Consider the following 576,716-nt stretch of genomic DNA (forward strand, 5'->3'; position numbering starts at 1 on the left):
CCCTCTGAGCAACACCCCTCTCCTGCCCACCAACCATCTGACCCAGCCACATTCCCTCCTGGTACACCTTTCAATATCCCAGTGGCCTCCATCCCAGTGCACAACACCCCTCTCCTGCCCACCAACCATCTGACCCTGCCACATTCCCTCCTGCTATACCTTTCAATATGGTCAGGAGAGAGGGACGGCACTGAACCGTCCCTCTCTCCCGACCCACTAGTCATCTGGCCTGGCTGGCCCCCGACCTCCCGCCCACACCATGCACATGCACTGCACTACTGCAGTGCAGTGCAGTACAATATGCTCGGGACGGGAGAGAGGGACAGCATTGAACCGTCCTTCTCTCCCGACCCAGCACTTGGCCTGGCCCTGTTCTAACACAGATTCATCTAACGGGGAACCAATGAGCGGTTCTCCAGTGGCATTCTTTAGACTTCTCTGTCTCGGGAGGATAGTCTCAGGGGCAACGTGCTCGCCGTGGAAGCAAGACGTCATGGAGCACCACAGGTTTGATCCCCGGGTTCGCGCTTAGAAACCTCTGGGTATTAAGCGCGTTATAAATAACCTATCATATCAAATTAGCCTTACCTTTTTTATTTTTCCTCAGTTTAATTAGATTACTATACATGAACGCATAATTAGATTTAGGCTTACAAGGTGCGGCATTTGTTCGGTTTTTTTTGGTCTCAGCATTTTCTTTATGGTGTACCATTTTCAATCCAGATGTGCTGGTGCTGCGTTCACATCCTACTTTCCGCCCAATGTTCATACTTTTGTGTATTAGCAGTGCCTGTATATCAATTTTTTATTCTAACCGTGCACATTTTGCCAAGAGATCTGTCAGCAGGTTCTCAAAGGCATTCAACATCATACTAGATGTCATAGTGCTATCGCCAATACTTTCATTCTTACATATACTCGGGTCAGGCAAAGCCTTTGACAGTGGAAGCGCATTAGGTGCAGAATTGTGCATGCCTGCACCCCATGACAGACCACCAGAAATAAACCCATCTTTCAAGCCACTGAGAACGCTAGGAGCGTTCATTGACCTTTGTGGGAACATCACATCCACTGCTAATGGGGACTTTTTTTATATCAACTAGAGGAGTGGAGGACTCACAAAAGGATTGGGACATGTTCTGCCCAGGAAACTGTACTCCGTCGTCCTCCAACTCACATATGGGAAGATCTAATTTTAAGTTTACACACTGACTATTTATAATAGTCCTATGTACTTGGGATATAGCGCTTAGGCTATTCCCTTCCAACTTACATGGTGGATACACTGTGATCACCTCAGTTATGCAATTACTATTGCTGGATCTCTCATAAATAACGGAAGGTGCAAGGCCAGTAGACCCCACAGAAACAACTGACCTCGTAATTCAAGGAAGTGTTAGTTATCAGGGCATTTGTTACCTTTTGACTACACAACATTTGGTGCCCCTCGCCACAAATGACATCATCTAACAATTTTGAACTTACACAACCAAGATCAGAAGTGAGTTTGCCTTGATTTCCACATATTATACTGCACTGCACTGCAGTAGTGCAGTGCAGTCAGGGCTCAAGTCGAGGGTACACGCGGGGGGACGGAGTCCACCCACTTTTTTCAGTGGGTGGACTCAGTCCCCCCAGTTAAAATGAGAAACATTGAATGTGCTCTTTTAGTTTATGAATTAAAGCCAACCTCACGGATCGAGCCACAGTCGTCAGGTTTGCAGGCCTGACACTTGCCCACTGCACTATATAACCTGATGAAAAATAACAAACAACTAAAGGTGAAAATGCCCATTTTCGGTACTGCAATTTTCAGGGAAAACATTTGTTTTGGTTCTCGGAGTTTAAAACATGCACACCTTTTAATGTTTTTAAAAACACTATTCGAAGAAAATATCCTCTCTTGGTTTTGTGTGGGTGTTGATTTTATGAAGGGCAAATGCCATTTGTCTTGTGCAATTTGGGTGGTGGTTATGCAAAGGCAGTTTAATGAAATGTGCATATTTCACCTTGATATGCTCATTTCTGGCAACGTCACATCCCATTGCGTTTCTTGATGAGTCCCCCCACTTATATTTTTAGGACTTGACCCCTGACTGCAGTGCATGTGCATGGTGCGGGCGGGAGGTCGGGGGCCAGCCAGGCAGATGACTAGTGGGTCGGGAGAGACGGTTCAGTGCCGTCCCTCTCTCCCGACCTGAGCATTTTTTTTTTTGTTTTGGTGCGGGCTGCACCAAAACAAAATAAAAAATGCTCAGGTCGGAAGAGAGGGACGGCACTGAACCGTCCCTCCGAGTCCCGACCCACTAGTCATCTGTCTAGCTGGCCCCCGACCTCCCGCGACCCGCCCGCACCATGCACATGCACTGCACTGCAGTGCAGTGCATGCAGTAATATGCTCGGGTCGGGAGAGAGGGACAGCACTGAACCGTCCTTATCTCCCGACCCAGCACCTGGCCTGGCCCTGCTGTGACCTCCCGCCCACACCGAAATAAAATATGCTCAGGTCGGAGAGAGGGGCGGTTGGCACAGAACCAACCGTCCCTCTCTCCCGACCCACTATACACTCGCCTCCATCTGCCCCCCCCCTTTACCTACCTGGCAGCGCAGTCTGCAGGAGGTAATGAAATTCTAGGCCTGCTGCCTGGCGAAGTCCATCTCCGACAGAGGCTGCTGGTCACTGGCCCACGCCTGCGCATAGTGAGGGGCACGTGCAGAAATGAAAGGCACTGCATCTCAATGCGCAGGCGTGGGCCAAGGCTCTGCCATCAGCCTACTGTTTGCAGCCTGCATCAGACAGTGCAGTGCTGCCACCGTTCCTATACTTTTACTTTAAAAAGGAACGCTCCGGAGCGGTTTCTTTTTAAAATAAAAGTATAGGAATGGTAATGAAGAAAAAAAAAAAGTAGAGGAGCACCGCTCCCATCCGCTCCCGCTCACTTCGATCACTGGTTAGGAAAGATTTCATATTTGTGTGTAATTTTCCCTCCATGTGTCAACCCCCAAACTTTTTGCTACTGTTTTAACCCCATTGACTGACTTTGTCAGAGCAGCACTGCCCTCAGTTGCACTCCTCTAGGCTTTCGCTCACTTTTTATGGGGAAACTGACATGCCCTTAAGACAGTCTGTACTGGGAGACTTGGTTTCCCTTAGTCCTTTCCTCATGTTGCAGCTTTTTGTGCAACATGTAACAAGTGTGCAATGTATCTTACCATACAGCACACCTGGGTCTCTAGTCATTTCCAAAGGCCCTAGAAACTCTCGCTGGACTTTTTATGAACTGTGTAGATCATGGACAGGACTGGTGTCAGCTATCGTTTTCTTATATTTTTTACCCTTTCATGCCATGTTAAGCGTGTTAACTGCGTTTTGCACGAATAGGTGGCCTAGCTCCAAAATGGCCATGCCACGAGCTTCTTTGTCCTGTCATTTGGCCATCTTGCCCCTTCACCTTCCCCAGGTCGAGTCGTCCCGGGTCAGTCCTTATTTGATCATGCACTTTCTCGCGAAACCCAATGCTTTCGCAGGCTTCTGCATGCCTTGTGTGTGTGCCTCCAGGATGTGGTCTGGGATGTCTGTTCCCAATACACGTCCTGGGTGCCAGAGAGTCTGGAGAGTCCTGAATGCCTGGGACCACTGTGGTCCATGATTGGTCCACGTATGGAGTGAGTGTTTGTGAGCAGATCTCCCATTGGTTCCTCTCCGTTTTGGCACATAGGGAACTTTGGATAAGAGGAGGCTGGAAACACTGCTCCCATGTCGATCTCCTGAGTTCACACCGAACAAAGGATAGGAGCCAAGTATCCTGCAACAAGAAGCCGAGTCAAGGAACTGCTGGTGACCCGCTGGAAGGTTTGGCACCCTGAGCCCGCTGTCGTCCCCTGGGACCCCTCTGCATCTAATCGTCCTAGAAGGTCTGCAAAGATGCTTCGACCCATTGGAATAGTGGGATCAACTATTCTCAGCAACTTCACCAAACCCTGCAAGTAAGCCTCTTCGGAAGTGTCCCTGGGCCAACCAGTGGGCTGACCATCTTACGCGGGACCTTTGCTCTGTCACCGCCGCAGTTTCGAGGAGGCCCTCAAAACCTGGTATACTGCTAGCTCTGTGTCCACGGCACCCTCATGCCGAATTTCGTACACTTGGCGTTCCCAGGTATGATGTGAGACGAGTGCCCCCGGACCGGAGTAAACGCGGTTACTGTGTTGCCCTGCTGTGGCAACGACCTGTGCAAGTTCACTGCATTTGTGACCCTCTTGCCCCTGAAGCCTGCTGCAGTGGAATTGGGCTGATTCCTCCACCCAGAGTGGAGAAATCGCCACTGTCCCGTTTGGGAATCCTCGCTGCATCTCGGGAACTACACAGTGTCGAGACGTCCTGATTGTCGCATTCGAACCTGCCAGCGAAGTGAACTGTACTGGCGAAGTTTGGGTCTGCCTGCGTCGGGGACCGGTGAGTAGTCCTTACCCCAACCTGCCCCTAGTGCAAGAGCCCATTTTTACGCACAAGTGGCCCTTGAGGGCCCCTGTCCTTTCCACAGCTATTGCGAAATAGCGACTCCATCCCGCACTCGGAAACTGCCTCTGCCCTCAAGTGGAGGTCCTGCTTGAATAGTGGGAACTTGTTCTTCATCGCTTTATCCACCTTCCGGAGCTACTAGAGACTCTTGAAGAGACCCTATTTTGTCCATTGGCACCAGCGCGTGTAGGTACTATAGAGCATAAGGCTCCTCTCTTCGTAGGGCTTGGACTGCCTCTTAATTAGTTGTATTCTGATGTGGAATTGGGTCTAAAGATTATCTGCACTGCCATCTAGGTGGTCTACATATTTCGTGCTTTTAACCCCTTAGACCCCATTTGTCTTGTACATATATTGTAGTGATTGTGATGTATTGGTTTAATCTAGTGTTACTGTGATTCTTTGCTATGGTCCATGTTACAAAGGCCTTGTAATAAATGTGTCTATATTTTTAATATAACACATGTCTGGAGTAATTTGTAAGTGTCCTTGCTTTGTGTGATCATTTAGGTCTTTCAGTCACCCTCACCCCTCTTGAGACTTAGGGCCTCATTACACGGACGGCGGTAAGGGTTAATGGTCACCGTTAATGGTACCGGTGACCGTTAACCCTTACCGCCTTACTACGTGGTCCCTTTGCGGGTTGGAGACTTTAACACCTGCTTTTTGCAGGCATTAAAAACCAACCCGCAAAGGGACCAGGGAGCTAATTACGGTACCGCAATTTGCGGTGCCGTAATTAACACCTTCCCCATTCCCATTATGCCCTATGGGGCAAAAATGGGAATGGGGAAGGGCAATGGGGGAAGGGGGAATTACCGCCCCACCAACCTTGGAATAGGGCAGTAATTCCCCTTTCCTCCAAGGCGGTGCTGGTATTTTACCGGCATTGACCAAGATGCTAATAGCACCTTTGTCCACTGCCGTCCGTGTAATGAGGCCCTTAGTCTTGACTGCCTGCCATAGCTACCCTGATTGGTCTGGCTTGTCCAGAGGTAACCCTGTTCCAAGAAACTAGGTTGACCTTCTGAACCTCTGCCCCTCCAGGTCAGAGTTCAGAAATCCTTCTTAACACATGTTTTGCTTTATATTATTTTTGTATTTATATGTTGGCGTGTTACTTTTCACAGCAGTATAAAATACATAACATATCAATAGAAATTACAGTTTTGCAACACATCTCATCAACATGTTAGCACAATTTCGATAGGCAACTTATTCTTACATTCAAATACTTAAAATAGCCAATTTCAATTATGTCATTAAAAAGTTCAAATAACAGTAATTTTGCCCTACAACTCCTTTCATTATTCCTACATGAAGTCTTACAAATATGTATTTAACACTCAGAGGGAAGCTATGAACAATGAATTACCTACCATCCATAGATTGATGATAGCACTTATCAAGGTTATAGTGGTCCCAAGCATGCATCTTCCCCAAAAAGAAGAAAAATCCATTGTTTGACTACTATGAAAAAAGGACCAATTCATTCTATACATTTTGTTTCAAGCCTTGGACATTGAATGAGAATATGTCCAAGTGTTTCAGCTTTGTTAACGTCTAAGAATAAACTACGTTCTCTCTTCTCTTTGGGTATATTCAGACGGGCGCCCACTACCATCAAGCAGGGGAGCTGGTTAAACCTAGCCAACATGAAGAACCTTCTCACTCCTGGACCTGGACAGTTGAGTAGATAAAGTGAGGTTTGCCAGGTATATACGTTTGTTCAACATTTTCCTGAGTCAAGGAGTATCCTTTCAATAAGTCCCAACCAAATGGCCTCTTGTGTATTGTATAATCGGCCTAGATAAATCCATATCCCAATCAATGGTCCACTGTATTGTTTCCACAAAATGGAAGCAGGGCTTTTTGAACCCTTCCAATTTACGGGCCGATTCATGGAATAAATGTGCGCCGAAAAGGGGAGCACAAGTGTGAAAATCACAGCGCAAGCGTGAAAATTGCAGCGCACGCGTGCCAAAGCTGCGCACATCGATTCATGGAATTCAGTGCGCGTGTAAATCCTGGGATGTGCGCTAAATTCGTGGGTGGCACATGCCGGCGCACATGTCATTAAACGGCATGTGCTACGCGCACAGGGAAAGCGCACATAGCGCAGCGCACACAACAAAAGTGGGCGGAAAACGGGGCGTAACACGCGGAATGGGGAACATCGCGTGAAAATGTGGGTGTTCGGGTAGTAGAGGAGGTAAATGCTTGCAACGCCCACACGCGCGCCAACAACAGGTATTCATGGAATCGAGCGTGTGCCAAAAAAGACGCGCTAATCCGGAAACACGTACGCCAGCAGGAAGCAGGCGTAAGTGGCCCACGCAGCGTGCGTGCGAACAACAAACAAGCTCAGACGCTACGATGAAGATACCGTTCCTCGCAGCAGTGGTCGTTGGACACCGCAGGAGAAGGAGGATAGACAGGCCCCGCATTTTTTTACCCAGGACCAGCCTTTTTGGGATGCCTGATGACCAGGTGTATGGGAGGTACAGGTTTCCACCACACATAATCCTAGACCTGGTGAGGGAGTGGGAGGATGACCTCACATCACCCACCCTGTGCTCGCAAGCACTGAGTCCCTTGGAAAAGGTGCTCAATGTACTGCACTTCTTGGCTACTGGTTCATTTCAGTGGACAAGTGCCATAGAGGGGGATTCTCACAGGCCACGCAGTCACGCTGCTTACACCAGGTGTTGGCAATCCTCACTGCACGCCACTCAGTCCGTAGGCACATATACATGCCCAGAACACCTGCAGAAAGGCAGGCTGTTGTCCAGCAATTTTACGGGGTGGCACACTTCCCCAAAGTCCTAGGTGCCATTGATTGCACCCATGTTGCTCCACGTCCACCCAGGGCCACTGAGCACATCTATCGGAACCGGAAGCACTGGCATTCCATCAACCTGCAGGTTGTATGTGATGCCAAGGGAATCATCACCTCAGTATATGCCAACTATCCAGGATCCAGCCATGATAGTTTCATATTCAGAATGACACCCCTAAACCGGGACCTGGAAGCTGGCCGGCATGGCGACACATGGCTAATTGGTGAGTATAAATGCCTCTGCACATGCATGCATGTCAGAAACTGAGAAATGGGAAAACCCCACTAATGACAAACATTATCACCTCCCCAGGGCACAGTGCCTACCCTCTGAGCACCTACATGATGACGCCAATTCGGAACCCCACCACACCACCCAAGGTAAGATACAACACAGCCCATATTGCAACCCGGGGCATAGTGGAGCGCACATTCGGAGTGCTCAAGTCATGTTTTCGCTCCCTTGACCGCTCTGGTGGGCAGCTGCTATATGTGCCACCAGTAGTGTGCAGGATCATAGTGGCAGCATGTGTCCTGCACAACATTGCAACCCGCCGGGACGAGCCAGTGGACATGGTTGTGCCCCCACATCCCCAACCACATGCACGGCCGCTGCGCATGGGAGGTGAAAGGGCACGTGGTGAGGCAGCCCGTACCCAGCTTGTGGCAAATTACTTCACCTAAAATCCCACCCCTGCGGAGTGCACACAGCCTGGCACATACCAGCTGACAATCAATGATGATGACAAAAGGGACAGTCAACTGTCACAACCATACCAGCCTGAGATTGTTCACCTGGAAGTGTTACATTGTGTGCATCCCTACCTACTTAAAAACACCTAATGCTGTGTCACAAAAAGACACACATTCATGCAGCAGGAATGACTACCCCCTTGCAAAATACCACATCAAAATAGTACTATGTCACCCAACCCCTCCCCATCTCAGCGACCCAACACACCATGCCATGGCATGCAGTCTGAAAGCAACCAAATGAATGCACAACACATGACACAAGTGTCACAAAGTGCACTGTCCATAATGTAAACAGGCCACAGACAATATGCGCTCATCAATCAATAAGAAACAGCACACATGAACAAATACTTACCAGCAACACAAAACATCAGTTCAGGATGAAACTGTGTCAATATATGACAGTAGTGCAAGTCTCACAACCTGACCAAGTCAACACATCGACCCCTTACAACTGCAAAGTGTCCGGCAAATGTCTCAGTGTACTGCATACAACATGAACTGCATCTGCAAAGGAGACGGCCTTGTGAAGACATGAAGAACCTACATGTAAATAAGGAGAAAGACATGGATGCACAAGCACATATCAATACACCATGCAGTGTAGAATCCAACAACAATCCCCACTAGGGATGTACACACAGTTTTGACTACAGATTGCCCACACAACTCATGGGAGCCCAATGTCACTGTGTAAGTTACTGTCACTTGGTCACACCCTTTGCAAGCCCATGGAAAGGGGAAGCAGCCTTTGCAAGCCCATGGAAAGGGAAAGCAGGAGGGGTGGGTGTGTCAGGAAACCACGCATCTAACCCACAGAAAGGACAAGCCTGCATGTGCCCTGCTGGAATACACAGTGGATGCCCACGGGAGCCACACAAAGCAACACACTGTAAAAAAAATATATAAAAAATAAATAAATAAAAAATGGCCATGTGTGGACTAAGGGGGGAGGCCACCCAGGAGGTTCGAGGTACAGGGTGCACCCCAACACCCACATGCGTGGATGTTGAGAAAAATAAATACCTCCATGGGCTCATGGCCTGCACGGCTACACTGCAGTGGGAGAACTGCCGTCGCTTTCTTCACCCTCTGCTGCTACATCAGGAGGTGGCCATGATATGGGAGGCAGCCCACGCAAAGCCCTGGTATGGTCCTCCATGGCAGCAAGCATGCGGGTCTGGAAAGTTTGGTTCTGCAGGATGATGGTACAGAGATCCCCATGCAGCATCTCACGGGTTGCCCGCATTTCTGCCTGCATGGCCTTGCGTGATGCCCGGATCTCCACACGGGTTGCCTGGAGCTCAGCTGAGAGTGAACGTGTGAGCTGCTCCATCTGCTGTTCTGACCTAAAATTCCGGGAAGCCTCAAGTTCACCCAGAGTATCTCTGAGGAACCTGTGTTCTAACCTCAGGGCTTCCCTGTGGGCCTGTGACTCTACAGATATGGCTTCACGCAGAGCCTCCAGTCCAGCCCGTCTGTCCCTGTTGGACGCCAACATGTCCTCCCTGTGTGAGTGGCAAATGGAGTCTGTTGCCTGCTGCTGGAGCTCCATCTGCCTTTCAGGGGGGAGAATGGAAGTGGCCACCCTATCCATTGCCTGAGCCATCATTTCACACGATGCTCCCTATTGTGCTGCAATGCTGTACATGGAGTTTTCCCACACTGTATTGCCTGGTGGCACATGGCCACCGCATTGACGGGCACCACACCTGTTTGGGGCAAGGCGATCTGCAGCTTGCTGTGCTGGCACTGCCTGAGGCTGCAGAACTGCATTCCTCCTTTGATCTGCTGGCCCAGGAACAGGAGCAAATATTGTGGAGTGTTACCCTGCATCCGTAACCGCCAAAGGCGGACTTACCAACACTGAAATCCCCATAGAGGGGTCTACCCCCGGTGCAGGTGGGTTGGACAGAACAGCATCCATGGCAGAAACACTCACCTGCGACGGCACATATGTCTCACAGTCCGATTCAGCACCTGATTCATAGAGGTCTGCGGAGGTGTACCCGGAGACACCCCTGGACAGCATAGTTTGTAGGACAAATGGGTTTTCACCCACCACCACCCCACGTCCTCCAGTGGTGCCCGGTTGTGGCTGTGATTACTCCTGGGTCTGCACCATCTCCTCCTCCTCAACAGCATCAAGTGCCCCATCACCTGCAAAAACATGAAAGATAACAAGTGGAAACAGGCATGAGTACCATAGCACACACATATGCCTGACGAGGCAGAGATCCAGTACATAAATTACACATATCCCACATGACTATAACCATGGCATGCATGCACTGTCAATGAGTGGAAGGGGAGGCAAGAAGCAGACACTGAGGACTCCAAGATGTAAAAGCAACACATGTGCTGCATGCTGGATAGCACTGGCATCACACATTAGCCTGTGAGTGGCATGTCCAATACACATACATGACACATGCCAGCACACAGATGGCACGTAGCATAGCCATGGTACATTTGACAAGTACAGCCATATAGTAGGAAATAAGTACTGTCATCCATCCATGTGAGATGGACATCATGTGATACAACATGCAAAATAGTGTGACAAAACACGCATGTGCCACATGCTGCTACAGATTCAGGGTTCAATTATACAGTGATGGCAAGCATATGGATACATCAATGGTTGGTCACTTCAACATGACAGAAGACAACAGTCATGTTCAACATTCAAACAGGGCCCAAAAATGATTTTCTGCAGGCCATTACTCAATCAGCCTGAATGGTTAAATCATTCCCATAACAAGGTAATAAATGTGGGCCATTGTGGGGTGTAATCTATGACAGAAGCATGTCACATTTGTGGCAGTAGGGCAGAAAATGCGTCGTAAAAATGGCAAGGACTGAAACAATCAGGCTGAATGAACAGGAAAACATTTTGAACAATGTTGTTGTAAGATGACAGTTGAAGGGCAACTGCAGTAATCTGGTGCAAATTGGCTACTGTGGTCAGAAGGGATACTGTCATACCCAAACCCAAGGCTGGGGAATGGTTCGGAGGAACCACATGGGTGACCCATACCAGGCATGACTACACACCCTCACCTGGCACTCAATCAGAACACATCACCCAAGCAACATACACATGGATTACACACACATGCATGGGCACTCACCGGACAATGCTTCAAGATATGGTAAGTCTCCCACACCTCGGATCTGTTCCTCTGTGACGAAGGTTCTAGCGACAGACTCATGTTCAGTGAGTTGGTCGTCCTCTGGTGGAGACCCACCGCCAGTCACCAGAGTAGAGGCATGATTGGAAGCCAGCTTGTTCTTTGCTCTGCTTTTCAGGTCATTCCACCGCTTGTAGCAATCATCAGCTGTGCGCCTCACAAATCCAAGGGCACTAATGTGGTCCGCGATGGTCTGCCAGTGGGCCCTACGTTGAGCAGGTATAGTCTTGCACCCGGCAGTCACCATATTTTACGGCTATGTGCCAACACATAGGCCACAAGTGCATCTAGTTCAGCGTCATTGAAGCTAGGCTTCCTTGATGTGCCGGAGTGTGTAGCCGGGTCTGGGATCCCAGCCTGTAGTGCAAGAGCACCCTTCTTCTTCTTGGAAGGTGGTGTGGATCCTGAGTGGCTTATGTCGCTCTGGTTGGTAGGGGCAGAAGCGCAGGTGGACTGGGTACTGTAAGTTTGCGAAGGCACAATGACCAAAGGTCTTGGTGCAGGCATTGGCTGCAGGGTGATGTTGGCAGGACCAATGTCGGTGTGATGGACTTGGACCGACACTGTCCCGGCTGGAAGACTCGGAGCAGGGGTGGATTGAGCTGCAGCTGCCCCTGCAGCCTCCTCACCCTGGCTACTTGCGGCAGCAGATGACATTGCTGCCCCAGATCCACGTGGCCTGGTGACAGCAACTTTCACCGCCACACATGGCTTAGACTTGGTGACCTAGAAATCAGCCTGGGAGTCATCCTGTGCCTGTTCAGTTGACAATATGGGCCGGTTTAACAAGGGCTGAGCTGGGATGGTGTCAGCTACATTTCCCACAACCATTTGGGGGGGGACAGCGAGGGGCATAGGTGGCCCTGATTGGTCCTACACACACTGCCCGCTTGAGCCACCCTGCAGTCACCACCATTTTGCGGCTATGTGCCAACACATAGGCCACAAGTGCATCTAGTTCAGCGTCATTGAAGCTAGGCTTCCTTGACGTGCCGGAGTGTGTAGCCGTGTCTGGGGTCCCAGCCTGTAGTGCAAGAGCACCCTTCTTCTTCTTGGAAGGTGGTGCGGATCCTGAGTGGCTTACGTCGCTCTGGTTGGTAGGGGCAGAAGCGCAGGTGGACTGGGTACTGTAAGTTTGCAAAGGCACAATGACCAAAGGTCTCGGTGCAGGCATTGGCTGCAGGGTGATGTTGGCAGGACCAATGTCGGTGTGATGGACTTGGACCGACACTGTCCCGGCTGGGAGACTGGGAGCTGGGGTGGATTGAGCTGCAGCTGCCCCTGCAGCCTCCTCACCCTGGCTACTTGGGGCAGCAGATGACATTGCTGCCCCAGATCCACGTGGCCTGGTGACAGCAACTTTCACCGCCACACGTGGCTTAGACTTGGGGACCTGGAAGTCAGCCTGGGAGTCATCCTGTGCCGGTTCAGTTGACAATATGGGCCGGTTTAACAAGGGCTGAGCTGGGATGGTGTCAGCTACATTTCCCACAACCATTTGGGGGGGGCATAGGTGGCCCCGATTGGTCCTCCACACACTGCCCGCTTGGGCCACCCTGCACATCCTGGCCACGTCCCCTACCGCGCCCACCTTTTGGAGGTCGCCCACCTTTGCCTCCCTTTCTGCTTGGTCACCTCCCAACCATGGCACTGATGTTGTTGTGCGTATGGGAGTTGCAGTTAACAATTGTCCTGGGCAATTGGGGTGAAAGGGGTAGGGTACTAGATGGTATTCGTACCCTAGTGCTCTAGCAAGGCTGTCTGTGACCCCTGGGGGAAGATGACGGGTCACGCAATGTACAGGCACCCGGAAAACAATATAAAACGTGCATGCAACCCCTGGTAGACCACATGCGTGGAAAAAGGAACCCGCACTACGCTGTGGCACCCAGAAACAGAAAAATAAGCGTACGCATGATACACGCAGCCTACAATGACCTCTGAAGGGGTACGCGACACACGGGGGCAACCACAGTTGGAAAATATGTGGCGACTCACCGTCTGCCCGGAAGCAGAACGTGAAAAAGTCACACGTGTGTGCGTTGGCAACACCCCCGCCAAAAGAAGAAATGAACGCAGTCTGAGGAAACAGGGAGTACGAACTGGAACCGTTGTGAAGTAATCGCGTGTGAACCGACAAGAAGTACAAGAATCACCCGCTCGCTCGCCACAAATTAGCATGTACGAGCAAATGGTGTCATACGCGTGCCTTTTGAGCCAGCCCACACGTGCAATGTCACTTACGCGCATACGCGCTAAGGCCCTTCCTCCAATAGCACGCTGATGTGCAGTTTTCTCACATGCTGATTCAGTATGCACCCGTGTTGTGTGAAACGCTCGTGCGTGTAATGTCACAGATGCGCTTATGCGCTAAGGGCCTTTCCTCGAATTACACGCTAACGTGCAGTTTTTTCACGTGCCAAATCACTCCGTATCAAGCTGGCCACGCAACAACGCACGGAAGACCATGCTCCTGCCCAGAAGGCCAAATTACTGCCCCCAGAGCCCCGAGCACACTCCCACCTGCCATCTGCTGCTGCCTGCTGGCCACATGCCCTGCTATTTGGTGCCTGCACATCAGCCATCTGCAGGGGTCCAGTTGCTGCGACCACCCATGCTGGAACAGAAGACTCCCGACTGGAGTACCATCTTGCTCCACAGCCCAGCCCCAGGACCCAGTTGCCCACCCACACCTGCCTCGGGGGTTGCCATGTCGGACACAACACCATCTGGCACCACTGGCAACCCCCAGCCAGAGAAGCAGAGGTTGGAATCCTGGAGGAGCAAGTCCTGGGGCATTATGATGCCCTCTTTGGAAGTTCACGTGCCGACAATGAAGGACGGAAGAGGATCTGGACGGACATTGTGGCTGCCATCAGCGTGGAGGAGGTGGCAGCCCGCGACTTGCAACACGTCTGGAAGCGCTGGGAGGACTTCAGGTCCAAGACCCTCAGCAAGGCCCGGCGTCTCCTGAAGGCAAAGCATGCAAAGGGGCGCCGGGTCCGCCTTACCAACATGCAGATGAGGGTCCTGGAACGCATACACCCAGCGCTCCACCTCCAGGTCCTTGGGAGGCAGACCCGTCCGGAGTCGAGCGGTAAGTGTGCATGCGTACTGATTGGATGCTGTGCATGTTGAGGTGTGGCAGGTGTGTGCAGGTTGCACATATGTCATGGAAGGCCCATGTAAGGATGTGTATGTACAGGGACATGAGCCTGCCGCATGAGAGTCCAGTCATGTGTGAGGCACATCAACGGTGTATGAGTACAAAAGCATTATGGGCAAATGCATGTTGGGGTGCACGCATGTTTACATATCTTTGTATGTACCATGGCATGGTTAGGGTGTGACACATGGATGCGGGTTCCACCTTCATGTACGTGCATGGTGTACATGTGTGTGTTTGGGTATTTGACATGTGTGCCACTGTGATACACCATGGATGCATGTGACACTGACATGTAGGAGGCTGATTGGCAGATGTGACATGGATGCCGAGGATTTGACTGCAACAGGTGGTGTAGATGTACAGATGCATGTATGTCTGGTGGCATGTGTGCATGTGTTTGCCAATCCCCATGTTGCATGTGACGTCAGGCTAACCTTCGGATGGTCATGGTATTGTATGTGTATGGATGGTGCTGGCTGCTGCAACATTCCTGTTCATTTGCGTGTGTGTGTCGCTTGAAATGATATGTGTGTTGGGGAGTGTGATGCCATGTGTGAAGTTTGAGACTGCCACTCATCTGCAACTGTCATGTGTGTATCAGACCATTGTACAGTGCCCTGATGCCTGTGTTCTGTCTCTCCCTGTCTGCAGCGTCTGAAGAGGGCGGAGACGGTGCTGTGGAGCACACAGGCAGGGATACCACCGCCAGCCCCTCCCAGGTTGCCATCTCGTCGGGGAGTGAGGAGTCTGGTGCCGCCTCCGCAGCTGCCGGGGGTAGGTCCAAGAGGCGGAGGTCAGAGTTGGACTCCTCGGCAGCAGAAGGGGCAGCTGAGACCCCACAGGGGCCTACGGAGGAAGATGGCACGGAGTCATCCAGGTTGGTGAGGGGTTTGGTTGAGGAGGAGGCCGTGGAAGTCACACACACGGAGCCTGGAGTGGGGATTCCACTGGTGCCAGTGGTGCAGTCCATAGGCAGGGGCAGGAGGCAGCACAGGCCACCGCGGAGGTGCCTGTGTGTAAACCTGTTCCCGATCCTGTGACTGCATCATCCGGCACCAGCAGGGATGCCTTCGTCCAGACCCGTTTTCAGGGAGGGGATAGCCGCACAACAACTGGCCTTCCTCTCACTGCGGACGTGGCAATCCGGGACCGGCTTGAGCCTGTCCTGGGTGGGGTGGCATTGCGTGTTCGTGACATTCGGGATGACGTGCAGGGTTCTTGCGAGGACAGCGCATGTCATTTCGAATGTCTCGAAGACCGCGTCAACCTACTGGGCGGGGTCACCAGTGCTGGAGCTTCTGCCGACCCCCTCCTCAATTGAACACCCTATGCGCCGGTCATCCTCCGTGCCATCTTCCTGCCCAAGTGTCACCCGGGCACCCTGTGGAGCTGTCCCTGACCCAGCGGCCAGGCTGGTGGAGGACACATCCCTGCCACAGTCGGGAGTCGGAGGTCCAGCAGGGGTGGCCACCCCAACAACTGGACCCCAGCAGGAGGATGACATGCAGGCAACAACGGGCAGGGCACATGCACGGCAGCAGCAGGCTGAAGGTGGGAGTGATGATGTCTCGGGGCCAACAACATCAGAGGGGCAGGCATCGGCCGGAGGGCAGGAGGACCCTGGATTGGGAGTGTCTTCCGTGTGGCATCGTTTGGGCCAGCAAATAGATGCAGAGCAGCGTCGGGCGGAAGAGGCACGGCTCACAATGGTCAGGGCAGAGAACTCCATGCGGAGGGCGCTGAAGCGGGCCGAGTGCCTCGAGGCAATTCGCAGGGAGTTGGAGTTGAACATGGCATCGTCCCTGTGAAACCTTGGGGCCATGGAAGAGACCCGCCTCCAGAACATAGACGAGGAGTTTGATGATGCCCTGGCCCGGGAAATCGAAAAGTGAGCCGTCGGACTAGCCCGCAGCCATTGTATATAGTTTGTAGTGTTAGGTTTCTTTTTCGTTTTGCTTTATTTTGGGGTGATTGGACTATGCCCCACACTTTTGTATATAGTTATTTCCTAGGTAGTTTTTTTGATAGGTTTAATTTCTTTCGTTGGGCTCATGGACCCTGGATGAAATCGTTGTACATAGTTGAACAGTGGATTTATGAGTTTCCTTTGGATTTGCTTTGTTGGACCGAGAGTTTGGACAAATTTTCTTTTGGATTACTTTGGATTGATTCTTCATATTTTTTTAATTCTGTTTTGGACATGCATTTCATTTCATGTTTGAAATATTTTTCATGCTTTCATTTCATTTCATTCATTTTGTTCATAATACATTTTGATTTATTACTTACATGTGTGGTATTCGCTCATTGGGTTACTGCATGTGAAAATGTCACTGGCACCCAGTGTGTGTGTGTGAGGGACATGTATTGATGTACATAGTTGACTTTTGGTTTGTGTCATGAAATAGGCATTTCAGTGTGGGGTGGATTGAGGACTTGATTGCCTCTCAAGGCTGGGGTGGCGTGCTGTGGGATTTTGGTGGACATGAGGCCCATGATTGTGCATTTTATGAGGTGTTGGGGGGGACATGAGTCGGGGCCTGCTGGCAGGTGCCCGTCAATGCTGGGTGGGTGCGGGGGCAGGTTGACATGAGCCGGGCCTTCTGGCAGGTGCCCGTCAATGCTGGGTGGGTGGGGATGCAGGGGGACATGAGTCGGGGCCTGCTGGCAGGTGCCCGTCAATGCTGGGTGGGTGGGGATGCAGGGGGACATGAGTCAGGGCCTGCTGGCAGGTGCCCATCAATGCTGGGTTGGTGGGGGTTCAGGGGGACATGAGACGGGGCCTGCTGGCAGGTGCCCGTCAATGCTGGGTGGGTGGGGGTGCATGGGGACATGAGTCGGGGCCTGCTGGCAGGTGCCTGTCAATGCTGGGTGGGTGGGAGTGCAGGGGGACATGAGTCGGGGCCTGGTGGCAGGGGCCCGTCAATGCTGGGTGGGTGGGGGTACAGGGGGACATGCGTTGGTGATCACTAGTGCAAGGTGACATGTGGGCTGGCTGGGGGGCATGCCCATGGTGGATGGGCTTCCTGCGGGACATGACCAGGGATGCAGGGTAGTCCCCTGTGGTGTGGGCTGCCTGCAGGGGCTGGGGAGGGGGTAGAGGGCACACATGGCAGGAACCACACTGCCAATTCATGTGTGAAACTCCCCACGCACCCCACTGAATTCACATACCCCGCTCAGACAGCGAAATCGCATGTGAATCTCCCCGCGCACCCCAGAAATACACGTACCGCGCTCACCCACGGCCTATCGCGTGTGAAACTCCCCGCGCACCCCACTGGATACACGTACCCCACTCTGCAAGCGAAATCGTGTGTGAAACTCCCCGCGCACCCCAGAAATACACGTACCCCGCTTGCCCAAGGCCTATCGCGTGTGAAACTCCCCGCGCACCCCACTGGATACACGTATCCCGCTCTGCAAGCAAAATCACATGTGAAAGTACCCGCACAGCCCAGAAATACACGTACCCCGCTCGCCCAAGGCCTATCGCATGTGAAACTCCCTGTGCACCCCACTGGATACACGTACCCCGCTCTGCAAGCGAAATCGCGTGTGAAACTCCCTGCGCACCCCAGAAATACACGTACCCCGCTCACCCAAGGTCTATCACGTGTGAAACTCCCCGCGCTCCCCACTGGATACACGTACCACGCTCTGCAAGCGGAATTGCGTATGAAACTCCCTACGCACCCCAGAAATACACGTACCCCGCTCGCCTATGGCCTATCGCATGTGAGACTCCCCGCACACCCCACTGGATACACGTACCCCGCTCTGCAAGTGAAATTGCTTGTGAAAGTACCCGCGCACCCCTCAGAATACACGTACCCCACTCTGCAAGCGGAATCGCAGGTGAAAGTACCCGCGCACCCCTCAGAATACACGTACCCCGCTCAGACAGCGAAATCGCGTATGAAAGTACCCACGCACCCCTCAGAATACAAATACCCCGCTCTGCAAGCAAAATTGCATGTGAAATGTCCTGCGCACCCCAGAAATACACGTACCCCGCTCGCCCAAGGCCTATCGCGTGTGAAACTTCCCTTGCCCCCCAGAAATACTCGTTCCCCGCTCGCGCGATTGCAGTGTAGCGGCCCTGTTAGCTGGTCCAGGGTTAGCGCTGCCCTTTGCGCTGCATTGGGGATTTCAATGGTTTTTCCTTGCGCAAGGGGCGATCTTGGGGACGTAACTGGCGCTGCGAGATGTTCTCTGCACCAGCGCTCAAAATGGCCTGGCAATTCGAATACGCAGTGCGCCAGAATGCTGTTTAGCGCACATGGCTGGCGCACGCTGGCGCACGCTCCCTCTCTGCGCTGCTCACATGCGCTGCCTCTGCGCTGAAATCTATGATTTACCCTGTTATTGTTTCCCCCATCATATAGTTATTTTCCCAGTAAGGCGTAAATGGGGGTAGTGGGATGTGGGATGAATACTATGAGTCCTCGCAGTATCCCAGCCTAAAGTCTCCTCCCACGTGGCTAAGGGGAAGGCAGCAGCTACCTAACCCTAACCCTGGAGGTGGTATTAGCCTGGTGGATCACCTGGGAGTAGACGGCCACAAAGGGAATAGGGTGACTCTGTTAGGAGAGACACAGTATCCATCTTCTTTGGAAGATGAGACCCACATAATACCGGAATACCTAATGGCTTGTTGTCAGAGCAAGGCTTCCCTTCCAAATATTGCACAAATTATCAGTGGTGAAAACCCTTATGTCCAAGAGGGGAATGACATATGTAAGGAACAAGGGATCAACATTACTACTTCCAGTGGTTATGATTCCCCTTTGGGGTTGAACTATAAAAACAAGAACCAACCATTAATTACCTTAAACCCCCCCCTAAATATATATATTCTATAAATCTTTAAACAGTGTGAACTAGTGTTTTGCTTTCACAAATTGCATGGATATGTTACACAGAACTCCTAGCTGCTTTCTCCCCCAGTGCACTGAATGAAAACCTTGGACGCTGGAGGGCAATTATTCGCACACACACCCAATTGCATTGCTAAATGATTCTTTACAGCGTCTTTATTCATACCATCGACAAAAACAATACATTTATGGATAAATGCAGCCAAAAGTACTAAACGGGTAAATGAAGATGATACATGCAAACAATAAAAGAAGTCTAAATAAAATACATCACCATTGACACAGCGGCAGAAAACATCCTCATCTCACCAGGAGTCAATGAAAAGACCAAAAACAGTCAAGGAGAGAGATCTCTGCAGCAACGGGCCTGGAGCGATACGTCCATCCTCCAAGTGAAGCTTTCTACTTGAATGCCCCGGCGCCTCTCGTTTTAAGCCATTTGCAATTGCAGGGTGGCACCTTCTATATCCTTCTGGCTCTCGAAGTTTCTACCCGTTGGCAGCTCTCATGGGCCTCCGCCGGAGTGACCCATGGTAACCTCCAAAGAGCAGAACTTTTCCCTTTCTCAAGAATGTATGAAAACAACTCCATAACTTCCACACATTTTTGACAATGTCCATGGTAACGTTGTCAGGGACCAGTCGGCACCTGCTCTTACTAGCCTCGACGTGCACCGTGTCCTTGGATGAGTAGTGCAAACTAATAAAAGCAATGAATAACATTGAAAACATGTTTACCGGAGGAATAGTATGAGCAATGCTGAAAATATGTTTATCCACTGAATAGTTCACATCAAGTGCAGAATCCACTGAGGCCTGGATCAAATGTCCACTATGGCTTTGAGTGCACCATAATGCACTGCGCACCGGCGCCATGTTTTACCCAATTCAAAAGCATTATAACTGAATAAGGTTAAAATAACTCAGAACATTATGGACTTCAAGTCCCATAATGCTCTAGGTACTGGCACAAGGAAGAGGGGCTGAGAGTTGCAGAACTGTATTAAGCAGCCTAGTGTTTCTAATGACCCACACCTGGGCGGGCCTTTTATATATTTAAAGCCACTTCAGGTGCAGGCCATTAGAAGCAGACAGCAGCAGCTATGGAAGCAGCAGAAGCAGAAAGAAGGAGCCACCGCTATCTTTCCAGCAGGAAGGAGTGCCGTAGAAGTTGGGACTTTGAAATTCAGAGATTGTTCAGCAGGAAGCAGTGCTGAAACTAGAACCGCCGAAGAGACGCGCAGGGAAAGACCAGTGAGTTGGCCTTTGTTAGGAGGCCCTGGGATGCGCCGTAATGGACCGCTGACTGAAAATAATTCTTTTGAATATCGAACCAATAAATTAAAGCAATTTAGACATAACGCTTATATTGAGAGAGACAGAGTGGAGAATTATTGTGACCACGATTACCAAAGTAAAGAGGGGGCAGTATTTGAACCAGCTAAGGGTAATCTACAAAAAGGGAGATTAACAAAAAGGGAGAATAACAACCAGCATTGCCTAAGCCAAAGGAAAAGAGCAATTATAAACAAACAGGGATAGAGCTTCCATAACGAAAGAAATGTGAACAAGAGTCATTACCAACAGGTGGTGTAGAAGAAATACAAAGGTGGCAGGAAAGAATCTATCAAGGAGGAGAGGAATATAACCTGCATTCCCTGTGGCAAACAAATCAGTGGAACAAACAATGTCGATGTGTAAAATACTCTTAAGGAAGAAGTTGTGAACCACAATGTTGTTGTTGAAAGTCAAAGGGCCTCATTATAAGCTTGCCGGTCCAGAATCAAGTGAACCGGAAAGCTCACTGGCACCCTTGTTTCCGGATCGGCAAACTATGAGTCTGCCTGCTGGAGACGCTGTGACCGACAGCTCTGATCCTGCTAGGTGCAGCGGCCATAGTAGGCAGACCGGTCACAGATGCACATTCACTGTTAGCAACGGTGCCTGTGCTTCTGTGTCCCCACTCCCATAGAGTCCTACTGGACTCTATGGGAATGGGGAATTACATTTTAACAGTGCCCAACTTCCCGAGCTGCCGGACTTGGAATCTCCCGGTGGCACTGGGAAGTCAGGCACCGGTAAAACATTACGGGTCTAGCGGCAACCATCCAGTAGCAATGGCAGGGTTACTGCCAGACTTGTAATGAGGCCCAAAGAACTTTTTCGAAAGTTTGAAGCAAGCCTCACCACAGAGTGGTAGGAGTTTTATCCTGGCAGGCAAGTATACCAGGAAATTGACTGTTAGTGGTTAGTCCTGACAGGTTAGTTGTCTAGGAAGAAGAACATTAGAGTAGTGCAGTCTGGTACAAGTTTGTGGTGAAAGGAAAGTGGCAAATCCACTAAGAGAAGTTATTTTGAACACTGACTGGAAGTGTGAAGACAGAGGCCCTCATTACAGGTCCGGCGGTAACCGTGCCGGTAAAACCGGCAGGTAGCCGCCAGACCTATAATGAATTACCACTGCCTGACTTGCCAGAAACACCAGGGCATTACAGCCCCAGCAGTCCGGTAAGTCAGGCAGCAGTAATTGTTAGTCCCATTTCCATCTGAGCCCCATAGGACTCAATGGGAATGGAGACCACTGAAACACCGGCACCGTGTAAAAACGGTGCTTGTGTTTCAATGAAAGTCTGCGGCTGGGTGCCGTTCCGCCCGCCAGGTCAGACCTGGCGGGTGGGGCACACACGGCCACTGACTTGTACTTTGCCCGTCCGGAAACAACGGAAGGCCAAAATCTTTTGGTTTATCAAACAAAAGCTTGTGGAAGCTTTGACAATCATTTTGAAGATTGATAAATCTTGTTCTGCAAAAAGACAATATAAGTGTCAAGTTAAGGACTTTTGGAATGAAAAGAACTTTGTGTTATATTTGATCAGAATTTGTCTATTGAAAAGAACGTTCTTGATTTGAACTTTGGTTTAGAAAATCCTGAACTAATCTTGGGGAAGGGGATGCGACCCTAGTTACCCTGGATACAGGGATACGCGGTTTATGTTTGAATATGTTTGTAACTGTTATTTTAAAGAGTTTGAATGGCCATGTCATACCTGTACAATTAATGTTATGGTATTTACAAGTGTGAGGGAGAGATACCCTTTGATATTAGAGTGTTTTCCTTTAGTCTTAGTTTGATAGGCAGGGAAACCTCGTTAGTTTAGGGAAAGCAGGTGTTTTTCTCACCCTTAGTAGTTAATAAAATGGGTACTTGTGATAAAACTTTGTTTTACTTGTCCGTCTACCATTTCCAACCCCTCACAGTTGCTTGACAATTTTGAGCCACATAATCAGCTTGGTGATATCAAGCATAGTGGCCAACAAAATGAGTCCTAATTCAAGACTTATTGTATTTACAGGGACACAGTTGGAAAGACCCAATATTCGTCTCAATATTTTGCCCTCAATTTGATTGATGCACTTGCGATCAGGATTATCTCAAGACTCCAGGCCATATAAAATAGTTACCAGGCTTTGTTTGAAGGTGGTTAACAGCCCACTAATACCAAACCCATGGTGTGTATAAGGAACTCATTGTGGCAACAGTAAAGACAGACACAAGTGATCACAGTTATAGGGTGTTTATTAAACTGTATGTGTTGGAAAAATGCCTAATCTAAACCTAAATCTAGGATGGGAGCAAGCTACAACCATCAAATAATAATAAGGCAATACTAGTGGTGTCTTGTCAAAATAAAAGGGTCTATACTAAGAAAAACCTATTGCCAATCCATACTCTAAATACAAACAAACAGTGTGGGATAAGGCTCACAAGAAAGAGAGAAGTCAGGATGTGGTAGTCAGGGCCTTCCATCCCCACGCTTTGAGCATGGGATGAGGCAGGAGTCTGGAGCACAGCACACACTCAAGCTTTCCCAACACAAGCCAACAGTTCCGTTCTCAGCTATCAGAGTCTTCGGTGGTTAAGTTTCTTTTTCTACAAAAAGTCTCTTACCTCCGATGGGTGATGCCTTTTCAACCTTGGATCCTCTTCTTCAAGGCTCAGATCCTTCTTGTATATTAGCTTATCTCCGTCGGATTCGCTATGGCTTTCAATACAATCTCATCTGTGATATATACACATCTTAATGTCTTTTTAAACAGTTCACTGTGGACATCCCTGTGCCGGGTTCACTCTTGTCAATACACTATTCATAGGGACTTTTGACTTTGCCCCCTCTTTATCGGCATCCTTTCATCGGGTTCACTCTTGCCAACTTTGTCAATCACACATTTTCTTGAACAGTTCTTACGATGTGGGATTCACCGCCCCTTAGCTTCACAAACATCTGTCGGTCAAAGTCTTTTGACTGTACAGAGGATTTTACTAAACCCCTGTATGACCACTTTGAACCCTTTCTCGCCTTTTCCTAAGACATTCTGGTAACGGCAGTTTCAACAATAGGGTAATCGCCTAGAGTTTCCCAAGTGAGAACCCACATGGTGCCTGACTCCTCTCTAGCTGGTTTTGCTCTCTCGTATTAACAGTTCTTTGTACTTTCTTCAATTAGCCATTTGTTACTTTTTGTTCAACACAGTTCGGTTTCTTATCGGCTCTCCCCTCGACCGGCTGTGATGAACCATGTGGCTTTGCTTGTATCTGGAGTGAAGGTTGATACCACGGTGGCAAGCATCCCTCCCCATCTTGGTTATCAGCGTAGCAGGGCCCGTGTACCATTGACATCTGCTGCAACACATGCTGGCTATTGTTAGCGGTCTTACTTTTCCTTCCGTGGAGGTTTCACGGACCTGGGCCGGAAAGGGCTTCTCTACTGGTCACCCTCTCAATTTGTGCCGTCTTTCTCCTCCTCTTGGACTGCCATGCTGAGTTAGCGCTCTCGTCATGCGGTCTGCCTTGCTCGTATTGTGCTCTCGTGGTACACCTTTTATCCCTGTGGAGATGGGAAAGGGCCGTCAGGTGTGTGTGATTCTGGTCAATTGACTGACTTTGCCTGACCTTTGTGGTGGGACATGTCAGGTTAACAGCTCTGGTGTTTGTCCTTCGTCTATTTAATGGTGTGTGAAAATGTTTGTGTCGGAAAAGGGGGTGGGGGAGTAGAGTGTTTGAGTATCCTATGGGGTAGGATGGGGAAAAGTTGTTATAAGAATGGGATACTGCGTCTCACCCGTCGGTGTCCCTCTTCCACTCCCCGAGGACGCTCCATCCAGGTGATCCCTCCGCACTAGTCCAAACCCAGGAACTGGATCCAATAGTGATGGGTGTGTCCTGGCCATCTGGATCACAGATCCTCTGGGACTAGTCAGAGAGACAACTTCAGGTTTCTCACATACCCTTCCTCCATTCGATGTAGCCACATTTGTTTCACAGGGAACCGGGAAAGAAAATCTACCTTTCCCTGGTCTTTTCCTATTCGATATTCCACAGTGAAACAATATGTTGTAGGTCTTGAATCAATCGCATGACCCAAGGGTTGGAATCTTTGCATTGGCTAATCCAAACTAGGGGTGAGTGATCTGTGACGAGTGTGAACTTTCGTCCTAAGAGGTAGTATCTAAAATGGATTATGGCCCACTTGAAGGCCAGGGCCACTAGTTTTAACACAGAGTATATTTTTCCTGTGGCAATAGTTTGCGGCTGGTGGATAATATGGGGTGGTCCAATCCATCGCAAACCTGGGACAGGACTGCTCCTAACCCTGTAAGGGAGGCATCCGTTTGTAAGATGAACTCTTTAGAAAAGTCGACTACCTTTAGGATCGGGTTCTGGCACAGAGTCTGCTTCAAGGTGTTGTAACATATCTCATCCTCATCATTCCAGTGAAGTTTCGGGGGTTCGGCATTCTTAGGTTTCTCTGTTAGTCAGGCTGTTTTATCTGAAAAGATGGGGAAAAACCTACAGTAATAGCCTATTAATGCAAGAAAAGCTCTCAGATCTCTTTTGGTCTTTGGGGTTGGTGTATCTAAGACAGCTTTTACCTTCTCATGTTGGGGCTGTACATTCCCATTCCCTACGAAAAAGCCTAGGTATTTTACGGCTGACTGGGCCAGTCTGTATTTAGATGGATCTGCAGTTTGGCTAGCGTTTCTGAAGACTTTCATGATCATATAAAGATGGAACAGATAGTCCTCCAGGTTTTACTATAAATGACAATATTGTCAATGTAAGCTCTGCAGAAATCAGAGTAGAGTTGTAAAATTTGATCCATGAGGCACAGTTTTCTCCTTAGCTAGCCCATATACAGGGACTTGCCAGTACCCTTTGGTTAAATCTAGTGTAGATAGAAAAGTGGTGGCTCCTAGTTTATCAATTAGGTCATCGATACAGGGCATGGGATATGCATCGAAGTCCAAGATGGCATTAACTTAATGGAAGTCTATGCAGAACCTCCAGGAATGGTCAGGTTTAGTAACTAACACGATAGAAGAGGATCATGGACTTGAAGATGGTTCAATGATGTTGGCTTTCAACATTTTAGTGACTTCCTCAATCACTATCTGTTTACTGGCTTCTGGGAGTCAATACGGTTTTAAATGAACCGCTTTACATTTAAGTGTTCTAATATAGTGGTATGTGCCATTTGACTCTCGCTGGCTTTTCTGAAAATACATCGGGAAATGAGACTACTACGTCTTTTAAATCTTGTTGTTGGATAGATAGCTCGGAGTGGATTAATTCAAAGTTATCTATCTCTTCGGGTACCAGACAAGCCAGTACTTTGGCATTGGTGGCTGATGGGTTCTCTTTCCACTCTTTCAAGAGATTTACGTGATACAAACACATTTTATGTTTTCTGTCCAGTTAGGATACTTTATAAGTACAGGTTCCTGTTCGCTCTACGATGTCATAAGGTCTGGGCCACTTGGAGTCAACTTTATTTTCTGAGGTGGGTAAGAGGACCAGTACTTTTTGTCCTATGGAGAATGATCTTAAATTCAAGTTTTTTCTCATAAGTGGATTTTTTGTTGGCTCTGGGCCTTTTCCATATGTGTACAAACCAAGTCTCGAACCAATTTCATATGTTCTCGGATTCTGGTTCTCATGGCGGTTTGCGAGATAGGAATGGGGGCCTCCTCTCATTCTTCCCAGGTTTCCCAGAGCTTGTCCAGGACGTCGCTGGGCTCTCTACCATAGTGCAGTTCGAAGGGAGAGAAACCTGTGGAAGCTTGGTCTTTTTTTCTCACTGCAAATAGTGCCCACAGGATGATTCTATCCTAGTCTTTCCCGTCCTGGTCTACCAATTTTTGTAAAATCAGTTTCAGGATTTTATTGAATCTTTCTACCAAACCATCGGTTTGGGGATGGTACACAGAGGTTTGTAGGGTGGTAATGTGGAGTAGCTCTTTGACTTCGGCCATGAGCTTACCGCTGAGCCCTGGTCTGTTAGTATTTTCTTTGGGAAAACCAACCATGGAGAAAAATGGTACAAGATGTTTGAGGATCGCCTTTGTGGTATTATTTTGCATTCAGAAGGCATGGGGATATCTGGTTGCATAATCCACAATCACAAGGACGAAATTTATTGCCTAATCGGGATGTCTCTAGAAGACCAATTATGTCCATACCGATTCTTGAAAAGGGGATTTCTATGATTGGTAATGTGTTCCAAGGGGCAGGAAATGGTATGTGTGTGCTGGTGTTTTGAAAGATCTGGCTTGTCTGGAGGCAGGTTTTGATACCAACGTGGATACCTGGCCAGTATACCTTCCCACAAATATGCGCCTGGGTTTTAGATGTCCCAAATACCCCCTGGTAAGGTGGGAATGCACAATCTCCAATACAACCTTTCAGTGGCTCTTGGGTATTACCAATTGTGATTTTGCAAGACCTTCCGGCAATGTCTCTCCTTGTCTTAAGAAGAAAAAGGGACTTTGTTTCTCAAAGCTTTCTCCATCTGGGATTGCTTGTAGAAAAGCTTCAGCAAGAGCTGGATAACTTTTCTGGGCGAAGACTAGGTTGGGATAGATGGTGGGCTCTTCTCTCTTCCTTTCTTCGATGCTAAGAGATTTATCAGCTTGCACAAAGCCTAAGTTGCCTCTGTCTGTTTTATCTGGTTCACTTTCTTTAAACTGAGGAAATCATGCTCTTTCTAGAATTCCCTGGGCAATGTGATCTCCCTGATGTACCTCAAAGAGGATCTCACCACGATTCTGTAAGAAAACGTTCCCATCTCCTCGGAAGTCGGGATCACTAACGCCTGCTAAGACGTCTATCCCAAACATCCACGCTAAGCCAGATTTGGGGGCTAATTGTATGTAACACCCTGGAGGAGTTATCAGGACCAAGTCCGTAGGAATCATTCCTCTTTTCCCAGTAGGGATAAAAGCTTCCCTACTACTGCAGATATCAAACTCTATTGATTCCTTGGTGGCAATGGAAGGGTGAGAGCCTCTTTGACCAGTTTTTGTTTTTAATTGTAAGGTTCCCCAATTAGTTTCAATTCAGTCACATCCACTGCTGACACCATGTATGAGGAACTCATGGTGGCAACAGTAAAGACAGACACAAGTGGTCACAGTTCAAGGGTGTTTATTAAACGGTATATGCAGGTTGGAAAAACGCCTAATCTAAACCTAAATCTAAGATGGGAGCAAGCTACAATCACCAACTAATAATAAGGCAGTCCTAGTGGTGTCTTGTCAAAATTAAAGGGCCTATACTAAGAAAAACCTATTGCCAATCCTTACGCTAAATACAAACAAAGAGTGTGGGATAAGGCTCACAAGAAATAAAGAAGTGTTCACAATAGTTCAGGATGCAGTAGTCGGGGTCTCCCATCCCCACGTTTTGAGCAAGGGACAAGGCGGGACTCCGGAGAACAGTATAAGCTCGAGCTTTCCCAGCACGAGCCAACAATTCCGATCTCAGCTATCAGAGTCTTCAGTGGTTAAGTGTCTTTTCTACAAAAAGCCTCTTGCCTCCAAGGATCTGATGCATTGCAGAATTAATAAAAAAAAGTTCCTTTCTGGTTGCACATTGGGTGAAGCCTTTTTACCCTTGGATCCCCATCTTCCGGGCTCAGATCCTTCTCGGATATTAGCTTCCCTCCATCGGGTTCACTACAGATTTCGATACAATCTCATCTTTGACATTCACGAATCTTAATGTCTTTTTAAACAGTTCACTGTGGACATCCCTCTGCCGGGTTCTCTCTTGTCAACACACTATTCATAGTGAATTTTGGCTTTGTCCCCTCTTTAGGGGCATCCCTGCGCCAGGTTCACTCTTACCAACTTTGTCAATCACACATTTTCTTGAACGATGCAGGATTCACTTCCCTTAGCTTCACAACCATCTGTCGGTCAAAGACTTTCGACTGTACACAGGATTTTACTAGACCCCTGCATGACCACTTTGACACCTTTTTCACTTTTTCCTAAGGCCTTCTGGTAATGGCAGTTTCAACAGTAGGGTAATCACCCAGAGTTTCCCGAGTGAGCACCCACATGGTGCCTGACTCCCCTCTAGCTGGTTTTCCCCTCTCGTATTAACAGTTGTTTGTACTTTCTTCTATTAGCCGTTCGTTACTTTTGTTCAACACTGTTCGATTTTTTATCGGCTCTCCCCTCGACTCACTGGTTGTGATGAACTACTTGGCTTTGCTTGTCTGTGGAGTCAAGGTCGATACCACGATGGCAAGCATTTCTCCCCGGCTTGGTTATCAGCGGGTGAGGGCCCTGTGTACCGTTGACATCTGCTGCAAAACACACAAGCTATTGTTCCGAGTCTTACGATGCCTTCTGTGGAGGCTTCACAGCCCTGAGTCGGAAAGGGCAAGCTTTCGATTTGCTCTCGATTCGAGCCGTCTTTCTCCTCCTCTTGAACTGCCATGCTGAGTTAGCTCACTCGTCGTGCGGTCTGCCTTGCTCATATTGTGCTCTCATGCTCCACCTTCTATCCCTGGGAAAGGGCCGTCAGGTGTGTGTGATTTTGGTCAATTCCCGGGCTTTGCCTGACCCTTGTGGTGGGTAAATGGTTCTGGTTTTTGTCTGTCATCTTTTGTGGTGTGCAAAAGTGTTTGTGTCGGAAAAGGGGGGCGGGGGGTGTTTGTGTATCATATGGGGTAGGATGGGAAAAGGTGTTATAAGAAGGGTGATACCTCATCTCCCCCTTCAGTGTCCCACTTCCACTCCCTGTGGACCCCCCATTCAGGTGATCCTCCCACACTGGTCCACCCCCAGGAACTGGATCCAATAGCGATGGCCATGTCATGGCCACCTGGAGAAAAGATCCCCAGGAACTAGTTAGGGAGACACCTTCAGGTTTCTCACATGTGTCTGTATACATCACATAACGGATCCTAATTCTTTATGGGCCTTCAATTAGATGGAAACAATGAGCTCCCCCTCAAACTTTTTATAGGAATTAAAAGAGCCCAGATATGTAGAAGATGAACACACCTCAATTACAGTATGTTCTACATGGAGACCTGTTTTCAGTGGGCACCTTTTAGTAGAAAAGTGCAACACACAGTTTTTTTTGGGATTCAGCGTCAGGTAATTCTGCTTAGAGTACCTCATTAGGGCTATTCTGGGCGGTTTTTCCCTTTCAGCGTGTGATGCAAGATGATTATATCAACAGCGTAAGATATCATGAAAAGATGTTCAGTGCCCCACTTAGGAGGGAAATTGCTCCACCTGTTTAAGGCGCCTGGAAAATCAGCTATGTAGAGGTTAAAAGGTAGAGGGTCCGAAAGACATCACTGTTTTAATGCCCTATTTGTTTGTTTAAGACTAGTAAATTGACCCGTATACTCCAGGCGCACACAAACAACCGTATCTGAGCAGAACTGGCAGAGCATGTTCAGTAGACCTTAATCAATGCCCCAATTTTGTAATATTGACCATAATTCTGATCTATTCACGCTGTCAAAAGCTTAGCTGTAATTAACTGTAACGCTCACATGGTATCCACGGGGATGTCACTGAGCCGGTCCTGGCCTCTTACGACCTCGAACCCTTCCCTGGAGGCTGTTCGACTGGCGACTGGGCCTGAAACACCGGATTGGTAGAGTTTAACTCCCTATTGTTTCTGCGTGCTTGAACCCCTTCCTCCCCGGGGTCCAACCCTTCCCTTTGATTCACAGCTCACCTTGTTTTCTTGGATGGTGTGCTCTCCGTCCTGCTTTCAGCGCAGGGGCGTGTTGATTGATGCCGGCTCGTTGGTGCCTAGTTACTTCACTGGCGAGAGTCCGACTGATAAGTATAATAAGTCTTTGAACAGTTTTCTAACTTCGTTCCTTTCCTTCTTAGATGATGGCCAGCGTCCGGGGATGGCGGCGTGCCGCTCAGATGAGTGGCGCTGAAGGTGATTGAGAGCGCGATGCGCGATGCACCCTTTTCGTATTTGTATTGAACTGAGTTCTTTTTCTGTGTCTTTTAGGTGCCGCGACGTTGTCAGCGTGGATGCCGGTTATGAAGAACAAATGCCGTGAGTAAGCGCGGTATGCGGCACCTCTAGATGTTTCCACGCTAACCTGGAATGTCTCTTCCCCCTCGCAGATGGATGAGAAGTTCCAGAGACACAGTTCCCCCAGAGCGGCTGGGATTCAGGTAAGCATTTGAAGCTGGTACTGTATTTGAAAAAAAATAAGCGAAGAGCTGTAAAATGCTTACTAATGCCTTTTCTCTGTTTTTTTCCTCTTCATTAGGAAGCGGCGTGCCGGGATGGGAATGACACCGCTGAAGATGCCCGTAGAACAGAAGGAGCGTTGAATGATGGGCATCCGACCTCCCCATCTCCATTCAGCCCTATGGGGCAGAATTGGGATCGGGAGGCCCTTGATTCTGGCACCCGAAAATGGGCAAGAACCGGTTCCGCCAAGCTCGCCATGACCCGGTTCTTGCCCATTCGCGGGTGCTGGAAAAAATCAACTCTGGCGGCAGCCGTGCCCTTTACAAGAGCACAGCTACCGCCAGAGTTGTAATGAGGCCCAATATTTCTCTCTATATTACTTTTGTTCTGGGGTTTGCCTTACAAGCTGCATTTTCGGGAACCCTTGTGGCCGTCACTTCCCTTGAGGTATACCGAAGTGTTATCACACTGGTTCCTTCATAGCAGGCACTTGCTAACATAGAAGGATTTATAGCTTTTCAGTGGCTATTTCTTGTTTCAGCTCCCTGCTGGCTGCCCGTCTCATGATGATCCGCAGCTATTAACTTCAAGCTCTATTTCTTTGTCTCCCTTGTAATGTATGCATCTCACAGATGCCTCTGACTGTTTTCCACTCTATGCAAGTGCAGTACACAACCATTATGTTGAACTTTCCTGTGATCTCTTCAAGGCCATATGCAATTTGAGGTCAGTTCCTATGACATCATAAGGTCAAAGTACACATTACATAATTTCCTGTGATGTCATGCCCTGTCATTTTTTCATTGGGTCCAATTGATGTGACATCATTTCCTGTGATATCATCATTATGCCAATTACTATTTTTGAAACTTTAATATTCCTTCAGATTTTGGTTCATAGAATGTTGGCATGTATACAAGCAATAACATCCAAATGAGAGTGAGTTTACAGATTTGCAAACAAGTTTGTAATGACAAAACCGTGCTACAATCGCTGTAACGTTCAGCTACAGGGGTTACACAAGACTGCAGCCTCCCTGCACACTGTGGCGGGAAGGCGGAGACAATGACAGACACACCCACTGTACAGACAGCAACCGAGAGAAACGAAACTTAAAGTCCAACTTCCTCTATTTCGGACATCATGGCGGCCCGTGGTGAGTTCCAGGACCTAAAGGAGGAAGCCACTTGTTCTATCTGTTTGGAATTTTTCAAGGATCCGGTGACTATAGACTGTGGTCATAATTTCTGCCGTTCCTGCATCACTCAGTGCTGGGAGGGGTCGGAAGTGAAATGCCTCTGCCCCCAGTGCAGAGAGAACTCTCCTGGGAGATCCCTGCGACCAAACAGGCAACTGGGAAACATTGTGGAAATGGTAAAACGTATTAATCTGCCCACCGCGGTGAAATCACCGGCGAAGGCTCTGTGTGTGAAACACGAGGAAAAACTCAAGCTGTTCTGCGAAGAGGACCAGGAAATTATATGTCTGGTGTGTAGAGAGTCTACGCTTCATAAAACCCACTGCGTGAGCCCCATTGAGGAAGCTGCCCAAGGGTGCAAGGTATGTCTCTGCTGGGGGAGTGAGGTCTTTGTAGTGCACAGTGCGGGACGATTCGCTTCTAAGCGCTTGTGCGAAGTGAATGTTTTTATTTCCAGTGACAGTGGCGGCTGGCGAATTTGTAAAGCGGTGATGCATTTCCCCATGCAAGTCGGGAGTTAAGCAGCATCCTTCCCCTGAGAATTTCATTTTTTACACACACACATGCAGCTATAAACAATATAATAATTCATTTTATTTATTGTGTTTTAGTATAAAATGTTACACACATTTTCAACAGTAAATTAAAAACAAACAAATCAGAAATACATTTATATAGCAAGAAAGGTAAAATATCAAATACTAACTTTAGAATTTGAATTCATTTGCAGTTACATTTCCCTAGAATTAAGAGATACAAACAAACAAACAAACACTTAACCCCCTCGCCCCCCCCACACACACAATTTGCCTTCTGACTGCAAAGCCCAACCTCGGCTAAACCCATCATGCCCGAATCCTTTGGACCAAGGATCCTGGGTCCCCACCATAAAAAGGATAGAGGGAAAGTGTGATATTTCATGATACTCCACTCTGATTCGCTTGGGTAAAATTAGTTTACCAGGAGCATAACCTGTTCTCTAGTTAGCAAAGAAAGTACAACATCTATACTTCTGTTTGAAAGTTTTCTGTGCTAGCTACCAAAGGCTTCTCAGCAATCAGCCATACTCGGTATAGATTCAGGTGCAGTGATCTACTATCTGTATTAAGACCTCTCAGACAAAATTGCTTAGTCGGGATGTCTTCCAAATGGTGCACGTATTCACTGAGAAACCCTGTATAGGTTGCACCCAGTTTGGGGCAATTAGTTAGATCATCCAACACCCAGCGATTACAGCACATGCCACAGAATCTTTCTGTTCTACTTCCCACAACCGAGAGCACCGGCAGACTATTGATCCAAAGTAACAAGATGAAACGAAATACGTTTTTAGAAGGGCATATAGTTAGATATGGCCGCGGCTTTAGGAACCGATATGAAATTTCAGTGACAAAATTATAACTCTTCAGTGAGGATAAGTGTGACTAGTTCTTTCCCCGATACCATAGGACGATTTTGCTACCTATATCCCTCTAGAATTTGATCTTCTAGATAATAGTCCCAGTTAGGGTACCAGCCAAGTTCATCGAAGTATCTAAGTATTTTTAATTCAAACTTGGTCTTCCCTTCTTTTCGACTAGCATCTGAACAGGTAAGGTGCAACAAATGCGAATCGTAAACCCAGTTTACTCTGTAGGTAGAGATGTAGATGTTTTTTTCAGAACAGTCGCAGGTAGAGAAAGCAATCTCAGCTCTAGGCGAATTATCGCCATCTGAATACAGCTGGGTAGCCCCAGTATCTTGCACCAGAACTTTCCTTCAATCTGAAGAAGCCAATCTGTGGCCTAGGAACCATACTCTCCAGCCCATATAGTACAGCAGGATATAGACACTGTTTAAAGAGAATTCTCACCTCCTCAAGTGTGTATCCCCCTGTCTTTTTGATAAAACTACAAATTGCAGTTGACAATTGGGAGGCCTTCCTAATACGGCCGTCCTTACAAGAAATTTAGCCAGGCTTTATATTCATTTTTTTTGTATTATTCTTTGTATATGGTTTACAAAGAAACCTCTACAAACATCAATCACTATTTCAACACAGAAAAACAGAAAGTAAAAAAGAAAAACAGATATTCTTAAAATACATATGCACATAGCAGCAATAAACATGTACCTAGAAACATGATGAAACACACACAAAAGGAAACATTATACATTGAAAGATTCCTATATATGAATAAAAACATAAGCCAATTCACTACAGAGAATTGGCATATCAAAGCATGGCATCATTGATTCCAGGCCATCAGCATACTCTTCATCTTACGTGAAAACATACCTCAACTACGGGCATTTGTTGTGCAGTTGTACATTTCTAATAGAACCACATTTGTTAAGCAAAAGTTCACATCGTAGAAGCTATTTTAAAACTGCAGCTTACATTTTAAGATTAAATCACTCATTTGGACACATAGACACCTTTATGTTCAGCTGAAAAGCTACTCAAAACCTCAACCTCTCACTTATTTCCAAACAAGTTACACCACAGAAGGGCCAGCTAAGTATAATATACCCTGGCATGTGTGTATTAAACAGACTTTTATCCAGAAAACACATTGAAAAAGCCATCATTCACATAGAATCTGGTTCACTTTCATCAACAATTCTTCAATTTTAAAAGAAAATCTACTTAATGCCAATAACAACCGTGTGTTTTCCCCTCTTCTACGTCTTTTTCAGAATGAGGGTTGGGCTATAAGAGTTAACTCTGGATAATAGCAACCCAGCAACTCATAAGAACAGTTTTAGGGGGTCATTACGACCCTGGTGTTAAGGGTTTAACAGCGCCGTAAAAGATGTCAGCGCCGTTAAACCCTTAACGCCTGATTACGAGGTCCCTTTGCGGCTCCCGACCTTAACGACTGGTCTGGACCAACCGTTAAAGTAGGGACCCGCAAAGGGACTTCCGAGGTAATTACGGTACCGCAATTTGCAGTACCGTAATTACCGCCTTCCCCAGTCCCATTGAGCCCTATGGGGCAAAAATGGGAATGGGGAAGGGCCAATGGTAAATGGGGAATTACCACCCCGCCAACCTTGAAATGGGGCGGTATTTCCCCATTTACCATTGGCGGACTCGTTACAATACCGGCAGCAACCATGGTGCTAATAGCGCCATTGGTTACCGCCGGTGTTGTAATGAGGGCCTTAGTGTTTCTAGTTGGGTAGTTGAGAGACAAAATCGACATGATAGGTTATTATTACATATCATAGAAGAGAATCTAAGGTGAGCCCGCTCTAAGGTTGTAAATTGGTTTAATTTAAACCACTTATAAATTTGCCTTGCTTTTGCACATGGAAACTTCAGTATATAAATAGAGCGATCAAACCTATTTCTTTCGAATGAAGCATATTCAATGTAAGTCTTATATGTATATGTATGATTGGCGTTGATGGTCCTCATACAATGTAAATTTTACATTTGGAAGACCTAACGCTAGGTCTTCAACTGTGGTGTTTATTTGCGCAAGAATAGTCTTCATTTGAGCATTAAATGTGGCCATTCAGGAGACATTGTCATCCGACAGAAGCTCTTTGAGGTCCTGATACAATGAGTTCCGAGGTGGCACTAGCATTTTGGCATAGGATGATAGCTTACGCCATACATGTCTTACTGAAAGAGATAAAAGCCCCAATTCATACCGAATTATGGAGTTGGGTATTGCAAGCGCCAACCCTAATGTGAGTTTCCATAGCTGACCTTGTATCCTGTTCAAGGGCCTCATTACACGGATGGCGGTGGACCAAGGTGCTATTAGCACCTTGGTCCATGCCGGTAAAATACTGGCACCGCCTTGGTGGAAAGGGGAATTACCGCCCTATTCCAAGGTTGGCGGGGCGGTAATTCCCCTTTCCTCCATTGCCCTTCCCCATTCCCATTTTTGCCCCATAGGGCTCTATGGGAATGGGGAAGGCGCTAATTACGGTACCGCAAATTGCGGTACTGTAATTAGCTCCCTGGTCCCTTTGCGGGTTGGTTTTTAACGCCTGCAAAAAGCAGGTGTTAAATTCACCAACCCGCAAAGGGACCTCGTAGTAAGGCGGTAAGGGTTTACCGGTACCGGTAAAATACCGGTACCGGTAAACCCTTACCGCCTACCATGTAATGAGGCCCTTCATCTAAGTTCACTAAACATATATCCAGTCCAAACAATAAGGTCGGCTCCACCTTCAATAAATAAAAATCAATTACAGTTAACAAAGAAAATGTACTTTTTTTTTTTTTTTTAATTAAAATGTTTTGTTTGATTTTTACAAACTTTTCATTTAAAAATCCCTTACATTTACTCATATTTATTTCACAGTTTTTAGTTCATTAAGTCTCTTTCATAATTTCCATCCAAAATTTTATTATTGTGATAATAAGCCACTGGTCGTTTCCTTGTAACAAGGTAGCCCATCTTTCCTCAGTTGTCATTGCTTTTTTCGATATCTTGAAAGCGTCTTTGAATAGATCTCTTTTTTCTTTTAGCAGAGGACACACCATGATCAAGTGAAATAATGTTTCTATTGTTTGATCTCCTTTACAAAATCTACAGATTGGGGATGTATTATCTGTTTTGTTTATCATCGCTAAATAGTCTCTGGTTGGGAGTATATTCAATCTGAATCGTCGAAACAAATCACGGATCATTCTGTCTGGAAAGTGCATTAAATAACGCGGTAATTCGTTAAGAGCTCTTTTCTCGATGTCACATTTGAGATAACGTTTGTAGGTTGTTTGAATCTCTACAGTTTTTATCCAGTCGTTATTTTTTCATTTTCGTTTTGCCTGCTGTGGTCTCTTAATCAGCATGTCATCCGATATTTCTTCCATTTGCATGTTTATTTTTATATTCGTAGACCATGTAGAAAGAGCTGAAGTATGCATATCCAGATCCTTTCTTTTTAGAATTTCCAGTGATGGGATATTGTCATCTGAGATTATTTTCCTATAGAGATCCATCTGCTTCCATGTAACTATTGATTGGATCGACTGTAGTCCTAGTTCAAAACGTATCCTTGCAATAGGGAATGATTTTGGAAGAGCTAATGTTTTCCGCCAGTATAGCCCTTCAAGATAAGGCCAATTAACAACTTTCTGGTTTATTAAGGTTTCGCAAGCATACGTTATTATTGGGACTACCTTTTGTTTGTATAACAAAGTAGTTGCCTTTGCTGAGTAGGTTCCGTATTTCAAGTGAAAAAATCTGTCTTGTCTTGCCAATGATCTTATCTTGCTCTCTATATGATCACACCATTCTTTTTAATTTTTTGAAGCGTTTATCAAAACACCCAGGTATTTTATTGTTTTTATACAAGTGATTTCTTGACTTTCTAGCAAGATTTTTATAGGATGTTGAGTTTTCTTATTCTGCGTCAAGAGTTTCAATACCTTTGTTTTAGAAGTGTTGATTTGTAGATCATTTTCACACATATACATTTGTGTTTTGTCCAGGGTTTTTTGTAAGCCTTTTATGGTTTTGTCAAGTACGATGATATAATCAGCATAGATTAATGTTTGGATTGGCTCACTGTTAATCTTTGGTGGATTTACTGATGGATTTTGTATTTTATCTTCAAAGTCGTTCGTATAAAGATTGTATAAGCAGGCGGCCAGAGGACATCCTTGTTTCAACCCATTCTGGGTTGGAATGGATTCTGTCACTCTACCATCCTTTGTTAGACGAACTCTAACTGTTGTATTTGAATATAGTTGTATTATTGGATTCAAGATACAAGAAGGGCAACCCCATGATGTTAATTTCGTCCAAAGTTTACCCCTATTTACGGAGTCAAACGCCATTTTAAGATCTATGAAAATGGCATAGACTTGTTGTTTTTTTGCAATGGCTTCTGCTTTTACCATGTTCAGGAGCAATAGATTGACGTTGGTTCCAATCTTGGTCACAAAACCTGTTTGTCTTTTCGCTTGTCTTTTTTTAATTGCTGCCCAGTTGTTGAGTTGTTTTTGCAGATAGTTTGCGAAAAGTTTGCCCAGCGGATCAAGCAAGGCTATAGGTCTGTAATTACCAGGATTCTTTCGATCCCCTGTTTTGTATATTGGTACCAAAATTGCAACTGTCCAGGTTGTTGGAATTTCCCTTCTTTTTTCTATAAGAAGTAACAGATGGAAAAAGAATTTTGCCCATTCCTCTGGTCTTTCTTTGAGGGTTGCATTTGACAGGCCATCCGGGCCTGGTGCTCTAGATGAATTGAGGGCCTTGATTTGGTTGGTTATGTCATCAACGTCCCACTCAAAGTTCCAGATGCATTTGTCATTTCCTCTGTTGTTTGAATAATTTGATATTTTATTATTGTACACTTCTGCGAAGTGTGCGACCCATTTATGAGATTCCACTTCCTGTATAAGTGTTTGTTGTTTTGAACTTGCATTCATCATTGACCATAGATTTCTCGTATTTGTCTTTTGTAGGGCCTTCAAAATTGCTTCAGCATCACATTGTTTTATCATCGCCTTGTTTGCTTTTAGGAAATTCGAATATTTTTGTTTTTCTTTTTTCATTTGTATTTCAAAATCGGGTTGTTTGTTTTTTTTCAATTGCCGTAACCTCTTCTGGTGATCTTGTTTCATTTTCTTAATTTCAGGGTTATATTGATGATCATGGATGGTCTTTACATTAGACATGTATCTCGTTTGTTTCAGTTTATATTTTTCAAGTATCCATCCATAATTCAGTTTTACATGATCATTCAATGGGGCTTCTTGGAATGATGCAAGCAATTCTGGTACTTGATGGTTTCGAATTCTTAGTTTGTTTAGCCCATTAGATACTTCCAAGTCTGGTAAAATTATTTGTTCCACAATAGACTTTTCAGCTGCCCATGAGATTGAAACTTGATGGTGATCACTTGCACTATGTTGAATGTTTTTAGTTGCAATTATTGAATTTTGTAAGATTTCCGAGGCAAAGATGTAATCAATAATTGAGCTGGAGGTTTCACTAGTCCAAGTTGAGTATGGTAGTGCTGCCTCATTTGTAGGTTGCTCTGTTAAGGTAATGTTGCGAATTCTCATTTTGTTCATCCATTTGCATGCACGTGGCGACATTTGTTGTTCTGTGAGTTTCTGGCCTTTTTTGAAGAGATGGATATTGAGATCCCCTACTATGATGAATTCATTGTCGCTATTCAAAAGTGCGATGGCATCAATTTCGTCACAAATAGCATCTATTAATGCATTATCGCTGATTGCCATAGGGTTCCAGTATATGTTGAAGATTGAAATACAACAATTTTCCAAATGCTTGGTCACCTTGTTTTCGTTTGGTACAGAATTAAAGGCTGGCATACAGATGGTAATATATTGTGCCCACGGGTTGATGTTCTTTCTTGCCGTTATTGTCCAGGTAGCATGGATTTTTATTAGGGTTAGTAGTCCTGATGCTGGTCTGCCTAAAATCGAGGGTATTGCGGGGTTCAACCAAGTTATATATCCCTCACAAATTATCTCTTCAGTCAACCAAGTCTCTTGTAGACAAATTATTTCTGATTCCACAAGAGTGGTAGATGGATTTTCTAAAAGATGTTTATGGCCCCTTGTATTCCATGATGTAAGGGATATTTTGTTTATAGCAACTTCTTTAACCTTTGATTGTTATAGGTATGTTTTTTTGGTCATTTTAGATCGAGTGTCTCTTTCTCGTTCATATCTTTGTTTTGGAGAATGTGTGGTATTTCTCCATATTGGATTTCTAGTTGTTTCAATCATTGTATGTTTTTTTTTATTTTGGTCAAACAGAGCAATGTTCTTTGATTTTCTTTCGGCCATCATTCTCGTTACCATTATTTCTTCAGTTTTAAATCCAAGTTTTCCAAGCTGGTAATTTGCCTCTAGAACGCGTTGCATAATGTCTTCTGTGTAGAAGTCTATGTGTGCTTCTTCCATATGGTTTTTGTTCGGGAAGATTATGACTTCAATATCAGACGATCCAATTGTTTTAAGTTCAGGTATGACTTTGAATAAGCGTAAGATGTTAGCTCTGTTCACCATCACTGGCACTTCTTCGGATTGCATCGATGGAAATAATGCTACTCTATATGCATACGTAGTACTCAATGGGTTTTGAAATTTGGGTCTCGTGATTAGAGGACTCCCAGATGGAATTGGTTTGACAATGTGGTTTTTTGCACTTTTCTGCCTTTCAACAGATAACCAAGTTTCATCATCTGATATCATTGAGTAGGTGATGCTGAGGTTGTGGTCTTGTTCATCCGACCTTTGTGTTAGTGTTGAGGAGGATAGGGTTGTTTCATCACATTCATCAATCACTATCAAATCCTCATCTTGTTGATTCATGTAAATTGAATTATCCATCGACGATTCCTCACTAATCAGAGTCCCTGGCAGTAAATTCCTGCCTGAGGTCAAATTTGGTACATCAAGATTAATTTCTGCTAATAGGTCATCCAATGGTTCAGGTAGTGGTTGTTTGGCAATTTGTGGTATTATTTGCAGTGTACTTGACGTTGCCGGTTTGTTAGTAGAATCTTTGTGCACTAAGGTCTTAGATAGTTTTTGTTGATCAGTAGACTTTGTTTTTTCACCTAAGGATTTTTGAATCGTTTGTATTTTCCTCAAGAACGCACGTGATCCTGTTTGCGATTTCTTAATCGCTTTTCTATGTAAAGGCTTATTTGGAACATCGTGTGCTACCGTTCCTCGTTTAGATAGATCAAATATGTCAAAAGGTGGACACATCGATGGTTCATTAGTGGCTGTAACTATCGACTGTACGGTATTGTTTGTTTCAGCCGCATATGTTTGCATTTCATATTGTGTTGACTTGTTAATGTTTGCGCTGGTGATGATATTTTCTTCATCAGTTTGTGTTTCTTTTGTTATTGCTTGCGTTTGTGGTGTCATATAGAGCTGTTTCTTCCCTTTTTCATCTATTAGTTTTTTAGTTATAGTTGACACAGTTTCCATTAGGTTCTGTTTATCAATGCGGTCTACTCTTGCCATGTCGGCTAGGCGTGCTTGCCAAGTTCTGGATGTTTCAGCTTCATATTTTATTCGCTCTTGTATAGCGTTAGTGAAAGATTCGAACTGAGTTTGTTTCGTCATAATCATTGCTAGAAGTGTCACTTGATCTTTTGTTGCATCAACCATGGATTCCTGTATTTTCAAGAATGGAATCATTGCATTAGATAATACTGCGACCAGGGTGTTTTGTAAATCTAGCATTGTGGTGGGCAGTCTTTGTGGAGATTTAAATGAATCTCTCGTTGGCTCAGAGTATTCTAGGGTCCCTGTTCTTTGTCTATTTGCAAGATCAGCCGATTTTTCCATGGATGAATTAGATTTCTTCTGTCTTTCTCTGTGTAGTATTGGTGTTGATGTATTTATTTGATTCGTTTGTACTGGTGGACAAATTCCCTTGGGTACTTCATTTCTCTTTACTTGTGAATCCATTATTGCTTCTATTTCAGTGATATCAAGCGACAGCCGTGCAATCCTAATTGGTAGGATCTGCATATTGTTATCACAGATAGAGTTGGTAGGACAATAAGTTGATTGCCACTGTTGTTTTGCTAACCTTGCTCGCTCTTTGAGAGATGGTGTAAAGCAGGAATCTTGAAATCTGTTTTTTTGCGTTTTATTGTTTTCTGATTTCTTTTGGATTGGAGACAAAGTACGCGTTGTAAAATCTACTTCTAAGGTCTTCTCTTTGGATGTGATTTCGATAGGATGAATAGATATAATTTCCGCAGGATTTCCAGTTATAGAATGAATCTGTTCATCGATGTTATTGGTCAGAGGGTTCTGTGTCTTCAGAGCTTGATCAATCGTTGTATGTTTTATATCTCGTTTCTGGACAAGATTTACTTTGCTTTTAGCTGATCTAGACTTCTCCTCTATGGATAAAATGGCAGTAGGAGATTTGATACTGGCATGAGCTAAGGCTATAGATTCTTCAATTTTCTCTTGGAGTCTCGTACGAGGTTTAGTAGACTCCATCTTTAACTGTTATTGAAGACAACTAGTAAGTCAAATAACACCTCTATCAATTTTAGGGTACAAATGATGAACGCTTACCGGTTGATAACGCCGTCTCCAGCCACAGCAGCAGTTAACAGCGCGCCCTTTCCTCCACGCGGGCTTCACGCCGCAAGGGTCGCGCTGTTATGCTGAAATAGGATAGTCCAGGGGGCGTGTCTTCAAGATGTCACGTGACACGGGTCACGTGAGAGCAAAGTTCAACCTGCTTTGCGGGCCGCTCTCTTCAACTGCTGCCAGCTGATGGATGCAGGCAGACTCACGCGATGCGGAACGGCAACAATTTCAAAATAGACAAAGGTAAGAAGGGGGACTCCAAGGGGACTCCAGCCACAACAGCAGTTAACAGCGCGCCCTTTCCTCCACGCGGGCTTCACCTGCAAGAAAATGTACTACGTTTCTTAAATATGATTCTCATTTGTGAGAGGAAAGGACGAGCCTTTGCCTTTAGTCCCACTTTCCAAGATTTCACAGAGTTCGAGTCAGAGATATAGTAACCCAGATAACATAAAGAGTTAACTTGTTGAATGTTTAAGCCAGCTATGTTCCAATGGTATGATTTAATATGCTTTCTATTAGTAAATATGATGATGTTAGACTTCAAAGAATTTGCTTGAAGGTTGTGAATGTTAGCAAAATTATTAAATGCATTAAGCTTTAACTGAAGACCGAATGGGGTCCTATCAAGTAAGATAATATCATAGGCAAAGCACAACCAGTGCAGATGTAATTTTCCTAATCTCGCCGGATACATTGCAGAATCCATCCATAGTGTATACATATCACATATGTAAAGGTTAAACAATGTCGCAGCGAGATTACAGCCTTGCTTTACCCCTGTTGCAGTTGGAATAAGAGAAGTAAGCGCACCCTCTTGATTTACCCGCACTTGAAATTATGTATTCGTATGAAGGAGTGCCACTAACTGCTCTAGTCTACAAGGAAAGCTCAACTTCAACATCTTGGTCCACAGTAATTCTCTAATCACTGAGTCAAACTCAGATGACAGATCTAACGCGGCCAGATTTAATGGACCTGAGTTAGTCGATTTAGAGATTGAGAACAAGTGTGCTACAACCGTAGCATTAAGAGAAGTGCTCATATGTTTTCGAAAGCCAACTTGGAATTTTGAGTAGACATCATGTTCGACAATAAAGCTCTCAAGGTGTCTAAGAAGAAGAATGGCAAAAACCTTTGCAGCCGAGTCCATAAGGGCGATTAGTCTGAAATTGCCCGGATTGTGTGGGTCTCCCTTCTTATGGATTGGAATGATAATACCATTCTGCCAAGAAGATGGAATATTACTCGAACAAAGAATATAATCAAATTTGCTAAAAAGGATGGCTGCCCAAAATTGTGGGTCAGATTTTATAATACAGGGAGGAATTCCATCCGGTCCCACCTTGGACGTTTTCAATCGCCCAAAGGATATCTTCGATTGAAAATGAAAAGTGGTCTGTATACATAGAATGTAATATCCCAGAATCACAATCTTTAAATAACGAAGGTAAATAACATTTAGCTTCAATGTATGAGTGCCATCCATTGGCAGAAATGGAAGAAGATAAGTTGAAACTATCAGTTTGTGCAGTGTCTCTTAAAATGGACCATATGTTGCGGACAACTCTCTTACATTTTAAAGTCAACATTCTTGATTTTCAGCCAATGAATCTGATGTTTAAAAATGTTCAAATGTTTGCTATAGGTCTGAGCAATACAGTGTTTCATCAGCATATATTTTGAATATGTCAGGTTCAACTTGAGTAAGGCTTTGAGAGCATAGTTCCTAGTATGTTTATAATGAGCAATTGTAGCATTATAAGGATGGTTATGAGTCATATAAGAGTTCTAAGCTACACGGCTCAGCTCATATAAGTGAGTTTTAATTATATATGTATTACAGCTCTCTTTCTTCCGGATTTAAGCATAACTAATGGTGTTCATGGTCCCGGCAAACATCTCTGTTGACTAAGTAGGTAAACTCTCTGCATAGCCTAGGATGTTACTGCACAGAGAGCAACCTTCGCTCAGTCTGGATGAGCGCCAAGTTTGCATCACAAGAAAGAAGTTCAATTTCCAAATTAATTCGTAACGTAATAGGGCAATGGTCGCTGATCGTGGTTGCACAGATAAGCGCGGGCTCGACCATCCCAAGCAAATTAGCAGAGACAAAAAACACGTCTGACTAGGGGAACCACACTAGAAGTCCAGTGGTCCAATTATTGGACCCATAGTTCACCTCTACACCGGGGGTTAGAGCATGGACTCACCACAGTGTAAGTCTGGGCTATGGAGGTTGACTTATTACATACAGAATTAAAGTCCCCACCAAGAATAATGTAGTAATCAGGGTTGTTGAGGACAGCAGCTTCCAGTACTGTGTCAAGTTTATCAAAGAAATCATCAAGAGTACATTTTAAGGGATTTAAATAAATGCACATGATTAAAAATGTCAATGCAGGTGCATTATACTGAAAGTACTCAATTGCCAAGATTTCGTTCGCACAAGATATCAACAAGGATTGCGCGTGCACTTTGTTATTCACTAAAACAGCCAGTCCACCAGAGGGCCTCCCGAACGCTCCTACCGTGGCAGGGGGGCAACAAGTGGTAAAACCATCTACACCAAAGGACTTGGTGCACATGGTTTCTTGAATGACAAGTATTAAAGGTAACTCATCATTAGAAAGAGAGCCAAGCCAAAATGTGAGATTAACACAACCACAGCAGTTCCATGAAGGGATTTTTAGTGGACAGCTACGCGTGCTTGGAGGTTTTCGCAATTTCAGATATCATGGTTAGCAAAGGAGCAAGCCAATATAAACTAGCGGTATTTGCCACCAATGCGGTCAGTTGAGGTATAACATCACTGTTTGGTTGAGACACCTCAGATTATTATTAATAATTTCAGGGATTGGGGCCAAAATGGGGAGCTCTGCATCTAAGAAATCATTGGCTTCTTCCACCGAATGAAACAGTCAAAGAGATAGGGCCTCATCACGAGTTTGGCGGTAACCCTTAAAATCGGCAGTAACGCTATCAGCGCCAAATTTAAGGGTCCGTCTGATCACGAGTACAAATACTGCCGGCGCCATTACAGCCGGCGCAAGTACACCGGCTGTAAAAGCGCCAGCTGTAAAAGCGCCAGTATCTATTCGCGCTAAAACATAGCAATCACGAGTCCGGCGTAGGCGCTATTAGCGCCAATAAAAGCGGCAGAAAATACCCCCAGCAAAATGCTGGAGGTAAAAGAACACAGGGCACAGCAATAAGGGCCCAGGTGAAACCAATGCAAATCAGAGGCCTACAAAGGACCCACCCATGCACAACACACCCTCCCCAACACCATTACACCAGCAGGAGCAAGGAGGAGACAGCAATAAGGGCCCAGGTGAAACCAATGCAAATCTGAGGCCTACAAAGGACCCACCCATGCACAACACACCCTCCCCAACACCATTACACCAGCTGGAGCAGGGAGGAGACAGCAATAAGGGCCCAGGTGAAACCAATGCAAATCAGAGGCCTACAAAGGACCCACCCATGCACAACACACCCTCCCCAACACCATTACACCAGCAGGAGCAGGGAGGAGACAGCAGGTGAAACCAATGCAAATCAGAGGCCTACAAAGGACCCACCCATGCACAACACACCCTCCCCAACACCATTACACTAGCAGGAGCAGGGAGGAGACAGCAATAAGGGCCCAGGTAAAACCAATGCAAATCAGAGGCCTACAAAGGACCCACCCATGCACAACACACCCTCCCCAACACCATTACACCAGCTGGAGCAGGGAGGAGACAGCAATAAGGGCCCAGGTGAAACCAATGCAAATCAGAGGCCTACAAAGGACCCACCCATGCACAACACACCCTCCCCAACACCATTACACCAGCAGGAGCAGGGAGGAGACAGCAGGTGAAACCAATGCAAATCAGAGGCCTACAAAGGACCCACCCATGCGCAACACACCCTCCCCAACACCATTACACTAGCAGGAGCAGGGAGGAGACAGCAATAAGGGCCCAGGTAAAACCAATGCAAATCAGAGGCCTAGAAAAGACCCACAAATGCACAACACACACTTCCAAACACCATGCTGCCTTTTGGAGCCGGGAGCCTTGATGTGGACATTTACCTGCTGCGCCTGGAGCTACAGAGGCCAGCCAACCAGGCCAGAGCCCTGGGAGCGCAGGGGGTGGTGGGGATGAGGAGAAGGAGGAGGGGATCAGCACCAGCAAGGCAGCCATCCATCCCCAGGCACAGGCCAACATCCTGGGCCCTGACTGATGGCCAGTTGGTGACCGAATATAGGCTGGACAGGGCAACCATCACCCAGTTGCTGGACACAATCCAGGCTGACATCGGCAGCCGTATAGCCATCAGCACAGCAGTACCCCCGCTTGTGAAGCTTTTGTCCGTGCTACAATTCCTCGGGACTGGCAGCTACCAACACACCGTTGCCATGATGCACGGCATGGCCCAGTCCACCTTCAGTGCCATGCTGGGACAGGTGCTTGATGCACTGTTGATCCATGTGAATGAGCACATTGCATTGCCAGCCACACAGGCACAGGTGAACCAGCAGAAGGGTCAATTCCATGCCATTGCCCAAGTTCTGAATGTAATAGCAGCCCTGGACTGCACACATGTAGCACTCGTACCACCCCAGGCACATGAGGCAGCCTGCAGAAACCGGAAAAATTACCATTCCCTGAATGTGCAGATGACATGTAGCCCTGACCTCACCTTCAGCCACTGCTGTGCTCGCTACCCAGGATCCACCCACGACTCCATGCTCCTCCGCAACAGTACCCTGCCAGCGTACATGGAAAGGCACCGAGGCCAAAACACATGGATGCTGGGTGAGTACAAATGTAGTCCGTAATGCATGTTGAATTACATCTGATGGGGCTGGTCATACACAGTGAAATCCCTGCATGGCAATAGGCAGCACCATCACTGCAGCATTTCCATGCATGTACCTTGCACGAGAACCCTTGGACATGTCCAACACAGCAGAACACACCCAGTCAGGATGTCAAAGGCATGTGGCAGCACAGTCACATATGGAAGGCCTACTACCACAAAGCCTCCTGTGTGTGTTGCAGTATAGCTTCCCACCCTGACACAGTACAGACATCCCACCCTGGCCACCCGACAGTCATGTCAATGTTACTCAAAGGTCGGCACATCCACAAAAGCACTACACAAAAGTAGTCTGATTAACGACAATGTACATCCCTGAAACACTGACCCCTGATTGGCCAATCACATGCCTGGAGAACAGTACATAATAGTGGCAACCAGCAAATGCAACAGCAGCCAAAGGGAATGCCAATGACACATGGGCTAACCACATGTCGCATGCACAAGCAGATGGAAGGTTCCCCTCCTCCAGTGACAAGGGACAGAGTACTGTTACATTTAGAAAAAGAGGCATAGCAAGTTGTGAGTACTCCATTGATTCAATGCTGCTCCTAGCACAGCACACTCCACAATGTAAGTGATCAAATGATAAGTAGGCCACATGTAATACATGAGTGTGATGCACATAACAAATACATAGATACACATTTGTATGGCAACCTCACACCATGCATGTCCTGGTAGTCAAAGGTTGGATGCCAACATAGCGATGAGATGGCATGACCTTCTCGACACAAACTTGATCCTGCTGACAATGTCACTGATGACTGAGCCTTGTGCACCCACTGAACCTACCTTGTCCCCATACCTGCTTTCTCTCCCCTGCAGGTGATTCTGGATATCCCCAGTACACATGGCTCATGACCCCTGTGCGTCACCCACACACTGCAGCTGAGCGGGCATACAACATTGCCCATGGACGTACACGCATCTGCGTGGAGAGGGCATTTGGACTGTTGAAGGCACGCTTCCGGTGCCTAGACCATACGGGAGGGGCATTGATGTATGCACCTGAAAAAGTTGGAAAAATTGTACTTACAAGTGCCATGCTTCACATTTGCTGTCGCAGGAATGTGCCACTGCCCCCGATGTTCAAGTGCAGCCACCTGAGGATGGGAGTGAAGATGATGATGTGCCAGAAGGTGTTGCACGTGCACACAGGAATGGGCTGAGGGAGGGGAGGTTGGCCAGACAGGGCTTGATAGAGAATTTCTTTTGATACGGGTGATGGCTACATTTTGCACATGTCACTTGAACATTAAAGAGCACTTAATCACAATGACAACTGTCCATGCTTTGTATGAATTTTAAACGTGATTTATTCAAAAATTGTCTCTCCCTCTCCCCCCAGTGAATACCCAGCACACAATCCCCCCTCCCCCCAGTAAACACCCAGCACACAATCCCCCCCGTGAACACCCAGCACACAATCCCCCCTCCCCCCAGTGAACACCCAGTACACAATCACCCCTGCCCCCAGTGAACACCCAGCACACAATCCCCCCTCCCCCAGTGAACTCCCAGCACACAATCCCCCCTTCCCCGGTCAACTCCCCACAACAGTGCTGGTAGCTGCATGTTCTCAGGGCACCCACAACAATGCCATGTCCAACTATGATGGTAGCGGGCGCTTTCCATGTCCTGGAACCTCGTCTGTTTTTTTTCCTCCCCACACCCCCTCGAGCACTATCTGAAATGTCGTCAGGCCTAGTATGATAGTAGCTTGTTTTGTTCCCCCCCTCCCTTCCTGCACCCCTCTGTCTCACCTTTTGTTTTCTGCGGCTCTACGAGAAATGTCGTCAGGCCTAGCATGGTAGTCGCATGTCTATTTCCATTTCCTTCCCACTCTCCCCCTCCCTCCTTATCTATGTCTTAGCTCTTGTACTATCTGAAATGTTGTCAGGCCGAGTACGATAGTTAATTTCACATCCTTACTGTTCATGGCCTGTAAGAATGTCATTGTATTTTCCCTTGTTCCCTCCCTTGCCTTGAAGCGCTTTGAAACACATTGTGTATAGGCGCTATATAAATAAACTATCATATCATATCAGATCATATCTGGCCACTCTGGTGTGCGGGATCTCAAGTGGCGCAATGAACGGCGCCTAGGTGAAGGCTCAATGGATCCTTCTGTGGGTGTAGTGGAGGTTGTTGGGACTGACCCGGTTGCCTGCAGATGCTGATGGAGAAGGTTGTTCGCTTCCCTTGTCTGCTCAGCGAGTGCAGATACTGCCTCGCACAACTCCCGTACCCTTTGGCCAAAACCTGTCTGGGCTGAGGTGCATTGCTCCACCACTCTCCGTGTGCGCGCGTTGTCTCGGGCAATGTGCTTGCAGCCATGCCGTATGGACGCGCTGATGGCCTTGATGTGCCGGCTGTGCACTTTGGCCATGGATTCCACTTTTGCCTGTTTGGCCTCAATTATGTCCAGACGTCCCAACACAGCTGCTCCCGTGACGAAAGGTACCCCTGGTGTGGCAGGTACCGGCCTGCCACTTGTGCGCTGTTGGGGGGGGCTGCATGGGGACATGTTAGCGGGTTGGATGGGGCTGCCGGGCTCTGAGTGGCGGTCTTCAGGGCTGCCATATCATGGTGTGTCTGCATCTGGCTCTGGTGTGCTGACACGACGCACATGCACACGTGGGGTTTGTGCTCCCTGTGTGACTGGCCCTGGGGTCCCCTGTGGTGTGCCCATCCCTTCGGTGTCGCTGCGTCCGGGGGAATGCAAATGTCCTGCCTGATGAGCAGCTGGAGATGTCAGTCCCACATCGGGCTCTGACCCACAGGTGACTCCCTCTGCATCGGAAGTCTGCATGGTGGCTTGGGGTGAGCTAGGCACTGACAACCTGCGGCCATGTGGGTGCTGCAGCGGTCTGGTTGGGCTGCGGTGTGGTGATGTGGGATGGGTCCGGCGTCGGTTCCCTTCCGCGCGGCCCCTTTGCGGGGTGGTGGTGCTGGTCGAGGTACGCTGACTCGGGCGCTGTGATGGAGTGGCCTCCTCACCGTCATCCCGTGAAGTTCGCTGTGTGCCTGTGGGGTACATAGGATGTGGATTGAGTTCAAGGCAACCTACATAAGTATCAAGCAGTTCATGCCATCAAGTGGGATTGTAGGCAGTAGCAATTATGCATGGCACTTGCATTTTGTTCAATCCCCATGTAGTGATTGGTGGAATGTGTGAGTGTGGAGGAACACTCCATGGAAATGTTTGTGTGCCATCATCACATGCGAGATTGGGATGCACCATGCTCAAGGTCCTGGGGGTGTATTCATGCACTCTACGTAGCTGTCCCATGGCTATGGATGTCTGTCCCCTGCCCCTTGTATTGATGCACTGCACGTGCATGGGAGTCTAGGCGGCACTACGGTTCAGTGGTTCAAGGGCTCAGTTATGGGTGTCTGCAGTGCCTCACACACATTTCATCACATTCATTCACTCAGGGTCTGCATGTGTGGTCCTTTCAGATGCATGTGTTTGGGGTGGGACTCACCTGCAGTCGGCTCGATACCAGTGCCTGCCTCCGCTCCACCTATTCCCTCTATGGTGCCCATGACGATTAGGGCAGTCATCTTCTCCTCCCAGGGTGTGAGTTTGGGTGGTCGTGGTGGTGGCCCTCCTCCAGTGCCCCTGCTTGCACTCCTGTGCTGTGAGAGTATGCCGCGGACTCTCACACGCAAGTCATTGAGGCACTTACGATAGTCCTCGCCATCCCGGGGCACGCGTCCCACTGCAGACACCCTTTGGCTGATGTTCCGCCAGATCTGTGCACGACGCTGCCCACTTGTCTTGCGCTGCTGCAGTTCATCATGGTGGATCTCTGCCTCCTCCACCAGTACAGTCCTGGTCACTAAATTTTGGTTTTCTGACCCTGTCCAGGGCTGACTTGCCCCTAGTGCGCGCCTGTGACATAATTCAATCTTCCCAGGGGTGGATGGCTTGCAGGGACTGTGATATCCGATGGATTGTGATTTCCAAGATGGCCGCCGATTTATTTCCTGTTCCGGCGGTGACGTGTTTCCAGCGCGCTATTAGCGCAGTATGGCGGTAGCGCACGGTGCGCTGGTTTTATGGGTTTTTGGGCCTTTTTCCCGTCGAGTGCTATTTGCGCTACTGCCATGTCCCTGTGCGCGTGCACGCAAACTCGTGATCTGGCAGACTATCCGCCGGGGGGCTTGGCGTTATCGCTAATAACGCTCGACGGGAAAACCGCTGCATTACTATCCAACTTGTGATGAGGCCCATAGTCCTCTCAGTACAATGTCTGCTCTGTGGTTCCACAGTAATTTCATAATAATATTATCCGGTAATTGTTATGATTAGATAGACAAATCCACTCTATATCATCTGAATGCAAGGTCTGCAATTGCAGACTATGTTTGAATGTATTAAATATAAAAGATTGATTAATTCTTTGTTGACCATTTTTACCAGGGTCACTTGTTCATCCCAATATGTTAGGAGTGTCCATAGAGACCTCAGTTAAGAGCACTATTTTCCATTATAGGATCGGGCAAGAGGTCACCAATCTGCATGGCATTATTAGTGGAAACTTCCTGCGATGTTTGAATGGCTTGATGGGGGCCACTATTAGAGCTAACTTGGTGGACCTGTTGCTCTAAAGATTGATGCAGAGTCGTATTGATCACTGCAGCTAGATTCAAGGCTCCTTTATTTGTGGCCCAATTTTTTTAGTGCATATTATCGGATAATATTGTGACAATTGGCTTTGATTGGTGTTTGCACTGGGCAATGATTTAAGTATCGGAGGTAAAGATACCGCAGGCACCAAGGCTGAATCAGCACTGCAATTATCACCAATTCTAGATGGTAAAGAGAGATCAATCGCTACATTATTACTTGGAGCGTCAATTTTATTGTTATTTTCTTATATATTTTTTTTCCGTATTTTTTTTACATATTTTCTCCTGTTTTATCCATGTTCAATAATATTTTGGATTCTTTATTTAATTGTTCCAGGTCCATAATTTCGTCAACCTTAGAGGTGTAACATAAGTGGTTAGTATTCAAATTATTTCCATGGATTTTAATATCAGGTTATATTTGTTTCGACTCCTAGGTACTTATATTCATTCACGTAGCCAATAACTTCCTCATTTATTATCAAACATGGCCGAAGGTGGGCTTTTAGCTGAGAATTGCATCTATTTCGTTTTGGCCATGTTTTTATTTCCAAAGAGTTAAGCTCTGCGTATTTCCAACGAGCTTTATGATATGGCTCAGGCCAAAAATGTATGGTCTAACAAGACCAGGACATCAGCGTAAGTAATAACCTGACAATGCTCACTGCAGAGCTTAGGCAGACAACTTGCTATCCCAGCCAAAGTCCATGCTAAATAAGCCAGGTAAAGATTAAAGAGTAGCAGAGCTAAGGAGCAACCCTGTTTGACCCCTTTAACTTGTGGAATAGGTGCAGTCATTTGGGCTCATTTGGGACTGGGTTCCGGAAACGGTAACAGCCTTTGCCGGTATCCTGGAGGCTCTACCGCCAGGATACCGGCAAGGTTGTAATGAGGCCCATAGTGCCTTTTCCATCCAACCTTACCCTTACTGTGTTGTTAGTGTGGAGCAGTTTTACAAAATACAATAGGTATTTACAATAGATCTCTTGGACAACCCATTTGCTTCAGTTTAGTCCAGAGTCTCCCCCTGTCGACTGAGTCGAACGCGGAACTAAAGTCCACAAACAATTGATAAAGGCTTGGGGCTCCTTTTGGCCAGGTTCTTTCAGTCAAATGATCCATTAACTTGAGGCAATGGGATGTTGAGTACCCGGGCCTGAAGCCACATTGAAACCTGTCCAGAATTTCCGCCCTATCAACCCAAGTCTGCAAGCCCTTCAATAGGAAAGTTGAGAAAATGTTCCCTGTACTATCTAACATGGATAGCATACGTTAGTTGCACAGGGTTAGGGGGAGCCCCTCTTCAGCACCTGTATCAGAAAAGCCTCACACCAGGATGAAGGAATGTAACCCTCCAATAAGATTTTATCAAATAGAATTTTTAACAGGGATGCCCAGAAAGCGATGTCTTGTTTTAAAACTGTTTGCGAGGACATCCGGGCCAGGCTCCAGAGATGGTTTCAATCTGGAGATCCTGGTTTTCAATAGCTCCACCTCTACAATGAGTGGGGAGCCTTCTGCTAAAATTAGCGAGATGTCCTCCCGCCTGGATAGATCTTAGGCTGTCCATGAGGTGTGCTCTCCATGTTTCTTCGTTAATGGGGTTCAAGATCCTTCTTTTTTTTCCATTTGGCCTTCCACAGTAGGGACCATAGATCTCTGGTATTGCCAGGTTTTAGGGCATTCATAAACAAAAATATATACATGTGTTCAGTGAATCAACATTAATTGAAGTGGCATTAAGTTGATCATTTAACACATAACAATTAGCAAGTGTCGGAAGAGCTATTCACCTTATTTTATCTTATTTCTTATATTGTGCATTTGTTAGGCGCTTTATATAGCAGAATTGTGTTTTAAAGTGCCAGTGGGGGCTGATGTTGACTGGGAAGAAGGGCCTGGAATCCTGTGAGATTCATGAGGCAATGGGGTGATGGAAAGGGAAGGGAACGAGCTAGAGCTCAGCAGAGTTTTGAGCAATTTAAGTAACTTAAGGAGTTCCGGCTCAAGTCTGAGAGGGGCAAGGATGCAGTTCCAGAGGGTGGCGCCACCTGAGGAGAGAGACCTGCCCCACTCTCTGCTTGGAAAAGCATTTGACAGTCAAGGAGTTGGAGGAGCATAGGGCTCCATCAGGGGAGTATTTGGGATGGGAAAGTTAGAGATAGCTTGGTCCCAGGCATCAGAATGCCTTGTGGATGATGCAGAGGGTCTTGAATTTGATCCTTGCAGCCACCGGGAGCCAGTGAAGAGATTTTAGGGCTAGAGCAGGGGTCTGCAACCTGTGGCTCTCCAGATGTTTCGGACTACAACTCCCATGATCTCCTGACATTGACTATGCTGTACAGGCCGGATGGGAATGGTAGTCCAAACACATCTGGGAGCCAAAGGTTGCAGACCCCTGGGCTAGAGAGATACGGTCCCAGGGCTTGAGGCCAAGGATAAATCTTGCAGCACTGTTCTGGATTAGCTGGAGAGGGCATAGGGCGGAAAGAGAGAGATTGAGAAAGGGACTGTTGCAGTAGTCCAGCCTGGAGAGGACCAAAGCTCTGGAGACATTGAGCTTCTCGGGGAAGGTGAGGAAAGGAAGGATGCCTCTGATGAGGTGGAACTGGAAGTTGGACTTCTTAGTAAGATCCATGATGTGAGGGGTGAAGTAGAGAGCATAATAGAAGAAGACCCCAAGGTTTTTGGCCTCACAGGATGGTTGGGGTAGAGGACCCAAATAGGGTGTCTAAAGGGTAGGGGGAAAAGAGGGTGCAGGTGTCCCAGTGAGAATGATCTCTGTCTTACTGGCATTGAGACAGAGATCGTTAGCTGGACAGCAATCCTGAATGGTGGACAGACAGTCAGGGATCAGAGAGGATGGAGAGGCGGTAGTAGAGGGAAGTTTGAAGGAAAGCTCTGTGTCATCGGCATAACACTGGAAATGAGGAGAGAAGGAGGAAATCAAGTGAGCAAAAGAGGATAGATAGATATTGAAGAGCCATGGCGATAGGATAGAGCGCAGGGGGATGTCACCGGTAGAAGGTTAGGTGGTGGAGAAGAATGGACTCAGTTGCAGCTGGGTTGGATGGTTAGTGAGGAAAGAGGTCCGCCAATCCAGTCCCTGGTTAGTGATGCATAGGATGTCACAGAGTCATTTTATGAGGAATAATGGTTGACAGTGTCACAGGCAGATGAGAGATCAAGGTGAATGAGAACAGAGGGAGAGTTGGAGGCGAGATTTGCGAGCATGGTTTAACGGGTGTTAAGTTTCCATGTCTCTGGATGCATAGAATCCAGATTGATGGTCATGAAGGCAACCAACAAGATCAGTGTGGAGGGTCATTTGTGGGAGGACCAGTTTCTTCCAGAGTTTATCCAGGAAGGGGGTAGTGGAACTAGAGCGATACTTAGCCGGGCAGGAAGGGTTAGCAGGCATCTTTTTAAAGAGAGCATGCACAAAGGAGTGCTTGAGGGATAGAGTGAAAGAGCCAGTCGTAAAGGAGTGGTTACAGAAGTCAGAAAGACCAGGGGTGAGAGAGGAGATGTTGTCCTAATGGTTCTGGAAGAGCTCGGGAGCACCTGGAGGAGACCTCCATAGAGCGGACCACTGTAGCAACCTCAGCCAGTTATATGGGCAGGGGGGAGGTAAGGGAGGGAGGTGAAGTGAGGGGGGCCAAGGGAGGCAGGGGAGCAGGCGCAGGAGTGAAGACAGGGGTGGAGGAGAGGGAGGACACAATGTCCTGGGTTTTAGATGTGAAGTCAGAGGCAAACACGATGCAGAGGTCCTGGGAGGGAAGGAGAGGGTTGGAGACTGCAGCTGGATTGGCGAGTTTCTTGCAGATTTTGAAATGTTTGACTGTGTTGTTAGTGGCTCCAGAGATGCAGGTTTGGATGTGGGCCTGGTTCTGGGAGTGGATAGAGAAGCGATATTGCCTTTGGAGAAGGTGGCAGGCTAGTTTGTCAGAGGGTAAACTCAAGGTCTGCCACTTCCATTCTGCAACTCTGCACGTGTTTCAGAAATGCTAGATCAGAATCGTACCAACTGCTGTTCTTGGAGGCAGGTTTTAGGTGGATCCTCATGACAGCGGCAAGGATGTCACAGGTGTTAGAGATGGAAATGTGCAGGTTAGCCAGGACAAAGTCAGAGGAAGAGTCAGTAGTGGGGTGGGGTGGATGAAGGTAGAGGCGAAAGCAGTGGCTGACATTCTCTTCATATGTCGGATGACAGCGTAGGAGGCTGGCAGTGCTGGTGGTGGCTCAGATAGGGGGCCAAGGGTCCCAAGGCAGGAGGAAAGGAGAGAGTGGTCAGACCAGGAGAGGGGGTGGGAACCGGATTAGAGATAGGGATGTCTCCAGAAAAGAGGGCATCAAGGGTGTGAAAAGCAGAGTGGGTCGGTAGGAAGGTAGAATGGAGAGAGAGAGGGAGTCACAGAGGACACCAAACTGAGAGGTGGATGCTTCAAGGTAGTCGAGGTGGATGTTGAAGTCACCATGGAGGAGGAAATTAGAAGAAGAGGTTGAGCGGGAGGAGGTGAGGTCGGCCTATTCAGAAAGGAGGAGGGAGATGGCGTCAGGGGGTATATAGATAGTGGCTAAGTGAAAGAGAGAGTAGGCGAGGTCCCAAGCCTACAGACGAGCCATTCAAAAGCGGAGTAGGATTGAGTAGGAATGATGGAGGCAGGGACCCACTCAGGGAAGATCAGAGCCACTCCACCTCCAGGTCTGTTTGCTCTTGGTTTGGAGAGGATCTTGTTTCCCTCAGGAAGGAGAGTGTCAACATCAGTGACAGAGCTGGACCACATCTCGGTAAGAGCGAGGACTTCTTGGTCAAAGTCTTCGAGGAGACAGATGTCAGAGGAGTGTTTGAATGCAGAACAAGATTTCAGAGTAGCTAAGTGAAGCTGGTTGCCACCTTTTGAAGTTTCTTCGAGGGGTGGGTACAACGGTGTGGTACTCCCACTGGATGTGGTGGAGAAGTGAAAGGAGAGGGAGAAGGAGTGACAGAAGAAGGCAAGGGCAGCCTCATAGACCCTTATATCTAGCCCATGAGCACACTAATGACCTCCCAGATGATATCTCTGGGAACTAAAGCAGACAGATATTTCCTGTTGCCACATTGCTTGGGGTATGGCCTTTGGCAGCCTGAGTGCCGGCCAATTCACCCAAAGTAGCCACTGACCTAGCCTGAAGTCAGACCATTGACTACTCTGCCCCCAAAGCGAGTCCATGACCACTGGCCATGTCCTGTAGCCACGGCCACACTGCTTGGGCATGACCAAATCCAAAGTAGTCACTTTGTCCTGGTGTTGCCAGGCCCAGTGGCCTCTTTACCATTATTACAGGTTCACAGGTATATTACATATGTTACTATGCACCACAACTACGTCTATACAATATGTTTATCATATGTCCTGAAGCAGACCACAAATGTGTTTAACTTGAAAGTTAGTTTCCCATGATGTAGGCAGTGGTGCCATCTGTGATGTCATTGGTAGGCTCTTCTTTGCAGTGATGTCATCAGTGGTGTAATATGTGATGTCATAAGTTATACCATCAATGATGTAATCTGCAATGTCATCAATGTGCTCATGAGCTGTGCAACGGGGGGCATGGAGTGAAGGTGGCATAGCTTCCACAATTCAAAGGTTTTGTTGCATTAGGCCATCAACTTCACTTTACATCAACTAAAGTTGTTTTCATTGATTTTCAAAAATGTAATTAATTTGTATCTCACACCACCTGTATCACTAAAGTGTTTTCTTTTCATCTCATCACAGATGTCATATTCAATATTATCGTATGTTTCTAAGTATCAAACTGGGTGGGCTGTTATCATATCGAGCGACCTCCCACGATCTTGTAGGTGAACCAATTAATCCACTTGTAATACATACATAACTAGGAGGGTGCTAGCATGGTTGAAACCAATGGCCTATGCCCTAGGTCATACATATACAATACACAGGTAAGGCTCTAATCCATGCACAACTTAACTCCCAAGTAAATTGAAAGTCAAAATTCAAATTGTTTATTGTAAGTTCCAAGAATAGTCCAACTCCCCACATATAAATAAGAACAAACAAATGTAGCTCAATCAACATAAAAAGATTTTTTTTATATAATCATTAAACAATGCCTTCACATGTTTTGACCTTCACAAGGTTTTCATCAGGGCTTAATATTTGATCTATAGTTTATGAATTGCAATGCCCCATTATTATTTCAACATAATGGGCATTCCCCACAACACAGAACAAACACTGAAATTACATATCCATTGTTTATCAAACCAAAATGTAAAGTACGCAAACCCATAAATGAATATCAATGTAATTTCACAATGGGCCTCATTACAACCCTGGCGTTGGACCATGGTGCTATTAGCACCATGGTCCATGCCGGATTCCGCCATGGTGGATGGCGGATTTACCGCCCCATTCCAAGGTTGGCGGGGCGGTAAATCCCCATTCACCATGGCCCCTTCCCCATTCCCATTTTTGGCCCATAGGGCTCAATGGAAATGGGGAAGGCGCTAATTATGGCACCGTAAATTACGGTGCCGTAATTAGCACCAAGGTCCCTTAGCGGGATGGACTTTAACGCCTGCAAAAAGCAGGCGTTAAAGTGTGAATCTGGCGTTAAGGTTTTAACGGCGCCGCAGCCTTTTACGGCGCCGTTAACCCCTTAACGCCAGGGTTGAAATGAGGCCCAATATGTTATAACACTGGAGAGGGAAAAGAACAAACGTGGTGAAGGGGAACAGTGGGAAGGGAGAAAACAGAAAACAATACATATAAAGATTTCATTAGTCTACTGTGAGCAATGAATTGTCATGGATAAATGGTCGGATTAATGGTCGTATTAAGACAAATTGGCTCAGACCAGGCGAATTTAAGCAAAAGACTATAAATGTTTGGAGAGTAGTAAACGCACGTTAACTTCTAATACAGGAGCTGTTTTCAAAGAACACGCATCAACACATGCTCTACAGAGCAGAAGCTCCATTGAACCCAAACTGAAGTGTAGTCAGCAAAGTGCAAGGGCATAATCTGTCTCTTGGCTCTATACACAGTTTGCTCATTTCTTCTTTCTAACCACAGGATAGCAGCTTCTTGTCTTCAACAGCTAAGTTTCGCACCTGGCAGATCAGATCGGAGGCCAAAGGCAGGGAACACCATACCAAAATAGAAGTAAACGGTTGCCTATAAGCCAACCACAAGTGACAGCTTCCTGTTGTAGATGAGCTTGTAGCAGAGTCAAGAGATGATTCTGCGCTGATAAGCAGCCATGGACAGGAAGCATGATGTGTGGTTAAAGTGTCCAAAGCTATTGTCGCGCTTAAACCCCTTCAGAAAATGTATTTGATATAATGGCAGTTGAAGTAGGCCAGGAAAAAACACTGCGCCTTGCCTGTTCGTCAAGCGGAAGCCCATGCATTAGAATGGAAATAATCAAGGGTAAATAGCAGCACATGTCACTTGAATTTTTACATAGATGCCACATATTAACAATGCGAACCAAAGAACAAAAGCAGGTTCAGACTCTAGACGTTTTTTCCAGGCCAAGGAAATGTCGCACATAGTATATGTAGACTAAGTCACGCGTGTTAATATAAAAAGCACAACAGACTAAGGCAAAAACACCCGGCAGGCTGCAGAGAGCAGACCACGAGATCGAGGGGGGTTGGGGAGAGCATTCCACAGCAGGTCCAGAGCAGCAGGCCCCTTCGACAGACAGTCGTGGTAACTTTGCATGCCGCCCGGCAATGCATAACAGATGTGAGTTTAAGTGTGCTGGTTGAACTGTTTTGTATATATGAGACTGAAGGCGTTTTTTATTATGTCACTCCACTCCTGATCGTACCATAGCATAGTTTAGACAAACATAACATGAACTCCATGGTTGCTCAAGCTGGTATTTTAAAATGATGAATTGTACTTGATCTGCTTTAAACGGGAATCATGCTTTTAGGTTATGCAATAATGCGCTTTATATATATATAACAGTATGTTACATTTTTGTTGCAGTTATTATAGCAGGTTTAATGATGATCAAAGTTAGTAAAGAACAGAAGTGACATTAAATATATTGGGCCTCATTACGACCCAGGCCGTAAGTTACCGCCTGGGCCGTGACTTTACCACCATGGCGTAAACTACGTTTACGCCATGGTGGTTGGCGGACTTACCGCCCCATTCCGACCTTGGTGGGGCGGTAAGTCCCCAATCCACATTTACCCTTCCCCATTCCCATTTTTGCCCCATAGGGTATAATGGGAGTGGGGAAGGCGTTAATTACGCCACCGTAAATTACGGTGGCGTAATTAACTCCATGGTCCCTTAGCGCCATGGATTTTAACACCTGCTAAAAGCAGGTGTTAAAAGCTCCATGGCGCTAAGGGACCTCGTACTCAGGCGGTAAGGGTCGGCGCTGTTAACGCTGCCGTTAACCCCTTACCGCCTGGGCCGTAATGAGGCCCATTGACTTGCTACCTTCAAGTGTCAGCTTCATATTTCTGACTAATGCTTCATAATAAGGTCTCTTTGAGTCAAAACGAACTACACAATATTTTCTGGCTGTATTTTTGTCAATTATGACAAGTGGTGCAAACACTCAGGGAATTGTCAAAGCGCTAGGCCGAACCCCTGAGGCGACTCTCGTCATAACTTAAGACTTTTGATTCTATGCCCATTCCACACAGCCCTACCTCGGGTCGAGGGGGGCGGGCAGGGAATCACACCCTAAGGGGCTGTAAGAGGATTCAATTCAACACTATAGCTAAGTCAACGCCTAGTCTATAATACTGAATGAAAACCCTTATTGATATAACTTTATGTCCAGTTCATGCGTTCTGGATGACTACCCCTATATAACACCCCTCTCTTGGAATCCTCCTGACCCCACTGAGCCAAGAAGTAGTTCTGTTTTGCAAGTTTAAAGGTTTATTTGATAACTTAAACAATATATATTATATCACGCTTTATAATAAATTAATAATTGGATATCACACTTAATCTGGTATGATAAAGATTAACAACGGAGAATCTGGCACTAGCACACTTCTTTATAATCAATGATGAGTGGTTATAGGATGGATAAGATAGCAACAATACTTTTATGGTTTCAATGGATGCAATGTGGAATGAAAATGCAATACAGAAAATACCTTGATAGGATTTCAGCAAAAGACAATGTAATCACTTTCTTGGACAATTCACCCCCCCCCCCCCTTTTATGCAATGCAAGGAAATGGAGGGAAGGCACACAATTCTCAGAAATGCAATTCAAATGTAATTCAGTTCACCCAGCAACTTAGACTACAGAAGTTGAAAACACAGGCAAAATGCTTTGATATGTGCTGGCAATGGAGTGAAAATATGTTAAAATGCTTTTAATTCCCTCCAGAGGTTCAGGGTGAGTGGTATCTAGTTAATATTAGCCCAGGCTCACTCTAGCAGTGCTGCAGGGATAGTTTTTATGAGGCGAACGATTTTTTTTCAGAGGAAAGCAAAAGCAGCTATCTTTTTGCAAGTGGAGAAATTTTCAAATCGCGGCAAAATTCGCAAATGCGCCGGGCGCTATTACAGAAGAACTACAAGGACTATCACTATCGTTTCGGGGTCCTAGGAAAGCCTAGGATCTCAGCTTCCAGATGAAAGTTACTGCAAGTCTCTAGCACAAACGGTCACGGAGATATGAGCGATTAAATAAAGGTTGTTTTTCAGATTTGAAATTTTAAAGTTCAAAAAGACAAGTGCAGCTTGCAACTAGAAAATGACAAGTGACAGCTTTACAAATGACAGGTGACAGTTAGGAGGCAGTTCTACTTAGATTAAGCTAGATTGAATTATATTATTTTAACTAGGAGATTGGTTCTGCACAGTTTTCTAGGTACTCACACTATATTCTTGAGTGAAATGGGCCTCGCCATGGATCTGGTCAGGTTTTAGACGGGACTCTGGTCTCTGCACTTCACAGTGATCTGGGTCTGCTCTCTCTCTGGATTCTGAAGATTGAGGGATTTAAAGTCTGGATCTTTCTGCACAGCTTTCTCTGGAGATTGATGGAGGTAAAGTATGGATTTTCCCGGCAGAGCTTCCAGCTGCAAATGGATTTGAAGGTCCCTATCTGTCCTGTCTGTCTGCTTTTATGTGTTTAGAATGTGGGTGTGTTCTAGCATCACTGACCCTACCTCTCTCTCAGCTTCTAATTGGTCAAACTTCCATTTCTCACTTGATTGGGGGAGCTAAGTTGTGTCAGAGTGATGTCATTTTACAGCCTGCAGAAAGTCCACTCCTCCTGTCAACTTGCACACATTCTATATTTGATAACAAAAGACATATTTGCACAGGTAAACATTGGTTTAAAATTACATGCACACATCTCATATCACAGGAGATATACCCTGTCCAAACTTTGCTCTTCCTGGGGGCTTGCATTCAGAAATGGCACATATTTCACTTTTTAACTGATTTTGCAATTCCGGACATTACCCCAAATTTACACACATGTGCGCAAGGAGTATGGACATTAATTGATGAAGTGTCAGATTTTTCACATGCACACATTTTGAGTAATATCCTCTTTTCCGCTAAAACTCCCCTGAACATGCCACCGGTTCTAAAAACCTCTTAAAATGTGGGCAGAAAAATCACAAGAATTATGGTGTCATTTAAATAATTTTCACAAGTCCGCTCTATGAGTTATTCATCTTTTTCTAAAACCATATTCTGGCTATAGAGGTGTGTCTTTTCATGTCACATGGTACAGAAACCAGTCTTTCCAGTTTCTGGCAAGCTCAGAGACCCTGCCCCTCCCAGCTTCTGCCAAGAGGAAGCTCCATTTACGACTCCCGCCAATAAAACATTTGCCTGAGTCAGGACAGGGCTTTGTTCAATTTCCTGCAGAGCCCAGGTAATTCAATCAGGGAAGTGTCATATCCCTTTTGGTGTGAGCAGCAAAAGGGCAGCTAGGCCTGGGAACACAGCTGTGACTCAAGTTTCACTCCTGATGGGGGTAGTTGCCAGGCAGAATTCAGTTCCTTAATCCAGGTTTCAGATAAAATGTCACTTTTTGTTTCCCAGTTTAAGTCAAGACAATTTTTTTACATATGCAGCTAGGATGCTGATTCTAAGTTTAAAACTATGACATTTAAACAATTGCAACCTATGTGACACTCAAAGTAGGTCACTCATTTCTTTTAAACATTTAGATTTTTTAGTGTCTTTCAGTCCAAATTTACTTAAACTGCTGAAATCCACATCTCAGCCAGTCTTGTTATAAACCTTCAAGTCACTTCAGAATATAACTTTACATTGGATCCACTTCTCAGTAAGTCTTTCTTTGGCTTGCTTTGGGTTCATTTATTCAGTTTTCTACAAAAAGTAAAATCTGGTGGTTTTAAAACGCCGGCTTTCTGATAGTGGTGAGTACTGGTACTGCACCCCTTTTTGGGATTTAAGAAAATGAATTCCCAACAGTTATGGGTTTGCTTTTGGCAATCAGCATTGCCACTCCCAATGGTTTCAGACTACTGTGCGGATAGTCCAATGGTGGTTTTAGGCAGTGTCCTTCTGTGCCCATAACATCGGCAAAAATGAGTGGCAGCCTATTCTTCATGCATTTCCCTGTGCATTTTCTGGGAAGCTCTGGCCATCATGATGTTTTCCATGTCAGTACTGCACAGTTTTGAGGTATGGCTCGGATGCATGGGTAAATACATCCCACAAGCCCCCCTCTTGCGATGGCCATTCTATTTCACGAATGGGACTCGCAAGACCTGGGATGTTTCCTCATCTTCTTCCAATAGATGGCACAGTTCAGCATCTTTTCCTCCATCCGGTACTGATCGATCGGTTCTCCTCGCCGGTCCTGGTGGGAAGATTGGGCGGTACCCCGGGCCCGTTGCGTCTCTGCTCGCGGTCTCCGGATCGTCCTCCTTGGTCATTCTCCATGGTTTCATCTCTCCTAGGATGATAAAGCAAAAGCGGCAATACCTACTCATAGACGTTTTTCCACCACTGTTGAGATAGTGGGGCAGCATATGCATTTCATCATAACAAAACATTACATTCTTATTTTGAAAAAAAAAACAGTATAACTAAGAGACAGTTTCATGCAAATCACAATATTTTAGAGACTAGATGTGGTATGTTTTATGGTTGGAACTGAATTAGTCTGAGACAGTGCCCGCTAGGATTCCAGAGGATTCCTCCAGTTGTTGCAGAGTGTGCCTGGGATGGCAACATTTCAACTGGTTTATGTGGACCCACTTGTCTTCCCCCGCTGCCAAAGGACCTTTGGGGATGTGGATTTTGTAGGCCACAGGAGAGATCTTGTCGATGATCTCAAAGGGTCCCTTCCATGTAGGCAAAAATTTGCGCTGCTTGGCCTGGTTCCTTTGGAAGTTGTATAGATAGACCCGGTCTCCCACCTGATATTCCTTCCTGGAAGTTTTCAGGTCATAATGGGTCTTCATGCTATCAGCCGATCTTTCTAGATTCCGCTGAGCGTAAGCAATAGCATGTTGGATGTGTTTCCTTAAATTCTCCACATACTCATGAGTAGTGGAGGCATTTATTAGTGTCTGCTCTTGGGTCCTATAGAGCAAATGCTGCGGAAGCACCATCTTGCGTCCAGTCATCAACTCAAATGGTGACATTTTGGTCGCAGATGAAGGGGTAGATTTGATGGCCATTAGGACCAGAGGTAATCGGATATCCCAACTTGGCCCAGAATCTGCCACAAACTTCTTTAATATGCTCACAATTGTCCGGTTATATCTCTCTACTGCCCCAGAAGAAGCTGGTCTATAAGCAATATGCAACTTCCTTTTGACCCCCAGTATCTCCCACATCTTTGTCATTACTTCACTGGTGAAGTGGCTACCCCTGTCTGACTCAATCCTTTGAGGTAGACCAAAACGGGAAAAGACGTGGTTAATCATCAAGGCAGCTGCGGTTTCTGCCTTGCAATTTGGGGCTGGGAGACATTCCACCCACTTGGTAAACAAGCATGTCACAGTCAACATGTACTTATTCCCCTTAGCAGAGCGAATCACAGGGCCTACAAAGTCGATTTGTAAATCTGACCATGGCAGTGTCATCCCCCGCTTTTGGAGAGGCGCGCGGTGCGTGAGGGATGATGGCTGAAATTGTGCACACACAAGACACCCCTTCAAATATTGGTCGAGGTCCTGCCCCATGTGTGGCCAGTATGCAACCTCTCTTAAGATTTCCAGTGTTGTGTGAAACCCCCTATGACCGGCGGTGGCCGCATCATGGGCGTGACTTAACATCAGGCTTCGGAACGAGGTAGGAACCACCCACTGATCGTGGCCAGCTTTGGATTTCCTTACCAGCAAACCGTCTTGGATCCGGAACATTTTTGGACATTTCATCAACACTCTTAGGTCCTCTTTCCCAATGTAATCGGTATCCGTCAGGGGAAAGTTCTCAGGGTCCTCAAGGTGCTGGTAAAATTTACCAATGATTGGATCCCCCTTCTGAGCGGTAATCAAATCAGCATCAGGGGTCTCCTTGCTCCATTGTGCAATTGAAAGGTCGTTGTGAGCATTTGTCTCGGACCTAGTGATAGCAGTGACCTGGATTTCCCCCAACAGGGACTCAATCTCAATTAGATCCCCTTGGATGGCCCCGGTTTTGGCCAGCTGATCAGCTAAGTCGTTTCCAGTTTTGTCTGGTCCCTCTACTTTGGAATGACCCTTGATCTTTTTCCAATAGATGGTCATCTCATTCGAGGTGACCAGATCATCAATGTTTTGGATCAACTTCCCATGTTTCAAGGGTTTGTTGTTAGCACATAACATGCCTCTGGTTTTCCAATTAACGAGGTGCTCCACGAACCCGTTCCGTACATAATCCGAATCTGTGATTATGACCAGTTCGTGGAGTTGATGCTGGACAGCAGTGAGGATGGCCTGATGCACAGCCATCAATTCTGCCACCTGACTACTTCGGGGACCAATTTTGTATCCAGCGGAGGGTTCTGGGGACTCATTCACCCATGCATTCCCTACGCCGGCCACCAGTTCTTTCTCCCCGTTGTTGTCAACATGGTAAGAGCATCCATCCACATAGACAGTGGGCATTCCCTCACACTTGTCTTCTTCAAAGACTTTGTGTGGGGAATTAAGGTATGCCTCCATGTTGTCCTTGATTTTTAGACTTTCGTCCTCGAGACAGTTTTCTCTGGCACAATCATGCAAGTCAGCCAGACCTTGCGCGAGGGGACTCTTCTTGTTTTGGCCATATCTGACCTCCACAGGAAAGCCTTGCATTGACAGAATCCAGGAAGTAATTCGGGAATTACTCACATTTCCGGCCCGGATTCTGTCACTTTGGAGATATTGCAGAGGCTGGTGTGGAGTCTCCACTATGATGTGTTCCCCCTGGATAAACGGGCGGTAATTCTTCAATGCCCACACCATTGCCAGGAGTGCCTTCTCACAATCGTTGAATTTTTCCTCCACAGAGGATAAAGTTTTGCTCGCATAGGAGATTACTTTATTGACCTTGTCATGCTTTTGGTATAATACTGCCGTCAAGCACGTATTAGAGAACCCCGTCTCCAGGAAGAACTCCTTGTTTCTGACAGGGTAAGCTAGGCAAGGCGCTTGTGAGAGGCTTCTTTTGAGTTGTTTTACTGCCTCGGCTTGTTCTGGACCCCATTCCCACTTGACACCCCCCTTCAGGAGATGAATCAGGGGTCTGGTGATCTCTGCGTAGCCCTCAATGAACTTTCTGCTGTAATTAGTCAGTCCAAGGAGGCTCCTTAGTTCCCGCAGAGTTGTGGGGTCTTTCAGTTTCTGAAGTGCTTCCACTTTCTTTTCCTGGGGACAGAGACCCTGAGGAGTAATCTCATGCCCCAAGAAATTAACACGGGTTCTACACCACTGTGCTTTCTGAAAGGAAAGTTTTGCTCCGGCGGCCCTCAACTGGGTCAGAACATAACGGATCTCCGCTATGTGTTCCTCCACAGATGAACTTTTGATGAGGACATCATCTACATAAGCCAGGTTACCCCTCGCACCCAGGTCGGGCATGGCCTTATGTAGGAAAATGTTGAACTCATTACCGGAGTTAAGGTATCCGAAAGGAGTCCGGGTCCATGTATACTGCTGGCCCCCAAAGGTAAAAGCCAGCTTGTATTAGTCCTCCCTACTGACAGGCACGGTCCAGTATCCATTGGTCAGGTCTATTGCAGTGAATACCTGTGACCCCTGGATCTGGGCCAGCCCTTGGTCAATGTAGGGCAGAGGCCATCGGGAAGTATGGACCCGTTTGTTGAGCTCCCTGAAGTCGGCGCAGAGTCTCCACTGGCCGTTTGGCTTCAATATTCCCAGCACCGGATTATTGAAGGTGCTGTGGACTGGACGAATTATTCCCCGGGACTCAAGGTTCTTAATTATTTCAGTAAGGGACTCCATTGATGCGAGAGGCAAGCGATATTGCTTCACAAACACAGGAGTCATGCCAGGGTCTGTGGGGATTGTTGTTGTGTGGATGTCAGTGCGACCACAGTCATATGAGTCTACCGCAAAGAGATCTTGGAAATCCAAGAAAACTTGTTTCAACTTTTGCTTTTGTTCCAGAGTCACACAGGCATCAGCTAGGTTGACTCTCTCTTCCACCATCTGCCTGAAGCCTGGAAAGACTTCTGGTTTGGCTATCTCAGCGGCCTCCTCCAGCTGGGTGGAGAAGTCCCTGGTCAGAGTGCTGATTTGGACTAGAGGCTTCAGGTGGGAAAGGCAGCCCTCATGGACCTGGAAAATCACCTCATCCCTCCTGAAGTCACAAGTCACATCTTCCTTACCATAGGGGCAGGAAGTGTACACCAGGAAGTTCCCCCCATGCCGGGTAAAAATCCTGTCTGGTGTTGTGTTGTCATCACTGTCACTGTCAAAGCAGTCCTTGGGGATTGGCCCTAAGAGTTCATTTCCAAGATCAATGGAGAAATGTCAGTCATCAACCGCCATTCCAATAATGGTGCCTGCGGCTAGAGTAATACTCTTTAAGTCGCTGTTATCCACCTCTATTGGAATGGTGTCATGTTCTATGTTGACTAATGGTGTTGGGTTTACCCCTAACCCTTGCTGTTGGAGAGAAGCATTTAGATGTATGTAAGCATCGGGGTTTTGCAAATATTGTCCTCTTTTAACTTTCACTTCCAGGGAGAATTGTTGAGTCCTTTCTGGGATGGTGACTTCCTCTTTGATCTGAATTTCAACTGCATAAGGTAGCAATTGAGCTGACCTAAATGCTTTTTCTGGATCATCAAAGCCCATGGGATTATCCGCTAATCGGGACCAAGCTTTGAAGTTTATTAGGTCCAAACTAATGGCAAAGCGATTGAGAATGTCACTGCCTAAGTAAAAGGCGGCAGTAACGTCTCGCACAACCCAACAATTATGGACTATGCTCTTGTTGCCAATGGAGATTTTGAGCATACACCTGCTTGACAGGAGATGTTTGGAATTAGGTGCTTCCAGGTCCATTTCCCATTTGTCTATCAGTTTGAATGTGGGAATGGCTGGATCTTTTGGGAGTTGGCGGAACATGGCTTCGCTGATGAAGCTCTTACCGTTGTTCACACACACTCGAGCGAGAACAGAGTCCTTCCCATCATTTAATTGGACAGGGATGAACAACTGCTCTCCAATTTGCTGAATATCAGCCAGGCTCTGAGCTGATTTCACATCTTTCTGGACTATAGGAGTGGGAGTTTCTGATTGTGGATTAGTATAGAATCTCAGAGTGTTTCCTTCCAGCGTGGAGTACCACTTTAGACTGGAAGGAAGGTTGATTTTCAGAAATAGAGAGGACCCCCCATCACCAGTCTGTTGTCCTACTGCTATTACTGTCACGTCTGGAATTTGGTTATTCTGGAAGTGAAATTCTACTTGGTCAGACTTTTGTTCAACCATGTGGCAGGTGCCGTTTAAACTAACATGGTTGACACTCTGTTTTAATTTTATGGGTCGGCTAGTCTGGGTCCAGAGGACCTTGTTTACGCAATCTATTAAGGGTGACAACCTCCTCAGGAGGTCATTCCCCAGTAAACAAGGGGTGCCCTCTGGAGTCACTACTATGACCGGGTGTTTCACCTTGTGTCGCCCGATCTTAATGTCCAAGTCTGCAGTCCCCTCAACGGGAATTTCCTTCCCGTCAAAGTTCTGCAGTTGTCCAGGAAGAGAGGTGAGAGGAATTTGGTAATTCTCTCCCCTTCCTGCATTCAGTTCATCAAAGGCCCTTCTGGACAGAAGGGTGGCTTGAGATCCAGTGTCCACCAGTGCCAAAATTGTACCCTGCCCCTGTACTTGTACCGGGGCATAGTATCTTCCCTCCTTCTCCTCAAGGGGGCACAGATAATGCACATTTTTGGACAACTGGTGGGCTAACTTTCTGGTTTTGGACATCGCTAGCGAAGAGATTTGGGCAGAATTCTGTGGAGAGCCTTGGGAATCTGAAAGAAAAAGTTGGCAACTGGAGATCAGAGCCATTGTGGGTTCCCCTGGCTCCGGTTCCGGGCCGCCCCCCCCCCTTTTTGGAGGCAGTCACCAGGATGGGTTTGAACCAGGGGATCTTCTTGCTGTTGGTTCTGGGATGAGATGGTGGGCGGCGGTAGCTCAGTCTCCACATCTCCCCAGTCTGGATTTGCATCCCTAGGGACCCATTTTTCTTTGGGAGGAGTTCCCCCCTCTCTGAAGGAGAAGATCCTTTTCCCAGGATCCTCTGAGGATCCCTCTCCCTCAAATTGGAAGATCTGTACCTCCTCCTCAAACTGTGTCTGTTTGGGTCTTTTGTTTCTCCTACCCCCCCTCTGCTCCTTAGGAGGCAGACTTTCAGGGGCAAGAGATTTTGTTTCCGGTTCCTGGGTTTCCAGGGGCTGTTTACAAGTGAGGAAGGAAGCTTCCTCCAAGGCTTTACACCCCCCTTCCCCTTGTGCCTCCTCCCTGGGAACCGGTGTGTTATCGGGGTGCTGCCCCCGTCATTGTTCTGGGGCACCAGGTCCAGAGTTGGGTGCGTTCTGCGCCGGCATGCCGATCTGAGGGTTCTGCTGAGCCCTCAGTATGTGACCCAGATCCCGCGCCATGTTTTGAACCTGGCGCTCTAACTGGGAAACCCGCTCAGGCTGATACGGGGCCCTGTTTTCTCCCCTGGGCTGATCCCGGGAAGGGTAGCTGTCCCTCCTCTGGTAATACCCCGGGTTGGGAAGATTTGGATACCCCTCCGCCCTTGGCCTCCCCTCTCCTGGATTTGGTTGTCTGGGCTCAGGGAATTGGGGAAAGAAGGGTGGAGGATTTTGGGGCTGGAAATTGGGTGGATACCTGGGGAAGAAGTTCTGCCCAGGGTTTGGTGAGTTTCTGCCCTCCGGTGGGAAGTTAGGAGGGAAGTTCCCTGGGTTAGGTGCTTGGCTGGATCCCCCCCCTTGGGCTGGAGGAGTCCACACATAACCCAGGATGGGCTGTTTCCCTTGTAACGGGGACTTACATAGTCAGGAGAGCGAGGGACCCCATTTGTGGGGCTGCCTCCCTGGCTCCCTGCCTGTGATTGGCCCGAGGACCTTCTGGGCCTAGCATTATTAGGTGCAAGTAGGTTTTTAGGCCCCCCCATCTCCAACTCTAAAACGGGGGTGACCTTTACCTCTGCCACCTTGGCAGCAGCAGGGGTGTTGTTGGCTTTGGGGTTTTTGGGCGCATTATTTTTATTTTCTATTGGCTTCTGCACCTCATAGATCCGGGTCGCCTGTTCGATGACCCAGTCTAAAGATCTTTTCTCGTGAAAATCCCTCACGAGCTGGGTCATTATGTATTTGGGCAAGGCATGAAAAAATGTATTAATGAATTCTCTACTGTCTGTGCGCACCCTTCTGGTGGTCTGCGCAAAAGCACTTTTCAGTTCTTGCACAAATTCTTGTGGGGCCTGATCCTCCCCACATTGCAAATTGTAGGCTGCCTTGCGAGCCTCTTGAGGATTTCTGTGAACAGAAAAATGTTTCAAGATGGCCGCCTTATAGGTGGACCATCTTAAATGATTTTGGTCCTCCAGCCCCGCAAAGAAACTGGAGTATTCCGGGGAGAAGGTCCACTTTACATATTGAATACAGCTTTGGCTGTCCTTCAAATGGAAAGTCTCCATCATTTGCTCAAACAGCTCTAAGTGCTCCCAAACAGAATACTTAGCGTTCTTATGGTAAGGCGTGATGACGCTCCTGATCGCCTTAATCTGCTTTAAGGGGTCCTTAAGCAAGGCCCTTTTTGCCTTATTGGCCTTTTTGGTTCGGGTAACCCTTGTCCATTCATCCTCTGACTCAGAGGCACTGCTCCCAGTGGTTCCTGTCTGCTCTTCCAGGTTTTCCCGGATTCTGCGAGCCTGGGAATGGCTGGCAGAATGTGGGGACCTGGTCTCCTGTGTCCTGCGCAGTTCAGAGGAGTCTTCAGATTCCTCCTTGCTGCCAGGATTTGATGGGTACCCCCCCCCACTGACCTAACTGGGCAGAGGTTTTCAGGATGCCCTTAATGGGCCTACTCTCCTGGGGTTCCCCATTAAATTGCACTGTGCTGGGGTGCCCATACCCGGATGCCCGCCCCTCCATTCCTGGGTGGTACTGGCCTATGAGCCCCATGCTTCTGGCTGGATAGTAATCTGCCATCCCTGTGGCCCTGTGCTCATGTGCGCCAGGGGACATGGGGGTGGCAGAGTCCAGGGACTGAGAGGTATGAGGGCCTCTAGTACTAGGGCTCCTGAGGTTATGCTCCGGAGTTTCCATTTCCCAGCGAACCTCATCTCTATCCGCCCCTGCTCCCTGTTGCAATGCAAGAGCCTGCATTTGTGCCTTCAGTTCCTCAGTTAAGGCCTTACTAGACTCTATCAGTCTCTCCTGCATCGCTACCTGTTGCTGGAGCCTATCATTGTGCTGGCAGAGAGCCTCATTCTCTCTCTGTGTTTCCTGATTGGTCCTGGAGCACTGGGCCAGTCTTTGCTGCAGGAGGGTTACCTCCTGAGCTGTGTCCCTATTGGCCTGCTCCTTTCTTGCCAGAGCATCCTCCACCCTCCTGGTGTGTTCTAACAAGTTCTGGCGTTCTTTTTGGAGGTCACCCAGCCCCTGGAGGGCCAAGTGATTTTCTTCTGTTTTTCTTTTTAAATGGCAGACTTCCTGGCCTAAGGAGTCTCTTTCCTGACTAGGAGCCTGCATTTGTGCCGCCAGGTCGTCCCTCTGCCTTTGAAAGGCACCAGCTTTCTGGCGTTCTTCATCAAACTCTGCCTGGGTATCCAGGTCTTTCAAAATCAGTTTGTTGCTCTCTACCTTCACTCTATCTAGATGACTTTGCAGGGTGGCTACCTGCTCCGTGCATGCCCTGTTAAAGTCTAATTGTTGCTCCAGCTTTTTCTGGCTCTGCAGTAAGGAGTCCAAACTGTCTTGGTGCTCCTTCTGCAGGGCCAGAAATCTAGTATCCTGGTCAGCCTTTTCCTGTTGCAGTATATCCATGTCCTCTTTTATTTTAATGATATACTGCCTACTGTCATTTTCTGACTCCTGGCTCCTGAGCAGCCTCTGCTCAGAAGAGTCCAGCTCAGATTGGGCCTTCTGTAATGCCAGCAGTTGCCTACTCGCCAGATCTTGGCCTTCAGCACATTTGTCCTGCATGGCTCCCATATGTAAATATAAATATGCCGCTACCCTGGCAATCTTGTTGTGCTCATCCTTGGCCTTAGAGGACATATATAGTTCACTCAGGGCCACATGTAAGGGACCCTGGTCTCTCCATATATCTGACCCTGTTTCCGTGATTTGGGGTGTGATGGCCTGCAACCAGACTGTTTGGTCCTGGTGAGTCCACTCACCTCTCACAAATACCTTATGTAAGAAGTGCTCTCTGGCTATTTTCATGTCTACTAAGGTCGTCATTCTAGAGATTGGTCTCTGTCCTGACTTACAGACGTTTGTATTTTATTTTTGCAGAACAGAACTTTTCTTGGAGTGTCCCTTTTGAGGAATGCTTTACAGCGTAACACAGCGTGGTGATCCGACCGGATATGTGTATCTGGTCAGCTGGCACGCTGTATTAATCTGCACAAATGGTAGATCTAACCCAAACGTCCGGCACGAGCCCCCAATTTGTAAGAGGATTCAATTCAACACTATAGCTAAGTCAACGCCTAGTCTATAATACTGAATGAAAACCCTTATTGATATAACTTTATGTCCAGTTCATGCGTTCTGGATGACTACCCCTATATAACACCCCTCTCTTGGAATCCTCCTGACCCCACTGAGCCAAGAAGTAGTTCTGTTTTGCAAGTTTAAAGGTTTATTTGATAACTTAAACAATATATATTATATCACGCTTTATAATAAATTAATAATTGGATATCACACTTAATCTGGTATGATAAAGATTAACAACGGAGAATCTGGCACTAGCACACTTCTTTATAATCAATGATGAGTGGTTATAGGATGGATAAGATAGCAACAATACTTTTATGGTTTCAATGGATGCAATGTGGAATGAAAATGCAATACAGAAAATACCTTGATAGGATTTCAGCAAAAGACAATGTAATCACTTTCTTGGACAATTCACCCCCCCCCCTTTTATGCAATGTAAGGAAATGGAGGGAAGGCACACAATTCTCAGAAATGCAATTCAAATGTAATTCAGTTCACCCAGCAACTTAGACTACAGAAGTTGAAAACACAGGCAAAATGCTTTGATATGTGCTGGCAATGGAGTGAAAATATGTTAAAATGCTTTTAATTCCCTCCAGAGGTTCAGGGTGAGTGGTATCTAGTTAATATTAGCTCAGGCTCACTCTAGCAGTGCTGCAGGGATAGTTTTTATGAGGCAAACGATTTTTTTTCAGAGGAAAGCAAAAGCAGCTATCTTTTTGCAAGTGGAGAAATTTTCAAATTGCGGCAAAATTCGCAAATGCGCCGGGCGCTATTACAGAAGAACTACAAGGACTATCACTATCGTTTTGGGGTCGTAGGAAAGCCTAGGATCTCAGCTTCCAGATGAAAGTTACTGCAAGTCTCTAGCACAAACGGTCACGGAGATATGAGCGATTAAATAAAGGTCATTTTCAGATTTGAAATTTTAAAGTTCAAAAAGACAAGTGCAGCTTGCAACTAGAAAATGACAAGTGACAGCTTTACAAATGACAGGTGACAGTTAGGAGGCAGTTCTACTTAGATTAAGCTAGATTGAATTATATTATTTTAACTAGGAGATTGGTTCTGCACAGTTTTCTAGGTACTCACACTATATTCTTGAGTGAAATGGGCCTCGCCATGGATCTGGTCAGGTTTTAGACGGGACTCTGGTCTCTGCACTTCACAGTGATCTGGGTCTGCTCTCTCTCTGGATTCTGAAGATTGAGGGATTTAAAGTCTGGATCTTTCTGCACAGCTTTCTCTGGAGATTGATGGAGGTAAAGTATGGATTTTCCCGGCAGAGCTTCCAGCTGCAAATGGATTTGAAGGTCCCTATCTGTCCTGTCTGTCTGCTTTTATGTGTTTAGAATGTGGGTGTGTTCTAGCATCACTGACCCTACCTCTCTCTCAGCTTCTAATTGGTCAAACTTCCATTTCTCACTTGATTGGGGGAGCTAAGTTGTGTCAGAGTGATGTCATTTTACAGCCTGCAGAAAGTCCACTCCTCCTGTCAACTTGCACACATTCTATATTTGATAACAAAAGACATATTTGCACAGGTAAACATTGGTTTAAAATTACATGCACACATCACATATCACAGGAGATATACCCTGTCCAAACTTTGCTCTTCCTGGGGGCTTGCATTCAGAAATGGCACATATTTCACTTTTTAACTGATTTTGCAATTCCGGACATTACCCCAAATTTACACACATGTGCGCAAGGAGTATGGACATTAATTGATGAAGTGTCAGATTTTTCACATGCACACATTTTGAGTAATATCCTCTTTTCCGCTAAAACTCCCCTGAACATGCCACCGGTTCTAAAAACCTCTTAAAATGTGGGCAGAAAAATCACAAGAATTATGGTGTCATTTAAATAATTTTCACAAGTCCGCTCTATGAGTTATTCATCTTTTTCTAAAACCATATTCTGGCTATAGAGGTGTGTCTTTTCATGTCACATGGTACAGAAACCAGTCTTTCCAGTTTCTGGCAAGCTCAGAGACCCTGCCCCTCCCAGCTTCTGCCAAGAGGAAGCTCCATTTACGACTCCCGCCAATAAAACATTTGCCTGAGTCAGGACAGGGCTTTGTTCAATTTCCTGCAGAGCCCAGGTAATTCAATCAGGGAAGTGTCATATCCCTTTTGGTGTGAGCAGCAAAAGGGCAGCTAGGCCTGGGAACACAGCTGTGACTCAAGTTTCACTCCTGATGGGGGTAGTTGCCAGGCAGAATTCAGTTCCTTAATCCAGGTTTCAGATAAAATGTCACTTTTTGTTTCCCAGTTTAAGTCAAGACAATTTCTTTACATATGCAGATAGGATGCTGATTCTAAGTTTAAAACTATGACATTTAAACAATTGCAACCTATGTGACACTCAAAGTAGGTCACTCATTTCTTTTAAACATTTAGATTTTTTAGTGTCTTTCAGTCCAAATTTACTTAAACTGCTGAAATCCACAGCTCAGCCAGTCTTGCTATAAACCTTCAAGTCACTTCAGAATATAACTTTACATTGGATCCACTTCTCAGTAAGTCTTTCTTTGGCTTGCTTTGGGTTCATTTATTCAGTTTTCGACAAAAAGTAAAATCTGGTGGTTTTAAAACGCCGGCTTTCTGATAGTGGTGAGTACTGGTACTGCACCCCTTTTTGGGATTTAAGAAAATGAATTCCCAACAGTTATGGGTTTGCTTTTGGCAATCAGCATTGCCACTCCCAATGGTTTCAGACTACTGTGCGGATAGTCCAATGGTGGTTTTAGGCAGTGTCCTACTGTGCCCATAACATCGGCAAAAATGAGTGGCAGCCTATTCTTCATGCATTTCCCTGTGCATTTTCTGGGAAGCTCTGGCCATCATGATGTTTTCCATGTCAGTACTGCACAGTTTTGAGGTATGGCTCGGATGCATGGGTAAATACATCCCACAGGGCAATTAAGTCAGAATCTGAAGTTGCAAATGATAGTCAGACTCTTAGTACATGCTTAGTAATTTGTGCCAGCTGTGATCAACACCTTCCAACCACCAATGCTATAATTAATTACAGAGGTGCTAAGCACTGATCAAACCAATGTGTCATTGTGCATAAACTGATAGTTGAATATTTTAGGAAATCCTTTCATAATCACCCAAAGATGGCAATTCATTTAAGCATTCATCGATCCAAATAGCTTGTGTTAAATGAATTGGTCTGGAAGAGCCTGTTACTCTCTCAAAGCATAATAAAATGTATGTGAATATATACACCGTGTGTAGGTGTTAATGACCCTGATATCTGTATTGGTACAGACATACCTGATGGTGTCTGGTTGTGTCCCCAATAATACCAATTTCAAAAAGGGTGTGGGATGGTTTTCAAGAAAAGAAAGAAGTGTTCACAAATAATATGTCACAATGCGGTAGCTTGGGTCTCCCTTCCCTAAGTTTTGAGCACAGGGTAAGGTGGTAGCTTGGAGCACAGCACACACTGAAGCTCACACTCAAGCTCTCCCACACTCAAGCTCTCACACTCAAGCTCTCTGAGTCGACAGTTTCACTTGCAGCTATCAGGACCGTCGATGGCCAAGTCTCGTTTCTCTTGAAGGTCTCTTGCCTTCGAGGGCCTGACATATTCAATAACAAAACAAAAGTTCCTTCAACAAAATGGTTTTACTTAGGGTGAGGATTTTCCACCCCTGGGTCCTCCTCTTCTGGGTGCTGACCCTTATTCTTGGTGTCTTGGGTGATCGGTTTTCACCCGTCAGATCTCCCTCTTCCGGGCTTGGATTCTAAAACAGTTCCTATCGATATCAAAACCTTTGGGGTTGTTTCCTGGTCCCAACGACCCGATAGTATCATCAAGAAAAACAACAAACAACCACAAAGTTGTGGTCTATGTATTTCTCGGGTGATGAATTCACCCCTGGGTCCACCTCTTCCGGACGCTGACCCTTCAGAATTTGTATTCCACAAATCAAATAATAGTTCCTTCTCTTAATGGACTTTGGGTGATGGCTTCACCCCTGGATCTCCCTCGTTCCGGCTTGGACACCTCTTGACTACTAGCCTCCCTCCACCGGGTTCACTATGGCTCTTCGAGCATTCGCTTGTCCTAATGTCTTTTTTTAAACAGTTCCAGTGGACATCCCGCAGCCGGCTTCACCTTTGTCAACACACTGTTTCTTGGGACTTTAGACTTTGCCCCCTTCTCGTCAGCATCCCTCTTCAGAGTTCACACTTGCCAACTTCACCTTCACATTCACTTATGCTTTAGAGGTTTAAAGGATTCACTTCACTTGCTTTCTAAGGTTGCGGGATTCACTTCCCTTGCTTTCTTTGAAGTTCGTAGGTTAAAGGCTTTCGACTGTACAGGAATTTTGCTTGACCTCCTGTATGACCACTTTGACCTATCTTGGCGGCTCTCCTATGGTCTTCTGGTTTCTGTAGTTTTTCGCAGATGACGATCAACCAGAGGTTCTCGGAGCAGCACCCACATGGTGCCGGTCCCCTTCTGCAGCTGCTCTCCCTTTTACAATTTTACAGCTCTTTGAACTTTCTCACTTTGCCACTTTGAGACTTTAATTTACCACAGCCTGGTTATTATCGGCTCTAATCTCGACTCACTGGCTGTGATGAACCGCTTGGCTTTCCTCTTTACTGGAGTCATGGCCGGTACCAAGGAAGCAGGGGTGTCCCTCGCTTCGGCTTATCGGCGTAGATATGCTCCGTGTACTGTTGACATCTGCTGCAGCACACTTGGGATGTTGTCCTCGGTCTAACATTTCTTTCAGCTGAGGGTTCACATGGTTTTGTCGAAAAGTGCAAGGTCATGTCTCTCTTTGTCAGTCTTTTGATATTTGCCGCCTTTCTCCTCCTCTTGAACTGCTGGGTCTGGATAGCTGTCTCCTTGTGTGGTCTGCCTTGCTTGTACGGTGCTCTCTTGCTCCACCTTTTATCCCTGTGGGGAAGGGAAAGGGATATTATGTGTGTGTGTGATTCTGATCAGTTAGTGACTTTGCCTGACCCTTGTATTGGGACTTGTCAGGTAAACGGCTCTGGTCTTAGTCCATTCTCTGGTGTGTCATGCGAAAGTGTTCGTGTCGGAAAGGGGAGTATTAGAGTGTTTCGAAAATCTTGCGGGACAGACAGGGGAAGATGTGTTATATGAAATTATAGTGTTTTGTACCAGGGGGTTTGATAAACTACAAAGGGTGAAACTGATAGGATTTGTGAGACAAACGGGAGTGACCCGGTTTTCTATCTTGAAATAAACAAGGGGGATTGTGGGAATGGTAGTGTTTTGTCAATGCTGTATACTGGGTATTCCAGACAGAATAACCAGAGGGACGTGAAGAAAAATGATTGGGAGTAGTTGGATAGGGAACTGGAAAGTAGGGATTCTGAGAGAGAGAGTTTCGGAATGCAACGGGGTGTGGGATCCTAGGGGATTTTTTACATGCGGAGGGGATGGTAATTTTGGGTAAACTACATTCCATGGGAGGAAGGTGGCTAAATGTATTATAGCCTACAAAGGCCTTAGGTATATTGTACTCCTCTCCTTCTTCCCGGGTACAATACTGCATTTCACCTGGGGCAATTCCCTGAGCATAACCCCGGGTTCCCCTACCCAGGTGATCCTCCCTCGCTCGTCCACCCCCAGGGTTGGGATCTGAGAGCGTCAGCCCTTCCCTGGCCACCTGAATAAGGGATTGTCGAGGTCTACTCAGGAGAAACTCCTTAGGTTTCTCACATCAGCTGTGCAAGGAGGAGTGAAGGAAAGGTAAGTGCAAGGGGCAAGTGGGCGGCAAAACAAGTACAAAACCTACACGAGAACATTGTCAGGGCATCAAGGCAAGGAGGGAGTGTTCAACCAAGGTAGGGGTTCTGACGCTGCTGAAAATATTCACCACTGTCCACGAAGACTGGTGGATTCCCACTCAGCAAAGGCTTTGCAGAGGAGGAGAGATGTTAAGCCTTTCCTGAGGAGTGAAGGAAAGGTAAGTGCAAGGGGCAAGTGTGCGGCAAAACAAAACAAGTACAAAACCTACACGAGAACATTGTCAGGGCATCAAGGCAAGGAGGGAGTGTTCAACCAAGGTAGGGGTTCTGACGCTGCTGAAAATATTCACCACTGTCCACGAAGACTGGTGGATTCCCACTCAGCTAAGGCTTTGCAGAGGAGGAGAGATGTTAAGCCTTTCCTGAAATGAGCAACCCTAAGAGAAGGCGGGAGCTAATTCCAAAGCTTGGCCCCATCAAATTCCAAGATTCTTCCCCCAAGATTCTTAGAACCGTTGACAGTGTCGCAGCACACGTGCAGGGTAGTCTCTGGTCATGGAGACTGGAGGACGAGGACCAAGGGCCCTAAGGCTCCAAACAGCCCAATGGGCCTTGAAGGAGAGCAGGCATCATATACAAGGCAAACCAAAATTCTGAGCAGCATGGAGTAATGCATACATTATGCAAAACAAGGAAATTAATTCTGGACCAGTTCCCACTTTTGCTGCCGTGCATTTTAAGTGAGCCACATCAGCCAGAGCAGCTTCTGCGTTACATGCAAGGCAGGCCAATTAACTGCCTGCAAAGGATTCACGTGTTCGCATATGAACAGCTAGAAGGGGCTGGCAGAGCACTGGCAGAGCACTGAAGCAGCGCTCTCTCCCTCCTCCTCTCTCCACCACCAGCAGTGCCCATAATGTCTCCTTCAGGGCCCACCCTGCAGAACAAAAGGAGAGACAAAAATGCAAGGAGAGACAAAAATGCATCTACTGTGCTTTCAGCAAACTAGGCACAGAACACTATTTCGTTAAGTGGGATTGATTTAGAAAGCCTGGGAAATTACTTTATTAAGTTGTTTCTTCGTCTATTCTAATATGCAAATATTTAAGTAATTGGAGTTGTGATGGAACCTTTTTGAATAAAAACTCCCACAAAGCCCCAGTTCCCTACTGAATTTCTTATTATGCCACGAAAGGAAGCAATAATAAAACTCCCCTTCTAAAGCTTAGTTAGAGCTATGATCTATTCATAAGCATGTCCTTGACTGAAGTCCTGTTAAAGCAAGCATTGGCAAAGTCAACAGTGTTGGCTTGTTATGCATATCTTTACACATTTCCAGGAGTAATCTACTATACTTAGGTCAACTATTCGGTATTCGGCCGAATAGTAAATGTGCTATTCAGTACACCCCTAGTCAAGGAAAATGGGATGAATGTCTTTAAGCAGATTAGATCTTGATGTTGCAGAACAGGATAATAGTCATAGAAGTTGGGGTATAATAATGTCGGACGAAGAAAGGGAAGAAAATGATTGAGCGCAAAGGTAAGGCGCAGACGGATTTTCAAAAGAATTGATTGTAAAATGATCAGATCTAGAGGACTCCAAAGAGAGAACACCAGAATCGACACCATACACTGATCGACCACAAGCACGATCACACAGTGCTGGGGATGTATCCCCACCCTATGTAAGCAGATTAAGGGCACTACGGAGACATATGGGCAAGACTAGCCCCACCTGGAAGACAAAGAGTGTAGGCAGGTATGTATTATTGACCAGGATTTTCACAATTCCCATTATTATAGAAACAGGGAGGACGACCACAGTATATTCCATCGCAGCAAATGGATAAAGACAATTTGAGGTATAAATTACAGAGTTTAAATTCCAGTAGAGGAAAATGGATTTACGAATTAGAAGAATGACAAATGAAGAAGCAGGTGGCAATGGAAACGAAGCCATGGCCAGAAATACAATTGACGAGCATGCATTAATGCCAGTTGGTGCAGGAAAAGAATAAGAATAAAGCAGAGAGCAGAAAGCAGGAAGAGGCAAAGTTAGTTCAGAAAATGTTACCAAAACTCGCCATAGAGGGAGCAGTATTGATGAGTAGTAAAAGTGTAGCGACACAAGAGATGCGACCAGCGCAGAAAAGCAACGCAGTGTATCCTGTGAATCAGAGTGGGTAACATTTTTTCCCAAGAGGAAGAGGGAATGGGCTGAGAGGAGGAGGACGAGGTGGATTTCAGAACCCTCCGAGAAGAGGAGGATTTCATGGCGGACAGCCGTAAAAATATTGGAATTGCAGAAGAATGGGACGCATGGCTAGAACATGTAAAAGCAGAGGAGGCATGCACCAGAATTGGCAGACTACAAGAGGGGGGATGGGCTATGTTCCACAATATAATACAGAACAAATGGAGTATTATGCTCAAGATCACACAGAGTCTCAGACATATGTGCCACAAACTCAGCAGACACAGCAAGCGCCAGTTCAAATGCAAGCGCTGCAAGGGCAACCGCAGCAAACTCCCATGCAAACACATCAGGTACAAACTCAGCAAGCGTAGACACAACAAGCTATGGTACCACAATGGAATATGACTACAGTATCCCAGCAAGCACCCGCACCCAAATTGGGGAGTGTGACTGTGATAGGAGGAAATCCTTTCACAGGTACAGGGATTAATTTATATCCACAATAGGACAACCCACAGAGCGACCCGATGTGTTCAGTGACACCAGATGCCCAAGAGGAACCAAAGTCAAGGTGACGATACGAGGCAAGACATTTTCATTTCTTGTAGACACTGGGGCGTCTCGTTCCTGTGTTCATGAGGGGAAATACCTGATGTCAGGTATTGCCATGAATGCACAGGCATTTTCTGGGGAGATGGGTTTAGTTCCTTTTACAGACGAATTGCCAATTTCTATTAGAGAACATCATATGTCAATGCCATTATTGTTTTCTAGGCAGACCACAGTAAATATATTGGGGCGTGACTTGATGACGAAACTTAATATGACAATATCTTTTACTGACAACGGGATAGTGTGTTCTACTCCATGGATACATTATATGAATGGAAGAGAGTTTATATTGGCTTTCACAGGTCATATGGCATTAAGAGGAGTTCCTTTAGATCCAGAAGTATTTGTGTATGGAGTGTTTATTCTATTATGGCTACCCAGATTGGTAGGTAAATCATTGAGAATACCTGATGAATTTTTGTTTAGACCAGAGATCCCAATGGATGATGAAGAAGGGCAGATTATTCCCTTACAGCTAGAAGCAGCAGTGGTTAGAGAGGAAACAGTGATGCTTCACGGGACATTGAAGGGTACATTCTGACGGATTTGACAGATAAAGAGCTGTTTAGGGATGATTGCTAAGACGATAAATTTGTGTTTTTTATATGTCTCACTTATTGAAATAAAGTAGAGAATGTAGAAATACCACAGAGAATGGTGCTGGTAAAAAAGAAACCGTCATTCTTTCAGGAAGACTTAGAAAAAGTGGCAAATATTTTATCGACCAAAAGTCCATATGATGTTGGTCTATTAAAAGGAAAAGGAGCAGTTATAATCAAACTTAAACCAGCAGCACTTGATCCACGAGTAAAGCAATACCCCATGTCCAGAAAAGCAGATGAGGGCATATTGGAGACTATTTCCGCTTTAATGAAGCAACGTATATTGGTGCCATCTGACTCTCCATGTAACACGGCTATTTATCCTGTGAAGAAATCAAAGGGGGGGTTGTGGAGATTTATACAGGAACTTTGCCTCCTAAACAATATAGTCGAAGCTGAGTTTCATTTAGTTCAAAAATCAGCAACAATATTATGTAACATCACTAGAGGTGTCACGGTATTAGTTTTATGACGGTACGATAAACTTCTTGCCAAATGACGGTATATCATGGTTATCGCAGTATAGCAGGTGGAGTTAACCAATCTTAACAAATATTTTCTAAAAGGTCATAAATTGACAGATTTATCATCACAAACAAAACCAGGCACCCAGGGCCAGAATTGGGCTTTTCAACTGGAATGCCTTGCTTCCACCAAACACAAACACACGTGTGGAGGGGAGGAGGGGGGGAGCCCTGCTGCAACTGGCAAAGCAAACTGAATAGCTTTTCTTAAGTGGTCATTTAGGCTTTATGCTCCCCCACTGGCTACTGGTGAAGATGAACATGTTGCCATCTTGATAACCTGCATGCCACTGATCAATGGAGGCTGATGGTAGTATACGCTTGTGCGCATATACACACACAGACACACACACACACACGCACCCTCTTTACGTTACAGCCTTTAGTTTACTTGCGGGCCAAAAGGTGTTCAGTAATCACGGACATGTTACCCTTTGGTATGGCAGCAGGGAATACCCACAGAGTGAATTTCGCAGTGTGACATATTATATGTAAATTCAATGATAGAACCAGGGAAATCCCCCATTGCCATATGTTTAGAGAACATTATCCATTATAAATATATAAACCCCATAGCCGCCAACCCAAAGTAAACCCTTTTCCTTCTTGGCACTGTATCTATTCTTCCTATTGCTAACATATTGATTTTGTGTCAGGCACGTGTGGTTTATGGAATGGCATTAAAAACTGCTCCAACTGAAACTACTTGGTAGACGGCACATCCAACAGTGCAAGACCAAGACTGCGCAGCACTTGCTTACTGCAGCCTTTCCAAATCAGATTGAAAAGCACACTTTACGGTATGAACGGTATAACGGTATAAACAATGTGACGGTTATTATTATTCAATTAAGTGGTTCACGGTATCTTTAACGGTATACCGTTATGCCGTTACATCCCTAAACATCACATCCAAATATTTTACAGTCATAGATTTAAAGAATGTGTTCTTTTCAATTCCCCTTCACGAAGACTCACAAGATTTGACTTCCTTCTCATATAGAAATACTTTCCTGAAACACACTTGTTTGCCCCAGGGCTACTGTGAGTCCCCTTCAATCTTTAACAGGGTCCTCCAGATGGATGTCGGACATGTCCAACTCGAAAGTGTGATACTCCAGTACGTGGATGACATTCTGGTGTGCAGTGAGACAGAAGACAGATGCAGAGAAGACTCTGTTAAGCTTATGATGATACTCTCAGAAAAAGGGTCTAAAGTAGACAAAGAGAAGCTACAATACTGTCAAGAAGAGGTCTTGTATGTAGGACAGTTGATCTCCCATAAAGGGAGAAAAGTGACACCTAAGAGAGCAGAAGCGATTATGAGAACTCCAGAACCTACAACATTGAGGGAAATGCAACAATTTCTAGGTTTATGTAATTATTATAGTGCCTGGGTGTTCGATTACAGTACATATATTTGACCACTTTTAAAAAGACTTAAAAAGCACAGTTGGACAAGAGTAAAATAACTTGGACAGATTAGATGACTGAAGGATTTGAAGAATTAAAAAAGGCAATCAGTACAGCCCCTATGTCAGGAATTCCAGAGTATCATGAAGAATTGTATCTATTCTCCCATTCAAATGAAGAATTTATGACAGAAGTCCTCACACAGAAATCAACATTTGGACAGGACGCAAACCATTAGCTTATAATGGGATTCTAAATCCAGTTATGAAAGGACATTATCCCTGTGAGCAATCTTTAGCTGCTGCTGCATTCGCGATTGAAAAAGCTTCAAGTATAACAATGGGGTGCCCAGTAACATTGTTTGTGAATAATGCATTATTTTCAATTTTAGATTAACCCAAAATTGTCAGATGTATGACAGTAAACCCAGCAATGCTCATGTCTGAACCAGTAGCAGTGGCTGATTTTGTACATGATTTCTCAACGTATACTGAATGTTATGCTATTCCCCAAGCCCAAGAAAATGCTCCTGGGAGGGGGTAATTTCTCTTTATTTGTAGTTAATCCAGAATTGATAAAAAAATGGCGAAAGGCATACTGGATCACCGATATTGAAGTTGAACCGAGAGGGTGAATTTGAGGGTTGACAAACACAATATTTCCTTGAATTACTCAGCACATGCTGCAGAATTAATGCCGCTTATCGCCGCACTTCAAAGATTTGAAGATGAGGAAGTGACAGTGCACTCTGACTCCGGCTATGTGACGTCAACAGCACACGCAGGTTTGTCACATTGGAAAAGGAGGGTCTTCCTCCATGCAGACAGCACTCCGGTGCAACATGCAGCCTTATTGGATAGGCTTGTTGAAGCATTGTCTACCATTGACCAAAGGAGTTGTAAAATGTGCAGCACAGTCAAAAATGGACAGATTTTCTGGCAGAAACAAAACCGCAGATTTAGAAGCCAAAAAGGCAGCCTATTTGCCAGCCATTTCTAATTTCGAAATATAAGGTGTTAAACAAATGACAGGACAATGCATGTTGGTAAAGGAGGGTTTTAACATGTTGGGCCTCATTACGAGTCAGGCGTTAAGGGGTTAACGGCGCCGTAAACGGCGCCGACCCTTAACGCCTGATTCCGAGGTCCCTTAGCGCCATGGTGATTTTAACGCCTGCTTTTTGCAGGCGTTAAAATCCATGGCGCTAAGGGACCTTGGAGATAATTACGGCACCGTAATTTACGGTGGCGTAATTATCTCCTTCCCCACTCCCATTATGCCCTATGGGGCAAAAATGGGAATGGGGAAGGGTAAATGGTGATTGGGGATTTACCGCCCCACTCACCTTGGAATGGGGCGGTAAATCCGCCAACCACCATGGCGTAAACATAGTTTACGCCATGGCGGTAAAGGTACGACCCAGGCGGTAACTTACCGCCTGGGTCGTAATGAGGCACGTTGTCTATTGTCCAGTTAATTGAGATACAGTGGCGAGCACCACAAGAAGAGAAGGATTTATGGAAGAAACCCTGGTGTTCTTTATCCCCCACTGAGTATATATGGAGACAGGATAGTAGTGGAAAGCCAGTTATGCCTCTAGCATTATTATGGGTAGTGCTGGAGAAACTACTCTACTCCGCGCATACAACTCGAGAGAATCTTGCTTCTACAATTTCAGGAGAAGGGTTTTAACCAAATTTGTTGCAACCTATGGCACAGTTAATTGTAAATTGCATTGTGTGCCAGAAATGTATTGCAGGGCCCACTTCAAGGCATAATATAAGCAGTGACGCATAGCAGATTGCTATGCAATTCTGTAGGTTTGCTAATTAAAGTGACACTTGTGTAGCAAGGCTAGCTATTTAAGTTACCCTGTTCAATTAAAGCAAAGCTCACCCTGCATTCCTCTCTTGCCCTCGGTGTCTCTGAAACCTCTTTTCTTTGGGCACTGCAAATTCAAAGGGGCTACTGGAGAGGAGTGCAGCTGTAATCATCTCCTCAACTTTTAAGTGCCAAAGGCCTGTATGGGAGTACTAGAAGTAAATCGGGATGATCATTTTATCAGGCCAACTATATCCTGTCCGGCATAAACACAGTATGTGCTAACTTTGTATTTTTAAACAGTCATGCAAATGCCTAAAATTCGAATTTACATAATGCATAATTACAGTATTGCTGCTTTAAAACAGTGCATTATCTCGTACGCTTTACAGTAAAGTTTAGGTTAGTCTGTCTAAATCTCATAGTGTCAAACCAGATTTCATTTTGTTGGGGAAGATGCATCATATTGACAAGTGAACAGTTTTGAAAACCTACATGATCACATTACAACATGCTTTTGCTGGCAACCCTAGTTCTATAACCTGCTGGTTGCATTCATCTATGCAACTGGTGCTCAACCCATGAGCTGATCCTATTCTCCCTGACATTCTATTTTCTCACCCTGCTGCTTTATACCAGCTATCCTGAAAGTGATATGGCTGATCACTACAATAGTTGCCTACTGTGCCCAGTTCTCTGCCTGCATTCTTTCTCTTATATAATGAATACTCACAGCTAACTAGATGTTTAGCAAACTAGGGATCAATAGTTCCATACACTCTCTACATATACTGCAATACCATATGCTGAAGTTGGAGCGATGTAGGCTCTGTAGGGTATGTTTCCAGAGCAGTTTTATCATATCTATTTGTGTCCATTCATGCATGTGTCCTTTTACATTTTCCAGACTCTCATCCAGCGCTTGCAAAGTCTACTCACCCACTCGCATATTCTTGTAGATTTTATGCAGGGTGAGTACCATTTACAGCAGATGTTTGAAACGTTTATCTAACATTTACTTTGTTTTCAGTAAATGTTAAATAAAGGTTTCACTGTGCATGGCTGGCCTCGGGGTGGCAGCAGTGTGCCAAACATAAAGTGGGTTTGTGATGACATGCACTATTTTACAGAAACCACATTTACATTTTGTTTCATCCGTTGCCATGGGTTGAGTGCATTTCTCTGAGGTAGAGTAGGTAAACAGAGTTACTCCAGTTGCCAGGTATAGCAGAATTGTGAAGGATTTGCAAGGCCTGACTCATCTCACAAATGTCTTACTTCAATGGTAGCCAATAATGCTGTACTGTTGCTCATTTTATGGATTGGGTACAAATGACTTCTGGTGATATTAGAAATATTAGTACTGTTCTTTGCTAATCAAATGGGTTTGTTTGCTAATCAAGATCATTTTAATTAGCAAACTCTGCTAATCAATTTTCTTAAACTAATTTATGCCTAGCACTTTGCGAACAGTGAGAGGAGCAATTCCTAGACCCAATGGCCCCTTTCAGCATCTAAATATAGATAATGTGGATATGCTGCAGGCAAGCAACGGCTACAGATATATGCTGGTCGTGGTGTGTCCATGTGGGTGTGTACGAGGTCTTCCTTTCTGATAATAGACCGCATTTTATAAATGAGTTTGTATAAATACGTTTTCTTCTGCTTATCACCGACAAGCGAATAGAGTCTGTCAAAGATTATACGGATTACTGAAGGAAAGGATTGCAAAATTAAAGATGACCTTAAAGAAGGGATAGCTACATTGACTACCCCTTGCCCTATCTGATTTGAGAAATCAGCCTGGCTCAGATCAGCATCTAACTCCTCATGAGTTGGTGACTAGACACTGTATGAGAACCCCCCTTGTTCCTCCAACTAGAGTAAGAACTGATGGCCATAGCGTAGTGGAGGCATTAGGTGACGAGATGCATGATTGCCTAACAACAATGAATGCAAGCATTTCTTTCTTGTCTCAAAAGGTCCAAATCAAAGGGAGTGGTCAAAAAGAAGCGATAAAGACAATCCATTGAAGCAGAAGATTTGTTAAAACCACCCAGTCTGTATCTAGGGGAATGGGTGCCGGTGTGCAAATTCGTACGCACTTGGAGTACACCCCGCTTTGAAGGTCTGTATGAAGTGGAGAAAGTTAGTCCCACTGCAGTGAAATTAAAAGGTAGAAGAGCCTGGTTGCACATGTACGACATCAAACCGTATAAAGGCGAAGCACCAACCCCTCCTGCAGCTGCCCACATTGAAGCAAAAGAAGAAGTTCTGCGCATGCTGACTCGTTTGATCGCCTAAAGCAAGGATAAAGAAAATGAAGAGCACGCAAGCACTTTAGACTAAGGATCAATATTTTCCAAATTTGATAAGGAATACATAGATTTGCAGTCATCCTGGAACTTTATTAGATAGGTTAAAGGTACAATGAGAAGAAAATCCAGAGCTTGAAAAAAAGAAACATCTTTATTCTTGTATGCTGTTTTTTCCTACATATTATCCAGCTCTAATAAGAAGATATGTTAATACTGTCACGTTTTCCAGAACTCCAAAGAACAATTACATTATTTTTAGAGTCATAATAGCAATAATCTTGCAGTTTCTGATATAAAAGTGTAATCTTTAAAGAATAACAGATTTACATATTAAAGTGAAAAAAAATGGGGAGGTTTCAGAATATAAAATATGCTTTGCCATCAAGAAAGCCAATACGTTTTCATGGAATATTAATTATGATGTCATTCTGTGTTATGATTTGTATTTTTATCATTATTATGACAATTAGACATGTTACAAAGGATAATACAGACGTAGAGGGTGTCAATGAGACATGTACTATCGTCCCCGCTAGAACTGCACACAGCCTGTTCTATAATATTACTAAATACCTGTGGGTGGGGTTGGGGTAAAAGGGATGTTGAAGAAAACCATGAAAATATAACTACATATCTCGATAATTCGGCTCATTTAAAGAATAACCTATGGGATCAGCACATGAAAAACGTGGGGAGAAGATTGCCAGATAAAAGCTGCTATGTATGTTCCCTCATACCTTATGCTTTACGAACCTCTAAAATATTCATAGCAACAGAGGTATCAGTGAATAAGACACACTGCCTGACACACTATGCACTTTGCCTAACCAGCGGACAATTCCAAGGGAGAACATCATCCATAGTGTGAATGATAAAAGAAAATCCCAAAGGGAAGACAATTATGTGCAAGATACAAAATCAAGAGAAAAGCAAGAAACCATGCATTGAATAATAAGCTACGAATAGCCTGGAAAAAAATGGAGCAGGAAACAAGATCGAAGAAAATAAGATATTACAATGCGAAGGCAAAAAGAGGAGGAAATACGAGAATGCTGGAAAAGAGGGCAACTCCAAATTAAAGGAACTGTGCTCGCGCCTGAAGGATGGGTGAATGGTTTGGTTGTTTGCAAAGCAATGGCATTAACAGGACAATGGGAAGTAGTTGTGGCAAATGCAGAAATAGAATGCAAAGAACAGTGGCCCAAAATGATAAGATTATTGACATGACTTGACATGCGTCAGAAACAATGGCACAATCAAGTTGGAGAAAACCCCAAGTGTGACAGAGGTTTTGATGTACCAGGTATGAAGGAAGGAATAGCAGTCCAGATGGACCACTGCTGGGCCTGTGGATCGAGAGCATGATATGATTGTTGTAGTTCGACTGAATATCCAGATGTTGTCTGCAGTGTGGCCACTTTTATTCAGAGAGCCTGGATAAAAACAAAGTAAGGTTTGAATAGCGTTTCTATTTTATAGTCATTTTAATTGATGTGTTAATAAATGGATGATCAAAAGCTAACTAAAATAATGATTGAGAAACAAAAGGAAATTGATCTGATTTCCTGGACCAAGAAGCAGGGAATATGTCCAGTCCATGAAGTTCTGAACTCTTGTTAACACAACATAAACCCTGTCACCTAAGCTGGGGAAGTTAGGGCAATAATGGATGTCAGAGACTTGGAAGTACTCTGCACTTTCATGCTTTATTGCACTTTCAGCTGAGGACATTACATAATAGCATGTTTGCGATGTCGAATTTTCATCATGGTTTTAGCAAGACTAAAATGGGATCAATATTGCATTTTATTAATATAATTATATCCACTGTTTTTATATTATTCATGTAAATATATATTTTGGTGAAGGTTTTTAAGGGTTCTATCCAAAATTAAGTTATTTTCTATTAACTTGATAACCGTTGTATTGCAAAATAGTTCATCCATTCTTACCTTTGCTCCTTAAAGAACTCTGTGACACAGCTTACAAGCTATGCCAGACTTCTGAATCTACAATAATCTCAGAGTCTTCTCGCCACTTTTCTAATATCTCATACTAGCGGTACCACCCGGCGTTGCTTGGGTCTGTAGCTGACATGCCCATGGGGGTCTGCTATATCCTTGTGAATGTTGTATTGTGTCATAACATCCTGTTTTCGAAAATTCGCAAAATCAGCAATTTCACTAACTCGCCTATACTGATAACAAAGGCCCAGACCCCGCTCCGCACCTGTGCAGGGCGAATGGCTGGGGTTGGGCAAATTTCACTCTTGCAGGTACCTTGTGGCCTAACTTCCTATTTTTGGAAAAGTCACAAAATCGTCGAACTCCTGAAATCGCCTTTACTGATAGCACTGGGCCGGACCCCGCCCTGTGCAGGGCAAATGGGTGGTTTTGGTCAGATTTCACTATCGCCAGTATACCCCAGACTGGTATGCCGACCTCTGGCCAACATTGCAGCCCACCAACTGTTATGGGGATGGAGCCAACCCCGAACATACAAACACACTTTCACAAATATATATATATATAGATTTCTCTTTGATAGGCTTTCAAAATAAATGTGTCGGTTATTTGCCTTTAAGGTACAATTACTAACATCACTTCTTACCCTCTTTTTGAATTATTTTGTCTGTGTATGTGTGTCTGTGTGTGCATTCGCATATACCTTCAAGATGTGTGTGTTTTTCTGAAGAGGAGGGTCCCTTTCAAGTATTACACCCCACAACTTTACCCTGCCATCATCTTACTGGAGGAGGGTCCTTCTGCCCAGATCGGAGGAAGCTGTGAGGATCATATTTTGGGGTGCAGATTCCCCGATTATGTTTATCCATGCACTCTCATTTTTTGTGAATAAGCAAACACAATGTTGGAGGATGGAAGTGATTCCATAACATGATTTCTTCTTCCTTTAAGAGACACTTCCAGCTCTGTCTTAAAAAGCTGAGGAAAGAGCTGGAGGACCTACAGGAGTGGAAAACTGAACAGGAGAAACTTGCAGCAGAACTGGAGGTGAGAGAAACTCTCTTTTAAAATGTGTTAGGCAGAATCATATGCAGTACCCTTTGGGAACACCACACACAATTAAGACTACAAGTGCAAATACAAATTCACCTTTGGTACAAGCCTGTACTCCACAGAATTTGGTAGCGGTGGCTGAGCAGCCAGACTTATCTCAAGAGTAAAGTGAGCAGTACAAGAGATTACACAAAGGACAGCAATCACTATGGTTCAAGCAAACACTGATTCAAGATTTCTGAGTAAAAGAATATACATTTATTTACACCATCAGTTATAAAACAATTCACTATTATAAAGCAGCAGAAAATCCCAATCTTAATATACTACTAAAAACACCCAATCAATTCTGGACAAGTTAAGCGCAAATATGCAGTGTGAGCAAAATGACACTCCAGTAATTTAAAAGGGAGAAAAGACAAGGTTATCAACAATCAAGCAGCACCAATAAGTTTTTAGGCAGGGCAATCTAGTAAAGGCTAATACAATGAGGATTCAAGTCAATAGGCCTGGGCCAATGTTAGTGGTTCAGAGTCTTTACAGAGGATCACACAGTTCAGAGTAGTTCGCGGTTAAGTCTTTGCCAAGAGTACAAAACGAAGTTGGTCGGAAGAAAAGTTACTTAAAGGAGAAGAGGACAAGCCCTCAGATAGGCAAAAGACTTTAAACACTTTCACTGCCGTCGGACTGAGAGAACGACCGGATTTGCACAGTACCTTTAAATGAAGAAGAATGCTGTAGCTGAGGCAGTCGTTCCTGGCAGTTCCAGCAGGCTCACGGTTCCTGAAGCTTCAGTCGTGGTGACAAGGAATACGTCTGAAGGGTCCTGCACTGCCCAGGGATTAAGCCAGCAGCAGAGCAAAGCGTCGAATAAAAGGTGATCTCCTTAAAACCCAAATAGGCTTCGTTCCTCCTGGCTATCCGAACCACTGCAGAGATGAGCAGCAATTTCGACCAGGAGAGGGAGGCCGGCGTTTGATGTTTGGCGAGCTGGTTGGTCCCACCAAGCTCAAGGGAAGAAGATTCCTTCCAGATCTTCTCTGTCGTCGAAGTTCGGGCAATTTGGACCTGCAGCAGGGCTTCATCGTGGTGTCCAGTAGTTGCAGCAGTCGTCCTCCTTCAGCTTCTCTTTGGTCCTCTTGTTCCAGTGGCGACTCTGCCTTCCAGTCCCAGAGAAAGGCTTTTTATGCACTGAATCCCCCATTCACACAGCCTTGCTGTCAATCACACAGCAGGATGGCTGTTGTGGAGGGACAGCCACCTGGCCAATCAACTAAGAGTGCGACTTGGGTCTCCAAGGAGACCCTGTGCAGGGGGCCTCAAACCCCTCCCTCACATCGTGTCCACCCCAGACACTCAGGCGCCTAAGGAGGGCTTCTGTACAGGAGCCTGCCAAAGGACGGCGAACATAGGAACCAAACCTGGTTTTGCGCGCAGAGTAAAACACAAGAAGGACCTTTCTACTAAGAAATGGCGAATAACCACGACCGGAACCAAAATAAAATAAAAGGGGTCCAGCGGGTTAGAGTTCGAGGCTACCACCATAGCCTCTAATGGTACTGAGGCTATTTTCATAGTCCGCAGTAAAATAAAAAAATGGTAGATACCACTGCCACCAGCCAAATCGTAGAGAAAGTGGAACAAAATAATGTTCCATGAGAATCAGACAAAAAGGGATAACTATTAACCCTTCCAGTACTCTATGGGAAGATAGGGTGTACTGGGTCTGTAGATTTAAAAAGACCAGTAAAGTCAATGGCAACTTTACATGTTCTGGGAGACAGTGGTCAGTCCCAGAAAATGGAGTTTAAAGTGGGAAGTCTAAAAAGACAACCCTGTGTCACTGCACTAGGTGCTGTGTGACACACAGTAAAAAGATGATGCCTATGGAGTGGGTGAGACTCCATAGTCAATGAGCACAAAAATGTATCACAAAGAAAACACATGTAAGAGTGGGAAAAAAGGCTCACACTCTTACCAGGTAAAAAAAAACTGAACCCCAGAAATCCAGCAAAGCTGCTGAGGGACTCAAAAGGTAAAGGAAATTATCCATTCTGGAGGATTCTCCCTGACAAAATGTGTCAACAGTATCAGCACTGGAAGGTAAGGGCACCAATGGGGGCACTAGCATTCATATAAGAGAATCCCCAGGGGTATGTTGGGGTCACTCCAAGTAGACTATGCAGTCGATCACTAGTTCCTGGAAATCTGCACCAAGCAGACCATGCCATTCAACATAGCACCACCCCTAATGATTCTCATGAAATAGAGGTAGGAACAAACTAAGGGGGGGGGGGGGTTTCCCACAGAGTACCGTGCTACCAGCAGGGAGTGCTCCCCATAGTCGTGCGAAGCAGAGCTAGTAATGACACACAGAGTCACCAGGAGCCTAAGCCGAGCTACTAGAAACGACACGGAGATGACCAAGAGGCACATGAAGTAGAGCTACAAATCAAACATGGGAGTCCCTTAGAGACACATGAAGGAGAGATGGGGTTACAAGTTTCATGTTCAATACTGGCCAATATTCCCAGAGTATTATTCTCATTTCATGCTCCATACACATTCTTCTCCTTTCATGTTTATTATCCACTCCTATTTCTATGAATGTTAGCATCATTTCATGTGCAGTACCCACTCAGAAGCCCCAGAGTCCCAGCATCATTTAAGCTCTGCGCCATCTCAAATGCCCTGTGTTTTATCATTGTTTCTTATCTCGCTCACATGCCACAGAGTGCTAGCATTCTTTTATATCCTGTATCCACTCATATGCCCCCGGTGTCATGAGTTTTTCCCAGAACCGTAGGTTAGGGCCCAAGTGGGCATCTATTCTAGACAGAACAGTCCTTCATATTAGGTGATGAGGGCTCCTGTCCTGTGTCATGGATACTGCAGAGAAAACACAGCACTGTATGGAGTCCAGCTACAGCAAAGCCAGTGCATGCTGCACTGAAAACAGTAGAGGGTTTTAAATGGGTGTGTGTAGCACCTCAAAGAGATGAGAGGTTGTCATGGGTGTGAGTGGGATCAAATCACATATTCTTTGTAGCTGTTTTACATAGCCCATTGTCCTGCAGCAAAAGTGTATGAAAGGCACATATGACCAAAACATGTTGATGACATCCAGCATGTTTTCCTTCATCATTGGCTTGGGAATGCACTCCAAATAATCCTTGACCTGTGCCAGGTCATTTGAATCTTATTTAAGTCAGGTGACTCAGGTGTAGTACTTACCCAACAAATGACCTGTCTACCCGTGAATGCCCCACTGAGGATTGTTTGTAATCATTGCACATAATTATGCATAGTTTCGGGAGTCCTGGGTATAACTTAATCGTGATGTTTTGCAGACATAGGTGGGTAAGGGGATAAAAGGGGTAGGGAGTGAGTTGGTGTAGGGATATTTATATAGGGAAGGGCCGGGGTTGGGGAGAACCCCCTCAAATAATAAAAAATGTATTCAATTAGTTTTTTCGATGTTATTTTCTCATAATGACATTGCATTGAAACAACTGTCGGCAGCGGGACATGGAACCGGGCATAACATATTTACACATGAAAGACCAGTGCATCACAATGGTCTCCTTGAATGAGGCTTCATCCACTTCCCCTTCAGAGATTTCTATCAGTCCTTGGCGATGCTTGGAGATGCCGCCCAGACATGCACGTTCCCCAGATGTTTCAGTTGCAGGTTGATAGACACTCGACCTCTCTTCCAAAAGACTATCCTGTTGAAGGTGAAGAAAATCCTCACCAGTCTTGATTCAGTCTTTTGTGTGCATCACCCACTTCGCCTTGTTCATGACATAGACCATCATTAAAAGCCCACAGCATCCCAAAAGCAAACCCTTACTGTACTGTACATAGACACTGCACATAAACACTGCTCAGAAACTTAAGTTTCCCCCTCAGGTTAAAGTCCCCCTTCAGTCAACCTGGACATTTATAATCCCAGGAGACTCGAGATCGGTGTTGTAGGACATTGCAGGCCATGTGAAGGACTTTCCAAGAGGTAACCGTATAATTGCCCATAGACCACACATCCTAAATGCAGTACCATGAACTTTGTGGGAGGTACATGCTGGCCACTCCAGACTTCAGTCAGCATTATAAAAGCATGCAAGAAAGACATCACTGTAAATTAACATATCATGCCAACATACCTGTTTTCCCACACGCAATCCAGTACCACCACCTCCTCTGCTATCGCTGTCTGTCATATTCTTCCTATCTTATCCTGAAAACATTTTGTAACTTCTGTTTCACCCCTACCTCTTGAACCTTTGAACTTTTAAGGCATTTAGAGGCCCTCTGGGTAGTGCCAGCGCTGCACAAGTATTAAAATGAATAAATAACACACCACGAAAGACATGGAATCTGCAGTGTTGGAAAAAACGCGTGGAGAGGTTTGAAATCAACTCCCATGGCTACTCCCCTGTCTCACTAATTACCCTATGTTATACCTTTTGTTTTACTTGTAATTGTAGGCAATTTTAGCTCAATCCAAGATGTTTTTGTGCTAGAGGACTCCGTCTACATCCTCCAGAGATCTGTGGTCCTTCCGTGCAATTTATTTACTTTTTTCTTATGCGCCGTAGCCCGTAAACATCAGGGCGCGGAGGAGACAGATTAATTAAGAGATGAGAGAAAGTGACCGAGCATGCATCAGATATGTCCCACTACCACCATTTTCTGTCCCAATATTTCCTCCCATTCAATTACATTAACCGCCCTCATAATGTTGTCACAGGTGTTCTAGCCCACTTTTAAAACTTGTTTGGCCCTGGTGTATTATTTTAGTTAGAACCATCATCAGGCGGGTGGCCAGTATTTTGGCATAAATCTTGGAACCCCCCTTAAGGAGGGATATAGGATGATAACTCCAACAGTAAGTTGGGTCTTTACCCAGTGTGAGCACTAGGTAGTCATTAAATGGCTGGTGGCCGTGCACCTTTTTACAAAATCGGCGCACCTTTACCGCAGGCTGTTTTCATAGCTGCGGTAAAGGCACCCATGGGTGCCCCTTTTACCAAAATGGTCCCCGTCTTCTTTTGTTTGCCATTTCTGCACTTCTTGTCCCTTCTTGATCTTTCCCCTGCCTTCCAGGGTTGGAAAATCATTTGTGTGATTTTTATTTTCGGCGGGTGACCTAGTTCAGGCCCGCCCAGGCTCCATAGTGTCTGTGAAGGCAGGAAGCGAGAGTGGAGTCCAAAGCTCTGCAGCCCTTTGTCTTCCAAACCTGCCTGTAAGAACCCAGTTCAAACTGGGAGGCCGGCTGACCTTGCTGCTTCGGCTTTCTGTTGAGATTCTACAAGGGTGCACTGTGGTGTCAGAGGAAGAAGAATGAGGATGTCTGGCAGTGGTTTGAACCTGCCATCCAACTATAGTTTATGCAGAGTGAATCCAGTAGGACATTTGAACCAAATATGTGGTGGGTTGTATGAGGGAATGCAAAGAAGATAGAAGATCATAACACAGAACATGAGTCCTACACATAGGGATTTGCGGTGCACAGGATACATACAATTGGGAGTTAACACAGAGGGAGCTATAAAGCAAAGACTGATTCGAGAGGTGGTTAGTTGCGTGGTGAGGGTGATGGGCTGTAAATGGTGGTCGTCTGATGCATTGTTGCAATTGACTGAGATATTCTTCAAATTACTGTACATTCAGCTGTGCGATGTCATCTTAGATCAGATTTGTAATTTTAGTGAGACATTAAGTAGTTAAGGTGGCAAAAGCTTAAGTCATTAGGTAGGGGGTGTTGTGATAGTAATGATAGTACTCATAATACTATTAATAGCATTGATTATGAATAAGAAGTACAACATAAACAAAGCCGTTTTAATTATTCTATTTCAAGGTGAAATTCCATGGCCAGAGGGAGAACATCATTTGTGTATTTGAGGACCTGAAACAGTTTCTGGAAAAGGAGTTGCAAAGTCTCCTCAGCAACCTGGAGAAGGAACAAGAGGAGAACATGAAGAAGATCCGGGGGAAGGTGACCGAGTTGGACAAGCAGCAGCAGTCCCACAGAAACCTGATCGTGCTGATAGAGGGGAAGTTCCAGCAGCAAGATGTGGACTTACTGAAGGTGAGAGGGCTTTAGCAATCTAGAACATATGAACAGTATTCTTTCCCCCCAGCAACCTAAACATAAAATAGCAAGCTACTGTACCATCGCACAGGTTTTGAACCCTGGACCGGAATTGAACCTTGGCCTCCTAAGTCTGAAATGGGACACTTAAGTGCAAGACCAAAGCAATCATTGCTTGTAGAACTGCGAAATAACTCCTATTGACATGTTTCTATACGGACATGTTTGGGTACTGGTTTTCAAATCTGTTCCCTTGGCAAATGCTTTTTGTTGTGTCTGTTTTTTTTTTTAAATCTTGGAAGACAAGCATGAATGAAATTTGCCTAGTTCACATTAACGTCCTGTGACATCACTTGCCAATGCTCAACAGAGTTCCCTCCCCCCACTTTTCTTTCAGGACATGCGCCCTTGAAAGGTAATGGTTTACGAAACAATACAAATCTCTGAAGTATGTTGGTCTTGACATGCAAATTCCAGATGGAAGAAATGTGTCTTGCCATACTTTCATTACTGAAAGGAACGCAAGAATAACCTGATTCTTGTCGGTACTGCGTTTCATACTTGCTAGGCCACTTGCTAGGCCACTTACTAGGCCACTTTGCTAGGTCCAGATATGTCAACCTGCCTGATTTTTCAGGATGTTGATGCGAATTGGTCTGACTCCCTAAGGGATGGTATGGCCTGAGCAGCCAGAGCAATTCTTCAGAAGGGGGAAGTTGTTTTATAGGTGCTGTAAACACTTTTGATAAATGCACTATACGGGAATGTCTGCAAAAATATATTCTTTGTATGGTAAAGTTGTGCAAAGTAATATCTTCAAATAATTGCAGGCAATCATATTTTCAGAATAGTAATGAAAACAAAAGTGGTGATCTCACAGGATCATAAATTGTGAAGGCAGAACACAAAGTCCAACTGGACCTCTGGTGATGCTTACAGACTCCTTAGAAAGCATACACCTCCAACCACTTAACATATAAACCTAGCAGTTTACTAACAGTCCCGAAAATCAAAAAGTAGTGGCTGCTCTTTTCTCCATCTTACAGCCAAAAAGTGCAGTGCTTCATTTTAGAAGGCATCTAAACAAAAATCATCTATTTTGGAAATGCATTTAACAATGACATGCCATAAACCAGTCTGTTCGTCTTATGGGCTGTTAATTCGCCCTGCTGAACAACCCCCGATTATGTGTTTCTATGGCGCTATGATGCCTTATTTTGTCATATGCTGTTCTCTATAAAAAGCAAAAGCATAAACTTCTGGAATAGGGAGATACAAAACCAGGAAATCAGCATTTCATCTTTCCAAGGTCATTATATGAATGTCTGTGGTTGGGTAATAATAATTGTATATAGAAATGTAGTGTGTTTGGTGAACTCTCTATATAAGTAACATTTCCTCTGGTCGAGAAGAAGCAGGAGGATCAGGAGTCAAAGCTCTGAGCTTCTGGCAAGAATCCTCTGTGCTGGCTTATTCTTCAAAGTACATAGACGCAGTTATAAGCAGTCGAATGTTGTGCGCATCTGGACAGTATCACGTACATATTTTTTTTTTAGTTTATTTATTTGTAATGCGCACGAGACCTGGGGGTATCAGTGCGCGGCAGATACAAGAAGGCTTTCAGTTTAGGTTACATGGTTACATAGCAGGCAAGAGATGTACGGGAGAAGTTACATAATTACATACAGATTCAGAGAGAGGAGCAGATTGCAGAGTTTGCATATAATATGCTAGGGGGGTGTATGTGTCAAATAAATACAGGTATGGGAATAGACAACACATTGATAAATAAGTTGCGCGTTAAGGTACATCATAAAAGTAAACTTGCTTTCCTTTCTGCATTTCAGGCCTCTGGGTCTTGTCCTAGATGTTGGCCATGGCCCTTTGACACCTGGCTCTCTTCAAAACCATTTTGATGTAACCTTATCTGTACAGTCATAACAGCGACTATATAACATATATATATTGTGATGAATCGAGGGAATTTGTCCCTTTTCCCCAGGCGGAGCCTCTTACTGTTAGACTGGGGAGGGGAGCCTTCTTTGCAAAACCCTCCTTAGGAGTAGCGGCAAGTGGGACCTCACTGGCTGGGAGAACCTCCCCTTTTGGGGACAAAGACTCCCGTTCCCGTGAGGAACTCCCTCAAGCGGCACAGACTGTTGCATACATGCAATGTGTTAATGTACTAAATCCTGTAAATTATCAAGACTGGGACGAAGAAATAGCAATAACAGAGTATCAAGACTCAGACAGAGAAACCCATAATAGATATGGTAATCTTATGTCTCTTTGAATCAGAATGTTCCATCCACTGAGAAGCGTGGATAAAATGATACTCAAAGAGAGACACAGGAGAACGAGACGGAGAGGAGAGATGGAGAATCATGTATGCAAACTGGGCGAGGCCCCAAGCTACGTTAGTCCAGACGCAGAAGGAAGTCCGGAAACCTGCAAGTTTCGAGCTGGCCTGGGATCACAGAAAGCTACACTAGAGCTGTGGTGGAACTAAAGCGCAAGAGAGCGGAGGGGCAAGAGGACAATCAAAGGTGGTGACAAGGTTCCAATAGGGAGTCCGTGCTCGACCCCGGCTCCAAAGAACCTTGCTGATACCATCAGCCAGGGTAGGTGGCTGGCTGTCCAATCATGAAACTAAAGAACATAACCACGTAAAGAACAGAGAAAGTACAAGGGCAGGAGCCCAATAAGAGGTGGTGGCGAGACCACAGGAAGGTGTCCGTGGTGGACTGAGAGGCGAACCAACTTCACTGATGGCACCTGTGTGAGAAACCTACAAGATGTGCGGATACACTACAGTGAACCGGGACACCGAAATGAAGGCACGAGAAACTATAATGAGAGACACAAGGAAAGCGAGTGCGTCATCGGTCCAAGAGACAGAAGAGGACCTCTGAGGAAGAAGACTCTCAAAAGATTTCCCCTGTCAAAATAAAGGTAACAGGGGAACCCTGGGAAGAACCCAGGGAATCATATGACACAGTTAACTCATCCAAGTAGAAAATATGAAACAAAATCTAACGTGAAAAAAAGGAGATATAAGTGTTGTCACTCTAGATAGAGAACTGTTGAACAAATAAAGAATGAGAGAAGAGTAAAATGTATAGGGAGAAGTAATTCAACACATTGTCCAAAGCCTAGCGTTGAAGAGACATCCAGAGATGGCAGAGAGCCTAGAGAAAGTACAAGTGAAGAACAACAAAGTTCGGAAACCTACAACCAAGAAGGGAAAACTAATAAGATATCCCAAAGAAGGATACCACAAGAAGAGAGGAAGCCCAATAACCTAATTAAGGAACAAAAGAGCTTGATCCAAGAAGTCCTGAGAGACTATTTGCTAATTATGTACTAAAGAAAGCCCAATAACCTCAACTAAGGAATTGAGGAGTTTTAGCCCAAGATGTCTCCATTATTACCAAAAGGACTGCTACCAGCATTACCCTCAGGAGAAGAGAGTCCTTCTCCTGATCTAAGTTAGTTTTTCATAGTGGTAGGGTCAGTAAAGATAGCTTTGGACAATGGACATATTCATTTGGACATTCACAACTGACTGACAAGCACCTTAGTTAATAATATAGACAGGGAACACCTTAAAATACTCAACATCATGTTCTCAGTGAGTATGTGTCCTCCTAATGACTCGCCACACTACATATATTCTATTGCACAGTACTTAGATATTTTAATTGAACTGTTTACATGCATATTTGCACAGTGTTGCATTTAAAATCTTTGCTTAGTAGCCCACAAACTAAGCTGTGCATTTAGCATTTGTATGGTCTAGCTACGTGCAAATTGTTATCTATGAGGAATGGACATGACTGCATATATGCAGCACTAGACACTTCAAAAATTGTTAACATACAATATACATATATTGGAAGCATGTTATTGAAATTGTTGACATGCATTCTTTGCATACTGAGACACTTTATTTGATCTGTTTACACACATAGTTGCACTGAGTTGTATTTAAAATCTTTGTTTGGAAGTATTAACTAACACACTAATGGGGTAATTCATAGAATTTAGCGCAGAAGTGGCGCACACGGCTGGCGCACAGAAGGAACGTGCGCCAGCGTGTGCCAGCCACGTGCGCTAAAACCCAAACCAGCCGCGGCGCAGCGACCCAGCGGCAGCACCAGTTACGCCCACAACCCCGCCCCTTGCGCAAAAAACAGCAGCACAAAACCCCTACATGGCACAAAGGCCAGTGGACCAGCATACAGCCCCCCAACAAAGAAATTGTGCTAAAAACGCCACTCACTCCTCATGCGACAGCACAATCGCGTGAAAACTCCTTGCGCACCCCTCGGAATACGCGTACCCCGCTCACACCAGCCAAATCGCGTGGAAAACTTCCCGCGCACCCCTCGGAATACGCGTACCCTGCTCGTGCCAGCACAATAGAGTGTAAAACGCCTTGTGCACCCCTCGGAATACGCGTACCCCGCTCACACCAGCCAAATCACGTGGAAAACTTCCCGCGCACCCCTCGGAATATGCGTACCCCGCTCGCGCCAGCACAATTGCGTGTAAAACTCCTTGCGCACCCCTCGGAATATGTGTATCGCGCTCGCGCCAGCCGAATCGCGTGTAAAACTCCTCACGCACCCCTCAGAATATGCATACCCCACTCGCGCCAGCCCAATCGCGTGTAAAACAACCCGCGCACCCTTCGGAATACACGTAGCCCACTTATGCCAGCACAATCATGTGTAAAACTCCTCGCGCACCCCTCTGAATACACGTAACGCGCTCGCGCCAGCCCTATCGCGTGTAAAACCTCCTGCGCACCCCTCGGAATATGCGTACCCTGCTCGCGCCAGCACAATCGCGTGTACAACTCCTCACGCACCCCTCAGAATACGTGTACTCCGCGCATGTTCGGAACATCCGCGAAGGCATCTCGCAAGCAGCCCACACAACAACGGAGCCCCCCATCACCGATGAGTATGCCAGCAGGCAGCCCACACAACAACGGAGGCCCCCATCACCTGTGAGCATGCCAGCAGGCAGCCAACACAACAACGGAGCCCCCTATGAGTATGCCAGCAGGCAGCCCACACAACAAGGGAGCCACCTATCACCCGTGAGCATGCCAGCAGGCAGCCCACACCACAACGGAGCCCCCCATCATCCGTGAGCATGCCAGCAGGCAGCCGACACCACAACAGAGACCCCCATAACCTGTGAGCCTGCCAGCAGGCAGCCCATACCACAACGGAGTCTCCCATCACCCGTGAGCATGCCAGCAGGCAGCCCACACCACAACGACCCCCATCACCCGTGAGCATGCCAGCAGGCAGCCCACACCACAACGGAGCCCCCCCAACACCCGTGAGCATGCCAGCAGGCAGCCCACACCACAACGGAGCCCCCCATCACCTGTGAGCATGCCAGCAGGCAGCCCACTCCACAACGGAGCCCCCCATCACCTGTGAGCATGCCAGCAGGCAGCCCACACCACAACGGAGCCCCCATCACCCGTGAGCATGCCAGCAGGCAGCCCACACCACAACCAAACCCCCATCACCCGTGAGCATGCCAGCATGCAGCCCACAACACAACGGAGCCCCCATCACCTGTGAGCATGCCAGCCGGCAGCCCACACCACTACGTAGCCCCCCATCACCCGTGAGCATGCCAGCAGGCAGCCCACACCACAACCAAACCACCCATCACCCGTGAGCATGCCAGCATGCAGCCCACAACACAACGGAGCCCCCCATCACCTGTGAGCATGCCAGCCGGCAGCCCACACCACTACGGAGCCTCCCCATCACCTGTGAGCATGCCAGCAGGCATGCCCCGACTCGTGTCCCCCCACCCCACCCCCAATGACAGCAACCTGCCAGCAGGCCCTGCCTCATGTCCCCCCCACCCCACCGCCAGTGACGGCAACCTGCCAGCATGCCCCGACTCATGTCACCCCAACCCCACCCCCAGTGACGCCAAACTGCCAGCTGGTCCCGACTCATGCCCCCCACCCCACCCCCAGTGACAGCAACCTGCCAGCAAGCCCCGACTCATGTCCCCCCCAACCCCACCCCTAGTGACGGCAACTTGCAAGCAGGCCCCGACTCATGTTCCCCCCCCGCCCAACCCCCAGTGACGGCAACCTGCCAGCAGACCCCGACACATGTCCCCCCACACCCCACCCCCAGTGACGGCAACCTGCCAGCAGATCCCGACTCATGCACCCCCACCCCACCCCAGTGACGGCAACGTGTCTCTGCAGCTTCTAACAACTCGGTTGAACTATTTAAAATCTGCAAGGAGCTTGCCAACCCAGCGGCAGTCTCCTCCCCTCCTCTTGCCGCCCAGGCTCTTTGTAATGCCCTTGCCTCGCACTTTATCTCAAAGACCCAGGACATCCTGTCCACCCTCTCCTCCCCTGCCCCTCCTATTCCCTCTCAGTCTGTGCTTGCAGACCCCCATTTAACCCCCCTCCACCGTCCTTCTCTTCCTTTCCTTTTTTTTCCCCGGACGAGGTCGCTAGACAAGTCCGATCTCTGAAAGCCTTGTCAAAACAGGTTCATCCCTGTTCCTCTAAAACCATCAAGGACTACATTAACACCCTCGTTCCAGCCCTTGCCGATTTCTGCAACCACTCCTTTACCTCAGGATCAGTTCCCTCCCCTCTGAAGCACTCCCTTGTGCATCCTCTTCTCAAGAAACCCACAGCTGATCCTTCCAGTCCGGCTAACTATCGCCCAATTTCCATTACCCTCTTTCTGGGCAAACTCCTTGAAAAGCTGGCCATCTCTCAGCTTAACCTTCATTTAGATTCTGTTGGCTGTCTCCATGATCACCAGTCTGGCTTCAGAGTGGCCAGAAGCATGGAAACTGCTCTCCTGAACATCCGTGAAGATCTGCTCTCCAACCTGGACTCTAACATTCCCTCTAGTCTCATCCTTCTGGATCTCTCTTCTGCCTTCGACACGGTCAACCACACCATCTTGCTCAACCGTCTCCATGATAACCTGGGTATCACTAATCAGGCTCTGGCCTGGCTGACCTCCTTCCTCTCTGATCGACCCTCCCAGGTCCAACTGCCGTCCTTCCTCTCTACCTGTGGGATCCCCCAGGGGTCTAAACTTTCATTTTGGCTTTTTAACCAATACCTGGCAACTCTTGCCCACTGCATTGCCATTTTCTGCTCAAATTTCCAGTGCTATGCTGATGACACTCAACTCATTTTCCGGCTGCCCTCGGCCACCTCCTCTCCCTCTCTCATCTCTGACTGCCTAACTGCCATTCAAGATTGGTGTGCCGCCATTGATCTTTGTCTGAATGCCAGCAAGACTGAGATCCTACTCATCGGCACACCATCTCCATCCTTTTCCCTCACTATCTGGCCAGCCTCCCTGGTCCCCCTCCTACCACTACCTGCGTGTCTAAGAACCTCGGGGTCATCTTTGACTCCACACTTTCCTTCTCCGCCCATATCTAGAAGTCTCTAAAAAGTCAAACTTCCTACTGCATCTCCTCAATGGTACTCTGCCTTTCCTCTCCTTCCCTCAGAAGCTCACTGTCTCCCAAGCTCTGGTTCTCTCTAGGTTGGACTATTGTAACAGCCTCTTTCTAAATCTACCTGCCTCTACTCTCTGCCCTCTGCAACTTATCCAGAACAGGAATGCGAGACTTGTCCTTGGCCTCAAGCCCTGGGATTGTATTTCTCCAGTCCTGAAATCTCTCCATTGGCTCCCAGTGGATGCAAGGATTAAATTCAAAACCCTCTGCATCGTCCACAAGGCTTTCTGGGGCCTGGGTCCTACATACCTACAGCTATCCCTCTGCAAATACCTCCCCTCTCGAGCTCTTCGCTCCTCTACCTCTAACTCCCTACGGGTCAATCGTTTTTCAAAGAAACAAGCTGGGGGTAGATCGCTATCTTCAGCTGGGGCCTCCCTCTGGAACAGCCTCCCTGTCACTCTAAAACTTGAGGAGAACCATCTCCGGTTCCGGAAGCACCTCAAGACCTTCCTCTTTGCTTCTGCCTTCTCTCCCCCTCTCCCCTGCTGACCGGCTCTCTCTTGTCACTGTGCACCTGGCCACCCTCTTTCCCCTGGGCCCAGGTACCTGCTCACCCTGCCGCCCTCCTGCATTGCCTCCTGGCCGACCCTTGCACTGGTGGACTGTATCTGTACCCATACAGCCCCCCGTTTTCTCTTTTTCTGCACTTGTCAGACTCACCCAGTCTGCTGCCATAAACACAGCACTTGCCACTTGCTGCTGCACTATCACTGTTTATTGCCTTTCTATTTATTTTTATTTATTATTTATCTACTCTGCACTTCCACTCTCCCCCTTCCACGCACTTTTCCCTTCTTTCCTTTCCCATGCACTTGCACGTTCTCAATGTCACAGGGCCTAGTAAGATCGTTGTTGTTTTTGTGTTCGCCCCTGTTCCCCTCCCTTGCCTAGTCACGCTCTGAAACACTTGTGTACGAACGCGATACAAATAAAATATCATATCATATCATATGATATGATATGATAACGTGCCAGCAGCCCCCGACTCTTGTCCCCCCCACCCCACCACCAGTGACGGCAACCTGCCAGCAGGCCCAAACCCATGCCCCCCCCCCCACCACACCCCCAGTGACGGCAACCTGCCAGCAGGCCCGACTCATGTCCCCCCAACAAACACGTCGTCACAATACAGGCCCATGTTACAAATGCCAACCCAAATCCCACCCCACGCCGCACCACCCCAGTCCAAACACACAACCATCCATTGTACCCACTCCCCAGTAAATGCCCCATGCCATGACATTCACAAAAGCACACAAATGCACCCAAAGACATGTCCAACAGAGCCACAAAGCAGTGACACATGACTGAGCCAATGCTGACTGACACATGCACAAAACTAATGAGAGTAGACCACACCAATAATGAACAGTAGTGAAATGTATTAAAAGAAATAAGAAATGACAACATGAAAACAAAACATGAAACTGAAAAAGTCATGAAAGTACCAATAAAAAATGATGCAAATTCCTTTAAAAATGTAAATCCAAAAAGATGCAAACTGCAAAGTGGTCCATCTCCAAAGTTCAATAAACGAAATCCAAAATGAAAAGCATAAAAAACCATTCCTTCATGGGATAAAAAAAAAGTATGGTCAGGTCCTGAACTATTTACACTGAAAGTCTGAAGGGTCCATGATCTCAAACCAAAATGAAACCTACAGAAAACCCTATAAAAAACACAACTATATCCAAAAAGTGGAGCAAAGTACGTGGACTCCAAATCATAAAAAAAACTAAATGAAACCTAACCCTAAATAACTATATACAAAGGTGGCAGGCTAGTCCGACGGCTCACTTCTTGATGTTCCGGGCCAGGGCATCATCGAACTCCATGTCGATGCCCCGGAGGCGGGCCTGTTCCCTTGCCTGGTGGGCTCGCAGGGATGCTGCCATGGACTCCTCCAACTCCCTGCGAGTTACCACGAGGCACTCAGCCCGCCTCAATGCCCGGTGCATGGAGTTCTCCGCCCTGACCATCGTGATCCGCGCCCTCTCCGTCCACCGCCGCTCTGCATCAATGCGCAGGCCCAACCGCTGCCACATGGAAGACACTCCCAGTCTTGGGTCCACCTGCCCGTCGGCCGATGCCTGCCCCCGGGATGTCGTTGGCCCCGAGTGATGACGCCTCCCAGTGAGTATCCCCCGGCGCCGTCGTGCACGTGCCCTGCTCGATGATGCCTACACATCCTCCATTGGCTGGGATCCAGTTGGTGGTGTGACCACCCCTGCTGGACCTCCGACTCCCGACTGTGGCAGGGAGGGTATCTCCACCAGCCTTGCCGTGGGCTGAGTGGCAGGTCCACAGGGTGCCCAGGTGATACATGGGCCGGAAGACAGCAAGGAGGACGACTGGCACATAGGTTGTGCAGTTGAGGAGGGGGTCGCAAGAGCGTCCAGCACACGGAGGAACCCTGTGCCGACGACCTGTGCTAGTAAATCGACGCGGGCACACAGGTATTCGAAATGACGTGCATTGTCGTGCCTAGAACCCTGCACCTCATCCCGAATACCACGTGTGCGCAACGCGACACTGGCTAGGACAGTCTCAATATGGTCACGGATTGCCACCTCCACAGGGAGAGGAAGGCCAGTTGTTGAAGGCGCATCCCCTCCCTGCGAACGGATCTGGACGATGGCATCCCTGCTGGTGCAGGATGATGCAGTCACAGGATCAGGGACAGGATTACACACAGGCACCTTCACTGTGGCCTTTGCTGCCTCCCTGCCCCTGGACTGCACCACTTGCACCAGTGGAACCACCCCCTCCAGGCCCTGTGCATGGGGATGATATGGCCTCCTCCTCAACCACCCCACCCACCAACCTGGATGACTCTGTGCCGTCTTCCTTAGAACGCCCCTCTGGGGGCTCACCTGCCCCTTTCTTCCCCCTCCAACCTTGGCCTCTTGGACCTTCCCTCGGCAGCTGCGACCATGGATGCCGCACCAGACTCCTCACTCCTAGAAGTTATTATTACCTGGGGTGGGAGCTGGGCCTTGCGTCTCCGGCTGGCGGTGTCATCCCTGCCGCTGGGCTCCACAGCACCGTCTCCGCCCTCTTCATCAGTCGACGCTGCAGACAGGGAGAGACAGAACACAGGCATCAGGGCACCGTGCAATGGTCTGCTACACACATAACAGTTGCACATGAGTGGCATTGTCAGACATCACAGAAGGCATCACACTCCCCAACACTGCGGTCAAATGAACCCACACACATGTACAAATAAACTGGGATCGTGCAACAGGCATCTGCATCCATTCACATGAACGTGCATTTACATCCTAAGGGTGGCAGGACGTTGCAAGCATCATGGAGTATGCCAAACACATGCACACATGCCACCAGACGGACATGCCTCTGGCCATCTCTGCCTCCTGTCACAGTGCATTCATCACCAACTGTGTCACATCTGCCAATCGGGCACTCTGATGTCCGTGTCACATGCATCCATGGTGTCTCACAGTCACACACATACCAAACAGACACACGCACATGCACACCATGCACGTGGCTGAAGGTGGGAAGGGCATCCATGTGTCACACCACAAACATGGCATAGTACATACACAGACATGCAAACATGTGTGCATCTACACATGCAGTTCAGCATCATCCATCAGAACACATACACCACTGATGTGCACCACACATGACTGTGCACACATGCAGCACATCCATGCCCTTGCACACACACATCAATGAATGGGCCATATCACACACATGTCCAAACTGCACACCTCTGCCACACCGCAACATGCACTGCGTGGAATGAGAACACACGGATACTTACCGCTCGACTCCAGATGGGTCTGCACCATGAGGACCTGGTGGTGAAGCATTGGGCAAATGCGTTCCAGGACCCTCATCTGGTCGATGGTGAGTTGGACCCGGCACCCTTCCTGCATCCACTTCACTCAGGAAGCGTTGGGCCTTCTTGAGGGTCCTGGACTTGAAGTCCTCCCATCGCTTCTGGATGTGTCTCAAGTCGCGGGTTGCCACCCCTCCATGTTGATGGCAACCACGATGTCCGACCAGATCCTCTTCCGTCGTTCATTGTTGGCACGCGGTCGTCTGAAGAAGGCATCATAATGCCCCAGGACTTGCTCCACCAGGATGCCAACTTCTCTGGCTGAGAAGCTGTCAGCCCTCTGCCTCTCTGGCTGGGGGTTGCCAGTGGTCTCAGATGGTGTTTGCCCCGAGGCAAGTGTGGGTGGGCAACTGGGTCCTGGGGCTGGGCTGTGGAGCAATGGAACACCAGTCGGGAGTCTTCTGTTCCAGCAGGGGTGGTCACAGCAACTGGACCCCTGCAAATGGCTGATGTGCAGGCACCAAATAGCAGGGAACGTGGGCAGCAGGAAGGCAGAAGCAGATGGCTCGTCGGAGGCTGCTCAGGGCTCTGGGAGGCAGGAAAATGGCCTTCTGGGGAGGAGTGTGATCTTCCGTGTACTGTCGCGTGGCCAGCTTGATGCAGAGTGAATCGGCACGTGAAAAACAGCACGTTTGCATGAAATCCGCGGAAAGGCCCTTAGCGCGTAAGCGTGTAAATGATGTAACACACACCAGCGTTTCCCTCGGCACGGGGACAATCACCATGGTAAAGGCGCATCTGCTAATACGTTTTCAATCTTATTACTGATAGGAACCTACCAGGCAAGCAAAATAAATATGCATGCATGTTTCTCTCCACAATCATCTAGACACAAAACACAGCAGAACCTGAACAAAAAGCTTGTTGCACACAGTTAAGAGAGCAAATGTCTTGTTTTCACACTGCTTCACTACAGGCCTGCAATTTCATCCAAGCAAATAACATTCAAGATTTTCTGGTTTCTATTAAGTCACCTTCCCTCTGCTTCTCTCCAATAGTGCCTAAATAAATACGCACAGAAAGATAAAAGCAGACATATTTGGAAGATTTTAATGTGTAAAAAGGCCTGGTACGATGCTTAACTGGAGGCCTGCTCATAAGCACTTTAACTTTATTGTTTTATTTTGATACTGTATTTTCATCATCAGTTTGTCTACTAATAACTACTTTTACACACACAGTTATTGAAAGTACTGCTTATGATTATGCTTACAATTGCTTAACTATCTTCAAAGTAAAGTATAGAGACTCTATTTAGAAGCCCCTATTGTGACAATGTATATGTATTTGATAGTAGTTGTGTGGTAATACCTGTAGGCTTAATTGCTTAGTATGTATATTAAAGGACCAATAAATCATATATATTTTTGAACGTATCTACCTAACTGGGATTATTGGTTGTCCTCTCTGTGTGTCTCATTGTAGTCTTAGACCAGTCTTACACCCCTCCTGAGTATCACCCACTGTGAGGAGTCAGGAATTAAACTCTGGCACAAGTTAGACATGGTTATGTCTAAAGACTTTTATGTATTATTAAAAAGGGGTTGGGAAAATGCCTCCATGTCCCTGCACTAGAGGTTTCCCTACCTGAACGTAAACCTGTCCAAAGTACTATTCTGACCCTCACATTCTAAAGAAATGAATTTTAAAGTGAAAAGGATGTCTTTGGCCTTCAGTGTTCTAGAAATGTTCAAATGGGCAAAGAAATTGTTAACTCCAACAAAAAGTCCCTCAAGGATATTACTCCTTACTCCAGAGGGTGTCTCTCTTCCACTGGATTCTTCTTCACGTTTTCTTACAATAATAGTTCTTATCATTCTTCTTGATCAATACCAAAATCATACACAAATGTGTTTTCTCTTTGTATTGTCAGGATGCCTGTTCTACTCTCCTACCAGGGGTGTTCTGCTCTCTTGTATTCACAGTTTTCATGGCCTGGTATACTCTCTTGCCAGGGCTTCTTGTATTCACACATTTTTAATTGCCTGGTATACTACGCTACTGCTCGGCCTTCTTGTATTCACACAGTTGTAATTGCCTAGTATACTTTCCTGCCAGGGCTTCTTTTTTTCACTCACTTGTAATTGCCTGGTACACGTTCCTGCATGGCTTCTTGCAAACATACACTTGTGATTGTCTGGTATACTCTCCTGCCAGCGCTTTCCATTTGTTTTCTTTTATCCACACCTCCCCTCATGAGAATTCTTGACATTAGCCTTATTGGTTGATTCATTCTGTCCATTATGTACTGCCTTGTGAGGATTACTTATATGAATATGGGGCACATACTTGCAAACTTCAAAGACTCCCTTCTTTAGGAGATGCACTTTCATTTTCTTGAGCTTTGAAAATGGTTCTCTTTCTCAATCCGTTTTGTAATATTCAACATTGGATTTAGTGGGTTTGGGGTGCTCGCCAATACACCCTGGTGTTCCCTTCATCCGAACGTGTACTTACCGGCTCTTTAAGGCGTTCTTTTTTCTTTCGCAGCTTGCTGGTAACCATCTTTGGGTGCTTTCTTTCTCGCAACCACCGGCTTTCCCTGTCCCTGCTTCCCGTGGCTCCAGCTGGGCTTCGCTGCTTTTCACAGGTCCCCGGTAGGTGTAATGCTGCTTTCTGACACCGGCGAACGTGTGCAGTCTTCTTCGCAGAGCCTTCTGTTTCTCATCACCTAAGCTGGTTGGCTCCACCAGCCTTCTTCCAGCCTGTCGGTTGCACAGAGAGGAGCAGCCCGCTCCCACTAGCAGTCTCTCAGTTTCTGGTGGTCCTGATTTAAATGTCCTGGGCACAGGTGCATGCTCCCAGCCACTAGAGCACTGCCTGTGCTTGGGACTTCTATTGCCCTGCATTCCTCCACGCCTCTTTTTCGTCGCAGTGTTAAGGTGTTTCTGGGAAAAGTAGTCCCTTTGTTGTAACTTGCAGGAAAAAGTTTTATGAATGTTTCTAAAAGGTTTTGATGAGAAGGCAGTCATAGAGGATTGATATGGGGAGTTATAGCACAGGACTTTATTAGATTTACAAGACGAGTCTGTGTTTGAGTTGGTTCCCAGGTTGGAACAAGAGGGATTCAACACTCTCCATAGAGGGAGCAGGGGAGGAACTACAGTAGGCCATTAGAGTGTTACAAATGGGAGGTTCATAATGCAAGGGTAAAGGCAGATACCATGTCTCACCCGCTGATGCCATCATTCCCCCCATATGATCCTCCCTCATATAGCTGCCTCCCAGGGTCAGGATCCGGTAGCAGCTGCCCTTCCCTGGCCACATGGGCGGAGGTCACTGCCCGAAAGGGAGTGATGATAACCTTGGAATCGTCACACCACCTTGATTCGGTTTGTCTACTCTTCAGTGTCTTTCCTGTCCACCATAATAGGTTGGCCTCCCTGAATCCACCCGAGGGTTGATTTTTGAAATCCATCTTAACAGCTTTCATTCCAAGGATTGAAATGGGTATCCTATTTTCAGATAGGGAAGTAGAGGAGTCTTAGCCTCTCCCTGGTCTGTTCCAAAGTAGCCCTTCAGATGGTTCCATTGAGGTAATCAAATTGTCCCCTCAGTTGACCCTGCAGGAACATGTAGAGGTTAAGACTTTGCTTAGTTAGTTTACCTCCCTCTTTTCACTAACTCCAGGTATAGAGGTTTACCTTGATACAGGAGCTAAGCAATGATTGATTGATTGTTTATTTATTATGCGCTTATACACAAGTGTTTCATTGGGCATTGGTACCAACCAGCTCTTGCACAAAAAATTAAGGCGGTTAATACCTTGTGTAAAAGTGCCTTCAAGGTGCCCACTGAAAATATGGGCCATGTAGGCCCATTGGGCTCTGTGGAAATAATGGATATGAACCGCAAAATCAAAGGGGTGATGGCCAGAAGGTTTATAATGAATCTTAACCACTGGCATTGCTCATGGCAACACCTCAGACCATTATTCTTCGCCTGCCAAGCCATTACAGAAGGGGAAAGACCATATGCAAATCAGGCTTGGTCCCACCCCAAAAGGGACAGCCTATCCCGAATTGCTAGGTCACATCCCTTCTGCACGAGACCACAAGCGTCCCCAAACATGTTTTGGCCTTGTTGGGCCTCATCGTTGAGGAGTAGCTTGGGTCTCTAGGCCCAGCAGGCATGGGACCCACGTCTGGGCATACCCGTCCCACTCAGGGTGACAAAGCAAAAACTAAGAGGTGATGGCTGGAAGGTTTAGAATGAATCACTTGGCCATGGAAAGGGTCCAGAGTGGCTCAGGTGAGATTTGAATTATCTGAGCAAAGCAAGGGATCCGGTCTATAAAAATGAAATGCAAACAGCTCCACCCAACAGAGGCGGGGTGGGGGCGTATTATTACTGGCTATACCCTCACCATGGTGCTTAATAATAGTCTCCTGGAATATAGCTGGCCTCGAAATCATGCTTGGGGATCCTGAGTTCATTGCATTTTATATACCTTTTCGACATACTATTATTTTAGAGGACCTGGGAATTAATACAACTTTCATGGGTTTCATATTCCTGCTACAAAGAGTAACAGAGGGAGGGATAAAGGTGCCCTTGCAACTTACGTTAATGCTAATGTGGGCATTAATTGCAATTCAGAAACTATCTGCAATACAGTGTTTAGGGTTCACGTTAGCAATGGCATAGGAAAATCGCTGGCAATTATACATTTTTACATTGCATCGCAAAGAACAACCCTTAGTCCTGACACGGGCCATACTGAAGTCCCTCGATGGGCCTGACATCAATCACCCATGGAATTGCAGTGGGACTTCATTGTTAATAATTTAGGGTGATTTTAATATAAGGCTTTGTGACTGTTCCCTGGGGGCAGGTGTCACTTAGTAAGTAGACCCTACCCTTAATATACCATTGTCAAGTATGAGTGACGGGCCAACATCTAGGGCGGGTGAACGGTTTTTAATGACATTACTGGAAAGGGGTCTCTGTACAGTTAATGAGAGGTTACCCTCGGACATTTCAGGTCAATACACATTCCGAAACACCAGGTTTCGGTCGACAATAGATTTGTTTATAGTGCATGCGTATTATTGGAACTTTTTACATCACTTAAAGATTGTGCAGTGTCCTGAGAGTGAACCCATAACTATTACCATAAAATCGAATTGTAGCCCAAACTGTGAATCCTCAGCCCCACATCCCAGCCCGAGTTTACCCTGGAAATACTATTATGACATAGGCAGTGCTTACGAAGTTTGGACACCATGGACAAAGAAGGGTTTAATGGAAACTGACCTCAAGGCAGAGCTGCCCCCACCAACAGCTGTGTTTACCTCATGCCTTCAAATACTGCCATTAATGATAGAGGTTGCAATGTGTCTACTATATTTGTGTCTACAAACCATCCAAGCAATTTAGCTGTTCTCGCTGTCCATTTTTCCTCCACCCAACAGACAATTTGGTAGGGAGATACCATCGTCAAATTCCACTATGGTTCATGGCCTCGTTATAAGTTTGGCGGTCCGGAATGTTGCTAGTAATGTGCCGGCACCCTTTCCAGAACGACAAAGTACAACAATGCCGGTAGGGGTCACAGATCTCCCAGCAGGCCTAACCTGCCGAGTTTTCAAGCCCCTACCAGCATGGTTGTCACTGAAGCACCGGAACTGTTAACAACAGTGCCGGTTCTACAGTGTCCCCATTCCTGTGGAGTCCTATTGGACTCCACAGGAATGGTGATTTACCGTTCTGCCGCCACTGATGATATCCTAGTAGCACCAGGATATCAGGCGGTGGGAACAGTGTTATAGGGTCAGCGGTAGCCTGCTGCCTACCGGCGTGTTTTACCGCCAATCTCATAATGAGGGCCACAGCCTGGTAAACAAAACCCTCCCAATAGTTGAAGGAAAAGAAAAGAAGAGGTGAACTGAAAGAAGAAAATGCTTCCCTTCAGAAGTCTAGGTAACAGAACGGACTGCTCAAAAATGTGGGAGGAGCTGTTAACTGTGGAAACAAGGGAGATGGCGTCCTGCCACATACATTTTACTACTTTACATACACATTTTCTGTAAAGATTTAACCATTTAACATGCTTAGTATATGAAGAACTGTATATTTAGCGTACTTTCAGTTAAGATAGGGGAGCGAAAACACGTGTTGAGTACACTAAGCTTTTTATTGTTTTTTTAGCCAGTGTTTAAAGATGCAGACTCAGTTCCACATTTTGTTTATATTCCCCTGAATAAGGGGTTCTTTTACAGGGAATCCACAAGTTCTATATTTCACTTGTATTCAAATTGTATACAAAAGAGCACAAATATAATCAAAAACACAAACAAGTGAGCAGTGACATATAAATATATATACACACGTGCAGATCAATTACAGGGCAGTAAAAGCAATTGTGGTTAGCCTCAACATACAGAACATTTCTTTACGTTAGATATATCAGAAGGCAACCAACAAACAGTACAGTATCAATCAGGATCAAGCTCTAATGATCAAGTTCAAGAATAATCACTAGTGCGTCCTTCTTAATATTTTTGAGGCGCACTGTGTGTACAAGGTTGGCAGATAGGGGAGTGACCTAGTCGTTGGTCAGAAGTGTCTCTAAACAAGAAGAGAGCCAGTGTAGTCCATATGTCCAGCTGATGGTAAAGCACAAGGAAGAGTCTGGGCAACTCCCCAGAGAAGAGAATAAATGCAAAAAGTTCCTAACATACACCACGATTACAGAACGGCATCTATCCTGTGAACCCGGCCAACATTATCCAGATGATTGAAAAGGATATGAAAATATCTTTGCACTTGGATGAACAAGCACAAAAATTCGATTTTCTAGAGCAGATTAAACGTATTACGAACGATAAGGAACAAGAACCATCTAACCCAGGAAACATCAGACCACCAGCACAAGAGAACTCACCTAGCAGTGATGCTGGACAAAATGCTGCCCGAAGGTGTTGGACAGAGAACAGCAATTTATGACATTAATCACTTACCCAAAGGTTTTCTTGTTCTGATGATTCAGACTAGACAGGGTTCTAAAGAACATGCAGAGATGTGGTCTACCAATGCGGAAAGTGATTACGAGTATGAAAGGTATCCAAACCCAGAAGACCTGATGGAAATCCTTGAACAAGCAGTGGAGTTTGCTCCATATCACCTTCTAGATATCCTATTTTTTATTTGTTTGTTTAAATGTATTTTTTATTTCTTTTATAACAACAATGCATAGGTGTGTACATTTGACCGTGGGATAAAGGACCTCATTTTATTGTCACTGTCCATTCCATGTACCACCTATCGCTAAACATGAACTTCCCCATTCCCCCACCCACACCTAACTAGCCAGATTGTGGTATCTCATCTTCATTTACCTCTCTTGTCTTGTACACCTCATATTATCATCTAATTCTCTCCGTGCAATTCTTCATCGTCTGTTCCAGTACCTGCCTTGACTAGGATTAGTGTGAATTCTGTCCAACGTAGCATATCTTCCTCCAAGTCCTGATTTTGCTCACTGCACGCCTGTTTCCACACCCCCAACTCTGCCGTTGTCCATTTTTGCAAGTCCCTCCACCACCTGTCTGCAAGCGGGCCCTTCTCTGACTTCCATTCCATTGCTATTCAGCGATTAGCCAGTACATATGTTAGGTCTTTTAGTTTCCCCAGCGCGTTTCACTTTCTTGCTCCTCGGGAATAGCCCAAGTACACATGCTTCCAGTGATTGGACATCTAGTTCTATTTCCCCTTTGGACAGTTTTTGTGCAACCACCATCCAACACTTTCCTATGGCAACACATCCCCAAAACATATGTAGGATTCCAGCATTCTCTTCCTTACATTTCAGGCAGACTTGCCTTCCCGCCCCCTTGAATCCAGCTATTGTTCTCTGTGTTAGGTACGCTCTCTGTGTTACGTACATTTGTAGTAGCTGCAGTATAGCATTTCTGGAGACCCTCTTGTGATAATTAGACACCTTCTGACACTCTTTATACGCGAAGGTCTTATCTAGTTCTGTTTCCCATTTCATTCTGATTTGCAGTTCTCCTCTGGAGTGGTTTTCTAAACACTTCGTACACTCTAGAAATGGCATGCCCGCCTTCTGTGATATTTATTATTGTTTCCACTTCCTTACATTCTATCGTGGCTCCCCCTATTTCTGGCCATCTCCCCTTAACCGTATTCAAAATACATTGTTGTAGAAGGTATTGTGCTCTGAATATTCCTGTTATTTCCTGCAATTCTTGAAAACTTAATAGGGAATCCGGGAAGTGCACAGAAGTGCCGTGCTGTTGTGCTGGAGACACTGTGCTGGAGACACTTTCTTGCTTCTCTGACCATTGTGTTTGGACTGCGTTAGAAGCTTCTAAACCCTTGCATGCCTGTATGCTGAAGAGGAAGCACAGGCGTTTGAAGTCACGGCGAAACGCAACTTCTGGAACAAAAATACACTAACAACAACGCTTTGCAACAATAGCCACGCCCCCTACCCACAAGCACGCTACATCACCCATGTGTACGCGCATCAGCGCGCTCATCCGGGAAGTGCACGGAAGTGCCGTGCTGTTGTGCTGGAGACACTGTGCCGGAGACACTTTCTTGCTTCTCTGCCCATTGTGTTTGGACTGCGTTAGAAGCTTTTAAACCCTTGCATGCCTGTATGCTGAAGAGGAAGCACAGGCGTTTGAAGTCGCGGCGAAACGCAACTTCTGGAACGGAAGCATAAGCAATACAACAAATTGGATAATCTGTTTTATGTATCTAGCAATGTCATCAGAAATCTTAGAAAGTCTAAAAACGCTGAGATTAGGCACTTAAAACGGCTGTCTCACAATGATACGGAATTTCTAATTCTAAAAAAAGGATTCTTAATAAATGTCATAATAGAATTAGGAATTACAGAACCTATCTTCATCACACTATTAATCAGGCAATGATCACTAGTCTATGTCGTAACGACAGACAAACAACTTGGGCTTTACTAAGGGGGGATGACGCTACAGCAAAGTGTGAACAATCCTGTAACATTTCCGAAGAAGTCTGGACTACGTACTTTAAGACTAAATTTGCGCTTCCTGTGATCATCTAAATTTGTGTCTGGAAGGCTTCAAGGGTTGGTCGTTGGAGAATATACTATGGGGAATTGGAAAATTAAACAACTCAAAAGCTCTGGGACATTATTGTATTCCGCCATGTGCCCTAAAACACAACACAGAACTGTGGTGGACTCTGTTAAAAATCCAATTCAACGAGATCTGTGAGTCTGCGAAAATGCCTTCCTCATGGTTGAAATCAATCATTGTACCCATTTACAAAAAGGGGGCTAAGAATGATCCTGATAGTTTCTGTCCTATTGCACTCATTGATGCTGGGGCTAAGTATTATGTCTGGTGGATATTGATTCCATACTTGACCAGATTCTGGGTTACTTATGGAAAACCACTCTTAGAATGCCTAATTCACTTCCGAATTGTGTACTGAGACAAGAGCTTGGTTTAACTGCTTTATCAGCCAGATATCATTGGAGACAATTATCTAATCTGGCAAAAATGTTGTTCCCACTAGCAAATTCACTTTATGAAGAATTTTGTATCATGCTTCAAACGGGAATTCCGTTATCTGTGGGAACCTTTTTTAAACATATGACTAGTTTACTTGATCAAATTGCACTAAAACCTACTGATCTTGAATTTCGTTATGCACATGTAAAAAAATGACTCTTTGAGCTTGATTGGGCAAAAACTTTGAATGAAATGCATACTAAAAAACTGTACTCAGAAGCAGCAACCTTTGTGGCGGCAAGGACTCCGCGAAGAGCACATTTGCTCAAATTCCAGTCTACCTAATTACGAGACCTATATTTGAGATTTAAGCTCAACCAATACTTTAGAGAAAACAGTTGCATGGAACAGGGGCAGTTGCTTAAATAGCACTACGCTATGTCGCTTCTGTGGTGATGGTACACAGAACGAAACTCCGAAGCACTTAACATTGGAGTGTAATCACTTTGAAGCATGGCGCTCCTTAATAATTGGAACTGAACTCCTTGGGTGATCACAGAATTCTAGTGAATGGTGTTGGAAGATGGTCATGTGGTGTTATTCACTTAAATCGAATCTGGCACTTACTAAATTCCTTACTAAACTCTAAGCATGCAACTATTGAGAAATAAGTCAGATTCAATTTGGTGAGCTACTATCTTATCTATGCATGTTGTTAATTAATGTGAAACCTAATACTGTTTCGATAAGACCGTTTCATCAACTTTGCATAAAGACATTGGATTTTCTTTACCTAAGTACAAGAAATGTATGAAAACAGTATATTGTTGGTTACGTTGTGGGAAATTTTGGATCAATTGAAGATGCTGAGTAAAATATCCTTTTGTGAAATTATTGTGATACTAAATGAAATTTTATATGATTTGAAGTGTTTTTTAGATTTTGTAACAATGATGATGTATACGTTGTAACAGTTTGTTTATCAAACTAATAAACAACTTTTAATAAAAAAAATAAAAAAACTTAATAGGGAACACTCACTCTGCATATCACCTATTGTTATGATCGCACATGTCTCCCAATGAAGCCTCACATTAGCCTTCAGACCTCTGTTGTCTGTCATCTCCGCAGCCAAGGGTATATGTGGCGATATCGGGGCTCCGATCTTAAGATTTTTACAGGTTCTACGCCATATCTGTAGGCACAATTTCACCAAATGTGAGTATTCTTGTGGTACTGTTGGGTGCACCCATAATATCTCTTTTAAGTGTAGGTGTGTTAGGTAAGATTTTCATAGTAATGTTTAATCTTCCTGACCTATGTCAACCCCAGAACCTTTTGCTTTACTGGTGGATTATTTATTTTTCCTTATACCTCTGTGAGTGAAAAGCGGGAACCTTTTTCATCACTCACAGAATCTTTTACTCTTTTTTATGGGTGTCATTTTTTAGCCTCTCCATAGTGTCTTTTTAAATTTATCCGCTTTTACATCTTTATGGCAATAAGTGCCTGTTGTTGCTGGGTTGACCTAGGGGCTCCCCTTTTAACTTTCTCTGGCTAACCTTGAGAGAACTACAGTTCCCAAGGGTAGAAAGGATCCATGGATCCCTTTTACATGTTATTTGGTGAATCAGGAACACCCACCTTATGTGGAGTGCTGGGGAGATACAATGTATCCCCTTTCACACTAAATCTTACCTTTAATGGCTGGTGGCAGTGATACCTTTTACTAAATCAGTGCACCTTTACCACGGGCTGTGTTCACAGCTGCAGTAAAGGCACCCAAGGGTGCTCATTTTACCAAAATGGTGCCTGTCTTGTTTTTTCCCCCATTTTAGTGTTTCCTGTCTTTCCTTCTTCCTTCCCCTGATATCCAGGGCGGGAAATTCCTTTGTGTGATTTATCTTTGGTGGGAGTCCCCTGGACTCCGTGCCCAGGCTCCAGTCTGTCTGTGAAGGTGGGAAGCGAGGGAGGAGTCCAAAACCCCACAGCCCTTTGTCTTCCTCCTTGCCAGAATGGGACAAATCCCAGTGGGGGGCTGGCTGTCCTGATTGATATATGATATGATATGATATGGCATTTATAACGCGCCTATTCACAAGTGTAAACAACCAGACCACCCTTGTTGTAAAATGCAGGGAGAGAATGCAGAAGTTGTGCTGCAGTTCCTATTAAATACTTCGAACCTGGAAGCTGAGGAAAAGTCGACCACTGGAATCAAAACCGAAGAGGATGATGAAGGAAAAGTGGCTGAGACGATTTCCAGCGACCAGAGAGCCTGCTATGTAACCTGAGCCTGCGGTAGCCCTTCCTTCCAATTGACCTGAGGACTCTGAAAACATCGACCCCGAACCAGACCCTGGTGAGACACACTAGACTCAAGAAGATCTGCATTTTCAGCCATCCCACGCCATGCTGCGACCTTGCTGGGCTGCAATACCCCAATACACTGGACCCTTGAGCCATTGTGCGGTGCACGATCTTCCGAATCTCGCTGAAACTTCGTGGGCATCCTGCTGGATCTCCAGAGACATGAATCAAGTCCGAAAAGTCCCCTCACCAGAGTGCTGAACCTTTGTAATGACGAGAATCCGACAAGCGAAATTCTGTCTTCTTCTGTGCTCCTGTAAAATGCATCATATGATATGATATGAGATGGAATTTATAACGCGCCTATACACAAGTGTTTCAAGGCGCTACAGAGCCATCTCCAGTCAGAGCCATATCCACTCATGAGGAAAACCTTGCCTAGAGCATTCCCCGTTGATCCCTGCTGTAAAGTGCCTTCCAAGTTCCTGTCTCCACTCACCACGACAAGGAATCCACTGACTGGATCACTACAGATCCTGAAGTTCTCCTGCTGCAAAATCTTCTTCTATGCTGAGGTATTGTGCTGACTTGGATATGTACTTACCTTAAGTCTCTTGTGGTTCCTGTGTAGTTGTGGGGTGTTTTCTGTGATTGGGAGGCCTCTCGTCCAGTTCACCCAGTCCCACTTCTGGAATCCTCCTAGTGTGTCTTCTGTGATCCCTGGACCCTCAACTAACTCTAAAGTAAAATACTCACCTGTTTGAACCGTCTTCCTGAGGAACTCTGACTTTTGCTACTTAAGAACCTATCTTGACAATGCCTGTTGGACACTAGACCCTAGTGACTCCCCTTCTGCCACTGAGAACACTCAAACTCCAAGAATAAGGGATATACTTTTAAGGGATTGGGCCTTTTGCCTAGAAAAGAGAATAAGTGTTTAAACGTTACTTAGTTGTAAAGAGTTGGTCGGTAACTGTAACTCTGAGAGTGAACAGTTACAAAAGTTCTTATAGGTAACATCTTTCTTTCCTTAGAAACTGTTTTGCCATTCTAATAGAAAGTAGATGTAAGGGTATATTACTCACCTGTGATTTGGTTGTGCCTCTTCCCAAAAGTAATGCTGTTGGTTTCACTTTATTATTCCTGTTAGGATAATTGTAATAGTGTCCCAAAACTGGGTCTTTCTTCCCCTGACTTGCTGTTAGCCTGTCCAGAATAAGTCTGCATTAGGTTTTACCTACCTAGAATAGCTGAGTCATTCATAAAGTGTAACATTCGGTTTTGCTTTCCCTGGTCTGTTTTAGACAGACACAAAAACAGTCTTAGGTTTATACCTGCCCCAAGTTGCTGATAGCTCCTTAAAAAAAGTATATGGGTTTTCCTTACCTTGAGTTAGCTGTGTGCCATCCTAAAATAAGTTACAAGAGTTACTGCTTATCTCAATCTGTGTTTCACTGATCTCAAAAGCACCTGTAATTGAATATTACATCCTTAGGTCTTACTTACCTAGTATAACTGTGTGTTATCACAAAAGTAGTTATAGCTTTTTACTGTACCTAGGATAAGTGTTCCACTATTCACAAAATGTATATTGTCCAGTTAACTGATTGTGTGATTTGTTACTGAGCATCACGGTACAACTGGTAGGGTCTACTACCCTTGAATTACTAAATGTAATCTGAATGTAACCATTGGTTTTTACTCCCCAAGAACAGTTGTGACCTATACTGAATGTGTATGACAAGATTTGACTTCCCTAGAAATACTGTTAGGTGTTTCAAATAAGGTTTATGCTTTGGTCTGTGTACCTTCAAGCATAGCGTTGTGTTTTTATAATTGTGATTACATATAATGTGATAGTTCTTATTTCCCCCAAGATTTATCTGCGTCTACTTGTATTTAAATAAACCATTTATTTTTACAATACATAGTGTTTCAGGGTTTCTTTGGACCATTTGTATTACAATTTAATTTGTACTGATTCTACAGCCCTCTCTCCCTCCTAAGATAAGCCTGGCTGCTCTGTTTACACTACCAACAAACTCAGGTGGCACAGCCTTATAGTAAGAGTGGAGTCTTGTAGGGGCTCAGTTGAATGGTTTTACTAAACCCTTAGTTGGACTTTAGAAAAACTGTCATAGCAAGGTGTTGTATTGCCGGTTGTAAGAGAGCTGTGTCCATTGTGGGATCGTCTGTGTAAGGGAGAATTCTCAGAAATGTGCTTATTCCGATCTACCTTAGAGACCCCCAGCTGTTTTTCTGGACTTTAGGACTTTTTCCCACTCTCTCAAGCATCATTATTTGATTTGAACTCGTGTTTCTTTTGGTTTTGGAGTCTGACAAACTCTATAGACATCATCGTTTTACATTGTGACAGACAGAACCCTCAGTGCAGTGTCGAGAAATCCTTTGGATTTCTGCTAAGGTTTAAATACCTTCTCTTGGATAACTACTGTTTTCAAGAGTAGTAAAGTGAAATTGACTTTACTTATATTTTCCTCTTTATAGACCCAGCACACACTATCTAACAATAGGTGCTGGAGAGGTTACTTAGTATTCCCTTTGTCTAACTTCTGGTGTAACATTTTTATGTTACCCTTTCTACAATTAATGACTGGTGGCAGTGGTCTACTTTTTCCTACCATTGTGTGTTTTTACCGCGGGATGCGTTTGTAGCTGCAGTACAGCATCCATGGGTGACCATTTTGTCAAAATGGCTCCGGTCTTCTTTTTTCAAAATTTCGTTTTGGAAAGGACCTTTTGGAGATTTACTCTGCGTGCCAAACCAGGTTTGGTGCCTTTGTTCATTTTGTCTTTGGCAGGGTTCACTGGTGAAGCTTGCCTCTGACTCCAGCGTGTCTAGCAGGGCAGGAAACAAGGGAGGTTCCTGAAACTCCCTGTGCTTAGTCTTCTTGGTGACAGGAATGCACCCAAAGGTGATTGGCCAGCTGGCTGACCTTGAGGACAGCCGCCCTGTTGTGTGAGTGACAGCTAGGCTGCAAACGAATGGGCACGACTTGCATAAAAGACGAGGTCTTTTGCAAGGAAGCCAGAGTCGACCACTGGACAAAGGAACCGAAGAAAGAAACTGGAAGAGAAGCTTGCTGCACCTCCTGGACCGTTGGTTTGCCCGGTGAAGCCATGCTGCAGTGCTGAAGCTCCTATTTCGACATGAACTAGAGAAGCCCAGAAAGGATGACTTCTCCCCCTGGGTTGGTGGGACCAATTGACCCCCAAGACGAACTCGACTGAAACCCCTCTCTCTGCTGGCTGTACTTCCATTGCTGCTGCAGGAACCAAGTGCCAGGGGACAGGAACACCAGAATCGACGGCATTGTTTTTAAGCCAGACCCAAGCTCCAGGAAGATCCTACAGACTCCCTCGCAGCAGGGCTGACCAAGCCTGAGCCACCTCAACAGAGTGCTGGACCCCAGAAGCAAGGAAAGTCCACAAGGTGTCCAAGAACCGCGGTGGTGCTATTTGCGAGTAGCTGAAACAGCGAAGTGCCGCTGATCTGAACTGCCCATTGCTGCTGCCGACCTTCGAATCGTAGTGCGGGGTTCCCCAGACGGCCCCTGTCTTGTCCCCACGACTGAGGCCCAGGAACAACAGGATCCGCAGGAACTACAACAGAAACAGAAGCCAGCTGGAACCATTTCTTCACACCTAAGGTACTGTGAACTAAGGCGTACTTACCTCTTGTTTGTGTAGCTTGCTTGCTCCCAGTGGAGACTTGCATTTGCTGCCTTTTGCAGAGTTGCTTCAAGCTTTGCCCTTGACAAGCCTCCCAGTTTGTGGCCCAACAGTGATTTCAACTCCCTTTAACATTGTGCAAGACTTTTTACCTACCTTCAAGAACTGCCTCAGCTTCCCTAGACTTTGCTTAATTGACATTGGTTGTCCTGGCTCCCTGAAGACTCTCCTAACCTCTGACTTTGTGTTTAACTATCCCTCCAAAAAGGCATACATACTTTACTTGCATAGCTGGGAAAGGGGTAATCTACATTGCATTGGGGGGTTTAAAAGTGCTTACCTGTTTGAGAAACCTGTTAACCATTATTTCCTTTCCTAACCTTTTCCTTTTTCCCCACAACTTCAGTATTACCATTTGCGTGTGAAAAGTGATATATTCATGTCCATAGTGTCCTAGCTATTGAAGTCACCTTTGGGTGTAGGAATTCTGTGTGCAATCTCAAAAGGGTATCTACTTACTTTATTGAACTGATGGAGTGTATTTTTATTGTTGCCAATTGCTCCTTTCTAAAGAAGGCTTATTTTAAAACTGACTGATGAATTAATAAATAATTTTTGAATCAAGAAACCTTGAGTATAAGTGTTATTTGAATACTTGGCACTGTGAAACTCTATGTTGCAACCCTACGGCTCACATTGAGCCCTCTTGAGATGAGCCTGGCTGCTCAGTCACACTACCAACTTGTTTAGTACAGGCCTATACCAAAGGTTGGGTTACCTATTGCCAAGAGAACAAGGCTGGTGTAGTCTCACACAGGGTTACTACATACAATCCTGCCTAACAGCCTGCAAGCCAACCAAACACATACTGCATATGGCCTGCTTGGTTATATAGTTCAAAATTCAGAATTCTCAGCCCCCCTTTATCATAGGGTCTCTGTAGAGTTATGTCTACCTCTTTGCCATAGGAACCTTTTGCACTCTTTTTCTAGTCTGGCAAAGAATGTTTTGGGTATATTGTAGGGGATATTCCCAAATCAATTTAGGATTCTGGATAGTGCCACCATCTTCAATAACGCTGCTCTTCCCATTACCGACAATGGCAACTTCCCCCAAAATGTCATTGAATTCACTAGTCCCTCTAGCGCTTTTACCATGTTGTGTGCATGCTCCTGTTCGGGGGGATGGTATAGATCCAGCACAAGATATCCAAAGGTATCTTATTCCCACCGTTGTGATAGTACTGGAATCTCCGCCTTGTTTCCCGAAGCAAACTTGGCTAGCGGGAATAGACAGAATTTGCTCTTATTAATCGTAATTCCAGACAACGCACTAAAGTTGTCCATTACATCTAATATGTGTTGCAGATTCTCCTTAGGGTCTTGTGTATATATAGTAAGTAGCGCGTTGTCTGCATATATAGATACTACGTGCCTCACGCCATCTATCCTGATTCCCTCATCCTGGTATTCTTGCCACAGGAATGCTGCTGTTGGTTGCTATGATATAGAGCATCAGGGATAATGGGCAGCCTTGTCTGATTCCTATCCTCAACTCCCATCTCTCAGAGAAAATGCCCGCCCTTTTGACCCTAGCCATGGGTTCAGTATAAATCCATTGTATCCACTGCATATACATCCGCCCGAAGCCTAATTTCCTCATAGTCACATAGAGCCAATCCCACTGGACTTAGTCAAACGCTTTCATTGCGTCTAGGGAAGCCACCGCACAGCACTCGTCGGTATCATTTGTACTGCTAATAACATGATGTAATCTACGTAAATTCCAGGAAATATTCCTTCCTGGCACATATCCCGTTTGGTCGGGGTGTATTAATTCTGTTATTACTCTCTTGAGCCTATTCGATAATAGTGCTGTTAGAATCTTGTTATCCTGATTCAATAAGGATAAGTGCCTGTAAGGAGCTACAATGTATTGTTTTTTTATTAGGCTTGGGATGTGGAATTATCACAGCTTCTCTCATGCTTCCTGGGAGCGTTCCTACTTCGAACACTTCCATGTATACAGGCTGCCTGTGTATTCTTTATAGAATTCCCCCGGTATCCCATCCATACCCGGTGTTTACCTGAGGGCAATTTTCTAATTATGGACAGGATCTCCTCTGACGATATATTTTCTTCTAACATCTGTACTTTCTCTATTTCTAATTGCGGCAAGACTATGAGGTCTAATGCTTCCTGTAGTTCCTCTTAATGCTCCTCACTGGCAACTTCTTACAGCTCGCTGTAATATTCTTAAAATGTGTCGTTTACTCCCACCTGTGTGTTGTACACAGTAGCCTCTTTATTCTGGACAGAGTGTATACGTGCTTCCTTACTATCTTTCTTGTATAGCCACGCAAGTAGTCTGTCTGGTTTATCCCCTTCCGTATGTGTTTTTTCTAAATGTTTCTCATAGCTGAATTTGCCCAATTTATTCCATTATGTTAGGCACTCTTACTTCATCCAAATTCTCCTCTCCTGCGCTATTCCTTCTCTCTAACATGGCTAATTCTAGTTCTATTCTGTTTAGTTCTGTAGTGATGGCTTTGCGTGCCCCACCCACCTGAGCTTGAGCTGTCATCTCCCCCCTACTCACTACTTTAAATTCCTCCCATTCTGTTCCCATTGATTCAATGCTGCCTTTGTTAATCTTAAAGAATTCCTCTGTATGTTTCCAGACATGCTCTTTGAATGCTGTGTCCAATAGGGTTTCACTTCGAAGCCTCCAGGTTGGTATAACCGGCCTGGGTGCCATTATTACCCACTTAAGTTCTAATGGAGCATGACCTGACAATACTCTGGCTCCTCAAATTCCCTCATTTGTTCCTCACCTGTGAATAGATAATCTAATCTTGTGTAAACTTTGTGTGAGGCAGAGTGGTGTAAGTAATCTCTCAGTGATGGGTGGAGTGTCCCCCAAATGTCTAACAGGCTAAATGACCGCAGTAGGGTATTTAAAATGTTTGCTGGAGATGCGGGCCTTCTGAACTTGTCATCGAACCAGTCCATTTTAGGGTTTAGTGTGCAATTAAAGTCTCCTCCCCAAAGCAGTACTCTGTTTCTGTACAGACTTAATCTTGCATATAGGGAACGGAAAAATGTCATAGCGTCGTGGTTTGGTGCATTGGTATTCACAATCTCTCTCATCTCTGACTGCCTGTCCGCCATCCAGGAGTGGTGTGCCGCCAATGATCCCTGCCTAAATGCCAGCAAGACTGAGATTCTCCTCATCGGCACACCCACACCCTCCTTTCCTGACACTCTCTGGCTGGCCTCTCTTGGCCCTCTCCCTGTTCCCACCTGTGAGGCTAAAAACCTCAGGGTCATCTTCGACTCCACACTCTCCTTCTCTCCTCACATCTCTGATATCTCTAAGAAGTCGCACTACAAGCTACACCTCCTCAGAGGTATTCTACCTTTCCTATCCTTCCCCCAGAAGCTCACTGTCTCCAGAGCCCTGGTTCTCTCTAAGCTGGACTATAGCAACAGCCTCTTTCTAGATCTGTCTGCTTCTACCCTCCGCCCCCTGCATCTCATCCAGAACCGGACTGCAAGACTTGTCCTTGGCCTCAAGCACAGGGATCGTATCACTTGACAGACTGAAATCTCTGCACTGGCTCCCAGTGGCTGCAAGGAATAAGTTCAAAACCCTCTGCAGCATCCACAAGGCCTTCTGGGTCCATGGGTCAGTCGCTTCTCTAAGCAACAAGTTGGTGGTAGATCACTTTCATCGGCTGGGTCCTCCCTCTGGAACAGCCTCCCTGCCCCCCTGAAACTTGAGGAGAACCATCTCCGGTTCTGGAGGCACTTCAAAACCTTTCTCTTTGCTTCTGCTTTTTCTCCTCCTCTCCCCTGATGATTTCCTGGCTTATACTGAAACTGCACTGGTTTACCTGGCCACCCTCTGATCTCGGGCCAAGGCCCCCACACTCCGCCAGTCGCACACCTGCACTGCCCTCCTGGAAACCCCCGCACTTGGGGACTGTTCTCTGTATCCCTACAGTCCTACCACTAGCACTTGACACCTAATGCCTGCACTTACCCTTCTCCCTTGCACTTGCCACCTGCTGGCCATAGTTTACTTTGTTATTTATTCTATTATCCGATGTATTGTTGTCTCATTATTAATGCTTTGTTCCTAGAGGTTATGCCTCCATACGTGACCATGAATAGAGATACATTGTCTGGCTTCCTCTTTGTTTCCATTAGCAACTTCTCCCACCCCCCGGCTTAACTGTTCCATCCCAAACTTAAATCGCCCAGCTATGCAGCACATGCTCTGACAAACCCGCTTCCGCTCCCTCCCTCCTGGTCGTCCAACCAGGTGCTTGGAGCCCAACGGGTGGGTACTTATAGCATACCCTAACAGAAATGTATGGGGACGTTGGGGTGTTTCACCGTCCTGTGACACCCTTCCCTTGAAGACTGTGCCCTCGCTTCGTACTCTCCTGCTCTGTAGACATTATTGAGATACAGCAGCTACCACCAAGTGTCACCCTATGGTCGGGCCCTTGAGGCCTTCGCTTGTGTTTTCCAGGGCTCCCAATTTCTTCAAATGGTCTTATGCTATGGCTTTTTATATCCAAAATTGTTTTGTCAGTCTCTACATGATGCTGGCATTTTCACGCTGTCCAACCAGTCCTGTGCTTCTTTAGGAGTGTCGAAGAACAATGCGCATCCATTGAGTATTATCTTCAGCATGGCCGGGTAGATTAACATATATTTTAGCTCTGCCTTCCTCAGTCTTTCATTTATTGCTATAAATTGGGCTCAACGTTTCTGCACTTGGAAGGTATAGTCCGAGTATATTGCCAATTTAGCCGAGGCTCTTTGTATTGTTCCTCCCGTCCTCGTGAATGCCAAGATCTTCTCCTGTCCTTATAGTTTAGTATTTTGGCAGTTATAGGCCTGGGAGGTGCCCCCCAGTGGTGCTTTCCTAATTAAGGAATGGTGTGCGCGTTCCACCGTGAATCCTTGGATGAGATTCCCTGGTCCCAGTTCTTGTAATAGCACATATTTGACATAATTGGTGGGGTTGGTACCTTCCATTCCTTCAGGCAGTCCTAGGATTCTAATGTTACTCCTTCTAGTACACCCTTCTGCGTCCTCAGCGCTGTCTTTGAGCAATTTTACTTTTTGCTTCAACATATCAACTTCCGCTGTTGCTTGATGCACTTCCATGGTGTTGTCTTCCACCTGTATTTCTCTACTTGCTTCGCCCGTCTCACATGTCACCTTCGCACCTTCCTATTAACTTATTGTGTTATCTACCAGGATGTTGTGTGCGAAGGTTGGGCTGATTCTGGGGGTTCCTTTTTTAAATCTGCGCTGTGTTAAATGTAATGCGGTCACCCGCTCGCCCTCTTTAGTACGCTCCCCCCTGCGCACATTACAGCTTGTCTCTGCTGTGTTCTGCAGGCCTACGCTCCCAATCAAAGCCTCAAGGGGGATCCCTGCTGCTGTCGATCACTTCTCTGCTCCGGTCTCTTGGGTACGCGAGGCCGTATGAATCCGCCCATGACCGCAAACGTCTGTGGTCCTCTTGTTGTTCTTGTCGAGCAGACTGCTCTGTACTGCTCCGCTCCTTCGCTTTCTACGCCAGTCCCCAACATCTCACTTTCTATTCTCGGGAGCTTGTCAGCGCTGTTATGCTCTTCCGATCGCCATCTTGGCTGCCACAGCGGTCCTACACAGTTAGAGCAACACGTTCTTCTGCAGATGCAGGGCGTCCAGTGCACAGCTTTTCCACTCTGGTGCAGTTTCTTATTGTTGTACATGTTTTTAGTATAAATTGTCCCTCATTTCTTGCCATTTAACCGGATCAATGTAGGATCTAGCAGGAGCTTCTGTGAGGCACGTCTTCTCTGCATGCCAGTTAGCCATGCCCCCCTAGATATCCTTTTCCATTCTCTACTATCCTTTATGTCAGAAGGAGATAACTCTCAGATGAGGGTGAAAGGTTATGAAGGCATACCACCCGTAGAACAGTAGGGAATCTTTCAAGACCATCAGAGATGCCAGGAAGGTGGAAGCCGTAACCCTGACTAAATGATATGAGACCCAAGTAAAATCCACAAGAAAAAGAAGTCTCATAAGAAAAGCCATCCAGGTATTTATACGGGCTCTCTGAAAAGTCTTGAAGAAGATTTCAGGTACCATTGAACGTAATTGGATGGGACATAATCTCCAAGCTAAACTCGGAAGAAAAGAGAATGCTGTGCACCCAAAAATCCTGAATCTGGAAACCAGCTGGGAAAACCAAAGTACTGACTGTCTGCATTAATGGTTGTAGGGAATATTATTCCACAGCTAAGGTGTTAGAGGGGAAGGGAAAAAGATCATGGGAGGTAGAAACTAGAGGAATCCCGGGTTACCAGGAATCTCCTTCTGTTTATCCTTGTGTTCTACCTTAGTCTTTTTGTAGTGCAACGTGTGTGATTTAAAGCAGAGCTTAATTGAGAATGTGCACGCACTGGCAATAAGGAACTGCAGTTCCCTACTTACCCTGTAGTTCATTCCTGTTCTTATTTAGTTCTCAGGCATGACCACGCCTGACGTGAACGGGCCGGTATGTGACGGTTCGTGCAAGGTGAGAGCAGTGCGTAGAGTTCGTAGCTGAAAGCCCCTGGGGACGCACCTTAGCTCTCTGTAAGCTTTGAGGGTAACTTTGTAATAGTTTTATCTTGTTTGAATTTCTAGAATATGGTTGTTAAGCCCAGAACGTGCGTGCAAATGAAGAATATCACTGCTCAGGATAACATTGCTGTGGTATCTCCCCAAAAATCTCCATTAATGCCCACCAATGCATGTCAGGTTACTAACTCCCCCCCTCAGTCAAGGGGCTGCTCTATTTGGACCTTGGTTGTGCCCCTCTGTCAACAAACCATCCCTTTACCACAGAACCGCTGGTAACTAGTCAGATGGAATACAGTTCTGATGAGGATAGTATCACACGCTGTAAGCTGCAAGAACATACAAAAAATCAACTACCTATCTTTTTTTTTATTTAAAAAGAATATCATTTTATATTAAGTTTTACAAAAGAAAACTTTTACAAAACATGATTTTTAGAACATACTTTCAAGGTTTCAGACATAGTCATTAAAATTACAATTGACAAGGGGATAGTTATAAAATTAAATTCATCAACCATTCCTTTGTAGAGATTAAAATTTAACATTGCTAATGAAGAAAATGTACATAGTTATCTTTATAATTTGTTTCTTTGGACATGCTTTTCATAACCAACAACATGTTTAGTCTACCCCAAACATACCAAAAAATTCAATAGACATCACTTTGAAAGCCATACGTTTAGCTAGGAGTGGTTGAGTTAACATTTACACTTTCCAGAGCAGTTTCGATCTTACCCAGCAGACGTATTAACGAGATGACAGGTACCATGCTCCCCCCATACATACAACTGTCCCATAGAGAAGATTACAAGATATCCGTGTCTTTTGGAGCAAATTTCCCCAAAGAGTTTTTTCTGTCTTGTTCAAAAAAGATACAGTCAACTACATATCTCGTTTCTCAATACCCGGTCCTTGGTAAAGCACACTTTTGAGATTGAAAACTATATTTTTACTCACCATCTTGACATCCTTGCATTATCGGAAACGTGGATACATAAACCAGCTCAGACTGCCATCGAGAATTCCCTGACAGTAGAATATAAAATCTATTGTGCTGATCGTAATGATCAACGGGATGGTGGTGTTGCACTTATTGTGAAAAGATCATTTTGATTGCTATTCATCCAATAACCTGCTCTTGGAGGGTTGTGAACTTCTTGTTATTAAAATGAAAATGAACCCCAACAAATCTCTTACTATTTTCACTATCTCTAAACCTCCTCAAGCCCTAATGCTCTTCAAAGTACAATTACTGGAGCTATTAAACAGTAATATTAAAGCTAAATCCCCAGTACTCCTGATGGGTGATTTTAACTTATGGGCTGATGATCCAGCAGATTCTGCTGCTGCATCTCTGCTCTCCTCCCTGGAAGTAGCAGGTTTTGTACAGTTGGCAAAGGCTCCAGCTCATTAGGCAGGCCACGCATTGGATTGGATTCTGTCACATAATGTTCAGAATACTCCTATTATTATTTCACCATGTCCTTGGTCAGATCATTTTTTTGTTAATACTTCCATTATTCTCCCTACCTCCCCTCCTAGACTGGATGCTAATCCAAGAGTTAAAATAACATTGTGTGATACCAAGAACATTTCTGCTCTTGTTACATCGAAGCTCGGGCATATTGATGCTAGTACTAACCCTTCTGACCTGGTCTCTCATTTATCCTCTGCTATTAGGGAGACTATTGACATTTGTGCTCCTGAAAAAGTAAAAATATTTAAAACAGAAACTACAAAGAAAACATGGTTTAAAGATGAGATTGTGGAAGCAAGAAGGACAAAAAGATTGGTAGAACGTAAATGGAGAAAGAATCCTTGCTCTGCTACTCTTGAGAGTTATAAGAGAAGTGTTAAACTATACAAAAATATCATTATTGAAGCAAAAAAGTCAACCTACAATTTACGCATCAATAATGCACACTTGAACTCCAAAGAACCCTTTAAAATCTTGAAGAAATTTGAAAGTCATTTATCAACTTTTCCACCTACCACTAAAGATTCCTTATGGTGTGAATCCATTCAGGATGAGTTTGCCAATAAAATTGCAGGTCACCATCTGTCTATCTCTGACCAGACTTGTTTCTAAAAATTAGCCTACTATAACAAATTATGCACACTTAAATCTACATAGAACGACCCCCAAGTTTACATTTCATAGCTGTACTGAAGATGAAGTTATGCAAATTGTTAAGAACATGAAGTCTACCTCATGTCTGGGAGACTCTTGCCCGGCTGGCATCCTGAAATACTCTCTAGTTGCATTGATACCATGGATCACAAAAATGATTAACCTATCCTTTGAAAATGGCACTGTACCCGACATCCTTAAGGATGTCTGGGTCACTCCTCTTTTAATAAAGGCCACCCATTGATCCTGCAGCTCCAAAGAACTACAGACCTATCACCAATGTTCCCTATCTGCTGAAGATTTTGGATAGAGTTGCATACTTACATCTCCAGAACTTCATAGCGCAAAATAATCCATTAAACAGCCACCAGTCAGGTTTCAGAGCCTAACATGGCACGGAGACCGCTCTTTAAGATCTCAAATCATATATTACCAAAATCATTGAAAAAAGTCACCCAGCGCTTATCTTATTGTTAGATCTTTCGTCAGCTTTTGACATTATTCACCACAAACTCATACATAGCAGATTGTTAACTGTGGCAAACTGCTCGGATACTGCTGCCAATTGGTTGGCCTCCTTTCTTGGTCCTAGGATTTCAAGAGTGGCTGTGCCTGGAGCCCAAGCTAATCCCATAGTTTTGTCCTGTGGTGTTCCGCAGGGATCATGTCTCTCACCCCTGCCATTCAATATTTACATAAGACCCTTCATTGATCTTCTGGACAATCTGGGGGTCCAATTTGCAAATTATGCTGATGACAGATCCCAGATCCTCTTTGAACTCTCTGGAGAGTACTCCAAGGATTCGGATAAAATAAATCTAGTCTACAATAAAATACAGATCTGGATGGCAGAAAATTATCTCCCCCTTAACGATTCTAAGACTGAGCTTCTTATTCTGGCATTTGGTCCTCGTCTGAAGAAACTTCATTCTCAATATTCACACTTCGAAATTGCGGGCACCAGTAGTACTGTCTGTAATTCAGTAAAAACTCTTGGGGTGTGTCTTGACGCAGAATTATCTATGAAGAAACGGTATTACACAAATTGTTCGTTTACAATTGTTCGAATGAACAATTGACCGAATTTAAAGGGTCACAATAGACCTTTTCACAATTGACCGTATATATATATATATATATATATGGGTTTTGGGGGGTTTGGCGTTGGGTGCGGGGTTGTGGGGAGTTTCCCTCCACATATATGTTACAATTGACCTTCACAATTCGGTCAATTGTGAAAAGGTCAATTGTAATTCGAACAGTTGTAAAACGAACAATTCGTATACAACCGAAGAAACAGGTATCACAACGACGATCATCCTGCGGTCACGTAATTAAGTTGCTTCATCGGATTAGGCCCTATTTATCTATTGCCAATAGAGCGCTCCTGCGATCATCTCTTTTGAACTCAAGGTTAGACAATCATAACAGTCTACTATTTAGCACTTCACAAGGCAATCTTCTGGCCTCCATACCACTCAAAATGGGTGTTGTGAAACAGTTTTTGGGCTCTCCAGGCGTGACCATGTAACTGCCTTCAGGAGGAAACTGCACTGGCTTCCGGTCAGACAGAGAATAAGGCATAAGGTATTGTCTCTTGCCGTTAAATGCCAGAATAAGTGTGCACCTGCCTTTCTAGGAGACTATCATCGAAAATCTACCCGTCAAGAACTGCATTCCTCTGATGTCCCTCAACTAACTCAACCGCACTTTCGCCTGAAAAATGTGGAGAAACTAATTTTGACTTTCATGCCCCGCGGGAAGGGAACGCTTTCCCACCCACCATTAAAATAGGTCACTCTTTAACCATTTTTAAGAAGAGTCTTAAAACTCGTCTTTTTAATGTGGCTGACTAATTTCTTCTGCTGTTTGATCTCTCGTTCTAGTTGCTTTACTCTCCTCTGCCTTGCTGCGCTCTGAGGCCTTCGGGCATGTAGCGCACTACTCAAAAATTTAAATAAATAAATAAATACCAGAGGTCCTGCTCCTGGGAACAAACTTCCCTGAATTCAACCGGTGGTTGTGTCATGCATACCAGAGGAATCCTTGGATAAGGAGAAGGCCTGAGTAAAAACAAACCCAGTCAATCAGGGAAAACCTCCCATGCAGGTAGAACAGGATAATCAAAGAAAAGTCTGGCCCATATAGCTAATCATCTAAACTGGGAAAAGCTAGGAGTAGCCAGAGAGAAATGGTGGGGATATGTGACAAAGTCGCAGTGCTAACATCACATACAGTTCCCGGTGTATCTGAGAGTAGGACTGACAGGACCAGGCCTGAAAGTTTCCTACGCTCCCTGAGCGAATAACTAGTCAGACACTACCTGGTCACAAATGCACAGGGTAGGGAACTGCATCTCACAAGATGCATCAGATGTAGAGATCCAAAACTCGGTGCAGATTCCGGGGTGTCTTTCAGGGAATCAGGAAAACGTACACCAAGTGGAAACACTAGTACATCCAGAGAGACCTCTTAGTCAACAGGTGTGGATTCTCAAAGGGCAAAACCTATTTTATGCCGACCCCCCTACTAGCAATAAAGTTAAACGAGTACTGGAGCATTTAAGAAAGCGTATAAGAAGAGAAATACCGTATTCCCCTTTCCCAAAGAGAAAACAACTTTTCACAGGTTGAAACTTACTAGAGGTTTTCCTGTCCCTTGACATGGCTTTTTAACCACCTGAATCCCACAAAATGAACTTCGATGCAAAGGGACAGCCAGGAGGCAAGGCAGGAGTGAGCAACCTTGATTCATCAGTCTTTTATAATAATTGCTGCTAAAAGGACATTGGCTATGACCAAAAGACATGGCTTTTGGACTATGGGTAAAATATAGCATAACAAAACCATTGAAATTCGGTGAAAAAATTGTAGTTAATTCAGAGCTAAGATGATCCGATTTATTGCAACAAAACCCATGAAAATCAGCGGGTGTGGAAAGTGGCGACGATCTTAAATTGGAGCACCCCCATTACTCATCCCATGAGCACAAAAATGACATCACATCAGGGATTACCAATGAGATAAAAAATGACATCATAGGGTAAATCTACCTGAGGGGGTACTCCCAAGTTAAGATGTTCGTCACTTTCCACAACCACAGAATTATATTGGCATTGTTACGAAAAATCGGTTCATCTTAACTCTTTATTAGTTTTTAGTTGCAAGTTTATTGGCTTGGTTGCGAAAAATCGGTTAATCTTTACTCTGTATTAGTTATTAGTTACGAGTATATTGGCTTTGTTGCGAAAAATCAGTTCATCTTAACTCTTTATTAGTTATTAGCTACACGTTTTTTTCACTAAATATATATTTGCATCTTGTAGCAATGGTTACTATGGGCGCTGTGGAGTCTGAGAGTTGCCTCAAATGGATTTTCCTATTTTCACATTTCAGGTGTAAGTTTTTTTAACCCACCATAACTTCCTTGGTGTTGTGAAAACGTGGTGAAATGCTCCAACCACAAGGCTGTCGGGCTATACTGCACTGATGATTCCTAATAAGGGTGAAACTAGGTTAGTTGTCCTAACAGCGTTGCAAACGTCGTTATTGGGTTGATTAAGCTATGTATAAAGTAGCACTGCCCTCTTAGACAAAGGCAATTTCCTGAGGAGAAAGGTTTGCATTTAAGCTAATATGCATACCCACAATCAGAACTGGAGGTGAACTTTCAGCGATGGCTACTAGGTGTCGTTATTGCCCCGTGTCTCCCTTCCGTCCCCCCAACCCCTGCTCATACCCTGTGTTTCCCCTGTTCCCCCCACTCCCCGCTCATGCCCCGTGTCTCCCCTGTTCCACCGCGCCCCCTGCTCATGCCCCGTGTCTCCCTCCTTTTCCCCCCCACTCCCCGCTTATTGCCCCGTGTCTCCCTTCCGTCCCCCCCAACCCCTGCTCATGCCCTGTGTTTCCCCTGTTCCCCCCACTCCCCGCTCATGCCCCGTGTCTCCCCTGTTCCACCCCACCTCCCGCTCATGCCCCGTGTCTCCCTTGTGTTACTCCCCCACCCCACGCTCATGTCCCGTGTCTCCCTCGTGTTCCCCCACCCCCTGCTCATGCCCCATGTTTTCCCTGTTCCCCCCACCCCCCGCTCATGCCCCGTGTCTCCCCTGTTCCACCCCACCCCCTGCTCATGCCCCGTGTCTCCCTCTTTTTCCCCCCACCCCCCGCTCATGCCCCGTGTCTCCCTCACGTTCCCCCACACCCTGCTCATGCCCTGTGGTTCCCCTGTTCCCCCCACCTCCCGCTCATGCCCCGTGTCTCCCCTGTTCCACCCCACCCCCCGCTCATGCTCCTTGTCTCCCTACTGTTCCCCCCACCCCCCGCTAATGGTCTGTGTCTCTCTCTTGTTCCCCCCACCCCCGCTCATGCCCCATGTCTCCCTCCTGTACCCCCTACCCCCCGCTCATGCCCGGTGTTTGCCCTGTTCCCCCCACCCCCTACTCATGCCCCGTGTCTCCCTCGTGTTCCTCCCCACCCCTCGCTCATGCACCGTGTCTACCCTGTTCCCCTCCACCCCCTGCTCATGCCCCGTGTGTGCCCTGTTCACCCCCACCCCCCGCTCATGCCCCGTGTCTCCCTCCCGTTCCCCCCACACCCCGCTCATGCCCCGTGTCTCTCCTGTTCACCCCACCCCCTGCTCATGCCCCGTGTCTCCACTGTTCCCCCCCTTATGCCCCGTGTCTCCACTGTTCCCCCCACCCCCGCTCATGCCCCGTGTCTCCCTACTGTTCCCCCCACCCCCGCTCATGCCCCGTGTCTCCCTCCTGTATCCCCCACCCGCTGCTCATGCCCCGTGTCTGCCCTGTTCCCCCACCCCCCGCTCATGCCCCGTGTCTCCCCTGTTGCCCCCATCCCCCGCTCATGCCCCATGTGTGCCCTGTTCCCCCCCACCTCCCGCTCAGGCCCCGTGTCTCCCTCCCGTTCCCCCCACCCCCTGCTCATGCCCTGTGTGTCCCTCCTTTTCCCCCTCCACCCCCCCGCTCATGCCCCTTGTCTCCCCTGTTCCCCCCACCCGCCGCTCATGCCCTGTGTCTCCCTTGTGTTACCCCCCACGCCCTGCTCATGCCCCGTGTCTCCCTCGTGTTAACCCCCACCCCCGCTCAGCCCCATGCCTCCCCTGTTCCCGCCACCCCCTGCTCATGCCCCGTGTGTGCCCTGTTCCCCCCTACCCCCCGCTCATACCCCCTGTGTGCCCTGTTCCCCCCCCACCCCCGCTCATGCCCCGTTTCTCCCTCCCGTTCCCCCCCACCCCCGCTCATGCCCCGTGTGTGCCCTGATCCCCCCCCGTGCTTATGCCCTGTGTCTCCCTCCCGTTCCCCCTACCCCCGCTCATGCCCTGTGTTTTCCCTGTTCCCCCCACCCCCGGCTCATGCCCTGTGTCTCCCTCCTTTTCCCCCCCACCCCCTGCTTATTGCCCCGTGTCTCCCTTCCGTCCCCCCAACCCCTGCTCATGCCCTGTGTTTCCCCTGTTCCCCCCACTCCCCGCTCATGCCCCGTGTCTCCCCTGTTCCACCCCACCCCCTGCTCATGCCCCGTGTCTCCCTCCTTTTCCCCCCCACTCCCCGCTTATTGCCCCGTGTCTCCCTTCCGTCCCCCACAACCCCTGCTCATGCCCTGTGTTTCCCCTGTTTCCCCCACTCCCCGCTCATGCCCCGTGTCTCCCCTGTTCCACCCCACCCCCTGCTCATGCCCCGTGTCTCCCTTGTGTTACTCCCCCACCCCACGCTCATGTCCCGTGTCTCCCTCGTGTTCCCCCCACCCCCTGCTCATGCCCCGTGTTTTCCCTGTTCCCCCCACCCCCCGCTCATGCCCCGTGTCTCCCCTGTTCCACCCCACCCCCTGCTCATGCCCTGTGTCTCCCTCTTTTTCCCCCCCACCCCCCGCTCATGCCCCATGTCTCCCTCCCGTTCCCCCCACACCCTGCTCATGCCCTGTGGTTCCCCTGTTCCCCCCACCTCCCGCTCATGCCCCGTGTCTCCCCTGTTCCACCCCACCCCCCGCTCATGCTCCTTGTCTCCCTCGTGTTCCCCCCACCCCCTGCTCATGCCCCGTGTCTCCCTCATGTTCCCCCCACCCTCTGCTCATGCCCCGTATCTTCCTCGTGTACCCCCACCCCGCTCATGCCCCGTGTCTCCCTCGTGTTCCCCCCACCCCCGCTAATGTCCCGTGTTTCCCTCGTGTTACCCCACACCCCTCCCGCTCATGCCCCTTGTCTCCCTCGTGTTCTCCCCACCCCCCGCTCATGCACCGTGTCTTCCTCGTGTACCCCCCACTCATGCCCGTGTCTCCCTCCTGGTCCCCCACCCCCCGCTAATGCCCTGTGTCTCTCTCTTGTTCACCCCACCCCCGCTCATGCCCCGTGTCTCCCTCCTGAACCCCCCTCCCTCCACTCATGCCCGGTGTCTCCCTTGTGTTACCACCCACCCCCTGCTCATGCCCTGTATCTCCCCTGTTCCCCCCACCCCCCACTCATGCCCCGTGTCTCCACTGTTCCCCCACCCCCCCGCTCATGCCCCGTGTCTCCACTGTTCCCCCCACCCCCGCTCATACCCCGTGTCTCCCTACTGTTCCCCCCACCCCCTGCTAATGGTCTGTGTCTCTCTCTTGTTCCCCCCACCCCCGCTCATGCCCCATGTCTCCCTCCTGTACCCCCTACCCCCCGCTCATGCCCGGTGTTTGCCCTGGTCCCCACACCCCCACTCATGCCCCGTGTCTCCCTCGTGTTCCTCCCCACCCCCCGCTCATGCACCGTGTCTACCCTGTTCCCCTCCACCCCCTGCTCATGCCCCGTGTGTGCCCTGTTCACCCCCACCCCCCGCTCATGCCCCGTGTCTCCCTCCCGTTCCCCCCACACCCCGCTCATGCCCCGTGTCTCCCTCGTGTTCTCCCCACCCCCTGCTCATGCCCCGTGTCTTCCTCGTATACCCCCCACCCCCGCTCATGGCCCGTGTGTCTCCTCTTGCCCCCCACCCCCTGCTCATGCCCCGTGTCTCCCTCCACCCCCCGCTCATGCCCCATGTCTCCCTGTACCCCCACCCCCCGCTCATGCCCAGTATTTGCCCTGTTCCCCCATCATGCCCCGTGTCTCCCCTGTTCCCCCCACCCCCCGCTCATGCCCCGTGTCTCCACTGTTCCCCCCACCCCCCGCTCATGCCTCGTGTCTCCCCAGTTCCCCCATCCCCCGCTCATGCCCCATGTGTGCCCTGTTCCCCCCACACCCCTGCTCATGCCCCGTTTCTCCTTCCCGTCCCCCCCACACCCCGCTCATGTCCCGTGTCTCCCTCCTTTCCCCCCCACCCCCTGCTCATTCCCCGTGTTTCCCCTGTTCCCCCCACCCCCCGCTTATGTCCCGTGTCTCCCTCCTTCCCCCCACCCCCTGCACATGCCCCGTGTGTGCCCTGTTCCCCCCACCTCCCACTCATGCCCGTGTTTCCCCTGTTTCCCAACACCCCCGCTCATGCCCTGTGTCTCCCTCGTGTTCCCCCCACCCCCCGCTCATGCCCCGTGTCTACCTTGTGTTCTCCCCACCACCCGCTTATGCCCCGTTTCTCCCTCGTGTTACCCCCCACCCCCGCTCATGCCCCGTGTCTCCCTCATGTTCCCCTCCACCCCCGCTCATGCCCCATGTCTCCCTTGTGTTCCCCCCAACCCCCGCTCATGCCCCGTGTCTCCCTCGTGTTCCCCCCACCCCCCGCTCATGCCCCGTGTTTCCCTCATGTTACCCCCCACTCCCCCGTTCATGCCCCATGTGTCTCCTGTTGCCCCCCACCCCCGCTCATGCCCCGTGTCTCCCCCCACCCCCGCTCATGCCTCGTGTCTCCCTCCTGTACCCCCCGCTCATGCCCAGTATCTGCCCTGTTCCCCCCACCCCCGATCATGCCCTGTGTCTCCCTTGTGTTACCCCGCTCATGCCCCGTGTCTCTCCTGTTCACCCCACCCCCTGCTCATGCCCCGTGTCTCCACTGTTCCCCCCCTTATGCCTCGTGTCTCCACTGTTCCCCCCACCCCTCGCTCATGCCCCGTGTCTCCACTGTTCCCCCCACCCCCTGCTCATGCCCCGTGTCTCCCTACTGTTCCCGCCACCCCCGCTCATGCCCCGTGTCTCCCTCCTCTACCCCCCACCCCCCGCTCATGCCCCGTGTCTGCCCTGTTCCCCCCCCGCTGATGCCCCGTGTCTCCCCTGTTGCCCCCCACCCCCTGCTCTTGCCCCGTGTGTGCCCTGTGCCCCCATCCCCCGCTCATGCCCCATGTGTGCCCTGTTTCCCCCCAACCCCCGCTCAGGCCCTGTGTCTCCCTCCCGTTCCCCCCACCCCCTGCTCATGCCCTGTGTCTCCCTCCTTTTCCCCCTCCACCCCCCGCTCATGCCCCTTGTCTCCTCTGTTCCCCCCACCCGCCGCTCATGCCCCGTGTCTCCCTTATGTTACCCCCCACGCCCCGCTCATGCCCCGTGTCTCCCTCGTGTTACCCCCACCCCCTGCTCAGCCCCATGCCTCCCCTGTTCCCGCCACCCCCTGCTCATGCCCCGTGTGTGCCCTGTTCCCCCCCACCCCCGCTCATGCCCCGTTTCTCCCTCCCGTTCCCCCCACCCCCGCTCATGCCCCGTTTGTGCCCTGATCCCCCCACCCCGTGCTTATGCCCTGTGTCTCCCTCTCGTTCCCCCCTAGCCCCGCTCATGCCCTGTGTTTTCCCTGTTCCCCCCACCCCCCGCTCATGCCCTGTATCTCCCTCCTTTTCTCCCCCACCCCCCGCTTATTGCCCCGTGTCTCCCTTCCGTCCCCCCATCCCCTGCTCATGCCCTGTGTTTCCCCTGTTCCCCCCACTCCCCGCTCATGCCCCGTGTCTCCCCTGTTCCACCCCACCCCCTGCTCATGCCCCGTGTCTCCCTCCTTTTCCCCCCCACCCCCCGCTTATTGCCCCGTGTCTCCCTTCCGTCCCCCCAACCCCTGCTCATGCCCTGTGTTTCCCCTGTTACCCCCACTCCCCGCTCATGCCCCGTGTCTCCCCTGTTCCACCCCACCCCCCGCTCATGCCCCGTGTCTTCCGCGTGTTACTCCCCCACCCCGCGCTCATGTCCCGTGTCTCCCTCGTGTTCCCCCCACCCCCTGCTCATGCCCCGTGTTTTCCCTGTTCCCCCCACCCCCCGCTCATGCCCCGTGTCTCCCCTGTTCCACCCCACCCCCTGCTCGTGCCCCGTGTCTCCCTCTTTTCCCCCCCACCCCCCGCTCATGCCCCGTGTCTCCCTCCCGTTCCCCCCACACCCTGGTCATGCCCTGTGGTTCCCCTGTTCCCCCCACCTCCCGCTCATGCCCCGTGTCTCCCCTGTTCCACCCCACCCCCGCTCCGTGTCTCCCTCGTGTTCACCCCCACCCCCTGCTCATGCCCCGTGTCGCCCTCGTGTTCCCCCCACCCCCTGCTCATGCCCCGTGTCTCCCTCATGTTCCCCCCACCCTCTGCTCATGCCCCCTATCTTCCTCGTGTACCCCCACCCCGCTCATGCCCCGTGTCTCCCTCGCGTTCCCCCCACCCCCCGCTCATGCCCCGTGTTTCCCTCGTGTTGCCCCACCCCCCCCCGCTCATTCCCCGTGTCTCCCTCGTGATCCCCCACCCCCCGCTCATGCCCCATATCTCCCTCGTGTTCTCCCCACCCCCGCTCATGCACCGTGTCTTCCTCGTGTACCCCCCACTCATGCCCCGTGTCTCCCTCCTGGTCCCCCACCCCCCGCTAATGCCCCGTGTCTCTCTCTTGTTCCCCCCACCCCCGCTCATGCCCCGTGTCTCCCTCCTGAACCCCCCACCCCCCACTCATGCCCGGTGTCTCCCTTGTGTTACCCCCCACCCCCTGCTCATGCCCTGTGTCTCCCCTGTTCCCCCCACCCCCCACTCATGCCCCGTGTCTCCACTGTTCCCCCACCCCCCCGCTCATACCCCGTGTCTCCACTGTTACCCCCACCCCCGCTCATACCCCGTGTCTCCCTACAGTTCCCCCCACCCCCGCTAATGGTCTGTGTCTCTCTCTTTTTCCCCCCACCCCCCGCTCATGCCCCATGTCTCCCTCCTGTACCCCCCGCTGATGCCCGGTGTTTGCCCTGTTCCCCCCACCTCCTACTCATGCCCCGTGTCTCCCTCGTGTTCCTCCCCACCCCCCGCTTATGCACCGTGTCTCCCCTGTTCCCCTCCACCCCCTGCTCATGCCCCGTGTGTTCCCTGTTCACCCCCACCCCCCGCTCATGCCCGTGTTTCCCCTGTTTCCCCACACCCCCGCTCATGCCCTGTGTCTCCCTCGTGTTCCCCCCACCCCCTGCTCATGCCCCGTGTCTCCCTCTCGTTCCCCCCACACCCCACTCATGCCCCGTGTCTCCCTCCACCCCCCCCTCATGCCCCATGTCTCCCTGTACCCCCCACCCCCCGCTCATGCCCCGTGTCCTCACTGTTCCCCCCGCTCATGCCCCATGTGTGCCCTGTTCCCCCCCACACCCCTGCTCATGCCCCGTTTCTCCTTCCCGTCCCCCCCACACCCCGCTCATGTCCCGTGTCTCCCTCCTTTCCCCCCCACCCCCTGCTCATTCCCCGTGTTTCCCCTGTTCCCCCACCCCCCGCTTATGTCCCGTGTCTCCCTCCTTCCCCCCACCCCCCGCTCATGCCCCGTGTGTGCCCTGTTCCCCCCACCCCCCACTCATGCCCGTGTTTCCCATGTTTCCCCACACCCCCGCTCATTCCCTGTGTCTCCCTCGTGTTCCCCCCACCCCCCGCTCATGCCCCGTGTCTACCTTGTGTTCCCCCCACCCCCTGCTCATGCCCCGTGTCTCCCTCATGTTCCCCCCACCCTCTGCTCATGCCCCGTATCTTCCTCGTGTACCCCCACCCCGCTCATGCCCCGTGTCTCGCTCGTGTTCCCCCCACCCCCGCTAATGCCCCGTGTTTCCCTCGTGTTACCCCACACCCCTCCCGCTAATGACCCTTGTCTCCCTCGTGTTCTCCCCACCCCCCGCTCATGCACCGTGTACCCCCCACTCATGCCCGTGTCTCCCTCCTGGTCCCCCACCCCCCGCTAATGCCCTGTGTCTCTCTCTTGTTCACCCCACCCCCGCTCATGCCCCGTGTCTCCCTCCTGAACCCCCCTCCCCCCACTCATGCCCGGTGTCTCCCTTGTGTTACCACCCACCCCCTGCTCATGCCCTGTATCTCCCCTGTTCCCCCCACCCCCCACTCATGCCCCGTGTCTCCACTGTTCCCCCACCCCCCCCGCTCATGCCCCGTGTCTCCACTGTTCCCCCCACCCCCACTCATACCCCGTGTCTCCCTACTGTTCCCCCCACCCCCCGCTAATGGTCTGTGTCTCTCTCTTGTTCCCCCCACCCCCGCTCATGCCCCATGTCTCCCTCCTGTACCCCCTACCCCCCGCTCATGCCCGGAGTTTGCCCTGGTCCCCACACCCCCTACTCATGCCCCGTGTCTCCCTCGTGTTTCTCCCCACCCCCCGCTCATGCACCGTGTCTACCCTGTTCCCCTCCACCCCCTGCTCATGCCCCGTGTGTGCCCTGTTCACCCCCACCCCCGCTCATGCCCCGTGTCTCCCTCCCGTTCCCCCCACACCCTGCTCATGCCCCGTGTCTCCCTCGTGTTCTCCCCACCCCCTGCTCATGCCCCGTGTCTTCCTCGTGTACCACCCACCCCCGCTCATGGCCCGTGTGTCTCCTCTTGCCCCCCACCCCCCGCTCATGCCCCGTGTCTCCCTTCACCCCCCGCTCATGCCCCATGTCTCCCTGTACCCCCACCCCCGCTCATGCCCAGTATTTGCCCTGTTCCCCCCCATCATGCCCCGTGTCTCCCCTGTTCCCCCCACCCCCCGCTCATGCCCCGTGTCTCCACTGTTCCCCCCACCCCCCCGCTCATGCCTCGTGTCTCCCCAGTTCCCCCATCCCCCGCTCATGCCCCATGTGTGCCCTGTTCCCCCCACACCCCTGCTCATGCCCCGTTTCTCCTTCCCGTCCCCCCCACACCCCGCTCATGTCCCGTGTCTCCCTCCTTTCCCCCCCACCCCCTGCTCATTCCCCGTGTTTCCCCTGTTCCCCCCCACCCCCCGCTTATGTCCTGTGTCTCCCTCCTTCCCCCCCACCCCCTGCACATGCCCCGTGTGTGCCCTGTTCCCCCCACCTCCCACTCATGCCCGTGTTTCCCCTGTTTCCCAACACCCCCGCTCATGCCCTGTGTCTCCCTCGTGTTCCCCCCACCCCCCGCTCATGCCCCGTGTCTACCTTGTGTTCTCCCCACCACCCGCTCATGCCCCGTTTCTCCCTCGTGTTACCCCCCCCCGCTCATGCCCCGTGTCTCCCTCATGTTCCCCTCCACCCCCGCTCATGCCCCGTGTCTCCCTCGTGTTCCCCCCAACCCCCGCTCATGCCCCGTGTCTCCCTCGTGTTCCCCCCACCCCCCGCTCATGCCCCGTGTTTCCCTCATGTTACCCCCCACTCCCCCGTTCATGCCCCGTGTGTTCCCTGTTCACCCCCACCCCCCGCTCATGCCCCGTGTCTCCCTCTCGTTCCCCCCACACCCCACTCATGCCCCGTGTCTCCCTCCACCCCCCCTCATGCCCATGTCTCCCTGTACCCCCCACCCCCCGCTCATGCCCCGTGTCTCCACTGTTCCCCCCGCTCATGCCCCATGTGTGCCCTGTTCCCCCCCACACCCCTGCTCATGCCCCGTTTCTCCTTCCCGTCCCCCCCACACCCCGCTCATGTCCCGTGTCTCCCTCCTTTCCCCCCACCCCCTGCTCATTCCCCGTGTTTCCCCTGTTCCCCCACCCCCCGCTTATGTCCCGTGTCTCCCTCCTTCCCCCCACCCCCCGCTCATGCCCCGTGTGTGCCCTGTTCCCCCCTCCCCCCACTCATGCCCGTGTTTCCCCTGTTTCCCCACACCCCCGCTCATGCCCTGTGTCTCCCTCGTGTTCCCCCCACCCCCCGCTCATGCCCCGTGTCTACCTTGTGTTCCCCCCACCCCCTGCTCATGCCCCGTGTCTCCCTCATGTTCCCCCCACCCTCTGCTCATGCCCCGTATCTTCCTCGTGTACCCCCACCCCGCTCATGCCCCGTGTCTCTCTCGTGTTCCCCCCACCCCCGCGAATGCCCCGTGTTTCCCTCGTGTTACCCCACACCCCTCCCGCTCATGCCCCTTGTCTCCCTCGTGTTCTCACCACCCCCCGCTCATTCACCGTGTCTTCCTCGTGTACCCCCCACTCATGCCCGTGTCTCCCTCCTGGTCCCCCACCCCCTGCTAATGCCCTGTGTCTCTCTCTTGTTCACCCCACCCCCGCTCATGCCCCGTGTCTCCCTCCTGAACCCCCCTCCCCCCACTCATGCCCGGTGTCTCCCTTGTGTTACCACCCACCCCCTGCTCATGCCCTGTATCTCCCCTGTTCCCCCCACCCCCCACTCATGCCCCGTGTCTCCACTGTTCCCCCACCCCCCCGCTCATGCCCCGTGTCTCCACTGTTCCCCCCACCCCCACCCCGTGTCTCCCTACTGTTCCCCCCACCCCCCGCTAATGGTCTGTGTCTCTCTCTTGTTCCCCCCACCCCCGCTCATGCCCCATGTCTCCCTCCTGTACCCCCTACCCCTGCTCATGCCCGGTGTTTGCCCTGGTCCCCACACCCCCTACTCATGCCCCGTGTCTCCCTCGTTTTCCTCCCCACCCCCTGCTCATGCACCGTGTCTACCCTGTTCCCCTCCACCCCCTGCTCATGCCCCGTGTGTGCCCTGTTCACCCCCACCCCCCGCTCATGCCCCGTGTCTCCCTCCCATTCCCCCCACACCCCGCTCATGCCCCGTGTCTCCCTCGTGTTCTCCCCACCCCCTGCTCATGCCCCGTGTCTTCCTCGTGTACCCCCCACCCCCGCTCATGGCCCGTGTGTCTCCTGTTGCCCCCCACCCCCGCTCATGCCCCGTGTCTCCCTCCACCCCCGCTCATGCCTCGTGTCTCCCTCCTGTACCCCCTACCCCCGCTCATGCCCAGTATCTGCCCTGTTCCCCCCACCCCCGATCATGCCCTGTGTCTCGCTTGTGTTACCCCGCTCATGCCCCGTGTCTCTCCTGTTCACCCCACCCCCTGCTCATGCCCCGTGTCTCCACTGTTCCCCCCCCTTATGCCTCGTGTCTCCACTGTTCCCCCCACCCCTCGCTCATGCCCCGTGTCTCCACTGTTCCCCCCACCCCCCGCTCATGCCCCGTGTCTCCCTACTGTTCCCGCCACCCCCGGTCATGCCCCGTGTCTCCCTCCTCTACCCCCACCCCCCGCTCATGCCCCGTGTCTGCCCTGTTCCCCCCGCTGATGCCCCGTGTCTCCCCTGTTGCCCCCCACCCCCTGCTCTTGCCCCGTGTGTGCCCTGTGCCCCCATCCCCCGCTCATGCCCCATGTGTGCCCTGTTTCCCCCACCCCCCGCTCAGGCCCTGTGTCTCCCTCCCGTTCCCCCCACCCCCTGCTCATGCCCTGTGTCTCCCTCCTTTTCCCCCTCCACCCCCCGCTCATGCCCCTTGTCTCCTCTGTTCCCCCCACCCGCCACTCATGCCCTGTGTCTCCCTTATGTTACCCTCCACGCCCCGCTCATGCCCCGTGTCTCCCTCGTGTTACCCCCACCCCCCGCTCAGCCCCATGCCTCCCCTGTTCCCACCACCCCCTGCTCATGCCCCGTGTGTGCCCTGTTCCCCCCAACCCCCGCTCATGCCCCGTTTCTCCCTCCCGTTCCCCCCACCCCCGCTCATGCCCCGTTTGTGCCCTGATCCCCCCACCCCGTGCTTATGCCCTGTGTCTCCCTCTCGTTCCCCCCTACCCCCGCTCATGCCCTGTGTTTTCCCTGTTCCCCCCACCCCCCGCTCATGCCCTGTATCTCCCTCCTTTTCTCCCCCACCCCCCGCTTATTGCCCCGTGTCTCCCTTCCATCCCCCCCAACCCCTGCTCATGCCCTGTGTTTCCCCTGTTCCCCCCACTCCCCGCTCATGCCCTGTGTCTCCGCTGTTCCACCCCACCCCCTGCTCATGCCCCGTGTCTCCCTCCTTTTCCCCCCCACCCCCCGCTTATTGCCCCGTGTCTCCCTTCCGTCCCCCCAACCCCTGCTCATGCCCTGTGTTTCCCCTGTTACCCCCACTCCCCGCTCATGCCCCGTGTCTCCCCTGTTCCACCCCACCCCCCGCTCATGCCCCGTGTCTTCCGCGTGTTACTCCCCCACCCCGCGCTCATGTCCCGTGTCTCCCTCGTGTTCCCCCCACCCCCTGCTCATGCCCCGTGTTTTCCCTGTTCCCCCCACCCCCCGCTCATGCCCCGTGTCTCCCCTGTTCCACCCCACCCCCTGCTCATGCCCCGTGTCTCCCTCTTTTCCCCCCCACCTCCCGCCCATGCCCCGTGTCTCCCCTGTTCCACCCCACCCCCCGCTCATGCTCCGTGTCTCCCTCGTGTTCACCCCCACCCCCTGCTCATGCCCCGTGTCTCCCTCGTGTTCCCCCCACCCCCTGCTCATGCCCCGTGTCTCCCTCATGTTCCCCCCACCCTCTGCTCATGCCCCCTATCTTCCTCGTGTACCCCCACCCCGCTCATGCCCCGTGTCTCCCTCGTGTTCCCCCCACCCCCCGCTCATGCCCCGTGTTTCCCTCGTGTTGCCCCACCCCCCCGCTCATTCCATGTGTCTCCCTCGTGATCCCCCACCCCCCGCTCATGCCCCGTGTCTCCCTCGTGTTCTCCCCACCCCCGCTCATGCACCGTGTCTTCCTCGTGTACCCCCCACTCATGCCCCGTGTCTCCCTCCTGGTCCCCCACCCCCCGCTAATGCCCCGTGTCTCTCTCTTGTTCCCCCCACCCCCGCTCATGCCCCCTGTCTCCCTCCTGAACCCCCCACCCCCCACTCATGCCCGGTGTCTCCCTTGTGTTACCCCCCACCCCCTGCTCATGCCCTGTGTCTCCCCTGTTTCCCCCACCCCCCACTCATGCCCCGTGTCTCCACTGTTCCCCCACCCCCCGCTCATGCCCCGTGTCTCCACTGTTACCCCCACCCCCGCTCATACCCTGTGTCTCCCTACTGTTCCCCCCACCCCCCCGCTAATGGTCTGTGTCTCTCTCTTTTTCCCCCCACCCCCCGCTCATGCCCCATGTCTCCCTCCTGTACCCCCTACCCCCCGCTGATGCCTGGTGTTTGCCCTGTTCCCCCCACCTCCCACTCATGCCCCGTGTCTCCCTCGTGTTCCTCCCCACCCCCCGCTTATGCACCGTGTCTCCCCTGTTCCCCTCCACCCCCTGCTCATGCCCCGTGTGTTCCCTGTTCACCCCCACCCCCGCACATGCCCCGTGTCTCCCTCTCGTTCCCCCCACACCCCACTCATGCCCCGTGTCTCCCTCCACCCCCCCCTCATGCCCCATGTCTCCCTGTACCCCCCACCCCCCGCTCATTCCCCGTGTCTCCACTGTTCCCCCCGCTCATGCCCCATGTGTGCCCTGTTCCCCCCCACACCCCTGCTCATGCCCCGTTTCTCCTTCCCGTCCCCCCCACACCCCGCTCATGTCCCGTGTCTCCCTCCTTTCCCCCCCACCCCCTGCCCATTCCCCGTGTTTCCCCTGTTCCCCCCACCCCCCGCTTATGTCCCGTGTCTCCCTCCTTCCCCCCACCCCCCGCTCATGCCCCGTGTGTGCCCTGTTCCCCCCACCCCCCACTCATGCCCGTGTTTCCCCTGTTTCCCGCACCCCCGCTCATGCCCTGTGTCTCCCTCGTGTTCCCCCCACCCCCCGCTCATGCCCCGTGTCTACCTTGTGTTCTCCCCACCACCCCCTCATGCCCCGTTTCTCCCTCGTGTTACCCCCCCACCCCCGCTCATGCCCCGTGTCTCCCTCATGTTCCCCTCCACCCCCGCTCATGCCCCGTGTCTCCCTCGTGTTCCCCCACCCCCGGCTCATGCCCCGTGTTTCCCTCGTGTTACCCCCCACACCCCCGCTCATGCCCCTTGTCTGACCTGTTCCCCCACCCCCCGCTCATGCCCTGTGTCTCCCCTGTTCCCCCCCACCCCCTGCTCTTGCCCCGTGTGTGCCCTGTCCCCCCACCCCCGCTCATGCCCCGTGTGTGCCCTGTGCCCCCATCCCCGCTCATGCCCCATGTGTGCCCTGTTCCACCCCACCCCCCGCTCATGCCCCGTGTCTCCCTCCCGTTCCCCCCACCCCCTGCTCATGCCCTGTGTCTCCCACCTTTCCCCCCACCCCCGCTCATGCCCCTTGTCTCCCCTGTTCCCCCCACCCGCCGCTCATGCCCTGTGTCTCCTGTTGCCCCCCACCCCCGCTCATGTCCCGTGTCTCCCTCCACCCCCCGCTCATGCCCCGTGTCTCCTCCCTGTACCCCCCACCCCCCCGCTCATGCCCAGTATCTGCCCTGTTCCCCCCACCCCCGATCATGCCCTGTGTCTCCCTTGTGTTACCCCCGCTCATGCCCCGTGTCTCCCCTGTTCCCCCCACCCCCTGCTCATGCCCCGTGTCTCCACGGTTCCCCCCGCTTATGCCTTGTGTCTCCACTGTTCCCCCCACCCCTCGCTCATGCCCCGTGTCTCCACTGTTCCCCCCACCCCCCGCTCATGCCCCGTGTCTCCCTACTGTTCCCCCCACCCCCGCTCATGCCCCGTGTCTCCCTCCTGTACCCCCACACCCCGCTCATGCCCTGTGTCAGACCTGTTCCCCCACCCCCGCTCATGCCCTGTGACTCCCCTGTTCCCCCCACCCCCTGCTCTTGCCCCATGTGTGCCCTGTCCCTCCCACCCCCGCTCATGCCCCGTGTGTGCCCTGTGCCCCCATCTCCCGCTCATGCCCCATGTGTGCCCTGTTCCACCCCAACCCCCGCTCATGCCCCGTGTCTCCCTCGTGTTAGCCCCCCACCCCCGCTCATACCCCGTGTTTCCCTCATATTGCCCCCACCTCCCGCTCATGCCCCGTGTCTCCCTCGTGTTCCCCCACCCCCAGCTCATGCCCTGTGTTTCCCTTGTGTTACCCCCCACCCCCCGCTCATGCCCCGTGTATTCCTCGTGAGCCCCCAACCCCCGCTCATGCCCTGTGTGTCTCCTGTTGCCCCCCACCCCCTACTCATGCCCCGTGTTTCCCCGGTGTTACCCCCCACTCATGCCCCGCGTCTCCCTCCTGTTCCCCCCACCCCCGCTAATGCCCCGTGTCTCCCTCCTGATCCCCCCACCCCCCACTCATGCCCGGTGTCTCCCTTGTGTTACCCCCCACCATGCCCTGTGCCTTCCTTGTCCCCCCCACCCCCCACTCATGCCCCGTGTCTCCACTGTTCCCCCACCCCCCCGCTCATGCCCCGTGTCTCCACTGTTCCCCCCACCCCCGCTCATGCCCCGTGTCTCCTCCCTGTACCCCCCACCCACCCGCTCATGCCCAGTATCTGCCCTGTTCCCCCCACCCCCGATCATGCCCTGTGTCTCCCTTGTGTTACCCCCGCTCATGCCCCGTGTCTCCCCTGTTCCCCCCACCCCCTGCTCATGCCCCGTGTCTCCACAGTTCCCCCCGCTTATGCCTTGTGTCTCCACTGTTCCCCCCACCCCTCGCTCATGCCCCGTGTCTCCACTGTTCCCCCCACCCCCCGCTCATGCCCCGTGTCTCCCTACTGTTCCCCCCACCCCCGCTCATGCCCCGTGTCTCCCTCCTGTACCCCCACACCCCGCTCATGCCCTGTGTCAGACCTGTTCCCCCACCCCCGCTCATGCCCTGTGACTCCCCTGTTCCCCCCACCCCCTGCTCTTGCCCCATGTGTGCCCTGTCCCTCCCACCCCCGCTCATGCCCCGTGTGTGCCCTGTGCCCCCATCTCCCGCTCATGCCCCATGTGTGCCCTGTTCCACCCCAACCCCCGCTCATGCCCCGTGTCTCCCTCGTGTTAGCCCCCCACCCCCGCTCATACCCCGTGTTTCCCTCATATTGCCCCCACCTCCCGCTCATGCCCCGTGTCTCCCTCGTGTTCCCCCCACCCCCAGCTCATGCCCTGTGTTTCCCTTGTGTTACCCCCCACCCCCCGCTCATGCCCCGTGTATTCCTCGTGAGCCCCCCAACCCCCGCTCATGCCCTGTGTGTCTCCTGTTGCCCCCCACCCCCTACTCATGCCCCGTGTTTCCCCGGTGTTACCCCCCACTCATGCCCCGCGTCTCCCTCCTGTTCCCCCCACCCCCGCTAATGCCCCGTGTCTCCCTCCTGATCCCCCCACCCCCCACTCATGCCCGGTGTCTCCCTTGTGTTACCCCCCACCATGCCCTGTGCCTTCCTTGTCCCCCCCACCCCCCACTCATGCCCCGTGTCTCCACTGTTCCCCCACCCCCCCGCTCATGCCCCGTGTCTCCACTGTTCCCCCCACCCCCGCTCATGCCCCGTGTCTCCATACTGTTCCCCCCACCCCCCGCTAGTGGTCTGTGTCTCTCTCTTGTTCCCCCCACCCCCTGCTCATGCCCCATGTCTCCTTACTGTACCCCCTACCCCCCGCTCATGCCCAGTGTTTGCCCTGTTCCCCCCACCCCCCACTCATGCCCCGTGTCTTCCTCGTGTTCCTCCCTACCCCCGCTCATGCCCCATGTCTCCCCTGTTCCCCCCCACCACCCGCTCATGCCCCGTGTCTCCCTACCATTCCTCCCGCTCATGCCCCGTGTTTTCCCTGTTCCCCCCACCCCCTCTCATGCCCCGTGTCTCCCTCGTGTTCCCCCCACACCCCGCTCATGCCCCGTGTCTCCCTCGTGTTCTCCCCACCCCCGCTCATGCCCCGTGTCTTCCTCGTGTACCCCCCCACCCCCCGCTCATGCCCCGTGTCTCCCTCCACCCCCCGCTCATGCCCCATGTCTCCCTGTACCCCAGACCCCTGCCCAGTATTTGCCCTGTTTCCCCCCCATCATGCCCCGTGTCTCCCCTGTTCCCCCCACCCCCCGCTCATGCCCCGTGTCTCCACTGTTCCCCCCACCCCCGCTCATGCCTCGTGTCTCCCCAGTTCCCCCATCCCCCGCTCATGCCCCATGTGTGCCCTGTTTCCCCCACACCCCCCCCACACCCCCGCTCATGCCCCGTTTATCCTTCCCGTTCCCCCCCACCCCCCGCTCATGTCCCGTGTGTCTCTCCTTTCCCCCCCACCCCCTGCTCATTCCCCGTGTTTCCCCTGTTCTCCCCACCCCCGCTCATGTCCTGTGTCTCCCTCCTTCCCCCCCACCCCCCGCTCATGCCCCGTGTGTGCCCTGTTCCCCCCATCCCCCGCTCATGCCCTTGTTTCCCCTGTTTCCCCACCCCCCCGCTCATGCCCTGTGTCTCCCTCGTGTTCCCCCCACCCCCCGCTCATGCCCCGTGTCTACCTTGTGTTCTCCCCACCACCCGCTCATGCCCCGTTTCTCCCTCGTGTTACCCCCCCACCCACGCTCATGCCCCGTGTCTCCCTCATATTCCCCCCCACCCCCCGCTCATGCCCCGTGTCTCCCTCGTGTTCCCCCCACCCCCCGCTCATGCCCCGTGTTTCCCTCGTGTTACCCCCCACACCCCCGCTCATGCCCCATGTCTGACCTGTACCCCCACCCCCCGCTCATGCCCCGTGTCTCCCCTGTTCCCCCCACCCCCTGCTCTTGCCCCGTGTGTGCCCTGTCCCCCCCACCCCCTGCTCATGCCCCGTGTGTGCCCTGTGCCCCCATCCCCCGCTCATGCCCCATGTGTGCCCTGTTCCCCCCCACCCCCCGCTCATGCCCCGTGTCTCCCTCCCGTTCCCCCCACCCCCTGCTCATGCCCTGTGTCTCCCTCCTTTCCCTCCCACCCCCCGCTCATGCCCCTTGTCTCCCAAGTTCCCCCCACCCGCCGCTCATGCCCTGTGTCTCCTGTTGCCCCCCACCCCCGCTAATGTTCTGTATCTCCCTCCACCCCCCGCTCATGCCCTGTGTCTCCTCCCTGTACCCCCACCCCCGCTCATGCCCAGTATCTGCCCTGTTCCCCCCACCCCCGATCATGCCCTGTGTCTCCCTTGTGTTACCCCTGCTCATGCCCCGTGTCTCCCCTGTTCCCCCCACCCCCCGCTCATGCCCCGTGTCTCCACGGTTCCCCCGCTTATGCCTCGTGTCTCCACTGTTCCCCCCACCCCTCGCTCATGCCCCGTGTCTCCACTGTTCCCCCCACCCCCGCTCATGCCCCGTGTCTCCCTACTGTCCCCCCCACCCCCGCTCATGCCCTGTGTCTCCCTCCTGTGCCCCCCACCGCCCGCTCATGCCCTGTGTCTGACCTGTTCCCCCACCCCCCGCTCATGCCCCGTGTCTCCCCTGTCCCCCCCCACCCCCCGCTCATGCCCCGTGTCTCCCCTGTTTCCCCCACCCCCTGCTCTTGCCCCGTGTGTGCCCTGTCCCCCCCACCCCCTGCTCATGCCCCTTGTGTACCCTGTGCCCCCATCCCCCGCTCATGCCCCATGTGTGGCCTGTTCCCCCCCACCCCCGCTCATGCCCCGTGTCTCCCTCCCGTTTCCCCCACCCCCTGCTCATGCCCTGTGTCTCCCTCCTTTCCCCCCACCCGCCGCTCATGCCCTGTGTCTCCCTTGTGTTACCCCCCACCCCCCGCTCATGCCCGTGTCTCCCTCATGTTACCCCCAACCCCCTGCTCAGCCCCATGCCTCCCCTTTTCCCGCCACCCCTGCTCATGGCCCGTGTGTGCCCTGTTCCCCCCCACCCCCCGCTCATGCCCCCTTTGTGCCCTGTTCCCTCCCACCCCCCGCTCATGCCCCCTGTGTGCCCTGTTCTCCTCCACCCCCGGCTCATGCCCTGTGTCTACCTCCCGTTTCCCCCCACCCCTGCTCATGCCCTGTGTTTTCCCTGTTCCCCCAACCCCCCGCTCATGCCCCGTGTCTCCCCTGTTCTACCCCACCCCCTGCTCATGCCCCGTGTCTCCCTCCTTTTCCCCCCTACCCCCTGCTCATGCCCCGTGTCTCCCTTCCGTCCCCCCCACCCCCTGCTCATGCCCTGTGTTTCCCCTGTTCCCCCCACCCCCTGCTCATGCCCCGTGTCTCCCCTGTTCCACCCCACCCCCCGCTCATGCCCCGTGTCTCTCTCGTGTTACTCCCCCGCCCCCCGCTCATGCCCCGTGTCTCCCTTCCGTCCCCCCCCTGCTCATGCCCTGTGGTTCCCCTGTTCCACCCCACCCCCCGCTCATGCCCCGTGTCTCTCTCGTGTTACTCCCCCACCCCGCGCTCATGCCGTGTCTCCCTAGTGTTCCCCCCACCCCCTGCTCATGCCCTGTGTTTTCCCTGTTCCCCCCACCCCCCGCTCATGCCCCGTGTCTCCCCTGTTCCACCCCACCCCCTGCTCATGCCCCGTGTCTCCCTCTTTTCCCCCCACCCCCCGCTCATGCCCCGCGTCTCCCTCCTTTCCCCCCCACCCCCTGCTCATGCCCCTTGTCTCCCCTGTTCCCCCCACCCCCCGCTCATGCCCGTGTCTCCCTCATGTTACCCCCAACCCCCTGCTCAGCCCCATGCCTCCCCTGTTCCCGCCACCCCCTGCTCATGGCCCGTGTGTGCCCTGTTCCCCCCCACCCCCCGCTCATGCCCCCTGTGTGCCCTGTTCCCTCCCACCCCCCGCTCATGCCCCGTGTCTCCCCTGTTCCACCCCACCCCCCGCTCATGCCCCGTGTCTCTCTCGTGTTACTCCGCCACCCCGCGCTCATGCCCCGTGTCTCCCTCTTTTTCCCCCCTACCCCCTGCTCATGCCCCGTGTCTCCCTTCCGTCCCCCCCACCCCCTGCTCATGCCCTGTGTTTCCCCTGTTCCCCCCACCCCCTGCTCATGCCCCGTGTCTCCCCTGTTCCACCCCACCCCCCGCTCATGCCCCATGTCTCTCTCGTGTTACTCCCCACCCCGCGCTCATGCCCCGTGTCTCCCACGTGTTCCCCCACCCCCTGATCATGCCCTGTTTTCCCTATTCACCCCCCCGCTCATGCCCCATGTCTCCCCTGTTCCACCCCACCCCCTGCTCATGCCCCGTGTCTCCCTCTTTTTCCCCCCGCTCATGCCCCGTGTCTCCCTCCCGTTACCCCACCCCCTGCTCATGTCCCGTGTTTCCCCTGTTCCCCCCACCTCCCGCTCATGCCCCGTGTCTCCCCTGTTCCACCCCACCCCCCGCTTATGCCCCGTGTCTCCCTCGTGTTCCCCCCACCCCCTGCTCATGCCCCGTGTCTCCCTCATGTTCCCGCCACCCTCCTCTCATGCCCCGTGTCTTCCTCGTGTACCCCCACCTCCTGCTCATGCCCTGTGTCTCCCTCGTGTTCCCCCCACCCCGCGCTCATGCCCCGTGTTTCCCTCGTGTTACCCCCCACCCCCCCGCTCATTCCCCGTGTCTCCCTCGTGTTCCCCCCACCCCCGCTCATGCCCCGTGTCACCCTCGTGTTCTCCCCACCCCCCGCTCATGCAGAGTGTCTTCCTCGTGTACCCCCCCAACCCCCGCTCATGCCCCGTGTGTCTCCTGTTGTCCCCCACCCCCAGCTCATGCCCCGTGTTTCCCTCGTGTTACCCCCCACTCATGCCCCGTGTCTCCCTCCTGTTCCCCCACCCCCCGCTCATGCCCCATGCCTCTCTCCTGGTCCCCCCACCCCACGCTCATGCCCCGTGTCTCCCTCCTGAACCTCCCAACCCCCACTCATGCCCTGTGTCTCCCTTGTGTTACCCCCCACCCCCCGCTCATGCCCTGTGTCTCCCCTGTTCCCCCCACCCCCCACTCATGCCCCGTGTCTCCACTGTTCCCCCAACCCCCTGCTCTTGCCACGTGTCTCCACTGTTCACCCCACCCCCCGCTCATGCCACGTGTCTCCGTACTGTTCCCCCACCCCCGGCTCATGGTCTGTGTCTCTCTCTTGTTCCCCCACCCCCCGCTCATGCCCCATGTCTCCCTCCTGTACCCCCTACCCCCCGCTCATGCCCCGTGTCTGCCCTGTTCCCCCACCCCCCACTCATGCCCCGTGTCTCCCTCGTGTTCCTCCCCAACCCCCGCTTATGCCCCCTGTCTCCCCTATACCCCTCCACCCCCTGCTCATGCCCGTGTCTCCCTCCTGTACCCCCTACCCCCTGCTCATGCCCTGTGTTTCCCCTGTTCCCCCCACCCCCCGCTCATGCCCTGTGTTTCCCCTGTTCCCCCCACCCCCCGCTCATGCCCCGTGTCTCTCTCGTGTTACTCCCTCACCCTGCGCTCATGCCCCGTGTCTCCCTCGTGTTCCCCCCACCCCCTGCTCATGCCCCGTGTTTTCCCTGTTCCCCCCACCCCCCGCTCATGCCCCGTGTCTCCCCTGTTCCACCTCACTCCCTGCTCATGCCCCGTGTCTCCCTCCCGTTCCCCCCACCCCCTGCTCATGCCCTGTGTTTCCCCTGTTCCCCCCACCTCCCGCTCATGCCCCGTGTCTCCCCTGTTCCACCCCACCCCCTGCTCATGCCCCGTGTCTCCCTCGTGTTCCCCCCAACCCCTGATCATGCCCCGTGTCTCCCTCATTTTCCCCCCACCCCCCGCTCATGCCCCGTGTCTCCCTCCCGTTCCCCCCACCCACTGCTCATGCCCCGTGTTTCCCCTGTTCCCCCACCTCCCGCTCATGCCCCGTGTCTCCCCTGTTCCACCCCACCCCCCGCTCATGCCCCGTGTCTCCCTCATGTTTCCCCCCACCCCCTGCTCATGCCCCGTGTCTCCCTCATGTTCCTGCCACCCTCCTCTCATGCCCCGTGTCTTCCTCGTGTACCCCCACCTCCTGCTCATGCCCCGTGTCTCCCTCGTGTTCCCCCCACCCCCGCTCATGCCCAGTGTTTCCCTCGTGTTACCCCCCACCCCCCCGCTCATTCCCTGTGTCTCCCTCGTGTTCCCCCCACCCCCGCTCATGCCCCGTGTCTTCCTCGTGTTCTCCCCACCCCCGCTCATGCACAGTGTGTCTCCTGTTGTCCCCCAGCTCATGCCCCGTGTTTCCCTTGTGTTACCCCCCACTCATGCCCCGTGTCTCCCTCCTGTTCCCCCACCCCCCGCTCATGCCCCATGCCTCTTTCTTGTTCCCATCACCCCCCGCTCATGCCCCGTGTCTCCCTCCTGAACCCCCCAACCCCCACTCATGCCCCGTGTCTCCCTTGTGTTACCCCCCACCCCCGCTCATGCCCTGTGTCTCCACTGTTCCCTCCACCCCCCACTCATTCCCCGTGTCTCCACTGTTCCCCCACCCCCCCACTCTTGCCCCATGTCTCCACTGTTCCCCCCACCCCCCGCTCATGCCCCGTGTCTCCCTACTGTTCCCCCACCCCCCGCTCATGGTCTGTGTCTCTCTCTTGTTCCCCCACCCCCCGCTCATGCCCCATGTCTCCCTCCTGTACCCCCTACTCCCCGCCCCGTGTCTGCCCTGTTCCCCCCACCCCCCACTCATGCCCCGTGTCTCCCTCGTGTTCCTCCCCAACCCCCGCTCATGCCCCGTGTCTCCCCTGTACCCCTCCACCCCCTGCTCATGCCCGTGTCTCCCTTCCGTCCCCCCACCCCCTGCTCATGCCCTGTGTTTCCCCTGTTCCCCGCACCCCACGCTAATGCCCCGTGTCTCCCCTGTTACACCCCACCCCCGCACATGCCCCATGTCTTTCTCGTGTTACTCCCCCACCCCGTGCTCATGCCCCGTGTCTCCCTCGTGTTCCCCCCACCCCCTGCTCATGCCCCGTGTTTTCCCTGTTCCCCCCACCCCCCGCTCATGCCCCGTGCCTCTCTCTTGTTCCTCCCACCCCCGCTCATGCCCCGTGTCTCCCTCCTAAACCCCCCAACCCCCACTCATGCCCCGTGTCTCCCTTGTGTTACCCCCGACCCCCCGCTCATGCCCTGTGGCTCCCCTGTTCCCCCCACCCCCCACTCATACCCCGTGTGTCCACTGTTCCCCCACCCCCCGCTCTTGCCCCGTGTCTCCCTACTGTTCCCCCCACCCCCCGCTCATGGTCTGTGTCTCTCTCTTGTTCCCCCCACCCCCTGCTCATGCCCCATGTCTCCCTCCTGTACCCCCTACCCCCCCTCATGCCCCGTGTCTGCCCTGTTCCCCCCACCCCCCACTCATGCCCCGTGTCTCCCTCGTGTTCCTCCCCACCCCCCGCTCATGCCCCGTGTCTCCCCTGTTCCCCTACACCCCCTGCTCATGCCCCGTGTGTGCCCTGTTCCCCCCCACCCCCCCGCTCATGCCCCGTGTCTCCCTCCCGTTCCCCCCACCCCCGCTCATGCCCCGTGATTTCCCTGTTCCCCCCACCCCCCGCTCATGCCCCATGTCTCTCCTGTTCCACCCCACCCCCTGCTCATGCCCCGTGTCTCCCTCCTTTTCCCCCCACCCCCCACTCATGCCCCGTGTGTGTCCTGTGTTTTCCCAGTTCTCCCCACCCCCGCTCATGCCCCGTGTCTCCCCTGTTCCACCCCACCCCCGCTCATGCCCCGTGTCTCCCTACTGTTCCCCCCACCCCCTGCTCATGGTCCGTGCCTCTCTCGTTCCCCCCACTCCCCTCTCATGCCCCGTGTCTCCCTCCTGAATCCCCCACCCCCCGCGCATTCCCCGTGTCTGCCCTGTTCCCCCCATGTCTCCCCCGCTCATGCCCCGTGTCTACCTCATGTTCCCCGCCAGCCCCCGCTCATGTACCGTGTCTCCCCTGTTCCCCCCACCCCCGCTCATGCCCCGTGTGGCCCTGTTCCCCCCACCCCCTGCTCATGCCCCGTGTCTCCCTCCCGTTCCTCCCACCCCCCGCTCATGCCCGTGTTTTCCCTGTTCCCCCCACTCCCAGCTCATGCCCCGTGTCTCCCCTGTTCCACCCCATCATCTGCTCATGCCCTGTGTCTCCCTCCTTTTCCCCCCACCCCTCGCTCATGCCCCGTGTGTACCCTGTGTTTTCCCTGTTCCCCCCACCCCCCGCTCATGCCCCGTGTCTTCCTCGTGTTCCCCCCCACCCCCCGCTAATGCCCCGTGTCACTCCTGTTGCCCCCACCCCCCGCGCATGCTCTGTGTTTCCTTCCTTTCCCCCCACCCCCTGCTCATGCCCCGTGTCTACCTCCGTTCCCCGCCACCCCCGCTCATGTCCACGTGTCTCCCCTGTTCCCCCCACCCCCGCTCATGCCCACATGTCTCCCCTGTTCCCCCCACCCCCCGCTCATACCCACGTGTCTCCCCTTTACCCCCCACCCCCCGCTCATGCCCACGTGTCTCCCCTGTTCCCCCCACCCCCCGCTCATGGCCCGTGTCTCTTGTTCCCCCACCCTCTGCTCATGCCCTGTGTCTCCCTCCTTTTCCCTCCCACCCCCTGCTCATGCCCCTTGTCCCTCCTTTTCCCCCCCACCCCCCGCTCATGCCCCTTGTCTCCCCTGTTCCCCCACCCCCTGCTCATGCCCCGTGTCTCCCCTGTTCCCCCCACCCCCCGCTCATGCCTTGTGTGTGCCCTGTTCCCCCCCAACCCCTGCTCATGCCCACAGGTCTCCCCTGTTCCCCCCACACCCTGCTCCTGTCCTGTGTCTCCCTCGTTTCCCCCCCCCCGCTCATGCCCGTGTCTCCCTCCTTTTCCCCTCCAACCCCCGCTCATGCCCATGTGTCTCCCCTGTTCTCCCCACCCCCGCTCATGCCCTGTGTCTCCCTCCTTTTCCCCCCGCCCCCCGCTCATGGCCCCTTGTCTCCCCTGTTCCCCCACCCCCTACTCATGCCCCGTGTGTGCCCTATTCCCCCAACCCCCCGCTCATGCCCACGTGTCTCCCCTGTTCCCCCCACCCCTCGCTCATGCACATGTGTCTCCCCTGTTCCCCCCCACTCATGCCCCGTTTCTCCCTACTGTTCCCCCCACCCCCTGCTCATGGCCCGTGTCTCTCTCTTGTTCCCCCCACCCCCTGCTCATGCCCCATGTCTCCCTCCTTTTCCCCCCACCCCCCGCTCATGCCCCTTGTCTCCCCTGTTCCCCTCCACCCCCCGCTCATGCCCTGTGTCTCCCTACTGCTCCCCCCAACCCCCGCTCATGGCCCGTGTCTCGTTCTCGTTCCCCCCACCCCCTGCTCATGCCCTGTTCTCCCTCCTTTCCCCCCCACTCATGTCCCTTGTCCCTCCTTTTCCCCCCCACCCCCCGCTCATGCCCCTTGTCTCCCCTGTTCCCCCACTCCCTGCTCATGCCCCGTGTCTCCCTCCTTTTCACCTGCAACCCCCGCTCATGCCCACGTGTCTCCCCTGTTCCCCCCACCCCCCGCTCATGCCCTGTGTCTCCCTCCTTTTCACCTGCAACCCCCGCTCATGCCCACGTGTCTCCCCTGTCCCCCCCACCCCCCGCTCATGCCTGTGTCTCCCTCCTTTTCCCTCCACCCCCCGCTCATGGCCCCTTGTCTCCCCTGTTCCCCCCACTCCTGCTCATGCCCCGTGTGTGCCCTGTCCCTCCCACCCCCCGCCCATGCCCACATGTCTCCCCTTTTTCCCCCCACCCCTCGCTCATGCCCATGTGTCTCCCCTGTTCCCCTCCAACCCCCGCTCATGCCCTGTGTCTCCCTACTGTTCCCCCCACCCCCTACTCATGGCCCATGTCTCTCTCTTGTTCCCCCCCACCCCCGCTCATGCTCTGTGTCTCTCTCCCGTTCCCCCACCCCCGCTCATGGCCCGTGTCTCTCTCCCGTTCCCCCACCCCCCGCTCATGCCCTGTGTCTCCCCTGTTCCCCCCCACCCCCACTCATGGCCCGTGTCTCCCTCCCGTTCCCCCCCACCCCCCGATCATGCCTCGTGTCTCCCCTGTTCCCTCCCACCCCCCGCTCATGCCTCGTGTCTCCCTCCCATTCCCCCCACCCCCCGTTCATGCCCCATGTCTCCCCTGTTCCCCCCACCCCCCGCTCATGCCCCGTGTCTCCCCTGTTCCCCCTCATCCCCCGCTCATGCGCCGTGTCTCCCTCCTTTTCCCCCATCCCCCGCTCATGCCCGTTTCTCCTTCCCGTTCTCCCCCACCCCCCGCTCATGTCCCATGTCTCCCTCCTTTCCTCCCCAACCCCCACTCATGCCCCGTGTCTCCCCAGTTCCCCCCCACCCCCCGCTCATGTCCCGTGTCTCCCTCCTTTCCCCCCCACCCCCCGCTCATGCCCCGTGTGTGCCCTGTTCCCCCCAACCCCTGCTCATGCCCTGTGTTTCCCCTGTTCCCCCACCCCCGCTCATGCCCCGTGTCTCCCCTGTTCCACCCCAACCCCCGCTCATGCCCCGTGTCTCCATCGTGTTAGCCCCCCACCCCCCGCTCATGTCCCGTGTCTCCCATATATTCCCCCCACCTCCCGCTCATGCCCCGTGTCTCCCTCGTGTTCCCCCCACCCCCCGCTCATGCCCCGTGTTTCCCTTGTGTTACCCCCCACCCCCCGCTCATGCCCCGTATCTCCCTCGTGTTCTCCCCACCCCCGCGTACCCCCCCATCCCCCGCTCATGCCCCGTGTCTCCCTCCTGTACCCCCCACCCCCCGCTCATGCCCAGTTTCTGCCCTGTTCCCCCCACCCCCCATCATGCCCTGTGTCTCCCTTGTGTTACCCCCCACCCCCAACTCATGCCCCGTGTCTCCCCTGTTCCCCCCACCCCCCGCTCATGCCCCGTGTCTGCCCTGTTCCCCCCACCCCCCGCTCATGCCCACGTGTCTCCCCTGCTCCCCCCACCCCCCTCTCTTGCCCACGTGTCTTCCCTGTTCCCCCCACCCCCCGCTCATGCCCACGTGTCTCCCCTGTTTCCACCACCCCCCGCTCATGCCCACGTGTCTCCCCTGTTCCCTCCACCCCCCGCTCATGGCACGTGTCTCTTTCTTTTTCCCCCACCCCTGCTCATGCCCTGTGTCTCCCTCCTTTTCCCTCCCACCCCCCAATGATGCCCCTTGTCCCTCCTTTTCCCCCCCAGCCCCCTGCTCATGCCCCTTGTCTCCCCTGTTCCCCCCACCCCCTGCTCATGCCCCGTGTCTCCCCTGTTCCCCCCACCCCCCGCTCATGCCTCGTGTGTGCCCTGTTCCCCACCACCCACCGCTCATGCCCACATGTCTCCCCTGTTCCCCCCACCCCCCGCTCCTGCCCCGTGTCTCCCTCGTTTTCCCCCCCATCCCCCGCTCATGCCCGTGTCTCCCTCCTTTTCCCCTCCAACCCCCGCTCATGCCCCGTGTCTCCCTCCTTTTCCCCTCCAACCCCCGCTCATGCCCATGTGTCTCCCATGTTCTCCCCACCCCCGCTCATGCCCTGTGTCTCCCTCCTTTTCCCCCCACCCCCCGCTCATGGCCTCTTGTCTCCCCTGTTCCCCCACCCCCTGCTCATGCCCCGTGTGTGCCCTGTTACCCCCAACCCCCGATCATGCCCACGTGTCTCCCCTGTTCCCCCCACCCCTCGCTCATGCCCATGTGTCTCCCCTGTTCCCCCCACCCCCCACTCATGCCCCGTGTCGCCCTACTGTTCCCCCCACCCCCTGCTCATGGCCCGTGTCTCTCTCTTGTTCCCCCCACCCCCTGCTCATGCCCCGTGTCTCCCACCTTTTCCCCCCACCCCCCGCTCATGCCCCTTGTCTCCCCTGTTCCCCTCCACCCCCGCTCATGCCCTGTGTCTCCCTACTGTTCCCTCCAACACCCGCTCATGGCCCCTTGTCTCCCCTGTTACCCCCCACCCCCCGCTCATGCCCTGTGTCTCCCTACTGTTCCCCCCACCCCCTACTCATGGCCCATGTCTCTCTCTTGTTCCCCCCCACCCCCGCTCATGCTCCGTGTCTCCCTCCCGTTTCCCCCACCCCCGCTCATGGCCCGTGTCTCTCTCCCGTTCCCCCACCTCTCACTCATGCCCTGTGTCTCCCCTGTTCCCCCCCCCCGCTCATGGCCCGTGTCTCCCTCCCGTCATGCGCCGTGTCTCCCTCCTTTTCCCCCACCCCCGCTCATGCCCCGTTTCTCCTTCCTGTTCTCCCCCACCCCCCGCTCATGTCCCGTGTCTCCCTCCTTTCCCCCCCACCCCCCACTCATGCCCTGTGTCTCCCCACTTCCCCCCCACCCCCTGCTCATGTCCCACGTCTCCCTCCTTTCCCCCCACCCCCCGCTCATGCCCCATGTGTGCCCTGTTCCCCCCACCCCCCGCTCATGCCCACGTTTCTTCCCTGTACCCCCCACCCCCGCTCATGCCCACGTGTCTCCCCTGTTCCCCCCACCCCCCGCTCATGCCCACGTGTCTCCCATGTTCTCCCCACCCCCCGCTCATTGCCCGTGTCTCTTTCTTGTTCCCCCACCCCCTGCTCATTCCCTGTGTCTCCCTCCTTTTCCCTCCCACCCCCCGCTCATGCCCGTTGTCCCTCCTTTTCCCCCCCACCCCCGCTCATGCCCCTTGTCTCCCCTGTTTCCCCCACCCCCTGCTCATGCCCCATGTCTCCCCTGTTCCCCCCACCCCCCGCTCATGCCTCGTGTGTGCCCTGTTCCCTCCCATCCCCCGCTCATGCCCACATGTCTCCCCTGATCCCCCCACCCCCCGCTCCTGCCCCGTGTCTCCCTCGTTTTCCCCCCCATCCCCCGCTTATGCCGGTGTCTCCCTCCTTTTCCCCTCCAACCCCCGCTCATGCCCCGTGTCTCCCTCCTTTTCCCCTCCAACCCCCGCTCATGCCCATGTGTCTCCCCTGTTCTCCCCACCCCCCGCTCATGCCCTGTGTCTCCCTCCTTTTCCTCCCACCCCCCGCTCATGGCCCCTTGTCTCCTCTGTTCCCACACCCCCTGCTCATGCCCCGTGTGTGCCCTGTTACCCCCAACCCCCCGCTCATGCCCACGTGTGTCCCCTGTTCCCCCCACCCCTCGCTCATGCCCATGTGTCTCCCCTGTTCCCCCCCACCCCCCACTCATGCCCCATGTCTCCCTACTGTTCCCCCACCCCCTGCTCATGGCCCGTGTCTCTCTCTTGTTCCCCCCACCCCATGCTCATGCCCCGTGTCTCCATCCTTCTCCCCCCACCCCCGCTCATGCCCCTTGTCTCCCCTGTTCCCCTCCACCCCCCGCTCATGCCCTGTGTCTCCCTACTGTTCCCCCCAACCCCCGCTCATGGCAAATGTCTCTTTCTCGTTCCCCCCACCCCCTGCTCATGCCCTGTGTCTCCCTCCTTTCCCTCCCCACCCCCCGCTCATGCCCCTTGTCCCTCCTTTTCCCCCCACCCCCCCGCTCATGCCCCTTGTCTCCCCTGTTCCCCCCACCCCGGCTCATGCCCCGTGTCTCCCCTGTTCCCCCCACCCCCTGCTCATGCCTCGTGTGTGCCCTGTTCCCCCCACCCCTCGCTCATGCCCACATGTCTCCCCTGTTCCCCCCACCCCCCACTCCTGCCCCGTGTCTCCCTCGTTTTCCCCTCCACCCCCCGCTCATGCCCGTGTCTCCCTCCTTTTCCCCTCCAACCCCCGCTCATGCCCCGTGTCTCCCTCCTTTTCCCCTCCAACCCCCGCTCATGCCCATGTGTCTCCCCTGTTCTCCCCCACTCCTCGCTCATGCCCTGTGTCTCCTTACTGTTCCCCCCACCCCTACTCATGGCCCATGTCTCTCTCTTGTTCCCCCCCCACCCCCGCTCATGCTCCGTGTCTCCCTCCCGTTCCCCCCACCCCCGCTCATGGCCCGTGTCTCTCTCCCGTTCCCCCACCCCCCGCTCATGCTCTGTGTCTCCCCTGTTCCCCCCACCCCCGCTCATGGCCCGTGTCTCCCTCCTGTTCCCCCCCACCCCCCGATCATGCCTCGTGTCTCCCCTGTTCCCTCACACCCCCCGCTCATGCCTCGTGTCTCCCTCCCGTTCCCCCACCCCCGTTCATGCCCCATCCATGTCTCCCCTGTTACCCCCCACCCCCCGCTCATGCCCCGTGTCTCCCCTGTTCCCCCATCCCCTGCTCATGCGCCGTGTCTCCCTCTTTTTCCCCCCACCCCCCGCTCATGCCCCGTGTGTGCCCTGTTCCACCCACCCCCTGCTCATGCCCTGTGTTTCTCTCCCGTTCCCCCACCCCCCGCTCATGCCCTGTGTCTCCCCTGTTCCCCCCACCCCCGCTCATGGCCCGTGTCTCCCTCCCGTTCCTCCCCACCCCCGATCATGCCTCGTGTCTCCCCTGTTCCCTCCCACCCCCCACTCACGCCTCGTGTCTCCCTCCCGTTCCCCCCACCCCCCGTTCATGCCCCATGTCTCCCCTGTTCCCCCCACCCCCGCTCATGCCCCGTGTCTCCCCTGTTCCCCCCATTCCCTGCTCATGCGCCGTGTCTCCCTCCTTTTCCCCCATCCCCCGCTCATGCCCCGTGTCTCCCTCGTTTTCCCCCTCACCCCCCGCTCATGCCCCGTGTGTGCCCTGTTCCACCCACCCCCTGCTCATGCCCTGTGTTTCTCTCCCGTTCCCCCACCCCCCGCTCATGCCCTGTGTCTCCCCTGTTCCCCCCACCCCCGCTCATGGCCCGTGTCTCCCTCCCGTTCCCCCCCACCCCCGATCATGCCTCGTGTCTCCCCTGTTCCCTCCCACCCCCCGCTCATGCCTCGTATCTCCCTCCCGTTCCCCCCACCCCCCGTTCATGCCCCATGTCTCCCCTGTTCCCCCCCACCCCCGCTCATTCCCCGTGTCTCCCCTGTTCCCCCCATTCCCTGCTCATGCGCCGTGTCTCCCTCCTTTTCCCCCATCCCCCGCTCATGCCCCGTGTCTCCCTCGTTTTCCCCCCCACCCCCGTTCATGCCCCATGTCTCCCTTGTTCCCCCCCACCCCCCGCTCATGCGCCGTGTCTCCCCTGTTCTCCCCATCCCCCGCTCATGCGCCGTGTCTCCCTCCTTTTCCCCCACCCCCCGCTCATGCCCCGTTTCTCCTTCCCGTTCTCCCCCACCCCCCGCTCATGTCCCGTGTCTCCCTCACCCCCCACCCCCCACTCATGCCCCCTGTCTCCCCAGTTCCCCCCCACCCCCCGCTCATGTCCCGCATCTCCCTCCTTTCCCCCCACCCCCTGCTCATGCCCCGTGTGTGCCCTGTTCCCCCACCCCCCGCTCATGCCCACGTGTCTTTCCTGTTCCCCCCACCCCCCGCTCATGCCCACGTGTCTCCCCTGTTCCCCCCACCCCCCGCTCATGCCCACATGTCTCCCCTGTTCCCCCCACCCCCCGCTCATGGCCCGTGTCTCTTTCTTGTTCCCCCACCCCCTGCTCATGCCCTGTGTCTCCCTCCTTTTCCCTCCCACCCCCCGCTCATGCCTCTTGTCCCTCCTTTTCCCCCCCACCCCCGCTCCTGCCCCTTGTCTCCCCTGTTCCCCCCCCACCCCCTGCTCATGCCCTGTGTCTCCCCTGTTCCCCCCACCCCCCGCTCATGCCTCGTGTGTGCCCTGTTTCCCCCCACCCCCCGCTCATGCCCACATGTCTCCCCTGTTCCCCCCACCTCCCGCTCTTGCCCCGTGTCTCCCTCGTTTTCCCCCCCACCCCCCGCTCATGCCCGTGTCTCCCTCCTTTTCCCCTCCAACCCTCGCTCATGCCCAGTGTCTCCCTCCTTTTCCCCTCCAACCCCCGCTCATGCCCATGTGTCTCCCCTGTTCCCCCACCCCCTGCTCATGCCCCGTGTGTGCCCTGTTACCCCCAACCCCCCGCTCATGCCCACGTGTCTCCCCTGTTCCCCCACCCCTCGCTCATGCCCATGTGTCTCCCCTGTTCCCCCCCACCCCCCACTCATGCCCCGTGTCTCCCTACTGTTCCCCCCACCCCCTGCTCATGGCCCGTGTCTCTCTCTTGTTCCCCCCACCCCCTGCTCATGCCCCGTGTCTCCCTCCTTTTCCCCCACCCCCGCTCATGCCCCTTGTCTCCCCTGTTCCCCTCCACCCCCCGCTCCTGCTCTGTGTCTCCCCTGTTCCCCCCACCCCCCGCTCATGCCTCGTGTGTGCCCTGTTTCCCCCCACCCCCCGCTCATGCCCACATGTCTCCCATGTTCCCCCCACCTCCCGCTCTTGCCCCGTGTCTCCCTCGTTTTCCCCCCCACCCCCGCTCATGCCCGTGTCTCCCTCCTTTTCCCCTCCAACCCTCGCTCATGCCCAGTGTCTCCCTCCTTTTCCCCTCCAACCCCCGCTCATGCCCATGTGTCTCCCCTGTTCTCCCCACCCCCTGCTCATGCCCTGTGTCTCCCTCCTTTTCCTCTCACCCCCCGCTCATGGCCCCTTGTCTCCCCTGTTCCCCCACCCCCTGCTCATGCCCCGTGTGTGCCCTGTTACCCCCAACCCCCCGCTCATGCCCACGTGTCTCCCCTGTTCCCCCACCCCTCGCTCATGCCCATGTGTCTGCCCTGTTCCCCCCCACCCCCCACTCATGCCCCGTGTCTCCCTACTGTTCCCCCCACCCCCTGCTCATGGCCCGTGTCTCTCTCTTGTTCCCCCCACCCCCTGCTCATGCCCCGTGTCTCCCTCCTTTTCCCCCACCCCCGCTCATGCCCCTTGTCTCCCCTGTTCCCCTCCACCCCCCGCTCCTGCTCTGTGTCTCCCTATTGTTCCCCCCAACCCCCTTCATGGCCCATGTCTCTTTCTTGTTCCCCCCCACCCCCTGCTCATGCCCTGTGTCTCCCTCCTTTTCCCCCCCACCCCCGTTCATGCCCCTTGTCCCTCCTTTTCCCCCCACCCCCGCTCATGCCCCTTGTCTCCCCTGTTCCCCCACTCCCTGCTCATGCCCCGTGTGTGCCCTGTCCCCCCTACTCATGCCCACGTGTCTCCCCTGTTAACCCCACCCCCGCTCATGCCCCGTGTCTCCCTCCTTTTCCCCTCCAACCCCCGCTCATGGCCCCTTGTCTCCCCTGTTCCGCCCACCCCCCGCTCATGCCTCGTGTGTGCCCTGTTGCCCCCCACCCCTGCTCATGCCCACATGTCTCCCCTGTTCCCCCCACCTCCCGCTCTTGCCCCGTGTCTCCCTCGTTTCCCCCGCCACCCCCCGCTCATGCCCGTGTCTCCCTCCTTTTCCCCTCCAACCCCCGCTCATGCCCAGTGTCTCCCTCCTTTTCCCCTCCAACCCCCGCTCATGCCCATGTGTCTCCCCTGTTCTCCCCACCCCCTGCTCATGACCTGTGTCTCCCTCCTTTTTCTCCCACCCCCCGCTCAAGGCCCCTTGTCTCCCCTGTTCCCCCACCCCCTGCTCATGCCCCGTGTGTGCCCTGTTACCCCCAACCCCCCGCTCATGCCCACGTGTCTCCCCTGTTCCCCCCACCCCTCGCTCATGCCCATGTGTCTCCCCTGTTCCCCCCCACCCCCCACTCATGCCCCGTGTCTCCCTACTGTTCCCCCCACCCCCTGCTCATGGCCCGTGTCTCTCTCTTGATCCCCCCACCCCCTGCTCATGCCCCGTGTCTCCCTGCTTTTCCCCCCACCCCCGCTCATGCCCCTTGTCTCCCCTGTTCCCCTCCACCCCCCGCTCATGCCCTGTGTCTCCCTACTGTTCCCCCCAACCCCCTTCATGGCCCATGTCTCTTTCCTGTTCCCCCCACCTCCTGCTCATGCCCTGTGTCTCCCTCCTTTTCCCCCCCACCCCCGTTCATGCCCCTTGTCCCTCCTTTTCCCCCCCACCCCCCGCTCATGCCCCTTGTCTCCCCTGTTCCCCCACTCCCTGCTCATGCCCCGTGTGTGCCCTGTCCCCCCTACTCATGCCCACGTGTCTCCCCTGTTCCCCCCACCCCTCGCTCATGCCCATGTGTCTCCCCTGTTCCCCCCCACCCCCCGCTCATGCCCTGTGTCTCCCTACTGTTCCCCCCACCCCTACTCATGCCTCGTGTCTCCCCTGTTCCCTCCCACCCCCCGCTCATGCCTCGTGTCTCCCTCCCGTTCCCCCCACCCCCCCGTTCATGCCCCATGTCTCCCCTGTTCCCCCCCACCCCCGCTCATGCCCCGTGTCTCCCCTGTTCCCCCCATCCCCTGCTCATGCGCCGTGTCTCCCTCCTTTTCCCCCATCCCCCGCTCATGCCCCGTTTCTCCTTCCCGTTCTCCCCCAGCCCCCGCTCATGTCCCGTGTCTCCCTCCTTCCCCCCCAACCCCCCACTCATGCCCCGTGTCTCCCCAGTTCCCCCCCACCCCCTGCTCATGTCCTATGTCTCCCTCCTTTCCCCCCCACCCCCCGCTCATGCCCCGTGTGTGCCCTGTTCCACCCACCCCCTGCTCATGCCCTGTGTTTCCCCTGTTCCCCCACCCCCCGCTCATGCCTCGTGTCTCCCTCCCGTTCCCCCCACCCCCGTTCATGCCCCATGTCTCCCTCGTGTTAGCCCCCCACCCCGCTCATGTCCCGTGTCTCCCTCATATTCCCCCACCTCCCGCTCATGCCCCGTGTCTCCCTCGTGTTCCCCCACCCCCCGCTCATGCCCCGTGTTTCCCTTGTGTTACCCCCCACCCCCTGCTCATGCCCCGTATCTCCCTCGTGTTCTCCCCACCCCCTGCTCATGCCCCGTGTACCCCCCCACCCCCTGCTCATGCCCCGTGTGTCTCCTGTTGCCCCTCCCCGCTCATGCCCCATGTCTCCGTCCACCCCCCTCTCATGCCCCTCGTCTCCCTCCTGTACCCCCCACCCCACGCTCATGCCCAGTATCTGCCCTGTTCCCCCCACCCCCCATCATGCCCTGTGTCTCCCCAGTCCCCCCCACCCCCTGCTCATGTCCAGTGTCTCCCTCCTTTCCCCCCCACCCCCCGCTCATGCCCCGTGTGTGCCCTGTTCCCCCCACCCCCTGCTCATGCCCTGTGTTTCCCCTGTTCCCCCACCCCCCGCTCATGCCCCGTGTCTCCCCTGTTCCACCCCAACCCCCGCTCATGCCCTGTGTCTCCCTCGTGTCAGCCCCCCACCCCCGCTCATGTCCGGTGTCTCCCTCATATTCCCCCACCTCCCGCTCATGCCCCGTGTCTCCCTCGTGTTCCCCCCACCCCCCGCTCATGCCCCGTGTTTCCCTTGTGTTACCCCCCACCCCCCGCTCATGCCCCGTATCTCCCTCGTGTTCTCCCCACCCCCTGCTCATGCCCCGTGTACCCCCCACCCCCTGCTCATGCCCGTGTGTCTCCTGTTGCCCCTCCCCGCTCATGCCCCGTGTCTCTGTCCACCCCCCGCTCATGCCCCGTGTCTCCCTCCTGTACCCCCCACCCCACGCTCATGCCCAGTATCTGCCCTGTTCCCCCCACCCCTCATCATGCCCTGTGTCTCCCTTGTGTTACCCCCACTCATGCCCCGTGTCTCCCCTGTTCCCCCCACCCCCCGCTCATGCCCCGTGTCTGCCCTGTTCCCCACACCCCCCGCTCATGCCTCATGTCTCCCTCCCGTTCCCCCCACCCTCTGTTCATGCCCCATGTCTCCCCTGTTCCCCCCACCCCCCGCTCACGCCCCGTGTCTCCCCTGTTCCCCCCATCCCCCGCTCATGCGCCGTGTCTCCCTCCTTTTCCCCATCCCCCGCTCATGCCCCGTTTCTCCTTCCCGTTCTCCCCCACCCCCCGCTCATGTCCCGTGTCTCCCTCCTTTCCCCCCCACCCCCACTCATGCCCCGTGTCTCCCCAGTTCCCCCCAACCCCCCGCTCATGTCCCGTGTCTCCCTCCTTTCCCCCCCACGCCCCCGCTCATGCCCCGTGTGTGTCCTGTTCCCCCCACCCCCTGCTCATGCCCTGTGTTTCCCCTGTCCCCCCACCCCCCGCTCATGCCCCGTGTCTCCCCTGTTCCACCCCAACCCCCGCTCATGCCCCGTGTCTCCCTCGTGTTAGCCCCCCACCCCCGCTCATGTTCCGTGTCTCCCTCATATTCCCCCCACCTCCCGCTCATGCCCCGTGTCTCCCTCATGTTCCCCCACCCCCCGCTCATGCCCCGTGTTTCCCTTGTGTTACCCCCCACCCCCCGCTCATGCCCCGTATCTTCCTCGTGTTCTCCCCACCCCCTGCTCATGCCCCGTGTACCCCCCACCCCCCGCTCATGCCCCGTGTGTCTCCTGTTGCCCCTCCCCGCTCATGCCCCGTGTCTCCGTCCACCCCCCGCTCATGCCCCGTGTCTCCCTCCTGTACCCCCCACCCCCCGCTCAGGCCAAGTATCTGCCCTGTTCCCCCCACCCCCATCATGCCCTGTGTCTCCCTTGTGTTACCCCCCACTTATGCCCCGTGTCTCCCCTGTTCCCCCCACCCCCTGCTCATGCCCCGTGTCTGCCCTGTTCCCCACACCCCCCGCTCATGCCCACGTGTCACCCCTGTTCCCCCACCCCCCGCTCATGCCCACGTGTCTTCCCTGTTCCCCCACCCCCCGCTCATGGCCCGTGTCTCTTTCTTGTTCCCCCCACCCCCTGCTCATGCCCTGTGTCTCCCTCCTTTTCCCTCCCACCCCCCGCTCATGCCCCTTGTCCCTCCTTTTCCCCCCACCCCCCCGCTCATGCCCCTTGTCTCCCCTGTTCCCCCCACCCCCGGCTCATGCCCCGTGTCTCCCCTGTTCCCCCCACCCCCCGCTCATGCCTCGTGTGTGCCCTGTTCCCCCCCACCCCTCGCTCATGCCCACATGTCTCCCCTGTTCCCCCCACCCCCCACTCCTGCCCCGTGTCTCCCTCGTTTCCACCCCCACCCCCCGCTCATGCCCATGTCTCCCTCCTTTTCCCCTCCAACCCCCGCTCATGCCCCGTGTCTCCCTCCTTTTCCCCTCCAACCCCCGCTCATGCCCATGTGTCTCCCCTGTTCTCCCCAACCCCCGTACATGCCCAGTGTCTCCCTCCTTTTCCCCTCCAACCCCCGCTCATGCCCATGTGTCTCCCCTGTTCTCCCCACCCCCTGCTCATGCCCTGTGTCTCCCTCCTTTTCCTCCCACCCCCCCGCTCAAGGCCCCTTGTCTCCCCTGTTCCCCCACCCCCTGCTCATGCCCCGTGTGTGCCCTGTTACCCCCAACCCCCCGCTCATGCCCACGTGTCTCCCCTGTTCCCCCACCCCTCGCTCATGCCCATGTGTCTCCCCTGTTCCCCCCCACCCCCACTCATGCCCCGTGTCTCCCTACTGTTCCCCCCACCCCCTGCTCATGGCCCGTGTCTCTCTCTTGTTCCCCCCACCCCCTGCTCATGCCCCGTGTCTCCCTCCTTTTACCCCCACCCCCCGCTCATGCCCCGTGTCTCCCCTGTTCCCCCCCATCCCCCGCTCATGCGCCGTGTCTCCCTCCTTTTCCCCATCCCCCGCTCATGCCCTGTGTCTCCCTACTGTTCCCCCCAACCCCCTTCATGGCCCATGTCTCTTTCTTGTCCCCCCCCACCCCCTGCTCATGCCCTGTGTCTCCCTCCTTTTCCCCCCCACCCCCCGTTCATGCCCCTTGTCCCTCCTTTTCCCCCCCACCCCCCGCTCATGCCCCTTGTCTCCCCTGTTCCCCCACTCCCTGCTCATGCCCCGTGTGTGCCCTGTCCCCCCTACTCATGCCCACGTGTCTCCCCTGTTCCCCCACCCCTCGCTCATGCCCATGTGTCTCCCCTGTTCCCCCCCACCCCCCACTCATGCCCCGTGTCTCCCCTACTGTTCCCCCCACCCCCTGCTCATGGCCCGTGTCTCTCTCTTGTTCCCCCCACCCCCTGCTCATGCCCCGTGTCTCCCTCCTTTTACCCCCACCCCCCGCTCATGCCCCGTGTCTCCCCTGTTCCCCCCATCCCCCGCTCATGCGCCGTGTCTCCCTCCTTTTCCCCATCCCCCGCTCATGCCCTGTGTCTCCCTACTGTTCCCCCCAACCCCCTTCATGGCCCATGTCTCTTTCTTGTCCCCCCCACCCCCTGCTCATGCCCTGTGTCTCCCCTCCTTTTCCCCCCCACCCCCCGTTCATGCCCCTTGTCCCTCCTTTTCCCCCCCACCCCCCGCTCATGCCCCTTGTCTCCCCTGTTCCCCCACTCCCTGCTCATGCCCCGTGTGTGCCCTGTCCCCCCTACTCATGCCCACGTGTGTCCCCTGTTAACCCCACCCCCGCTCATGCCCCGTGTCTCCCTCCTTTTCCCCTCCAACCCCCGCTCATGGCCCCTTGTCTTCCCTGTTCCCCCACCCCCTGCTCATGCCCCATGTGTGCCCTGTCCCCCCACCCCCCACCCATGCCCACATGTCTCCCCTGTTCCCCCCACCCTTCGCTCATGCCCATGTGTCTCCCCTGTTCCCCCCACCCCCCGCTCATGCCCTGTGTCTCCCTACTGTTCCCCCCACCCCTACTCATGGCCCATGTCCTCTCTCTTGTTCCCCCCACCCCCGGCCTCATGCTCCGTGTCACCCTCCCGTTACCCCCACCCCCGCTCATGGCCCGTGTCTCTCTCCCGTTCCCCCACCCCCCGCTCATGCCCTGTGTCTCCCCTGTTCCCCCCACCCCCGCTCATGGCCCGTGTCTCCCTCCTGTTCCCCACCCCCCGATCATGCCTCGTGTCTCCCCTGTTCCCTCCCACCCCCGCTCATGCCTCGTGTCTCCCTCCCGTTCCCCCCACCCCCCGTTCATGCCCCATGTCTCCCCTGTTTCCCCCCACCCCCGCTCATGCCCCGTGTCTTCCCTGTTCCCCCATCCCCTGCTCATGCGCCGTGTCTCCCTCCTTTTCCCCCATCCCCCGCTCATGCCCCGTTTCTCCTTCCCGTTCTCCCCCAGCCCCCGCTCATGTCCGTGTCTCCCTCCTTCCCCCCACCCCCCACTCATGCCCCGTGTCTCCCCAGTTCCCCCCCACCCCCTGCTCATGTCCTATGTCTCCCTCCTTTCCCCCCACCCCCCGCTCATGCCCCGGTGTGTGCCTGTTCCACCCACCCCCTGCTCATGCCCTGTGTTTCCCCTGTTCCCCCACCCCCCGCTCATGCCTCGTGTCTCCCTCCCGTTCCCCCCACCCCCCGTTCATGCCCTGTGTCTCCCTTGTGTTACCCCCCACGCCCCGCTCATGCCCCGTGTCTCCCTCGTGTTAAACCCCACCCCCCGCTCAGCCCCATGCCTCCCCTGTTCCCGCCACCCCCCTGCTCATGCCCCGTGTGTGCCCTGTTCCCCCCTACCCCCCGCTCATACCCCCTGTGTGCCCTGTTCCCCCCCACCCCCGCTCATGCCCCGTTTCTCCCTCCCGTTCCCCCCCACCCCCGCTCATGCCCCGTGTGTGCCCTGATCCCCCCACCCCGTGCTTATGCCCTGTGTCTCCCTCCCGTTCCCCCCTACCCCCGCGCATGCCCTGTGTTTTCCCTGTTCCCCCCACCCCCGGCTCATGCCCTGTGTCTCCCTCCTTTCCCCACCCACCCCCCGCTTATTGCCCCGTGTCTCCCTTCCGTCCCCCCCAACCCCTGCTCATGCCCTGGTTTTCCCCTGTTCCCCCCACTCCCCGCTCATGCCCCGTGTCTCCCCTGTTCCACCCCACCCCCCTGCTCATGCCCCATGTCTCCCTCCTTTCCCCCCCACTCCCCGCTTATTGCCCCGTGTCTCCCTTCCGTCCCCCCAACCCCTGCTCATGCCCTGTTTCCCCTGTTCCCCCCACTCCCCGCTCATGCCCCGTGTCTCCCCTGTTCCACCCCACCCCCTGCTCATGCCCCGTGTCTCCCTTGTGTTACTCCCCCACCCCACGCTCATGTCCCGTGTCTCCCTCGTGTTCCCCTCACCCCCTGCTCATGCCCCGTGTTTTCCCTGTTCCCCCCACCCCCCGCTCATGCCCGTGTCTCCCCTGTTCCACCCCACCCCCTGCTCATGCCCCGTGTCTCCCTCTTTTTCCCCCCCACCCCCCGCTCATGCCCCGTGTCTCCCTCCCGTTCCCCCCACACCCTGCTCATGCCCTGTGGTTCCCCCTGTTCCCCCCACCTCCCGCTCATGCCCCGTGTCTCCCCTGTTCCACCCCACCCCCCGCTCATGCTCCTTGTCTCCCTCGTGTTCCCCCCACCCCCTGCTCATGCCCCGTGTCTCCCTCATGTTCCCCCCACCCTCTGCTCATGCCCCGTATCTTCCTCGTGTACCCCCACCCCCGCTCATGCCCCGTGTCTCCCTCGTGTTCCCCCCACCCCCCGCTAATGCCCCGTGTTTCCCTCGTGTTACCCCACACCCCTCCCGCTCATGCCCCTTGTCTCCCTCGTGTTCTCCCCACCCCCCGCTCATGCACCGTGTCTTCCTCGTGTACCCCCCACTCATGCCCGTGTCTCCCTCCTGATCCCCCACCCCCCGCTAATGCCCTGTGTCTCTCTCTTGTTCACCCCACCCCCGCTCATGCCCCGTGTCTCCCTCCTGAACCCCCCTCCCCCCACTCATGCCCGGTGTCTCCCTTGTGTTACCACCCACCCCCTGCTCATGCCCTGTGTCTCCCCTGTTCCCCCCATCCCCCACTCATGCCCCGTGTCTCCACTGTTCCCCCACCCCCCCGCTCATGCCCCGTGTCTCCACTGTTCCCCCCACCCCCGCTCATACCCCGTGTCTCCCTACTGTTCCCCCCATCCCCCGCTAATGGTCTGTTCTCTCTCTTGTTCCCCCCACCCCCGCTCATGCCCCATGTCTCCCCTCCTGTACCCCCTACCCCCCGCTCATGCCCGGTGTTTGCCCTGGTCCCCACACCCCCTACTCATGCCCTGTGTCTCCCTCGTGTTCCTCCCCACCCCCTGCTCATGCACCGTGTCTACCCTGTTCCCCTCCACCCCCCTGCTCATGCCCCGTGTGTGCCCTGTTCACCCCCACCCCCCGCTCATGCCCCGTGTCTCCCTCCCGTTCCCCCCACACCCTGCTCATGCCCCGTGTCTCCCTCGTGTTCTCCCCACCCCCTGCTCATGCCCCGTGTCTTCCTCGTGTACCCCCACCCCCGCTCATGGCCCGTGTGTCTCCTCTTGCCCCCCACCCCCAGCTCATGCCCCGTGTCTCCCTCCACCCCCCGCTCATGCCCCATGTCTCCCTGTACGCCCACCCCCCGCTCATGCCCAGTATTTGCCCTGTTCCCCCCATCATGCCCCGTGTCTCCCCTGTTCCCCCCCACCTCCCGCTCATGCCCCGTGTCTCCACTGTTCCCCCCACCCTCCCGCTCATGCCTCATGTCTCCCCAGTTCCCCCATCCCCCGCTCATGCCCCATGTGTGCCCTGTTCCCCCCACGCCCCTGCCCCGTTTCTCCTTCCCGTCCCCCCCCACACCCCGCTCATGTCCCGTGTCTCCCTCCTTTCCCCCACCCCCTGCTCATTCCCTGTGTTTCCCCTGTTCCCCCCACCCCCCGCTTATGTCCCGTGTCTCCCTCCTTCCCCCCCACCCCCTGCACATGCCCCGTGTGTGCCCTGTTCCCCCCACCTCCCACTCATGCCCGTGTTTCCCCTGTTTCCCCACACCCCCGCTCATGCCCTGTGTCTCCCTCGTGTTCGCCCCACCCCCCGCTCATGCCCCGTGTCTACCTTGTGTTCTCCCCACCACCCGCTCATGCCCCGTTTCTCCCTCGTGTTACCCCCCACCCCCCGCTCATGCCCCGTGTCTCCCCTCATGTTCGCCTCCACCCCCGCTCATGCCCCGTGTCTCCCTCGTGTTCCCCCCAACCCCCGCTCATGCCCCGTGTCTCCCTCGTGTTCCCCCCACCCCCGCTCATGCCCCGTGTTTCCCTCATGTTACCCCCCACTCCCCCGTTCATGCCCCATGTGTCTCCTGTTACCCCCCACCCCCGCTCATGCCCCGTGTCTCCCTCCACCCCCGCTCATGCCTCGTGTCTCCCTCCTGTACCCCCACCCCCGCTCATGCCCAGTATCTGCCCTGTTCCCCCCACCCCCCGATCATGCCCTGTGTCTCCCTTGTGTTACCCCGCTCATGCCCCGTGTCTCTCCTGTTCACCCCACCCCCTGCTCATGCCCCGTGTCTCCACTGTTCCCCCCCTTATGCCTCGTGTCTCCACTGTTCCCCCCACCCCCGCTCATGCCCGTGTCTCCCTACTGTTCCCGCCACCCCGCTCATGCCCCGTGTCTCCCTCCTCTACCCCCCACCCCCCGCTCATGCCCCGTGTCTGCCCTGTTCCCCCCCGCTGATGGCCCGTGTCTCCCCTGTTGCCCCCCACCCCCTGCTCTTGCCCCGTGTGTGCCCTGTGCCCCCATCCCCCGCTCATGCCCCATGTGTGCCCTGTTTCCCCCCACCACCCGCTCAGGCCCTGTGTCTCCCTCCCGTTCCCCCCACCCACTGCTCATGCCCTGTGTCTCCCTCCTTTTCCCCCTCCACCCCCCGCTCATGCCCCTTGTCTCCTCTGTTCCCCCCACCCGCCGCTCATGCCCTGTGTCTCCCTTATGTTACCCCCCACGCCCCGCTCATGCCCCTTGTCTCCCTCATGTTACCCCCACCCCCAGCTCAGCCCCATGCCTCCCCTGTTCCCGCCACCCCCTGCTCATGCCCCGTGTGTGCCCTGTTCCCCCCACCCCCGCTCATGCCCCGTTTCTCCCTCCCGTTCCCCCCACCCCCGCTCATGCCCCTTTTGTGCCCTGATCCCCCCACCCCGTGCTTATGCCCTGTGTCTCCCTCTCGTTCCCCCCTACCCCCGCTCATGCCCTGTGTTTTCCCTGTTCCCCCACCCCCCGCTCATGCCCTGTATCTCCCTCCTTTTCTCCCCCACCCCCCGCTTATTGCCCCGTGAGTCCCTTCCGTCCCCCCAACCCCTGCTCATGCCCTGTGTTTCCCGTGTTCCCCCCACTCCCCGCTCATGCCCCGTGTCTCCCCTGTTCCACCCCACCCCCTGCTCATGCCCCGTGTCTCCCTCCTTTTACCCCCCACCCCCCCGCTTATTGCCCCGTGTCTCCCTTCCATCCCCCCAACCCCTGCTCATGCCCTGTGTTTCCCTGTTACCCCCACTCCCCGCTCATGCCCCGTGTCTCCCCTGTTCCACCCCACCCCCCGCTCATGCCCTGTGTCTTCCGCGTGTTACTCCCCCACCCCGCGCTCATGTCCCGTGTCTCCCTCGTGTTCCCCCCACCCCCTGCTCATGCCCCGTGTTTTCCCTGTTCCCCCCACCCCCCGCTCATGCCCCGTGTCTCCCCTGTTCCACCCCACCCCCTGCTCATGCCCCGTGTCTCCCTCTTTTCCCCCCCACCCCCCGCTCATGCCCCGTGTCTCCCTCCCGTTCCCCCCACACCCTGCTCATGCCCTGTGGTTCCCCTGTTCCCCCCACCTCCCGCTCATGCCCCGTGTCTCCCCCTGTTCCACCCCACCCCCCGCTCATGCTCCGTGTCTCCCTCGTGTTCACCCCCACCCCCTGCTCATGCCCCGTGTCTCCCTCGTGTTCCCCCCACCCCCTGCTCATGCCCCGTGTCTCCCTCATGTTCCCCCACCCTCTGCTCATGCCCCCTATCTTCCTCGTGTACCCCCACCCTGCTCATGCCCCGTGTCTCCCTCGTGTTCCCCCCACCCCCCGCTCATGCCCCGTGTTTCCCTCGTGTTGCCCCACCCCCCCCGCTCATTCCCCGTGTCTCCCTCGTGATCCCCCACCCCCCGCTCATGCCCCGTGTCTCCCTCGTGTTCTCCCAACCCCCGCTCATGCACCGTGTCTTCCTCGTGTACCCCCCACTCATGCCCCGTGTCTCCCTCCTGGTCCCCCACCCCCCGCTAATGCCCCGTGTCTCTCTCTTGTTCCCCCCCACCCCCGCTCATGCCCCGTGTCTCCCTCCTGAACCCCCCACCCCCACTCATGCCCGGTGTCTCCCTTGTGTTACCCCCCACCCCCTGCTCATGCCTGTGTCTCCCCTGTTCCCCCCACCCCCCACTCATGCCCCGTGTCTCCACTGTTCCCCCACCCCCCCGCTCATGCCCCGTGTCTCCACTGTTACCCCCACCCCGCTCATACCCTGTGTCTCCCTACTGTTCCCCCCACCCCCCGCTAATGGTCTGTGTCTCTCTCTTTTTCCCCCCACCCCCCGCTCATGCCCCATGTCTCCCTCCTGTACCCCCTACCCCCCGCTGATGCCCGGTGTTTGCCCTGTTCCCCCCACCTCCCACTCATGCCCCGTGTCTCCCTCGTGTTCCTCCCCACCCCCCGCTTATGCACCGTGTCTCCCCTGTTCCCCTCCACCCCCTGCTCATGCCCCGTGTGTTCCCTGTTCACCCCCACCCCCCGCTCATGCCCCATGTCTCCCTCTCGTTCCCCCCACACCCCACTCATGCCCCGTGTCTCCCTCCACCCCCCCCTCATGCCCCATGTCTCCCTGTACCCCCCACCCCCCGCTCATGCCCCGTGTCTCCACTGTTCCCCCGCTCATGCCCCATGTGTGCCCTGTTCCCCCCCACACCCCTGCTCATGCCCCGTTTCTCCTTCCCCTCCCCCCCACACCCCGCTCATGTCCCGTGTCTCCCTCCTTTCCCCCCCACCCCCTGCTCATTCCCCCTGTTTCCCCTGTTCCCCCCACCCCCCGCTTATGTCCCGTGTCTCCCTCCTTCCCCCCACCCCCCGCTCATGGCCCGTGTGTGCCCTGGTTCCCCCCACCCCCCACTCATGCCTGTGTTTCCCTTGTTTCCCCCACACCCCCGCTCATGCCCTGTGTCTCCCTCGTGTTCCCCCCACCCCCCGCTCATGCCCCGTGTCTACCTTGTGTTCTCCCCACCACCCCCTCATGCCCCGTTTCTCCCTCGTGTTACCCCCCACCCCCCGCTCATGCCCCGTGTCTCCCTCATGTTCCCCTCCACCCCCGCTCATGCCCCGTGTCTCCCTCGTGTTCCCCACCCCCAGCTCATGCCCCGTGTTTCCCTCGTGTTACCCCCCACACCCCCGCTCATGCCCCGTGTCTGACCTGTTCCCCCACCCCCCGCTCATGCCCTGTGTCTCCCCTGTTCCCCCCCACCCCCTGCTCTTGCCCCGTGTGTGCCCTGTCCCCCCACCCCCCGCTCATGCCCCGTGTGTGCCCTGTGCCCCCATCCCCGCTCATGCCCCATGTGTGCCCTGTTCCACCCCCACCCCCCGCTCATGCCCCGTGTCTCCCTCCCGTTCCCCCCACCCCCTGCTCATGCCCTGTGTCTCCCTCCTTTCCCCCCACCCCCCGCTCATGCCCCTTGTCTCCCCTTGTTCCCCCCACCCGCCGCTCATGCCCTGTGTCTCCTGTTGCCCCCCACCCCCGCTCATGTCCCGTGTCTCCCTCCACCCCCCGCTCATGCCCCGTGTCTCCTCCCTGTACCCCCCACCCCCCGCTCATGCCCAGTATCTGCCCTGTTCCCCCCACCCCCGATCATGCCCTGTGTCTCCCTTGTGTTACCCCCGCTCATGCCCGTGTCTCCCCTGTTCCCCCCACCCCCTGCTCATGCCCCGTGTCTCCACGGTTCCCCCCGCTTATGCCTTGTGTCTCCACTGTTCCCCCCACCCCTCGCTCATGCCCCGTGTCTCCACTGTTCCCCCCACCCCCTGCTCATGCCCCGTGTCTCCCTACTGTTCCCCCCACCCCCGCTCATGCCCCGTGTCTCCCTCCTGTACCCCCACACCCGCTCATGCCCTGTGTCAGACCTGTTCCCCCACCCCCGCTCATGCCCTGTGACTCCCCTGTTCCCCCCACCCCCTGCTCTTGCCCCATGTGTGCCCTGTCCCCCCACACCCCCGCTCATGCCCCGTGTGTGCCCTGTGCCCCCATCTCCCGCTCATGCCCCATGTGTGCCCTGTTCCACCCCAACCCCCGCTCATGCCCCGTGTCTCCCTCGTGTTAGCCCCCCACCCCCCGCTCATACCCCGTGTCTCCCTCATATTGCCCCCACCTCCCGCTCATGCCCCGTGTCTCCCTCGTGTTCCCCCCACCCCAGCTCATGCCCTGTGTTTCCCTTGTGTTACCCCCCACCCCCCGCTCATGCCCCGTGTCTTCCTCGTGTGCCCCCCAACCCCCGCTCATGCCATGTGTGTCTCCTGTTGCCCCCCACCCCCTATTCATGCCCCGTGTTTCCCCGGTGTTACCCCCCACTCATGCCCCGCGTCTCCCTCCTGTTCCCCCCACCCCCGCTAATGCCCCGTGTCTCCCTCCTGATCCCCCCACCCCCCACTCATGCCCGGTGTCTCCCTTGTGTTACCCCCCACCATGCCCTGTGCCTTCCCTGTCCCCCCCACCCCCACTCATGCCCAGTGTCTCCACTGTTCCCCCACCCCCCCGCTCATGCCCCGTGTCTCCACTGTTCCCCCCACCCCCGCTCATGCCCCGTGTCTCCATACTGTTCCCCCCACCCCCCGCTAGTGGTCTGTGTCTCTCTCTTGTTCCCCCACCCCCTGCTCATGCCCCATGTCTCCTTACTGTACCCCCTACCCCCCGCTCATGCCCAGTGTTGCCCTGTTCCCCCACTCATGCCCCGTGTCTTCCTCGTGTTACCCCCCACACCCCCGCTCATGCCCCGTGTCTGACCTGTTCCCCCACCCCCCGCTCATGCCCTGTGTCTCCCCTGTTCCCCCCCACCCCCTGCTCATGCCCCGTGTGTGTGCCCTGTCCCCCCACCCCCCGCTCATGCCCCGTGTGTGCCCTGTGCCCCCATCCCCGCTCATGCCCCATGTGTGCCCTGTTCCACCCCACCCCCCCGCTCATGCCCCGTGTCTCCCTCCCGTTCCCCCCACCCCCTGCTCATGCCCTGTGTCTCCCTCCTTTCCCCCACCCCCCGCTCATGCCCCTTGTCTCCCCTGTTCCCCCACCCGCCGCTCATGCCCTGTGTCTCCTGTTGCCCCCCACCCCCGCTCATGTCCCGTGTCTCCCTCCACCCCCCGCTCATGCCCCGTGTCTCCTCCCTGTACCCCCCACCCCCCCTCTCATGCCCAGTATCTGCCCTGTTCCCCCCCACCCCCGATCATGCCCTGTGTCTCCCTTGTGTTACCCCCGCTCATGCCCCGTGTCTCCCCTGTTCCCCCCACCCCCTGCTCATGCCCCGTGTCTCCACGGTTCCCCCCGCTTATGCCTTGTGTCTCCACTGTTCCCCCCACCCCTCGCTCATGCCCCGTGTCTCCACTGTTCCCCCCACCCCCCGCTCATGCCCCGTGTCTCCCTACTGTTCCCCCCACCCCCGCTCATGCCCCGTGTCTCCCTCCTGTACCCCCCACACCCCGCTCATGCCCTGTGTCAGACCTGTTCCCCCACCCCCGCTCATGCCCTGTGACTCCCCTGTTCCCCCCACCCCCTGCTCTTGCCCCATGTGTGCCCTGTCCCCCCCACCCCCGCTCATGCCCCGTGTGTGCCCTGTGCCCCGATCTCCCGCTCATGCCCCATGTGTGTCCTGTTCCACCCCAACCCCCGCTCATGCCCCGTGTCTCCCTCGTGTTAGCCCCCCACCCCCCGCTCATACCCCGTGTCTCCCTCATATTCCCCCCACCTCCCACTCATGCCCCGTGTCTCCCTCGTGTTCCTCCCCACCCCCCGCTTATGCACCGTGTCTCCCCTGTTCCCCTCCACCCCCTGCTCATGCCCCGTGTGTTCCCTGTTCACCCCCACCCCCCGCTCATGCCCCGTGTCTCCCTCTCGTTCCCCCCACACCCCACTCATGCCCCGTGTCTCCCTCCACCCCCCCTCATGCCCCATGTCTCCCTGTACCCCCCACCCCCCACTCATGCCCCGTGTCTCCACTGTTCCCCCCGCTCATGCCCCATGTGTGCCCTGTTCCCCCCCACACCCCTGCTCATGCCCCGTTTCTCCTTCCCGTCCCCCCCACACCCCGCTCATGTCCCGTGTCTCCCTCCTTTCCCCCCCACCCCCTGCTCATTCCCCGTGTTTCCCCTGTTCCCCCCACCCCCCGCTTATGTCCCGTGTCTCCCTCCTTCCCCCCACCCCCCGCTCATGCCCCGTGTGTGCCCTGTTCCCCCCACCCCCCACTCATGCCCGTGTTTCCCCTGTTTCCCCACACCCCCGCTCATGCCCTGTGTCTCCCTCGTGTTCCCCCCACCCCCCGCTCATGCCCCGTGTCTACCTTGTGTTCTCCCCACCACCCCCTCATGCCCCGTTTCTCCCTCGTGTTACCCCCCCACCCCCGCTCATGCCCCGTGTCTCCCTCATGTTCCCCTCCACCCCCGCTCATGCCCCGTGTCTCCCTCGTGTTCCCCCACCCCCCGCTCATGCCCCGTGTTTCCCTCGTGTTACCCCCCACACCCCCGCTCATGCCCCGTGTCTGACCTGTTCCCCCACCCCCCGCTCATGCCCTGTGTCTCCCCTGTTCCCCCCCACCCCCTGCTCTTGCCCCGTGTGTGCCCTGTCCCCCCACCCCCCGCTCATGCCCCGTGTGTGCCCTGTGCCCCCATCCCCGCTCATGCCCCATGTGTGCCCTGTTCAACCCCACCCCCCGCTCATGCCCCGTGTCTCCCTCCCGTTCCCCCCACCCCCTGCTCATGCCCTGTGTCTCCCTCCTTTCCCCCCACCCCCCGCTCATGCCCCTTGTCTCCCCTGCTCCCCCCACCCGCCGCTCATGCCCTGTGTCTCCTGTTGCCCCCCACCCCCGCTCATGTCCCGTGTCTCCCTCCACCCCCCGCTCATGCCCCGTGTCTCCTCCCTGTACCCCCCACCCCCCCGCTCATGCCCAGTATCTGCCCTGTTCCCCCCACCCCCGATCATGCCCAGTGTCTACCTTGTGTTACCCCCGCTCATGCCCCGTGTCTCCCCTGTTCCCCCCACCCCCTGCTCATGCCCCGTGTCTCCACGGTTCCCCCCGCTTATGCCTTGTGTCTCCACTGTTCCCCCCACCCCTCGCTCATGCCCCGTGTCTCCACTGTTCCCCCCACCCCCCGCTCATGCCCCGTGTCTCCCTACTGTTCCCCCCACCCCCGCTAATGCCCCGTGTCTCCCTCCTGTACCCTCCACACCCCGCTCATGCCCTGTGTCAGACCTGTTCCCCCACCCCCGCTCATGCCCTGTGACTCCCCTGTTCCCCCCACCCCCTGCTCTTGCCCCATGTGTGCCCTGTCCCCCCCACCCCCACTCATGCCCCGTGTGTGCCCTGTGCCCCCATCTCCCGCTCATGCCCCATGTGTGCCCTGTTCCACCCCAACCCCCGCTCATGCCCCGTGTCTCCCTCGTGTTAGCCCCCCACCCCCCGCTCATACCCCGTGTCTCCCTCATATTGCCCCCACCTCCCGCTCATGCCCCGTGTCTCCCTCGTGTTCCCCCCACCCCCAGCTCATGCCCTGTGTTTCCCTTGTGTTACCCCCCACCCCCCGCTCATGCCCCGTGTCTTCCTCGTGTGCCCCCCAACCCCCGCTCATGCCATGTGTGTCTCCTGTTGCCCCCCACCCCCTATTCATGCCCCGTGTTTCCCCGGTGTTACCCCCCACTCATGCCCCGCGTCTCCCTCCTGTTCCCCCCACCCCCGCTAATGCCCCGTGTCTCCCTCCTGATCCCCCCACCCCCCACTCATGCCCGGTGTCTCCCTTGTGTTACCCCCCACCATGCCCTGTGCCTTCCCTGTCCCCCCCACCCCCCACTCATGCCCCGTGTCTCCACTGTTCCCCCACCCCCCCGCTCATGCCCCGTGTCTCCACTGTTCCCCCCACCCCCGCTCATGCCCCGTGTCTCCATACTGTTCCCCCACCCCCTGCTAGTGGTCTGTGTCTCTCTCTTGTTCCCCCCACCCCCTGCTCATGCCCCATGTCTCCTTACTGTACCCCCTACCCCCCGCTCATGCCCAGTGTTTGCCCTGTTCCCCCCACTCATGCCCCGTGTCTTCCTCGTGTTACCCCCCACACCCCCGCTCATGCCCCGTGTCTGACCTGTTCCCCCACCCCCCGCTCATGCCCTGTGTCTCCCCTGTTCCCCCCCACCCCCTGCTCTTGCCCCGTGTGTGCCCTGTCCCCCCACCCCCCGCTCATGCCCCGTGTGTGCCCTGTGCCCCCATCCCCGCTCATGCCCCATGTGTGCCCTGTTCCACCCCACCCCCCGCTCATGCCCCGTGTCTCCCTCCCGTTCCCCCCACCCCCTGCTCATGCCCTGTGTCTCCCTCCTTTCCCCCCACCCCCCGCTCATGCCCCTTGTCTCCCCTGTTCCCCCCACCCGCCGCTCATGCCCTGTGTCTCCTGTTGCCCCCCACCCCCGCTCATGTCCCGTGTCTCCCTCCACCCCCCGCTCATGCCCCGTGTCTCCTCCCTGTACCCCCCACCCCCCCGCTCATGCCCAGTATCTGCCCTGTTCCCCCCACCCCCGATCATGCCCTGTGTCTCCCTTGTGTTACCCCCGCTCATGCCCCGTGTCTCCCCTGTTCCCCCCACCCCCTGCTCATGCCCCGTGTCTCCACGGTTCCCCCCGCTTATGCCTTGTGTCTCCACTGTTCCCCTCACCCCTCGCTCATGCCCCGTGTCTCCACTGTTCCCCCCACCCCCCGCTCATGCCCCGTGTCTCCCTACTGTTCCCCCCACCCCCGCTCATGCCCCGTGTCTCCCTCCTGTACCCCCCACACCCCGCTCATGCCCTGTGTCAGACCTGTTCCCCCACCCCCGCTCATGCCCTGTGACTCCCCTGTTCCCCCCACCCCCTGCTCTTGCCCCATGTGTGCCCTGTCCCCCCCACCCCCGCTCATGCCCCGTGTGTGCCCTGTGCCCCCATCTCCCGCTCATGCCCCATGTGTGCCCTGTTCCACCCCAACCCCCGCTCATGCCCCGTGTCTCCCTTGTGTTAGCCCCCCACCCCCCGCTCATACCCCGTGTCTCCCTCATATTGCCCCCACCTCCCGCTCATGCCCCGTGTCTCCCTCGTGTTCCCCCCACCCCCAGCTCATGCCCTGTGTTTCCCTTGTGTTACCCTCCACCCCCCGCTTATGCCCCGTGTCTTCCTCGTGTGCCCCCCAACCCCCGCTCATGCCCTGTGTGTCTCCTGTTGCCCCCCACCCCCTATTCATGCCCCGTGTTTCCCCGGTGTTACCCCCCACTCATGCCCCGCGTCTCCCTCCTGTTCCCCCCACCCCCGCTAATGCCCCGTGTCTCCCTCCTGATCCCCCCACCCCCCACTCATGCCCGGTGTCTCCCTTGTGTTACCCCCCACCATGCCCTGTGCCTTCCCTGTCCCCCCCACCCCCCACTCATGCCCCGTGTCTCCACTGTTCCCCCACCCCCCCGCTCATGCCCCGTGTCTCCACTGTTCCCCCCACCCCCGCTCATGCCCCGTGTCTCCACTGTTCCCCCACTCCCCCCGCTCATGCCCCGTGTCTCCACTGTTCCCCCCACCCCCTGCTCATGCCCCATGTCTCCTTACTGTACCCCCTACCCCCCGCTCATGCCCAGTGTTTGCCCTGTTCCCCCCACTCATGCCCCGTGTCTTCCTCGTGTTCCTCCCTACCCCCGCTCATGCCCCATGTCTCCCCTGTTCCCCTCCACCCCCTGCTCATGCCCCGTGTGTGCCCTGTTCCCCCCCACCACCTGCTCATGCCCCGTGTCTCCCTACCGTTCCTCCCGCTCATGCCCCGTGTTTTCCCTGTTCCCCCCACCCCCTCTCATGCCCCGTGTCTCCCTCGTGTTCCCCCCACACCCCGCTCATGCCCCGTGTCTCCCTCGTGTTCTCCCCACCCCCGCTCATGCCCCGTGTCTTCCTCGTGTACCCCCCCACCCCCCGCTCATGCCCCGTGTCTCCCTCCACCCCCGCTCATGCCCCATGTCTCCCTGTACCCCCACCCCTGCCCAGTATTTGCCCTGTTTCCCCCCCATCATGCCCCGTGTCTCCCCTGTTCCCCCCACCCCCCGCTCATGCCCCGTGTCTCCACTGTTCCCCCCACCCCCGCTCATGCCTCATGTCTCCCCAGTTCCCCCACCCCCCGCTCATGTCCTGTGTCTCCCTCCTTCCCCCCCACCCCCCGCTCATGCCCCGTGTGTGCCCTGTTCCCCCATCCCCCGCTCATGCCCTTGTTTCTCCCTCGTGTTACCCCCCACCCACGCTCATGCCCCGTGTCTCCCTCATATTCCCCCCCACCCCCCGCTCATGCCCCGTGTCTCCCTCGTGTTCCCCCCACCCCCCGCTCATGCCCCGTGTTTCCCTCGTGTTACCCCCCACACCCCCGCTCATGCCCCATGTCTGACCTGTACCCCCACCCCCCGCTCATGCCCCGTGTCTCCCCTGTTCCCCCCACCCCCTGCTCTTGCCCCGTGTGTGCCCTGTCCCCCCCACCCCCTGCTCATGCCCCGTGTGTGCCCTGTGCCCCCATCCCCCGCTCATGCCCCATGTGTGCCCTGTTCCCCCCCACCCCCCGCTCATGCCCCGTGTCTCCCTCCCGTTCCACCCACCCCCTGCTCATGCCCTGTGTCTCCCTCCTTTCCCTCCCACCCCCCGCTCATGCCCCTTGTCTCCCAAGTTCCCCCCACCCGCCGCTCATGCCCTGTGTCTCCTGTTGCCCCCCACCCCCGCTAATGTTCCGTATCTCCCTCCACCCCCCGCTCATGCCCTGTGTCTCCTCCCTGTACCCCCACCCCCGCTCATGCCCAGTATCTGCCCTGTTCCCCCCACCCCCGATCATGCCCTGTGTCTCCCTTGTTTTACCCCTGCTCATGCCCCGTGTCTCCCCTGTTCCCCCCACCCCCCGCTCATGCCCCGTGTCTCCACGGTTCCCCCGCTTATGCCTCGTGTCTCCACTGTTCCCCCCACCCCTCGCTCATGCCCCGTGTCTCCACTGTTCCCCCCACCCCCGCTCATGCCCCGTGTCTCCCTACTGTCCCCCCCACCCCCGCTCATGCCCTGTGTCCCCCTCCTGTACCCCCCACCGCCCGCTCATGCCCTGTGTCTGACCTGTTCCCCCACCCCCCGCTCATGCCCCGTGTCTCCCTGTCCCCCCCACCCCCCGCTCATGCCCCGTGTCTCCCCTGTTCCCCCCCACCCCCTGCTCTTGCCCCGTGTGTGCCCTGTCCCCCCCACCCCCCGCTCATGCCCCTTGTGTACCCTGTGCCCCCATCCCCCGCTCATGCCCCATGTGTGGCCTGTTCCCCCCCACCCCCGCTCATGCCCCGTGTCTCCCTCCCGTTCCCCCCACCCCCTGCTCATGCCCTGTGTCTCCCTCCTTTCCCCCCACCCGCCGCTCATGCCCTGTGTCTCCCTTGTGTTACCCCCCACCCCCCGCTCATGCCCGTGTCTCCCTCATGTTACCCCCAACCCCCTGCTCAGCCCCATGCCTCCCCTTTTCCCGCCACCCCTGCTCATGGCCCGTGTGTGCCCTGTTCCCCCCCACCCCCCGCTCATGCCCCCTTTGTGCCCTGTTCCCTCCCACCCCCCGCTCATGCCCCCTGTGTGCCCTGTTCTCCTCCACCCCCGGCTCATGCCCTGTGTCTACCTCCCGTTTCCCCCCACCCCTGCTCATGCCCTGTGTTTTCCCTGTTCCCCCCACCCCCCGCTCATGCCCCGTGTCTCCCCTGTTCTACCCCACCCCCTGCTCATGCCCCGTGTCTCCCTCCTTTTCCCCCCTACCCCCTGCTCATGCCCCGTGTCTCCCTTCCGTCCCCCCCACCCCCTGCTCATGCCATGTGTTTCCCCTGTTCCCCCCACCCCCTGCTCATGCCCCGTGTCTCCCCTGTTCCACCCCACCCCCCGCTCATGCCCCGTGTCTCTCTCGTGTTACTCCCCCACCCCCCGCTCATGCCCCGTGTCTCCCTTCCGTCCCCCCCTGCTCATGCCCTGTGTTTCCCCTGTTCCACCCCACCCCCCGCTCATGCCCCGTGTCTGTCTCGTGTTACTCCCCCACCCCGCGCTCATGCCGTGTCTCCCTAGTGTTCCCCCCACCCCCTGCTCATGCCCTGTGTTTTCCCTGTTCCCCCCACCCCCGCTCATGCCCCGTGTCTCCCCTGTTCCACCCCACCCCCTGCTCATGCCCTGTGTCTCCCTCTTTACCCCCACCCCCCGCTCATGCCCCGCGTCTCCCTCCTTTCCCCCCCACCCCCTGCTCATGCCCCTTGTCTCCCCTGTTCCCCCCACCCCCCCGCTCATGCCCGTGTCTCCCTCATGTTACCCCCAACCCCCTGCTCAGCCCCATGCCTCCCCTGTTCCCGCCACCCCCTGCTCATGGCCCGTGTGTGCCCTGTTCCCCCCCACCCCCTGCTCATGCCCCCTGTGTGTCCTGTTCCCTCCCACCCCCCGCTCATGCCCCCTGTGTGCCCTGTTCCCTCCACCCCCCGCTCATGCCCCGTGTCTCCCTCCCGCTCCCCCCACCCCCGCTCATGCCCTGTGTTTTCCCTGTTCCCCCCACCCCCCGCTCATGCCCCGTGTTCCACCCCACCCCCTGCTCATGCCCCGTGTCTCCCTCTTTTTCCCCCCTACCCCCTGCTCATGCCCCGTGTCTCCCTTCCGTCCCCCCCACCCCCTGCTCATGCCCTGTGTTTCCCCTGTTCCCCCCACCCCCTGCTCATGCCCCGTGTCTCCCCTGTTCCACCCCATCCCCCGCTCATGCCCTGTGTCTCTCTCGTGTTACTCCCCCACCCCGCGCTCATGCCCCGTGTCTCCCACGTGTTCCCCCACCCCCTGATCATGCCCGTGTTTTCCCTATTCACCCCCCCCCGCTCATGCCCCATGTCTCCCCTGTTCCACCCACCCCCTGCTCATGCCCCGTGTCTCCCTCTTTTCCCCCCCGCTCATGCCCCGTGTCTCCCTCCCGTTACCCCACCCCCTGCTCATGCCCCGTGTTTCCCCTGTTCCCCCCACCTCCCGCTCATGCCCCGTGTCTCCCCTGTTCCACCCCACCCCCCGCTTATGCCCCGTGTCTCCCTCGTGTTCCCCCACCCCCTGCTCATGCCCCGTGTCTCCCTCATGTTCCCGCCACCCTCCTCTCATGCCCCGTGTCTTCCTCGTGTACCCCCACCTCCTGCTCATGCCGTGTCTCCCTCGTGTTCCCCCCACCCCGCGCTCATGCCCCGTGTTTCCCTCGTGTTACCCCCCACCCCCCCGCTCATTCCCCGTGTCTCCCTCGTGTTCCCCCCACCCCCGCTCATGCCCCGTGTCTCCCTCGTGTTCTCCCCACCCCCCGCTCATGCAGAGTGTCTTCCTCGTGTACCCCCTCAACCCCCGCTCATGCCCCGTGTGTCTCCTGTTGTCCCCCACCCCCAGCTCATGCCCCGTGTTTCCCTCGTGTTACCCCCCACTCATGCCCCGTGTCTCCCTCCTGTTCCCCCACCCCCCGCTCATGCCCCATGCCTCTCTCCTGGTCCCCCCACCCCCCGCTCATGCCCGTGTCTCCCTCCTGAACCTCCCAACCCCCACTCATGCTCCGTGTCTCCCTTGTGTTACCCCCCACCCCCCGCTCATGCCCTGTGTCTCCCCTGTTCCCCCCACCCCCCACTCATGCCCCGTGTCTCCACTGTTCCCCCAACCCCCTGCTCTTGCCACGTGTCTCCACTGTTCACCCCACCCCCCGCTCATGCCACGTGTCTCCCTACTGTTCCCCCACCCCCGGCTCATGGTCTGTGTCTCTCTCTTGTTCCCCCACCCCCCGCTCATGCCCCATGTCTCCCTCCTGTACCCCCTACCCCCCGCTCATGCCCCGTGTCTGCCCTGTTCCCCCACCCCCCACTCATGCCCCGTGTCTCCCTCGTGTTCCTCCCCAACCCCCGCTTATGCCCCCTGTCTCCCCTATACCCCTCCACCCCCTGCTCATGCCCGTGTCTCCCTTCCGTCCCCCCCACCCCCTGCTCATGCCCTGTGTTTCCCCTGTTCCCCCCACCCCCCGCTCATGCCCCGTGTCTCCCCTGTTACACCCCACCCCCGCTCATGCCCCGTGTCTCTCTCGTGTTACTCCCCCACCCTGCGCTCATGCCCCGTGTCTCCCTCGTGTTCCCCCCACCCCCTGCTCATGCCCCGTGTTTTCCCTGTTCCCCCCACCCCCCGCTCATGCCCCGTTACCCCCGACCCCCCACTCATGCCCTGTGGCTCCCCTGTTCCCCCCACCCCCTACTCATACCCCGTGTGTCCACTGTTCCCCCACCCCCCGCTCTTGCCCCGTGTCTCCCTACTGTTCCCCCCACCCCCCGCTCATGCCCCGTGTCTCCCCTGTTCCACCCCACCCCCTGCTCATGCCCTGTGTCTCCCTCTTTACCCCCACCCCCCGCTCATGCCCCGCGTCTCCCTCCTTTCCCCCCCACCCCCTGCTCATGCCCCTTGTCTCCCCTGTTCCCCCCACCCCCCGCTCATGCCCGTGTCTCCCTCATGTTACCCCCAACCCCCTGCTCAGCCCCATGCCTCCCCTGTTCCCGCCACCCCCTGCTCATGGCCCGTGTGTGCCCTGTTCCCCCCCACCCCCTGCTCATGCCCCCTGTGTGTCCTGTTCCCTCCCACCCCCCGCTCATGCCCCCTGTGTGCCCTGTTCCCTCCACCCCCCGCTCATGCCCCGTGTCTCCCTCCCGTTCCCCCCCACCCCCGCTCATGCCCTGTGTTTTCCCTGTTCCCCCCACCCCCCCGCTCATGCCCCGTGTTCCACCCCACCCCCTGCTCATGCCCCGTGTCTCCCTCTTTTTCCCCCCTACCCCCTGCTCATGCCCCGTGTCTCCCTTCCGTCCCCCCCACCCCCTGCTCATGCCCTGTGTTTCCCCTGTTCCCCCCACCCCCTGCTCATGCCCCGTGTCTCCCCTGTTCCACCCCATCCCCCGCTCATGCCCTGTGTCTCTCTCGTGTTACTCCCCCACCCCGCGCTCATGCCCCGTGTCTCCCACGTGTTCCCCCACCCCCTGATCATGCCCGTGTTTTCCCTATTCACCCCCCCGCTCATGCCCCATGTCTCCCCTGTTCCACCCCACCCCCTGCTCATGCCCCGTGTCTCCCTCTTTTCCCCCCCGCTCATGCCCCGTGTCTCCCTCCCGTTACCCCACCCCCTGCTCATGCCCCGTGTTTCCCCTGTTCCCCCCACCTCCCGCTCATGCCCCGTGTCTCCCCTGTTCCACCCCACCCCCCGCTTATGCCCCGTGTCTCCCTCGTGTTCCCCCACCCCCTGCTCATGCCCCGTGTCTCCCTCATGTTCCCGCCACCCTCCTCTCATGCCCCGTGTCTTCCTCGTGTACCCCCACCTCCTGCTCATGCCGTGTCTCCCTCGTGTTCCCCCCACCCCGCGCTCATGCCCCGTGTTTCCCTCGTGTTACCCCCCACCCCCCCGCTCATTCCCCGTGTCTCCCTCGTGTTCCCCCCACCCCCGCTCATGCCCCGTGTCTCCCTCGTGTTCTCCCCACCCCCCGCTCATGCAGAGTGTCTTCCTCGTGTACCCCCTCAACCCCCGCTCATGCCCCGTGTGTCTCCTGTTGTCCCCCACCCCCAGCTCATGCCCCGTGTTTCCCTCGTGTTACCCCCCACTCATGCCCCGTGTCTCCCTCCTGTTCCCCCACCCCCCGCTCATGCCCCATGCCTCTCTCCTGGTCCCCCCACCCCCCGCTCATGCCCGTGTCTCCCTCCTGAACCTCCCAACCCCCACTCATGCTCCGTGTCTCCCTTGTGTTACCCCCCACCCCCCGCTCATGCCCTGTGTCTCCCCTGTTCCCCCCACCCCCCACTCATGCCCCGTGTCTCCACTGTTCCCCCAACCCCCTGCTCTTGCCACGTGTCTCCACTGTTCACCCCACCCCCCGCTCATGCCACGTGTCTCCCTACTGTTCCCCCACCCCCGGCTCATGGTCTGTGTCTCTCTCTTGTTCCCCCACCCCCCGCTCATGCCCCATGTCTCCCTCCTGTACCCCCTACCCCCCGCTCATGCCCCGTGTCTGCCCTGTTCCCCCACCCCCCACTCATGCCCCGTGTCTCCCTCGTGTTCCTCCCCAACCCCCGCTTATGCCCCCTGTCTCCCCTATACCCCTCCACCCCCTGCTCATGCCCGTGTCTCCCTTCCGTCCCCCCCACCCCCTGCTCATGCCCTGTGTTTCCCCTGTTCCCCCCACCCCCCGCTCATGCCCCGTGTCTCCCCTGTTACACCCCACCCCCGCTCATGCCCCGTGTCTCTCTCGTGTTACTCCCCCACCCTGCGCTCATGCCCCGTGTCTCCCTCGTGTTCCCCCCACCCCCTGCTCATGCCCCGTGTTTTCCCTGTTCCCCCCACCCCCCGCTCATGCCCCGTGTCTCCCCTGTTCCACCTCACTCCCTGCTCATGCCCCGTGTCTCCCTCCCGTTCCCCCCACCCCCTGCTCATGCCCTGTGTTTCCCCTGTTCCCCCCACCTCCCGCTCATGCCCCGTGTCTCCCCTGTTCCACCCCACCCCCTGCTCATGCCCCGTGTCTCCCTCGTGTTCCCCCCAACCCCTGATCATGCCCCGTGTCTCCCTCATTTTCCCCCCACCCCCCGCTCATGCCCCGTGTCTCCCTCCCGTTCCCCCCACCCACTGCTCATGCCCCGTGTTTCCCCTGTTCCCCCCACCTCTCGCTCATGCCCCGTGTCTCCCCTGTTCCACCCCACCCCCCGCTCATGCCCCGTGTCTCCCTCATGTTTCCCCCCACCCCCTGCTCATGCCCCGTGTCTCCCTCATGTTCCTGCCACCCTCCTCTCATGCCCCGTGTCTTCCTCGTGTACCCCCACCTCCTGCTCATGCCCCGTGTCTCCCTCGTGTTCCCCCCACCCCCACTCATGCCCAGTGTTTCCCTCGTGTTACCCCCCACCCCCCCGCTCATTCCCTGTGTCTCCCTCGTGTTCCCCCCACCCCCGCTCATGCCCCGTGTCTTCCTCGTGTTCTCCCCACCCCCGCTCATGCACAGTGTGTCTCCTGTTGTCCCCCAGCTCATGCCCCGTGTTTCCCTCGCGTTACCCCCCACTCATGCCCCGTGTCTCCCTCCTGTTCCCCCACCCCCCGCTCATGCCCCGTGTCTCCCTCCTGAACCCCCCAACCCCCACTCATGCCCCGTGTCTCCCTTGTGTTACCCACCACCCCCGCTCATGCCCTGTGTCCCCTGTTCCCTCCACCCCCACTCATGCCCCGTGTCTCCACTGTTCCCCCACCCCCCCACTCTTGCCCCGTGTCTCCACTGTTCCCCCCACCCCCCGCTCATGCCCCGTGTCTCCACTGTTCCCCCACCCCCCCACTCTTGCCCCGTGTCTCCACTGTTCCCCCCACCCCCCGCTCATGCCCCGTGTCTCCCTACTGTTCCCCCACCCCCCGCTCATGGTCTGTGTCTCTCTCTTGTTCCCCCACCCCCCGCTCATGCCCCATGTCTCCCTCCTGTACCCCCTACGCCCCGCCCAGTGTCTGCCCTGTTCCCCCCACCCCCCACTCATGCCCCGTGTCTCCCTTGTGTTCCTCCCCAACCCCCGCTCATGCCCCGTGTCTCCCCTGTACCCCTCCACCCCTGCTCATGCCCGTGTCTCCCTTCCGTCCCCCCCACCCCCTGCTCATGCCCTGTGTTTCCCCTGTTCCCCGCACCCCACGCTAATGCCCCGTGTCTCCCCTGTTACACCCCACCCCCGCACATGCCCCGTGTCTTTCTCGTGTTACTCCCCCACCCCGTGCTCATGCCCCGTGTCTCCCTCGTGTTCCCCCCACCCCCTGCTCATGCCCCGTGTTTTCCCTGTTCCCCCCACCCCCCGCTCATGCCCCGTGCCTCTCTCTTGTTCCTCCCACCCCCGCTCATGCCCCGTGTCTCCCTCCTAAACCCCCCAACCCCCACTCATGCCCCGTGTCTCCCTTGTGTTACCCCCGACCCCCCGCTCATGCCCTGTGGCTCCCCTGTTCCCCCCACCCCCTACTCATACCCCGTGTGTCCACTGTTCCCCCACCCCCCGCTCTTGCCCCGTGTCTCCCTACTGTTCCCCCCACCCCCCGCTCATGGTCTGTGTCTCTCTCTTGTTCCCCCTACCCCCCTCATGCCCCGTGTCTGCCCTGTTCCCCCCACCCCCCACTCATGCCCCGTGTCTCCCTCGTGTTCCTCCCCACCCCCCGCTCATGCCCCGTGTCTCCCCTATTCCCCTCCACCCCCTGCTCATGCCCCGTGTGTGCCCTGTTCCCCCCCACCCCCCCGCTCATGCCCCGTGTCTCCCTCCCGTTCCCCCCACCCCCGCTCATGCCCCGTGATTTCCCTGTTCCCCCCACCCCCCGCTCATGCCCCATGTCTCTCCTGTTCCACCCCACCCCCTGCTCATGCCCCGTGTCTCCCTCCTTTTCCCCCCACCCCCCACTCATGCCCCGTGTGTGCCCTGTGTTTTCCCAGTTCCCCCCACCCCCGCTCATGCCCCGTGTCTCCCCTGTTCCACCCCACCCCCGCTCATGCCCCGTGTCTCCCTACTGTTCCCCCCACCCCCTGCTCATGGTCCGTGCCTCTCTTGTTCCCCCCACTCCCCTCTCAGGCCCCGTGTCTCCCTCCTGAATCCCCCACCCCCCGCGCATGCCCTGTGTCTGCCCTGTTCCCCCCATGTCTCCCCCGCTCATGCCCCGTGTCTACCTCATGTTCCCCGCCAGCCCCCGCTCATGTACCGTGTCTCCCCTGTTCCCCCCACCCCCCGCTCATGCCCCGTGTGGCCCTGTTCCCCCCACCCCCTGCTCATGCCCCGTGTCTCCCTCCCGTTCCTCCCACCCCCCGCTCATGCCCGTGTTTTCCCTGTTCCCCCCACTCCCAGCTCATGCCCCGTGTCTCCCCTGTTCCACCCCATCATCTGCTCATGCCCTGTGTCTCCCTCCTTTTCCCCCCACCCCTCGCTCATGCCCCGTGTGTGCCCTGTGTTTTCCCTGTTCCCCCCACCCCCCGCTCATGCCCCGTGTCTTCCTCGTGTTCCCCCCCACCCCCCGCTAATGCCCCGTGTCACTCCTGTTGCCCCCACCCCCCGCTCATGCTCTGTGTTTCCTTCCTTTCCCCCACCCCCTGCTCATGCCCCGTGTCTACCTCCGTTCCCCGCCACCCCCCGCTCATGTCCACGTGTCTCCCCTGTTCCCCCACCCCCGCTCATGCCCACATGTCTCCCCTGTTCCCCCCACCCCCCGCTCATACCCACGTGTCTCCCCTGTTCCCCCCACCCCCCGCTCATGCCCACGTGTCTCCCCTGTTCCCCCCACCCCCCGCTCATGGCCCGTGTCTCTTGTTCCCCCACCCTCTGCTCATGCCCTGTGTCTCCCTCCTTTTCCCTCCCACCCCCTGCTCATGCCCCTTGTCCCTCCTTTTCCCCCCCACCCCCCCGCTCATGCCCCTTGTCTCCCCTGTTCCCCCACCCCCTGCTCATGCCCCGTGTCTCCCTCGTTTTCCCCCCACCCCCGCTCATGCCCGTGTCTCCCTCAATTTCCCCCCACCCCCTGCTCATGCCCTGTGTTTCCCCTGTTCCCCCCACCCCCTGCTCATGCCCCGTGTCTCCCCTGTTCCACCCCACCCCCCGCTCATGCCCTGTGTCTCTCTCGTGTTACTCCCCCACCCCGCGCTCATGCCCCGTGTCTCCCACGTGTTCCCCCACCCCCTGATCATGCCCGTGTTTTCCCTATTCACCCCCCCGCTCATGCCCCATGTCTCCCCTGTTCCACCCCACCCCCTGCTCATGCCCCGTGTCTCCCTCTTTTCCCCCCCGCTCATGCCCCGTGTCTCCCTCCCGTTACCCCACCCCCTGCTCATGCCCCGTGTTTCCCCTGTTCCCCCCACCTCCCGCTCATGCCCCGTGTCTCCCCTGTTCCACCCCACCCCCCGCTTATGCCCCGTGTCTCCCTCGTGTTCCCCCACCCCCTGCTCATGCCCCGTGTCTCCCTCATGTTCCCGCCAACCTCCTCTCATGCCCCGTGTCTTCCTCGTGTACCCCCACCTCCTGCTCATGCCGTGTCTCCCTCGTGTTCCCCCCACCCCGCGCTCATGCCCCGTGTTTCCCTCGTGTTACCCCCCACCCCCCCGCTCATTCCCCGTGTCTCCCTCGTGTTCCCCCCACCCCCGCTCATGCCCCGTGTCTCCCTCGTGTTCTCCCCACCCCCCGCTCATGCAGAGTGTCTTCCTCGTGTACCCCCCCAACCCCCGCTCATGCCCCGTGTGTCTCCTGTTGTCCCCCACCCCCAGCTCATGCCCCGTGTTTCCCTCGTGTTACCCCCCACTCATGCCCCGTGTCTCCCTCCTGTTCCCCCACCCCCCGCTCATGCCCCATGCCTCTCTCCTGGTCCCCCCACCCCCCGCTCATGCCCCGTGTCTCCCTCCTGAACCTCCCAACCCCCACTCATGCTCCGTGTCTCCCTTGTGTTACCCCCCACCCCCCGCTCATGCCCTGTGTCTCCCCTGTTCCCCCCACCCCCCACTCATGCCCCGTGTCTCCACTGTTCCCCCAACCCCCTGCTCTTGCCACGTGTCTCCACTGTTCACCCCACCCCCCGCTCATGCCACGTGTCTCCCTACTGTTCCCCCACCCCCGGCTCATGGTCTGTGTCTCTCTCTTGTTCCCCCACCCCCCGCTCATGCCCCATGTCTCCCTCCTGTACCCCCTACCCCCCGCTCATGCCCCGTGTCTGCCCTGTTCCCCCACCCCCCACTCATGCCCCGTGTCTCCCTCGTGTTCCTCCCCAACCCCCGCTTATGCCCCCTGTCTCCCCTATACCCCTCCACCCCCTGCTCATGCCCGTGTCTCCCTTCCGTCCCCCCCACCCCCTGCTCATGCCCTGTGTTTCCCCTGTTCCCCCCACCCCCCGCTCATGCCCCGTGTCTCCCCTGTTACACCCCACCCCCGCTCATGCCCCGTGTCTCTCTCGTGTTACTCCCCCACCCTGCGCTCATGCCCCGTGTCTCCCTCGTGTTCCCCCCACCCCCTGCTCATGCCCCGTGTTTTCCCTGTTCCCCCCACCCCCGGCTCATGCCCCGTGTCTCCCCTGTTCCACCTCACTCCCTGCTCATGCCCCGTGTCTCCCTCCCGTTCCCCCCACCCCCTGCTCATGCCCTGTGTTTCCCCTGTTCCCCCCACCTCCCGCTCATGCCCCGTGTCTCCCCTGTTCCACCCCACCCCCTGCTCATGCCCCGTGTCTCCCTCGTGTTCCCCCAACCCCTGATCATGCCCCGTGTCTCCCTCATTTTCCCCCCACCCCCCGCTCATGCCCCGTGTCTCCCTCCCGTTCCCCCCACCCACTGCTCATGCCCCGTGTTTCCCCTGTTCCCCCCACCTCCCGCTCATGCCCCATGTCTCCCCTGTTCCACCCCACCCCCCGCTCATGCCTCGTGTCTCCCTCATGTTTCCCCCCACCCCCTGCTCATGCCCCGTGTCTCCCTCATGTTCCTGCCACCCTCCTCTCATGCCCCGTGTCTTCCTCGTGTACCCCCACCTCCTGCTCATGCCCCGTGTCTCCCTCGTGTTCCCCCCACCCCCACTCATGCCCAGTGTTTCCCTCGTGTTACCCCCCACTCCCCCGCTCATTCCCTGTGTCTCCCTCGTGTTCCCCCCGACCCCGCTCATGCCCCGTGTCTTCCTCGTGTTCTCCCCACCCCCGCTCATGCACAGTGTGTCTCCTGTTGTCCCCCAGCTCATGCCCCGTGTTTCCCTCGTGTTACCCCCCACTCATGCCCCGTGTCTCCCTCCTGTTCCCCCACCCCCCGCTCATGCCCCGTGTCTCCCTCCTGAACCCCCCAACCCCCACTCATGCCCCGTGTCTCCCTTGTGTTACCCACCACCCCCGCTCATGCCCTGTGTCCCCTGTTCCCTCCACCCCCCACTCATGCCCCGTGTCTCCACTGTTCCCCCACCCCCCCACTCTTGCCCCGTGTCTCCACTGTTCCCCCCACCCCCCGCTCATGCCCCGTGTCTCCACTGTTCCCCCACCCCCCCACTCTTGCCCCGTGTCTCCACTGTTCCCCCCACCCCCCGCTCATGCCCCGTGTCTCCCTACTGTTCCCCCACCCCCCGCTCATGGTCTGTGTCTCTCTCTTGTTCCCCCACCCCCCGCTCATGCCCCATGTCTCCCTCCTGTACCCCCTACGCCCCGCCCAGTGTCTGCCCTGTTCCCCCCACCCCCCACTCATGCCCCGTGTCTCCCTCGTGTTCCTCCCCAACCCCCGCTCATGCCCCGTGTCTCCCCTGTACCCCTCCACCCCTGCTCATGCCCGTGTCTCCCTTCCGTCCCCCCCACCCCCTGCTCATGCCCTGTGTTTCCCCTGTTCCCCGCACCCCACGCTAATGCCCCGTGTCTCCCCTGTTACACCCCACCCCCGCACATGCCCCGTGTCTTTCTCGTGTTACTCCCCCACCCCGTGCTCATGCCCCGTGTCTCCCTCGTGTTCCCCCCACCCCCTGCTCATGCCCCGTGTTTTCCCTGTTCCCCCCACCCCCCGCTCATGCCCCGTGCCTCTCTCTTGTTCCTCCCACCCCCGCTCATGCCCCGTGTCTCCCTCCTAAACCCCCCAACCCCCACTCATGCCCCGTGTCTCCCTTGTGTTACCCCCGACCCCCCGCTCATGCCCTGTGGCTCCCCTGTTCCCCCCACCCCCCACTCATACCCCGTGTGTCCACTGTTCCCCCACCCCCCGCTCTTGCCCCGTGTCTCCCTACTGTTCCCCCCACCCCCCGCTCATGGTCTGTGTCTCTCTCTTGTTCCCCCTACCCCCCCTCATGCCCCGTGTCTGCCCTGTTCCCCCCACCCCCCACTCATGCCCCGTGTCTCCCTCGTGTTCCTCCCCACCCCCCGCTCATGCCCCGTGTCTCCCCTATTCCCCTCCACCCCCTGCTCATGCCCCGTGTGTGCCCTGTTCCCCCCCACCCCCCCGCTCATGCCCCGTGTCTCCCTCCTGTTCCCCCCACCCCCGCTCATGCCCCGTGATTTCCCTGTTCCCCCCACCCCCCGCTCATGCCCCATGTCTCTCCTGTTCCACCCCACCCCCTGCTCATGCCCCGTGTCTCCCTCCTTTTCCCCCCACCCCCCACTCATGCCCCGTGTGTGCCCTGTGTTTTCCCAGTTCCCCCCACCCCCGCTCATGCCCCGTGTCTCCCCTGTTCCACCCCACCCCCGCTCATGCCCCGTGTCTCCCTACTGTTCCCCCCACCCCCTGCTCATGGTCCGTGCCTCTCTTGTTCCCCCCACTCCCCTCTCATGCCCCGTGTCTCCCTCCTGAATCCCCCACCCCCCGCGCATGCCCCGTGTCTGCCCTGTTCCCCCCATGTCTCCCCCGCTCATGCCCCGTGTCTACCTCATGTTCCCCGCCAGCCCCCGCTCATGTACCGTGTCTCCCCTGTTCCCCCCACCCCCCGCTCATGCCCCGTGTGGCCCTGTTCCCCCCACCCCCTGCTCATGCCCCGTGTCTCCCTCCCGTTCCTCCCACCCCCCGCTCATGCCCGTGTTTTCCCTGTTCCCCCCACTCCCAGCTCATGCCCCGTGTCTCCCCTGTTCCACCCCATCATCTGCTCATGCCCTGTGTCTCCCTCCTTTTCCCCCCACCCCTCGCTCATGCCCCGTGTGTGCCCTGTGTTTTCCCTGTTCCCCCCACCCCCCGCTCATGCCCCGTGTCTTCCTCGTGTTCCCCCCCACCCCCCGCTAATGCCCCGTGTCACTCCTGTTGCCCCCACCCCCCGCTCATGCTCTGTGTTGCCTTCCTTTCCCCCACCCCCTGCTCATGCCCCGTGTCTACCTCCGTTCCCCGCCACCCCCCGCTCATGTCCACGTGTCTCCCCTGTTCCCCCCACCCCCGCTCATGCCCACATGTCTCCCCTGTTCCCCCCACCCCCCGCTCATACCCACGTGTCTCCCCTGTTCCCCCCACCCCCCGCTCATGCCCACGTGTCTCCCCTGTTCCCCCCACCCCCCGCTCATGGCCCGTGTCTCTTGTTCCCCCACCCTCTGCTCATGCCCTGTGTCTTCCTCCTTTTCCCTCCCACCCCCTGCTCATGCCCCTTGTCCCTCCTTTTCCCCCCCACCCCCCCGCTCATGCCCCTTGTCTCCCCTGTTCCCCCACCCCCTGCTCATGCCCCGTGTCTCCCCTGTTCCCCCCACCCCCCGCTCATGCCTCGTGTGTGCCCTGTTCCCCCCCAACCCCTGCTCATGCCCACATGTCTCCCCTGTTCCCCCCACACCCTGCTCCTGCCCCGTGTCTCCCTCGTTTTCCCCCCACCCCCTACTCATGCCCCGTGTGTGCCCTATTCCCCCAACCCCCCGCTCCTGCCCACGTGTCTCCCCTGTTCTCCCCACCCCTCGCTCATGCACATGTGTCTCCCCTGTTCCCCCCCACTCATGCCCCGTTTCTCCCTACTGTTCCCCCCACCCCCTGCTCATGGCCCGTGTCTCTCTCTTGTTCCCCCCACCCCCTGCTCATGCCCCGTGTCTCCCTCCTTTTCCCCCCAACCCCCGCTCATGGCCCGTGTCTCTTTCTCGTTCCCCCCACCCCCTGCTCATGCCCTGTTCTCCCTCCTTTCCCCCCCACCCCCCACTCATGCCCCTTGTGCCTCCTTTTCCCCCCCACCCCCCGCTCATGCCCCTTGTCTCCCCTGTTCCCCACTCCCTGCTCATGCCCCGTGTGTGCCCTGTCCCCCCCACTCATGCCCACGTGTCTCCCCTGTTCCCCCCACCCCCCGCTCATGCCCCGTGTCTCCCTCCTTTTCCCCTGCAACCCCCGCTCATGCCCACGTGTCTCCCCTGTCCCCCCCACCCCCGCTCATGCCTGTGTCTCCCTCCTTTTCCCTCCACCCCCCGCTCATGGCCCCTTGTCTCCCCTGTTCCCCCCACTCCTGCTCATGCCCCGTGTGTGCCCTGTCCCCCCCACCCCCCGCCCATGCTCACATATCTCCCCTTTTTCCCCCCACCCCTCGCTCATGCCCATGTGTCTCCCCTGTTCCCCTCCAACCCCCGCTCATGCCCTGTGTCTCCCTACTGTTCCCTCCACCCCCCGCTCATGCCCATGTGTCTCCCATGTTCTCCCCACCCCCGCTCATGCCCTGTGTCTCCCTCCTTTTCCCCCCACCCCCCGCTCATGGCCTCTTGTCTCCCCTGTTCCCCCACCCCCTGCTCATGCCCCGTGTGTGCCCTGTTACCCCCAACCCCCGATCATGCCCACGTGTCTCCCCTGTTCCCCCACCCCTCGCTCATGCCCATGTGTCTCCCCTGTTCCCCCCACCCCCCACTCATGCCCCATGTCTCCCTACTGTTCCCCCACCCCCTGCTCATGGCCCGTGTCTCTCTCTTGTTCCCCCCACCCCCTGCTCATGCCCCGTGTCTCCCACCTTTTCCCCCCACCCCCCGCTCATGCCCCTTGTCTCCCCTGTTCCCCTCCACCCCCCGCTCATGCCCTGTGTCTCCCTACTGTTCCCTCCAACACCCGCTCATGGCCCCTTGTCTCCCCTGTTACCCCCCACCCCCCGCTCATGCCCTGTGTCTCCCTACTGTTCCCCCACCCCCTACTCATGGCCCATGTCTCTCTCTTGTTCCCCCCCACCCCCGCTCATGCTCCGTGTCTCCCTCCCGTTTCCCCCACCCCCGCTCATGGCCCGTGTCTCTCTCCCGTTCCCCCACCTCCCGCTCATGCCCTGTGTCTCCCCTGTTCCCCCCACCCCCGCTCATGGCCCGTGTCTCCCTCCCGTCATGTCCCATGTCTCCCTCCTTTCCCCCCCACCCCCCACTCATGCCCTGTGTCTCCCCACTTCCCCCCCACCCCCTGCTCATGTCCCGCGTCTCCCTCCTTTCCCCCCACCCCCCGCTCATGCCCCATGTGTGCCCTGTTCCCCCCACCCCCCGCTCATGCCCACGTTTCTTCCCTGTACCCCCCACCCCCGCTCATGCCCACGTGTCTCCCCTGTTCCCCCCACCCCCCGCTCATGCCCACGTGTCTCCCATGTTCCCCCCACCCCCCGCTCATTGCCCGTGTCTCTTTCTTGTTCCCCCACCCCCTGCTCATTCCCTGTGTCTCCCTCCTTTTCCCTCCCACCCCCGCTCATGCCCGTTGTCCCTCCTTTTCCCCCCCACCCCCGCTCATGCCCCTTGTCTCCCCTGTTTCCCCCACCCCCTGCTCATGCCCCATGTCTCCCCTGTTCCCCCCACCCCCCGCTCATGCCTCGTGTGTGCCCTGTTCTCTCCCATCCCCCGCTCATGCCCACATGTCTCCCCTGATCCCCCCACCCCCCGCTCCTGCCCCGTGTCTCCCTCGTTTTCCCCCCCTCCCCCCGCTTATGCCGGTGTCTCCCTCCTTTTCCCCTTCAACCCCCGCTCATGCCCCGTGTCTCCCTCCGTTTCCCCTCCAACCCCCGCTCATGCCCATGTGTCTCCTTTTCCTCCCACCCCCTGCTCATGCCCCGTGTCTCCCTTCCGTCCCCCCACCCCCTGCTCATGCCCTGTGTTTCCCCTGTTCCCCCCACCCCCCGCTCATGCCCACGTGTGTCCCCTGTTCCCCCCACCCCTCGCTCATGCCCATGTGTCTCCCCTGTTCCCCCCCACCCCCCACTCATGCCCCGTGTCTCCCTACTGTTCCCCCACCCCCTGCTCATGGCCCGTGTCTCTCTCTTGTTCCCCCCACCCCATGCTCATGCCCCGTGTCTCCATCCTTTTCCCCCCATCCCCGCTCATGCCCCTTGTCTCCCCTGTTCCCCTCCACCCCCCGCTCATGCCCTGTGTCTCCCTACTGTTCCCCCCAACCCCCGCTCATGGCAAATGTCTCTTTCTCGTTTCCCCCCACCCCATGCTCATGACTTGTGTCTCCCTCCTTTCCCTCCCCACCCCCCGCTCATGCCCCTTGTCCCTCCTTTTCCCCCCACCCCCCCGCTCATGCCCTTTGTCTCCCCTGTTCCCCCCACCCCGGCTCATGCCCCGTGTCTCCCCTGTTCCCCCCACCCCCCGCTCATGCCTCGTGTGTGCCCTGTTCCCCCCCACCCCTCGCTCATGCCCACATGTCTCCCCTGTTCCCCCCACCCCCTACTCCTGCCCCGTGTCTCCCTCGTTTTCCCCCCGCCCCCCGCTCATGCCCGTGTCTCCCTCCTTTTCCCCTCCAACCCCCGCTCATGCCCCGTGTCTCCCTCCTTTTCCCCTCCAACCCCCGCTCATGCCCATGTGTCTCCCCTGTTCTCCCCCACTCCCCGCTCATGCCCTGTGTCTCCTTACTGTTCCCCCCACCTCTACTCATGGCCCATGTCTCTCTCTTGTTCCCCCCACCCCCGCTCATGCTCTGTGTCTCCCCTGTTCCCCCCACCCCCGCTCATGGCCCGTGTCTCCCTCCTGTTCCCCCCACCCCCCGATCATGCCTCGTGTCTCCCCTGTTCCCTCACACCCCCCGCTCATGCCTCGTGTCTCCCTCCCGTTCCCCCCACCCCCGTTCATGCCCCATCCATGTCTCCCCTGTTACCCCCCACCCCCTGCTCATGCCCCGTGTCTCCCCTGTTCCCCCATCCCCTGCTCATGCGCCGTGTCTCCCTCTTTTTCCCCCCACCCCCCGCTCATGCCCCGTGTGTGCCCTGTTCCACCCACCCCCTGCTCATGCCCTGTGTTTCTCTCCCGTTCCCCCACCCCCCGCTCATGCCCTGTGTCTCCCCTGTTCCCCCCACCCCCGCTCATGGCCCGTGTCTCCCTCCCGTTCCCCCCCACCCCCGATCATGCCTCGTGTCTCCCCTGTTCCCTCCCACCCCCCGCTCATGACTCGTGTCTCCCTCCCGTTCCCCCCACCCCCTGTTCATGCCCCATGTCTCCCCTGTTCCCCCCCACCCCCGCTCATGCCCCGTGTCTCCCTGTTCCCCCCATTCCCTGCTCATGCGCCGTGTCTCCCTCCTTTTCCCCCATCCCCCGCTAATGCCCCGTGTCTCCCTCGTTTTCCCCCTCACCCCCCGCTCATGCCCCGTGTGTGCCCTGTTCCACCCACCCCCTGCTCATGCCCTGTGTTTCTCTCCCGTTCCCCTACCCCCCGCTCATGCCCTGTGTCTCCCCTGTTCCCCCCACCCCCGCTCATGGCCCGTGTCTCCCTCCCGTTCCCCCCCACCCCCGATCATGCCTCGTGTCTCCCCTGTTCCCTCCCACCCCCCGCTCATGCCTCGTGTCTCCCTCTCGTTCCCCCCACCCCCCGTTCATGCCCCATGTCTCCCCTGTTCCCCCCCACCCCCGCTCATGCCCCGTGTCTCCCCTGTTCCCCCCATTCCCTGCTCATGCGCCGTGTCTCCCTCCTTTTCCCCCATCCCCCGCTCATGCCCCGTGTCTCCCTCGTTTCCCCCCCCACCCCCCGTTCATGCCCCATGTCTCCCCTGTTAACCCCCCACCCCCCGCTCATGCGCCGTGTCTCCCCTGTTCTCCCCATCCCCCGCTCATGCGCCGTGTCTCCCTCCTTTTCCCCCACCCCCCGCTCATGCCCCGTTTCTCCTTCCCGTTCTCCCCCACCCCCCGCTCATGTCCCGTGTCTCCCTCCTTCCCCCTCACCCCCCACCCCCCACTCATGCCCCCTGTCTCCCCAGTTCCCCCCCACCCCCCGCTCATGTCCCGCATCTCCCTCCTTTCCCCCCCACCCCCCGCTCATGCCCCGTGTGTGCCCTGTTCCCCCACCCCCCGCTCATGCCCACGTGTCTTTCCTGTTCCCCCCACCCCCCGCTCATGCCCACGTGTCTCCCCTGTTCCCCCCACCCCCCGCTCATGCCCACATGTCTCCCCTGTTCCCTCCACCCCCCGCTCATGGCCCGTGTCTCTTTCTTGTTCCCCCACCCCCTGCTCATGCCCTGTGTCTCCCTCCTTTTCCCTCCCACCCCCCGCTCATGCCCCTTGTCCCTCCTTTTCCCCCCCACCCCCGTTCCTGCCCCTTGTCTCCCCTGTTCCCCCCCACCGCCTGCTCATGCCCTGTGTCTCCCCTGTTCCCCCCACCCCCCGCTCATGCCTCGTGTGTGCCCTGTTTCCCCCCACCCCCCGCTCATGCCCACATGTCTCCCCTGTTCCCCCCACCTCCCGCTCTTGCCCCGTGTCTCCCTCGTTTTCCCCCCCACCCCTCGCTCATGCCCAGTGTCTCCCTCCTTTTCCCCTCCAACCCCCGCTCATGCCCATGTGTCTCCCCTGTTCTCCCCACCCCTGCTCATGCCCTGTGTCTCCCTCCTTTTCCTCTCACCCCCCGCTCATGGCCCCTTGTCTCCCCTGTTCCCCCACCCCCTGCTCATGCCCCGTGTGTGCCCTGTTACCCCCAACCCCCCGCTCATGCCCACGTGTCTCCCCTGTTCCCCCCACCCCTCGCTCATGCCCATGTGTCTCCCCTGTTCTCCCCCACCCCCCACTCATGCCCCGTGTCTCCCTACTGTTCCCCCCACCCCCTGCTCATGGCCCGTGTCTCTCTCTTGTTCCCCCCACCCCCTGCTCATGCCCCGTGTCTCCCTCCTTTTCCCCCACCCCCGCTCATGCCCCTTGTCTCCCCTGTTCCCCTCCACCCCCCGCTCCTGCTCTGTGTCTCCCTACTGTTCCCCCCAACCCCCTTCATGGCCCATGTCTCTTTCTTGTTCCCCCCCACCCCCTGCTCATGCCCTGTGTCTCCCTCCTTTTCCCCCCCACCCCCGTTAATGCCCCTTGTCCCTCCTTTTCCCCCCACCCCCCGCTCATGCCCCTTGTCTCCCCTGTTCCCCCACTCCCTGCTCATGCCCCGTGTGTGCCCTGTCCCCCCTACTCATGCCCACGTGTCTCCCCTGTTAACCCCACCCCCGCTCATGCCCCGTGTCTCCCTCCTTTTCCCCTCCAACCCCCGCTCATGGCCCCTTGTCTCCCCTGTTCCCCCCACCCCCCGCTCATGCCTCGTGTGTGCCCTGTTCCCCCCCACCCCCCGCTCATGCCCACATGTCTCCCCTGTTCCCCCCACCTCCCGCTCTTGCCCCGTGTCTCCCTCGTTTCCCCCCCACCCCCCGCTCATGCCCGTGTCTCCCTCCTTTTCCCCTCCAACCCCCGCTCATGCCCAGTGTCTCCCTCCTTTCCCCCTCCAACAAACGCTCATGCCCATGTGTCTCCCCTGTTCTCCCCACCCCCTGCTCATGACCTGTGTCTCCCTCCTTTTTCTCCCACCCCCCGCTCAAGGCCCCTTGTCTCCCCTGTTCCCCCACCCCCTGCTCATGCCCCGTGTGTGCCCTGTTACCCCCAACCCCCCGCTCATGCCCACGTGTCTCCCCTGTTCCCCCCACCCCTCGTTCATGCCCATGTGTCTCCCCTGTTCCCCCCCACCCCCCACTCATGCCCCGTGTCTCCCTACTGTTCCCCCCACCCCCTGCTCATGGCCCGTGTCTCTCTCTTGATCCCCCCACCCCCTGCTCATGCCCCGTGTCTCCCTCCTTTTCCCCCCACCCCCGCTCATGCCCCTTGTCTCCCCTGTTCCCCTCCACCCCCCGCTCATGCCCTGTGTCTCCCTACTGTTCCCCCAACCCCCTTCATGGCCCATGTCTCTTTCCTGTTCCCCCCCACCTCCTGCTCATGCCCTGTGTCTCCCTCCTTTTCCCCCCCACCCCCCGTTCATGCCCCTTGTCCCTCCTTTTCCCCCCCACCCCCCGCTCATGCCCCTTGTCTCCCCTGTTCCCCCACTCCCTGATCATGCCCCGTGTGTGCCCTGTCCCCCCTACTCATGCCCACGTGTCTCCCCTGTTAACCCCACCCCGCTCATGTCCCGTGTCTCCCTCCTTTTCCCCTCCAACCCCCGCTCATGGCCCCTTGTCTCCCCTGTTCCCCCCACCCCCTGCTCATGCCCCGTGTGTGCCCTGTCCCCCCCACCCCCCACCCATGCCCACATGTCTCCCCTGTTCCCCCACCCCTCGCTCATGCCCATGTGTCTCCCCTGTTCCCCCCCACCCCCCGCTCATGCCCTGTGTCTCCCTACTGTTCCCCCCACCCCTACTCATGCCTCGTGTCGCCCCTGTTCCCTCCCACCCCCCGCTCATGCCTCGTGTCTCCCTCCCGTTCCCCCCACCCCCCGTTCATGCCCCATGTCTCCCCTGTTCCCCCCCACCCCCGCTCATGCCCCGTATCTCCCCTGTTCCCCCCATCGCCTGCTCATGCGCCGTGTCTCCCTCCTTTTCCCCCATCCCCCGCTCATGCCCCGTTTCTCCTTCCCGTTCTCCCCCAGCCCCCGCTCATGTCCCGTGTCTCCCTCCTTCCCCCCCAACCCCCCACTCATGCCCCGTGTCTCCCCAGTTCCCCCCCACCCCCTGCTCATGTCCTATGTCTCCCTCCTTTCCCCCCCACCCCCCGCTCATGCCCCGTGTGTGCCCTGTTCCACCCACCCCCTGCTCATGCCCTGTGTTTCCCCTGTTCCCCCACCCCCGCTCATGCCTCGTGTCTCCCTCCCGTTCCCCCCACCCCCCGTTCATGCCCCATGTCTCCCTCGTGTTAGCCCCCCACCCTGCTCATGTCCCGTGTCTCCCTCATATTCCCCCACCTCCCGCTCATGCCCCGTGTCTCCCTCGTGTTCCCCCTCCCCCCGCTCATGCCCCGTGTTTCCCTTGTGTTACCCCCCACCCCCGCTCATGCCCCGTATCTCCCTCGTGTTCTCCCCACCCCCTGCTCATGCCCCGTGTACCCCCCCACCCCCTGCTCATGCCCCGTGTGTCTCCTGTTGCCCCTCCCGCTCATGCCCTGTGTCTCCGTCCACCCCCCTCTCATGCCCCTCGTCTCCCTCCTGTACCCCCCACCCCACGCTCATGCCCAGTATCTGCCCTGTTCCCCCCACCCCCCATCATGCCCTGTGTCTCCCCAGTCCCCCCACCCCCTGCTCATGTCGTGTCTCCCTCCTTTCCCCCCACCCCCCGCTCATGCCCCGTGTGTGCCCTGTTCCCCCCACCCCCTGCTCATGCCGTGTTTCCCCTGTTCCCCCACCCCCCGCTCATGCCCCGTGTCTCCCCTGTTCCACCCCAACCCCCGCTCATGCCCTGTGTCTCCCTCGTGTCAGCCCCCCACCCCCGCTCATGTCCGGTGTCTCCCTCATATTCCCCCACCTCCCGCTCATGCCCCGTGTCTCCCTCGTGTTCCCCCCACCCCCCGCTCATGCCCCGTGTTTCCCTTGTGTTACCCCCCACCCCCCGCTCATGTCCCGTATCTCCCTCGTGTTCTCCCCACCCCCTGCTCATGCCCCATGTACCCCCCCACCCCCCGCTCATGCCCCGTGTGTCTCCTGTTGCCCCTCCCCGCTCATGCCCCGTGTCTCTGTCCACCCCCGCTCATGCCCCGTGTCTCCCTCCTGTACCCCCCACCCCACGCTCATGCCCAGTATCTGCCCTGTTCCCCCCACCCCTCATCATGCCCTGTGTCTCCCTTGTGTTACCCCCACTCATGCCCCGTGTCTCCCCTGTTCCCCCCACCCCCCGCTCATGCCCCGTGTCTGCCCTGTTCCCCCCACCCCCTGCTCATGCCTCGTGTCTCCCTCCCGTTCCCCCCACCCCCTGTTCATGCCCCATGTCTCCCCTGTTCCCCCCACCCCCCGCTCATGCCCCGTGTCTCCCCTGTTCCCCCCCATCCCCCGCTCATGCGCCGTGTCTCGCTCCTTTTCCCCATCCCCCGCTCATGCCCCGTTTCTCCTTCCCGTTCTCCCCCACCCCCCCGCTCATGTCCCGTGTCTCCCTCCTTTCCCCCCCACCCCCACTCATGCCCCGTGTCTCCCCTGTTCCCCCCACCCCGCTCATGCCCCGTGTCTCCCTCGTGTTAGCCCCCCACCCCCCGCTCATGTCCCGTGTCTCCCTCATATTCCCCCCACCTCCCGCTCATGCCCCGTGTCTCCCTCATGTTCCCCCACCCCCCGCTCATGCCCCGTGTTTCCCTTGTGTTACCCCCCACCCCCCGCTCATGCCCCGTATCTTCCTCGTGTTCTCCCCACCCCCTGCTCATGCCCCGTGTACCCCCCCACCCCCCGCTCATGCCCTGTGTGTCTCCTGTTGCCCCTCCCCGCTCATGCCCCGTGTCTCCGTCCACCCCCCGCTCATGCCCCGTGTCTCCCTCCTGTACCCCCCACCCCCCGCTCAGGCCAAGTATCTGCCCTGTTCCCCCCACCCCCAGCATGCCCTGTGTCTCCCTTGTGTTACCCCCCACTTATGCCCCGTGTCTCCCCTGTTCCCCCCACCCCCCGCTCATGCCCCGTGTCTGCCCTGTTCCCGACACCCCCCGCTCATGCCCACCTGTCAGCCCTGTTCCCCCACCCCCCGCTCATGCCCACGTGTCTTCCCTGTTCCCCCCACCCCCCGCTCATGCCTCGTGTGTGCCCTGTTCCCCCCCACCCCTCGCTCATGCCCACATGTCTCCCCTGTTCCCCCCACCCCCCTCTCATGCCCCTCGTCTCCCTCCTGTACCCCCCACCCCACGCTCATGCCCAGTATCTGCCCTGTTCCCCCCACCCCCCATCATGCCCTGTGTCTCCCCAGTCCCCCCACCCCCTGCTCATGTCCAGTGTCTCCCTCCTTTCCCCCCACCCCCCGCTCATGCCCCGTGTGTGCCCTGTTCCCCCCACCCCCTGCTCATGCCGTGTTTCCCCTGTTCCCCCACCCCCCGCTCATGCCCCGTGTCTCCCCTGTTCCACCCCCGCTCATGCCCTGTGTCTCCCTCGTGTCAGCCCCCCACCCCCGCTCATGTCCGGTGTCTCCCTCATATTCCCCCACCTCCCGCTCATGCCCCGTGTCTCCCTCGTGTTCCCCCCACCCCCCGCTCATGCCCCGTGTTTCCCTTGTGTTACCCCCCACCCCCCGCTCATGTCCCGTATCTCCCTCGTGTTCTCCCCACCCCCTGCTCATGCCCCATGTACCCCCCCACCCCCCGCTCATGCCCCGTGTGTCTCCTGTTGCCCCTCCCCGCTCATGCCCCGTGTCTCTGTCCACCCCCGCTCATGCCCCGTGTCTCCCTCCTGTACCCCCCACCCCACGCTCATGCCCAGTATCTGCCCTGTTCCCCCCACCCCTCATCATGCCCTGTGTCTCCCTTGTGTTACCCCCACTCATGCCCCGTGTCTCCCCTGTTCCCCCCACCCCCCGCTCATGCCCCGTGTCTGCCCTGTTCCCCCCACCCCCTGCTCATGCCTCGTGTCTCCCTCCCGTTCCCCCCACCCCCTGTTCATGCCCCATGTCTCCCCTGTTCCCCCCACCCCCCGCTCATGCCCCGTGTCTCCCCTGTTCCCCCCCATCCCCCGCTCATGCGCCGTGTCTCGCTCCTTTTCCCCATCCCCCGCTCATGCCCCGTTTCTCCTTCCCGTTCTCCCCCACCCCCCCCCGCTCATGTCCCGTGTCTCCCTCCTTTCCCCCCCACCCCCACTCATGCCCCGTGTCTCCCCTGTTCCCCCCACCCCCGCTCATGCCCCGTGTCTCCCTCGTGTTAGCCCCCCACCCCCCGCTCATGTCCCGTGTCTCCCTCATATTCCCCCCACCTCCCGCTCATGCCCCGTGTCTCCCTCATGTTCCCCCACCCCCCGCTCATGCCCCGTGTTTCCCTTGTGTTACCCCCCACCCCCCGCTCATGCCCCGTATCTTCCTCGTGTTCTCCCCACCCCCTGCTCATGCCCCGTGTACCCCCCCACCCCCCGCTCATGCCCCGTGTGTCTCCTGTTGCCCCTCCCCGCTCATGCCCCGTGTCTCCGTCCACCCCCCGCTCATGCCCCGTGTCTCCCTCCTGTACCCCCCACCCCCCGCTCAGGCCAAGTATCTGCCCTGTTCCCCCCACCCCCAGCATGCCCTGTGTCTCCCTTGTGTTACCCCCCACTTATGCCCCGTGTCTCCCCTGTTCCCCCCACCCCCCGCTCATGCCCCGTGTCTGCCCTGTTCCCCACACCCCCCGCTCATGCCCACCTGTCACCCCTGTTCCCCCACCCCCCGCTCATGCCCACGTGTCTTCCCTGTTCCCCCCACCCCCCGCTCATGCCTCGTGTGTGCCCTGTTCCCCCCCACCCCTCGCTCATGCCCACATGTCTCCCCTGTTCCCCCCACCCCCCACTCCTGCCCCGTGTCTCCCTCGTTTCCCCCCCCACCCCCCGCTCATGCCCATGTCTCCCTCCTTTTCCCCTCCAACCCCCGCTCATGCCCCGTGTCCCCTTCCTTTTTCCCTCCCACCCCCCGCTCATGCCCCTTGTCCCTCCTTTTCCCCCCACACCCCCGCTCATGCCCCTTGTCTCCCCTGTTCCCCCCACCCCGGCTCATGCCCCGTGTCTCCCCTGTTCCCCCCACCCCCCGCTCATGCCTCGTGTGTGCCCTGTTCCCCCCCACCCCTCGCTCATGCCCACATGTCTCCCCTGTTCCCCCCACCCCCCACTCCTGCCCCGTGTCTCCCTCGTTTCCCCCCCCACCCCCCGCTCATGCCCATGTCTCCCTCCTTTTCCCCTCCAACCCCCGCTCATGCCCCGTGTCTCCCTCCTTTTCCCCTCCAACCCCCGCTCATGCCCATGTGTCTCCCCTGTTCTCCCCAACCCCCGCACATGCCCAGTGTCTCCCTCCTTTTCCCCTCCAACCCCCGCTCATGCCCATGTGTCTCCCCTGTTCTCCCCACCCCCTGCTCATGCCCTGTGTCTCCCTCCTTTTCCTCCCACCCCCCGCTCAAGGCCCCTTGTCTCCCCTGTTCCCCCACCCCCTGCTCATGCCCCGTGTGTGCCCTGTTACCCCCAACCCCCCGCTCATGCCCACGTGTCTCCCCTGTTCCCCCACCCCTCGCTCATGCCCATGTGTCTCCCCTGTTCCCCCCCACCCCCCACTCATGCCCCGTGTCTCCCTACTGTTCCCCCCACCCCCTGCTCATGGCCCGTGTCTCTCTCTTGTTCCCCCCACCCCCTGCTCATGCCCCGTGTCTCCCTCCTTTTACCCCCACCCCCCGCTCATGCCCCGTGTCTCCCCTGTTCCCCCCATCCCCCGCTCATGCGCCGTGTCTCCCTCCTTTTCCCCATCCCCCGCTCATGCCCTGTGTCTCCCTACTGTTCCCCCCAACCCCCTTCATGGCCCATGTCTCTTTCTTGTCCCCCCCACACCCTGTGTCTCCCTCCTTTTCCCCCCCACCCCCCGTTCATGCCCCTTGTCCCTCCTTTTCCCCCCCACCCCCCGCTCATGCCCCTTGTCTCCCCTGTTCCCCCACTCCCTGCTCATGCCCCGTGTGTGCCCTGTCCCCCCTACTCATGCCCACGTGTCTCCCCTGTTCCCCCACCCCTCGCTCATGCCCATGTGTCTCCCCTGTTCCCCCCCACCCCCCACTCATGCCCCGTGTCTCCCTACTGTTCCCCCCACCCCCTGCTCATGGCCCGTGTCTCTCTCTTGTTCCCCCCACCCCCTGCTCATGCCCCGTGTCTCCCTCCTTTTACCCCCACCCCCCGCTCATGCCCCGTGTCTCCCCTGTTCCCCCCCATCCCCCGCTCATGCGCCGTGTCTCCCTCCTTTTCCCCATCCCCCGCTCATGCCCTGTGTCGCCCTACTGTTCCCCCCAACCCCCTTCATGGCCCATGTCTCTTTCTTGTCCCCCCCACCCCCTGCTCATGCCCTGTGTCTCCCTCCTTTTCCCCCCCACCCCCCGTTCATGCCCCTTGTCCCTCCTTTTCCCCCCCACCCCCGCTCATGCCCCTTGTCTCCCCTGTTCCCCCACTCCCTGCTCATGCCCCGTGTGTGCCCTGTCCCCCCTACTCATGCCCACGTGTCTCCCCTGTTAACCCCACCCCCGCTCATGCCCCGTGTCTCCCTCCTTTTCCCCACCAACCCCCGCTCATGGCCCCTTGTCTCCCCTGTTCCCCCCACCCCCTGCTCATGCCCCATGTGTGACCTGTAACCCCCACCCCCCACCCATGCCCACATGTCTCCCCTGTTCCCCCCACCCTTCGCTCATGCCCATGTGTCTCCCCTGTTCCCCCCACCCCCCGCTCATGCCCTATGTCTCCCTACTGTTCCCCCCACCCCTACTCATGGCCCATGTCTCTCTCTTGTTCCCCCCCACCCCCGCTCCTGCTCCGTGTCTCCCTCCCGTTACCCGCACCCCCGCTCATGGCCCGTGTCTCTCTCCCGTTCCCCCACCCCCCGCTCATGTCCTGTGTCTCCCCTGTTCCCCCCACCCCCGCTCATGGCCCGTGTCTCCCTCCTGTTCCCCCCACCCCCCGATCATGCCTCGTGTCTCCCCTGTTCCCTCCCACCCCCGCTCATGCCTCGTGTCTCCCTCCCGTTCCCCCCACCCCCCGTTCATGCCCCATGTCTCCCCTGTTCCCCCCCATCCCCGCTCATGCCCCGTGTCTTCCCTGTTCCCCCCATCCCCTGCTCATGCGCCGTGTCTCCCTCCTTTTCCCCCATCCCCCGCTCATGCCCCGTTTCTCCTTCCCGTTCTCCCCCAGCCCCCGCTCATGTCCCGTGTCTCCCTCCTTCCCCCCCACCCCCCACTCATGCCCCGTGTCTCCCCAGTTCCCCCCCACCCCCTGCTCATGTCCTATGTCTCCCTCCTTTCCCCCACCCCCCGCTCATGCCCCGTGTGTGCCCTGTTCCACCCACCCCCTGCTCATGCCCTGTGTTTCCCCTGTTCCCCCACCCCCCGCTCATGCCTCGTGTCTCCCTCCCGTTCCCCCCACCCCCAGTTCATGCCCTGTGTCTCCCTTGTGTTACCCCCCACGCCCCGCTCATGCCCCGTGTCTCCCTCGTGTTAACCCCCACCCCCCGCTCAGCCCCATGCCTCCCCTGTTCCCGCCACCCCCTGCTCATGCCCTGTGTGTGCCCTGTTCCCCCCCACCCCGCTCATGCCCTGTTTCTCCCTCCCGTTCCCCCCCACCCCCGCTCATGCCCCGTGTGTGCCCTGATCACCCCACCCCGTGCTTATGCCCTGTGTCTCCCTCCCGTTCCCCCCTACCCCCGCTCATGCCCTGTGTTTTCCCTGTTCCCCCCACCCCCGCCTCATGCCCTGTGTCTCCCTCCTTTTCCCCCCCACTCCCCGCTTATTGCCCCGTGTCTCCCTTCTGTCCCCCCTACCCCCGCTCATGCCCTGTGTTTTCCCTGTTCCCCCCACCCCCGGCTCATGCCCTGTGTCTCCCTCCTTTTCCCCCCCACCCCCCGCTTATTGCCCCGTGCCTCCCTTCTGTCCCCCCAACCCCTGCTCATGCCCTGTGTTTCCCCTGTTCCCCCCACTCCCCGCTCATGCCCCGTGTCTCCCCTGTTCCACCCCACCCCCTGATCATGCCCCGTGTCTCCCTCCTTTTCCCCCCCACTCCCCGCTTATTGCCCCGTGTCTCCCTTCCGTCCCCCCCAACCCCTGCTCATGCCCTGTGTTTCCCCTGTTCCCCCCACTCCCCGCTCATGCCCCGTGTCTCCCCTGTTCCACCCCACCCCCTGCTCATGCCCCGTGTCTCCCTTGTGTTACTCCCCCACCCCACGCTCATGTCCCGTGTCTCCCTCGTGTTCCCCCCACCCCCTGCTCATGCCCCGTGTTTTCCCTGTTCCCCCCACCCCCCGCTCATGCCCCGTGTCTCCCCTGTTCCACCCCACCCCCTGCTCATGCCCCGTGTCTCCCTCTTTTTCCCCCCCACCCCCCGCTCATGCCCCGTGTCTCCCTCCCGTTCCCCCCACACCCTGCTCATGCCCTGTGGTTCCCCTGTTCCCCCCACCTCCCGCTCATGCCCCGTGTCTCCCCTGTTCCACCCCACCCCCCGCTCATGCTCCTTGTCTCCCTCGTGTTCCCCCCACCCCCTGCTCATGCCCTGTGTCTCCCTCATGTTCCCCCACCCTCTGCTCATGCCCCGTATCTTCCTCGTGTACCCCCACCCCGCTCATGCCCAGTGTCTCCCTCGTGTTCCCCCCACCCCCCGCTAATGCCCCGTGTTTCCCTCGTGTTACCCCACACCCCTCCCGCTCATGCCCCTTGTCTCCCTCGTGTTCTCCCCACCCCCCGCTCATGCACCGTGTCTTCCTCGTGTACCCCCCACTCATGCCCGTGTCTCCCTCCTGGTCCCCCACCCCCCGCTAATGCCCTGTGTCTCTCTCTTGTTCACCCCACCCCCGCTCATGCCCCGTGTCTCTCTCCTGAACCCCCCTCCCCCCACTCATGCCCGGTGTCTCCCTTGTGTTACCACCCACCCCCTGCTCATGCCCTGTGTCTCCCCTGTTCCCCCCACCCCCCACTCATGCCCCGTGTCTCCACTGTTCCCCCACCCCCCCGCTCATGCCCCGTGTCTCCACTGTTCCCCCCACCCCCGCTCATACCCCGTGTCTTCCTACTGTTCCCCCCACCCCCCGCTAATGGTCTGTGTCTCTCTCTTGTTCCCCCCACCCCCGCTCATGCCCCATGTCTCCCTCCTGTACCCCCTACCCCCCGCTCATGCCCGGTGTTTGCCCTGGTCCCCACACCCCCTACTCATGCCCCGTGTCTCCCTCGTGTTCCTCCCCACCCCCCGCTCATGCACCGTGTCTACCCTGTTCCCCTCCACCCCCTGCTCATGCCCCGTGTGTGCCCTGTTCACCCCCACCCCCGCTCATGCCCCGTGTCTCCCTCCCGTTCCCCCCACACCCTGCTCATGCCCCGTGTCTCCCTCGTGTTCTCCCCACCCCCTGCTCATGCCCCGTGTCTACCTCGTGTACCCCCCACCCCCGCTCATGGCCCGTGTGTCTCCTCTTGCCCCCCACCCCCCGCTCATGCCCCGTGTCTCCCTCCACCCCCCGCTCATGCCCCATGTCTCCCTGTACCCCCACCCCCGCTCATGCCCAGTATTTGCCCTGTTCCCCCCCATCATGCCCCGTGTCTCCCCTGTTCCCCCCACCCCCCGCTCATGCCCCGTGTCTCCACTGTTCCCCCCACCCCCCGCTCATGCCTCGTGTCTCCCCAGTTCCCCCATCCCCCGCTCATGCCCCATGTGTGCCCTGTTCCCCCCACACCCCTGCTCATGCCCCGTTTCTCCTTCCCGTCCCCCCCACACCCCGCTCATGTCCCGTGTCTCCCTCCTTTCCCCCCACCCCCTGCTCATTCCCCGTGTTTCCCCTGTTCCCTCCCACCCCCCGCTTATGTCCCGTGTCTCCCTCCTTCCCCCCCACCCCCTGCACATGCCCCGTGTGTGCCCTGTTCCCCCCACCTCCCACTCATGCCCGTGTTTCCCCTGTTTCCCCACACCCCCGTTCATGCCCTGTGTCTCCCTCGTGTTCCCCCCACCCCCCGCTCATGCCCCGTGTCTACCTTGTGTTCTCCCCACCACCCGCTCATGCCCCGTTTCTCCCTTGTGTTACCCCCCCACCCCCGCTCATGCCCCGTGTCTCCCTCATGTTCCCCTCCACCCCCGCTCATGCCCCGTGTCTCCCTCGTGTTCCCCCCAACCCCCGCTCATGCCCCGTGTCTCCCTCGTGTTCCCCCCACCCCCCGCTCATGCCCCGTGTTTCCCTCATGTTACCCCCCACTCCCCCGTTCATGCCCCATGTGTCTCCTGTTGCCCCCCACCCCCGCTCATGCCCCGTGTCTCCCTCCACCCCCGCTCATGCCTCGTGTCTCCCTCCTGTACCCCCCACCCCCGCTCATGCCCAGTATCTGCCCTGTTCCCCCCACCCCGATCATGCCCTGTGTCTCCCTTGTGTTACCCCGCTCATGCCCCGTGTCTCTCCTGTTCACCCCACCCCCTGCTCATGCCCCGTGTCTCCACTGTTCCCCCCCCTTATGCCTCGTGTCTCCACTATTCCCCCCACCCCTCGCTCATGCCCCGTGTCTCCACTGTTCCCCCCACCCCCCGCTCATGCCCCGTGTCTCCCTACTGTTCCCGCCACCCCCGCTCATGCCCCGTGTCTCCCTCCTCTTCCCCCCCACCCCCCGCTCATGCCCCGTGTCTGCCCTGTTCCCCCCCGCTGATGCCCCGTGTCTCCCCTGTTGCCCCCCACCCCCTGCTCTTGCCCCGTGTGTGCCCTGTGCCCCCATCCCCCGCTCATGCCCCATGTGTGCCCTGTTTCCCCCACCACCCGCTCAGGCCCTGTGTCTCCCTCCCGTTCCCCCCACCCACTGCTCATGCCCTGTGTCTCCCTCCTTTTCCCCCTCCACCCCCCGCTCATGCCCCTTGTCTCCTCTGTTCCCCCCACCCGCCGCTCATGCCCTGTGTCTCCCTTATGTTACCCCCCACGCCCCGCTCACCCCCCGTGTCTCCCTCGTGTTACCCCCAGCTCAGCCCCATGCCTCCCCTGTTCCCGCCACCCCCTGCTCATGCTCCGTGTGTGCCCTGTTCACCCCCACCCCCGCTCATGCCCCGTTTCTCCCTCCCGTTCCCCCCACCCCCGCTCATGCCCCTTTTGTGCCCTGATCCCCCCACCCCGTGCTTATGCCCTGTGTCTCCCTCTCGTTCCCCCCTACCCCCGCTCATGCCCTGTGTTTTCCCTGTTCCCCCCACCCCCCGCTCAACCCCCGTGTCTCCCTCCTTTTCCCCCCCACCCCCCGCTTATTGCCCCGTGTCTCCCTTCCGTCCCCCCAACCCCTGCTCATGCCCTGTGTTTCCCCTGTTACCCCCACTCCCCGCTCATGCCCCGTGTCTCCCCTGTTCCACCCCACCCCCCGCTCATGCCCCGTGTCTCCCGCGTGTTACTCCCCCACCCCGCGCTCATGTCCCGTGTCTCCCTCGTGTTCCCCCCACCCCCTGCTCATGCTCCGTGTTTTCCCTGTTCCCCCCACCCCCCGCTCATGCCCCGTGTCTCCACTGTTCCACCCCACCCCCTGCTCATGCCCCGTGTCTCCCTCTTTTCCCCCCCACCCCCCGCTCATGCCCTGTGTCTCCCTCCCGTTCCCCCCACACCCTGCTCATGCCCTGTGGTTCCCCTGTTCCCCCCACCTCCCGCTCATGCCCCGTGTCTCCCCTGTTCCACCCCACCCCCCGCTCATGCTCCGTGTCTCCCTCGTGTTCACCCCCACCCCCTGCTCATGCCCCGTGTCTCCCTCGTGTTCCCCCCACCCCCTGCTCATGCCCCGTGTCTCCCTCATGTTCCCCCCACCCTCTGCTCATGCCCCCTATCTTCCTCGTGTACCCCAACCCCGCTCATGCCCCGTGTCTCCCTCGTGTTCCCCCCACCCCCGCTCATGCCCCGTGTTTCCCTCGTGTTGCCCCACCCCCCCGCTCATTCCCCGTGTCTCCCTCGTGATCCCCCACCCCCCGCTCATGCCCCGTGTCTCCCTCGTGTTCTCCCCACCCCCGCTCATGCACCGTGTCTTCCTCGTGTACCCCCCACTCATGCCCCGTGTCTCCCTCCTGGTCCCCCACCCCCCGCTAATGCCCCGTGTCTCTCTCTTGTTCCCCCCACCCCCGCTCATGCCCCGTGTCTCCCTCCTGAACCCCCCACCCCCCACTCATGCCCGGTGTCTCCCTTGTGTTACCCCCCACCCCCTGCTCATGCCCTGTGTCTCCCCTGTTCCCCCCACCCCCCACTCATGCCCCGTGTCTCCACTGTTCCCCCACCCCCCTGCTCATGCCCCGTGTCTCCACTGTTACCCCCACCCCCGCTCATACCCCGTGTCTTCCTACTGTTCCCCCCACCCCCCGCTAATGGTCTGTGTCTCTCTCTTTTTCCCCCACCCCCCGCTCATGCCCCATGTCTCCCTCCTGTACCCCCTACCCCCGCTGATGCCCGGTGTTTGCCCTGTTCCCCCCACCTCCCACTCATGCCCTGTGTCTCCCTCGTGTTCCTCCCCACCCCCCGCTCATGCACCGTGTCTCCCCTGTTCCCCTCCACCCCCTGCTCATGCCCCGTGTGTTCCCTGTTCACCCCCACCCCCCGCTCATGCCCCGTGTCTCCCTCTCGTTCCCCCCACACCCCGCTCATGCCCCGTGTCTCCCTCCACCCCCCGCTCATGCCCCATGTCTCCCTGTACCCCCCACCCCCCGCTCATGCCCCGTGTCTCCACTGTTCCCCCGCTCATGCCCCATGTGTGCCCTGTTCCCCCCCCACACCCCTGCTCATGCCCCGTTTCTCCTTCCCGTCCCCCCCACACCCCGCTCATGTCCCGTGTCTCCCTCCTTTCCCCCACCCCCTGCTCATTCCCCGTGTTTCCCCTGTTCCCCCCACCCCCCGCTTATGTCCCGTGTCTCCCTCCTTCCCCCCCACCCCCCGCTCATGCCCCGTGTGTGCCCTGTTCCCCCACCGCCCACTCATGCCCGTGTTTCCCCTGTTTCCCCACACCCCCGCTCATGCCCTGTGTCTCCCTCGTGTTCCCCCACCCCCCGCTCATGCCCCGTGTCTACCTTGTGTTCTCCCCACCACCCCCTCATGCCCCGTTTCTCCCTCGTGTTACCCCCCACCCCCGCTCATGCCCCGTGTCTCCCTCATGTTCCCCTCCACCCCCGCTCATGCCCTGTGTCTCCCTCGTGTTCCCCCCACCCCCCGCTCATGCCCCGTGTTTCCCTCGTGTTACCCCCCACACCCCCGCTCATGCCCCGTGTCTGACCTGTTCCCCCACCCCCCGCTCATGCCCTGTGTCTCCCCTGTTCCCCCCCACCCCCTGCTCTTGCCCCATGTGTGCCCTGTCCCCCCACCCCACGCTCATGCCCCGTGTGTGCCCTGTGCCCCCATCCCCGCTCATGCCCCATGTGTGCCCTGTTCCACCCCACCCCCGCTCATGCCCCGTGTCTCCCTCCCGTTCCCCCCACCCCCTGCTCATGCCCTGTGTCTCCCTCCTTTCCCCCCACCCCCCGCTCATGCCCCTTGTCTCCCCTGTTCCCCCACCCGCCGCTCATGCCCTGTGTCTCCTGTTGCCCCCCACCCCCGCTCATGTCCCGTGTCTCCCTCCACCCCCCGCTCATGCCCCGTGTCGCCTCCCTGTACCCCCACCCCCCGCTCATGCCCAGTATCTGCCCTGTTCCCCCCACCCCCGATCATGCCCTGTGTCTCCCTTGTGTTACCCCCGCTCATGCCCCGTGTCTCCCCTGTTCCCCCCACCCCCTGCTCATGCCCCGTGTCTCCACGGTTCCCCCCGCTTATGCCTTGTGTCTCCACTGTTCCCCCCACCCCTCGCTCATGCCCCGTGTCTCCACTGTTCCCCCCACCCCCCGCTCATGCCCCGTGTCTCCCTACTGTTCCCCCCACCCCCGCTCATGCCCCGTGTCTCCCTCCTGTACCCCCCACACCCCGCTCATGCCCTGTGTCAGACCTGTTCCCCCACCCCCGCTCATGCCCTGTGACTCCCCTGTTCCCCCCCACCCCCTGCTCTTGCCCCATGTGTGCCCTGTCCCCCCACCCCCCGCTCATGCCCCGTGTGTGCCCTGTGCCCCCATCTCCCGCTCATGCCCCATGTGTGCCCTGTTCCACCCCAACCCCCGCTCATGCCCCGTGTCTCCCTCGTGTTAGCCCCCCACCCCCCGCTCATACCCCGTGTCTCCCTCATATTGCCCCCACCTCCCGCTCATGCCCCGTGTCTCCTTCGTGTTCCCCCACCCCCCGCTCATGCCCTGTGTTTCCCTTGTGTTACCCCCCACCCCCCGCTCATGCCCCGTGTCTTCCTCGTGTGCCCCCCAACCCCCGCTCATGCCCTGTGTGTCTCCTGTTGCCCCCCACCCCCTACTCATGCCCCGTGTTTCCCCGGTGTTACCCCGCACTCATGCCCCGCGTCTCCCTCCTGTTCCCCCCACCCCACGCTCATGCCCCGTGTCTCCCTCCTGATCCCCCACCCCCCACTCATGCCCGGTGTCTCCCTTGTGTTACCCCCCACCATGCCCTGTGCCTTCCCTGTCCCCCCCACCCCCACTCATGCCCCGTGTCTCCACTGTTCCCCCACCCCCCCGCTCATGCCCCGTGTCTCCACTGTTCCCCCCACCCCCGCTCATGCCCCGTGTCTCCATACTGTTCCCCCCACCCCCCGCTAGTGGTCTGTGTCTCTCTCTTGTTCCCCCCACCCCCTGCTCATGCCCCATGTCTCCTTACTGTACCCCCTACCCCCCGCTCATGCCCAGTGTTTTCCCTGTTCCCCCCACCCCCCACTCATGCCCTGTGTCTTCCTCGTGTTCCTCCCTATCCCCGCTCATGCCCCATGTCTCCCCTGTTCCCCCCACCCCCTGCTCATGCCCCGTGTGTGCCCTGTTCCCCCCCCACCACCTGCTCATGCCCCGTGTCACCCTACCGTTCCTCCCGCTCATGCCCCGTGTTTTCCCTGTTCCCCCCACCCCCCCTCATGCCCCGTGTCTCCCTCGTGTTCCCCCCACACCCCGCTCATGCCCCATGTCTCCCTCGTGTTCTCCCCACCCCCGCTCATGCCCCGTGTCTTCCTCGTGTACCCCCCCACCCCCCGCTCATGCCCCGTGTCTCCCTCCACCCCCCGCTCATGCCCCATGTCTCCCTGTACCCCCCACCCCTGCCCAGTATTTGCCCTGTTTCCCCCCATCATGCCCTGTGTCTCCCCTGTTCCCCCCACCCCCCGCTCATGCCCCGTGTCTCCACTGTTCCCCCCACCCCCTGCTCATGCCTCGTGTCTCCCCAGTTCCCCCCATCCCCCGCTCATGCCCCATGTGTGCCCTGTTTCCCCCCACACCCCCGCTCATGCCCCGTTTCTCCTTCCCGTTCCCCCCCACCCCCCGCTCATGTCCCGTGTGTCTCTCCTTTCCCCCCCACCCCCTGCTCATTCCCCGTGTTTCCCCTGTTCTCCCCACCCCCGCTCATGTCCTGTGTCTCCCTCCTTCCCCCCCACCCCCCGCTCATGCCCCGTGTGTGCCCTGTTCCCCCATCCCCCGCTCATGCCCTTGTTTCCCCTGTTTCCCCACCCCCCCGCTCATGCCCTGTGTCACCCTCGTGTTCCCCCCACCCCCCGCTCATGCCCCGTGTCTACCTTGTGTTCTCCCCACCACCCGCTCATGCCCCGTTTCTCCCTCGTGTTACCCCCCCACCCACGCTCATGCCCTGTGTCTCCCTCATATTCCCCCCACCCCCCGCTCATGCCCCGTGTCTCCCTCGTGTTCCCCCCACCCCCCGCTCATGCCCCATGTTTCCCTCGTGTTACCCCCCACACCCCCGCTCATGCCCCATGTCTGACCTGTACTCATGCCCCGTGTCTCCCCTGTTCCCCCCACCCCCTGCTCTTGCCCCGTGTGTGCCCTGTCCCCCCCACCCCCTGCTCATGCCCCGTGTGTGCCCTGTGCCCCCATCCCCCGCTCATGCCCCATGTGTGCCCTGTTCCCCCCCACCCCCCGCTCATGCCCCGTGTCTCCCTCCCGTTCCCCCCACCCCCTGCTCATGCCCTGTGTCTCCCTCCTTTCCCTCCCACCCCCCGCTCATGCCCCTTGTCTCCCAAGATCCCCCCACCCGCCGCTCAGGCCCTGTGTCTCCTGTTGCCCCCCACCCCCGCTAATGTTCCGTATCTCCCTCCACCCCCCGATCATGCCCTGTGTCTCCCTTGTGTTACCCCTGCTCATGCCCCGTGTCTCCCCTGTTCCCCCCACCCCCCGCTCATGCCCTGTGTCTCCACGGTTCCCCCGCTTATGCCTCGTGTCTCCACTGTTCCCCCCACCCCTCGCTCATGCCCCGTGTCTCCACTGTTCCCCCCACCCCCGCTCATGCCCGTGTCTCCCTACTGTCCCCCCCACCCCCGCTCATGCCCTGTGTCTCCCTCCAGTACCCCCCACCGCCCGCTCGTGCCCTGTGTCTGACCTGTTCCCCCACCCCCCGCTCATGCCCCGTGTCTCCCCTGTTCCCCCCCCCCCCGCTCATGCCCCGTGTCTCCCCTGTTCCCCCCCACCCCCTGCTCTTGCCCCGTGTGTGCCCTGTCCCCCCCACCCCCCGCTCATGCCCCTTGTGTACCCTGTGCCCCCATCCCCCGCTCATGCCCCATGTGTGCCCTGTTCCCCCCCACCCCCGCTCATGCCCCGTGTCTCCCTCCCATTCCCCCCACCCCCTGCTCATTCCCTGTGTCTCCCTCCTTTCCCCCCACCCGCCGCTCATGCCCTGTGTCTCCCTTGTGTTACCCCCCACCCCCCGCTCATGCCCGTGTCTCCCTCATGTTACCCCCAACCCCCTGCTCAGCCCCATGCCTCCCCTTTTCCCGCCACCCCTGCTCATGGCCCATGTGTGCCCTGTTCCCCCCCACCCCCCGCTCATGCCCCCTTTGTGCCCTGTTCCCTCCCACCCCCCGCTCATGCCCCCTGTGTGCCCTGTTCCCCTCCATCCCCGGCTCATGCCCTTTGTCTACCTCCCGTTTCCCCCCACCCCTGCTCATGCCCTGTGTTTTCCCTGTTCCCCCACCCCCCGCTCATGCCCCGTGTCTCCCCGGTTTCTACCCCACCCCCTGCTCATGCCCCGTGTCTCCCTCCTTTTCCCCCCCGCTCATGCCCCGTGTCTCCCTTCTGTCCCCCCCTGCTCATGCCCTGTGTTTCCCCTGTTCCCCCCACCCCCCGCTCATGCCCTGTCTCCCCTGTTCCACCCCACCCCCCGCTCATGCCCTGTGTCTCTCTCGTGTTACTCCCCCACCCCGCGCTCATTCCGTGTCTCCCTAGTGTTCCCCCCACCCCCTGCTCATGCCCCGTGTTTTCCCTGTTCCCCCCACCCCCCGCTCATGCCCCGTGTCTCCCCTGTTCCACCCCACCCCCTGCTCATGCCCCGTGTCTCCCTCTTTTCCCCCCACCCCCCGCTCATGCCCCGCATCTCCCTCCTTTCCCCCCCACCCCCTGCTCATGCCCCTTGTCTCCCCTGTTCCACCCACCCCCCGCTCATGCCCGTGTCTCCCTCGTGTTCCCCCCACCCCCTGCTCATGCCCCGTGTTTTCCCTGTTCCCCCCACCCCCCGCTCATGCCCCGTGCCTCTCTCTTGTTCCTCCCACCCCCGCTCACGCCCCGTGTCTCCCTCCTAAACCCCCCAACCCCCACTCATGCCCCGTGTCTCCCTTGTGTTAGCCCCGACCCCCCTGCTCATGCCCTGTGGCTCTCCTGTTCCCCCCACCCCCCACTCATGCCCTGTGTGTCCACTGTTCCCCCACCCCCCACTCTTGCCCCGTGTCTCCACTGTTCCCCCCACCCCCCGCTCATGCCCCGTGTCTCCCTACTGTTCCCCCCACCCCCCGCTCATGGTCTGTGTCTCTCTCTTGTTCCCCCACCCCCTGCTCATGCCCCATGTCTCCCTCCTGTACCCCCTACCCCCCCTCATGCCCCGTGTCTGCCCTGTTCCCCCTACCCCCCCTCATGCCCCGTGTCTGCCCTGTTCCCCCCACCCCCCACTCATGCCCCGTGTCTCCCTCGTGTTCCTCCCCACCCCCCGCTCATGCCCCGTGTCTCCCCTGTTCCCCTCCACCCCCTGCTCATGCCCCGTGTGTGCCCTGTTCCCCCCCACCCCCTGCTCATGCCCCATGTCTCTCCTGTTCCACCCCACCCCCTGCTCATGCCCCGTGTCTTCCTCCTTTTCCCCCCACCCCCACTCATGCCCCGTGTGTGCCCTGTGTCTTCCCAGTTCCCCCCACCCCCGCTCATGCCCCGTATCTCCCCTGTTCCACCCCACCCCCGCTCATGCCCCGTGTCTCCCTACTGTTCCCCCCACCTCCGGCTCATGGTCCGTGCCTCTCTTGTTCCCCCCACTCCCCTCTCATGCCCCGTGTCTCCCTCCTGAATCCCCCACCCCCCGCGCATGCCCCGTGTCTGCCCTGTTCCCCCCATGTCTCCCCCGCTCATGCCCCGTGTCTACCTCATGTTCCCCGCCAGCCCCCGCTCATGCACCGTGTCTCCCCTGTTCCCCCCACCCCCGCTCGTGCCCTGTGTCTCCCTACTGTTCCCCCACCCCCTACTCATGGCCCATGTCTCTCTCTTGTTCCCCCCCACCCCCGCTCATGCTCTGTGTCTCTCTCCCGTTCCCCCGCTCATGGCCCGTGTCTCTCTCCCATTCCCCCACCCCCCGCTCATGCCCTGTGTCTCCCCTGTTCCCCCCCGCCCCCACTCATGGCCCGTGTCTCCCTCCCGTTCCCCCCCACCCCCCGATCATGCCTCGTGTCTCCCCTGTTCCCTCCCACCCCCCGCTCATGCCTCGTGTCTCCCTCCCATTCCCCCCACCCCCCGTTCATGCCCCATGTCTCCCCTGTTCCCCCCACCCCCCGCTCATGCCCCGTGTCTCCCCTGTTCCCCCTCATCCCCCGCTCATGCGCAGTGTCTCCCTCCTTTTCCCCCATCCCCCGCTCATGCCCGTTTCTCCTTCCCGTTCTCCCCCACCCCCCGCTCATGTCCCATGTCTCCCTCCTTTCCTCCCCACCCCCCACTCATGCCCCGTGTGTGCCCTGTTCCCCCAACCCCTGCTCATGCCCTGTGTTTCCCCTGTTCCCCCACCCCCGCTCATGCCCCGTGTCTCCCCTGTTCCACCCCAACCCCCGCTCATGCCCCGTGTCTCCATCGTGCTAGCCCCCCACCCCCCGCTCATGTCCCGTGTCTCCCTCATATTCCCCCCACCTCCCGCTCATGCCCCGTGTCTCCCTCGTGTTCCCCCCACCCCCCGCTCATGCCCCGTGTTTCCCTTGTGTTACCCCCCACCCCCCGCTCATGCCCCGTATTTCCCTCGTGTTCTCCCCACCCCCCGCGTACCCCCCCACCCCCCGCTCATGCCCCGTGTCTCCCTCCTGTACCCCCCACCCCCCGCTCATGCCCAGTTTCTGCCCTGTTCCCCCCACCCCCCATCATGCCCTGTGTCTCCCTTGTGTTACCCCCCACCCCCAACTCATGCCCCGTGTCTCCCCTGTTCCCCCCACCCCCCGCTCATGCCCACGTGTCTCCCCTGTTCCCCCCACCCCCCTCTCTTGCCCACGTGTCTTCCCTATTCCCCCCACCCCCCGCTCATGCCCACGTGTCTCCCTTGTTCCCACCACCCCCCGCTCATGCCCACGTGTCTCCCCTGTTCCCTCCACCCCCCGCTCATGGCCCGTGTCTCTTTCTTTTTCCCCCACCCCTGCTCATGCCCTGTGTCTCCCTCCTTTCCCCTCCCACCCCCCAATGATGCCCCTTGTCCCTCCTTTTCCCCCCCAGCCCCCTGCTCATGCCCCTTGTCTCCCCTGTTTCCCCCACCCCCTGCTCATGCCCCGTGTCTCCCCTGTTCCCCCCACCCCCCGCTCATGCCTCGTGTGTGCCCTGTTCCCCACCACCCACCGCTCATGCCCACATGTCTCCCCTGTTCCCCCCACCCCCCGCTCCTGCCCCGTGTCTCCCTCGTTTTCCCCCTCACCCCCCGCTCATGCCCGTGTCTCCCTCCTTTTCCCCTCCAACCCCCGCTCATGCCCCGTGTCTCCCTCCTTTTCCCCTCCAACCCCCGCTCATGCCCATGTGTCTCCCATGTTCCCCTCACCACTGCTCATGCCCTGTGTCTCCCTCCTTTTCCCCCCACCCCCCGCTCATGGCCTCTTGTCTCCCCTGTTCCCCCACCTCCTGCTCATGCCCCGTGTGTGCCCTGTTACCCCCAACCCCCCGATCATGCCCACGTGTCGCCCCTGTTCCCCCCACCCCTCGCTCATGCCCATGTGTCTCCCCTGTTCCCCCCAACCCCCACTCATGCCCCGTGTCTCCCTACTGTTCCCCCCACCCCCTGCTCATGGCCCGTGTCTCTCTCTTGTTCCCCCCACCCCCTGCTCATGCCCCGTGTCTCCCACCTTTTCCCCCCACCCCCCGCTCATGCCCCTTGTCTCCCCTGTTCCCCTCCACCCCCCGCTCATGCCCTGTATCTCCCTACTGTTCCCTCCAACACCCGCTCATGGCCCCTTGTCTCCCCTGTTACCCCCCACCCCCCGCTCATGCCCTGTGTCTCCCTACTGTTCCCCCCACCCCCTACTCATGGCCCATGTCTCTCTCTTGTTCCCCCCCACCCCCGCTCATGCTCCGTGTCTCCCTCCCGTTTCCCCCACCCCCGCTCATGGCCCGTGTCTCTCTCCCGTTCCCCCACCTCCCGCTCATGCCCTGTGTCTCCCCTGTTCCCCCCACCCCCGCTCATGGCCCGTGTCTCCCTCCCGTCATGCGCCGTGTCCCCCTCCTTTTCCCCCACCCCCGCTCATGCCCCGTTTCTCCTTCCTGTTCTCCCCCACCCCCCGCTCATGTCCCGTGTCTCCCTCCTTTCCCCCACTCATGCCCTGTGTCTCCCCACTTCCCCCCACCCCCTGCTCATGTCCCGCGTCTCCCTCCTTTCCCCCCACCCCCCGCTCATGCCCCATGTGTGCCCTGTTCCCCCCACCCCCGCTCATGCCCACGTTTCTTCCCTGTACCTCCCACCCCTGCTCATGCCCACGTGTCTCCCCTGTTCCCCCCGCCCCCCGCTCATGCCCACGTGTCTCCCATGTTCCCCCCACCCCCCGCTCATTGCCCGTGTCTCTTTCTTGTTCCCCCACCCCCTGCTCATGCCCTGTGTCTCCCTCCTTTTCCCTCCCACCCCCCGCTCATGCCCGTTGTCCCTCCTTTTCCCCCACCCCCGCTCATGCCCCTTGTCTCCCCTGTTTCCCCCACCCCCTGCTCATGCCCCATGTCTCCCCTGTTCCCCCCCCGCTCATGCCTCGTGTGTGCCCTGTTCCCTCCCATCCCCCGCTCATGCCCACATGTCTCCCCTGATCCCCCCACCCCCCGCTCCTGCCCCGTGTCTCCCTCGTTTTCACCCCCACCCCCCGCTTATGCCGGTGTCTCCCTCCTTTTCCCCTCCAACCCCCGCTCATGCCCCGTGTCTCCCTCCTTTTCCCCTCCAACACCCGCTCATGCCCATGTGTCTCCCCTGTTCTCCCCACCCCCCGCTCATGCCCTGTGTCTCCCTCCTTTTCCTCTCACCCCCCGCTCATGGCCCCTTGTCTCCTCTGTTCCCCCACCCCCTGCTCATGCCCCGTGTGTGCCCTGTTACCCCCAACCCACCGCTCATGCCCACGTGTCTCCCCTGTTCCCCCCACCCCTCGCTCATGCCCATGTGTCTCCCCTGTTCCCCCCACCCCCCACTCATGCCCCGTGTCTCCCTACTGTTCCCCCACCCCCTGCTCATGGCCCGTGTCTCTCTCTTGTTCCCCCCACCCCATGCTCATGCCCCGTGTCTCCCCTGTTCCCCTCCACCCCCCGCTCATGCCCTGTGTCTCCCTACTGTTCCCCCCAACCCCCGCTCATGGCAAATGTCTCTTTCTCGTTCCCCCCCACCCCCTGCTCATGCCCTGTGTCTCCCTCCTTTCCCTCCCCACCCCCCGCTCATGCCCCTTGTCCCTCCTTTCCTCCCCACCCCCCGCTCATGCCCTTCGTCTCCCCTGTTCCCCCACTCCCTGCTCATGCCCCGTGTGTGCCCTGTCCCCCCACCCTCCACTCATGCCCACGTGTCTCCCCTGTTAACCCCACCCCCCGCTCATGCCCCGTGTCTCCCTCCTTTTCCCCTCCAACCCCCGCTCATGCACACGTGTCTCCCCTGTCCCCCCCACCCCCCGCTCATGCCCTGTGTCTCCCTCCTTTTCCCTCCACCACCCGCTCATGGCCCCTTGTCTCCCCTGTTCCCCCACCCCCTGCTCATGCCCCGTGTGTGCCCTGTTCCCCCCACCCATGCCCACATGTCTCCCCTGTTCCCCCACCCTTCGCTCATGCCCATGTGTCTCCCCTGTTCTCCCCCACTCCCCGCTCATGCCCTGTGTCTCCCTACTGTTCCCCCCACCCCTACTCATGGCCCATGTCTCTCTCTTGTTCCCCCCCACCCCCGCTCATGCTCCGTGTCTCCCTCCTGTTCCCCCCACCCCCGCTCATGGCCCGTGTCTCTCTCCCGTTCCCCCACCCCCGCTCATGCCGTGTCTCCCCTGTTCCCCCCACCCCGGCACATGGCCCGTGTCTCCCTCCTGTTCCCCCCACCCCCCGATCATGCCTCGTGTCTCCCCTGTTCCCTCACACCCCCCGCTCATGCCTCGTGTCTCCCTCCCGTTCCCCCCACCCCCGTTCATGCCCCATGTCTCCCCTGTTACCCCCCACCCCCCGCTCATGCCCCGTGTCTCCCCTGTTCCCCCATCCCCTGCTCATGCGCCGTGTCTCCCTCTTTTTCCCCCCACCCCCCGCTCATGCCCCGTGTGTGCCCTGTTCCACCCACCCCCTGCTCATGCCCTGTGTCTCCCCTGTTCCCCCCACCCCCGCTCATGGCCCGTGTCTCCCTCCCGTTCCCCCCCACCCCCGATCATGCCTCGTGTCTCCCCTGTTCCCTCCCACCCCCCGCTCATGCCTCGTGTCTCCCTCCTGTTCCCCCCACCCCCCGTTCATGCCCCATGTCTCCCCTGTTCCCCCACCCCCCGCTCATGCGCCGTGTCTCCCCTGTTCTCCCCATCCCCCGCTCATGCGCCGTGTCTCCCTCCTTTTCCCCCACCCCCCGCTCATGCCCCGTTTCTCCTTCCTGTTCTCCCCCACCCCCCGCTCATGTCCCGTGTCTCCCTCCTTTCCCCCCCACCCCCCACTCATGCTCCCTGTCTCCCCAGTTCCCCCCCACCCCCCGCTCATGTCCCGCGTCTCCCTCCTTTCCCCCCCACCCCCCGCTCATGCCCCGTGTGTGCCCTGTTCCCCCACCCCCCGCTCATGCCCCCGTGTCTTTCCTGTTCCCCCCACCCCCCGCTCATGCCCACGTGTCTTTCCTGTTCCCCCACCCCCCGCTCATGCCCACATGTCTCCCCTGTTCCCCCCACCCCCCGCTCATGGCCCGTGTCTCTTTCTTGTTCCCCCACCCCCTGCTCATGCCCTGTGTCTCCCTCCTTTTCCCTCCCACCTCCCGCTCATGCCCCTTGTCCCTCCTTTTCCCCCCCACCCCCGCTCCTGCCCCTTGTCTCTCCTGTTCCCCCCCACCCCCTGCTCATGCCCTGTGTCTCCCCTGTTCCCCCCACCCCCCGCTCATGCCTCGTGTGTGCCCTGTTTCCCCCCACCCCCCGCTCATGCCCACATGTCTCCCCTGTTCCCCCCACCTCCTGCTCTTGCCCCGTTTCTCCCTCGTTTTCCCCCCACACCCCGCTCATGCCCGTGTCTCCCTCCTTTTCCCCTCCAACCCCCGCTCATGCCCAGTGTCTCCCTCCTTTTCCCCTCCAACCCCCGCTCGTGCCCATGTGTCTCCCCTGTTCTCCCCACCCCCTGCTTATGCCTTGTGTCTCCCTCCTTTTCCTCTCACCCCCCGCTCAAGGCCCCTTGTCTCCCCTGTTCCCCCACCCCCTGCTCATGCCCCGTGTGTGCCCTGTTACCCCCAACCCCCCGCTCATGCCCACGTGTCTCCCCTGTTCCCCCCACCCCTCGCTCATGCCCATGTGTCTCCCCTGTTCCCCCCCACCCCCCACTCATGCCCCGTGTCTCCCTACTGTTCCCCCCACCCCCTGCTCATGGCCCGTGTCTCTCTCTTGTTCCCCCCACCCCCTGCTCATGCCCCGTGTCTCCCTCCTTTTCCCCCCACCCCCGCTCATGCCACTTGTCTCCCCTGTTCCCCTCCTCCCCCAGCTCCTGCTCTGTGTCTCCCTACTGTTCCCCCCAACCCCCTTCATGGCCCATGTCTCTTTCTTGTTCCTCCCCACCCCCTGCTCATGCCCTGTGTCTCCCTCCCTTCCCCCCCACCCCCCGTTCATGCCCCTTGTCCCTCCTTTTCCCCCCACCCCCCGCTCATGCCCCTTGTCTCCCCTGTTCCCCCACTCCCTGCTCATGCCCCGTGTGTGCCCTGTCCCCCCTACTCATGCCCACGTGTCTCCCCTGTTAACCCCACCCCCGCTCATGCCCCGTGTCTCCCTCCTTTTCCCCTCCAACCCCCGCTCATGGCCCCTTGTCTCCCCTGTTCCCCCCACCCCCCGCTCATGCCTCGTGTGTGCCCTGTTCCCCCCCCACCCCCCGCTCATGCCCACATGTCTCCCCTGTTCCCCCCACCTCCCGCTCTTGCCCCGTGTCTCCCTCGTTCCCCCCCACCCCCCGCTCATGCCCGTGTCTCCCTCCTTTTCCCCTCCAACCCCCGCTCATGCCCAGTGTCTCCCTCCTTTTCCCCTCCAACCCCCGCTCATGCCCATGTGTCTCCCCTGTTCTCCCCACCCCCTGCTCATGCCCTGTGTCTCCCTCCTTTTTCTCCCACCCCCCGCTCAAGGCCCCTTGTCTCCCCTGTTCCCCCACCCCCTGCTCATGCCCCGTGTGTGCCCTGTTACCCCCAACCCCCCGCTCATGCCCACGTGTCTCCCCTGTTCCCCCCACCCCTCGCTCATGCCCATGTGTCTCCCCTGTTCCCCCCCACCCCCCACTCATGCCCCGTGTCTCCCTACTGTTCCCCCCACCCCCTGCTCATGGCCCGTGTCTCTCTCTTGTTCCCCCCACCCCCTGCTCATGCCCCGTGTCTCCCTCCTTTTCCCCCCACCCCCGCTCATGCCCCTTATCTCCCCTGTTCCCCTCCACCCCCCGGTCATGCCCTGTGTCTCCCTACTGTTCCCCCCCAACCCCCTTCATGGCCCATGTCTCTTTCCTGTTCCCCCCCACCTCCTGCTCATGCCCTGTGTCTCCCTCCTTTTCCCCCCCACCCCCCGTTCATGCCCCTTGTCCCTCCTTTCCCCCCACCCCCCGCTCATGCCCCTTGTCTCCCCTGTTCCCCCACTCCCTGCTCATGCCCCGTGTGTGCCCTGTCCCCCCTACTCATGCCCACATGTCTCCCCTGTTAACCCCACCCCGCTCATGCCCCGTGTCTCCCTCCTTTTCCCCTCCAACCCCCGCTCATGGCCCCTTGTCTCCCCTGTTCCCCCCACCCCCTGCTCATGCCCCGTGTGTGCCCTGTCCCCCCCACCCCCCACCCATGCCCACATGTCTCCCCTGTTCCCCCCACCCCTCGCTCATGCCCATGTGTCTCCCCTGTTCCCCCCCACCCCCCCGCTCATGCCGTGTTTCTCCCTACTGTTCCCCCCACCCCTACTCATGGCCCATGTCTCTCTCTTGTTACCCCCCACCCCCGCTCATGCTCCGTGTCTCCCTCCCGTTCCCCCCACCCCCGCTCATGGCTCGTGTCTCTCTCCCGTTCCCCCACCCCCCGCTCCTGCCCTGTGTCTCCCCTGTTCCCCCCACCCCCGCTCATGGCCCGTGTCTCCCTCCTGTTCCCCCCCACCCCTCGATCATGCCTCGTGTCTCCCCTGTTCCCTCCCACCCCCCGCTCATGCCTCGTGTCTCCCTCCCGTTCCCCCCACCCCCCGTTCATGCCCCATGTCTCCCCTGTTCCCCCCCGCCCCCGCTCATGCCCCGTGTCTCCCCTGTTCCCCCCATTCCCTGCTCATGCGCCGTGTCTCCCTCCTTTTCCCCCATCCCCCGCTCATGCCCCGTGTCTCCCTCGTTTTCCCCCTCACCCCCCGCTCATGCCCGTGTCTCCCTCCTTTTTCCCTCCAACCCCCGCTCATGCCCAGTGTCTCCCTCCTTTTCCCCTCCAACCCCCGCTCATGCCCATGTGTCTCCCATGTTCTCCTCACCCCCGCTCATGCCCTGTGTCTCCCTCCTTTTCCCCCCACCCCCCGCTCATGGCCTCTTGTCTCCCCTGTTCCCCCACCCCCTGCTCATGCCCCGTGTGTGCCCTGTTACCCCCAACCCCCCGATCATGCCCACGTGTCGCCCCTGTTCCCCCCACCCCTCGCTCATGCCCATGTGTCTCCCCTGTTCGCCCCACCCCCTGCTCATGGCCCGTGTCTCTCTCTTGTTCCCCCCACCCCCTGCTCATGCCCCGTGTCTCCCACCTTTTCCCCCCACCCCCCACTCATGCCCCTTGTCTCCCCTGTTCCCCTCCACCCCCCGCTCATGCCCTGTATCTCCCTACTGTTCCCTCCAACACCCGCTCATGGCCCCTTGTCTCCCCTGTTACCCCCCACCCCCCGCTCATGCCCTGTGTCTCCCTACTGTTCCCCCCAGCCCCTACTCATGGCCCATGTCTCTCTCTTGTTCCCCCCCACCCCCGCTCATGCTCCGTGTCTCCCTCCCGTTTCCCCCACCCCCGCTCATGGCCCGTGTCTCTCTCCCGTTCCCCCACCTCCCGCTCATGCCCTGTGTCTCCCCTGTTCCCCCCACCCCCGCTCATGGCCCGTGTCTCCCTCCCGTCATGCGCCGTGTCTCCCTCCTTTTCCCCCACCCCCGCTCATGCCCCGTTTCTCCTTCCTGTTCTCCCCCACCCCCCGCTCATGTCCCGTGTCTCCCTCCTTTCCCCCCCACCCCCCACTCATGCCCTGTGTCTCCCCACTTCCCCCCACCCCCTGCTCATGTCCCGCGTCTCCCTCCTTTCCCCCCACCCCCCCGCTCATGCCCCATGTGTGCCCTGTTCCTCCCACCCCCCGCTCATGCCCACGTTTCTTCCCTGTACCCCCCACCCCCGCTCATGCCCACGTGTCTCCCCTGTTCCCCCCACCCCCCGCTCATGCCCACGTGTCTCCCATGTTCCCCCCACCCCCCGCTCATTGCCCGTGTCTCTTTCTTGTTCCCCCACCCCCTGCTCATGCCCTGTGTCTCCCTCCCACCCCCCGCTCATGCCCGTTGTCCCTCCTTTTCCCCCACCCCCGCTCATGCCCCTTGTCTCCCCTGTTTCCCCCACCCCCTGCTCATGCCCCATGTCTCCCCTGTTCCCCCCACCCCCCGCTCATGCCTCGTGTGTGCCCTGTTCCCTCCCATCCCCCGCTCATGCCCACATGTCTCCCCTGATCCCCCCACCCCCCGCTCCTGCCCCGTGTCTCCCTCGTTTTCACCCCCACCCCCCGCTTATGCCGGTGTCTCCCTCCTTTTCCCCTCCAACCCCCGCTCATGCCCCGTGTCTCCCTCCTTTTCCCCTCCAACCCCCGCTCATGCCCATGTGTCTCCCCTGTTCTCCCCACCCCCCCGCTCATGCCCTGTGTCTCCCTCCTTTTCCTCCCACCCCCCGCTCATGGCCCCTTGTCTCCTCTGTTCCCCCACCCCCTGCTCATGCCCCGTGTGTGCCCTGTTACCCCCAACCCCCCGCTCATGCCCACGTGTCTCCCCTGTTCCCCCCACCCCTCGCTCATGCCCATGTGTCTCCCCTGTTCCCCCCACCCCCCACTCATGCCCCGTGTCTCCCTACTGTTCCCCCACCCCCTGCTCATGGCCCGTGTCTCTCTCTTGTTCCCCCCACCCCATGCTCATGCCCCGTGTCTCCATCCTTTTCCCCCCACCCCCGCTCCTGCCCCTTGTCTCCCCTGTTCCCCTCCACCCCCCGCTCATGCCCTGTGTCTCCCTACTGTTCCCCCCAACCCCCGCTCATGGCAAATGTCTCTTTCTCGTTCCCCCCCACCCCCTGCTCATGCCCTGTGTCTCCCTCCTTTCCCTCCCCACCCCCCGCTCATGCCCCTTGTCCCTCCTTTCCCCCCATCCCCCGCTCATGCCCTTCGTCTCCCCTGTTCCCCCACTCCCTGCTCATGCCCCGTGTGTGCCCTGTCCCCCCCACCCTCCACTCATGCCCACGTGTCTCCCCTGTTAACCCCACCCCCCGCTCATGCCCCGTGTCTCCCTCCTTTTCCCCTCCAACCCCCGCTCATGCACACGTGTCTCCCCTGTCCCCCCACCCCCGCTCATGCCCTGTGTCTCCCTCCTTTTCCCTCCACCACCCGCTCATGGCCCCTTGTCTCCCCTGTTCCCCCACCCCCTGCTCATGCCCCGTGTGTGCCCTGTCCCCCCACCCCCCACCCATGCCCACATGTCTCCCCTGTTCCCCCCACCCCTCGCTCATGCCCATGTGTCTCCCCTGTTCTCCCCCACTCCCCGCTGATGCCCTGTGTCTCCCTACTGTTCCCCCCACCCCTACTCATGGCCCATGTCTCTCTCTTGTTCCCCCCCACCCCCGCTCATGCTCCGTGTCTCCCTCCCGTTCCCCCCACCCACGCTCATGGCCCGTGTCTCTCTCCCGTTCCCCCACCCCCGCTCATGCCCTGTGTCTCCCCTGTTCCCCCCACCCCCGCTCATGGCCCGTGTCTCCCTCCTGTTCCCCCCCACCCCCCGATCATGCCTCGTGTCTCCCCTGTTCCCTCACACCCCCCGCTCATGCCTCGTGTCTCCCTCCCGTTCCCCCCACCCCCGTTCATGCCCCATGTCTCCCCTGTTACCCCCCACCCCCCGCTCATGCCCCGTGTCTCCCCTGTTCCCCCCAACCCCTCCTCATGCGCCGTGTCTCCCTCTTTTTCCCCCACCCCCCGCTCATGCCCCGTGTGTGCCCTGTTCCACCCACCCCCTGCTCATGCCCTGTGTTTCTCTCCAGTTCCCCCACCCCCCGCTCATGCCCTGTGTCTCCCCTGTTCCCCCCACCCCCGCTCATGGCCCGTGTCTCCCTCCCGTTCCCCCCCACCCCGATCATGCCTCGTGTCTCCCCTGTTCCCTCCCACCCCCCGCTCATGCCTCGTGTCTCCCTCCTGTTCCCCCCACCCCCCGTTCATGCCCCATGTCTCCCCTGTTCCCCCCACCCCCCGCTCATGCGCCGTGTCTCCCCTGTTCTCCCCATCCCCCGCTCATGCGCCGTGTCTCCCTCCTTTTCCCCCACCCCCTGCTCATGCCCCGTTTCTCCTTCCCGTTCTCCCCCACCCCCCGCTCATGTCCCGTGTCTCCCTCCTTTCCCCCCCACCCCCACTCATGCCCCCTGTCTCCCCAGTTCCCCCCCACCCCCCGCTCATGTCCCGCGTCTCACTCCTTTCCTCCCCACCCCCCGCTCATGCCCCGTGTGTGCCCTGTTCCCCCACCCCCCGCTCATGCCCACGTGTCTTTCCTGTTCCCCCCACCCCCCGCTCATGCCCACGTGTCTCCCCTGTTCCCCCCACGCCCCGCTCATGCCCACATGTCTCCCCTATTCCCCCCACCCCCCGCTCATGGCCCGTGTCTCTTTCTTGTTCCCCCACCCCCTGCTCATGCCCTGTGTCTCCCTCCTTTTCCCTCCCACCCCCCGCTCATGCCCCTTGTCCCTCCTTTTCCCCCCCACCCCCGCTCCTGCCCCTTGTCTCCCCTGTTCCCCCCCACCCCCTGCTCATGCCCTGTGTCTCCCCTGTTCCCCCCACCCCCCGCTCATGCCTCGTGTGTGCCCTGTTTCCCCCCACCCCCCGCTCATGCCCACATGTCTCCCCTGTTCCCCCCACCTCCCGCTCTTGCCCCGTGTCTCCCTCGTTTTCCCCCCACCCCCCGCTCATGCCCGTGTCTCCCTCCTTTTCCCCTCCAACCCCCGCTCATGCCCAGTGTCTCCCTCCTTTTCCCCTCCAACCCCCGCTCATGCCCATGTGTCTCCCCTGTTCTCCCCACCCCCTGCTCATGCCTTGTGTCTCCCTCCTTTTCCTCTCACCCCCCGCTCAAGGCCCCTTGTCTCCCCTGTTCCCCCACCCCCTGCTCATGCCCCGTGTGTGCCCTGTTACCCCCAACCCCCCGCTCATGCCCACGTGTCTCCCCTGTTCCCCCCACCCTTCGCTCATGCCCAGGTGTCTCCCCTGTTCCCCCCCACCCCCCACTCATGCCCCGTGTCTCCCTACTGTTCCCCCCACCCCCTGCTCATGGCCCGTGTCTCTCTCTTGTTCCCCCCACCCCCTGCTCATGCCCCGTGTCTCCCTCCTTTTCCCCCCACCCCCGCTCATGCCCCTTGTCTCCCCTGTTCCCCTCCACCCCCCGCTCCTGCTCTGTGTCTCCCTACTGTTCCCCCCAACCCCCTTCATGGCCCATGTCTCTTTCTTGTTCCTCCCCACCCCCTGCTCATGCCCTGTGTCTCCCTCCTTTTCCCCCCCACCCCCGTTCATGCCCCTTGTCCCTCCTTTTCCCCCACCCCCCGCTCATGCCCCTTGTCTCCCCTGTTCCCCCACTCCCTGCTCATGCCCCGTGTGTGCCCTGTCCCCCCTACTCATGCCCACGTGTCTCCCCTGTTAACCCCACCCCCGCTCATGCCCCGTGTCTCCCTCCTTTTCCCCTCCAACCCCCGCTCATGGCCCCTTGTCTCCCCTGTTCCCCCCACCCCCCGCTCATGCCTCGTGTGTGCCCTGTTCCCCCCCACCCCCCGCTCATGCCCACATGTCTCCCCTGTTCCCCCCACCTCCCGCTCTTGCCCCGTGTCTCCCTCGTTTCCCCCCCACCCCCCGCTCATGCCCGTGTCTCCCTCCTTTTCCCCTCCAACCCCCGCTCATGCCCAGTGTCTCCCTCCTTTTTCCCTCCAACCCCCGCTCATGCCCATGTGTCTCCCCTGTTCTCCCCACCCCCTGCTCATGCCCTGTGTCTCCCCTGTTCCCCCACCCCCTGCTCATGCCCCGTGTGTGCCCTGTTACCCCCAACCCCCCGCTCATGCCCACGTGTCTCCCCTGTTCCCCCCACCCCTCGCTCATGCCCATGTGTCTCCCCTGTTCCCCCCCACCCCCCACTCATCCCCCGTGTCTCCCTACTGTTCCCCCCACCCCCTGCTCAGGCCCGTGTCTCTCTCTTGTTCCCCCCACCCCCTGCTCATGCCCCGTGTCTCCCTCCTTTTCCCCCACCCCCGCTCATGCCCCTTGTCTCCCCTGTTCCCCTCCACCCCCCGCTCATGCCCTGTGTCTCCCTACTGTTCCCCCCAACCCCCTTCATGGCCCATGTCTCTTTCCTGTTCCCCCCCACCTCCTGCTCATGCCCTGTGTCTCCCTCCTTTTCCCCCCCACCCCCCGTTCATGCCCCTTGTCCCTCCTTTTCCCCCCCACCCCCCGCTCATGCCCCTTGTCTCCCCTGTTCCCCCACTCCCTGCTCATGCCCCGTGTGTGCCCTGTCCCCCCTACTCATGCCCACATGTCTTCCCTGTTAACCCCACCCCGCTCATGCCCCGTGTCTCCCTCCTTTTCCCCTCCAACCCCCGCTCATGGCCCCTTGTCTCCCCTGTTCCCCCCACCCCCTGCTCATGCCCCGTGTGTGCCCTGTCCCCCCCACCCCCACCCATGCCCACATGTCTCCCCTGTTCCCCCCACCCCTCGCTCATGCCCATGTGTCTCTCTCGTTCCCCCCCACCCCCGCTCATGCTCCGTGTCTCCCTCCCGTTCCCCCCACCCCCGCTCATGGCCCGTGTCTCTCTCCCGTTCCCCCACCCCCCGTTCATGCCCTGTGTCTCCCCTGTTCCCCCCACCCCCGCTCATGGCCCGTGTCTCCCTCCTCTTCCCCCCCACCCCTCGATCATGCCTCGTGTCTCCCCTGTTCCCTCCCACCCCCCGCTCATGCCTCGTGTCTCCCTCCCGTTCCCCCCACCCCCCGTTCATGCCCCATGTCTCCCCTGTTCCCCCCCACCCCCGCTCATGCCCCGTGTCTCCCCTGTTCCCCCCATCCCCTGCTCATGCACCGTGTCTCCCTCCTTTTCCCCCATCCCCCGCTCATGCCCCGTTTCTCCTTCCCGTTCTCCCCCAGCCCCCGCTCATGTCCCGTGTCTCCCTCCTTCCCCCCCCAACCCCCCACTCATGCCCCGTGTCTCCCCAGTTCCCCCCCACCCCCTGCTCATGTCCTATGTCTCCCTCCTTTCCCCCCCACCCCCCGCTCATGCCCCGTGTGTGCCCTGTTCCACCCACCCCCTGCTCATGCCCTGTGTTTCCCCTGTTCCCCCACCCCCGCTCATGCCTTGTGTCTCCCTCCCGTTCCCCCCACCCCCCGTTCATGCCCCATGTCTCCCTCGTGTTAGCCCCCCACCCCGCTCATGTCCCGTGTCTCCCTCATATTCCCCCACCTCCCGCTCATGCCCCGTGTCTCCCTCGTGTTCCCCCCACCCCCCGCTCATGCCCCGTGTTTCCCTTGTGTTACCCCCCACCCCCGCTCATGCCCCGTATCTCCCTCGTGTTCTCCCCACCCCCTGCTCATGCCCCGTGTACCCCCCCACCCCCTGCTCATGCCCCGTGTGTCTCCTGTTGCCCCTCCCCGCTCATGCCCCGTGTCTCCGTCAACCCCCCTCTCATGCCCCGTGTCTCCCTCCTGTACCCCCCACCCCACGCTCATGCCCAGTATCTGCCCTGTTCCCCCCACCCCCCATCATGCCCTGTGTCTCCGCAGTCCCCCCACCCCCTGCTCATGTCCAGTGTCTCCCTCCTTTCCCCCCACCCCCCGCTCATGCCCCGTGTGTGCCCTGTTCCCCCCACCCCCTGCTCATGCCGTGTTTCCCCTGTTCCCCCACCCCCCGCTCATGCCCCGTGTCTCCCCTGTTCCACCCCAACCCCCGCTCATGCCCTGTGTCTCCCTCGTGTCAGCCCCCCACCCCCGCTCATGTCCCGTGTCTCCCTCATATTCCCCCACCTTCCGCTCATGCCCCGTGTCTCCCTCGTGTTCCCCCCACCCCCCGCTCATGCCCCGTGTTTCCCTTGTGTTACCCCCCACCCCCCGCTCATGCCCCGTATCTCCCTCGTGTTCTCCCCACCCCCTGCTCATGCCCCGTGTACCCCCCCACCCCCCGCTCATGCCCCGTGTGTCTCCTGTTGCCCCTCCCCGCTCATGCCCCGTGTCTCTGTCCACCCACCGCTCATGCCCCGTGTCTCCCTCCTGTACCCCCCACCCCACGCTCATGCCCAGTATCTGCCCTGTTCCCCCCACCCCCCATCATGCCCTGTGTCTCCCTTGTGTTACCCCCACTCATGCCCCGTGTCTCCCCTGTTCCCCCCACCCCCTGCTCATGCCCCGTGTCTGCCCTGTTCCCACCACCCCCCGATCATGCCTCGTGTCTCCCTCCCGTTCCCCCCACCCCCTGCTCATGTCCAGTGTCTCCCTCCTTTTCCCCCCCACCCCCCGCTCATGCCACGTGTGTGCCCTGTTCCCCCCACCCCCTGTTCATGCCCTGTGTTTCCCCTGTTCCCCCACCCCCCGCTCATGCCCCGTGTCTCCCCTGTTCCACCCAAACCCCTGCTCATGCCCTGTGTCTCCCTCGTGTCAGCCCCCCACCCCCGCTCATGTCCCGTGTCTCCCTCATATTCCCCCACCTCCCGCTCATGCCCCGTGCCTCCCTCGTGTGCCCCCCACCCCCCGCTCATGCCCCGTGTTTCCCTTGTGTTACCCCCCACCCCCCGCTCATGCCCCGTATCTCCCTCGTGTTCTCCCCACCCCCTGCTCATGCCCCGTGTACCCCCCATCCCCCGCTCATGCCCCGTGTGTCTCCTGTTGCCCCTCCCCGCTCATGCCCCGTGTCTCTGTCCACCCCCGCTCATGCCCCGTGTCTCCCTCCTGTACCCCCCACCCCACGCTCATGCCCAGTATCTGCCCTGTTCCCCCCACCCCCCATCATGCCCTGTGTCTCCCTTGTGTTACCCCCACTCATGCCCCGTGTCTCCCCTGTTCCCCCCACCCCCCGCTCATGCCCCGTGTCTGCCCTGTTCCCCCACCCCCCGCTCATGCCTCGTGTCTCCCTCCCGTTCCCCCACCCCCTGTTCATGCCCCATGTCTCCCCTGTTCCCCCCACCCCCCGCTCATGCCCCGTGTCTCCCCTGTTCCCCCCCATCCCCCGCTCATGTGCCGTGTCTCCCTCCTTTTCCCCATCCCCCGCTCATGCCCCGTTTCTCCTTCCCGTTCTCCCCCACCCCCCCCGCTCATGTCCCGTGTCTCCCTCCTTTCCCCCCACCCCCACTCATGCCCCGTGTCTCCCCAGTTCCCCCCAACCCCCCGCTCATGTCCCGTGTCTCCCTCCTTTCCCCCCCACCCCCCGCTCATGCCCCGTGTGTGTCCTGTTCCCCCCACCCCCTGCTCATGCCCTGTGTTTCCCCTGTTCCCCCACCCCCCGCTCATGCCCCGTGTCTCCCCTGTTCCACCCCAACCCCCGCTCATGCCCCGTGTTTCCCTCGTGTTAGCCCCCCGCTCATGTCCCGTGTCTCCCTCATATTCCCCCCACCTCCCGCTCATGCCCCGTGTCTCCCTCATGTTCCCCACCCCCCGCTCATGCCCCGTGTTTCCCTTGTGTTACCCCCCACCCCCCGCTCATGCCCCGTATCTCCCTCGTGTTCTCCCCACCCCCTGCTCATGCCCCGTGTACCCCCCCACCCCCCGCTCATGCCCCGTGTGTCTCCTGTTGCCCCTCCCCGCTCATGCCCCGTGTCTCCATCCACCCCCCGCTCATGCCCCGTGTCTCCCTCCTGTACCCCCCACCCCCAGCTCAGGCCAAGTATCTGCCCTGTTCCCCCCACCCCCATCATGCCCTGTGTCTCCCTTGTGTTACCCCCCACTTATGCCCCGTGTCTCCCCTGTTCCCCCCACCCCCCGCTCATGCCCCGTGTCTGCCCTGTTCCCCACACCCCCCGCTCATGCCCACGTGTCACCCCTGTTCCCCCACCCCCCGCTCATGCCCACGTGTCTTCCCTGTTCCCCCCACCCCCCGCTCATGGCCCGTGTCTCTTTCTTGTTCCCCCCACCCCCTGCTCATGCCCTGTGTCTCCCTCCTTTTCCCTCCCACCCCCCGCTCATGCCCCTTGTCCCTTCTTTTCCCCCCACCCCCCCGCTCATGCCCCTTGTCTCCCCTGTTCCCCCCACCCCCGGCTCATGCCCCGTGTCTCCCCTGTTCCCCCCACCCCCCGCTCCTACCCCGTGTCTCCCTCGTTTTCCCCCCCACCCCCCGCTCATGCCCGTGTCTCCCTCCTTTTCCCCTCCAACCCCCGCTCATGCCCCGTGTCTCCCTCCTTTTCCCCTCCAACCCCTGCTCATGCCCATGTGTCTCCCCTGTTCTCCCCAACCCCCGCACATGCCCAGTGTCTCCCTCCTTTTCCCCTCCAACGCCCGCTCAAGCCCATGTGTCTCCCCTGTTCTCCCCACCCCCTGCTCATGCCCTGTGTCTCCCTCCTTTTCCTCCCACCCCCCGCTCAAGGCCCCTTGTCTCCCCTGTTCCCCCACCCCCTGCTCATGCCCCATGTGTGCCCTGTTACCCCCAACCCCCCGCTCATGCCCACGTGTCTCCCCTGTTCCCCCACCCCTCGCTCATGCCCATGTGTCTCCCCTGTTCCCCCCACCCCCCACTCATGCCCCGTGTCTCCCTACTGTTCCCCCCACCCCCTGCTCATGGCCCTTGTCTCTCTCTTGTTCCCCCCACCCCCTGCTCATGCCCCGTGTCTCCCTCCTTTTCCCCCCACCCCCGCTCATGCCCCTTGTCTCCCCTGTTCCCCTCCACCCCCCGCTCATGCCCTGTGTCTCCCTACTGTTCCCCCCAACCCCCTTCATGGCCCATGTCTCTTTCTTGTCCCCCCCACCCCCTGCTCATGCCCTGTGTCTCCCACCTTTTCCCCCCCACCCCCCGTTCATGCCCCTTGTCCCTCCTTTTCCCCCCCACCCCCTGCTCATGCCCCTTGTCTCCCCTGTTCCCCCACTCCCTGCTCATGCCCCGTGTGTGCCCTGTCCCCCCTACTCATGCCCACGTGTCTCCCCTGTTAACCCCACCCCCGCTCATGCCCCGTGTCTCCCTCCTTTTCCCCTCCAACCCCCGCTCATGGCCCCTTGTCTCCCCTGTTCCCCCCACCCCCTGCTCATGCCCCATGTGTGCCCTGTCCCCCCCACCCCCCACCCATGCCCACATGTCTCCCCTGTTCCCCCCACCCCTCGCTCATGCCCATGTGTCTCCCCTGTTCCCCCCCACCCCCCGCTCATGCCCTGTGTCTCCCTACTGTTCCCCCCACCCCTACTCATGGCCCATGTCTCTCTCTTGTTCCCCCCACCCCCGCTCATGCTCCGTGTCTCCCTCCCGTTCCCCCACCCCCGCTCATGGCCCGTGTCTCTCTCCCGTTCCCCCACCCCCCGCTCATGCCCTGTGTCTCCCCTGTTCCCCCCACCCCCGCTCATGGCCCGTGTCTCCCTCCTGTTCCCCTCACCCCCCGATCATGCCTCGTGTCTCCCCTGTTCCCTCCCACCCCCCGCTCATGCCTCGTGTCTCCCTCCCGTTCCCCCCACCCCCCGTTCATGCCCCATGTCTCCCCTGTTCCCCCCCACCCCCGCTCATGCCCTGTGTCTCCCCTGTTCCCCCCCATCCCCCGCTCATGCGCTGTGTCTCCCTCCTTTTCCCCATTCCCCGCTCATGCCCCGTTTCTCCTTCCCGTTCTCCCCCACCCCCCGCTCATGTCCCGTGTCTCCCTCCTTTCCCCCCCATCCCCACTCATGCCCCGTGGTCTCCCCAGTTCCCCCCAACCCCCCGCTCATGTCCCGTGTCTCCCTCCTTTCCCCCCACCCCCCGCTCATGCCCCGTGTGTGTCCTGTTCCCCCCACCCCCTGCTCATGCCCTGTGTTTCCCCTGTTCCCCCACCCCCCGCTCATGCCCCGTGTCTCCCCTGTTCCACCCCAACCCCCGCTCATGCCCCGTGTGTGCCCTGTTCCCCCCCACCCCTCGCTCATGCCCCCATGTCTCCCCTGTTCCCCCCACCCCCGCTCCTGCCCCGTGTCTCCCTCGTTTTCCCCCCCACCCCCCGCTCATGCCCGTGTCTCCCTCCTTTTCCCCTCCAACCCCCGCTCATGCCCCGTGTCTCCCTCCTTTTCCCCTCCAACCCCCGCTCATGCCCATGTGTCTCCCCTGTTCTCCCCAACCCCCGCACATGCCCAGTGTCTCCCTCCTTTTCCCCTCCAACCCCCGCTCATGCCCATGTGTCTCCCCTGTTCCCCCCACCCCCGCTCATGGCCCGTGTCTCCCTCCTGTTCCCCCCACCCCTCGATCATGCCTCGTGTCTCCCCTGTTCCCTCCTACCCCCTGCTCATACCCCGTGTGTGCCCTGTTACCCCCAACCCCCCGCTCATGCCCATGTGTCTCCCCTGTTCCCCCCACCCCTCGCTCATGCCCATGTGTCTCCCCTGTTCCCCCCCACCCCCCACTCATGCCCACGTGTCTCCCTACTGTTCCCCCCACCCCCTGCTCATGCCCGTGTCTCTCTCTTGTTCCCCCCACCCCCTGCTCATGCCCGTGTCTCCCTCCTTTTCCCCCCCCGCTCATGCCCCTTGTCTCCCCTGTTCCCCTCCACCCCCCGCTCATGCCCTGTGTCTCCCCTACTGTTCCCCCCAACCCCCTTCATGGCCCATGTCTCTTTCTTGTTCCCCCCCCACCCCCTGCTCATGCCCTGTGTCTCCCTCGTTTTCCCCCCACCCCCCGTTCATGCCCCTTGTCCCTCCTTTTCCCCCCACCCCCCGCTCATGCCCCTTGTCTCCCCTGTTCCCCCACTCCCTGCTCATGCCCCGTGTGTGCCCTGTCCCCCCTACTCATGCCCACGTGTCTCCCCTTGTTAACCCCACCCCCGCTCATGCCCCGTGTCTCCCTCCTTTTCCCCTCCAACCCCCGCTCATGGCCCCTTGTCTCCCCTGTTCCCCCCACCCCCTGCTCATGCCCCATGTGTGCCCTGTCCCCCCCACCCCCCACCCATGCCCACATGTCTCCCCTGTTCCCCCCACCCCTCGCTCATGCCCATGTGTCTCCCCTGTTCCCCCCCACCCCCCGCTCATGCCCTGTGTCTCCCTACTGTTCCCCCCACCCCTACTCATGGCCCATGTCTCTCTCTTGTTCCCCCCCACCCCCGCTCATGCTCCGTGTCTCCCTCCCGTTCCCCCCACCCCCGCTCATGGCCCGTGTCTCTCTCCCGTTCCCCCACCCCCCCGCTCATGCCCTGTGTCTCCCCTGTTCCCCCCACCCCCGCTCATGGCCCGTGTCTCCCTCCTGTTCCCCCCACCCCCCGATCATGCCTCGTGTCTCCCCTGTTCCCTCCCACCCCCCGCTCATGCCTCGTGTCTCCCTCCCGTTCCCCCCACCCCCGTTCATGCCCCATGTCTCCCCTGTTCCCCCCACCCCCGCTCATGCCCGTGTCTCCCCTGTTCCCCCATCCCCTGCTCATGCGCCGTGTCTCCCACCTTTTCCCCCATCCCCCGCTCATACCCCGTTTCTCCTTCCCTTTCTCCCCCAGCCCCCGCTCATGTCCCGTGTCTCCCTCCTTCCCCCCCACCCCCCACTCATGCCCCGTGTCTCCCCAGTTCCCCCTCCACCCCCTGCTCATGTCCTATGTCTCCCTCCTTTCCCTCCCACCCCCCCGCTCATACCCCGTGTGTGCCCTGTTCCACCCACCCCCTGCTCATGCCCTGTGTTTCCCCTGTTCCCCCACCCTCCGCTCATGCCTCGTGTCTCCCTCCCGTTCCCCCGACCCCCCGTTCATGCCCGATGTCTCCCCTGTTCCCCCCACCCCCCGCTCATGCCCCGTGTCTCCCCTGTTCCCCCCATACCCCGCTCATGCGCCTTGCCTCCCTCCTTTTCCCCATCCCCCGCTCATGCCCCGTTTCTCCTTCCGTTCTCCCCCACCCCCCGCTCATGTCCCGTGTCTCCCTCCTTCCCCCCCACCCCCCACTCATGCCCCGTGTCTCCCCAGTTCCCCCCCACCCCCCGCTCATGTCCAGTGTCTCCCTCCTTTCCCCCCACCCCCCGCTCATGGCCCCGTGTGTGCCCTGTTCCCCCACCCCCTGCTCATGCCCTGTGTTTCCCCTGTTCCCCCACCCCCGCTCATGCCCCGTGTCTCCCCTGTTCCACCCCAACCCCCGCTCATGCCCTGTGTCTCCCTCGTGTTAGCCCCCCACCCCCGCTCATGTCCCGTGTCTCCCTCATATTCCCCCACCTCCCGCTCATGCCCCGTGTCTCCCCCGTGTTCCCCCCACCCCCCGCTCATGCCCCGTATCTCCCTCGTGTTCTCCCCACCCCCTGCTCATGCCCCGTGTACCCCCCCAACCCCCGCTCATGCCCCGTGTGTCTCCTGTTGCCCCTCCCCGCTCATGCCCCGTGTCTCCGTCATATTCCCCCCCACCTCCGCTCATGCCCCGTGTCTCCCTCTTGTTCCCCCACCCCCCGCTCATGCCCCGTGTTTCCCTTGTGTTACCCCCCACCCCCGCTCATGCCCCGTATCTCCCTCGTGTTTCTCCCCACCCCCTGCTCATGCCCCGTGTACCCCCCCCACCCCCCGCTCATGCCCCGTGTGTCTTCCTGTTGCCCCTCCCCGCTCATGCCCCGTGTCTCCGTCCACCCCCCGCTCATGCCCCGTGTCTCCCTCCTGTTACCCCCACCCCCGCTCAGGCCCAGTATCTGCCCTGTTCCCCCCACCCCATCATGCCCTGTGTCTCCCTTGTGTTACCCCCCACTTATGCCCCGTGTCTTCCCTGTTCCCCCACCCCCTGCTCATGCCCCGTGTCTGCCCTGTTCCCCACACCCCCCGCTCATGCCCACGTGTCACCCCTGTTCCCCCCACCCCCCGCTCATGCCCACGTGTCTTCCCTGTTTCCTCCCCACCCCCGCCTCATGGCCCGTGTCTCTTTCTTGTTCCCCCCACCCCCTGCTCATGCCCTGTGTCTCCCTCCTTTTTCCTCCCACCCCCCGCTCATGCCCCTTGTCCCTCCTTTCCCCCCACCCCCCCGCTCATGCCCCTTGGTCTCCCCTGTTCCCCCCACCCCCGGCTCATCCCCGTGTCTCCCCTGTTCCCCCCACCCCCCGCTCATGCCTCGTGTGTGCCCTGTTCCCCCCACCCCTCGCTCATGCCCACATGTCTCCCCTGTTCCCCCCACCCCCCGCTCCTGCCCCCTGTCTCCCTCGTTTTCCCCCCACCCCCCGCTCATGCCCGTGTCTCCCTCTTTTTCCCCTCCAACCCCCGCTCATGCCCCGTGTCTCCCTCCTTTTCCCCTCCAACCCCCGCTCATGCCCATGTGTCTCCCCTGTTCTCCCCAACCCCCGCACATGCCCTGTGTCTCCCTCCTTTTCCCCCCACCCCCCGCTCATGGCCCCTTGTCTCCCCTGTTCCCCCACCCCCTGCTCATGCCCCGTGTGTGCCCTGTTACCCCCAACCCCCCGCTCATGCCCACGTGTCTCCCCTGTTCCCCCCACCCCTCGCTCATGCCCATGTGTGTCCCCTGTTCCCCCCACCCCCCACTCATGCCCTGTGTCTCCCTACTGTTCCCCCCACCCATGGCCCGTGTCTCTCTCTTGTTCCCCCCACAGCCTGCTCATGCCCCATGTCTCCCTTCTTTTCCCCCCCACCCCCTGCTCATGCCCTGTGTCTTCCTCCTTTCCCCCCACCCCCCGCTCATGGCCCCTTGTCTCCCTACTGTTCCCCCCACCCCCTACTCATGGCCCATGTCTCTCTCTTGTTCCCCCCCACCCCCGCTCATGCTCCGTGTCTCCCTCCCGTTCCCCCCACCCCCGCTCATGGCCCGTGTCTCTCTCCCGTTCCCCCACCCCCCGCTCATGCCCTGTGTCTCCCTCCTTTCCCCCCCCACCCCCTGCTCATGGCCCCTTGTCTCCCATGTTCCCCCACCCCCTGCTCATGCCCCGTGTGTTCCCTGTCCCCCCAACCCCCCACTCATGCCCACGTGTCTCCCCTGTTCCCCCCACCCCCCGCTCATGCCCCGTGTCTCCCTCCTTTTCCCCTCCAACCCCCGCTCATGCCCCACGTGTCTCCCCTGTAGCCCCCACCCCCGCTCATGCCCTGTGTCTCCCTCCTTTTCCCTCCACCACCCGCTCATGGCCCCTTGTCTCCCCTGTTCGCCCCACCCCCTGCTCATGCCCCGTGTGTGCCCTGTCCCCCCCACCCCCCGCCCATGCCCACATGTCTCCCCTGTTCCCCCCACCCCTCGCTCATGCCCATGTGTCTCCCCTGTCCACCCCACCCCCCGCTCATGCCCTGTGTCTCCCTACTGTTCCCCCCACCCCCTTCTCATGGCCCATGTCTCTCTCTTGTTCCCCCCACCCCCGCTCATGCTCCGTGTCTCCCCTGTTCCCCCCATCCCCCGCTCATGCCCCGTTTCTCCTTCCCGTTCTCCCCCAGCCCCCGCTCATGTCCCGTGTCTCCCTCCTTTCCCCCCACCCCCACTCATGCCCCGTGTCTCCCCTGTTCCCCCCACCCCCGCTCATGGCCCGTGTCTCCCTCCTGTTCCCCCCCACCCCCCGATCATGCCTCGTGTCTCCCCTGTTCCCTCCCACCCCCCGCTCATGCCTCGTGTCTCCCTCCCGTTCATGCCCCATGTCTCCCCTGTTCCCCCCCACCCCCCGCTCATGCCCCGTGTCTCCCCTGTTCCCCCCATCCCCCGCTCATGCCCCGTTTCTCCTTCCCGTTCTCCCCCAGCCCCCGCTCATGTCCCGTGTCTCCTCCTTTCCCCCCACCCCCACTCATGCCCCGTGTCTCCCCAGTTCCCCCCCACCCCCCGCTCATGTCCTATGTCTCCCTCCTTTAACCCCCACCCCCCGCTCATGCCCCGTGTGTGCCCTGTTCCACCCACCCCCTGCTCATGCCCTGTGTATTCCCTGTTCCCCACCCCCCGGTCATGCCCCGTGTCTCCCTCGTGTTAGCCCCCCACCCCTGCTCATAAACCGTGTCTCCCTCATATTCCCCCCACCTCCCGCTCATGCCCCGTGTCTCCCTCGTGTTCCCCCCACCCCCCTGCTCATGTCCCATGTTTCCCTTGTGTTACCCCCACCCCCCGCTCATGCCCCGTATCTCCCTCGTGTTTTCCCCACCCCCCGCTCATGCCCCGTGTCTTCCTCGTGTACCCCCACACCCCCCGCTCATGCCCCGTGTGTCTCCTGTTGCCCCCGCTCATGCCCCGTGTCTCCGTCCACCCCCGCTCATGCCCAGTTTCTCCCTCCTGTACCCCCCACCCCCCGCTCATGCCCAGTATCTGCCCTGTTCCCCCACCCCCCATCATGCCCCGTGTCTCCCTTGTGTTACCCCCCACTCATGCCACGTGTCTCCCCTGTTCCCCCCATCCCCCGCTCATGGCCCCTTGTCTCCCCTATTCCCCCCACCCCTACTCATGCCCCGTGTGTGCCCTGTCCCCCCCAACCCCCCCATGCCCACATGTCTCCCCTTTTTCCCCCCACCCCTCGCTCATGCCCATGTGTCTCCCCTGTTCCCCCCCAACCCCCGCTCATGCCCTGTGTCTCCCTACTGTTCCCCCCACCCCCTACTCATGGCCCATGTCTCTCTCTTGTTCCCCCCCACCCCCGCTCATGCTCCGTGTCTCTCTCCCGTTCCCCCCACCCCCACTCATGGCCCGTGTCTCTCTCCCGTTCCCCCCACCCCCCGCTCATGCCCTGTGTCTCCCCTGTTCCCCCCCAGCCCCGCTCATGACCCGTGTCTCCCTCCCGTTCCCCCCCACCCCCGATCATGCCTCGTGTCTCCCCTGTTCCCTCCCACCCCCCGCTCATGCCTTGATGTCTCCCTCCCATTCCCCCCACCCCCCGTTCATGCCCCATGTCTCCCCTGTTCCCCCCACCCCCCGCTCATGCCCCGTGTCTCCCCTGTTCCCCCCATCCCCCGCTCATGCCCCGTGTGTGCCCTGTTCCCACCACCCCCACTCATGCCCCGTGTCTCCCCTGTTCTCCCCCACCCCCCGCTCATGTCCCGTGTCTCCTTCTTTCTCCCCCACCCCCCGCTCATGCCCCGTGTATGCCCTGTTCCCCCCACCCCAGCTCATGCTCCGTTTCTCCCTCGTGTTCCCCCACCCCCGCTCACGCCCCGTGTCTCCCTCGTGTTCCCCCCGCTCATGCCCTGTGTTTCCCTCATGTTACCCCCCACCCCCCCGCTCTTGCCCCGTGTCTCCCCCCTGTTCCCCCCACCCCCTGCTCATGCCCCGTGTCTCTCTCGTGTTCTCCCCACCCCCCGCTCATGCCCCGTGTCTTCCTCATGTACCCCCCACCCCCTGCTCATGCCCCATGTGTCTCCTGTTGCCCCCCACCCCCGCTCATGCCCCGTGTCTCCCTCCCCCGCTCATGCCCCGTGTCTCCCTCCTGTACCCCCACCCCCCGCTCATGCCCAGTATCAGCCCTGTTCCCCCCACCCCCCGATCATGCCCCGTGTCTCCCTTCTGTTACCCCCCGCTCATGCCCCGTGTCTCCCCTGTTCCCCCCACCCCCGCTCATGCCCCGTGTCTCCACTGTTCCCTCCATCCCCCGCTCATGCCTCGTGTCTCCACTGTTCCCCCCACCCCTCGCTCATGCCCCGTGTCTCCACTGTTCCCCCCACCCCCCGCTCATGCCCTGTGTCACCCTACTGTACCCCCAACCCCCGCTCATGGTCCGTGTCTCTCTCTTGTTCCCCCCACCCCCTGCTCATGCCCCGTTTCTCCCTCCTGTACCCCCACCCCCCGCTCATGCCCCCTGTCTGCCCTGTTCACCCACCCCCCGCTCATGCCCCGTGTCTCCCTCGTGTTCCCCCCACCCCCCACTCAGCCCCGTGTCTCCCCATTCCCCCCACCCCCTGCTCATACCCCGTGTGTGCCCTGTTCCCCCCACCCCCCACTCATGCCCCATGTCTCCCTCCCGTTCCCCCCACCCCTCGCACATGCCCATGTGTCTCCCCTGTTCCCCTCCACCCCCCACTCATGCCCCGTGTCTCCCTACTGTTCCCCCCACCCCCTGCTCATGGCCCGTGTCTCTCTCTTGTTCCCCCCACCCCCTGCTCATGCCCCGTGTCTCCCTCCTTTTCCCCCCACCCCCCGCTCATGCCCCTTGTCTCCCCTGTTCCCCTCCACCCCCCGCTCATGCCCTGTGTCTCCCTACTGTTCCCCCCACCCCTACTCATGGCCCATGTCTCTCTCTTGTTCCCCCCCACCCCCGCTCATGCTCCGTGTCTCCCTCCCGTTCCCCCCACCCCCGCTCATGGCCCGTGTCTCTCTCCCGTTCCCCCACCCCCGCTCATGCCCTGTGTCTCCCCTGTTCCCCCCACCCCCGCTCATGGCCCGTGTCTCTCTCCTGTTCCCCCCCCACCCCCCGATCATGCCTCGTGTCTCCCCTGTTCCCTCACACCCCCCGCTCATGCCTCGTGTCTCCCTCCCGTTCCCCCACCCCCGTTCATGCCCCATGTCTCCCCTGTTACCCCCCACCCCCCGCTCATGCCCCGTGTCTCCCCTGTTCCCCCATCCCCTCCTCGTGCGCCGTGTCTCCCTCTTTTTCCCACCCCCCGCTCATGCCCCGTGTGTGCCCTGTTCCACCCACCCCCTGCTCATGCCCTGTGTTTCTCTCCCGTTCCCCCACCCCCCCGCTCATGCCCTGTGTCTCCCCTGTTCCCCCCACCCCCGCTCATGGCCCGTGTCTCCCTCCCGTTCCCCCCCACCCCCGATCATGCCTCGTGTCTCCCCTGTTCCCTCCCACCCCCCGCTCATGCCTCGTGTCTCCCTCCTGTTCCCCCCACCCCCCGTTCATGCCCCATGTCTCCCCTGTTCCCCCCACCCCCCGCTCATGCGCCGTGTCTCCCCTGTTCTCCCCATCCCCCGCTCATGCGCTGTGTCTCCCTCCTTTTCCCCCACCCCCCGCTCATGCCCCTTTTCTCCTTCCCGTTCTCCCCCACCCCCCGCTCATGTCCCGTGTCTCCCTCCTTTCCCCCCCACCCCCCACTCATGCCCCCTGTCTCCCCAGTTCCCCCCCACCCCCCGCTCATGTCCCGCGTCTCCCTCCTTTCCCCCCCACCCCCCGCTCATGCCCCGTGTGTGCCCTGTTCCCCCACCCCCCGCTCATGCCCACATGTCTTTCCTGTTCCCCCACCCCCCGCTCATGCCCACGTGTCTCCCCTGTTCCCCCCACCCCCCGCTCATGCCCACATGTCTCCCCTGTTCCCCCCACCCCCCGCTCATGGCCCGTGTCTCTTTCTTGTTCCCCCACCCCCTGCTCATGCCCTGTGTCTCCCTCCTTTTCCCTCCCACCCCCCGCTCATGCCCCTTGTCCCTCCTTTTCCCCCCACCCCCGCTCCTGCCCCTTGTCTCCCCTGTTCCCCCCACCCCCTGCTCATGCCCTGTGTCTCCCCTGTTCCCCCCACCCCCCGCTCATGCCTCGTGTGTGCCCTGTTTCCCCCCACCCCCCGCTCATGCCCACATGTCTCCCCTGTTCCCCCCACCTCCCGCTCTTGCCCCGTGTCTCCCTCATTTTCCCCCCCACCCCCCGCTCATGCCCGTGTCTCCCTCCTTTTCCCCTCCAACCCCCGCTCATGCCCAGTGTCTCCCTCCTTTTCCCCTCCAACCCCCGCTCATGCCCATGTGTCTCCCCTGTTCTCCCCACCCCCTGCTCATGCCTTGTGTCTCCCTCCTTTTCCTCTCACCCCCCGCTCAAGGCCCCTTGTCTCCCCTGTTCCCCCACCCCCTGCTCATGCCCCGTGTGTGCCCTGTTACCCCCAACCCCCCGCTCATGCCCACGTGTCTCCCCTGTTCCCCCCACTCCTCGCTCATGCCCATGTGTCTCCCCTGTTCCCCCCCACCCCCCACTCATGCCCCGTGTCTCCCTACTGTTCCCCCCACCCCCTGCTCATGGCCCGTGTCTCTCTCTTGTTCCCCCCACCCCCTGCTCATGCCCCGTGTCTCCCTCCTTTTCCCCCCACACCCGCTCATGCCCCTTGTCTCCCCTGTTCCCCTCCACCCCCCGCTTCTGCTCTGTGTCTCCCTACTGTTCCCCCCAACCCCCTTCATGGCCCATGTCTCTTTCTTGTTCCTCCCCACCCCCTGCTCATGCCCTGTGTCTCCCTCCTTTTCCCCCCCATCCCCGTTCATGCCCCTTGTCCCTCCTTTTCCCCCACCCCCGCTCATGCCCCTTGTCTCCCCTGTTCCCCCACTCCCTGCTCATGCCCCGTGTGTGCCCTGTCCCCCCTACTCATGCCCACGTGTCTCCCCTGTTAACCCCACCCCCGCTCATGCCCCGTGTCTCCCTCCTTTTCCCCTCCAACCCCCGCTCATGTCCCCTTGTCTCCCCTGTTCCCCCCACCCCCCGCTCATGCCTCGTGTGTGCCCTGTTCCCCCCCACCCCCCGCTCATGCCCACATGTCTCCCCTGTTCCCCCCACCTCCCACTCTTGCCCCGTGTCTCCCTCGTTTCCCCCCCACCCCCCGCTCATGCCCGTGTCTCCCTCCTTTTCCCCTCCAACCCCCGCTCATGCCCAGTGTCTCCCTCCTTTTCCCCTCCAACCCCTGCTCATGCCCATGTGTCTCCCCTGTTCTCCCCACCCCCTGCTCATGCCCTGTGTCTCCCTCCTTTTTCTCCCACCCCCCGCTCAAAGCCCCTTGTCTCCCCTGTTCCCCCCCACCCCCCACTCATGCCCCGTGTCTCCCTACTGTTCCCCCACCCCCTGCTCATGGCCCGTGTCTCTCTCTTGTTCCCCCCACCCCCTGCTCATGCCCCGTGTCTCCCTCCTTTTCCCCCACCCCCGCTCATGCCCCTTGTCTCCCCTGTTCCCCTCCACCCCCCGCTCATGCCCTGTGTCTCCCTACTGTTCCCCCCAACCCCCTTCATGGCCCATGTCTCTTTCCTGTTCCCCCCACCTCCTGCTCATGCCCTGTGTCTCCCTCCTTTTCCCCCCCACCCCCTGTTCATGCCCCTTGTCCCTCCTTTCCCCCCCCACCCCCCGCTCATGCCCCTTGTCTCCCCTGTTCCCCCACTCCCTGCTCATTCCCCATGTGTGCCCTGTCCCCCCTACTCATGCCCACATGTCTCCCCTGTTAACCCCACCCCGCTCATGCCCCGTGTCTCCCTCCTTTTCCCCTCCAACCCCCGCTCATGGCCCCTTGTCTACCCTGTTCCCCCCACCCCCTGCTCATGCCCTGTGTGTGCCCTGTCCCCCCCACCCCCACCCATGCCCACATGTCTCCCCTGTTCCCCCCACCCCTCGCTCATGCCCATGTGTCTCTCTTGTTCCCCCCCACCCCCGCTCATGCTCCGTGTCTCCCTCCCGTTCCCCCCACCCCCGCTCATGGCCCGTGTCTCTCTCCCGTTCCCCCACCCCCCGCTCATGCCCTGTGTCTCCCCTGTTCCCCCCACCCCCGCTCATGGCCCGTGTCTCCCTCCTGTTCCCCCCCACCCCTCGATCATGCCTCGTGTCTCCCCTGTTCCCTCCCACCCCCCGCTCATGCCTCGTGTCTCCCTCCCGTTCCCCCCACCCCCCGTTCATGCCCCATGTCTCCCCTGTTCCCCCCACCCCCGCTCATGCCCCGTGTCTCCCCTGTTCCCCCCATCCCCTGCTCATGCGCCGTGTCTCCCTCCTTTTCCCCCATCCCCCGCTCATGCCCCGTTTCTCCTTCCCGTTCTCCCCCAGCCCCCGCTCATGTCCCGTGTCTCCCTCCTTCCCCCCCAACCCCCCACTCATGCCCCGTGTCTCCCCAGTTCCCCCCCCCCCTGCTCATGTCCTATGTCTCCCTCCTTGCCCTGTTCCACCCACCCCCTGCTCATGCCCTGTGTTTCCCCTGTTCCCCCACCCCCCGCTCATGCTTCGTGTCTCCCTCCCGTTCCCCCCACCCCCGTTCATGCCCCATGTCTCCCTCGTGTTAGCCCCCCACCCCGCTCATGTCCCGTGTCTCCCTCATATTCCCCCACCTCCCGCTCATGCCCCGTGTCTCCCTATTGTTCCCCCACCCCCCGCTCATGCCCCGTGTTTCCCTTGTGTTACCCCCCGCTCATGCCCCGTATCTCCCTCGTGTTCTCCCCACCCCCTGCTCATGCCCCGTGTACCCCCCCCACCCCCTGCTCATGCCCCGTGTGTCTCCTGTTGCCCCTCCCCGCTCATGCCCCGTGTCTCCGTCCACCCCCCTCTCATGCCCCGTGTCTCCCTCCTGTACCCCCCACCCCACGCTCATGCCCAGTATCTGCCCTGTTCCCCCCACCCCCCATCATGCCCTGTGTCTCCCCAGTCCCCCCCACCCCCTGCTCATGTCCACTGTCTCCCTCCTTTCCCCCCCACCCCCCGCTCATGCCCCGTGTGTGCCCTGTTCCCCCCACCCCCTGCTCATGCCCTGTGTTTCCCCTGTTCCCCCACCCCCCGCTCATGCCCCGTGTCTCCCCTGTTCCACCCCAACCCCCGCTCATGCCCTGTGTCTCCCTCGTGTCAGCCCCCCACCCCCGCTCATGTCCCGTGTCTCCCTCATATTCCCCCACCTCCCGCTCATGCCCCGTGTCTCCCTCGTGTTCCCCCCACCCCCCGCTGATGCCCCGTGTTTCCCTTGTGTTACCCCCACCCCCCGCTCATGCCCCGTATCTCCCTCGTGTTCTCCCCACCCCCTGCTCATGCCCCGTGTACCCCCACACCCCCCGCTCATGCCCCGTGTGTCTCCTGTTGCCCCTCCCCGCTCATGCCTCGTGTCTCTGTCCACCCCCCGCTCATGCCCCGTGTCTCCCTCCTGTACCCCCCACCCCACGCTCATGCCCAGTATCTGCCCTGTTCCCCCCACCCCCCATCATGCCCTGTGTCTCACTTGTGTTACCCCCACTCATGCCCCGTGTCTCCCCTGTTCCCCCCACCCCCCGCTCATGCCCCGTGTCTGCCCTGTTCCCCCCACCCCCCGCTCATGCCTCGTGTCTCCCTCCCGTTCCCCCCACCCCCTGCTCATGTCCAGTGTCTCCCTCCTTTCCCCCCACCCCCCGCTCATGCCCCGTGTGTGCCCTGTTCCCCCCACCCCCTGCTCATACCCTGTGTTTCCCCTGTTCCCCCACCCCCCGCTCATGCCCCGTGTCTCCCCTGTTCCACCCCAACCCCCGCTCATGCCCTGTGTCTCCCTCGTGTCAGCCCCCCACCCCCGCTCATGTCCCGTGTCTCCCTCATATTCCCCCACCTCCCGCTCATGCCCCGTGTCTCCCTCGTGTTCCCCCCACCCCCCGCTCATGCCCCGTGTTTCCCTTGTGTTACCCCCCACCCCCCGCTCATGCCCCGTATCTCCCTCGTGTTCTCCCCACCCCCTGCTCATGCCCCGTGTACCCCCCCACCCCCCGCTCATGCCCCGTGTGTCTCCTGTTGCCCCTCCCCGCTCCTGCCCCGTGTCTCTGTCCACCCCCCGCTCATGCCCCGTGTCTCCCTCCTGTACCCCCCACCCCACGCTCATGCCCAGTATCTGCCCTGTTCCCCCCACCCCCCATCATGCCCTGTGTCTCCCTTGTGTTACCCCCACTCATGCCCCGTGTCTCCCCTGTTCCCCCCACCCCCCGCTCATGCCCCATGTCTGCCCTGTTCCCCCCACCCCCCGCTCATGCCTCGTGTCTCCCTCCCGTTCCCCCCACCCCCTGTTCATGCCCCATGTCTCCCCTGTTCCCCCCACCCCCCGCTCATGCCCCGTGTCTCCCCTGTTCCCCCATCCCCCGCTCATGCGCCGTGTCTCCCTCCTTTTCCCCATCACCCGCTCATGCCCCGTTTCTCCTTCCCGTTCTCCCCCACCCCCCCGCTCATGTCCCGTGTCTCCCTCCTTTCCCCCCACCCCCACTCATGCCCCGTGTCTCCCCAGTTCCCCCCAACCCCCCGCTCATGTCCCGTGTCTCCCTCCTTTCCCCCCCACCCCCCGCTCATGCCCCGTGTGTGTCCTGTTCCCCCCACCCCCTGCTCATGCCCTGTGTTTCCCCTGTTCCCCCACCCCCCGCTCATGCCCCGTGTCTCCCCTGTTCCACCCCAACCCCCGCTCATGCCCCGTGTCTCCCTCGTGTTAGCCCCCACCCCCCGCTCATGTCCCGTGTCTCCCTCATATTCCCCCCACCTCCCGCTCATGCCCCGTGTCTCCCTCGTGTTCCCCCCACCCCCCGCTCATGCCCCGTGTTTCCCTTGTGTTACCCCCCACCCCCCGCTCATGCCCCGTATCTCCCTCGTGTTCTCCCCACCCCCTGCTCATGCCCCGTGTACCCCCCCACCCCCCGCTCATGCCCCGTGTGTCTCCTGTTGCCCCTCCCCGCTCCTGCCCCGTGTCTCTGTCCACCCCCCGCTCATGCCCCGTGTCTCCCTCCTGTACCCCCCACCCCACGCTCATGCCCAGTATCTGCCCTGTTCCCCCCACCCCCCATCATGCCCTGTGTCTCCCTTGTGTTACCCCCACTCATGCCCCGTGTCTCCCCTGTTCCCCCCACCCCCCGCTCATGCCCCATGTCTGCCCTGTTCCCCCCACCCCCCGCTCATGCCTCGTGTCTCCCTCCCGTTCCCCCCACCCCCTGTTCATGCCCCATGTCTCCCCTGTTCCCCCCACCCCCCGCTCATGCCCCGTGTCTCCCCTGTTCCCCCCATCCCCCGCTCATGCGCCGTGTCTCCCTCCTTTTCCCCATCCCCCGCTCATGCCCCGTTTCTCCTTCCCGTTCTCCCCCACCCCCCCACTCATGTCCCGTGTCTCCCTCCTTTCCCCCCACCCCCACTCATGCCCCGTGTCTCCCCAGTTCCCCCCAACCCCCCGCTCATGTCCCGTGTCTCCCTCCTTTCCCCCCCACCCCCCGCTCATGCCCCGTGTGTGTCCTGTTCCCCCCACCCCCTGCTCATGCCCTGTGTTTCCCCTGTTCCCCCACCCCCCGCTCATGCCCCGTGTCTCCCCTGTTCCACCCCAACCCCCGCTCATGCCCCGTGTCTCCCTCGTGTTAGCCCCCACCCCCCGCTCATGTCCCGTGTCTCCCTCATATTCCCCCCACCTCCCGCTCATGCCCCGTGTCTCCCTCATGTTCCCCCACCCCCCGCCCATGCCCCGTGTTTCCCTTGTATTACCCCCCACCCCCCGCTCATGCCCCGTATCTCCCTCGTGTTCTCCCCACCCCCTGCTGATGCCCCGTGTACCCACCCACCCCCCGCTCATGCCCCGTGTTTCTCCTGTTGCCCCTCCCCGCTCATGCCCCGTGTCTCCGTCCACCCCCCGCGTCTCCCTCCTGTACCCCCCACCCCCCGCTCAGGCCAAGTATCTGCCCTGTTCCCCCCACCCCCATCATGCCCTGTGTCTCCCTTGTGTTACCCCCCACTTATGCCCCGTGTCGCCCCTGTTCCCCCCACCCCCCGCTCATGCCCCGTGTCTGCCCTGTTCCCCACACCCCCCGCTCATGCCCACGTGTCACCCCTGTTCCCCCACCCCCCGCTCATGCCCACGTGTCTTCCCTGTTCCGCCCACCCCCCGCTCATGGCCCGTGTCTCTTTCTTGTTCCCCCCACCCCCTGCTCATGCCCTGTGTCTCCCTCCTTTTCCCTCCCACCCCCCGCTCATGCCCCTTGTCCCTCCTTTTCCCCCCACCCCCCGCTCATGCCCCTTGTCTCCCCTGTTCCCCCCACCCCCGGCTCATGCCCCGTGTCTCCCCTGTTCCCCCCACCCCCCGCTCATGCCTCGTGTGTGCCCTGTTCCCCCCCACCCCTCGCTCATGCCCACATGTCTCCCCTGTTCCCCCCACCCTCCGCTCCTGCCCCGTGTCTCCCTCGTTTTCCCCCCCACCCCCCGCTCATGCCCGTGTCTCCCTCCTTTTCCCCTCCAACCCCCGCTCATGCCCACGTGTCTCCCTCCTTTTCCCCTCCAACCCCCGCTCATGCCCATGTGTCTCCCCTGTTCTCCCCAACCCCCGCACATGCCCAGTGTCTCCCTCCTTTTCCCCTCCAACCCCCGCTCATGCCCATGTGTCTCCCCTGTTCTCCCCACCCCCTGCTCATGCCCTGTGTCTCCCTCCTTTTCCTCCCACCCCCCGCTCAAGGCCCCTTGTCTCCCCTGTTCCCCCACCCCCTGCTCATGCCCCATGTGTGCCCTGTTACCCCCAACCCCCCGCTCATGCCCACGTGTCTCCCCTGTTCCCCCACCCCTCGCTCATGCCCATGTGTCTCCCCTGTTCCCCCCCACCCCCCACTCATGCCCCGTGTCTCCCTACTGTTCCCCCCACCCCCTGCTCATGGCCCGTGTCTCTCTCTTGTTCCCCCCACCCCCTGCTCATGCCCCGTGTCTCCCACCTTTTCCCCCCACCCCCCGCTCATGCCCCTTGTCTCCCCTGTTCCCCTCCACCCCCCGCTCATGCCCTGTATCTCCCTACTGTTCCCTCCAACACCCGCTCATGGCCCCTTGTCTCCCCTGTTACCCCCCACCCCCCGCTCATGCCCTGTGTCTCCCTACTGTTCCCCCCACCCCCTACTCATGGCCCATGTCTCTCTCTTGTTCCCCCCCACCCCCGCTCATGCTCCGTGTCTCCCTCCCGTTTCCCCCACCCCCGCTCATGGCCCGTGTCTCTCTCCCGTTCCCCCACCTCCCGCTCATGCCCTGTGTCTCCCCTGTTCCCCCCACCCCCGCTCATGGCCCGTGTCTCCCTCCCGTCATGCGCCGTGTCCCCCTCCTTTTCCCCCACCCCCGCTCATGCCCCGTTTCTCCTTCCTGTTCTCCCCCACCCCCCGCTCATGTCCCGTGTCTCCCTCCTTTCCCCCACTCATGCCCTGTGTCTCCCCACTTCCCCCCACCCCCTGCTCATGTCCCGCGTCTCCCTCCTTTCCCCCCACCCCCCGCTCATGCCCCATGTGTGCCCTGTTCCCCCCACCCCCGCTCATGCCCACGTTTCTTCCCTGTACCTCCCACCCCTGCTCATGCCCACGTGTCTCCCCTGTTCCCCCCGCCCCCCGCTCATGCCCACGTGTCTCCCATGTTCCCCCCACCCCCCGCTCATTGCCCGTGTCTCTTTCTTGTTCCCCCACCCCCTGCTCATGCCCTGTGTCTCCCTCCTTTTCCCTCCCACCCCCCGCTCATGCCCGTTGTCCCTCCTTTTCCCCCACCCCCGCTCATGCCCCTTGTCTCCCCTGTTTCCCCCACCCCCTGCTCATGCCCCATGTCTCCCCTGTTCCCCCCCCGCTCATGCCTCGTGTGTGCCCTGTTCCCTCCCATCCCCCGCTCATGCCCACATGTCTCCCCTGATCCCCCCACCCCCCGCTCCTGCCCCGTGTCTCCCTCGTTTTCACCCCCACCCCCGCTTATGCCGGTGTCTCCCTCCTTTTCCCCTCCAACCCCCGCTCATGCCCCGTGTCTCCCTCCTTTTCCCCTCCAACACCCGCTCATGCCCATGTGTCTCCCCTGTTCTCCCCACCCCCCGCTCATGCCCTGTGTCTCCCTCCTTTTCCTCTCACCCCCCGCTCATGGCCCCTTGTCTCCTCTGTTCCCCCACCCCCTGCTCATGCCCCGTGTGTGCCCTGTTACCCCCAACCCACCGCTCATGCCCACGTGTCTCCCCTGTTCCCCCCACCCCTCGCTCATGCCCATGTGTCTCCCCTGTTCCCCCCACCCCCCACTCATGCCCCGTGTCTCCCTACTGTTCCCCCACCCCCTGCTCATGGCCCGTGTCTCTCTCTTGTTCCCCCCACCCCATGCTCATGCCCCGTGTCTCCCCTGTTCCCCTCCACCCCCCGCTCATGCCCTGTGTCTCCCTACTGTTCCCCCCAACCCCCGCTCATGGCAAATGTCTCTTTCTCGTTCCCCCCCACCCCCTGCTCATGCCCTGTGTCTCCCTCCTTTCCCTCCCCACCCCCCGCTCATGCCCCTTGTCCCTCCTTTCCTCCCCACCCCCCGCTCATGCCCTTCGTCTCCCCTGTTCCCCCACTCCCTGCTCATGCCCCGTGTGTGCCCTGTCCCCCCACCCTCCACTCATGCCCACGTGTCTCCCCTGTTAACCCCACCCCCCGCTCATGCCCCGTGTCTCCCTCCTTTTCCCCTCCAACCCCCGCTCATGCACACGTGTCTCCCCTGTCCCCCCCACCCCCCGCTCATGCCCTGTGTCTCCCTCCTTTTCCCTCCACCACCCGCTCATGGCCCCTTGTCTCCCCTGTTCCCCCACCCCCTGCTCATGCCCCGTGTGTGCCCTGTTCCCCCCACCCATGCCCACATGTCTCCCCTGTTCCCCCACCCTTCGCTCATGCCCATGTGTCTCCCCTGTTCTCCCCCACTCCCCGCTCATGCCCTGTGTCTCCCTACTGTTCCCCCCACCCCTACTCATGGCCCATGTCTCTCTCTTGTTCCCCCCCACCCCCGCTCATGCTCCGTGTCTCCCTCCTGTTCCCCCCACCCCCGCTCATGGCCCGTGTCTCTCTCCCGTTCCCCCACCCCCGCTCATGCCGTGTCTCCCCTGTTCCCCCCACCCCGGCACATGGCCCGTGTCTCCCTCCTGTTCCCCCCACCCCCCGATCATGCCTCGTGTCTCCCCTGTTCCCTCACACCCCCCGCTCATGCCTCGTGTCTCCCTCCCGTTCCCCCCACCCCCGTTCATGCCCCATGTCTCCCCTGTTACCCCCCACCCCCCGCTCATGCCCCGTGTCTCCCCTGTTCCCCCATCCCCTGCTCATGCGCCGTGTCTCCCTCTTTTTCCCCCCACCCCCCGCTCATGCCCCGTGTGTGCCCTGTTCCACCCACCCCCTGCTCATGCCCTGTGTCTCCCCTGTTCCCCCCACCCCCGCTCATGGCCCGTGTCTCCCTCCCGTTCCCCCCCACCCCCGATCATGCCTCGTGTCTCCCCTGTTCCCTCCCACCCCCCGCTCATGCCTCGTGTCTCCCTCCTGTTCCCCCCACCCCCCGTTCATGCCCCATGTCTCCCCTGTTCCCCCACCCCCCGCTCATGCGCCGTGTCTCCCCTGTTCTCCCCATCCCCCGCTCATGCGCCGTGTCTCCCTCCTTTTCCCCCACCCCCCGCTCATGCCCCGTTTCTCCTTCCTGTTCTCCCCCACCCCCCGCTCATGTCCCGTGTCTCCCTCCTTTCCCCCCCACCCCCCACTCATGCTCCCTGTCTCCCCAGTTCCCCCCCACCCCCCGCTCATGTCCCGCGTCTCCCTCCTTTCCCCCCCACCCCCCGCTCATGCCCCGTGTGTGCCCTGTTCCCCCACCCCCCGCTCATGCCCCCGTGTCTTTCCTGTTCCCCCCACCCCCCGCTCATGCCCACGTGTCTTTCCTGTTCCCCCACCCCCCGCTCATGCCCACATGTCTCCCCTGTTCCCCCCACCCCCCGCTCATGGCCCGTGTCTCTTTCTTGTTCCCCCACCCCCTGCTCATGCCCTGTGTCTCCCTCCTTTTCCCTCCCACCTCCCGCTCATGCCCCTTGTCCCTCCTTTTCCCCCCCACCCCCGCTCCTGCCCCTTGTCTCTCCTGTTCCCCCCCACCCCCTGCTCATGCCCTGTGTCTCCCCTGTTCCCCCCACCCCCCGCTCATGCCTCGTGTGTGCCCTGTTTCCCCCCACCCCCCGCTCATGCCCACATGTCTCCCCTGTTCCCCCCACCTCCTGCTCTTGCCCCGTTTCTCCCTCGTTTTCCCCCCACACCCCGCTCATGCCCGTGTCTCCCTCCTTTTCCCCTCCAACCCCCGCTCATGCCCAGTGTCTCCCTCCTTTTCCCCTCCAACCCCCGCTCGTGCCCATGTGTCTCCCCTGTTCTCCCCACCCCCTGCTTATGCCTTGTGTCTCCCTCCTTTTCCTCTCACCCCCCGCTCAAGGCCCCTTGTCTCCCCTGTTCCCCCACCCCCTGCTCATGCCCCGTGTGTGCCCTGTTACCCCCAACCCCCCGCTCATGCCCACGTGTCTCCCCTGTTCCCCCCACCCCTCGCTCATGCCCATGTGTCTCCCCTGTTCCCCCCCACCCCCCACTCATGCCCCGTGTCTCCCTACTGTTCCCCCCACCCCCTGCTCATGGCCCGTGTCTCTCTCTTGTTCCCCCCACCCCCTGCTCATGCCCCGTGTCTCCCTCCTTTTCCCCCCACCCCCGCTCATGCCACTTGTCTCCCCTGTTCCCCTCCTCCCCCAGCTCCTGCTCTGTGTCTCCCTACTGTTCCCCCCAACCCCCTTCATGGCCCATGTCTCTTTCTTGTTCCTCCCCACCCCCTGCTCATGCCCTGTGTCTCCCTCCCTTCCCCCCCACCCCCCGTTCATGCCCCTTGTCCCTCCTTTTCCCCCCACCCCCCGCTCATGCCCCTTGTCTCCCCTGTTCCCCCACTCCCTGCTCATGCCCCGTGTGTGCCCTGTCCCCCCTACTCATGCCCACGTGTCTCCCCTGTTAACCCCACCCCCGCTCATGCCCCGTGTCTCCCTCCTTTTCCCCTCCAACCCCCGCTCATGGCCCCTTGTCTCCCCTGTTCCCCCCACCCCCCGCTCATGCCTCGTGTGTGCCCTGTTCCCCCCCCACCCCCCGCTCATGCCCACATGTCTCCCCTGTTCCCCCCACCTCCCGCTCTTGCCCCGTGTCTCCCTCGTTCCCCCCCACCCCCCGCTCATGCCCGTGTCTCCCTCCTTTTCCCCTCCAACCCCCGCTCATGCCCAGTGTCTCCCTCCTTTTCCCCTCCAACCCCCGCTCATGCCCATGTGTCTCCCCTGTTCTCCCCACCCCCTGCTCATGCCCTGTGTCTCCCTCCTTTTTCTCCCACCCCCCGCTCAAGGCCCCTTGTCTCCCCTGTTCCCCCACCCCCTGCTCATGCCCCGTGTGTGCCCTGTTACCCCCAACCCCCCGCTCATGCCCACGTGTCTCCCCTGTTCCCCCCACCCCTCGCTCATGCCCATGTGTCTCCCCTGTTCCCCCCCACCCCCCACTCATGCCCCGTGTCTCCCTACTGTTCCCCCCACCCCCTGCTCATGGCCCGTGTCTCTCTCTTGTTCCCCCCACCCCCTGCTCATGCCCCGTGTCTCCCTCCTTTTCCCCCCACCCCCGCTCATGCCCCTTATCTCCCCTGTTCCCCTCCACCCCCCGGTCATGCCCTGTGTCTCCCTACTGTTCCCCCCCAACCCCCTTCATGGCCCATGTCTCTTTCCTGTTCCCCCCCACCTCCTGCTCATGCCCTGTGTCTCCCTCCTTTTCCCCCCCACCCCCCGTTCATGCCCCTTGTCCCTCCTTTCCCCCCCACCCCCCGCTCATGCCCCTTGTCTCCCCTGTTCCCCCACTCCCTGCTCATGCCCCGTGTGTGCCCTGTCCCCCCTACTCATGCCCACATGTCTCCCCTGTTAACCCCACCCCGCTCATGCCCCGTGTCTCCCTCCTTTTCCCCTCCAACCCCCGCTCATGGCCCCTTGTCTCCCCTGTTCCCCCCACCCCCTGCTCATGCCCCGTGTGTGCCCTGTCCCCCCCACCCCCCACCCATGCCCACATGTCTCCCCTGTTCCCCCCACCCCTCGCTCATGCCCATGTGTCTCCCCTGTTCCCCCCCACCCCCCCGCTCATGCCGTGTTTCTCCCTACTGTTCCCCCCACCCCTACTCATGGCCCATGTCTCTCTCTTGTTACCCCCCACCCCCGCTCATGCTCCGTGTCTCCCTCCCGTTCCCCCCACCCCCGCTCATGGCTCGTGTCTCTCTCCCGTTCCCCCACCCCCCGCTCCTGCCCTGTGTCTCCCCTGTTCCCCCCACCCCCGCTCATGGCCCGTGTCTCCCTCCTGTTCCCCCCCACCCCTCGATCATGCCTCGTGTCTCCCCTGTTCCCTCCCACCCCCCGCTCATGCCTCGTGTCTCCCTCCCGTTCCCCCCACCCCCCGTTCATGCCCCATGTCTCCCCTGTTCCCCCCCGCCCCCGCTCATGCCCCGTGTCTCCCCTGTTCCCCCCATTCCCTGCTCATGCGCCGTGTCTCCCTCCTTTTCCCCCATCCCCCGCTCATGCCCCGTGTCTCCCTCGTTTTCCCCCTCACCCCCCGCTCATGCCCGTGTCTCCCTCCTTTTTCCCTCCAACCCCCGCTCATGCCCAGTGTCTCCCTCCTTTTCCCCTCCAACCCCCGCTCATGCCCATGTGTCTCCCATGTTCTCCTCACCCCCGCTCATGCCCTGTGTCTCCCTCCTTTTCCCCCCACCCCCCGCTCATGGCCTCTTGTCTCCCCTGTTCCCCCACCCCCTGCTCATGCCCCGTGTGTGCCCTGTTACCCCCAACCCCCCGATCATGCCCACGTGTCGCCCCTGTTCCCCCCACCCCTCGCTCATGCCCATGTGTCTCCCCTGTTCGCCCCACCCCCTGCTCATGGCCCGTGTCTCTCTCTTGTTCCCCCCACCCCCTGCTCATGCCCCGTGTCTCCCACCTTTTCCCCCCACCCCCCACTCATGCCCCTTGTCTCCCCTGTTCCCCTCCACCCCCCGCTCATGCCCTGTATCTCCCTACTGTTCCCTCCAACACCCGCTCATGGCCCCTTGTCTCCCCTGTTACCCCCCACCCCCCGCTCATGCCCTGTGTCTCCCTACTGTTCCCCCCAGCCCCTACTCATGGCCCATGTCTCTCTCTTGTTCCCCCCCACCCCCGCTCATGCTCCGTGTCTCCCTCCCGTTTCCCCCACCCCCGCTCATGGCCCGTGTCTCTCTCCCGTTCCCCCACCTCCCGCTCATGCCCTGTGTCTCCCCTGTTCCCCCCACCCCCGCTCATGGCCCGTGTCTCCCTCCCGTCATGCGCCGTGTCTCCCTCCTTTTCCCCCACCCCCGCTCATGCCCCGTTTCTCCTTCCTGTTCTCCCCCACCCCCCGCTCATGTCCCGTGTCTCCCTCCTTTCCCCCCCACCCCCCACTCATGCCCTGTGTCTCCCCACTTCCCCCCACCCCCTGCTCATGTCCCGCGTCTCCCTCCTTTCCCCCCACCCCCCCGCTCATGCCCCATGTGTGCCCTGTTCCTCCCACCCCCCGCTCATGCCCACGTTTCTTCCCTGTACCCCCCACCCCCGCTCATGCCCACGTGTCTCCCCTGTTCCCCCCACCCCCCGCTCATGCCCACGTGTCTCCCATGTTCCCCCCACCCCCCGCTCATTGCCCGTGTCTCTTTCTTGTTCCCCCACCCCCTGCTCATGCCCTGTGTCTCCCTCCCACCCCCCGCTCATGCCCGTTGTCCCTCCTTTTCCCCCACCCCCGCTCATGCCCCTTGTCTCCCCTGTTTCCCCCACCCCCTGCTCATGCCCCATGTCTCCCCTGTTCCCCCCACCCCCCGCTCATGCCTCGTGTGTGCCCTGTTCCCTCCCATCCCCCGCTCATGCCCACATGTCTCCCCTGATCCCCCCACCCCCCGCTCCTGCCCCGTGTCTCCCTCGTTTTCACCCCCACCCCCCGCTTATGCCGGTGTCTCCCTCCTTTTCCCCTCCAACCCCCGCTCATGCCCCGTGTCTCCCTCCTTTTCCCCTCCAACCCCCGCTCATGCCCATGTGTCTCCCCTGTTCTCCCCACCCCCCCGCTCATGCCCTGTGTCTCCCTCCTTTTCCTCCCACCCCCCGCTCATGGCCCCTTGTCTCCTCTGTTCCCCCACCCCCTGCTCATGCCCCGTGTGTGCCCTGTTACCCCCAACCCCCCGCTCATGCCCACGTGTCTCCCCTGTTCCCCCCACCCCTCGCTCATGCCCATGTGTCTCCCCTGTTCCCCCCACCCCCCACTCATGCCCCGTGTCTCCCTACTGTTCCCCCACCCCCTGCTCATGGCCCGTGTCTCTCTCTTGTTCCCCCCACCCCATGCTCATGCCCCGTGTCTCCATCCTTTTCCCCCCACCCCCGCTCCTGCCCCTTGTCTCCCCTGTTCCCCTCCACCCCCCGCTCATGCCCTGTGTCTCCCTACTGTTCCCCCCAACCCCCGCTCATGGCAAATGTCTCTTTCTCGTTCCCCCCCACCCCCTGCTCATGCCCTGTGTCTCCCTCCTTTCCCTCCCCACCCCCCGCTCATGCCCCTTGTCCCTCCTTTCCCCCCATCCCCCGCTCATGCCCTTCGTCTCCCCTGTTCCCCCACTCCCTGCTCATGCCCCGTGTGTGCCCTGTCCCCCCCACCCTCCACTCATGCCCACGTGTCTCCCCTGTTAACCCCACCCCCCGCTCATGCCCCGTGTCTCCCTCCTTTTCCCCTCCAACCCCCGCTCATGCACACGTGTCTCCCCTGTCCCCCCACCCCCGCTCATGCCCTGTGTCTCCCTCCTTTTCCCTCCACCACCCGCTCATGGCCCCTTGTCTCCCCTGTTCCCCCACCCCCTGCTCATGCCCCGTGTGTGCCCTGTCCCCCCACCCCCCACCCATGCCCACATGTCTCCCCTGTTCCCCCCACCCCTCGCTCATGCCCATGTGTCTCCCCTGTTCTCCCCCACTCCCCGCTGATGCCCTGTGTCTCCCTACTGTTCCCCCCACCCCTACTCATGGCCCATGTCTCTCTCTTGTTCCCCCCCACCCCCGCTCATGCTCCGTGTCTCCCTCCCGTTCCCCCCACCCACGCTCATGGCCCGTGTCTCTCTCCCGTTCCCCCACCCCCGCTCATGCCCTGTGTCTCCCCTGTTCCCCCCACCCCCGCTCATGGCCCGTGTCTCCCTCCTGTTCCCCCCCACCCCCCGATCATGCCTCGTGTCTCCCCTGTTCCCTCACACCCCCCGCTCATGCCTCGTGTCTCCCTCCCGTTCCCCCCACCCCCGTTCATGCCCCATGTCTCCCCTGTTACCCCCCACCCCCCGCTCATGCCCCGTGTCTCCCCTGTTCCCCCCAACCCCTCCTCATGCGCCGTGTCTCCCTCTTTTTCCCCCACCCCCCGCTCATGCCCCGTGTGTGCCCTGTTCCACCCACCCCCTGCTCATGCCCTGTGTTTCTCTCCAGTTCCCCCACCCCCCGCTCATGCCCTGTGTCTCCCCTGTTCCCCCCACCCCCGCTCATGGCCCGTGTCTCCCTCCCGTTCCCCCCCACCCCGATCATGCCTCGTGTCTCCCCTGTTCCCTCCCACCCCCCGCTCATGCCTCGTGTCTCCCTCCTGTTCCCCCCACCCCCCGTTCATGCCCCATGTCTCCCCTGTTCCCCCCACCCCCCGCTCATGCGCCGTGTCTCCCCTGTTCTCCCCATCCCCCGCTCATGCGCCGTGTCTCCCTCCTTTTCCCCCACCCCCTGCTCATGCCCCGTTTCTCCTTCCCGTTCTCCCCCACCCCCCGCTCATGTCCCGTGTCTCCCTCCTTTCCCCCCCACCCCCACTCATGCCCCCTGTCTCCCCAGTTCCCCCCCACCCCCCGCTCATGTCCCGCGTCTCACTCCTTTCCTCCCCACCCCCCGCTCATGCCCCGTGTGTGCCCTGTTCCCCCACCCCCCGCTCATGCCCACGTGTCTTTCCTGTTCCCCCCACCCCCCGCTCATGCCCACGTGTCTCCCCTGTTCCCCCCACGCCCCGCTCATGCCCACATGTCTCCCCTATTCCCCCCACCCCCCGCTCATGGCCCGTGTCTCTTTCTTGTTCCCCCACCCCCTGCTCATGCCCTGTGTCTCCCTCCTTTTCCCTCCCACCCCCCGCTCATGCCCCTTGTCCCTCCTTTTCCCCCCCACCCCCGCTCCTGCCCCTTGTCTCCCCTGTTCCCCCCCACCCCCTGCTCATGCCCTGTGTCTCCCCTGTTCCCCCCACCCCCCGCTCATGCCTCGTGTGTGCCCTGTTTCCCCCCACCCCCCGCTCATGCCCACATGTCTCCCCTGTTCCCCCCACCTCCCGCTCTTGCCCCGTGTCTCCCTCGTTTTCCCCCCACCCCCCGCTCATGCCCGTGTCTCCCTCCTTTTCCCCTCCAACCCCCGCTCATGCCCAGTGTCTCCCTCCTTTTCCCCTCCAACCCCCGCTCATGCCCATGTGTCTCCCCTGTTCTCCCCACCCCCTGCTCATGCCTTGTGTCTCCCTCCTTTTCCTCTCACCCCCCGCTCAAGGCCCCTTGTCTCCCCTGTTCCCCCACCCCCTGCTCATGCCCCGTGTGTGCCCTGTTACCCCCAACCCCCCGCTCATGCCCACGTGTCTCCCCTGTTCCCCCCACCCTTCGCTCATGCCCAGGTGTCTCCCCTGTTCCCCCCCACCCCCCACTCATGCCCCGTGTCTCCCTACTGTTCCCCCCACCCCCTGCTCATGGCCCGTGTCTCTCTCTTGTTCCCCCCACCCCCTGCTCATGCCCCGTGTCTCCCTCCTTTTCCCCCCACCCCCGCTCATGCCCCTTGTCTCCCCTGTTCCCCTCCACCCCCCGCTCCTGCTCTGTGTCTCCCTACTGTTCCCCCCAACCCCCTTCATGGCCCATGTCTCTTTCTTGTTCCTCCCCACCCCCTGCTCATGCCCTGTGTCTCCCTCCTTTTCCCCCCCACCCCCGTTCATGCCCCTTGTCCCTCCTTTTCCCCCACCCCCCGCTCATGCCCCTTGTCTCCCCTGTTCCCCCACTCCCTGCTCATGCCCCGTGTGTGCCCTGTCCCCCCTACTCATGCCCACGTGTCTCCCCTGTTAACCCCACCCCCGCTCATGCCCCGTGTCTCCCTCCTTTTCCCCTCCAACCCCCGCTCATGGCCCCTTGTCTCCCCTGTTCCCCCCACCCCCCGCTCATGCCTCGTGTGTGCCCTGTTCCCCCCCACCCCCCGCTCATGCCCACATGTCTCCCCTGTTCCCCCCACCTCCCGCTCTTGCCCCGTGTCTCCCTCGTTTCCCCCCCACCCCCCGCTCATGCCCGTGTCTCCCTCCTTTTCCCCTCCAACCCCCGCTCATGCCCAGTGTCTCCCTCCTTTTTCCCTCCAACCCCCGCTCATGCCCATGTGTCTCCCCTGTTCTCCCCACCCCCTGCTCATGCCCTGTGTCTCCCCTGTTCCCCCACCCCCTGCTCATGCCCCGTGTGTGCCCTGTTACCCCCAACCCCCCGCTCATGCCCACGTGTCTCCCCTGTTCCCCCCACCCCTCGCTCATGCCCATGTGTCTCCCCTGTTCCCCCCCACCCCCCACTCATCCCCCGTGTCTCCCTACTGTTCCCCCACCCCCTGCTCAGGCCCGTGTCTCTCTCTTGTTCCCCCCACCCCCTGCTCATGCCCCGTGTCTCCCTCCTTTTCCCCCACCCCCGCTCATGCCCCTTGTCTCCCCTGTTCCCCTCCACCCCCCGCTCATGCCCTGTGTCTCCCTACTGTTCCCCCCAACCCCCTTCATGGCCCATGTCTCTTTCCTGTTCCCCACCACCTCCTGCTCATGCCCTGTGTCTCCCTCCTTTTCCCCCCCACCCCCCGTTCATGCCCCTTGTCCCTCCTTTTCCCCCCCACCCCCCGCTCATGCCCCTTGTCTCCCCTGTTCCCCCACTCCCTGCTCATGCCCCGTGTGTGCCCTGTCCCCCCTACTCATGCCCACATGTCTTCCCTGTTAACCCCACCCCGCTCATGCCCCGTGTCTCCCTCCTTTTCCCCTCCAACCCCCGCTCATGGCCCCTTGTCTCCCCTGTTCCCCCCACCCCCTGCTCATGCCCCGTGTGTGCCCTGTCCCCCCCACCCCCACCCATGCCCACATGTCTCCCCTGTTCCCCCCACCCCTCGCTCATGCCCATGTGTCTCTCTCGTTCCCCCCCACCCCCGCTCATGCTCCGTGTCTCCCTCCCGTTCCCCCCACCCCCGCTCATGGCCCGTGTCTCTCTCCCGTTCCCCCACCCCCCGTTCATGCCCTGTGTCTCCCCTGTTCCCCCCACCCCCGCTCATGGCCCGTGTCTCCCTCCTCTTCCCCCCCACCCCTCGATCATGCCTCGTGTCTCCCCTGTTCCCTCCCACCCCCCGCTCATGCCTCGTGTCTCCCTCCCGTTCCCCCCACCCCCCGTTCATGCCCCATGTCTCCCCTGTTCCCCCCCACCCCCGCTCATGCCCCGTGTCTCCCCTGTTCCCCCCATCCCCTGCTCATGCACCGTGTCTCCCTCCTTTTCCCCCATCCCCCGCTCATGCCCCGTTTCTCCTTCCCGTTCTCCCCCAGCCCCCGCTCATGTCCCGTGTCTCCCTCCTTCCCCCCCCAACCCCCCACTCATGCCCCGTGTCTCCCCAGTTCCCCCCCACCCCCTGCTCATGTCCTATGTCTCCCTCCTTTCCCCCCCACCCCCCGCTCATGCCCCGTGTGTGCCCTGTTCCACCCACCCCCTGCTCATGCCCTGTGTTTCCCCTGTTCCCCCACCCCCGCTCATGCCTTGTGTCTCCCTCCCGTTCCCCCCACCCCCCGTTCATGCCCCATGTCTCCCTCGTGTTAGCCCCCCACCCCGCTCATGTCCCGTGTCTCCCTCATATTCCCCCACCTCCCGCTCATGCCCCGTGTCTCCCTCGTGTTCCCCCCACCCCCCGCTCATGCCCCGTGTTTCCCTTGTGTTACCCCCCACCCCCGCTCATGCCCCGTATCTCCCTCGTGTTCTCCCCACCCCCTGCTCATGCCCCGTGTACCCCCCCACCCCCTGCTCATGCCCCGTGTGTCTCCTGTTGCCCCTCCCCGCTCATGCCCCGTGTCTCCGTCAACCCCCCTCTCATGCCCCGTGTCTCCCTCCTGTACCCCCCACCCCACGCTCATGCCCAGTATCTGCCCTGTTCCCCCCACCCCCCATCATGCCCTGTGTCTCCGCAGTCCCCCCACCCCCTGCTCATGTCCAGTGTCTCCCTCCTTTCCCCCCCACCCCCCGCTCATGCCCCGTGTGTGCCCTGTTCCCCCCACCCCCTGCTCATGCCGTGTTTCCCCTGTTCCCCCACCCCCCGCTCATGCCCCGTGTCTCCCCTGTTCCACCCCAACCCCCGCTCATGCCCTGTGTCTCCCTCGTGTCAGCCCCCCACCCCCGCTCATGTCCCGTGTCTCCCTCATATTCCCCCACCTTCCGCTCATGCCCCGTGTCTCCCTCGTGTTCCCCCCACCCCCCGCTCATGCCCCGTGTTTCCCTTGTGTTACCCCCCACCCCCCGCTCATGCCCCGTATCTCCCTCGTGTTCTCCCCACCCCCTGCTCATGCCCCGTGTACCCCCCCACCCCCCGCTCATGCCCCGTGTGTCTCCTGTTGCCCCTCCCCGCTCATGCCCCGTGTCTCTGTCCACCCACCGCTCATGCCCCGTGTCTCCCTCCTGTACCCCCCACCCCACGCTCATGCCCAGTATCTGCCCTGTTCCCCCCACCCCCCATCATGCCCTGTGTCTCCCTTGTGTTACCCCCACTCATGCCCCGTGTCTCCCCTGTTCCCCCCACCCCCTGCTCATGCCCCGTGTCTGCCCTGTTCCCACCACCCCCCGATCATGCCTCGTGTCTCCCTCCCGTTCCCCCCACCCCCTGCTCATGTCCAGTGTCTCCCTCCTTTCCCCCCCACCCCCCGCTCATGCCACGTGTGTGCCCTGTTCCCCCCACCCCCTGTTCATGCCCTGTGTTTCCCCTGTTCCCCCACCCCCCGCTCATGCCCCGTGTCTCCCCTGTTCCACCCAAACCCCTGCTCATGCCCTGTGTCTCCCTCGTGTCAGCCCCCCACCCCCGCTCATGTCCCGTGTCTCCCTCATATTCCCCCACCTCCCGCTCATGCCCCGTGCCTCCCTCGTGTGCCCCCCACCCCCCGCTCATGCCCCGTGTTTCCCTTGTGTTACCCCCCACCCCCCGCTCATGCCCCGTATCTCCCTCGTGTTCTCCCCACCCCCTGCTCATGCCCCGTGTACCCCCCATCCCCCGCTCATGCCCCGTGTGTCTCCTGTTGCCCCTCCCCGCTCATGCCCCGTGTCTCTGTCCACCCCCGCTCATGCCCCGTGTCTCCCTCCTGTACCCCCCACCCCACGCTCATGCCCAGTATCTGCCCTGTTCCCCCCACCCCCCATCATGCCCTGTGTCTCCCTTGTGTTACCCCCACTCATGCCCCGTGTCTCCCCTGTTCCCCCCACCCCCCGCTCATGCCCCGTGTCTGCCCTGTTCCCCCACCCCCCGCTCATGCCTCGTGTCTCCCTCCCGTTCCCCCACCCCCTGTTCATGCCCCATGTCTCCCCTGTTCCCCCCACCCCCCGCTCATGCCCCGTGTCTCCCCTGTTCCCCCCCATCCCCCGCTCATGTGCCGTGTCTCCCTCCTTTTCCCCATCCCCCGCTCATGCCCCGTTTCTCCTTCCCGTTCTCCCCCACCCCCCCCGCTCATGTCCCGTGTCTCCCTCCTTTCCCCCCACCCCCACTCATGCCCCGTGTCTCCCCAGTTCCCCCCAACCCCCCGCTCATGTCCCGTGTCTCCCTCCTTTCCCCCCCACCCCCCGCTCATGCCCCGTGTGTGTCCTGTTCCCCCCACCCCCTGCTCATGCCCTGTGTTTCCCCTGTTCCCCCACCCCCCGCTCATGCCCCGTGTCTCCCCTGTTCCACCCCAACCCCCGCTCATGCCCCGTGTTTCCCTCGTGTTAGCCCCCCGCTCATGTCCCGTGTCTCCCTCATATTCCCCCCACCTCCCGCTCATGCCCCGTGTCTCCCTCATGTTCCCCACCCCCCGCTCATGCCCCGTGTTTCCCTTGTGTTACCCCCCACCCCCCGCTCATGCCCCGTATCTCCCTCGTGTTCTCCCCACCCCCTGCTCATGCCCCGTGTACCCCCCCACCCCCCGCTCATGCCCCGTGTGTCTCCTGTTGCCCCTCCCCGCTCATGCCCCGTGTCTCCATCCACCCCCCGCTCATGCCCCGTGTCTCCCTCCTGTACCCCCCACCCCCAGCTCAGGCCAAGTATCTGCCCTGTTCCCCCCACCCCCATCATGCCCTGTGTCTCCCTTGTGTTACCCCCCACTTATGCCCCGTGTCTCCCCTGTTCCCCCCACCCCCCGCTCATGCCCCGTGTCTGCCCTGTTCCCCACACCCCCCGCTCATGCCCACGTGTCACCCCTGTTCCCCCACCCCCCGCTCATGCCCACGTGTCTTCCCTGTTCCCCCCACCCCCCGCTCATGGCCCGTGTCTCTTTCTTGTTCCCCCCACCCCCTGCTCATGCCCTGTGTCTCCCTCCTTTTCCCTCCCACCCCCCGCTCATGCCCCTTGTCCCTTCTTTTCCCCCCACCCCCCCGCTCATGCCCCTTGTCTCCCCTGTTCCCCCCACCCCCGGCTCATGCCCCGTGTCTCCCCTGTTCCCCCCACCCCCCGCTCATGCCTCGTGTGTGCCCTGTTCCCCCCCACCCCTCGCTCATGCCCACATGTCTCCCCTGTTCCCCCCACCCCCCGCTCCTACCCCGTGTCTCCCTCGTTTTCCCCCCCACCCCCCGCTCATGCCCGTGTCTCCCTCCTTTTCCCCTCCAACCCCCGCTCATGCCCCGTGTCTCCCTCCTTTTCCCCTCCAACCCCTGCTCATGCCCATGTGTCTCCCCTGTTCTCCCCAACCCCCGCACATGCCCAGTGTCTCCCTCCTTTTCCCCTCCAACGCCCGCTCAAGCCCATGTGTCTCCCCTGTTCTCCCCACCCCCTGCTCATGCCCTGTGTCTCCCTCCTTTTCCTCCCACCCCCCGCTCAAGGCCCCTTGTCTCCCCTGTTCCCCCACCCCCTGCTCATGCCCCATGTGTGCCCTGTTACCCCCAACCCCCCGCTCATGCCCACGTGTCTCCCCTGTTCCCCCACCCCTCGCTCATGCCCATGTGTCTCCCCTGTTCCCCCCACCCCCCACTCATGCCCCGTGTCTCCCTACTGTTCCCCCCACCCCCTGCTCATGGCCCTTGTCTCTCTCTTGTTCCCCCCACCCCCTGCTCATGCCCCGTGTCTCCCTCCTTTTCCCCCCACCCCCGCTCATGCCCCTTGTCTCCCCTGTTCCCCTCCACCCCCCGCTCATGCCCTGTGTCTCCCTACTGTTCCCCCCAACCCCCTTCATGGCCCATGTCTCTTTCTTGTCCCCCCCACCCCCTGCTCATGCCCTGTGTCTCCCACCTTTTCCCCCCCACCCCCCGTTCATGCCCCTTGTCCCTCCTTTTCCCCCCCACCCCCTGCTCATGCCCCTTGTCTCCCCTGTTCCCCCACTCCCTGCTCATGCCCCGTGTGTGCCCTGTCCCCCCTACTCATGCCCACGTGTCTCCCCTGTTAACCCCACCCCCGCTCATGCCCCGTGTCTCCCTCCTTTTCCCCTCCAACCCCCGCTCATGGCCCCTTGTCTCCCCTGTTCCCCCCACCCCCTGCTCATGCCCCATGTGTGCCCTGTCCCCCCCACCCCCCACCCATGCCCACATGTCTCCCCTGTTCCCCCCACCCCTCGCTCATGCCCATGTGTCTCCCCTGTTCCCCCCCACCCCCCGCTCATGCCCTGTGTCTCCCTACTGTTCCCCCCACCCCTACTCATGGCCCATGTCTCTCTCTTGTTCCCCCCCACCCCCGCTCATGCTCCGTGTCTCCCTCCCGTTCCCCCCACCCCCGCTCATGGCCCGTGTCTCTCTCCCGTTCCCCCACCCCCCGCTCATGCCCTGTGTCTCCCCTGTTCCCCCCACCCCCGCTCATGGCCCGTGTCTCCCTCCTGTTCCCCTCACCCCCCGATCATGCCTCGTGTCTCCCCTGTTCCCTCCCACCCCCCGCTCATGCCTCGTGTCTCCCTCCCGTTCCCCCCACCCCCCGTTCATGCCCCATGTCTCCCCTGTTCCCCCCCACCCCCGCTCATGCCCTGTGTCTCCCCTGTTCCCCCCCATCCCCCGCTCATGCGCTGTGTCTCCCTCCTTTTCCCCATTCCCCGCTCATGCCCCGTTTCTCCTTCCCGTTCTCCCCCACCCCCCGCTCATGTCCCGTGTCTCCCTCCTTTCCCCCCCATCCCCACTCATGCCCCGTGTCTCCCCAGTTCCCCCCAACCCCCCGCTCATGTCCCGTGTCTCCCTCCTTTCCCCCCACCCCCCGCTCATGCCCCGTGTGTGTCCTGTTCCCCCCACCCCCTGCTCATGCCCTGTGTTTCCCCTGTTCCCCCACCCCCCGCTCATGCCCCGTGTCTCCCCTGTTCCACCCCAACCCCCGCTCATGCCCCGTGTGTGCCCTGTTCCCCCCACCCCTCGCTCATGCCCCCATGTCTCCCCTGTTCCCCCCACCCCCCGCTCCTGCCCCGTGTCTCCCTCGTTTTCCCCCCCACCCCCCGCTCATGCCCGTGTCTCCCTCCTTTTCCCCTCCAACCCCCGCTCATGCCCCGTGTCTCCCTCCTTTTCCCCTCCAACCCCCGCTCATGCCCATGTGTCTCCCCTGTTCTCCCCAACCCCCGCACATGCCCAGTGTCTCCCTCCTTTTCCCCTCCAACCCCCGCTCATGCCCATGTGTCTCCCCTGTTCCCCCCACCCCCGCTCATGGCCCGTGTCTCCCTCCTGTTCCCCCCACCCCTCGATCATGCCTCGTGTCTCCCCTGTTCCCTCCTACCCCCTGCTCATACCCCGTGTGTGCCCTGTTACCCCCAACCCCCCGCTCATGCCCATGTGTCTCCCCTGTTCCCCCACCCCTCGCTCATGCCCATGTGTCTCCCCTGTTCCCCCCCACCCCCCACTCATGCCCACGTGTCTCCCTACTGTTCCCCCCACCCCCTGCTCATGGCCCGTGTCTCTCTCTTGTTCCCCCCACCCCCTGCTCATGCCCCGTGTCTCCCTCCTTTTCCCCCCCCGCTCATGCCCCTTGTCTCCCCTGTTCCCCTCCACCCCCCGCTCATGCCCTGTGTCTCCCTACTGTTCCCCCCAACCCCCTTCATGGCCCATGTCTCTTTCTTGTTCCCCCCCACCCCCTGCTCATGCCCTGTGTCTCCCTCGTTTTCCCCCCACCCCCCGTTCATGCCCCTTGTCCCTCCTTTTCCCCCCCACCCCCCGCTCATGCCCCTTGTCTCCCCTGTTCCCCCACTCCCTGCTCATGCCCCGTGTGTGCCCTGTCCCCCCTACTCATGCCCACGTGTCTCCCCTGTTAACCCCACCCCCGCTCATGCCCCGTGTCTCCCTCCTTTTCCCCTCCAACCCCCGCTCATGGCCCCTTGTCTCCCCTGTTCCCCCCACCCCCTGCTCATGCCCCATGTGTGCCCTGTCCCCCCCACCCCCCACCCATGCCCACATGTCTCCCCTGTTCCCCCCACCCCTCGCTCATGCCCATGTGTCTCCCCTGTTCCCCCCCACCCCCCGCTCATGCCCTGTGTCTCCCTACTGTTCCCCCCACCCCTACTCATGGCCCATGTCTCTCTCTTGTTCCCCCCACCCCCGCTCATGCTCCGTGTCTCCCTCCCGTTCCCCCCACCCCCGCTCATGGCCCGTGTCTCTCTCCCGTTCCCCCACCCCCCCGCTCATGCCCTGTGTCTCCCCTGTTCCCCCCCACCCCCGCTCATGGCCCGTGTCTCCCTCCTGTTCCCCCCACCCCCCGATCATGCCTCGTGTCTCCCCTGTTCCCTCCCACCCCCCGCTCATGCCTCGTGTCTCCCTCCCGTTCCCCCCACCCCCCGTTCATGCCCCATGTCTCCCCTGTTCCCCCCCCACCCCCGCTCATGCCCCGTGTCTCCCCTGTTCCCCCATCCCCTGCTCATGCGCCGTGTCTCCCACCTTTTCCCCCATCCCCCGCTCATACCCCGTTTCTCCTTCCCTTTCTCCCCCAGCCCCCGCTCATGTCCCGTGTCTCCCTCCTTCCCCCCCACCCCCCACTCATGCCCCGTGTCTCCCCAGTTCCCCTCCACCCCCTGCTCATGTCCTATGTCTCCCTCCTTTCCCCCCCACCCCCCCGCTCATACCCCGTGTGTGCCCTGTTCCACCCACCCCCTGCTCATGCCCTGTGTTTCCCCTGTTCCCCCACCCTCCGCTCATGCCTCGTGTCTCCCTCCCGTTCCCCCGACCCCCCGTTCATGCCCGATGTCTCCCCTGTTCCCCCCACCCCCCGCTCATGCCCCGTGTCTCCCCTGTTCCCCCCATACCCCGCTCATGCGCCTTGCCTCCCTCCTTTTCCCCATCCCCCGCTCATGCCCCGTTTCTCCTTCCCGTTCTCCCCCACCCCCCGCTCATGTCCCGTGTCTCCCTCCTTCCCCCCCACCCCCCACTCATGCCCCGTGTCTCCCCAGTTCCCCCCACCCCCCGCTCATGTCCAGTGTCTCCCTCCTTTCCCCCCCACCCCCCGCTCATGCCCCGTGTGTGCCCTGTTCCCCCCACCCCCTGCTCATGCCCTGTGTTTCCCCTGTTCCCCCACCCCCCGCTCATGCCCCGTGTCTCCCCTGTTCCACCCCAACCCCCGCTCATGCCCTGTGTCTCCCTCGTGTTAGCCCCCCACCCCCGCTCATGTCCCGTGTCTCCCTCATATTCCCCCACCTCCCGCTCATGCCCCGTGTCTCCCCCGTGTTCCCCCCACCCCCCGCTCATGCCCCGTATCTCCCTCGTGTTCTCCCCACCCCCTGCTCATGCCCCGTGTACCCCCCCCACCCCCCGCTCATGCCCCGTGTGTCTCCTGTTGCCCCTCCCCGCTCATGCCCCGTGTCTCCGTCATATTCCCCCCACCTCCCGCTCATGCCCCGTGTCTCCCTCATGTTCCCCCACCCCCCGCTCATGCCCCGTGTTTCCCTTGTGTTACCCCCCACCCCCCGCTCATGCCCCGTATCTCCCTCGTGTTCTCCCCACCCCCTGCTCATGCCCCGTGTACCCCCCCACCCCCCGCTCATGCCCCGTGTGTCTCCTGTTGCCCCTCCCCGCTCATGCCCCGTGTCTCCGTCCACCCCCCGCTCATGCCCCGTGTCTCCCTCCTGTACCCCCCACCCCCGCTCAGGCCCAGTATCTGCCCTGTTCCCCCCACCCCATCATGCCCTGTGTCTCCCTTGTGTTACCCCCCACTTATGCCCCGTGTCTTCCCTGTTCCCCCCACCCCCTGCTCATGCCCCGTGTCTGCCCTGTTCCCCACACCCCCCGCTCATGCCCACGTGTCACCCCTGTTCCCCCCACCCCCCGCTCATGCCCACGTGTCTTCCCTGTTCCTCCCACCCCCGCTCATGGCCCGTGTCTCTTTCTTGTTCCCCCCACCCCCTGCTCATGCCCTGTGTCTCCCTCCTTTTTCCTCCCACCCCCCGCTCATGCCCCTTGTCCCTCCTTTTCCCCCCACCCCCCCGCTCATGCCCCTTGTCTCCCCTGTTCCCCCCACCCCCGGCTCATCCCCGTGTCTCCCCTGTTCCCCCCACCCCCCGCTCATGCCTCGTGTGTGCCCTGTTCCCCCCACCCCTCGCTCATGCCCACATGTCTCCCCTGTTCCCCCCACCCCCCGCTCCTGCCCCATGTCTCCCTCGTTTTCCCCCCCACCCCCCGCTCATGCCCGTGTCTCCCTCTTTTTCCCCTCCAACCCCCGCTCATGCCCCGTGTCTCCCTCCTTTTCCCCTCCAACCCCCGCTCATGCCCATGTGTCTCCCCTGTTCTCCCCAACCCCCGCACATGCCCTGTGTCTCCCTCCTTTTCCCCCCACCCCCCGCTCATGGCCCCTTGTCTCCCCTGTTCCCCCACCCCCTGCTCATGCCCCGTGTGTGCCCTGTTACCCCCAACCCCCCGCTCATGCCCACGTGTCTCCCCTGTTCCCCCCACCCCTCGCTCATGCCCATGTGTGTCCCCTGTTCCCCCCACCCCCCACTCATGCCCTGTGTCTCCCTACTGTTCCCCCCACCCCCTGCCCATGGCCCGTGTCTCTCTCTTGTTCCCCCCACAGCCTGCTCATGCCCCATGTCTCCCTTCTTTTCCCCCACCCCCTGCTCATGCCCTGTGTCTTCCTCCTTTCCCCCCCACCCCCCGCTCATGGCCCCTTGTCTCCCTACTGTTCCCCCCACCCCCTACTCATGGCCCATGTCTCTCTCTTGTTCCCCCCCACCCCCGCTCATGCTCCGTGTCTCCCTCCCGTTCCCCCCACCCCCGCTCATGGCCCGTGTCTCTCTCCCGTTCCCCCACCCCCCGCTCATGCCCTGTGTCTCCCTCCTTTCCCCCCCCACCCCCTGCTCATGGCCCCTTGTCTCCCATGTTCCCCCACCCCCTGCTCATGCCCCGTGTGTTCCCTGTCCCCCCAACCCCCCACTCATGCCCACGTGTCTCCCCTGTTCCCCCCACCCCCCGCTCATGCCCCGTGTCTCCCTCCTTTTCCCCTCCAACCCCCGCTCATGCCCCACGTGTCTCCCCTGTAGCCCCCACCCCCCGCTCATGCCCTGTGTCTCCCTCCTTTTCCCTCCACCACCCGCTCATGGCCCCTTGTCTCCCCTGTTCGCCCCACCCCCTGCTCATGCCCCGTGTGTGCCCTGTCCCCCCCACCCCCCGCCCATGCCCACATGTCTCCCCTGTTCCCCCCACCCCTCGCTCATGCCCATGTGTCTCCCCTGTCCACCCCACCCCCCGCTCATGCCCTGTGTCTCCCTACTGTTCCCCCCACCCCCTTCTCATGGCCCATGTCTCTCTCTTGTTCCCCCCACCCCCGCTCATGCTCCGTGTCTCCCCTGTTCCCCCCATCCCCCGCTCATGCCCCGTTTCTCCTTCCCGTTCTCCCCCAGCCCCCGCTCATGTCCCGTGTCTCCCTCCTTTCCCCCCACCCCCACTCATGCCCCGTGTCTCCCCTGTTCCCCCCACCCCCGCTCATGGCCCGTGTCTCCCTCCTGTTCCCCCCCACCCCCCGATCATGCCTCGTGTCTCCCCTGTTCCCTCCCACCCCCCGCTCATGCCTCGTGTCTCCCTCCCGTTCATGCCCCATGTCTCCCCTGTTCCCCCCCACCCCCCGCTCATGCCCCGTGTCTCCCCTGTTCCCCCCATCCCCCGCTCATGCCCCGTTTCTCCTTCCCGTTCTCCCCCAGCCCCCGCTCATGTCCCGTGTCTCCCTCCTTTCCCCCCACCCCCACTCATGCCCCGTGTCTCCCCAGTTCCCCCCACCCCCCGCTCATGTCCTATGTCTCCCTCCTTTAACCCCCACCCCCCGCTCATGCCCCGTGTGTGCCCTGTTCCACCCACCCCCTGCTCATGCCCTGTGTATTCCCTGTTCCCCCACCCCCCGGTCATGCCCCGTGTCTCCCTCGTGTTAGCCCCCCACCCCTGCTCATAAACCGTGTCTCCCTCATATTCCCCCCACCTCCCGCTCATGCCCCGTGTCTCCCTCGTGTTCCCCCCACCCCCCTGCTCATGTCCCATGTTTCCCTTGTGTTACCCCCACCCCCCGCTCATGCCCCGTATCTCCCTCGTGTTTTCCCCACCCCCCGCTCATGCCCCGTGTCTTCCTCGTGTACCCCCACACCCCCCGCTCATGCCCCGTGTGTCTCCTGTTGCCCCCGCTCATGCCCCGTGTCTCCGTCCACCCCCGCTCATGCCCAGTTTCTCCCTCCTGTACCCCCCACCCCCCGCTCATGCCCAGTATCTGCCCTGTTCCCCCACCCCCCATCATGCCCCGTGTCTCCCTTGTGTTACCCCCCACTCATGCCACGTGTCTCCCCTGTTCCCCCCATCCCCCGCTCATGGCCCCTTGTCTCCCCTATTCCCCCCACCCCTACTCATGCCCCGTGTGTGCCCTGTCCCCCCCAACCCCCCCATGCCCACATGTCTCCCCTTTTTCCCCCCACCCCTCGCTCATGCCCATGTGTCTCCCCTGTTCCCCCCCAACCCCCGCTCATGCCCTGTGTCTCCCTACTGTTCCCCCCACCCCCTACTCATGGCCCATGTCTCTCTCTTGTTCCCCCCCACCCCCGCTCATGCTCCGTGTCTCTCTCCCGTTCCCCCCACCCCCACTCATGGCCCGTGTCTCTCTCCCGTTCCCCCACCCCCCGCTCATGCCCTGTGTCTCCCCTGTTCCCCCCCAGCCCCGCTCATGACCCGTGTCTCCCTCCCGTTCCCCCCCACCCCCGATCATGCCTCGTGTCTCCCCTGTTCCCTCCCACCCCCCGCTCATGCCTTGATGTCTCCCTCCCATTCCCCCCACCCCCCGTTCATGCCCCATGTCTCCCCTGTTCCCCCCACCCCCCGCTCATGCCCCGTGTCTCCCCTGTTCCCCCCATCCCCCGCTCATGCCCCGTGTGTGCCCTGTTCCCACCACCCCCACTCATGCCCCGTGTCTCCCCTGTTCTCCCCCACCCCCCGCTCATGTCCCGTGTCTCCTTCTTTCTCCCCCACCCCCCGCTCATGCCCCGTGTATGCCCTGTTCCCCCCACCCCAGCTCATGCTCCGTTTCTCCCTCGTGTTCCCCCACCCCCCGCTCACGCCCCGTGTCTCCCTCGTGTTCCCCCCGCTCATGCCCTGTGTTTCCCTCATGTTACCCCCCACCCCCCCGCTCTTGCCCCGTGTCTCCCCCCTGTTCCCCCCACCCCCTGCTCATGCCCCGTGTCTCTCTCGTGTTCTCCCCACCCCCCGCTCATGCCCCGTGTCTTCCTCATGTACCCCCCACCCCCTGCTCATGCCCCATGTGTCTCCTGTTGCCCCCCACCCCCGCTCATGCCCCGTGTCTCCCTCCCCCGCTCATGCCCCGTGTCTCCCTCCTGTACCCCCACCCCCCGCTCATGCCCAGTATCAGCCCTGTTCCCCCCACCCCCCGATCATGCCCCGTGTCTCCCTTCTGTTACCCCCCGCTCATGCCCCGTGTCTCCCCTGTTCCCCCCACCCCCGCTCATGCCCCGTGTCTCCACTGTTCCCTCCATCCCCCGCTCATGCCTCGTGTCTCCACTGTTCCCCCCACCCCTCGCTCATGCCCCGTGTCTCCACTGTTCCCCCCACCCCCCGCTCATGCCCTGTGTCACCCTACTGTACCCCCAACCCCCGCTCATGGTCCGTGTCTCTCTCTTGTTCCCCCCACCCCCTGCTCATGCCCCGTTTCTCCCTCCTGTACCCCCACCCCCCGCTCATGCCCCCTGTCTGCCCTGTTCACCCACCCCCCGCTCATGCCCCGTGTCTCCCTCGTGTTCCCCCCACCCCCCACTCAGCCCCGTGTCTCCCCATTCCCCCCACCCCCTGCTCATACCCCGTGTGTGCCCTGTTCCCCCCACCCCCCACTCATGCCCCATGTCTCCCTCCCGTTCCCCCCACCCCTCGCACATGCCCATGTGTCTCCCCTGTTCCCCTCCACCCCCCACTCATGCCCCGTGTCTCCCTACTGTTCCCCCCACCCCCTGCTCATGGCCCGTGTCTCTCTCTTGTTCCCCCCACCCCCTGCTCATGCCCCGTGTCTCCCTCCTTTTCCCCCCACCCCCCGCTCATGCCCCTTGTCTCCCCTGTTCCCCTCCACCCCCCGCTCATGCCCTGTGTCTCCCTACTGTTCCCCCCACCCCTACTCATGGCCCATGTCTCTCTCTTGTTCCCCCCCACCCCCGCTCATGCTCCGTGTCTCCCTCCCGTTCCCCCCACCCCCGCTCATGGCCCGTGTCTCTCTCCCGTTCCCCCACCCCCGCTCATGCCCTGTGTCTCCCCTGTTCCCCCCACCCCCGCTCATGGCCCGTGTCTCTCTCCTGTTCCCCCCCCACCCCCCGATCATGCCTCGTGTCTCCCCTGTTCCCTCACACCCCCCGCTCATGCCTCGTGTCTCCCTCCCGTTCCCCCCACCCCCGTTCATGCCCCATGTCTCCCCTGTTACCCCCCACCCCCCGCTCATGCCCCGTGTCTCCCCTGTTCCCCCATCCCCTCCTCGTGCGCCGTGTCTCCCTCTTTTTCCCACCCCCCGCTCATGCCCCGTGTGTGCCCTGTTCCACCCACCCCCTGCTCATGCCCTGTGTTTCTCTCCCGTTCCCCCACCCCCCCGCTCATGCCCTGTGTCTCCCCTGTTCCCCCCACCCCCGCTCATGGCCCGTGTCTCCCTCCCGTTCCCCCCCACCCCCGATCATGCCTCGTGTCTCCCCTGTTCCCTCCCACCCCCCGCTCATGCCTCGTGTCTCCCTCCTGTTCCCCCCACCCCCCGTTCATGCCCCATGTCTCCCCTGTTCCCCCCACCCCCCGCTCATGCGCCGTGTCTCCCCTGTTCTCCCCATCCCCCGCTCATGCGCTGTGTCTCCCTCCTTTTCCCCCACCCCCCGCTCATGCCCCTTTTCTCCTTCCCGTTCTCCCCCACCCCCCGCTCATGTCCCGTGTCTCCCTCCTTTCCCCCCCACCCCCCACTCATGCCCCCTGTCTCCCCAGTTCCCCCCCACCCCCCGCTCATGTCCCGCGTCTCCCTCCTTTCCCCCCCACCCCCCGCTCATGCCCCGTGTGTGCCCTGTTCCCCCACCCCCCGCTCATGCCCACATGTCTTTCCTGTTCCCCCACCCCCCGCTCATGCCCACGTGTCTCCCCTGTTCCCCCCACCCCCCGCTCATGCCCACATGTCTCCCCTGTTCCCCCCACCCCCCGCTCATGGCCCGTGTCTCTTTCTTGTTCCCCCACCCCCTGCTCATGCCCTGTGTCTCCCTCCTTTTCCCTCCCACCCCCCGCTCATGCCCCTTGTCCCTCCTTTTCCCCCCACCCCCGCTCCTGCCCCTTGTCTCCCCTGTTCCCCCCACCCCCTGCTCATGCCCTGTGTCTCCCCTGTTCCCCCCACCCCCCGCTCATGCCTCGTGTGTGCCCTGTTTCCCCCCACCCCCCGCTCATGCCCACATGTCTCCCCTGTTCCCCCCACCTCCCGCTCTTGCCCCGTGTCTCCCTCATTTTCCCCCCCACCCCCCGCTCATGCCCGTGTCTCCCTCCTTTTCCCCTCCAACCCCCGCTCATGCCCAGTGTCTCCCTCCTTTTCCCCTCCAACCCCCGCTCATGCCCATGTGTCTCCCCTGTTCTCCCCACCCCCTGCTCATGCCTTGTGTCTCCCTCCTTTTCCTCTCACCCCCCGCTCAAGGCCCCTTGTCTCCCCTGTTCCCCCACCCCCTGCTCATGCCCCGTGTGTGCCCTGTTACCCCCAACCCCCCGCTCATGCCCACGTGTCTCCCCTGTTCCCCCCACTCCTCGCTCATGCCCATGTGTCTCCCCTGTTCCCCCCCACCCCCCACTCATGCCCCGTGTCTCCCTACTGTTCCCCCCACCCCCTGCTCATGGCCCGTGTCTCTCTCTTGTTCCCCCCACCCCCTGCTCATGCCCCGTGTCTCCCTCCTTTTCCCCCCACACCCGCTCATGCCCCTTGTCTCCCCTGTTCCCCTCCACCCCCCGCTTCTGCTCTGTGTCTCCCTACTGTTCCCCCCAACCCCCTTCATGGCCCATGTCTCTTTCTTGTTCCTCCCCACCCCCTGCTCATGCCCTGTGTCTCCCTCCTTTTCCCCCCCATCCCCGTTCATGCCCCTTGTCCCTCCTTTTCCCCCACCCCCGCTCATGCCCCTTGTCTCCCCTGTTCCCCCACTCCCTGCTCATGCCCCGTGTGTGCCCTGTCCCCCCTACTCATGCCCACGTGTCTCCCCTGTTAACCCCACCCCCGCTCATGCCCCGTGTCTCCCTCCTTTTCCCCTCCAACCCCCGCTCATGTCCCCTTGTCTCCCCTGTTCCCCCCACCCCCCGCTCATGCCTCGTGTGTGCCCTGTTCCCCCCCACCCCCCGCTCATGCCCACATGTCTCCCCTGTTCCCCCCACCTCCCACTCTTGCCCCGTGTCTCCCTCGTTTCCCCCCCACCCCCCGCTCATGCCCGTGTCTCCCTCCTTTTCCCCTCCAACCCCCGCTCATGCCCAGTGTCTCCCTCCTTTTCCCCTCCAACCCCTGCTCATGCCCATGTGTCTCCCCTGTTCTCCCCACCCCCTGCTCATGCCCTGTGTCTCCCTCCTTTTTCTCCCACCCCCCGCTCAAAGCCCCTTGTCTCCCCTGTTCCCCCCCACCCCCCACTCATGCCCCGTGTCTCCCTACTGTTCCCCCACCCCCTGCTCATGGCCCGTGTCTCTCTCTTGTTCCCCCCACCCCCTGCTCATGCCCCGTGTCTCCCTCCTTTTCCCCCACCCCCGCTCATGCCCCTTGTCTCCCCTGTTCCCCTCCACCCCCCGCTCATGCCCTGTGTCTCCCTACTGTTCCCCCCAACCCCCTTCATGGCCCATGTCTCTTTCCTGTTCCCCCCACCTCCTGCTCATGCCCTGTGTCTCCCTCCTTTTCCCCCCCACCCCCTGTTCATGCCCCTTGTCCCTCCTTTCCCCCCCCACCCCCCGCTCATGCCCCTTGTCTCCCCTGTTCCCCCACTCCCTGCTCATTCCCCATGTGTGCCCTGTCCCCCCTACTCATGCCCACATGTCTCCCCTGTTAACCCCACCCCGCTCATGCCCCGTGTCTCCCTCCTTTTCCCCTCCAACCCCCGCTCATGGCCCCTTGTCTACCCTGTTCCCCCCACCCCCTGCTCATGCCCTGTGTGTGCCCTGTCCCCCCCACCCCCACCCATGCCCACATGTCTCCCCTGTTCCCCCCACCCCTCGCTCATGCCCATGTGTCTCTCTTGTTCCCCCCCACCCCCGCTCATGCTCCGTGTCTCCCTCCCGTTCCCCCCACCCCCGCTCATGGCCCGTGTCTCTCTCCCGTTCCCCCACCCCCCGCTCATGCCCTGTGTCTCCCCTGTTCCCCCCACCCCCGCTCATGGCCCGTGTCTCCCTCCTGTTCCCCCCCACCCCTCGATCATGCCTCGTGTCTCCCCTGTTCCCTCCCACCCCCCGCTCATGCCTCGTGTCTCCCTCCCGTTCCCCCCACCCCCCGTTCATGCCCCATGTCTCCCCTGTTCCCCCCACCCCCGCTCATGCCCCGTGTCTCCCCTGTTCCCCCCATCCCCTGCTCATGCGCCGTGTCTCCCTCCTTTTCCCCCATCCCCCGCTCATGCCCCGTTTCTCCTTCCCGTTCTCCCCCAGCCCCCGCTCATGTCCCGTGTCTCCCTCCTTCCCCCCCAACCCCCCACTCATGCCCCGTGTCTCCCCAGTTCCCCCCCCCCCTGCTCATGTCCTATGTCTCCCTCCTTGCCCTGTTCCACCCACCCCCTGCTCATGCCCTGTGTTTCCCCTGTTCCCCCACCCCCCGCTCATGCTTCGTGTCTCCCTCCCGTTCCCCCCACCCCCGTTCATGCCCCATGTCTCCCTCGTGTTAGCCCCCCACCCCGCTCATGTCCCGTGTCTCCCTCATATTCCCCCACCTCCCGCTCATGCCCCGTGTCTCCCTATTGTTCCCCCACCCCCCGCTCATGCCCCGTGTTTCCCTTGTGTTACCCCCCGCTCATGCCCCGTATCTCCCTCGTGTTCTCCCCACCCCCTGCTCATGCCCCGTGTACCCCCCCCACCCCCTGCTCATGCCCCGTGTGTCTCCTGTTGCCCCTCCCCGCTCATGCCCCGTGTCTCCGTCCACCCCCCTCTCATGCCCCGTGTCTCCCTCCTGTACCCCCCACCCCACGCTCATGCCCAGTATCTGCCCTGTTCCCCCCACCCCCCATCATGCCCTGTGTCTCCCCAGTCCCCCCACCCCCTGCTCATGTCCACTGTCTCCCTCCTTTCCCCCCCACCCCCCGCTCATGCCCCGTGTGTGCCCTGTTCCCCCCACCCCCTGCTCATGCCCTGTGTTTCCCCTGTTCCCCCACCCCCCGCTCATGCCCCGTGTCTCCCCTGTTCCACCCCAACCCCCGCTCATGCCCTGTGTCTCCCTCGTGTCAGCCCCCCACCCCCGCTCATGTCCCGTGTCTCCCTCATATTCCCCCACCTCCCGCTCATGCCCCGTGTCTCCCTCGTGTTCCCCCCACCCCCCGCTCATGCCCCGTGTTTCCCTTGTGTTACCCCCACCCCCCGCTCATGCCCCGTATCTCCCTCGTGTTCTCCCCACCCCCTGCTCATGCCCCGTGTACCCCCACACCCCCCGCTCATGCCCCGTGTGTCTCCTGTTGCCCCTCCCCGCTCATGCCTCGTGTCTCTGTCCACCCCCCGCTCATGCCCCGTGTCTCCCTCCTGTACCCCCCACCCCACGCTCATGCCCAGTATCTGCCCTGTTCCCCCCACCCCCCATCATGCCCTGTGTCTCACTTGTGTTACCCCCACTCATGCCCCGTGTCTCCCCTGTTCCCCCCACCCCCCGCTCATGCCCCGTGTCTGCCCTGTTCCCCCCACCCCCCGCTCATGCCTCGTGTCTCCCTCCCGTTCCCCCCACCCCCTGCTCATGTCCAGTGTCTCCCTCCTTTCCCCCCACCCCCCGCTCATGCCCCGTGTGTGCCCTGTTCCCCCCACCCCCTGCTCATACCCTGTGTTTCCCCTGTTCCCCCACCCCCCGCTCATGCCCCGTGTCTCCCCTGTTCCACCCCAACCCCCGCTCATGCCCTGTGTCTCCCTCGTGTCAGCCCCCCACCCCCGCTCATGTCCCGTGTCTCCCTCATATTCCCCCACCTCCCGCTCATGCCCCGTGTCTCCCTCGTGTTCCCCCCACCCCCCGCTCATGCCCCGTGTTTCCCTTGTGTTACCCCCCACCCCCCGCTCATGCCCCGTATCTCCCTCGTGTTCTCCCCACCCCCTGCTCATGCCCCGTGTACCCCCCCACCCCCCGCTCATGCCCCGTGTGTCTCCTGTTGCCCCTCCCCGCTCCTGCCCCGTGTCTCTGTCCACCCCCCGCTCATGCCCCGTGTCTCCCTCCTGTACCCCCCACCCCACGCTCATGCCCAGTATCTGCCCTGTTCCCCCCACCCCCCATCATGCCCTGTGTCTCCCTTGTGTTACCCCCACTCATGCCCCGTGTCTCCCCTGTTCCCCCCACCCCCCGCTCATGCCCCATGTCTGCCCTGTTCCCCCCACCCCCCGCTCATGCCTCGTGTCTCCCTCCCGTTCCCCCCACCCCCTGTTCATGCCCCATGTCTCCCCTGTTCCCCCCACCCCCCGCTCATGCCCCGTGTCTCCCCTGTTCCCCCATCCCCCGCTCATGCGCCGTGTCTCCCTCCTTTTCCCCATCACCCGCTCATGCCCCGTTTCTCCTTCCCGTTCTCCCCCACCCCCCCGCTCATGTCCCGTGTCTCCCTCCTTTCCCCCCACCCCCACTCATGCCCCGTGTCTCCCCAGTTCCCCCCAACCCCCCGCTCATGTCCCGTGTCTCCCTCCTTTCCCCCCCACCCCCCGCTCATGCCCCGTGTGTGTCCTGTTCCCCCCACCCCCTGCTCATGCCCTGTGTTTCCCCTGTTCCCCCACCCCCCGCTCATGCCCCGTGTCTCCCCTGTTCCACCCCAACCCCCGCTCATGCCCCGTGTCTCCCTCGTGTTAGCCCCCACCCCCCGCTCATGTCCCGTGTCTCCCTCATATTCCCCCCACCTCCCGCTCATGCCCCGTGTCTCCCTCGTGTTCCCCCCACCCCCCGCTCATGCCCCGTGTTTCCCTTGTGTTACCCCCCACCCCCCGCTCATGCCCCGTATCTCCCTCGTGTTCTCCCCACCCCCTGCTCATGCCCCGTGTACCCCCCCACCCCCCGCTCATGCCCCGTGTGTCTCCTGTTGCCCCTCCCCGCTCCTGCCCCGTGTCTCTGTCCACCCCCCGCTCATGCCCCGTGTCTCCCTCCTGTACCCCCCACCCCACGCTCATGCCCAGTATCTGCCCTGTTCCCCCCACCCCCCATCATGCCCTGTGTCTCCCTTGTGTTACCCCCACTCATGCCCCGTGTCTCCCCTGTTCCCCCCACCCCCCGCTCATGCCCCATGTCTGCCCTGTTCCCCCCACCCCCCGCTCATGCCTCGTGTCTCCCTCCCGTTCCCCCCACCCCCTGTTCATGCCCCATGTCTCCCCTGTTCCCCCCACCCCCCGCTCATGCCCCGTGTCTCCCCTGTTCCCCCCATCCCCCGCTCATGCGCCGTGTCTCCCTCCTTTTCCCCATCCCCCGCTCATGCCCCGTTTCTCCTTCCCGTTCTCCCCCACCCCCCCACTCATGTCCCGTGTCTCCCTCCTTTCCCCCCACCCCCACTCATGCCCCGTGTCTCCCCAGTTCCCCCCAACCCCCCGCTCATGTCCCGTGTCTCCCTCCTTTCCCCCCCACCCCCCGCTCATGCCCCGTGTGTGTCCTGTTCCCCCCACCCCCTGCTCATGCCCTGTGTTTCCCCTGTTCCCCCACCCCCCGCTCATGCCCCGTGTCTCCCCTGTTCCACCCCAACCCCCGCTCATGCCCCGTGTCTCCCTCGTGTTAGCCCCCACCCCCCGCTCATGTCCCGTGTCTCCCTCATATTCCCCCCACCTCCCGCTCATGCCCCGTGTCTCCCTCATGTTCCCCCACCCCCCGCCCATGCCCCGTGTTTCCCTTGTATTACCCCCCACCCCCCGCTCATGCCCCGTATCTCCCTCGTGTTCTCCCCACCCCCTGCTGATGCCCCGTGTACCCACCCACCCCCCGCTCATGCCCCGTGTTTCTCCTGTTGCCCCTCCCCGCTCATGCCCCGTGTCTCCGTCCACCCCCCGCGTCTCCCTCCTGTACCCCCCACCCCCCGCTCAGGCCAAGTATCTGCCCTGTTCCCCCCACCCCCATCATGCCCTGTGTCTCCCTTGTGTTACCCCCACTTATGCCCCGTGTCGCCCCTGTTCCCCCCACCCCCCGCTCATGCCCCGTGTCTGCCCTGTTCCCCACACCCCCCGCTCATGCCCACGTGTCACCCCTGTTCCCCCACCCCCCGCTCATGCCCACGTGTCTTCCCTGTTCCGCCCACCCCCCGCTCATGGCCCGTGTCTCTTTCTTGTTCCCCCCACCCCCTGCTCATGCCCTGTGTCTCCCTCCTTTTCCCTCCCACCCCCCGCTCATGCCCCTTGTCCCTCCTTTTCCCCCCCACCCCCCGCTCATGCCCCTTGTCTCCCCTGTTCCCCCCACCCCCGGCTCATGCCCCGTGTCTCCCCTGTTCCCCCCACCCCCCGCTCATGCCTCGTGTGTGCCCTGTTCCCCCCCACCCCTCGCTCATGCCCACATGTCTCCCCTGTTCCCCCCACCCTCCGCTCCTGCCCCGTGTCTCCCTCGTTTTCCCCCCCACCCCCCGCTCATGCCCGTGTCTCCCTCCTTTTCCCCTCCAACCCCCGCTCATGCCCACGTGTCTCCCTCCTTTTCCCCTCCAACCCCCGCTCATGCCCATGTGTCTCCCCTGTTCTCCCCAACCCCCGCACATGCCCAGTGTCTCCCTCCTTTTCCCCTCCAACCCCCGCTCATGCCCATGTGTCTCCCCTGTTCTCCCCACCCCCTGCTCATGCCCTGTGTCTCCCTCCTTTTCCTCCCACCCCCCGCTCAAGGCCCCTTGTCTCCCCTGTTCCCCCACCCCCTGCTCATGCCCCATGTGTGCCCTGTTACCCCCAACCCCCCGCTCATGCCCACGTGTCTCCCCTGTTCCCCCACCCCTCGCTCATGCCCATGTGTCTCCCCTGTTCCCCCCCACCCCCCACTCATGCCCCGTGTCTCCCTACTGTTCCCCCCACCCCCTGCTCATGGCCCTTGTCTCTCTCTTGTTCCCCCCACCCCCTGCTCATGCCCCGTGTCTCCCTCCTTTCCCCCCACCCCCGCTCATGCCCCTTGTCTCCCTGTTCCCCTCCACCCCCCGCTCATGCCCTGTGTCTCCCTACTGTTCCCCCCAACCCCCTTCATGGCCCATGTCTCTTTCTTGTCCCCCCCACCCCCTGCTCATGCCCTGTGTCTCCCACCTTTTCCCCCCACCCCCCGTTTATGCCCCTTGTCCCTCCTTTTCCCCCCACCCCCTGCTCATGCCCCTTGTCTCCCCTGTTCCCCCACTCCCTGCTCATGCCCCGTGTGTGCCCTGTCCCCCCTACTCATGCCCACGTGTCTCCCCTGTTAACCCCACCCCCGCTCATGCCCCGTGTCTCCCTCCTTTTCCCCTCCAACCCCCGCTCATGGCCCCTTGTCTCCCCTGTTCCCCCCACCCCCTGCTCATGCCCCATGTGTGCCCTGTCCCCCCCACCCCCCACCCATGCCCACATGTCTCCCCTGTTCCCCCCACCCCTCGCTCATGCCCATGTGTCTCCCCTGTTCCCCCCCACCCCCGCTCATGCCCTGTGTCTCCCTACTGTTCCCCCCACCCCTACTCATGGCCCATGTCTCTCTCTTGTTCCCCCCCACCCCCGCTCATGCTCCGGGTCTCCCTCCCGTTCCCCCACCCCCGCTCATGGCCCGTGTCTCTCTCCGTTCCCCCACCCCCCGCTCATGCCCTGTGTCTCCCCTGTTCCCCCCACCCCCGCTCATGGCCCGTGTCTCCTCCTGTTCCCCTCACCCCCCGATCATGCCTCGTGTCTCCCCTGTTCCCTCCCACCCCCGCTCATCCCTCCCGTTCCCCCCACCCCCGTTCATGCCCCATGTCTCCCCTGTTCCCCCCCACCCCCGCTCATGCCCCGTGTCTCCCCTGTTCCCCCCCATCCCCCGCTCATGCGCCGTGTCTCCCTCCTTTTCCCCATCCCCCGCTCATGCCCCGTTTCTCCTTCCCGTTCTCCCCCACCCCCCGCTCATGTCCCGTGTCTCCCTCCTTTCCCCCCCACCCCCACTCATGCCCCGTGTCTCCCCAGTTCCCCCCACCCCCCGCTCATGTCCCGTGTCTCCCTCCTTTCCCCCCACCCCCCGCTCATGCCCCGTGTGTGTCCTGTTCCCCCCACCCCCTGCTCATGGCCCTTGTCTCTCTCTTGTTCCCCCCACCCCCTGCTCATGCCCCGTGTCTCCCTCCTTTTCCCCCCACCCCCACTCATGCCCCGTGTCTCCCCAGTTCCCCCCAACCCCCCGCTCATGTCCCGTGTCTCCCTCCTTTCCCCCCCACCCCCCGCTCATGCCCCGTGTGTGTCCTGTTCCCCCCACCCCCTGCTCATGCCCTGTGTTTCCCCTGTTCCCCCACCCCCCGCTCATGCCCCGTGTCTCCCCTGTTCCACCCCAACCCCCGCTCATGCCCCGTGTCTCCCTCGTGTTAGCCCCCACCCCCCGCTCATGTCCCGTGTCTCCCTCATATTCCCCCCACCTCCCGCTCATGCCCCGTGTCTCCCTCATGTTCCCCCACCCCCCGCCCATGCCCCGTGTTTCCCTTGTATTACCCCCCACCCCCCGCTCATGCCCCGTATCTCCCTCGTGTTCTCCCCACCCCCTGCTGATGCCCCGTGTACCCCCCCACCCCCCGCTCATGCCCCGTGTGTCTCCTGTTGCCCCTCCCCGCTCATGCCCCGTGTCTCCGTCCACCCCCGCGTCTCCCTCCTGTACCCCCCAGCCCCCGCTCAGGCCAAGTATCTGCCCTGTTCCCCCCACCCCCATCATGCCCTGTGTCTCCCTTGTGTTACCCCCCACTTATGCCCCGTGTCTCCCCTGTTCCCCCCACCCCCCGCTCATGCCCCGTGTCTGCCCTGTTCCCCACACCCCCCGCTCATGCCCACGTGTCACCCCTGTTCCCCCACCCCCCGCTCATGCCCACGTGTCTTCCCTGTTCCGCCCACCCCCCGCTCATGGCCCGTGTCTCTTTCTTGTTCCCCCCACCCCCTGCTCATGCCCTGTGTCTCCCTCCCACCCCCCGCTCATGCCCCTTGTCCCTCCTTTTCCCCCCACCCCCCGCTCATGCCCCTTGTCTCCCCTGTTCCCCCCACCCCCGGCTCATGCCCCGTGTCTCCCCTGTTCCCCCCACCCCCCGCTCATGCCTCGTGTGTGCCCTGTTCCCCCCCACCCCTCGCTCATGCCCACATGTCTCCCCTGTTCCCCCCACCCTCCGCTCCTGCCCCGTGTCTCCCTCGTTTTCCCCCCCACCCCCCGCTCATGCCCGTGTCTCCCTCCTTTTCCCCTCCAACACCCGCTCATGCCCCGTGTCTCCCTCCTTTTCCCCTCCAACCCCCGCTCATGCCCATGTGTCTCCCCTGTTCTCCCCAACCCCCGCACATGCCCAGTGTCTCCCTCCTTTTCCCCTCCAACCCCCGCTCATGCCCATGTGTCTCCCCTGTTCTCCCCACCCCCTGCTCATGCCCTGTGTCTCCCTCCTTTTCCTCCCACCCCCCGCTCAAGGCCCCTTGTCTCCCCTGTTCCCCCACCCCCTGCTCATGCCCCGTGTGTGCCCTGTTACCCCCAACCCCCGCTCATGCCCACGTGTCTCCCCTGTTCCCCCACCCCTCGCTCATGCCCATGTGTCTCCCCTGTTCCCCCCCACCCCCCACTCATGCCCCGTGTCTCCCTACTGTTCCCCCCACCCCCTGCTCATGGCCCTTGTCTCTCTCTTGTTCCCCCCACCCCCTGCTCATGCCCCGTGTCTCCCTCCTTTTCCCCCCACCCCCGCTCATGCCCCTTGTCTCCCCTGTTCCCCTCCACCCCCCGCTCATGCCCTGTGTCTCCCTACTGTTCCCCCCAACCCCCTTCATGGCCCATGTCTCTTTCTTGTCCCCCCCCACCCCCTGCTCATGCCCTGTGTCTCCCACCTTTTCCCCCACCCCCCGTTTATGCCCCTTGTCCCTCCTTTTCCCCCCCACCCCCTGCTCATGCCCCTTGTCTCCCCTGTTCCCCCACTCCCTGCTCATGCCCCGTGTGTGCCCTGTCCCCCCTACTCATGCCCATGTGTCTCCCCTGTTAACCCCACCCCCGCTCATGCCCCGTGTCTCCCTCCTTTTCCCCTCCAACCCCCGCTCATGGCCCCTTGTCTCCCCTGTTCCCCCCACCCCCTGCTCATGCCCCATGTGTGCCCTGTCCCCCCACCCCCCACCCATGCCCACATGTCTCCCCTGTTCCCCCCACCCCTCGCTCATGCCCATGTGTCTCCCCTGTTCCCCCCCACCCCCGCTCATGCCCTGTGTCTCCCTACTGTTCCCCCCACCCCTACTCATGGCCCATGTCTCTCTCTTGTTCCCCCCCACCCCCGCTCATGCTCCGTGTCTCCCTCCCGTTCCCCCCACCCCCGCTCATGGCCCGTGTCTCTCTCCCGTTCCCCCACCCCCCGCTCATGCCCTGTGTCTCCCCTGTTCCCCCCACCCCCGCTCATGGCCCGTGTCTCCCTCCTGTTCCCCTCACCCCCCGATCATGCCTCGTGTCTCCCCTGTTCCCTCCCACCCCCCGCTCATGCCTCGTGTCTCCCTCCCGTTCCCCCCACCCCCGTTCATGCCCCATGTCTCCCCTGTTCCCCCCCACCCCGCTCATGCCCCGTGTCTCCCCTGTTCCCCCCATCCCCCGCTCATGCGCCGTGTCTCCCTCCTTTTCCCCATCCCCCGCTCATGCCCCGTTTCTCCTTCCCGTTCTCCCCCACCCCCGCTCATGTCCCGTGTCTCCCTCCTTTCCCCCCCACCCCCACTCATGCCCCGTGTCTCCCCAGTTCCCCCCACCCCCCGCTCATGTCCCGTGTCTCCCTCCTTTCCCCCCACCCCCCGCTCATGCCCCGTGTGTGTCCTGTTCCCCCCACCCCCTGCTCATGCCCTGTGTTTCCCCTGTTCCCCCACCCCCCGCTCATGCCCCGTGTCTCCCCTGTTCCACCCCAACCCCCGCTCATGCCCCGTGTGTGCCCTGTTCCCCCCACCCCTCGCTCATGCCCACATGTCTCCCATGTTCCCCCCACCCCCCGCTCCTGCCCCGTGTCTCCCTCGTTTTCCCCCCCACCCCCCGCTCATGCCCGTGTCTCCCTCCTTTTCCCCTCCAACCCCCGCTCATGCCCCGTGTCTCCCTCCTTTTCCCCTCCAACCCCCGCTCATGCCCATGTGTCTCCCCTGTTCTCCCCAACCCCCGCACATGCCCAGTGTCTCCCTCCTTTTCCCCTCCAACCCCCGCTCATGCCCATGTGTCTCCCCTGTTCCCCCCACCCCCGCTCATGGCCCGTGTCTCCCTCCTGTTCCCCCCACCCCTCGATCATGCCTCGTGTCTCCCCTGTTCCCTCCCACCCCCTGCTCATGCCCCGTGTGTGCCCTGTTACCCCCAACCCCCCGCTCATGCCCACGTGTCTCCCCTGTTCCCCCACCCCTCGCTCATGCCCATGTGTCTCCCCTGTTCCCCCCCACCCCCCACTCATGCCCCGTGTCTCCCTACTGTTCCCCCCACCCCCTGCTCATGGCCCGTGTCTCTCTCTTGTCCCCCCCACCCCCTGCTCATGCCCCGTGTCTCCCTCCTTTTCCCCCCACCCCCGCTCATGCCCCTTGTCTCCCCTGTTCCCCTCCACCCCCCGCTCATGCCCTGTGTCTCCCTACTGTTCCCCCCAACCCCCTTCATGGCCCATGTCTCTTTCTTGTCCCCCCCCACCCCCTGCTCATGCCCTGTGTCTCCCTCCTTTTCCCCCCCACCCCCCGTTCATGCCCCTTGTCCCTCCTTTTCCCCCCCACCCCCCGCTCATGCCCCTTGTCTCCCCTGTTCCCCCACTCCCTGCTCATGCCCCGTGTGTGCCCTGTCCCCCCTACTCATGCCCACGTGTCTCCCCTGTTAACCCCACCCCCGCTCATGCCCCGTGTCTCCCTCCTTTTCCCCTCCAACCCCCGCTCATGGCCCCTTGTCTCCCCTGTTCCCCCCACCCCCTGCTCATGCCCCATGTGTGCCCTGTCCCCCCCACCCCCCACCCATGCCCACATGTCTCCCCTGTTCCCCCCACCCCTCGCTCATGCCTATGTGTCTCCCCTGTTCCCCCCCACCCCCCGCTCATGCCCTGTGTCTCCCTACTGTTCCCCCCACCCCTACTCATGGCCCATGTCTCTCTCTTGTTCCCCCCCACCCCCGCTCATGCTCCGTGTCTCCCTCCCGTCCCCCCACCCCCGCTCATGGCCCGTGTCTCTCTCCCGTTCCCCCACCCCCTGCTCATGCCCTGTGTCTCCCCTGTTCCCCCCAGCCCCGCTCATGACCCGTGTCTCCCTCCCGTTCCCCCCCACCCCCGATCATGCCTCGTGTCTCCTCTGTTCCCTCCCACCCCCCGCTCATGCCTCGTGTCTCCCTCCCATTCCCCCCACCCCCCGTTCATGCCCCATGTCTCCCCTGTTCCCCCCCACCCCCGCTCATGCCCCGTGTCTCCCCTGTTCCCCCCCATCCCCCGCTCATGCCCCGTGTGTGCCCTGTTCCCCCCACCCCCACTCATGCCCCGTGTCTCCCCTGTTCCCCCCCACCCCCGCTCATGTCCCGTGTCTCCTTCCTTCTCCCCCACCCCCCGCTCATGCCCCGTGTATGCCCTGTTCCCCCCACCCCCGCTCATGCTCTGTTTCTCGCTCGTGTTCCCCCACCCCCCGCTCACGCCCCGTGTCTCCCTCGTGTTCCCCCCGCTCATGCCCTGTGTTTCCCTCGTGTTACCCCCCACCCCCCCGCTCTTGCCCCGTGTCTCCCCCCTGTTCCCCCCACCCCCTGCTCATGCCCCGTGTCTCTCTCGTGTTCTCCCCACCCCCCGCTCATGCCCCATGTCTTCCTCATGTACCCCCCACCCCCTGCTCATGCCCCATGTGTCTCCTGTTGCCCCCCACACCCGCTCATGCCCCGTGTCTCCCTCCCCCGCTCATGCCCCGTGTCTCCCTCCTGTACCCCCACCCCCCGCTCATGCCCAGTATCAGCCCTGTTCCCCCCACCCCCCGATCATGCCCCGTGTCTCCCTTCTGTTACCCCCCGCTCATGCCCCGTGTCTCCCCTGTTCCCCCCACCCCCGCTCATGCCCCGTTTCTCCACTGTTCCCTCCATCCCCCGCTCATGCCTCGTGTCTCCACTGTTCCCCCCACCCCTCGCTCATGCCCCGTGTCTCCACTGTTCCCCCCACCCCCCGCTCATGCCCTGTGTCACCCTACTGTACCCCCAACCCCCGCTCATGGTCCGTGTCTCTCTCTTGTTCCCCCCACCCCCTGCTCATGCCCCATTTCTCCCTCCTGTACCCCCCACCCCCCGCTCATGCCCCCTGTCTGCCCTGTTCACCCACCCCCCGCTCATGCCCCGTGTCTCCCTCGTGTTCCCCCCACCCCCCACTCAGCCCCGTGTCTCCCCATTCCCCCCACCCCCTGCTCATACCCCGTGTGTGCCCTGTTCCCCCCACCCCCCACTCATGCCCCATGTCTCCCTCCCGTTCCCCCCACCCCTCGCACATGCCCATGTGTCTCCCCTGTTCCCCTCCACCCCCCACTCATGCCCCGTGTCTCCCTACTGTTCCCCCCACCCCCTGCTCATGGCCCGTGTCTCTCTCTTGTTCCCCCCACCCCCTGCTCATGCCCCGTGTCTCCCTCTTTTTCCCCCCACCCCCCGCTCATGCCCCTTGTCTCCCCTGTTCCCCTCCACCCCCCGCTCATGCCCTGTGTCTCCCTACTGTTCCCCCCAACCCCCGCTCATGGCCCATGTCTCTTTCTCGTTCCCCCCACCCCCTGCTCATGCCCTGTGTCTCCCTCCTATACCCCCCCCACCCCCACTCATGCCCCATGCCCCTTGTAAACTTGCACAAACTCCCTTTCCTTTTCTTTTTTTTTTACTGGTGCCATAAAACGAGCGCTTTGATCCAAATGTTGTTTCTACTCCATAGAAGTGTAATGCACGCTGGACAGCATCTAGCTTTTGTTGCCGTCCTTTTCCTCGATGAATCATCCATGCTACACAGAAGAACAGATGCAGCAGACCCGGAAGTAAAACACGTTACTGGCACGTTGAAAGGTGCGCTTTTCAAAACTCCCATGAGTTTCTTGTTACGAAATGCTCTACGTTGTGAGCACTCGGAACGCTGGAATACACATTCTGTGTTCGTAATGGTCACCAATCCCTCCAGCCACTCAGTGACGTCACCAGAACAAAGATGAGTGGAGCCACGAACGGAGCTCTCCAGGCCAACCGTCGCACAGAGGACTGATGCTCAACTTGAAGGGTCACAGCATTAAAATGCCAGCGCTGCTGCACCTCAACTAACTATCATGACGGTAATCATTTCAGGGCACAGTTCATATGTTTGGTGTCTGCAGGAGCGCTAACAAAGCTGCTAATACGAGGTGCAAATATATCTTCCTTATCTAGTTACCCAGCCCCTTTAGCACGCTGTAAATGATGATTAACTACAGTTCCAAAACCATCACAGCCGCGCAGCGCAGCCCCTGGCAGAACGGATGAGCCTGCCTCTTTTCAAGCAGGCAACTGGGCGCGCTTACCCTTACCTTAGGGGCCGGGGGGGGCCGGGGGATGCCTCAGATTTCTTCTGCTTTTCCTGGGGCCTATTTCCTTTCCACCTATTGTCCTTTCGTTCCAGCTTGCTCAATACTTTGGTCCTGCTCCTTTCCTGTGCATTCTTTTCTCAACCGTCTTCCAGATCCTCGTCGCCAATGTTAGGTTTAGAGTTTGGAGGTTTACACAGGAGCCTCAGGTACACAGACTGCTTTACTGGGTTCGAGGGGACAGGGAGCACAACAGGAACATATATCATATAATAAGGACAAGTTCTTAGTAAGAGAGACATCCACCGGTCCCCCTGCTCTTAGGTTTCAGTTACAACTGATCTCTTATGGAATGAGAGCAGCTTCACCCAATAACATTCCACAGCCAACACTCCATACTGAACACTCCAATCTCAATCACACATATCAGGGAAAGACCAGAATAAGTAAAACCCAACAGAGTGCAAAAACGAAAAGTACAAAAAAAGCTATTTGTAGGAGGAAATAGGAGAAAATTGCATCCGGCTAGAAGAGGGGAGGGGATAAGAGGATACCATGTGAAATTGGAGAGTTGGGGGTGGTTTGGTGGTTTACGGATTATTGGGCAATACTGGGGAAATCTTGTGTAATAATGCAAGACACACTTGGAAAAGAAAATGCGTCACACGTAGCAAAGAGTGAAAGGTGGTAATGGGAGAGGGCCAGGGAGAGAATAAGCAGCTGAGGACAGTGGGGGGACCATGGAAAGAAGAGGGGAGCACTTGGTGAGTGCCTGTGAGGGCAGGTACGATTGTTTATTTTATATTTTTTCGAGCGGTTTAACATTATCTCAGTAATATCTCAGCAATAACGGGGGAATACTGCGGTCATGAGTAGTTCATTGCCACTTTATCTGTAGTTTATTGCCATCGAGGGAATAATGGTGGTATATTGGGGGAATCCCGCAGGAATCGGAAGAGAGTGGAACAAAAATATTTTGTTTATACCTAGTGGGCACAAAGAAACCTATTGATGTAACATGTAGTCGCCATGGCCAAAGGCCATGACTAGTAGGTCCCAAAGAAAGATCCCAAAGGCCGTGCTCATTGGCCAGAGCGGAATGCCATGGCTAATGGGCCCCAAGCAAACCTATAGGTGGAACATGTACGGCCATGGCCACTGGCCACGGGCGAAGACAATGGATAGTGCGTCCTAAAGAAACATATTGGTGCAACATGTGCCGTCTCCACGGCTGAAGGCCATGACTAGTGGGCTTTAAAGAAACCTAGTATTTTTAAATATACAGTGGGCATGGCTAAAGGCCATGCTCACTGGCCTGAGCCAAAGGCCATGGCTAGTGGGCCCCAAGGAAAACGATAGGTGGAATATGTACGGTCGTGGCTGCTGGCCACAGCTGCAGACCATGGCAGTGGGTCCTAAAGAAACCTATTGGTGCAACACGTACAGTGGCCACCGCCGAAGGCCATGGCTAGTGGCCCTTGAATAGACTATGGCATAACAGAACCCTTGAAATTCACTGAAAAATCTTTAGTTAATGGTCAGTTAATGTGATCAGATTTAATACAACAAAACCCCTTGATAGTCAGCAGATGTGGGAAGTGATGATCATCTTAACTCAGCATTGCCCCTGTTGCAAAACCCATGAGCACATATATAACAGATGGAATTCACAATGACATACACAATTAGAGGGTGGCACTATAGTTCAGTAGGTTGTGAGGTTGCTGCTGTGGTCTGTGAGTGATCTGCAATTCGCAGGTTCGATTGTCAGCCAGGCAAATGCAGCCTTTCATCCTTCTGTGGTCGATAAAAGAGTACCAACTCTGGTTGGTTGATATTGTATGTTAATAATGAGGCGACACCGAGTTAAGATGATCATCAATTCCCACATCGACTGCATTTCAAGGGTTTTTTTTGCTGTGAGGAACCAGGAATGAGATGGAGACACAGAGGACTCATGTTCGTTGCTACGCATTTTTATTAAAATAATAAAGGGGTTTGGAAAAGGCCTCACTGTCACTAATCTAGGAAGTATTTCACTACATCAACCAAAATTGAAGGGTCTGTCCTGTGTCAAGATTTAGAAAACCGAAAATGTCCTGTGTCCGAAATCCTATCTAGCACTCTCATTCTAAAAGTAACTATAAGGTGCTAAGGGTAATGTCTTTGTTTTGGAAAGTGCACTAATGTTCAAGTTCAACGAAAAAGTATAAATCCAACTAAGGTTTCCATTGGATAGTGTTCACAGTTCCAGGGAATGGCTCCCTTCCCCAGGTTTCCCTCCACAAAAGCAGAAGTTCAAAAGAATAACTAAGTTCTTTGTAATCCAAAAGGATAACTCTCTCCTCTTGGTGTTGCAATTCACTCCCGGATGAATGCCTCCCTTCCCCAGGTCTTTTCCACTTGCAATGCAGTTCCAAATCCTAAGGGCATGAATCTCCCTTGGGATTCTCTTTTCACAGTCCCACTACTTGGGTGATCATTCCAGACTCATACAAATCCTGGTGTAATTCCGTGCCAGGTACCTTTGTACAGTTCCTTTGCACAACTTGGGTGCAGGCCCCAGACTCGCAAATGCCCAGTATACTCTCCTGCCGGGTCTTTTGACAACATAACTCTTTATGGGTTTGGATCCCTGATCCTCTCTTCACCTGGTATACTCTTGTGCCATAACTTTACATTACCATTTTTTCTCTTTCATTCAGTACAAGGAGTAATGGGTCTTCCCCAAGTTTTTCTTATCAATGGAGTATTTGTATCTCCCCAAATGCTTGGACTATGTAAACCAGTTTGTAACCTTCTGGATGCCCAGCCCGTACTGGGGAATATCTTTCACGGTTCTCCCACATATTCATTTTCACCTGCCCACCTGACTGCTTGGCTTCCCTGGCAATAGCAAGCCGGTCCGATCTCACTGTGCTGGTCAGCTGTTCCATCATTAAACTCCTGTTCCGAGGAAGGGAGTTGTTCAGAGGCAATCGGATTTCTCCAGCTACTAGACTGATAGTTTTGCAATCTTCATTCTGGTTGCCTTCTTCCTCGTGTCAGTTTTTTCATTAGGCTGGTTGCAGACTATTCAAGGATACTGTTGGCAGACTTTGTGGGTTATTGAAGGGGACTATCACAATATGTCATCAATGGGTGAGGAATATAGGGGATATGCCTAAAGGTGAAAGGGGGATACTATGTCTCCTCTGACAATGTCTCACTCTCCCACCTGAGAGCCGGCTCCCCCACTTGATCCTTCCTCGCATATCCACCTCCAGGGTCATGATCCAGTAGCGGCTGCCATCCCCTGGCACCATGAGGAGAGGATATCCCTGGGAAAGGGGTAATCATCAGACATCATCAGATTCATCACACTGTGTTAAATCAGATCACCTTAAGTATGCCTTAACTAAAGTTATTGTCAGTGAATATATATAGATATATATTCATGTCTTTACACTGCATGTTTAAATGGCACCTTATATGGCACTTGTTTACGAAACAGAAACAAAACGCACAAAACCAATACTTTTTGTATCAATAAATATTTCTTGCAATTTGGTATGTACAAACTTCTCTGAGAGACCTGTGTCCAAGAGATGGAGCTCGATGTGCCTGCTGATTTAGGCTGCAAACCACAGTGTGACCAACTTATTAAACATCACTGTAACATCAGAAACCGGAATAGAAATACTTGTGTTGCCACATTTAGGGCCTAATTCATGGAAGCGTTTTATAATGGCAAAACCCCATTGGAAAACATTCTGTGAATAGGGACCATAGTGTGTGATCTGAGATATTAGTGCTTATAGATTAATACCATTTGCCTCACCTAAGTTGCCTCACCTATGGTGTCCCTCGATCTAACTGCGGCCTTTGATTGCGTCATCCGCAATGCGCTCTGGAGTAAGATGAAGCAAATGGGCTTCCCGGAAAACAGGATTTCTGTACTGGCCAAGCTTCACGAGAATACGACCTACCAAATGAGAATTACCCAACAGGGAGCACTGACTGAAGCTAATCCCGATTTACATCAGAGTAAAACAGGGAGGCACCCTGGCCACTACATTATTTAATCTGTACCTGTCCGATATGGATACCCTATGGTCTCAGAAGTCAACTTTTCCGGCTAGGCTTGGCAAGTTAAACATCCATTGGCTAGCCTTTGCAGATGATCTCCTGCTCTTCGATAAGACTCAGTTTGGACTGCAGGCTAAATTAGAGCTCTTTGCTCTCTATGCGCAACAACTTAATTTGCAATCGAACGCTACCAATATTGTCATCTAAAATAATCGTAAAAAGAATATTGTGGTATTTAAGTGGTCCATTGATGGCCTTAATATTGAACGTGCACTATCAGTAAAATATCTAGGTTCCAACCTTTGCAACATATCAGCCATTAATGTGGAAAAAAGCGCTCAGAGACAAAGTGAAGCCTCTCCTTTCGAAATGAAAATAATATATAGCAGATATTGTACATTTTCCATGTCTCCTCTATTTGATCACTATACTTTCAAAGTAGATGCGGTAATCTTATACGGATTGGATATGTGCTTGGCAAATCTTGAAACTATCTTAAATCAGACACAAGAAAAGCAATGGAAACAAACCCTTAGGCTAGCCAATGCACTACGTCATGAAATACTACGACATGAGTTGGGGATTACATCCTTGTCAGCGAGATACAATTTGAATTATTAAATAACTTTGCTAAAATGTTATCTCCACCCAAGAACTCATTATATGAAAGTATCGCTAATATGATAGCAGAGGGTAATCCATGCTCATTAAAGATACCACGACAAGATGAATGCTTTGCTAAACAGCATTGATCTAAAAGCTTATTATCTGCCGGAAAGACTCACTAATGTAAAAAAAAAAGGTTAATCAAACATGATTGGCTGCTGACCATAGAGTCCCTAACAAAATATAAACATTACAAGGAAATAGCATGCTTCCCCACCAAAAGAGTTCCACGCCAAGTGTATATCATAGGTTTTCCATGCAATGGGGCTCGAGATCTATACCTATGTTTTAAATTGAACCAGTTCCATACCGAGAAAATCCAGCATTGGTCGAATGTAACACGGGACGCGCCAAGGGAGTGTGTTGTTTTTGCGGGGATGACACCCAAAATGAAACCTTAAAACATTTGACCATGTACTGCAATTACTTTGATATGCACAGAGATAATATCTTTGGTAAAGAAGATTTGGGCACTACAATCTGTGGAAGAGATTGGCTGTGGACCCGCTGTATGTGGGGGACAAATACAACTCTGGTGTATCTCATTGACATGCTTTTTCGACATAATTAACAAAGAGATTAAGGGCAAAACAAACTAAGAGTAGCAGAGTCAAACATGCCGGCCTCTAGATGGTACCGCCCTCTCTTACCACTGTGACAATTTAGTTAAGCTCAGTATTGTGGAAACGTAACATCAATGACAATCACATGTTGGTAAGATGCAGTTCTGCAATATGAATGGCACCATCATTTCGGGAATTGAGACATGCCACTCTACTGAAATATGAATTGTACTTTTAATCATGTATCCTGTATATGATGCTATGGATATGTAAAGCCTTTGCCTATATGCTAATTAAATATTCTGGCTCTAGAAATATTAATGATTGCACATATGCATATGCAGTGACTCATACAGATTGACCGGGAAATGAAAAACAATCAGTATGATGTTATACTATACGGAGTCGGGTTGCAGAGTCTCTTGTCTGCATTGGAGTCTGATTTTTCACAGAGGAGCTGCAGTCTGTCCACTATTGCTGCTACACCACCAGCTGACTCATTAAAACCCTGACCTGGCCGCGGAGCGGGCCGCGGAGTCGGGTTGCAGAGTCTCTTGTCTGCATTGGAGTCTGATTTTTCACAGAGGAGCTGCAGTCTGTCCACTATTGGTGCTACACCACCAGCTGACTCATTAAAACCCTGACCTGGCCGCGGAGCGGGCCGCGGAGTCGGGATGCAGAGTCTCTTGTCTCTGGTCTGCTGGGACTGTTGGGCTGAGCTGGGCTGATGAGAGACAGTAAGACGCCCCGTAAAACTTTGCAAACAGTACTGATTTGTGGATCCCAGGTAAACCTATCATTGCCCTCCACTTACGTCCGCAGCAACGAGTAGTGAGCAATTGTAAACTGTTACATTTGGTTGAGCGGGAACAAGTTGGGGCGTCGACATCGTAAAGTTTTACGCCTAACTCTGCCCGTCTGAGGCACGATTCCTCTGGAAGCCCAAGAGAAACCGCCTACCTGGTGTCAAAACACTAAACTTGCCTCGGGCATTGCCACTCAGAAAAATTGCTGCGACTCTCGCCGTCAGGCCGCTGTGGATCCACCCCCCTCCCATCTTCCATCTCCCTTCCCACTCCCTGCCTGCTCCCCGCTCCTACCTTCTTGCTGGTTCGGGTCCCACGCGGAGGGCAGCTGTGGGTTGGGCACACCAAGGAGACACGGAAGCAGCGATCCCCGCTCCCCACTCCTACCTCCTTGCTGGTTCGGGTCCCACGCGGAGTGCAGCTGTGGGTTGGTCACGCCAAAGAGACACGGAAGCAGCGATCCGCGTCTGTGAGCGCTGCTAACTTGCGAGCGCTTGCGGTGTTCCCCCTGCTGCTGCCTGCTGCTGCCTGTGGGAGTTTGTGAGCTATCTCACAGAGCGATCAGGTAGAAAACTGTTAGACTCTCAAATAACCCCTTTTTTTTTTTCTCTTTCTCCTTCTTTCAAACCGGAATATGAGCCAAGGTAAATAGCTGTAACCTTGTATCCCCAGCAAAGAAAGGAGCAATCTGGGGGTGTGGTACCTCTAACACTACCGGTACCTAAGTGAGTAAACTTAGAGGAGTAATTGAGTGGCAGGAGTGGGTCAGCAGAAGCAGGAGACTGCGGGACTTCGTCCTTTGATCCTGCTGGTGAGTTGGCCCACCCCATATTACAACAGGCACTCTGTGGTTGTGTGCCACTACAACAGGAGACTGCGGGCCTACGGCCTTTGATCCTGCTGGTGAGTTGGGCCTCAGTTTATCATAAAAGCCACTCTGCTGCTGTGTGCAACTAACTATCTGCAGAGTATGTTTATGAACAGCGCATAGTGAAGCTCACCTCATCAACCAAATTTGGAGGCAAACAAACTGAGCGGAAAAGTCTCATTTGAATTTAGCACTATTTGCCTGCAAACACTACTACTAATGGCGGCTGGAACAAGACTTGCAACCGAATCCAAGAGCACACTTGGTACTACGGTTGAACTGAGGCCCCTTGGAACCAATCATTCCGATGAAACCACACTAGGTGACATTTCACAAGCATTGAACACAAAAGGAGATATTGTAACACTAGTAAACACATTGGAGGACAATATTCAGATAAGCAACATTAACCCTGAGATTAGTAAGGACATGTTCAATCCAAACAAAGATTCAACAGTGCCAAGCCAGCCCCCAAATCATGTATACAAGATCCAGACAGAAACTCGCGAGCCGCAATTATCACAAAAGGAAAAAGCGATTGCGGCAAAAAAAAATTGGGAGCTGGCATACACAAAGGCCAAGTTGGAAGAAGATATCGGACAAAGAAGCTTCCAGCGAAAAAATACCAGGCAAGCTCGATTATCGATGGACATTACAGAAATTGAGGATTTGATGATGAATCAGGCTAAAAGAAATGAAGTTTTTAACATGCAGAAAAGCATAAAGGGAGAGCCGCCATGGTTCGTATCAACACCACGAATCTTAATGCCTGATGTGATGACAGAGGAGTATCACACATCTACTATATTACATAATATCAGACAACCTGGAGATAGATCCCCAACAACAGAGCATACATCGAATAATAAGAACTTCTGTCAATGTCAACCAAATGCATTACCGACAAACACACCAGAATCAATACCCACAACTATGCTAGATTTACAAAATTTGCTGTTAGCTGTAACCTCACAGGCGATGATACCATTCATGAAGTTACTAGAAAGTAATTGCGATGTGCAAAAAGATCAAGCTACCCTGCTGGCTCTCATCCATTCAAAGCAGATTTATGTGGAGTCCTTTCTAAACACGATAAATAATCGATTGAATCAAGAGCCTGAAACAAGTGCCCAATGGCAGTCCAGGCTATTTGAAATAGCAAGAAGAGAACATGAAAAGAAGGCAACACTGACAGCAGGTATGATGGAAATCTTAGCAAAAGGGCACCTGCCGCCTAGTGTAAGACCGCAAAATGAAACTGGACAAAAGGAACCCGTGCCACATCAATTTGTGCAAGCACAATCTGAATATGTGCAGGGTAGTACCGACATTTTGACATTGGACTCTATCCAACAAGGTGAGAACGCGATTGAAACCACTGAGGCACTGACCTCCTTACCTGAGAAGCCAATGGAAAATGTTCCTATTTTTGACAACAATAAGAACATTGCAAATATCCCACAACCATCACAGAAAAAAACTACCAAATCAACAAAGAAAAAGAAAACAAAAGGGTCTAGAGCCTTCTTATGTAATTTGACAACCCCTAAAGCGAACAAAAACATACAACAAGGAGAGAAAAAAAAGAGGCAACACTAAGTAGGACAGTGAAGCCACAAAAACCCAATACGACCGAAAATATCCAAACAGATATCACTAGGATGGATGATGTGATGACTGAAACAAACAAAGAGCGACAACGAAGAGATGCACATAGTAAAGATGGTTTGTTGAACCTATCTACTTACTCCAAAGAAGAGCAAGAGAGTAACTGGGATTCGCAAATTTCTACCAATGATCATTCTCTAATCATTGTTGACTGTTATGAAGAAGGTTACACCATAGAGTCCAGCTACACTGACCTCAGCTGTGAAGACATTTCTGATCTAGATCTGGAGACGTCTAGACATAGTGTGGAATCAATTTCAGACAGTGAAGATTCTACATCACATTACTCGGAGAGGAGCCAAAGAAACAACGAATTAGAAAATAGTGTAGACACAGGTAATAGATCAAAACTGCGGCAACCTTTATTTCTCCAGCATGGGGTCTGGCATGGATTCACATGCTCATGAATATTCCCCGTCGTCAGGCTGGGAATCCTCGGTAAAGAAAAAAAACAGTATCAGTTTCGTTTCTGATCTGTCTTTCGTAGTAATAACCAATCACTGGTCTCTGCGTCATACTGACCACAGCCAATGACTGCCCTCTACCTAAGCACCGCCTCTGGCAGCCATCTTCAGATTTTTACCGCACGTTCATGTGTTGGGATCCTCATGCTATTTCTCTCGAGCGTTAGTGCTAATTTTTCACGTTTTTTTCTCAAAACTTTGTTTTTTCCGGTCAAAAGAGCCTCAAGCTCCACCGACTCTCCATCCGATCAACGGGGACCCGTGTCGGATTCGTCTGCGCCCCTCAAGGGTGAAGATTTCGTCGAGCTACGTTTTGGAGGACTCCAGAAGCTTCTCAGGCCCGGACATGGCCCAGGAGAAGGGAAGCTCGACGCCCGGAAAGCTGTTCAGGGTCTGCCCTGGATGCCAGCTGCAGAACGTCTTTAAGGAGGACGAACACTCCTTTTGTCTCTACTGCTTACATGAGGACAAGACGCACGTGGAGAAGGACTGTGCGCTTTGCGGCAATATGTCGGAGCGGACCATGAAGGACCGCCACCAACGCCTCGCCAACTGGCTGGAAGGGAAGAGCCCGTCAGGCGAGAAGAAGAGGAAGAAATCCGAGCGGTCTTCTAAGACCTTTGAGGACGCCCCGGCGACGGGGGTCCAACACAAGGCCAAGCACCGCGAGTCCGCTGGCACCGGGAACGCCGAACGGTCGGGCTCTACGGGCGCCAGGCAGGGCGCACCCTCCCTGGCACCTTCAGCCACGAGCCAACGCTCTGGGTCGGGTAAGAGGAAGGGCGAGCACCCGGCGAAGCTCCTGGAGAGGCCCCGGTCGAGCTCGAAGGCCCCATCGGAGGGGGAGCGAGGCAGTGTCCCCCCCCCTCAAGGATAAGGCGGTGAGCGCACCTAAGGTGGTGAAGGCCTTAATCCATCCGGCCAAGCCCTCTATCGATACTGTCGCGGCGGCCCTGGCTCAGTCTGTGGAGGCTACACCAGTGGTGGCGACCTCGGGGCTCAGAGTCTCCCTGCCACCTCGGAGGGAGTCCTCTTTTGTGCCCATCGATAGGACCCCCGTGAAATCCCCGGCGGGGAAGAAAAAGGGGGGGCAGGGCGTCGTCGTAGATTCGGCTTCAGAGGAAGAGCTGATCGAGGTCTTAAGCCACGGCCTTGGCGTGGATGAAGACCGGCCCGTCGGGATGGAGCCCGACGCAGGTGACGACGACAGCGTCGAGGGTGCCGACAGGGCCCCTGATCGCCCGTCGGATTCCCCTCTGCCAGCGCCGCAAGACAACTCGGCGGCCATTTTGTTGGCTATACAGTCCTTATGCTCAGAGATAAGGACGAGACTACCGTTGCCGACGGAGGAGCCTCTCCCGTCGGGGGATCCAGAACCGGGACCTTCGGGTGTTCCCCCTCCCAAGAAAAGAAGGATTCACCCTCCACCTCCTTTTCAGCCATCGCGACCCGTCCAGCCCTCCTCCCCGTCCACCCGAGGGGATGACACGGGGACTGACACGGCAGCGACGGGTACGGACGACGAGGTATACGACGAGGATCTCCCGTCGTCACCTCCCACCAGGGCCTCTCCGCCCGACGAGATTGGATCGTTCCACTCCATGATCGCCAGGGCATCCGAGCTTTTCCAACTCTGCCCTGAGGAGAAGAAAAAGGAAGGATTCCTTTATCAACGGCGTGAGGCCAAGAGGAAGATGGTCCTCGCGGTGCCTCTACTGGACGACATTTGGGATGAGGGCCTCGCCCTCCTCAAGAACCCTTCCACGACGCCAGCTAGAAGAGACCGGTACGAAAAGAAGTACCGGGTCCCGGACGCGGCCCCCCTGTGCCTCCGGGCGCAGCCTAACCCGGACTCCGTCGTCTCCGCGGCGGCCAGGAAGAAAGCGGGGGGGTGCGGCCTCCACATCGACTTCCCCACCGGACGGCGAGGGAAAGAAATTGGACGCTATGGGACGCAGGGTCATCTCGTCTGCAGCGACGATGATTAAAGCGGCCAACGCCTTGGCTATCGTGGCCCGCTACGACAGGGAGCTATGGTACAAACTGGCTCCCCTGCTGGACTTCCTACCGGACGACAAGAGGGCGGATGCCCTGGAGATCCTACAGGAAGGTGAGGTGGCGTCGGACCACGCCATCACTATTGCGACGGACATCGCCGACACTGGGTTTCGCCAGTTGGGCAACGGCGTGTGCCTTAGGCGGCGTGGATGGCTCAAGGCTACGGACTTCCGTCAAGACGTACAGACCAGAGTCCTGGACATGCCGTTCGATGGGAACAACCTGTTTGGGAAAACAGTGGACGATTCCCTTCAGGCCATTAAAGCGGACACTGAGACGGCCCGGGCCCTTGGGGTTCTACAGCAACGACGGACGCCCTTTCGGAGCAGCAGAGGCAAGGGCGCCTCCAAAGGTTCCGGCGGCGGTTTCTCTACCTACCGTCAAGCGGCCCGCTCGTCGTCTCAAGAGGCCTACAGAGGACGAGGCAAGTCTGGAGGACCCCGCCGTCGTCGCCAAGGAGGTCAAGGCGGCAAAGCCTCGTCGAAACAGGATTGAACCGGCCGTGGGGTCGGGCCCCCACCGAAGCACCCCGGTGGGAGGCCGGCTGGCGAGCTTCGTCAGCGTGTGGGAGTCCATCTCCACCGACCGTTGGGTGCTGGACGCCTTGGCCCGGGGCCACGCGCTTGAGTTTCAAAGAAGGTGCCCGCGCGTCCCCCCGTAGCCAGGAGAGAGCTTCACGTCCCTCAGCTTCTCCTGGAGGTAAAGGCGTTGCTCAGGAAGGGCGCCATCGAACTCGTCCCAAAGAGGCTTCGGGGCTCCGGAGTTTACTCGAGATACTTCCTCGTGAAGAAGAAGACGGGAGGATGGCGCCCCATCCTAGACCTGCGACGTCTGAACAAGTTCATCAAGGCGCAGAAGTTCCGGATGGTCACCCTCCAGCACGTCCTGGGTCAGCTGGAGGAAGGAGACTTCCTGTCGTCGTTGGATTTGGAGGATGCCTACTTCCATATTCCCATCCTAAAGGGGCACGGAAAATTCCTCAGGTTTGTGGTCCAAGGGCGTCACTACCAGTTCAAAGCCCTCCCCTTCGGACTACGGTCGGCACCCAGGGTATTTACCAAGTGCCTTGCACCGGTGGCGGCGCAGCTGCGCCGCGAGGGGATCCACGTCTACCCCTACCTGGACGACTGGCTCATCCGAGCCAAGACGAGGGAGCTCGCCGTGGAGCACACGGCAAGGACCGTCCAACTTCTCACGGACCTGGGATTCTCCGTGAACTACGCCAAGTCCCACCTGGTACCCGCGCAAAACACACTGTTTCTGGGAGCGAAGCTCGACACAGTGTCCCTTCTGGCCTCCCCGTCGGAGGAAAGGACCAGGTCCATCCTGGGCAAGGTACAGCGGATGTTGGTTTCCGATGCGGCCAAGGTGAGGTCCATCAAGTCCCTCCTCGGAATGATGTCCTCTTGCATCTACCTCATTCCCATGTGCAGGCTCCGGATGCGCCCGTTGCAGGAGTTCCTGGACGCACGCTGGATCCAAACGACGGCGGCTTCGAGGAGAGGATCACACTCGACGAGAGTTTCCGCCGAGCGGTCTGGTGGTGGGGCACCCGCGCGCATCTGACGGCGGGCATGGACTTCCAGACCCCAGACCACCAGGAGACAGTGACCACGGATGCCTCCCTGGAAGGGTGGGGAGCGCACACCGAAAATCTGCACGCGAGAGGCCTCTGGCTCCCGACGGAGAAGTCCCTCCATAACAACGTCCTGGAGCTCCGTGCAGTGTTCTGGGCCCTCAGGTCCTTCCTTCCGTCCCTCAAGGGCAAGGTGGTGAGGATCTTCACCGACAACACCACCACCATGTTTTACATCAGGAAACAGGGCGGAACCAGGTCCCCAGCACTGTCCAAGGAGGCGCAGGACCTGTGGCATTGGGCAGTCGCCCAAAGGATGTTTCTGGTGCCGTTTCATCTGGCAGGGATAAAAAACACAATCGCCGACTCACTCAGCAGGGAGCTGCGCTCGTGCCACGAGTGGGAACTACGGCAGGATCTAGTGGATCGCCTCTTCCGACGGTGGGGCACACCCCAGATCGACCTGTTCGCGACGAACTCCAAGTGTCGGAGGTTAGCCAGCAGGTTTCCCCAGGCGAGGAGCATGGGCGATGCTTTCTCGTTCCCCTGGGAGGGCCTGTTCCTCTACGCGTTCCCTCCTTTGCCACTGCTAATCCGGCTCGTCAACCAGCTCAAGAGGTCACGGTGCAGGATGGCCGAGGCAGATATGGTTCCCGGACCTTCTGGACTTGTCAGCGTCCCCGCCAATCAAGCTGCCGGTGGACGCGGATCTACTCTCCAGGGAAGGAGGCGCCATCCTCCACCACGACCCGAAATCGCTGAACTTGCAGGCCTGGCTCCTGCAGCACTAGAGTTTGGAGGATACGACATACCGGCCGACTGCAGAGAGGTTCTTGCAAAGGCCAGGGCGTCCTCGACTCTTAAATGCTACGGACACAAATGGAAGAGGTTCTCTGTCTGGTGCCACGCACAGAAGATTAACCCTCTACGGATTACGGCTCCCCAGGTACTGCCGTACCTGCTGACGCTGGCCAAAGCTGGACTGGCACACGCGTCCATCAAGATTCATCTTGCTGCGATCTCCCGATACACCAGAACCACGGGCCGGACGTCCCTGTGGTCTCATCGTCTGGTGAAAGAGTTCATGAAGGGACTGTTCAGATCGTTCCCGCCGGTGAAGGCGCCGGCCCCGGCGTGGGAGTTCAACGTGGTGCTGACCAAGCTCATGGGACCTCCGTTCGAGCCTCTGCACTCGGGCCCGTTGAAGTTTCTGTCGTGGAAAACAGCGTTTCTTGTGGCCATCACCTCCGCACGATGGGTGGGAGAGATCCAGGCCCTTTCCTGCAAGGCCCCGTACTTGACTTTTCACGACACGAGGGTAGTGCTCAGGACGCACCCCTCCTTCATGCCCAAGGTACCGTCGGACTTCCATCTCAACGAACCCTTGGTGTTGCCTGTGTTCTTCCCGTCGCCTTCGTCGCCGGCTGAGAGGACTTTGCACTCGCTGGATGTGGCTAGAGCGCTGAAGTTCTACGTGGACCGCACAAAGTGTTTTCGGAAGAGGGGAAGGCTCTCTCGAAGGCTTCCATTTCCAGATGGCTCTCCGGCTGTATCATGTCCTGTCATCGGTTGGCAAACCGACCGCTGCCTGGCCGTCCGAGAGCCCATTCCACCAGAGCGATCGCAGCTACCACGGCGTTCCTTTCTGGTGTGCCCCTGCTGGACATATGCAGGGCTGCTACGTGGAGGTCGACGCACACCTTCACGAAATTCTACTGCGTGGATCGGGATTCCAGGGAGGAGTCCAGGGTCGGCCAAGCAGTGCTGCGCAACCTGTTCGCCTGAGGTGAGCCTGGTGAGGAGGTAAGATGCTTAATGTTGAGTTTGATGTAATGCTTAATGTTGAGCCTTTGCCACCTCCCGTGGTTGTGCATGTGTGTACTGCTATGTATTCTTTATTCATGAGCATGTGAATCCATGCCAGACCCCATGCTGGAGAAGGAACAAGTTACTTACCTGTAACTGTTGTTCTCCAGCATGGGTCTGGCATGGATTCACATGCGAACCCTCCCGCCTACCCCTCTGCGGCTCTTCACTTGGTCATACTGCCACTTCACGTGCTTCCAAATCTGAAGATGGCTGCCAGAGGCGGTGCTTAGGTAGAGGGTAGTCATTGGCTGTGGTCAGTATGACGCAGAGACCTGTGATTGGTTATTACTACGAAAGACAGATCAGAAACGAAACTGATACTGGTTTTTTCTTTACCGAGGATTCCCAGCCTGACGACGGGGAATATTCATGAGCATGTGAATCCATGCCAGACCCATGCTGGAGAACAACAGTTACAGGTAAGTAACTTGTTCCTTATTAATCCTATGGATACTCCTCAAACCATAAAATTAAAAATCAAGCAAGTGGAAAATGATAATTACCAACAAGATCTGATCCTAAACAGAACAAATACTTTGAGACTGATACATGCAATTCCCGCACATAGATGGGTCAACACTGGACACTTAAAAGTGGTGGAATTCATGGATGAAAAGAATTCAGATGTGATTCTCGTACATTTGCATAATACAGAAGATAGTGAAAAGATCATGAAAGAGGCACATCTCTTTTTGAAATTGGGGTTCTCATGTACAGCTGAAACAGCAAGTATGAGGAAACCAACACGGGAACCTCATCATTACATGAAGAGATCGATAAAACAGGAGAGAGGGGAAAATGATGGTTCACACTCCCCGGGGATCTTTACAAAAAGCAGAATTGTACACTCAGCAGAAAGAGTGATAAATAAATATACTAGAGTAAATGTTAGTAACATGCCATTCTGGAGAGAGGAGGAAACCCCACATAAAACGATGACAGCAATGATAAAAAACTATTCATAACCATCAATTAACAGACCTAACACTACTCTGACTCTGTGTACTTGGAATACCAGAGGATTTTCTCATCTCTTTCGCCTAAATACGGATGATCTATGTAAATATACCTTCATATGTTTACAAGAAACATGGATTGACATTATGCCAGGATGTGACGGGTACACAGTGATCATGAATCCTGCCATATCCCGTAAAAAAGGACGTCCATCAGCTGGACTCTTAACTTTAATAAAAATGGAAGAAAATATCCTAGTAACAGATTCTATAAACATCTCACCGTGGATCCAACTAACGATGGTAGAAATCTCGAGTGGCAAGAAGAAACATGAAAACTTGGTGCAAGTGCGGCGCAGAGATTAGCAATATTCAATATATATTGGAATCAGGCGGCAATTCAAATGGAAGAATTCATTGATACGCTATTCTCCGCCGTAGATAAAGTTATGCTGGAATAACACGATACTGAGATGATCTAATGTGGAGACCTCAATATACATTTATCTGACCTACAAGGGTTAGCGATTGAGAAAACACAACTCTCAGCAAGAGCAAAAATATGGAGCAAAGAAACCACACGGCGACAGCTCTACTGCACCAATCAACTGAACTACAATCCAAAAAGTGCAACATGGTCAAATGGAAAAGTGTCAGCCACTTTGGATTACATTTATATGTCACCAAATCTAATGTCCAAAGTAACGGCTCAAGACAATATAACCTCAGATAATAGTGATCATCACATTGTCAGCATAACATGGAAAGCACCATATTGTGAAAGTAATACAATTCATCTACCACCCATGGAAAGAAACCCATCAGTCAGCCGACTGCGCATCAATGATAATCAAATGAAGAAATTAGTAAGTACTTACACCAGCTCTGTGGTATCTGGCATGGAAAAAATAAATTATGAATGGATACTCTCGCCATTCTTACAAAAGAACCATAACCAAGAGTCCTCAAAGAAGTGCCACACCCATGCTTATAACCTACAAGTAGTAAACAAAAAAAAAGAATTGCGCAAATCGATCACGGAAATAAAAAGAACGAAAGAGGCCAACTCATGGATCGCAATTAGACAAGCAAAACAAAGTTACAGAAATTGGACAAAGAATGCAAAAGCATTGCTCTTACAACAAGATGCAGAAGCAATCTTAGCCCTCGTGAAAACGAATAATACGCGAGGATTATGGAACCTATTGAATCCGCAAATGGACAGGCACCATAAAACAATTCAATGGATATCAGAATCTACATGGACTAATCACTTCAAGGCAATCTACAAATCTACAGTGAGAATTCATTCTACCAGTATGGAGCAGAATGAAATGTCTGTTTGGACAAACTCCTGGACAGAGGAGAATATCTTGACAATCATAAAGAAGCTCAACTCATCAAGGGCCCCTGGCCCAGATGGTCTAAGTAACATGCTTATAAAGAAACACCCAGAGGATTGGGCAAAATTCTGCGTTAATCTATTCTCTGCAATTGAAAAAGGGAAACAAATACCCGATACCTGGACAACTGCAATCCTGATACCAATATATAAAGCAGGTGATAGGCAACTACCTACAAACTACAGACCAATCGCACTTTTGGACCCGATTGGCAAGATTTTTGCAATGCTTCTACTAAACAAACTTAATATATGGATTAAGGAAAATAAGCAATTTGACATCAGGCAGACTGGATTCACAAAGAGCACGGGTACTCATGTAAATCTAATGATCTTGAATCTATTGAAACAGGAGGCATTGGTCAACAAGCATACCACATATGCACCATTCATAGACCTGCATATGGCCTTTGATTTGGTAAATAGGAGAACATTGTGAGAAAAACTAATGAAGTGGAAGTGTCCATCAACAATAGTGGAACCCATCAAGCAACTATATAGCAATACCACCTTAAGAATTAGACTTTCACAACAGGGTCAATTATCAGCTCCTATTGAAGCGGAAACTGGTCTAAAACAGGGCTGCCCTCTTGCAGCAACACTGTTTAAGCTGTATACTATGGATCTCCCTGATCCTCCTCGTTTTCAGAAGGCAAATCCACCAAAATTGAATAACCAGCAGATTAAGCACTTGATGTATGCAGATGACATTGTCATCTTAGACAAAACAGAATTAGGGCTACAAAGAAGCCTTTGGGAGTTGGAAACTTATATGGTGGAAAATGGCTTAGAGATTAACACCGCCAAAACAAGAATCATGCCACTTTCAGTAAAAAAAGGACAAAAAAGAAAGCAACAGTCTTTTCAATTTTACATGAACAAACAAAAATTGACAAAGGTAACAGAAATCAAATACCTGGGAGTTCTAGTGAATCAATCAGAAGTTGAGACACCATGGATAAAACAATTAAGAACAAAAACATCCTCACTGGCGAGACAAGGGTTATTTATACACAGAAAATTCGGAAAATACTCCTTACAACCGATCCTCATATTCTACCGACAAAAAGTAACCGCAATTTGGAGTTACGGGGGTGAGGCTATGATAAATTTCGACCAATCAATATGGGATATCTTAGAAGGCATGTTTTGCAGGAAAATCCTTGGGTTATCGAGCTCATTTCCAATCAAAAGAATCAGACATGAGATTGCGACCCAATCATTAAGATCAATAGTCGAGTGGAAAAAGATTGACTTGTATAGAAAGATGATTAATGAGGACAAAATACCAGCATACAAACTATTTGAACAGAGATCTGTTACAGTGGCTAACGCGGCATTAGCGACATGGAAGAACGTCATGATTGACGTGATGGCAGCAAACAGTATAACAACAGAGATGCTTGTGAACCGCCCTCAATGCCCTAAACAAAGACTGCAGCGAAATGATTGGATTTCTACCCTAACAGACAAAGCACTATATCAGATGAACTTGAACTGTGAACTGGACAACCGTGCACTCAATGACTTACCGGCGTATCTGAAGCAATTTCCGGATAGAAAGATTAGGGGTCAATTCATTAGATTTCGATTGAATCAACTACCAACACGGGAACTTATGGCAAATAGCAGGCACATCTTGAAAGAGGCAGCATTCTGTCAATTCTGTGAGAACAAACAAACGACTGAAACTATACATCATATCATCATGATTTGCCCTGCGTTGGCTGAAAAAAGAAACTGGTTTTGGGAAATGATATCTACATCTGGAAACGAACTCAATAGCCAGGACAGATGGAATCTAATACTGTCAGGAAATAACAGCTCACTACTGTCATAATTCAATTTTGGAATCATATTACTATGATGAAAAGCACATAAATTGTTATTATGGACTTATAGTAGTATCCAAAGTTGTAAGGGAAATGAAATGAGATAGCTTGGAAAGTACAGTCAATGAAAGAATGTGTTTTTTCTTTTTTTCTTTTCTCTTTTCTACATTTTGGAATTGTATGATTGTATGGATTAATGAAAAGTTTTGAATAAAACTACAACATTTAATAAAATAAAAAAAGATGTTATACTATCCAGGGAAGGGAGGTATCCCACAGTGTTGAAATATGAACTGTGCTTCGACCACTGTACCTTGTATATGGTACCAGGAACACGAAAAGGTGTTGCTTATGAATACCCATGCCCATACATTTATTATATATTCTTGTCTTAGAAATAGAAATGACCGCTTATTTGCACATGCAACCATTTGCACTGATTTATGCATTGATAGGGATTTAATTAATAGAAACTCGGGGCTAGGATGCAGTAATCTGTAAATTTTTTTGGAATTAGAAATATTAACAATTGCAAATTTGCACATGACATTTAATTATATGCTTTGATTGCTATAGAGACTTGTGGCTGGGATGAACTGATCTGCCAATATGACTTTTAAATATCTCTGTCATAGGCATACTAATGCATATATTTGCACATGCAATTATTTGCTCAGACTTTTCTCAATCTAAGTATCATTCTTAAAACATTTTATATTTTTAGAAATGTGTAACTCTTAATATGAATATACACCCTTATGAAATTAAGACAAAACCTTATTGTGGTAAATTGCTATATGCCTGAGTATTATTTTGGTTTGTTCTGTTCTTATTCTGCCTTTATGTAACAAATGTAATGATCCAAAGGAATGTTGTAAAGGTTTGTAAATCAAGCTAAAAACAACAATAAAAAATACTGCTGTTTATATTAAGAGCATTATTTCATAATGATTAGAGACTTTGAATACTAGCTTCCATACATTTGTTCAAATGGAATATCAGTTGAGTGGATTATATAGGATGCCGTTAATTCAACCGTTCATCAAGCTAGATTCGCACAGCACACATGCCAACATTATCCATTCAATTTGGGAGACCCTAACGGGTTTGAACTTTGAACTCTGGGACCTGTAGTCCTGGGTTTATATTGGGGACATTCAGGAGTACACATTCCCTATGCAAAGCTAGAACGAGGACTGGACTAGTGTCTCCTGAATTTAATAGATAATGTTGTCCTATATGATACAGTGTCGGCGTGCAATGGGAGTATAATGTCACCTGCAGACCTGGATCATCTTAATGAATTCTCTAGAATCCATGTCCTGCCATGTTGAGTATACCTACATCTATATCCACACTGCACTGTAGACTAGAATGGTATGAAATGCTGATTTATCTGGTTTCTCTCTCTTATTATGTCTATCTCTTTCTCCATTTCCCTCACTCTTTCTATCTAGGGTGCACAGACAGTCTTGAACAGGTACTGTTCTACGTTGATGTATGTCCAAGCAACAGGTAGGAGCCTGGAATCCTAAGTACATTGCTTATGGACCCTGCACATATATGATGGTATTGTATGTGCTCTTAGTCCCAGGCCCACCATAGCAGCACTAGTTTGTTTCTCTCTGAGACAGCTTTTCTGTTTACCATTTTTTTATTCTTCATATCTCTGAGCAGAGATTCCCTCCCTGGTTAGGGCCTAGAGAGTTCTCAGCCCCATTAATTTGATTCATATTAGTGTGCTTCCCTCACTTTAACACTCTGTAACATCTCTCAAGTCACAAAATGATCTCAAGGTAGGAGATCAGTATGATATGATTTAATGTTATTTATAAGGCACTTAATACCCAAAGGTTACTAAGTGCAGACCCGGGGATCGAACCTGTGGTGCTCCGTGACGTCTTGCTTCCAAGGCGAGCACGTTGCCCCTGATCTATCCTCCCATTTATAACCCCATATTCATATTACTGTCTTAGTTCCATTCATGACCCCAGGACGTTTCTCATTGCTGACTTCTGTCATAGTAGTGTTAACGGCATATACATATCACTTGGGGTTGAAACGTGATGTACAGTGAATTCTTGTCTCCTTAACAGGTCTGAAATTATGAAGGTTTCAAAACTAAGTAATGACTATGCCATAATGGAGAAGAGTTTGCAGTACTTTAGTTGTCAACATGCCTACCTGAAAGAATCATTTATGGAATTTAAAGGTAAATGTGCATCACATTGCTTTTTGCTGTTTTATGTAACTCTTAGCAATACATTTAATCAAATATAATAGCAAATAGTAAATTGTAAATAGTGCATCAGATTAGGGCAAATTCATTACACAACTAGAAAATCCATTGACGCGCATCAGGAAATAATAAAGTGGTACCATAACAGTTAGATATCGCTTTGGTATGGCCGCAGTCACATACCAAACTCCTGCGTGACGGAAATGTTTGGTCTTTTCTCCCCTGCACATTGCAGCCATGGGCTTCCAACCCCACCCACACCCCCACTACCCGACTTACCTTGCGGCGGCACACATCGCTGTGTGCCACAGACTCGCTGTGTCCCTGCAACGCCTGTTCCCTTTCACTTCCGTGATCGGGAAACGGAGCCGCCGGGTCCATTACTGTTTTTTTTCTTTTTTACAGGTTCGGCTGTGGGGAACACCCCTGATGCACTTGCCCCTGAATAGGGGTGTTTTGGTTGAACATTTTCAGCCGTTCAGAATTTTCGAACTGCCACAATTCAGCCAAATCTCCCATTCAGGCTTATGTTTTCGGGATTTTTGGACGTTTCCGTCTACTTGTACATCCACCACTGGTAGCTGGTTCTGTCCGCCTTTATAGCAGGTTGTACTTGTAGAATATCCATATGTCCAGCGACTTACGGGGGGTGATCTTTAGTTCACTGTGTGTTCTTATGGGCTCACTGCAATATGCTGCTGCCATCCCTGCATACTCAGCCAGCACTATTAGCAAACCATCTAATCTCCAATACCCTCTTGAGACCTTCTCATAAAACCCTAATAAGCCAACCATTCGAGAGAACGCTGTTGGCTCACCAAACATCTTGGCTATGGTTTCAAAGATGACCTTCCATAACTTCCCAGCTAAGTGCATGCGGTCTGTTTCTGTTTTATATCTACTGCATAGAATAGGATCTTTGGGTAGACTTTGTTGAGCTTTGTTAATAAGCATACAATTAAATGCATCAATTTAAACATATAACTCAAAGACACACTTTTACTTTTCTAGCACATGCAAAACCTCTGAACGTCTTTAATCTTTACTCCAATGTCAAGTTCCCACCTCTCTCTCACACATGCTCACTGGGTAATATCATCTTTATTAGTCTCTGCATCCAATCTAGAAACCAGTTTACCTTCTAGATTCACCATACTCCTGTACTCTAAATTTGGAATGCTCCGGATTGGCTAGGGAAATCAGGGAAGAAAGTTCTGAGTCTGAAATCCAGCAAATCTAGAGGGGAAATGTGCACCCCTTCTGTTTAAATACCCCTAGAAAAATTAGTACAGCATCGGAGAACAGGTTACCAAAGGAGCAGAAACCCCATCTAAGGAATTATCTTGTTAAAGAATGGTTTCAAGGCAATGGAAAGACCCGATAATTGCCTTAACAGTATGTGCCGAGAGTAAGGCATCTCCAATCCCTGACATTCACTGCATCCCCCTTTACTTCACCTAGAAAACTTCCCCTACAATGACTGAGTCTACCTTCTTTTTGCCAGACATTTCATTTGTCATACATGTATTTCTTCATGCCTTTACCTCATCTGCATCTTTACATTCGAGAGGTGGTAATACATGTGCTTAATGTTAGCTAAAGATTAAGGTTTGGGTCAAGAGCTGTCAGAGGATTAGAATATGGAGAAAAATTAGGGGTGAAGGGGTCTACCCCTGTAATGACGAAGAGAATGCTAAGGGAGATGAAAAGTAGGGGTAGTAAAGGTATGAAGAAGTAAATGTGACTAAGTGAATCTATGGCAAAGTGAATGCAGTGGAAGTAAAGCCATACATCCAACTTTCACCAGTGTACACCATGTGTGATAGGTAAAGTTTACTTCATGGTTCTCCTTTCTACTGGCTTGAGGTCCTCTCAGCACAAGTGACAGAAGCACTGCAAGGGTTGCTATGTTTCTTTCAGCGTTGACGTGTGGGCATTTAGGTGGCTGAGAATACAAAAAAAGGATGAAGAGAATCTGTCCAACCTGGTAGCATTTATCAGGAGTAGTAAAGCCAGACCTCCTGTGGCACATGCCAGTGTAAGAGTTTGCTAGATAAACCAAGATTGTTTCTTGCCCAAATTAGCCTGAGTATTTTACTACAACTCTTTGCAAAGAAGGCTTCATTAAATATCTAGGATTATGATGAAGTACTATGATAAAGGAAACAGGCTACAATGGAGGACTACGATGGAGGACTACGATGGAGAAGGACCAGGTCAAGGGCCAATGATGAAGGAGAAGGAGTAGGACAAATGACTGTGATGGAGAAGGACTAGGATAAATGTCTATGATAAAAGAGAAGGGCGTTGAAGGAGAAGGAATAGGACTAGGATGAAGGACTAGGATTGTTAAATTATGTTATAGTATTTCACACCCCAAAAGCTGCAGCGCAACCAACACCAAAAAGGCAACCTGGCGCTAAAAGCTGAAACCAAAGATCACGAGAAAAGGAAAAAGAGAAGAACTAGAACAGTAGAGTTTTAAGAGCCTTTCCTAAATTGCAGATGCACAGATACCATACGCACGGAGGCAGGAAGAGCATTCCAAAGAACGGCAGCTCTGACCGAGAAAGAACCTCCTCCCGTTCTGGCACGATGGACCCTAGGAACAGCCACAAGAGAGCGGCCCAGAGATCGTAATATGCGAGCAGGAACGTACGGTTGGAATTTTTGCTGCAGGTACTCCGGGTCGACACCATAAAACACCCTATGCACCAGGCATAGAGACTTAAAATGAACACGTCTGGCCACTGGCAGCCAATGAAGAGATCTCAGAATTGGGGAGATATGTTCCCGAAAGAGGGTGCCAGTGGCCAGGCGAGGAGCCGAGTTCTGGAGAATCTGCAGGCGCTTCATCAGATAATCTAGGTGATGCAGATAAAAAGAGTTGCAGTAGTCTTGGTGAGGACTAAAGCAGAGAGCACTGGGGCTTGCAGATGGACAGGAATGAATTGGAAAACCTTCCGAAGAATTTTCAATAGAAAATGGCCTGCTTGGCAGACCGCGCCAACCTGAGGGCCCATAGACAAAGGCGGAGAGTTTAACACCTAAGTTCTTGACCACTGAGGCAGCAACAGGGAAAGAGCCAAAGAAGGAGGCCAGAAATCAGGGGTCCAAGAAGAAGAAGCAGATGAATAACCAACAGCCTGAACCTCGGTCTAGTCACGTCCATTTTGAGCAGATTTTTGGCCATCCAGCAACACGTGGCCGTTAAGCAATCTCGCAGCTGAGTGGCATGGGCTGGATAAAGGAGATCCAGCCTAACCAAGATCTGCGTATCATCAGCATATGAGTAGCATCTAAAGCAGTAGGCACATATGAGAGCGATTAGATGCTGAATATAAATATTGAAAAGAGTGGGAGACAGGGCAGAGCCCTTGCAGAATCCCACACAACAGAGCCGAGACTGCAGAAAGAAAAGGTTGAACCAAAAGACGCTGTGAACGATCAAACATAGAAGTATGAAACCAGGCAAGGACCGGGCCTGCCATGCCAGCAGCAGCTAAACGACTGATCAGGATGGAATGATCGATAGAATCGAAGGCGGCTGACAGATCTAACAAAATCAGCGCCGCTACTCCACCCTGATCAGCAATGATCGGTGCTGTGGCCAGGTCTAAAACCTGACTGGAAATCGTCAAGCAAAGATCTCATAGAACCTCACCAACAGTGGGGAAACCAAAGAATAAAGTAGCTTCATACCAAAGGGCAAAAGAGAAATGGGGTGCAAATCAGCAATAACAAGAGGGCCAAGCGCCGGCTTGTTCAAAAGAGGGATCACGGTCGCGCATTTAAGTTCAGAAGGGATAGACCCTGACCAGCACGAGAGATTCACTGCAGATGTCAGGTGAGGCAAGATGTGGGGGAGGAAGAGCATCTGCAGGGGAAGCAGATTCCCATATTCATGACCGCAACATTGACATCAGTGTCTGTAAAGGGCGGAAACGAGTCCCACACAGCAGCCATAGTCCCCGGAGAGGCCATAGTCACAGGAGGGGCCGCAACATGGAAGACGGGACTGCCAATCGAGAGATAGCAACCAGTCGAGATAAGATCCCTAAGCTTGTCTTCTCTTACAAATAAAGTATTCAGCCAAAGAATCACAGTGATCTTGAGATTAGGGCGAATGGCTATACCAAAGTAGAAGGACTGAGTTAAAGGACTATGCCTAAGGATAATGACTAGAACAATAGACTATGATGAAGTAGAAGGGGTAGGGTGAAGGACTGATGAAGGAGATGAACTGAATAAGTAGAATTTCTATGATGGACTATGATGAAGATGGAGGACTTTTCTGAAGGACTATGATGAAGGAAAGGGGTTAGGATGAAGGAGTCTTATGGATAAGGTCAAGGACAAAGAAATATGACAAAGGAGAAGGACTAGGATGAATGACTGATGAGTGTGAGAGGTCAGTGATGCTCAAAGTTTTCTCAAAGTTAAACATTTTAATAAAGAAAAGGTTTGCAAATAAAGCCTTGCTTGCCCTATTCTACGGAGGAATTCCCTACTTAGTGTAACGGTTAAGGGAACTATCTCTAGAATGGGTAAACTGGCTCACACTCTAAACAATACACATTTTAAGAAACTGATAACGCAACATGAGATATTAAACAATAATTGAACAATATATGGATGACCTTCACTTGTAGTAGGTAAAATCCTTTCCCCTGGTTTTAAAGTAAGATTCAAAATGTTCAAAGGAAAAGAAAAGTCTTGAACCAGCTCTTATCAGTTCCAAGTAAAAACAAAAGTTCAACAAACATAAATCCACTGGTAACAATTCTCTGGTTTTGGTTGAAAGGATCACCTTCCAATTCCAGCCAAGAAAATAGCACCAATGGTAATCTTGGATATCTTCTCTTTAAGATTGTTTGCAACAGTTCAAAGAATACGTATAGGTCTTCTTCATCTACAACTTTACAATTGGTTAAAACATTTGCAGTGCTTTTGGTACATTTGTCAGGATGCTTCTCATTGGGCTGCTGCTTCCCGCTTAGCAACCTCCCTTCTACTGTTGTTATTATGGGAATAGAATCCTTTGTCTCACAATATGCCACTACTTCAAACCACTCTAATGTGACATCCGCTGACAACCTTATGCACCATCACAGTTCAGAATACTCCTACCAATGCTTTGTATTTTTGAATTATCAGGCAAAGTGACACTTCGATGTCTCCAGCATGTAATGACAAGACACTTCGACCTCTGCAGGTAGGCAAGGCACTCTTCCCTTTTTATGAGTTCCAAGAAAAGGGCAGCATCTTTGCCTCTTCCGTCCGTCTCACTGCCACAAGCATAACCTGCCTCTGCCCTCAAGACTGACCCTCTTTCAGCTTCAGCAGTCTTTAGCATTACAGGTTAATTTCTTTACAAGCACCCAGCTCCCCTTCCCCAGCTTCACTCACACCTTTTCTGTCCAATTAATAACCCAGAACCTGTAGTGACACTCTGTCAGCTTCAGTTAACAATGCCACGTTTCTCTATGAGGCTACTGGACTGTTGATAACTTTGTAGAATAGGTTGATGGGGTTAAACCAGACATGTTTCACTATGGAAAGGGTTTGTCTCTTGGCTTGGGTAATGATTGTTCTCTTCTGTACAGTGTATTTCGCTTAATAAATAATGTACATTCTGGATAATACAAGGATCAGTCTTCAAAGTGAAAACATAATTAGGCACCCGTGACCACTCTTAAGGTACATTTTTAAACTTAAAGTGTTGCTTGTAATTGTATTCCTGTGTAATATCAAGGAGGCAACTTCTGACTTTCCTCGGGAAACTCAATTGGTCACACGTGACCTTCATTTGATGCAGTTTTCACTTGTATCTTTTGTAACTCTTGTAAAATGCTTTGATTCGTTTTTCAGAATGGATTTAGTACGTGTTCCTTTTGTACAATTAAGAACACGCAACCATTCTGGTAGTATGGAAGAGTTCATCAATGGAAGTAAAGGTCTTTATTATTCACGCAAACAGGACACCTTCCAGATTTACCACATGTGTTAAATTTCCATTGTCAAAAGTCTGTTTAGGAAAAACAAACAACTTCTACCTGCTTGTTACAGTTATTGGCAAGGCTTGTTAAGTGAATGTGAACACTGTGCTTTACTTTCCGGCTTCAAGGACACTGCGGTTGTGGGTTGCTTTGTTTCCCGACTTCCATGACCTCTGCTACTATTTCAGGCTTACCTGGGACCCACACCTTTTTCCAGCATGGGTGTCTCCGGTCAGGCCACTCTGGTTGGGAGACTTTCACTCCAGAGACCCTCAGCTTGCCTTCTGGCCTTGGACTTGTGCACAGTCATTGCTCTACATTCACAGCAGCTCAGCTCACATTTAGAAAACTTCATTCCCAGCATGCCTTCCTCTGCAGGTGGTGAGAACACAGGACCCTCTCCCAACTTGCAGGTGAAATCTGTTGTTTCCACATTCCGGCTTCCCTTGTATGCTCCCATTTCGTTGTGAATTGCCAGCCGTGTGCTTCTCCTCTGCTACAACTACTGCCAGCCTTCCAGCTCCTGCTCCTTTCTGCTGGGGCCTTTTAAGCCTCACAGATTTAGCCACTTGCTTCAGGTGTGAACTATTAGTTTCAAATGCCTGACTCCCGCAATGGCGATTAGGCTTAATTGCCTGACTACTACATCTACATGCCTCTTCAGTCCTCTCCCTCGTCTCAGTCTCACTTGGATTCTGGGACATGTAGTTTGTTTCATCAACATTAGATTTTTCTACTTCTTGATTATTTATAAGGGTAGATTTAATTCCCTTAATAATGTTAACAGAGAGGCTGCGAGTTTGAACTGTTATAGATGAAGATGGTTTAGACAAGACAACATTTCCACAACCATTTGTTGTGTACACTTACAATTGAAGAGGGCATTTATTTTTAGAAACCAAACAAGAGTCTTTCTTTTGGTAAAGTGTGCTTTGAGATTACAGCCTTAGGGTTCACAACCTTAGATTTAATAGAAGGTTCAGAGACATTAAAATGACAATAAGCCATAACCTCTTTTGACACAATGGTAACACTCTCCCCATCAGAGGAAAAATACTCTCTCATCCCATGGAAGCTCCTCACTATCCTGGGCCCTGTCTCCACCCAGGGCATCCTCCTGCAGTATACTACCCCCAGTGTTGGGATCAGGAAGCGTCTACGTTCCCCTGGCCACCTGGGTTTAGTCATTTGGCAGAGTTTCAGTGAGGGATCCGCAGGATTCTTCACATGAGGTACTATGTAGAAAGACGTTTTAAGATGGATTTTATGTATCAGCCATGTGGACAGATTCTGTGAGGCCATCCTATTCTAGTGAGCTGAGAAAGACACTAATGTCTAGTCAAACTCTATTAATGTGGTGTGACTGAGCAGTAAGGCTTAGGCGTAGGAGAGCGTGAGAGTTGTGCATGTGTATATATTTGTACTGTATGTTATTTATGATGATTGATGAGAGTTGTCCAAGGCCTAAATAAATATGATTGTATTTGTATACATTATGCTTGTCTTATCAAGAGTGCATTGTGTTAGGACTTTACACCCGTTAAATCTTATCGAGGTGGGGGGAGGTGTATAAACAGGTATGTTAACTAGGCCGCCGTGCTCTGAGTCACTAAGGCACCATTTTGTATTATGAATTTTCATTTTATTACTGTAATGCTTAATGCATAGGCGTTTCACAAAACATAGCCAACAGTACAATAGGATGAGAAATTAGCAATCTAACCAAAAGACCGAATAGAAAGAAGGTAATGTTTAAGGTGGATTTTGAAGAGATGAAAGGACAGCACTAGGAAAGGGGAAGAGAATTCCAGTGCTTCGGTGCAAGCAAAGAAAAAATGCAGAAATGGGATGAGGCACAAGGAGGGCGTCGAACTGTTAAAAGAAAGAGGGATTGCAAGCGGAGGGAGCGTGTAGGGGAATAGAAAAAAGAAGCAGCGAGAGATATGGAGGAGCTAGGCCATAGATGCATTTAAAGCCAATACAGAGGAATGTGATGAAGAAAAGGGAATATGACAAATGACTAGGACTCTAGCAAGGGCAAAAGACTATGATGAAGAATGTCTAGGATGAAGGAAAAGAACTATGTTGATGGGCTGGAATGAAGGACTACAATGTCATGTTATGTACAATGAGAAAGACTACAACGTAAACTATGAGAAGGGAGAAGGACCATAACTACGTACTATGACAAATGAGAAGGGCTAGGATGAAAGAGAAAAGCCATGATGAAGCACACAGTATAGAACCTAGGACAAAACAGATGGACTAACATTAGGTTCAATGATGAAGGAGAAGCACTAAGAAAAGGAATATTACAAATGAGAGGGCTATGACAAAGGACCATGATGGAGTAGGACTAGGACAAATGATTATGTTGAAGGTAAAGGATTATGAAAAAGGACTATTATGAAGGCGGAGTACTGCTTTGAAGGATTGTGTTACTGGAGAAGGGAAATGACAAAGGCTAAGGAATCTAGCGACGGACTGTAATCTTTGTACCTAACTCTTGCATATTCCTGTAACTGCTGCGCCCTGATACCTCCGGGTCTGGTGTGCATTATAAATGATTAAACAAACAAACAAACAAACTGTGACTGAGTAGAAGGACTAGGATGGAGGACTTTGACATAGGTGAAGGATTAAGATGAAGGAGAATGGCCATCGAGAAGCACAGGGTCTATAAGGAAGCAAATGGATTGTAATGAAGATGAAAGACCAGGACAAAGCAGAAGGACTGTGATGAAGGATTAGGACTAGGATGAAGGAGAAGGACTAGAATGAAGGGCAATGATGGTGGAGAAGGACAATGGAAAATACTGTCATAGGCTTTCTACTTTGTCATAAAGTACTATGATGAAGGAGCATTAGTAGTACAAATGACTGTTACTGGGGAAGGACTGTGATGAAGGACCGTGACAAAAGAAAATGGCTAGGATGAAAGACTATGTTGAAAGGACGTCGATGAGTATGATGGATTATGATGAAGGAAGAGGAATAGTACAAGGGACTATGATGAAGGAGAAGTACTATGACAAATGAGTAGGATTAGGACTAAGAAGTCAGAGAAGGACTGTTATGAAAGAAATTAACCAGGATGAAGGACTTTATTCTTGTAGGACTATGAGGAAAGGGAAGGACTCGGCAGAAGGATTTTGATAAAGGACTAGGTTGAAGGAGAAGTCCTATGTGGATGGAATATAATGAAGGAGAAGGCCCATTAGGAAGTACTGTGATGAAGAAGGATTAGGACAAAGGACTATGATGACTATGGACTATGATGAAGGAGAGGGACTATTAAAAGTACTATGATAATGGTAAAGGGCTAAGGCAAAGGAGAAAAACCTGTTGGTCTATGATGAAGAAGGACTATTACAAAAGAGATCTAAGATATAATAAGGGTGAAATAGTCGGATGAAGGACTATGATGAAGGAGAACGACTAGGATGAAGGATGGTGATGTAGGACTAGGATGTAGGACTTTGACAAATGACAATTACTGTAATGAAGGACTATGATGAAGGATGACCAGGACAAATGAGGACTGTAACAATGGACTACGATGGAAGATAAAGACTAGGATAAAGGAGGGCAAGGATGAAGGTGAAATGCTGAGTTTAGGACTATTGTGAGGTAGAAGCATTAGACCAAAGGGGTTTGATGAAGAACAGGTGCTATGATGAAGGACTATGACAAAGGTGAATGATTAGGATGAAGGACGTTGCTCGGTAAGGACTACGTATAAGGCCAATGATGACAGATAAGGAGTACATTGAAGGACTATGACACAGAAGGATTGGGAAGAATGACTATAACATAGAAGGACTAGGACACAGAGTGCAGACAAAGAACAATGATGAAAGATGAAGGAAGAAAAAGAAAAATGATTATAAGGGACTACTCGAAGAACTATGACGAAAGGAGAAAAGACCAATTCGTAAGATTGTGAGAAAAGAATATGAAAAAAGAATTATGACAAAGGAGAGGAACTGTGACAGAGGACTATGATTAAGGTTTAGATGAAGAAGGGCTAGCACAAAGGAATACCATGAAGTAGATTGACTTGTTGAATGACTGTGATGAAGGAGAAGAACTATGATGATGGACTATCATGAAGAATAACTGTGAATCTATATAATGAAGGAAATTAACTTTCGTAAATGTTCATGGTGAAGTAGAAGGACTGTGATGAAGGAAAAGAACTATGATGAATCACTATTATACTGGACGAGGGCAAAGGATTGAGGAGAAGGGTTATGATGAAGGGCTGTTATGAAGGGCTGTGCTGAAAGAAAATCACTGACAAAGGACTTCGATAGAGAAGATGACTTGGACAAAGCTTTATGATGAAGAAGGGCTGGGAACAGTCAATTAAAAGGTAAGACTACAATGTTATACAGTGTACACGGTGAAAGACTATGATGAAGAACTTTGATGGAGACGGACTATCACAAAAAACTATGACAAAGGAGAAGGGCTAGGATGGAGGAGAAGTGCTATGATGAAGCACAATCTCGGGAGGATAGCTCAGGGGAAACACGCTTGTCTTGGAAGCAAGACAACACGTAGCAACACAGGTTTGAATCCCAGGCTTGCGCTTAGAAACTGGTCCCCAGAATTAAGCGCATTATTAAAATAACAATTATAATTATAATGTCAATGATAAAGGTGAAAGACCAGGACAAAGTACAAGGGCTATGACGAAGGACATTGACAAAGCACTAGGTCCAGGATGAAGGAGAAGGACTAGAATGGAGGGCAATGATGAAGGGGTAGAACCAGGACAAAGTACTAGGATGAAGGAGAAGCACTGGGATGAAAGACTGTTTCTGGGGAAGGAGAATAACGAATGGCAATGACAAAAGGATGATGACTAATATGATGGACTATGATAAAAGAGGGGGAATAGTACAAAGGGCTACGTAAAGAAGGAGGCTTGTTACAAAAGACTAAGTTGAAGGAGAAGGACTCTTTTGAACGAGAAGTACTATGATGAAGGAGAAGTACTACCATAAGTAATATGGCAAAGGACTAGGATGAAGCAACAGAATGAGTGAGGACAGAATACGATAAAGATTGAAGAACAATAACAAAGAAGGTCCTTGGACAAAGGACTATGATAAAGGAGAAGGATTATCGCGAAGGACTATGATAAAGGCAAAGACCAGACAGAAAAAGAGTAACCCTCTAGGGAAAAAGGTCCAGTGCACCCTTTTTAGAGAAGAACAAGAGCTTTATTTTGTAGACAAAAAGGAAAATGGTGACTGGGTATTATATGGCCACTGCCACAGAGCTCTCTGTCTTAATCAAAACAAACCGCACGTTATAATCGTGAAAATCCTCATGAATGACGCATTCCATATACAGTGTTCATCCTCTACCCTCATTGTCTGCCGCCTATTTACACGCTAATAATCACATATAGACCCCCTTGCTCATGGCCGCCTTGTCTTCTCCTCCAGTTTCTTCACACGTGGGTGACGGTCTCTTCACCTTGGGTTACTGTAACATTTTTGGTTGGTCTTCTAAAAACATCAACCTGCCTTAAATTTAAACATGTGATGTGCGCCTGGCTATCGACATGAGCTCAGTGGACAACTTTGAGGTCAACCTGGTCCTTGCAAACAAAGCAACTATTTTCTCATCTCAGACACACAGGCTCCCCCCTCATGCCTTCCTGCGCAATATTATAAACGTTGGCATCGTCCTTTGCTCTCCCTGGTACAAATCATAGGCCTTGTTATCCTCTGTTCCCCACTCTATCAGCTACCCTTCCCAAGGGGCAGGCCTGGAGTTCCTACAAGTCCCACTAATCCATCTAATTCATGAAGGTTTTAGGAGCCTCATCCCTGGGTGTCTGGTAGTTCAAATAAAATGATCACTATTCTGGGAGCATTGGTGCCCTAAATCTCAGCTCGTGTTTTGGTAGCCCAGGACCTCTGCACTGGCTCTCATAGGTATGGCCTTCACACTGAGCCACAGCCCAACTCGCATTTGGCCACTCACTTTCTGTGTGTGTGATTGTGTGTGATTGTGTGTGTGTCTGTGTGTGATCGTGTGTGTGTGTGATCGTGGGTGTGTGATTGTGTGATCAAACCGAAGAGAAGGCCATGTTGTTCTAGGCCTGCAAGTCTTCAGGCCTACTCCCAAATACGGTGTTAGTTCATGTTATGGGTGTCATGTGTATGCAATATATTCTACCTAGCACTACTCAAAGTGCATCGTTAGTTCCAATTGAATATATGTGTATGAGCCTCTACAATACACATGTCCCCATCCATTTACTGCTGGGTAAATGGATGGGGGCATGTGTATTGTAGAGGCTTTACACAAGGATCCGGCCTCCTCCTGTGCCCACCTTTATGCATTTCCCAAGTGTTAATAGATTTTGTGCAATCTGAATTATTTGGGAGGGCCTAGATCTGGACGTGCATCCGAACACTATGACAAGGAAAACTAACTCTGAAGAAGAAATTTGAGGACAAGAAGCATCAGGACCACAGAGAAGGGCTTTGAGGAAGGACTATGATGAACAAATAGGATGGAAGTCTATGTCAAAGGTGTTGAACTAGGACAAAGGACTGTGGTGAAGTAGAAGGACAATAATAAAGTATCTTTATGAATGAGAATAACTAGGATGAAATACTATGATGATGAAAAAGGAATATGACTAGGAACAGGCGAACGGCTTTGTTCTTTGTCATATTAGCTCATGAAAGACTGAGCAAAAGAGAAGGACTTTGATGAAAGTGAAGAGCTTCGAGGACAAATACTATGGACTATGATGAAAGACTTTGACAGAGGAGGAATATGTTAAAGCTTGATATTATTATTATTATTTTTTTTCCAAAAAAATAGAATACTTCTTTTACAATTACATTATGTGAACAATAAACCATTGAAATATGTAAACAATTTCTTAAGTAACATAAGAAAGCTATCAGCTTGATTTTTCAATTAACCAAAATAATAGCAATCTAATAACATTCTAGCTAAAAGAGTAGAGATAGTTTGTTATCCTGACCATCATCTTCATAACTTATTTATACTTTTTGGGTACCTGCAGATCTAGTTTTTTTAAGTACCTTATTGGGGCTAAATTTAGCGATATCTTCTGCGCATTCAAAATAATTTCCCACATATCTTGCTGAGATATTTGGAAATCACAAAAAAATGTATTAAAACATTCACGTCTTAGAACTTTCAAGCTATTACACTCAACAATTAGATGTTTCAAAGTTTCTCTATGTTCAGCTGTGTAACAGCATAAAGCATTAAGGCATTCCGGGATACTATTGCTTTTAGTGAGGTCAAAACTAGTTCATAATGAAATAATTGATTCAGAAAAGAGATGGGGATAGGAAGTAATGCTTTCCAAAAGTAGCCTTCAAGAAGGTTCCAATAATGGTGGCTCTTGGGTTGCTTGGCATGGGCACCATATTTCACCACCGGCACCACTTTGCCTTTATAAAATTTTAGTATGGGGATGTAGGAAAATTTCCTTTATCTTGTTTGCACCATTTGTACTTGCGATACCAATGCCTGAATTTTGTACTGCAAGTAATTTTTATAAGGAACTTCAGTTTTTGTGTTGCATACCACTTGACCCAAATATTTGTACTCATGTATTATTTCCATACTCATCCCGCCAGCTGTCCACTTGAAAGAGTGTGTGGGTTTTTTGTTTAAACATTGCCATTTCATGATATTAGACTTAGATTTATTGAAAGCATATTGTCTTTAGTATACCTAGTTAAATTTGACAACTGCCTTTGTAGGTCAAACTGAGTACGATCAATAATAACAAGATCATCTGCATAAAATAAATGTGCAATTGAATGATATCCTAATTTTGGAGAAAAAGTGTTTGGATTATGAAACAATGAAATCATGGGCCTCATTCCGAGTTTGGAGGTAGCCATGGTGCTATTAGCGCCATGGCTGCCTCCAAATCCGGGTCTGGGTCCGGTCTGGCTGAATGGGGACTTACTGGGTCATTCCGACCTTGGAGGACCTGGTAAATCCCCATTCAGTAGACCATTCCCCTTTCCCATTTGAGCCCCCATAGGAATGGGGAAGGTGCTAATAACGGGCCCGCAAATAGCGGGCCCATTATTAGCGCCAGGTCCCTTAGCGGGACCCACTAAGGATGTATGGTCTGACCACACGTCCTTTGCAGGTCCCGCTAAGGGACCTCAGAATTGGGCGGTAAGGGTTTACCGGCACCGGCATCATTACCGGTGCCCGTTAACCCTTACCGCCCAACTCGGAATGAGGCCCCATATCTTTAATGTAAAATGTAAATAACGTAGCTGCCAATATACAGAGTTGCTTGAGGACACGGTTGGTGAAAATTGGTTACGATAAAAGCCTGTGTTCAGTCAATTTAATCTGAATTGATGTGTCTGAATAAAACTGTTGCAGTGTGTGTAAGATGTAATCAAGGCATCCTGCCTCAGATAACCATTCCCACAGTATTTTCCAAGATATGGAGTCAAAAGCGACTCTAAAGTCAATGAACGCTAGGTAAACCAGATAATTATAAATTTGAGCTTGTTTTTTTAATGTGGTCAAGACTATAAGGTTTATTGCAGTGCCTAGACCAGGCACAAACCCGAATTGATGAGGGTCGATCAAGTTTGAAGATACTAGCCACTTATTTAAATCCTTCAGGATTAATCTGCATATAGTTTGCCCCGTATGTCCAGGAGGGCTAATGGCCTAATTTGATGGGAGAATCCTGTCACCTTTTTTAAATATTGGTACAAGAATTGATTTTTACCAAGTATCTGGAATCATAGCTGTTTTGGAAATACTATTGAACACTAAATATAAAATGGCGGACCATTCGCCTGGATTAGCCTTTAATGCTGAATTTGATAACCCATCGGCCCCAGGAGCTCTTGACGTACTCAGTTTTTTTAATGTGCGGTTTTATGTCTAATTGGCCAAACATTAATGAACCCCAGTCAGCTAGAAGAGAGGTGGAACTGGCTGTATAATCAGAGTCTGCATAAATGTTTCTGTAATACGATACCCAAGCAGCTTCAGATAGTGAATTTAGCATCAAAGGCACGTTGCTCTTATTAGCGTCATCTTTCAATAGCTTCTAAAATAACTTGCTAGATTTAGCAGCTAAAGCTGTCAATATGCGTTCATTTTCTTCCTGTTTTTCTTAGCCTTATACTGGGCAGCAAAGTTTCGGAATTTTGGGCACATATTCTCTTGTGTTCAGAGAACGCTCTTATATTTAGTTGTCTTAGCACTTTTTGCCTTATGTATGGGATGATCACACATATGTTTGTGTTTGTAAGATATGCGCATACCTTTTTTTCTGATTTGCAACAAATAACATAAGTGAATGTGTGTAATCTGGGACCATCTTAATAGTAGAGCAAACATCCTCAGTTCTAAGCTTGTCCAAAAGACAAATCAGCTTTGGAGCTGTCCAACTGATTCTATTCTGGCCCTGCGATAAGGAAAGTTGATGCTTATAGTACTGACCTGTTCCAACAGAAGCTTTCACCATGGTGATTAGAATATTGTGATCACTTTGACGAGATCTGATCACTTTAAAATTAAGGACATAAGACAAGGCTAACTCAGAGATGAAAGCATAATCAAGTATGGCAGTAGATTTTTCTCTTTGCCGCATTGAATTGGGTGGATCATCATCTTTAAAGCTTCCATTGAGCAATGCTAGATTTCGCTCTTTTATTAGATTTAGCCATCATTTTGTTTTTGGCGGTGCCAAAGCTCTCTTTTGCTTAAAATCACCTGCTATTAAGAGTGTATAGTTCTCCCGATCGCAAGCTACCTGATCTAATAGTTGAGTTACGTGCTTAACAAAAATTCATCATCATCCAAGAGTGCAGGATTCCAATAAACATTCAATATAGTGATTTGTGAGACTATCGAGTTGCATTCATCACCCATGCTCATGAAAAATTAACCATCACTTCAGCGTTTTAGGAAATCGATCAAAACATGTCTTTTCAATAAATTGTAATCATTCACCTGTCCACGCAACCCCTCCTTCACAGTTCACCAACGTATTCATTATATGATCTCATCCATGCTCCTGAAAAATGTTTATACCGTAATATCCTGTAATGGCCTGGCATTGTAACCTGAGTCCTGAAAAATGGACATATTGTAATATTCTGTAATATACTGGCATTGTACCCTACTTCTACCCTGTAACCAGATAATTAAGCTTCCTGTAATCTACGCCTTGATACCTCTGGGTTTGGCCGTATAACAAATGTAATAAATAAAAATAAAATAATAAATGCTAGGTTTGACCAACTGTAAACATGGGTGAGGAGAGGACCAAGGGGTGAGGTTCCCTTTTAGTTATTTTTTAATGGCGAGCAAAAGCCAAGCCATAGGTCTCCCTCTTGCTTACTTGATTGCCGGTATCCAGAAGATATCGTAGTTGGGCCATATTGGATACACAGAGAGCCAGGTTTCCTACAGTATTATTATATCATATGCAACTAGATGATGTGAGTCATTAAGATCGACAAGATGAGCAAACCCTCTGGTATTCCACACTGCAATCGAATATTGCGATATAGACTTTTCCTGGCATTAATGTTTTGGCACGATTTTTTTTTGTCCTTAAGGGCATTTGTAAGCCAAGCCCACGATACTTGATCTTTTTTACAATCCTTATTTGGTGAACTTGGCAAACTTGAGTCATCATAAACAGAGTGAGAATCATAATTTTAATTTGTGTGTTTAGGGTGGTCTTCCTTAAAGCTTACAATTCTGTTGGTGGCACCACAAGCCACACAACTAGCAAGCTCCTTATTTAGTGATCTGGAGAGCTGTTTTATATATTTGAAAGAGACAGTGTAACCGCTTTCTTTTCTAATGCGTCGCTTTCACTCCAGATACATTCTCTCACAATTTGTGAGGGAACCCTCAGAGATACAGTATCCAGTTTGCGAGATCTTAAGTATTGAACACCCGCAATGTCTCGGGATTCCACTGTCCTAAGATTTGTTATTTGTTCAAATACTGTTAGAATAGTGGTCCTATTCGAGAATGGATCCACACGTTTTCTATCCTTCATCAAGAGAGTTAAGTTGTCTTGTACCTCAATTAAGTTCGTGCTATTTGTTGTTGATTGGTATATGTGAGTTTTTTTACTTTTTAATTTATACTTAGGATCAACCCATGCGATCTTTGCAGGTATTTCCGGACTTTTAGCTCTAACATCTAGACTGGTTTGTAAACATATAGATAACACTCCGTCAAGCTTGTTAGCGATATCCGGATTTAATTTGATAGGGACAGCAGGACCCCATTTACCATTAATAAATGTGACCATTCTCTTTCGCTCCATAGTTAAGAATGTTTACATAAATGTGACTTGCCTCTATACATTACTACTTATGTCATCCGCTCTACCGCCTCACCAAGCTCGTTTTCTTCAATAATATCGGGCAATGTGGAGATGGAATATGTTGAGCAATTTAGTTGGTCATTTGCATCTTCAGGTTTATCTGTCCCTATATTTTGAAGTTGTTCATTTCCCAAATCGTTTGTCTTTTTTAGATTTATTTTTGTTTTTATTTTTATTTGATTTGGGTGGAGTTGTTAAGGCATGTTTTAATATGGGTTTTAGGAAGTTTCCCTCTAAGGTCTTGATTTTTTTTCTTTTTTTCTTTTGCCTAGTGGAGTTTTTTGTTGTTTTAGCTCATGATTTAACCTCACCTTACTCTTCTTTTTTGTGTGCGTGGTTTAAAAACTTCGAAGAATTGTTCTTGTGGAGCACCTACAGGCTCACACATGGCATCTTGTGTATAGGAGATGTTAACCACGAATAACTGATGTAGAACATTACACTCAGTCATAGTGTTGACATTATTTGATTCATGCAGAGGTGCGTTATTTACTAAACTAATTTCAATAACATCCATCTGAGCCATTCTATCAAATTGCAGTTCAGACACAGGAACACTCAAAATAGTTGCAGGCATACAGTTCTTCGTCTCTTTGATGGATGCCGCTAGAGCATCCAATTTCCCAACGATATTCACAAAAAAATGTTGTTGGCTATCAGATTTTTTTCACAGAGCCTCGTATAATATGATTGAAGTATAACACTGTTGTTGAGAGCAATTCATATAGATTAATTGTTTGTTGGTTGGAGTTGTTTGAGCCCGAAGAATTGTTGCAGAGTAGGCTTCACAAATGACAAACTGGTAACAACAGACGAGTTAGCAGAAGAACTTGGCGAATCAGGGTATAAGATTGGTGAGCGAGATGAATGAAACACCTGCGGAGACGCAGGTTCACCCAATTGAGTCTCAGGAAGCATTTGATCCACAGTGTGAGGAGGCCGATCGCGATGGACAGAGGGTTCTGCTCCGCGCCTCACATCCAAGGGATACGCTGATCCAGGAATATCTTCAGCAACTGGTCCACAGTGACTGTGGCAGGTGACTTACAGGAGGATTGCGTGGAGATATTATCTTCATGTGACCAACAGGTGTGTCCTTGTTTAGTCTTTCTTTGCAGGTTATATCACTCGGCCGTACAGTGGCCACAAGCCAAGGGGAGTTGAGTGACTTAACAGCTTATAAATATAACAATGGGACATTGGGGCTATCCCTCTTGTGTAATTGGACATGATGGCGTAAAGGAGGGCCAAGCGATTTTAGAGGCTCAATGGTAGCAGCTCTGATAGGCACAATGCAGTCTATGTTTGCAGATTGAGTCAGCTGGGCGAGCCAGACTGCATCGGAAAGTGAAGCAGAAGCTGCTGCAACAGTGTCAAAGTCAGAGGACAGGATTTGCGAATTCACTGTGACTTCTAAAGGTTGCAGAGCGGAGGACGGAATGACAGGAGCATAATAGGCTCTGATGTCAGAGCCCAGTGATTTCGATCTAGTTAACTTCCTATTAGCTTCAATACAAACGCAGTGACTAACGCCGTCGGGGGTCATATAATTAGATGGAATGACGGAAGGCATTATCAAGAAGGGCGTATGATGCCTATAGGAATGCAGGGCACCATGAACACGAGGAGCAAGTAGAAGCAACACTTTTGTATAGGCAGACTTACAGTGAGATCCGGCAGCAGGTGTAATCAGGCAGGGTGAGGAGGAGGCTGCACGGCTGCTCAGCTGAAGAGCCGAACAGCACTCCCAGAGCACTCGCACGATGCGCCCGCGCACGTGTATATGTAGTGCACACTGGGAAGGGGGCGGGGCTCACTTTTGCCACCGCAATGTTGAAGGAAATAGCACAGGTAATGCCACAACGTGATGTAGTCCAGGTAGTGCTTTGCAATAAGCAAAATCCAGTCGAGTATCCCGGGAGCCTCCCCCAGCTGCAACAGCACTCACAGAGCACTCACACGATGCACGCTCTGGTGAAGCTATGTGATGAAGCACTGTTAGTTATAGGCTGCAAAGCACCATTTTGTGTGCATACTCCAAAGATGCAGCTGATATTGTGTTTACTAACATCAAGTGCAGGCTACATTGATGGGACTGAAGCTGTGTATTAACCTCTGTAGCTGCTAATAGGCAGAAGAAAAGGAAGCATGTGAGACCAGTGTGCGTTTTGGCAGCATTTTACATGTGTATTAATATGCACCTGATTTGAGCATGTCTATGTTTTTAAAACCGTGAACATGGTTTACAGCATTTTTCCATTCATTAAATGAGGGTGCAGCATCGCCACTGTGGATAAATAGATTGATTTGGCAGTGATGTAAGTTTGTTTTAAGGGACACTAATGTTTAGATTGATTGTAGTTTGTGGAATATTTGATGTATACATTGTTGGGTGAATTCCTACTGCTTTTTAAGAGAACATTTAGGCCAGATTATCTAACATTCGCACATTAACATTAAAATCTAGGCCAAACCAAACGTGATGCCGACTTTAGCCAAAGCCTCAGTGGCTCCTGGAACCCATGCAACTGAACCAATGGCAGAATTAAGTAGCCCGGGCAATTCTGAGTACCTTATGGGTTGTCACTAAGAAAATCTACTTTGGGGAGCAAGCCAGTATTCCTGTTTTTGCATTGCCATAGGTATTCTATGGGTGTAAAGTCCTCTCCTTTGTCTGGTGGAATTGGTGTAATTCTGAACAATTATCCCTACTAGGGTAACACCTAGTGGGATGACATTGATACCTCTAAAAGCTTTTCACTTACCCTTGAAACTCTTTTATAGTTTTTGGGGTTATGGTTACAAGCTATTGGCTTTGCCAAGCTTGTTCTGGTATACTTTCAAGACTTGCTCAGATATCTAGACATGTTACTCTGTTGGCCTACTTACCTAGTAGAGATGGACTGTTCTAGCTACAGGGACCCTATGATTATAAGACTTTTTATATTGTTTAGGATTTAAATGCATTGTTTTTCCACTTTACTGCTTACTGTTTTCTTTGTTTCCTTAATTTTAACTGCTTTTATTGTAATGTATAGGTGATATTATTTTTAGATCACCAACTGTGTACCTGTCTATGTTTATAGGTGTGTTTTGGTGATAACTGCTTTACTTTTACTTGACTAATTAGGCCTAATACGTTTGTATATTTTTGTACTCCTGTGTTGCTTATTTTATTTGTTAGCCACTTGTGCCAGTAACTGTATTAAAAACACCACTCCATATATCCTAAAGTCTGCCTTACTGCTCATCTCTGTTACCTTGAGTTAGAAGGGTTTTTCAATGTCAGTACCTGTGGTAGGCTTTGGAAAAGTGACTCTAGGGATAGCAAGGTTTTCACAACCCCAGTTGAGCTTAACCACTCTGTTAAAAGAGCTTAAGAAGCGCTGTAAGGCTGTACTAAGCATGAAGTGAAGACCAGCACATGTTAGTGTTAGCGAGATATATCATTTTTATGCTTCATCTCCTCTCCTAGTGAAACTTCTAGCACTTTTTTTTTAAATATACCCGTTTATTGTTTTCAAATTAAACACAAAACAAAGCAAACAAAATTGCCAAAACTTGGTTGCATAATGTCAAGAATATCACATTGTCCAGCACAAAGTCGAAAGGCAGCAATACCTAATGGTAACACACGTTGTCTCCCTTATTCGTCTCCAACCCCCCACCCCCTCCCACACTTAGCGGAATTTCCGCAGGCAGCCTCTGGCGTTGTAAATTCGTCTTTCCAGGGATGCACATCTGTCAACCTCTGCAGCCCAGCGGCTCAGACTTGTTTTGTCTGAAGAGCCCCACATTGCTGCTATGAGCCTCTTCCTCAACCCCAAAGTTATGGCGAGGAACGTCCTTTCATGTCTGGAGAACTCCACTTCCCCCAAATCCCCAATAGCACCAGTTCCGGATCTTGTGGAACTTGAGACCCCAGCCCCCGGATAGCCTACGCATGCATTTCTTTCAGAAGTCCCGAATGGATTCACAACTCCACAGCATGTGGAAAAAGTTGCCGTCAGCCTTCCCTCATTTCAGGCTCACCCCACTGTCAACCACCCCCCATCGTGCCATTGCTGTGAGTCTCCTGGACTCCCCCGGGTCGAGGCACCCAAGAGACTCAAAGTGAAAGCCGCCACAGTCAGAAATACAATGTTCTTATATTTGAAAATGCCGCACGAAAACCGCAGCATTTACAAATACAACAAAGTTGTATTTCTGACTGCGGCAGCTTTCACTTTGATTCTCCTGGGCTCCCCCGGGTCGGAATGAGAAGGTGATGTGGGGATCATTGCCAAAGGGTAAAAGGAGAAAGCAAAGGAGGAAATGGGTTTGCCTAAAATGTAGGTTTGGAGAGGGAAGAGAAGGGGGCCTTGAGTTACTACAACAGGTAGTGGAGTGCTATCAAAGAGTGCATTCCAAGATGTGGAGATGGATAGTTTAGTGAAGTAGGAAGTAATCCAGAGGTGAGCAGTGTCCTGCGTTCCTCGGTTATTCTGGCAAGAGAGGGGTAGCTCTCAGCATCTAAGTTTGGTTGAGGAGAATGACAATGTTAGAGAATTTAGTGTGGTGAGCAGATGTGAGGGAAGTTGGGAGACATGGTTAAGCGCGGTTTCATATGAGTGGTGGCTGTGAAACCCTGACTGACAGGAGTGAGATTATTGTATTCCCATTGAAAACCACATGTGCAATAGCTTTTGAGTAGTGGCGGTGAGATACAGGTTGATTGTTAGCAGGATTGTTTGGGGTAGCTGCTGGCTTCTTATGTAGTGTGAAGTTGTGATTTTAAAGCAATTGGGGACCGCCCCAGAGGAGAGTGAGTGAAAGAAGAGAGAGAACAGGTATGAGCAGATTATAAGGACTATTTCTTCGATATTGGTTATGATGACATGGAAGGGTGGATGTACCAATGTAAAGCGAGGCTGGAGACTCTTCATTTAATAGGTGCCTGTAGATATCTATATATATGAATGTGCTTCATTGTGACCTGGATGGAGGGCTGCCGATAAGGGAGTAAGTCCCTCATAAAGCTAAAGAACATATATACCAGGTTAACAATAGAAGCAGATCTGGGCAGAGCTTGATGCCCTTGTTACTTTTAAAAGACTAAAGGCATAGGACAGCTTTACACATAGTCACACCATTGACTATCAAATGCCATGTGGAGAGTAAAGGCCATTCTGTGAAATATATCCATTCAAACACAAGAGGCATTTATGTAAGATGTTCATAGCAATGATACATCTTTCTGACCTGTGTCAACCCCAGAACTTTGCTGGTGGGTTATTTTTACATATACCTCGGTGAATGGGAACTTTTTTCCACACCCAGAGTCTTTTACTCTTTTTATGGATGTCATTTTTAAGACTCACCATAGTGTATTTTTAATGTTATCCTTTTTGACAACTCTTGACACATATTGCCTATTGTTGCTGTGTTGCCCTTGGGGCTCCCCTTTTAACTTTCTCTGGCTTACCTTGTAAGAACTACAGTTCCTTATGCTACAAAGGATCTTTTATTCCTATCACATTTGATTAGGTGAAACCAGCAACACCCCACCTTATGTAGAGTGCTGGGGAGATGCAATGTCTCCCCTTTCTCCTTTTAACTGTAACATTTATGTTACAAAGACAAACTTACCTTTAATGGCCGGTCGCAGTGAACCTTTTTATTAATTCCGTGCAGCCCCGGTAAAGGCACCCATGGGTGCTCATTTTACCAAAATGGCCCCTGTCTTCTTTTTTCGCCATTTCAGTGTTCCTTTTCCTTTCTTATTCCTTCCTCTGACATCCAGGGTGCGAAAATCCTTTGTGTTAACTTCATCTTTGGCGGGAATCGTGTTGATTTCCCTCCCAGGTTCTAGAGTGTCTGGAAAGGCAGGAAGCAAGGGAAGAGTCCAGAGCTCTGCAGCCCTTTGTCTACCGCCTTGCCTGAAAGGGAACACCACCCAGTGGGGGGTTGGCTGTCCTGATTGGACAGACAAGAAAATAGGGAACTAGGTGCACACCATAAGGTTGCTGATTTACTGAAAGAATGAATTAGGAGACAGCATAGCTGGTTTAAAGGTATAGAGGTGCACGGGAGGAAATAAAGCCATGGCACAACGGCTCAATATACACATGTAAGAGAAGAAAAGGAACCTGGTATGGGTCCCTCCCGTCCCATGTACACTAACATGTATCCACCTAAATAGGTAGTAATAAAGAGACAGCCCCTTTCTGTAAAATGCAGGGAGAGAATGCAGAGGTTGTGCTGTAGTTCCTGATAAAAACTCAAGTCAACCACTGGAACCAAAACAAAGAGGATGATGAAGGAAACGCGGCTGAGACGATGTCCAGCTACCGGAGAGCCTGCTGTGTAACCAGAGCCTGCTGTAGCCCTTCCTTCCAATCGACCTCGGTATCCCCAAACAGACGACCCTGACCCAGAGCCTGGTGACACCCACTACACTCAAGAAGACCTGCATTTTGAGCCATCCCACCCCGTGCTGCGACCTTGCGGTGCTGCAATACCACAAAACCCTGGGACTTCCAGCCGTTTTGTGGGGCACGGTCTTCCGAATTCCGAATTCCGAATCTTGCTTATACTTTGTGGGCAACCTGCTGGACCTCCAGAAACGTGAATCGAGTTCAAAGAGTGCCCTCACCAGAGTGCTGGACCTTGCAAACGACAAGAATCCAGCCAGCAATATTCTGTCTTCTGTGCTCCTGAAAAGGCGGTAAATCCACAGAGCCAAGTCCAGCCACGAAGAAACCCTTGCCTGAATCCTTCTGTGAAGATCTTTGCTCGAAAAGCCCACCCAGGGTCCTGTCTTCTGTCCTCCTGACAAGGAATGCAGTGCCTGGGTTTTTTGGCTACAGATCCTGAAGTCCACCTGATGCACAATCTTCTTCTGTGCTGGCTTGGGTATTGACTTACCTTAAGTCTCTTGTGATTCCTGTATAGTTTTGGGGTATTTTCTGTAATTGGGAGACCTCTTGTCCAGTTCACCCAGGCCCACTGCTGGAATCAACCTAGGGTGTATTCTCTGTGGTCCCTGGACCCTCAACTAACTCTAAAGTAGGATACTTACTTGTTTGAACAGTCTTCCTCTGGAACTCTGGACTTTGCATGCAACTGAGCCCTATCTCACCCTGCCTACAGCTGGCCTCTAGACCGCTAGGGTCCCTCTTCTGCCTCTGAGAGTACTCATGTACTAGAATTGGGAAGGGCTGGATACTTTGAGGGGTCTGCCTTGAAAGGCAAAACAAGTTTTGAAAAGTGTACTTACTTGTAAATTAGTTAGTTGGTAACTTTAAACTCTCACAAAGGGCCTCATTACGAGTATGGAGGTAGCCATGGTGCTATTAGCGCCATGGCTGCCTCCATACCGGGCTCCAATACCGGGTTCCTGCAATGAGGAATTACCGGGTCATTCTGACATTGGAGGACCCGGTAATTCCTCCTTGCAGGAACCCATCCCCATTCCCATTTGAGCCCCATGTAATAACAGGCACATTACGAATGGCCAGTTATTAGCTCCCTCTTTCCCTCGCGGGACCCGGAAAGGACGTCTGGTTTTACCAGATGTCTGTCCCGGGTCCCGCAAAGGGAACCCCGTAATAGGCGCTCCTGTAATGAAGGGTTCCGGTCCCGTACAGGCACCCTTCATTACGGGAGCGCCAGGGTCGTAATGGGGCCCAAAGTTATTACTTACCTTACATATGTACTGCCATTCTGAAAAGTATATATAGGATTTACTTAGCTTGAATAAGCTGTGTGCTTTCTTAAATAAGTATTCTCAAAGTCTTACTTTCCTTAGAAACTGTCTCGCCATTCTAACAGAAAGTAGATAAGTTAAGTTACTCACCTGTGAATTGGGCTCCCCTCTTCTCAAAAGTAATGCTGTTGGTTTCACTTTATTATTCCTGTTAGGATAATTGAATATTACACCTGAAAGTCCAACTCCCCTAGGATAACTGTGTTATCCTGAATCAGAGTTATAGATTTGTACTGTTCCTAGAATAAGTGTTCCACTATTCAGAAAAGTATATTGTCCAGTTGATTTACTAAGTGATGTCTTGCTGAGCATCACGGTATAACTGACTGGGTCTGCTACCCTTGTATTACTGAAAAGTAATCTGAAAGTACCTTATGGTTTTACTCCCCAAGAATAGGTGTGAGTCAGTCAGTCAGTCAGTCAGGTCAGTCGTTTTTCATAGAAACAAGCTGGGGGTAGCTCTCTGTCTTCGGCTGGTGCCTCCCTCTGGAACAGCCTCCCTGCCACTCTATAACTTGGGGAGAACCATCTCCTGTTCCGCAAAAACCTCAAGACCTTCCTCTTTGCTTCTTCCTTCGCCCACCCTCTCCCCTGCTGATCTGTTCTCTTCTGGCACTGTGGACCTGGCCACCCTCTGTCAGCCGGGCTCAGGAACCTGCTCGCCCTAGCACCTGCACTGCCTCCGGGCCACCCCTTGCACTGGGGTCTGTATCTGTACCCATACAGTCCCCCATTGTTCTTCCTGCACTTATCAGTCCTACCCTGTCTGCTTCCTTAAACCTAGCACTTTCAAATTGCTGGCTGCACTAACACTGTTTGTTGCCTTTATTATTTATTTATTATTTTTCTGTTTCTGCTCCACACTTTCCACTTCTCCCCCTTCCATGCACTTTTCCCCTCCCCTTCTCCCATGCACTTTCACATTCTCAATATCACTGGGCATAGTTCGAACATTGTTTTGTTCTACCTTGTTCCCTCCCTTGCCTTGTCGTGCTCTGAAACACTTCGTGTACGAGCGCGATAGAAATAAAATATCATATCATACCTATACTAAATGCGTTTGATAAGGTCTGACTTCCCTCGAATTGCTGTTAGATTTCTGAATAAGGTCTATGCTTTGGACTGTGAACTTTAAAGTATAGTTTTGTGTTTTTATAATGCGTTTATATGATCTGCGATAGTACTTATTTACCCAAGATTTACCTTGGTCTACTTGTATTTAAATAAACCCTTTATTTTTACAATACATAGGGCCTCATTACGAATATGGAGGTAGCCATAGTGCTATTAGCGCCGTGGCTGCCTCCATACCGAACTCCAATACGGGGTTCCTGCAATGAGGAATTACCGGGTCATTCCTACATTCGAGGACCCGGTAATTCCTCCTTGCAGGAACCCATCCCCATTCCCATTTGAGCCCACATAGGGTTCAATGGGAATGGAGAGGGAGGTAATAATGGGCACATTACGAATGGCCCGTTATTAGCTCCCTCTTCCCCTCGCGGGACCCGGAAAGGATGTCTGGTTTCACCAGACATCTGTTCCGGGTCCCGTAAAGGGAACCTCGTTATAGGCGCTCCCGTAATGAAGGGTGCCGGTCCCGTACCGGCACCCTTCCTTACGGGAGCGCCACCCTTGTAATGAGATCTATAGTGTTTCAGAGTTTCTTTGGACCATATGTGTGCTACAATTTCTTTGTACTTTGTACTAACAGAGGATATAAAGAGAATAGAATGGAAAGGGTGCTTAACAGAGGGTCACAGCTTCCCACCCCTTGAGAGCCAATGAATGGGATGAAATGGGGGCTGGACATAGGGGGGCCCCTCTATACACCCTTCAAACACCTAATAGCAAATAGCATGAAAAGAATAAAAACAAGATGGGACAATGTGATACATTCAATGCACTTGTGGACAAAATAAACGGGGGTGGGGTTGTAATTAGCATGACTTTATCAGTATAACTTGGGTAGTTACAGCAATGTATTTACAAAAGCAACTTTTGTGGTTCTAATAACCAATTTGTTTTTTCAATGCAGAAAAGATGACAGCAGAACTGGGTAAGTTCCTGGAAATTGGTAATATACGTTTTAATTTGACTGATTAGTTTTTCTCGTTGCTGTCCATCATTTCACTGACTTTGTATATATTTTCTTGATTTCAGAGTTCAGAGGTCTCAAATCCTTCAAAAGTAAGTACAATTGATCTAAATGGACAATCCCACACTCTACACCCCACCGTTGGTGAAACGCACAACACTGCGATTAATTGCGCTTTTTTTACGGGTTCCCACAGTTGTGTTTCTTCCTGTGACAGCTGTGCCTAGTCAGAATGGACATTCATTATTTGCTAAATGAAAGCTCCTATCAAATACATGGCGGTCACATTTTAGTGAGATGTATGCTTAGAAAGGTCGAGGATGCAATCTGGGAACTGGGTGCTGGAAAAGCCCCTGACAAAATCCCTATCGACCTCTATCTACAAGGACGAGATTTCAATCTGGGCACCAGCTCTTTGCCATGTTTATCATTTGATTCTTGAAGCCGGCGAGATCCCCACAATGTGGCTAGAGGCAGAAATTGTCCATATTTATAAAAAAAGGTGACAGGACCCACCCTGGGAATTATAGACCTATCTCCCTGCTAGATTCTGCGTGGAAAGTATTTGCAAACGTGTTGCTTGTGTATTTACAGCAATGGGCTAGTGATAGTGATGCCATTATTCATCTACAGGCTGGATTCCAGTGTGGAGTGAACCCAGTAGATCAGTGCTACAGGCTTGCTCTAATCCTTGCTAAATATGTCACTCTCAGCTGGGTCAAAGTTTATGCCATATTCGTTGACCTACGGACAGCTTTTGACTGTGTCCCACAAACATTAATAAGGGGCCTTATTTTCCCTTCATATCAACAAGCTTATTGAAGTGTTAATGGTTAAATAGTTGAGTGCTCTAATCCCCAAAATTGGGATAAGACAGGTTCCCTGTGTTCTTTGCGGATGACGTAGTGATCCTGTCTACCTCTCCCATGGGTCTTAGACCTAATTTGGCTATCTTTATCCGGTAATGCAAATAGATGCGCCACAATTTAAATATTGGTAAGACGAAATCTATGGTCCTCAGGCACAGCCTTTGGAAACGCCCTAAATTGAACATCGAAGTTGACGGCCTCCTTCTGGAGCAGGTAACCATATGATTATTTGGGAACAAAAATTCACGGGGTGCCTGGGCTGGACTAGCCACCATCGTCAAGCAGCAGTAACCCTGGATAAATAGTGTGGCGGCATCAAGAGGTTTTTGAATTCCCATGGTAGAGGAGCAATCTTCCCCACCTTGCATCTCTAGAGCGCACAAGCAACATCAGTGGCTTTATATGTCAGTGAGCTGTGGAGACATACGAGGTCGTCACCTTGGGTTTGGCTGAAAACAACTTTTTAAGGGCCCTTTTAATGCTTCCTCCAGGTGTGCCCATGGCTTCAATAAAATGGGAATGCAACATGCAGCCCGTTGCTGCAACCATCTAATAAAAACCATTGCTGTATTGGATACGCATTTGAGCAAATCCAAATTTATTTAGATCACTGGCAACTTTGTAAAAGGAACGTTATGTTTAAGTTGCACAAGCAAAAACCTATGCAATTGAATGGACAACCGTTGCTATAGGGACGTTATGGTTAAAGGTAAAAACGAAAAAAAAAACGAAATTCGAGACTACATTTGATACAGCTTTGGAGTTGTTCAGAGTCTATGAGCATCTGTACCAAAGATTTAGTGAAGCAAGTGAGCCACGAGGTCAATGCAGTTGGTATGCATGAAACTTAGCACGGGTTATTGGTACTTAAGTACAAAACCAGCTCCAGGCTATGAGGCTTATTTGGAAGTAATCAGATCAGGGCACGCACGTGGCCTTTATATCCTATTGCGAACCAACTGTCTAAACGTTCAGCTTCCAGAATCAGACATTTATACAGCAACCCATACACAACTTCTGCAAAGTCTCCCTGCAGTTTACAGAACGGAGCGGGTTGCTCCCCAAACGGAACTGGTTCTTTTCAGGCGCACCAGATGACAAATGGCTGCAGAGTTTCAGACTCCTCCCTCACTTCTGCCTACACAGACACTCTGGAGCCTCGGTGGGAAACACTAAAGGTTCCCGCTGAAGACAATCCTTCAACTAGGACCTCACCCACCTAGGACCACAGAAGAAGACCCTAGAAAGGACAAGAACACTACAAATGGCGAAAAAAGAAGGAAGCCACCATTTTAGCAGAATGGTGACCCTTCTGTGCATTACCGCAGCTGATTTGACAGCCTACAGGTGTTTTTAAAACAAAAGGCATACACGTAGATCCGCTGCCACCAGTCATAAGAGTTAGCAAGGTACAGTAACAGAAATGTTACAGGGTCCGTGAGAAAGGGGATACCATGTAACATAAGGTGGGGTGTGCTGGTATCACATATAAAATGTAAAGGGGATGGAAATCCCTCTCTACCCCTGGGAACAGTAGTTCCCCCAATGTACATCAAGAGAAAATACAACGGAAAGCCCAACGGGCAACCCAGCAACACTGCATACAAAGTGCTGTATGCTGCCATGGGAAAATGCATTAAGCCCAAAAGTTATATGGAACTATAAATCCAAAGATAAATTATGGCGAGACATGAAAACGTCACCCATAAAAAGTGTAAAAGACATGGTGAGTGGGTAAAACATTCCCACTCACCCAGGAACATAGAAAAATCAACAAATCTAGCAGAATGTTCGGGGGTTTCAGAGCGATCTCCAGACTGGTTTCCAGAAAAGAAAAAAGGCACCATGGGCCAAGGTTTTAGACTGTTTTTAATGATTCAGATATGTGTCTCAATCAAGGAGATGAACTGTATGCTGTTTTTGTTGTCCTCAAGACAGCCTTTTATGGTGTCTCGAGGGAAATGCTTGGGCAAGTCCTGAGGAAGAAGAATGCCCCAGATCCTAGGGCATTTGATCACTATAAAAAAGGCCCTGCATCATAATAATAAAGCTGCAGTAAGATATGGTTTAGGGGCAAGATAACAGACACCTTTGACGTGTTAAAGGGTGTTGGGCAAGGATGTGTTCTTGCCGCCACTTGTTTTGTATTTATGTAGAAGAGATCATTGCAGCACTGATGAGAGACTGTTTAGACTGTCCCAACATGGGAAGGAATAAATATCCTGCGTTGTTTTATGCTGACGGCGCAGTTATTTTGTCCACTTCTCTGCAAGGTTTAAAACACAACATAGGCCTCTTTGTAAAAGAAATGTGAGGAACTCAAACTTTAACTGAATATAGGTAAAATAAAGGTGCTTGTTTTTAGGGCTTTATTCTCTAACTATTCTAAAGTACACATATCTGTGGGTGATTGCCTCCTGGAACAAGTGCAATTTTATGATATTTTGTGGTTTAATCAGAATGGGTCATGTGTCACGCACCTGGTTAGGGCTTGCACTGCCTTAGCGAAATGTAGCGGCGCACACAGGAATTTCTTCTGTAGACATGGTAGAGGCACCATGCTACCCCTGCCTCACTATATGGTGTAGAACTCTGGGGTTATGCAAATGTTACCAACCTGGGAAATGTAGAAAATAAACATCAAAAAGGTTTGATCCAAGTTCCCACTCGCTCACTTAACTCACTTCTCCATCTTGAACTCGATATCTGCCCAATCAGGGATCGAGTCACTCTGCTCCCAGTTCTATCCTGGGTGTGTGTGTGGTATACTGAAGGATTGGGCAAATACCGGGATGCTTGAGTTTGCAAGAGGGGAGAAGTGTACCTTGGTTTGCCCATGTGAAAGGAATGCTGTACAATATGGGTGAAGTAGATTTATGGGAGAACCCTGAAAACATTGTGGGCACAGATTCTCAAAGATTGAAGAGCAAATCTATTATTGCTTCCAGGAGTAGAATGCTAGAGGTGGCAAGCATGCTGAAATCAGGTCCAGGTTATCTGGCATGCAAATGAAACTTCGGGCCTGAGGAGTGCATGGACTACATCAGCTCACTGTACGCAAAAACCCTGTACATCAGTTTTAGAATGGGCACTTTACATGTTGCAAGTGTTACAAATTCCTATTCCGTGGAGGGGTCAAGTGTGTGCCCTCTCTGTGGTACGAGTAAGGGGACACCTGTACACTTTATACTGGTATGCAACGTGTTGAAACCTGTCCAAGTATACTATTTGCGAACTCTACTGAGGGATGCTGGTACTCGCACCTCACAAGCTGCATTTGACTTCTGTAAAAGTACTGCTCACCAGTAAAATTGTGTGTAGCTAAATATGTTTAAATGGCTTGGGCTTGCTGAATACAATTGTGTGCTAGATCAGTCGTTGTGCCATAGCCAAACCTAGTAGTTGACGATGCACAAAGAATGATATAATGGGCTGCGAGTATACTCTCCTTTGCTTTATTTTAACATCCCATGTCATATAAACTGATTTGTCTCAGCATTACTACTAAATGAACCTCATTATGTGTTTGCCGGTACAGTAACAAAGGTACCGGTAAGCTTGCCAGTACCGTTGTTACCGTACTGGCAAACTATGAGGTCTGCTTGCGGGTGCCTTTTCGCCCACCAGGTCTGACATGGCGGGCGGGCGGACCGGCACCTGCAAGCAGACATGTCGGATGCACCTGCACCATTCTGAATGGTGCCGGTGCATCCGGCCTCCCCATTCCCATTCAGCCATAATGGGCTGAATGGGAATGGGGAGCATTTTTTTCTGGCGCCCGGGAATGGGCAATTACCAGGTCTGGCGGGGCCGTAATGACCCGGTAATTGCCCATTTCTAGGTGAAAAAAAAATAATACCGCCCTCCGGTCTCACAATGAGGCCCAATGTATGACTATGGGCCTCATTACGACTTTGGAGGCAGCCATGGCGCTATTAGCTATTAGCGCCATGGCTGCCTCCAAAATCGGGTCCGGGTTCCCTGAATGGGGAATTACCGGGCTATTCCGAGTTTGGAGGGCCCGGTAATTTCTCCCTCAGGGAATCCCGGGCCCGGACCTTCCCCATTCCCATTTGAGCCCCCATAGGGCTCAATGGGAATGGGAGCGGGAGTTAACCAACGAGCCGATTACGACCGGCCCGTTGTTGGCTCCCTGGTCTCCTCGCGGGACCCGGTAAAGACGCCTGGTTTTACCAGGCATCCTTACCGGGTCCCGCGAGGGGACCTCGTAATCTTGCAGAATGGGTTTAACGGGTCCGCTTCCATTAGCTGAGGCCGTTAACCCATTCCGCAAAGGTCGTAATGAGGACCCATGTTTATTGTTCATGGCTTTGTTGAGTGAAACTGTGCGTCAAGGTAATCAACTAAAAAGAAAATGTATTTATGATAAAATGCCTGAAGATGGCCATAAAGTGGTATTAGGGCTGAGAGTATACTCTCCCTAACTTTTTTAATCTCGCCCTTCAATTTGCATATTAGATTGTTTAATGTTTTTCTGTGATTATGTCCTGAATCTGTAATTATATTGCTGGGCTCATTTAAATTTTTGTGTGATTGTACAACAAGCTTTGCTGGATTTTTTATTGCTGAATAAAGTGAACATTTGATTTGGAGTTAGATTTAGCACATAAATGAAAATCCAAACTAACAGGGACACTGGAAGGGATTTCTCCACAGCAGCAGAGTGGAAAGGCTCTCAGCAAAGTATTCTTTGTAGTTTCTCGTAGCTGTGTGGTTTTGGCACCTTTTTTGAAGACATGAAATGAAGAACAGTTATCACCCAGTCGATTCAGGATGCTATCTCGTTCCAGCCCTTGGTGGAGAAGACATCAAGGCGCGGAAATCTTGTCTCTGGAGATCCAGCCAGAGTTGACCAAAGTTTCAGTAGGCTTACACTGGATGGCGGTTTGCAGCCCTGGATGGTTGCAGCTCGTTGTGAGATGGTGTGATATGCAGGTTGTCTCAGGGCTGATTGGTCATCGTCTTCGGAGCTCCTCTGTCGCATGGAAGAAAGGGTCTGCACAGTAACGGTTACTCAGCAGGGCTGTGGCAATCGCTGGAAGTTGCTGCAGAGATCTTCTCTTCTTCCTCTTTGGATTTGGTTCCAGTGGTCAACCCAGGTCTGTGCACCAGGAATCCAGCCTCTTGTCTAGGAGCTCAGCCGATCAGCACTCATGCTACATTCAAATTCTGGGGGGGTGGCTGTCTAGATAGAACTGGTTCCAGGCAGGTATGCCAGAAGAGAAAGACCAGCAGAGTTTCCGGATCCTCCCCTGCTTCCTGTCCTCACAGACACACTGGGCCTCATTAGAAGGTTGGAGGTAACCATGCCGCTTTTAGCGGCATGGTTGCATCCATACCGGAATCCGGGCCCGGGTTCCTTGAATGAGGAATTACCGGGCCATCGCAACCTTGGCAGACCCGGTAATTCCCCGTCTGAGGAACCCGGACCCGGTCCATCCCCATTCCCATTCGAGCCCCCATAGGGCTCAATGAGAATGGGGATGGAGGTAACAACGGGCCCGTTAATGACGGGCCCGTTGCTAGCTCCCTTGTCCCCTCGCGGGCGCCGGTAAGGACGCCTGGTTTTTCCAGGCACCCATTGCGGGTCCCGCGAGGAGATCTCGTAATAGGGCGGAATGGGTTTACCGGCACCTTTACCGGTGCCGGTAAACCCATTCCGCCAACCTTATAGTGAGGGCCACTGCTGCTTTGGCGGGCTGTCCCAAGGACTCCCACTGAAGACAAAAGCCAAACAAAGGCCTCACACACCCTGCACGGTAGAAGAAGGAATAAGAAAGAACAAGCAACCAAAAAATGGCGACAAAAGAAAGGGTATGCAGTAATTTTGTCGAATGGATAATAATGAACAACATTAAGGTCTAAACATTTTTAACGAAAGAAATGTCGAATTTTTTTCTTAAATATATTTCTGATGCTTGTGAATCTGCTTAGAATCCCATGCTGTGCATATACTCCGACATCTAGTGGTAATGGCGGAGTATTGCATCTTGTCTTTCGAGGATGGAAAGGGGGACATCGACATGGGCATGCTTGTAACATTTTCCTAACATGACGTGTAGTGTACCCAAAATCCCTCACGTGTCGTGGTACCTCAGATGATTTTTTCCGCCCAGTTAGCTGGTCGCCCTATACGGAGCTCGTACATTGCAAGATTATAACTGCTTTGTCCACGACCAATGGTCATTTAGTCTTTGACCTTTCACCATTGACCCTACGCCGAAGAACCCTATGGATTTCTGCAGCTGGTGCATCGGTCGACGCTGTCGACCGCGTGGCCTCAGCCCTCCGGCCAGGCCTATACACTAAGGAGAGTGGGGTCCCAGGGTTTGATTCTTTCTAGAATGCATTTCCTTTTCCCACCTCTTTTTCCTTCTGGTCTTGCTGTCACCCTTTACCTCAACTATGGAGAGGACTGCATTTAAGTTTTGCCCGTGCTGCAGCGGCAAGTGCCCGTGGAAGGACACTCACCGAAAGTGTAACAAGTGTCTGCCTCGTGATCATGACGAGCGATCCTGCAAGTCTTGCTAACTTTTTTGTCCAACAACGCTAAAAGATCAGTGGACAAAGCGGTGGGCGGCCTACGCCATGCAGACCGAGAGCGGTTCTCCCATTGGCGCAGGCGCCTCGATTGATGAGGATTAAAACGGCAGCCATGGCTCTGATGTGGAGGCCATTGACCTTCCCGCGCAACCATTAGATTCCCTGACAGGCAGCCCACTGGTGCTACTATGGGTAGACAACATCCTAACAACAGGGGCACACCCGCACCAAAAAAGGAAAAGTACACAACCTCACACGCTTCCTCAACATATGCGTCGAGGAAGCAACATACACCAATGGGCCCGTCGAAAGTTTCGACGAAGCCCACCGATCCTCCTGATCGGCCGGCCTCCCCTCAACCATCATCACGGCTTGCGTCCGGGCATTCCACCCATAAGGGCGTCTCCACCAAACAACACGTGTCAGCGCCAAGGGTTTCTGCGGCGTCGCAAACCTCGACAAGGGGTTCGGCGGCAAATAAATCTAAAGACACGTCCAAACGTCGAGGGGAGAATTCAGAAGGGACACTGCCCCTCTCCAACGCTATGGCTGATAAATATAGACCTCATAGGGACCCCTGTCTTCCAGAACAGCCCTTGCCCCCTCCAGAACCCTCTGGTTCATCTCTATGGACCAGAGTAAGGTTTCGAGGTTATATGGACAAACTTTCAAAGTTTGTTGACTTCTCTGAGAAATGTATTACCCCAAAAAGACCTAGGGAGGAGGATTCCTGACCTGCTCTTTCAAAAGTCCAAAAACTTTCCAGTACATTTCCCCAGGAAGAGGTTTTAGAATTCTCAGAACCTGAAGATCTCTGTGAGATCCCCTCCGGTCAGGAAGAAAATCCTTTTGAGGAGACACCACACCAGTGCCCAGACTGGGGTCAGGAACATCCGGCAGAGGAAGCACCATGGCATTACCTCACTACAACTCGAGATCCAGACGCCCTTTGTCTAGACCCTCCCTCCTCGCCTCCTCAGAGGCAAGACTCACTCATTGACGACCAAATGGCCTTCAACGCAATCCTAAAGTGGGCTGCCGAGCATTTTAGATTGTCACACAAGAGGCAGTACAGGACACAGACTTTATGGAAGACATCTTAAAAGAGAAACCCCCCACAAGTCAGGCGATGCCATTGCCTAACTCTATCAAGAAGCGCTTTGCTCCCTCATTGTTGTCCCAATCTCTTACAAGAGCGGTCAACCCTCGAGTAGAAAAGCTTTTTCGCCCATCCCCTTCAGACCCGCTGTAAATCCGGGGCTGTTATGGAGAATTCTCAGAAATTTGCTAATTCCACTCTACCTTAGAGACCCCCAGCACTTTTGATGGACTCTAGGACTTTTTAATTTCTAACCTGGAGAGAGTGAGACCTTTTTCCCACTCTCTCGTGTATTTTTCTTGTGATTCTGACTGTTTATTTTGGTTTCTGGAGTCTGACAAACTCCATAGGCATCTTTTTGCATTGTGTCACACAGAACCCTTAGTGCAGTGACACAGGGAAGTTGTTTAGATTTCCCAAGGTTTAAATACCTTACTCTTGGATTAACTACTGTTTCCAAGAGCAGTAAAGTGAAATTGACTTTGCTGTACGGTGTAACTTTCTAGACCCGGCACACACTATCTTACAATAGGGTGCTGTAGGGATTACTTAGCCCCTGTGTCTAGCTTCTCATGTAACATTTTTTTTATGTTACCCTTTACTCAATTAATGGCTGGTGGCAGTGGTTACTTTTTACTACTGTGTCGTGTCTTTACCGCAGGCTGCGTTCGCAGCTACAGTAAAGCACCCATGGGTGCCATTTTTGTCAAAATGGCCCGGTCTTCTTTTTTCGCCATTTCTTGTTGTTTTGGTCCTTCTTGAGATTTACTCTGCACACCAAACCAGGTTTGGTCTCTTTGTTCATTTTGTCTTTGGCGGGCTTCACAAGTGAAACCCGCCTTTGGCTCCAGAGTGTCTAGTAGGGGCAGGAAGTGAGGGAGGTGTCCGATACTCCCAGTGCTTAGTTTCCTAGGAGACCTGAATACACTCTGTGATGATTGGCTGGCTGGCTGTCCAGCAAGGACAGCCACCCTGCCAGGTGATTGACAGCTAGGCTGGAATGAATGGGAGAAACCTGCATTAAAGGCAAGGCTTTTTGGCTGGAAGGCAGAGTTGACCACTGGACGAAGGAATCCGAAGAAGAACTTGAAGAGGACGCCTGCTGAACTCCTGGCCCGCTGGTTTGCCTGGTGAAGCCCTGCGGCTGTGCTGAAGCCCCAAGTTCGCCTCGACAGAGAAGCTCTGCAAAGACGACTTCTCCCCTTGAGTTGGTGGGACAAATCAACTCCAAAGTAAGCCACATGGACATCCGTCTCAGAGCTGGTTAAAATTTCCACAGAGTGCTGCTGGAAACTGTATAGCCAGGGAGAGGAACACCAGTTTGTGTGTGTTGCGTTTAAGCTGGCCAAGAGCTCCAGGAAGATCCTTCGGACTCACAGGAAGCAGGACTGACCGAGCCCCCTCAAATGAGTGCGGGACCCTAGAAGCAAGGAAGGCCCATCTCGACAGCCAGGAACCGCAGTGTTGCTATTTGCGGTAGTCACGAGAAGCTGAAACACTGAAGTGCCACTTGTTTGAAAGTTTGCCGGTTGCAGTCGGTGACCGCCCACCCCGTTGTGGTGCAGGAGTCCCCAGAAGTCCTCCCTCTTGTCCCCATGACTGAGGCCCAGGAACAACAGGATATGCAGAGCTGCACAGGAACAGAGGTCACCAGCTGCATCTTTTCTTCAAACTCAAAGGTACTGTAAAGTCTGAGAGAACTTACCTCTCACTGTAGATTTGCTTGCTCTTCTACTTCACAAGACGCCCGGCTTGTGGCCCTACATTTGATTCTTCTTTCTTCATCAAAGATGTCTAAAAACATTGTGCAAAGACTTTTACACACCTTCAAGAAGTGCTTCAGTTACATTGATTTTTGCCCATTGACATTGGCTTAGCCTGGTTCCCTGAATGACTCATCTCTCCTCTGTTTTGTGTTGCACCTGTCCTACCAGGAAAGGGTTTACTTACTTTGCATTGGGGGGTCCAAAAGTATTTGCCTGCTTCTCAGGTAACATTTTTTTTATGTTACCCTTTACTCAATTAATGGCTGGTGGCAGTGGTTACTTTTTACTACTGTGTCGTGTCTTTACCGCAGGCTGCGTTCGCAGCTACAGTAAAGCAGCCATGGGTGCCATTTTTGTCAAAATGGCCCGGTCTTCTTTTTTCGCCATTTCTTGTTGTTTTGGTCCATCTTGAGATTTACTCTGCACACCAAACCAGGTTTGGTCCCTTTGTTCATTTTGTCTTTGGCGGGCTTCACAAGTGAAACCCGCCTCTGGCCCCAGAGTGTCTAGTAGGGGCAGGAAGTGAGGGAGGTGTCCGATACTCCCAGTGCTTAGTTTCCTAGGAGACCTGAATGCACTCTGTGATGATTGGCTTGCTGGCTGTCCAGCAAGGACAGCCACCCTGCCAGGTGATTGACAGCTAGGCTGGAATGAATGGGAGAAACCTGCATAAAAGGCAAGGCTTTTTGGCTGGAAGGCAGAGTTGACCACTGGACGAAGGAATCCGAAGAAGAACTTGAAGAGGACGCCTGCTGAAACTCCTGGCCCGCTGGTTTGCCTGGTGAAGCCCTGCGGCTGTGCTGAAGCCCCAAGTTCGCCTCGACAGAGAAGCTCTGCAAAGACGACTTCTCCCCTTGAGTTGGTGGGACAAATCAACTCCAAAGTAAGCCACATGGACATCCGTCTCAGAGCTGGTTAAAATTTCCACAGAGTGCTGCTGGAAACTGTATAGCCAGGGAGAGGAACACCAGTTTGTGTGTGTTGCGTTTAAGCTGGCCAAGAGCTCCAGGAAGATCCTTCGGACTCACAGGAAGCAGGACTGACCGAGCCCGAGCCCCCTCAAATGAGTGCGGGACCCTAGAAGCAAGGAAGGCCCATCTCGACAGCCAGGAACCGCAGTGTTGCTATTTGCGGTAGTCACGAGAAGCTGAAACACCGAAGTGCCACTTGTTTGAAAGTTTGCCGGTTGCAGTCGGTGACCGTCCCGTTGTGGTGCAGGAGTCCCCAGAAGTCCTCCCTCTTGTCCCCATGACTGAGGCCCAGGAACAACAGGATCTGCAGAGCTGCACAGGAACAGAGGTCACCAGCTGCATCTTTTCTTCAAACTCAAAGGTACTGTAAAGTCTGAGAGAACTTACCTCTCACTGTAGATTTGCTTGCTCTTCTACTTCACAAGACGCCCGGCTTGTGGCCCTACATTTGATTCTTCTTTCTTCATCAAAGATGTCTAAAAACATTGTGCAAAGACTTTTACACACCTTCAAGAAGTGCTTCAGTTACATTGACTTTTGCCCATTGACATTGGCTTAGCTGGTTCCCTGAATGACTCATCTCTCCTCTGTTTTGTGTTGCACCTGTCCTACCAGGAAAGGGTTTACTTACTTTGCATTGGGGGGTCCAAAAGTATTTGCCTGCTTAAAGAAATATTTGAGATCTCTTGTTTATTCTGTTTAACCTTTCTTTTGACACACTCTCTGCCTACTATAGATGTGACAGTTCTATGTTCATGACTACAAGTTTCATAGTTATTTATGTCACCTGAGGCTGTAGGAATTGTCTGTGGGTCATCCCCAATGGGAAGTTACTGAATCTAAGAAACCTAAGAGTGTGGATTTTTGAAGTGTATTTGAGTGTTGCTTTTATATTGTTCCTTCTGAAGAAGACTTACTTAAATGACTGGTAAATACATTTATAATTATTTTATCAAGAACCCTTGTGTATCAGTGTTTATTTGAATACTTGTCACTGTGAAGCTCTCTGTAACTGCATTACTGCTCACATTGGCCCCTCTTGAGATAAGCCTGGCTGCTAGGCCACACTACCAACCTGTGTAGTTCAGACTTATACCAAAGGTTGGGTCCCTATTGCCAGGAGGCTATGGTTGTTGTAGTGCACCATAAGGGTGCTACCCCAAATCTTTAGCTAACCCCCTGTTATGCCAATCAGACTCCCTGGTAGTCACTACTACCAGAAAAAGGGCTGGAGTGCCGTTGTCCACGGCAGAGGCCCCACCAGACAAGGACTGTAAAATGTTGTACGCCCTCGGAAAGTGCATCACTACGTCAGTCGCATATTCCACTAGGATTGCCAATAACACTACACTGCTGGCAAGTTATAGTGACGTACAATGGAACTTACTTCATGAGGGCCTTCAAGAAGTCCCGGAACTGGCACTATCATGCCTGCTGGCGGTTGTCTCGGAAGGGAGACAGGTCAACCAAAATATCCTGAAGAGCACCTTAGATGCAGCTGAAACAGCCGGCCGGGTCCTGGCCCAGGATACCCTTCTCAAAAGGCACGCCTGTCTCAAAAATTCGGGCATTAAGCCTGGGACACAGGCATCCCTTATAGACAAACCAGTGGAGGAAACTAATTTGTTTGGGAAGGCAGTAAACAATGCATTAGAAACAGCAAAGAAGGAGCATGAGACTCTTAAAACTCTGAATCAAATTACAGCAAGACCCTATCAACAGCGTGCGGGTAACTCTCGCTGTTCCTTTCGGGGGCAATCCTTCTCACGTTACCCCCACAACCAGTATGGGACAGTTAGTGCATCATGGTCCTCAGGGCAGGGTGCAACTGGCACAGGTCAATAACAACAAAGCGGTCACCGAAGGGGTACGAACTCCACCCCAAGAGGCTCCACGGCCTTTGCTAAAAAATGACTCCGTTCCCATGCCTCCCCGATCAGGGGACGAATAACATCTTTCCTTCACGCATGGGAGGGGGTCACTTCAGACCAGTGGGTGCTCAAGACCGTCGGCCACGGTTATTGTACCAAGTTCAACCGGCCACCTAGATACCGTCCACCAACATCCAGACGCCTATTGCCAGTACACCTGAAAATTCTGCTACACGAGGTAGAGATCCTTCAAGAAAAGGGCGCCATAGAAGTCGTCCCCTTTCTACAGGTATACAAGGGTATTTATTCAGTGTACTTCCTTTCACCCAAAAAGGATCTCCCCATTCGACCTGTGTTAGACTTGCGCCAGCGAACAAGTTTGTCAAGCCGAAAAAGTTCAGAATGACAACATTGCAGGAAGTAATCCCACTGCTGGTACAGGGGGATTACATGGCAACATTGGACATGAAAGATGCATACAAAGATAATGGACAAGCACTATCAGTTCAAGGTCCTTCCCTTCGGCCTTGCCTAAGCCCCAAGGGTGTTTACGAAGGGACCGGCGGTAGTTGTGGCTCACCTGCGCAGGCAGTCCATTCCAGTCTAGCCTTACCTCGACGACTGGCTAATAATAGGGGATTCGTACGGAACATGTCCATCAAATACCCAGAAGATGGTAGATCTCTTCAGTCTGGGATTCTCGATCAACGAGAACAAGTCCTGCCTGGAGCCCAGCCAAGTCGAGCAATTTCGAGAGGCTCTAATTTGGACCAAAGACGGCCTCGTCTTCCCCTCCAACGAGAGGGTTCAAACCATGCTGTTCCAGATCCCTCATTATGTAGCCAATCGCGAGGTGACCATTCACAAAGCCATGCGACTTAGGGAGGATGGCCTCCTGCATTTAGCTAGTCCCACACTCCCATGCAAGAATGGCTCTCAAGCCAATGGTGTCAGGCCAGCGGACAATGGGATGATCTATTGGTTGTTTCGGCAGCCCACGTTCACTCTCTGCAGTGGTGGTCAAGGGAAAACGTCTTGCAGGGGAAAACCTTCACCACCCCGTAGTAGAAGCCACTCTCACCATGGACGTATCTCTGACGGAGTGGGGGCTCAACTCCTTCATCAGACGGCGCCCAGCGTCTGGTCTCCAGCGGTAACATACAACCACATAGACCTGTTGGAATTGCTAGCAGTATTCAAAGCCCTGAAGGCCTCTCAAACACACCCCAGGGAAAGACAGTCCTAGTTCTCACTGACACCACCACAGCCATGTATTGATACCACCACAGCTGAACAAGCAAGGGGGCACTCACTCTCCGGGGGTATCCAAACTGTCTCAGAACATATGGAAAAAGGCTCTCAAACACAATATGTTCCTCCTGTCACAACACATTCCAGAGGAACTCAATCTTCTGGCCGACGTGTTCAGCAGAGACTTCCCACTACCCGCAGAGTACGAGTGGCGATTGCACGAAGAAATTGGTCTCACCGTCTTCGCAGATTGGTGCTTCCACAGAGATCGACTTGTTCGCAATTCTGGAGAATGCACAATGCCGAGATTACGCCTCGATGTATCCGCATAACCGCTCCAAGGGGAACGGTCTCTGGATAACATGGTCAGGGAAATTTGTTTACGCTTTTCCCCCGACTCCCCTACTCAACAAGATAGTGCACAAGATGCACCAGGAAGCAGTTACGATGATTCTGGTGGCCCCTATGTGGGTCTGCCAACTGTAGTTCTCTCATCTGATGGCAATGTCAGTCTCCCCTGCAAGAAAGCTGCCATGCCCATACAACATGCTATCACAGGACAGGGGGGGAAACACTCCATCCATGCCCGCAAACTCTCAAGTTAGCGGCCTGGCTCCTGAGGTCATAGAGTTTGGACACCTCCAAATTCCTCAAAGATGCATGGACATACTTAGAGAAGCAAGAAAGCCTACCATCAGACATTGTTACTCCAACAAATGGAAGCACTTCGTCATCTGGTGCAATTCCAAGAGCATCAATCCCATAGACTGCTCACCGACACATATTGTCCTTTACCTCACTTACCTGCTAGACTAAGGTCTGGTTTTTAATTCCCTGAAGGTCCTCTCAGCTGTATTTTCAGCTTACACTACATCCCAGAAAAAGGTTTTATGGTGGAAAATCCCAGTAATTGAGGCTTTTATGGAAGGGGTTAAAAGACTTTGGGCCTCATTACGACCCTGGCGGTATGGGGTTAACGGTGCCGTAAAAGGTGCCGGCGCCGTTTACCCCGTACCGCCTCATTACGAGGTCCCCTCGCGGGACCCAGGAAGTAATGCCTGGTCAAACCAGGCGTGCTTACCGGGTCCCGCGAGGGGAAGAGGGAGCAAACAACGGGCCAACGGGCCAACTCGTAATGGGGCTGAAATGGGAATGGGGAAGGACCGGGACCGAGTCCTTGGAGGGAGGAATTACCGGGCCTTCCGAACTCGGAATGGCCCGGTAATTCCTCATTCTGTGGACCTGGACGCGATTTCGGCGGCAGCCATGCCGCCAATAGCGGCATGGCTACCGCCGAGGTCGTAATGAGGCCCAAAGTCCCTCTATTTCCAACCCAGCTTCCGGATTGGACCTGAATGCGGTTCTAACAAGACTAATGGGACCTCCCTTTGAACCTATGCATAAGGCTAGCCTTAAATCACTCACTTACAAGACCGCCTTCCTGGTGGCAGTCACATCAATAAGAAGAGTTAGCGAACTACAGGCCATTTCAGTTCAAGACCCATTTGTCACAATTCACAAAGATAAGGTGGTTCTGCGCACTCACCCACGGTTTACACCTAAATTAATTTCAAAGTTCCATGTAAACCAATCAATAGAACTACCCACCTTCTTCCAGAACCCCACTAACGTGGCAGAAAAAAACCTCCACATACTTGATGTGAGGAGAGCAGTCATATATTATTGTGAAAAAACTAAACCACTAAGATAAATGAACCAGTTTTTCGTTTCAGTGGCAGCTGGTAGGCAAGGGTCCCTTGTCTCTAAATCAGCCATCTCAAAGTAGATTGTAAACTGCATAACACTATGCTACACTCTTGCCAAGAGAGATCTTCCCTTCAAGCCTAGAGCACACTCTATTCGGGGCACTGGGTCTTCCATCGCATTCATTGCAAATGCTCCTCTTGAGTCCATTTGTAAAGCAGCAACCTGGAGTTCTGTACACACCTTTACAAGACACTACTGCCTGCATACTCACTCTAGGTCTGATTCTCAGATGTGACAAGTGGTACTAAAACATCTTTTTACTACTGTTCCATCACACATCCCACCACCATCTCTGGGTACTGCTCGCTAGTCTATGCACAGCATGTGATTCTAAGCAGATTCACAAGCATCAGAAGACATGCAGTAATCGCATTTTGGATGGTTGTATCTGCTTGGATTCATATGCGCCCACCCTTACGCACCTCTTGGAGTAGAAGGAACATAGACATCTTACTCCTTTCTCTCTCTGTACTCACTCACAATAGTCATAAGGCTCCCTAACTGCAGAAAAAACACATCCAGCCAGAGGGACCTCAACGCATGAGGGATTTTGGGTACATGACACGTCACGTTGAGGATAGTGTTACAAGCACACCCATGTCAACATCCCCCTTTCGATCCTCGAAAGAAAGACGCAATACTCTGCGATTACCACTAGATGTCGGACTATATGCACAGCATGTGAATCTAAGCAGATACAACTATCAGAAATGCTATTACGGTAAGTAATGCATGTCATATATGGGTGGTGGGGTACATGGTTAAAACTGGTGGATTTTTTTTGTTTGTTTGTTATAAATGTTTAGACATTAATGTTGTTCATTATTTTCTATTTGTTAAAATCACATGTAACCAAAACAAAGCTGTCACTATTTTGGGTCAATGGTGACCCTCCTGTGTATTACCACGTGTGTGAACACAGCCTGTGAGTAAAAATGACACAAAAGTCGGTAGAACACTGCCACCAGCCATTCAGGTGTGCTTGTCACTGTAACATAAATGTTATAGGAGTTGTGAGAACTGGGACACAATGTAACCCTTTAGCACTCCATAGAAGGTGGTGGGTGCTGACCTCACAATAGAAACTGTAGTAAGGATAAATGGTATGCCTCTACCCTTGGGAACATGTGTTCACACAAGGAAAATAAAATAAAAAGGGAAGCCCAACGGGGCTCCCGAGCAATACTGCACAGAAGGTTCTGTGTGCTGCAACAGTATATTACAGATACCTGTAAAGTTGGAGGAAAACATGACTTCAAAAATAAGGTATGGAGAGACACAAATGACTCCCATAGCCAGGGTAAAAGAAGAGGTGAGTGGGGAAAAAGGTTCCCACTCACTTAGGAACATAGACAAAAAATCCACAAGTCTAGCAAAAAGTGCTGGAGGACTCTCAAACGAAGGAGATTTACCATAAAAATGTAAACCTAACAACAAATTCCTCCACAAAATGTGCATTCAATAGTACATTAAAACAATCTCATATTGTATCACAACTTTGGGCACTGACAGTGGTAGCTTTAGCACTGTTATCCAAATGAATCCCTCTATTGTATCCAGCCACTACCAGTCATTAGGACAGTTTTTCTAAAGACCACCCATGGGCTTTAAAAAACCATCTCATTAGGCAGGACAGAACACTCTAACTCTTAATATAATCCTGTACTGTATAATTTGGTAGCGTGGACAGAGCAGTCAGGCTTATCATATGAAGGATAGAGGGCTGTAGGTAAGTACAAAGAACTTATAGCCTAGATATGGTTCAAATGAAACACACCTAGATGTATTGTAAAAATAAAGGTTTATTTTAAATACATGATAGCTAGACCCCACCCCTGTCCAGCTCCTACATTCTCTTGCAAAATATCCCCATTTCACACAGCTCCAACATTGCGAGGGCCCCATTCCACCCACAAGCGGGGGAAGTATTGTAAAAATAAAGGATTATTTTAAATACATGAAGGCCAAGAGAATTCTTGGGGAAAGTAAGTACTACTTGTATATCATAAACACAATATAAAAACCCAACACAATGATGCTTATGGTATGCATTGCCATTCCCCTTGTGGTCCCATCACTCCAAACCCCACAAAATCCCCCCTTCCCTCCTGAACCAACCTGTCATGATGCCTAACCCCGGGGACCCAGACCAGGTCCAGCAACCCCGGAAGCAGGCATCATGTTATTTTGGGCAAGCCCAAAAACCCCTCCTAGGGGCTGTTTGGGTGCGGTACTGGCGCCTATGGCGCCAGGCTCATATGGAGAGTCAGTCCTGGCACCACAGGCACCAGGCTCATAGAGTAGAACTTACCTGATGCAGACCATGCTGCAAGCTTACCTGATGCAGACCATGCTGCAAGAGCTGCAAGCCAAATGAGGCTTGGAAGGGACTATTTTACCTAGGGACTATTTTTTACTCGGGCGGGGCTGGGGAGGAATACTTACTTGGGACTACTTTGGGGGCTTTTTAAACCACGTCCGAAGAGCAGCACACGCTTCGCGTTATTCTGCATCCAGCAGCGTAACGCTGACCGTGCCTGCAAGTCTGCATCCAGTCTTCTGCCACGCCCGCCTCGAGTTTGGAGCTCCTAGAAAAAGGGAGAAAGAAGGAGAAAAGGTTAGAACAAGAGCAATACCTTTGATCCTTACCTGAATTCCCGATCCATCGCGCCTTCGAGCTGGAAGAAAGAAGTTATTTTATGCACCTCGCCTCGCCTGCTGCAGCGCCGCGCTGAACTCACCGGCCTTCGCAGCATCTTCACATTCCACCGCATCCTCCTGCATGTTCCCGTCGCATTCTGGCACCTAAGGAGTAGACAAGAACAGCAAGGTGAGCCAAGGGAATACACAGAGGAATATTAGTTACCCTGCCATAGACTTACCTGATTTTACCACCGGGGTACTATTCCTCTTCACGGGTCGGCGCAGCTTCCACTTCATCTTCGCCGAACCTCGGCCCCTAAGGGGAAACAAAAGGACAGCAAGGTGAAACAAAGGGACTATCAAGGGGAACCCTCCTCACGTCAATACACTTACCAGATTTTATCACCGCAGGTATTATTCCCCAGACTTCATACTTTCTCTCAGCACCTGAATAAGGGAGAAAGCAACAGGTTACATATTGACATTATTTATCGAACTGTGTTGGAAATACAAATCCTTATCAGAATATTACCAGTTGCCACGAGGAACTCTTCACTAGGGTCAAGCTGCAATCTGCAAGGAATCGGACAAGAGTGAAAGTCAGGCATTTGAACTCTTACGAACTACATACTTTTCGGAGTCAATATTGTTCTGGAACTCACCAATTCCTTCGAGCCAGTGAAGCAACTGGTTATCAACGCGCCCCTGCGCTCAATGCAGGATGGAGAGCTCATCTTTTCAAACCATCAGAAGAATATTCCTACTGGCCAAGCAAAACGAAGCTAGGCGGGTCAGTCCAGTCCGTCATCTCGGCCCTACGCGTCACATTGGTGGAGACCGCATCTGTCCAGTTCAGATCGACGCCTCTGTGGGAGCCAGGTGAGCGTAACACAACCTTTTCCCCGCTGCTGACCTCCTTGCTGCCACTCAGTGCCAGCGTACTGATGCCCCCCCAACACTGGCCCTGTCCTTCTTCTCCGTGCCAAAATGCATTTATCTTCATGCCTGTGGGCGCCTGTGTGTTCCCTGTTGTTTCTGTCAGTGCAGGTGTGGGTGGCATTCCCACACCTGCACTGACAGCTATTTTGGCTAGCTTCTTCTGTACCAATCTCGCTTCCTCTGCCTGTATCCGCTGCACTGCTTCCTTTTCACGCTCCTTAATTCTTTTACAATGGTGTATTATTATCGTCTGAATCTCTGCCCACCTTTTTGCTTCAATGCCCACTATCTTGTAGAGCGCCTTTTGCACCTCCTTGGGTAATCCCCTTTTTATAGTGAAATAAAAAAGAGGAACTGATCCGTCCCACGGGTCTCCTGTCTTGCCGTCCACATCACTTGAAGTTTAATAATGTACTACACAGGATCCTCATCCTCTGCCATACTGTATTACATTATGGACTAATGGCCTCATTACACGGACAGCGGTAACCATGGCACTAATAGCGCCATGGTTGCTGCCGGTATTTTACCGATTCCGCCTTGGTGAATGGGGGAATTACCGCCCCATTCCAAGGTTGGTGGGGCGGTAATTCCCCATTCACCAAGGCCCTTCCCCATTCCCATTGAGCCCCCATAGGCTATAGCTCCTAATGCATGCACTATGCGAACATGTACCTTCCTGTGTGCTCCCACCCTCTCCCCCCCTGCTCCCTCGATGTGGTATTTACAGTTTATTTCTCATTTGGAATTGCTTAGGGGGGTGGGTAGACCGTCTCTCCTTCCCAACACTATTCTTTTTGATAACATTTTGGGCATCTACATTTTATTGTTGCAGCACACATCTCTTTCTGTGCAGTGTTGCTGGGTAATCCTTTGCACTTCCCTTTTTATTTTCCCTCACTTTCCGTGTGGGAAGTTCCCAAGGGTAGGGAGGGATTTTCACTGCCTTTACATTTAATTTTATAAGACAAGCACACCCCACCTTATGTGGAGTGCTGGGGCGATACATGGTATCCCCTTTCTCACTACCCCTATAACATTTCTGTTACAGTGACAAGCTTACTATTATGGCTGGTGGAAGTAGACGTTCTTTTATGACTCTTGTGTAATTCTTCCAGAACAGTGACTTTTCTTTTTTTGCCTTTTTTAGTGTGCTTGTCCTTTCTTTGTCGTTCTGCCGTCCTAGGTGAGGGAGGGACCGGTTTGCTTTTTATCTTCGGTGGGAACCCATTATGTTGACTGCCGAGGCTCCAGAGTGTCTGTGAAGACAGGAAATAGGTGGTGTGGGGGGGGTCTGAAACTCTGCAGCCCTTTTTTCTTCTGGCATGCCTGGAACCAGTTCCAACTGGGAGGCTGGCTATCCTGAAAGGACAGCGACCCCCCCCCCCGGCCCCAGGTTTGAATGTTGTTTGCCTGATGATATGCTGAGTTCCTGGTAACATGCCAGATTCTGGAAGCTGAAGAAGTAATCGACCACTGGAGCTGAATTCGAAGGGGAAGATGAAGAAACACAGGCTGTAACTGTTTCCTGCAACCAGAGAGCCTGCTGTGTGACCGGAGCCTGATGTGACCCTTCTTTCCATGCCCAGAGGCTGGTGAGACTCACTAGTCTTGAAAAGATCTGCAAAACAAGCCATCCCTTGACATGCTGTGACCTTGCTGGGATGCAAACCGCCAATACAAGGGGCTTCGAGCCTAGTGCAGTGCAACATCTTCCGAAATCCAATTCTCAATCAAATCTTGCTGGTGCCCTTGTGGTCCTCCAGAAGCAAGATTCGAGTCCTTGAAGCGTCCGCACCAGAGTGCTGGACCAGATTAGAGAGGAGAATCCGATCAGTGGTGAACGTTCTTCCAGTGTCCATACTTCAGTCACACCGACCAAGAATCCAGAGACCAGGTCTTGTGCTGTTGCATCCTGAATGCGTCCAACTCCAAGCTCTTCTTCTCTGCTGAGGTACTGTGTTGCCTTCATTAATTCTTACCTAAAGGCTTGTATTAATCCTGTGCAGCTTTGGGGGTGATTAGTGTGTTTGGGAGTTCGCCCATACCATTCGCCCAGGACTAACACTGGACTATCTGTTATAGAAAAAGTGTATAAGTTCACCAACTGGGTCTTCCCTACCATGAATAGCTGGGTGCCATTCAGAATAGTGTAATGTGAGGTTTTGCTTACCTTGAACTGCTGACTGCATTTCTAAAAGAGTTTACTGAATTATTGCTTACCTTAGCTCTGTGTTTCACTGATCTGAAAACCAGCATTGGTATGACTGTAATAGTTTATTGCCAAATAGGTTTTACTCACATTGTATAACTTAAGGTTATCCTAAATGTAGTCTGAGTTCATACTGATCCTAGAATTGTGTTCCACTATTCTAAAAGTATACAAGTTATATTACTTAGCTTTGAACTGTGTTCTGAAAAGTAATCTAATTGTAACTATCAATTCTGAAAGTAGAATAAGTTATAATTGTTGCCAGGGGTCCACTGAAAAACTGTTGGTATAACTGTTTTATTCTTGATGCTGAATAGCGCTGAAGGTAATGACCATTACAGTATACTGCCCTTGAATTACTTATGTAATCTAAAAGTCGCTAATGTGGTTTTACTCCCCCGAACAGGTGTTTGCTATTCTAAATGTGTTACACTAGGTTTGACTCACCTAGAATTACTGATGTTCTTCTAAATAAGGTTTGTGCTTTGGTTTGCATACCCTAAGCATTGTGTTGGGTTTGTATATTGTGTTTATGATATACAAGTAATACTTACTTTCCCCAATAATTATCTTGGCCTTCATGTATTTAAAATAAACCTTTATTTTTACAATACTTCCCCCATTGTGGGTGGAATGGGGCCCTCGCATTGTTGGAGCTGTGTGAAATGGGGATATTTTGCAAGAGAATGTAGGAGCAGGACAGGGCTGGGGTCTAGCTCATACAGCAACTATTGCCCACTGCCCCAACCCCAGCAGCAAGGGCAACTCACAATACCAACTTCTAAACCATATGAGATACATCAGGCGTACACCCAGGTGCCTCCTCAGCGCCCAGGTGCACCCATACAAAACCTGCAAGCTGCTCAACCACATTTACCCCCGGCCAACGCTTTACACGGAGGACACATGCCCGCAAATGATGCAGTACCCAATGGCACTGTGGTGCCCTGTAAAAACCGGAGAGGGTGTCTGTACTCCTGCTCTCTATACGGCAGAGGAGAGGCACAGAGGACCCCAGCCAAGATTCTCTATATTGGTAAACATGGCAAACAATCAAGGCCTAGCTTCTCAGGAGGTGATGCAGGCTGGTTCTTAAGTACAGTGTAGTCCCCAAGCACCCACAAAGGAATGTCCACACACTGTATTAGTTAAAAACACAGTCTTTATATAAATAAGTTTCAATGTTACATACACTATCGCGATAATACACTTTGCGCTCCGACAATTGTAAAATGGTAAATATATACAGTTCTAGGTGGTACCACGATTATTCTGATTCCTTTAAAATGCATCAACTGTACTCAGTTCAAATAGCATACAAATCAACACAGCAAAACGATATCAACCATAGACTTAGGAAGAAGACAAGTTGGTTAGACAATTGGCAGAATACTGAGCCCCTACCAACCAGACACAGTTCTGTATGAGAATCCCCCCACCTGGGCAACCTGTAAATAAAGATATATCGTACAAGCCCAGTCCATGTATTGTCTATTTGAGTCTTATCTTCTTCTATAGTTCTGCAACCCAAGCGGGAGCCACGGGTCGTCGAACTTCCGAGATGAAAAAAGGGTGAATGTTGGCGTTGAGGCAGCAGCAGCTTCGGTCCTTGCGGTGCTCGTTGACGAGTGATCGAAAACATCCGGCAACAGGGGAGGCGTGCAGTGCACCTCGACGACGATAGTTTGTTGCCGCAAAGAGTTAGTGAAGAACTTTGGCCCAGCAAGGGCGTCAAGTCGTCCGGTGTCTCTGTGGTCTTCGGGTGGCGGGAAACCCACCGGCCGATTCTCCTCGGTCCTCGGCGGTCTTGACTTTCTCTGGCAGGACGAAAGCGGTCGACGATGATTAACAAGGGAATCCTTGGATCAAATGTTCATAGGCAAACAGGAGCATGTCGCCGCCGGTGGATGGCTGTCCGGTGCTTTTCTTCATTCTCCTTGGCGGTCCCCTTCTCCGGTCGGCAACCTTTCGTAGGTCTGTCCACCAGGGAGCCTTGGCAAAGATCAACTGGTGCACAATGGTCCCTCGTAGCTCGGGGAGAGGTCTCCTTACTAGGTCCTCGCTTGGATCAGTTCTTGACGACATAGCGGCTTTCAGATTACACGGAAGGGACCAGCGGTTCACCTTCTTCCGGCTTCGAGAGTAAGCATCAAGTATCAACTTCAGCTTCTGAACGATTTCTAGCAGTGAGAGGCCTACAGATATACTAGTTGATCTCCCATTCTCTCTGCTGGGTCATACTCAGGCAACCAATCATTCAGAAGGGCATTCAGGCAGTCAGTCAGCCAATCAGGCGCACAGTGCATTCAGGCCATTCTTCTCCATCCAGACACTCACAACCCAGAATGTGGATTTGGACAAGTACTCTGCCATTCAGCACTACACACTGCATTTATACCAGTTTCAGGCAGGACTGTCTCAGTCATTGGCCCTCATCATAAGGTTGGCGGAATGGGTAAAGGTGCCGGTGCCGGTAAACCCATTCCACCCTACCACAAGGTCTCCTCGCGGGACCCGCAATGGGCGCCTGGAAAAACCAGGCGTCCATACCGGGTCCCGCGAGGACACCAGGGAGCTAACAACGGGCCCGTCATTAACGAGCCCGTTGTTAGCTCCATCCCCATTCCCATTGAGCCCTATGGGGGCTCGAATGGGAATGGGGATGGACCGGGTCCGGGTTCCTCGGACGGGGAATTACCGGGTCCGCCAAGGTTGCGATGGCCCGGTAACTCCTCATTCGAGGGACCCGGGCCCGGATTGCGGTAAGGAGGCAACCATACCGCTAAGAGCGGCATGGTTACATCCAACCTCCTGATGAGGGCCATTGTTTCAAACACCAGATACTAGACACCCATAACACAGAATGCATATTTGTCACACACTCCATTCACCCAGGTCCCACCCCACGGGAGTACCCACAACATATGGTCATTGGGAAGGCTCCAGCCAGTCTGGTCAGATCTTCCCCACACTACCATATATGGAACTTCCACCCAACAGCCAGTCAGGGGGAAGGGACAGAGTCAGGGCTTCCCGGGACTTAGGGAAAACCAAGGTAACAGGCGACGGACGGCAAGAGGCCACAGGGGCCATCTTGTCTCCATCAGGAATCTACCGATTCCAATGACAGGGCCTGGCATCCCAAAATGGGGGACGCTCAGGGCACCTGTCAATTCAGCACAGAGCTGCCACCAGCCCATACCCTGCTCTGTGGGCCACACACAGTGCCCAAAAACATACACTAGGAGTACAGGGTCATACTCCCACCCATGGGTGCCATAAGGGTATCCCAAGGGTCTGTTCACCAAACCAAATACAGGAAGAGCCGCACCACCAAGATTCCCACATGAACTCCTGCGTGGAAAACAAGTCAAAACACACATGATAAAGCAATAAAGGGCAAGGATTCAGAGGCCCTGTCCCTCTGATGCATTTCCAGCAGCACTGTCGCCCCCCGCTCCCCAGACTAAGATTAGGGAGCCTAATCTTCCACGAGATAGACACCCTCATCCAGACAGTCAACATACCTTCTGGAAAGGCCATCTGCATTATCATGATTCTTCCCTGGTCTACGCTCTATGGTGAAATCTAGCCCTTGCATTGCAAGCTAATGAACCACCTGAGCAGTTTCGGGTTTTCACCCTTCATCTGCATAAGCCACTTCAGGGGCTTATGGTCTGTTTGGACCTTGAAAGTAGACCCCGTAAGGTAGGGCATAAAATGCCTAAGGCTCCAAACTATACTAAAACATTCCTTTTCAACCATAGCCCACCTAAATTCCCTAGCCTTGAGTTGTCTACTGATGAATATGATTGGATGTTCTCTTCCTTTGTCATCTAACAGACTTTCGTTCAAACCATTGAAAGCCCTCTGACAGTCTTCAGTCCAATTAACATTCCTCGGTTGTTTGGGAAAAGTCATAGCTGTCAGGGGTGCAGCTATAGGCTATAGTTCCATAGTCTGCCATGAAGTTGCGATAATACCCAGTGAGGCCCAAAAAGGCTCTCACCTGGGTTTGAGTAGTGGGAGTCTCCTAGTCATGTACATCCTGTACTTTACTGGGGAGAGGTTGGATTTGACCCCCTCCCACCTCATGACCAAAGTATGTGACTTTCCCCTGAGCTATCTAGCACTTGGTGGCCTTGATATTGAGGTTAGCCATTTTCAAGGCTTGCAACACTTTATCCAAGTGAGTCAAATGCTCCTCCCAAGTGGAACTGTAGACAGCGATGCCGTCTAAGTAGGCCACACAAAAGGCCTCCAGACCACTAATTGCATGGTTGACTAAACGTTGGAAAGTGGCAGGTGCATTTTCAACCCAAAAGGCATGACTCTAAACTGGCAGAGCCCCTCAGGTGTTGAAAATGCAGTATTTTCCTTGGCATTGTCCGTCAGAGCTATTTGCCAATAGTCTGAGGCAAGTACAAAGGTGCTCACAAATCTGGCAGCACCTATGGTGTCCACGAGCTCATCAGCCCTGGGCAATGGGTGCGCCTCAGTTTTGGTGGCAGCATTGACTCCTCTGTAGCCCACGCAGAACCGCCAATCCTTGCTACCTGTCTGTGAATTTGCCTTGGGGACAAGGACCACTGGACTGGACCAGGGACTGGTTGAGGGTTCAATAACACCCATTTCCAACATCTTGGCAACCTCAGCCTGGATGTGGTTCTTAACTGTATCTGACATACGGTAGCACCTGCTTTTGACAGGCACACTGTCACTAGTGTCAGTTTTGTGCCTTCAATACGGTGTAGGGCCTGGTGTCAGTGAAAACAGAGAGTCATACTGCCGGAGCAAAGCCCTGCAGGCCTTCTGCTGCTCTGTCGTCATATCTTCAGAGAGATGCACTCCCTCCACTGAGCCATACTGAGGGTTGCATTGCAGCAAATCAGGAAGGGGCTCACTCTCATCCTCTTCTTGCTCTGACGTGAGTAAGAGACACAAGACTTCTGCTCACCTATGGAAAGGCTTGAGCCTGTTAACATGGAATACCTAAGGGGCTACCCCAGGGATACCCAGGTCAACCAGATAATTGACTTTGCCCATCTTGGAGATGATCCTGAAGGGTCCAGTTCACTTATCTGCCAAAGCCTGAGGCTTGGTAAGCTCCATCACAAGGATTTCCTGTCTTGGAGTCCAATCCACTTGCAAGGCTTTAAGGTCGTGCCAGTATTTGTTCAGTTCCTGGCTTGCCTTAAGATTTGCTGTCGCATGACTGATCCTAGGAGATCCCATTTCCTCCTTAGGGGCTCTTCCAAAGCACCTAGCATGCCCTTGAGAGTTTTGTTAAATCTCTCGACCAGACCATTGGTCTGTGGATGGTAAGAGATGGAGAACTTATAGGTAACTCCGCACTCTTTTCACATTGTTTTCATGTAGCTCAACAGGAAGTTGGATCCTCTGACAGAGACAACCTCCTTAGGGAATCCAACATGGGTGAAAATACCCAGGAGCGCCCTGGCAACCACCTTGGCGTAACCATCCGAAGGGGTATAGCCTCAGGGTACCTGGTGGCATGATCTACCAAGACCTGGATGAACCGATGTCCACCTGAAGTGGGATGGTCAAGGGGACCGACAATTTTGATGCCCACCCTCCCAAATGGTGTGCCCACCACTGGCAACGGCTGCAGTGGAGCAATAACACTGCCTACTGCCTTGCCAGACAACTGACAAGTTGGGCAGGTCTTGCAGTGGGACTCCACTTCTACTCCCATCTGGGGCCAGTAGAAATGGGCAGAGAGCCTTTGCTTTGTCTTCTTGGTCCCAAGATGACCAGCCAAGGGCCCCTCATGTGCCCACTGCAGTAGGAAAGGCCTGTAAACCTGGGGTACCACCAACCTCTTTAGGGCACCAGGTTCAGGCTTAGTGGGCTCACTAACAAGGTGCTCACCCTCCCAATAAATCCGGAATGTCATAGGCACTTCTCCCTGTGCCTGGGACAGGGTCTGTTTCCTCAGACCCTCGAGAGAGTTGCACTCTCTTTGACCCTTATAGAAGTCCGCCCGGGAGGGTTCCCCTTCAGCTAACAAGCATGGAAGATCGGGGTGGTCTTCCGGGTTCAGTACCTCTCCCACAGGAGAGTCTTCTGGCTCGTCTCCCACAGGAGTTGAGGCTTGGGTCCCCACTGGATCCAGCCCGGCCGTAGCATGAATTCCAGGGGGAGCTGCGGGAGCAACAGGAAGAGACGGGGTCCCTTTCGCAGAGACGACCTTCTTGCTCTTCCGTCGTCGTTGTGCCTTGGGTTTCCCCATCAGCGAGGGTCCCGGATTCACAGCCGGATCCGGTGTGACCTGTGATCAGATGACTGCCGCAGCAGCCATGGGTAGACCATCCGAGATCATCCTCAATTCTACCAAATCATTTCCTAACAAAATGTTAGCAGGTACATTGTCCTGAACCAGGACAGGAAGCTTCGATGTCTTGTCTCCAATCGTAATGTTGACTAAGGATACAGGCGATAATTTGGGAGGCCCACCAGCTAACCTGGTGGTTCTCAGAGGAGCACCTACATAGTCCTCTGGCTCGAGCAGGGTCCTGTCCACCACTGTCATGCTTGCCCCAGTGTCTCTCAAACCAGTAGAAGGCTGGCCATTCAAGAGGACACGTCTCAAAAACCTACTGGTGTTCTGTGGGATTGTCACCAGTACTTCCGCGTACTGGTCCCAGGCCCCAAGGGACACTAGGGAAATCTCTACAGGGGCACCGAATGTGATCCCTGTAGAGGAGGGGAGGACAGTGGCCTCTACCTCAGGTACCGAGTAGGGGTAGGTCAGGCTGACAGCCTGAACTCCAAGTGCCTTTCTCTTACACTTGGGGTCACCCCTTTTGTAATCCAGAGCCCCACAGTCCCAACAAGTGCCAGGAGTACGGGGTATGGTACTGGAACAACTGGGACCCTGCTTTGCAGCAGGTGGTCCAATACTCTTACTCCCACCGACAGCACTTATCCCGACTAGATTTTTGGGTCTTAGGTGAAGAAGGTTTTGGTTTATTCGACGGTGACTGCTTTTGGAACTCCTCAGCCTTCTGAGAGGTCCTCTTTTCTTTGTCCTTGTCCTTCCCACTGGAGTCCTTAGGGGACACCCGGTGGGAGACACACTTGTCAGCCAGCTTGGCCAGCCCAAAGGGATCTAAAATGTTCTGTTCAAGAAACATACAATGCAGCTCCGGTGAACAGGCTTCCGAACAAATGCTCAAAAAACTAAAAGTGCGACAGCTCAACAAACATTTTTACTTTGAAACCATCAATCTATCCCATCATGTTCATGTGCGCAGCACTCACCCAGTCAACCCAAGACACATTCTCTCGTTTCTTAAATTCCCTGAACCTTTTAAGGTATTGGGACGGTATCTTGCCAAACTTGGCAATCAAAGCAGACTTCATGCACTCATACTGACTCCTTTCTTCCACACTCAGTTTCAGAATACTGTCATATCCAGTCTGAGGCACTCTGCTTAACAAACACTTAGCCCAATCTCTTTTATGAACATCATGGATTCCACAAGCCATCTCAAATGCTTCAATCCATTGGAGAATATCAGAACCCTCTGCATACACACCCACCAAATATTTCATAAACTTGGTGGCTGGGGACCTGACACTCTCAACTGGTTTCACTGAAGTCTCCAACTCCTCCTTCTTCAACCCAGCTTCTGTTTCCAACTTTTTGTATTGAAAGGCTAACTGTTCCCGTTGTAGCTCCAATTTCAAAAGTTCAATGTTCAGGGCTTCCCCCTGAAGAGCAGTGCTGGGGTTCGGATCAGAGGCAGCAGGATTGGTGGCATTCCCAGAATGAGATTCAACAACAACCCCAGGGGCGGAGTCTCCAATGGCTACATCCTCCCCTTCAAAAGCTTTGTAATCAGTCTGGTAGTCCACCAGGGCAGCTATCAGCTTGGCCCTAGACTTATCCACAGAGTCTAATTACCTGGCTTCACAAGCACTCTGGAGAGCCTCTAAGCTCATCCGAGTCAATTTACCATTCGCAATATATTCCATCGCTTGTTATGTAGTTATCTTGTACACAACTAAACCTCAATTCAACAAAGTGTAGATATTTTGTAAGTGGCAAGGTTATACACTGATTCTTAAAACCATAAGCATCCCACCGCTGCCACCAGTGTAAAGACCTGAGCGGGGTGTCTGTACTCCAGCTCTCTATATGGCAGAGGAGAGGCACAGAGGACCACAGCCAAGATTCTCTATATTGGTAAACGTGGTGAACAATCAAGACCTAGCTTCTCAGGAGGTGATGCAGGCTGGTTCTTAAGTACAGTGTAGTCCCCAAGCACCCACAAAGGAATGTCCACACACAATATTAGTTACAAATGCAGTCTTTATATAAATAAGGTTCAATGTTATATACACTATCACGATAATACACTTTGTATTACACTAAAATGATAAATATATACAGTTCTAGGTGGTACCACGCTTACTCTGATTCCATTAAAATGCATCAACTGTACTCAGTTCAAATAGCATACCAATCAACACAGCAAAACGATATCAACTGTAGACTTAGGAAGAAGACAAGTTGGTTAGACAATTGGCAGAATACTGATCCCCTGCCAACCATACACAGTTCTGTATGACGATCCCCCCTCCTGCGCAATCTGTAAATAAAGATGTATCGTACGAGCCCAGTCCATGTATTGTCTATTTGAGTCTTACCTTCTTCTAAAGTTCTGCAACCCAAATGTACCTTGTGTTGTAGAGTTCTTCGTCGGGGAATCGACGGGCCCTTAAGTACGCTCCCTATCCTCTTCCAAGATGAAGAAAGGGTGAACGCTGTCGTTGAGGCAGCAGCTTTGGTCCTTGCGGTGCTCGTTGACGAGTGATCGAAAACATCCTGCAACAGGGATTGCGTGCGGTGCACCTCGACGACGATGGTTCGTTGCCGCAAAGAGTTAGTGAACAACTTTGGCCCAGCAAGGGTGTCGAGTCATCCGGCGTCTCTGTGGTCTTCGGGTGGCGGGAAACCCACCGGCGGATTCTCTTCGGTCGTTGGGGGGCCTTGACTTTCTCCGGCAAGACGAAAGCGGTCAACAATGATGAACAAGGGAGTCCTTGGTCAAATGTTCTTAGGCAAACGGGAGCATGGCGGCACCGGTCGGCGACGGTGGACGGCTGACCAGTGCTTTTCTTTGTTCTTCTCTGCGGTCCCCTTCTCCGGACAGCAGTCTTTCGTAGGTTTGTCTACCAGGGAGCTTTGGCAAAGATCAGCTGGTGCACAATGGTCCCTCGTAGCTCGGGGAGAGGTCTCCTTACCAGGTGCTCTCTTGGATCAGTTCTTGAAGACAGCAGTTTTCAGATTACACAGAAGGGACCAGCGGGTCACCTTCTTCTTCCGGCTCTGCTTCAAGAGTAAGCATCAAGTATCAACTTCAGCTTCTGAACGATTTCTAGAAGTGAGAGGCCCCCTGATATACTAGTTGATCTCCCATTCACTCTTCTGGGTCACACTCAGGCAACCAATCATTCAGAAGGACATTCAGGCAGTCAGTCAGCCAATCAGGCGTACGGTGCATTCAGGCCATTTTTCTCCATCCAGACACTCACAACACAGAATGTGATGTGGATTTGGACAAGTACTCTGCCATTCAGCACTGCACACTTCATTCATACCAGTTTCGTGCAGGGCTGTCTCAGTCATTGTGTCAAACACCAGATACTAGACACCCATAACACAGAAAGCGTTTTTGTCACAAACTCCATTCACCCAGGTCCCACCCCACGGGTGTACCCACAACATACGGTCAGTGGGAAGGCTCCAGCCAGTCTGGTTGGCACTTCCCCACACTACCATATATGGAACTTCCACCCAACAGCCAGTCAAAGGGAAGGGACAGATTCAGGGCTTCCCGGTACTTCGGGAAAACCAAGGTAACAAGCGATGGATGGCAAGAGGCCACGGGGGCCATCTTGTCTCCATTAGGAATCTACCGATTCCAATGACAGTGGCTGGGCATCCCAAAATGGAGGACGCTCAGGGCACCTGTCAATTCAGCACGGAGCTGCCACCAGCCCGTACCCTGCTCTGTGGGCCACACACAGGTGCCCAAAAACATACACTAGGAGTACAGGGTCGTACTGCCACCCATGGGTGCCACAAGGGTATCCCATGGGTCTGTTCACCAAACCAAATACAGGAATAGCCGCACCGCCAGGAGTCCCACATGAACTCCTGCGCTGAAAACAAGTCAGAACACCCCTGATAAAGCAATAAAGGACAAGGAATCAGAGGCTCTGTCCCTCTGATGCATTTCCTGTATCACATACCCAATCTGCGTTCAGCATCATGAGAGGTAACCCTTTTCCATTCCCTGGTACAAATACTTACCCTGACAAGGACAGTCCACAGAAAGCTCTTGCGTGCCCAGTACTATCCATGACAGTCCACCCTGATGTGGGAACCGTTGGTGGTCGCTGAGATAGGAACGCTTCATCTTCATGGTTGACACTGGTGCTACTAAATCATAAATCAATGAGGCAACGGTCCTGCTTCGGGTGAACTCTTGACAGGCAGGGCTTCTCTGAGGATTTCGCCACGGTTCCATATACTAAAGAGGTTGACATAAGAATATTGGGGAAGGTGGTGCGGGGTCCCCTATTGCATTCTGAAAGTTCCGCGCTAAACTTGTTGGGCAGCGACCTGCATAGCAAGTTGAACATGACTATCTCTTTCATAGACAGTGGGATTGTATGTGCTACCAAAGGAACGTGTGCCATGAGGGCAATGGTCATCATATATACAAAAGGAGGAGACACGGTGGTTCGCGGGATTCCCATGGATCCAGACATGTTCATGTTCAGGATCACCGTGCTTTTTGAGGCGGTGCCCCAAAATGGCAAAGGTTCCTGGCGACCGCAGCTGATTTTATTTTTCGCTCTGTAGTGACTCCCAAGCTAGTTACAGCAACAATATTGTCGCTAAATTTGAAAGGTCTGGTGGTTTTGGCAAAGAGAAATGTTGTCATCGTGATTGACAATGATGGGTGCGAGTGGCGCACAGTGCTTTGTATTTATCCTACAGTGCCTCTTAGGGAAGTGACTAATGTGGAATTATTTTAAGACAAACCAGATGATGGTGGAAATGTATTGCCTATTTGTATCCCCTGTGAGATCATGGTACAGTACAGGAAGCTATCTGATCATGGCGCTTGCAACCCCGCCCCACTTCATTGACGGAAACTTAGAGCAAGTACCCAAAAGACTCTGGACCACAAATGCCCATGATGTAGGGCTATTAAAAGGAGTGACCCCGGTGCGAATAACACTGAAGCAAGGTGCTGTGCTGCCACGAGTGTGACAGTATCCCCTATCGAGGGAGGCAGAGGAAGGGATTAGGGACACCATCATTGCCCAACTAAACCAGGGAATAATAGAGCCATCCACCTCCCCATGCAACACGGCTATCTATCCTATAAAAAAGGAGAAATCCTGCAACAATAGTGTAGTGGATCTCAAAAACGCTTTCTTTTCCATTCCATTACACCCCGACTCACAATACATCACTGCGTTTACACATGGAGGGATGAGATTTGAACACACAAAGTTGCCTTGTGGGTACTGCGAGTCCCTGAGTATTTTTAACAGAATTCTTAGGACACATACAGGTCCCCAGCACGTTCATCCAGTACACAGACGACTTGCTGGTGTGCAGTGACAGCCAACCCCAGTGTAGAAAAGACTCTGTAACACTTTTACATCTCTTGGCCTGCAAGGGGTACAAGGTCGAAAAGGCCAAATTGCAGTATTGCCTGCAAGTATATGGGGCAGTTGATATCCGTAAATGCAAAAAGAATAATACCAGATTGCTCTGCATCTCTGCGCGCTACACAAAGGCCCACAGCTGTAAATAACTATCTCCAACAACTGGGTATGGGCTACGGAGGCTGAGTTGGGAGACTTGAAGACATTCAAAAACACTTTTTCTAAGGCTGAAAAATCGAATTTCAAGAGTGCTTTATCTACCATGGTGTTTTCCCCCGAAGATGCAGTGCCGTCTCCCTGAACCACCATCTGCCATAGGTTGGCAATTTCCTGTCGTATGGTAGTTAGTTCCAAGCAAAGAGGCTGTACTTCGTTTCTGAGGTCCTGTAATTCCTGCATCTCCCAACTGGATGATTGGCATCTCAATCTGTCAAGGATGACGTCATGAGGATGAGACGTACCTGTCTTTCTCACGGTAGATGAAGATCTTGAAGTCAGGCTGTCGGGATCACAGGCTGCTTAAGGCTAAGCAGCGTGGGGTACCAACCCAACACCCCTCTGATAAACAGGACAGGTACTGGATCAGCTCCCAACGCCACGGTACGGCACTTCCCCCTATTTGCATGATGTCTGGACAGTGCAAGCACTGATAGGGAAGGCCACTGCGGTTTTAGAGGTTACCCTGATGTCCAAGCCATGGGTACCAGAAGGGCAGGTACAGATGGTTGCAGAAGCTGATGCACCAGCAGAAGCAACAGTATAGAAGACCAGAATAGGACCACAGGGGTAAGAAAAGGAAAGGGGATGGAAGGACTGAATAGGAACCCAAGGAGACCAATCGCCAACCAGAATACCAAGAGGCAGGAAGGGCAAGAAAAGGGAAAAGCCTCAACCCAAATAACAACAATGGTCAAGGCCCCTCCCTGAACCCAAACAGGGCAAGGCAGGAAAAGAGGGCCAGGGGCATGAACTGAAACAAGGATCTAGGAGGACACAAGACAAGCAGGGCTCAAGACAGCCGAGATCAGGAAGAGCGCTACACGATCTACCAGGAACCGCATTGAGACTCATGAGGAATCGCCTGATGTAGTCGGAAATAGCCCCATTCTGAGAACGAGGCCTGGAACACAAGCGGTCATCATTGCGGGCTCTGCGCATGCACAAAGAGGAAAGAGCAGGAGATTGCGCATGCATGGACCCAAGTGAAGCACTAACACCCAACAGCCCGGTACTGAATGCTGAGGCACACACACAGAAAAGACGCCAAGAGGGATAGAGCCTCCAAGAAGAAACAACAAAGGCTCGCCGAACCCGGCGACCAACGCGGGTGAGTGGCATGACACAAACAGTGTTTTGGCCCTTTTACCCTAGCGGTTTGTATTTTTTCTTGTGTGTGCGTTGCAGGGGCATGCCTTAAATGTTTTCAAAAATACAGTATGGAGAGTCTATAAAATGATACCCATAAAATGAGTAAAAGAAAGGGTGAGTGGGGTAAAAGGTTCCCACTCACTCGGGAACAAGGACAAAGAATCCACAAGTCCAGCAAAAGGTTCTGGGGGTCTCACAGTGAGGGAGATTTATCATAAAAATGTAAATCTTACCTAACACCAGTTATCTCTTGGATCTCCAACCCATAGAATAAACTAGGTGCTACCTTCATCTTATAGCAACTAACAGTAGATAGTAAAGAACAATGACAATAACATAAAATTATTTTCTCCGTTTCTGCAATAGCCGGCAAAACTTTGCATCCTACTTTTTGTATAAGACTCAAGTTTAATGCCCACCTTTTTATATCAGCTCGAGGATCGCCAGGGGCAACGCAGTCAGCTTAGTAAGAGAAGCCTGAGGGTATTCTCCCAAGTAGACCTCGAAAATCCCTTATTCAGGTGGCCAGGGAAGGGCTGGTGCTCTCAGATCCCAACCCTGGGGGTGAACCAGCGAGGGAGAGTCACCTGGGTTGGGGAACCCCTGGATATGCCCGGGGGGAATACCCCAGGTGAGACACAGTATTATACTGGGGAAGAAGGCGAGGAGGACTAAGTCCCTGAGGCTTTTATACGCTGTTCTAAATCTACCTCCTTTCCACCAAATGAATCTCCCTTACCAGAATCCAAGAACCCCTACACATCTGGTAAACCTATTAAGAGCCCAAACCCTGTTACAGTAGGAAATTACATCTCCCTGAATCACTGTTTTCCTGTTGCCTACCCGAGTACTCCCAGTCATTCTTCTATACATCCCTCTGAGTATTATTTCCCGAACTCCCAGTCTGCTTTGACAAAACACTACCATTCCCACAATCCCCCCAGTTAATTTCACCACAATAATCTTGGTAATTCCCCCCGACAGTTCTTCAAACTATTATTTTACGGATCTTTCCCATTTGTTTCACAAACCTACAAATCTCACCCTTCCGAGTTTACCAAACCACCCAGTATAAGGGCTATAATTCAGTATACCACCTTTCCCTATCCTACCCAGTAGGATATTTAGAAACTCTACCCCCTCCCTTTTACGACACAAACACTCTTTCACCTCGTGAGCGAACGGACTAACACCAGAGCCTTGTTTACCTGACGTGTCCCAACACAAGTGACAGGCAGTGTCAGGATATTGAGGATAACTACACACACCTGACTGCCCTTTGTTTTCCCCATAGGAATAAAAGGCAGAGCACGAGAGCACACAAGGCCAAACGTACAAGGAAGCAGTAATTCCGAGAGAGCAGTTCAAATGGAGGAGAAAGGTGGCTAGACATGAAAGAACGACAAGAGGGGAATTGCCTTTGCCCTTTTCAACCCAGACTCACGAAGCCTCCAAGAAAAGAATCATAAGACCGGGTACTATAGCTGGCAAATGGTGTGACAGATGTCAACGGTACACATGGCCCGCCCGCACTGATAGCCAGGGCTTGGAGAAGCAATTGCCGCCGTGGTACCGTCCTTGACTCCAGCGGCAAAAGGGAAGCCGACGAGTTCAGCACAGCTGGTGTGTTGGAGAACACTGATAGCAAACTGGACTGTGATAAACTCAGGGTTACAGAGGCAACATTGTATGAAGAGAAGATTAAGACAGGACGTTCTTTGGTGAAAGAACCTGGTACCAGAGTCAGAGTGGTCCGGCGCCCCTTGGGCGTCCATTCAAATGTCTCTGACTGGTACCCCTCTCATGACGAAAGAGAAGGTATTGAAGTTAGAATCTTTTGTTGTTAAAACTACAAACAACAAGAGGCCTAGGGGTGGCCAGCATGAAGCGTCAAAGTGGTCGTACGAGGGTTAAGCCAAACCCCTTGTACAGTCGAAAGTCTTTGACACGTGGTGAAACCAAGATGAACATTGTGATAATTGAACTGTGTGAAACCTGGCTGGGGGCTTAAGGGAAAGCCTGACTGGGGCTGAGACCCGGACTTAGGTAAAAGGGAAGAACCTAAGGGGTCTAGAAGGACTTCTTGTTGAACTGTGAACTGCGGGAAACGTGAACCCGACAGAGAGATGCTGAGTGAAAGCCAGGGAAAGGGAACCCCCCGCTTTCTGATGAGATTATGAAATTGTGAACTGTGGCAAGTGTGAACCCGACAGAGGGATGCCGAAAGAAAGCCAGGGGAAGGGAACCCCCGCTTTCTGATGAGCAGTGTGATAAAGCTAAGTGAACTGTGTGCTGAGCAAACGTGAACCCTGCTGAGGGATGCCTGCGAATCGTGGTGAGTAGTAATGGTTCCATGTGATAATGTCCCCGCAAAAATGTCACCATGCAAGAATGACGCCGTTTTTTTGTGGCAACATTATCATATGGGGCCTGCGGGGGACACAACCTCAACCCGTCTTTTTAAAAAAATGTTTTAAAGGGAGCGGTGGTCAGCTCTGCAACCCCTGCTCCCATTTACCCCATATTTAGTCCCCTTATATAATGTTGTCTATGCCGTTTCCCGGCGACTATATGTATGGCAACATATTACCCTATACCATACTAATACACCTGTGAACATTGTGATGACAAACATAAACCGACTGAGGGATATCCACAGTGAGTTGTTGATTTGAACCCGACTGAAGGAAGCTAACGTCGAGAGAAGGATCTGAACCCAGCTGAGGGGATGCAAGGCTGAAGAGAAATCACCCGACGTGAAGATTACCGAAAGGAACTATTGTTTTGTTGTTTATGGCACATCAGGCCCTCTGAGGCAAGAGACTTTGCGTAAAAGAGACTTGGCCACAGAAGGCCCTGATATTGGTTAAAGGAACTGTAAGCTCATGCTGGAGAAGCCCAGGAATGTGCTGTGCTCAAGAGTCCCGCCTTGTCCTGTGCTAAAAACGTGGGGAAGGGAGACTCTTACTATAACATCCTGACTTTTCATTTTGTGAACACTTCTTTCTTTTCTTATGAATATTATCCCACACTATTTTGTAGCATAGCGGTAAGGATTGGCAATAGGTTTTCTTAGTATAGGCTATTTTTATTTGACGAGGCTCCACTTGGACTGTATTATTATTATTTGATGGTCGTAGCTTGCTCCCATCTTAGATTTAGGTTTAGATTAGGCGTTTATCTCACCCATTTTACAGTTTAATGAACAGTGATCACTTGTGTCTGTCTTACTATTGCCACCATGAGATCCTTAAATTAGGAACAAGACAATGATGTGCAACATGGGTTTGAACCCTGGTCTGGAGCTTGGAAGCTGGAGAAGTCCAGCATTAACTGCATTATAATATATGTTTGTTAGTGGCAGGATTGGTGGCATAACGTTGTTCCTTATACAAATCCACGCTGTTTCACCAATCTGCACCAGATATTGCATAGTTACCTGTTAGGAGTGTGAGGAAGGCATGGTATCACTGGTAGGCACAGACACAATGGATACAAGTTTTGAAAACCTTTATTTACATTTTTGATTGGGTTTGTAGAATTCTCAACTGGCCATAACTCTAAAATGGGAGTGATCTCGACCATTAAACAATAACAAATACGTCCAGGTCAAAATAAAAAGGCCTATACTAAGAAAACCTAACCTGCTTAGAATAGCAAATGTGTTAAGGAAATACCAAATGAAAATAGTGTTTCAAAAGAAAATGTCAGAATGGCTTCAGCCCCAACTCCCTTCCCAGGTTCAACCTTATGGGGTCTAGAGTTTTTCTCAAACAACAAAGGATGGGTGGATGGTACAGTTCTGTCAGTCTTGCACACTTTGACTTACTAGTACAATTCAACAGTTCAATCTTAGGCTTGCAACTTCTGGTAGATCAATCACTCCGCCCGCCTGCCATCAATACTCAGTTCATATAATCTCAATTTCTTACAGTTCTGCACAGGCCTCCCTCTGCCGTGCTTTGAGCCTGTCCCTCCTCTGCGGGCGTTCCCTTCCCGATGTTTCATCCCATATATCTTTTCACTGTTGAGGACTTTTGAAACTGCAAGGAATTTTCATAGACCTCTGCATGAGCACCGGGACCTCCCCTTCAACAATCCTGCAATTCACAATTTTCTATGGCAGCACCAATGCCTCTTGGTACTTGTAGTTCTCATTTTCTTTCACTTGCCTTCTTGGCCTTTTTTCAAAGTTCTTATATTTCAGTTTTGCCCTCTTGGCATATTTCATAGTTCACAAAATGTCACCTTCCTCTTATTCAACTTTTAAACTTTATCGCGGTTTCCTTTGATCTCCACTTATAACATCTTTCAAAATGTATAACATTTCACAGAGACTTTCGAATGTGCGACTTCATCTTGCAGGACCACTCTGCTACTTTGGATCCTTGTCTTTCAACAATTGTTCTCCTTGTCCGCGTTTTATCGGCATATGCGCAACCTTCAACTTTCAAATTTGTATTTTTCCCTTTAACATCAACCAGACTTGTGTTTCCCTTGATCACTCACTAGCTATGTTAATTGGTTTTCTTTTGTCTCTTTCCAGCAGCTCAAGGTTGTTACCTCTTCTGCTGCTCCCCAATCCCGCTGTTCACCCGAGATGATAGCGGCCTGCTTTCTGGCAACTTGAATGTTCTTTCTTCTGCTCACTCAGATTTTCTCTTCAAGCACTCACGGCCTCCCGAAAGCATGGAAATCTTACCTGGCTTTCTCTCAATCCTTTCATCTGTCGATCAGCCCTTTGGCCTTCCACAGCCTGATTTGCATCAGCCTCGGAAGAGCTGTTCCTTCTCGTACCCAGCCTCGCTCAAAGTGTCCCTATGCGCACCACCTTTTATCTTCACAGCGAGTGCTAATAAGTGACAGGTGTACATTGTTAGAGTTGCATGCCTGACTCTTCCTGGCCTCATTACAGGGACATGGCCAATGCAAGTCAGGTGAGGTACTCATTCTAACCTCATTTTTCATCTTCCTTGGTGCAGTAATTTTGTCAAGGTAAAGTGGGCATGAATAATGGGAGTAGTAGTTTCCAATAAAATAAGTAGGGGTAGGGGTTAGATGGCTTGTGAAAAAAAGGGGATACCATGTCTCGCCATTCCCTGAGGACCCCCCTACCCAGGTGATCCTCCCTCGCTTGTCCACCCGCAGCGTCGAGATCCAAAAGCAATGGCCTTTCCCTGGCCACCTGAGTACGGGATCCCCGGGGACTAGGTTGTGAAACACCCTCTGGTTTTTCACAGGACCCACCGGACATTATTGGCTGCATTGCATTTGGACACCACACCCGTTCCCCGAATATCAGCACAATGTGTTTGTGGGTTTGTGGCTTTGCAGAGCTTTCTTCTCCAGCATGGGGTCTGGCATGGATCCACATGCTCATGAATATTCCCCGTCGTCAGGCTGGGAATCCTCTGTAAAAAAAAAACAGTTTCACTTTCACTTACAAACTGTATTTTTCCTCTAAACCAATCACTGTACTCTGGGTCATACTGCCCCCAGCCAATGATTGCCCTCTCCCTAAGCCCCTCCTCGGGCAGCCATCTTCAGCTTTTAACCACACGTTCAAGTGTTGGGAGTTTTCGAGTTTTGCTCTGTGAGCTATTAGACTTTTTTCATGCTTTTCTGAGAAAAGATCCTATTTTTGTCAAACAGAGCCAGTGTGCTCTTTCTCTCAATCGGTCAACAAGCAGGGATCTGTTTGTCTGAATTTCGACACCACTCAAAGGCAAGAATCGTTGAATTTCGTTGAAGTTTCCAGGAGGCCATTGGGCCTCCTCCGGACCATGTCGGAAGAGAATAAAGAGGGAAGCTCCCTTTTCAAGCTCTGCTCCAGCTGTGGATTGCGGAACGTGTTTGTAGAGGACAAACATCATCAGTGCCTCTACTGTCTCCATCTGGACCACAGGGAAGCAGATTGTGAAATCTACCTCAGGTTCAGTAAGAGAACCATGAAGGGTCGTCAGAGCCAAGACCTCTGCCCTGTGCTCCAAGCAGCGGCATACCTCACCCAGGACCGGCCGGTCTGAGGAGCAGGCTTCTAAGTCCTTTGAAGGCAACCCATCCGTGGGGGCCCGAGGCAAAGCCAAGCACCGCAAGTCCGTTTCCGTTGTGGTCGCCACGCGGGTGAAGTGCGCTCAACTTCACCATCTCCAGCCATCGATCCAGCTCCTCCTCAAAGAGGAATTCAGCCAACCCGGAGAAGCTGTGGGAGAAACCTGAGAAAACGAAGGTTATGTTATGTTATGTTAATCCAACTTCTAAAGCACACAGTCACCCAAAGGTATCATGGTGCTGAGGTGAGAGGATCCTAGTGAAGCCACGGAAACCTAAAAAAGAAGAAGGTGCAAGAAAAGGCGACCGACCTGCCCAAGAAGGCCCAGGCGGCCCAGGAGAAGTTGTCCTTGACGATCGAGATGGTGGTGGCCGCTCTCACGAAGGCCAAAGGGGCTGACTCAGTCAAGGTAGCCCGAATGCACCCAGAGTATCCCTAACCCCGAGGCGGGAGCGGTGGAGATGACACCGGAAAAGAGGATGCCGTCACTAAGCCCAAATCCGACCCCTCAGGATGCAAAAAAGGCGGGGGTGAGGAGGCCTCAGGACAGGCACAGACCAGGAGTCCATACACATGATCCAAGAGGACATGGGGATGACGATGACGGTGGAAACGCTGAAGGGGACGGCGACAGCGGAAATGCAGATGCCGACGACGTTGCAGGGCCTAGTAGGCCTACCTCTACGACTCTGCTGAGAGATGTATCGCTGGGCATCCTTTCGACCCTCCACACACTGGTGTCAGAAATTCAGAAGAGGATGCCGACGACACCGACCCCGGATCAACCTCTGGCGAAAAAGCGGAAGCCGCACCCAACGCTGCTGCATCAACCTCCACACAAGCATTGCGTACCTTCCCCACGAGGGACATGGGGACGGACACTGCCACAGCAACTATGGATGACAACAATGACATTGCCACGGCACGCGGTTTGCCGCAGCCGAGGGCCTCTACAGCGGACAAGGTCGGGTTGTTTCATGCCATGGTCGCCAGAGCATTCAAACTCTTCAGCTGAAAGAAAGAGTTCTTCTAACCCCTCGTCTTCATCCTTCGTCCCTGCGGATAGCGAGGGGAAGACGTTGGATGCCCTGGGGAGAAGGGTCTTCTACTCTGTGGCGTCGACAGTCACGGCAGCCAACGCACTTGCAATTGTGGCCAGGTATGACAGGGAACTGTGGTACAAACTGGCCCCGATTCTGGAGTTCCTGCCCGATGACAAGATGGTGGATGTGATCTCCCTCCTCCAGGAAGGTGAAGTAGCATCGGACCATGCCATCACAGTGGCTCTGGACATCGCAGACACTGGGTTCCGACAGATGGGGAACAGTGTTTGCCTCCATCGTCGAGGCTGGCTGAAAGCCACATATTACCGCCAGGAGATCCAGACAGGGGTTCTGTACATGCCCTTCGACAGGGACAACCTCTTCAGGAAGACCGTCAAGTCCTTGCATGCCATTAAGACTGACATAGACATGGCTCATGCCCTGGGCACACTTCAGCAATACCGCTCTTCCTTTCATGCCTTCTGCGGGAAGCCTGGCAGTTTGTCAAAGGGTTTTGGCAAATGTTCTTTGCTGTTCCTTCAACCCTCCAGGTCCACGACCCAGGAAGCCTACAAAGGCCATTCCAAGGCTTTCGGTATAAGTGGTCAGGGTCCCCAAAATCGGAATGCAGGCACCGAAGCAGGACTGAATCGGCCAGGACGTCGGGCCCCCACCCATGCACCACGGTGGGAGGCCGGCTGGCGGGCTTCGTCAGCAAGTGGAAGAAGATCTCCACCGACCACCGGTGCTGGAAACTCTCACCCACAGACATACCCTGGAGTTTCAGCAGAAGTGTCTGCGGATCCCTCTGGTGATCCGGCAGGAGCAGCATATCCCTCAGCCCCTGCAGGAAGTATGGGCCATGCTAGGAAAAGGGGCGATAGAGATAGTTCCAAGTTGACTGCGGGGCCCAGGAGTCTACTCCAGATACTTCTTAGTAAGAAAGAAGACCAGGGGCTGGAGGCCCATTATAGACCTGCAGCGTCTCAACAGTACCTCAAGTCCCAAAAATTCAGGATGGTCACATTGCAGCACGTGCTCGACCAACTGGAGGAAGGAGACTTCTTGACATTGCTGGATCTGAAGGACGCATACTTCCATGTCCCCATTCACGAGAAGCATCGGAAGTTCCTGTGCTTCGTAGTGCAGGGAACACATTACCAATTCAAGGCCCTCCCCTTCGGACCGAAGTCGTCGCCCAGGGTGTTTACGAAGTGCTTGGTGCCAGTGGCACCCCATCTACATCTCCAGGGGATACACATGTACCCATACCTCGATGATTGGCTCATCCGCATCAAGTGAAGTGAAGTGGCCCTAGACCACACAGAGAGGACCGTTCAGCTTCTGACGGATCTGGGATTCTATGTCAATTATCCAAAGTTCTGATGTGACCTCTTCAAGAGTTCCTGGATGCTCGCTGGATTCAAGTGTCCGGAAGCTTCGCAGACAAGATTCCACTCAATGAGGAGTTCCGTCAAGCAATACAGTGGTGGGGCATCCACTCTGTCGCCCGGGGCACAGGGTTTCAAAACCCCCCATACCAGGAGACGGTCACCACGGACGCTTCACTGCAGGACTGGGGAGCCTACATAAGGCACCTGCACGCCAAGGGCCTGTGGCTGCCGGAGGAGAAGGATCTCCACATCAATATCCTGGAGCTGCGGGCAGCGTTCTGGGCCCTCAAGTCATTCCTTCTGTCCCAGAAGGGCAAAGTGATGAGGATCTTCATGAACAACACCACCACAATGTTCTACATCAGGAAGCAGGTGGGCACCCGATTCTCCAGCGCTCTCCAGAGAGGCGTAGGACTTAAGGCACTGGGCCATGAACCAAGAGATGTTCCTCATCCCCTTTCACCTGGTAGGAGTCAAGAACACCATCGCTGACTCCCTCAGTAGGGTGCGCGCTCCTGTCACGAGTGGGATCTTTGGCAGGACCAGGTAGACTGCATCTTCCTCAAGTGGGGCATGCCCCAGATCGATCTGTTTGCGAGGACGGCAAACTCCAAATGCCGAAATTTGCCAGCAGGTTCCACCAGCCGAGGAGCATGGGGGACACATTTTCCTCCCTGTGTGACGGCCTGTTTTTGTACACGTTCACTCCGTTGACTCTCATGCTGCCACTCATTAATCAACTCAAACAGTGCCGATGCAGGATGATACTCGACGCCCCGGCGTGGCCGAGGCAGATTTCCTACCTGGACCTTCTCAACCTGTCAGCGTTGCCTCTGATCAAGCTGCCAGTGGTCGCAGATCTGATCGAAGGAGGCGCAATCCTGCATCACGACCCAGGATCGCTGAACCTGAGGGCCTGGCTCCTACAGCCGAAGAGTTAGGAGGATACGAGTTGCCAGCAGACTGCAGGGAGGTCCTTGCCAAGGCCACAGCGTCATCGACTCTTACGTGCTACGGGCACAAGTGGAAGCATTTTGCTACGTGGTGCTGCTTGCAGAAGATCAATCCTCTGAGAGTCACGGCCCCACAGATTCTTCCATACTTGTCCTTGGCCAAGGCAGGACTGCTGCACACCTCTATCAAGGTGCTTCTGGCGGCTATCTCCCGCTACACCAGGTCTCCAGGACGATCATCTCTGTGGTCCCACCGTCTCGTCAAGGAGTTCCTCAAAGTACTGTTTTGATCTTTCCCGTCGGTGAAGGCTCCTGCCCCGGCGTGGGAACTCAACGTGGTGCTGACGAGTCTCATGGGGGGCCCCCTTCGAGCCTATGCATCAGGCCCCTCCCAAGTTCCTCTCGTGGAAGACGGCTTTCCTCGTGGCCATCACCTCTGCCAGGAGGGTGGGTGAGATCCAGGCCCTATCCTGTATCTGTCGTTTCACAAATCGAGGGTGTGCTACCGACGCACCCCTACTTTATGCCAAAGGTTCCGTCGGAATTCCACCTCAACAAGCCTTTGGTGTTGCCTGTGTTCTTTCTGAAACCTTTGTTACCGGCTGAAAGGACTTTGCACTCGCTGGACGTTACTCATGCTCTGATGTTCTACATGGCATGTACGAAGAGTTTTCGGAAGATGTCTCATCTGTTTGTGAACTTTGGTCCTGTGAACCATGGGAAGGCCTTGTCCAAGGCTTCCATCTCAAGGTGTCTCTCCGGCTGCATCACGCACTGTTATTGGTTGGCTAACTGACCGCTGCCTGGTCGTCCGAGAACCCATTCCACCAGAGCGATCATGGCAACAACGGCGTTCCTGTCTGGTGTGCCCCTGCTGGACATCTGCAGGGCTGCTATTTGCAGGTCTATGCACACCTTCACGAGATTCTACTGCATCGACAGAGATTACAGGGAAGAGTCCAGGGTCGGCCAAGTAGTGCTACGCAACCTGTTCACTTGAAGGTGAGCTTGTTCCAGAGGTAAGAGTAATTGCTACTGTTGCGCCTTGCCACCCCCCGTGGTTGTGTAATGTTGTACTGCTATGTAGTCTTTATTCTTGAGCATGTGAATCCATGCCAGACCCCATGCTGGAGAAGGAACAAGTTACTTAACTGTAACTATTGTTCTCCAGCATGGGTCTGGCATGGACTCACATGCGAACCATCACTCCTACCCCTCTGCGGCTCTTCTTGGTCATACTGCCACTTTACGTGCTTACCAAATCTAAAGATGGCTGCCAGAGGAGGCGCTTACGGAGAGGGCAGTCATTGACAGGTGGCAGTATGACCCAGAGTACAGTGATTGGTTTAGAGGAGAAATAGAGTTTGTAATTGAAAGTAAAACATTTTTTTCTTTTACTAAGCATTCCCGGGCTGACGACGGGGAGTAGTCATAAGCATGTGAATCCATGCCAGACCCATGCTGGAGAACATTAGTTACAGGTAAGTAACTTGTTCCTTCCTTATACAATTCCACACCGTCTCACCAATCTGTACCAAATGTTGCATAGTTACCTGTTAGGACCCTCAGGGCATTACAAGCTACATGACATTTGGACACCCCACCCTTTCCCCGGATTTCAGCACCTTCACACATGAGACGGTTGCCTGAAATCGTCAAAACATCAATGTGGTCGTAGAAGGACTGGTCGTGATACGAGGAACAAAACTTGAGGTCCAGGTCCTAGGATGCATGGTTTCCAGGATATTTGCACTACAATGCCCTGCAAGGAACTGCACCACGTCAGGGTGAGAAGACAGGTGGGGAGAGAGCACAAAAGATCCCAGTCTGCAGCGGCACACAAAATCTCGCCTGCCCCCAACGTCTGCTCCAAAGTATGTCAGCCAGCCACAAGCGTCCATTCTCAGTGCAGTTTACTTCAGGGTATAAAGCACATCAAACAATAAGCAAATCGGAACAGCGACCTACAGGATCAGTGTTATCATGTCTGGCTACAGAACCCCTTCGGAGAACGGTTACTTCTGATAATGATCAATAAAATACAATAAAACTAAAGACAGTGTTAAACCACCCTCCCGCTCAACATTAGAACATCTTTTTTGTTTCTTAGATGTAGGAATGCACAGCTTTTGAAAATAAGAGATACGAATATGTGTGGTGCCCACCTGAGGATGTAATAATGTGCGCTTCTCACCCCTTTCCTGTGAAATGCGCATAAAGTTTTGTTTTTGACCTTGCTGTGTATGTACATAATACAATATCAGTATGATGCACTACTGTACCCAATTCATTTCCCTCCCCCAAACTGGGATGGGAAAGTGTTTGTTTTCTGGACCAGGAGCGTACATGCAGATTTCCAGAAAATACTGTATGCAGTATTTTTAGAAATCTGCATGTTTTATTGTTGGTATGGTGATAGAGTTGTAGTTGTGCTGATTTCAATTCAAAGTAATGGTAATTAACTCATGTGGCAGGCAGGTCAACAAATCCCTCAAACTCATAATGAGTCTTTAACTTTCCACAGTGTCTGATCTAGTCACATTGTCTCCGTGTTTCTAACTCCCTGTGGTTTTTCTCTTCCCTCTGCAGTTGCGGTGACTCTGGATCCAGGCACAGCGCACCCTAAACTCATCCTGTCTCAAGATCGGAGAGATGTGCAATTCACAGACAGAGTACTACTACGCTTAGACACCCCAGGCAGATTTACTTATTATCCCTGTGTGCTGGGGAGTGAGGGGTTCACTTCAGGGAGACATTACTGGGAGGTGCAGTTGCTGCAAGATGGGAAGGGATGGGATGTGGGAGTCGTGAAAGAATCTGTTAACAGGAAGGGCAAATTGGACTGGTCCCTTAATGGGGGTCTCTGGGGTATGGACTGGTATTTTGAGGCGTACGGAGCTTTCACTTTCCCAAGGACTCCTTTGTTCCCGATTGAGAGGCCCAGGAAAGTTGGGGTGTTTCTTGACTATGAGGGGGGGCGGCTGTCCCTGTACAATGCTGACACAGCAGAGCATCTATTCACTTTCACAAACGCCTGCTTCAGGGAAAAGATGTTCCCATTCTTCCATTTCTGGCCAGGAGCAGAGATGAGCATGGTTTAAAAGCTGCAGATTTTCATTCAATAAGCGCCACCCTCTGTATGTTCCTGAACTCTTTGGACGGTCGTTCGAAGGAATTGCATCTGTGCATTTACATCTTTATGCATTTTCATTAACTGCATGTGTATCTGTGCTTTGACTCTTTTTTTTAACAGAGGTGTTATATTCTACACATATCCTTTTTTAATTTCTTCTGCTTGTTCCCTAAAAATGTGACGTATTTGCAGGGAGGCAAATGCAGTAGCTGCAAATGAACAGATGTTAAGACATGTCACAACACACAGTAACCTACCTGTGTTCTGGGGGCTGGCTGCCACTGATTGTGGGAAAGAAAGAGTTCACTATGCCAGACGCAGAGATGCACACTAACATTAAACATGGCGGAAGTGTTAGGGTGATATCCTACTAAACATTTAAATGAATGTAAGAATTGCTCGAACAATGGAATTTGGCAGAGATTGGCAAGAACAGCAGTGTGTCATCTTGTGATGAATGCAGGGGGAGAGGGAGGATTGGATCTTTACATGAAAGTAAAGTTCCCGAAATGCTGCGCGCCTTGCAAACACCCCTTAATAAACATAACCCTCCCTTCTATGCATGGGATGTCTATTCCTAAAAAAGATCAGGAAAGCAGCAGAGCGCTGCAAAAAAGAGGGGGATTTAAGTGTATGCAGAATTGATGGTTAGATGGAGGGGGGATATAAGCAGGACTGGGAAAGAAGATAAGTGGGCCTAGGAATTCACTGATCACATTGCGCTGATTGAAGAACAAAGTCTAATTTTATGAAGTGTATGAGAGAAGGATCCGCGTTCAACTGAAGGGGCTGTTAAGATGGGCCCAATCGATAATCCATAATCTAGAACAAGACAAACTTGGGGAAAGTTGAATAAATAAAAGTGCATGAAAAGCCCCAGCTTTATTCACACGTGAACGGTGTGGCAATACAGAACACAAGCTTTTACACTATATTTTCATCACAGATGATGTCATAGTGATAAAATAAACCATTCCTATTACCTTCTTCTAGTGGCCGAAAAGATACAAACCCTACATATTCTATAGGTGAAACTACTACTATTGGATTCCCTTACTCTTCCCTTACTCTTATCATTGTTCCCCTGACTTTAATATCAGCTTGTCTCTCTTCCCTCCTCCCCTTCTTGTCTTCTCCTTCCTCCCCCTCCTCTACTCTATTAATTTGTCGCTGACAAATTTGCATCGTAGCGTGTCTGTTATTCCCTTCTCCCCTCTCTTATCCCTCCCTCCCACCCCTCCTCTTGTTCACCTCCTGCACTACATCAATTGCCGTCAGGCATAGTAATGTTACTGCTTGTTTTGTTCTCCTCCTTTTCCTTTCCCTCTTGCCTTATTTGTCTATGCACTTGCACTATCAGAAATGTCGTCAGGCCTATTACGATAGTTATTTTTCACATTCTGTATTGTTTCAAGGACTTTTACTGAATGTTACTGTATTTTCCCTATGTTCCCTCCCTCCTTGAAGCACTTTGAAACACATTGTGTATAGGCGCTATATAAATAAACAATCAATCAATCAATAACTGATGGCTCCTCTTAACTTTATTCTACTGAACAATGTTACATTTCATACTATTATACCATTGGTTGGCACGGTAATACACTGGCCAACCTTGCGGACACAAATCGGATTGGTCTGTGTTTTGCTCATTCAGCCTTGGCACTTTAATATGATGCCAGTATGTGTGGTGAAGAAGGAGCGATGGACAGGCTATCCAAATCGAATTTTAAAAAATCCCTCCCTTGCCGTTCTCAGGTTGCCATGTCATCACTGTCTCTGGATGGACCAAGGGAGTTGCAGATGCACTATCTAATTGCCCTGGAGTTAATGATCACTTGTTCCAATCACGTGTTAGAGGATCACTGTTCCATATTCATTTTCATTTATTTATTGTATGTGTCTGCTACTTCTGTGTTCAAAAACTGCTGAGAACAGTAAGCATTCGTTGTGAAATTGTTTGGCATGGTAATTACTCACACCTGTGGCTGCTCACTGTTTGCCCTTCCTGCTGTAGCATAACCTCTATATGTTACTGACCTCTTATCCAGTACCCCTGTCACATACTCGCACCCAAACCAATTAATGATGCAGACTAGTGTAGTACTTAAAACTTCGCTGCTATAATGCTCTTAATTGCTTCTTTATATCTGCTTGCCTGAGGTAGCCCCCCGCAACATGAGGTGAGGCTTTCCCAGTCTGTCTAATCTTACCTGTATCTGATTTATATGCTGCCTGAGGTAGCCCCCCGCAACATGAGGTGAGGCTTTCCCAGTCTGTATAATCTTACCTATCTGATCTATATGCTTGCCTGATGTAGCCCCCCTCAACATGAGGTGAGGCTTTCCCAGTGTGTATAATCTTACCTGTATCTGATCTATATGCCGCCTGATGTAGCCCCCCGCAACATGAGGTGAGGCTTTCCCAGTCTGTCTAATCTTACCTGTATCTGATTTATATGCTGCCTGATGTAGCCCCCCGCAACATGAGGTGAGGCTTTCCCAGTCTGTATAATCTTACCTATCTGATCTATATGCTGCCTGAGGTAGCCCCCCGCAACACAAGGTGTGGCTTTCCCAGTCTGTATAATCTTACCTGTATCTGATCTATATGCCGTCTGATGTAGCCCCCCGCAACATGAGGTTAGGCTTTCCCAGTCTGTATAACCTTACCTGTATCTGATCTATATGCTGCCTGATGTAGCCCCCCGCAACATGAGGTGAGGCTTTCCCAGTCTGTATAACCTTACCTGTATCTGATCTATATGCTGCCTGATGTAGCCCCCCACAACATGAGGTGAGACTTTCCCAGTCTGCATAATCCTACCTATCTGATCTATATGCTGCCTGAGGTAGCCACCCTCAACATGACGTGAGGCTTTCCCAGTCTGTATAATCTTACATATCTGATCTATATGCTTGCCTGATGTAGCCCCCCGCAACATGAGGTGAGACTTTCCAAGTCTGTATAATCTTACCTATCTGATCTATATGCTGTCTGATGTAGCCCCCCTCAACTTGAGGTGAGGCTTTCCCAGTCTGTATAATCTGACCTATCTGATCTATATGCTGCCTGAGGTAGCCCCCCGCAACATGAGGTGAGGCTTTCCCAGTCTGCATAATCCTACCTATCTGATCTATATGCTGCCTGAGGTAGCCACCCTCAACATGACGTGAGGCTTTCCCAGTCTGTATAATCTTACATATCTGATCTATATGCTTGCCTGATGTAGCCCCCCGCAACATGAGGTGAGACTTTCCAAGTCTGTATAATCTTACCTATCTGATCTATATGCTGTCTGATGTAGCCCCCCTCAACTTGAGGTGAGGCTTTCCCAGTCTGTATAATCTGACCTATCTGATCTATATGCTGCCTGAGGTAGCCCCCCGCAACATGAGGTGAGGCTTTCTCAGTCTGTATAATCTTACCTGTATCTGATCTATATGCTTGCCTGATGTAGCCCCCCTCAACATGAGGTGAGGCTTTCCCAGTGTGTATAATCTTACCTATCTGATCTATATACTTGCCTGATGTAGCCCCCCTTAACATGAGATGAGGCTTTCCCAGTCTGTATAATCTTACCTATCTGATCTATATGCTGCCTGAGGTAGCCCACCGCAACATGAGGTGAGGCTCTCTCAGTTTGTAAACTTGAACCTATTATGTCCCAGTTGTCTGCATGCCATGGTTGACAATTGCAGAGTTTCACAAGTACTTTTCGTAGACACCACATGCCAGACCGACTATGTCATTATCATCTGTTTTTTACGCCTGAAGAAGTTCCCTTCATTATTTGATTCTTCAACCTGGAGGAACGAAATGTGTTGGGTTACATGTCAGCATCAGAATAGTTGTGATATGATGTACTAAGAGAACATCATTTATAAGAACTAAGGGAATTGGACCTTTACATATATAAAAAGTTGAATACATATTTTTGTGGCTAACAATTGCGGTCTTTTGTTCTTAATGTTTGTATTACAAGTTTGTAAATTATTGTAAGATTGTGTTTGACTGTACATGCACTTTAAAGCCACTTAAGAGGTGTTAGGCACTGGTCACTTTTTGAGGGTTCTAATTGAAAGCCTTTTAAACTTCTCTTTTATGAAATAAACGTAGAATGTTTTTCAATATAGTGTTTGAGGCTAACATTGTTTGTTTGAATACTCCAAATACTTTGTTATCCCAATTGTCTGCATGCCTGATGTAGACCCCAGTATCACGAGGTGTGGCTTTCCTATTCGGCATACTTGTACCTGCATGATATCTGCATGCTAGCAGTAACATGTTTGTGATGCGGGTCAGGGACGGCTCTCCCCTCCTGCCAGAACACTGTAATCCAAATGGATATTCTTGTACTAATGATTTGAAACAGCACTTACTGTAACTAGCGCCTAGATGCCTCAGGTCTTTGTGTGCTGAAATAAAAGCAAAAATAAATAAAAATATAAAATAAATCGAAGCTATCTGGTTCTTTGCTGTTCCCAACAAAAAACGAATTAACTTCTTAGTTGCATCCTGCAGAATGCTATCTTCTGCAGTGTCGATTGTCCTAATCTTGTAGTCTGAACTTGTTTCTGAACATGGTGGGGGCTTGTAATTGTGCACAACAGTTTTAGTGTCTGTGTTCATGTGTTGGAATTCAATACTTTAGAATGCGGGCTTTGCAGAATTCTGTCTAAAAGATGGCAGTACTTGGTGCAATTGCATGGCGTTGTGCATGGTTCCCTGCCCTTATAATCATATGTAACCTTATCTTTGTTATTCTGAAGCCTTTCCCTACTCTCGTGAGTGCACTCTATTTTATACCTTTACCCTACTTTGTATGGCATGGACTATTCTACTCTTTATGGCTTTTGCATAACTACTATTTTTTTCACTGGTTGTTTACAGGTTACCTGTCAGCTTGTACCTGCGTGCACCTTTGTGATTTAATATGTATCATAACAGGGCATAGCAGAATGCTGGTGTTCTTTGTTTTCTCATTCCTGCACCTTTTGATTTCCAGCCTGGTGATGTTTCAGCTTTGGCTCCTGTGTTTGCCACTGGAGATATTAGGCTACTCTACCAGGTAGTGAGGTGTCTTGGTTAGTATCGCCTTGTAGATGATGTTGACTAACTTGAAGGTGATCCGGTCATGGAGTCCAATGCACCTCTTTGTGGGTGGGTGTTACATCGCCACAATGCTTCAATCCTTTGATGAGACAGCTGCTGAATCTTTAACCATGCTCAGCGGCTCCAAAGATGGAGCCTGGACATATGTGAGTAAAGTTTTTCCACCATCCCGATTGCAGAGGACGAGGGCTTTAGTACTGGATCTGAAGTCTAAGGCCCGGATGTTGGGTTTGGTGTTTGTGCTGTAGTGCAAGTTAGCACCAGGCCGTTTAGATTTTCTTGGTCTAATCAGCCTGGGAGCTACGATGCCGGGACCTACGATAGGTCCCGGCATCCTGTTCCGTCCCCACCTTCCCTCCTGCATTTCCCTTCCTTCCTCTTGCATCTCAGCCCTTCCCTCTTCAATCTATTGTGTACTGTTCTGACACTGTCTTGTGCGAAACTTTATTCTGTTATTACTTTGTGTTGCCTGCATTCTTCTTCTAGGTTCCTTTTGTGTTCTGTGCTTTGTTGACTATATTGACTTTGTGTCTGCTTTCTACTGTTATTGATATTGTGTTGCTATCCACGGTCTGTGGCACCACATTGCAATTGCCTGCATTCTTCACTTCTAGGTTACCTGTTGACCTCTGTGTTTTGCTTTTGGTCCTGTGTTGCATCTGCATTCTTAACTTCCAGGTTCCCTGTTGTGGTTTGTGCTTTGCCTTGGTTCTGTACTGCATCTGCATTCTCTACTTCTAGGTTCCCTATTGTGCTCTTTTCTTTCTGATGGTTCTGTACTACATCTGATTTGTAGGTCATTGTTCTTATTCTTTGTTGTGCCCCCCTCCTTTTTGTGTGCTCTCTCTCACCTATCTTTTCTAACTGCTTTTCTATTTACTATCCTATCCCTCTCACTAAGTCGGCAGGAAGAAGCTCCAAAGGAACATCCTGGTCTCCAACCCAGGCCTCCCTATCGCTGATACCTATACCATTATCCAGACAGACCCTTACCAACATACTCTTTTTCATTCCCTCTCCGGGCCTATGGACCACCCAAATAATCTCTATTCTCTCTCCTTTTTCCTCTTCTCACATTAATGGTGGCACCCGATGGAGGCCCTTCTGGCCCCCTTCCAAACCTCTAAGACAATCATTAATGTCTACTTAAATGGCACTGTCTTGGTCTAGGGCCCTCAGGCCAATCTCCTCCTCTTTGATAGACACTTACTGTGCCTTATCAACTTCCTTTCCTCTCCTGCTATCCCGTCATACCCCTCTCTGGCTCCTCTGCCGCCTCCCTCCTCTGCCACCTCTTCGGCACCCCATGCTGCTTCGTTGGCCACCCTGTTGCCTCCCTCCTCTGCCACCCCTGTGGCACTCTATTTTCCCTCTCTGACTAACCTGCTTTCTCTTCCTTCCTCCTGTGCCCAACCTCGGGCACCCCCAACACTTCTGCAGGGTGTACCTCTGGCCTGTACTCCTCCCCGGAAGGCCTTCAGATGTGGCAACCTGCTCCACATCACTACTCTCAACTCTCGTTCAGCTGTCAACACTCCTCTGACATCTGCCCTCTCCTGGAAGAGTTTGATTTGGATGTACTCGGTCTAACCGAGACTTTGTTCACGGCCAGCTCTGTCACAAGTTTCGACATTCTCCTTCCCTATGGCTACAAGATCCTCTCCAAACCCAGAAATAACTGTCGCAGTGGGGGTGTAGCCTTGATTTTCCCGGAGTAGATACCTGATTCTATCATTCCAATGCAGCACTCCTCCTCCTTTGAACGCCTGAGCTGCAGGCTCTATATCTCTCCTGGCCCCTCTCTCACTGTGGCCACTATCTACAGGCTGCCTGGCCACATCGACCTCTTGCGGCTGAGCTCTCCTCCTCTCGCCTGGCTCTACCTCTCAACTTCTCCTCATAGACTTGAACAATCCACCTGTATGCTACCAGCCCTTCTTCAGGGCTTATTCGCAACCTCTGCGATTCTCTCTCTCTCTCTATCTTTCTCTCTCTCACTCACTCTCTTTCTCTCTCTCTATTCTTGTTCTGATCTCCTCAGACCTCCTCACTCCTCTCTCTTGGAATGATCACTTTCTCCTTTCTTCCCACCTCTCTCTCTTCCCCGCAGGCCATGCCAACTCCAGCACTGCCACCTACCTTCTTGGTCATCCAACCCATGAAGCGTGTGTCAGTCGAGGTTTTTGACGCTACTTTCTCTTCTCCTCCTGCACCTTTGGCTGACTCACACCCTGACACCGCCCTCTCTAACATTCATCTCTCTATCTCTAACACTCTGGAAGTGGAGCATTGGGTGCACACCCTGACAAACTGGCCTGCCGCCTGCTCCAAAGGCAGTACAGACTCTCTGTCCTCTCTAAGACGAGAGCCTATATCCAAGCCTGCATCTCTGCGGCATCTAACAACTCGGCCAAACTTTTCAAAATCTGCAAGGAGCTGGCCAATCCTGTTGCAGTCTCTACCTATCTTGATACCTCCCAGTCCATCTGCACGGCCTTGGCTTCTCCTTTCGCTACTAAATCTCAGGACATCCTGTCCACCCTCTCTTCCTCTACCTCCTGTACCACTCCTGGCCCGTCTCAGGCGTCTCTCCACCTCCTTCTCCTCCTTTCCCCTGTTCACCCCTGACAAAGTTTCTAGACAAGTCTGATCTATGAAAGCCTTGTCAAAGCAGGTTCTCCCCTGCTCATCAAGAACCATCAAGGACCACATCGACACCTTTGCTCCAGCCTTGGCCGTTTTCTGCAATCACTTCATTGCCACAGGAACTTTCCACTCCCCCTTAAGCACTCTCTTGGGCACTCCATTCTAAAGAAGCCCTCGGCCGATCCTTCCTCTCCGGGCTAACTATCGCCCGATCTCCATCACTTCTTTCCTGGGCAATCTCGTGGAAAAGCTGGCCATCTCCCAGCTTAATCTACATACTGAATCTGTTGGTTGCCTTCATGACCACCAGTCTGGCTTCAGAGCTGCCAGAAGCACGGAAACTGCTCTCCTGAACACCCGTGAAGACTTGCTCTCCAATCTTGACTCTAATCTCCCTTCTGTCCTCATTCCCCTCAATCTATCCTCTGCTTTTGACACTGTCAACCATGCCATCCTGCTCAATCATCATCGCAACAACCTTGGTATTACTGATCAGGCCCTGGCCTGGTTGTCCTCCTTTCTCAATGACCTACCCTCTCGGGTCCAACTGGGGTCTTTCATCTCTTCTATCTCTCTCTCTCCCTCTACTTGTGGTGTTCACCAGGGGTCTAACCTCTCTCCCTGGCTCTTCAACCACTACCTGGCACCTCTTGCCCACTGCATCGCTACTTTCTGCTCCAATTTTCAATGTTATGCGGGTGACACTCAGCTTTATTTCAGGCTCCCCTCAGCCACCTCTGCTTCTTCTCATACTAGACTGTCTGGCTGCAATTCAGGAATAGTGTGCCGCCAATAATCTATGCCTTAATGCCAGTAAGACTGAGATCCTCTTCATTGGGACACTCGCTCCCTCCTTTCCTCTCTCTCTCTGGCCGCCCACTCTGGGCCCTCTTCCTGCTCCTTCCAGTGAGGCTAAGAAGCTTGGTGTCATCTTCGACTCCACCTTCTCCTTCTCTCCTCACATCTCTGATGTCTCTAAGAAGCCAAACTATCAGCTGCACCTCCTCAGCATTAATCTTCCTTTTATCACTTTTCCCCAGAAGCTCACTGTCTCCAGAGCTCTGACTTCCTGCATCTTCTCTTCAACCTTTACAACTTATCCAGAACAGGACTGCAAGACTTGACCTTGGCCTCAAGCCCAGCGATCGTATCTCTCCAACTCTAAAATCTCTTTACTGGCTCCCTGTGGCTGAAAGGATCAAGTTCAAGACCCTCTGCATTGTCCACAAGGCTTTCTGGGGCCTGGGACGGCTCTACCTCCAACTTTCTCTTCCAAAACATCTTCTTTCTCGAGCTCTCTGCTAATTCACCTCCAACTCTCTGAGGGTCAGACGCTTCTGCAAGCAGCGAGTTGGGGCAGATCTAACTCCTCAGCTGGGGCCTCCCTCGGGAACAGCCTCCCTGCCTCTCTCAGACTTCAGCAGAACCACCTCTGGTTCTGGAAGCAACTCACGACCTTCCTTTTCGCTTCCACTTTCTCTGTTCCTCTCCTCTACTGATGCACCTGACTGCTCCGCGCACTCATCACCAGGTCACCCTCTGAACTCCGGCTGAGACTCCTTCATGTCCAGTTGCCCTTGCACTGCCTCCAGCATTTTGGTGCCAGACTGATATGTAGTGGAAATTTCTCTTCTGTGAAAGGATGGTGAGATAAAGAATCTGGTTAAGACTCAAACCCGGGATATAGGCTGGTAGAAAGAAACTTCCAAAACCCCCCTTACCAATGCATATTAAGTAGCTTTGGATTTTCACCCTAAGTTACATGGGTATTCCAGACGTGGAACCCTTGCTCACAGTTCGTACAGATGCACAGCTCCACCTCACTGACGAGACCCAACCAGGCCGAAACACGTGTCTGGGGTTGCGGTTGGTTCTCTTTTTCAGAAGACAATTGCCTGGCATTTCGGTGCTGGACTGCCCTTGGGCAGGTCAAAGACTGATATGTAGTGGACGTTTCTCTTCTGTGAAAGGATGGTGAGCTAAAAACTCTGCTTGAGACTCAAACCCGGGATATAGACTGGTTGAGCGAAACTCCCAGAACCCCCCTTACTACTGCCTCTGTGCTCCCCAGCACTTGATGGTCTGTATCTGCAACCATACAGTCCCTTCTCTCTGCCCTATGAGCCACCCGCTGGCTGCACTTGGGAGTTAACTGCACTTCCCCCTTCCCCTCCCCCTGCAACTCCTCCCCTTCACCCTTACCCACAGTTGCGCAATCTGAATGACACAAGGCCTAGTAGGGTCGTTATTTTGTCCTCCATTTGTTTCCCCGTCCTTGTCTTGTCGCTCCTAGAAACACTTTTGTACAGGCATGTTATAAATGCCACATCATATCATATCATTGGTGATGTGAGCCTTAAAGGACAAGTAACAGTCAATAGTGAATACATGTGATGTTGTTTTGGGTTTGAGCAGGAGAAAGTGATACAAATCTGTCTAGTTTCATTTCTGGCACCCAGTGTTACACTTGTGTTTGCTGGGTGTAGCTGTCTTTATGCAGTTTGGCTTTAAATAGACCCTTGATATCCAAGTCTGTATGTGAGTGAGGCAGAGTTTCAGTTGGTAGATCTCTCTGGCACTATTGACTTGTATCTAGAGCTCTGTGTTTTGGGCCTATTGGTTTATTTTGTTTATTAAGTTGGCCGAAATGTTCACTAGTATTGGTTGAATTAACAGGTGAAAGGTTAGAGGATGAACCTCGTGAGACTCTCTACTTACCAGGTGACCCTAGGAACCATAGGCAACCATATTGATTATTAGAAAGATTGGTTGTGAACAATATCAGAATACATTTGGCAAGTGGTGAGGATTTCGAAGGGATCATTATGACTATGTGAAAGGCGGCAGGGAAGTTGAGCAGAACATGAAGGCAGGAGTGCTCTTTGACTATAATGTGGAGGGTGTAATCAGTGATCTGGATGGTGGGGGCCTCTTTGCTGCATCTTGGTTGAAAACCAAACATTTAATTGAGCAGTCTGGGATTTCTGAGAAACCTGAGAATATCCTCACACCTAATCCCCTTGGATCCTCTTCTCAGGTGGCCAGGGAAAGGCCATCGCTTTTGGATCCTGACCTTGGGGGTGGAGATACGAGGGAGGATCACTTGGGTTGAGGGTCCTTGGGGATTGGGGAGAAGATACCCACAAGTGAGACATGGTATCCCCATGCAACATCACCCTCTCCCTGCCTTTATAGGTTTTTGTAAACCCTCTCCCCTAATTTCCTCTCATTCATTCCACTATAGTACTGGGATGAGGAAGAGGCGACTAGGCGTCCTCATCCTCCTCCTTGGCTACCTTGCCCTCCTCCTCTGCCCACCATCAGGCTCCTTCTACACTTCCGCAGGGAGTACCTCTGATTTGGACCTCTCCCTGTACCGGTGGGGGTGTAGACTTGATCTTCCCAGAGTGGATTTCTGCCTCTATCATTACTATGCAGTCCTACTCCTCCTTCACTCTCTCACTGTGGCTACTATCTACCGGCCACCTGGCCAGTTCACCTCCTTCCTCTCTGAGTGGGTAGACCTCTCCTGCTCCCTCCTGGCCTCGACCACTCAACTCCTCCTCCTTGGAGACTTCAACATCCACCTGGATGCTTCCTGTCCCTCCACTGGGCTCTTTCGCGACCTCTGCGACTCTCTCTCTATCTCTCTATTGTTTCCCTCTGGGCTGATTCACTCTTCAGGGCACACTCTCGATGTTCTGATCTCCTCAGACCTCCCCCTCTCTAACCCTCTCACCACTCCTCTCTCCTGGAGTGACCACTTTCTCTTCTCATCTCACTCTACCCCTCAGGCTGAGTATACTCCCACACTGCCACCCACCTTCTCAGTCATCTGACCCAAGAAGCGTGTGTCAGTTGAGGCTTTCACCACCACTTTCTCTCCCCCCTCCTGCTCCTCTGGCTGACTCACACCCTGACATAGCCCTTTCCATACTCCACTCTGCTATCTCTGCTACTCTCGATGCACTTGCCCTTGTCATGAGGATCCGCTTGAAGCCCAAAGCCAAGTGCAACTCTAGGTACAACTCAGACCTCGTCACACTTAAACGCAAGTGTAGGGTGGCTGAGAGGAAATGGCGGGCATCTTGTGCATCCTCTGACAAACTGGCCTGCCGCCTGCTCCAAAGGCAATACCGACTCTCTGTCCTCACTAAGAAGAGAGCTCACATCCAAGCCCGCGCTCTGCTGCATCTAACAACTTGCCTGAATGTTTTTAAATCTGCAAGCAGCTGGCCAATTCTGCTGCAGTCTCTCCCTCTCCTCTCCTCTCCCAGGCCCTCTGCTCGGCCCTGGCTTCCCACCTCATCTCAAAAACACAGAACATCCTGTCCACCCTCTCGTCCTTGCCTCCTTCTCCCTCTACTCTCTCTTCTACCTCTGGTGTCCCTGCGGCCACCTCTTCTCCCTTCTCTGCCTTTCCTCTGTTCACCCCTGACGAGGTTTCTAGACAAGTCTGATCTATGAAAGTCTCATCAAAACAGCTACTTCCCTGTTCTTCCAAAACCATCAAGAACCACATTGACACTATCGCTACATCCTTGGCTGACTTCTGCAATCACCCTTTCACCACTGGAACCTTCCCTTCCCTTCTGAAGCACTCTCTTGTGCACCCTCTTCATAAGAAACCCTCAGCTGACCCCTCTTGTCCGGCTAACTATCGCCCGTTCTCCATCACTCCTTTCCTGAGAAAAGCGGGCCATCTCCCAGCTTAATCTTCACACTGAATCTGTCGGTTGTCTCCATGACCATCAGTCTGGCTACAGAGCAGCCAGAAGCATGGCAACTGCTCTCCTGAACATCTGTGAAGACCTGCTCTCTAACCTTGATGCTAATCACCCCTCTGTCCTCATCCTACTTGATCGCTCTTCTGCCTTTGACACAGTCAACCATGCCATCCTGCTCAACCAACTCCATGATGACATGGGTATCACTGATCAGGCTCTGGCCTGGCAGATCTCTTTCCTCTCTGACCGACCCTTCCTTTCTTCCTGGCTGTTCAACTAATACGTGGCACATCTCGCCCACCCCATTGCTGATCTCTGCTCCAACTTTCAGTACCATGCGGCTGACACTCGGCTTGCTTTCAGGCTCCCTCTCTCACCCCGGATTGTCTTTCTGCAATCCAGGAGTGGTGTGCCACCAATGAGCTTTGCCTTAATGCCAGTAAGACTGAGATCCTCCTCATCGGCACACCTTTACCTTCCTTTCCTGTCACTCTCTGGCTGTCCTCCCTTGGCCCTCTTCCTGCTCCCACCTGTGAGGCGAAGAACCTCGGGGTCATCTTTGACTCTACACTCTCCTTCTCTCCTCACATCTCTGACGTCTCTGAGAAGTCTATCTACCAGCTCCTTTCCTATTCTTCCCACCAGAAGCTCACTGTCTCCAGAGCACTGGTTCTCTCTAGGCTTGACTATTGCAACTCTCCGTCCTCTACAACTCATCCAGAACAGGACTGCGAGACTTTTCCTTGGCCTCAAGCCCAGGGATCGTATCTCTCCAGCCCCGAAATCTCTCCATTGGCTCCTAGTGGCTGCAAGGATCAGGTTCAAGACCCTCTGCATTGTCCACAAGGCTTTCTGGGACCTGAGACCTCAATTCCTCCCCTGCTGATCTTTTGTTTGATATTGCACTGGTCACCTGGCCATGCTCTGAATTCGGACCCAGGTCCCTGCCTGTCCAGGTGCAAACCTGCACTGCCGCTTGACACCCCCTGCACTTGTGGGTTGTATCTGTAACCCTACAGTCCCCTCTCCTGCACTTACTAGACACTTGTCTGCACTTCTGAACACCTGCACTTGCCACCCGTTGGCTGCACTACTTGTTGTTTCCTGTTCCTTTGTCCTGCACTTGTCCAACCTCCCACTCCCTATCCCCCAGCACTTCTCCCCTCCCCATTCCCCTGCACTTGTGCGATCTGATTGTCACTAAGCCTAGTAAGATCGTTGTTTTTTTGTCCTTCCTCTGTACCCCCCCCTTTGCCTTGTCGCACCTTGAAACGCTTGTGTATAGGCGCTTTATAAATGCCATATCATATCACTAACAGATCGTGTACTCAGGAAGAGGCCTACAGACTGGTGTAAGGGTCAGGCATGTCCAGGGGGCTTCACTAATTGTAGTCAGGCAATTGGGGCCTGAAGACTCACACCTGCAACATCTGTTAACCGGTTTGCAGGTCTATACAAGGTGCAGCCGGAGAGACCAAAGAGAGACCAGCAGGGAAGCTGCAGAGGGAGAAATCCTGCAGAGTATGAGGCAGCCGAAGGTGGTCCTGCTGGAGAACCAGGACTCCGGTGGCAACTGGAAGGAACTGTGGTGCCGGGGCCAAGAAGGGCTGTGCGAGGGCCACAGTATTGGGAGCCTCACTGGTCGGAGCCTGAATCAGGAGTTGCAGGCCGGAGAAGAAATCCAAACGTTGCAAGTCACCGGCAATGTCCGCGAGACGTGAGCAGAGCTGCCGGCAACCCACACCGGGAGAGAGAGGGGAGCGAACTGCGAGCTGGGCTCGCCGTCAAGTGTACTCTTAGCGGAGCAGGAAGTGACCGCCTCTCAGACGAGACGCCAGAGACCAGTGAATGAAGAAAAGGGATCACTCGAACAAGGGTGCTCCTAGGGCTGTTATGTGGCTAAAGAGAATGTCGAATTAATGAGAAGTGATATGCAAGATACAGTGAATTAAAGTAAATGGTTGGGATGATGACTAAAAAGTGTGAGCAAATAAGAACTGGAAATGAGCGAATACCAAACTGAATGAAAGCTTTTGATGAACATAGGAAAGCTTTTAATAAACCAATGTGCAAACTACAAGTTGGTATGAAGAATGAATACCATATATTACAAGTTAAGAGCATATCTGATGAAATGCCATATAAAGCAAGTATGGAGCATTGCTAAGGGGTGTGAGAGTAACGTGGTGAAGGGAAAAGAGCACCACTAAGTGAACTGTATAACAAAACTGATGGTGGCAAAGTCCAGAGACTGGCAAAGAGTGAAACATGTTTTGGCAAAGCCAAAAGGCTGGTAAAGAGAGAGCCAAGTGAATGGGAACCATAACACAAGTGCAGCTACAGAACAACCTGTGTGGGCAAGCAAGCCTGGGTGACTGGTTGCCTGACCTGTAATGAGTGGACCGTGTGGTCCAATAACTGCGCCTAGACCGGGTGTACTGTGAAGGCCTCATAAAGCAAGGACCAGACAACAGATACAATTTTCAAGCATAAATAATGTAGTAACTCAAATGCCAGGATGGTAGAAGACCTGACTTGCCCTATGCTAAGGTGGGATGTCTGTGTCCAATCTCCATCCAACTAAAGCTAAACAATGTGTAGGTATGTCAATAATAAAATAAATGGTGATTAACACAAAGTTCTGAGTTTTTTCCAGCTCTTAGCTTCCTCTTCAACTCCCCTTTCCCAAGTTCAAGAAAGTTCCATAAAAGTCTCAAGATTACAGTGCTCAGGTCTTGGCAATACAGTTTCACACAATCCTCAGGGTTCCCTTCCCTAAGTACTCAGCAACACTGTTCAAATGAAAAGCGCCTTGAGGTCCTCTCCTCAAGAAGGCATTTGCAGTTCATAAAGTCTCAGGGTTCCCTTCCCCAATACTTCAACGCAGCAACCAATCTTGGTTTCATTCTTTCAAAGTTCAACTTGGCTCTAGGTCAACCTGACCTTCCTTCTGGTTTGCGACACAGCTCACTTACAATGTTCCTTCTTGGTTTGGTTCACAATATCTTTGGCTTTCACAGTACAGGGCTCACTGGTCTAGGCGCAGTTGTCAGACCACACGGATCACCCATCACAGTTCGTGCAACCCGGACCACTGGGCCCTTCAGCCCAAACAGTTTCTTGTGCATTGGCTCCTGTGTGCAGTTCCCATGCATCTATTTCCTCTTTGTCAGCTCTTCCATGTGCAGTTTTATACTCTTCTGGCTTCTCCTAGTAAGCCTTGTGGCTCTGCCATAACGTATTACACACCTCTTGTCAGTCTTTGGCCTTGTCGTGCTAATCATAAGATTCACTTTATGGTGTTCTAGTTCATACCCCACCTTTTGTTGCATTCTTTCACACTTTCTCTTTTTCCTCATAGGTTGCTTTTATGCGGGCATTTTACCTTTTGACTTTCGTTAGCTATTTGCTTTGTCCTTAAAGTTGTATTTCATCTCAGTGTTCAATATGTTTAAGTTCAGGTTTTCAGTCAGGTTGATATTCAATATGCATAGTTAGCGTTGTTTCAACCTTTCATTCAGTTCGGCATTCAAAATACATAGTTGCGCTTTGTTATACACTTTAATTCAGTTAGGTAGTCAATATAGCATTGTTTAAACATTCATTTAGTTCGGCATTGAATTTAAGATTGTTTAAGCTTTCGTTCAGTTTGGTATTCAATATCCATAAGTTATCTTGGTTTGAAGTTTTCATTCATACAGCCCTTCGTTATACATGCACAGCTTGCGCGTAGCACCCTGGCTTCTGAGTGGCTTCCCCAGACACTCACCGGTTTTCACCGTCCTGCTCCGGTGGCTCCTGCTGCTTCCTTTCGCTTCTCCGGCTGCCGCTCCACCCTAGGAGCCCCGCTCGCATGCCGGTTGGAATCCTGCCTGCCCCAGCAACTTCGTTGCTTCTGTGTGGGTGCAGACAGCGCCCTTTTTCACTCCTACTTGTTCGCAGCACCAGCTGCTCGATCTCCCATCACGGAGGCTCCCACACCTCGGGAATGTTGGCTGGCATCCTGGCTCCTCCTCAGGTCCCACCACGGCTGCCTCCTCATGGAAAGAGTCCCCTGATCTCTCCTACACAGGCCTCCCTGTTGCTCTCTCCTACATAGCCCTCCATGTTGCTCTCTGCTGCTTCACAGGTCTCTCTTTATACACCTGCAACCACTTGACAGGTTGCAGGTGTGGACTCCTCATTAGACTTGCCTGACCATAGTTGAAGGGACATTCCTGACCCTCACAGCTCTCTGTAGGCATCTTCCTTGTCCCAGTACCAGAGTGGTGAAATGAAGTATAAGTGTTCATTACTCTTAGTCGCCTCGTCCCAGTACTTTTAGATGTTAAATGTGGGAAAATGAGGGGAGCTGTTTTATTGTAGCCTATAAAGGCCGGGAGAGGGGTAGGTTGGTCTTTAATAGGGAAAGGGGGATACCATGTCTCGCCTGTGGGTGTCCCACTCCAAATCCGTGAGAACCCTCTATCCAGGTGATCCGCCCTCGCTTCCCCACCACCTATCTGTGAAAGACAAAGAAATATACAGAAAGTAATTGCAAGTGCTTGAAAAAGATTTCTGAAGTGAAGAGGAAGAAAGCAATCTGTGAACTATCAATACCTAGAAATAGTATAAAGTTTACCTGGAACTAGTTTTGAATATTGAGAGACTCACCTTAAGTACAGGTTGGCAAGCTGGTGTCTTGGGGAGTAGGAGAATCCTGAGACCCATTTTGAGATGTGTTGTTTCCTTGCGGAAAGGAGCCCCGAGATCTTGTTTTGGAACTTTGTTTTCTGCTTGGGGAAGGGAACCCCGAGATTCCTCTTTGAGACTTTGTGGAACTGTCTTGAACTTGGGGAAGGGCTGCTGGAAAGTAAACGCAGAGCTGAAAGAAGCTCAGAACCTTATTTGGAACACTATTTCTTTTGATGCTGACATCCCTACACATTGTTCAGCCTTAGTTGTGAGGGCTAGTATAGGTTTTCGACACAGACAGTCTTTTAAGGGGAATTTACTGACTCAGACTATCCTTAGTTTCTTTAGGTAGGGAAATCCCACCTTACAATAGGGCAGGTTAAGCCTTCAACCATCTCGACATTTAAGTTAATAAACCATTTTTGTTTGAACTTTTAATCTGTTGTCTGTTTCTTGATTCACGAGTCCTTCGCAGTTGCCAGATGCTACCTGGCAGTAAACACCACTTCATGGGAGTGGCAGAGCGCCACAACTTTCCTGAATAAACGGGGATGCAGTTAGCCAGGTAACCAGGGTCAAATGAGAGATTATTCAGCAAGGGAAGACTCACTCCTGCCTTCAATAGTCAGTCAAAGATGCCTCGTGGTGGGGATATGGACATGTAATGGTTTGGTGTGAGCGCCTTTCGAAGATTGGGAGGACACTGTATTCAGATGAAGGCAAAGAGGGCTGTTGTTTATGTCTTGAAGCGTTGGGTTCATGTTTGTGCGCTGGATGCCAGGATAGGTGGATGGTCTATGGTGGTATTGCAGTTACCAATAGAGTGTCTTATTGTGTCTGTTGTGTCCATTACAAACTTGTTGATGGTGTTTCACTTGTGTGTAGATGGAGGTATTGCTGGTTCTATCAGATGGTTCATGCACTGACGTCCTTGAAAAGGGCTCTAACGTTGTTTGACCGGAGGCGTTTCAGTGTGTGTAGGCCTTCCTGCCTTGGGGATTTTCATTACATCATGTGCTTAATGTCTGTGAGTTAAGTTGTGTAGCAGAAGACATTGGTTCTGCTGACTACTAGTACTTGCATGTTGAGTATGAGAAATGGAGTCCCATGTCATGAGAATGTTTATTATCTTATTTCACATTACTGCTTTTTTTTTACGAGAAAGTTCCCGGAGATGGGCCATTAGAGTCAATGGCCCTCATTACGAGTTTGGCGGTAACCATGCCGTTATTACGAGTTCAGCGGTAACCATGCCGTTATTGGCGGCATGGCTGCTGCCGAAAACGCATCGGGGTCCCGGTCCTCGGAATGAGGAGTTACCGGGCCATTCCGAGATCGGAAGGCCCGGTAATTCCTCCCTCCGAGGACCCGGACACGGTCCTTCCCCATTCCCATTTCAGCCCCCCGAGGGCTGAAATGGGAATGGGAGAGGGAGCAAACAACGGGCCATTACGAGATGGCCCGTTGTTTGCTCCCTCTTCCCCTCGCGGGACCCGGTAAGCACGCCTGGTTTTTCCAGGCGTGCTTACCGTGTCCCGCGAGGGGACCTCGTAATGCGGTGATACGGAGTGAACAGCGCCGGCACCTTTTATGGCGCTGTTCCCTCTGTACCGCCAGGGTCGTAATGAGGCCCAATATGTCCCTGACTGTAACTACCTGCATGCAGGACTATTATAGTCTAGCAACTCCCACACAGTTTGCTCCAAGTAAAAATAAATAAAAAAAAAACACTTTTTTTGCTATCCACAATGTTGTGGATACCGAACAACAAACTAGTACTCAATCCTTAATGGATCTCACAAGTAGGGGACACTAATTAGATCAATCAATTATCATATTTTAATTTAGAATCATTGACAGCGTTGTCAAGTAATTTAAATCTTGCCTTGTATATCAGTGCCTACAAGAAATGTGCTAATGGCTGTACCAAACAGAATACCCATGCTTATGTTATGTGTATGGTTATTAGGTTTATATAGCGCGTTAGTCCTTATGATGTTACCATAGTGAATAAGAAAAGAGAAGTGAGAGCAGCCGTAAGAGCCATTAAAAAAACTCAATATTGCCATTTAAATGAAAGTCTGTAATGTTTACATTATCCTTAGATATAAGAATTGGGTTAAAAGACAAAGAGCGTGCCTCCAGCAAAAGGATTCTGAGTTGATGTTTCATTATTCAAAAATTAAACATTTAGCTAATTTCTGGAGTTTAGCTAAATCTGCAAAGAAGGGACATATGGGAATGCAAGTTAATGCATTTTCTGAGATAATATGGGTCTCACATTTTTTAATTTTGTTTGCTAGATGATAATATGGACTCTATTTCAATGAGCCTATTAGAGGAAAGGAATAATAACCACCTCACTACTATATGTGTGGCGAGTAAATCTAGGGCCTCGGGCCCAATCAATTTATCTAACAAATTGTTCAAGGGAAAGCCTCGCAGATGGGCTACAATTTTGTCACTTCTCTCCTCTAACATATACACCACGGTTGTCATCCAGCCTTGTGAAACAATCACTTAATTCATCCACATATATGCGCAAGGACCGAGCTCAGACCCAAAAAATGACCGTCCAGAACGATCCTTGAAGTGGACAGTAAGATCTATGCATCAGTCTTATTAAAACCTTTAGAGACATGGGTGGAGAAAGTGAGTCATTTGACTAGATGCCAAACTGGGTTCCTCAAATTACATGAGACAATTCTTAACTGATTTGTATTCAAGTTCTGCCATGACTTAGATTTGTGTGGACGTTACAACAGCATACATGTAGCGACTATAGATCTTACATCAGTGTTTAACCTTGCAAGTAGGAATCTTCTATGGCAAAAGCTTTATAAATGGGGCATTCCGATTGGGCTGCTAAAGCTAATCATTTAGTTGCATGAGTCCAGTAATGTGCAGTAAGATTTGTACAAAGAACGGTTTAAGACGGGTGCATTCTTGCCCCCTGTCTTTTTAACCTAAATGTATCAGACCTAGTATAAGTGATTGAGAATGCCGCATTTGTTTCACCTAAAATAGGACACCTAAACCTGTATGGATGGCATATGCCGACAATGTCATATTGTTGGACTGTACAGCAGTAGGGACCACAACACTTGCTGACAGCTTTTGAAGGCTATGCGACTGCTACCTACTTAAAAGTAAAGGCTTGCAAAACAAAGGTACTAACCTTCACTTGCAACAGAAAGAAAGCAAGAGGTAATTAGGCATTATGTGGTGTCACATTGGAGCAGGCTACAGATCTGAGATATTTAGATTTCTATATATCTTGTTTCCCGAAGAACGTGAATATCATTCATTATTTCAGACATCTGACTTTTCGCCGGTGATGTACTTTAAGAACAGATACTGCAAATACTCCCTTGGACAGATACTGCAAATACTTCCTTGGCCCGATTACTCAATACTATGTTAGCAAAGGTATTCCCAAATTGACCTATAGTATTGAAACGTACCCAAATTGTGTTTTGAAAGTTGTAGAAAAAATGGAAAGCATAGTGTGGACGAAGGTATTGGGAATATCCAACTCCATACCAACTGCTGCTATTAGATTTGACCTAGCACTCAGTTCGATAAAGGCTATGATTCAATTGAAAGTATTGTCTTTCTGTTGTAAATTGTTGGTCACTTGCCCACATTCTCTGGATACAGAATTGAATGTATTGTATTAGCATTAATAGCAGGACAAGAAAAGGTATTGATTGACTTCACTGGTTCCTGTGACACGGTTATGGATGAAATACGACTATCTAGAAATTATTTGGTGAATGATCCAACGGAGCAAAGAAAGCCATGCATCTGGCAGGCTGGTGTTCCACGACGGATAGGTTTCATAGTTATAAAGGTCTGCAACATCTGTGACATGAACATAAGTGTGTGGAGTCCCTTATCTGCCATTGGAGGATATTTCCATGTCCTAAATTCCGTTGTGACTTTACAAGGTTTTCGTTTGAATCAATATAGAACACGGGAGATTTTGTTAAGGTACAAGGAAATTGACCCTAACACTGCTAATTGTTGTTTTTGTGGAGCCCAAGGGATATTGGAAAACCTTGAGCATTTGCTTTTATATTGTGACAACATGAAATCTAAATGATTGTTTTCTTTGGTACCTAAGTAATGATGTTACTTATGGAGTTATGGAGTTATGGAGTTATGATGTCATTTTATATTGACTTTTTTAAAAATTGTTTATTTTTTTATCAATATGCTAATTAATCGACACTAAATAATGATTGCATCCTTTTGTATATGGTGTTTCTAATTTTGTATCACATTTTGCACGTTATTATTTTTAAGGTAGAATGATGTTCTTAACAATAAAAAAGTACAATCATTTTAAAGATTGACATATTTATTTTATTTTATCTGTGTCTTATATACAGGCGCCAGTTCTCAAGAGTGCTACAAGGCACCAAAGTCATCTGGTTGTAGCCAGGATGTGAGAGCATGTGTAGCTCATTGACATTTTATTAGGGCTACTAAGCAAATACTTTCAAGGCACAAGAGAATACATTCCAGAATCGCTAAGGAGGTATGGAGGGGGGAGGTGTGGGCAGTGAGAGGAGTGCAGAATGGAGGGTAGGTTTGACATGTGAGTATGTGCAGTTTACTGAAAGGTGAAAGTATTATGTGGTCTGAGAGTGCATTTCAGGTAAGTGCTATTGTGTAAAAGGAGCAATTGGCAACAATAAAAATACACTTCAAAATACACTCCTTCAGTTCAATAAAGTAAATAGATACCCTTTTGGGATGGCACACAGATTTCCTGCTCCCAGAGGTGACTTCAATAACTAGGACGCTGTGGATAATAATATATCACTTTTCACACTTAAATAGTATTGCTGAAGTTGTGGCATAAAGGAAAAGGTTAGGGAAGGAAATAATGGTCAACAAGTTTCTCAAACAGGTGAGCACTTTTGAACCCCCCATTGCAATGTAGATTAGCCTTTTCCCAGCTATACAAGTAAAGTATGTATAACCTTTTGGAGGGACAGTTAAACACAGGTTAGAAGCGTCTTCAAGGAGTCAGGACAGCCAATGTCAATTGAGCAAAGTCTAGGGTAGCTGAGGCACTTCTTGAAGGTAGGTAAAGGTCTTGCACAATGTTAAAGAGAGTTTTGTTGTAAAAGAAATCACTGTTGGGCCACAAGCTGGGGGGCATGTGAAGAGCAAAGCTACAAGCAACTATGCAAAGGGCAGCCAATGCAAGTCTCAACTGAGAGCAAGCAAGCTACACAAGAAGAGTTAAGTACCCCTTAGTTCACAGTACCTTGAGTCTGAAGAAAAAGGTCCAGCTGGCTTCTGTTCCTGTTGTTCCTGGGCCTCAGTGGTGGAGACACGAGGGAGGACGTCTGGGTCTTGTGCACTACGATTCAAAGGTCGGCAGCAGCAATGGACACAGTTCAGATCAGCGGCACTTCGTGGTTTCAGCTTCTCGCAAATAGCACCACTGCGGTTCTTGGACACCTTGTGGACTTTCCTTCACAGGATTCCGGAAGATCTTCCTGGAGCTCGGGTCCGTCTTAAAAACAATGCACTCGATTCCGGTGTTCCCGTCCCCTGGTACTCTGTTCCTGCAGCAGCAATGGAAGTACAGCCAGCAGAGAGAGGGGGTTCAGTTGAGTTCGTCTTGAGGTCGATTGGTCCCACCAACCCACGGGGAGAAGTGATCCTTTACGGGTTTTTCTAGTCGATGTCGAAATAGGAGCTTCAGCACTGCAGCAAGGCTTTACCGGGCAAAGCAACAGTCCAGGAGGTGCAGCAAGCTTCTCTTCCAGTTTCTTTCTTCGGTTCCTTCGTTCAGTGGTCGACTTTGCCTTCCTTGCCAAAAGACCTCGCCTTTTATGCAAGTTTCTCCCATTCATTCGCAGCCTAGCTGTCACTCAAACAGCAGGTTGGCTGTCCTCCAAGGACAGCCAGCCAGCCAATCACCTTTTGGGTGCATTCCTGTAACCAAGGAGACTAAGCACAGGGAATTTTGGCAACCTCCCTCGCTTCCTGCACTGCTAGACACACTGTAGCCAGAGGCGGGCTTCACCAGTGAACCCCGCCAAAGACAAAATAAACAAAGGGACCAAACCTGGTTTGGCATGCAGAGTAAATCTCAAGAAGGACCTTTTCAACAAGAAATGTCAAAAAAAGAAAATCGGGGCCATTTTGACAAAATGGCACCCATGGGTGCAATACTGTAGCTGAGGATTCAGTCTGCAGTAAAAACACACAATGGTAGGAAAAGGTAAACTTTTGCCACCAGCCATTAATTGTAGAAAGGGTAACTTAAACATGTTACATGAGAAAGTAGGCAAAGGGGATACTAAGTAACCCCTCAGGCACTCTATGGAAGATAGCGTGTGCTGGGTCTACTAAGTTACAAAAGGTAAATAAAGTCAATTTCACTTTACTCATCTAGGAAACAGTCATTTATCCAAGAGAAGGTATTTAAACCTTGGATAAATCCAAAGGACTTCCCTGTGCCACTGCACTAAAGGTGCTGTGTGTCACAATGTAAAAAGATGACACATATGGAGTTTGTCATACTCCAAAACCAAACGAAACATAGTGTTTAAATCAAATAAAAATGCATGAGAGAGTGGGAAAAAAGGTCTCACTCTCTTCAGGAGGAAAGTCCTAAAGTCCAGCAAAAGAGATGGGGGTCTCTAAGGTAGATGGAAATTAGCACATTTCTGAGAATTCTCCCTAACATCAACCAAGGTGGAAGGTGAGGGGGTATGGAGGGTTGTCTGTTGTGTGTAAGTGCTTGCGTATATAGTTGAACAAGGGTGTGCCTGGATGAAGGAGGGAGTGGAGTCATGACGGTGATGTGTTAGATGTAAGACGTTTGAAGCAGGTGGTGTGTTAGGTTTGTGACTGAATGTTGGCAGTGTACAAGTGCTGACTTTGGGTTCTTGTGAGATTTGTCTGTTAGTTTGTTCCATGGGATGGGGTCAATGGAAGAGACTCATTTGACTCTGTGTGTTCTGCACCAAAATGTGAGAGGTGTCAGTTTAGTCTTATTTGATGATGGGAGGTATCTGTGTTGGGTGGCAAGCTTAAGGAATGATTGGAGACATGAAGTGCTAGAAGAGTGGATGGTTCTATGGGTAAAGTTTAGGATTTTGAGTTCTATTTTGGTTTTGATTGGTAACCAATTGAGTGTTTTTGGAGCTAGAGTGATATGGTGGTAAGGCATGAGGTTGAGTACGCATCTTGCAGATTTTTTTGTTTTGTGAGAGTATACAGATATCTACTATAACATTTTAAAACCAACATCTCAACTGAAATGTCTCAAATTACACAGTGCAAAACTTGATTGTGATGCTCTATAATATAAAACATAAAGGAGACCAATATTTATCATGTGACTTTGTGCCCTTCTATTGAAGATTTTATATACGCCTGACCTTCATATCTTCGCCCAACCTCTCTCCTTGGCCCAGGATTTACGCGGATTACGTTTCTGACAATGACCAATCTGAATCAGATGCATCCGCTTAAGGTTGAACAAAGAGTAAGTTGGCTCTTTGAGCAACTTAAAGAAAACTATAAATGGGTAGATAATACCTTAAAAATTTATCCCAATATCTTTCCAAATTTGGGCAGCAAGCAAGCCCATGGACATTATTGACCACATATAGACCACAGTTTGTTGCTCCAAATGTACCCATCTTTACGTTTTCTGGATATAATAAAGTCTATGAGGTTAAAAAATAATGATAATATTTAAAAGCATTTAGAAAAATTGAAATCCTTCAATAACTGTACTGCTTTCATTGAGTTTGTTGAAGTACTGGTCCAGGTAGTTGGCCACTGACTATTGGCGTCTTTCTGTAGCATAGCATTTCTACATAGTTGTTTTTCTATTTCGCAATATTGGACCTTACTTTGGAAAACGTTACAACTCCCATTGCAATTTGATTGGCCTTGATCTTGAGTCGAGAATGAATGAAAAGACTGATGGTGTGTCTCCGCAGGGTGGGCAAGCTCATGTCCGCAGGGCTAACAAGGCAGGTTCTAAGACTACACCACCTCCCAACAATGCTACCACGGCGGAGGTCCCCCTGATTAATACCGACATTGTAAAATGTGGCAGGGGTACCGGTACTAGTCCCAAGTCTGTTGACAGACTGGAATGTAGGATCGGCTGATATTTTGCCACTTGCAGCGTTTTGATAGCAACAGGGACCGAATTTAGGATTTGGGGACCCCCCCTTTTGTTTTTAAAGAATCGCTGCAGAAGACACCTAGATCTTATTTGAGTTGTCTGGGGATTACTCTCAGGATACTGACACAATAAATTTGGTCTAAACAAAACACAGATCTGGATGGCGCAAAACTCTCTTGCTCTTAACGACTCCAAAACAGAACTTCTCATTGTGGCTTCTGGTCCTCGGTTGAAAAGTCTTCATACCCAATACGCACAGTTTGAAATTGCAGATTCGGCTATTGCTGTCAGCAACTCAGTGAAAACTCTTGGGGTATATCTTGATGCTGAGTTATCAATGAAGAAACAAGTTTCACAACTGCGTTCTTCCTGTGGTCATGTAATTGAGCTGCTTCACCAGATCAGACCATATCTTTCTCTTGTAAACAGAGCGCTTTTGGCCTCATCACTTGTGAACTCACGGTTAGACTACTGTAATAGTTTAGTGGTAGGTACTTCACACGGAAACCTCCAACGTTTACAGGCTACTCAAAATGGAGCTGTGAGAGCTGTTCTCTGACTAAGCGTGATCATGTCACAACCTTTAGAAAGAAACTGCACTGGCTTCCAGTTAAGCAAAGAATAAGACACAAGATATTTGTCTCTTGTTTTTAAGTGTCAGAATAAGTGCACTCCTCTTTATTTATCTAGAAGAATGTCAATGAAACCATTCCATTGAATGTTGCGCCCCTCTGACAATCCTCAGCTGAATGAACCCCGTTTTAATTTAAAAAGATTAGAGGCATCCAGCTTTGACTTTCATGCTCCACGTGAATGGAATGCCTTACGTTCTACTATCAAAGCATCTCAATCCTTGATTACATTCAAGAGAAGTATAAAAACTCTACTCTTTAATTCAGCCAACTAATGACCTGTTACACTGGGTCTGATGTTTGTCTCTGCTGCTTCATGCTTACTCTTTCTTGCTTCGCTCTGAGGACTTCGGGCATGTCGCGCCATACCCAAAAATTAATATAAATAAATAAATATATAGGACCCATCTTATTCCCATGTCTTGGACCCAATCAATTGTTATTCCAATTTTCAAAAAAGGTGATCCACTTGGCCCAACAAACTATAGGCCGATCGCTCTCATTGACGCGACAAGCAAGGTGTTTTCAATATTGTTATTGAGAGATCTTAATTCCATCTTTACTCAGTCCAATGTTTTTCCAGATTCCAGGTGGGTTTACGAAATATTTGGGGACCACTTTCAATGCTACTGTTCTTGCTCATCTTCTAACGTCCAGAACAGCCAAGTGGGTGCGTTATACATGGCCTTGTTGGACATGACCAGCGTGTTTGATTGTGTTGTGAGATCAATGGTGTGGACCAAACTGCTCAAAATGAATATCCCGAGGACGATGGTTCAACTTCTTGCTCTTTTGCACACAGGAACTACCTTGAGGGTGCGTCTGACCCGGGAGGGCTCTCTTCCTACTGTAATTAACACACATAGGATTGAAACTGGGCTGTACGCTCGTTCAAATTCTTTTTAATCTTCATGTATGTGATGTAGATTCTCTGTGGCATGGGCCGTCTATCTCATGGCAAGGCTTGCAGGGCTAAGATTAGACTGGCTTGCATTTGCCCATGCCTTTATTCTGTTTGATAGAACGGTAAGGGTTTTGCAGTGCAAGATAGATCTGTTTCTTCAGTACTCTCATGACAACAATATGTCACCAAATGGAGCCAAATCTAAAGTCGTTGGGCCTCATTACACGGTAGGAGATAACCATGCCACTATTAGCGGCATGGCTACCCCCTTACTGCATTCCGGGTCCGGGTAGGTGGTATGGGGACTTACTGGGTCATTCCGAACCTGGAGGACCCGGTAAGTCCCCATTCCAAATACCATTCCCCATTCCCATTTGAGCCCCCATAGGGCTCAATGGGAATGGGGAAAGAGCTAATAACGGTACCGCAATTTGTGGTACTGTTATTAGCTCTGAAGTCCCTCAGCGGTTCCTGTCCTTAACGCCTGGTCAGACCAGGCGTTAAGGACGGGACCCGCTGAGGGACCTCGTAGTGGGGCGCTAAGGGATTACCGGCACTGATGTCCTTACCGGTGCCGGTAATCCCTTAGCACCTACCGTGTAATGAGGCCTGTTGTCTTTTCCAGGGAGACTTGACCATGTTTCATCCCTAAGTCACTTGGGATATAACTTGACCAACATTGCATCACTGGGCATGTAGAAGGACTGTCTGCAAGAACAAGTGCACCTACTCACCCCCCAAATGAAATGTCTATTTACAAAAATATGTACATTTTCTATGTTGCCCATTGTACGTTGCTATTTGGCTAAGATCAAGCCGGTTTTGCTGTATGGTTTGGACATATGTCTTCTGGATATGGAGAACCTGCTTAATGTAATTCAGGTAAAACTGGAAGGAAATCTATCCCTTGCAATACCAACCTCTATCATCAGGCATGAGCTCTGTTTCATTTCCCTTAAGGCTCGCTTCATGTGGAAACAGTTGTCTATCTATATGACATTTCTTCACCCGCGAGACAACTCACTGTACGTTGACTTGAATCACATTATGGCAAAAGCTTCCATTTGCTCTATCAATACTTTTAAAGAGGAGTTAGTGCATAGAATGCGGGCTGTGAAGAAAACCCTTTTTATCTATGATTGGGCTATAACCATTAATACCATGCGAGCGTACTCTACATACACAGAATATGTACAATTCTCACATAAGAGAGACAGTCTGGCCACGTATCTCCAATGTTTTCCGTGCAGCAGAGTATGTGCCACATACTTATTGTTGGGGGCCTGCTCCAGGTCACTGGGCAGACCCCATGCACACTTCTGGAACACCCGACACCGTCTGTTGGGGCGGCGATCACACCACGGATCCAGGAGTGGGGGTCACCCCACTCGCTCCAGGTCACTGGAGGCACACACGTGGCCGGGGGCACCCAGCACACGACGGCCCCGGCTCTAGGGCCAACCAGGCCGGGGTCGCACTACAGCCATGATCACAGGGCTGCAGCATCTTCCAGGGATGGCCTTGCCCAGCAGGGGCACCATCCTCGTGCTGGGCCCCGTCCGTGGGCCCATGGCACGCGGTGTAGCACCAGCATGGTGCGAAACAGAAAGGACACCGGAGTCGTAGTTGGTCTGACTGACGAGCCTGAAGCGGCTTGTTTCTTTCATTATGATGGTCACGTGGCTACTGCCACATGACCCATTACAACATCCTGGGAGCTACCATCCCAGGAGGGGTACTATGCAACACCACTCCATTTTTTTATAACGAAAAAACAAACACTACACCACCACACACTACTACTCCTATAACCACTCTACTAGTTTTTCACACCCTTTATTAACCTGGGTGAGTGGTTCTACTATCACAAAACACTAATGAGAGCTACTGGCACCACATTACATTTACCCCGACAGGGTCATTTTGAGCACCGAGTCTTCCTGTGGGCGTCGGTGACAACGTCCTTCTTCTGGCATCTTGAAGATGCAGGAGGCCAGGTTGAGTCCTTACTAGTGTTCGCTTCAGACAGCCCCACCAGAGTCACAAAAAGAGAGACCGGCAAAGCTGCACCTGGGAAGGCCCAGGGGCCACATCGGCCAAGTCCATAGTCTAGGGGAGCCTGTGATGGCATCCTGGCACCAGGCCCCTCATTACACACCTCTCCCTCCTGGGGGCGGGCAGCAGGAAACACTTGCCGGTGGCAAGATGCCTGAGCTGCAGGCCTCCGAGGGCGCCTAAACCACCAACAATGTGTTGCAAACCCATCCCCTTCTCCTTGCACCGTGGGCTGCTGGCAAGATGACACTGGTGGAGTGCTATTGACCTGGCCTTCTTCCTTGTTGCTGCGAGGCGACAGGGCATTCTGCCTTCCCTCTCCAGGAAACTCCTTGGTTCCCTGCACTCTATGTCCAGTTGGATGCCTCCCCTGTTGAGATCCAGTGGGCCAGTGAACACGGGTCCAGCCACCGTTTCCTGTTGTTGCTCCCTCCAGGCCCTGCCCCGGGGCGGTTGCTTGCTGGCCCGGGCTTCCTTGGGGCTACTGGGGTTCCCAGTTGCCCGTTTCTTCTCTTCACCGCCGTGAGCCGCAATCATCGGCTCATCCCCATCCTTTTTTGTGTAGGGTGCCGCATGCTCTGTTGTCCTTTGCCTTCTTTTTTTTTTTAGCACCGTGGGCCTGGACTCTGCTGTTTTTGAGCCCCACAGGGACTTCCGTTGCATTTTCTTTGCTGAGATTGCAGGCCCGGATGGTAATGGGCCTGCCTCATATGGGGGACGCCTCTGCTGTTTGGCAGCACCCAGCACCTCTTCAGTGCCGCGGCCGACGCTAGTGCTCGGGGCCACCTCAGCTGTTTGGTGCCCCCCCCCCCCGGCACCTTCCACCATTGCCCGCTCCTCGGAGCAGGCTCTTCTTCTTTGAGCAGCCACTTCCGCCGCCCCTCCACGTCCTCCGCTCGGCCGCCCCTGCAAAATCTGCGGCACACACGGCGGGGGATGGGGGCTAGGCACACACCAACCCGGCAGCATGAGCACCCTCAGTGGTGAGAGCCGCTTCCGGGTAGTGCACGCACAAGTACCCCTCCATCCGCCTCCCGCAGGGTTGTGTCAGGCTCCCACAGTTTTTTTTTCTCGCTCACTGATGCGGTAGAGGACGCAGGCAGTCCTTCTCTCGGGGTGGGGGTAGGGGCAGCTCACCTCTTCATGGACGGTGCGGCTCCATATCCCGGGGCCAATGCCACCTCACATCTCGCTGCGGCACGGGCCGCAAGCATTCACCTTCTTCTTGGGGAGGGTTGAAGACCTCCTCACCTCCACTGCAGATGTCCGTGCGGTGGGGGAGGGGCAGCTTTGCGGCAGCAAAGCTCCCCTCACAATGGTGGCCACCACGCCACAGAACACTGCGGCGTGTAGGGGCCCTTACTTCCTCGTCGCCATTGTTGGGGGCCTGCTCCAGGTCACCCGGCAGGCCCCATGCACACGTTGGGAACACCCGACACTGTCTGTTGGGGCGGCGATCACGCCGCGGATCCAGGAGTGGGCGTCACCCCACTCTCTCCAGGTCACTGGAGGCACACATGTGGCCGGGGGCACCCAGCACACGACGGCCCCGGCTCTGGGGGCACCCAGTCCGGGGTCGCCACTACAGCCGTGATAACAGGGCTGCAGCATCTTCCAGGGACGGCGTTGCCCAGTAGGGGCACCATCCTCGTGCTGGGCCCCATCTGTGGGCCCATGGCACGTGGTGTAGCACCAGCATGGTTCGAAACAGAAAGGACACCGGAGTCGTAGTTGGACTGACTGACGAGCCGGCCTCGGAAGCGGCTTGTTTCTTTTATTATGTAGCCACGTGACCCATTACAACATCCTGGGAGCTACCATGCTCCCAGGAGGGGTACTATGCAACACTTATGTTTCAGGCTGAACCCGCTGCATTCTAGGGAAATGACTAAATATCCGAAGGGCTTCCAGGAATTGAGTAGCCAAATAAACTGTAGATTCTGTAATAATGCTGATTCCCATGAAACGTTGAAACATTGGGTCATTGATGGGCCGTTTTTGTGGAAGTGGTAGGGAACGCTTTTTAAGGACAAGGGTGTCAGTGATAATGACTTCTTGACTAATTTATTTTGGTGTAGATTAATGTGGGGGGGGGGGGCAATGTGTCATTGATTCTAGCCTTAAATAACTTTTTAAAATGTGTTATGGATCAATTGATATGAAATATGTGATTTTGATAAGACTGTGAAGTTTGTTGATATGAAATGTGATGTTTTTCTTTCTCTTATTACAAATTTGTTTTTGTTTAACGTTTATTTCCAACCAAAATCACAATAAAAAAAATAAAAAAATGTCAAGCCAAATCTACCCTGCAGCCTAAGATTACAAATGTATTCACGCGTAGGAGTCATTCGCGGGTCTTTAGGCCAGCCAGCAATCCTCCATTTGAGTCTATTAACACATCTAACTCCTCACCGAATTCCCAATCGTCAAATGCAAGGAAACTCCTGGAAATCCTGGGGAGGAGCGCAATAAGAAGACAGATGCTGTGAGATATGAGAGTCCCGGAGGAGGAAGCTAGAAGGTCCAATAATATTTCTGCTTTTTCTCAAACCTGTTATGCCAGCACGCAAGACGTTGCCACAGAAAATAACACCCTTAAAAAGAAGCATTAAGCTTTCCAGGAAAGCGAACATGACGCTCGAGAAATGTGGTGAAAGTATCAGCAGTTTGGCTGAGCAATTTCGTAAACAGAGACTGATCTGACATGGCACACAAGGATGGAGACCAGCAGGCACTTATATAATGTCACATCATTAAACAAGATCCCCTGGCTACAGCCTCTGGCTGAAAGAGCTTCACCTCAGTCTCGCGTGTTCCATCTGCCTCTTCTGTGCCAAATCAGCTCAAGAGGGGAGAAACCAGACTTGCAATCATTAAAAAAATGCATCACCGCCGAACTCAAGCAACCAGATAACCAAAAACAGTTTAGGCAATGGTTCGAGACTGTTATAATTATAATTGTTTATTTATAACACTTATAATAGCAGGGACGAGTTTCTAAGCACAAGTCCGGGATTCAAACCTGTGTTGCTGTGCATTGTTTTCCTTCCAAGACAAACACATTGCCCCTGAGCTATCCAACAGGGAATGGATTAGTTATCCCAGACAACAGCATTAAAACACTATCAGACCACCTAAGCAATAGCAAGAAGTAGGTCTGAGGCAGGATGTGAAACCAGAAGGGATGGGCAAGGTAACGTTGCTCTCCGAATCCAGGCTCCAATTGAGGCCTCTAAGTTAGCAACCCTGTAAAGATTGCCTCCCAGGCACTTTTGCTCAGACCCTTCCGACTCAGCTAAAATCGCTAGCTTGGAACACAAATCTCACTCGTCAACTTACACGCCAAGGGATCTCCAAGGGATCTTCGTCTAAGAAAAAGGCAAATGCCATTAAGAGCAACCTATTTGTTTGACTTGACTCAACCTGTGTTATGTTTTACCATCTAACTACCTAATGTGAACAAGTTCTTTCTTTTTTGGGCGGCTTCATTGTAACCCTTAAGTAAGCCTCCTTAAGTTCTGATTAGCGCCTCGATGCCTGCGGGCTGTAGCGCGCTCTACAAATACAAATAAATAAATTGATTGCAAGTAAAAAAATAAGCGACCTAATTCTGGACAAAAGAAAAATTGTTATTACTAATGTAGAGAAGCCTGAGAGGAGCGAGCCAAGAGAAGCTTTGAGAAACAACGTTTTAGCAAAGTCGGGAGTGGTTGCGTAAGAACGTAAGACTTGAAAGCTGTCCTTAGGATTCAGATTGATGAATCCCTCCTGAAACAGCGACTGTATTGTTGTAGGCTGCGGGAAAAGCAACCTTCCTCCGTTTCTGACTATCTGTGAGAGCCTATCAAGGTGTCATCGGATTCCAATTTAGAAATCGTGTTGGACTAACTTTAGTTGGCTCATGGGACAGTTTCTCAAAACCTGGGTCACCACTCATCAGGCAATGGATTCCTTCAAGCTTGGAGTCCAACCTTCCTAACCAATTCTCCTTTTGCATTTAAGCGATGGTGCCCATACACCCTTCTTTTAGCGTTCTCTTGGGTCCAAATTGCCACTGCACTAGTCCTCAATGCAGATAGGGTGTAAATATAATGTACGCGAAACAATGCCTATTGTTCCCACAGATATGATGATCTTTTTGTGTTGTGTTTGTAAAGCTGATGCACCAAAGGCCGAAATGGTGAAGCGTGTTCCACTTAAACTCAATGTCCAGATTTGCCCATCACCTTTTACATACTCTATGAATCATTTTATTCAAGCTTCCTAACCTCCTTAACACACAGGTAGGTCCATACACCCTCCACTCACCCACCTGAGACTTGGTGATCTGCTGCTCACTGTCTCCTCCCATGTTTGCTTGTAGATCCCTGGCTGCCAATTGCTCTCCCTCCCCCGTTAGCTCCCTGCTCCCTTGTTTCTCTGCTTCCCTCACTGTGTTCTTCCCCCTGTGATTGTAAAGCGCTCTGTGGCTTCACGAAGCTAGGCCTGCGCTCAACAAATACCCAAATAATAGTAAAGCTAACTTGGGCTGTTTTACTTGCATATGCTTCATGGATGGGTTATGAGAGAGAGATGAATATAAAATATTTGACTTTGGCATAATATTCATTTTTTGCAGAAGAACCGTCTTAATAATTGAGAGGTGAAGGACATCTCCAGTTCTTTACGATCTGCTTAATAGCCCAAAACTAATAACCTAGGTCAGAATAGTTGGTAACTCCAAGTGATTTCAGGGCTAACACAGGCAGCTGATTCTTCACTTTCAGAATCTAAATTCCAACCACATCAGTGAACGATGGGCAAGTAAATACATTGGGAACTATTTTGTTGCTCTGCGTATGCATATATTGATGTGTCTCTGTACCCTGTCAGTAGATGAATGAAGGTCGCAACCATGGCGGTGCACACAGATCAAGGACAGCAGCTGGGTTAAGCTTGCTGAGTTGTGGTATGGAAGCGCATTTCAGGACAGCAGTGGCATTCCTGCCCAGTTTCCAGCAGTACAGTTTGGCCCCCACTTCTGTGTTGATGGTGCGCATGGTTCTGGAACTTCAGGGGAGCACACAAAGGCTGCAGTAGAGAAGGGGGTGACTTTCCCCATCAGATCAATGCACGACAGACCGTGCACCAGGATACTCAGGAAGGAGCGCAGCTTTGTGTTCAGGAGGATCAGGAGTCGGCACCAAAGATTTCTGCAGGTTCCTCAGACACGCTACACACGGCTAACAATGACCCCAACCATTCAGTGAGATCCCATGCATCTGAAAAGCATTGGGCTGGTTCCCAATCACTGCAACCGAGACCCACTCCTGTTTTTTTGGACACAAAGGGGTAGGGATTGTGATGCTTGTCAGACTCGCGCCCAGCTCAGCCTGGATTCCATTCATACAGGTGGCTTTTGTGAGCTCTGAGTCAGAACTCATGTAGGCAGAATGGCCAAAATGGTGTTCAGATCGTGAACCACAGGCAGGATGGAGCACGAAGACAATAGCCACAACACAGGACTTATAGAAACACTGGGTAGACATTTTTCTTTTTTTCAATGGTGAGTTGGTCAGGGATCATATTGGCTACCTCCATGGCAAATAGGCTACACTGGGGTGCAACCAAATACACAGTATAGAGCTGCCACCAGCCTCTAACACAACGCACCCAATGACAAGATGGGTACTTTTATGGTACTACTGCCCTAGGAACCTTAAGGGTTGCAAACGGAGCATATTTAACAACCATTGCATTGCATTGCATTGGTGAATGCAACATTTACCGCTTTTGTGTAATCATGGGATCGGTCCTTGCCAGGCCCTGTCATAATAGTATGATCTCAACAGCTGGCAAATGGTGTAAGCACCTTGTCATACAATAACAGTGCCCGGCAACTGCATATCTAATGCCTATACAAGAGCCACAACTGTTGCTTTTACAGGCATTCAGAACAGGGAGCACATACATATAATACCCCTCAGAAAGTAGTCCAATACATGCAAAATCGTGCTACATGCACACGTTTTTCCCCAAGTTCTGGCATTTTATTTAGCCCATTTGTGTGTCGTATTTCTGCTACAAAATTGGATAGTTTGGTATTGTGGTCAATTAAATGTATTGCCATATTTAAACATTTGCAAAATGTTCATGGTTCATGTTCACTTTTGAAGCAAACATTTAATATGATGTCTACATGCATTCAGCAAGTACACACATTTAGCCAGGAGCTACAGGCACTAATAAAGGAGGTGTGGATGAGGAGTGTTTGACAAGCAGTAAACATTGAAGTTCTTAGGATGATGCTTGCACACTTAACTGAACGCTGGCAATACACGCTTCATAAACTGGCTCAGAACTCTCAGTGGAAAATTAAAGGAAACATTTCCATTTGCACAACATCAGCTGATGATCTTGTCTGCCAGTCATAGGCACATAACACAAAGAGCCAGATTTGATTCTGCAGAAGAGGAAAAGTGGAAACATTGTAACAATTGGCAAAATGTGTTATAAAACAGTGAAAAGTCTGACATGAATGTGCATGCCAGGGTTCTCTTATTGCAGCCATGCCTCCAAACATAATGATGTTTTGTGGAGGCATCACCTTAACAGTGAAGCATGGAGCGAGCTGGGGAGGCTGAGAGGATCGTGCTGTCCAGAGGAGCCAAGGAGAAGCTGCAGAGACCCTGGGAAGAAACACTGAGAAGGAGGACAGGCTGCCAAGTCACTGTGCCTGTGAGTGCAGGAGAGGCTGTAGTGTGGCAAGAGAGCTGTGCTTCCAGACAGCCAGACCAGGGGCAGCTGGAGATATCTGACATGATCCAAGCAAAGGCTCATACCATAGGAGTAACATTAAAACACAAGCAGAGCACAAGTGGTCTTTTGGTCTCCTACAGTGTGCATATTATCCTTGTCAGCAGTCAGCTGTTTCCTTACTCCGTGATACGGAGGCAGTCTCCAGTGCATCAGTGTAACGTGGAACCTGTATTCTACAGTGAACTTGGAGTCGGTTCACTCTTTCCATCCAAGTGGCCGGCCCACTTGCACCCGGACTTCACAGAGTGCTCAAAACCACAAGTGCCGTGTAGAGCGCGCGCGGTGCACAAGTGTTCTTTTGCTCTTGTGGGCGAGTGCGGCGTGCCGCATTCACACCATCTTAACTCCACTGACACGGTAAGCAAGGCGCTGTGATCCTTTCATGTGTAATCATTGTGAAAGCAGTGCAAGAGTTACTATAGCTAAGTCCATTCCAAAGTTGCAGAGTGGGAGGCTCTTAATAACTGAGAAGGGCTTAGCGGTACTGAAAGAAAAAGAGGTGGGAAAGGCTCTCTCTGGCGCTGAGGGCAGCTTTCTGTCCAGAGGAGGGCTACAAAATATCTAGAGGGAAATGGACAGGTTGTGTGTCTGCAAACTCCACGCAACATCTCCCACCCCCTTCCTCCCCAAAGACCAGCTCAAACCACTGCACCACTCTCTTGGTGGAACTCCACTCTCCCACGCTCGTACTAATGACCACTACAGAGGGAGAGCGGGAGGCTGGGGAGTCTACGTAGAGAGGGAGGCTGGGGATTCTACATCTCACTCGGGCCTGCAGGCCACTACACTACCAACCTTCAACAACTCCATGACATTGGATGATTCTTTTGAAAAACCTTGTGAACATTTAGAGGGGGTTTACCAATAGAGACTAGGTCCCACTCCTTGGGGTCTAAACCAACTGCTCAACTGAAGGACCTCTTAAATCCACCAACTCTGCCAAACATGGCAAATTCCATCCCGAAGTCCATTCTCAAACAGCCCCCAATTGGCAACTTCCGAAACATAGAAATGAGGAGGGACTCTGCGGTACTGCCACAAATTGACACATTGGGGCCAGCATCGATCTCAGCACTTCATTTGGTGTTAGAATCCATGCTTAGGCTATATGATAATATCAAGGACATCACCCCAGGCAATGCAAGGAAGCTGGGCAAAATGGATTCTAATATTGCCTTGTTAATGAAAGGACTAAAATCTCCACAATGCACGTCTGTTGTTTCTGAATGTGTTTGCACTGATGAGGATGTCTGGGAAGTTCCTGTACCATTTGCTCTGGAACATTTATCATTTTCTAACTTAGAACACAGCCCTACTCCAGATATCCCAATGGTTCTTGTAGACCTCCACCAACGGGAGGTGACTGCATCACAGGCTGCAGATGATACTCAAGAGGCACTTAATGAGGTGGAGCAAAAGGATTCCATGAATATGTCTTCTTCCAACATCCATGAGGGCCCTCAACAACAACAGTCAAGGCAGCAATGGACCAAAAGAATTTTAAAAAAGAGCAACAGAAGGAAAAAAAGAATTTTCTGGCTGCCAGTCTGAACAAGAGGAAAAAGAACTCAAAGTTCTTAAACTCGCTCTCAGGTGAGGATACAGTCAAGGACCTGGTTATTGAATCTGCGCCACTTCCCTTGACAGCCAGAGATCCATCTGAGGATACCACTCCCCAACTATGGAGTCCCAAGATGAAAAATCCACCAAACAAAGCAAGATGGCATAATTCCTGGGCAATCTCATTCCATCTAATCCACCCCAGGACCAGACAATTAACGTGACTCCCATGGCTATAAACTCACTGGACACCTGGCAAGGTGCCCTGGAACCCACAGGTCCGATGCCTCAGGTGAGAAGTTGTGTGAGGACTCTACTACAACATTGAAATTCCCTCTGCTGATGCCACCTAAGCACATTGGCACACTAATGTGCTTAGTCCAATGGCCAACAATCTATGAACAGATTGCAAATGCTGAGGGGTTTTCAAGAAATCCCATATCTGCGTGCTTTGCGCTCAGATGATACCACAAGAGTGATTTTTGCCAAATCAGGTACTAATATATCTGTCTGCCACTTCAAGTCTAACCTGATCGTTCAAAAAGTGTGGAAGGCACGAGAATCATTGAAGGTGCTAAGTTAAAACCTCTTTGAATTTCACGACCCAACAACATTGGCTGACTTTCTGATTTCCCAACTTACTTCCTCTGATTTGAGCACCAACACTCAAAAAACAAGCTTACTGTCCAGTGCGACTTTGGACTTGGAGGACTGGTCTTAGTTGGAGGCTGCGGTACATATGTTGCTCAAGATCAAACAGACATAAACATGGGTAATGTACATTTCTATCATGGAATGTCTGTGGCTTTTCCAACGTAACCAAGGTGCCTCACACTTGGGTGGGGGAGACCAGTGTCCTGGTTTTGCAAGAAACTATGGCTACAACTCTTTTGTCTTACAGGGTTTCAACACTTAGTGCAGGAATGCAACTAGTGGTTCTAGGGGGCGCCGTTTTGGGGGGCTTGTTATTGCTATAGACATGGGGATAAAGTGTTGCCACCACAAAGTACCTACTATCCTGGAAGCCCTCTTGGCAGTAAACATCACATCCAAGGACTGCCCGGATGACTTTCTATTGGTGAACGTATATTGGAATCCTGCAAGCTTTTTCTAGAAGGCTTGGATGAGGTTTCTTGAAGGGTGGCTTGCGAAGGCCAAAGGCACCACAATTATCTTGGGTTGGACTTTAACGCCCATTGTGCAGAGGGGTGCAGATACCAAGACCAAGATAGGTGGTCCTTTAGTCCCTTATTGGAGTTCTCAGATCATTCCTCCATCTGGCTAAATCACCTGTTTAACTGGGATTTGGGCATTTGTTTGCGTTCCCCAGAACTATTGGGTTATTTCTTTACTTGGTGCAGAGGTACTAAAAAATCATGGATCAACCACATTTTTGTCTCTTCCCCCTTGTTTGCCTCCTGTGAACCACTCACTAGGGGGCCGCCACTGGGAAGTGCCCATGTTCCCCTGTCTCTCGTCCTGCATTTAAGGCTGGAGTTCTCTCCAGTCGACTAGATTACAGTATTCATGACTTCAGCCAGTGGTGGCTTGACAGCCAGGTGGAATGTTTTTAAGTTCATGATGTTTTTTAACACCTTTAACCAAATGCTAAACTCAGAAGGAGGTTTGTGGAGCAATTTGGGGGTAGATTCTTTCAATTCTATAGTACAAACTTGCTTGACATCTTTGGCAGCTAAGGGCAAATTTAAGTCTGGAAAAAGCACGTTCCGCAATATGAGGTCTCTATTGCTCTCTTTTGACATCGCAATACGTGGCGCTAACAAACAAATACAAGCCTGTTAAAATGCTGCAATTATTCACAGCAGAAGACAAGCTCATATTACAGCCAACCAGGAAAATATTAAAAACCCTGGCAGGTAACAACTACACAACCATAAGGCAATTCTCTGGTCAACCATAAGGCAATTCTCAAAGGGTCCAGTCACTGACAATGCTGCGATATACCAGAGCACGTCTCACAAATTTGCTTCAGCCAGTAATGAGTGCGAGTGCTTATCCCTTAACATGGATAAGTAGGATTGGGTGGCTCGTGCCTGGGACGAGGAAGACAATCAATGGGCTATCGCGAAGGCTAGGTCATCTGCGGCCCTGGGCCCCGACGGCATCCCACCAATGCTTCTCAAGCAGAAGCCCGAGTTATGGTTTAGCCCTCTCTTGACCCTCTTTAGGAGCATCTATTGTGAGGGAACTATTCCTAACATCTGGACGCCATCCGTCATTATTCCCATCCATAAACAGGGTGATGTATCTGAGCTGATGCCCTACAGACCCATGGTGCTACATGACGCATCCAGCAACATCTTTGCTTCACTTCTTCTTAGAGACCTCTCCCATCATGTTAAAGAACTCAATCTTCTGTCTAAACAACAGGCGGGATTTTGTTCGTGAATGGGGACCTCTCTAAACGGCACCATCATCTCACATCTCTCTGCATCTGTGAAAAAGGGGGTGGTGGGCTCTGTCTATATAGCCTCCATAGACATGTCCAGCGTCTTTGACATGGTCAGCAGAGAGACCCTCTGGAGTGGAAGGTCCCACTTAAAATTGTCCAGATCTTGGCAGTATTGCACAGGGAATCTTCTTTGAGGGTCAGCTTGACGAGGGATGGGGCAACTTCCGTCCCAGTCCTTACCTTCGTGGGGCTTAGGCAGGGTTGTGTGGTTGCGCCAACCCTCTTCAACCTTTATGTTTCAGACATAGCAGCCCTGTGGGAGGCGGGAAACACAAATCCGGTAAAGATCTTAAACTGGTTGGCCTTTGCCGATGATATTCTTTTTGGTAAGACCCCAATTGGCCTCCATAGGAAATTGATATTATTCTACGACTATGCTGTCCAAAACAATCCAAAAATGAATGGTCAAAAATCCAAGGTCATCATCTTTTCCTCCAGGAAACATCCTAAAACCTACAGCCGCTGGAAAGGGTGTCATCAATGAGGTACCTGGGATTTAACCTTGCAAATAACCTCTTGGGGGGGCCTGGATAACCCTTTTTAGAGAGGGATTTATCACCTTATTGGCCAAAATGAAGCAAATATATTCTCAATCATGTCGCTATTCCCTGGTACTCCTGATCAGGTTCTACCTCCAAAACATTGAGCGTGTAGTTTTATATGGCCTTGATATAGTCCCATTCAATCTGGGGGTATAAGTCAATACCCTCCAGGGGCTTCTCGGGAAGAGAACTTTGGGCCTGAACAAGTCTGTGCCCAATGCTGTCATTAGACACGAGTTGGGACTTGTTTCATTGGCAGTTAGAGCCTTATGGAGAAAGCTAGCCGACTATGCTAAAATGTTAAATCCCCCAAACAATTTGTTGTGTCAATGCTTAGGTGAACCTTTGAAACAGTAAATGTATAGTGCCTCCTTTATATTTATATTGGCCTAAGCCTAGTCGCTCCAGGAGGAAAACCGTGTTGCAAAGTTCTGAATTGGAATTGACTTCAAACGCCATCTTGGAAAAATCCTCCATCTTGATTCAAACTTCGCTCTCGCTTCAGTAATGATTGACTATGTTTTCAGCTGCCACAGCAGAAACGACCTTTGAGCCTATGTCAACACTGGGGCTGGCAGAGCCGACTATTTGTCCTGTGCAAACAGACCTGGTAGTCAGAATGAACTCTCATTCAAAGTGTTATCTATGTCTACAAAACTCATCCTCCCACAAACAGTGATATACAATGCATGTAAACTAATGCCGTATGTTTTAGAAGGAATCCTGTGTACATTTCTTGAAACAGAATTTACTCTAAAAAGCTAAAGATCCACACAGCTGACAACAACAAAGTTTGTCAGTATGCTTAAAGAACCTTGGAGCCAAAGTGAACATCAATTTAAAGTGTTTTCTGCATCAATAGCCTCAGCCATATTCACACATAAGAACTGAATGTTTGGCAAACTAGAACTGTGTACCTTAGCCATAAGCTATTGAATTTGTTTCGTGAAACTAAGATCAACCTAAGCTGCAGAACCAACAACAACATTGAAACTTCAAGGATGGGACAACATGTCAAAAGTACAAACCAATATTGTATATTTGTTATGTGAACTGGGAACAAACCCAAATGTGTAACCTATCAGTTTGGAGATGGGGTCAGCTATCACCAGGACTGTGTATAAATACTGCATGTTTTGTGATGACCATTACTCGCTCCCTTCACAGTGTTTTCTGGTACACACTGTGAGGTGTTGGGAGCCAGATAGCTATCTGCTTTGATATTTGAATCTGTACAGAATAAAGTTATTCATAACTTTTGACTTCGTGACTGGCGGATTCAATTTTTGGTGGTACTAAGCCTCGATATTCTTTGCTTGATCTTACAAACCCTCCCAAATACAGTCAGCTTCCACTTTGACCCAGTTCAAGTCTACTATGTGCGAGATACTCAGTCAAATTGTCTCCTCTTCGGAGGAGCTTTGGCCGGTGCCTGGGGTTGTAAAGAGTAAACTATTCACAGTGGATTGGGCTCAATCCTCTTGTTTACTTGGCCATTTTTCTCTGTACAGGGAATATGCAAGGTTCAGAAGGAAGCGATTGGACTGCTTGATGTATGGGTGCCTATTTCCTTGCCCAAAGATTCGGGGTGTATACTTGCGCTTCCGCCTGAATCAATTTGCAACTTTGGAAAGGAGGTCAAAGTGGGACAAGTCACTAACAAATGCCAACTGTAGAAACCCTTAAACCCATTATCCTGACTTGTCCCGGGTTTGGGAAATCGGGGCTGTGTTACTTGGGGGAATGATATGATAAGGCATTTATAACATGCCTATACACAGGTGTTTCAAGGGGGAAGTGCTATTGGCTGATACGTTTTGGCTCAGGCTTATGTGGGGAAATTTGGTAACACTGATCCTGACACTGTAAGTATGCTTTCTTATGTGTTTTCCTGGGGAAAATAGAATGATTTTTTAAGTTTTAATTTCTTTTGGCTCACGGATGAAGTACGGAATAGTCTGCTGTATTTCTGATGAAATGGTACAAGATTTGTTTTTTGCTCTTTTATTTTACAAAAATTGATTTTAGTATGTTTTCTTATATCTGTAAATTTGATTCCTTGTATATCTTGTTACTTTTTGTAGGCTAAAAACAATAAATAAAAATAAAAAACTTGGAGGAACTGAACTAAACTCAAGAATTTAAAAAACATTTCTGACAATATGAACCCGTAGTGGCAAATGTGAATGGACAGGTGGGGGGGGGTGGCAGGAGAAAGAGGTTAGGTGGGAGAGGTAGGAGGTGTGAAAGACAAGATAGAGACAATAAAAGAAAAAGGGACAGGGACGGGAGTTGCATGAAAAAGTTGCATTCTACAGAAGAAGGGATGCTTGAGGGAGTCTTTAAATTAATCGCAGGGCATGCCAATGGCACACTAGAAAAATTCTACAAAAGCAGAATATTTCATCCCTTGAAAAGTGACCTATTGCATCTTGTCTGTCGTGACCCCTGAAAAGCGCTACGGTATACATCTGTATTGCTGTATACCGCTGTAACGCGTTCCATTGCTTCTCAAAGCTGGGTTTGCGGTCAATTAATACAACAATAATTATAATAATGCTGTGTTACAAAGTAGAAAGAACAGAACAACCTCTTGGAACCAGTCACAGTAAGGAATTCAAATGTAATAAAGGTATAAATTCACCCAGCCACCGCACGGAGAAACTCAGTATCTCCGGAAGATAGCGCACCACCAGAAGCCAAGACATGTGCAGACTTGAAATCCGCCACTGCAAAAAGGAAAGGAACAGAAAACAAGCCCTACGACTATGGAACCTCCTCCCGTCAGCATCAAACTCACCCACACGCTCCTACAATTCAGAAAAGGACTCAAGATCCGCCTCTTCAAGGAATCTCTCTGCCTCAACACCTAGGCCATCACATCATCCCTCGCCACACCTGACTCGTTAGACGATGCCGGCACATCTCCAAAAATCTATAGAGTCAGTGCAGCCTTCAGGGTCAAAGGACTAGATGCATGCCAGGACTTCATTTTATTAGGAAACATTACAGCCAGTGGGCAAATTATAAGAGGGCTTTGGAGAGAAGTGCCTTAATTCTCCCTCGATCTCTCAACCTGAAAATAAAAAATAGTGCGCTCAACTCCATGTTCTGGATAGATTCTGTAACAAAAGGAGTAGATTCTCTGTTCTTCCAATAATGCACCAGCTACGGCTTTGTGTAGGCATGGGATAGGTCCGTGCCAGACCCTGCCATAATAGTGCTACACGGCCATAAGATGGCAACAGCTGGCAAATGGTGTAAGTACCTTGCTATATGATAACAGTGCCCGCTAAATACCTTTATAATGCCTATACAAGAGCTAAAACTGTTGACTTTGCTGATGATTCTTTTTTAGGCACATTCGATGCAGGGAACAAATTTGAGGACATACATATTATACCCCACAGAAAGTAGAATGGAATACCATTAAAGGCCTTGGACACCTGTCTGTCCTTAGGATATTTGGCCTGGTTGAGGCTTTGGTAGATCTCCCCTGTATAGGCCACAAATTGTGCCCCAACAATCTTTCTTGTGTTGGATGATGATCATGAATTTTGCATTGTGAGGCTTCTGGGTTAGCAGAGTGTAGGGTATCAGGTAATATTATCCCCACCAGTAATATCGCTGAATATATGGTTGTGTGGTAAGGCCATAGGCGATAATTTATGGGGTTATTAGGACCAGAGTTGGTGGGGGTGTCCACCGCTCCATTAAAACAATTATGGGGCTTGCAGGGGTGTCCCCGTAGGTTCCATTGCTCAATATCGCTGCAAAAATATGGCGATATTTTGTATGGCGAGATTTTTGTGGGGATATTAACACATGGAACTGAGTGTAGGGGGTGGCTGCCAGTCCAAACATATAGCTTCCCTCTCTGGTCTTTAGATCTTTCTACTTTCTCAACACCACTAACTTTGGGATCCCCAATACTTGTATTTCTCAAGCGCTGCAGTACATACACCTTTGCTGCTCATAACCAGTCTTCTGCCACTCTAAGATTTATCCATCATGATTTATGTCCTCCTCCACTCACGCGCTCTGAATAGCCTCCTGGTTAGTAATAATCTCTGCCTCTGCATGATACTCTATCCCTGGGATCCAGTACCATTCATCCGCAAATAACACCTCCTACATGCCTGAAACCTTCTTTTGTCTTTGTCCCCAAATATTCCCCATCTCTGGATAATTAATTTCTAGTTTTATCTCCTCTCCTTCAATCACTCTCCTCTTCCTGATGTTGCCATCATTCATTGTCTCTAACCTCCTGTCTGCTGCTCCTTAGCCTTCTCCAACAATGATTCTAACTACTCCTTAAATTCTCCGACCTCATCCTTCAATTTCTCAATCGCTTCCAACATCCTCTACACTGCCTGCTTAGCTCTCCCAGCTTTATCCAGCTACATGATGACCTTCTAAATTTCCTCAACCTTTTCCAGCACCTCCCCTTCTTCTTGTTTTCTTCTCCAACCTCCTCTGTAGTATTCTAACTCCTTTAACCAATATTTGATCGTTCACCACTTCTTCCTGAACTCTTACTCCTATTGCCCCTTCACAACAAAACTACCTTCTATCGAGTCTGCTGCAACCACCTCTTCAGATTAACTAGACTTCTCCACCTTAACCTCTGTCTTTACTCCACTACATCTAATTACCTTCACTGTTATGTCCTCCTTCAACTCTTGCTTAAGACCACCGCTTGACTACTAGAGTTATTTCTGCTAATTGTGACTCCTTCACTGACAACTTTGCCTCCCTGGACTGCCTGACCCTCCCCCCACCGAGCTTTCTGGTCCTCCAGGCAGACCCCTCCAGGGGCCGCAGATGTTCTCCCCTCTTGGCTGCCTAAGAAACTTGTCTCTCTGTATGCTGTACCTCCTTCACCCCATCATATTTCTCACCACTCCTCCACTGCACTCCCCACCTACAGTTTTCTCTTATCTATGCACTGTTTCCTTAAGTCACACTCCAGCTTCCTCCAAAATCCATCTGCCTTCCTCTCCAAATACTGACTAACTGACTGGGGCTGGTGTTCCTTTAGTGCCAAGGCTCCTACCCTGGACTGGGTCTTAAAATCATGGTTTCAGCTGTCTCTTGCTGGGAGGTCTCTGATGTGATTGGCCGCAACAGCTTCCATCCTGCGCAGGGGGAGTATGCCAAATGATAAGATTAAAAGAAGTTGGGCAGCCATTTTGGATTTTACTTGTCTGCCCTGGCTCTCCCTGTCTGCTTGTTTAGACATGCTATATTGTCCAATATTTATACTGGCCCCATCACCATATATAGCAACTTTATTTCTCTCATTTTATTTCATGGGGTTTCTTGGCCATGAAACCTCCTCTCAGGGCTTTTGGTGGGCATGTGTGTATTTGTTTTGCATTTACAATGTTTGTGACGTTTTATGGATCCACTAATCTGGCAGCAGACAATGGATCCTGAAACATTTCATAAAAGCTGTTTTTTCATTTCTTTGTACCTTGGACACTATAAGGGGCTCATGGATCCTCACGAACACAACCCAACCGCTGGACAGATTTTCACCAAAAAGGAAACAAGTTGGGCATGAAGCACTTGAAGGAAATCCTTTCTTGTTATGGTAAAAATCGAGAGTGCTCTTGTGACGAAATATTAGTCATATATCCCGGGATGCATTACTGCTGCTAAGCTTTTTCAGTTCTGAAAGTCCACCATTACACCATTCAATAATCGGGTTCCAACATTGGAGAGTGCCCTTAAATGATATAAAGGATGTAAATTAGGAGGTTTTGAGGCCATGGAGCATGTGGCAGTTTAAGGAAGGTTGATTGGTGAAAGTTTAGACTTGGGGATAGCTTACCCTTTGCGGTTTTTCAAGCATTTTGCCGAGATCAAGAAGCTGCGCAAACAGCAAAAAAATAGTTAATACTCAAAAACTATCATAGTTTGAGATATAGAAACTTATTCCACACAAAGAAAAATGCCACAGATTTTGTTTGGTTGCAAATATAAAAGTATATTTCTGAATTTTGTATAGTCAATTCATTGCCTTAGAACTTTGTGGCACATGTTCCGGTTTTCATCTCAGCCTTTTTCAAAACAAAAAGGGCACATTTTTACTTGGTGGGCTGGGACACTCATTATATGTGGTCAGCCCAGCAAAAACAAATCATAACTATCATGCTCCGATCACCCCCCCACCTTTCAAGACATCCCTGTTGGTCTAGTGACACCCCCAGTAAAAACACATTTGCCCTTCCTTAGAGGCGGATTGGCAGATTACACTGCCAATCTGCCCCAAGGGAGGTCTAAATTACATGCCCCATCCCTCCTTTTTATAGACTCCATCCCTGGTGGTCTAGTGACCCTCCACCCCCAGTAAACACAAATGTACCCCTTCCTACGGGTAGATTACACTGCCAATCTTCCCCCATTGAGGGCTACATGACATGCCCGACATCCATTTGGGGTAGGGTAGAGGGCCACTCCCCCTTTCAAGTGCAAACATCCCTGGTGGTCTAGTGTGCCCCACACAACAACCCCATCTGCCCTAAGGGCGGCAAAACATACTGCCCAATGCTTTAGGGGTCAGGGGGAGAGGGCTGCTTATATAGTAAGCAACCCCCTCACCCCGTACTTCAAAAACAGATCCATGGTGGTCTAGTGGCATTGCTGGGCGTGGATCGAGTGATCCGCGCCCAGCAATGCTTCAAGTAAGGTGTCGTTGGAAAGGGGAGAGTCCTTTACGCACTCTGACGTGACACTGAAGGAAGTCCAACCCCCGGGCTGTGAGGAGGAACCACAAGTGCCAAAAAGGATGAGCTATCTCATCCTCAGCACTGGAAAAGTAGTGCTGAGGACAAGATAGCTTGTCCATGGCTCTTAAGGTGTTAAAGGTAGTTGAACCAGCTCTCCTCCTCACATTCAACCTCATGGAGTAAGGCTGTCCTTGTAGGCAGGATGACAAACTCTGGCTCGGTTTCTGACACTTTAAACAGTTCCAAACCGTGGATTGATGCCCGCATGGCCTTCCACGTTAATGTCTCTTTCTTGACTTTCAAAATTGTACTTCAACATAAAATTCACAAAGACTCCCCTCCAGGCTCCGACCTTACAGCATAACGTAAAGTTCGTAAAGACTCCCCCTCTGTCGAGCTCAGACCGTATTGCTCTCCTGAAAACCTGTGAAGACTTTCTCTCCAATCTTGACTCTAAACTCCCTTCTGTCCTCATTCTCCTTGATCTATCCTCTGCATTTGACACAGTCAACCATGCCATCCTGCTCAATCGTCTCCACGACAACCTTGGTATTACTGATCAGGCCCTGGCCTGGTTGACCTCCTTTCTCACTGACCGCCCTCCAGCCGGGGTCTTTTCTATCTTCTATCTCTTCCTCTACTTGTGGTATTCCCAAGGGGTATAACCTCTCTCCCTGACTCTTCATCTACTACCTGGCACCTCTTGCCCACCGCATTGCTACTTTCTGCTCCAATTTTCAATGTTAGGTGGATGACACTCTGCTCTCTTTCAGGCTCCCCTCAGCCACCTCTGCTTCTTCTCTCATACCAGACTGTCTGGCCGCAATTCAGGAATGGTGTGCGACCAATTATCTCGGCCTTAAAGCCTGTAACACTGAGATCCTCCTCATTGGGACATACGCTCCCTCCTTTCCTCTTTCTCTCTCTCTCTCTCTCTGGCCGCCCACTCTGGGCCCTCTTCCTGCTCCTTCCGATAAGGCTACGAACCTTAGTGTCATCTTTGACTCCACCTTCTCCTTCTCTCCTCACATCTCTGATGTCTCTAAGAAGTAAAACTATCAGCTGCACCTCCTCAGAGGTATTCTTCCTTTTCTCACTTTGCCCAAGAAGCTCACTGGCTCCAGAGCTCTGGCCCTCTCTAGGCTGGACTATTGCCTAAATCTTCCTGCCTCTACTCTCTGACCTTTACAACTTATCCAGAACAGGACTGTGAGACTTGTCCTTGGCCTCCAGTCCAGGGATCGTATCTCTCCAGCTCTGAAATCTCTTAACTGGCTCCCCATGGCTGCAAGGATCAACTTCAAGACTCTCTGCATCATCCACAAGATTTTCTGGGGTTTGGGGGCACTCTACCTCCAACTTTCTCTTCCAAAATATCTTCCTTCTTGACCTCTCTGCTCATCCACCTCCAACTCTCTGAGGTCAGCCTCTTCTCCAAGCAGAGAGTTGGGGGAAGATCTATCTCCTCGACTGGGGACTCCCTCTGGGACAGCCTCCCTGCCTCTCTCATACTTGAGCAGAACCACCTCCTGTTCCGGAAGCAACTCAAGACCTTCCTTTTTGATTCCACTTTCTCTCTTCTGCTGATGCACCCAACTTCTCAGTGCACTGTCACCTGGTCACCCTCGTAACTCAGGCCCATGCGCCTGCATGTTCAGTTGCCATTGCACTGCCCCCGGGCTTCCCAGCACTTAAGGGTCTGTACCTGCAACCCTACAGTCCCTTCTCTCTGCACTTATTAGCCACCCGCTGGCTGCACTCATGAGCTAACTGCACTTCCCCTCCACCTCTCCCCTGGTACTTCTCCCCTTCCCTCTTCCCCACACGTGCACAATCTGAATGACACAAGGCCTAGCAAGATCGTAATTTTGTCCTCCCTTTGTTTCCCACTCCTTGTTTTGTCACGCCTCGAAACACTTGTGTGCAGGCGCATTATAAAGGCCACATCATATCATATCAATGTAAAGTTCACAAAGGTCCCCCTCTGTCAGGCTCAGACCTTACCAACGTAACAGTTCAACACAAACTTGCCGGGGGGAATTCCCTTCCCCAAGCTTATTGTACTTTGGGTCTCCCTCAATCGGGGTCGGACCCCTTTCAGATGTTGAAGACTTTCGAATGTGCGTGGTCCTCTTTACAGACTGCTGCAGGACCACTTCAACTCAAAGTTCACGTTTGCTTAATTCACTTTTGCTGTTCATTCGCTTTATAGCTTCAAACAATATACCTTTCATAGAGACTTTCGAATGGGCTACCTCCTATCACTGGACCACTCCAGTACATAGGGCCTCATCATGAGTCTGGCGGTAACCCTTAAATGTGGTGGTAGTGCTATTACCGCCGCATTTAAGGGTCTGCTAGATCATGGCTTTGACCGATTTCCCCCCCAGCTCTGAGCTGGGGGGGAAATCTGCAGCAAATTTGCCGATTTTCAGCGCTATTACCGCCGGTGGGAAATCCGGCAGCGGTAATACCACAAATTTTCCCCATTGGGCCCAATGGGGAACGAGAAATTCTCAAATGGGCCCAATGGGGATGGGCATCTAATAGCGCCGCGGGGTTTGGCGGTAGGGCTATTAGCGCCGGCGCTAATAGCGCCAGCGTTACCGCCCAACTCATGATGAGGTCCGTAGTATCGCTGATCTTACAGCTGCCTTTTACTTCAAAGTACATTCACGGGTCTGCCTTTTGTCCCGTCTCATCCACACGCGTGCAGCCTTCACTTGTATACAATGTTGCTACTTCATTCGCTTTAACACACACAAGTCTCTCAGGCTGCTTGCCAACTCAACGGCTGTGTACACTGCCCTCTTGTTTTGCTATTTTCAATTCACGAGTCAAGGTTTGTATGACAGGCTTGGCTTCACATCCCCAACTCTGCCGTTAACCATGGAGGGTCGTTGGCATCCTTGAAACACAATGCAATCTTCACTTATGGAATCTGTCCTTCTCCATGTGTCTTTTGCGTTCTGGCAGAGGCAACAACCTCCAATAGGGAACCCTTGGGGTTTTTGGCCCGCTGCTCTCTTCCCTTTGTCCATTGCTCTACTCTAGTACGTGTGCCTTCATGACAGAAGTTCTGCTCATACTCGTGTTCCACCTTGCTCAGAATGTGTCTTTAGGTGTTGCCTTTTATTTGTGTGAGGAGAGCTAACTGGTATCAGGTGTATGCACTTAGTGTAGAGTGCCTGACTTTGCCTGACCCGATTAACGGGACATGTCCAGTACGATGTGAGAGAGTTAGTCAGGTTGCTCTCAGTCACCCTGTTCCTCGGCTCAGTGTTTGTGTAAAAACGGTGTGGGGGTGTTGGGACTTCAGAAAATCCTTCAAAATAGGATGGGGTAGATGAACAAAAAAGGGGGAAATACCACGTCTCACCATCGGCTGTCTCACCCCCACTCCCTGAAGACCCCTCACCCAGGTGACGCCCCTGCACTGGTCCACCCCCCCGGGTCTGGAGTCAGACCCCCCTTTACTGGTCCACCCCCCGGGTCTGGAGTCAAAGGCGATGGCTGTGCCCTGGCCACATGAGCGAGAGATCCCCGGGGACTAGCGGGTGAGATACCTCTGGTTTCTCACACATAACACCTCTGTGTCCTATTCAACCGAATCCCCCTCTGCCCCCTCTTCCCTGCTGCTGACCTCCTTGGTGCCACTCAGGACACTGATCCGGAGTCCCCCGTCCCGCTGCCACTGCCCTCCTCCTAGGCAAAAAGCTGCTATCCTTACCTCTGCGTGAACTAGAGCCTGCAATGCCAAATTTGTCTCAGTGATCGCCATCACCACCCCCTCCACTGCTATTTTAACTAACTTCTTCTGCACCAGTTTCACTTCCTATGCCTGTAACCTTTAAGCTATTTCCTTCTCTTGTTCCTTAATACTTTTGTAATGGTGTATTATTATAGTCTGAATCTTGGCCCACCCTTCGCCTCTATGCCCAGTATATTGTCAAGCGCGGTTTGAACTTCCTTGGGCAAATCCCTCTTGATAACAAAATAGAAAAGAGGAACTGATCAGTCCCACTGATCACCCGTCTCGCCACATCTCCTGCACTTTTATGTACTGAGCGGCATCTTCATCGTCCCCCATGGTGTATTCCATTATGGACTGCAAGTCCGGTGTCTCTAATGCCTCCTCTAAATCTTTCTGTGATTTGGTCTCCCACTATGCTGTTTGGGTTTGATGAATATGGGGATGGGGCGGTGGCAGGTTGGGGCACACATGTTGGGTTGGTGTATCCTGTGGCTGGGCAGGCGGTGAGTGGATAAAAGTATAAGCACGGGGTGCGGCATGTCCTCTGGTCTGTTGTGGTTACTATATTTGAGGTGGCACTATCTTTGCATCGGAGCATACTCCCAGCGGTATCCTCTACATCCTACCATTTTCCACAAGTCTAAAATCTCTTTTCGCTTCTGCAGTTGTTTACCTTTATACTTAGCTGTTAGGAACATGCTCATCTGCTTTAATACATGCTCATGTTATTAATAATGTGCTGTGGCCAGGAGCAGGGCATTACCCTGCTTGTGGTACTTCTCTATGTTATCCTTGTACAGTGGCAACACACTATACATGTACTCCAGCGGAGTCATTACCACCATATTATTTTATTTATTTATTTGCCTTTTATGTTACAATTAAACATTTTAGCAAAAGAAAAGAAGAAGAAAAGAGAAAGCAGCATCATAACACAACAACCATCTAGCATCTGTCAACCAACTGTTAATCATTCCTTGTCCATCATCTTTCATTTATCCTACTAGATAATGGGTCTAAAAAGACCTAAGTTGTCTTAGAAGCTTAGTGTTGCTATAATCGTTAATCTCCCTAGAATTAGAAACTTTTTGCCAGATCTTAATGGACCCCCAACGAGCGTTGATCTCCATTTCAGTTCAAGCACCTTCCAATAGAATTGGACAGCGTCTTGAATTTCTCTGCAAATCGCTGTTCTCTGCTTGGTAAATTATGGATAGATCATAAACAGATGCAACAGGTTTTCTTTAATTTCTTGATTATTACAGAATCTGCAGCCAGCTACACCTCTATTGAGCTTGGCTTAATTTCTTTGGTATGACACAGATTGAATTGCAGTCTCATTAAGGTTGACCTTAATTTTGGGTTCGGGCATTTCTGCAAGTATGGTTGAATCGTGCCTTGTTTCCTCATCTCCCTTGCTAGTTGTGTATGGAGTTTTAGCTTTCCCACATCTATGGTTTGGCTCCAGGCGGCCTGAGATAGTTTCGTTTTCACCCTGGTTGGATTGATTATCAGGTCATCAACTGAGCAGGATAGGTCTTCCAGGAGTTTGGTTGGGCAGTTTCCCCAGGTGTTCAGATATTTGATAGACTTAGACCCCAGCATCTTGCCAATTTCCTTGTGCATATATGGGGTGTTTGGAGAACTACATTTGTGAAACAGGCTCAAGAATTTCCAATCAGCAGCAGCTTTAAGCAAATGCAGACCAATTTCTTTCCGCACCACCTGTATACGAATTGATCAAGGCAGCCCTAGAACCTTTTTCCAGAAAGCACCCTCCATACAACACCATAGAGTGGCTGGTAGCTCCGCGAAAGATTCAGCCCCATATGTTAACACTGGGATGACCTTTGCTGTATAGAAGTCGATGAGGGGTTTCAGGGAGACCTTGCAATATGTCTGCTTTTTTAAGGTGTTTCACAAACGAGACAGAGGGCCTCATCACGAGTTGGGCGGTAACGCCGGCGCTAATAGCACTGGCGCTATCTGCCCTACCGACAAACTCCCTGGCGCTATTAGCGCCGGATCACAGGTTTGGCGGTATTGGAAGTCCCCATTCCCCATTGAGCCCATTCGGGAATGCCCCATTCCCCATTGGGCTCAATGGGGAAATTTCACGCTCATACCGCCGGCGGATTTCCCGCCGGCAGTATGAGCGCTAATGTTCGGCGGATTTCCCCCTAAGCTCAGAGCTGGGGAGAAATCCACCGAAGCCCTGATTTGGCGGACCCTTACATCCGGCAGTAATAGCGCCGCCGCCAGATTTAAGGGTTACCGCCAAACTCTTGATGAGGCCCAGAGTCTTTACTACTAATGGTGATCCAGATCCCTAGGTACTTGAAGGAGCTGTCTTGTTAAATTTCCCTATTGTTCAAGGACCAGCGATGTATCTTTTTGGTCTTTGGCAGCCGATCTTGTCCTATTACCATAATCTATATTCATATTTATTTATTTATTTATTTATTACATTTATATAGCGCGCAGGCAGCCCAAGGGCATTGTGGCGCTGTTACTTGTAAGGGAACTTAGTTACAGGTACAGGTACAGTTGTGCCTTGGGTTACAGTGAGGCGGGATCCTGTGTTAATCAATAGGGAGAATCATACAACAGGGTACATCATACACCATAGTACATCATACATGTTAGACATTAAAGTTTAAACATGAGAGGTTGGTTAGGTGAACAAGGTAGTTTTCATGGCTTTGCGGAAAGCAGTCAGTGAGGGTTTAGCTCGCAGAGAGGTGGGAAGGGTGTTCCAATGTAGTGCAGCAAGGTAGGGGAAGCTGGTGCCACCTGCTCTAGCTCTTTTCACCCTGGGCACGGAGAGCATATTGGCATAGGGTGTCCTGGTGGGTCTTGTGGCGGCGACTGGGTGGATTCTCTGGGATAGGTACGCTAGGGCTGAGAGATGGACACATTTGTTGGTGATGCTTAGTGCTTTGAACATAACCCTTTCCTTTATGGGGAGCCAATGGGATGCTTTCCTGGCAGCAGTGATGGGCTCCCTCTTGGCAATGCCTTGTGCCACACGCAGGGCGCTATTCTGAATTGCTTGCAGCTTCTCGAGGTTTTTATTGGAGGTCCCTAGGAAGAGAACATTACAGTAGTCTAGCCGGGAACCAGTTATGGCTCTGGCTATGTTTGTGCAAGTGTCTTTTGATAGAAAAGGCCTGATTGCATTGAGGAGTTTTGCATGGTAAGCCGCAGAGGAGGCGATTGCGTTTACTTGTCTGGTCATAGATAGGTTAGAATCTAGATAGACGCCTAGCATTTTTTCCGTGTCGAGTACTGGAATTCTGATTGAGTCAATGGTAAAGTGACTAAAGTGGGAGTCAAGTTTCTTGAGGGTGTCGGGGGATCCTACGAGAAGGAGCACAGTTTTGTCAGAGTTAAGGCAGAGGCCGTTGATAGCCATCCACATTTGGATTGTGTTGTAAATGTTGTTAAGAGTTGCGCAGTCAGTGTCATAGTCACCTGTTAGTGTGAGGAGGATCTGAGTGTCGTCAGCGTAGTTGGTGTAGGAGATGCCCATGGCGTCAAGGATAAGGAAGAGGGGGCGGGTAAAGATGTTATATAGGGTCGGGGAGAGGCAGGAGCCTTGGGGCACACCACATAGCATGATGGTGGGTGACGCAGTGGCTAGTTCGGAGAAGACCTGCATGGTCCTGCCTTGGAGGAAGGAGGTGATCCAAGTGGTAGCTTCTTGGGAGAAATTGGCTGTGGAGGTGAGGTGATGGCAGAGGATGTCGTGATCTACAAGATCGAAAGCTGCAGAGAGATCGAGGAGAAGGGGCAGGACAGGTTTGCCTTGGTCCCTGGCGTCATCCATTTGGTTTTTGAGGTCGAGTAAGGCGGTCTCTGTCCCGTGCCTAGGCCGAAAGCCGGATTGTCTCAGTCCTAGGAGGTTATGCTCTTCGAGGAAGTGCTGGACCTGCAGGTAGGCTGCCTTGTCTAGAATCTTGAGGAGGAATGGGTGGTGATGGGGCAGTAGTTGTTGGGGGAGGTGGGGTCCAGTGTAGGTTTTTTTATGAGAGGTTGGACCCATGCTTCCTTGAGGCATGAGGGGACTCTCCCTGTGGTGAAGGAGGCATTGACGAAGGCTGTTAGGAAAGGAGCAAGGGTGTCTGAGCAGTCTTTGATGATGGAAGCGGGGCAGGGGTCCCCTTTGCAATTGGAGGGTTTGATGTTTTTCATGATGTTGATCATGTCTTTTTCCTGAATGGTTTTGAAAGAGAAGGTAGGGGCGGCCTCTGTGGGTGAGGAGAGGGAAGGGGTTGGGGGGATAGGGGGGGTGGGGAGCGCTAGTTTGGTGTTCAGAATTTTGGCTTGGAGTGAGCTGATTTTATTGCGCATGGCTGTTTGGATGTCATCACACCATGCTTTATCTTTGGTGAAGTTTTGGGGGTCGTGTAGGGGTCTCCAGTTCCCTGAATATGGTGAACATTTCCTTGGTGTTTGATTTGGCCTCAGAGATTCTAGCTTCAAATGATTTGGCTTTGGCTTTGATGATGGCTTTCTTATAATTATTTACGAGTGATTTGAAGTTAAGTTTGTCTTTGTCATCATGGGATGTTTGCCATTGAGGTAGTGCTGCTCGCTTGTCTGTGCGCAGTTTGAGAAGGTCTTGGGTGAACCAGGCATTGGTGTGGCTGGTAGGTTTGGCTTTGCGCGGCTTAAGTGGGGCGATAGCATTGATTGCTGCCGTGATAGCAGAGTCGTAGTTCTTGGCAAGGATTTCTGGGTCATTGGAGAGGGGGGTCTAAAGGCAGGTCATAGAGTTGATTAAGTTTGCCTTTGGAGCCCCACTGGCGTGTAATCCATCAGGACAAGGTCATCCGCATATAGAAGGTGCATTACGCTCATGGGCCCTAACTTCGGTGGAAAACTTCTGTGCGTGGCCATAAATTCACCCAGGTCTGCAATATAAAAATTGTAAAGCCCCAGAGCCAGAGCACAGCCCTGCTTCACGCCTCTGTACATTTGAATTTCATCCGTAAACTCTCCCTTCATAGATAGACGAATTCGCACAGAGGTGTCTGTATATAAGCATTTGATCTGTTCCAAAGGATCCGGCATTCATTGTTTTGATTCCATTTTAACCAATATGTGTTTGCGGCTTAGGCTGTCGAAGGCCTTAGTAAAATCTACAAATGCCACATAGATTTTGGGTTTAGTCTCTTTGGCCTTGTGCTTTAATAGATTTAGCAAAAAGGGTGGTGGGGCGGTACCAAGACCTTTAACAAACCCTGCTTGAAACCGGTTATTCAGGCCCTTTTCTTGTGACCAGTTGGACAGCCTACTGAGTGGCAAGGTGGCATATAGCTTGCGCAGGACGTCTAATAGGGCTATGGGCCGATAGTTTGCTGGATCCATTTTTAAAGATTGGAACGATAGTTGCTGTTTTCAAAGATGGAGGAATGGATTCCAACAAAATATATTCTTCAGCACCAAGTGCAGGATACGGGCCCCTTGCTCTGTTTTCTTTTAGAAAGATGTTAGATAGGCAATTAGGCCCAAGTGACCTCGAATTGTTTAGGCCTTTAATTAACATCACAAGGTCATCCAAGTGGTAATGTAAGACCCACAGCATTGTAGTTCTATTCACATGATTATGCTGCCCACCTGGTGGAGCATATAGGGCTTCAAAGAAAGCTGAACGCAGTGACTCAGAGACACTGTTTCCTTGTAGCCATATTTGCTTCTGATTCACCGATCTTATCTGGGACCATGTTTTGGCCGAGGATTTATTACACAGATATCTCATATATATTCTGTGTCATTTTGGTAGATAATACTACAATGGCTTAGGCACCAAGATCTATAACTCGTCTTCAGCCGCCTAATTTCCAGGTCTCTGGAACATGACAAAAGGAGCTTGGTTTGTGCACGGATGAGCGCTCTCATCTCTTTTCTTTTGGTAACCAGAGTCTTATCATAGGTGTGGCAATGCAATCTTTCCTTGTCAGGGTCTTTATGTGGTTTTCGATAGGTCTGCAGAATAGAAGTATAGTCTATGAGGATCTTAGCCTTGGATCGAGATCCCTCGATAGTCTTATTTTGTAGAGAATTTTTAATTTGTGTAACGACGTGCGAGTTAAATTTAAGATGAGACCCATTTTTTAATGCTTCCACTTGCACCCTCAGTACTGGCTTTTGGTCTAAAAGATCTTCATGCCACACACATTTTAGCCAGTTGTGGTCACTTTTTGCCGTTCTCACAACTTCCAAATAGTCTATGGTTTTTATAAGATTTTAAGAGGCAAAGATGTAGTCAATTATTGATGTCACTGGGACACTTTCCCACATAGGGTGCCTTTCCGAGTTTTATTCGTAAATACCGTTTAATACGTGTAAACCACGGCTCGTCATCAGTTCGACCCATAGTGTGGTCTTGGCAGAGGTGTTAAGGCATCGTTCATTAGTTTCCCATTCCTGAAGTTGATTAATAGGTGGGTAGGCCGAATTGAAATCCCCACACAGTAATATGGTGGAATTTGGCCAAGTATAGGCCTCTTCAACTGCTTTTGCCAAGTCATCCCTCATCTCCATGGGGGTAATACCTTTAACACTCCAATAGATGTTAATTATGAAGAGGTGGAGTTGTAGAATGTTCTTCTCTTTCAACCCCTGTTTCTTTCTCAGGATTACATAATGAAGACACGACCCATCTGCATGTGTTTAACCAGCTCATAACATGACATTTTGTCGACCAGAATTAACGGCCTGCACGAGGTCTACCTGCGACCGTTGGATAGCCGGATTTAAGTAGGCTGAAAAGCCGTCTAAAGATGGTTCAAGCAGTAGCCAGGTTTCCTGAAAACACAGAAAGTCCCAATCATCCCAACTAAATGAACCTGCTTCCAATAGATGATGGAACCCTCTTGTGTTCCAAGATAACAGGGATATTTCCTTGGTTATGGGATCTTCCTGGGAGTCATGGTTACCGCTTTGGGTTTGGGTCCAGTAAAGCCGGAAGCCAATACCCATGTCGACTCTTCTATTTCTTTCTTCGAACGCTGTATAAGTTGTTCAGTTCTTGCAGATTTCCGCACTTCAATGTCTTTGACAAACTTGACTGATATTGCTTGGACACTATTTTTGATTGTGGCACCCCACGGGAGGTTTGAGGCTGAAGCAGTCGTGATGACTCCATAGCGCGATGTTTAATGGAGTGTGATCTTGTGTAATTAGTGCTCTCCCTTGTGGTCGCTTCCTGGCCCCTATTTGCAGGCGGTCTTCCATAATTAGAGGTGACCTGGGATCTGCTAAATCCGTAATCTCAAAGTCCTTTGCTGCAAAACTTATAGAAGCGAACAGAAGCAACTCCTTCACTAATAAAGATCTCAAATGTAAATATACCAGGTCAGCTCTCGACTCTCTCTGAAACTCGACCACTAAGAAATTGTCACTAGTGATTTGACTTAATAGTTGAATAAACTGATACAGCTTAACCACATGGTGACGATTCAGGGTGATCTGCTCTTGACACTTAGTTAGACTTTCCAGTCTTACCGAGCGGGTATAGTCATTCCCAGTGTCTGTCGCAGATTTATACTTCTAGTTCTCCCTAGAAGTTGTGGTGGTACTTCCTCTGGCATACAGGTTGAAACCGTGTTTCTTTAAATGCCTTGGGAGATTTAAGAGTGTTTGTCTTACGATTGTCTCAGAGGGCAGCTCTGTTGTTTTCTCATCCTCAATATCCAAAATAGAACCCAGACAGCAGACAGTCTGTTTCCGTCCTGAGGCTCTTGCTGCAGCACAGAGTTTTTTTAGGTCTATTTCTGGCTGCCAGGGCTATGATTCGGTCTATCAGCCGCTCTCCTCAATCAGCTACCACCCTATTAACAATGGTATATTCAAAAGATGCTTTTAGTTGTACGTCACACACAGTGTTATAACTTTCACAACCAATCCTCTTTTCCAACCTCCCAGTCGCCCCCTTTTCACACACCCCTGTCCTTTGCGCACACTTCCACACTTCTCACTCCTCACACTAAGAACACTTTCACAGGTCACAATAATAATTCATTAAACTAAAACAATAAAATAAAATAATAATCTAAAACAACAACCACTACTTTGCCTCCTTCCCCCACCTAGAATATATTGATCACAGGAATCTGAGCTCTCTAATTATACGGAGCTCCTTACTTTTGTATCTTCCTTATCACAATAAAAAATGATGTCACATTATCCCCTTACTCGGAAAGGATCCCATACCCCTGTCTTACTCTTTATCGTCATAATAATAATAATAATTATAATAATAATAATAATACTACTCACCACGAGGCCTTTCACACTCTCCCTTCCATACACAAACTTCACCTTCTGACTCACTCTCGCCCTGTTATTGACGCTCGCAAGAGGTGCGCTTACATCTGTGCGTTCACCCGAGCTCCTCTGTCACAGGGTCCAAACAACAGCCTGGAGCTGCACCCCTCCTCAAAGAGCAGACAGGAATTCTATTAAAAATGGCTCCTGTACACCACTGCGGGTTGCACGTTTGGGACTGGTCACTGTAGGTGGATACAGCCTGGAAGCCTCCGTCTTCAAGGAGGTTGCTGGGATCACGTCGGGGTCACCAAAAATGTAGAGAAACCCCTCAACATTCACACCAGAAAAAATACAACACACTAGGGAAAAAGGTCCAGCACATATCTTGCAAGGAGAACAAAGTTTTATTTCCATAAAAATAGAAGTGTGCCAGCAAACAACTCTGCTGCCATGGAATGTTCTGGCAAAATCAGTACAAGCAACACTTTATGAAGACACACAGTGTCACCAGTGTACAATGTACAAATCCAAATGGCTGGTTGGTGCAACCATATACATACGCTCCATGCTCCATAAGGGATGCCAGCCCATTGGCCTCAGCCCTGTCCATTCATCTTCTTCGATGTGGGCTCCTCCTTGTGTGTCATGAGGTACAAAGATACAAGTAATTGGCTATAATGCGAAGAAAATCAATACATGCTCTATCTCTAACCTAATGTGCACCTGGTACTGCAGTCAAGGGCTAAGAGAATACTTAGAAGCCATTGCATCGCACACACTAACTTGATTCCAGACACATCAGTGCCACCCAAAGCTCCCCCCCTCATGTTGGCTATATTGTTTTATCCCTCCCAGCACCTCACAGCACAAATCATGTGCCCTATGGTGAACGCAACTGGTCCCTGCTTTCTGATCTTTCTTGATCGATTGGGGGTCCAACAGTTTTATGTTCGATGGTCTGGGACTGACTCATACCTTGGAATGCTGGTGGCCTTGGAATGGGGGGATCCAGTGCTATGACTTACAACTGGGACAGGTAAGGTCGGAGTCTCGTGCCCTCCTTCTTGTGGGATCGCTTTTTGCAGTGAGCTCTTAACCCCCTTGTGGCCTTCCAGGGCACATTCCTTCTGGAGTACGATATGTTGGCAACATGAAACAATGAAGGGTCTATAAACCTCTGCAGCTCTGGCCTTTCTCACACTGCCCAAGCTACACACTATTCCTGCATTCATGCACTTATTTTTATGTGTGTGGCTCGGGCCTTCGGCCCTGGGTGCAGCACCAGGCCTTGATTCCAATAAGGTGGCTATTATCTAATATGGCGCTTGTTTCCCAATGTTTGCTAGAACAAAATCTTCCCCCATCCTACCCACACTATGGTCCTTGCCACAACCCCCCTGCCACCCTGTCCCTTCCCCGAGTCCCTACTACACACATCCAGGTCTCTGACGCATCCAAAAGGGTTGCGGGACTAGGGAAGATCGTCCCCCCTTCCCAATAGACACCATCTACATCATGACTATGTATGCAGTGCCAACCCATTTTCCCACACATCAGACTGGACGTTCATTTTCCACTACCCCCAGAAGGCCTGCCTCTGCCAACCGATAGGACAAGGAATTTATGAGATATAGATTATGGATAATGATGGGAGAAGAGAAAGGATAGTCTAAAATGACTATTTTAAACTTGCACATCAGCAACTCCAAAAAGTGACAACATGGCTACATTTTGTTATTTACAACTACACACTATAATATATATATTCTCTGATTCAGCGAGTCATGCTGGACCTAGAGAAACTAGTGTGGGCTCGGTGCATCCTTCCTGGAGCGTGTTATAACTTTTCGCCCTTTAGACCAAAACAAACATAGTTGGGACTATGAAACTTCATAATCCAAACAAATCCAAACAATGATTTCTATCATGTATAGGAAAACCAGAAATATATTTTAATCTATAAATCAAATTCCACACCTTACATCGAGTTGATATTTACCTAGAACTGATAGGCGTGTTGTGATCTTTTCTATGTATGATCTCAATGCGGCACACTGTTCTCTTTTTTTAGTAAGAAAAATGAATTATTCAATGTTACTCAATAGCAATGCATTGATATATGAACCCTTTAGTTTCCATTTCTTGAAAGTCACATGGTATGAAACATCTGCTTCTCAACCTGGCTTTCATGTTTATGTATCAGTAATTTAAGTCATTAGGAGCTCTCTGTTTGAAGCTAAGACTCAGTGTTTTGGGGTTGTACATTCCTAGTATGCACTGGCCAAAGTCTCAGGAGGTCCATCTGAGTTCCACCACAAATTTGATCTATAAAGTGTATTTTCCTTTACATTTTTCAGTCCCAGGCTGGCCTTATCACCCCTCCAGCCAGTCCACATTCCTGGTATGCATTGGCCAAAGGACTCTGAGCTCTAGGATAGATAACACAGTCCATCAGTCCAATGGGGAATGCTGCAAAGCAAGCTAAATGTACATTCTGAAAGAAATAACCTTTTACATTGGTTACTTGGATTCCTCATGTAAAGTGTTTAATTTATTTCACCACATTACATCTCATCCTTTTGTCCATGTGTAATTCTATTTCTTAGGCCTATTATTTATTTTTACACAACCATTATAAAAGACAGGACTATTCATTCTGAGTGATTCACAACAGGCAGTTCCATTTAACATGACCAGTGTTCACTTGGAAAAGTCAAGCTCTTTCATTTTTATTTTTTTATTTTTTTATTATTTGTGTGTAATCTTTTTAGATTTTTACAAAATGGTTTTTCGTCGTTACGAAGTAGATGGACTCAAAAAAAAGTTATCACAAGAGCTTTGGTCGTCTAAACTTTGATCATCTAGACTATGCAGGGAGATCTAGATCGCCGTCTAGCTCATGTATGCGAATTCACGTTGGCATCAATGAGGGTTGGTCTTTTCCATGGCGATGATTAGAAGTTTAGCTGTCGGAATTAGCCATCTAGTTCGAGCTCCTGTGATTAGACGGCTCCACCACGTATCTTCATCATCTACGAAAGAGTTTATGCGCAGAGGGCCAAAGAAGGCGTCCCTTTCTTGTGCAATCGCCGGGCAGGCCATCAGGAGGTGTCTTACAGTTTCTATTGTTTGTGAATTTTTGCAGAGTCGCCAAGTTTTGTCCTTAGTTGCTGCTCTGATAGCTAAGATTTCCTGGGTGGGTAGTAGATTGAGACGAGCTTTTAGTAGAGTTTTCATTAGCAGTTTACTAGGATACTTTGTGCAGTACTCCATTGGCTCTCTAAGCTTGTTCGGAGCAGGTGGCAGATGGCTTAGCAGTTTGTTTGATACTGCTTTTTCGTTTGTGTTTATCCAATCTAGCCATTCCATTTTCGATTTGATTCTTAAAGGATTTTGGAGTAGTTCTTCTTCTGAACACGCGATCTCCTGCAATGTTTGTTGTTGAATTTCAACCCAGTGTTTTAGCATCTGGTTGTTTCCTTTGGTAATTTCTTCATTAATCATGCGGTATATGTGGAGGCTCTCTGGGTGTCGAATCTTTCTAAATAGCTGCATTGTGCTTTGGGCCACTATTGCAGTCAAAGAGAGCAGGCCGAGTTCTCGTCTTATTGCTGCAGACGGTGTGGATTTTGGAAGTCCAAGTACTGTTCGCCAGATAAAGCCTTCCAATTTAGGCCAGAGAGTGGACGGGATTGAAGGTGTTGCATCCATGCCGTATACCAGGGACGGAATTACTTTTGCCTTGTAAAACTGGATTGCATGTAACAGGCTAAATTTGCCATATTTCCTATCAACTGCTCGGAGCTGGGCTGTTAGGTGTTTAGTCTTTGTCCATAAAGATTGTTGCATACTAGATGCTTTCTTAGAGCTGTCAATTTTGACCCCAAGGTATTTAAACGCTGAGACGACTTCAATTTTTGACTTGAAGAGGAACCACTGCAGGCTTTCTTTCTTCTTATTTCCCTTTTTCTGCATAATCAAGATTTTAGTTTTTGATTTGTTTATCTCCAAATTGTTGTCATTGGTGTACTGTGCGAGGTTGTCCAGTTGGTGCTGGAGTCCGACCTGTGTGTGGTCCAGGATTATCAGGTCGTCGGCGTATAGAAGTCGATTGACCCTTACGTTGCCGACTTTGGGTGGAAATGACCTGATCGTATCTTGAGAATCTTTAAAGTCACCTAGGAACGATATGGAAAGAGCGGGCGCCAGCGGGCAGCCCTGTTTCACTCCACGGTGGGAAGGTATACGGTCGGATAGTAGACCTTGGGTGTTCAGACGGACAGACACGCTGGTGTTCGAGTGCAGGGCGATTATGGGAGCCAGGATTTCATCGGGGCAGTTCCATGTCTTTAGTTTATTCCATAGTTTAGGCCTGTCAACTCTGTCGAACGCCTGAGATAGGTCGACGAATGCAAGGAAAACTCTTGGTGCGCCCGACAAGACTTTGTCTTTTATGATACTCAGGATCATTATATTGGCTGCAGTGCTAGCGTTTTTCTGGAATCCAGTTTGTAGTGGGTCAGTAGAGGGAGAAAGCCGTGCCCATTTGTGAAAGTAGCTCAGGAGGATTGTGGCGAAGACCTTACCTATGACATCCAGCAGGGCTACAGGTCGATAGTTGGAAGGGTCCTCTCTGACGCCCTTCTTGAAAATGGGGACGATAACTGCCTGGGTCCAGGAGTCGGGTAGTGTCCTTTGGTTTTTGCAGTCTTTGAAGATCAGACTCAATACCGCTGACCAGTCATCTGGGTATTCTTTTAGATCGGAGTTTGCTAACCCGTCCGGTCCAGGGGCTCTTGATAGTTTCAGCCTTGTGATGACTTATTTTATCTCGTCTTCGTCTGAGAGGTCCACCCAATTTCCCTCTAGCGATCTCGTTGGAGGGTCGATAGACGTTAAAGGTGAGTCAAAGAGTTCTGAGAAGTGTTTGACCCAGTTTTCTTCGGTGACAGAGTTAATCATTAGGGTTTTGGGATGACAGTTTGTTTGGTTGACCATAGACCAGAAGTCCCGAGATTCTTTTGGTGGCTAAAGACTTAAGCATACTCTCTGCATCTGATTGGTAAAGGTCACATCTTACATTTCTCAGCCATTGTTTGTAATTTCTCCTCTCAGTATGGTAAGATTCTCACAAGGTTGCTGTGTTCAACGCAGCTGCTTCTTTCTTTAATTTCCTTAAGGATCTGCGTTTGGTTACCAGGGTAGCGTTATACACATGGTTATGATTAGACCTTAGATCATTGGTGAGCTTCCGTGGTTTTTTAAAAGGAAAGAGCAGAGGAATGTAGCTGTCTCTGAAGATTGCATCTTTCGCTTCAATATGAGAAGTTAAGCTTTTGTAGTTATCAGTCAGAGTTTTGATGTCTTTGGAGGACATACACAAACGGGTAGCCTGGGAATTTGTCCTGATCGATGGTTTGTAAAATAGATGGTCGCGCACACTGGTGTTACATTTAAGGTTCAATAAGTAGTGGTCGCTAGCCTTTGTTCTAATTATTTCGAAAGAGGTTATGCGCTGGTAGACCTTTTCAGAGACAAAGATGTAATCGAGGGTGGCTGATGAGCTATCACGTTCCCACGTAGGTATCAGCATTTGGTCGCTCATAACATTGGCTGCGTTGTGGAGGTTCCTAGAGGTCATTAATACTAGCCATAGTTTTCCCCTTGACTCCGCCAGAGTGTAGGGAGAAGCATTTGTCTTTGGCGCGGTTAGGGCTACACAGTTTGTGTTTAAGTCCCCACAGATAAAAATGTTTGGGGTTTGATGTTTAATTCTGATTTCGTCAATGATATTGGCGGCTGCATCGCAGAAATTTTCTGGTGTTGTTTTTTGAGGGTTTCAATAGGCATTGATGATAGCAAGGGGCTCTCGAGAAGGTTTTCTTTCCACTGCGATTTCGTCCGTCCATGTGGCAAGGACAGCCAAGAATCCATAGGTTGCTTCTATTTTCTTGATGATATGTATGCCTGAGCCTATGCGGGTAGCTGTTAATAGGCCAGATGATGGGCGACCCAGTGGGCCTTTGTAGGCAGGAGAGATCTCTATGTTGTAACCATCCAGTGCCGGTTTGTCCAACAACCAGGTTTCCTGGAGGCAAAGGATGTTGTGTACTCCCAGGTTGTAGCTGTCAAGTTCAGTTAGGTGCATATGGCCTCTGGTGTTCCATGAGGCTATGGAGAGAAGCAAGTTTTCCTGAGCTTCTTGTTTTGGCCGCGTCGGGGGGGTTGGTGGACTGGCGCCCCCTGTTTGCTGCTATCTTTTGATACCCGGTGTTAGGGCATCCCGTATCCATGACCAGCTGCCCTTTTTTGGCACGACGTCTGAGATTGTAGTGGGCAGGTCTAATGTTTTTTTTCTACTATCAACAGCGTGTTCCGGAGAGGATCGATGGTCTTGATATCGAACTCTTGAAGGGTGTCGGGGAGTTTGGTGTCTCCCTTTGTCATTGTAGTTTCTGTGCTCTCTTCTTGTTAGGGTTCTCCCATTTCTGGAAGGACCATGTTTCGATTTATCTGGTGTGTTTGTTCGTTCCCAGGCTGATCTGGTATAATTTTGGATGGTTTCTCTCGACTGAGATGAAGTTTTCCTCCTTCTCGAAGATCCATATAAGTCCTCCGTTCGTGATTTGAATCTATATTTTTTGATGTCTGAGGTTTTACAGTTCTCTTTGTGGTTGCTACTTGTGTTCTGAATTGGGATCTCGTTGAGTATAAAACCCAACTGTTCTAACTCCTTGTAGACACCCTGAGGAATTTCACGAAGTGCCACGCTCCTGATATGAAGATACGCTTTTGCTTGCTTGGACCTGTGGTACGGCTCGATTAAGGTGAAGTCGTTTGAATTTAAGGCCTGTAGCGTGTGTACTTGTTTTAAAATCTTGAGCACTGTTCTTCTGTTTAGAATCATGTAGTGTTCCTCCGTAATTTTTTGTTCTATTTTAAATAGACGGGTAGCTCTTGTTGTAGGAACTTTTGATCTTAAAAGGTCTCTTTCTGGTTTGCTGGCGATGATTTTCGTTGCTTAGAGTCGGTCTGCTCGGGAGAAGTTGCCAGGCGACCTGCTGTCTCTTTCTGGTGTGGTTGAATAGTTCCCGAGAGCTGCAATGTCGTCGTTCTATCTGTAACGCTCACCTGGTTCCCACGGAGGCGCGGCGTCGAAGGCGCAGAACTCTGAAGATGGACAGGAAGGGCCCCTCTATTCTGGCTTCCCTGGCTCGTTGGATACCCTCCTGTGCGTGAAAAGGGAGTATTACCAACTGTGGAACAATGCTCAAGCCTCCCACTCCCTTCCAACCCTCCACGATACCTCCTCCACGATTCCCCGTGAAGCCTCACCTTAGGGTTTGGAAGGATGAGCTCTCCATCCTGCTTCTGATGCAGGGGCGCGTTGAAACCCAGTTACTTCACTGGATTGAGGATTGATGGGAGTTCAGGTACGCTTGACTGTTCAGGTAAGGCGCTGTAAAAGTTCTGTTCAAAAGTTCAAGCTTAATAATAATGTTCGTTGTCTAATTGCAGGAAGCGCTAATGCTTATGTCTTTTTCCCCTTAGGGGCCGGGGTTCGGAGTGCCGGAGATATGGCGCCGACCCGAAGTGAAACAGTTCTGGATGAGCGCTCAGGTAATGTCTTTGCATTCGCTCATTCAATGTCTTTGTCTTTTTTCCCCATAGGGGCCGGGGTCCGGAGATGCCAGGAAGCGGCAGGACCCGAAATGCAGTGGGAATAATCCAACAGGTAAGACTTAAAAGGAAACTGAGCTTTCCTTATTCCTTTTCTCCCTCTCACCTTGTTCTTGTCTTTTTTCCTCTAGGCGCCGGGGCGTAGCTGAATCCGGAAGATCGCTGCTGAAGATGGAAGCGCCTTGCAAAGGTGAGTAAAATGCAGCGCTGCAGCGATCGAAACAAAATGCCTTTAAAATGATGTCTTCCTTTTCAAGGCCGTTGGAGAAATGAATCCGGGATGCAGATTTAGCAGGTAAGGGCTTTTCTTCTCTTATTCTCTTCCTTTCTCCCCTTGCAGGTGTTCCAGGAAGCTGCCAGGCGTGGCTGAAGTCAGGATGCAGGAGCTGACACGGTGAGCGTCCAGCTGCTAGGTGCAGAACAACGCAAAGCACGTGTGGCTGTTCGGGTGGGGTTTAAATAGCCTTGGAAAAAGTTCCTGGTATGTATCCTTCCACCAATCAGGTATGTATCCTTCCCCGACCACACCCGGGTGGTGAAGTAGTCCTACAGGTAAAGTAGTCCCATTCAGGCCTCAAGAGGGCCTGGATGAAGCAGCAAGGTCTGCATCAGGTAAGTGTGCACCCAAGCACTTAAACACATATCCTCTTCTATGAGCCTGGCGCCTAAGGCGCCAGGACTGGCGTCCGCTATGAGCCTGGCGCCTTAGGCGCCAGGACTGAGTCCAAAGGGCCCCGACTTGGGCCCGCTGAGACTTCCCTGGGGAAAATGATGTCTGCCTCTGGGGTTGCTGGGCCCGGCCTAGCTCCTTGGAGGTAGGCATCATGACAGTACCCCCCCTCAAGGCCCCTCCCAAGGTCTTTTCCTCCGGGGTTTTGGTTTGTGCGGGAATCTTCGATGGAATCGTTGAATTAATCGTGGTGCGTGAACATAGTTACTGGGTTCCCAAGATCTTTCCTGAGGTCCATATCCTTTCCAATCAACAAGATAGAAGAGTCTCGACTTAACTATCTTGGAATCTAAAATGTCTTTCACTTCGAATTCTAATTCTCCATCAATTTGGACAGGGCCTGGGGGCTCAGACAGTCTGGTTCCAGGTTGTACTGGTTTTAGAAGAGATGCGTGAAAAACGGGATGAATCTGCATGTTGGATGGTAAATCGAGTTTAAAGGCCACTGGGTTGATAATAGCTTTGATGGGGTAAGGCCCAATGAATCTGGGATTAAAAGTTCGCTGACCCTTGAGGGGTAGATGTTTAGTTGCTAGCCATACCTGATCTCCTACTTGGTAAGGAGGAGTTTTACTTCGGTGCAAATCAGCGTTTTCTTTATACTTTTTCTTGGCTTGCTGTAAGTGGGTTGTAGCTTCTTTGAAGGCTTGGGTTATTGTGGAATGTAGGTGATTTACTGCAGGCATCTCCAGGGTCAGAGGTGGATCTAGGTCAGAGGTCCGAGGATGGTGACCATACAGGGTATAAAAAGGAGTCTGTCCGGTTCCAGAATGCACTGAATTGTTGTATGCATATTCTGCAATCCAAAGGATGTCTTTCCAATTTAACTCGGATTGGTGTAACATGCACCGCAGATATTGCTCGAGAGTCTGATTGGTTCTCTCGGTTTGTCCGTCGGTCTGGGGGTGGTGGCTGGTGGATAACCGCACGTCTATTTGTGCTAGTCGGCAACATTTCTTCCAAAAGTGGGAGATAAATTGACTTCCACGGTCTGAGACTAATATGGAAGGGAAACCATGTAACCGCACTATATTTTCCATAAATTCCTTGGCCAAGGTGGAAGCTGACGGCAATCCTTTTAAAGGGATAAAATGGGCCATTTTGGAGAATAGATCCACTATTACGAGAATCGTGTTGTAACCACCACAAGGAGGCAGGTCAGTTATAAAGTCCATTGACAAGGTGTGCCAAGGTGCTGGTGGAATGCCCAAAGGTTGAAGTAGGCCGGCTGGCCTTTTCTTTTGACTCTTATTTTGGGCACAGATTCCGCAAGACAACACAAATGACTTTATGTCTTTTCTCCAAGAAGGCCACCAGAAGTGGCGTTTGATCTTTTCTTCTGTTTTCGCGATACCGGGGTGTCCTTCCATTAATGATTCATGATGACGGGTAATGACAAGTTCCTGCAATTCTTTACTTGGCAGAAATTACCGCTCTTGGAAGTAGGGTAAATCTTCCTTAACGCTGTAGTGAGGACCCTTTTGACTCCATTCCAGTAAGGCAGAAGAGTCAAAAAGCTGTTTTACTTGAGCTTGGATGTCCTCAATGGTTTGCAATGAAGTCAAGCCCAGAATTCTTTGTTCCGGTATGATTGGCACAGGTTCTAAACTCGAATTGGGTTCTTCCATGCCTATCCGGGATAAGGCTTCTGCCTTACCATTCTTGCAGCCAGGGCGATAGGTAATTACAAAATCAAATTCCGCAAAGAATAAAGCCCATCGGAGTTGTCGCGAAGATTGAGCTTTGGCCGTCTTTAAATACTGCAAATTTCTGTGGTCCGTAATTACGGTGATGGTGTGTCTTGCACCGAGAAGATAGTGACGCCAAGCCTTGAAAGCTGATTTAATAGCCAGTAGTTCTTTGTCGGTGATTGCGTAATTGAGTTCAGGTGGAGAGAATTTCTGGACCAAAAGGCTACAGGGTGTAGTTGGTTAGTTTCTGGGTCTCTTTGCGACAGGACAACTCCCATGGCCGAACTGGATGCATCGGTTTCCACGATGTAAGGGAGATCTGGGCGCGGGTGCTTCAATACAGGTGCAGAGGTGAATTTGGTTTTCAGGTCCTGAAAGGCTTGTTCAGCCTCAAGAGTCCATTCAAAGCGTTTATTTTTCTTTAGGAGAGCTGTGATGGGTTGAACAGTTCGAGAAAATTCCGGGATGAACCTTCGATAGAAATTGGCAAAGCCAAGCATGCTTTGCAATCCCTTCACAGAGCTAGGAGATGGCCATTTGAGAATGGCGTCCACTTTCCGCGAGTCCATTTGGATTCCTTGAGGTGTCAGGATGAATCCGAGAAACTCCACTTATGTGTTATGAAAAACGCATTTTTCGAGCTTGGCAAATAATTTGTGCTGGCGCAATTTCTCAAGAACTGCCCTAACATGGTTTCTGTGATCAGATTCTGAGGAGGAATACACCAGGATGTCGTAAATATAAACGATGACACAAACATCGATAAGTTCCCGAAGAACATCATTCATGAAGTACTGAAAGGCGGCAGGTGCGTTGCACAAACCGAAGGGCATTACTTGATATTCGAAGAGCCCAAATTTGGTGCAGAATGCAGTCTTCCACTCGTCGCCCTCTTTTATACGTACCAGGTGGTAAGCTCCTCGGAGATCTAGCTTGGTGTACACACGAGCATCTTTTACTTGGTCGATAAGCTCAGGTATCAGGGGCAAAGGGTAACTATTCTTAATCGTTATCTGATTTAGGGCGCGGTAGTCAATACAGGCCCTAAGGTCTCCTTCCTTTTTAGGTACGAAGAACAAAGCGGAAGAGACTGGTGACTTTGATGGGCGAATGAAGCCATTGGCCAGGTATTGATCCAAATACTGGCGCAAATGCAGGTTCTCAGGTTCAGTAAGAGCATAAATCCTACTACAAGGTAGTTGTGCATTGGGTACCAAGTCGATTTGGCAATCGTAAGATCGATGGGGAGGTAAGGTGTTAGCCTGCTCTTTCTGAAAAACGTCTTTGAATTCTTGGTATTCAGATGGTAGCTGTACAGGGGTGGAAGTTACAGAGGCTAGACCCATAGCTGGATTCCTTGGGTAACAGGTTGGTTCACAATCAGGAAAAGTTATCTTCTTTGCTCGCCAGTCTATTCTCGGATTATGTGTTTCTAACCAAGGGATACCAAGAAGTACTTGAAATTGTGGGGCCTTGATCACATCAAACACGATTGCTTCCCGATGTCCGTCCTGACCCACCAGAGTGATTTCAACTATGGAATGCGTTACAGGCCCTGAGGCTATTTCGGTTCCATCAACTGTAGTAATTACATCTTGGGTTACTTTCGGGCGGAGAGGAAGCTTAATCCTGGAAGCCAATTCACGGTCTATGTAATTTCCAATAGCTCCACTGTCGATGTATGCTTTTATAGCATGCAACTGCTGAGGCTGTTTTGGGTTCACAAGCACCATTGGCATGACAAAATGCGAGGTCAAAGAGTTTGTTTTCAAGCTCGGCAAGCAGACCCCTACGCTTGTGGGGCTAGGTCGTTTCCCGAACCAGGTGTCAATAACTCGTTATCAGTGGCTCCAACCACCTTCTTGGGTGGTTTAACTGGACAACTTTGAAGAAAGTGACCGGAAGTTCCGCAATACAGACAAAGTTGCATTTGTCGCCTTCTCTCTCGTTCCTTCTGCGTTAATGGTCCTTTAACACTGCCCATTTGCATAGGTTCAGAAACGTCAGTACTCTTGGAGTTAACGTGGGTCTTGATAAGCACTCTGGTTTCATACTTGAGCCGATCTGCTTTTCTATTTTGAAGTCTGTGATCAAGTTGAACCACTAAGTCTATGTAGTCTGCGCAGGCCTGGGGTGGATCTACTATCTGAGCTATAACATCTTTAAGCTCTCCGCGCAGGCCTCGATGAAACAATGTGATCCTTTTATTTTCAGGCCATCCGGTTTCCACAACTAGTCTATTAAAGGTGGCGATATAGGACAAAAGATCCTGATTACCTTGTCGTAAAGATAGCAGTTCGTTGTCAAGGGCCTGTCCCTGCGAGTGTCGAGCGAACAATCTTTCCATGCTGGCCTGGAAGCCCTGCAAATCCCGGAGAATGGGATCATCCTGATTTACCAATGGAATAGACCAATCGGCAGCACAGCCACTGAGGTAAGATAGTACAAAGGCTACTTTGGTCTGGTCATTGGGGAAGGCCCCGGGCCTGCATAAAAAGTGTAAACGGCATTGGTTCATAAAAACGGCATATTTCTTGGGATTCCCCGCAAAACGTTCCGGCGGGGCCAAAGGCATGTGTCCAGGTAGATTGATTTGTACCGGGTTATTCGAACCCATTGTTGTAGAAATATCTCCGGAAACAGGTAAAGGAGTGTGCTCTGCCTGGCCCTGCAATAACCTTTTGGCCAGATCATCAGTTCTTTCCTTGGATAGGATTAGTTCCCTTCTGAGAGCATTAGTCTCCTGGCGGGCTGAGTGCACGTCTGCCCGTAATTCCTCTAAAAGATGGGCCAGCTGATCTGTCTCGGAAGTCTCCATAGCGCCCAGGTGGGAAATTGTGGTAAGGCTTCACGTTCTGTAACGCTCACCTGGTTCCCACGGAGGCGCGGCGTCGAAGGCGCAGAACTCTGAAGATGGACAGGAAGGGCCCCTCTATTCTGGCTTCCCTGGCTCGTTGGATACCCTCCTGTGCGTGAAAAGGGAGTATTACCAACTGTGGAACAATGCTCAAGCCTCCCACTCCCTTCCAACCCTCCACGATACCTCCTCCACGATTCCCCGTGAAGCCTCACCTTAGGGTTTGGAAGGATGAGCTCTCCATCCTGCTTCTGATGCAGGGGCGCGTTGAAACCCAGTTACTTCACTGGATTGAGGATTGATGGGAGTTCAGGTAAGCTTGACTGTTCAGGTAAGGCGCTGTAAAAGTTCTGTTCAAAAGTTCAAGCTTAATAATAATGTTGGTTGTCTAATTGCAGGAAGCGCTAATGCTTATGTCTTTTTCCCCTTAGGGGCCGGGGTTCGGAGTGCCGGAGATATGGCGCCGACCCGAAGTGAAACAGTTCTGGATGAGCGCTCAGGTAATGTCTTTGCATTCGCTCATTCAATGTCTTTGTCTTTTTTCCCCATAAGGGCCGGGGTCCGGAGATGCCAGGAAGCGGCAGGACCCGAAATGCAGTGGGAATAATCCAACAGGTAAGACTTAAAAGGAAACTGAGCTTTCCTTATTCCTTTTCTCCCTCTCACCTTGTTCTTGTCTTTTTTCCTCTAGGCGCCGGGGCGTAGCTGAATCCGGAAGATCGCTGCTGAAGATGGAAGCGCCTTGCAAAGGTGAGTAAAATGCAGCGCTGCAGCGATCGAAACAAAATGCCTTTAAAATGATGTCTTCCTTTTCAGGGCCGTTGGAGAAATGAATCCGGGATGCAGATTTAGCAGGTAAGGGCTTTTCTTCTCCTATTCTCTTCCTTTCTCCCCTTGCAGGTGTTCCAGGAAGCTGGCAGGCGTGGCTGAAGTCAGGATGCAGGAGCTGACACGGTGAGCGTCCAGCTGCTAGGTGCAGAACAACGCGAAGCACGTGTGGCTGTTCGGGTGGGGTTTAAATAGCCTTGGAAGAAGTTCCTGGTATGTATCCTTCCACCAATCAGGTATGTATCCTTCCCCGACCACACCCGGGTGGTGAAGTAGTCCTACAGGTAAAGTAGTCCCATTCAGGCCTCAAGAGGGCCTGGATGAAGCAGCAAGGTCTGCATCAGGTAAGTGTGTACCCAAGCACTTAAACATATATCCTCTTCTATGAGCCTGGCGCCTAAGGCGCCAGGACTGGGGTCCGCTATGAGCCTGGCGCCTAAGGCGCCAGGACTGAGACCAAAGGGCCCCGACTTGGGCCCGCTGAGACTTCCCTGGGGAAAATGATGTCTGCCTCTGGGGTTGCTGGGCCCGGCCTGGCTCCTTGGAGGTAGGCATCATGACACTATCCTTGTTCTCAGATTTATGATTTAAGGATGTTTCCTTGGTTTTATCGTTCTTAGAACTGGGAGGAGCCTTTGGTGCTTCAGTTTTGGAATTGGTAGCATTTTCAACTTGTGATTCTGAGTTTTCTATTGTGTCCCAGTGCTGTGTTAAGTCAATCATGGAGCTTCGAATCAGGAAGTCCTCCGTAGTCCTGGGGGAGGGGGTATCGTGTGGCTCTGCGTTGTCATTGTTTTCGCTCTGGTATCGAATATCTTGATTTTCATCCGTCGTTTTTTGTTGTTTTCTTTTTTAGTAGTTTTCCTTGAAGCCAGCACTAGATCAAGCGCTGACACTGTTTCCGAGTTGGAAGTTGGCCACCGATTTTAGAGAAATGTCACTTAGTGGCGTAGGTTTAGGTGGTTTAGTTGGCAGACGAGAATGTTTATCAGTTATTTTTAAGAACACCGGAGCCAATTCTATAGGCGGAGATGATGGCGTTGACTGGGTTTCTTTATCAGCCATGCTTGGTTTGGCTAGAGTAGTAGATTTTAAGGAGTTTAGTTGTTCATCGAGCGAAGCAAATTTCTGGTCCCAAGTGTCTGTGTGTCTTGTTCCTTTGTTCCAGGGCTGTAATGAAGCCTTCGACGAAAATCAACTTGGTGTGCATCATTGCTGTGATTGTGATGTGATCTTTTAAAGAGTCACTGATGTTCTCGTAGAGTTTCCCAAAAGGTGCTAGTGCTATTGTTATAGCCGACATAATAGTTGTTAGGTCGGGTTTTTTTTAAAATGATTCCTTGGCGCTTGGTGTAGATATTTCACTTAACCTCCTATTATTAGGTGGTGATCGATTTCTTGTTGTACATGGCGATGGTGGCGCTGTAAATTCAAAGCTTTCGTCTGTCTGGATCGATCTGTTCAAGTTTTTTGGTTGGAGTGAAGGTTGGACAGTTTCCAGTTGACTCTTCGATGGGCGGCAAGGAACGCTATACTGTCTAGAGAGTGGTGACAGTGCCGACTTTGTTTTGGTAGGTGAGTTTTCTTTTGGGATCCCCTTACTCGGAAAGGATCCCATACTCCTGTCTTACTCTTTATCGTCATAATAATAATAATAATAATAATAATAATAATAATATTAATAATAATAATAATAATAATACTACTCACCACGAGGCCTTTCACACTCTCCCTTCACATACACAAACTTCACCTTCTGACTCACTCTCGCCCCGTTATTGACGCTCGCAAGAGGTGCACTTACATCTGTGCGTTCACCCGAGCTCCTCTGTCACAGGGTCCAAACAACAGAGTGGACCCTCCTAGGAGCTGCACCCCTCCTCAAAGAGCAGACAGGAATTCTATTAAAAATGGCTCCTGTACACCACTGCGGGTTGCCCGTTTGGGATTGGTCACTGTAGGTGGATACAGCCTGGAAGCCTCCGTCTTCAAGGAGGTTGCTGGGATCACGTCGGGGTCACCAAAAATGTAGAGAAACCCCTCAACATTCACACCAGAAAAAATACAACACACTAGGGAAAAAAGGTCCAGCACATATCTTGCAAGGAGAACAAAGTTTTTTTTCCATAAAAATAGAAGTGTGCCAGCAAAGAACTCTGCTGCCATGGAATGTTCTGGCAAAATCAGTACAAGCAACACTTTATGAAGACACACAGTGTCACCAGTGTACAATGTACAAATCCAAATGGCTGGTTGGTGCAACCATATACATACGCTCCATGCTCCATAAGGGATGCCAGCCCATTGGCCTCAGCCCTGTCCATTCATCTTCTTCGATGTGGGCTCCTCCTTGTGTGTCATCAGGTACAAAGATACAAGTAATTGGCAATAATGCGAAGAAAATCAATACATGCTCTATCTCTAACCTAATGTGCACCTGGTACTGCAGCCAAGGGCTAAGAGAATACTTAGAAGCCATTGCATCGCACACACTAACTTGATTCCAGACACATCAGTGCCACCCAAAGCTCCCCCCCTCATGTTGGCTATATTGTTTTATCCCTCCCAGCACCTCACAGCACAAATCATGTGCCCTATGGTGAACGCAACTGGTCCCTGCTTTCTGATCTTTCTTGATCGATTGGGGGTCCAACAGTTTTATGTTCGATGGTCTGGGACTGACTCATACCTTGGAATGCTGGTGGCCTTGGAATGGGGGGATCCAGTGCTATTACTTACAACTGGGACAGGTAAGGCCGGAGTCTCGTGCCCTCCTTCTTGTGGGATCGCTTTTTGCAGTGAGCTCTCAACCCCCTTGTGGCCTTCCAGGGCACATTCCTTCTGGAGTACGATATGTTAGCAACATGAAACAATGAAGGGTCTATAAACCTCTGCAGCTCTGGCCTTTCTCACACTGCTCAAGCTACACACTATTCCTGCATGCATGCACTTATTTTTATGTGTGTGGCTCGGGCCTTCGGCCCTGGGTGCAGCACCAGGCCTTGATTCCAATAAGGTGGCTATTATCTAATATGGTGCTTGTTTCCCAATGTTTGCTAGAACAAAATCTTCCCCCATCCTACCCACACTATGGTCCTTGCCACAACCCCCCTGCCACCCTGTCCCTTCCCAGAGTCCCTACTACACACATCCAGGTCTCTGACGCATCCAAAAGGGTTGCGGACTAGGGAAGATCGTCCCCCCTTCCCAATAGACACCATCTACATCATGACTATGTATGCAGTGCCAACCCATTTTCCCACACATCAGACTGGACTTTCATTTTCCACTACCCCCAGAAGGCCTGCCTCTGCCAACCGATAGGACAAGGAATTTATGAGATATAGATTATGGATAATGATGGGAGAAGAGAAAGGATAGTCTAAAATGACTATTTTAAACTTGCACATCAGCAACTCCAAAAAGTGACAACATGGCTACATTTTGTTATTTACAACAACACACTATAATATATATATTCTCTGATTCAGCGAGTCATGCTGGACCTAGAGAAACTAGTGTGGGCTCGGTGCATCCTTCCTGGAGCGTGTTATAACTTTTCGCCCTTTAGACCAAAACAAACATAGTTGGGACTATGAAACTTCATAATCCAAACATATCCAAACAATGATTTCTATCATGTATAGGAAAACCAGAAATATATTTTAATCTATAAATCAAATTCCACACCTTACATCGAGTTGATATTTACCTAGAACTGATAGGCGTGTTGTGATCTTTTCTATGTATGATCTCAATGCGGCACACTGTTCTCTTTTTTTAGTAAGAAAAATGAATTATTCAATGTTACTCAATAGCAATGCATTGATATATGAACCCTTTAGTTTCCATTTCTTGAAAGTCACATGGTATGAAACATCTGCTTCTCAACATGGCTTTCATGTTTATGTATCAGTAATTTAAGTCATTAGGAGCTCTCTGTTTGAAGCTAAGACTCAGTGTTTTGGGGTTGTACATTCCTAGTATGCACTGGCCAAAGTCTCAGGAGGTCCATCTGAGTTCCACCACAAATTTGATCTATAAAGTGTATTTTCCTTTACATTTTTCAGTCCCAGGCTGGCCTTATCACCCCTCCAGCCAGTCCATCAGTCCAATGGGGAATGCTGCAAAGCAAGCTAAATGTACATTCTGAAAGAAATAACCTTTTACATTGGTTACTTGGATTCCTCATGTAAAGTGTTTAATTTATTTCACCACATTACATCTCATCCTTTTGTCCATGTGTAATTCTATTTCTTAGGCCTATTATTTATTTTTACACAACCATTATAAAAGACAGGACTATTCATTCTGAGTGATTCACAACAGGCAGTTCCATTTAACATGACCAGTGTTCACTTGGAAAAGTCAAGCTCTTTCATTTTTATTTTTTTATTTTTTTATTATTTGTGTGTAATCTTTTTAGATTTTTACAAAATGGTTTTTCGTCGTTACGAAGTAGATTGACTCAAAAAAAAGTTATCACAAGAGCTTTGGTCGTCTAAACTTTGATCGTCTAGACTATGCAGGGAGATCTAGATCGCCGTCTAGCTCATGTATGCGAATTCACGTTGGCATCAATGAGGGTTTGTCTTTTCCATGGCGATGATTAGAAGTTTAGCCGTCGGAATTAGCCATCTAGTTCGAGCTCCTGTGATTAGACGGCTCCACCACGTATCTTCATCATCTACGAAAGAGTTTATGCGCAGAGGGCCAAAGAAGGCGTCCCTTTCTTGTGCAATCGCCGGGCAGGCCATCAGGAGGTGTCTTACAGTTTCTATTGTTTGTGAATTTTTGCAGAGTCGCCAAGTTTTGTCCTTAGTTGCTGCTCTGATAGCTAAGATTTCCTGGGTGGGTAGTAGATTGAGACGAGCTTTTAGTAGAGTTTTCATTAGCAGTTTACTAGGATACTTTGTGCAGTACTCCATTGGCTCTCTAAGCTTGTTAGAAGCAGATGGCTTAGCAGTTTGTTTGATACTGCTTTTTCGTTTGTGTTTATCCAATCTAGCCATTCCATTTTCGATTTGATTCTTAAAGGATTTTGGAGTAGTTCTTCTTCTGAACACGCAATTTCCTGCAATGTTTGTTGTTGAATTTCAACCCAGTGTTTTAGCATCTGGTTATCAGGTCGTCGGCGTATAGAAGTCGATTGACCCTTACGTTGCCGACTTTGGGTGGAAATGACCTGATCGTATCTTGAGAATCTTTAAAGTCACCTAGGAACGATATGAAAAGAGCGGGCGCCAGCGGGCAGCCCTGTTTCACTCCACGGTGGGAAGGTATACGGTCGGATAGTAGACCTTGGGTGTTCAGACGGACAGACACGCTGGTGTTCGAGTGGAGGGCGATTATGGGAGCCAGGATTTCATCGGGGCAGTTCCATGTCTTTAGTTTATTCCATAGTTTAGGCCTGTCAACTCTGTCGAACGCCTGAGATAGGTCGACGAATGCAAGGAAAACTCTTGGTGCGCCCGACAAGACTTTGTCTTTTATGATACTCAGGATCATTATATTGGCTGCAGTGCTAGCGTTTTTCTGGAATCCAGTTTGTAGTGGGTCAGTAGAGGGAGAAAGCCGTGCCCATTTGTGAAAGTAGCTCAGGAGGATTGTGGCGAAGACCTTACCTATGACATCCAGCAGGGCTACAGGTCGATAGTTGGAAGGGTCCTCTCTGACGCCCTTCTTGAAAATGGGGACGATAACTGCCTGGGTCCAGGAGTCGCGTAGTGTCCTTCGGTTTTTGCAGTCTTTGAAGATCAGACTCAATACCGCTGACCAGTTATCTGGGTATTCTTTTAGATCGGAGTTTGCTAACCCGTCCGGTCCAGGGGCTGTTGATAGTTTCAGCCTTGTGATGACTTATTTTATCTCGTCTTCGTCTGAGAGGTCCACCCAATTTCCCTCTAGCGATCTCGTTGGAGGGTCGATAGACGTTAAAGGTGAGTCAAAGAGTTCTGAGAAGTGTTTGACCCAGTTTTCTTCGGTGACAGAGTTAATCATTAGGGTTTTGGGATGACAGTTTGTTTGGTTGACCATAGACCAGAAGTCCCGAGATTCTTTTGGTGGCTAAAGACTTGAGCATACTCTCTGCATCTGATTGGTAAAGGTCACATCTTACATTTCTCATCCATTGTTTGTAATTTCTCCTCTCAGTATGGTAAGATTCTCACAAGGTTGCTGTGTTCAACGCAGCTGCTTCTTTCTTTAATTTCCTTAAGGATCTGCGTTTGGTTACCAGGGTAGCGTTATACACATGGTTATGATTAGACCTTAGATCATTGGTGAGCTTCCGTGGTTTTTTAAAAGGAAAGAGCAGAGGAAGAAACTGTCTATAAAGATTGCATCTTTCGCTTCAATATGAGAAGTTAAGCTTTTGTAGTTATCAGTCAGAGTTTTGATGTCTTTGGAGGGCATACACAAACAGGTAGCCTGGGAATTTGTCCTGATCGATGGTTTGTAAAATAGATGGTCGCGCACACTGGTGTTACATTTAAGGTTCAATAAGTAGTGGTCGCTAGCCTTTGTTCTAATTATTTCGAAGGAGGTTATGCGCTGGTAGACCTTTTCAGAGACAAAGATGTAATCGAGAGTGGCTGATGAGCTATCACGTTCCCACGTAGGTATCAGCATTTGGTCGCTCATAACATTGGCTGCGTTGTGGAGGTTCCTAGAGGTCATTAATACTAGCCATAGTTTTCCCCTTGACTCCGCCAGAGTGTAGGGAGAAGCATTTGTCTTTGGCGCGGTTAGGCCTACACAGTTTGCGTTTAATTCCCCACAGATAAAAATGTTTGGGGTTTGATGTTTAATTCTGATTTCGTCAATGATATTGGCGGCTGCATCGCAGAAATTTTCTGGTGTTGTTTTTTGAGGGTTCCAATAGGCATTGATGATAGCAAGGGGCTCTCGAGAAGGTTTTCTTTCCACTGCGATTTCGTCCGTCCATTTGGCAAGGACAGCCAAGAATCCATAGGTTGCTTCTATTTTCTTGATGATATGTATGCCTGAGCCTATGCGGGTAGCTGTTAATAGGCCAGATGACGGGCGACCCAGCGGGCCTTTGTAGGCAGGAGAGATCTCTATGTTGTAACCATCCAGTGCCGGTTTGTCCAACAACCAGGTTTCCTGGAGGCAAAGGATGTTGTGTACTCCCAGGTTGTAGCTGTCAAGTTCAGTTAGGTGCATATGGCCTCTGGTGTTCCATGAGGCTATGGAGAGAAGCAAGTTTTCCTGAGCTTCTTGTTTTGGCCGCGTCGGGGGTGTCGGTGGACTGGCGCCCCCTGTTTGCTGCTATCTTTTGATACCCGGTGTTAGGGCATCCCGTATCCATGACCAGCTGCCCTTTTTTGGCACGACGTCTGAGCTAGTAGTGGGCAGGTCTAATGTTTTTTTTCTACTTTCAACAGCGTGTTCCGGAGAGAATCGATGGTCTTGATATCGAACTCTTGAAGGGTGTCTGGGAGTTTGGTGTCTCCCTTTGTCATTGTAGTTTCTGTGCTCTCTTCTTGTTAGGGTTCTCCCATTTCTGGAAGGACCATGTTTCGATTTATCTGGTGTGTTTGTTCGTTCCCAGGCTGATCTGGTATAATTTTGGATGGTTTCTCTCGACTGAGATGAAGTTTTCCTCCTTCTCGAAGATCCATATAAGTCCTCCGTTCGTGATTTGAATCTATATTTTTTGATGTCTGAGGTCTTACAGTTCTCTTTGAGGTTGCTACTTGTGTTCTGAATTGGGATCTCGTTGAGTATAAAGCCCAACTGTTCTAACTCCTTGTAGACGCCCTGAGGAATTTCACGAAGTGCCGAGCTCCTGATATGAAGATACGCTTTTGCTTGCTTGGACCTGTGGTACGGCTCGATTAAGGTGAAGTTGTTTGAATTTAAGGCCTGTAGCGTGTGTACTTGTTTTAAAATCTTGAGCACTGTTCTTCTGTTTAGAATCATGTAGTGTTCCTCCGTAATTTTTTGTTCTATTTTAAATAGACGGGTAGCTCTTGTTGTAGGAACTTTTGATCTTAAAAAGGTCTCTTTCTGGTTTGCTGGCAACGATTTTCGTTGCTTAGAGTCGGTCTGCTCGGGAGAAGTTGCCAGGCGACCTGCTGTCTCTTTCTGGTGTGGTTGAATAGTTCCCGAGAGCTGCGATGTCGTCGTTCTATCCTTGTTCTCAGATTTATGATTTAAGGATGTTTCCTTGGTTTTATCGTTCTTAGAACTGGGAGGGGCCTTTGGTGCTTCAGTTTTGGAATTGGTAGCATTTTCAACTTGTGATTCTGAGTTTTCTATTGTGTCCCAGTGCTGTGTTAAGTCAATCATGGAGCTTCGAATCAGGAAGTCCTCCGTAGTCCTGGGGGAGGGGGTATCGTGTGGCTCTGCGTTGTCATTGTTTTCGCTCTGGTATCGAATATCTTGATTTTCATCCGTCGTTTTTTTTTGTTTTCTTTTTTTAGTACTTTTCCTTGAAGCCAGCACTAGATCAAGCGCTGACACTGTTTCTGAGTTGGAAGAATCTTCTTTTAGAGAAATGTCACTTAGTGGCGTAGGTTTAGGTGGTTTAGTTGGCAGACGAGAATGTTTATCAGTTGTATTTAAGAACACCGGAGCCAATTCTATAGGCGGAGATGATGGCGTTGACTGGGTTTCTTTATCAGCCATGCTTGGTTTGGCTAGAGTAGTAGATTTTAAGGAGTTTAGTTGTTCATCGAGCGAAGCAAATTTCTGGTCCCAAGTGTCTGTGTGTCTTGTTCCTTTGTTCCAGGGCTGTAATGAAGCCTTCGACGAAAATCAACTTGGTGTGCATCATTGCTGTGATTGTGATGTGATCTTTTAAAGAGTCACTGATGTTCTCGTAGAGTTTCCCAAAAGGTGCTAGTGCTATTGTTATAGCCGACATAATAGTTGTTAGGTCGGGTTTTTTTTAAAATGATTCCTTGGCGCTTGGTGTAGATATTTCACTTAACCTCCTATTATTAGGTGGTGATCGATTTCTTGTTGTACATGGCGATGGTGGCGTTGTAAATTCAAAGCTTTCGTCTGTCTGGATCGATCTGTTCAAGTTTTTTGGTTGGAGTGAAGGTTGGACAGTTTCCAGTTGACTCTTCGATGGGCGGTCAGGAACGCTATACTGTCTAGAGAGTGGTGACAGTGCCGACTTTGTTTTGGTAGGTGAGTTTTCTTTTGGTGGGCTCTCAGTGGCTCGTGGTTGTGCGCGCCCGTTTATTTCTTGTTCTGTGGGTGAAATGGGTTTATTGATGTTCTCAGCTTGTATTTGCGTTTCTGTTTGTTTTGAGTTTGTTTTAGACAGCCCTGGTGCGGTGATTTTAACTGGGGACTGATTTTTCATGGTATAACCAGGCGGGTTTGCCGTGGGCGGATTTTGGTCATCCGTAGGGGGTGAGGCGCTATTGGGGTTAGCGCTTCTTTCCAGTGTAGATTTGCCATAAGTTGGTAGCCGGGGTGTCTTTTTTGCGTTTTCAGTCACTTTCCTTACTTTGGGCACTGGGGGTAGGTCTTGGATAGCCTCCAGAATTTCTGCGTCCGATAGTTCTTGGTCCTGGTCCAGCTTTCTTTTACATTGTTTTTTGAAGAAGTCTTTAAGAGCGACTGATAGAAGCGGATGCGGAAGGAGTTTTTTTGTTGCACCTTTTTTTTGTATTTTGACGTTTGAGAGTTTTGTAAGCAAGACCTAGATTCCTTCAACAATTTTTGGCGCGATGCTTTAGGGGCTTTGTCGAGAGGAGTCGGTTTTTTTGACTTTTGGTTTTTCTGTGTTTGGGTATTCTGTAATGTGGAGAGCTCTACTACTGTAGAGTCAAATAGGTCTTTTTTCTGCATATTGTTGCTTAGAAGAGGGTGCAAAAGGATTGTTTTTGGTAACAGAGGAATGATCTGAGGGGGATTGCAGACTTGGAACATTTGTTTCAGTGTTTCCTGGGAGGTCTAGCTCAAAGATTTGAGACTTCCCTATTGGTAGGTTGGAATACGTTTTTTCGTTTGCGGTCTGCCGACCGCCGTTGTTCTGTTGTGGGGAGTCCGTGGTAGGGCTCATTGCTGCGTGGATTTGTGCCAGTGCCAACGTGATCGCTGGAGTCATGTTTGTTGCATTCACGGCAGACTCGCCTTTACGACGATCCGGAGAGCTTGCTTTCTTGTCCTCTGCTGCTTGTAGCTGGTGTGAGGGGCTGGGTTCGGTCCCATCGGGGGGGGAGATCCTCCTTCCCTGGCGAAGCCCGCCCACCACACCCCTCAGCTAGTTCATGGGGCGGAACCAGTCCTCCGACCTGCGGGAGTCCACCTGCCGGCGGAATGTCTCCTCGAGCCTCCGCTGGATCTGACAGCACAGGGGCGGGTGCCGGCCGTCCTCCGACAGTCACGGCCACCGCTCCTCTCGCCAACCCCGGGGTCCGGCGGTGAGGCTGTATGGAAGGCGCAGAGCGGGGGGGTGGAGGAGAAGATCGCCGCCGCAGTATGCCGTCCTGGCGAACAAGGCGCTGAAGCACCCGTGGGGGAGAGGCATTCCTCCAGCTCAACGATCCGTGGCACAGGTGAGACGGGCAAGTTGGGAGGCATAATCCAGTCCTTGGTTGGCGATGGCGGTGCGAATGCAAATTTGTTGGTAGCTTGAAAGTTAAAGTGGTTTGAGGAGATCCTAGTCTCCGCATGCTCCGCAGATTTGTCGGGGACAGAAAAGGTGAACGCCGAGCGATGTCAAACGGGTTTTTGAAATCAAACCGTGTTTTTGACGTTATGTTTGCAGAAGTGGTTGCGGTAAAGGGTGTGTTTACACTAGTCCTTGTCTCCTTTACTTTTTTGGTTGGAGGCTTTTGTAGATGAACTTCTGGAGCCTTGCAAGGCTGATTCCGACGGTGACAGCGATTCCGATGGTGATGGCGATTCCGACGGTGTTTGGGGGAGGAAAGGCGCCCCAATCGAGGCTCCGATGGCGGGCTTCATCCGGGAGCAGCCGCGGACTGCCGCAGACTGCTCAAACCTCAGCTCAAAGCTAATGTCACTTCATATATTGGAAAGTAAATATTTGTTTTAAATGAAATATGTTGCTTGGCTTTGCTTTCTCATATAAGGCACAGTTTCACCTTTCTTCCACAGATGCATAGCCTTGTATTGCATCGGATTCAATTTTATATGCTGTGGTTTTGTTCCTCAGTCAGGCTGTGCCTGTTCCGTTTTGCATAAAATCAGTGTAATTTGCAGAAACACATGTCTTTAAACCTGTCAGGCACATGTAGCTGTATTAAGGTTTTGTGCCTTGCCGTTTTGGTAATGTTCAGTGAGGCCCACTTTTCACATTCACTAGGCCTCAGTGCTGTATTAAGGTTATAGCTGGCTTATAGGTTCCAATGTATCTTTTCTATTATCCAACTCAAATCTCACAGTTGAGGCCTTGCTTGGGCTTTCAGTTCATGCCAGTCTGAGGCTGAATTTACACCCCACAGATCCCCCCATTGAAATTTGACTCAGGTCACTCGTAGGAAAGGTCAAGGGAGAGTGAGGCTTTTCTTTTCTCTTTCTTTTCCCTGGAGCACGTCCACTCCTTTTACATCCTGAGGGAGTGGGCGCTCTGACCACAACCCCTGTCCTTTGATTTTGGGGTATGGTCATGGAAACCCTCCCTTTTTGGGACCACTTTTCTCCAGGTTGTGAAGTGAATTGGGTTAATGGGTCTGTAGATAGGAGTAAAAGAGAGGTTAAGTATATTATAAAACAGCCCTTTGCCTGGTAAATAGGCATACAATTTGAAAAACTAAACAACATCACATAATTATAGCAACGAAAACAACACATTGACATTTATTTGAATTACATTCAAATTATCCTACAGACATTATTATTTTCAATCCTTATTTATACATTTCTTTATGAGTGTTAATTACTTTACTCACGTTATCTATGTTTTAGTTTCCATCTGGGTTTCTATTCTTATCATAGCTCATTCTCGGCAGCACTCATTATGGCTCAGTTGGAGGCATTTACATTGTGTTTGCATGTCTCCTCCCAAGATGGGCCCCGATGCTCTAGGTAAAGTTACAGAGGTTTCACGCTTCCAGGCTCACGCAAATGCATCTCCTGTGCTCCAATGGTGTCAGTCTATGGAAGATTACAACGCCGGCGGTTGCCAAAGAGACAAACCGTCACTACTCCAGCAATCAGATACTCCATGCCTTCAGGTTCATTTGTCCTATCCCGATCCGAAGTCCTCACATTTGCGCACCTGACAGTGATCGCTCTGTGGATGTTTACACTCATTTTCCCATCACAAACCGAAGTAGGCTTAAACCACTGACATCTGACAACTCAACCATTCTGCATTACTTAGGAGCACCACAGGGTTTTCTCCCCCAGAGGGTTTCCCTGAGGCTAATATCTCCCGTAATCTTTTCTCTTTAGAAGAACTGGGGAAAAGGGGTATCATGGGAATCTCATTCTGACTGCAGGACATCTAGATCTAATCAGGTTAGATTTGGTCTATATATATATATACAGTGATTATCTTGCATTCATATTGACATTAGTAACAATTCTTCCCTTTCATCCTTCAGTTGGTTTCTGGGTTCTACCCTCACTGGGCTCCTCAATCAGCCATAAAGCTTGTCTTGGGTGACAGCTCTTTAAATGATTCATGTGGACCCATTTCTATTCCGTGTTTTTGCCTTTAGGGGTCTGAATCTTATAGGCAACAGTTGAGATTTTATCGACAATTTCAAAGATCACTCACCAAGATTGTGCTGAGCATAAGGAAAAGCGTGCTGGATGTGTTTTCTTAAATTTTCAATGTATTCATGGGTAGTGAACACATTTATCAGTGTCTGCTTCTGAGTTCTGTAGAGAAGATGCTGAGGTAGCACCATCTTTCGTCCAGTCATGAACTCAAATGGAGACATTTTTGTTGCAGAAGCTGGCGTAGATCTGATCCCCCAACAAGACAAGCAGTAATTGAATGTCCCAACTGGGTCCAGTCTGCCACAAATGTCTTCAAGATGCACACAATTGGCTTGTTGTACCTCTCTATTCCCTGCTTGAGGCTAGGCAGTAGGCAATGTGGAGTTTTGTTTTTACCCCTAGAATCTCCCACATCCTTGCCATCACCTCGCTGGTAAAATGACTTCCTCGGCCCGACTCAATCCTTTGTGGGAGGCTGAAACGAGAGAAGGTGTGGTTGATCATTAGTGCAGCAGCTGTCTCTGCCTTACAATTCAGGGCCGGAAGACAATCTACCCACTTGGTAAACAAGCATGTTGCAGTCAACATATACTTGTTTCCTCTAGAGGAACAGATCACTGGCCTGACGAAACCAACTTGCAAATCTTGCCAAGGCATTGTCATTCCTCTTTTCTGTAGTGCAGCTCTGTGTGCGAGAAAACTTGGCTGGAATTGAGCACAAACAAGACACCCCTTTAAGTAGATTTAAAGATCCTGACCCATGTGTGGCCAGTATGCAACCTCGAGCAAGATTTCTAATGTCGTTTGAAACCCCCTATCACCGGCAGTGGCCGCGTCATGGGGGTGACTCGACATCAGGCTTCGGAATGAGGTAGGTACCACCCACTGGTCACATCTAGATAGGGATCTCCGTACAACAAACCACCTTGGATTCAGAACATTTTGGAAAACTTCATCATCACCCAGTGATCCTCTTTCCCGGTAAAATCTGATTCTGTCAGAGGAAACTTCACAGGGTCTTCAATATGTTGATAACATTTCACAATAATCTGAATCTCGTTTTGTGCAGTAATCAAATCTGCATCTGGGAGTTCTTTACTTCACTGGGCAGTTGAGAGTTCATGGTTGGCATGGGTTTGGGACCTGGTGTCAGCAGTGACTTGGATTTTACCCAGCAGGGATTCTGTTTCTATGAAATTGTCACACCCCTGGAGTATCGCACAGCTCGTTCCTAGTCACGGAAGCCTAATGAAGTAGACCCCTCACACCTTGGTTGGCATGGGGTCCTGATCTTAAATAATACAGGGAACACGAGGCAGCCGAAAGAGGGGAAGAAGGTTAGGGAGGGGTTGTGGATAGGTTGGGAGTATTAGGGTCACCGGATAGAGGGTTAGGGAACTTGCATGTTGATGGGACGGGAGAATTAGGAAAAACACATACTTAAACATGTTCTTCCCCAACCTAAATCAACTAAACCACATGCTCCTCCTGCCTTCACCCGCTGCAAAAAAAATATAACACTATCAAACTTCCTCCCTCTGATCCAACCTATCACTAATCACTCTAGCCTGACCACCAACCCTAAGGATCTAGCTGACCTGTACAATAACACGATCAACTCAGCGATAGATGCCATTGCGCCACTGAAGCTCACCAAATCTAAACCTCCTGCCCATCTCAATACCTGGTTCACCCCTACGCTAAAAGCCCTACGCAAAGAGAAACGACATGCAGAAGCATGCTGGAGAAAAAACCATTCTCCCCACAACAAAAACATCCCTACTGACCTCACCAACAGTTACAAAAAACAAATCATTCAGGCAAAAAAACGACAGAATCAAAAAAGCGAATTCTAATACCAGGGAAATCTTTTCCATCCTGAGAGAATTAGAATCCCCAATTGCACCCATAGATTCCTGCACCAAAGACAAAGCCTGGTGCACAAACATTCAAAATGACTTATGCAACAAAATCACAATGTTGCAAGACAAATAGCAGCCAAAAAAACCTCCCTCCACAACATTGCCCTCTCCACGCAAGAAACCATCCTTCAGGAAGTTGCTGCCAACCAAACCAAACCTCTTAACCAATTCAGCTTTAGAGCCATTTCTATTGTGGAAACTAAGAATATCATTACGTCTCTTAAACCCTCGCAATGCCTTGGTGACACCTGTCCAGTCCCTATTATCAAAGAGGCTGCACATGAACTAGCACCTTTCAGCACATCATTTATCAACGCATCATTCAAATCATGTTCTGTGCCAACCAACCTTAAAGATGCTTGGATATTACCTCTCCTAAAAGAAGCAAACCTGGACCCTAATGTCCCAACAAACTATAGGCCCATAACAACTGTCCCGATCCTCCTCAAAATCTTAGATAAAGCTGCATATCTACAGATCCAATTCTACTTGGAGATCAATAAACTAGGGACAAGACAATCAGGATTCAGACCGAGACATGGAACTGAAACGGCTCTCCTTGATCTCAAACACCAACTAGATGAGCGTAAAGATAGAGGAGACATTTCTATTCTCCTACTCCTAGACCTATCAGCCGAATTCGACCTGGTAGATCGCAAGGTTCTCTATCTCCTCAAATCGGCTCCCAACTTCTCCACAAAAGCCACTGTGTGGATAAGCTCATTCTTGGATAAGAGAACCATAAGAGTCTTCTCACCTACATCAGCAGCGGATCCAGTCCCCATCACCTGTGGAGTCCCCCAAGGGTCATGTGTTTCCCCCACTTTGGACAATATTTTTACAAAGCCTCTGTTTCATATCTTGGACAAACTAGGGGTCTCATATACCAACTACGCTGAAGACACTCAGATTCTTATCCCAATCCAAGGAGACTATGACAACGACACCAACCTCATAAATAAAGTCTACCAAATCATCCAAACCTGGATGGCCACACATGGCCTATGTCTTAACAACGACAAGACTGAGCTCTTAATCATCGGGTCCACTAGTAAACTTAACAAATTATCCCATTTCTACAATTCCATCACTATTGATGGCATCAAAATCAAAGTAGCCAAGGAAGTTAAAACCTTAGGATCCTACCTATATTCAGCTCTTACCCTTGACAAGTAAATGCTACAGCCTCAGCAACTAGCTACACCTGCAAACTTATTCACGCATGCAAACCATACCTGTCCACAGACAGCTGTACCACCATAGCGCAAGCCCTCATCCCCTCCAAATTAGACTACTGCAATGCACTGTACCTAGGCACCAGTAAACACAACATTAACAAACTCCAAACCCTGCAAAACAATGCCCTTAGAACAGCATTAGGCATTCCTAAAGGGCAACACATTTCTGACCAAAGAAGAGCCGTCAACTGGCTGGCCATCAATGACCGTATAAAACTTAAAACTCTGAATATTACACACAACTGTATGAATAATAAAGCTCCTTCATACCTCACAGAGTAATTCACAAAGTACACCTCTTAACGACCCATCAGGAAGGCTCAATCAAATAGTATCAAGGTCCCCAACTTCAAACTGAAAAGAACTGGAGGGTCCAGTTTCCCAGTACTAGCAGCTCATCTTTGGAATTCCATCCCAGATTCACTTAGAGCTACGCCTTCCTTCCATGTGTTCAAAGCTAATGTCAAACTCTGGCTTCACACCAGTGACTGTTAAAGCTTCAACGGTACCGAATATTCTGTATATTTAATGTAAAATATTTGAAACTGTAACATATCCTATTTGTAAGCTATGTGACACTGTAACAAAGGAAATTTTGTATATATGATCCTATAACATAAGCAATGTATAATATCTATGTACTTGTAACCTAAGATTCTACTTTCTGAAAGCGCCCAGTTGCTTAACGGCCTGGTGCACTCTATAAATAAATAAACAATACAATAAAATGTATCTTGACAAAACATATCCTTCACCACCTGCATATGAATTGCTCTTAATGCGAATTCAACCCGTCTCCTGAGTCCTAAATACCCCTGGTAAGCAACAAACATAAGCACATGGAAAAGGTTATGGATGGTCATGAATAACGTGTACAGCAACATTGAACAAACATGTAACATCAGCTGGAAACACAGCTCCATGCATGAGCTCAACGAGTAAGCAATTTCCAACCTCACCCTCCTACTGGTAATCCAGCAAAAGGTACGAATAGGCTGCCTTAACTGATTAGATCACAAACATATAGCAGCAAGCAGCAACGAACAGTGCAATAAGCCCCAATGCTTTGTGCCTTATTTCAATTAATACCTGTTCAAGGAAGTGCAATGACAGGTCGCCGCCTGCCCACCCTGTCACAAGTACTCATAAACATTCGTATGCCCCGGCTCCTCTGAGAAGCCTTAATCGTCCTCTACACTCTGAGTGCGCCATAGTCAATTTCTAACTAAAGATATGAAACGGTGCCTACGTTTTGCAGAAACAATAATAAATGCAGAAAACCTCAGAGAAAAATGCTGGCACTTATTTTATGCCTTGTGGGGCTTGCCCAGCACCTCTCCAAGTGATGTGACTCCAGCGTTTGGCGGCTTGCCGCCAGGTATGCCTCTACTTCAGAGGCCGAGACAAAATGTATGAACTTCCGTGTTGGGGCCAGACCTTAACAACGGCTTGCCGATACCTTCCCCCATGAGAGGGAAGCAGATAAGAATCACCGCCGGGCCCGTAGTTCCGGGTTCTTAAACAGTAACATCAGCGCCAGACTCCTCCGACCAGTGCCTGCATACAAAATCACCAACAAGCAGCACGGGGCGGGGAGAGGCTTAAGTGCCTTCCTAATTACCTGCACATGAGTCAGCCGACAAAGTGTTCATGGGAAATGTAGTTTCCAACTACTTCCCAGCTACCAGCTCCTCTTTAGGTGCCGTTTTGCTTGTACTGGACCCTTTTTCCTTACATTACCCCCTCCTCTAAGGCCTCTCCCAGGCCCCGGTTTACTTGGATGAGAGCGATGAATAGTCTTACCAGACGGTCTGCATGTCCTGCCTCAGCAGGTTCCCAAGAGTCATCCTCCGGACCACATCCCACCCAGGAAATCAAACAACACAATTTGGAACAACGCCACTTGGAGTCCAAAATGGGTTGTACTTCAAACTCTTCCTGACCATCCTTCATTACTCCCGGAGACTTCCTCATCGTCACACCAGGGGCTGCGGGTTATAACTAGACAAACTTGAAAAACGGGATGAATCCGCATATGAGAAGGCAATCTTAATTTCACAGCCGTATCTGACACACAACGCACAATCATATAAGGCCCAATAAAACGGGGCAGGAACTTTCGAGACCCAAATACCCTTATATGTTATGTAGATAACCATACTCAATCTCCCACCACATACTTGGGACTTGGCCTCCTCTTACGATCAGCTTGCTTCTTATAGTTCACTTTAGCCTTATCCAGATTTTGGTGGGGCACTCTCTCATATTTCTAGAAGCTCCTGTGTGCGTTATGTTACTGCTGGAACTCTGTTCAACTGAGGAACTTCCTCTGGCAGCATTTGACAGTCCTGCCCATATATACAACAATGAGGAGATATTCCTACTGAATCATGCTTTGCATTTTTATAACAAAATTCTGCTAACCAGAGAGAATGTACCCAGGAAAGGTTACCTTCCGCCAAAAAACATCTGAGGTATTGTTCCATGGTTTGGTTTACCCTCTCCATCTGCCCATCTGTCTGTGGATAATAACTGGTGGATAATGCACAGGAGATTCCGAGTAACTTACAGAAAGCACACCAAAACCGGGAAGTTAACTGAGAACCCTGATCTGACACTATCATCCTTGGCAAACCATGCAATCGCACTATATGCCGTAAGTATAAATTCACCAGAGAACTAGCGCTGGGAATTCCATCACAAGGTATGAAATGAGCCTGCTTTGTCAAAATGTCCACCACCACCAAAATTGTATGACAACCCTCATTTTGCGGGAACTCAGTGAGAAAAACCATAGATACACATTCCCACTGATTCTGGGGTGTATCCAACGGTTGCAACAACCCTTCTTTCTTTAAATGATCCGATTTGGACCGCACACAGGTTTCACACTTAGTCACATACTCCTGTACCTGCTTAGCCGAGCCCTCCCACCAAAAATACCTTTGCACTATGTCTTGTGTTTTCCTGACTCCCCCATGTCCTGCTATAGGTGAATTATGACACCAAAACAGTGCCTTTCTCCTCAAAGGTTCCGTAGGGAGAAACAACTTTCCTTCATGATATGCAATCCATTCCGAATGACTCTGTCCTTTCCCTTCTACAACCACTCCGACCACCGCTTCCTTGGAAAACTCTGACATATCTCTCCAACCACCACCTGTGTTACTGCTCCCACAATCCTTTCCATCAGAATGACACTACGTTCCACTTGACAGTGCGCTCCCATATTTTCCCATATTTTCCATTACTCCTACCTGGCCTATAGGTTACCACAAAATCAAATTCCTCAAAAAATGGGGCCCATCGTAATTGCCGAGAACTCAGATTTCTGGCAGACCATAGATACTGTAAGTTCTTGTGATCAGTGATGACAACCACCGGAAGGCGAGCCCCCATTAAGTAGTGACGCCATTCCAAAAAAGCCTCCCTGATAGACAAAAGTTCTTTGTCCACGATTGCATAATTTTGTTCACATGCTGTCAATTTCCATGAAAAATATGCTACTGGATGCAAAATCCTTTCCTGATTAGCCTTAGACAAAATAGCTCCGACTGCCAAGTTGGATGCATCCGTCTCTACTTGAAACTGTTTCTCCAAATTTGAATGACATAGAATCGGAGCCTGAGTAAATGCTGTCTTTAACCTAGTAAATGCTTCCTCACCTCCTGATCCAACTGAAACTGACTAGCCCGTTTCAACAATATGGTAATGGGAGTAATTATGGCCAAAAAGTTGTTTATGAATCTCCTGTAAAAGTTAGCAAAACCAAGAAATGACTGAATATCTTTCACACATTGAGGAGTTGGCCAATTGGTCACTTCCTGCACCTTCTTGTTGTCCATAGCCACTCCTGCTGGTGTCAAAATGAAACCCAGAAATTCTACCCCGTTGACATGAAAATCACACTTTTCCAATTTAGCAAATAAATGATACTCCTGCAGCCTAGCTAATACTGTCTTAACGTGGTGTTCATGCTGTTCCACTGCCTCTGAGTAAGTTAGAATGTCATCTATATACACAATCACAAATATATCCAGAAATTCCCATAACAGCTCCTGCATGAAATGTTGAAATGCTGCTGGGGCCTTGCACAACCCAAACAGCATTATGTGCGAAAAGCCATGTTCCACTCATCCCCTCATTCACCCTGATGAGATGATATGCTCCCCTTAAATCCAACTTGGCATAAATCTGAGCCATCTTGACCTGATCTGATAAGACAGAAATTAAAGGCAATGGGAACTTGTTTTAACCGTTACTCTGTTCAATGCTCTGTAGTCTATGCATATCCTTAAAGTACCCTCTTTCTTTGGCATGAAAAACAAGGGAGACAAGACTGGGGATTTAGAAGGTCTGATAAATCCACATTCCAACATCTTGTTGAGATATTTCCGCAAATGCTGCGTCTCTTTTTCAGACAGGACATACACCCGACTACATGGTAATTTGGCCTGTGGTTCTAAGTCAATGGCACAATCAAATGGCCTATGGGGTGGTAACTGGGAAGCACCACCATTGTCAAAAACACTAGTAAATGCCTGATAGCTCTCTGGTAACCTTGTAGTCACAGCCCCAATCTGAACAGGCTTATTGCCCCCCTTCCACCAAAAATGCAGTCAGATCTCCCACGCCCATCAAATGACCCTTACAATGACCCTTACATCCTTCACTTCCAAACACCTGTCCTAAGAATCACCGCCGGGCCCGTAGTTCCGTGTTCTCAAACAGTAACATCAGCGGCAGACTCCTCTGACCCGTGCCTGCATACAAAATCACCAACAAGCAGTACAGGCTGGGGAGAGGCTTAATTGCCTTCCTAATTGCCTGCACATGAGTCAACTGACAAAGTGTTCCTGTGAAATGTAGTTCCCAACTACTTCCCGGCTAGCAGCTCCTCTTTAGCTGCAGTTTTGCTTGTATTGGACACTTTTTCCTTACAGAAATTCCTGTATAGAGCTCTGGTTTTAGACAGCTGATCAGCCAAGTGATTTCCAGTCTTGTCTGGCCCCTCTATTTTGGAGTGTCCTCTGATCTCTTTAAGATACATGGTCAGATCATTAGAGGTTACCAGATCATCTATTCACTTGATTAATTTCCCATGCTATAATGATTTTCTGTTTGCGCACAGCATGCCCCGATTCTTTCAAATAATCATGTGTTCTACTAACCCATTCCTGACATAATCGGAGTCAGTGATTATAACGATTTCCCAGAGTTGGTGGTGCACTGCAGTGAGGATGGCTTGATTAACAGCTTCAACAATGCGACCAGACTACTTTGTGGTCCTATTTTGTAATCGGCAAAGAGCTCTGGGGTATCATTCACTCAGGCATTCCCAATGCCAGCCACTAGTTATTTTTTCCCATTATTGTTGACAAGGTAGGAACACCCATCCACATAAACTGTGGGTAGCCCCTGACATGTGTGTTCTTCATAGACCATGGACCTCATTACGAGTATGGCGGTCCGGAAACAAAGGTGTTGGTAGCAACGTACTAGCACCCTTTCTGGACCACCATTCTCTGAGTATGCCTGCAGGGGCCGTTGCTCCTCGCCGGTCTGACACAGTGCCAGTATGTTCGTGTGCCCATTCCCATGGAGTCCTCTTGGAATCAATGGGAATGGAGACTTACATGTTCTGGTGCCTGACATCCCGGGCCGGTGGCACCAGGATATCAGGCAATGGAATGGTGTTATGAGTTGGGCGGCAACCCGCCGGTTGCACCAGCATGTTACTGCTGAACTAGTAATGAGGCCCCATGTTTGGGGAAGTAAGGTACACCTCCAGATCGTCATTGGTCACAAGACATTCGTCCTCGAGGCAGTTTTCTTGAGCACAATTATACAGGTCCGCCAAACCTTGCACTAGAGGACTCTTCTTGTTTTGCCCATATCTAACATCCACTGGAAAGTCTTGCATGGACAGAATGCAGGAAGTAATTCTGGAATTACTGATGTTCCCTGCCTGTATTCTGTCACTTTGTAGATATTGCAACGGTTGGTGAGGAGTTTCTACGATGATGTGCTCCCCCTGGATGAATGGGTGGTAATTCTTCAACGCCCACACTGTTGCCAGGAGTGCCTTTTCATAATCATTGAATTTTTCCTCCACGGAGGACAAAGTTTTGCTCACATAAGTATCTGAGAACCCTGTCTCTAAGAAGTACTCCTGGTTCTTTATGGGGTAAGCCAAACAAAAAGCCTGGGATAGGCTTCTTTTCAGTGGCTTCCACCTTCTTTACCTGGGGGTTCAGACCCTCAGAGGTCATTTCATGCCCTAAGATTTTCACTCAGATCTCACACCACTGTGCCTTCTGGAAGGACAGTTTTGCTCTGGCTTTCTGCAACTGGGTCATAACATAGCGGAGTTCTGCTATGTGTTAATCCACTGTTGAGCTCTTGATCAAGACATCATCTAGATAGGCCAGGTTTCCCTTTTCGACAAAATTGTGCATGGCCTGATGCAGAAAAATGTTGTACTTGTTGCCAGAGTTTATGTATCCAAATGGGGTTCGGGTCTACATGTATTGCTGCCCCCCAAAGGTAAAGGCCAACTTTCATTGGACTTCCCTACTCACTGGAACTGTCCAGTAGCCGTTAGTCAAATCAATGGCAATGTATAGTTTTGACCCTTGGATCTGTGCCAGCCCGTGTTGACATGTGGACCTGTTTGCTCAACTCCCTCAGGTCTCTACATAGTCTCCATTGGCCATTTGGTTTGATTATCCCCAGTACCGTGTTGTTAAAAGTACTGTGCATCTGACAATTTATGCCACGGATTCTACATTTTTAATAATCTCTGTGAGTGACTCCATGGACGCGAGAGGCATCCAGTATTGTTTCACAAATACTGGTGCCATCTGGGGGTCAGTGGGTATGGTGGTTCAATGTATATCTTTGCGTCCACGGTCATAGCAGTTCACAGAAACGATTTCCTGGAAGTACAGGAATGCCTGTTTAGGCTTCTGTCTTTGCTCCTCGGTCTCACAGGCATCAGCAAGATTGATCCGTTCTTTGACCATCTGCTTTATGCCTGGAAAGACCTTGGGCTTGGCAATTTTGGCGGTATCCTCCAGTTGGGTGGAGAGGTCTTTTTGTATGGTGTGAACCTGGACAGGATGTTCCATGGATTTGAGGTGGCTATCCTTGACTTTAAAGAAAACCTCATCCTCCCTGAAGTCACAGGTCACCTCTTCCAATCCATAAGGGCAGGAAGAGTACACCAAGTAATTCCCCCCATGTTGGGTAAAGGTCTTCTCTGAAGGAAGACTGTCGGAGTGATCAAAACAGTTGTTTGGAATTATCCCAATAATTTAATTACCTAAATCAATAGAATAATGTTGGGCATCAACAGCCAATCCAATAAATTGTCTGCACCCAAGGTAATACTTTGGGAGTCACGGTTATCCACCAATATTCAAATGGTGTCGTGTTATAGGTCGACCAGGAGTGTTGGATGTTAATACAAACCTTGTTGCTGGAGAGAATTTAATTTATATAGGTATACTGATGTATGGGGTTCTGTCCCCGCTTAATTTTGGTGTGAATTGTCGCACCTGTCCTGGGATGGTAACCTCTTCTCGCACTTGAACTTCAACTACATAAGGCAGCAATGGAGCTGTCAGGAATGCTTTTTCAGTGTTGTCAAAGCCCATAGGGTTACCCCCCAGTCGTGAACAGGCTTTATTATTAATCAGGTCCAAATTGATTGCGAATCGGTTGAAAATGTCACTACCTAAATAAAAGGAAGAAGGGACATCTCTCATGACCCAATAATTATTTTCTATGCTTTTATTGTCAATGGAAATATTTTGCATACATCTGCTAGGCAGGAGATGTTTGGAATTTGGGGTTTCCAGACCTACTTCGTGTTTATCAATCAATTTAAAGGTCGGAATGGTCTAATCTTGGGAGTCTCCTGAATATTTTTTTGAAATTCGCATTTGGCTCTAAAAAAGAGACCTTTTGCCAATACACACACTTGTATCCATTCTTCCAATGTACACCTATTGAACATCAACAATATCCAACATGGTGATAAGCCCAATAGTGGATAGCACTAAACCAATTCCTTTATGCTTTCAAGTTGGATAAAAACCTCCTTTAATAAATTAACCAATGACAATGTTGGTGAAATCCTGTCACCCTGGATCAGCCTAGCCCACCATTGGTCTGCTGATAATGTTGTTTGCTCGTTGATGAACCTGCCCAGTATATTAGTCCTTTTTACAGTCAGGCCCGGGCAAAATTGGACTAAATGATATAGTGATTGCTCACAGTTCTTGTCTTTACACAGTCAAGTCAGTTACGCGCCTTCCCCTCCACACTTTCAGAATTTCTCTTGTGGGGAACATATTCAATCGAAAACACATAAACTGGGTGCGTTAATACCTATTTGGATATTTTATTAGGTATTTGAAGGGTTGTGTTGAGTCTTCGGGTTTCAAAGAGCAGCTTCCTGTACAGTTTGTATTTTGCTCTTTTGTCCTGCGTTTTGATCCAATCGTCAGTACATAGTTTACATTTGACCCCTTTTACCCATATTAGTGAGCAGGATTTCCTCTGCTGTCCCCAAGTTAAATAGGATTGTCGTGCAGATACACTTCCACTCCTGTAATGTTGTTTCAGCACTATCCACGATAGCTTCCAGCAAGGTTTGGAAGGCCCTGGGGGATTTGGCTGTATACATTTCCTGTATAAGGCTAAGGTCTTCCAAACCACCATCGCATATGGAGAGGTTAGGCCAAGTCCCAGCCTAATGGCCTGGATAGGTGTACTTCTTGGTATGTTAACACCCATTTCCAGAAGACACCCTCAGAATTGGCCAAACTTCTGCAGGTAGTGCAAGAAAGCCTCTGCACCATAGGTGAGAATAGGTACCACCTTCATACGATAAAAGGATATCACTGGTTGCATTGAAAGGAAACAGTAGCTTTTGACTAATATCCATGCCTGGAGGGCCAAATTGGTTGCTTTGCTTCGAAGTGTGGCTTCCTTGGGGGCATCTCTAGAGCTGACGTTCAAGCGCATTCCAAGGTAGATGAAAGAATTAACCTCGGTTAGCTTTTCGTTATTCAAGAACCAGGCATGTTTACTGCCCCTTAGAGTATAGGTAAGCCCCATAGTCATGATTCGTGACTTCTTTGCATTTATTTGAAGACCATTTTCCCCCATATAAGATTGCAGTGTGTCTAGCTATCTTTGAAGGCCAATGGGAGTTTGGTCTATGAGTACCAAATCATCCGTGTAAAGTAGTCTTCCCAGTTGTTTGTTCGCTAATTTCAGGTGGAAACTTCTGACATCCCTTAGAGGTTGTTGTACATCAGAAATAAACCTGTTGAACAATGTTTGTGCAAGCAAACATCCTTGTTTCCGACCTTTGACTGGGATTATTGACTCAGAAAGATTTCCTTGCACGTTAATTCTGACTTTTAGTGATATACCAGTCTGTAGGTCCTTGATTGCTTCCAGGCTGTCCACCGGGCAACCCCAGCTTTTTAGTTTGAACCAAAGTTTGATGTGGTCAATTGTGTCAAAGTCTTGCTCCAAGTCAATAAAGGCCATGTAGAATTTTACATCTGTTTTCTCCATCGTACACACTTTTAGGATGTTAATGATGAAGATGTTAAGAGCTGTGCCGACTCCAAAGCCAGACTGCCTCTTGTCACAGTTTTGAGTATTGATATTCCAGTTTGTGAGGGCTTTTAGGATCAAGGCAGCAAAAATATTCCTGACGATGTTCCAAAGTGAGATTGGACAGTAATTATTGGGGTCCCTCCTGTCCACCTTTTTAAAGATCTAAATGACCTCTGAGGTTTTCCACGACAGCAGTACTCGTCTGGTCTTTTTAATGTGGTTGAACAGTTCCCACAGGAAGGTTGACCATAGCTCTGGGTCTTTTTTCAGAATGCCGTTGGTCATGCCATCCAGGCAAGGGGCCCTCGTGTTGCTTTCCTTGTTGATCATTATTAAAATGTCTTCTTTGTCCTTAGAGAAGGACCAACCGTCCCCACTTAAAGGTACGGTGTTGGTTTTGTCTGCATTGGGATTTGCAAATATTGAGGAGAAATGATCGAGCCAGGCACAAGCTGAGACCGCCAGATTTCATTGGTGTTTTTTGTAGCCATGTTTTTAAGAATGGTTTCGGAGTCACATTGACACATCAACTGATTACGCCCATGTACCCAATTGTGGTGCCGCTGTTTTAGTTTCTTTATGAGATGTTGCACGTCCGACCGCTCGCTCTTGATAAGGTTACGTACTTCCATTTTTAAGAGCTTTTTTTTCTTGGCCATGTCTTCGTCGAAGATGTGCCTGTGTGGAAAGGTTCTTTTTGCACCATACTTCTTAAATTCAACAAAGTCCATCAGCATATTGATGTAATCGATCTCACGTTTTGCTGTGTCCAACTTTTCACATCTAATGGTGGCGTGAGCGTGTTGATAAGTTCTTCGATTCTCTTTGGGTAGATAATCAATCTGTTTCTTCCAGAGCACATCCTTATTTTTTCTGGTTGAGTCACCAAGGGAGGTTTATTTAACGCCCAGCAAGTTAGTTTCATGATGTATGGTTGCTCCACCCTGGGTGTAGAATTTCTTAAGTCTTTACCACAGAGGACAAATTCCTTCATGCGTTGTCAGCAGGAATATCCCCCGCTGTGTTCCCATTCAGGATGTCTATGTTTCTAAGGATCAATTCCTCCTGTCACGCTAGACCTCTTATTTCAGCTGGGGTCGCCGATGTGGCTTGGTTCCTTATCGGGGAGAAGCAACGGTCGAAGCAGTGGATATGAAGATTCCGGCATAGAATTATAAATGGATCGTTCCATAGCTCGACAAGATTGTTTATGACGTGCATTATGATTGCCGAAAATTGGCCTGACACCAGTGCTGTTATGTTACAATACAAGTTCAGCACAATCAGTGCTCATGGTCTGTTGGAGTCTGACCTTTCCGTTTCCATCGTTAGAACCTGTATGTATGGGCTGATGTTTTCTGCAGTTAGTATTTTTAAGTTGGCTTCATGCTTGACAGCTATTAACAGACCTGATGATGGTCTTCCTTTCAGGCCTTTAATTGCAGGTTAAGATGGATAGTGTAGCCTTCTAATACTGGGGCTTCCCTAAGCCAGGTTTCTTGCAGGCAAATCAAGTCATTGGCATCGAAAGTTACGTCGCTCTTTCCAAATAGGTGCATCAATCCTCTTGTGTTGCAGCTGCCCATGGAGAAGTCTTTTGGAACAGTTTGGTTATGCAGTTATGATCTCGTTCTATTCACATCGAGAGCTGTGCAAACTAATTCCAGTTGTCTTCTGGCTCGATGTGTCCCCTGTTCAACTTGTTGCTATGACTTTCACAAGCTTCCTGACTTCCCTTTGCTGTGATAGAGAATTGAGATGTCTTAATTGTAGGTGTCAGTGCTGGTGAGTTCTCCACCTCTTTGGGTTCGTTAAAGTATGCAGGCTGTGCCCTAGGCCTGTTCCGGGTTTCCGTTTGGTGTTGACAAGGTATTTCAGGTTTGCGATTATAGCTTTGGTGCCCGCTTGTAGATTTCGACTTGGAGTCTAGTAGGTCAAAGCCCCATTGGCAGTAATGACGGCGCTTCGTCCAGCAGTAGTTGTTTCACTGAATTGAAAAACAGATAAATTATTACCTTATCCAGCCTTTTTTCCTTCGAAGAAATACATTATTTTCAGATAATTGGTTGTAATTAGCTTTAATTTTGGAATGTGATAGCGAAGTCTGAAGACGTTCACTCTATTCAAGATTAATCCATTGTTGATATGTAAGATACATTCCAAGGGCAAGTGAGGCCTTTCCTCTGAATAATACTTCACTGATAAAGCTTCTTCCATTATTCAGGCATACTGTGGCGGGAACAGGCTCTTGCCCTCATTTATATGAATGGGGAAAACTAACTGAGCACTCTTTTTCTGAAGGTCAGTCAACCTTTGAGATGGTCTTTCATCATCTTTTGTCATGGGATTTTGGGTTTCTTCTAGTTTTGGACTAGTATAAAATGTCAGGGTATTTCCTTCCAGTGTGGAATGCCACTTAAAACTGGGAGGAGGTTGATTTTCAAGAATTGATAAGAGTTGCCACACCAGTGATGTCTGGGACCTGATTGTTCTTGAAATGAAATTCCACTTACTTGGAACATTGTTCAATCAAATGGCATGTGCTATTCAAACTCACATAATTTGTGCTCTGTTTGATTTAATTGGCCGGTTAGTCTGGGTCCAAAGGACCTTGTTCACACAGTCAATCAGGGGTGATAACCTCCGAAGGAGGTCATTCCCCAGTAGACAAGTTGTGCCCTTTGAAGCCGCGACTACCACCGGGTGTTTCACCCGATGTCGCCCAATTTTTATTTCCAGGTCTGCAGTCCCTTCGACGGAAATTGCATTCCCATCGAAGTTTTGGAGTTGTCCGGGAAGAGGTGTGAGGGGAATTTGGTGACGCTCCCCTCTACCTGAGTTTACTTGCTGAAAGCCTTTTTTTGGACAGGAGGGTGGCTTGGGATCCAGTACCCACCAGAGATGATAATGCACGTGGACCCTGTAGCTTGACCAGAGCATACAATCTTCCTTCTTTCTTCTCAAGGGGGCAAAGAAAATATGAAGTATGTGCCAGTTTGGCGGTCAACCTTTTGATATTGAACTCCGACACTGTGTGATCTTGCGCAATTGTCCGGGTTGGAGATCGGGAATCTGTAATAAAAATGTTGCACCCAGAAACATATGAAGTTGGGGAGTCCCCTTTATCCCCTGATTCTTCGCTATCCCCATTTCCCTGGAGACAATCCTCAGAACCTGTGTGGGGAGACGATACTCCTTCAATTTCAGTATTATCTGGCTCACATGTTTGGGGTTTAAGAATGTCTTGTTCTGGTTCAGTCTCCATACTTACCCTGTCCCATTCAGGGTCTTTTGAGACCCATTTTTCTTTGGGAGGGATCCCCCTGTTCCCGAAAGAGAAGATATCCCTACCTGAATCCTCCAGGGATTCTTCTATTTCAAAGGGAATTATCTGACGATCCTCCACAAAGTGGGTCCTCTTTTGACTTCTCTTACTTACTCTCCATTCTTTAGGTTCCAACTTTTCGGGGGTACAATATGCATATTCAGGCTTGAAGGTTTCCAGGTGTTTTGCTCCAGTGGGAAAGGAAGCTTCCTCTAGGGCATGGCATCTCCATTCCACCCGGGCCCCCTACCCTGGACTAGTTGGTTGTCTGAATTTCCCTTCAGTCATTTCCCCCCCCTGGGGGATCAGAACCGGGTGTTGGAGTGTTCTGGGCAGCAGGTTCCATTTGAGGGTTTGACAGAGCTCTCAGCATGGGCCCCAGATCGTTAGTTAGTTGCTGGGCCTGTCTCTCCAGTTGGGAAACATTTTCTGAGTTGTAAGGCGGTCTCTGGTTATACCTCTGATGCTCTCGGAAAGGGTAACTGTCCCTTCTCCCAGAGTAGCTCAGGTATTGGAGGTTTCCCCCATAATTGTCCATCCTGGGTCTCCCTTCTCCCGGGGTCAGAGATCTATTGTCCTGGAAGCATGGGAAGAGGGAGGGCGGATTATTCTGGAAGTTCTGGTTCGGGAGTACCTGAGGAAAAAGTTCAGGTTGGGAGGTGAAGTAATACTTCTTTCCTTAGGGAAGTTTGTTGGGAAGTTTCCCACGGAAGTACGTACCTTGTTGGGCCCCCCACTGTGCCAGGGGAGTGTAAACATACCCCAGTATTGGCCTATTACCCTTGTAATCTTGGACTTACATAGGTGGCATGGTCTCATCTGCCTTTCATTCTGATTTTTGGCAGAAGGAGTATTTCTAGGCCCACTTTTCTCCAGATCCAATGGAGTGGTAGGTTTCACCTCCGACACCTTTGCAGCAGGTTGTTTTTACTCTCAGTGGGCTTCCGGACCTCGTAGATCGTGGTTGCCTGTTCAATCACTCAATCCAGGGTCCTGTGCTCATGAAAATCCAGCACCAGCTGAGTCACGATATATTTGGGGAGTGCATTGAAGTAGATTGTCACAAACTCCCTATAATTGGTGTTCACGTGTCAGGAAGTCTGTGCAAATGCTTCTTTTAAATCCTGCACAAACTCCCTAGGTGCCTGTTCTTCCCCACATTGCAAGCTTAACACTGCTTATGGGCCTCTTGTGGTTTCTGGTGGGTGGACACATGTTTCAATATGGCCGCCCTATAGGTGGACCATTTGCAGGGATCCTGATCCTCCAGCCCTGCAAAGAAGCTGGAGTATTCAGGGATAATGTCTACTTGACAAATCCCATGCAGTTCACGTAATTTTTTATTCCAAATGATGTCATCATTTGCTCATAAAGCTGTAAGTGCTCCCATACCAAATATTTTACAATCCTGTGGTAGGGAGATATGATGCTGGTTGTGGCATTTATCTGTTGAATTGGGTCTTTAATAAGACCCTTCTTCTGTTTGGCAGCCTTCCTTTTCCTCTTCACCTGAGTCCACTCACATTCTGACTCATAGCTGCTACTGTTTGTAGTCCATTCCCTGTCCTCTATGCGCTCCCAATCTCTGTGAGATTGGGAAAGCCTCCCGGAGTCACAGGGTCTGGACTCCTCTCTCCTATGGTACCGTGAACTCTCAGGTAATTTCCTAAGTGATCCACTTTTTATTCAGGAGTGCACCCATTTGCTTTATCCCTCCTTCCAGTTAGGCTGTGGAAATCCCCCCATCCTCCCGAATGTGCAGAGGTTATGAGAATGCTCTTCCTAGACCCAAGCTTTCAATCTTCTCTTTCTACCAAGCGGACTAAGTGGTCCCTCTGTAAACGAATTTTCTGCAGTCCAACTCCCAGATGTTCTCACCATAGGAATCGTCATGGTCAGAAGTACTCCCAGTGGTATTTTGGATTTCCTAGGACACAATGGTCCGGCCACCTTCCCGTCTACTTGGTAAAGATGAATATTCATAAATATTTAATAAGGTCTTACCTTCTGGGTCACTTGGGCTAGGCATGGGTGAGTCCAGCTGCCTTATGTTTCCCTGTTCTTGGTAAGTGGTGTGTATGAGGTGAGTTGCCATTGGGACATATGACGTTGTGGCTAACTTGCATGATATCCCTGTTAGAGGGGGTATTGCCTCTTTATCAGTGGGCGTTTTCCATACCCTGACTGGTCAGGGTGCCTCAATGCCTGTTTGTATTTTTCAATTTCATTTGTCAAACTCTCACACTTACTTCTCTCTGTCTTCATTTCCTGATGATATCCAGAGAGCTGGCTTTTAAACTCTGGGACCAAGGCCTTTATAGTCTTGAACACCTTGCTCTAAGCCATGCCTCGATTTTTCACTTGCTCTAATTCCGCTTGAAATGCTTCATTTGCTTTCTGGGAGTCCTGTATGATGTGTGCATATTCCAGGTGCTTGTCTTTCAAGAGACTGATCTCTTTCTCCAACGCGCCCCTACAATTCACTGACTGTGACAGGTCAGCCTCTACTTGCTTCACACGCACCACAGGTTCCCTGTTTTCCTCTCTAATTCTGGTCAGCTCCTGAGAGTCTGGCGAATCCTTTTCTGCATCATGGTTTTTGCCAGCTGCAAATTCTGCTGCTTCAGAATATTTACATTCTGACTTATTTCCTCAAACTCCTGTTGAGAGTCCATCTGTTTGATGATAAACTGACTATTTTCCATCTCTAATTCCCTGACTTGTTGTTTGAGAGCCATAATGTCATCTAAAATCCCTCTATTATAAATAGTCTGATCATTTACCTTATGTTGCAGTGTGCTCACATTTTCCACATACTCTTTATGTGCATCTTGCTGTGCAGAAAAATGCATTTCACGCTCTTCACTCTCTTGATGCTGTGTTTTGAGCTAATTTTTTGAGTTCCTCAAGGAGACTTTCTTGTATTAAATCTAAGATGTGCCTCTGTTGTCCTTTATCTTCTACCTGTTTAATTTCTTGCTGGGTCTCTTTCAAACCACAATCTGATTCCACATACAAGCCTCACTCTTTTGGCATCAATCTTCCACTAACTGTAAATGAAAGAACAAATATGCTGTGAACTGAGCCATTTTAATCTGCTCATCCACAGACCCTTATACTGCCAAATGTCACTGCTTACAGATGTAACCTGATTCTGTTTGCCAAATTTCATGTTCTTTCTCCTTCCATTGCCCTGTAAGGAATAATTTAGATAGGAAGTGCTTCCTGGCCTCTCTAACTTCAATGGTGCTCATTTTCAAATGTATTCTACAACCTTGTAAACGGTCTCTATTCAGGGGCAAAAATCTAACCCTGTTCCTGCTTAATTTCCACACACAATGCCAAATCTAAATCAGTACTATTTAATCTAAAGTTTTCCTTTACACCTTTCTGGAACTCAGAGTGCAAGTCTGAGCAGCAAATGAACAGTGCAAAAGCAACTTTCCATCCATGTCAATTCAATTACACCAGAATGAAGAGTCTGCTGCCAATGCAAATGTCAGAAGTTGAAAATTGCATGAAAAATGCTGGATGAGCCCCCAATTTGTAAAGATGCATTGGATGATCACCCTCAACACAGGAGTTTCTTCCCTCCTCAATCAAGGTGTCGCACAACAAGCCCCAAACGGATTCCTATTTTGGTCACTTCGCGACCTGTAGAATGCCACCCCACTCCCTCCCTCTGTGCCACCAATGAGCCAACAATCAGGCCGGTTTATAAAATATTATATATATATATTTATTTAAATTGTATGATTAATAAAGTTTACACTGAAAATAACACAAGCCACTAACCCCGTGGCACAACACAATAACTTCAGCACAGAGGTAACTTTCGTGTGATAATGTACCAGCAGGTATTTCTTAATACCATTTCAATTGCAATAAACACAGGTTTGTTTTCAAATCAAATTGCACATTGCATTTCCAGTGCTTTACACATGGGATTTGTCTGCACATTAACATCTGGGACCTTTTGAAAAAACACTGTCAGTTAGTATACCCCTTGTATGCAGCAACCTGGTTCCTTCTTTATCACAAAGCTGTCTCAAACCTTTCTGATATGTGTGATACCTGATCACTCCCAGGAGAGTGTATATATCCCCTAACTGGAGAATCACGCTTGGTTTAATTTACTAAGCAAAATACTCTTTTCTCCCAGCACCCAACCCAAGCATCAGTTATATGTGACACTTCTTGGTTTAAAGGCAAAGTTTAGGGAGCAGGAATATATTAGAAATTTCGTTTGGGATTAAAAAATAACTTTTTATTTTGAAAGGCAGGGTGTGGGAACAAGGAATGGATCAGAATTTTCATTTTGGGGACAATGGCCCATTCAAATGAAAGGCAGGATTTGGGTATTTTCGTTTTGGGGACAATAGCCCATTCAAATGAAAGGCTGTGTTTTGAGATTTTAATTTTGGGAGCAGGGACATCCCACTTTTGTCAAGAAGTCTGGGGTTACAGGAAAAATAGTGTTGCCCAATTACTTTATAAGCTATAGTGGTTCAGGTACACTGGTAATGAGATCTGTTAATTGCGAATTTTAATAAGAATCATCCTGTCATCTTTTCTATAGGGGAATGAATTAATTATTTTTAGTCAAATGTGATCGGGGTCTACACAGTCCCCCCCTCAACTACAGATAAGGGAAAAGATTAAGGCAGGTATTTTCCCGCACACATTTAATAGCATTGGGATATGCCTGCTTACATGGGAGATCTCTGCTATTAGCTCAGGAGGCCAGCCAGGTATTAGGACCCTCTTTTGGGAACAGATACGAGTCAGCTCACACCTCAGGCAAAGATAGCTCAGCTATTCACAGCAGGGACCAGTCAGGTTTTAGGCTGTTTCTCTCAGATGGGGGTATCTGGTCATTGCATCGAATGAAATAGCATCGAATGCCATACCAGAGAAAACAAAGCATCGAAAAAAAGCATTGAATTCTTTTTTTTTTAAGTTAAAGGGTTTCGTTTAATTAAATGGGTTGTAAAGGTTAAGAAAAGGGGTTTTGGGGGAACCCCCCATAGAAAAACATGAAAAAATGCATTTGATGCTTTTGTTTGATGCTTTTTTTCTCTGGCATGGCATTCGATGCTATTGCATTCGATGCAATGACTATAAACCCTCAGATGGTACTCCCAGACTTTCAAGCAAACGTCTCCAGCAAAAGAGTTCAGCACACTCAAGTTAGTGTTCATTTCTTCAGTGTCATAAGGTATTGACCTTATATAGGGCCTATGACACCATCCACATTGTGAATATTTATGCGGTGCCCACCCATTTTCCCACACATTGGATTGTACATTCATTTTCCTCTCCCTCAGAACGCCAGCCTCCACCAACTGATAGGACAAGGGATTTATGAGATCTAGATTATGGGTAATGACGGGAGAAGAGAAAGGATTGTCTAAAATAACCATTTTAAACATTCACAGCAGCAACTCCAAAAAGTGACAACATGGTAACTTTTTGTAATTTACAACTAAACACAATAATATATACATTTTCTGATTCAGCGAGTCATGCCGGATCCAGAGAACCGAGTTTGATCTTGGGACGAACTTCCTGTAGCGTGTTATAATTTTTCACACTTTTGACCAAAACTAATATAGTTGAGACTTTGCAACTTCATAATCCAAACATTAATTTCACGTTCTATTATCTCACCAACTTTCAGATTTCTATCATTTTTAGGAAATCCAGAAACACATTTTAATCTATAACTCAAATTCCACACCTTACATAAAGCTGATATGTATGTAGAACTGACAGGCTTGTTGTGATCTTTACTATGACACCTGGATGAGCTCACTGTGACTCACGGCACTCTTTTTATTGAGGTAAGTGAATTGTCCAATTTTACTCAATAGCAATGCATTTATAAATGAACCCTTTAGTTTCCATTTCTTTAAAGTCACATGGTATGAAACATCTGCTTCTCAAGCTTGCATTGATCTTTATGTATCAGTATTTTAAGTCCAATAGGAGCTCTCTGTTTGAAGCTAAGGCTCAGTTTATTAGGGTTGTACATTCCTAGTGTGCACTGGCCAAAGTCTCAGGAGGCCCAGCTTGCATTTGGTTATCTGAGATCGACCACAAATTGAATCTTTAAAGTGTATTTTTCTTTATATTTTGCAGTCCCAGGCCGGCCCTATCACCCCTCCAGCCAGGCCACATTGCTGTTATTCCTTGGCTAAAGGGATCTCAGATCAGGGATACATAACACAGCCCAGCAGTCCAATGGGCAATGCTGCAAAGCAAACTACATGTACATTCTGAAAGAAGTAATCTTTTACATTTGTAAATTGGATTCCTCATGTAAAGTCTTTTATTTATTTCACCACATTGCATCTTATCTTTTTGTACATGTGTAATTCTATTTCTCAGGCCTATTATTTATTTTTCCACAACCATGATGAAAGACAGGGCTGTTCATTCTGAGTGATTCACAACACGCAGTTCCATTTAACATGACCGCTGTTCACATGGAAATGTCAGGCCCTTTCATTTTACATAATTTTACTTTGTATGTTGGAAAGTAAATGTTTTATTTATTTCAAATGAAATGTGTCGCTTGGCTTTGCTATTTCATATAAGGCACAGTTTCACCTTTCTTCTCCAGATGCATAGCCTTGTATTGCATAGGATTCAATGTAATATATTGCGAGTGACTTTTGTTTCTGGTACAAGATGCGAGGAAGTGCAGCGAATAATAAAAGGAGGGAACGCAAATGGCCATGCAGAGAGAGGGAATGCACGTGGCCTAAATTGCGGGGGATTGCACGCGGCCTAAATTGCGAGGGCGCATATGTGCTCTAAATTGCAAGGGAGTGCACGCAGCCTAGGTTGCAAGGGAGCACACGCAGACTAGAGTTGCAAGGGAGCGCACGCAGCCTTAGCTGCGAGGGAGAACAGTATGCAGGGGGTGGAGGGGATGTGAGGACCGTTCGCGGGGGAACAACGTGTGTTCAAGTGTGAGTGGATTCATTGGGTCAGGGGGGTTGGGTGGAGTGTAGCATGCTAACTTTCCCCGCACCTTCTTACCTTGCGGCCGCAGAGAGGAAGGTGAGGTCCTCCTCACTCACTATCTACGCTACTACCCCATCGCCACCAAACACCTGCGACGCTCAATACCGCTGCCTTGTCCTGCGAGGGCTTTGCCGGGCAGGGTCCGTACCTCGGTTATTGTAGGCATGGAAGCGTGGATGTAGAGAAGCATGCTACGTATAATTGGGCAGCATCACCTGCGGACCTGCTTCGCTCAACACCACGGCCTTGTCCTGCGAGAGCTTTGCTGCAGAGGGTCCGTACCTCGGTTCTTATAGGCACGGACGCGTGGACGTAATGAAGCCTACTAAGTATAATCGGGCAGCTTCTCCTGCGGACCCAGATTGCTCCACACTGCGGTCTTGTCCTGTGAGGGCTTTGCCGCAGAGGGTCTGTACCTCGGGTCTATATGCACGGAAGCGTGGACGTAGCAAAGCGTGCTACATATAATCAGGCAGCGTCTCCTGCGCACCTGCGTCGCTCAACACCGCAGACTTGTCCTGCGAGGGCTTTGCCGTAGAGGGTCTATACACTGGTATGTACTCGGAAGCTAAAGTGTGTGTAGACAGCAAGCAAGGAAATGACAGAGATATGCAGGGAGCGCAGCATACAGACAGTTCTAGGTACTCGAAGCTAAAGTGTGTGTAGACAGCAAGCAAGGAAATGTCAGCAATGTGCAAGGAGTGCAGCATACAGACACTTCTAGGTACTCGAAAACTGAAGTGTGTGTAGACAGCAAGCAAGGAAATGTCAGCGATGTGCAGGGAGCGCAGCACTTAGACACTGGTATTTACTCGGAACCTGTAGTGTGTGTCCATATGCAGCAAGCAAGGAAATGGAAGCGATGTGCAGGGAGCGCACCACTCGGTCACTGGTAGATACTCGGAAGCTAAACTGTGTGTAGACAGCAAGCAAGGAAATAGCTGCATCTGGGTGCTAAATGTTTTTATTAAAGTTCTGTTGTACTAGTCTTGTGGCCACAGGTCTCTTGATGTGGCATGTAGAGCCTTGGGAACGATGCTGTTTGCAGAATGCAGCACCGCCCTGGGGGAATGCGGGAGAAGGAGTGTGGGAAAGTGATGGTGGAGAAGGAGTGGAGTCAACAGTGCCTTTACATGGAAGCGAGTGCCCTCGGCCTGGAATGCAAAATAGAGACGTCTCTGTACTTCCCCATATCATCTCACCTACAAACATGGCATTTTAATCCTCATTACAGAAGTGTATTTAAAGTGTATATGTGTAATTTTCTGTAAATCAGTATAAAGTTTTCCATTTGACTAACCCCAATATCCACCCTCACGTTATGGAAACCTGGAAATGTATTGCCTTGGACTGTTAGTAGAGAACCTCATTAAAGTTAATATGCAGCCTATGTAATACTCCTCGTCTTTTACACGCAGGAAATAACCCAAAACGTATTTTGTACTTCTTTTGATGACTCTTGTACTAACTAGAGACTTTCAAAAATTGCGTTTAAAGCTGTCACTGCCACACGAAGTGCAGGAACACACTGGCTGTTTAGGCGAATTAGTGTGACTGGATTAGGGACCTCTAGTAACAGCCAGTGGTACTGCAATCTTCCACTTCCAAGTCTTCTGTGACCTTTATGGACCTTTAATAACAGCCTCTGGTATTGCATTCAGGAATCTCCATGTCGTGCTTTAGGGACCTCTAGTAACAGTCCATGGTACTGCAATCTTGTATGCCCAAGTCTTGTGTCTGCTTTAGGGACCTCTAGTAACAGCTTCAGGGACTGCACTCGAGTGTTTGGAAGACTTGTGCATGCACCAGGGACCTCTATGGACAGCTTCTGGACCTGCACACTTGAATTTCCAATTCTTATGTCAGCTTTAGGGACCTCTAGTAACAGCTGCAGGTACTGCACTCGAGTGTTAGGAAGACTTGTATATGCACCGGAGACCTCCATGATCAAGAAAGTGCCAAAACAAGCCACCCATTGGTAGAACGTAGCCAGAAACCAACACACATAAATATGACGTAGGCAAGATTCCTTTAAAGAAAATGCACACATAACTAATTTGCAACTTGCAAACGCTCATAGAAATGGCAGAACATTAACCAATGTTAATGGCATTGCCAAGAGAAAGCACATCCCCTGATGCCAGAAAAGCAACCCACTGGCTCCCCATAAAGGAAAGGATTATCTACAAAGCTCTAACCATCACCCACAAGTGCATTCACCTCTTTGCACCAGCCTATCTATCTCAAAGAATCCACCCAGTCTCCTCCACAAGACCCACCAGGACACCCTATGCCAATATGCTCTCCGTACCCGGAGACAAAAGAGCTAGAGCAGGTGGCGCCAGCTTCCCCTACCTTGCCTCCCTACACTGGACCACCCTTCCCACCTCCCTGCGAGCTGAATCATCACTCACTGCCTTCCGCAGAGCCATGAAAACTACCCTGTTCGCCTGATCAACCCTATCTGCTGGAGGGACATCCTTCCCCCTCTACATGGTTACTATGGGTGCTCACTACTGTGACCAATACTCTGGCCCTCATTAGGACCCTGGCGGAGGTCCATGGTGCAATTTGCACCATGGACCATGGCGCAGAGCTGCCAATACCGCCATGGGGGTTGGCGGACTTACCGCCCCATTCCGAGGTTGGCGGGGCGGTAAGTCCCCAATCCCCATTTACCCTTCCCCATTCCCATTTTTGCCCCATAGGGTATAATGGGAGTGGGGAAGGCGTTAATTACGCCACCGTAAATTACGGTGGCGTAATTAACAACAAGTCCCGTAGCGCCATGGATTTTTCCGCCTGCAAAAAGCAGGCGTAAAAATCTCCATGGCGCTACGGAATGTCGTAGTCTGGCGGAGAGGTACGCCATGCATTACGCTGGCGTAAACCCCTCTCCGCCAGGGTCCTAATGAGGGCCTCTGTATCAAAGACCCTCTATGCATATTATGTATGATACTGCCTACTGTTGACCCTGCACTCTATCATACTGTAACCAAGACATGAACCTGTACTCACTGTAACTAGGTTTTTCCTACAAGTAACAGTGCCACAATGCCCTTGGGCTGTCGGCGCGCTATGCAAATTTAATAAATAAAGAAATAAATTAAGGAGACCTCAATGCAGGCCCATAGAGCTAAACAAAGTGGTGGCACGAGACAGGCTTTGCTGCACTGTAATGTGAACTCTATTCTTGTAATGCTGACATATATGAGCAAGGCAAGGTGGCATTATTGCACATGAGCAATTTCATGTTGCTTTCCTGTACTGGAGTGTTAAATGCCAAGTGGTTTCTCTCAATTATGCTCTAAATGGCACTGCACCATTTCCCTCCTTTATCTCCATAGCACTGACTTTGGCATATGTTGTTGCTTTGTACCTTCGAAATGCAATAAAAATAAAAAATGCAACATTGTAACTCTCATCTCAAAGTACATGGGGCATGCTAAGGCAGATATATTATACCCTGTGTTGGGGTCGGCCATTGAAATCAAGCCGACCCTTTGTGAGTCCTATGGGAAACCAGCACCACAGAGGCCCAGTGCCTAAGGGGGATGCCGGGGAACACCCGGTCTTGGAGGGGGCAGGGCAGGCCTTACCCAGTGCATGCGGCCCCTGGCGACCTTGCTGGCAAGAGGGTCCCATGGCAACATGGCCTGCAGGCCCGTGCTCACACGGTGTGGGCCTGCAGACCTGAAATGAAACACGACTCAGGTCATTCCATCTTGGAGTCTGCAGCCAGTCTACTGCACGTGCCTGCAGGTTCTCCTTTTATTAGCTTGGGCCATGACACAGCCATGGGCCATGTCAAAAGGGCAATACACATAGGAGGGACACATTGCCTTAAAGGGGCAACACACTTGGGAGGGTCTCACACCACAGTGTCTGTAGACAGCAAGCAATGAAATGGCAGCGATGTGCAGGGAGCGCTGAACTCAAGCGCCCCAGAACTATTTCTTTTTTTTTTAAAACACTTTATTTCTTAATTTCAACATTAGACAACAAACCACATGAGCAACATCAAAAGTCATTGATCCGCATAATATACAACAGCGGGAAGCAATACAGCAGAATTGTACACCATAACCCCATATCCCACCAAACCAAACTGTAAGATTAACCAAAAACCAAACCAAATGCACCAAACAATTAACAATAGACAAACAAGACCACACAAAACAACCACATAAACAACTCAATTTCAGCCACGTGTAAAAATCAGCAGCTCCTTGCTTTCCTTTGCTAAAATTCGTTTTTACCTGCTAGTTACTCATAGAGCATTGCTAAAGTGAGCCTGAACTAATATAAACTAGATATCACCCACCCTGAACCTCTAGAGGGAATTAAAAGCATTTTTAGCATCATTTCACTTCATTGTCATCACATTCAAAGCATTTTGGGCCTGTGTTTCAAATTTCTACCTGTTTTCCTCTAAGCTTGCTAGGGGGGAACTGAATTATATTGTTTGCATTCCCGAGAACTAAATGCTCTCCTTTTTATCTCCTTACATTGCATAGGGGGGGAGTGAATTGTTCAAGAAAAAGTGATCATATTATCTTTTGGTTGAAATCATATCAAGTTATTTTCTGTACTGTATTTCATTCATCATTGCGTTTCCTTGAACCATATAAAGCATTCTTTCCCACCTTATTCTTCTGTTCCCATTCATAAGTAACCAAGAACTGTGCTACTGTTGAGGGAGAGCTGGAAGGCACCCTCCCCCCAATCTTATCCACACCATTGCCTAGGGGATCGCGGCCCAGACACCCCCCACAAGAGGAGTTCGCACACTTACCAGATGACAAAATACCCTGGTTCAAGAACTTACACAGAACTTATACAGACAAAACAGCAAGAAGCATAAGGAGTGCACTCATCATTTGCAACAGAATCCAGCGCACCCATGGGTGACAAATATGCTGAAAGACACCCACTTCACCAACAGTGCAACTTCCATGCTACATTAGAACCAATGCAGCAATATCAGAATGTACAAACACAAAAATCCCTGTTTAAAGGCTTGCAAATGCCTATATGAATTAACATGGTCTAATTGCACAGTGTAAAGCCATGTTTCAGGAAAATTACAGCCAAATTAATTTCTCTCACTGAACACTAGCTGCAGAAGCCTTCAGCAATGCTCCTCGCAAAACACACGAACAGCCAAGGTCGCGCATTCAAGATAAGATTGCTTTCTGCAGACAAACATTTTTAATTCTCCACAAATGCGAGTAAGCCACGGCAACCCAGTGTGTTTTTTCTTTTCTTTCTGGGAAAGAAAGACATTTTTGCAAAGACTCGCACAACATTTGAAACATAATTGTAACAAGAATGGCTCAGCCCAGCCAATGAGCGCTCAGAGCTCAGGTGCGAAATGCTTGCTTCAGCTAAAAAGTTATGGGAACAAATTCATAATGCAACAGGCTAGAATTAGGTAATGGTGGGCTGGCACAGCTAAACCAACCCACTGACGCACAACTCAAATGTCCAATTATCATGCTCTCTATAAGGGCTACATAGGTAACCTATTACTCAGCAGCCAATAGCAGGAGGAGATAAGTTTCTGGGAGCTGATCCAATTCTGTGAGGTCAGCCTGCAGTGTGATTACAAAGCTGGCTTGCAAGCCAGCCCCGGGAGAGACGGCGCCTGAACTCTCGATGTGCACGATGCTCTGCGTGTTTTTTTCTTTTTTTGCTGCCCAGAAATAAATGCAGTTTGGAACATGTGGCTGCCTGCTGGGGTCTCTGTTGCATTTCTGTGGGCCATATGGGAGGTGTTGGGGTCTCCCATAGCTGGTGATGGTATGGCTGCTGGCCCCCCACAGCCCTGGTGGGGGTCCAGCTTCTCCCCAACAAGTTGGTGCCCTCTGTGAGGCTCATTGCTCATTGTAACATGGGTGAATGAGCACTGCCTGCGCAAGCCCTGCGTTGAACTGCAGTCCCTGCCGCCGACTCAAGGAAGCTGTGGGACCCTCGCCTGCACCTGAAGACCACCGGAAAACGCGTAACCGGCTAAAGGCTTCGGGGGCCACTTGAAAATACCCCGCTTGAGGGCAGGTGAGAGCCCTGCAGGAGAAGGGGTCCGGTGAAGCGCCTCGAGGGGGTGCCCAGTAGCAGAGCAAGTGCCAGTGCAGCATAGGAAATGTAAGTCAACCAGCAACATGGGCTTTGAGGGGGGGAAATGTTTAAAGTATTATGATGCATTTTTGATCAGTATGTTGCAGAAATGTTAAGTTCTTTTGTTTGGGTAGAAACTGGGGGAGGCACTGTAAATTGGGTGGTGGGAGATTGTACATTGTCGCAAAATTCAGCGAATTGGTGGTGATCGGCATGTGAATTGTAGTTGGGACTGGGGCGGTGGCAGTGGTCCCTTCTTGTGTTTTTGAGCTTATTGGGTGGGGTAGTGACTCCCCACATATAGGACAGGAGTGCCGCGCTGGTTGGTCTGGATGGCGATTCCATGTACGGGGGTCTGGATTTCCTATGAATTGACGTTATAGATCAATGAGTAGATGAGGTTCCCTGCTAATTGAGCGTTTTAGTTCAGTGAGTGGATGATGTTTCCCCGCAGGAGGTAGCTAGATTGTTCCCGAGTGCAGAAGATAGTTGGCTGGTTAAGGTCCCCTGGTGAGGAGCGTATCACACGCGAGGCGACGCAGTGTGCGCAGTCCAATTATAAGAGTTTTTATTGTGTTTTACCTTGTTCCAGTTGAGACAGGAAGACAGCTGTGGGGATTGTGGGGTTTTATTTTGGGATTTTTGTGGGGTTGGGAGAAATGGGTTATTGTTCTGTGTATGCACATTTGTCTGTTCATTTGCACTGTGTTTTTAGTTTGGTGACGTCACCTTCAGATTGATGCATAGGACACAGAGTTTTGATGGTGAGGAGATAGTGGTGTGGTTTTGGATTTGGAGAATAGGTGACCCAGAGGCGGTGTGGGGAAGACACATGCGCAAGATTGTGGGGGTGTGCCGGAGAAGGCAATGGTTTGGTGAAGATGGGCTGCACGTGGAGTGCACTGGCTAAGGTGCAGAGCCAAGAAAGCTCACAGAAGTTGAAAAATGTTCAATTATCTTCTAACTTTTGCTCCCTGAACAGCGGACTATCGAAATTTTCAAATTGAATCGAGGTAAAATGTATCACACAATACAGAAATGACTCCCCTTCACCTGTTGTGTAGCACACAGCTTCCATGCCGAAATAAGTCAGTAAAACATAGTGTGCAAAGATTCAAATGTACTGAAGGTAAATTAAAAAAGACCATGGCTGCTCATAGGCCGCTTCTCCAGAAGCGTGCAGCTATCGCTAAGGACACACATACACAGCACTCACACGGGAATAGGTTTAAAAGCACATGGCTACAGTTGAACTGTGTGCACGAAGGAAAGGGAAGATGCGAGGGGTCAGCTGATGCTGAACCAGCACGAGCAGAGGGAAGAGGGGACTCACCCTTCTGAACCTCCGGGTGTGTAATATTTGATGACACAGATGGTAAGCAAGGAATGCATTGCATGAGAGAACTGAAAACAGCAGAAGGACATTTAAACACCACACACACACACACAATCACAATACACTAAAGAGAACAAACAGGAAGGTGCAGAACAACCCACTAGCAGCACAGGAGCGAGCAAGGGAGGGCTGCAGTGCATGGAAGCAGATTTGAAGGCACAGGTACAGAGGAATTAAATTTAAAGGGAAGATAACGGGGGAGGTGCAAGGAGTAACAATAGCAACAGAGAGGGGGAACTGGAGAGGGAAGAAAGGGACTGGAGGAGGAGAGAAGGACTGAACGAGACAGCACAGCCAAACATGATAGAGGATCAGTAAGGGGTGGTGCAGCAAGCATGGGGTTATGGAAGGGAGGAAGGAAGGATAGCGCGCTAGACATTGACTGTGTGCATTGTAGATTGTGGCAAGAGAAGACGGTAATAAATAAATAAAACGGCAGGGGCAGAGAAAGGCAGATGAGGACAAGTAGGCACAAAATAAATTATTAAAGTATGCAATGGGAGGGGCAGTTAAAAACAGCCTCAACACACACGCACAAGCATCACAATAGCAGTGTCAACAACCACCACAATATGCACCGCCCATGTGGGGAGGATACATGGGGCAGGACGGGATCATTTCAGCAGACACCACAAGCACCAACGCAGGCACTGTCACCACTACATGTACAGACACAACAAATGACAGCACCACTACCCCAGGACTGACAAGAATCACAACCCAGGGGCACTGCACAACAGTAAGCACCCATACAGAAAACTGACACAATAGCAACGGTACCGGTTACATGACTGGGAAGGGTCTTCCTGATGGGGAACAAACCTTTCAAAGGACATAGATTGACATTATACCCCTAATAGGACAGCCCAAGACAAACTTGATTTGACTCACTCTGCCACACACACTCATGCTCCACCTCCCCGACAGAGCGGGCGAGACGCACGCCTACACACACACTCACGCACACTCAATAATGCAGAGGACAATTGCATAGGGGTGGTGATAGGTATCAAAACATTTTCTTTTCTGGGTGACAGTGGGGCGACTAGGCCATGCATTAGGGAAGAGACATTTGTGACATCATGAGCGATGTGGATATGACCACCTTATTAACAGAGAAATCCATAACTTGTTAAACACCAGGCATACACATGTTGAAAGTAAGGAAGATTGTTTAAGCATAATGGGGTGCACGGTACAGAGGGGGGTGCATAATGATAGCGCATCACAAGAGAGTACATTTAGCTACATTTTGAGCACACATCTTTCAGCGAGGAGACTGGGCTCATGAATACACGAATAACACAGAACAATTAAATGAGACACACAAGGTGGAAGAAGGTGCACTTGAGGGGGGAGGCCTACATTTCATTGACGGATCACCACGGGAGGAGAGAAATAGAGGTAAAGGGTGGATGATCCATGTTCCCAACAGACACCGTTTGGCGACAAAATAACACAGTGCAAGTAGTAATGCCACTAGCGCTTTTGAACACAGCACTGTCACAAATGCATTAGCAAACACACATAGGGAAAGAGGTCATTGCTGCGAGCAATCTCCACGAACTGGAGAATAATGGTTGTATTAAAATTTGAGAGCAGATAATGGGGGGAGAAATATATTGTTTAAATGTAACAGTAATTACAGTAGTGGAGTAATAAAATACTAGACTAAATGAGTAATTAACAGAGTAGGTAGGGTTTAAAAAGTGGACATGGGGTGGGATAGAGAGAATGGGAGTAAATTGTGAGGGTTGGGTTTGAAAGAAAAGAGGAAATAAATAAATAAATAAATAAATACAAAGAGGGCGGAGGGACAGGTAGCGAATAATTGGTAGCGAATTTCATTAGTACCAGCTTAAAGTGCCTGAAGTTCACTGTGAGACACGCCCTGAGAAGTTGAGAGAGGAGCCATAGAAAAAAAGATTTAAAAACCCTGCGATTATCTTAACTAAATAACATGGTCCACTTAATTTAGAAACACGGCCTCCCTATATGACAAATTTACCACCCTGATGTTTCCCTGTTTAGCTTGTCAGTGCCTGATGCCCCACGGGACAAAGGCACGCACTATAAATAGCTTACAACAAAAGCACAGTAAATATAAAGATCCAAAGGCCCATTTGTACACTAGCACCTAAATTGCGTATATATGATCCAAGTGTGTAATGAGTATCTTCACATAAATTAAGTGCCTACCCATTTTCTGGGTACATTTCGATTAGCGCAACAAGTTACGGTCAGACCGTCATTGAACGCCACCAGGTGGTGACAGGATGGTGCATAAATGTACCATTGGCTCCTCCCACTAGGACACTGAATAGTGCAAGAGTAGTGCAGAGTGGTTAGGTCAAGAAATTGAAGAATATGTAAATGCTCAGGTCTCAAGCGCTTCCATTTAATTTCTCGCCAGATATAAAGGACCCAGGGCAGGCCTGAAGACAACAGACAACTAACACCCAATGGCTATGGACTACAGTGGGACATTTTCCCCTCCTGATAGACTTTGTTATATGTGTGAGGCGTCAAGCCCTACAAAGCGGTGGCCACCCTGGCAACGAGGGAGCAACGATCAACAGGGCCAACGCAAGAGATTTTCATGAACTGCAAAATAGCACGAACACTCCCGAGTTAGGGAAACATGGCCATCCTATGGTCCAACGCACACTAGCAACTAGAATAGGGACCAACACACCCATGTCCAAAGTTTAATTGAGTTTCATATTACATTTTGTGCACCTAAAGCTGTAACACTGTTTTGTTCCTTCTCTTTTCCCCGCACATGCAGGTTGTTGCGTATGTATGCTGTTAGAAATGTGTAGGAAATTTCCTTAATGTTATCTTCCATTAGTAACACTGAGGACTACTAATTAAAGCATCGTGAAGCATTCCCCACTCAATTGCCCACCCTATCAGGAACCTCAGACCCCTTAGAGCACGTTTCCCTGAAGTATATTTCCTTGCTTCCATTGAATAAACAGCCCAAGATTTTCCCTACCCATATTAAGAAATTTTGAAAACACGAAATGTCCAGGGGGAGGTTTCATTTTGCCCTTAGTGATTGTTTAGTTCGCGGAGCTTGAGAATACTAACAAGTACTAACGTATTAACGCCTTTCTTGCGATTTTCAGGCGGGCAACTTTATCATCTCATCAGCTGCAAGGACCCAGCAGTGTAAGTGGTTATGGGCAAGCAAATAAGGACTTTTACCTTCATGATGGGACTATTAATGTTGAACGAAATAATGGGGGTGGTAATTTGAAAATTATATGTAATAGTGAGCATTACTGCTGTATCCCCTGCTAACATTCCCTAACCTAAGCAGGAAGAGTTACGGCGTCAGTGGGTGAGGAAAAGCTGCTGCTAAAGTAAGGAGAGGTAAGGGCAGACACAAAGGGAGTAAAACATACACATAACACACATAGCAGAAGTGACCAACAACATGCACACATGTACAAAATTGGTAGGGACACCACTGGAGAGAGCTGTCCTGACTGCTCTTTAACATATGCCGTGAGAGAATTGATTACAACAGAAATTACTACAGCAGAGCACAACGCCCATGTATCCCAAGGTGTGAAGAAGATTGCAAGGGAAGACAGCAACATTGAGATTGATTAAAAAAAAAAAAAAAAAAAAAAGGGGGATAATCCCTTATGGAAGATGATTACATAAAGCAGCTAATTGGAGAACAACTGTATGTGGAAAGTGACCAGAGAGAGAAGAAACAACGAGCAAATGCACCAGTGAGCAAGCTGCAAGAGAAAAAAACCCAAAAGAATAAATAAATAAATAAATAATAAAAGAAGAAAGAAAAACCAAAAGAGAGAAGAAAAAATAAAATAAAAGAGACAAAAATATTATAAGTGCCTAACGGAGTGAGACAAAAGAGCGAAGATGGTCACTTGGGTGGAGAATGAAGAAGGACGTATACTGTTAAGGTACCAGCCTTGTGTTACCAGCACAACAGTGACAAGAAGTGGACAATCATGCTGGATGCAAGAAGGTTTAGAGAAGTTGCGAGATGAGAGCAGGAACATCACTGCTTATGGACTACTATTGAGCACATGCATCTAAAGATCAAGAGAAACTACCACCGAATTGGCGAGGAGACTGTTCGTTGGTGCGCATCAGCATGCCCTTGTTGGTGATGTCCAAGGAAGATGTGAAGAATGACACATTCACCAAGATGGAAAACAATGGAAGAAGAGAAACAGACAGAGGAGTGAAAAGAGGGGGGGATTACTTGTCGTGCGAGACAGCAGCAACATAGGATAAAGTACCAGCACATAAAAGAATGCTCAGCAGAAAAATGCATCTGAACAGAGAAAGACAAGAACTGGTTAGTGCTTGCATGGTTATGGATGACATCATGACTGGCTGGTCGATTGAAGGTGGTAACGGAAGCACTACTACAGAGCGCAGCATCATTGTGCAAGATCAAGATACGTTGCAAGATGTGAGAGAACAACAGAAGAAGACATCAGAATGCAAATAAGAGACATGGTGAAAGGAAGAGCCGGACTAAGGGAGAAGATAGCGGTGTGCGACATGGTTCCAGCAGTAATAAAGGTGGCCACGCCCTGTGATCAGAGGAAGTACGAAGGGAAGTGAGTGTGGTGGAACACAGAAGGAGAACACTCCTATATGTACTGTTCATCAACAACAATGCGAACAATTATGGACACTTCAAGGAATTGACAAAGATATGCAGACCGGAAGGAGGTGAATGTTGGTTGGTGGTGTGGTCGACAAAGTTGACCAGAGGGGGGACTGTTGAGGGAGAGCTGGAAGGCACCCTCCCCCCAATCTTATCCACACCATTGCCTAGGGGATCGCGGCCCAGACACCCCCCACAAGAGGAGTTCGCCCACTTACCAGATGACAAAATACCCTGGTTCAAGAACTTACACAGACACATATACAGACAAAATAGCAAGAAGCATAATGAGTGCACTCATCATTTGCAACAGAATCCAGCGCACCCATGGGTGACAAATATGCTGAAAGACACCCACTTCACCAACAGTGCAACTTCCATGCTACATTAGAACCAATGCAGCAATATCAGAATGTACAAACACAAAAATCCCTGTTTAAAGGCTTACAAATGCCTATATGAATTAACATGGTCTAATTGCACAGAAAAATCAGCAGCTCCTTGCTTTCCTTTGCTAAAATTCGTTTTTACCTGCTAGTTACTCATAGAGCATTGCTAAAGTGAGCCTGAACTAATATAAACTAGATATCACCCACCCTGAACCTCTAGAGGGAATTAAAAGCATTTTTAGCATCATTTCACTTCATTGTCATCACATTCAAAGCATTTTGGGCCTGTGTTTCAAATTTCTACCTGTTTTCCTCTAAGCTTGCTAGGGGGGAACTGAATTATATTGTTTGCATTCCCGAGAACTGTATGCTCTCCTTTTTATCTCCTTACATTGCATAGGGGGGAGTGAATTGTTCAAGAAAAAGTGATCATATTATCTTTTGGTTGAAATCATATCAAGTTATTTTCTGTACTGTATTTCATTCATCATTGCGTTTCCTTGAACCATATAAAGCATTCTTTCCCACCTTATTCTTCTGTTCCCATTCATAAGTAACCAAGAACTGTGCTACTGTAGGATTACCTCTTGCTGATTACTGCTCATATTCACAAGTGTACTATCCATTATAAATGTATTTATAGAAGTGTGATATATATATATATTGTTTAATTTTCAAATAAACCTTTTAAATTTGCAAAACAAGCCTACTTCCTGGCTCAGTGGGGTCAAGGGGGATTCTAAGAGAGGGGTGTTATACAAGGGTTCATCATCCAGATTATAACTTGCTATAAAAATACATAAATAAGGGCTTCCCTTGGGCATCCCAGACAAGGCACTGACTTAGTGGGATTGCTTGATTGAAGTCACTTACAGAGTGGGGGCTCGTGCCGGGAAATTCTGGGTTAGAGTTACCACTTGTGCAACTTAATACAGTGTGTCAACTGACCGGATACACATATCCGGTTAGATCACCACGCTGTTTTACACTGTGAAAGCACCCCTCAAAGGAACGCTCTAAGGAAACGGTCTGTTTCGCAAAATAAAATACAAACTTCTGTAAATCAGGAAGGAACTCAAATTCCAGAATGACGACACTGGTAGACATCAAAATAGCCAGAGAGCACTTCTTACATAAGCTATTTGTGAGAGGTGAATGGACTGAGCAGGGCCAGGATGCGTGGTTGCAGGCAATCAAACGACAGGTCACTGCAACTGGGTTAGATATCTGGAGAGATCAGGGTCCCTTACATGTGGCCCTGAGTGAACTATACATGGCTCCTAAAGCTAAAGATGAACACGACAAGATGGTTAGGATAGCGGCATATTTGTATCTATATATGGGAGCCATGCAGGACAAATGTGCTGAAGGCCAAGATCTGGCAAATAGGCAACAGATTGCGTTAGAGAAGGCCCAATCTGACCTGGTCTCTTCTGAGCAGAGGATGCACAGAAGCCAGGAGTCAGAAAATGAGAACAGACAGTATCTCATTAAAATGAAAGAGGACATGTGTATCCTGCAACAGGAAAAGTCTGACCAGGATACCAGATTTCTGGCCTTGCAGAAGGAGTACCAAGAAGGTTTGGACTCCCTACTGCAGAGCCAGAAAAAGCTGGAGCAACAATTAGATTTCAATAGGGCATGTGCTGAGCAGGTAGTCACCCTGCAAAGCCACCTAGATAGGCAAAAGGCAGAGAGCAATAAACTGATCCTGAAAGACCAGGATACCCAGGCAGAGTTTGATCAGGAGCGCCAGAAAGCTGGTGCCCTTCAAAGGCAAAGGGACGACCTGGTGGCACAGATGCAGACTCTTAGTCAGGAAAGGGACACCTTAGGCCAGGAAGTCTGTCATTTAAAAAGAAAAACTGAAGAAAATCACTTGGCCCTCTAGGGGCTGGGTGACCTCCAAAAAGAGCATCAGAACCTGTTAGAGCACACCAGGAGGGTGGAAGAGGCTCTGGCAAGAAAGGAGCAGGCCAGTAGGGATGGGACGCAGGAGGTAACCCTCCTGCAGCAAAGACTGGCCCAGTACTCCAGGACCAATCAGGAGGCACAGAGAGAGAATGAGGCTCTCTGCCAGCACAATGATAGGCTCCAGCAACAGGTAGCCATGCAGGAGAGATTGATAGAGTCGAGTAAGGCCTTGGTTGAGGAGCTGAAAGCCCAGGCTCTTGCTTTGCAAAAGGGAGCAGGGGCTGATAGAGATGAAGTTCACTGGGAAAGGGAAACGCCTGAGCATAACCTCAGGAGCCCTAGTACCAGAGGCCTTCATCTCTACCAGTCCCTGGACTCTGCCACCCCCATGTTCCCTGGCGCACATGAGCACGGGGCCACAGGGATGGAAGATTACTATCCAGCTAAAAGTATGGGGCTCATAGGCCAGTACCACCCAGGAATGGAGGGGCGGGCATCCGGGTATGGGCACCCAAGCACAGTGCAATTTAGTGGGGAACCCCAGGAGAGTAGGCCCACTAAGGGCATCCTGAAAACCTCTGCCCAGTTAGGTCAGTGGGGGGGGGGGTACCCATCAAATCCTGGCAGCAAGGAGGGATCTGAAGACTCCTCTGAGCGTCACAGGACACAGGAGACCAGGTTCCCACATTCTGCCAGCCATTCCCAGGCTCCCAGAATCTGGGAAAACCTGGAAGATCAGATGGGCATCTCTGGGAGCAGTGCTTCTGAGTCGTAGGATGAATGGACCAGGGTTACCCGAACCAAAAAAGGCCAATAAGGCAAAAAGGGCCTTGCTTAAGGACCCATTGAAACAAATAAAGGCAATAAGGATTGTCATCACGCCTTATCATAAGAACGCCAAGTATTCTGTTTGGGAACACTTGGAGCTCTATGAGCAAATGATGGAGACTTTCCATTTGAAGGACAGCAGTAGCTGCATCCAGTATGTCAAATGGACATTCTCCCCAGAATACTCCAGTTTCTTTGCAGGGCTGGAGGACCAAAACCATTCAAGATGGTCCGCATGTAGGGCGGCCATCTTGAAACATTTTTCTGTTCATAGAAATCCCCAAGAGGCTCGCAAGGCAGCCTACAATTTGCAATGTGGGGAGGATCAGGCCCCACAAGAATTTGTGCAAGAATTGAAGCGTGCCTTTGCGCAGACCACCAAAAGGGTGCGCACAGACAGCAAAGAGTTTGTCAATACTTTTTTCCATGGCTTGCCCAAATACATCATGACCCAGCTAGTGAGAGATTTTCACGAGAAGAGGTCACTAGACTGGGTCATTGAACAGGCTACCCGGATCTATGAGGTGCAGAAGCCAATAGAAAATAAAAATAATGCGCAGAAAACCCCCAAAACCAACAGCACCCCTGCTGCTGCCAAGGTGGCAGAGGTAAAGCTTGCCCCCGTTTTAGATTTGGAGATGGGGGGCCTAAAAACCTGCCTGCACCAAATAACTCTAACACCAGAAGGCCCTCGGGCCAGTCACAGACAGGGAGTCAAGGAGGTAGTCCCACAAATGGGGTCCCTCGCTCCCCTGATTATGTAAGTCCCCGCTACAAGGGAAACCGACCAATCCTGGGTTATGTGTGGACTCCTCCAGCCCAAGGGGGGGGTCCGGCCAAGCACCTAACCCAGGGAATTTCCCTCCTAACTTCCCCCAGGAGGGCAGAAATTCACCAAACCCTGGGCAGAATTGTTTCCCCAGGTATCCACCCAACTTCCAGCCCCAAAATCATCCATCCTTCTTTCCCCAATTACCTGAGCCCAGACAACCTAATCCGGGAGAGGGGAGGCCAAGGGTGGAGGGGTACCCAAATCTTCCCAACCCGGGGTATTACCAGAGAAGGGATAGAAGGGGGGAAAACAGAACCCTGTATCAGCCTGAGCGGGTTTCACAACTTGAGCGCCAGGTCCAAAACATGGCACGGGATCTGGGTCACATGCTGAGGGCGCAACAGAACCCTCAGATGGGCATGCCGGCACAGAACGCCCCAAACTCTGGACCTGGTGCTCCAGAACAATGACGGGGGCAGCACCCCGATAACCCACCGGTTCCCATGGAGGAGGCACAAAGGGAAGGGGGGTGTAAAGCCTTGGAGGAAGCTTCCTTCCTCACTTGTAAACAGCCCCTGGAAACCCAGGAACCGTAAACGAAATCTCCTGCCCCTGAAAGTCTGCCTCCAAAGGAGCAGAGGGGGGGTAGGAGAAACAAAGTACCCAAACAGGCCCAGTATGTGGAGGAGGTACAGATTTTCCAATTTGAGGGAGAGGGATCCTCAGAAGATCCTGGGAAAAGGATCTTCTCCTTTAAAGATGGGGGAACTCCTCCCAAAGAAAAATAGGTCACAAGGGATTCCAATCCAGCCTGGGGAGATATGGAGACTGAGCTACCGCCGCCCATCATCTCATCCCAGAACCCACAATACCGAAATCTTCTGGTTCAAACCCATCCTGGTGACTGCCTCCAAAAAGGGGGGGCGGCCCAGAACCGGAACCAGGGGAACCGACAATGGCTCTGATCTCCAGTTGCCAACTTTTTCTTTTAGATTCCCAAGGCTCTCCACAGAATTCTGCCCAAATCTCTTCTCTTGCAATGTCCAAAACCAGAAAATTAGCCCACCAGTTGTCCAAAAATGTGCATTATCTGTGACCCCTTGAGAAGAAGGAGGGAAGATACTATGCCCCGGTACAAGTACAGGGGCAGGGTACAATTTTGGCACTGGTGGACACTGGATCCCAAGCTACCCTTCTGTCCAAAAGGGCCTTTGATGAACTAAATGCAGGAAGGGGGGAGAATTACCGTATTCCTCTCACCTCTCTTCCTGGACAACTGAAGAACTTTGACGGGAAGGAAATTCTTGTCGAGGGGACTGCAGATTTGGACATCAAAATTGGGCGACACAAGGTGAAACACCCGGTCATAGTAGTGACTCCAGAGGGCACCCCTTGTTTACTAGGGAATGACCTTCTGAGAAGGTTGTCACCCCTAATAGGTTGTGTAAACAAGGTCCTCTGGACCCAGACTAGCCGACAAATAAAATTAAAACAGAGTGTCAACCATGTTAGTTTAAATGGCACCTGCCACATGGTTGAACAAAAATCTGACCAAGTAGAATTTCACTTCCAGAACAACCAAATTCCAGACGTGACAGTAATAGCAGTAGGACAACAGACTGGTGATGGGGGGTCCTCTCTATTTCTGAAAATCAACCTTCCTTCCAGTTTAAGGTGGTATTCCACACTGGAAGGAAACACTCTGAAATTCTTTACCAATCCACAATCAGACACTCCCACGCCTATAGTCCAGAAAGATGTGAAATCAGTTCAGAGCCTGGCTGATATTCAGCAAATTGGAGAGCAGTTGTTCATCCCTGTTCAGTTAAATGATGGGAAGGACTCTGTTCTCGCCTGAGTGTGTGTGAACAACGGTAAGAGCTTCATCAGCGAAGCCATGTTCCGCCAACTCCCAAAGATCCAGCCATTCCCACATTCAAACTGATAGACAAATGGGAAATGGACCTGGAAGCACCCAATTCCAAACATCTCCTGCCAAGCAGGTGTATGCTCAAAATCTCCATTGGCAACAAGAGCATAGTCCATAATTGTTGGGTCGTGCGAGACGTCACTGCCACCTTTTACTTAGGCAGTGACATTCTCAATCGCTTCGCCATTAGTTTGGACCTAATAAACTTCAAAGCTTGGTCCCGATTAGCGGATAATCCCATGGGCTTTGATGATCAAGAAAAAGCATTTAGGTCAGCTCAATTGCTACCTTATGCAGTTGAAATTCAGCTTAAAGAGGAAGTCACCATCCCAGAAAGGACCCGACAATTCTCCCTGGAAGTGAAAGTTAAAAGAGGACAAAAATTGAAAAACCCTGATGCTTATATTCATCTAAATGCTTCTCTCCAACAACAAGGGTTAGGGTTAAACCCAACACCATTAGTCAACATAGAACATGACACCATTCCAATAGAGGTGGATAACAGCGACTTAAAGAGTATTACTCTAGCCGCAGGCACCTTTATTGGAATGGCGGTTGATGACCGACATTTCTCCATTGATTTAGGAAATGAACTGTTAGGACCAATCCCCAAGGACTGTTTTGACAGTGACAGTGATGACAATACAACACCAGACAGGATTTTCACCCGGCATGGGGGGAACTTCCTGGTGTACACTTCTTGCCCTTATGGTAAGGAAGATGTGACTTGTGACTTCAGGAGGGATGAGGTGATGTTCCAGGTCCATGAGGGCTGCCTTTCCCACTTGAAGCCTCCAGTCCAAATCAGCACTCTGACCAGGGACTTCTCCAACCAGCTGGAGGAGGCCACTGAGATAGCAAACCCAGAAGTCTTTCCAGGCTTCAGGCAGATGGTGGAAGAGAGAGTCAACCTAGCTGATGCCTGCGTGACTCTGGAACAAAAGCAAAAGTTGAAACACGTTTTCTTGGATTTCCAAGATCTCTTTGCGGTAGACTCATATGACTGTGGTCGCACCGACATCCACACCACAACAATTCCCACGGACCCTGGAATGACTCCAGTGTTTGTGAAGCAATATCGTTTGCCTCTCGCATCCATGGAGTCCCGTACTGAAATAATTAAGAACCTTGAGTCCCGGGGAATAATCCGTCCAGTACACAGCACCTTCAATAATCCGGTGCTGGGAATATTGAAGCCAAACGGCCAGTGGAGACTCTGCGCCGACCTTAGGGAGTTCAACAAACGGGTCCATACTTCCCGGTGGCCTCTGCTCTACATTGACCAAGGGCTGGCCCAGATCCAGGGGTAACAGGTATTCACTGCAATTGACCTGACCAATGGATACTGGACCGTGCCTGTCAGTAGGGAGGACCAATACAAACTGGCTTTTACCTTTGGAGGCCAGCAGTACACATGGACCCGGACTCCCTTCGGATACCTCAACTCCGGCAATTAATTCAACATTTCCCTACATAAGGCCATGCCCGACCTGGGTGCGAGGGGTAACCTGGCTTATGTAGATGATGTCCTCATCAAAAGTTCATCTGTGGAAGAACACATAGCGGAGATCTGTTATGTTCTGACACAGTTGAGGGCCGCCGGAGCAAAACTTTCCTTTCAGAAAGCACAGTGGTGTAGAACCCGCGTTAATTTCTTGGGGCATGAGATTACTCCTCAGGCTCTCTGTCCCCAAGAAAAGGAAGTGGAAGCACTTCAGAAACTGAAGGATCCCACAACTCTGCGGGAACTAAGGAGCCTCCTTGGACTGACTAATTACAGCAGAAAGTTCATTGAGGGCTACGCAGAGATCACCAGACCCCTGATTCATCTCTTGAAGGGGGGGGGTCAAGTGGGAATGGGGTCCAGAACAAGCCGAGGCAGTAAGACAACTCAAGAGAAGCCTCTCACAAGCGCCTTGCCTAGCTTACCCTGTCAGAAACAAGGAGTTTTTCCTGGAGACAGGGTTCTCTAATACGTGCTTGACGGCAGTATTATACCAAAAGCATGACAAGGTCAATAAAGTAATCTCCTATGCGAGCAAACCTTTATCCTCTGTGGAGGAAAAATTCAACAATTGCGAAAAGGCACTCCTGGCAACGGTGTGGGCATTGAAGAATTACCGCCCGTTCATCCAGGGGGAACACATCATAGTGGAGACTCCACACCAGCCTCTGCAATATCTCCAAAGTGACAGAATCCGGGCCGGGAATGTGAGTAATTCCTGAATTACTTCCTGGATTCTGTCAATGCAAGGCTTTCCTGTGGAGGTCAGATATGGCCAAAACAAGAAGAGTCCCCTCGCGCAAGGTCTGGCTGACTTGCATGATTGTGCCAGAGAAAACTGTCTCGAGGACGAAAGTCTAAAAATCAAGGACAACATGGAGGCATACCTTAATTCCCCACACAAAGTCTTTGAAGAAGACAAGTGTGAGGGAATGCCCACTGTCTATGTGGATGGATGCTCTTACCATGTTGACAACAACGGGGAGAAAGAACTGGTGGCCGGCGTAGGGAATGCATGGGTGAAGGAGTTTCCAGAACCCTCCGCTGGATACAAAATTGGTACGCGAAGTAGTCAGGTGGCAGAGTTGATGGCTGTGCATCAGGCCATCCTCACTGCTGTCCAACATCAACTCCACGAACTGGTCATAATCACAGATTCGGATTATGTACGGAACGGGTTCGTGGAGCACCTGGTTAACTGGAAAACCAGAGGCATGCTATGTGCTAATAACAAACCCTTGAAACATGGGAAGTTAATTCAAAACATTGATGATCTGGTCACCTCGAATGGGATGACCATCTACTGGAAAAAGATCAAGGGTCATTCCAAAGTAGAGGGACCAGACAAAACTGGAAATGACTTAGCTGATCAGCTGGCCAAAACCGGGGCCATCCAAGGGGAGCTAATAGAAATAGAGTCCCTGTTGGGGGAAATCCAGGTCACTGCTATCACTAGGTCCCAGACAAATGCTCACAATGATCTTTCAACTGCCCAATGGAGTAAGGAGACCCCTGATGCTGATTTAATTACAGCTCAGAAGGGGGATCCAATCATTGGTAAGTTTTACCAACACCTTGAGGACCCTGAGAACTTTCCCCTGACGGATACCGATTACATTGGGAAACAGGACCTAAGAGTGTTGATGAAATGTCCAAAAATGTTCCGAATCCAAGACGGTTTGTTGGTAAGGAAATCCCAAGCTGGCCATGATCAGTGGGTGGTTCCTACCTCATTCCGAAGCCTGATGTTAAGTCACGCCCATGATGCGGCCACCGCCGGTCATAGGGGGTTTCATACAACACTTGAAATCTTAAGAGAGGTTGCATACTGGCCACACATGGGGCAGGACCTCGACCAATACTTGAAGGGGTGTCTTGTGTGTGCACAATTTCAGGCAGCATCCCTCACACACCGTGCGCCTCTCCAAAAGAGGGGGATGACACTGCCATGGTCAGATTTGCAAATCGACTTTGTAGGCCCTGTAATTCGCTCGTCTAGAGGAAACAAGTACATGTTGACCGTTACATGTTTGTTTACCAAGTGGGTGGAATGTCTCGCGGCCCCAAACTGCAAGGCAGAAACAGCAGCTGCCCTGATGATTAACCACATCTTTTCCCGTTTTGGTCTACCTCAAAGGATTGAGTCAGACAGAGGTAGCCATTTCACCAGCGAGGTAATGACAAAGATGTGGGAGATACTGGGGGTCAAAAGGAAGTTACATATTGCTTACCGGCCAGCTTCCTCTGGGGCAGTAGAACGCTACAACCGAACCATTGCAAGCATCTTAAAAAAGTTTGTGGCAGATTCTGGGCCAAGTTGGGATATCCGACTACCTCTGGTCCTAATGGCCATCAGATCTACCCCTTCATCTGCAACTAAAATGTCACCATTTGAGTTGATGACCGGACGCAAGATGGTGATTCCCCAGCATTTGCTCTACAGGACCCAAGAGCAGACGTTGATAAATGGAGAATTTAAGGAAACACCTTCAACATGTTTTTGCCTATGCTCAGCGGAATCTAGAAAGATCAGCTGATAGCATGAAAACCCACTACGACCTGAAAACCACCAGGAAAGTATATGAGGTGGGGGACCGGGTCTATCTATACAATTTCCAAAGGAACCAGGCCAAACAGTGAAACATTTTGCCTACATGGAAGGGACCGTTTGAAATTATAGACAAGATCCCCCCGTAGCGTATAAGATCTGCATCCCCAAAGGTAGTCTGGCGGAAGGGGAAGACAAGTGGGTACATATAAATCAGCTAAAGTGTTGCCATCCCAGGCACACTCTGCAGCAACTGGAGGAGTCCTCTGCAATACCAGAGGGGACCGCTCCAGATTAATTCAGTTCCCATCCTAAAATATCCCACATATAGTCTCTAAAATATTATGATTGGAAAAATAAATGTTTCATGATGATATCTTGTTTTTCAAAATAAGAATGCTATGATCTATTCTCGTGATTTATAAAATGTATATGTCGCCCCACTATATCAATAGTGGTGGAAAAATGTCTATGAATAGGTATTGCCGCTTTTGCCTTGTCGTCCTAGGAGAAAGAAAACCTGGAGACTGGCCAAGGAGGACGACCGTGGACCGGGAGCAAAGATCCGAGGGGCCCGGGGTACCGCCCAATATTCCCATCAGGACCGGCGAGGAGAACCGATCGATCAAACTGGGTGGAGGAAAAGATGATGAACTGTGCCATCTACAGAATTGGAAGAAGATAATGCGGACATACCAGCTCAGGGCTCAAAACATCCTTTGCACCCGACTTCCCCTCGACTCAATCAAAGCACAGTCGGGCGGGGGGGTTTGTCAAGGGTTTTCACCCATGTTGAACCAATAGACTGGGTAGATGTGGGGATGAGCTGTCGCCGCCCATCATTCCATCCCAGAGTCCAGGAGAACTGCGCAGTTGTGCGCACACCAAAATAATAGGCTGACCTGCCACCCACCAGTGCGAGCGTGCTGGGTCAGAAGAGCCATGGGTGAAATGGGGTGCCAAAGAGAAAAACAGCAGTGCCTGTTAGCTAAAAATCACTTTAAAAATCACCCTTTGTTTCTCTGAATGCAAGCTCAAAATGCCCATTTCAAACATTGCGAGATATCCAAAAATCTCACTGAACACCAGCAGACATGTGGCAGAATGAATTCTTGCGTGCATACTAAATCTGGAAAGATGAAGAGCCCAAAACAATGTTTATAACAAAACTGGCTGAGCTGTGGATGTCAGCAGCTTAATTGAAATTGGATTTAAAACCACTAAAATCGAAATGTTTAAATTAAATGAGTGACCTACTTTTGAGTGTCACATAGTTTGCAACTGTTAAATGTCATGGTTTTGAACTTAGAATCAGCATTCTAGCTGCATGTGTAAAAATTGTAAGTTTGATTTAAACTGGGAACAAACAAGACATTTAGCTGAAGCTTGGCTTAAAGAAATTGAATTCTGCCTGACAACTACCCCCGACAGGAGTTGAACTGGCTCAACAACTCTTCCCAGGCCTGGCTGTATCCTGCTGCCCCCACCAAAAGGAGATCACACCTCTCTGATTGAATTAAGGGAGGGGTACCTGCAGACTGCAGGAAATTGAACAAAGCCCTGTCCTGGACTCAGGCAAATGTTATATTGAGGGGGGGACATAAATGGCTTCCTCTTGGGAGAAACTGGGAGGGGCAGTGCCTGTGAGAGCAAACTGAGCTTGGGGGAAGTGGACAAACCAGAAACTCCACCATGTGCTTGGTGGAAACCACACCCCTTTGGGCCAGAGCATAATTTAAAAAAAAGATGGATAATTCATAGTACGGACTTGTCAGAATTATATAAGTAATATCATTATTCTTGTGATTTTTCTGTGCACGTTTTAAGAGGTGCTAGGACCCTGTGGTGTATTCTGGGGGGTTGCTAGCGGAAAATAGGGTCTTACTCCAAATGTCTGCATGTTAAAAATCTGACACTTCATCAATTAATGTCCATACTCCTTGCGCACATTTGTGTAATTTTTGGTAAATGTCCGATATTGGTAAACCGACCAAAAAGCGCAAAATGTTGTCATTTCTGAATCCCAGCTCGCAGGAACATGGGGCTTGAACAGAGACCTGTCTTAATTCATCTGTAATATGTACATGTAATGTCAACCACTTCTGTATCTGGGAAATATGTATTTGAATCAAATATAGATTTGTGGGCAAATTGACCAGGGGAGGATCCTCTGACCCATAAACAGACCTCATCATGATGACAATCCATTTCCTTCCCCCAATCATGGGAGAGGGGAGAATTGGGCCAATGACAAGTAGAGAGGGGCAGGCTCAGTTATGCCACACATACACCCACTTTCTAAACACATAAAAGCAGACAGTGGAGGACAGGTGGGGACATTCACTTTCCACTTTCTTGTGGGACGCTTTGCCAGGAGACTTCAGACTTCACATCCAGAGATCCAGACTTCAAATCCATCAATCTCCAGAACCTGTAGCAGAAATTAACTCCAGAATTTGTAGCAGAGAGGCCTGAATCCACAAGCTGAATCCTCTTCAGCAGGCCTCAAAACCAACCAAACTATTCAACAGCCGGGCGAGCTGTTTGAATTTTTTGCCAAGAACTTTTGCAAGAACCTGTAGCAGTATCCAGAAAGCAGTGCTGTATTCGGAACCAGAGAGAACCACAAACCAGACCGTTGTGAGCAGAACCGGTGCTTGACAGACCCAGAGAGCAGAGCTGACCCAGATAGCCGGGACTTCAGAACCACCCGCCGGAAGTCCCGTCCAACCTGACTAGACCTTGACGGCTTATTTCAAAAATATAGTGTGAGTACTCACTGTGCAAAACCAATCTCTTAGTTTAAAATAATCTAATCCAAACTATTTTAGCCTATTAGAACTGCCTCCTAGAATGGTGTCATTTTGTCATTTTTAAAGCTGAAAACTGTCACCTGTCATTTTGAACTTTTAAATTTCAAATCCGAAAAACTACCTTCACAAAATCGTCCATATCTCCGGAACCGTTTGTGCTAGGAGCGAAATTTAACTTCTATCTTAAAGCTAAGATTCTAGACCTAGAACCGACTTGCTACTCCTTATAGGGCCTCCGTAATTACGTTCGACGCACGCGATTAAATTTGCCGCGATTTGACATTTTGCACAATTTCAGCCACGTGAAAAAATCAGCAGCTCCTTGCTTTCCTTTGCTAAAATTTGTTTTAACCTGCTAGTTACTCATAGAGCATTGCTAAAGTGAGCCTGAACTAATATAAACTAGATATTACTAGATTGGCTCAGTGGGGTCAAGGGGGATTCTAAGAGTGGGGTGTTATACAAGGGTTCATCATCCAGATTATAACTTGCCATAAAAATACATAAATAAGGGCTTCCCTTGGGCATCCCAGACAAGGCACTGACTTAGTGGGATTGCTTGATTGAAGTCACTTACAGAGGGAGATGAGTGCCCGCCCCCGCTGCTGTCCTCCTATCCCCCGAACGGGTGGTATGCTCCCGACACTGGAGCATGTGGGGGAGAAAATAATGTCCCGGGTCTGGTGGTGAAAAAAAGCACAGAAGCTGCCCACTTCCATCAATGATGTGGGCAGCACTCTGCTGTGCCGGCAGCCCCAGCTGCAATAAGACCGGGCCACTGGCGGTAAAACCAGAAGCTCCATGTCAGAGCGAAGGTGAAAAGTGCTCCGGGGTCGGAGCTGGGAAAGTGAGAGCCCGGGGCCCCACCGGCGGTGAATGACAAGGGCCCTCATTACGAGTTCAGCGGTAACCATGCCGCTATTGGCGTCATGGCTGCGCCGAAATCGCGTCGGGGTCCGGGTCCTCGGAATGAGGACTTACCGGGCCATTCCGAGTTCGGAAGGCCCGGTATTTCCTCCCTCCAAGGACCCGGACACGGTCCTTCCCCATTCCCATTTCAGCCCCCATAGGGCTGAATGGGAATGGGAGAGGGAGCAAACAACGGGCCATTACAAGATGGCCCGTTGTTTGCTCCCTCTTCCCCTCGTGGGACCCGGTAAGCACGCCTGGTTTTCCCAGGTGTGCTTACCGTGTCCCGCGAGGGGAACTCGTAATGCGGTGGTACGGAGTGAACAGCGCCGGCACCTTTTACGGCGTTGTTCACTCCGTACCGCCAGGGTCGTAATGAGGCCAATGTGCTCTATCTCAGAGTGGAATAAAGAAGAATAAACAGATTATCTATGCCGGTGCCCCCTTCATGATCCTGGGCCTCCAGCGGTGTGAATGGGCATGCTGCTGTCATCAGAGCTCCCATAGAGTGAGAGCAACGTTGTGTGGCTGTGAGCGCACCTCCAACTGCACCAGGGACACCCATGGTAGAGGAGTACTCCAGTAACAAAGCTTGGATGATCAAAAGGCCCCCTGCCTAGTGATGGTCCCGGGGCCTCATGGTGGTGCAATTCCACTCGCTCTGTGTGGGAGCCAGATGAAAACGAATATGCTCCAGCACAGTAGATCCCCCCACCTACAACGACTGGGGGAAGTGTGGCTAACATTGAGGTTGCCTGTGCATCCTCCAATGCTAGCAGGGTAATACCAACACCCCCTGCCTTCGGGGAGCGGAAAGGTGTGCCCCTTTGCTATGGGCAATTTCCTGCCTATGCTCCTGCCTGAGGGAGAGGAATGGACAGCAAGTTGCCTCAATTCCCAGCTATGTGTGTCACCCCTGCCTGCACATCAAGCAGTCCCAGGGACACCCTGCCACTGGTGTGCGCCCTCTACTTCTGGCAGAGCAATGCCAACTACTCCTGCCTGGTGGAGCTGAACAGGAGAAGTGGCCCTAACACCCTGCAACCAGCGACAACCTTTCCCTGTGACCCCTACCAATGATGGGCGCCCTCTGCTAATGGCAGCTTCCTGCCCACCCTCCTGCCTGGATGAGGGAACTGTGCAAGTGGCCTCATCGCCTTGCCACTGGTGTGTGGCCTGCCGGGTCCGCCATCCATGGACCAGACCGGTGTGGCCCTGTGTACAATTTCTGCCACCCCCGAACTCGGACATCACCTGCCCCATGAACAGGCAGTTACTCCTGCCTGGGGGACGGGAAGAGGTGGCCCAGACACTCTGTCATTTGTGTCCAGACAACCAATGTCTTGCAGCCCTCAAGCCCACCACCCTCAAGAAGTGCTTGGAGAAAACAAGGGTTGCAGCTCTGTATGAGTGCTTGGATGCAGTCCTGTCTCACTACAGTGAAAGACACTCCTGCCTGGGGGAGCATAGCCAAGGAAAAGGGGAGTGCGTAATATGCTGACAGCCCTGCCCTGTTGACATCATGTGGTGCACCCTGGATGCCCTGCTACCCGCGTCTCTCTGACTGCCCAACATCAAGGGACTGACTGAGCCTGAGCCTGGCGAAGCTTGGACACCCTGTCACCTGTGTCTCGCTGCCTACCCCAACATCAAGGGACTAAGCCGATGTGGCCCCTGTTGCCCAGAGGTGTGGATTTACTGGTCTTTGAACTGGAACATCAACAGACCTGGACCAACAATGGACCTGGACCCGTGGTAATTACTATCCTGAATGGACAATGAAGCAAAGTCAACTAGTCTCCGGCAGTCCTGCACGTGCTCAGAGACGTCTCAGAGGACATGTCTTTAGATGCTGAGGGCCTGCATGTAAATTATGTGCTTTATGTGGTCCCAGTTAAATTGATGTGAAGCTGTATTCCTGTATGTTTGAGGCATGCTCTAAATGCTGCAGCAGCTATAAATGGCGTAATTCAGTGGTGGAAGTTCCACTGGCCCCAGGTTAATAAAGGGTTTTGTAACATATGGCCGAGCTTCCGAGTACATACCAGTGTCTGAGTGCTGCGCTCCCTGCACATCGCTGACATTTCCTTGTTTGCTGTCTACACACACTTTAGCTTCCGAGTACATACCAGTGCCTGAGTGCTGCGCTCCCTCCACATCGCTGCCATTTCCTTGCTTGCCATCTACACACACTTTAGCTTCCGAGTACATACCAGTGTCTGAGTGCTGCGCTCCCTGCACATTGCTGCCATTTCTTGGTTGACGTTTACACACACTTTAGCTTCCGAGTATATACCAGTGTATGAGTGCTGCGCCCCTGCACATCACTGCCATTTCCTTGCTTGCTGTCTACACACACTTTAGCTTCCGAGTACATATCATTGTCTGAGTGCTGTTCCCCCTGCACATCACTGCCATTTCCTTGCTTCATTTAATTTGATTTAGATTTTGCAGAGCACAACATACGCCCAAGGGCATCTTGCCGCTAATGGACAGAACTGGGAGTCAGAAAAGTTAGCCGGGGATCAGAACAAATGGGTTTTAAGAGTTCTCCTAAAAGGAAGATGGTCTTCGATAGCTCGAAGAGAAGGAGGGAGAGAATTCCACTGTCTGGCAGCCGTGATAGAAAAGGCTCAGCCACCAATCTGAGTACACCAAGCCTGAGGTACAGCAACTAAGCACAAGTGGGACGACCGCAGTGCTTGGGCGGGGGCATAGTGAACACATTTCTGTTCAAGATACCCTGCTCCCTTGCCATAGTATGCCCGGTGGACAAGGCAGATAGATTTAAAGAAAATCCATTTGTCGACCGTGAGCCAATGAAGGCAGCACAGAATGGGAGTCACATGAGAGTAGCAGGGAGAAGAGGAACCAGCTTAGCTGCTGAATTTTGGAGAACCTGAAGTCAACGAATCAAATAACCGGTTGCTCCAAATACAGGGTGTTACAGTTATCCAATTTAGACAACACCAAGGAAGAAACAACCCTGAGCTGCTCAGGTAAGAAGGGAAGAAACTTCCTCAAGATTTTTAGCTACAGGTGGCCCTGTTGACATACTGCACCAATCTGCTTATCAGCGGAGAGAGTGGCTGATATCGTTACTCCCAGGTCTTTGACCATAGTGACAGGGACAAGAAAAGAACCAAGAGAAGGGGAGCAAAATAGAGGGGTCCAAAGAGCAATAGCAGAGGGAGAGCCTACCACCAACACTTCCGTTTTGCGACCATTGAGCATGATTCAGTTACTGCTCATTTAATCCCCCACGCTGCCAATTATGCCCAAAAACGAGAAGCCGTTTCCACAGAGGAAAGGTGAAGGCGCACAATGATTTGGGTGTCATCGGCGCACCTCTGACTGTGCAGATGGCAGTGGCTCCCCGTGGACATGAGTGCCCATTCATGCTACATGTGCATTCCATGTATGACCCTATGGGTCCTTGACAGGCTGATCATCGTGGTACGTCTCCAGCATTATTTAAGTGTCATGGTATTTGGTCATCCATTCAATGCTCACTCTCGGTCAGTCCCTCATCACGCACATGTTTAGGATCTCCTCGTCTGTGTCATGCACAGCCCTCACCCTGTTACTGGCCCCCTGCCTCTGTTCAACTGGTGTCTTGGCTTCTGCATGCATGGGTGTACTGATGGTTCCTCATGTGTCCTGCTTAATGTCCACTTCTCATCTGCTGTAGTGTCATTTGACTGACAAGATGAAATTGATGCATGCCAACACTGCCTGCCAATGCAGTGTTCTCTGGTCAAACTTTCATTGCCATGAACTGCCTCCCTGCAATTCCCCTAAGGGTGGGGGGGTTCACAGTATCCATGCAACACAGTGCATGCACTTTGCACATGATGGCTGCACTTGCCCTTACACTGCCCTCATGTTAAGAGATTGACATCACTACGTAAGTGTTAAAGTTGGAAGTTGAGGCGGTACACATGCACTGCACTGCACCCAACCACTTCTGAACCATGTTCCGGCCTTCGACATGCCTACGCAATGCTGCTATGTCAAACTGACCTGGCATGTATGTCCCCATGTGCATCCCTTCACTGAATTGAAACGCTCTAGCGTAGGTGCATTCTGTGACACATGTACTCTGTATGGCCGATGGTTATTGAGTGCTGCATGTCAACATGCATATTACATGTGTCATGGTGTGTTTGGTTTGACTTGCAGCTGTGGCTATATGGGTGTTCCGCCATGCTTATGCTACGCGCTATCTCGTTGTTGCCATCTCTCATTAATGCCTTGGATCTGTGCCTGCCAGAGGTTGTGTGTGATGCAGGTGATATGCGACATGCAGTTCATGTGTAGGCTTTACATTTTACACACATCCATTTCTGCTTTCGGGATACCCTTGCATTTGCAATGCCACTGGATGCATGTCAGAGTTTGAGTTGTGTGTGACATGTCTGGTTCATGTGTTGGCTGTCGATGTTGTGATGTCTATATGTGTGGTATGTGCTGCTGACATGTGTGCTCATGTTTCTTTTGTTTACATTACAGATGATGAGGCACTGGAGGCAGAGGATGATGATGTGATTCCATACACAGTGGTGGGTTTACGTCACCAACCTAGCACCAGTGGTGGTCGTGGGTGGTAGACCATGAAAACCCATTATTGCTCCAGGCCATCATGTCCAGGGCTGACCATGAGTCAAGCTCTGATGAACTCTCTGACCACAATGTTGAGTTGGATGTGCATCATGACATGTCGTCGCCGGTGAGTGATCCTGCAGTGGATGATCTTCTGTCCATGACACCTGCAGTGAGGTCCCTGAAGGGGCCCCTCAAGGGGCCAGTCAGTGTTGGAATGTCTGCCTGTGGTGGATACAGGCGCACGGTCACACTCCACACCAGTTGCTCATGTTCCTGGGGCATCAGGTCGACGGAGGGATGCAGTCCTGCAGCCGCAGGCGGTGCCAACCCAGCAAGGACCACAGCTCCTTGGGCCCAACAGATAGAGTCTGGCAACGCGTGGCCGTGCGCCACCGTGGCCCACTGAGTCGGAGCATGCCATGTATGCCATCGGGCAGCAACAGGGGGGAGCAGTTGAGAAGTGTGGCCCGTTCCATCCTCACCCCTGAGAGGCAGGTGCAGCTCCAGTAGCAGGCAACGCGGTCCACGTCCCACTCACTCAGGCTGGGCATGGTGGCCTATGACAAGGCACACCTGGTTGAAAAGGTGGCTCTGCACAAAGCAATTGCTGCTCAGACAGAGGCACACAGGGAGGCCCTGAGGGAAGAACACCAATCCCTCAGATCTACTCTGGGTGTTCTCATGATGACCCAGAGAACGCGGTCAGAAGAGAGGATGGAACAGCTTGAATACACCATCTCGGCTGAACTCTGTGGAAGCCGGGAGGTGCTCCGTATGTCATGTGAGACCATGCAGGCAGAACTCTGTTATACACGAGAGACCTTGCAGGAGGAAGCACCTGTATGACGTGATGTGATGCATGCAGACATACATACGTGCCATAGCCATGCAGGACCGGGCTTACCAGACCCGCATGCTTGCTGCGGATAGGCATGGTGAGCCAACGGTGCCACGTCCACCTTCTGATTTACATCCAGAGAGTAACAATGACTTATCTCTCACACAGGTCAGGCCGTGCAGGTGTTGAGCCCATGGAGGATTTTTTTTTTAAATCTCAACATGAACACATGTGGGTGTTGAGGTGCACCCTGTACCTTCCTCCTCTGGGGTGCTCCTCCCCCTGGTTCATATGTGGCCATTTTTACTTTTGTTTTCTATTATTGTTTGTCTATTGTGTATCCATGTGACAGTTTGGTGCTTTGTGGCATTTGAAAGCATCCACTGTGTGTTCCAGCTGGGCCATACAGGCTTGTCTCGTGTATGTGTTTGTGGCTTGGGGTCCTGACACATATGCCACTCCTGCTTCCCCTTTCCATGAGCAAGGATGGCTCGGTGTGACAGCATCTTACACAGGGGCATTTGGCTTCCATCATATCTGTGGCCAGTTTGCAGTCCTACTTGTGTATACACCCCTAGTGGGTATTCCGGATGGTTTCTCCAATGCATGTCTGCACTTCATTTTGGTGAGTATTTTGTTGACTATGCATTTCATCATGTTGCTTATGATTTTTTTTATGACTTGCCTGTCTATATCGTTGATGCACTTCATGCTGTGGGCGGTAATGTGCACCCTTTGGCTGTGCAACACACACAGATGATGGGAGGGGTCCGTGTGGTGACAATGTCACATTGGAACACTTGGGCTACAGTGATTGGTCACTGTCTGACATTGTCGATGTGGGGTACTCTGTACATGATGTGTTCTGCTGGTCAATGGATTATCCTGTGTTGTGTTTGCTTTTGAGGTGTCAGGGGTTTGGTGTGGTTTAACACACGAGGGCAATGTTCACATGTGCTGTGTACAGAACACTGAGGGTCACTTAATTTCACATGCATGTATTCAGTGCATGTCCCTACTGACACAAACACTTAGACAACACACTCCCACCTCAACAATGACAACAACATGCACACATGTGCACCCAGATTGCCTTCTTAGGCATGCTGTGTCCCTGCAATGCATGATCACTTTCAATTCCTTGATCATTTACATGCATCACAGGGTACTTTTGGTTGATTGTACTTATCTTTTATGATGCTCAAGGGCTTTCACCAATGCACAGCACACTCACTGTGCTGTCTGGTGAGCGGTGTGTTGCAGGGGACACACACGCAGCACACAGTGTTTCTATTGGCAAATTTCTATTGCCCGATGTTCATGGCAACAGGCATTTTGACTTTTGATGCTAGTACCGCTGGTGGCATGCATTTGTACCACACTTTTTATGGGTGGGAGGTTTTGGTCACTCATTTCCTCAGATTCCATGTCAGGTGTAATTGTCTACTGCCTGTTTACATTTCTCATGTGGCACTTCATGACAATTGTGTCATGTGTTGTGTATTTGGTTTGCTGTTTTGCCATTTCATGCCATGGCAGAGCGGTTAAGGGAGCGGAAGCGTGACTTGAGCACTCCAAATGTGCGCTCCACTATGGCCGCAGTTCCAATATGGGATGCATTGTATCTTACCTGGGGTGGTGTGGTGGGGTTCCGTATTGGCGTTATCATGTAGGTGCTCAGAGGATAGGCACTGTCCCCTGGGGAGGTGATAATGGTTGTCATTAGATGGGCTGGTGTATTTGTCTGTGTGTGACATGCATGCATGTGCACATGATTTGTACTCACCAATGAGCCATGTGTTGCTATGCTTCCCAGCTTCCAGGACCCGGCTCAGGGCGGACATTCTGTATATGAAACTGTCATGGGTGGACCCTGGATAGTTTGCATAGACAGAGGTGATGATTCCCTTGGCATCGCATACAACTTGCACGTTCATGGAATGCCAGTGCTTGCTGTTGCAGTAGATGTTCTCAGTGGCTCTAGGTGGACGTAGGGCCACATGGGTGTAATCTATGGCACTGAGCACTTTGGGGAAGTGTGCCACCCTGTAGAAGTCCTGGACAACGGCCTGCCTTTCTGTGGGTGTTTTGGGCATGTATTTGTTTGTTTGTTTGTTTATTTACTTATAATGCACACCAAACCCGCAGGTAGCCGGGCACAGGAATACAGGATATGCAAGCTTTAAGATTACAAATATACATAATAGAGGCACAATGAAGATTACATAATTACAGAAAATGTACATAATGTTATCAGTACTGGCAGACACACACCGCCAATATACATGGTAATGAAGAACATACAGGGCCCTCTCTATAATGGTGCAGGCTGGGACTCGCGTTACTAGCGCGAATGGGGAGGTGTGAGGAAGAGCAGGAGGTAAATATATATATCCCTGAAAGTAGGATAGGCTAGTCAACCTATTAATATACCTCTAGTTCTCGGCCATCTTTAGCAGATTGATATAATTGGATCTGAATTTTGGAAAGGGCTGTTCCTCGCGTAGATGGTGGGGTAGTGAGATCCAAAGTTGAGTCACACGGACCTGGAAGCTACCGCCCCCACCTTTTCCAACTTAATATGGGTGTGATCAAGTTGTTGGCATTGGTAGTTCTTGCTGGTCGGGAAGAATGTCTTTTGATGAATTTATCTGAAAGATAACTAGGTGTGGCATTGTTCAAGGCTTTGTGAACAAGTGAGGCAACTTTTAATAAAATTTTATTCTGTGTCGATAGCCAGTTATTTTGGCGTCTAATATTCGATATGTGCTTTCTTTTGGGTATGCCAAGAGCTGCTCTCAAGGTATTGTTTTGTAAGATTTGTATTTTATGTATGATAGCTTTCTTGGCTCCTCTGTATAAGGCGTTGCAGTAATCGAGCCTGGACAAAATCAAGGCCCTAGTTGAGATAATGTAATTGTTATTGGAAAGAAAGTGTTTGCCTGTTCTGATAAGCTTGCATTTGTAGAGGAGGCCAAAGATTTCACATGTTTATCAAAGGGGAGGGTGGCATCCAAGTAGACGCCAAGTGTCTTCACCTCCTCGGACACCTTGATAATATAACCGTCGATCTCAAAGGAGGAATATTCCTGGCCTAGTTTTATGAGATTAGTGTGAGTCCCCAGGATGATAAGCTCTGTTTTATCATCATTCAGGCATAGACCATAAGTGCCATCCATGCCTGGATGATGCGATACACCCTATTTACCAAGGCCAAATCCATATTGTAATCGCCGGAAAGTGGTAGGAGAATCTGGGTATCATCTGCATAATTAGTGTAGGTGATACCAAGAAGGTCCAAATCATCAAAAAGGGGCTTGGTAAATATAGGGGAGAAGCAGGATCCCTGAGGCAATCCACACAGGATTGGCATTGGATCGGCCGCCGCTGAGGGGGAGAACACCCTCATGGTCCTGTCACTGAGGAAGGACTCGATCCAGGTTATAGCTTCTTTGGAGAAGTGTGCGGCTGAATCTGGATGACTGCATAGGACCTTGTGGTTGACAATGTCGAATGCAGCCGAAAGGTCTAGCAACAGGAGAAGAGCCATTTTGCCTTTATCTCTTAGATCATCTATTTGCGCCTTCAGGTCGATGAGGGCAGTCTCAGTACTGTGTTGGGGACGGAATCCAGATTGACATGCTCCTAGTAATTTATGTTGTTCCAAGAATTTTTGAATTTGGTTGTAGGCGATATTATCCAGGATTTTAAGCAAGAGCGGGACTGTTGTTATTGGGTGGTAATTGGTCGGTATAAATGGGTCTAAGGTTTGCTTTTTAAGCAGAGGTAGTACCCAAGATTGCTTTAAGTTTGTGGGCACAGTGCCTGATGCAAAAGAAGCGTTGATTAAGTTTTATACAAATGGGGACAGATCTCTAGCTGCATCTTTTATGAGCTAGGCAGTTCAGAGGTCACCCTGGCAATTAGATGGCTTGAGGGAGAGGATGACTTTCTCTACCTCAATGATGGAAGTTTTTGAGAATGTGAATCGTGCCACTGTGTCCTGTTTCTTTGTCAGGGGGTTAGCAGCTAGGTTATTAGTCTGAGCTAGTTGAGTCAATGAAGCTTTTTTCTTGGTTATTTTATGTTGAAGCATGGTTGCTTTATCTGAGAGTGCTTGTTGAATATCTGAACACCATGTTTTGACTTTGGAGAAACTATCTGGGATGGAGATGGGTGACTCTAATTCCTTGTGGATGGTGAACAGTTCCCTCATGTTTGAGTTGGCATTAGATATGCGATTGTTGTAAGAGCTTCGCTTGGCGTGAAGGATTTCCTTTTTATAGAGGGAGGAGATTTCTGTTAGTTCGTTTTTATGGTCTCCCGAGGGGAGTAGCCTCCAGGTGGTTTCGCAACCCCTCTTGAGTTGACGTAAGTCCTGCAGTTCAGGGGTGAACCATTTGTTAAGGTGGGTTTTAGGTTTGCTTGGTCTGAGTTTGAGGGGGGCAATGTTATCGAGGGTGGTTAACATAATTCTGTTTTACTCATCGACAAGTGAGTGAGGGTCTAGGTAATCTGCTTGTTGGTTGAGAGAGGGTAGTATGACGGGGATAACCTTATCTTTGGTGATACTCTTTTTGTTCCTCGTTGGGCATGGGCCATGGTGGGCACGGGCGCTGTTGGTCTCAATGTGGACAGTTCGCATGAAATAAGGAAGTGTTCTGTCCATATTTGTGGGATGATAGATTTAATGTTGGCGGTGCAGTTGTGATCTGCTAGCCAATCAAGTATTCTCCCTTTCGTATGAGTGGGCTCGAGAATTTTTTGATTTAAGCTTAAGTCAGCAAGAATGTTTGCCATGGAAGTGGCGTATTTGTCTAGTGGGTCATTGTATCCCAAATTAAAGTCACCTAGGACCAATAGTTGTGAGGAGGTTTTGAGGTTATTAGAGAGCAGGTTGTGGATATCTTCCTCAAATGTCCCTGTAGGTTCAGGCAGTCTATAGATGAGGTAGATGGTCAATGACTGTGAGTTAGCTAGCGGAAGTTTAATAGTAAGCGCTTCACAAGATTCAAAGGCAATGGAAGGAATGGTTCTCATAGCCAGACTGGACTTGGCAATGATGACAATGCCGCCTCCTCTTGTACTGAGTCTGTCCTGTCTTATTATGGTGTAACCATATGGGATTGCTAGTGATAGTAGGGGTCCTGCAGCATCATGTAGCCAAGACTCTGTGATGGCAAGAAAGTCCAGATTGTCGGCCAGCAGCAAATCATGGATGTCAGTGGCATGTGCAGTCAAGGATCTGGCATTTATTAAACCTTCTTTAAGAGGGGGAGCCACAGCAGTGGAGTGGGTGGGATTATGTTTAACGGGCATGGAAGGTGGTTTCACGGTATAGGGGAAGGTGCTGGACATCATCTGGGTCTTAGATCTTTTATTGGCTGGAGGCAAAGTTCTAGTTAGGGGTTCGTGGAGTTTAGTGAGTCTAGCTCAAAGTCTCACATTTCTGAGTGGTGGCCTACAAGGGGTGCTTTGGGACCCACTTTTGTCTATTGGGGCGGGGTGTTCCATAGTGGTGAGGGTGATTAATGAGCTAACAGTAGAAATCTGTTGGTCATGCTCATTCGTAGTCAGGTGACTTTTACAAGGTATCTGGTGGATAATAAGCCAAAGACTTATGTATATAAGGATATTGTAAGTTGTAAGGCGCATGATGTGAGGGGGAAGGGTGGAAGCTTATAATAGATAGATACCCTTTCTAGAAGGTGGCCTATGACTATATAAGCTATGGTTAGTAGTTTAGTATACAGGGCATGCTGGGATCACAGTTGGCTGAGAGTAATTGTGGTATACTGGAGTATGATGGGAGCTTGGCATGACTCAATTCAAATAGGCACAAAGTTTACAAGCTCAGGATGGATGATCACAGAGACAAACTTAATTAAAATGCAACAGTAGACATTGGTTATACTTTGTTATCAATGACTTGCTCAGGATAATAACGACGCTGGTGACAGTCTAGCACTGGTGAGATAGTACCAGGGTGTCAGAGGCAGTTACTAACGTGGTACAAGGGAAGTATACAAGGGAATAATAAATCACTAATGCAAATCAGTACAACAGGTAGCTCACCAATGATGTCAATTCAGCACAGGATGGATGCTCACAGAGACAAACTTAATTAAAATGCAACAGTAGACATTGGTTATACTTTTTTATCAATGACATGTTCAGGATAATAATGACGCTGGTGACAGTCTAGCACTGGTGAGATAGTACCAGGGTGGCAGAGGCAGTTACTAACGTGGTACAAGGTAAGTATACAAGGGAATAATAAATCACTAATGCAAATCTGTGCTTGCAGACTGAGGGGCGCGCAGTCATGATTGCCAACACCTGGTGTAGGCAGCGTGACTGCGTGGGCTGTGAGATGCCCCCGACTATGGCAGTTGTCTGCTGAAATGACCCAGTGGACAAAAAATGCAGGACATTGAGCACCTTTTCCAAGGGACTCAGTGCTTGGGAGCACAAGGTGGGTAATGTGAGGTCATCCTCCCACTCAGTGACCAGGTCTAGGAACATATGAGGTGGAAACCTATACCTGCCATAGACCTGGTCATCAGGCATCCCAAAAAGGCTTGTCCTGGGCAAAAGATGCGGGGCCTGGCTATTCTCCTCCTTCTGCGGTGTCCCACGATCACTGCTGGGAGAAATGGGACATTCATCGTAGCTGTACATGCTTGTTTGTTGTTTGCACAGACTTTTATACTGCTCGGGGGTGCTTCCGCCTGCTTTTGTGTGGCGGACGTATTTACCTGTGTGCGTGTCTTTTGGCGTGCGCGGGTTTTCCCTATTGGATTCCATGAATACGTGTTGTTCGCGAGCGTGTGGGTGTTGCGTGTATTTCACAGCGGTACTTCCCCCGTTAAGCCCACATTTTCATGCGTTGTTCCCCATTCTGCATGTTCCGCCCCCTTTTTAAGTGTGTGCGCTAGGAGTTGTGCGCTTTCGCTGTGCGTGTCGCACACAGCGTTTGGATAGTCGCAGTGACGTGTAGGGTAAGCGCGGATTTGGTGCAGCTCCCGGGAAAGCCATGCGCAGAGCCTTCCATGAATCGCTTGCATGTGAATGTCACACATGCTTTGGCTTTTTCACGCTTGCGGCACACTTTTCGGCACACAATTATTCCATGATTCGGCCCTTAAATGCGTTCCTAGCATTGTATTACACTATTCATTGTAAATAGAAAAAGCCTAGAAAATCCATTTATCGAACATTATGTATTGATCAGATAATGTGGCAATTTGACCTCTGACCTGCAGGATTACAAGGATGATTGGTGGCCAAAACACCCACTCAACCCTCACACTTCCACAAACCAAGAGCCATCACAATCATAAAGATATAAAGGGCAAAGTTAAAAGATTTACCACCTTTGTGTCAGGTTCCAGTTACTGTATTTTATTTATTTATTTATTTGTACATTTATAGAAGAGCGCAAAGCCCATATGCATCTAGGCGCTGGTTACAGGATGGAACAGTCAACATATACTGCGCTACTGCAACTACAGCACCTTGACAATGAGCAGTAGGCTCCCACCATCATTTAGCATTCCCCCTTCAGCCTTCCTGCCCTCCTGCATACTCCCTGCAACCACAACCACACCCATCGCAACATCCTCACCTGATAACCCCTACCTATACTTACCAACCCTTTGGCTCACACACTTCGCTATGAAACCTACACCTAATATACCCTGCACACTTTAAGAATGACGAGGTTGGGATCATACCAAGAGTTGCACTTGGATTTGGGCTTCAAACGGATCCTCATAACAGGGGCAAGGACATCAAGAGTGTTAGAGATAGAGAGATGAAGGTTAGATAGGGCTGTGTCAGGGTGTGAGTCAGCCAAAGGTGCAGAAGGAGGAGCAAAAGTAGCAGAAAAAGCCTCAACTGACACGCTTCATGGGTTGGATTATCGAGTAGGCATGTGGCAGTTCTGGTGTTGACTTGGGCTGAGGGATAGAGAGAGAGAGGAGGGAGGAAAGGAGAAAGTGATCAGTCCCGGAGAGAGGAGTGGTGAGGGGGTTGGAGAAGGGGAGGTCTGAGGAGATTAGAACATCCAGGGTGTGCCCTGCAGAGTGAGTCGGGCCAAAGGGAAGAATAGAGAGAGAGAGAGAGTCGTAGAGGTTGCGAAAGAATCCCGAAGAAGGGCAAGCAGAATCCAGGTGGATGTTCAGGTCTCCAAGGAGGAGAAGTTCAGAGGAAGAGGCGAGGAGGGAGAAGGAGAGGGCATCCCACTCATAGAGGAAGAGGGTGATCTGGCCAGGCAGCCTATAGATAGTGGCCACAGTGAGAAGGAGACCAGCAGAGACTGAGAGCCTGCAGGCCAGGCATTCAAAGGAGGAGTAGTCCTGCATAGGAATGATAGAAGCAGCAATCCACTCTGGGAAGATCAAGGCTACACCATCAGCAGTACAGTTGGTTCTGGGTTCAGAGAGTATCTTGTAGCCATCAGGAAGGAGAGTGTCAAAGCTTGTGACAGAACTGGCCTTGAACCAAGTCTCAGTAAGACCGAGTACATCCAAATCAAGTTCTTCCAGGAGGCGGCCGATGTCAGAGGAGTGTTTGACAGCTGAGCGAGAGTTGAGAGTAGCAATGTGGAGCAGGTTGCCCCCTCCCCTTTGAAGGACTTCCGTGGAGGGGTAGAGGTAAGAGGTACGCCCTGCGGAACTGTTTGAGGTGCCCGAGGATGGGCAGAGGAGGAAGGAGGAGAAGGCAAGGTAGCCAGGGAGAAGGAAGAGGGTACCAGAGGGTGGCAGAGGAAGGAGGCAATAGCGTGGCATAGAAGTAGCAGAGGGTGCCATAGAGGTGGCAGAGGATGGAGGCGACAGAGGAGCTAGATCGGGGAATGAAGGGATAGAGGGCGAGGAAAGGATGTTAAGGCACCGGGAGTGTCTATCAAAAAGGAGTTGGTTGGCCTGAGGGCCCTGGACCGAGACAGTGCCATTTAGTTAAACATTAATGATGGTCTTGGTGGAGTGGAAGGGTGCCAGGAGGGTCTTCCACCGAGTGCCACAATTATTGGGAGAAGAGGAAAAAGGAGCGAGAACAGAGACCATATGGGGGCTCCAGAGGCCTGGAGAGGGAACGACAAAGAGGATGTCTGTAAGAGTCTGTCTGGAGGAAGCACTGGTGTAGGTATCAGCGAGGCCTGTGTTGGAGACCAAGATGTCCTTTTCTAGCTTCTTGCTGCCAGACTTAGTGAGAGGGATAGGATAGTCAATAGAAGAAGATAGGTGAGACCGAGAGCACCATAGAGGGTGAGGGTGAGCACCAGAGAGGTAGATGGATTTTAGGGAGAATTCTCATTTATGGCTAATTTCCCTTACCTAGTGAGTCCCTCAGCAGCTTTGCTGGATTTCTGGAGTTTATTTTTTCGACCAGGTAAGAGTGTGAGCCTTTTTTCCACTCTTACATGTGTTTTGCCATGTGTATTTCTACTGTTTGTGTGATCTTGGGCTCTGGAGCTACACCACTCCATGAGCCCCACTTTTTGTGTGTGTTACACAGCACCTTCAGTGCAGTGACACAGGGTTGTCTTTGAGACTTCCCACTGACTCCATTTTTCTGGGGCTGACTACTGTCCCCCAGAAACAGGTAAAGTTGCCATTAACTTTATGTAGTCATTTAAACTGCAGACCCAATGCACCCCATCTTCCATGGAGTATTGGAAAGGGATAATTCCTACCCCTTTTTTGTCTGTGCCTCTCTGAGCTTTATTTTGTTCTCTTAACACTAAGACTTGGCTGGTGGCAGTGGTATCTACCCTAACTTTTCTACCGCGATTATACTATATAAACGTGGTATTGTTTTAGGCTATTGTATTAGCCTCGAACTTAAACCCGCTTGACCAAATACTTTTTATTTTGGGTTTTATCGCCATTTCTTTTTGTTAAATTCCTTCTTGTGCTTTACGTTGCGCAGCAAACCAGGTTTACCTTCTTTGTTCGCTGACCTTTGGCGGGCTTCTGTCCAGAAGCCCTCCTTTGGCATCTGGGTGTCTAGGTGGGCTGAATGTGAGGGAGGGGTTTAGTCACCCCCTGCACAGGGTCTCCTTTGAGACCCAAGTCGCACTTTGTGTCGATTGGCTGAGGTGGTTGTCCGGGCCAGACAACCCCCCTGCTGAGTGATTGACAGCTAGGCTGTGTGAATGGGGGATTTTGGCATAAAAGGCAGGACTTTTGGCTGGAAGTCAGAGTCGCCACTGGAACTGCAAGGAACCGAAGAGAAGCAGAGAAGAAGACGGCTGCTGCAACTCCTGAGTCCCTGTGAAGCCCTGCTGCAGTCCTGAGCTATCTACTCTTCAACGACAAGAGAAGATCCAGTCCGGAGTCTTCTTCCCTTGAGCTTGGTGGGGTCAACCAGCTCATCTTCCACAGCCAGAGGATCCTCTTCTTGGTCAAAATCGCTGCACACAGCTGTAGTGGTCCGGATAGCCATCTGAAGAGCCTCTCCTGTTTTTAAGGAGCGCACCTTTTATTCACTGCTGCTGGCTTTATCACTGTGTGGTGCAGACCCCTCCAGACGTCCTCCTTCTTGACGAAGCTCCAGGAACCGTGGGTCTGCAGAAAACTACCAGGAACAACTGCAGTGGCACCAGCTTCTTCCTTGAATAAGGTACTGTGTTCTGCTTCGAGGAGCTAGGGTGAATCCCTTTTCTCCTCCTCCAAGGCTTGCCCTTGTCTTCCCTCCTTCTTATAACTTTTGCTTCCTCTGTTGACAATATCCAAGTACTCCTGGCAACGCTGAATCTTGAACTGTCTGACTGTGTGACCCTCGACAACAGGAACCCGGTTCCACTTGACACTGGCTCTGGCCTATTGACTCTTGTATTTCTGTCAATGAGTGTTCTCTGATTCTGTCTGCCCTGACAAAAGTATTGCCTTTGATTTTTGCCCCCAACTCTCTCTGGTTAACTCAGGTGCTAAGTGTGTTTTTGCCCCGGTAACATTTCTTGCCGTGGATACGCATATCTTTAGTAAGACCAAACTGTCATTACTGTCAAAAAGTGATCGCATATGTATTACCGGTAACGTCTTTTGTTTCACAGCACCGGTCCGTTAAAACATAGGGTACTTACCTTGAGTTATACTGTACCAAGTGAATTGGTAGGTTGTAGTGTATTTTACGTGTGGTTTTGAATTAATAGAAGTGTTGTGTTTTATAACAGATGGTTTAAAAATAAATGTACTTATATTTTTTACCTGAAACCTTGAGTCAGTGTTTGCTTGAGTCACAGTAATTGTGGTCCCTTTGTGTTATCTCTGCTACTGCTCATATACTCTTGAGTTAAGCCTGGCTGCTCCGCTACTGCTACCACTTTAACATAGTAGTACAGGCTTCTACCAAAGGTGAACATGTATTACCACTTGTAGTCTTAATTGTGTGTAGTTGTCCCTAAGGGCACTGCACAGGATTCTGCCTAACACGTGTACAGCGGTGAGGATTTGGAAGTAGAGTGATTACACTTAGAGTGCTGCTGTTGCTTGGGTTCAACTAACCACAAGGCTAACACCACTAATTCTATTTAACTGAGAAATCATGTCAAATATGGAAAGCTACAATGAAGAGGGTCTCTTAAACTACACTGCTGAGGTTTTGAGAACCATGTGTAGGGAGAGGAGTCTCTCTGGTGAAGGAAAGAAATCTGAATTGATTGCAAAGTTAATGGGAAAACAAAGTCTGGAGAGTGGGTCAGAAGGGCCCACCCCTCCTGCAAATGTGGATACTGATGTTTCTGATTCTGAGAGTGTTAATTTAGAAGAAGTAGATGAGTCCTTGTTAGGAAACCCTACAACTCCTTTGCCTGCTCAGAAAGCGCAACCTCTGTCCACAGGGACCCGCACAGATCCTACACTTACTCCTGAGTTTATTGCCATTGAGAAAATGAGACTTGAATTGGAAGTGAAACGTATTGATGCAAAAACTGCCATGAAACATCAAGAGTTAAGGCTCAGAGAAATGGAGCTGAATCATGAACTAGAAATGAAGAAATTGTCTGTAGAAAATGCTTCTCTCCCAGAGTCTTCTAGGTCTTCCAGCCCTAAGAGACCCCGTATGCCAAAGGAAATGATTGGTATGTATGAGACTAAACTTGATGTTTTGGATTGGTTAGCAATGTTTGAGTACAATCATGGGATTCAAGGTATCTCAGGGAATCAGCTGATTCCCTGGCTTTTCTCTAGGCTTCCCCCTGTTACAAGTGATGCTGTAATGGAGTTGGGGGAGGAGGATAAACAGGATTATGAGTGTGTGAAGCTAGCATTAATAGCTAGATTTGGGAAGACCCCTTCCAAGTATATTAAGAGGTTTAGAACCCTCAAAAAGCATGATGGTACCCCTTGGGCTACCAGGGTGTGTGAATGGTTGAAAATCTTAGATGGTTGGGTTAAGGGTTACAAAGTAAACACTTATGAAGGGTTGAGGAATCTTGTGATGTGGAGTCTATTTTTGATGTCTGCTCTACTGAGCTCAGACAGCACTTGGCTGATTCAAAGGAGATAGATCCTAAGAAGTTAGCTAAGGCTGCTGACTTGTGGGTTGCCAACAGGGCTACTCACAAGGATTCTTTAGCAACTCAGAAAAAGGATGAGGGAAAGCAGCCAGTGGAAGACAACAAAGAGAATTCCAATAATTCCAAGCCAAAAGAGGGCCCCAAACATAACCAGAGTAAGCCACAAGGGAAACCGAATCAGGCTAGTGAACCATCTGGTACCAAACCAGATGGAGGTCAGAACAAGCCCCCATTCCAGAGAGCATTTGGGAAATGCTTTGTTTGTGGGTTAACTTACCATGTGAAAGGGGATCCCAGATGTAAGGGTAAACCTTCAGGGGTCCACACTGTCTCCTTAGCCTTCCCCCAGGTGGATGAAGTACCTATAGCCAGTGGAAACCTTCAGTTACTAGCTGATGAGCCCATGATAGTCTCAGCTAGTGTTTCTTTAGTGTCCTTGGGTCTTTGGGAACAACATAACATAGATGCCTATAACTCAATCCCAGATAATACTAAAGAGTATTACAAAGATAGTGTTCTTGTGAATGGTCAGGAACCCCTGCCATCAGAGACACTGGAGCCAGCATAACTGTGGTTGATGAATGTTTTTTCAAGGTGGAGGATGTTGCTAAGGCACCCAAACACCTAACCAAGTTAGCTGGAGGCCCTGTGCAAATGGTTCCCCAGTTACCAGCTCTCATCCAGTATAATGACATGACTGTCAGAATACCTGTAAGTGTGCAAAATAACGTACCTGGGAGGGTCCTGCTGGGTAATGACCTTAACACTCTTGGAGTTGTGTCTAGTACCCCAGGCCGCCCAGCAGAAGGATGCAGGAGCTCACAAGGTCTGCAAGTGAGAGAACCTTGAGAGGCTCTCCTGGTGACATGATAGAGGAAACTATCACCCCAAGTCCACAGGACTTAACTTACTGCTATTGCAGGGTGAAAGAGACAAAGCCGAAACCCAAGTCTGCCAGCAAGAAACCAACAAGCACTCCTGTGCCCCGAAGGACATCTCCAAGACTGTCCAAAGTCACATCTGTGACTCCTCGACCAGCTGAGGCTGACTGTGAGGTTCAACCCTGTATGGATCAGCTAGATACTGTGGAATCAGATCTAGAAGAAGGTCTTACTCTGGTAGGAGATCTTGACCCTGTTGACCATCCTGAGCTGCAGTCTTTACTGGCAGAAGGTGGGCCCAACAAGGCAGATTTCAGCAAAGGACAAAGAGAGTGTCCTACCCTTTAAGTGCTTCGCCTACAGGCAGCTTCTCAGCTCAATGGGACTGAGCCTGGAAAGTATAGGTTGCACTGGGAAGATGGCCTCTTCTACAGTGAACCAACTGAGTCAACCCCTGGCGACTGCAAAAAACTTGTAGTACCTCTAGTGAACCGACTCCAGTTTCTGCAGTTAGCCCTTATGAGATACCTTTGGCTGGTCACTTAAGTTTTAAGAAGACCAAGGAAAGGCTCTCTCTTTACTTCCACTGGCCTGAGATGGGTTCAGAAGTAGACAAATTCTGCAGGAGCTGCCACACTTGCCAAACCTCTGGCAAGAGTGGAGCCAAAAATGTGGCACCCTTGGTGCCTCTCCCAGTGGTGGGAGTTCCTTTTGTGAGGGTTGAGATTGACATTGTTGGTCCTCTTGACCCTCCCACATCTTCAGGCAACAGGTTTATCCTGGTTGTAGTGGATCATGCCACTAGTTATCCTGAAGCAATACCTATGAGGTCTGTTACGGCTCCGGCTGTGGCTAAGGCCCTACTTGGTATTTTTACCAGAGTAGGTTTTCCTAAGGAGGTGATATCTGACAGGGGATCAAATTTTATGTCCCACTACATGCAAGCCATGTGGAAAACCTGTGGAGTCACCTACAAGTTCTCAACTGCCTACCATCCCAAACCAATGGATTGGTGGAGAGGTTTAACAGAACTATGAAGAGCATGATAGGTGCTTTAGAAGAACCCCTTAAAAGAAAGTGGGACCTTCTACTGCCATGCCTTCTCTTTGCATATAGAGAAGTCCCTCAGGAGGGAGTAGGTTACAGTCCCTTCGAACTTCTCTATGGCCATCCAGTCAGAGGTCCATTGGCCCTGATTAAGGAGGGGTTGGAGAGTGCTCCTTCCCACAAGCCAGTCAGAGTGACTGACTATGTGATAGGTCTCTGGAGGAGAATGTCAAACATGATGGCAGAGGCAAGTGATAACTTGAGGGCTGGTCAAGCTCTGGTCAAGCATTGGCATGACCAGAAGGCTAACATGGTTGAGTTTACTCAAGACCAGCTTGTTCTTGTTATGGTCCCAACAAGGCAGAGGGCCTTGCAGGACAAATGGATAGGACCCTTCAAAGTTGTGGGTAAACTTGGAGAGGTGAACTATTTGGTGGATTTAGGCAATCCTAAGGAGGCTCCCAGAGTCTTTCACACCAACCGTTTGAAGGCTTATGTCTATAAACCTCACATAGGAGCGTTGCTTCTAGCTTCAGCTCAGGAGGAGGAGGAGAGTGAATCTCTGCCTGACTCCTCAGAGGCTTACCTTTAGATGAGCAAGTGGAAGGAGTTAATCTCTCTTCCAGTCTCACATCTGACCAGCAGGATGAGTGCAAATTACTGTTAAATCAGTTTGCCTCCCTGTTCTCACTTTCACCAGGCCTGACCCCCTGGGGCCAGCATGAGATACTCACTGGCGACTGTTTGCCTGTCAAAAGCAGGGGGTACAGAATGTCAGACAATGTAAGAACCCATATAAGAATGAAGTCAACAAGATGCTTGATCTCGGGGTTATAGAGCCCTCTACTAGCCCATGGTCTAGCCCAGTTGTGCTTGTACCAAAGGCAGGATCCAGGATCCAAGGAGTTGAGATTCTGCGTGGACTATATAGCTCTAAATGCAGTCACAAAGACTGATGCCCATCCTTTGCCTAGGACAGATGAGCTGGTGGACAAACCTGGTGCAGCCAAGTACCTCAGCACCTTTGGCCTTACATCAGGCTATTGGGAAATAGCCCTGACAGACCATGCCAAGGATAAACCTGCATTCTCCACCCCAGCTGGCCTCTACCAATTCAAGGTAATGCCTTTTGGACTAAAGAATGCACCTGCTATATTTCAGGGGATGGTCAATCAAGCTCTGATTGGGATGGAGGACTTCTGCATGGCATACTTGGATGACATTGCAGTGTTCAGCCCTACATGGAAGGAACATATTGAACACCTAGGATTTGTACTGCAGGCTCTGGACCAGGCCCATAAAGGCAAGCAAATGTCAAATTGGTCAGAGTAGAGTGGTCTACCTTGGACATGAGGTAGGAGGAGGTGAAATAAGGCCATTGCCTAGCAAAGTACAAGCTGTACAAAACTGGGCCACCACTACTACTCAAACCCAAGTGAGAGCCTTCTTAGGTCTCACTGGGGATTACAGGAACTTCATAGAGAACTATGGGACCATAGCTTCTCCCTTGAATATCATCTCCTTTCCCAAGTTCCCTAAAAAGGTCAGGTGGAATGAGGAGTGCAATCAAGCTTTTGAAGGTCTGAAGAAAGCCCTTTGACATGCTCCAGTCCTAAGAGCTCCTGACTACCACCAACCCTTCATTGTACAAACTGATGCTTCTAATGTAGGTATAGGTGCAGTCCTTAGTCAACTGGATGGGAAAGGTAGGGAACACCCCATTTGATTCATCAGCAGGAAGTTAAAGGATCCTGAGACAAGGTGGGCAACAATAGAACGTGAATGTTTTGCTATTGTGTGGTCACTGAAGAGGTTTAGACCATACTTGTATGGATCTACCTTCATCATTCAGACTGACCACCAACCCTTGGGATGGCTGATGCAAATGAAAGGGGAAAACCCAAAGTTACTCAGATGGTCAATCTGCCTGCAAGGATTTGATTTTTCCATTGAGCACAGAGCAGGATGTCACCACCAAAATGCTGATGGTCTCTCTAGGATGTTTATAACCGACTAGAGGTATGAGAACCATCCAGGAATGGATTAAATCCTCCTGTCCCTTAGTCTGGGAGGGGCAAGTGTTAGGGAGAATTCTCATTCAATGGCTAATTTCCCTTACCTAGTGAGTCCACCAGCAGCTTTGTTGGATTTCTGGAGTTATTTTTTTCACTTGGGAAGAGTGTGAGCTTTTCCCCCACTCTTACCCATGTTTTGTCATGTGCCTTTCATCTGTTTGTGTGATTGTGGACTCTGGAGTACACCACTTCAGTAGTCCCATTCTTTTGTGTGTTAAACAGCACCTTCAGTGCAGTGACACAGGGTTGTCTTTTAGACTTCTCTCCGACTCCATTTCTGAGTCTGACTACTGTCCCCCAGAAAAAGGTAAAGTTGCCATTAACTTTACATAGTCCTTTAACCACAGATCAGTACACCCCATCTTACATGGAGCATTGGAAAGGGTTAAATGTTAGCCCTTTTTATCTGTACCTCCTAGAGCGTTGTTTTGCTCTTTTAACATTTAGACTTGGCTGGTGGCAGTGGTATCTACCCTCATTTTTCTACCGCGTTTATACTATATAAACATGGTATTGTTTTAGGCTATTATATTAGCCTCGAACATAAACCTGCTTGACCAAATACTTTTTCTTTTGGCTCCGGTTGGGTTTATTCGCCATTTCTTTTTGTTAAAGTCCTTCTTGTGTTTTACTTTGCGCGGCAAACCAGGTTTGCCTTCTTTCTTCACTGTCTTTTGGCGGGCTGCTGCCAAGAAGCCCTCCTCTAGTGCCTGGGTGTCTAGGTGGGCTGAATGTGAGGGAGGGGTGTAGTTACCCCCTGCACAGGGTATCCTAGGAAACCCAAGTCGCACTTTGCTATGATTGGCTGAGGTGGTTGTCCGGGCTGGACAACCCCCCCTGCTCCATGATTGACAGCCAGGCTGTGTGAATGGGGGGTTTTCACATAAACGGCAGGACTCTTGGGCTGGAAGTCAGAGTCACCACTGGAACTACAAGGAACCGAAGAGAAGCGGAGAAGAAGACGGCTGCTGCAACTACCCTATCCCGGTGAAGCCCTGCTGCAGTCCTGAGCTATCTACCCTTCGACAACCAGAGAAGATCCAGTCCGGAGTCTTCTTCCCTTGAGCTTGGTGGGGTCAACCACCTCATCTTCCACAGCCAGAGGATCCTCTTCATGGTCGAAATCGCTGCACACTGCTGTAGTGGTCCGGATAGCCATCTGAAGACCCTCTCCTGTTTTTAAGGAGCGCACCTTTTATTCACCGTGGTTGCTGCTGGCTTCATCCCTGTGTGGTGCAGACCCCTCCAGACGTCCTCCTTCTTGCTGAAGCTCCAGGAACCGTGGGTCTGCAAGAAACTACCAGGAACAACTACCGTGGCACCTGCTTCTTCCTTGAATAAGGTACTTTGTTCTGCTTCGAGGAGCTAGGGTGAATCCCTTTTCTCCTCCTCCAAGGCTTGCCCTTGTCTTCCCTCCTTCTTATAACTTTTGCTTCCTCTGTTGACAATATCCAAGTACTCCTGGCAACGTTGAATCTTGAACTGTCCGACTGTGTGATCCTCGACAACAGCGACCTGGTTCCACTTGACACTGGCTCCGGCCTATTGACGCTTGTATTTCTGTCAACGAGTGTTCTCTGATTTTGTCTGCCCTGACAAAAGTATTGCCTATGATTTTTGCCCCCAACTCTCCCTGGTTAACTCAGGTGCTAAGTGTGTTTTTGCCCCGGTAACATTTCTTGCCGCGGATACGCGTATCTTTAGTAAGATCGAACTGTCATTACTGTCAAAAAGTGATCGCATATGTATTCCCGGTAACGTCTTTTGTTTCACAACACCGGTCCGTTAAACATAGGGTACTTACCTTGTGTTATACTGTACCAAGTGAATTGGTTGGTTGTAGTTTATTTTCCGTGTGGTTTTGAATTAATAGAAGTGTTGTGTTTTATAATAGATGGTTTAAAAATAAATGTACTTATATTTTTTACCTGAAACCTTGAGTCAGTGTTTGCTTGAGTCACAGTAATTGTGGTCCCTTTGTGTAATCTCTGCTTCTGCTCATATACTCTTGAGATAACCTTGGCTGCTCCGCTACGGCTACCACTTTAACATAGTAGTACAGGCTTGTACCAAAGGTGAACTTGTATTACCACTTGTAGTCTTAATTGTGTGTAGTGGTCCCTAACGGCACTGCACAGGATTCTGCCTAACATCTGTTAGCCTCCAAGAGGCGCCGGGCCTTCTTAAGGGTCCTGGACTTGCAGTCCTCCCAGCGCTTCTGGATGTGTTTCATGTCGCGGGGTGCCACCCACTCTGAGTTGCTGGCACCCACTATGTCCTTCCAGATCCTCTCCATCCTTCATTGTCAGCGTGCGATGGTGTGAAGAGGGCATCATAATGCCCCAGAACTTGCTCCACCAGGATACCAACTTCCTTTTCACTGAAGCTGGTAGTCCTCTGCCTCTGTGCTGGGGGGTTGCCACTGGTGCCGGAAAGTGTTGTGTCGGACATGGCAACCCCCGAGGAAGGTGTGGGTGGGCAACTGGGTCCTGGGGCTGGGCTGTGGAGTGATGGAACACCAGTCGGGAGTCTTCTGTTCCAGCAGGGGTGGTCACAGCAACTGGACCCCTGGCAATGGACGATGTGCAGGCACATACAAGCAGGGCACCTGCACGACAGCCACGGGTGTTGCCATCTACCCGGAGGCAGTCGTGGTGGCGGCAGCAGGCAACAGAAAGGTGGCGGCAGGCTCGGCGTAGGAGGCATGTGGCCTCGGGGCCTTCTACATCATTGGGGCAGGCATCGGCCGAGGGGCAGGAGGACCGTGGACTGGGAGTGTCTTCCGTGTGGCAGCGGTTGGGCCGGCAAATAGATGCGGAGAGGCGGCGGGTGGAGATGGCATGGCTCAGGATGGTCAGGACGGAGAACTCCATGCACCCGGCTTTGAGGCGGGCGGAGGGCCTCGAGGAAACTCGCATGGAGTTGAGGGATTCCATGGCTGCATCCCTGCGAGACCTCGAGTCCAGGGAACCAGCCCGCCTCCGGAACATCGACATGGAGTACAATGATGCCCTGGCCCGGAACATCAAACAGTGAGCCGTGGGACTAGCCCGCAGCCTTTGCAAATAGTTAGGTAGTTGTAGGTTTCCTTTATTTATTTTTCCCTTTGGGGCGCATGGACTATGCCCCGCCTTTTTTGTAAATAGTTATTTTTTCCCATGGAGGAATGGTTTTGTTTTTATTTTGACTTTGGATTTGGTGTTATGGACGGACACATTGGAGGCATTTTTCTTTGCATTTTATTCATTTCACCATTAATAATTTTTCCTTCATTTCGGACATTCATTCATTATTGTATATAATACATTTTGAATTTTTACTTCTTTTGTGTGGTCTTCTCTCATTGGTTTTGTGCATGTCACGATGTGGGTTTTCTCAGTCATGTGTCGCCATTGTGTGGGTCTGACGGACTTGTACTCATTCGCATGACTCATACTCATGACATGGGGATTTCAATTTGGAGTGGATGGAATGCTTGGTTGGGTCTTTGGACTCGGGTGGCGGGGGTGGTATTTGGGTGGCAATAAGGGCCATGGATCTGGATTGTGATGACGTGTTGGGTGGGGGACATAAGTCGGGGCCTGCTGGCAGGTGCCCATCACTGGGGGTGGGGTGGAGACATAAATTGGGGACTGCTGGCAGGTGCCCATCACTGGGGGTGGGGTGGGGACATGAGTCTGGGCCTGCTGGCAGGTGCCCATCACTGGGGGTGGGGTGGGGACCTGAGTCAGGGCCTGCTGGCAGGTGACCGTCACTGGGAGTGGGGTGGGGACGAGAGTCGGGGCCTGCTGGCAGGTGCCCGTCACTGGGGTTGGGGTGGGGACATCAGTCAGGGCTCCCAAGTGGATGGTGCCATTTGGCCTGCCTGCGGGTCATGTTCAGCGATGATGGGCTGCCTGCTGGGCATGGGGAGGGGGGAGTGGCACACCCGGGAGGGCCCACACTGTAAAATCGTGTGTAAAACTCCCCGTGCACCCCTAGGAATACACGTACCCTGCTCGCGCCAGGCCAATTGAAGGGGCCCTTAGGGGACCCTCGCGTAGTGGAAACGAGGCAAATCACCACACACAAACTGACACGCCAGACACGAGGTTGTATTCCCAAAAGCTAGGGTTTATTGCAAAGCAAAAAGTCGCAGTTGGCCAACTCGGTCTCACGCCCCGCAACGTGTGTCTCCAGACCTCGAGGGACGCAAGAGAGCAAATAATGTACATCAGTTACATATATACAAAATGGACATCCTGCAATCGGTCATGACATGTTCATTACGCCCATTGTACAGTTTCTTTGAACTGGGTCTGATGATTGACAATTTCGACGAATATGACACCTTCAAACATCTATTTTAGCAACAATATGCAACATTGCGAGTCTAGAGACATATTTCTTGGTTGAACAGAACACAGTGCTTCTGTTCTTGCAGGCAAGCTACGTACGGGGGAAGAGTCACATTCCAGGCCTTGCTATCTCCTATTTGCTATTTGTGTCCTGGGAGTCAGCATGCTCTGCTGGGCTTAGGAACGGGGGGCCGATTAAGAAAAGCATAATTCAAGCCTTTAGCTGTTTCTTTCTAGCATTTCTACCATATTAACGAGACTGGCTGGCATCAGTGAGATGATTAAATGCCGTGTTGCTCTCCTCCAAGGATATATGCGGGAGGGGATTGGGCATTCCTCTCTGGGGCTGCCTACGTTATGTTTCAACGAATAACTCCCAGCCTCGCGGCCTTGCTCTTTCGCTTTGAACAACAAAGTAATAAGTGAAGCAGAATAAGTAGAATAAGCAGAATAAGCTTTCGGCTAAGCAGTTTTGAACAAAAAGCAATGAGCAAACGTTAGTGAACAAAATGGCGATTCTAGCTACATCAAAATGGCCGCACATTGGTCAAACTTATGAGTCTGTATTTCTGACGTTTAGTGCCTGAGACGGTTGGTCGTCGGCCAATATGATACATTGCCATTGGTCGTGAGAGGTATCTATTTTTCTAGACTGACAAACCCCTCCTTTTGGCCGACGCCAAATGCATTATCCATACATTGCATCCTCCTCTGATGATGTGTCTGAAGTATCTGAATTTGAATTTGAACCTGAATCTTGCATGCCACTATATGAGTCTTCATTCTCACCAATATTTATGGCCATGGAATTCTTCTATTATTTTCATTTCATGAGTATCTTCATGATCTTGGCCATGTGTTTGTTTTTGGGTTACCATGTGCATACACTCTTCACTTATCTCAGTGCAAACTAGGGGCAGACAGTGTATGCAACAACAGCAAGTCATAAATATTCCAAACACTACTACTAGTATTGCAATTAACTTCCATCCCCACGCATGTAATATCTCCCAGATTCATTCATGTTTGCTTTATCTAATTGACCCGTATCACTCTTATTCCATTTCCCATAAAATAATGCACTCAGTGATGCACTCCATGCAGAACGTAATGGTAATGGCTGCACATACCAACCTATTCCCTTCCCAGCATGCTGCGGTAAATGGGCGTATACCCAGCAATTATTTTTCTTTAAAATTGAATGTGTCATGTTCATTATGAGCAATAGGGTATTATTCCCATATCCTTCTCTGTGCCTCTCTTCCATTGGGGACAAGGTGTAAGTAATTACATGAACCAGGCTTTCAGTGGTGGAGATATTCATTACCGGCAAGAGCATATTCAATGGGTTCGTTGCTTCCACGTACCATAGTATCAACGCTGTCATTATTGGTGCTAACATACTCATAACACACATAACTATCGTTAAGATCAGCATACAGTTTTTTCGACAATGTGTTTTTTCTAACTTTTCAGTCTTTATACCTAATTTGTTATCAGCAGCGGTGCAGGAGGAGGCTAAAGCTGGTTCTGGCATTCTCTCTCTCACAGCCCTTCTTCTTCCGCAGTGGTCGTCGTGAATATCTCTCCTTGTGGCACTCGTCCGAATGTCAATGGGCCTCATTACGACCCAGGCGGTAAGTTACCGCCTGGGCCGTGACTTTACCACCATGGCGTAAACTACGTTTACGCCATGGTGGTTGGCGGACTTACCGCCCCATTCCGAGGTCGGCGGGGCGGTAAGTCCCCAATCCCCATTTACCCTTCCCCATTCCCATTTTTGCCCCATAGGGCATAATGGGAGTGGGGAAGGCGTTAATTACGCCACCGTAAATTACGGTGGCGTAATTAACTCCATGGTCCCTTAGCGCCATGGATTTTAACACCTGCTAAAAGCAGGTGTTAAAAGCGCCATGGCGCTAAGGGACCTCGTAGTTGGCGGTAAGGGGTCGGCGCAGCTAACGCTGGCGTTAACCCCTTACCGCCAGGGTCGTAATGAGGCCCAATAAGTTTGATAAATGTCAACAGTTCGTTCTGCCAGTTCTTAGCAGCCTGGATTGCTTACTCGTTTAGGCAAGATCATTATGCATTCGCATGTTGCTCAAAAGAACTCCAGAGCAGTTTATCAATTGCCTTTGTACCATGTGCGCCCCGCTTGTTCACTCGGGTTCCGGACACATGGATTTTTATGATCGCACTGAGGAAGCGCGAGTCTTGAGTTGCCCGATTTGCACAACTCTCACGCTTCTCTTCTCTAGACCTCCAGTTCCTTCTCCATCCATAATGGGAACCAGAGGCAATGATGAAAAAATCAATGAAATGCAGATTCGATCACTTCTTCTTTCGAGGCCGCAGATTGTACCGTTTAGCTCCTGGTACAGTGTGGTCAATGAATAGTGCCGGTGCACTCTCGGACTCAAACTTGGAGTCTTGTGGCGCAATAACAAGTGGCTGTGGGCACCGCAGCGGTGATGCAGATTTCGTTTCAGGCAGTGGCACAATGGCAGATGCTAGTGGGCGCCAAAGTGGTACACGCTTTGGGTCGGCCAGCAGTGATGCAAATTCAGCTGGCCAACGTTGGGGCACTCTTTGCCCTTTCTCCTTTATAGCAATCCTTCCAGGCTTCGCTTCAAGCTTCACTTCAGGTTTAGGCAGATTCTGTAGTAAGGGACTGGCAACAGTTTCTTTCGATTCTGGAGCTGCTGTTTCTTTCTGGTCGTCTCTGTCAGGCAAGTCTTTCAGCGTCGGTGGGATCTTTTTAGCATGCGTGGCATGGATCCACGACTTCCTCCCATCCACACGAATCGCCGTTTGCGTTGCCAGAAGTACTTGATAGGGGCCACACCATCTGGGTGCTAACGATGTCTTTTGTTCGAAGTTTTTAAGTGCACCCAGTCTCCTGGCTCCAGCACGTGCCCCGGACCAGTATACCTCACGGGTAAAGCCTCCTGCACCTGCTGATGAATCAAACGCATTTTTTTTTATTAAAAGGCCACAATAAGTACTAAGCACAGGATGCTCAGCTTCGCAAAGCTGCTTAGGCTGAGGTGCGCACCAAACATTCGCCAGACTCCCCATGACAATTTCGTACAGGGAGAGCCCAGTCCTTGCCTGTACTCATGTGCGCATGTACAATAGCGCTAATGGTAATGCATCCACCCAACTCAACTTGCTTTCTGCACATATCTTACTGATCTTAGATTTTAAGATTCAATTATGGAGTTCAATAAGACCGGCCGAACTCGGATGTCTCGAACTATGGAATCGCTTATCAATCTGGAGACCTGCACATATCTGTAATATCACTGTGCCCACAAAATGTGGACCGTTATCTGACCATATGACACGGGGCAGGCTAAACCAAAAAAAATATTTGTTTAGCATTAATTTTGCCATGCTCATTGCCGTGCAGTCCTTTAAAGGATATACTTCCACCCATTTGCTGAATGCACATATTACCACTAGAACATATTTCAAGTTTTGGCAACGCTCCATTTCTATGAAGTCAAACTGGGTTACCTCAAAAGGCATAGAGGGAGGGCCAAAACTTCCTGTCGGAGTCACCGTGCCCTTTCCTACATTGTGCTGTAAGCACGTGATGCAGTTCTGGACCAACCTTTCTGCATTCTTTTTTATGTTTACATTCTCCCATACCGTAGCTAGATGCTGGATTATTTTCTTGGCACATATGTGGGTAGGGCTGTGGGCCATTGTGAGCATTGCATTTACATAGGAATTCGGCAACATCCAGTTTTAGTTGTCTTATCCACCCAACAACCCTCCTAATTTCCAAATTTAATTCAGCAGAACCCTCAGCCCACCCTTGTATCTCATCAGCAGTAGCTTCGGCCTGCATTTCTTTGACAATGGCAATCCCATCTTCTATCATGCAAGGCACTTCCTCAGACTGTACTGTCATCATTTTGGTATTTAAATCAGTGGCAGTTTGTTTCGCAATTCTGTCTGCAAATGCGTTTCCCTCTCCCACTTTACATGTCACTCTTTTATGCGCCTCGCATTTCACTATTGCTAGGTGCTTTGGAAGCGTGAGTGCAGACAGCAATCGTACAATCAAAGGGCCATGTTGGATTCTGGCCCCATGTGATGTCAAGAAACCCCTCTCAGCCCAGAGTCGGCCAAAGTTATGAACCACGCCAAAGGCGTACTGGCTATCAGTATATATGTTCACGTTTAAATTCTCAGAAATCTCACAGGCTCTGGTCAAGGCTATTTTGTGCCGAGTTGTAGGGGATTCTTTTGCTTTCTACAATGCTCTCTAGGGTAGTGATAGCGTAGGCGGCAGTTGATGTGCCATCAGGTAATTTAAAACAAGAGCCGTCACAAAATAACTCTCCATCTGGCTCTTTCTGTGAGGTGTCACTTAAATCAACACTCCCCTTCGTTTCTTCCTCAGTAACCATTAAACAATCATGGGGAGGTGATTCGTTGTCACCAAGTTCCTCTGTGGGCAGTGGCATTAATTCTGCTGGATTCAAAGTTCTACACCTCATAATTTGGATGTGGGGCGCGAATAAGATGATTTCATATCTTGTCAGTCTAGCAAAGGTGAGGTGTTACGTCTGTGTTCTATTTAGTAGAACGTCTATGGCATTTGGCACCATCACAATTAAAGTGTGCCCCAATAACATCCCTTCCGTTTGTTTCACTGACGCAGCAGCCGCTGCAACAGCTCGCAAACATTGTGGCAGTGCGCGTGCTACAGGGTCCAGCACGGAAGAAAAATAGCCGCATGGCCTATTTCTTCCACCTTGTTCCTGTGTCAAAACAGACAATGCACATCCTTCACTTTCGCATACAAACAGTCTAAAAATCTTCCCATGATTTGGTGTGCACAGCATCCTTTTTCGTCAATGCCACCATTGGTTTCACAATTAACGCAAAGTTTCCAATCCACTGCCGGCAATAAGAAGCCATACTACGCATTACTGTTTGGCTCTGCATTGTGTTAAACTAGTGCCCTCCACTCACTTCCTGTCTGCATACTCGTGGCGTCCGCTTCCCCTCCTACTCCATGGTGCTCTCTATCCTACTCTAACTGCTTCTCCATTGACTATCCTGCTCTCCTCACTAAATCCGGTAGGAAAAAGTTTAAAAAGGACATCCTGGTCTCCAACCCAGGCCTCCCTATCGCTGACACCTACACGAGCGCCTGCTCCAAGGAAACTCTCACTGACATTCTCTTTTTCGTGCCTTCACCTGACCTATGGACCCCTCACATGGTCGCTGTGCTCTCTCCTTTCTCCACCTCTCCCATTAATGGTGGCACCCGTTGGGATGTCCTCTTGGCCCCTTTCCACTCCTCTAAAGCCATCATTAATGTCTATGCTAACGGGACCGTCTTGGTCCAAGGCCCTCAGGCCAACCTTCACCTCTTTGATAGACGCTTCCCATGCCTCATCAACTTCCTCTCCGCTCCCGCTGTCCCCCCTCCTCTGTCCTCGGCTACCTTGCCTCTCCCCTCCCTCCCTGCCCCTTCTCTTGCTCCCTCTTCAACTCCTTCTCTAACACCTCCGCAGGGCGTACCTCTGATCTGTACCCCTCCCCGGAAGATTTTCAAGGGTGGCAACCTTCTCCACATTGCCACTCTAAATTCTCGCTCTGCCATCAAGCACTCCTCTGATATCTGTCGCCTTCTTGAGGAACTGGACCTCGACGTCCTCGGTCTCACTGAGACTTGGTTCACTGCCAGCTCTGCCACCAGCTTCGACACACTCCTACCTGACGGCTACAAGATCCTCTCCGTGCCCAGGCCCAACCGTTCAGGGGGTGGTGTTGCCCTTATCTTCCCTGAGTGGATTCCTGCCACTGTCATTCCTACGCAGACCTACTCCTCTTTTGAATGTCTTGTCTGCCGACTCTCTCTCTCTCCTAGCCATTCCCTTACCGTGGCTACTATCTATCAGCCATCTGGTCAAATTTCCTCCTTCCTCTCTGAGTGGGCTGACCTCTCCTCCTCACTCCTGTCCTCAACCACCCAACTCCTCTTTCTCGGTGACTTCAACATCCACCTCGATGCCTCCTGTCCCCCCACTGGTCTCTTTCGCGAACTCTGCAACTCTCTCTCACTCTCTATTCTCCCGTCTGGGCCTACTCACTCTGCAGGGCACACTCTTGATGCTCTGATCTCTTCTGACCTTCCCCTCTCCCTCCCTCTCTCCACTCCTCTCTCCTGGAGCGATCACTTTCTCCTATCCTCCCACCTCTCCCTCCCTACCCCACAGGCAAAGCCACCCTCTTCACTGCCACCCACCTTCTCGGTCATCCGGCCCATGAAGCGCGTGTCAGTTGAGGCTTTCGCTGCTACCTTCTCGCCCCCTCCTCCCCCCCCGGCTGACTCCCACCCTGACACAGCCCTCTCCATGCTCTATTCCTCTATATCTGATACTCTCGATATCCTTGCCCCCGTCATGAGAATCCGCCTGAAGCCCAAAGCCAAATGTAACTCCTGGTATGACTCGGATCTCGTCACCCTAAATCGCAAGTGCAGGGTGGCAGAGAGGAAATGGCGTGCTTCATGTTCATCCTCTGACAAACTGGCCTGCCGCCTGCTCCAAAGGCAATACCGGCTCTCCGTTCTCACCAAGAAGAGAGCCCTTATCCAAGCCCGCATCTCTGAGGCATCTAACAACTCGGCCGAACTCTTTAAAATCTGCAAGGAGCTGGCCAACCCTGCTGCAGTCTCTACCTCTCCTGTCCCCTCCCAGGCCCTCTGCACTGCACTGGCCTCGCACTTCATCTCAAAAACTCAGGACATCCTGTCCTCGCTCTCCTCCGCTCTCCTCCCTCCCTCTCTTCCCGGCTCTTCCTCTTGCTCTCTTGCAGCAGCCCCTCCGCCCTCCTTCTCTGCTTTTCCACCTTTTTCTGCTGATGAGGTTTCCAGACAAGTCCGATCTATGAAAGCCTCGTCTAAACAGGTTCACCCCTGTTCCTCCAAAACCATCAAGGACCACATCGACTCCCTGGCTCCTGCCCTGGCTGACTTTTGCAACCACTCATTCGCCTCTGGAGTCTTCCCATCCCCCCTCAAGCACTCCCTTGTGCACCCCCTCCTCAAGAAACCCTCTTCCGACCCCTCCTGCCCGGCCAACTATCGCCCAATCTCCATTACTCCCTTCCTGGGCAAACTCCTGGAGAAACTGGCCATCTCCCAGCTTAACCTCAATGCTGAATCTGTTGGTAATCTTCATGACCATCAATCCGGCTTCAGAGCGGCCAGAAGCACGGAAACTGCTCTCCTGAACATCCGTGAGGACCTGCTCCTTAACCTCGATTCCAACACTCCCTGTGTTCTCATTCTGCTCGATCTCTCCTCTGCCTTTGACACTGTCAACCATGCCATCCTGCTCAACCGTCTCCGTGATAACCTGGGTATCACTGGTCAGGCTCTGGCATGGCTGACCTCTTTCCTTTCCGGTCGACCCTCCCAGGTCCAAATGGGCTCCTTCCTCTCTGACATCTTTTTCTCCACCTGTGGTGTCCCCCAGGGATCCAACCTCTCTCCCTGGCTTTTCAACCAGTATCTGGCACTCCTTGCCCACCGCATCGCCGCTCTCTGCCCCCACTTCCAGTGCTATGCGGACGATACCCAGCTCATTTTCAGGCTACCCTCGGCCTCCTCCTCTCCTTCCCTCATCTCCGACTGTCTGTCTGCTATCCAGGAATGGTGTGCTGCCAATGACCTCTGCCTTAACGCCAGTAAGACTGAGATTCTACTCATCGGCGCACCCACTCCCTCCTTCCCTGCAGCTCTCTGGCCGGCCTCCCTTGGCCTCCTTCCCGCCCCTACCTGCAAGGCTAAAAACCTCGGGGTCATCTTCGACTCCACACTCTCCTTCTCTCCTCATATATCTGACGTCTCTAAGAAGTCACACTACCAGCTGCACCTCCTCAGAGGTATTCTTCCCTTCCTCTCCTTCCCCCAGAAGCTCACTGTCTCCCGAGCCCTGGTTCTCTCAAGGCTGGACTACTGTAACAGCCTCTATCTTAATCTGCCTGCCTCCACTCTCCGCCCTCTGCAACTTATCCAGAACAGAACTGTGAGACTTGTCCTTGGCCTCAAGCCCAGGGACCGTATCTCTCCAGGACTGAAATCTCTTCACTGGCTCCCAGTGGCTGAGAGGATTAAGTTCAAAACCCTCTGCATTGTCCACAAGGCCTTCTGGGGCCTGGGGCCTAAATACCTTCAACTCTCTCTTCCTAAATATCTTCCTTCACGGGCCCTTCGCTCATCCGTCTCCAACTCCCTCATGGTCAGCCGCTTCTCGAAGCAACGAGCTGGGGGTAGATCTCTCTCCGCAGCAGGGGCCTCCCTCTGGAACAGCCTTCCTGCCTCCCTGAAACTTGAGGAGAACCATCTCTGGTTCCGGAAGTACCTCAAAACCTTCCTCTTCGCTTCTGCCTTCTCTCTCCCTCTCCCCTGCTAAACCTGCTTAACTCCCCACTGAATTCTGCACTAAACCTGCATCTGGGCCACTCTCAGCGACCTCGGTCCAGGGCCCAGCCACTCTCCACTTTCACTGCCTCCCTAGCTCCCCCTGCACTGTGGGACTGTCACTGTATCCCTACAGCCCCCCTTCCCAGCACTTCTCAGCACTTGTTCTGCACTTACCTCGCACTTGCCACCAGCTGGCCCTTTTTATTTATTATTTATTATTTTATTACGCTACTTACCTTGTACTGCACTTCCCCCCCACCTCCTCCCCCTGCACTTTCTCCTTTTCCCCTTACCTCTGCACTTGCGCGATCTGAATGACACCTGGCCTAGTAGGATCGTTTGTCTGTCTTCCCCTTGTTTCCCTCCCTCCCTGCCTCGTCGCGCCTTGAAACACTTGTGTATAGGCGCGTTACAAATACCATATCATATCATATCATATCATGCCTATTATGGCTCTGACTCCTTTCTGTGTTTTTGGAATAGGCATACCAGAAATGCTCTCTATTCGCTCTGGCGTTAGTCTTCTCCCTTCTTTCGAAAGTAAGTAACCCAAATACGCCACTTCCTTTCGACAATACTGAAATTTTTTCAAGCTGGCTTTGTGGCCATGCACTGCTAAGTGTGTTAATAGTAAAATGGTACTTTCTTTACAAATCTTCTCTGTGTCTGCAGTGATCAACAGATCGTCTATATATTTTAGCAATACACAACCTGTTGATAGCTCTAGCATATCTAGTTGTTCCTTCAATGCCCTGCTGTAAATACTCTGACTTTCCATGTATCCTTGTGGAATGCGCGTAATGTGAATGACCGTCCTCCTAAAGTGAACGCGAACAAATATCTACTGTCCTTCAATGGAATGCTAAAGAAAGCATTCTTTAAATCAATCACGCTAAAGTATTCTGCTGATGCAGGCATCATTGTCAAAATGGTGGTGACGTATGGCACTAAGGGAAATTGAGGGTCGACTACCTTGTTTAACGCGCGCAGATCAATTATGAAACAATAGGGTACCTCGTTATCTCCTTTCTTGTATACCGGAAGAATGGGGCTGTTGCATGTACTTCCTGCAATTTCCTCAATTACTCCTAATTTCACCAAATCTGAAACAATCCTTTTCAATCCTTGCTCTCCGCCAGCTGAAATTCTGTACTGTGGAATACGCGGCAGCGTGACCCCTTCTTTCAAAATCACTTTTACTGGCTCTATCTTTAAGCATCCCACATCATTATCATTTGTTGCCCATATATAGACTGGCACCTTACTCAACTCTTCTGGCAAGGGTTTAGACAAAAATTCAGACACATGTGCATCTTGTGGCCAAATTGTTAAAAACACACCATCCGGAGTGCAATGAATAACTGCACCTAGTTTTTTCAATAAATTCAATCCCAAAAGGTTTTCTCCACAATTATCTGTTAAGAGAAATGAACAATGGACCTATTGTTACTGGGACTGATTGGGACACTGGGTTAATTACTTGTGTACCTGCGAACCCTACAGAAATATTATTTTGCCCTGACAGTGGTATATCTGGAACGAAGTGATGATCTATTGAACACTTCTGCGCTTCCGTATCTACAAGAAAACGGTGCTCTGTATCCCCGACTCTCATCTCTACATAGGGTCCTTTCTGACTCACGGGAATAGACACTGGTTCCGACCCCTGTCTTGGGCTGTCCTATTGAGGGAATAACACATTGTCCGATGTGTAATCACTGCTATTGCTGTAATACGCATTTTGTTGTGTATCAAAAATGTTCCCATCCCTTCCTCTAGCTTCCCCATTCTGGTTATTCCCATGTTGTTGATTACTCTGGCCCTGACTCTGGTTGGTAGTGTTCTGATGCTGAGATTGATTCTGACCTCCTTGGTTACTTTGGTGCTGCTGCATATTATTTCTATTCGGGCCATTTGCTCCTGGGTGCCCCCGGTGTTGTCTTCTCTGACCACCCCCCAGTTCTATTTTGCAAATGTGGGCATTGCGCTCCCCAGTGCCCTTCCTCTTTGCAGTATGCACACTGATTCTGCCCCAACGGTCCTCAATGCATATTTGAATTACTCCTTCCTAGTGTTGTGTCCCGCTACTTTCTGAAGTAGCACTCTCGTCTTCAAATTTACTCTTTCTTTTGCCTCTTTTTCTTTTTCTGCATTTACCATGTTCTCATAATATTGTGCCATATGTTATACTTCGCCCAGCGTTTTTGCTTGCCACGCACTTTCGGATGTCATTTATCAAATTTTGAATTGGAAGAGTTAACCCCCTCACATACTTATCAACAAATCATCTTTTGTCCGCTTCTGAACTCACATCCTGCCCACTGAAGTCTGTGAATACTTCCTCAAACCTATTAAAATAGTCTGTAGCTAGCTCATCCTTGCCTTGCACACATGCAGTCAACTTATCCCATTGGATTCTTTTCTCTGGAACAATCTCTTTCAATCTTTGTATAATTCGTCCTGGTAATGCTACCATGTTCGCCCCTGGCTTCCCTCCAACCTCTTTATCACTGTCTTCTTTTACTAAATCAGCCCAGGCTTCCTGCTCTCCTGCCTACTCCTTGCAGCCACAACCACACCCATCACCACATGCTCACTGGATAACCCCTACCTATACTCACCAGCCCTTTGGCTCACACACTTCGCTATGAAACCTACACCTAATATACCCTGCACACTTTAAGAATGACGAGGTTGGAATCACAGCAAGACTTGCACTTGGATTTGGGCTTCAAACGGATCCTCGTGACAGGGGCAAGGACATCAAGAGTGTTAGAGATAGAGGGATGAATGTTAGATAAGGCTGTATCAGGGTGTGAGTCAGCCAAAGGTGCAGAAGGAGGAGCGAAAGTAGCAGAAAAGGCCTCAACTGACACGCTTCATGGGTCGGATGACCGAGAAGGCATGTAGCAGTGCTGGAGTCGCTTGGCCTGAGGGGTAGAGAGAGAGAGGTGGGAGGAAAGGAGAAAAGGAGAAAGTGATCACTCCAGGAGAGAGGAGTGGTGAGGGGGTTAGAGAAGGAGTGGTCTGAGGAGATCAGAACACCCAGGGTGTTCCCTGCAGAGTGAGTCGGGCCCGAGGGAAGAATAGAGAGAGAGAGAGTCGTAGAGGTTGCGAAAGAGTCCCGACGAAGGGCAAGCAGAATTTAAGTGGATGTTCAGGTCTCCGACAAGGAGAAGTTGAGAGGAAGAGGCGAGCAGGGAGGAGGGAGGAGGAGAGGTCAGCCCACTCATAGAGGAAGAGGACGACCTGGCCAGGCAGCCTATAGATAGTGGCCACAGTAAGAGAGAGATAAGCAGAGATAGAGAGCCTGCAGACCAGGCATTCAAAGGAGGAGTAGTCCTGCATAGGAATGATAAAAGCAGCAATCCACTCTGCGAAGATCAAGGATACACCACCAGCAGTATGGTTGGTTCTGGGTTCAGAGAGTATCTTGTAGCCATCAGGAAAGAGAGTGTCAAAGCTTGTGACAGAGCTGGCCTTGAACCTAGTCTCAGTAAAACCGAGAACATCCAAATCAAGTTCTTCCAGGAGGCGGCAGATGTCAGAGGAGGGTTTGACAGCTGAGCGAGAGTTGAGAGTAGCAATGTTGAGCAGGCTGCCCCCTTCCCTTTGAAGGACTTCCGTGGAGGGGTAGAGGTAAGAGGTACGCCTTGCGGAAGTGTTGGTGGTGCCCGAGGATGGGCAGAGGAGGAAGGAGTAAAAGGCAAGGTAGCCGGGAAGGAGGAAGAGAGTGCCAGAGGGGTGCCAGTGGAAGGAGGCAACACGGTGGCAGAGATGCAGCATATGGTGCATAGAGGTGTCAGAGGATGGAGGCGACAGAAGAGCCAGATAGGGGAATGAAGGGATAGCAGGTGAGGAAAGGATGTTGATAAGGGATGGGAAGTGTCTATCAAAAAGGAGTTGGTTGGCCTGAGGGCCCTGGACCAAGATTTTAGTTAAACATTAATGATGGTCTTGGAGGAGTGGAAGGGTGCCAGAAGGGTCTTCCACCGAGTGCCACAATCGGGCAGCGTCGCCTGTGGACCTGCTGCGCTCAACACCACGGCCTTGTCCTGTGAGGGCTCTGCCGCAGAGCGTCTGTACCTCGGTTCTTCTATGCATGTACGCGTGGATGTAATGAAGCCTGCTACATATAATCGGGCAGCTTCTCCTGCGGACCTGCGTTGCTCAACACTGCAGCCTTGTCCTGCGAGGGCTTTGCCGCAGAGGGTCTGTACCTCTAGTCTATATGCACGGAAGCATGGAGGTAGCGAAGCGTGCTACATATAATCAGGCAGCGTCACCTGCGTACATGCGTCACTCAACACCGCAGACTTGTCCTGCGAGAGCTTTGCCATAGAGGGTCTGTACACTGGTATGTACTCGGAAGCTAAAGTGTGTCTAGACAACAAGCAAGGAAATGGCAGCGATGTGCAGGGAGCGCAGCAATCAAGTGTATCTGGGTGCTAAAAGTTTTTATTAAAGATCTGTTGTACTAGTCTTGTGGCCTCAGGTCTATTGCTGTGGCATGTAGCGCCTTGGGAACGATGCTGTTTGCATAATGCAGCACCGCCCTGAGGGAACGCGAGAGAAGTGTGCGGGAGTGACGTGGAGAAGGAGTGGAGACTACAGTGCCTTTACATCGAAGCGAGTGCCCTCCAGCCTGGAATGCAAAATAGAGACGTCTCTGTACTTACCCTTATCATCTCATCTACAAACAAGGCATTTGAATCCTCATTGCAGAAGTGTATTTAAAGTGTATATGTGTAATTTTCTGTAAATCAGTATAAAGTCTTCCATTTGACTAACCCCAAAATCCACCCTCACGTTATGGAAACCTGGAAATGTATTGCCTTGGACTGTTAGTAGAGAACCTCATTAAAGTTAATAACAGCCTTTGTAATACTCCTCGTCTTTTACACGCAGGAAATAACCCAAATCGTATTTTGTACTTCTTTTGATGACTCTTAACTAGAGACTTTCAAAAATTGCGTTTAAAGCTGTCACTGCCACACAAAGTGCAGGAACACACTGGCTGTTTAGGCGAATTAGTGTGTCTGGATTAGGGACCTCTAGTAACAGCCAGTGGTACTGCAATCTTCCACTTCCAAGTCTTCTGTGACCTTTATGGACCTTTAATAACAGCCTCTGGTATTGCATTCAGGAATCTCCATGTCGTGCTTTAGGGACCTCCAGTAACAGCCCGTGGTACTGCAATCTTGTATGCCCAAGTCTTGTGTCTGTTTTAGGGACCCCTAGTAACCACTTTAGGTACTGCACGCGGGCGACTGGAAGACTTGTGGGACCCCTATGGACAGCTTATGGAACTGCACACTCGAATTTCCAATTCTTGTGTCTGCTTTAGGGACCTCTAGTAACAGCTTCAGGGACTGCACTCGAGTGTTTGGAAGACTTGTGCATGCAACAGGGACCTCTATGGACAGATTATGGAACTGCACACTCGAATTTCTAATTCTCTTGTCTGCTTTAGGGACCTCTAGTAACAGCTGCAGGTACTGCACTCGAGTGTTAGGAAGACTTGTGTATGCACCGGAGACCTCCATGAACAAGAAAGTGGCAAAACAAGCCACCCATTGGTAGAACGTAGCCAGAAACCAACACACATAAATATGAAGTAGGCAAGATTCCTTAAAGAAAATGCACACATAACTAATGTGCAACTTGCAAACGCTGATAGACAGAGCAGAACATTAACGAGACCTCAATGCAGGTCCATGGAGCTAAACAAAGTGGCTGCACGAGACAGGCTTCGCTGCACTGTAATGTGATCTCTATTCTTGTAATGCTAACATTTATGAGCAAGGCAAGGTGGCATTATTGCACATGAGCAATTTCATGTTGCTTTCCTGTACTGGAGTGTTAAATGCCAAGTGGTTTCTCTCAATTATGTTCTGCATGGCACTGCGCCATTTCCCTCGTGTTTCCCCGTAGCACTGACTTTGGCATATGTTGGTGCTTTGTACCTTGGAAATGCAATAAAAAAACTAGAATGAAACATTGTAACTCTCATTTCAAAGTACATGGGGCATGCTAAGGCAGTTGTAGTATACCCTGTGTTGGGGTCGGTCATTGAAATCAAGCCGCCCCCCTGTGAGTGCTATGGGACACCAGTACCACAGAAGCCCAGTGCCTCAGGGGGTTGCCGGGGAACACCCGGTCTTGGAGGGGGCAGGGCGAGCCTTACCCAGTGCATGCAGACCTTGGCGACCTTGCTGGCAAGAGGGTCCCATGGCTTCAGCTGAAGGAAAGGGGTGAAAGCAAGTGATCGGCTTCTGGCCCGCTTGGAGGAGGTACTTCAACTTTGGAAGCTGTTTGCGTGCACCTCAGATGAGACAACACTGTTAATCCATCTCTCTGCTCCCTAAGGAGATCTGAATTCAGGCATTCTGACAGTCTAACTTTTTTAAAGCTTACATCTTACATCTGACGCTTTGTACTGTGACATAAACCCTGGTCGATCTTGAAGCCACCCCCCTCCCCTTTCTATCCTTGCTCTTATTGCTCCAAATACCCCTGCAATGCCTGGCAAAGTACAAAGCTGCTCTAAAGCCCTGGCAAATCGCTCAAAAACACCTTATGGTGTACGCTCAGTGAAATCTGTAATCAACTTAACTGCTGCAGCGGTTGAGCAAGCAGGCGTTGATGAGAGAAGCCGCTTAGCTATTGCAAAAGGGGCTATGGACAGTTGTAGAGGTACAATGGTGGCATATTTTCCTGTAAAACGAGCTGCCCCATCCAACATGTTCCAACTACCACAGTCGCAGAGGTTATTGGCACATCACAGGGGAGTATGAGTACTTCTAACCACAATGTTGATAATGACTTGCTCCTGAAAATGTGCTATGTTCTACAGGTTAGTACCCTGTATGCCCCTAGAGTTCCTGAAAACCAAGCAATGGTCTTATCTGCTAAGGGGGTGGGTGAGGGAGGATGGGACGGGTATAACAACTATGCCCACCTTTCGAAATTAAAGGGATACGAGGCTGAGTCTCACATGGTGCATCATTATAGCTAGGACCCAGCCAAACTTCTTATTGTGGCCAGATCCTGCAATAAGGCAATTTATACTGCAGATACGGACAAACCAATTCCCAGGACTGGCTGTCCGTGGACCGCAGTTGGGCATAGCAGCTAAGGACAGTTTCTGTAGCATCTGTGGTCTGCCTGATAAAGACGAAACTGCTAGGCATGTTCTGACACAGTGTTCGCAATTGGGCTCTATATATATGTGTAATCTTGGAAGCCTCGTGCACAGGTATGAGGTTATTTTATCCGAAACTTTTTGGGACTATTGCCTAAATATGGACAACATTTCTTCACAAATTGCCTTATATCGAGTGAGTTTGGTTACAGGTGAAGAAATTATTATTACTATCACAGTTGCCCGATAGGGTCATTATTTCAGCATGAGGTATCCGTAAGGGGAGCTAAATTATCTTCAAATATTTAAGGGCTCGTAGCAAACTATGGGTCGAACAGACGGCTGCGGCAATACTGAATTTAACACAAACAACCAAGCTTGATGTTTTTTATTATATTAGCAATGTTCAATGTTTAATTTTCATGTTATGCAGATGACGCACCTAAAGTGTGTGTACCAAGGGTCTATGATAGTAATTGACAAGTCCTCTATAAAATCCAAACCTATTGGAATTGCCAATGCTTGTTTAGTGAAAACGATGTACTCTTAACAGGTAAGCCGCGAAGCAAAGTACTTGAAATCTTGACTCCTGACTCAGCAGAGAGCACTCAGATTAATACAAAAATTATACTCCATCATTGAATTGCTAACTCAAGAGCTCAATTCAACAGCCCATGGCCTCCCTGCACCCGGATATCCGCATACCCACAGTGCTCTGCAGAATCTACATCTATACAATTTGTGACAAAATCGTATTGACGTTTAAATTTCATGCAGATCAAATTATTTTGCAGTTGAAAAAGCATGAATTCATGAGAACTATTTGACTGTATTTAGTATTTGAAAACTCTATCTCTTATAGGTATACTTATTCATAACTGAGGAAACGGCTACGTTCTACCCACCTCAAATTTGTCAATATTATGCCGGCATTGTCAGTGATCGCAGGCTGTAAACGTAATTATTGGAAGCCTCTATTTGAGAGACTACAAAAGAAGTATAAAATAATGTTTCGCGCATTTGATAAGGCTCGTTGGCGAATTAAATATAACGGTAGCGTTTACTGGGGCTTCTTTAAGTCATTTTCTTACACACCCCTTTATTTTTTCTGAATTTTTCTGCCTAGTAATAGTCCAAGACACAGTTAATTGAGAGGTTTCTATAACGCGAGGGTGGATATTGCGTTCATTCTAATGTAAGACGGAACTAATTTACAGTAAATTACACATTAAATACAGTCCTGTAATGAGGATTAAAATGCCATGTTTGTAGGTCAGCTGACAAGGCGAGGTGGCAGGTGAGCACAGAGACGTCTCTCCACCGTCACTCTCGCACACTCCTTCTATAGCGTTCCCAAGGCGCTACATGCCACAGCAGCGTTCTGTGGCCCCATAACTAGTACAACAGAGCTTCAATGAAAACATCCAGCAGGCAGGTGCTGCCAAGAAAACAACTTAGAAATAGTTCTGGGGCGCTTGAGTGCAGCGCTCCCTGCACATCGCTGCCATTTCCATGCTTGCTGTTTACAGACGGCGGTAACCATGGCGCTATTAGCTATTAGCGCCATGGTTGCCGCCAGTATTTTACCTATTCCAAGGTGTGTGGGGGCGGTAATTCCCCATTCACCATGGCACTTCCCCATTCCCATTTTTGCCCCCATAGGGCTCAATGGGAATGGGGAAGGCGGTAATTACGGTACCGCAAATTGCGGTACCGTAATTACCTCCAAGGTCCCTTTGCGGGTCCCATCCTTAACGGCTGGTAAAACCAGCTGTTAAGGTAGGGTCCCACAAAGGGACCTCGTAGTAAGGCGGTAAGGGTTTACCGGCACTGGTACCCTTACTGGTACCGGTAAACCCTTACCGCCATCCGTGTAATGAGGCCCACTGTGGTGTGTGACCCTCCCAAGTGTGTTGCCCCTTAATGTGTCCCTCCTATGTGTATTGCCCTTTTAACATGGCCCATGGCTGTGTCATGGCTCAAGCTAATAAAATGAGCCCCTGCAGACACGTGCAGTAGACCAGCTGCGGACTCCGAGATGGAATAACCTGAGTCCATGGTTAATTTCAGGTCTGCAGGCCCACACCGTGCAACAGCATGGCTGCAGTCTCCAAAAGAGGAATGACTGGTCCGTCTCTCATTTAGGCATGCAGGCCCACACCGTGTGAGCACGGGCCTGCAGGCCATGATGCCTTGCGACCCTCGAACCAGCAAGGTGGCAATGGTCTGCATGGGTATGGCCTGCCCTGCCCCCACTAAAGACCGGGTGTCTCCCGGCAACCCACTAAGGTGCTGATGAGCCATAGCACCCCTGGGGCCTGCTGGACGCCAATAGCAGGTCCCTCTATAACAATGGCGACGAGGAAGAACCCGCGCGAGACTGCCTGTCACTGTGGTTCCTAAGTTTTCTTTCTTCCTCTTTATTTTTTTTTCCCAAGAAAGGAAGGAGGGAGGGAAATGTCCCCCGCTGGGAGAGAGATTGACCCAGGCCCCGGGCCGCATGAAATGCGGAACGATAGAGGGTCTGGGAGTTTACCAGGGACAAACCAGGTAAGAGCTCACCTCTCTCGGGTAGGCTCTTGGTACCTGGAGAAGGGGAAGGAAAAACGTTTGCTTTTGCGGGCTCACGCATTTTCTACCTCTCAAGAGGTTTATACTATCGCCAGTGCTTTAAGTGGGGTAAGAAACTGAGGGGGGGCCCTCATTTGGGGGCGTGGCCTAAGACGTGATGGGCATGGCCTAATTGGTGGGCGGGACCTAAATGCGACATGGTAAAACTGGTCGGGCCTACATTACTAAGTACATATTGTGTAGCAGACTGCTTGCTACATGGCTTAAAGTATAACAAATCAAAGCTCAAGGGGATTATTTATTTATGTGGTTTACTGCACTGAACATAGCTTATCTTATTTGTGAACCAGATTTTATGCTACCCATGCCTGCCACTTATGCTGTGCCCATGCATTTTTTATAGAACAAAAATTGGCAATAAGGGCACATTGCTAGTGAGTCACATTGCAAAAGAAAACATTGCAAAAGAAAAAGAAAAAAAAAAATTATTTGCCAGGTGGCATTTTAAAATGCTCATTTGCAACAGTTAAATACACCGCAAACCACTTGTGACAATTCGAATTTTCAGGAATATTGAAAAGTTAGGCAGTGACAAAGGCAGTATTCTAATGCCATAGTGGGATGTTATAGCCCAGGGCCAAGGCCTTAACTGGTGTATTGGCCCACACTCAAGTAACAAGGGTAGGATTTGTCAACACCCGATTGAAGCCCCTCTCCCATTTTGTTATGAAATTAGAATACAGCAAAGTCCCAACCATGAGTCAAAAACGAAAGGTGCTTTGTACATTGGAATGGATATTGTGAAAGTGGAATGTCGGCTCATGGACATACAGTAATTAGCACCAGGAATAAAGATCAGGGTGTTAAGGGCCAGCATTGTGTGAAACAAATCCGGTATCAAATCCGGTATGGCATGCCAAATGCAGTAATTAGCACCAGGAATAAAAATCAGGGGAACATAAATGAAAGAAAATGATCATCAAGGGTCAGGAGAATGCTTCATATTTGTGCCAGGCAAAGAAAAACTACCCAACATAATGCCCATGTTGCTTCACACAACCAAGATAGTCCAGAGGACCAAAGACAACTGAATATCAGGGCGCACCAGGCTGGTTCACAGAGCCACCATGAGGATACTGCTGACTTCGGTGCAACAAATGGTGCAATGGGAAAATAAATGGAAGAAAATGCATGCGATCCCATACTTGCCAACCCTACAGATTTAGGCAGTAGGCTACTGCCTTTTAAGCAGTCCTACCGCCTACAGATTTCAGTGACAGATCCTACTGCTTTTTACAGTGGCGGCAGGTAATTTTTGTGACTCTAAGGCAGGCTTCAGGACAAAGCATGCAACACATTAGTCTGTCTATACAGTGGACTGGTAGGTGATTACTTTAATTGGACTCAGACCAATCCACTGAACTGACCGCTACTTGACTCTGTCCAGCACTCTTGCCGGGACAACTCTTAGGTGAACCACCAGTGAAAGCAAGTGGCAGAGTGTAACACCATCACACAGCATCTGCTGACAATTTGGTGTTAGGTTACCATTCACAATTATTCAATTTTTACATTTCAAAATCTTTCCATGTTGTGCTGTTTGCATGTTTTGTATTTCCCTGTGATGTCATTGTTATGGGAATTATTATTTTTGAAACTTGAAAAATCCTACACATCTTTTTGGTCACAGGATGTTGGCAAGTATGCGATCCTCCTCGCATGCGAGGGAACAAACAGCAGAATGTTTGGAACAAGGAAAATAAATGAACGAAAATGCGTGCGAGCCTCGCACGCATTTTCTTTCATTTATTTTCTTTCCCGGGACTCTAACTTCCTCTGGTAACCCTCGCGAGGGGTTGCCAGAGGAAGTTAGTTTCCAAGGTGCTCTTCCGGCAGCACTGCAGCAGGCAACTGTGACTGGCAGAAGTGTCAGCCAGTCACAGCGTCACTCAAGCTGTGACTGGCTGGGAAGTCTGTCAGTCACAGGCTTGCCTGACTCTGCCATGCCTGACCTCTTGATGGGCGGCCGGCGGGCTCATCTCCCGTCGCGTCTGTGGTGGGAGATGCACCCGCCATGGCTTGGTGGGATCGGGGGCCCCGGCAGGACCCCGGATCAGTCTCACTTTTTGGAGACTGCTGGGGCCCGGCCCCGGCAGGCCCCGGGCCACTTTAAGCACTGACTATCGCGGTGGCTACAACAGTGTCGGAGCAGGAGCGAAGGATACTTTTTCAGTGGCCAAACAGAAGTGTGACCGACAGAATTCAGACAAGAAGGATGGCGGAAGGAAGAGCGAAGAGGGCCCGAGAATTCTCAGAATGGGCAAGAAAGGCGGAGAAGGAGTATGGAGCACAATGGGTGCTAGAAGTAATGCAGAAAGAAGAAAGAGTGAAGGCAACGTTACCTCTGTTGTTCATAGAGCCCAGCAGCAGCGAAGGAGAAGGCGAGGTACCGCAAGGACAGAAGAGGGGGAGAGCGGAGTCGAATAGATCAGAGGAACGGACGGAGGCACCGACCAAGAGAATGAAAAAAGATAA

General features: G+C 52.1%; 1 protein-coding gene across 4 annotated transcripts; it reads left to right on the forward strand.

Annotated features, from left to right (window-relative positions):
- Positions 1-31,985: 31,985 nt before the first annotated feature.
- On the forward strand, positions 31,986-396,766 carry LOC138516883 (E3 ubiquitin-protein ligase TRIM39-like). 4 transcript variants are annotated; one of them, XM_069632333.1, is made up of 9 exons: positions 31,986-32,443; positions 90,992-91,087; positions 96,957-97,187; positions 319,593-319,615; positions 320,232-320,347; positions 325,532-325,589; positions 347,569-347,589; positions 347,694-347,720; positions 394,698-394,867. In XM_069632333.1, exons 1-9 carry the CDS (start codon positions 32,027-32,029, stop codon positions 394,732-394,734), a joined length of 1,026 nt encoding a protein of 341 aa, XP_069488434.1. In that variant the 5' UTR covers positions 31,986-32,026; the 3' UTR covers positions 394,735-394,867. The 4 variants fall into 4 exon arrangements, with proteins under 4 accessions (XP_069488434.1, XP_069488432.1, XP_069488433.1 ...); XM_069632330.1 differs by lacking the exon at positions 325,532-325,589 and having other exon boundaries at positions 31,989-32,443; positions 394,698-396,766; XM_069632331.1 differs by lacking the exons at positions 90,992-91,087; positions 325,532-325,589 and having other exon boundaries at positions 31,988-32,443; positions 394,698-396,766.
- Positions 396,767-576,716: the final 179,950 nt, after the last annotated feature.

Source organism: Ambystoma mexicanum, chromosome 6q (assembly GCF_040938575.1).
Source record: "Ambystoma mexicanum isolate Mex_15411 chromosome 6q, UKY_AmexF1_1, whole genome shotgun sequence".
NCBI classification, from domain to species: domain Eukaryota; kingdom Metazoa; phylum Chordata; class Amphibia; order Caudata; family Ambystomatidae; genus Ambystoma; species Ambystoma mexicanum.

Bases quoted from the DNA above. Each gene is read 5' to 3' on its own strand.
- LOC138516883 (XM_069632330.1), top strand. From the start codon at position 32,027: ATGGCGGCCCGTGGTGAGTTCCAGGACCTAAAGGAGGAAGCCACTTGT. The intron at 320,348-347,568 runs GTAAATGTGCAT...TTTTCAATGCAG, and splicing joins ATCATTTATGGAATTTAAAG to AAAAGATGACAGCAGAACTG. The intron at 347,590-347,693 runs GTAAGTTCCTGG...TCTTGATTTCAG, and splicing joins AAAGATGACAGCAGAACTGG to AGTTCAGAGGTCTCAAATCC.